Source organism: Falco peregrinus, chromosome 2, assembly GCF_023634155.1.
Source record: "Falco peregrinus isolate bFalPer1 chromosome 2, bFalPer1.pri, whole genome shotgun sequence".
NCBI classification, from domain to species: Eukaryota; Metazoa; Chordata; class Aves; order Falconiformes; family Falconidae; genus Falco; species Falco peregrinus.
Genome location: NC_073722.1, coordinates 11,964,177 through 12,450,999, shown reverse-complemented (window position 1 = coordinate 12,450,999; position 486,823 = coordinate 11,964,177). Strand labels below are relative to the sequence as shown.

The 486,823-nt window shown below is 44.2% G+C and overlaps 9 protein-coding genes and 2 long non-coding RNA genes across 21 annotated transcripts; 7 read left to right on the top strand and 4 right to left on the bottom strand.

The window, feature by feature from the left end:
- Nucleotides 1-2,900: 2,900 nt before the first annotated feature.
- Nucleotides 2,901-7,981, top strand: LOC129783822 (short coiled-coil protein). Its single transcript, XM_055795873.1, has 4 exons — nt 2,901-2,967; nt 3,581-3,651; nt 3,755-3,838; nt 4,417-7,981. The coding sequence occupies exons 2-4, from the start codon at nt 3,630-3,632 to the stop codon at nt 4,557-4,559; spliced, it is 249 nt and encodes an 82-aa protein (XP_055651848.1). The 5' UTR covers nt 2,901-2,967; nt 3,581-3,629; the 3' UTR covers nt 4,560-7,981.
- A 9,230-nt stretch (nt 7,982-17,211) lies between these two features.
- Nucleotides 17,212-23,829, bottom strand: LOC114011624 (calmegin-like). The gene is made up of 4 exons (XM_055795871.1): nt 22,339-23,829; nt 20,676-20,795; nt 20,359-20,494; nt 17,212-17,696 (listed from the first exon to the last, which is right to left on the bottom strand). The coding sequence occupies exons 1-4, from the start codon at nt 22,489-22,491 to the stop codon at nt 17,518-17,520; spliced, it is 588 nt and encodes a 195-aa protein (XP_055651846.1). The 5' UTR covers nt 22,492-23,829; the 3' UTR covers nt 17,212-17,517.
- A 6,955-nt stretch (nt 23,830-30,784) lies between these two features.
- CLGN (calmegin) lies at nt 30,785-57,350 on the top strand. Of its 3 annotated transcripts, XM_055795236.1 has the most exons (16): nt 30,885-30,912; nt 32,271-32,353; nt 32,922-33,097; nt 33,976-34,046; nt 37,518-37,576; nt 40,596-40,737; nt 41,562-41,643; nt 44,651-44,843; nt 46,707-46,896; nt 47,517-47,630; nt 48,246-48,402; nt 50,655-50,870; nt 52,414-52,533; nt 52,715-52,850; nt 55,515-55,633; nt 57,215-57,350. In XM_055795236.1, exons 3-16 carry the CDS (start codon nt 32,936-32,938, stop codon nt 57,293-57,295), a joined length of 1,842 nt encoding a protein of 613 aa, XP_055651211.1. In that variant the 5' UTR covers nt 30,885-30,912; nt 32,271-32,353; nt 32,922-32,935; the 3' UTR covers nt 57,296-57,350. The 3 variants fall into 3 exon arrangements, with proteins under 3 accessions (XP_055651210.1, XP_055651209.1, XP_055651211.1); XM_055795235.1 differs by lacking the exon at nt 32,271-32,353 and having other exon boundaries at nt 30,785-30,912; XM_055795234.1 differs by lacking the exon at nt 32,271-32,353 and having other exon boundaries at nt 30,862-30,912; nt 32,935-33,097.
- LOC101913597 (short coiled-coil protein B) lies at nt 56,131-70,780 on the bottom strand. Of its 5 annotated transcripts, none has more exons than XM_055795237.1 (5): nt 70,638-70,780; nt 61,494-61,565; nt 61,307-61,390; nt 60,590-60,728; nt 56,131-56,793 (listed from the first exon to the last, which is right to left on the bottom strand). In XM_055795237.1, exons 1-5 carry the CDS (start codon nt 70,699-70,701, stop codon nt 56,640-56,642), a joined length of 513 nt encoding a protein of 170 aa, XP_055651212.1. In that variant the 5' UTR covers nt 70,702-70,780; the 3' UTR covers nt 56,131-56,639. The 5 variants fall into 5 exon arrangements, with proteins under 5 accessions (XP_055651212.1, XP_055651214.1, XP_055651216.1 ...); XM_055795239.1 differs by lacking the exon at nt 70,638-70,780 and adding an exon at nt 62,179-62,256; XM_055795241.1 differs by lacking the exon at nt 70,638-70,780 and adding an exon at nt 61,801-61,929.
- LOC114011628 (uncharacterized) lies at nt 62,692-125,248 on the top strand. The gene is made up of 3 exons (XR_003553613.2): nt 62,692-62,794; nt 121,847-121,967; nt 124,915-125,248. It is a non-coding gene; the product is annotated as an uncharacterized LOC114011628 (long non-coding RNA).
- An 8,417-nt stretch (nt 125,249-133,665) lies between these two features.
- On the top strand, nt 133,666-386,926 carry MAML3 (mastermind like transcriptional coactivator 3). The gene is given in 6 exon segments (XM_055795233.1): nt 133,666-136,074; nt 136,076-136,267; nt 293,483-294,973; nt 376,102-376,344; nt 378,497-378,584; nt 381,970-386,926. Coding segments are annotated over 6 exon segments (3,249 nt in total). The 5' UTR covers nt 133,666-135,819; the 3' UTR covers nt 382,950-386,926.
- A 2,950-nt stretch (nt 386,927-389,876) lies between these two features.
- MGST2 (microsomal glutathione S-transferase 2) lies at nt 389,877-401,855 on the bottom strand. 2 transcript variants are annotated; one of them, XM_005239847.3, is made up of 5 exons: nt 401,559-401,842; nt 396,404-396,503; nt 395,132-395,202; nt 393,109-393,190; nt 389,877-390,382 (listed from the first exon to the last, which is right to left on the bottom strand). In XM_005239847.3, the coding sequence occupies exons 1-5, from the start codon at nt 401,614-401,616 to the stop codon at nt 390,250-390,252; spliced, it is 444 nt and encodes a 147-aa protein (XP_005239904.1). In that variant the 5' UTR covers nt 401,617-401,842; the 3' UTR covers nt 389,877-390,249. The 2 variants fall into 2 exon arrangements, with proteins under 2 accessions (XP_005239904.1, XP_027645923.1); XM_027790122.2 differs by lacking the exon at nt 389,877-390,382 and adding an exon at nt 390,389-392,261 and having other exon boundaries at nt 401,559-401,855.
- A 1,295-nt stretch (nt 401,856-403,150) lies between these two features.
- On the top strand, nt 403,151-425,294 carry LOC129783758 (uncharacterized). 2 transcript variants are annotated; one of them, XR_008745616.1, is made up of 3 exons: nt 403,151-408,213; nt 412,370-412,446; nt 413,126-425,294. It is a non-coding gene; the product is annotated as an uncharacterized LOC129783758 (long non-coding RNA). The 2 variants fall into 2 exon arrangements; XR_008745617.1 differs by having other exon boundaries at nt 412,989-425,294.
- Nucleotides 425,295-426,336: 1,042 nt separating this feature from the next.
- SETD7 (SET domain containing 7, histone lysine methyltransferase) lies at nt 426,337-449,627 on the top strand. Its single transcript, XM_055794867.1, has 8 exons — nt 426,337-426,469; nt 431,748-431,877; nt 436,743-436,944; nt 438,708-438,897; nt 440,554-440,635; nt 441,745-441,862; nt 442,156-442,313; nt 443,313-449,627. The coding sequence occupies exons 1-8, from the start codon at nt 426,430-426,432 to the stop codon at nt 443,491-443,493; spliced, it is 1,101 nt and encodes a 366-aa protein (XP_055650842.1). The 5' UTR covers nt 426,337-426,429; the 3' UTR covers nt 443,494-449,627.
- Nucleotides 449,628-450,737: 1,110 nt separating this feature from the next.
- LOC114012821 (uncharacterized) lies at nt 450,738-456,713 on the top strand. Of its 3 annotated transcripts, none has more exons than XM_055797364.1 (7): nt 450,738-451,057; nt 451,872-452,037; nt 452,916-452,975; nt 453,631-453,762; nt 454,828-454,971; nt 455,993-456,053; nt 456,239-456,713. In XM_055797364.1, the coding sequence occupies exons 2-7, from the start codon at nt 451,873-451,875 to the stop codon at nt 456,340-456,342; spliced, it is 666 nt and encodes a 221-aa protein (XP_055653339.1). In that variant the 5' UTR covers nt 450,738-451,057; nt 451,872; the 3' UTR covers nt 456,343-456,713. The 3 variants fall into 3 exon arrangements, with proteins under 3 accessions (XP_055653339.1, XP_055653338.1, XP_055653337.1); XM_055797363.1 differs by having other exon boundaries at nt 450,739-451,057; nt 451,869-452,037; XM_055797362.1 differs by having other exon boundaries at nt 450,739-451,057; nt 451,784-452,037.
- Nucleotides 456,714-467,205: 10,492 nt separating this feature from the next.
- Nucleotides 467,206-476,179, bottom strand: RAB33B (RAB33B, member RAS oncogene family). The gene is made up of 2 exons (XM_055796395.1): nt 475,675-476,179; nt 467,206-470,113 (listed from the first exon to the last, which is right to left on the bottom strand). Exons 1-2 carry the CDS (start codon nt 475,921-475,923, stop codon nt 469,670-469,672), a joined length of 693 nt encoding a protein of 230 aa, XP_055652370.1. The 5' UTR covers nt 475,924-476,179; the 3' UTR covers nt 467,206-469,669.
- Nucleotides 476,180-486,823: the final 10,644 nt, after the last annotated feature.

The following is a 486,823-nucleotide window of genomic DNA, read 5'->3' as shown; positions in this document are numbered from 1 at the left end:
CAGCTGGAGGCCTGTGGCCAGCGGTGCTGCCCAGGGCTCAGCGCCGGGCCCAGTCCCGTTCAGCTGATTCACCGGTGACCTGGGCGAAGGCACAGAGCGTCCCCTCAGCAGGCTGGTGGCTGGTACAAAGGCGGGAGGAGCGGCTGATGCCCCAGAGGCTGCGCTGCCATCCAGCGAGAGCTGGGCAGGCTGGAGAGCTGGGCAGGAGGGACCTGATGGAGCCCAGCAGAGGCCGGTGCCAGGCCCTGCCCTGGGGGGGCACAGCCCCACGCACCAGCAGGGGCTGGGGGCTGCCTGCGGGGAGGCAGCTCTGCGGGGAAGGGCCGGGCAGTGCCGGGGCACAGCAGCTGCCCCTGGGCCGGCAGCCAGCCCCGGTGGCCCAGGAGGCCGGTGGCGCCCTGGGGGGCGTGAGGAGGAGCGTGGCCAGCAGGCGCAGGGAGGGGATCCTGCCCCTCGGCTCTGCCCTGGGGAGGCCGCCCCGGGAGTGCTGTGCCCAGCGCTGGGCTCCCCAGTTCCAGAGACAGGGAGCTGCTGGGGAGGGCCCGGCGCGGGCTGCGCAGGGGGCGAGGGGCCTGGGCACCTCCCGGGGGAGGGCAGGCTGGGACACCCGCGGCTGCTCAGCCTGGGGAAGGGAGGGCTGAGAGGGCTCTGATCGATGGCTGCAGACATCTTCAGGGCCAGCGGCAGGAGGACGGGGCCAGGCTCTTTCAGCGGTGCCCAGCGACAGGGCGAGGGGCAACGGGCACACGCCGAGGCACAGGCAGCTCCCTCTGAACGTGAGGAAGAACTTCTTCACCGTGAGGGTGGCAGAGCACTGGGGCAGGCTGCCCAGAGGGGCCGGGGGGTCTCCTTCTCTGGAGACACTCAGAACCCGCCTGGACGTGATCCTGTGCAGCCCGCTCTGGGTGACCCTGCTTTGGCAGGGGTTGGGCTGGGAGGTCTCCAGAGGTGCCACCCAACCCCGATTGTTCTCTGATTCTGTGAATACAGCATATACATTTTCGTAAATGTACAATATTTTGTGGCCAGTGATGAAATCTTCCGAGGTAAGCATCTATTGCCTACTGGCCTAAGACTGCAGGGGAAATACCTGCCATGATCCACACGGTCCCTTCCAGTATATAAACTGACAGCGACTGTAACCAGACAGGTTAGTGAAAATCTTAGGGTAGGAAAATTCAGCCTTGTAACGCCTGTGCAAATCAGAGCCAAATTTTGTTTACAAATGTGCTTAGGACCTTGGGCTCAACACAATCCCCAGCCGTAACTAATACAATGTAACTACCTTTAATATCCAACTGACTACCTCTTATATCTGGAGGGGAGGAGGGGAATTTAGTTATCCAAAATTGATGCTTCCTCTAAAACTTGACCTAGTACATCAATCTGCTTACTGAAAGGTTTCATTCTTTTAACAGACCCATACTTAAAACCCCAACAAAAGAGAAAAGTATTTCATTAAACGATAACATAATTCAGAATACAATTCTACAGAGCACATTGAATAAGCGGTACCAGTGCAAATCATTGCAAAAGCAACTTCCAACAGAGAAAGTGTTTTACTATAGAGAGCATTTCTATTTTCTAGTATACGTGAAGAAAAAAAGGTGCATTCAATACAAAAAAGCTCAAAATGTTCAGTGAGTGTATTCAAACTCATTTTAAATATAAATATACTGTGAAAGAGCCTAGCTAAATATACTTTAAATATAAATATACTTGACTCGCTCGCTCTGTTGAAATCTCTACCTTTTAACAACCTACAATATTGCTATTACCTGATAATTACGATTATCGATCAGAGGTGCTTTCCATTTTCCTTTATAGTTTGGGTTATTCTTCATAGGACGCACCCAGTGTCCACAACCAGGTGCAGTCTCACACTTTGGATTAGGGATCCGAGGAGCTTCCCACTCCCCATCCATTTCTTCATCCCTACAGGAAAAAAAAATAAATTGCCAACAACCTATTTGAGACTGGACTAGCCTGAGCCCTAACACTCAGTCTGAAGTTAGGGTCCACACACATTTTGCTATAACAACCGCAGAATTCTGACCAGCTCACAGAACTTTACCCAACAGTATAAACCCCTTTTTTTTTTTTTTTTTAAGGAGTACTACACCATTTTGTTTTGGGTTTGTTGGGTTTTTTTTTAAAAGGTCGTAAGTTCCTAACTGCCACTTGAAACACTTCTCTGTAAGAAGCTTAGCAATACCCTTGAGACTATAAATTGGTAACTTGAAATTATCATGTAAAAAGAAGTTATTAACACGCTGTTAATCATACTGTGGAGGCACCCAGAAGATGTAAATGATAAACATGTATTTTCTGAAGTGTATTAAAAAAGCACAGCAGAGGGCACAGTTCCCAAATACCTTATCCCCCTGAGTATTTAAACAGCATCAAATTATTTCTTTATAACCAGATACATTCTTGCAACACATGGGTGCGATATCGATGTATTTCACGGCAATATATGGTTTAAGCTACATAGTCCCTATACAGATACCATGGGTTATGCATGTGGGCTTCGAGGCAACTATTTGTGTGCGGGGGGGCCCGGCCGGCGCCTGTGTGGGTGCGGGGGGGTGCGGGGGGTGCGGGGGCGGTTGGGCCGGCCGCGCTGGCGCAGCCGCCGCAGGCCGGAGGAGCGGGGCTCCCCGCGCCCCGCCAGCCGGGACACGCGCCCCGCACGCGGCACGGGGCGGGGCGGCCGCGGGGCTCCGCCCGCCCGCCCGCCCGCCCGCCAGGGAGGTGCCGAGGCCCCGCCCATTGGCTGGCGCGGGCGCAGCGGTGCGCGCGCGCAGGGCCAGCCGGCGGGGAGGCGGCGCAGGCGCAGAGCGGCGGCGGGGCCGGGCCGGGCCGGGGGCGGGGCCGGGCCGGGGGCGGGGCCGGGGCGGGCCGTGCCGGGCCGGGCCGGGCCGGGCCGGGCGGGGGGCGCAGCCCGCGGGGAGCCGGCGGCGGCAGGTGAGGAGGCGGGGCGGCGCGCCGGGCCACGGCCGCTCGGGAAGGGGCGGGCGATGCTCTAGGCCGCGGTGCTGGGGGCGGGCGGCGCGGGGTGCTGCGCGGGAGGGCCGCGGCGCTCCGGCGGGCCCTGCGCTGAAGCCCGCTGCGGCGCTGCCCGGTGCCCCGGCGCTGCTGGGCCGCCCTGCGGGCAGGGGCAGAGCCGCCGGGGGGCGCGGGGAGGGGCAGTGGCCCCGCGGGCTCGGCCTCCGCGATGGCCGCGACGCGGGGTGGGCAGGGCAGGGCCCCGCCGCCGCCTGAACCGCCCGTTCCAGAAGGATCGGCGCTGGGAAGGCGGCAACGGCATCGCTGACACGCCGGGTTATTTTATGCGGATCTAGAGTAAGCCAGAGCTGTTATTTTTGTACGCTGAAGCGTAGTTACTTGGAGAATCATGTTTACGTACTGCCTAAAGCTCTAGGAAAAATAACCCGAGAACGTTAAGAAATGCTGTTCTGCCTCAGGCTTGAGCGCTGGCTTTCAACAGCGGTTAGAAAACGCACCTGAACCCCAAAGGCGGTTAGGTTTACTCTTGCCTCAGCTTTTTGTTTTGTTGTTGTTGTTTATCTTTAAGCAGACCATCATTCCGGAATACGCTCTTCACAGTGGAGAGAGCCCATTCTACAATGATGAATGCCGACATGGATGGTATAAGTTCTTAATGTTCTTGTTCTTCATTGTTATTTTTTCTACTTGATATGATTTCCAGCTGTTACAGAGGTTGTATTCAAACTCATATGATTTATTGCAGCTGTTGAGGCTGAAAATCAGGTGGAATTAGAAGAGAAAACACGGCTTATTAACCAAGTGTTGGAACTGCAGCACACACTTGAAGGTCAGCAGTTTGATGCATCAGCACTGGGTTTTTTACAAGCAGGCAGTAATGAGCAAAACAAGAGAACCTTACTGCTCTGCCCTACCTTAGCCAAAGTGTCTAGAAGTATGTCACTTGGGCAGCTGAAGGTACATAAGCAAGGTCTCAACTATTTTTTTCCCCCCTCTTTCTGCAACATGATGTCTGCTCGACATATAATACACATCAGGCAGAAGGGGGGCAACAGTGAACTTTCCCAGGCTCATTAGCTGACGTGTATCTTTGAGTCTGCTCATCACTGAACTTTTGTTTCCGTACAGTTTAGCCTGCAGTAGCTTAAATCAAAAATTCAAAAGAATAAAGGTACAGACTAACAGTAAGTTTACGGAACGAGTTGGTCAAAACACTCCGCTGCAAAATAATACAGGAAAAATGGGCTTTAGATAAAACTTGTGAATAGCACAGTGTCTTTTAAGATAGTACCTTATAGACAACGTTTCCCTCATTAAAGTGTGAATAGTTTGATGTAGGCACGTAGAACGTACTCATTATTGTATGTGATAACGTCTAATATTTTTCTTATACCATCACCTTCGCAGATCTCTCAGCACGAGTAGATGCTGTTAAGGAAGAAAACTTGAAACTGAAATCAGAAAACCAAGTTCTTGGACAATATATAGAAAATCTGATGTCAGCGTCTAGTGTTTTCCAAACAACTGACACAAAAAGCAAAAGGAAGTAAGGGTTGACTCACAGATGATGTCATTGTATTGCTGCTGTCTTTTTTTGTTTTAATGGGCACAGGCTACATGAGCTCAACTACCTTAGTTTGTGGCTTTACTGGATACCTGAAGATGATAAATTTTGGTGATAAACAGAATTAAGGACATATTGTGTATTGTTGAGATTAAGCAATTTGCAAATGTAGCGTAGAGACTTACTAAACTTTTGTATTTGTTTTTAAAATGAGCATACCTTGTTGAAAACTGGATTTGGTTTGTCAGGTGAAACAAAAGTCTGTTGGTGCTCTTTGAGGTCTTAGGGTAGGATTCGTGACTAGCAAAATAATACGGTTATAACCAAGTCGGGAAAAATATTTGAATTGCATCACCTCTTTGACTTAAAATATATTTAGTGTCTAGTACTGTTAATAGCTCTGCAAAGCACCTTTAAACAAAAACCTATAAACCAGTTAAAGAATTTCTGTGAGGTAGTGACAGCATGACCTTATTTGTAGGGTTTGCGTACAGAAAAACACTTAAGATGTTTTGGGAAGGGGGAGGGTAAGGGAAGAGGAACAAGGTTAAGCAGCTTCATCGGGGAAATACCAAGCTGATGCAGTATCGGAGTGTAAGGTGTACACTTCAAACAGTTTTCACTTTCCTGTTTCCTCAAAGAGTGATCAGGCACAGCATCACCATGTATAATCTTCCAGAAGTTTTTCAGTTTTTGATTAAGAGTTAAATTAAAATCTGAGTAATGAGCTTTACAGAAACAGGTCATCAGTGTTGCTCACGCTCGTTGTGACCAACCTGCCGTGAGGAACCGAGAACAAGCCTTTCCTTGCCACCTGTTACTTTCTTCTGCAGTGCCAAACTTGTCATTGCTTCAGGCCTTAGAGCCACTGTTTTCCTGCCCCAGAGCCTCAGCTTGCGAAGTGCTTCGTGAAGGTGGAAGCTAACCGAGGAGCAGCTTCAGTTGTAATTAAATAAGGCGGCCTTGGTACTATTTAGTCTTCCCTGACTATAGAAAATTCTCAGTCTGGGATCTGGCATCCTCTTGGGAAGACCACTTTTACTAAGCTACGATGTGGCTGGTGAGAGTGCAGGCTGCAGAGGTCCGATACTCTTGGAGTTCCAAAGATGACCGAGTTTTAATAGCAAGGCATCCTGGAACTGGATTATCATCAGTTTGTTAATTTCAAAGCACTTTCAAGCAGCCATGATAGCAAGGTCAAGTATTTTTCCTGAAATACCTGTTCAGCTATAAATGGACTACACGCAGGAACTGCGTGTGAAACCTCAGTGTTAAAAGTGTCAGTGGAAGGGTGTTCCCCTTTTGCCTGGCTTTCCAGATCTACAGCCTCAGATCCCCTAAAGCTCTGACATTTCTCCCCCAATTACTAGCATAACACTAGATCCAAGTAAGCCAGCATGCAGAAGGATGTCTTCTATCTCCAGGTTGCAGATAGTCAAAGTCATTAAGTCTGTGTTAGAGTGAGACGGGCCTTAGCGAGTCAATTACTGCGAAGAGCACCCTTGAGTCATGGTCTTGTGAGGCCATCTTACCCATAACAAATGGCTCCTTATTTACTGAAGCGAGGCACAAGCAAAAATGTTGATGGGGCATTAATTAAGACTTTCTGGGAACCCGAAGTTCAAAACCCTAAGGGAAGACTAGCATCCCCTGCCGGGGTGACCAATCCCTGGGGTAACTATATCACAGCACAGAAAAAAAGCCAGCCCGAAACCACTCCCAAATACCGGAACAATTCCAAAGGACTTTTACCAGGCTCAGACAAGATTCATTCAAACGGAATGCCAGACTGTTCCCTGACAGCTCACAGTAGCTGTTACTAGCGGGATACGGCATTGCTCGCAACTTCCATTGCTGAGAAGGCACAGGCAGGCAGAGTGCTCACTTCTTAACCTTTTGCATGTAGACCCTAAATAAAGAGGGGGGAACCTGCATTTAGCTGTCAAAACCCCAAGCAAAAGGCCAGAGGCCTTTCCGTGTAGTTTGCACAAAATGGAGCCCCAAATAATTAGTTTTTGAACACTTCAGCACGAGCACTTGAAGACGCTGGCTTCCTCGTTAGGGTTAATTAAGCATTCGTTTGTTAAGAGACTTCCATGGAACCTTTGCGGACTCGACTTGTTGTGAGAATATTTCGGTGAACTAACTTCTTGTCAGGCATGAGGAAATCTGTTAGGTTCCTTAGGAATTAATGTATTTCTACTTGGGTTTAAGGTAGAAGTGCTTTTGCTAGCCTTTTACGTTCTACTAACAGTATTGGCAGCTGCCAAGCAGCAAGAGGTATCTGGTGACTGCAGTTTTATTGTTTGTTTTAACATACAGCTGAACTTTAACAAAACAACGTTTCTTTCACAATAGGCAGTTTATTCAAACTGTATTATGAGAATGCCCAGTTACTCACATCTGTAAAAAACTTTTATCAATCAAAAATTCTTATCTATATTAATAAATTTCATGTTAAGCAAGAATTACTAAATATTTTTAGGAGGCAATGTACACTTAGCAAGTGTTCTATAAACCAAGGTTATCCCACTCTGGCTTGGAACACAAGAACTATAAAAGTTTGGAAAAGTTGCCTGTGGATCACTTCTGCAGATTTGGTATCTGCATCCGAAAGTGAAACAAGTCATGTCAATTATCACTTGCTCTAGGAATGTTCTATTTTAAAATATCTCTTAAAAATAAATTACTGTTACCAATGTCTAAAGTGAACAGGTGACCACCAATCTAACAAGATCAACTAAGATAAATAATTTACAATAAAATTGTAAATCATCATACAAAAACAGTTATTGCATTTAGCTCTGCACAGAAAAAGAGTACCTTTTCTCATAGCAGCGTGAACTGCTGTAGCTGCGACCTATCTCTACTATCATCCACTTGTAGCTGAAAAGTGTAAACAGCTAATTTTGTGCTAGAGCTGCAAAAATATGATAAATTATTAATTTAAAAAAATACTTGGAATAAGTTTATCCCCAACTAGTATTAATTTCTAGGAATCTTCACACTGTAAGAATCTTCACCTTAAAATCAGTTGGCCAGCTTGTAATTTCACTTCTATTCTGAATTCAAAACATCACTGTACTCCTCACAGATAGTATTTCTCCTTAAAAAAAAAAAAAAAAAAAAAAAAAGAATCAAGGAAGTTATGGAAGGTTAAAAGAGGTTACATAGCAGTGAGTCCCCTTTTTTCCTTCAAATCGCAGGAACTTGCATGCTGTGAGGCCTGCTGAAGTGGCATACCAAAAGTTACTGTTAGTTAGACCTACAAATACTAGCTGGAAGTAACTCAGTGCTTTTGTACTCTCCTTTTGCGCACCGATTTCAGCGGACCATCTACAGAACCTGTGCTTTCATCAGCTTCTTTCATCTGAAAAAAATAAAAAAATCCAGCATTAAAATTGTAAACCCATTTTAATTTATTGAAACTGTCATGGTACTTCATTCCTCCTCCTAACACCCCCAATCATATTATCACTAAATGCAACACTGAGGCGATAGGACATTTCTTTTTCCACAATACTAATTTAACAATGGAGTGGGTAGAAGACTTTTCCTTTCTGTATTCAGAAGGAATAGTACCATCTAAACTGATGCCAGAAATTTGGTTTTGCCCATTTACTCGCTGGCTTAAAAGCAGTGACACTAATGAATTTAGCAACTTCCTTAAAGTGTTACAGATCTGCTAATAAGTTAGAATTAATTGACTTTATTTGATTTTATAAAATCATTTGGAATAAGAAATATATTTTAAAGAAACTTGTAGTTGCACAGCAAAAGCTGCTATGAAATCCTTTGTACAGCCCTGTACCAAGGCCAGAAGAATGGGCTAGAATCATTGTTTAAAACGTAGGTAAGAGATTTGGGATTTTACAGATTTCTGTGCATTTGACTAGTCTTCTGTATGTAGAAAGTGTATTGAAATGTTGGAATATAGAATTAATGGGAACTGGGGAGGGTCGACTGGAACAACTTGTAGTGACCTGCCAAGAAACCATGAACTTTAGTAAAAGGTAATTCCGGCAGGGGGAGAGCGCGACCACCGACTCAAATCGTACCCCAGACCCATTTGTGGACCTTTCTAACCTTTACTGCGCAGAATCGGATATGGGAGGAGAGTATGTTAATGATTTTTGGGAAATACTATGATTATGCATGAATACTTAATGAATATGCATGAATAAGTTCTATATATGGTGTATGATTTTGGAACTTGGTGTGCGTTGATCATGAGAGGACTCACTCACACACCCGGCCGTTAATAAAGAAGTGTCTGCTTATCTACATCACATTGGTGTTGATAAGTTCTTCATTCCGAGATTTCGGTAAGTTTTTGGCGACCCAGATGGGACCTTGCTGAAGGAGACTGGAGGAGTTGGGGACCTGATCGGTTCCAGCCGGCACCGAGGATTTCTCGGGGCTACCCATCGATTCCCGATCTGTAAGGCTTTTCGCAACATTCCCTGGATTTTGGTAAGACACTTCTTTTTTTGTAATTGTAGTAAGTGGGTTAAGAGTTCCACTAAAGTAAGCGCACTGTAGGAAGTGGGTTAGAGTCCCACTGTATTTGTCTGCCTGTCAGACGCGGCGAAAGCTGCGCAGGGTTGGACTAAAGGATCCTTGTGGAAGTGGAAGTTTAGGCATTTGCCTGTAAGACATAAGCGAAAGCTATTGCAGGGTTGGACAGCAGCGGATATAAAAGAACATAGCGGAGATAAAAGAACCTATATGCTAATAGCGTTCTCTAAGGCAGCACCTTCAACAAGAAGATAGAAGTTTTCTTTGTGTGATACAGAATTGTTTACTTTGGTTGTGTATTGAGGAGAAAATTAAGTGTGTAATATTGTGTTATATACCTTTGTTTAAGGTAACAATTGTGGAAAAGTGTGAGTGTGGCTGTAAGGGTGAGACGTGCAACTGAGCACGAAAGCGACTGTGGAGTTCAGATCTGCGGATCAGAGTGACAGATTTGAGTGATTGTGTATTGTAAAGTGATTATACCATGGCATCTAAGTTAACTCAGTTGTTTAAAAGTAAAAGTATGGGTAATCTTACTGCAAATGACAAAATCCCGAAAAAATTCTCCTTTGGGATGTTTATTGGCACATTGGGGAGATTTACATGATGATTTGCGAAAAAAACAGATGATTGAGTATTGTAATAATTGGTGGCCTCTGTGTACGTTGGATAATCAGGAAAAGTGGCCCATGAATGGGACACTAAATTATAACACTATTCTGCAGTTAATGCCGGACTGTAAAAGAGAGGGGAAATGGAGTGAAATGCCATATGTGGATTTTTTTTTTTACTTAAGACAAAGAAAAGATTGGCAGGATGAATGTAAGCTAACTATTAGAGATAATTTGGTAATGGCTATACTCTCTGATAATAAGAAAATGAAAAAAAAAAACCCTGTTGCTCAACCTGTGAGATTGGGAAGGACTGTTTGAAGAAGAGAATTGCCTCTGAAATTGATGAAGGACCAGAATTAGATATATCCCCTCCTAGGAGAGAAAGGAATTGGGGTCGAGAATTTAGGGAACAGGAGCAGGTGGAGGAACCGGAGAGTAGTGGAATAGAGGACGTGGAGGAGGGACTGTCCGAGATTGTAATTCATACCCCTGTTTCCCAGAGAACTCGACAGCAGACACAAACAATAGCTCCCCTGCAACAGGGAGTTGGTAATGATGGGCCACTGTACGTGAAAGTGCCTTTTTCAGTTATGGATTTGATGGAATGGAAATGTTCAGCAGGAGATAGCCAAAGTAATGGTTTTAGATGATTGAAGGGGACTGGAGGGGAACCCAGCTGAGCCTCTGGTTATAATTAAGCTGGGAGAAAAAGAAGTTAAATTTTTAGTGGATGCAGGAGCAACATTTTTGTTACTAAATACCTGTACAGGAAAAACTGGAACAAAACCAGCCAATATAATAAGAGCAACAGGGAAAGAAGAGAACAGGCCATTCCTGCAACCCCTGGATTTGAAATTTGGAAATGAGATAATTATATATGAATTCTTGTATGTACCAGGATGTCCGATACCCTTGTTAGGAAGGGATTTGTTATCCAAATTAAATGCACAAATTGTTTTTGAGGAAGGAGAATTTTTCTTGAAAATACCTGAGTCAAAAACGAGAGAAATCCTGATGATACAAGAAAAAGTAAAGGAGCAAGAAATTCCACTGGAGGTGGATTTGGCAGTGATCCCTACAGTATGGGAAGCAGATATTCCTGGAAAATTGAAACTAGCAGAGCCTGTCAAAATAGACTTAAAGGAGCAGGGACAGTAAAAATTAAGCAATATCCAATCAAACCAGAAGATAGACAGGAACTAAAGAAATTGATTGATAAATTTTTTGGAGTATAAAATTTTGGAAGAATGTGAATCTGAGTATAATAATCCTATTTTACCAGTCAGAAAACCTTCGGGTGAATATAGGCTGGTGCAACATTTGAGAGCAGTGAATCAAACAGTTAAGGATATTTATCCTGTAGTAGCAAATCCTTATACGCTGTTAATAGTGTTAAAGGAGACTTACCAGTGGTTTACAGTGCTTGATTTGAAAGATGCTTTCTTTTGTATACCTTTGGAAAGGGAAAGCAGAAAACCGTTTGCTTTTGAATGGGAAAATCCACAAACTGGGCGAAAAATGCAGTTAACATGGACAAGATTACCCCAAGGATTTAAAAACAGCCCAACAATTTTTGGAAATCAGCTGGCAAAGGAGCTTGAAATCTGGAAACAGGACAAATCAAGGCCTGGACATTTACAATATGTGGATGACATACCAGAAGAAAGGTTTACGTGACTATTGACCTCTTGAATTTTCTTGGACTAAATGGGTACAAGGTATCCAGGAAGAAAGCCCAAATAGCCTGCTAGACTGTGATATATCTGGGTTTTGAAATTTCAAAAGGGCAGCGACAATTAGAAAAGATTGCAAATAAACCATTTGCAGTATACCTGAGCCAAAAAATATTTATGAACTCAGAGTGTTTTTGGGAGTGACAGGGTGGTGTCGCCTTTGGATTATGAACTATGGGCTAATAGCTAAACCGTTGTATGAGGCCCAAAAGAATTCCCCCTTTGTATGGGGCCCACAACAGCAAAAGGCTTTTGTAGAGTTAAAACGTGCCTTCATGTCTGCACCTGCTTTGGGACTTCTGGATGTAACCGAAGATTTTCAGTTGTTTGTTCATGAAAGACAACGCCTTGCACTGGGTGTGTTAACTCAGAAGATAGGAAGCTGGAAACAACCAGTCGGATACTTCTCCAAACAACTGGACACAGTGAGTAGAGGGTGGCCAAACTGCCTTCGAGCAGTGGTGGCAACAGTGATGCTCATACAAGAAGCTCGGAAATTGACCTTGGGAAGAACAATAACAGTCTATGTCCCACACATGGTGATAACTGTTTAGAACAGAAGGGGATACATTGGCTGTCTCCGAGCCAAATGATGAAGTACCAGGTGGTACTGATTGAACAAGATGATGTGAATCTAAAGACAACTAACCTGGTAAACCCTGCAGTGTTTTTAAGTTCCATACAGAAAGAAGGACAACTGGAACATGACTGCTTGGCTACTATCGAGTATGTTTATTCCAGTCGTGAAGATCTGAAGGATGTACCACTGGAGCGACCAGACTGGGAATTGTATACTGATGGAAGCAGCTTTATGGAGCAAGGAGTCTGATATGCAGGATATGCGGTAACAACAGATACTACAGTTACAGAAGCAGGAGCATTGGCAAGTACCACATCAGCCCAGAAAGCGGAACTTAATGCTTTGATTCGAGCCCTAGAATTAAGTAAAGACAAGAAAGTAAATAATGTGGACAGATTCAAAATATGCCTTTGGGGTAGTGCATGTCCATGGGGCTTTGTGGAAAGAAAGAGGGCTGTTGTCCTCTCAAGGATCAAACATTAAGCATCAAAAGGAAATTTTACAATTATTGCAAGCAGTTCAGAAACCAGATCAAGTAGCAATCATGCACTGTAAAGCACATCAAATTGGGAACACAAAAATAATTGTTGGAAACAATTTGGCTGACAAAATGGCAAGAAAGGTAGCAAAGAAACAAGCATTACAAATACCAGTAATTCCTTCTAAAGCAGTAATCCTTCCCAGGGAGAAACCAAGATATTCAGAAGAAGATGACAAATTAGGTCAGTTATTAAATGCTAAGAAAAACGTAGCCAGATGGTGGGTAACCCCTAATGGACAGGTAGTGGTTACACCTCTTTTGATGAGAGAGGTAATTCAAACAAGACATCAGGAATGTCACTGGGGAGCGGAAGCCTTAGTAACTTTACGGAAACAAGAAGTATCAGTTAAAATGTTGGGAATAGCTAAAATGATAACTGCAAAATGTGAAGTATGTTTGAAAAATAATCCAGTGATTAAGAAAAAAGTTTAAATGGGTAGATTGAAATCTGGTACAGAACCTGGAGATTATTGGCAAGTAGATTATTCAGAGTTACCTAGACAAAATGGGTATCGGTACATCCTGGTGGGGGTTGATACTTTTACAGGATGGCCAGAAGCCCTTCCCTGTCGCACCACACAAGCAAAAGAAGTAGTGAACTGGTTACTACAATAAATAATTCCAAGATTTGGAGTTCCTGTTGGAATTTCTTCTGACAGAGGTCCACACTTTGTTGCAGAAGTAGTTCAAAGTATTAGCAAAGGATTGGGTATTATTTGGGATTTACATGCGTCCTGGAGGCCACAATCTAGTGGGAAGGTAGCAAGGATGAGTCAGACTTAAAAAAGACAAATAAGTAAAATTTGTCAAGAAACTAATCTAAAGTGGCCTCAGGCACTTCCATTGGCATTACTATGAATCAGGGTACAGCCAAAGAGTGGAACCTCAGTTAGTCATCATGAATTATTATATGAAAAACCATATGAGTCTCCAGAACCAAATCCAAACATACATGTAAAAGGAAACCAGGATGTGTGTAACTATTTGCTTTCTCAAGGGAAAACTTTGGCTGCAATTTGGAATAGACCTTTATCCCTGGAGAATTCAATGCATGATTTCCTACCAGGAGACTAGGTCTATGTGAAGACCTGGACCTCCAAACCTTTGCAGGAACGTTGGAGAGGACCTTTTTCAGATGCTGTTAACCGCTGTTACAGCTATCAAGATTGCAGAATCAGGTACTTGGATACATTATACTGGGGTGAAGAAAGCACCTACTCCATGGAAGATTGTTAACTGTGACTCAGAGACTTTAAAATTGACTTTGAAACATGTCTATTTTTTTAATATCAGGTTTTGATTGTTCTTTTATTTTGGTCAGTAGTGTTGGTAGGATCATGGACTGACTTGGTGGACAGGAACAAAAGACAATTAGAAACAGAACAAGTGATTAACATTGCCAAACAAATGTTTGAGGAAAAATTGATGTTAGGATTGATTAAAGGATTTGCCATTTTGCAAAATGTTACGCAGATTACTGCTTGTTTACCAATACCGAGGGCAGTAGATGAATCTATTCCATGGGGAATTTTAACTATGAATCTGACCAATCTGGAACATAAAAATGAAACCACTTATTGTGAACAAAGGCCAGTAACTCAATGGTATGAACAAGTAAAGGTTATCAGAAAACAGTGGAAGTCGCCAGGTAAAGAAACAGATTGTAAAAAACTACTGAATTATGATTTTATAACAGGATCCTGACCTAGTGCCGTAGCTCGAGTTCTTCTTCCTGGGGGTCCAAATCCCCAGTTAGGATGGTGTTCTTATGATGTACAACTTAAAACCAATGTGAACAAAAGTATCATGGAATGGAAGTGTAACAAAACTGGCCAAGGTACACAATTAGTAGGACAATGGGACTCTATATGGTCCATGTCCATATTTTCCCAATTACAGTACATGGCCAGAACTCCTTGGTGTTTTATTTGGGATGGAAAAGCTTTTGCAGTTTTACCCTCAGTCAATGATAAAGCAACTTCATTGAGAGAGAAGGAGAACAAAATAGTGCCACAGTGGAAATGTGGAAAGGTGTACGATTGCAGCAATGCAGATTTAATAATTCAAAGAATTCCTCCTTTGGCAGCTGCTTTAAAATATGGTTGGTTTTGCCGAGGTCTTAAGAATACTCTCAATTTAACCAGCACCTTTACACCTAGGGAAGGAACTCTGTTTAGTTGCAGAAAATCTACTATTCAAAATCCAGGACATATAGTTGGGCATTAAGTGATGGAACCTGGACAACTCATTTACCATTAGATAGTAAGGTGAAACAAATTACTTTAGGCATGTCAACATTGTGTCCAATTTGGAAAAAAATACCATTTAAAGGACCCTTGGAAAGTTTGAAATTAAAATGAACCAAGAGGTCTGAAACAGATGATGATACTTGGAACAAACCATCAACCGGAGTAAAAATTGGCTGGGCTCTTGCATCACTTTTGAATCCTATAGCATCATATAGAAATAGAGAACGGCTTTATCAGTTAACAGGTCAAGGAGAAAAGTTAGCAAACATCACCAAGAAAGGGTTTAAGGAATTGACTATACAGTTACAGGCGACTTCCAGGATGACCTTACAAAACAGAATGGCATTAGATATGCTTCTATTTAAAGAGCATGGGGTATGTGGATATCTCAAGGATAGATTAGACCACTGTTGCATTCATATTCCAAATGTCACCCAAGATGTGGAACATGATCTGGAGTTACTGGGTAAAATTGAAAAGGAAACAGAATCAATTCAAGAAAATATGTCAGAAGAATGGCTGGGAAAAAAATTTAGCAAATTAAGATGGAATCTAAGCTCTTGGATACAGTCCATAATCAAAACTTTGTTTCTGTTACTGATTGTCTTTCTGATGCTCATGCTAGTATATGCTTGTTTGAAGAAACAGTTTACCAATAGAATTGCAGTCAATCGCATGATCATGAGAGAAGTAGCAACTGATTCCACCAAGATAAAGTCCACCACCAAAATATGCTGAAAGAAATGTTATGTAAATAATGTGAAAGTATTGAAATAATAATTTTCAACACTTTCAAAGGGGGGAAATGTTACAGATCTGCTAATAAGTTAGAATTAATTGACTTTATTTGATTTTATAAAATCATTTGGAATAAGAAATATATTTTAATGAAACTTGTAGTTGCACAGCAAAAGCTGCTATGAAATCCTTTGTACAGCCCTGTACCAAGGCCAGAAGAATGGGCTAGAATCATTGTTTAAAACTTAGGTAACAGATTTGGGATTTTACAGATTTCTGTGCATTTGACTAGTCTTCTGTATGTAGAAAGTGTATTGAAATGTTGGAATATAGAATTAATGGGAACTGGGGAGGGTCGACTGGAACAACTTGTAGTGACCTGCCAAGAAACCATGAACTTTAGTAAAAGGTAATTCCGGCAGGGAGAGAGCGCGACCACCGACTCATATACCACCGACTCAATTCGTACCCCAGACCCATTTGTGGACCTTTCTAACCTTTACTGCGCAGAATCGGATATGGGAGGAGAGTATGTTAATAATTTTTGGGAAATACTACGATTATGCATGAATACTTAATGAATATGCATGAATACGTTCTATATATGGTGTATGATTTTGAAACTTGGTGTGCGTTGATCATGAGAGGACTCACTCACTCACGCACCCGGCCATTAATGAAGTGTCTGCTTATCTACATCAGATTGGTGTTGATAAGTTCATCATTCCAAGATTTCAGTAACAAAAGTGTATCTTAGGCAAATATTAATTTCCCATTCTTAAGTAGTATTTAAAAGATTTTAACTGCTGCCTTTGGAGAGCTACAAAGAGAACAAACTGTTCTTAAATCAGATGTGTTCTTCTCAGTTTAAAAGTGATTCGCTTGCAGAGGTGCATGAAAAGCCTTTCCAACATGAACTCCGCTCGGACAATGCATTGCTTCCTCACTTTCCTGCACCACCTAATGGCGAGCACCCCATTCAGAAGGAACAGCTCACAGAATGTGGCACAACCTGAGTGAGGACATGGTGACATGACGTCTCTCAAGTAGGTCACTAATTCATGACAGAAACTTCTACGCCCTGAAAACACCCAGAGAAAAGCAAGTCATAACCTCAGTGCGATACCGTGTAATGGTATACACACATTGAGATCTTGTAATTACTTTTACAAAGAGTCATATGCATTTTAATGGGGTTTATCAGATACTCTTTTCCTAGGGAAATGTACCAGGGGAAAAAAAAAAAAAAATAATCTTACAGGAACAAGAGGAAGTACTGAATAAGGGGAAACTGGTGAAGAATCTCAGTGGTGAAACAATGCACAAGATGACCAACATAAATACCGTGGGTGGGTCTAAAGCATTTCAGACATACCCGAGTTTCTAAATGAAAGGATAATGAGTAGCTGACAAGCAAGAAAAGCACACAGAAATTCCATTCTACAATATTATTTTAATGAAAACATTTTACAGATTATCTAGTGACCGGATTAATCTGCACAAGAAAAATGTAATTGCAAGTGCTGAATTCAAAACCAGTATGGTCATTTTGCTTAAAACCTTATTTTGGAATTAGCAATCAAAAAAAAACCAACCTGGAAGCTTAAGGTTTTTCTGTGTCTCACTGAAGGGCTATTCAGTTAGAAACATATTTTCTGTTAAGTATCGTGATAAAGAGATTGACGTCTACCACAGCACCCGAATTTTCAAGACTTGCAATACATTTAATAATCTGTTAAAAAATTATACTCCTGTAAAAATGCTTCATGTTCAGAGACCTGCACGATCACTTCTATACTACAGCCGTACTTTACAATAAATATCACCTCCTAGCCAAAATTGCGCAGAAAGAGACATATTTCACAGACTTACACAGAGCATTTGCGGCGTCAAACAAATAAAAACACATTCCCGCCTCGTGATTGGTTTAATGGCTCAACGGAAGAACTCTCTTCCTGTAGGTAACCAGGCTTAGAGGTGCGATGTTGGAGAAGGGCAAAGACAAAACTGGCAGACAAAACGTGAGCTTACCTGATCTTCTGAGCCAGATTTATTTGACTTATCACCTTCTTCTTGACTTCCATCTGCAACTTCATTTTCTTCTTGCTGTTCATCATCATCAATATCTTTACCACCTTCACCCTCCTCTTCTGCAAAGAAATTAATTTTACTTTGTAAACATAACTGCATTAAAAATGCACTACATCCAGGCACACTAGGAAGGAAAAGAAGCCCATTTCGGTCTTAGAAGGAACTGCTTGTTTACAGTAACCCATAAAAACATCTCTGTGATCCAGAGTAGAATTCTCATGAATTAGTAGAAATCGATCACCGTCGGATCTAATAACGAATTTTAACAGCTTCCAACTAGCCTCTTTTCGCAACAGCATATGCTCTCTTCAGACTTGTAAGTGACTGACTAAAATGAAAACCTTAAGTTGGTTTCCTTTAGGGAAGTGCTGAAGTCCAAGTATTCTATTACACAGTTTGAGACTGGAGTCCAAAACAGGACAACTCGGGCATCACAGATCTTTGCCTAAATTCTGACTTGGCAAAGTACAATACTGCAGTCACCAGTCATCCACCGTGGGGGACACCTACATCCTAAGGTAATCCCCTCTGCAGCAGGGAATTCTTTTGGCACGCCGTTTTGGTTGCGGGACAAGCAGCTCTGTGCTTACCCCCTTCTTAGGCATTATTGCAATACAGAAACCAGTCAGAAAAGCACTGAACTTCCCTCAGCTCACCTGAAATATGCCCACTACCCACAAATCGGTAAGCTTTCTATGAGACCTGAAGTCAGTTAGACCTTTGAACTGACAGGGACTGGAGAGGAAGGAGGGGAGCTGTAAAAACCCTGTCTTTTTACTCTCCAGAATTCCCTGGACAAACCATAGGCTAAGCAACAGAGGGGGTTTCTGCTTTCTTACTGGGGCCACGTCACTGCACTAGAATAATGCGTGCCCAAAGTATCGCGAATTCTAGGCTGCTCTCTGATCAGCACATAGGTTGCCCTTCTAGGGTAACCAACTCTATAGATTCTGCGTGTTTTATGAAGGAGGCCGGGCACCCAACTGTTTTGATTTCTAGTTTTTGGGCTTCAGTACTTACAAGCAAGCACTCCCACGCCTGCATTTTAGGTATCTGTGCTCGTTATAAAAGCTAAACCTCAGCAACCACAGCATGATTCAAAGAGAAGTTACTGAGATTTGGCAAGTCTCTTCCTTTACTTCAAACTGAGGTCTTAAAGTGAAAATTTCTAGAAATTGAGTACCCTTTGCACTACTTTCTATCAAGAGCAAACAAGAAATCATACCCGCATCTGACAGAAAGGACGTAAGATGGCAATTTACAACTAACGGTCTGCCAGTGGCTCAGTTACAAACAGTAATGAAGCAGTGCTCAATTCTGTCCTTGTCAGGTCATGCCTGCGTCCCATAAGCACCACCTTCAGCGTTAAAAAAACAAAATCAGAAAGCCAACACCACCGACACCTCCAATTCTTACTGCTTCAGCTCAGTAAAACTGAAACAAAAGTAACCATATAAATTCAAACAGTAGTCACATATAAGAGACAGATATAAAATGCAGGAAGTTACAATGCTGAAGTGCTGTACCTACAGTTTATGCTAATGTAAAAAATACACGTAGCATAACTACAATAATTAAAGGCCTAGGTAAGGCAGATGGACCAAGCGTGATGCGGCAAGCATTGTGCCAACAATGTACTCAATTCTCTAAGTAGTGGCGTGGGAATATCTGAGGGGATGCCGAGCAAACTTTGAAGTCATACAGGCAGAAGCCGTCAGCACTCATGGGACACAGTGCAGAGACAGATGAAACCCACAAAGTTTCAGTCAGTAACACAAAGTGATGTCAGTACTGAGAAAGAAAAAACAAACAAAAAAATGAACATCTGCTAGGTTTCTAGCTTTCCATGCTAGTCACTTGACACTTTCTTTGTTCCTTCCGAGGAAAAGTAAAGGGGCAGAATCTTGCAGAGGTCTGAGGCTAAGGATTTTCTTGTGGAAGTCAAGATCTTGTACTGTAAGTTAGGTGATTTGCTTTTTATCCATTCCTATAGACTCTGGGAAAAGCTAAGAGAACCTCAAAGCCATAGTTGAATAGTACCAGTAATCTTTGGCACAGTAACAGAACATTATTTTCTCCTTGGATGCCAAAGTAGAGCTCAACTACTGAATCATTAATTTCTCCCTTGGGGCAGCAGGACAGACCTCGGCAGGTATGCAGTGCGTTGCTAGAAGGCAACACAAAGGAAGCAGCGGACTTCAGTATTGCAATTCTACTACGTTTTCAGGCTTTATGAAGAGTTACTAGAATCAGTGACCAACAGAATAGTTCCAGGTAGAAACCCTGACACAGATGCATCAGCCGAAACCTTTACATTTAAGGCTTAAAGCTATTCCAGACACGTTTTAAGAACAACAATGTGACTTTAAACACTTCATGTACCCGAATCTGAACCATTCAAATGTGGTCGATACATGAAATATTTAGAAGGGAGAAAATATGCATCACTGTCTACAAACATGACTGTTGGAGGCACGTTAACTGACTGAAAGTGAAAAAGCGCTAAGGAGAGCCATACTTCCCGCTTGTATTTATCAAAGAGCTATTAGCCACGGACCACCACTCGCTGGAGGTTGCCAAAGAGGAAAAGGAGACCCGGAGCAAGGCTGGTTTCACACCTTCTAAAATAACTGGTTGTAATTATTGGCAATGTAAGCTGTGAACTAGTCCTATTCCTGTTTTTATATTTAATCAGGCTGCAAGCTGGCTTGCTCATCTTACCATCTTCAGCAATTTCTTCGTTTTCTTTTTCTTCCATTTCATCATCTTCTAACTCCTCTCTCTCTTGTTTTGGTTCTCCCTTTGTAATTGGCTTAGATATATCAGGGGGTTTTAAGTCAATATCTTCATCTGTTTTCTACAACAGATTAAGAATCAATTTACATTTAAGCTGAAATTAAGAATTACACATAACAGCCACTGTAAGCTAAATAGTATCAACAGCACATTAAAAGTGCATCTTATTGCACAGATGCTCAGAGTTGTCAAATAAAATATTAAGAATAAAGCCAAATAAAAATACGGTAAATTTCTCTAACCTTTGCTGGCCAGCAAAACAACACACCTAGGCCAACGGGGAGACCCAATGTCAAGATGTAAAGAACCCAGAGCCATGGGTGGTCTTCCGCAGCAGTCACCAGTTGACTAAACATACCAGGCTGTATTAAAAAACAGTAATAAAAAAAATTTTGCATTTACGTCCTTTTCAACATTTTAACAGGTTTAAAAAGTCTACTGTATATATTTTAAGCTTTGCCTTGCCCAAAGTAAACCCTTCTTTACCTTCGCTTTTTAATGACTAAAACAATATCGATTTCAGTAGTCGTAAAGGAACAGCTTAACACACTGCAAATAAACAGCAGGTGCTGGGTAAGAAGGAACAAACCTGGTACTCCAAACATACCAGACCGGCCACTACTCAGTTTTGTAAAGTGGCATTTGGAGCCTTGGCAACCTCCCACTTTACACCCTTCCCAGCTGTGCTATTTTCTCCCCATGCTGTACTAAGTCAGCTGAAAGATCCCGAAGCATCAAGAACCTCAGAGCATCAGCCGGCCTCCTGAAGAGCAATGTCTTGCTGCGTCTGTACTACCATAGTCTCTCCCCTGAGAGCCGATTATTCAGGGCGTAAACTGTCCTCCCAGCCCAGTTCTGACTTACACGGTAGAGGTAGGAAGGCAAGTGCCTGGTCCAGTAAGACCTCTGAAAAGGGTACATCAGCAGCTAAGGTAGGACATTTGAGAGGCACAGGGGAGGGAGGAGTCTCAAGGGAATGTTTTTTGCTATTGTGCATGCAGGGACAGATGCAAGTCCAGACATAAACCCAAAAGATTTCAGAAAAGGGAAAGACACCGGGAAGAGGTGGATTTCCTCACTGCATGGGCCGATTTGCTGTTGCTACTTGCTCATCCTGTGACAAACAGCAGCTGTCAGGAATTGGCCACATTTGCCACCAACCCATCGCTTCTTTCCCACAACTGCTCTTGCCACTCAAGGAAAACACAGGCCTGATAGAAAGAAACTGTAGTCAGTAAAGGCAGCCACTAGAGGGGCTCAGGGTCCCACACGTCAGGACAAGTTCATCCTACAGCACAGGACAGAGATCTAGAAAAACCTGTGGCAGCTGGCCAAGTGCAGTATACAAACAAAATGTGGATGCAGACGTAGAAACAGAAGAACTGATGCAACTCCGTAAACATACGTGCACTATTTTCAGAGCTGCATAATGTACGTCTAGAGCAGCCAGAGGCATAAAATTACTAAACAAAAAAAACCATATGACTATATATCCGTTTCTCTCCCATGAGGAATATCTAAAGAACATATATAATGGAGTTAGCCACAAGGGGAGGGGGGGGAGAAAAAAAAGAGGTCTTTGAGTGTAAGTAACTCAGCTTCCATTTGCTGACAGGAACTGAATTTCTAGCATCACCATGAAAAGCAGAAATCCCATTAACTGTAACGCGGCCCATTTCTTGCTAGGTGTTTAAGGAAGGTGTTACAACCTTTTAATTCAAAGAGCATATTGATCTAGGAAGGGCAAAATGCCAAACTACAAGAAAAACCCTATCATAGTTACTCAGCAAGATTATTAACTGAAGACAAATTAATATTGTCAGCATTAATTGACAGAAAACTCTTCCAACCGTTGCACGTCTTACTCGCTGCTTTCAGCTATCGAGAACGTAGTGAAGTTTATACCTCATTAGCACTTGCTACGAATTTCTTCAAGCCCCAGCCATCTGCTGCCCAACGGTCTGCTACTTCTTTTTCTGAACATATAATGAAGTTATCAAAGTAGATATCGGGTGTCACAGACCAGAGTTCTAAACCAATAGCACTGACAGTGGTCATCTTGAATGGGTGAAGATCTTCAAAATAGTCTGGGTTCTGTATTTTTCGAGGGCTCCAGATCCCCTTTTAAGGAAAAAGGATGTAATCGCGTTACCTATCCCCAACTCAAAAACAAACCAACTGAAACAAATTTTAAAATAATTAGAACTTCCTGGTTATTTTAAATGCATAATTTAAAAAGACAAGCAGTAGGGTTTAACCTCCATAAAAACCAGAGACCGGCAGATGGGTGTCAATTTTCTGGCTTAGAGCAGACCTCTTAAAATTAGGGGGTTTTGCCCACACAGGGTTACAGTAGTAACTTGACTGTACAAAGTACCTCTTGTCCTCCTGGTACTGGTGGTTCCAAGCACAGACTTTGTAAGCTTCCTAGAGTAAGCCTAGGAAATACTGCAGGGAAGTAAGACATTGGTGTTACTTCTTCCCATAGTCTCTCCCTACGTAATACAGAGTTTTGGCTTTTGTTCATCAGTGTGAGCGGACTGAGAACGGGCTGAACGGCGGAGCTGAGAGGGCTGCGACCAGCAGCGCAGAGCCCAGCTGGAGGCCTGTGGCCAGCGGTGCTGCCCAGGGCTCAGCGCTGGGCCCAGTCCCGTTCAGCTGATTCACCGGTGACCTGGGCGAAGGCACAGAGCGTCCCCTCAGCAGGCTGGTGGCTGGTACAAAGGCGGGAGGAGCGGCTGATGCCCCAGAGGCTGCGCTGCCATCCAGCGAGAGCTGGGCAGGCTGGAGAGCTGGGCAGGAGGGACCTGATGGAGCCCAGCAGAGGCCGGTGCCAGGCCCTGCCCTGGGGGGGCACAGCCCCACGCACCAGCAGGGGCTGGGGGCTGCCTGCGGGGAGGCAGCTCTGCGGGGAAGGGCCGGGCAGTGCCGGGGCACAGCAGCTGCCCCTGGGCCGGCAGCCAGCCCCGGTGGCCCAGGAGGCCGGTGGCGCCCTGGGGGGCGTGAGGAGGAGCGTGGCCAGCAGGCGCAGGGAGGGGATCCTGCCCCTCGGCTCTGCCCTGGGGAGGCCGCCCCGGGAGTGCTGTGCCCAGCGCTGGGCTCCCCAGTTCCAGAGACAGGGAGCTGCTGGGGAGGGCCCGGCGGGGGCTGCGCAGGGGGTGAGGGGCCTGGGCACCTCCCGGGGGAGGGCAGGCTGGGACACCCGCGGCTGCTCAGCCTGGGGAAGGGAGGGCTGAGAGGGCTCTGATCGATGGCTGCAGACATCTTCAGGGCCAGCGGCAGGAGGACGGGGCCAGGCTCTTTCAGCGGTGCCCAGCGACAGGGCGAGGGGCAACGGGCACACGCCGAGGCACAGGCAGCTCCCTCTGAACGTGAGGAAGAACTTCTTCACCGTGAGGGTGGCAGAGCACTGGGGCAGGCTGCCCAGAGGGGCCGGGGGGTCTCCTTCTCTGGAGACACTCAGAACCCGCCTGGACGTGATCCCGTGCAGCCCGCTCTGGGTGACCCTGCTTTGGCAGGGGTTGGGCTGGGAGGTCTCCGGAGGTGCCACCCAACCCCGATTGTTCTCTGATTCTGTGAATACAGCATATACATTTTCTTCACCGTGAGGGTGGCAGAGCACTGGAAAGAAATTTCAGGTTCCATACCAGATCACCAAGCTCTTTCCGCAGGAAATTTTACTTCAGTACTTCCACATAGTTTAAAACATATTCTCAAAAATATTGACTACCTCAGGCTCATTGTACATATACCTAATCAGGTTAAATGCCTGCATGGGAAGAAGGCACATTTTTCAAGGTAATTCAATATTAATGGAGGCTTATTCAACCCAATTTCATTGTTGCTGGAGCACAGTTGTTCATTCCTCTGAACAGTGTGTCTCCATTCTTAAATTTTTTGAGGGATTTTTGAAAGGGGAGTAACAGTTGTCTTCAAAAGGCAGTTATGAAGTTGGCTTTACCGATTTTTTAAAATGTTTTTATTTCCATTCATTATGTAGGCCCCTAATCTCATCAGGGTCACTGTGACTTTTTGCACAGCTTAATACAAGCAAACATGTACTGTAAATGCTAATGCATGCTAAATGTACACTGAGAAGACACTAGACTCTTAACACAAATATCTATTAAAAATTATTCAGGAGATACTTAATCCAAAGCTGAAGATGTATTTGCTTACTGAATTGAAAATCTTTGTCACATTTGAGGAAGTAAGTGGATAGTGTCCACTACACAAGGATCCCAGTTTTCCCCAACATTTACTTTTTCTATTACTCGTAAGTCACAAATTTGTTAGCTATACTATCGGTTGCACATACTAATTGTTTTATCTGAGAGCGTTTTGGGTTGTGGGATTTTTTTTAAACTATCATTTATTCGCATAAATGTAAGATTCCAGAGAAATCTTTCACAGAGGGCTTACAATGAACGGTTGGAATATTAACAATTCTGCAGTAAACAGAAATCTTTAATTCTGCAAATGCTTCTAAAAGAATGTATGCGTACTTCAAGCTGCGAAGATAGTTTTCATCTGTCTTTGTTTCCTTTGGTTTCAGCTGGGACAGAGTTAATTTTCTTCTTGGTGGCTAGTGCAGCGCTGTGTTTTAGATTTGGTGTGGGAATGGTGTGGTTGGGGACTTTATGGTGTCTCAGGCCTTGCCAAAGGCGGGAGGGCTGGAGGGGTGCAGGAAATTGGGAGGGGGCACAGCCAGGACAGCTGACCCAAACTGGGCAACGAGCTTCGTGTATAAATTGGGGGTGGGGGGTGGGGTTGGCTGGCTCTGCTGATCATTGCTTGAGGAATAGGGGGAACTGGTCTGAAGTGGTGAGCAGTTGTGTTGTGCATCATTGCTTTTCTTTTTTCCCTTCCCTTTGGATTTCATTCCTCTCTCCTTTTCCCTCTTTTACATTATAACTGTTACTATTATTATTGTTTTTTTGTTTTTTATTGTATCTCAATTATTAAACTGTTCTTAATATCAGAGTTTTACATTCCTTTCCAATTCTCCTTCCGACACCCATGGGTGAGGGGGGGAACGAGCAAGCGGCTGCATGGTACTTAGTTACCAGCTGGGGTTAAACTACAACACTTGGTTTCATGATGGATTGCTCGAGAACATTAATTTTTATTTTTTTTTAGCTGTATTGAAGTTTCTGTAAGACTATGGTACCATTTCTCAAAAGTACATTAAATAATGTACTTTTGAATTAAGTACAATTAAGGATTTGAATTAAGGCACGGCAGATTTTCCTGATCAGCATTAGAATCATAGAATCATATGATTGAGAAATGGTGCCATAGTCCTACAGAATCTTAAACAATTAGACAGCTCTAGCTAAGCCTTAACAAGAGAAGAAATTTTGCCATTTTTCTATGACATAAATATGCACTGTGTTTAAGTTGTAAAGTTTACATTGCTCTTTGGAGCTTGTAATAATCTATGGCAAGCTTAAGTTTTGATGACACTATCAAAAGAGAAATATAATCGATGTAAGTTTTAAGCTTGTGCATCAGTTTACAGTGACCTTGGAACACTTGAAAGGCAGAATATCACAAAAAAAAAAAAAAAATGAGCGTTTGGATTTACAATTCCTATTACACATTCTAATGGCAACTCCAAACCATTCTGAGTCAACAAACTAGTATGTGGTAGACATAAATGAAATGGAGGAACCTATAAAAATTATTGTAAGTTATAAATTATTCTAGGAGAGGGGGAAGCTTAGCTTAATGGTGTACAGATCGTAACTGTTAAGTCCAAAAGACAGTTTCCTCAACATGGTAAGAACTAAATAACATAAACCAGATTCTTGTGGCCCGAGCACTGACTGAAAGAGGCTGACTTATGAGTAAAAAGTAACACTTTTTCTTATGGCTATCAACAATTTTGGGATTTCCTTCCTTCTCATCTTCCACAGACCCACAGTTCATTGGCCATAGAAAGAAAAACTCTGTGTATGTGCCTTAATAGAATTTCTTGGGCAGTGAAATCTGCCCACATTGGAGGGGATGGCTGGTACTGCAATGATACATTTGGCTGCCTGGAAGTGTACTTTTTAAAAGCAGTCTCAGTCTTCTGTGAAGAGCTGCGGATGCACCCTTTGAAGAGATTGAACAGTAAGAATGAAAGGCAGTGGCAGTAGTTATATGGTTCATCTCACAAGTACTGGCATCATGCTTGGTGTCCCCAACAAACGTCAAGCTTGAAATGAGGACGGCAGCCCCTACAGCCTTTGGCTAGGAGGCTCTGACGTTGTGAGTCACCAAGTGACACAGTGTCACATACAAATATACCAATCCCTGACCCAGTTTGTCAGCAGCTGGGCAAATAGAACAACTTCTGTGTTCCTCCTGATCCCTCAAGGAATCGCTTTTGTCCCAGCCCTCTCCTGCACGTTTTGAGTATCGGTGCTGTGAGTGATGTTTTAAATGCTCATAAATTGTGCCCTGCCCAAAGTGTAAAGGTACAACTTGACTCGAGCCAGGAATCACCTCAGAGTAGCAGGCCTGGGCAAGGTTTTCCAAAACTCAGGAACTGAAGCAGTACCTAGCGATCCTTCAAGTGCAGACTGGATCACCAGGCTGTGTCTCCAATTGTAATAAAGGGTGATGTTAATTTGAGCTAAATCACTCCAACTAGAGATGCAGAAAAAGCCCTTTTTTTCTCATCACTGACCACAGCATGGTAACACCACGCGTAAACATCATGTCCCACTGGCTGTGGCCCTCACATCCGAAAGTCCTGTCACCAGAGTCCATCTTAACTGCTTCATGTTGGAGCACCCCCCCCCACCCCCCCGAATCACGTCAAACCCAGCGTGACCGAATCTTTCCCTCACGGCGGGGCCCGGTGCTGGCCCCAAGGTCGGGGAGGAGACAGACTAGGGGGAAGGGGCGGGGGGGAGCAATCCCGCTCCCGCACCCGGAGTTCGCCCGCCCAACGGCGTCGCGGCGGCGAGGCCGAGGAGCGGCCTGGGGCGGTGCTGCGGGGCGATTGGCTCGGGCACCACGTGCGGGGAGGCTGTCATCCCCGGGCGAGGCCGCGATTGGTGCATGCCGCACGGAGGGCGTCCGCGATTGGTGGGGCTACCTGCCCGTCGTTTCCGCCCACACGCCTCCCGCGGCGCCCAGTCGTGGTGGCGATCCGCGGGCGGATTGGGCAGTGCTGCGCTTACTGCGCTCTGATTGGCTGAGGCGGCGCAGCGCCAGCACCTGTTGCTCGGGTTTGTGCGCATGCGCTGCCCGCTAACGCTCCGGACAGGCGGCAGGGCTCGGCCAGCGGGACGCGGAGCGCATCCCACCGCAGGTAGCGCGCCTGCCGCGGGGAGGGGATGTGCTGGGCCCGCCGCGGGGGCCGGTCCTCGGCGCCGGGCGGCCGCTGTCTGCGTGGCGGTGTTGGATAACTGGGGCGGGGGGGGGCACGGCGGCCGGCCGGGCCCGCGGCGGTGGGCCCCTGCAGCGCCCGTTCACTCGCCGCTGCCCGGCTGGTGCGAGGGCGGGTCGCCGCCGGCGCGCCGCGTGTGGAGGTGGGGCCTCCCGCCCTTCAGCGTGCGTGTTCTCCCCCTCCCGTGGGGGGTCCTCTGGCGCCGGCCGTTACCGTCCGTTAGGCTGCACACGGTGGGGAGGGGGGAGCTGTAGCGCCCCCAGCCCGCCCGCCCCTCCTGGCCGGCGGCGGGGCTGTGGGAGCGGGTGGGTCGGGACCCTGGGGGTGGGTTTCGGGGAGGGAGGTTGAGGGCCTTGGGGGGTTGGGGGTCGTGTGTGTGTGGGGGCCGGTCGGGGCCGCGGCGGTGGGTTTGGCGGGGGCCGGTCGGGGCCGCGGCGGTGGGTTTGGCGGGGGCCGGTCGGGGCCGCGGCGGTGGGTTTGGCGGGGGCCGGTCGGGGCCGCGGCGGTGGGTTTGGCGGGGGCCGGTCGGGGCCGCGGCGGTGGGTTTGGCGGGGGCCGGTCGGGGCCGCGGCGGTGGGTTTGGCGGGGGCCGGTCGGGGCCGCGGCGGTGGGTTTGGCGGGGGCCGGTCGGGGCCGCGGCGGTGGGTTTGGCGGGGGCCGGTCGGGGCCGCGGCGGTGCCCGAGGCGAGCCGCCCCGCGGGGGCCGGGGTCGCTCCTGCGGCGCTGCGGACCCTCCCTCCGTGGTCTTTCGAGAAGCGGGCTCCGTATGACATGCGGGAAACTGGTTTGTCATGGGCGCTGCCTGAACACTGAGTGGCCGCTTGACGCAAACTTTTGTTTTCCTTTTTTAATAACGTTTTCCTGGAGGTTTTAGTCAAGCTGACTCTAGCAATAAAATAGCTTGAAAAAGCACCTGCACGACGGCAGCGTTGTGTCTTGAGTAATTGCTAAATTATGCGTTTAGTATTCACTTCAGTAAGTGGGTTTAACACTTCAGCAAAAGATAGTATAATTTTCACACAAAATAAAAAATAGAAAGTTGTGTAAGAACTCCTGGGTGCTTTTTGTGAAGCAGTTTTAGTTTTAGATGGATGTTGTCCTTGGTGAGGTTGATGCCGGTGCAGCTGTATAGGGGAGTAATAAGGCAGCACATGATCATGGATGGAAGAAGGGAAAACCCCCCTATTTTCTGTTGCCCTGGATGGAATTGATTTGTGGCCATAGGAGAAGCCCATGTGTTGCTATTGGGTACAGATGGTACTGGATGCAGGAGCTTTAGACCTCTGAGAGAGAAAGGCTGTTAACAGCAGTCTGATTTCCTTTCTGCTTGAGAATGCAGAACTGAGTGTTTCATGAAAAAGGCAGGGCTCCCTTCAAAGTCCAGGGAAAGGTTAGTAATATTCTAAAGGATCCTGACCTCTGCATAGTTCTGCATCAAGTAGAATGACAATGACATTAATGTAATAGCATGTGTAGAATATTCAAAAGATCGTGGTGCAGAGGTCTGAAGATTGATGTACTTGTGGTGTTCAACCATCTGCAGAAATGAAGTCATTCAGGTGGGAAGGGGCCCCAGGAAGTCTGTGCTCCAATGTGCTGGACCACGGCAGGCTCAGCTTTGATGCCAGTTCAGGTTGCTCGGAGCTTTATTCCTTTGGTCTTGGAAAACCCTGAGGACTGTGACTAGGCAGCCTGTACCACAGCTTCCCTGCTCTCATGGGGAAAAGAATTTCTAATAGTCTAGTCAGAATATTTTTTCAGTTTATGCCTGTTGTCTTTCCTAAATACTAGTATGTGTCTCAGAAACTGTGACTCATTAATTTAGGTGCAATAGTATACTGATGTTGCAGCATGGTGGCTGGTCCCAAGAGCATGCTTTGCAGTAGTACTGCTGGCTCAGATGTCTCTTCTGGTGTGTTAAAAGTTCTGTAGTTACCTGTATCCCCATGGTAAAGAGCGACCAAGCCATGCAGTAATTAAGTTTAAAAATTACAGGTCTGAAGTGAAACATATTGACAATTCCATCAATATATACATAGAGAGCAAGCAGAATGTAAGCTGCCCATCCCAAAAGGAATGATTTGGAATCCTGTTTTGGAGGTGCAATTATTGGATGAATTTCTGTGACTCAGTTTCTGTGATTACAGCTTTGAAATCTGAAGAAAGCTATCCAGTTCTCTCATGGGTCATGCTATAACTATTATCATGTTCCTAATTGAAACTGCTGTCAAGATGTATGGTTTTGCAATTACCTATTTGCTGTAGCTCCGTGAAAGATGGTTTGGAAGTCCCTGGTCTTTGGCATTTAGCCAGTACTGCTAGTGAACATGGTCGTCGTTTGTGTGAGTGCCATAGACTGGGATAACTTGTTCTGTTCTGCTGAGGAACTTCTGACAGTGGGGATGGTTTCGCCTTGTTTTTATGGTCACCTTAGGAAAGAATAAGAGAAGTTTTTCATAGGCCTTCATGTGTTAATTATGAAAGTTCAGTAGGGTGTAAAGACAAATGTGTAGTGTGAAGTTCTGTTTCGAATCTTCAGCTTAGTTGATAGATTTATTGGACGTTCTAAGACTGTAGTGCTGGCAGAGTTCACAAAAGTAAAAGATGTAATGGTCTTGTTTAAAACCATCTTTGCCTGGCAATTTAGTGATAACTGTAATTGTTCTTGGTGATGTATTTCAGTGTTTCTGGGATTATTTTAAAAGTGTTTAAAAGTTAAAGGTGAAAAAGCGTGCCTTCTCTTCTTGAAGGGAAAAGTAAGAGTTACAATAGAAGACTAAATGAAATTAGGAGTGTCCTAGGCTAGGGTCAGGGAGTAGTCATAAGACTTGGTGTGAACGAAGTGAAAGCATCAGTAGTTTCGGAAGGGAACTGTGGGAAAGGTGAGTACTAGTCTGATTTCTTGGATGCCCTTGCTAGTGTGTGTATGGAACAAAAGTAGATGGGGCCAATTAGAGTAAAATTACAGCTATGTAAGTGAAAGGCATTTTGGATCGTCAAAATACACTTGAAATATATTGACCAAGAAAGATGTATCTCTTCATCTGCTTTAGAAGAGGAGGAGACCACCTGTGTGACAAACTAGCTAAAGTAAGGTAGGCAAAAATTTATGCTAAGAAAGCAAGTCTAATACCTGGTTAATATATAGCACTTTAGCTAAGAGCTAAGGAGGCCCAGAAGGCATTGATATGACGTTCTTCAACTGTTTGTCCTAATATGATTAAGAACAAGAAAATGGGGATGGTAGAACTAACTGTGATAACCTCCAGACAATGGTGTTCAAAAGTGCACCGTAAGATTGAATGCTCGTGTATGATAAATTGAAAGACTTGAAGTCTTCAGGGCAGGATTGTTTGAAGTTCTAGAATTGGCCAAGGAAGTGCATGAACTAACAGTATCTGCAGTATTTAAAATTTTTTAAAAAACCTAAACCCAAAAAACTACTGAAACTTGAGGTAACTTTTGAGATGCATCACTGTGTTAATAACTGAAAAAAAGAGGGAACTATATAGACTTGCCACCCTCAAGTGAAATGCACAGCAGGGTGGAAAGTCCCACAACATGTGGTAGGGATTGTAGTTAATAGTGGGGGAGAAAAAAAGAATGGTAATTAATTTAGTTTTATGGAAAATAGGTGTTTGTCCCAAGAAAGGAAGCTTTTGATGATTTCCTGATGCTGACATAGTGTTAGTGTGTGAAACACTTCAGTTCTTTATGATACTTCTAGGTTTTGGCTGTAAGTATAATCAGTGCAGTCAATATCAAATTAATAGATCTTAAATAAGGAAAAATAATTAGTTTTCTTCTTGGATGCTTGTAGTACAGTCATGCTGGGATGTGGGGTATTTTAGCCCTGATACTGTTTGATCTCTATATGTGTTGCTTGATAGAACTTGCAGGTGTTATAAATTGAATGATTAGTAATTATTGGTGAAACTTGAATGTTTGAATTGCTCAGCAAATCTGATAAAGCCAGGAAGAATGAAGGTGACTCACACTTCCAGTATAAGGTGGTGTCTTGAGTTTCTGGGATATTTAGGGTTGTAGAGTTAATTTAATCTCTAAAGAGTGATGAAACAACTAAGAGGGTGACTGCTTTCTCAGGTGCAGAAAGCACCTCAGTAGCAGCATAATGAAAGGTTTGGAAATGTCTCACAATAGCAAACTAAATACCAGTATTCGTCTATCTTTTTAAACTTATTGTGGATAGAAATTAGTAAGAACCAAAGGATAAATACCTGTGCAGTGGTATCTAGAATCTGTCTTCCTTCTATTTCCAAATTCAGACAAAACCAGATTCAGAAACAAGCATTTTTGGCAGGACCATTGAGGAAACTTGTGCTTGATACTGCATTGCTCCAAACCACTGGATGTTCTAATATAAAACTGGTTTTGTATGTTACAGATGTGAAGCAAAAAATACTGGGCAAAATCTTTTCTTTTTCGCCAGCAGGTCAGATCGAGAGGCTGGGGTCGTTAACTGCTATCGATAGTCACACAGACTAAAGATTTTTTGGTTTCCCTGATCTTAGAAAGGTATTTGCATTTAAGCTGAAACTTTTGCTGGTTGAATAATTTTAAAATGTTTTCTGAAACAATCTTATACTTTGTTTTGACAGTTTCAGCTGGAGTTGCTATAAACTCTGCACTCTTATAAAGACAGACAGTGGAAGAAGAGCCAGATACAAATGAGTAATTCTGGCAGTAGATATGTCCTAAATCTATCCATTTTATTGTCCCTAATGAAAAGGGATGTTATTTTTGCTACGTTATAGAGACTGATCAAATTTGATTACTTATTCAGCTTGTTAAGGAATGAGAAAAATAAGAGCAGTCTTACCTAGTTCTTAAAAACACATATATACTGCAGTCAGATTCACTCTTGGTATGAATGATGTGGCAAGATAAGAGAACAGGCTACAAGCACTCCTGGAGGGACAACAGGAAGGGAAAAAGTCAGGGCTGTGTAGTAAGAACTTTTCCAAATTAAAATATAGCACTATACTGACAACGCTTTATGATCTTTATTTCTTACTGTAGATAGTCTGGAGTAAAATTGTAATAGTATTGATAATGTCCTTGTGATGATATTTAAAACTTTCAGTTCATATAACCAGGATGCACTTCCAGTGGGATTGGCTGTGCTTGGGTGTCCTGATAATTAGCTCAGTGACTGCAGAAACTGAAAACAAAGAAAACCTGGATGCAGATGTTGAAGTGGAGGATTTTGACAAGCAGTCTCAAGAAGCTGATGTCGACAGAGATAAATCTGCCTTAGAGGTAAGATTACGGAAGTCTTTAACTAAAGCTTGTTTAATTATAAGATACACAGTTATAACTAGTAGAGAAATTGGTGGACAAATGCATTTTTAAAAAAAGCAAGTTAATATGCAGCTGACAATTGAGTGGGTCAAACCCATCAGCCAGAGTTTTTTAGTTGCTGTGTGTGATGTGTAAGACGGGCTTAAAGAATGACTGTAATATGCCAATGTGTAAAATAGATCTGCCTGTGGTAAATAGTCATAAAGAAGGTTTCGCTAGTCTGTGCTTCAATCTAGGTGCCAGAACCTTTTGTTGTAAATCCTAACATGCCATTTCTAGAGAAGAAAGCAGAAAGAATCTTGGTCTTACTGGTGTTTTGACTTTAGGCCAGTTTCTTGATTTCATCTGTCACAGCTGCCTTTTGACACTGTCTTTATTCCCAGAAAATCTTTCTGCATTTATTATCCTGTACTTCATAAGTTATTTTTTTCAACTTTTCCTTTTTAATATGTAGCCCAGCTGTGATGTGCCAAGTAGACAGGAAAACAGAAGGATGGAAAACCCATACAGAAAGAAGTAGGGAGGAAGCAGAGTACTGGTGCAAGTTCAGTAAATTTTCAGGGTGTTTGTTACACATAAGATGTTATTAGCTTTGAACACGGGAAGCAATTTTTAAAATTCACAGATGTGAAATTGCTCACTGTTAGAGGGATGCGGCCAGACTGTAGAAATGAGAGGAGTTGGGGACAGGGAAAATTGTTTTATGCTGCTAGGTATTTCTAACGAACGAAATCTGGTGGTCTGTCTGGGTGGGCTACTTTTGGAGGTATGATAGTGTATTGCAAATGGAAAAATTGTAATTTATGTTAGTGTGTATGTTTGTACATGTCTTTTAGGTTGTGTACCAGACTCCAAAGCCAACTGGGGAAGTGTATTTTACAGAAACCTTTGATGGAGTATTGACTGGGTAAGTTTAAAGTTATAAGGCATAAACTTTTACTTTCGGCAGTTTAACTTACAGTGGCAGGACTGACTTTGTATTAATTTTTTGCTAGTATCTTTATAAAAGTTAAGTTTTACAGGGGTTAGAATTGGAAAGGCTGGTAATACTTGCTCCAAATACATCATAATGTTAAGCTGGACAGGTAACATTTCAGGTATGTTGCTATTTTTTGTGTTTTAAGGAAGCTTGTAATAAACTCTACGTTAATCAACATAAAGAAATATAATTTAAAGATTTAGCCAGTTCAGGTAGCTGCAAGGTGAAGTGCATAGCTATTACACTGCAGTAGCAAACTCTTTCCTCCTCTTCATATGCGCTTATTTATGTGTAAGAGGGCAGCGTCTTCAGCATTGTAGCTAAGTTTTTTTTTTAGTGGGTTTTTTTATTTATTGTATTACTTCCCATACTCAATAAGTATTATATATTTGAGACTACTGAAGTATTTTCTAGGTAGTTTGACCTTACTGCATTGACATTTTAGAATAATCTTCAGGTTTATCTCACAATTCTTAAGCCAGACATTTTTGTCTTGTCTGTATCTTACAAGTTTTCTTCCAACAGTATGGCAGTGTAAGGTGTAACTTGTACTCTGGGTGATGTGTTGCTCAATGAAAACCTGTGTGTTGTGAGCTATAGTCAGTTGCCACTGATGCACTGTCAATAAGAGTGAATATAATCTATTATTTTCTGTTTCTGGAATAGACTTACTACTTTTAGGTGGGAAACAGCTTGGCTTTCAGTCCTCTTTCTAGCTCAGATGTAAAGAGTGTAGAATACCAGTGAAAAACAAATGAGTACCATGTAAATGTGATCTGTATGATCACTGACTTTTCTTTTTTGAATCAAACCAGATTAGTATGCTGTTACTGGCTCAAGTTAAGTAAGTGTGTATCCAGGCAGAATCTGTGAATACAGTAGAAATCTCTTTAATAAGAGCTGGTGTGATGAGTTGTTACGAGTACTTTCTTACTATGAAAAAAGCTTTTAAAATATGAAAGTAAGTCTCTCTTCTAATGACAAGCCAGACCTTGTCATTGGTATATTTTTTCCTGGGTTTTTTTTTTTGCTGTTGAACAAAAGACCCATCTCCTTGATTTGTGAACAATCATGGGAAAAGGTGTTTTCCTATGTTACTAAAATCAATGGAACTACTAACTCTCCTATGAAGATCCAGACATAGAGGTGAAAGGAGATGCAATGTGATATATTCATTGTGATAGAACTTAAAGCTGCCTATATTTTACCTCCTGTCAGAAGACTAAGATCCAACTACTGTAGGAGTGAGGTTTTACAATCCTAAGACGTTTATGTCTGTTGAGGATGCACTAGTTAAACTGTAAACAAAATAGCATGGTAACAAGCACCAGTAACTTCTGTAAGATAGAATCTTACTCCCTTTTCCAGTTGTTTCTGAACTGTTCTCTGCTGTAGAGTTACAGGGAACTTCAGGCCACTGAACATTAGCCTGTCATTACTCACATTATGTTTTTTCATGTTCTTTTATTTTAGATATTTAGATCAGATGTAGAAGGACAGTAAGTTAACAAGCTCCTGTCTTCAATGTATCACTTGTCTTAATGTTACTTCTAAATATTAAGAAGTGCAATACAAAAGCAGTACCAATGATGACAGGAAAATTATAAAATAGAAGAGGTTGTAAGTGGTGTTTAAAAAGAAACACCAAACAACTGAAAACCTTGATTAACAAATGCAAAAACCTAACTGGGGTACTTGAATGATATAATTTATCTGTTTCTAGTTTTGTGTCATCTGTTCAAAGATTAGTCGCCTTACTAAATCTAATACTACAAGCTTCAGCTACAGTGCTTGGGATTTTTGGTCTAGCTGTACATAATTTACATAACAATACCAAGTATGGAAGTATGAGAAAGTAAGCAGCATGTTGCCTTTCTTCCCTAAAATTAGGGAAAAGTGTACATATAAATTGACTAGGTAAATCACCGGAAAAGAAATTATTTCTTGAGAATGGGCCCTGAAAATCTGCATGACTTGTAGAGTTTTTTTATTTCCTCGTTGGTCAGTCTTCTGGTAGACCAAGGCTCTAGTTTGCCATTTATACTGTGAAGTTTTCCCAGTATTTCTGTTAACAGTGAACAAATCTGACTGAAATTCAAGGCAGACAAGATAAAGATTCATCCCTGAAACAGTCTATGCAGAGGATAGTTCAGAATGAATGAAAATAGTGCTTTACAGAAGTAAGCATGAGAATGTAGTATTGTAGTTGGTACAATGAAGAGTTCAGTGACAGTGTTGGCTTAAGATATTCCTGTGCATGGCTCAGGATAGAACCACTGTATGACCAGATGAGTGGACTGCCTCTTTTTTTTTTTTTTTCTTTTTACTTCTCTGCTCCAGATGAATGCTTGTATGTAGGGTATGTGCTTATCCCCTTAATATGATAAGCTGAGTTTGCCTTGTTCGTACTATCAAGGAGGTCAGGAATTTGTTGCCCTGTTGGGATCCCTGTTGGAATCTGTTCAGTCCATAATTACATTTGTGATATTGCCGCGATTGAGAGACGGGATGCAGCTTGATGCAAGCAAATGTCACTTTAATTAGCCTAATATCATGATTATATACACACAAGCAATTGTTACATCTTATTCTGATTGGTCAAAAAACTTGCTTATTCTATAACTGTGTGGCAGCTCGTGTGGAGATCTCTTGCTATTTAGCAATTCAGCAATAGTTAAAGATAACAATGTCTGCAGTTCTCGAACCACGTCCTTGAGTAAGCTGACAAACAGACTGCCTTATTCCTTGTGTAGTCTCAGCTCGATACTTAGTCCCTGTTTCTATACCCTTCAGTAACTTCTCATGTCCCTTATCACCAGGGCTTGTGACCCACAAGCTCGAGCACATTCCTTTCAACTAACTGGTTGTTACTTGTGGTCCTGCTTTCCAGGCCCCCTCCTGCATCATATGGACACTTTTACCTCTTCCTTTCATCCTCTGCTATGCGTGTGTACTGTTACTGTCAGATAGTGTTAAGGTTTCTTTGGGTAATTTTTTTCCTTATCATATTGAAGGTTTTACACTTGAACCGTGCTATTACCCATGTATTTTTGATATTTTATGCTTATGCAATATTGTTACATTCTGTCAAACTCGGCTTGTATGTAAAACTGAAGTTTATTGAGAACAACTGAATGTCTTTAGAGTTGTAACTGTATATTCATCTATAGTCTTAGGAAGTATTCATCTATAGTCTTAGGAAGTATTTTGAAATGCTATTTTAGACTAATATATTTTAATTTTTCTTTCCATGTTCTTTGAACTAAACTAAGTTCCATGATGCTGAGTGTCAAAATCATCATCACAGGTTCACAGCCTAGAAGCAAAAGCTGGTTTTCCTGTGCTTGTTAAATAATACAGCATTACACAGTTCAGTAACTGCTACGCTTCTTGTTTTAGGTGGGTGTTGTCTAAAACCAAGAAAGAAGACACGGATGATAACATTGCTAAATACGATGGTAAGTGGTTTTAATGTTTACTTCCACTACATAATTTCTGTTGTTCTGTTGTTCTTTGAGAAGTAATTACCCCTTACACTGAACTTATCTTTGAAATCTGAGATTACATGGGTCAGAAGTGTTAGTTTGTGTAACAACTGTTATCCTGAAACTAAGATGTGAAATGTTGCTTGTTGGGTTACTTAGCGTGAAGATAATTTTTTTGTCATCCCAACAACCTGTTGCAATGAGTCATACGAGAATACCCTCTGGCATCTGAGTGCTCAGTGTGGATTGTTTATGAATAGTGCTTCTTGAGAATGCCTTCTCTGAAAGCATCAGAGAGATTTACCGCTTTGTTTTCAGCTGTTAAACACATTTCTAAAGCAGCATGTTCCATGTTGCTGCGTCTGTCCTACTGATTCACGGGTTGGTCTCCCAGTCTGGCTTCTGAAACAAAAGTTAAATGGAATGATTTTTTCTTTAAAATACTTTTTCAGATCATCTGTACTTGCATGTAGCGTTCTCCAGTGTTTCTTGAATGGTTTTTTACAGTAGTCTAAAATTTGGGAAGTAATACTGACAAGTTGTTTCGATGGTTTTTATCACTGGGGCTTGCGCTCGACTTAAAAATTCATAGGCTAGAACTGCCTCCTTGAATGTAATTTTAAACTATTTGACAGATACGTCATCTGTGGCAACAATTTTGCAACATGCATCTATCCAATTCAAGAGCAAGTGGGGAGAACAGAAAAAGTTACTGCTGCAAAAGAAAAGTATTTGCTACTGCTCTTATGTGAAATAAAATCAATGTTAATAGAAAGTGGTAAGCAAACATAACTTGTAGGACTTTGGTGTGCAAAATGGTACAGAATAGATGTTTTTAGGTTTAGTCGTTACCAGATATAACTGGTAAAAGAAGCTGCAGAGCAGATACCCATACAGATGAGATGCTTGTAAGAACAGACATCTCATTACTTGGCCTCAGATAGAAATTGTCTCTGATGTTGAAACAGTCATATTTCTAAAAGTCACCCGGACAATTCAACATTAAGTCTGTGGTGAAAAGACCTTTTTGAACTATTTTCCAACTTAGTGGTTTTTGTTTTGGTCTCGTTGTTTTGCCTGGCATTATTGCTTGGCCTTAGTTTCCAGGAAGGAGCACTATTGAAGAGGAGGGGATTTTCCTCTCTTCTGTTGAGCAGACTGGAAGAAACTAGGGATTTGTTGACATACATATCAGCCCTTCCTTAATGACCTTTCACAAATTGCGCTTCAGTTGCATAAAAGTCAATAGCTGTTTCATTTGGATTTAGCAGTTTATGAATCTCTCTAAAACACATGCTGCAGTTACATTTCCTGCCTTTTGTTCACATTGACACAGGCTTCTTACAAGATTACGGGGAGTTGTCAAAGTCTTATTTATTTTGTGCTGTGTTCATTCCTGGAAAAAAAATCAGTGAATCTTGTGCTGCTAATCTCTGAGAAAATATAACTACCCTCTTAGAAATCTTGTTCTTTGGATATTGCCCACATGTGTAATCAACTGTATTTTTCCCAAACTTGGAGAATTTATAATTATCTAATTTTTATTTTTAAAGCTGTATGCTTGCTTGTTTGTCTTTAAGATGAAATCTGCTAATTCTTGGAAAGACTCTGCATGGGGACCTTCATCTCCCATGTGATTAGATTTGACCTGAAAGATTCTAATTCTATGTAAGCAGGAGTGGAGGAACCATGTGGATATCTAGCTTACATAGTGCCTTGTGACTAATGCTTTTTGTGATGATGGTAGGAATAAATCTAAAATCTAAAATCTGAAATCTGGAGAAATATTTTATGTTCCTCTAGGCATTGTGTGATACCACAGTCTAAGTATAGAGATCCACAATATTGAAGTTTTCTTGTAGATTTCTGTAAATATGAAAACAACAAGGAATAACATATACTTTACACATGTCATCTTTAAAATACTGAAAGCTGGTGTTACCTTAATAGTCTAGAATGAATACCTTTTTAGTGAAATGGGAGAGTAGGCTTTTCTGTGTAGAGCTATGCATACCTGAAGTGTAAGCATCTCTTTAATTATCCACCAATATTTTAAGACTGGAATAGATTTTTACAATAAAACTTGTTAAATACAAACCAGAGCTTTGAAACAGTCTCTGTATTTGCAGTGCAAGCTTCAGGCTTGAATAAAATGACGTATCTAGAATGTATTGATTCTTTCATATAATATTGCAATTAAACAGAGATCCAGTGGATATTCACATATGCTACAGGTTTGTGCAATAGATTTAAATTTTGTGATATAAAACAATTTTTGTTAAATGTATATGCTTTTCTATTCAGCTTCATTGCTTTATGGTGGATTATGGTAAAGATGCGGTTCTTTCCTACTTTGGTGTCCATGACTGGCTTTTTATTTTATTTGGAAAATTCTGTTTATCAAAATCTCAGTTTTATTTGTTAATTTTCTTTCTTTTGGCTGTAATCAGTTGTGAAACAGGGATTTTTACTGCTGTAGAAACAGCTGCTTGGGGAAAGAAGAAAGAAGCAGCTTTTCACTTGTTACAACTGTTTGCAGTCTTTTTCCCTAAGCTTTCTTTTCTCGTTGTTGTCTAAGCCAGAACATTGGGTTAGATGGGTCTTTGGCATCACACAAATTTTATCACCTAACTGTGGAGCTGGAATTCTGGTTCCAATTCTTGAAAAGTACGGGCTAGAACACTCTATCCCTGATTTGATAGAAAGATAAAAGCAGCAAATTTGTGTACAATGAATGTGGGGTTTTTTGAGTGCTGTAGAGCTCTTAATTTGGGGAAGTGTAAGCTGGACTTGAGCAATGTTTTGTAGCCACAGCAGAATTGCCAACAATTAATTGGATGATTAGTGTTTAACTTCTTTGTCATCAGATATCAAGATTTTTTCCATGCTTTGGCAACTAGTCTTTATTTGCTGCTAACTCTTTGCTTTCAACAAGACTGATTTCTTTACTTCAGCCTACATTTTTTTGAAAGACTGTGTATGTCTGTTTTAGGAAGATGGGAAGTAGAAGAGCTGAAAGAAAACGCAATGCCTGGAGACAGAGGATTAGTGTTAAAATCAGTGGCAAAGCACCATGCAATATCAGCTAAGTTAACAAAAGCATTTATTTTCAATAATAAGCCTTTGATTGTTCAGTAAGTAATCCCTCATATTTTTTTTACATAATATTTACTATTATTGGAGTCTTTAAGTCAAAGTAATGTGAACCCCTGTAGAAAATACTGGCTTCTGTATAGCATTGACCTATCATATCCACAGCCGTCAGAACTATATGTATTAATGATTGAATAATCAAGTAAGATTATAGTATATGTGTTAAGAAGTGATATTTAAACTCTTGTAAAATACTTTTGGACAGAAATCTAATGTTTTATGAGATAGCTGAAAAAGCTAATTAATTTTCAGTCTTTGCTCTAAAAGATCTAAATCGTGTAGTCTTAATACAGTGTTTTTCCATTTACAGAATACTTCTGTGTAGGTTGTAAAAGCAAATTGAATCTTGAATGTGTTATAGCAATATTAATGATGATGAGCACCGTGGCAATATGACTCATTTTTTCGGATACTTGGACTTGCTTTGTTGTACTTAACAGATATGCAGATAACTCCTTGGGCTAAAGTTAGTGTGCCATACAGGCAGTTTCAAAGATGGCACAAACTTTTTAGAACTCTCTCCGGTTCCAATTTCACTTTGATGTTTGCATGTTGTTGATACCACCTTGAAATTTTTCTTACTGTTGATACCAATTGTTAGTTAGCAATTGTTACTGTGGTGTTTTTTGACTGGCATCGCGGCTGGCATAGCTTGTGTGGCATTTAAAAACTTTTGGTCCTGTAGAAGTGTTTTGGCAGTAGTGACTAATGCACGGTCTTAATGTATTCATAATTAGAACTGCAGATTAGAAGTTAATTTGTATTTGATACTTGGAATGGCTTTTTTAACTTGCTCTTTGCCCAGATACGAAGTGAATTTTCAAGAAGGCATTGACTGTGGTGGTGCATATATTAAACTTCTCTCCAGTAGTGATGACTTGAATCTGGTATGTCCTCTTACCTAACATTTTCTATCAGTTGTTCATTTGAGGAATGCATAATTGTTCTTGTGAAATGTCAATAAGAAACTAGTTCCTAATGCATCCTAAATTCTTAAAGGCTTACTAAATGTTTAAGCAGAAGATTGGGCAAGATAATACACATATAATTTATTATATATACACAAAACCTTTGAAGTTGTGCATTTTTTTACTGGTGGAATATTTGATAATGCTATTCTTGTTATAATTTCCATTTATTTTAATGAAACTTATAGGTAGTCTAAAACTTCAAGTAAGCTATGTAGATAGTTTGCTGTGGTTAACATACTCTTGGTTTTGCACGAGTGATGTCTTATGTCCAGGACAAAAGACTTTTGCATCTGTTTAGTCTGTCTTTCTGCAATAATAGAAGCCATAGAATCTCAACTCATAACTTGTGAAGCAATTGTTTTTACTACATGGCATGCAATGTGACATCTTAGAAAGGGCCACAACTTGGGTTTAGAAACTGAAAGTGATGGAGAATCTCTGTTCTCAGGAAAAGGTCTGAATGATCAGATGTGGAAAAATTAGTAAGTGCCTTGGTATGCTGGACCATTTTGTAGATTGTTTCTCGGTATATTGATGTGAACTTGCCTGCCTTTTCCAAACTTGTCTGCAAAACTCTTTATTACCATGCCAGTGCAATCAAGTATTTCTTACTTAAAATGCCTGTTCTAGTCAAGTTTTGGTTGTAGCATAAGCAGACTGGTAGTTTCTGCTTTCAGTATTTCTGACGCTACACTGAGGAGTAGATGTAAGCTTTCTAGCCTGTAATAAAGGATATTTTAGCAAAATTTTTTTTAATGTTCAGAACTGGCAGTGAATTGTTGCGTAGGAGCTTGGGCAATGCAGATTTTGTGTTGACAGAGTAAGGGTGGCTGATGCATACAGTGGTAGCTGCAGCTGATTTGATGGGAGCTGGTGCTTTTGGTATATAGCAACAGTTACAGAACAGGGTCGTGCTTTGGACAGACTTGGAATAACCAGTGTGGTTTCAAAATGTTATGTTATATCATGAGCTAGTGGACTTGTGCTGAGTCAGCAGTACAAACACGAAATAAGGGTACTTCCAATCCTGAAGCAGGCTGCTGTAGCTACTTGAAAGCTGACTACCCTAACTGCTACAGGGTTGTGGCTAATTGGTGTTCTTGAACCAACATGCAGTAGTGTAGTAACAGAAGTTTGCAGGGCAATCAGAGTAATAATTTGTATAGGCTATAGAGGTTGTTGTGTTTGAGATGCATCAGATTTCATTTGCTCACCAAGATTTGGTAAGCTAGAAAGGCAAGCTCATGGGAAAAATAATAAGGAATAGTCTGGAAAAAAAAAAAACCCTATTAACAGGAGCGCAGGTGGAATTCATAATTTTCTCTCTGGGTAAGATTCTTCGCCTGTGCTTTTATCCCTGAGATGTCTGTGCTACTGCTGCTGCCTTGACCCGTGAGGCCATACCCTTGACTTTCAAGTACTGAGGAGAACAGCAGTGAAGTGTGATGCCCTGTGTATGTGCAAAATGAAGAGCAGATTGCTAAGGATAGGCTCAAGACATTGCTTGACCTGACTTGCAAGTCATCAGTCAGGAAGAGCTACTTAACAGTGGGACTCTTCATGACATATAATGTACCTCTGCAAGAGTTTAGGAGGTGGTGACATACATAAGAAGTTACCTGCAAGCATTTCTAAGAAGTGATAAAAGCTTTAATGCAGCTTCCTAATGCTCTTCCATTTTCCTAAAATTCATATGGCAGTATGTGTTTTGTGCGTAAATAACTTAGAGTACTAATAGATAAGAAAAAAACCCAGGCTGTAGGAGAACAAGTAGAGGCATGGCATCTGCCATAACAGAAAGATGTGTAAATGGTAGTAAAACTGAAAAGTTCTACGTTTTAAAAGGTGTGAGACAAAGGGATTCAGCTCAGTTACACATGAAACTGTAATTCTCCAGCATCTGTCGTCTTACTAGAAGGTAAACCAGAAGACAGCAAATGCAAAGTTTGCCTGTTTATGGCCTGGCTCACAATTCATCCGGTACTCTTTTTGGAATTTCACTGGCTGTGTGTTGAGGTAATTTAAGAGTCAGTGTTCTCTCTTTCTTATTTTGTGGGGGTTTTAACTTTAAAATTGGACATGTCTCAACGCTGTATATATGCTTATTGCTACTAGAATAGTCACTTAATTGTTGTTAATTCTTATCAGTAACATTTTCCTAAGACTGCAGAATGTTGTAAGAAGGACCAAGCTTAAATACATGCACTCTCTAGTGTGTGAACTGAAAATATTTTACTTTGCATTCAAAACATTTTTAAAAATACAGACTCATTTCGAACAATACATTTGCGTCAGAATATATCTTCAAGGAGAAAACTTCCGGAAATCATGCGGTCCTCTTCCTTCAAGCAATTGTTTAAGAATATAAGGCATTACTGTGTATTCCAAATAGAAAAATCATATAAATAGTTGAAAAATACTGACATGTCTGAACAGCGTCATGCAACATACTCTGAAGGAGAGAATAACTATACCTGATATTTCCAGTGTTGGTGGTTGTTGTCATTTAATGTGGAGCAAGGGAACTGATAAAATACAGGATAAGAATATCCTGGGTTTTATCTTTATGGAAGAATAAGTGTTACAAAGAAAGTACTTACTTCCTTTCCATCTTTTAGTATACTGTTTGTAGAAGGATATAAATATGGGGTGTTTTGATTTGTAACAGGTATTTCTATGTAAGGGTAAGCTCTAAATAAATATATTCGCCCTCCTTGAGGAGGCTTAAGTGATCCCTATGGTTAGGCTGTTCCCTGAGAACAGAGAGCACCCGAAACTCATGAGGACTGTTCAGTTCTTCTCATGACATATCATACCAGTTTTCAGGAGACTATGCTGTATGCCACAGCATCAAGGAAAAGTACCCAAAATCACTTGATAAACTGTACAGTATAACACATGTTTAGCTTTCTTGCTTCTACAGGAATACTTTTTTGACAAAACACCTTATACTATTATGTTTGGACCAGATAAATGTGGAGAAGATTACAAACTACACTTTATCTTCAGACATAAGAATCCTAAAACTGGAGAATATGATGAAAAACATGCAAAACGTCCAGATGTAGATCTAAAAAAATTCTATTTGGACAAGAAGACACATCTATATACTCTAGGTACTGTTTAATTCTTGAAAGTTTAAATTGGAAGGATTAAAAATGTATTTCTGTCTGCTGAAGCTTCGTATTTGTTTGCTTTTTTGTTTGTTTGCTCATTCTGAGGGGTGGCTGCTTAATGGTTTGTGCTTAAATGATGTAATGACTGGGCTTAACTGCAGGACATAAAAGTGGCTTTCAAATGCTGCTGTTTGATATTCGATTACAGGAAAAAACATATCAGCCCTAGCCAGCCTTTAGTGTGAAGAATTGCTTAGTACTCCAGGTACTTATCATGATAAAAATATTTTTGTTAAGAAAAATATTAAAAGACACATAAAACTGTTGAATACTCTGGGAAGACATTAAGAATTCACAGGAATTCAGTTAAATCTGCAGCACGCCACCCGCCACTCTCCTCCATGTGTTAAGATTTTTTTTCGCTAACACCTGCATCTGCAGCAGTGTGCATGAACAGATATGTTAATCACATTCTCTGAAGGTGAATAAATGAATATGGACAGGGTTTAATTCATGGGACATCTCTTTCTGTACCAATGAACAGTACAGCAGAGATAAAAGTTGAATTTCTTGGTTCTTCCCCCCCCCCTTTCTAATTTCTGAGGAAGAATAAACAGTCAGAGAAAGGCTCATCTGTGGCATGCTGCAAATACAGCAAAATTGACTGTACTTTTGAACTTCCATTGCATAATAATGGAAGGCATATTCAACTGTTGTGCCATGGGAAAACACTGTTTTTTAAAATAGATTACTGTAGTGTGCCATGGCAGACTTTCACTTTTAGATAGTATGAATAAGTGAAAGTAAACACTGTCCTTGTGGTAAGGGAATGCATGTGTTCTTGTGTTTGGGCTGTTCTTAAGAAATTATGATTAAAATTACTTAAACTTGGATTGCATTTATTCTAATTGTTCAAATAGACTCCATAGAGCTGTGTGATTCTAATGCGACTGATAACAGAAGTTTAAAAATAAATTCTTTGTATTGTATCTAAAGTTATAGGGGTGTTTAATTTTTGCACTTATGTATATTTTAATACTGTTAAACTTCTAGGCTGCAAGAGCTAAATTACGTATTACCAGACTGTCATTGTAACGCTGTTACTCTGGTTTTCATGATCCATCTTTAGAAAACCATTTGTAAAAGTGGAACAGTATTTATTTTGAATTAATAACCGTTGTTGTGTTGAATGGACATTTGAATATACTCGTTAAGCACTTACAAATATGCTTACGGGCTATGAGAAATGGATCTGGATACAATGTCTGTTACTGAGTGATGCTGCCTAGTTCTGTGACCCTGGCTTCTCAGTTATTCACACTTGCTAAAATACTTAAACATTTGAAGAGGATTTTCTGTATTTGCAGTCTGGCATTTGAGGGAAATAGCTATCGGAGAGAAATTACTTCTTTGATGATCCTTCAGCTGTGTTGCTGACACAGTTCTTGTATTTCTATGCTTTCAAGTGTGAAATTGTAATTTGGTAGCAGAGATGCCTTTTTGGGGCAGAGGTTTGTCTTTGTCTCTATTTTTAAATAAATAAATGAAGCAGAATTTTGGCTAAGTGGTAGGTTTTTGAAAAATCTCTTAGAATGTGCTTGGATGTGATCCAGCAATTGAATTTGTTAGAGGCTTCATTTTGGGGGGCCTGACGCTGGTCATACGTTGTGCAATTGTAGCCACTTTAATGTTTTGTGTCCAGATCCAGTACCTGAGTGGGGAGTCTGTCTCTTGCTCTGCTATAGCGAGGATCCTGTTTGCCATTAATTGTCTGAGTCTGTGTTTATTATATAGGTTTTGGTTAAAGATATTTGTAAAGTGAATGCTTCCCTTATTTCTTTAATACGAATTTCTTCAATGTAGTGCTAAAGCCAGATGACACATTTGAAATGTTAATTGACCAATCGGTTGTTAGTAAAGGAAGTCTTCTTGAGGATATGGTTCCTCCAGTAAACCCTCCCAAAGAAATAGAGGATCCTAGTGATAAGAAGCCTGATGATTGGGATGAGAGACCAAAAATACCTGATCCAAATGCTGTCAAACCAGATGATTGGTGAGGAGAACATTTTTATCTGTACACTACTTCTCACACGCAGGTTGTTAATTTGAAGGATTTGACTGATTTTATTTTGGTTTTTTGCTAATGACAATGGGATTGTGTTTCACTACTAAAAGCACTAAAGTTGAAGACATAATTGTTGTGGGTACAAGGATCTGGTCGTCTTCTAAGGAGAGAAATAAAAATTGTGCTTTTTGCTGATTTTGTACCTTCCATGATAGCAGTTAATAGCTAAGATTACTGTACCTGAAAGATTAGGAAGAGGGGTGGTTTTTTTTCACTGAATAGTCTTAATTTACCTTCAGTGATTTCTGCTTCCTCAACTGTGGTTCATGTGGTAATGTGGGAAGAGGAGGGAAAAACTTAATAGAAAGACCTGACTGACACCTTCTATTCTGATTGATGGTAGCAATTTCTGGGCTACGTAGTACTTTGAAATAATGTAAATACAACTCAGATATTTAGAAACAGTTAATTGGATGTTTAATTTGGTGTGTCTAATTCTGTGGTGCCTATGAAAATCATCCCTTTCATGCCAGTTTCAGAGTCCTTTGAATGGAGTGTTGGTTCAAAGTCAGGCTGCTGTATTTCCTAACATAAGTCTGTAATTGAAGGGATGAAGATGAGCCTTCCAAAGTAGAAGACCGTGATGCTGTTAAGCCCGAGGGGTGGCTTGATGATGAACCACAGTATGTTCCAGACCCTAATGCAAAAAAACCCAAGGACTGGTAAGAACCTGGTTCAGTAAGTGCAGGTGGCTAATGCATCTTACAGGTAAGCCCACCTATTCTCTGTGGCAAACTAGGAGTTGTGGATCAGAATTCAATCCAAATCTTACAGTCTTTTGAGGCAGTAAGTTGGAATGTATAAGGTATGGCCAAATATTTGTTGGTTTGGGACTGCTTTTAGAAAAACATGAACGTGTCCGTTGCCTTTTGTTCTCTGAAGATATATAAACAAAAACAGAATATGAAGAGTGCCTTTGAGAGAATTTGCTACAGTGTTAAACCATGAAAGAGTTTTACATGATAATTTCAAGTTACCAATTTATAGTCTCAAGGGTATTGCTAAGCTTCTTACAGAGAAGTGTTTCAAGTGGCAGTTAGGAACTTACGACCTTTTAAAAAAAAAAACCCAACAAACCCAAAACAAAATGGTGTAGTACTCCTTAAAAAAAAAAAAAAAGGGGGTTATACTGTTGGGTAATGTTCTGTGAGCTGGTCAGAATTCTGCGGTTGTTATAGCAAAATGTGTGTGGACCCTAACTTCAGACTGAGTGTTAGGGCTCAGGCTAGTCCAGTCTCAAATAGGTTGTTGGCAATTTATTTTTTTTTTTCCTGTAGGGATGAAGAAATGGATGGGGAGTGGGAAGCTCCTCGGATCCCTAATCCAAAGTGTGAGACTGCACCTGGTTGTGGACACTGGGTGCGTCCTATGAAGAATAACCCAAACTATAAAGGAAAATGGAAAGCACCTCTGATCGATAATCCTAATTATCAGGTAATAGCAATATTGTAGGTTGTTAAAAGGTAGAGATTTCAACAGAGCGAGCGAGTCAAGTATATTTATATTTAAAGTATATTTAGCTAGGCTCTTTCACAGTATATTTATATTTAAAATGAGTTTGAATACACTCACTGAACATTTTGAGCTTTTTTGTATTGAATGCACCTTTTTTTCTTCACGTATACTAGAAAATAGAAATGCTCTCTATAGTAAAACACTTTCTCTGTTGGAAGTTGCTTTTGCAATGATTTGCACTGGTACCGCTTATTCAATGTGCTCTGTAGAATTGTATTCTGAATTATGTTATCGTTTAATGAAATACTTTTCTCTTTCGTTGGGGTTTTAAGTATGGGTCTGTTAAAAGAATGAAACCTTTCAGTAAGCAGATTGATGTACTAGGTCAAGTTTTAGAGGAAGCATCAATTTTGGATAACTAAATTCCCCTCCTCCCCTCCAGATATAAGAGGTAGTCAGTTGGATATTAAAGGTAGTTACATTGTATTAGTTACGGCTGGGGATTGTGTTGAGCCCAAGGTCCTAAGCACATTTGTAAACAAAATTTGGCTCTGATTTGCACAGGCGTTACAAGGCTGAATTTTCCTACCCTAAGATTTTCACTAACCTGTCTGGTTACAGTCGCTGTCAGTTTATATACTGGAAGGGACCGTGTGGATCATGGCAGGTATTTCCCCTGCAGTCTTAGGCCAGTAGGCAATAGATGCTTACCTCGGAAGATTTCATCACTGGCCACAAAATATTGTACATTTACGAAAATGTATATGCTGTATTCACAGAATCAGAGAACAATCGGGGTTGGGTGGCACCTCCGGAGACCTCCCAGCCCAACCCCTGCCAAAGCAGGGTCACCCAGAGCGGGCTGCACGGGATCACGTCCAGGCGGGTTCTGAGTGTCTCCAGAGAAGGAGACCCCCCGGCCCCTCTGGGCAGCCTGCCCCAGTGCTCTGCCACCCTCACGGTGAAGAAGTTCTTCCTCACGTTCAGAGGGAGCTGCCTGTGCCTCGGCGTGTGCCCGTTGCCCCTCGCCCTGTCGCTGGGCACCGCTGAAAGAGCCTGGCCCCGTCCTCCTGCCGCTGGCCCTGGAGATGTCTGCAGCCATCGATCAGAGCCCTCTCAGCCCTCCCTTCCCCAGGCTGAGCAGCCGCGGGTGTCCCAGCCTGCCCTCCCCCGGGAGGTGCCCAGGCCCCTCACCCCCTGCGCAGCCCCCGCCGGGCCCTCCCCAGCAGCTCCCTGTCTCTGGAACTGGGGAGCCCAGCGCTGGGCACAGCACTCCCGGGGCGGCCTCCCCAGGGCAGAGCCGAGGGGCAGGATCCCCTCCCTGCGCCTGCTGGCCACGCTCCTCCTCACGCCCCCCAGGGCGCCACCGGCCTCCTGGGCCACCGGGGCTGGCTGCCGGCCCAGGGGCAGCTGCTGTGCCCCGGCACTGCCCGGCCCTTCCCCGCAGAGCTGCCTCCCCGCAGGCAGCCCCCAGCCCCTGCTGGTGCGTGGGGCTGTGCCCCCCCAGGGCAGGGCCTGGCACCGGCCTCTGCTGGGCTCCATCAGGTCCCTCCTGCCCAGCTCTCCAGCCTGCCCAGCTCTCGCTGGATGGCAGCGCAGCCTCTGGGGCATCAGCCGCTCCTCCCGCCTTTGTACCAGCCACCAGCCTGCTGAGGGGACGCTCTGTGCCTTCGCCCAGGTCACCGGTGAATCAGCTGAACGGGACTGGGCCCGGCGCTGAGCCCTGGGCAGCACCGCTGGCCACAGGCCTCCAGCTGGGCTCTGCGCTGCTGGTCGCAGCCCTCTCAGCTCCGCCGTTCAGCCCGTTCTCAGTCCGCTCACACTGATGAACAAAAGCCAAAACTCTGTATTACGTAGGGAGAGACTATGGGAAGAAGTAACACCAATGTCTTACTTCCCTGCAGTATTTCCTAGGCTTACTCTAGGAAGCTTACAAAGTCTGTGCTTGGAACCACCAGTACCAGGAGGACAAGAGGTACTTTGTACAGTCAAGTTACTACTGTAACCCTGTGTGGGCAAAACCCCCTAATTTTAAGAGGTCTGCTCTAAGCCAGAAAATTGACACCCATCTGCCGGTCTCTGGTTTTTATGGAGGTTAAACCCTACTGCTTGTCTTTTTAAATTATGCATTTAAAATAACCAGGAAGTTCTAATTATTTTAAAATTTGTTTCAGTTGGTTTGTTTTTGAGTTGGGGATAGGTAACGCGATTACATCCTTTTTCCTTAAAAGGGGATCTGGAGCCCTCGAAAAATACAGAACCCAGACTATTTTGAAGATCTTCACCCATTCAAGATGACCACTGTCAGTGCTATTGGTTTAGAACTCTGGTCTATGACACCCGATATCTACTTTGATAACTTCATTATATGTTCAGAAAAAGAAGTAGCAGACCGTTGGGCAGCAGATGGCTGGGGCTTGAAGAAATTCGTAGCAAGTGCTAATGAGGTATAAACTTCACTACGTTCTCGATAGCTGAAAGCAGCGAGTAAGACGTGCAACGGTTGGAAGAGTTTTCTGTCAATTAATGCTGACAATATTAATTTGTCTTCAGTTAATAATCTTGCTGAGTAACTATGATAGGGTTTTTCTTGTAGTTTGGCATTTAGCCCTTCCTAGATCAATATGCTCTTTGAATTAAAAGGTTGTAACACCTTCCTTAAACACCTAGCAAGAAATGGGCCGCGTTACAGTTAATGGGATTTCTGCTTTTCATGGTGATGCTAGAAATTCAGTTCCTGTCAGCAAATGGAAGCTGAGTTACTTACACTCAAAGACCTCTTTTTTTTCTCCCCCCCCTCCCCTTGTGGCTAACTCCATTATATATGTTCTTTAGATATTCCTCATGGGAGAGAAACGGATATATAGTCATATGGTTTTTTTTGTTTAGTAATTTTATGCCTCTGGCTGCTCTAGACGTACATTATGCAGCTCTGAAAATAGTGCACGTATGTTTACGGAGTTGCATCAGTTCTTCTGTTTCTACGTCTGCATCCACATTTTGTTTGTATACTGCACTTGGCCAGCTGCCACAGGTTTTTCTAGATCTCTGTCCTGTGCTGTAGGATGAACTTGTCCTGACGTGTGGGACCCTGAGCCCCTCTAGTGGCTGCCTTTACTGACTACAGTTTCTTTCTATCAGGCCTGTGTTTTCCTTGAGTGGCAAGAGCAGTTGTGGGAAAGAAGCGATGGGTTGGTGGCAAATGTGGCCAATTCCTGACAGCTGCTGTTTGTCACAGGATGAGCAAGTAGCAACAGCAAATCGGCCCATGCAGTGAGGAAATCCACCTCTTCCCGGTGTCTTTCCCTTTTCTGAAATCTTTTGGGTTTATGTCTGGACTTGCATCTGTCCCTGCATGCACAATAGCAAAAAACATTCCCTTGAGACTCCTCCCTCCCCTGTGCCTCTCAAATGTCCTACCTTAGCTGCTGATGTACCCTTTTCAGAGGTCTTACTGGACCAGGCACTTGCCTTCCTACCTCTACCGTGTAAGTCGGAACTGGGCTGGGAGGACAGTTTACGCCCTGAATAATCGGCTCTCAGGGGAGAGACTATGGTAGTACAGACGCAGCAAGACATTGCTCTTCAGGAGGCCGGCTGATGCTCTGAGGTTCTTGATGCTTCGGGATCTTTCAGCTGACTTAGTACAGCATGGGGAGAAAATAGCACAGCTGGGAAGGGTGTAAAGTGGGAGGTTGCCAAGACTCCAAATGCCACTTTACAAAACTGAGTAGTGGCCGGTCTGGTATGTTTGGAGTACCAGGTTTGTTCCTTCTTACCCAGCACCTGCTGTTTATTTGCAGTGTGTTAAGCTGTTCCTTTACGACTACTGAAATCGATATTGTTTTAGTCATTAAAAAGCGAAGGTAAAGAAGGGTTTACTTTGGGCAAGGCAAAGCTTAAAATATATACAGTAGACTTTTTAAACCTATTAAAATGTTGAAAAGGACGTAAATGCAAAATTTTTTTTATTACTGTTTTTTAATACAGCCTGGTATGTTTAGTCAACTGGTGACTGCTGCGGAAGACCACCCATGGCTCTGGGTTCTTTACATCTTGACATTGGGTCTCCCCGTTGGCCTAGGTGTGTTGTTTTGCTGGCCAGCAAAGGTTAGAGAAATTTACCGTATTTTTATTTGGCTTTATTCTTAATATTTTATTTGACAACTCTGAGCATCTGTGCAATAAGATGCACTTTTAATGTGCTGTTGATACTATTTAGCTTACAGTGGCTGTTATGTGTAATTCTTAATTTCAGCTTAAATGTAAATTGATTCTTAATCTGTTGTAGAAAACAGATGAAGATATTGACTTAAAACCCCCTGATATATCTAAGCCAATTACAAAGGGAGAACCAAAACAAGAGAGAGAGGAGTTAGAAGATGATGAAATGGAAGAAAAAGAAAACGAAGAAATTGCTGAAGATGGTAAGATGAGCAAGCCAGCTTGCAGCCTGATTAAATATAAAAACAGGAATAGGACTAGTTCACAGCTTACATTGCCAATAATTACAACCAGTTGTTTTAGAAGGTGTGAAACCAGCCTTGCTCCGGGTCTCCTTTTTCTCTTTGGCAACCTCCAGCGAGTGGTGGTCCGTGGCTAATAGCTCTTTGATAAATACAAGCGGGAAGTATGGCTCTCCTTAGTGCTTTTTCACTTTCAGTCAGTTAACGTGCCTCCAACAGTCATGTTTGTAGACAGTGATGCATATTTTCTCCCTTCTAAATATTTCATGTATCGACCACATTTGAATGGTTCAGATTTGGGTACATGAAGTGTTTAAAGTCACATTGTTGTTTTTAAAACGTGTCTGGAATAGCTTTAAGCCTTAAATGTAAAGGTTTCGGCTGATGCATCTGTGTCAGGGTTTCTACCTGGAACTATTCTGTTGGTCACTGATTCTAGTAACTCTTCATAAAGCCTGAAAACGTAGTAGAATTGCAATACTGAAGTCTGCTGCTTCCTTTGTGTTGCCTTCTAGCAACGCACTGCATACCTGCCGAGGTCTGTCCTGCTGCCCCAAGGGAGAAATTAATGATTCAGTAGTTGAGCTCTACTTTGGCATCCAAGGAGAAAATAATGTTCTGTTACTGTGCCAAAGATTACTGGTACTATTCAACTATGGCTTTGAGGTTCTCTTAGCTTTTCTCAGAGTCTATAGGAATGGATAAAAAGCAAATCACCTAACTTAACAGTACAAGATCTTGACTTCCACAAGAAAATCCTTAGCCTCAGACCTCTGCAAGATTCTGCCCCTTTACTTTTCCTCGGAAGGAACAAAGAAAGTGTCAAGTGACTAGCATGGAAAGCTAGAAACCTAGCAGATGTTCATTTTTTTTGTTTGTTTTTTCTTTCTCAGTACTGACATCACTTTGTGTTACTGACTGAAACTTTGTGGGTTTCATCTGTCTCTGCACTGTGTTCCATGAGTGCTGACGGCTTCTGCCTGTATGACTTCAAAGTTTGCTCGGCATCCCCTCAGATATTCCCACGCCACTACTTAGAGAATTGAGTACATTGTTGGCACAATGCTTGCCGCATCACGCTTGGTCCATCTGCCTTACCTAGGCCTTTAATTATTGTAGTTATGCTACGTGTATTTTTTACATTAGCATAAACTGTAGGTACAGCACTTCAGCATTGTAACTTCCTGCATTTTATATCTGTCTCTTATATGTGACTACTGTTTGAATTTATATGGTTACTTTTGTTTCAGTTTTACTGAGCTGAAGCAGTAAGAATTGGAGGTGTCGGTGGTGTTGGCTTTCTGATTTTGTTTTTTTAACGCTGAAGGTGGTGCTTATGGGACGCAGGCATGACCTGACAAGGACAGAATTGAGCACTGCTTCATTACTGTTTGTAACTGAGCCACTGGCAGACCGTTAGTTGTAAATTGCCATCTTACGTCCTTTCTGTCAGATGCGGGTATGATTTCTTGTTTGCTCTTGATAGAAAGTAGTGCAAAGGGTACTCAATTTCTAGAAATTTTCACTTGAAGAGCTCAGTTTGAAGTAAAGGAAGAGACTTGCCAAATCTCAGTAACTTCTCTTTGAATCATGCTGTGGTTGCTGAGGTTTAGCTTTTATAACGAGCACAGATACCTAAAATGCAGGCGTGGGAGTGCTTGCTTGTAAGTACTGAAGCCCAAAAACTAGAAATCAAAACAGTTGGGTGCCTGGCCTCCTTCATAAAACACGCAGAATCTATAGAGTTGGTTACCCTAGAAGGGCAACCTATGTGCTGATCAGAGAGCAGCCTAGAATTCGCGATACTTTGGGCACGCATTATTCTAGTGCAGTGACGTGGCCCCAGTAAGAAAGCAGAAACCCCCTCTGTTGCTTAGCCTATGGTTTGTCCAGGGAATTCTGGAGAGTAAAAAGACAGGGTTTTTACAGCTCCCCTCCTTCCTCTCCAGTCCCTGTCAGTTCAAAGGTCTAACTGACTTCAGGTCTCATAGAAAGCTTACCGATTTGTGGGTAGTGGGCATATTTCAGGTGAGCTGAGGGAAGTACAGTGCTTTTCGGACTGGTTTCTGTATTGCAATAATGCCTAAGAAGGGGGTAAGCACAGAGCTGCTTGTCCCGCAACCAAAACGGCGTGCCAAAAGAATTCCCTGCTGCAGAGGGGATTACCTTAGGATGTAGGTGTCCCCCACGGTGGATGACTGGTGACTGCAGTATTGTACTTTGCCAAGTCAGAATTTAGGCAAAGATCTGTGATGCCCGAGTTGTCCTGTTTTGGACTCCAGTCTCAAACTGTGTAATAGAATACTTGGACTTCAGCACTTCCCTAAAGGAAACCAACTTAAGGTTTTCATTTTAGTCAGTCACTTACAAGTCTGAAGAGAGCATATGCTGTTGCGAAAAGAGGCTAGTTGGAAGCTGTTAAAATTCGTTATTAGATCCGACGGTGATCGATTTCTACTAATTCATGAGAATTCTACTCTGGATCACAGAGATGTTTTTATGGGTTACTGTAAACAAGCAGTTCCTTCTAAGACCGAAATGGGCTTCTTTTCCTTCCTAGTGTGCCTGGATGTAGTGCATTTTTAATGCAGTTATGTTTACAAAGTAAAATTAATTTCTTTGCAGAAGAGGAGGGTGAAGGTGGTAAAGATATTGATGATGATGAACAGCAAGAAGAAAATGAAGTTGCAGATGGAAGTCAAGAAGAAGGTGATAAGTCAAATAAATCTGGTTCAGAAGATCAGGTAAGCTCACGTTTTGTCTGCCAGTTTTGTCTTTGCCCTTCTCCAACATCGCACCTCTAAGCCTGGTTACCTACAGGAAGAGAGTTCTTCCGTTGAGCCATTAAACCAATCACGAGGCGGGAACGCGTTTTTATTTGTGTGACGCCGCAAATGCTCTGTGTAAGTCTGTGAAATATGTCTCTTTCTGCGCAATTTTGGCTAGGAGGTGATATTTATTGTAAAGTACGGCTGTAGTATAGAAGTGATCGTGCAGGTCTCTGAACATGAAGCATTTTTACAGGAGTATAATTTTTTAACAGATTATTAAATGTATTGCAAGTCTTGAAAATTCGGGTGCTGTGGTAGACGTCAATCTCTTTATCACGATACTTAACAGAAAATATGTTTCTAACTGAATAGCCCTTCAGTGAGACACAGAAAAACCTTAAGCTTCCAGGTTGGTTTTTTTTTTGATTGCTAATTCCAAAATAAGGTTTTAAGCAAAATGACCATACTGGTTTTGAATTCAGCACTTGCAATTACATTTTTCTTGTGCAGATTAATCCGGTCACTAGATAATCTGTAAAATGTTTTCATTAAAATAATATTGTAGAATGGAATTTCTGTGTGCTTTTCTTGCTTGTCAGCTACTCATTATCCTTTCATTTAGAAACTCGGGTATGTCTGAAATGCTTTAGACCCACCCACGGTACTTATGTTGGTCATCTTGTGCATTGTTTCACCACTGAGATTCTTCACCAGTTTCCCCTTATTCAGTACTTCCTCTTGTTCCTGTAAGATTTTTTTTTTTTTTCCTGGTACATTTCCCTAGGAAAAGAGTATCTGATAAACCCCATTAAAATGCATATGACTCTTTGTAAAAGTAATTACAAGATCTCAATGTGTGTATACCATTACACGGTATCGCACTGAGGTTATGACTTGCTTTTCTCTGGGTATTTTCAGGGCGTAGAAGTTTCTGTCATGAATTAGTGACCTACTTGAGAGACGTCATGTCACCATGTCCTCACTCAGGTTGTGCCACATTCTGTGAGCTCTTCCTTCTGAATGGGGTGCTTGCCATTAGGTGGTGCAGGAAAGTGAGGAAGCAATGCATTGTCCGAGCGGAGTTCATGTTGGAAAGGCTTTTCATGCACCTCTGCAAGCGAATCACTTTTAAACTGAGAAGAACACATCTGATTTAAGAACAGTTTGTTCTCTTTGTAGCTCTCCAAAGGCAGCAGTTAAAATCTTTTAAATACTACTTAGGCAAATTTTAATTTCCCATTCTTAAGATACACTTTAAGGAAGTTGCTAAATTCATTAGTGTCACTGCTTCTAAGCCAGCGAGTAAATGGGCAAAACCAAATTTCTGGCATCAGTTTAGATGGTACTATTCCTTCTGAATACAGAAAGGAAAAGTCTTCTACCCACTCCATTGTTGAAACGGTATTGTGGAAAAAGAAATGTCCTATCGCCTCAGTGTTGCATTTAGTGATAATATGATTGGGGGTGTTAGGAGGAGGAATGAAGTACCATGACAGTTTCAATAAATTAAAATGGGTTTACAATTTTAATGCTGGATTTTTTTATTTTTTTCAGATGAAAGAAGCTGATGAAAGCACAGGTTCTGTAGATGGTCCGCTGAAATCGGTGCGCAAAAGGAGAGTACAAAAGCACTGAGTTACTTCCAGCTAGTATTTGTAGGTCTAACTAACAGTAACTTTTGGTATGCCACTTCAGCAGGCCTCACAGCATGCAAGTTCCTGCGATTTGAAGGAAAAAAGGGGACTCACTGCTATGTAACCTCTTTTAACCTTCCATAACTTCCTTGATTCTTTTTTTTTTTTAAGGAGAAATACTATCTGTGAGGAGTACAGTGATGTTTTGAATTCAGAATAGAAGTGAAATTACAAGCTGGCCAACTGATTTTAAGGTGAAGATTCTTACAGTGTGAAGATTCCTAGAAATTAATACTAGTTGGGGATAAACTTATTCCAAGTATTTTTTAAAATTAATAATTTATCATATTTTTGCAGCTCTAGCACAAAATTAGCTGTTTACACTTTTCAGCTACAAGTGGATGATAGTAGAGATAGGTCGCAGCTACAGCAGTTCACGCTGCTATGAGAAAAGGTACTCTTTTTCTGTGCAGAGCTAAATGCAATAACTGTTTTTGTATGATGATTTACAATTTTATTGTAAATTATTTATCTTAGTTGATCTTGTTAGATTGGTGGTCACCTGTTCACTTTAGACATTGGTAACAGTAATTTATTTTTAGGAGATATTTTAAAATAGAACATTCCTAGAGCAAGTGATAATTGACATGACTTGTTTCACTTTCGGATGCAGATACCAAATCTGCAGAAGTGATCCACAGGCAACTTTTCCAAACTTTTATAGTTCTTGTGTTCCAAGCCAGAGTGGGATAACCTTGGTTTATAGAACACTTGCTAAGTGTACATTGCCTCCTAAAAATATTTAGTAATTCTTGCTTAACATGAAATTTATTAATATAGATAAGAATTTTTGATTGATAAAAGTTTTTTACAGATGTGAGTAACTGGGCATTCTCATAATACAGTTTGAATAAACTGCCTATTGTGAAAGAAACGTTGTTTTGTTAAAGTTCAGCTGTATGTTAAAACAAACAATAAAACTGCAGTCACCAGATACCTCTTGCTGCTTGGCAGCTGCCAATACTGTTAGTAGAACGTAAAAGGCTAGCAAAAGCACTTCTACCTTAAACCCAAGTAGAAATACATTAATTCCTAAGGAACCTAACAGATTTCCTCATGCCTGACAAGAAGTTAGTTCACCGAAATATTCTCACAACAAGTAGAGTCAGCAAAGGTTCCATGGAAGTCTCTTAACAAACGAATGCTTAATTAACCCTAACGAGGAAGCCAGCGTCTTCAAGTGCTCGTGTTGAAGTGTTCAAAAACTAATTATTTGGGGCTCCATTTTGTGCAAACTACACGGAAAGGCCTCTGGCCTTTTGCTTGGGGTTTTGACAGCTAAATGCAGGTTCCCCCCTCTTTATTTAGGGTCTACATGCAAAAGGTTAAGAAGTGAGCACTCTGCCTGCCTGTGCCTTCTCAGCAATGGAAGTTGCGAGCAATGCCGTATCCCGCTAGTAACAGCTACTGTGAGCTGTCAGGGAACAGTCTGGCATTCCGTTTGAATGAATCTTGTCTGAGCCTGGTAAAAGTCCTTTGGAATTGTTCTGGTATTTGGGAGTGGTTTCGGGGTGGCTTTTTTTCTGTGCTGTGATATAGTTACCCCAGGGATTGGTCACCCTGGCAGGGGATGCTAGTCTTCCCTTAGGGTTTTGAACTTCGGGTTCCCAGAAAGTCTTAATTAATGCCCCATCAACATTTTTGCTTGTGCCTCGCTTCAGTAAATAAGGAGCCATTTGTTATGGGTAAGATGGCCTCACAAGACCATGACTCAAGGGTGCTCTTCGCAGTAATTGACTCGCTAAGGCCCGTCTCACTCTAACACAGACTTAATGACTTTGACTATCTGGAACCTGGAGATAGAAGACATCCTTCTGCATGCTGGCTTACTTGGATCTAGTGTTATGCTAGTAATTGGGGGAGAAATGTCAGAGCTTTAGGGGATCTGAGGCTGTAGATCTGGAAAGCCAGGCAAAAGGGGAACACCCTTCCACTGACACTTTTAACACTGAGGTTTCACACGCAGTTCCTGCGTGTAGTCCATTTATAGCTGAACAGGTATTTCAGGAAAAATACTTGACCTTGCTATCATGGCTGCTTGAAAGTGCTTTGAAATTAACAAACTGATGATAATCCAGTTCCAGGATGCCTTGCTATTAAAACTCGGTCATCTTTGGAACTCCAAGAGTATCGGACCTCTGCAGCCTGCACTCTCACCAGCCACATCGTAGCTTAGTAAAAGTGGTCTTCCCGAGAGGATGCCAGATCCCAGACTGAGAATTTTCTATAGTCAGGGAAGACTAAATAGTACCAAGGCCGCCTTATTTAATTACAACTGAAGCTGCTCCTCGGTTAGCTTCCACCTTCACGAAGCACTTCGCAAGCTGAGGCTCTGGGGCAGGAAAACAGTGGCTCTAAGGCCTGAAGCAATGACAAGTTTGGCACTGCAGAAGAAAGTAACAGGTGGCAAGGAAAGGCTTGTACTCGGTTCCTCACGGCAGGTTGGTCACAACGAGCGTGAGCAACACTGATGACCTGTTTCTGTAAAGCTCATTACTCAGATTTTAATTTAACTCTTAATCAAAAACTGAAAAACTTCTGGAAGATTATACATGGTGATGCTGTGCCTGATCACTCTTTGAGGAAACAGGAAAGTGAAAACTGTTTGAAGTGTACACCTTACACTCCGATACTGCATCAGCTTGGTATTTCCCCGATGAAGCTGCTTAACCTTGTTCCTCTTCCCTTACCCTCCCCCTTCCCAAAACATCTTAAGTGTTTTTCTGTACGCAAACCCTACAAATAAGGTCATGCTGTCACTACCTCACAGAAATTCTTTAACTGGTTTATAGGTTTTTGTTTAAAGGTGCTTTGCAGAGCTATTAACAGTACTAGACACTAAATATATTTTAAGTCAAAGAGGTGATGCAATTCAAATATTTTTCCCGACTTGGTTATAACCGTATTATTTTGCTAGTCACGAATCCTACCCTAAAACCTCAAAGAGCACCAACAGACTTTTGTTTCACCTGACAAACCAAATCCAGTTTTCAACAAGGTATGCTCATTTTAAAAACAAATACAAAAGTTTAGTAAGTCTCTACGCTACATTTGCAAATTGCTTAATCTTAACAATACACAATATGTCCTTAATTCTGTTTATCACCAAAATTTATCATCTTCAGGTATCCAGTAAAGCCACAAACTAAGGTAGTTGAGCTCATGTAGCCTGTGCCCATTAAAACAAAAAAAGACAGCAGCAATACAATGACATCATCTGTGAGTCAACCCTTACTTCCTTTTGCTTTTTGTGTCAGTTGTTTGGAAAACACTAGACGCTGACATCAGATTTTCTATATATTGTCCAAGAACTTGGTTTTCTGATTTCAGTTTCAAGTTTTCTTCCTTAACAGCATCTACTCGTGCTGAGAGATCTGCGAAGGTGATGGTATAAGAAAAATATTAGACGTTATCACATACAATAATGAGTACGTTCTACGTGCCTACATCAAACTATTCACACTTTAATGAGGGAAACGTTGTCTATAAGGTACTATCTTAAAAGACACTGTGCTACTCACAAGTTTTATCTAAAGCCCATTTTTCCTGTATTATTTTGCAGCGGAGTGTTTTGACCAACTCGTTCCGTAAACTTACTGTTAGTCTGTACCTTTATTCTTTTGAATTTTTGATTTAAGCTACTGCAGGCTAAACTGTACGGAAACAAAAGTTCAGTGATGAGCAGACTCAAAGATACACGTCAGCTAATGAGCCTGGGAAAGTTCACTGTTGCCCCCCTTCTGCCTGATGTGTATTATATGTCGAGCAGACATCATGTTGCAGAAAGAGGGGGGAAAAAAATAGTTGAGACCTTGCTTATGTACCTTCAGCTGCCCAAGTGACATACTTCTAGACACTTTGGCTAAGGTAGGGCAGAGCAGTAAGGTTCTCTTGTTTTGCTCATTACTGCCTGCTTGTAAAAAACCCAGTGCTGATGCATCAAACTGCTGACCTTCAAGTGTGTGCTGCAGTTCCAACACTTGGTTAATAAGCCGTGTTTTCTCTTCTAATTCCACCTGATTTTCAGCCTCAACAGCTGCAATAAATCATATGAGTTTGAATACAACCTCTGTAACAGCTGGAAATCATATCAAGTAGAAAAAATAACAATGAAGAACAAGAACATTAAGAACTTATACCATCCATGTCGGCGTTCATCATTGTAGAATGGGCTCTCTCCACTGCTGAAGAGCGTATTCCGGAATGATGGTCTGCTTAAAGATAAACAACAACAACAAAACAAAAAGCTGAGGCAAGAGTAAACCTAACCGCCTTTGGGGTTCAGGTGCGTTTTCTAACCGCTGTTGAAAGCCAGCGCTCAAGCCTGAGGCAGAACAGCATTTCTTAACGTTCCCGGGTTATTTTTCCTAGAGCTTTAGGCAGTACGTAAACATGATTCTCCAAGTAACTACGCTTCAGCGTACAAAAATAACAGCTCTGGCTTACTCTAGATCCGCATAAAATAACCCGGCGTGTCAGCGATGCCGTTGCCGCCTTCCCAGCGCCGATCCTTCTGGAACGGGCGGTTCAGGCGGCGGCGGGGCCCTGCCCTGCCCACCCCGCGTCGCGGCCATCGCGGAGGCCGAGCCCGCGGGGCCACTGCCCCTCCCCGCGCCCCCCGGCGCCTCTGCCCCTGCCCGCAGGGCGGCCCAGCAGCGCCGGGGCACCGGGCAGCGCCGCAGCGGGCTTCAGCGCAGGGCCCGCCGGAGCGCCGCGGCCCTCCCGCGCAGCACCCCGCGCCGCCCGCCCCCAGCACCGCGGCCTAGAGCATCGCCCGCCCCTTCCCGAGCGGCCGTGGCCCGGCGCGCCGCCCCGCCTCCTCACCTGCCGCCGCCGGCTCCCCGCGGGCTGCGCCCCCCGCCCGGCCCGGCCCGGCCCGGCACGGCCCGGCACGGCCCGCCCCGGCCCCGCCCCCGGCCCGGCCCCGCCCCCGGCCCGGCCCGGCCCCGCCGCCGCTCTGCGCCTGCGCCGCCTCCCCGCCGGCTGGCCCTGCGCGCGCGCACCGCTGCGCCCGCGCCAGCCAATGGGCGGGGCCTCGGCACCTCCCTGGCGGGCGGGCGGGCGGGCGGGCGGAGCCCCGCGGCCGCCCCGCCCCGTGCCGCGTGCGGGGCGCGTGTCCCGGCTGGCGGGGCGCGGGGAGCCCCGCTCCTCCGGCCTGCGGCGGCTGCGCCAGCGCGGCCGGCCCAACCGCCCCCGCACCCCCCGCACCCCCCCGCACCCACACAGGCGCCGGCCGGGCCCCCCCGCACACAAATAGTTGCCTCGAAGCCCACTGCCCGCTGGTCCCGGTCCGAGACTCGCAGCCCGCCCGCCCCAGCCGGTGCGGCCGCAGGTGGCTCTGGCGGGTGGAGGGGAGCGCAGCCGGCGGGGCCTCCCGCCTGCCTGAGGGGCGCTTTTCACTCTGCGCGGGCCCTTCCCGTTAGACCCCGCTGAACTGCAGGTAAAACAGTGGAAGTCGCTAGTAAGCGCGTGTTTTAACTGCTATTGCCGTTTCTTTGCTCGGTGGGGTTTGTGTTGGTGGGCCAGCACAGGGGTTCGGGCCGAGGCAGGGTGTGCTGAGCCCGCAGTAGGAGGCTGCAGCATTGCTCCCTTGGAGCTCGGAGCCTGGTAGGTTGGCAGAGCTCGAGGGGAGCTGTTGAAAGCTGGAACACGGTCGCAGTTAACTCTCAGGGTAGCACCTGGAGCTCTGGGAGAGCAGGGCCTTGGGCCGGGGCCCAGCAGGGTTCACCTGCTCTGGCCAAGCTGCTTCCCGCCTGGCAGATCGATAAGCTTTTTGTGCAGCATTGTCCAGGTTATGAAATGTGTGGTTTAGCTCCTTGCGTCTGGAGATCGCATGGTGTGGAAACTTTCTCATAGTTGCTCTCATCTCATAGCTTGGTAGCTCCAGACCAAGGCCCAGTCTCTGTGTTCTTTCCTGACTCCCTGGAGGGAATAATCCTTGCAGAACGTGCTGCATGTCGTGCTCCCTTTGGACCTTGTGCATTTGGACCCTGTGTGCCACAGTAAATTCAACATGCAGGACCCAAGCTAGTTTTAGTGGCCTCACGGAAGTGACTGCACTGCATAACCCATGCTATCTTTATAGGGACTGTGTTGCTTAAACCATATATTGCAGTGAAATACATTGATATCGCACCCATGTGTTGCAAGAATGTATCTGGTTATAAATAAATAATTTGATGCTGTTTAAATACTCAGGGGAATAAGGTATTTGGGAACTGTGCCCTCTGCTGTGCTTTTTTAATACACTTCAGAAAATACATGTTTATCATTTACATCTTCTGGGTGCCTCCACAGTATGATTAACAGCCTGTTAATAACTTCTTTTAACCTCACAGTTGGTTAAATTCAGATTGGACTGGATGCTGTTCAAGTTAAGAAAATGTATTTTAATTAAACTCCTGCAGTCTGTTTGTATTGAAAAATGAGCCTGTTGTTCTCAGTTCCATTGGCTGGTTTACTTAAAAGTCTATCACCTTCTCTATAAAAGGCTTTTTTAACTCACCCAGTAATCCTCCTTAATCCCTGCAAGCCGTCCTCTCAGGTGGTGGCTGGGCTTTAGGGGTTTGCTAGTAACTCTCTTTGATTGCTGTTTTTAAAATGACAGGTGCTTCTCACCCTGTTACAATCTTGCTTGCTGCACTTGCTGTGTGGCAAGCCTGGAAATCAGGCTTCTTCATTCTTTCTAGTGAGACAGTCTCCAGCACTCTGATTAACAGGGAAAACTATGGCCCGAGTCTTCAGGTAATATACAGATGGATGGAGAGCTTGCTTACCTGGTGAAGATCTTGCAGTGTTTATGCTGTAAGATGGGGCAGGGGGGAATATTGCAGGCTAATCTTGGGGAAATGCACCTCTCTGCTGCGGAAATTCCACTTTGCTCAGTGCGTAACACTTGTAGTTTATTGTCTAAACTGTCCCCAAATGAGCAAAGTGGGAAAATCCTTGACATTGAAATTATGGGACAGAATGGAAACCAGACATATTGGCTCTTATGCTGTTGTAGCCAAAACAGAGTAGTAATTCCAAGAGTTGCTGGTTTACCTCCTGTTTCCACTTTGGCTCGTAAACTGTTGAGGAGGGTTCATTATACTTTGCATGATTGTGGTTTCTGACTGGAGTATTTTCTTTTGATTCTTAACTCTGATGTTTGAGCATGAGCCCTAGGCTGACAGTCCTTTTCAGAAGTTAACTTGTGAGAGGTCTTTTGGTTTTCCTTTAGAGAAAACTGTCTTATCTGAGCCTCTGCTGCTAGCATTGCAGAGGGGCTGTCAGTGGAGAACAGATGGCATCGTTAGTCTACATGGTGCTGTGTGTTACTAGGTTAGTGTTAAACAGTCGCGCAGATGCTTCCTTAGGTTTGTACTGCAGTATACTCTGACATATTTGATCTTACACAATGCCTCTTCCTACTGTAAGTGCTTACTATGAATCCCTTTACCTTAGTGTCTGAGATTGTGCAGCTGGCCTGCGCTCCTGGGCCCCAATGTTTAGGAACTGTTTCTGTGTGACCTGGCTATGTCACGGCTCCTTGTCATGGCAAGATCCGTGCATGTTGCTTTTTTTCTTTACCTGTCCTTCATCTCCTGATTGCCGAGGGAAGTGCTAAGTGCTGAGCCTGCTGTCTGCAGGTCTGCAGAGTCCAGGGACCGAGACTGCTGGATTGATGCTGATGGGTACAAATTCCACAGGGAGAATGCCTTGCTCATCTTGCTTTCCCTGGAAGTGGTTTGCCTTCCTAACCCTCTCTCTGTTTTCCAGCACAAAGAACTCAATGCCAGTATTCTAAATATCTGATGTGCTACTAGATTTAAACAAACAAGCACAAACCCAAGCCCAATACACCACAGAAAAAAGCCCACCGCTCAAAGTATTTTTTGTGAGAGATCGACCAAAACGACAGAAGCGTAGCATATTACATGACTTACCCATTGGTTTTTCAAATTCCTTACCTCACCTGTCTTGCACTGGGTAACACATCATCAATGACATTTGTTGTGCTCTTTGAACCTGAAGCTTTAGGGATTTACAGCATATCCCAAACAATCAGATTCCTTTTATAATGCAGAATGTGTCCCAGGGAAGGCATACTTACGCATGTGTGTCAAGTAACCAAATAGTATGTTGTATTTTAGGGGGGTGCTTTGTGTCCCCTTTGGCTGGAGGTGGCCAGTTCAAGCCCTTGAGTAACAATTCTTGCTTTTATCAGCCCGTAGTGTTTTGTTAACTCTTGTGTTAGGAAGTGTAATTTCTTTGTTCTGTAAGTTGTCAGCATGGCAAGTCTTGTCTGGGGACTGTTCCCAGGAGAACCTGAAACAATCCTTCTAAAGACTGGCTGCTGTTTGACAGGGATCTGGCAGCATTTGCTTCTCTGTGGTTTCCCACTCACTGGGAGAGGCAAAATTAATGGGGTAAATACTAATTACGTGTAAGTGTGAGCAAATTTGTCAGCTTTGCTATGTGGCTGTTTGCTTGGAGTCTTTGTAATATGTGGCACGAGGCTGAGAGACTGGGCAGGTTTTTTTAGTTTTGTTTACAAACTTACAGCTCTCTACTTTAGAGAACATATACCTTATCAAGAAAATTAAATAATATTCACAAATGGTGGAAATTAGTCGTTTTCTTCTGTGGAGCAGCGTAACAACATGCTAATAGCCACTCTGCAGTTTAAAAGAAGAAATAAGAGGATTCTCTTTTATTACTGGAAATACTTGAACACTGCCCTAAGTAGTGTTCCACCGTTTGGTTTATTGAACTGTTTTACATTACACATTAGATCGCTTCAGGTAAGTCTACTTTCTGACTGAAGAGTTATAAAAAGAGCTCATGATTTTTAGCAGTGGGTTAGAGCTCCTGAAGTCAAAACTGACTTGGAGGTAACTAAGAACAGGTGCTAATCCCGTTCTTTCTTACTAATTCATTTTATAGTTTCTAAGGCATTTGGTTAAAGTGGAAGAGGCATTCATAATTTTGTCATCTGTATTAAATTTATAGGAACGACAGTTTTCACTTTACAAATGCAATTATCTGTACTTGTATCCTAAGTTCCAAATAAGCTTTCCTAAGCTAGCTCGCGTTGCTGGCATAAGGAATTAATTCAGTTTCACTGAAGGAGCATTTTTTGCTTAAAATGGCAACAATCTGACTAGGGTATGGAGCATCACTGATAGTTAACCTGAATGCATATATGCGTACAGTTACAAAACTACAGGAGGTCATTTTATTGCTCTGGACTGGGCTTCTAAGTCATTGCTGCTAATGACGTATGTTTTCAGACGGTTTATGTCTAAAACTCTGGTATATGTTCTGTTTTTTCCTTGGTACACAGTGCAAACCAACAAGCCTTTCACTTCCTTTTTGGCAGCGTTACAGGCACTAGAGGCGGCTGCGTAAGCTGACTGATGACAGAGGCTTCGCTGTTCACCACTAGAATAGAAATGTATTCTCCTTTTCACTAACAGAGGAAAGTATAGTACATATTTCCGAGATGAATTTGCAATTTGAACCGTACCGTTTTCTCCTTTAACTGATTATTGCCACAAAGACAAAAAGGAATACAAATGGCTTAATTATTTTTCCTTGCAATGCTAACTCACAAGGCCCTTTACAACAAATCTTGGTAATTTTGTTTCTCTGCAGAAATAAGAGACAGGCTCCGAGGTTTTTTTCAAGTAATGTCGCTTTACACCAGAATTCTTTGCAATTCTTGTTACTCTTTCTGAGTAACCTCAACAGGCTTGTGCAGATTTACAATTTCAGACCTCTGTCAAATGCAGAATTTGAGTAGTTCTTAGTTTGCACATTTTCAACCAAATGAAACGATGGAAAATGAGCAGCTATTTCAGCTTACATTGGTCTGACTGTTGTCTTTGTCCTTACTTATTGTGACTGTTTTAGTAGTGCCTTAGGGCCTTTATCAGAGCGGGACCTCATCAGGTGACGTAACCTGTGAGCATACAGTTGGAGGAAAAAAAGAAAGATTCAGTCTCTTTAGAAAGTCTACAAGAAGAAAGCCTTAGAAAGTCATGTTTTCTTTTTAACCTTGAAGAGGCCTGCCTTCTAACTAATCGCATTCTATCTTTTGCAAGGTTGTGTAAAAATTTTAAATAGACTGAGCAACTGAATACTTTGCAGCTTTAGGCTGTGAATACTGACGTATATGACATAATGTTGGCCTGTGAACAGTTCCGTCCTCCTGGTAATCACCAGCTATAGGTTTGCCATCAGATTTTGTGGAAGGAAATTTAGCGGGGTTCCATAAAGCTTTACTGGTAACTTAATGAGATGAAAAATTGGTTTGCATTTCTAAATATTTAGGGGTTTGTATCTGGTTTTTAAAAGGAGGGTTTTACGTGAGAAATGTAGTCCTCAATGCTGGCTTTCTGTAAAGCGTATTTGAAAAAAAGTGAGATAATTTCTAGGTTCTTTACGACAAAGAAAGATAGCCTTGGTTTACTTATACAGCATTGATCAGAAGAACAATAAAGAAATTGTTGTAGCTGTGGGGCATCTCACTGATATATTTTTGATTTAATTTCCTCTGTGCTCTTGTTTGAATAGGTCATCTGTTGAGGGAACTTTATCCAGAGATATGACTTTATAAATGAAAATACTTCTTTCATCAAAGGTGAAAATATTTCCACAAATGCTTTTAATGAATGCTTTCCTTGATTTCATGTGGTTTTGATACTGCTATTAAAATACACATCAAGAAACTTCTGCCTTGCTACCATTTTGCATTCATCTTGATTTACATGGAAGTAACTTAATTTTAATACCTGTGTACTTAAATAGAGAAACTGCTATTTTGAAAGAACAATAGCTATTAAATTTTCATGCATTGCGCTCAGTTAACCAGGCTCCATAACCCCTGTTGCTTTGCCACAGTGGCCTTTCAGTGTACTAAAGAAACTGTGATATGAAGGCTGTATTCTGATTATGCTTCAGATTGTACATGCATAGCATGTTGTTCTACTTGGCTGTTCAGTATCTTTTCCAGTAGATTTTAAGAAGGTGTGGGGGGGAAGCCTTACACAATTACAAACATACTCAAGGTCATTAAAACCAGAGCATCTTTGTGATCCTACTTAAAATTTAATTATGGAACACTTGCTTCTAAAACATCAGGTCATCCTCAAAGTCCACTTATGATCTACATACTGGAAGTCTAGTTTCCTTATTCTTTGCTTGAACTTGCTGTTGTCCATCGTAAGGAATCTTTTTCTCTCTCACCCTCCCTGTTCTTCTAGTATTAACATTCTTCTCCAGCCTTACAGTTACAGCTACAAGGCACATTCTGTTTGTTGCCTTCTGTGCCCCTGTTACTGTAATAAGTCTTAACTTCAGTTGGGAGAGATAAGGAAGACTGTTTCCTACAAAGTATATGATAGCCTCTTCCTATTATATGTTAGAAATTTTCTAATACCTTTCTCTCTAGCCTCCAGGTGTTTCCTTCTGGCAGATGAAACAGACCAGGGTTATTCCTCTATGCCTTCAAGCTAAAAGCTTGCCTGAAAATGTCACTTATTTTCAGTTACTCTAAATTTATCTCTCTCCTTTTGAGTGACTGTCCCCACCTCCTGCTAGAGGAAAAGCTCTGATATTGGTAGCAGATCTTGCATAAAGTCGTCTTATTTGTGGTCCTCTCTGTGTTGTGAACATGAGCTTTCTGTGACCTTGGATGTGTAACTGAAGTCAAGAGTCTAGTGGAAGTGAAGGGCTCAGTTTCTGAGATGCAGTAGAATCTTATTTGCACTGTTGCTGAGCAGCTGCTTTTATAGCAGTGACATCTGTCAGGGCTTGGCATTTGTGAGTATCGAGCCCTGCATGCCTAGGTTGACTTGGGTATCTGGTGTCAGCTGGTGCTTGAATTAGAGAGTTTTTAACTTTGTGCCTTAGTTTTCTCATGTGTATTAACGTTTTCCAAGCTGCAGGGGTCTGAGGTTAGAGTAGTAGAGGAGGCTAGTGAGCATTCACCTTCTAAAGAAAGCAACCTGACATCTTCTGAAAGACTAAGCAAGTAATATGGCAAAAACACCCATCTGTGAGGGAGAGCAGATTCAAATCCATCCAGTGTTATGGAGTCATCCCTAGATCAGCTACTTATGGATGCTTTTCAAAGACTAGACAATCTTGCTGCTGTATGCTGCCCCTCCTCTGTTCTTGCCATGTTATCAGCTGTGCAGCAAGTCATGAAATGGTGTTTCATAGGATACCTTTTCCTTACTGTTCTACACCTTGCTATGGGGGAAGAGTGAGATTCACTGTCAGGAGAACCCTTAATTATTGCAGAACTTGGACCAAGGTCTGCCACTTCACCTTCTTGTGAATACTTTGGGTCAACCACATCTTGATGTCATTAAGCTATATGCTATATAAATTAAGTGCATTCGAACATCCAGTTCAGCACCATCACACTAATATGAAATTGCCAGAAAATGGTGTTCTAAAAATAAGATTAACTCCATGGTTTGTTTTCATATAGGAGGTAAAGATGGCATGTGCAGCAACCTTCTTTATGCTAAAAATTAAAAAAAGAGAAAAAAAAACCAGGAGGGGACTAGGACTTGTATTATTAATAAGAAATCCATATTCTTAGCTAGTGTGAATTAGCACAGCTCTGTGGCAGCCATGCTGATGTGATCAACTTGATACTCTGGCCGCACCTTTCTAAATAATTTATTATCAATTCATATTAACTCACTTCATTTTTCCAGTATGTAGAACTATCCTATTTTCCGTGCCAAATAATTTTTATTCCATCAGCTAGAAGGGCAGGAAAAGGGAGGCAGTCTTTGCTTTTGTAGTTTCTTTTAAAATAATTAGATGCGTAATAGTGGGGATTTACATGGATCAGCTTATTTCCATTACAATTAATTTGCATCACTTCTTGTGAGCTCTCACTAGAGTATGTCAAAGAGATTAGCATTCCATATTCAGGAGAAAGCGCCAACATTATGTGTATTTTCTGTGACAGTAGTAACTACCGAGTTAACATTTCTGGAACTTTTTCTAAACGCTGAAAGGCTGTATGTGCTCAGATTATGAATGTGTATTACCATATGCTATTATGTGAAAAGTGGTATCCTCCATACCCCCAAAATCTCAATTCTTAGCTAATCACAAGGCTTATTCAGCTAAACAACTAGAAAAGTTTACTTGAGGGCATTTGCTGAAAATACATTGTACCTGGTAATTAGGATCTACAGATTGTGTGCTCACCCAGTACTATTAAACAACCCATGGAATTCGTATTGTATCAGTAGATTACTGTAGTTTCTTACCTGAATCATCTGCCAAAGAAATGTTGGTGAAAGTGCCATCCTCCTCATCCAAAGGTAACTCCATTTTGCTTCCTTTTTTCCAAGCTTTTCAGACATGCGTTAGGCATGGCAGTTGTCAGCCATTTTTCAGCGTGCACGTGACTTCTCTGGTTAAATCTTTAATGAGTCCAACACACAGGTGTTATTGCATACTGTTGGCAACTACACTCGCCTTACTCTGTGTGGTATCTCATCTGAACCTTGAGCTCTTTTCCGGAAGCTGTTAAGCTAGAAGGTTTCTGAGTTCTGCTCCGTCAGATATGTGCTGAGCAAACGCTGTTACTGCAGGTTCTTTCTGTGAAAAACCTGTGTATTCACCCTAGCTGGCTTTTTGTTGTTGTTGATTTTCTCTAGGGCTGTGTATGGGTTTTTCTTGGAGGGCTTTTTGACAGAGAAAAGAGAGACAGTAACTTCAAGTGTTCAAAAAAGTTATTTGCAGTCCAAGGAAATGCAATGGATAGATCTGGGAGCAGCAAATTTAAAATGCAATCTCCAAATACTTAGGAATGTGACTAATTTTACTTACATGAACAGTTGCATCAAAACCAATCAGGTAATGAGAACAAGTGAAGTTATGTAAGTGAGCATGTGATGTTCTGTGATAGTAGGCGGGAGGAGGGAAGAGAAATCGAGTTCAAAGAAAACCACACTTCAATAATCTTGTTTAGCTTCTTAAAGAAAATTGGACATAGTTTGAGCATATAAACTAGAAATTCACCTCAAACTACTTGCCTCTTTAGAAATAGCTTTCTTTTGTAGTCCTGGAATAGAATGTTTTTTGCAATTAGTTTAAAAGTATAAATCGCCCTCATCTTGATTAAAGACAGTGGGGTGAATAGTGGAACCAATTCGTTTTCAGTGGGGCTGCATAAGAATCTACCCATCTTTTAATTTTTTTAATCTGTATTTAGAAAAAGGCTGTAAGTTTAAGATGTCAACAGATAATTTTTTTTCTTAATTGTTATTAGGAACCTCTCTGAAGGCTCACTAAAACTGAATCTTCATTTTGTGAAGCACTGTCGAACAGCAGAATGAGATAGTTCTCAGAATTTACAGTTTGCATTTCACACTTCTAGACATAATCTTGATTTGGACTCCCGAGATGTCTTCTGTGTGCAAAGGTAAATGCATGTGACTTTGCAGGACAAAGGGCCTGAGACACTAAGTATCAGAATTGGTGCAGCTTACAGAAATCGCAAATGTAATGCAGCTACTTAGGTTTTACTTCTTGTCCTTTAACTGCTTCATTTTATTTAAGCTTTTCTGTTGGTGTCAGTGAAGTTACTGACAGCTGCCTTCAGAGATCGATGAAAACCAAGCACATCTTGCATATTCAGAATTGTGTTGAGAGTTACTCATTTTTGCTTCACGTTGCTCAGAACCAGTTCAAAATTTACCTTACTGGTCTTGAGTAGTCTATGTAAAGAGACCTGCTGGTTTCATTCTAAATACTTGAGTATCACAGGGGTGGTCTGCGTTAGGTGGGGGGGTTTTTGTTTTTTCCAGTGATGTAGCATCATGCTTCAAAGCCCTCATGGTGATAATAGTAAAGCTAGAAAACATTTTGATCATTTGTCTTTATTACATCTTCTATTGTTCTCATACATGTTACATACAGTAGAATATGTATTTTAATATTTCAATAATAAATATTATTTATTTCAATAACTCAGTTTGGAAGGGCAGATCCTAAAGCCATATGCAATTGTATCATATGTTACCTATGAATTTTCTAAAATCATACACCTCTGGAATTGAGGGTTGTATCTTGTCTGAACTGTGTAGCCCTTATCTAAAAGTTTTCATTAACTACTTTAGCCTGTGTCAATATTGTTCTGTTACGTTGGCCATATGGGCTCCCTCTGGTAGATACAATTTCCATGTAAATTATTAGCTGGTTTTAGACAGACTTTCACGGTAGCCTAGCGGATATGGATGTTGTGCAGTTGTTATTCATGTCTAGATCAAAGCCATTAGTAAAAGTGATGCAGAGTAAAAGCTGTATTTTAATAAGAGTCAGCAAGAAAGACTCCTCAGGGTGCAGGAGAATATGATTCGGGGAGAAGGTTGGCTACCTCATGTGAGATGTACTGATCCCTGCAACTTACGGAGTCAGGCTCTTGTCTTTGTGCCAAGTGCATTCGGTTCAAGTGGTACCAAAGAGCGGGTTACCCAAGGAGTTATTCTTACTGCCCTACAGAGTCAGGGGTCAAAAATAAGGCTGCTCTGCAAGTGTTTCAGACCTCATTAAAGCTCTCTTTGAAAGAGGCCTTTGGACAGTTTGCTTGCTTGTTTCCTCAGTCGGGGCCTCTACTTCCAAAGGACAGCGTGGAAAGTATAGATATACGTGTTTGGGTGCATGTGTATGTGCAGGGGAGGTTTAGACTGGATGTTAGGAAAAATACCTTGACTGAGAGGGTGGTCAAGCACTGGTACAGGCTGCCCAAGGAGGTGGTGGAATCACCATCCCTGGAGGCGTTTAAAAAAAAAAAAACCAAACACTTAGACGTGATGCTTGGGGACATGGTTTAGTGGTGGACTTGGTAGTCCTGGGTTGACGATTGGACTTGATGATCTTAAAGATCTTTTCCAACCTAAATGATTCTATGATTCTATAAGCAAAGACCAACGCAGGACTCTGGAGCTACACTGTTTTACAGACAGCCTTTGCTTTTTGTGAGGACCTGGGAATCAGAGGTTTGGAGGAGACCTACACAGCTTGTTCATGGAAATAGAGACTCATTTACCAACAGCAAGAGTGAGGGGGTTTAACTGAGAGGATCTACAGATGTGATCTTGTTTCTTTATTCCCCAAAAGACTCTTAATGTTCAACCATACATCTGTGTTCTAAATTTTAAAGGCATTATAGAGTTATATCTGTAGCTTGCTTGGTTTTGTGTGCTGTGGTGAGAAACATTTTCTTTGGTGGTGGCCTGACATTTTATTAGTGAAATAAAAGTTTGTGCATAGGAGATGCCACGTAAATGTAAAGTCCAAGTACCCATTTCTTGCTGTCCTATGTTTCTTTTATAAGGAAGAACACAAAAAGAACCACAGCAGAGGAACTCTGACCAGCTTAAAAGAAAGCAGTGTAATGGAATTAACTGTCAGTACAGTGAGTGTAGCTATTGCCATGTGTGAATTATTTTCACCGGAGTAATGGACATTAATGTAAAAGTTAATTTGGTTATAACACACCAGTTCATCTTTCTGAGGGCTTCATTACTAAGTTGAACAGAGGTTGTGGAGTACTTAGCAGCTGTCAGGCTGACTTTTGAAATAGGTGGCATAAACTATCAGAGGGGGGTTGAGGGGAGGGGAAGTATGGGGACAGCCTCTCCTACAGCCACTCCTGTGAGCCTTTTGTTTGACTTTACAGCAACAACGTCAGTTGATGTAGCCATGTGCTAGCCCAGTTTTGATGCAAATTGATAACAAGCACATTAACATACCACTGTCTGGATGGGATGGTCGTGAATGATGCAGATGAATGCCCAAGAATGTCTTCAGGTTTGGTACTGAAATCATTCTCCAGGCCCAGGATTTTGTAGCGGGTAAGGCAACTTTGTGTCAAGTACAGAATTACAGGGGGGTTTAGATCCTTAGATTTAAAACACCGTAGCTAAACCTGCCTGGTAGTAGGTCCATATTTTTATTACTGTAAGTACCATGTAACTATTTCCTAATTAAAATGATTTAATAGTGACCTGAATAGGAAGTTGGCTCAGAGTTAAGTACAGATGTATGGAACATTTGAGCTAAACCACAGCATGTGCTGTGATTCCTCCTTACATTAAGAGTGGAACAGTGGAACAGTGCTTATAGTGTGGTTTAGGCAGACTTCAATACCACTTTTTTCTTTTTCTTTTTTTTCTTTTTTTTTTTCTTAGGGTTCAGCCTTGCACTTATGAACTGAGCTACAACATCAAAAGTTCAACAGCCCTTTTCACCTGCTTCCCTTGTTTCCTGTTACACTGCTAATTTGTTATCCCTGGAAGTCCATGGCTGCAGTGCCTTTTGGAAACACTTTTCAGTGGCTGTACTTCAAATATTTTTCTAGCTTGGGAAGGCAAGAGGGAAGAGTGGGGTCAGAGACAGGAGGTTGATCAGTTGAGAGAAACTTTTGCTGTCTGCATCACTCGGCAAAACCTCACTGACTCCTTGTTCGAAGAGTGTAATTGTGTAGAGATGCCTGCTGTTGCTCTGATACTTTCTAAGTATCAATAATAGGAAAGATATTTTATTTTTTTTTAAGTCAGAAAAACACTCAAGTAAAAGAAGGTTTCTGCTGATTTCAGAGAATACTGGGACAGTCAGAGTACTCTGGGTGGGTTAAATCCTTGTTGCAACACAGGTGTGATGGCTGATCTTCCATCAGCTTGCACCATACAGTCTCACTGCGTTCATCTGCTTTTGTTATACAGTGGTTTGATCAAGAGTCCAATTTGAAGACAAGGTTTGCGAATGTGGATGTATATGATGTAAGCAACACAGTATATTAAGTAAACGACTAAAGGATTCTGAAATAGGAAAACTATGGTTTACATTCTTAGGAGTTACTGTATCCTCCTGCTTTTAGTCAGCACATTTAAAAGCAAAACCAAAAATATTCCTTTTGGTTTGTATTTTTTTCAAGTAAGACAGTAAGGTTTGAGTAAAGAGTAGAATCCAGCTCTGACTGTACAATTGGGTAATACACATTTGTATAAATTTGCCAATACTTTCTAGCAGACGAAGTGTTTGGAATTATTTTTCTTACACAAACATTGTAAAAATGCATTCAGTGTACCATTTTCACACTGTATATAAGACACAGCATTTTAAAAAATATGTGCCTTGTTAGGAAATGACAGCTGCCAGTGTATTTCTGTTTTAATGAACTTTGACAGAAAGGAACTGTGGCACGTGTTTAGTGCATGCTAATAAAGCAGTAATCGTACTAGTAAATTCACAGGATGTTCAAAGCTAGTCTGACTGACACTGTATGACAGTAACCTACTTGCAGAACAGCGGTTTACTAGGGTGGTGACAGAAGCTTATTAAACGTGTCGTTTGCAGATTTAACCTGTAAACTGAGGTATATTTATACTTGTCAGTAAGTCTCCTAGGTGTATATTCTCTTCTCCCTGCATCCTTCCTCACTCATCACTTAGCAGTGTAAGATACTTACAAACCATGTTGTGGCTGAGATGGTCTTGCATATTTTGAGATACTCTTCAAAGGCATGTTACTCAAATGAACATCATTATTTGCAAATGCTGCTTCTGAAGCTACATCCAAAATTGGCCACCTGGAAATCCTCCACAACTGCCCACTTGCATTTATATCCACTTATTTATTGCATTTAATTTTCATAAATGCAAGCATGTTCTCTTCTGCATTAGTAGTTTTTTTTTTCAAATTTGGATAAGCAGTCTGAAAATGAGTGACTTGTTCATAACATCTGGTATGTATGTCTTAAAATAGACACACTTTCCTTCACACTTGTCCATTCTGCTCTCAGATTCCAGATTTGTGCATCTGCCTAGACTCAGAGAACATTTGCCCGCTAAATTAAAAAAAAAAAATAATAAAACCCCCCTACTGCTTCAGAGTACTTCAAATACTTCTTAAAGTTTATTTTGATTATGGTTCCAGTAAAACCCTGACCGGGCAATGAACGAGCCTATCTATATTTTACTAGTGTGTCCTCTTCCATTTCCCATTCCTTTCTCTTTCATCTGATACGTCATTGTCTCGTAATTCTTAACTAGGTGACTTGGCATGTGCAGTGTGCAGCAGAACAGGGCTGTCCACTGGACTTTGGAATGATCGATCTGCTTTTCCCTTTGAATGAAAGCCCGTTCTGCTTCACTCTATTGATCTATAATTCTAGAGATGGCAGCAATTCAGGAACAGTGTTGGCTCAAATAATTTCTACATGTCTAGTAATTTTTCATTGTGTTCGTTAAAGATACTAGGAAATTATTGGTTGGCCATTTCTATACTGGTACTCTCCAACAAGCTAAGACTCCGTTTTTTCTTTCATCGCTCTATAGTCACACGAAATGTTTCCTCCACTTGTTTGTAATACAGAGATGCAGAGAGGCAGGCAGTGCATACACTATTCCCGGGTATGCGTTCCTTATGCTTTTGACAGTGTTCTCTAATGTGTCTGACCACTAGCATCCTTCTAAAGTGAGTGTGACCAGTCAGAACATAGGAACTTTTCCTTCTTTTCAGTCCTTCCTAGAGCCCTCCTGGTCTGTAACCAGCTAACTTGCATGTTTCTTCTGTTCCACAGTGCAGTTAAATGCAAAACATTTAAGATTTAAAATGTGTAGTCATGAAAACTACCATTAAGTGGATGGGGGGTGGGGTGGGGTGAGGTCCCACAAACATCAACATTTGTTGATTAATGAACAATTAAATTCATACAATACTAACAGATTTTACTCTGTTTTGCAAAGCCGGGTGGATCTCAATGCAACCATAGAAACTTCCTGCAAAACAGTTCAGGTGCAGAGATAGCTAGTTTGCGTACTTAAGCAGTCCAGCTGTAGCAACAGAGATTTCAGTGCTGCCTTCAGAGTTAACTGCTAGCTTCAGGAGCAGAGTAAGTTGGCTTTCATGAGCCCTGTGCTACAGCGGTGAGGCAGATACTGGTACGCAGTCTTGACAGTATGTCAGCCCACTGGCTTTTCTGTATCTTCTCTGAATCTTAGCACTTAACAAGGAGGAAAATAGGGGAGATGTTTTAAAGTGTTTTGCCATTTCAAACCTTTTTTGAAAAAACAAATGTGATCTCTTCAGGGCCTAATTCTGCCTACCTTGGGCTTCATCAGCTTCATTGCAAGTATTCTGACTGGGATGCCTGCTGTTGCCACAGGCTTTGAAAGAGAGGGTCGTGCGGAACTGCATATGCTGGTCTTGCATACTTTGTATACCAAGGGACTTTCTTTACAGAGTATTTTTACTTGTTCATAGCTCTGTAATGTGCCACTGGTGAAGAAGACTGGGTCCAGAGTACCAGGCAGAATTCCAAAGCCCTGGCAATTTATTAGCGAAAACAAATTGGGCATTTGTCACTTTCTCTGCTGCTGCCTGCCTCGTGGTCTGTCACGTATCTGAAACACTTGCGAAAGCACCTAAACAGGCTGCTGCACTTTGCCTGCTGAGTGGCCCGTGGAGCACCCTGCAGAATAAGGTGTCAGTCAGTCAGCAGTCAGATTGGAAAAGGCTGACAATGAGAAGGACAAAGTCTATAATACATATTTTTCAATGTCCCATACTTTAATGAGTATTACTATCATTTGCATACAGGTGCTCCATTTGAAGATCTCACATTGCCTGTTGTCACATACCTGGTTTCTAGAATTCTGAGAAATCCCCAGTGGAATGTAATCATGTGACACATTTGCTCAGTCATTTGTGTCTTGCTTATTCTTGGACGTTGCCTATTTAAGCTGCAGTTATGCTGGCTTTTCTTTAGTACGAGTCTCCTGGAAGGTTATTGCCAATGGTATCTGTGGCCAAGGCTAGTCTGGAGACATGAATTATTTAAGGTGTCTAATGCTTTTAATGGACTTGATGATCAATTTTGCTTGTAATAATACAATATCAGAGAAATCTCAGTTGAGAGAGTCCTCATGTATGTTAAAACAGTTTTTGGAGGAAGGGATCTTGGAACACATTTTTACCCCTATAAAATGGGCTATTTCCCAATGACTTTAATAGAATTGTGCCCAGTTCTTAGTTTTATCATGAGTCTTAACAATAGTTGGTGTTTCCTTAAAAAAAAGTCTGAAATTATCTAATCATATTTTTCTTGTTTTATTATTCTTAAAATGCAAGACTTGTGACAAGGAATGAAAGTTTAAAAGAACGATACCTGTGAGCTGCGGCTGAAGCTGAACACAAATGTGAAGAATCTGAATGTATTAAGAAAAAATTCTGTTACTTTGAATCTAATTCCTGGAGTCACAACACTTAAATGGTGGAACACTTTATTCCCATATGTCACTTCATAAAAATGCTTTATCAAGGTGGGTTTTTATTTAGGAGTTTAAAAAAAAAAAAGTTTGAGACTGTGCGAGTGGTTGTTACAAGGTATTACCTCTTATATTTGTGTTTGAGTGGTTTCCATTGCCAACTTACCTGGCTGGCAGTTGCATCCCGCTGGAGTGAAGGTTTCCAGTTGGGAAACCTGAAAGCAGAAGGGGGGGGGAAGAAAACAGGTAAGTGTGGTAAACAAACTCGAATTTCAATTTCCAAGCCAAGTAAACTATTTAAGAAGGAAAGAACGAAGCTGTGATAGTAAAGCCAAACCCAGAGACTCAAAAGTGCTACTTTGTAAATGGTTCAGTCTCAAAAAACAAATACATATTGGGATTGTTTTATTAGTCTTGGCTTTCTTTAATCATGAGCATTAATGCTTCTAACACCCCTTCAGGCCCAAGTAAATTTCTATTTATTTATTTATTTTTCTATTAAATAGTGCATCAAAGCCTAAGATGTTATCAAAGTATATCAGTTCAAGAGTTGAGGCTGGAAGAAATACACCATTATGTTAACACAGTCCAGGATAAAATTGTAACAGTTGTAATATCTCATTTAGTGAGAACCAGCTGCAAGGTCTGTGCAACAGTAACAGTACATATTGTATGGGAATGTCTGTTATCAAAAAATTCACCAAAAGCCAAGTAGCAGAGAAGTTGCTCTCAGATGTTGCAAGTCTAGCGGTGGAATTAGCTCGCATGGGCCAAAAAAGGGACCAAGTGAAGCAGCAGCAAGAAGTCGTCTTCTGTCTATGCCCCTGTTGAAGTTTCTGTGTAACATGGGGTGGACCTGGAAGCTGTTCTGTCATAGTGAAAAGCCAGGGACAATGGCAGTAACACATCTGTTAGCTTCCCATGGTCTCGGGTCTCCTCTGTTTCACTTGAGATGCAGTTTTAGCCACCGAAGGGAATCTGACCTTTAATGCAGTTTCACAGGATTAATCACAGAGGCTTTGTACCTACCCAAGTACAAGGCAGCCCTGAACACCCCTAGTTTTATGTGTCTTAGGGAAGAATATTTCTGTAGACTAAGGCAAAGCTGTGACATCTGTCTTTTTCTCCTCTCCTTGCTTCATTCTGATACACGCTTTTCTTCTCAGTATCCCAGCTTCATGCTTCCAGCCCTTCTCCTGCTCCAGCCCTTTTCCTGTGTACCTTTACCTTTTCTTGCCTTCTCAGCCCTCTTTACTTGAACCTATTTCTGTCGGAAGCCACTTTGTGCAAGTCCTGACTCCTGCTGAGTTCTGGCAGACCCAGTATAGTAGGTTGCCTCCCACAGGGGCAAATTACTATTATTTGATGGGCAGTATCTTACCTCTGTGCTGTGGTTCACAGCTCCCTACTCTTTGATCATAAATATAAAGCAAGAGTCTAGTAGCTGCTCCACAGGGGAGGGATGAGTGGGAAATCTGGTCTTATTTTTAGGAAAATTATACTGAACAGCTTAATGTGAAATAATGCCTTCATAGTGGAAAATGAAGAATTGTTTTATAATTACATTATCATGAGTTTTACCCTTTGGGAATGCAATAACTTCAGAGGTGGCATCCAGTGGAAAAATTTCTGACAAAGTGAAGATTGAGTCTGCATGTACATGAAATTAATGGATAAACAGCTTTCTAAGCTCCATGGTTTCTTTGTAAAAAAGGCTTATTAGTTCTGTACATTGAGCTAATATATGAAGAGCCAGATCCTAAGATGCCTACTCAGTTTTAATTTTGACAACTCTGAGGAAGAACTGTGGCTGAAAAAACCAAACCAAAACAAACCCACCCACACAACCAAACAAAAAAAAAACAACAACCACCTAAATAAACTCTTAGGATGTGACTCTTAAAGTACTTTATCCTTAATCAAACTGTCAGAGGGTGTATTTGCCTTACAACAGGAAAAAGAAACATTTTTTCTTAATACTCTTTGCACAGAAGGTCCCCTTCATCTTTGACTTTCCCAGTAGATTTCAGACCCTTTCCTTGTATTAGTTCCCAGTGGAGTGGTAGTTCCACACTCCAGCAGTGTTCTGAATCAACAACCAGTCTTCAGTGATGAGTTTGACATTCATTAATGCTAACTATTCATGCTTGTGTGTTGTTTACTTTGCACGTGTATGGAAACCAGATCTCTACAGCTATTTTTTTTGATTAGCTGAGAGTGCTACCTACAGGTTTGCTAAAATCCATTGCTTTGTATGCAAATTATCCTCTCTATTGAAAGTAGGGGAGGCGTTGCCAAGCCATTTTGTAATGTCCCTAAATAAGTGTCTAGAAGTGTGCCGTTGTCATTTCAGTGGGGGCTGGTTCCAGGGGCTACTGCATAAAGTGTTAAATTTAATAAATACTCCCAGGTCCACAGAAAACATAGCATGAGATGCATGGTTTTTCAGGGTTTTATCATTTAGATAAGATTTTAAACCATGATTATTTTTTTCTAAATTTTGATCACTGATAATTGCTCTGATTTCTAATTTGGTTAATTATGGTTTATCTAGCTTTCATCAACATCTACATACAGCAGGTAAAAATTCTGTTTTCCTGTGCCACTTAATTTTCTCTCCAGGTATGTCTGCAACTTTGTAAAAAATATTAAAATGGCTCTCAGTCCCCTATAAAAGCAAACCAGCAAGCTCTCCCACTTTTTGCTTTAAATTACAGTACAGTTGTACTCTGGTATTTTAGAACAAAATGTGGCCTGTGGTTTGCAAGGTCTCTTTCAAGATGGACCTTACACAGGAATCTGCTAAATGATGCCGTGCCAGGCTACATTCCTCCAGAAGAGATCTTCCTGCTACATTCTAAACTGAAGAAGAGCATTGATGTGTGATCCAAAGGAGGGCAGTGTTTTCTTTTTTTTTAACGGGAAATGTTCTTTCTGTTGTTTGAAAAAGAGGTCTCATTGAAAGACTTTATTTTTTAATTGAACTTGCTGTGACAGTTGTTGCTTGGGTCAGCAGAGAGCATGGTCAGCTTCCAATTACCAGCAGCTAATGGAGAAATACATTTTACTAAATCATTGCCTGATACAGTGTCATTGATTTTAAATTATGGATGAGGCAATGAGTATTTTCATAAGCTCACAGAGCAGCTCACAAAGGTGAGTTAAACTTAAGACATTCTGCAGCATAGCTGTGGTGTACCAGGAACGCATGTAGTTACTACAGACTAATTCGGAAAGTCCAAGGATAGTTCAGTTGCATTTAATTCTGCTGAATATACCCAACATTTATGTAAAGTTTTTGTAACTATTATTTTTATTTTTTTTTTTACAGAATGTATTTCTGAGTAGAATAGACAGTGGAACTAAATCTATAAAAGCGCCTAGTTTTGAAGAGAATGTTTGCTTGATTCTAGGAGTGTCAGAGAAATAAAATTCAGCAACGAATTCTTACACACGCAGAGCAAGGAAGTCAAAGCTCAGCATTTGTACTTCTGCTTTTTGTTGTTGTTCACTCCTAATCTTAGCACTTTAATGCTATGAATCTAATATCCACAACACACATCCCTAATTTAAATCAGTTTTGGGTGATGAGGCTCAAGTAAGCAATGCAGTTGTCACCTGTGCACAAAGATTTGAAAAGTTAGGCCTTGGGACAGATGAATAAACTATAGGAATTCAAGCTCTTCTGGTAGCTAAGCAAGAAGCATAGCAACTAAGATGGTAGGACACAAAAAGCTGAGCTTCTGTGTAAAGCTGCATCATTTACTCGCTATAGTGCACTAGCGTCGCTGAGTAACATCAGTGGAGATGTACACGCTCACTTTCTTCCTCTTTCTGCCTCTCTGTTTATATTGAGGCTAAACATTCAGTATCCCACAGCTCATTGCCTTTATAGCCATACCCATTTTAAGGTGTTTACAGCTGTGCATGGGGTATCACTGTTTGGTCATATCGGATGCCTATGCACAGGACTGCACGGTGGTGCAGGCTTGAGGCAATCTTGCAGTTATTTTCCAGTAGCTCAAGCATGTGACCGTTTGTTAAATATGGGGATAAATAATGCACGGATCTCTTAAATGCCATGATCTTAACATAGTTTTCCTGTGACCTCTTTTGGGAGAGCATGGAGTTTCTTCTCTGTATGCTGACAGTTACACTGTATGGAGATTCACTAGCTAGTTATTGTGTGTAACGTGGCAATACGACTTATCTTTTAGAAATAATTGGAGTGATATTTGGAGTCTGAAGTCATTTTAGACAGTATAATTAAAAGGGTACTTTTTACAATTTTCTTCCTTTTCTGGAAAACCAGTAGTATGATAAAGTTAATTATGTCTGATAAGGGTGGGGTTTAGAACTGAGCTCAGTAACCTGCCCGTTTAGGTTAGAGAACCAGCTTTTCTAATGCAGTGCAGTAGTTCAGTAAGAGAAAGGCAGTCTGAAGAATACTGGATACTTCTGCTTGTTTTCTGTTGTGTGAAAACAGACAATGGCAAGGGAAGACTGGTGAGAGATAGTGACAATATGCCTTGGAAAGCCACACAGAATTTCATATAAGAAAAGAAAGAAGAATGCTGAAGGTAGCAAGGGATATGAAAAGAATTCGTGGGTTTACAAAACTTTGGCACAGTTTCTGTGATGGGAGACATTTGATGTGTAGGTCTCAGAGCTTATTGAGAAACGTTTCAGTTGTCTTTGAATTGATTCCTGAACTAATATACCTTAGATAAGATGTGAAGTCATGGACAAAGGGACACGCTTAGTAGCGGGCTGGTTTCTTCCTGTAGCAAAAGATAAAACTGATGAATAAAGAACACTGGCAATATTAAAAACTTGCATGAACTTCAAAGAACATTGGAAACATGCAAGAAAGGGTAGTCATTCATCATGCTTCTTCTGAGCATACGTAGTCAAGAGACAATCATTAATTCTCTTTGTACAACAGAGCTCCTTTCTGGAGTGGGCTTTTGAATGGAATTGTGGAAATAATAATGAGAAGCAAATTCAGTGTGAATTTTTAAACACAAGTTTGGATGTTTTATCTGTATCTTTTATTTTAGTGTATTTCTAAATGTGCCCAAACTGGATAGTTAAATCACAAAAAAGAGAAGCTGTATGGATATTTCTGATGATCTCACATACCTCAAACTCTGTTGGTTTTACTCAGATTTCATAATTTGGTACGAGGTACTTCACAAAACAAGCTGATACTCTGATCCCCATTGAACAGAAAGGGATATAGTGAATGCCTCCAGTTGAAGTCTGGCAGCAGAACTGGGAACTTATCATGAGTTTCCTGTGTCCTCGTCAGTACTAAATCCATTATGAAACACATCCTCAGAAGAAATATTATTTATGAGGAGAGATTAGATGAATTTTATGGCTTTACCTTAGCAAAGCCACATGCTTCTGGATATTTGGATGAGGTAAGTACCAAAGATGGAGGAGAGTTACATGGAGTGGTATGCTAGAAGTGAAAGGATGACATTTAGTGGAGTAAAATTTAATCCAGATCAAGCTGTTTTGACTACAGGGCAACTGTAGTCAGGTTATACCAAGTGTGTAAACCTTCTCAATCACCAGAGACTCTAGAGAACCAGGCTGGATAAAATGAAAGGGAGATGTGCTTTTTGGGGAGAGCTGGACTGGGTTGTGTAACTGGGTGTATTAAATTCATTCATGTGAAACTAAGAATAAAGAAAAGCTGTGCAGATGGGCAGGTGAGATGCTTACCTCAAATACTTGAACTCATGAGACACAGGGGAGGAAAAAAGTGTTTGTAATGCCGAGTTTCCCTGCACCATAGTTGCTTTCATAGTAAAACTTAACTCTGGATTTAATCTAGAGTGCAGTAATTTGAGGATCCTGTTTACAGCTGTGCCAACAGCCCTAGCAGAATGCTTTTTTGTAACTTTTTAACTCTGAAATATTTTTGGTTTCTGCCAAAATATATTTTTAAATAATGCTTTGCCAGAAACGGTACTTAGAAATATTATGACGTCCTTTTGAAATGAGAAAGTGTGCCAGCATAATTTACATAAATGTAGTCCTCCTTACAAATATGACTCGAGCTTACTGGCAGCTCTTCAGACTCTGCCATGCAGTATTTTCTCAAAGAAACTGTGAACCTCTTTAGTTTTGTTATTGTTTATATTTATGTTGTGTACCTGATCCTTAGCTGCAGATGGGGATTTCACTATGATGCTGTACAAATACAGAACAAAACAATCGCTGCTCCAAAGAGGTTGCAATTAAGACAAACTAAAAAGAGGAGGAGATGTGAGGAAACAGCAGGATAATGTTGGCAATATGCCAGGCAGTATTTTCAACACACTGACAGTCTGACTATTGTCAAATCTTTTCTTTAGGGCATCAAGGGAAACGGGGTTCTGACGGGAATTGTGGAGAAAGATAATAGGGCAATATTGCCAATACATTGCAGCTATCTTTAGGGATCTCCTAATCACCGGGGGAAAACATGGCAGAAAGCTCGGGAGTGTAACGATTAGGCATGCAAGCTTGCATCACGGTGTGATCAGAATGGAGCATATCTGTAGGACAGAAGAAGATGAGGGAGGAAGAGGATTGGGAAGCCTTAGAAACTAAACCAAGTGAGCTGAGTTTGTAGTAGAGAAACAGCTGCTATTTGAAAACTAGAAGAAGGGAGATGGGCTGGTCAAAAGAATGAGCTAAGAGAAATCATCTTTGTCAGTAGTATTTTGAATGAAATAAGACAGGCAAGATTGCATCTGTCAAGGCCAAAGAGAAGGATGTGGTAATCGAGATGAGAATCATTCAGCTGTGTGGATGGATAAGTAGAGTCATGGCTTAGATATGTTGTACAGCAAGAATGTACAAGATACACAGGTAGTCTGCTGGTGCTGAACAAATTAATTTCTAATGGAAGTAGGGGTCATCTGTCTCCAGCAGGTGTTTATTAAAACAGTTATCAAATTGTTCATTTGAGAGGAACTGGGAGGAAGGGTGAAAAGACAGGTGAAAGAGATAAACAGTAAGCCGTAGCAAGGGTTTTCAAAGCCCTGCTTTCATATGGCAGCGTACTGCAGCCAGAGTCTGTCTGCATAAATCTGATTATAAGGTCAAAGTTGGTCTTTTTCTTCACTGTTTCAGTGCTCCTCATATGAGCAGCATTGGTACTGTAACCTTGCATAAGCATTGTGTGTCCGCCCTTACAGGTGATGATTCTCACAAGCTAAACTGAAACATAAGGGCCTGCAGGACTGAATAAATACAGAGTCTCAAACACCAGCAGAGAAGCTGACTGGGCTTAAATTATTAACCAAGCCCTGTTTACTGATTTATGGGTTTTTACCAGCCCTGTGTTGCACTGACAGTAACCACTTACTAGTCAAGTTTGGCTTGATCTCCTTCCTTACTCGATAGTAATGTTTGGGTCTTTAAGTGTTACTTACTGAAAAATGACATTGGGCGGAGTAGAAAGTTCAGAGTTTTCTCCCAGTTCGTGTACAAGTTAAGCAGTTTGTTCATTAGAGTTAAGAAAACAGGCAGAATCTGACAAACAAGCGACCACAGAATTTGCTACTCTAGAAATTCTAAGGGTGATAACTGGACCTGTTCTTCTGATGTTTGAACCCTGGAATAAAGCTTTATTGTAAAAATAATTTATGTTGCTAAAAAGATACATAATTCTGCTTTGGTGTATTATACTTAGAGTTTACCACCTTTGGAAGAAGGGGCTGGCAACTCTGGAGGACTATGAGGATGTCACGAGGTTCTGCAGGGAGAAAATTCGAGAAGTGAAAGCCCAGCTAGGACTCAGGCTGGCCACTGCCATAAAAGATAATAAAAATGTTTTTACAAATGTATTAGAAACAAAAGGAGGGCCAAGGAGAATATGTACCCTTTATTGGAGGGAGCAGGGGGGAAACACAGTGGCAAAGGATGTAGGAAAGGACGAGGTACTTAATGCCGCCTTTGCTTCAGTCTTCAGTAGCAAGACCAGTTACCCTATGGGTACTCAGCCCCTTGAGCTGGGAGACAGGGATGGGGAGCAGAGTGAAGTCCCCACAGCCCAGGAAGAAACAATTCGTGACCTGCCGCTCCACTTAGACACGCACAAGTCTGTGGGACCAGGTGGGATCCACTTGAGGGTACTGAGGGAGCCAGCGGAGGAGCTTTGCCAGGCTGCTTTCCATCATAGTCCTGGCTGACCAGGGAGGTCCCAGAAAACTGGTGGTTAGCCAATGTGACAGCCATCTACAGGAAGGGCAGGAAGGAGGATCCAGGGAAGTACAGGCCTGTCAGCCAGCCTGGCCTTGGTGCCAGGGAAGGTTATGGAGCAGGTCATCCTGAGTGCCATCACAGGACAACTGGGGAATCAGGCCCAGCCAGCAGGGGTTTATGAAAGGCAGGTCTGGCTGACTAACCTGATCTCCTTCTACAACAAGACGACCCACCTAATGGATGAGGAAAGGGCCATGGATGGTGTCTACCTGGACCTTACTAAAGCCTTTGACACCGTTCCCCACAGCATTCTCCTGGAGAAACTGGCTGCTTGTGGCTTGGATGGGTGCACTTTTAGCTGACTTAAAAGCTGGCTGCATGGCCAAGCCCAAAAAACTGTGGTGGAGTTGCATCCAGCTGGTGGCTGGTCACAAGTGGTGTTCCCTAGGGCTCAGTACTGGGGCCAGTCCTGCTTAATGTCTTTATTGATGGTCTGGACAAAAGGATTGAGTACACCTGCAGTAAGTTTGTAGACAATGCCAAGTCAGGGCGGAGTGTTGGATCTGCTTGAGGGCAGGAAGGCTCTGCAAAGGAATCTGGACAGGCTGGATTGATGGGCCAAGGCCAATTGTATGAGATTCAAGAAGGCTCAGTGCCAGGTCCTGTTCTTGAGTCACAACAACCCCACACAACGCTACAGGCTGGGGGAAGGAGTGGCTGGAAAGCTGCCTGGAGGAAAAGGACCTGGGGGTGCCGGTTGATGCATGGCTGAACACAATGAGCCAGCAGTGTGCCCAGGTGGCCAAGAGGGCCAACAGCATCCAGGCTTGTATCCAAAATAGCGTGGCCAGCCGGACTAGGGCAATGATTGTCCCTCTGTACTGGGCACGGGTGAGGCCGCCCCTGGAATCCTGTGTTCAGGTCTGGGCCCCTCGCTGCAGGAGGGACACTGAGGGGCTGGAGCGTGTCCAGAGACAGGCAGCGGGGCTGGGGAAGGGGCTGGGGCACAAGTGTTGTGAGGGGCGGCTGAGGGAGCCGGGGTGTTTAGCCTGGAGAAAAGGAGCCTGGGGGGGACCCTACTGCTCTCTGCGACTGCCTGACAGGAGGCCGTAGGCAGGTGGGGGTAGGTCTGTTCTCACAGGAAAAAAGTGACAGGACAAGAAGAAATGACCTCAAGTTGTGCCAGGGGAGGTTTAGATTGGATACCAGGAAAAGTTTCTTGACTGAAAGGATGGTCAAGCGTCGGAACAGGCTGCCCAGAGAGGTGATGGAATCACCATCCCTGGAGGTGTTTAAAAAGACGTGTAGATGTGGTGTTTAGGGACATGGTTCAGTGGTGGACTTGGCAGTCCTGGGTTGATGGTTGGACTCGATGATCTTAAAGGTCTTTTCCAACCTAAATGGTTTTATGATTCTAAAAAAATTTAAATCCTAGCTGAGTCATCACCATGTTCTGTTGCTGGGGACCTTTCTCATATGTTTCCCAAACAGTCTTTCCTATGTACCAAAATGTTAGTTCACCTGAAAGCTAGCTTGTAGCTCTAAGAACTTTCTTGAAGTACTTCCCCATGAAATCTTGTTGAGAGTTAATGTGAGGGAAGGATGCTTGCTGCTCCAAACAAGATAATGTGTTGGTATCTACTCCTTTTACTTGATTGGGTGCTGAAAATAAATTCTTAATTCACTAAAGTTGCAGTTGCATGTAGATTTTAGAAGTATAAGAGAAGAATGCAGAGACCTGGGAATTTTTTTGGTAGAGTGACTTAGCTGCTTAAAGAAGGCAAAAAAAAGGGCAGCAGGCTTGTTACACAGGGAGGTGAGACTTACGGTTCTGCATAAATGTGTGGCTCCTGTTCCTGAAGAGCAGTACATGATGTAAGGAGAGAGCACTGCATGGTGAGACATGAAGGAGTTACGGGTGGAAAATACTGATGGTCCATCATGTTCTGCTGTGAGTTATTTCTGTCTGGGTCAGTCACTGCAGCGGTCTTTCAACTACAGTGTTTTTGTAACAGTGAGGTACCTGCTGTTGCTTCTGACTTCTGTGGTACACTCACAACGCACCTGGCATTGTACAATCCTTTTTCCAGGGAACAGTTTGACAGCTGGACCTGTCACTGACATTAGTAGTCCTGTGTCCTTTCACAGGAAATTTCAGTTTTCCTGGGACATGTTCACTTTTTCTGGTTGTTAGAATTTCTAGCATCTGTCGCTAAAACAAACTAGCTTAGGGAACTGAAGAGTACAGGTCTTGAAAACTAATAAATGCCCATGACTGCTTCATGAAACTTAAAGGCATTTCCTTGCTGTTGTGCTGCCTTTATGAGGAGGCCTCTATATACACACTGCTCCCCAGATGCAGATGGATAATTTTGAAGGGAGATTGATGGGAATCATTCAGGGTGACTAAATGGTGTAAAATAATGGTGTTTGATTCTGTTGTTCCTACAGCTGTAAGGACAAACAGCCTTTTCCATCATGTTAATTTTTCTGTTGTTTGTGGCAGCCAGGGAAAGCCATAACCCATGTGATTTCATGTGAGGAAAGACTGTCCTGGAAGGCCTACTCAGTCACTGTCTGCAGAACGCTTCTTGGCTCTTAAAATTCATTATGTGCTGCAAAAAATGTGGTGTCCTACTTAAAGGTTTATACCTTTTTCTCTCTCTAGGATGCTCAAAAGTCATCTAACCTACCATGCAATATTATAGATGATGTGACACCTCTTTTCTGTTAAGGCTGTCTGGTTAAGATTTCACAGCCCAAGGAGGCAGACAAGGTCTTCTTCAAGCATTAGAGAAGTTAAAATTCCTTTCCTGTCAATTGTGTTACAGCAGAAGAATGTGCTGATACTGAATTATCTTCAAAGATCTCAGGATGCTATACTTTGCCTAGGTAGCTTATGAAAGAAAAGAAAATTAAACATTCATCAGGTGAAATAATGTTTGTTTGGTTAATATTGCTTCTTGAGTGGCACATTAATTTCACCCATAGTTCCAACAATGAGAGACTTGAATAACATTTAACTCTTAGGTTGTCTTGGTCTCATTTTATACCTGGGTCTCATATTTCAATAAAAATTTCAAAAGGAATAGCAATTACAAATGTGCTTGAATGACAGCTTCCCCTTTGTGAAGTTACTGCAACAGGCGTCTATGTCGGGAACAAGGATTTGCCGTTTGTTATTCGCTACCAGAGAGCTGTTCCTCTTTTACTTAAAGAAATTAAAAACTTGCCCACACATATATTGTAAATATGTGTTGGTTTATTGCCACGTAAAATACTTAGTGTACATTGTTGCAGCACAATTATGTAGCTCCAGAAACATAGTACAAAAACGTGGTGGTTGTTACTGACTATATAGTAAGGTCTGTGTGTCAAAACATAGGTTGGACCAATGTTGAGCACTTTTGAAAATCCAGTTTGAACTTATTCTTTCTCATGTCTATAGTATTTGTTTCTTTTGCCAGGAAGTGTCAAAACTGGTTCAGAAGTCTCTCTTCCACTGCCTGGTGTATGCTCTAAAAATATAATTTGATTACAAAATAACTCCTTTACCCTCTCTGAGATGACAGGCCAGCTCAGTCTGCTTGCAGAGATGAACTATCTCTTGCACTGAATGACATTCAACCTGTTGAAAAATGACTTTTTTTACAGTCAAAATTGACCTTTAATTTTTTTTTTTTTTTTTTTTAAATAAAGAGGTGCATCCATTGTTCTGTGTTTTTTCCTGATCATCGAGTAGGGTAACATTGATACTCACAAAATGATGATTTGGGTGCAGCTTTTCAATAGATGCACACAACCTGGATCTCTGGATTTGTTATATGCATCTTCTTTAGGTGTTACGGCTGAAAAGATGGAAAGTTTTACATGCACTGGGAAGTACACCTTCAAGTTCTTAAGAGCTAGGACAACTAAGAAACTGTAACATCAGTGTGTTAGTTTGTTGAAATGTTCCCTAAGTTTTTTAAGTGTTCCTGCATTCAGGGGGATGTTATCACAGCTGATAACCTTCTGCAAACATGAGTTTCCGAGATGAATTATTTTTATTTATTTATGTCTTGCTCTGTTTGGCATAATAGTAATAAGGCTAATTATGTAGTAATATAATGATTTGCTTTAAGGCCTGTTTGGGGCAGGGGGAACACTCAGGACATCCTATGCTTTCCTTCAAAGTCTGTGTATTTAAGCCTGCTTTTAAGTCAGTAGGCAACAGAATAAAAGGAGCTTGAAGACCACGCTGTTGAGTGGAGATGAATGAACAGAGAAGACAGCCGTGGATCCTGGGCAAGTAGCAAACTTCCCAAGGGATTAGTTCTTCTTTCCTTTCCATTGTATCCCGCTTGACTTAAGGGCAGTACTTGTGCCAGAAAATACAGCATACACCCTGAAGCCTCAGCCTTATTTCCTTTGCCATCAAGCTGTTCAAAGCAAGAGCAATTGTTCTGTAGTCTGTGATTCAGCATCAAATGAGAAAAGCAGGTTCTACTTCTCTCTTCCCACCTCCATCCTGGCAGATAAGGAACAGCCCAAGATTTTTTTTTCCCCTCAGTCTGGGGTCTACCAGCCCCTTGGGTGCTCTTCTATGCCTACTCCAAAGTCATGATCTAGTTAGATCAGAGCTGGGGAGATCAGAAAATCGGCAGGTAGAATGAGAAGTGCTACTCTGTGCAAAGATGTTTGGTGTCTATTTTAGCAGCAGTTACCTCTACTGGTGTAAACTGTAGTGTTAGCCTGCTGCTGACTGCCTTACAGGTCTTTGTTGTCTTGCTATATCAGAGTAGTCGTGGCAAATGGTTTTGTTTCTTTTCTTTTATTCTGTGCTACTGTGGAAGCAGGAGAAGAGGAATGCTTCCTAGAGATTGAGACTAGGAAGTCGGGAGACAAAAATCTCCAGCACTGATAAAAATGTCTAGTCTAAGTTCGGGCAAGGTCATTAATGGGTCTTGAGCTCTTTTCCCTTTCTCTAATTTGAGAATATCTTTTCTCCTGTCATCTCTGTGGCTCATTTCTTTAGACTGTTCATCTTTCCCTGGAGAACTGTTTGCTGGTGTGTACATGTACATTACCAATTTTAGTTGTGGTTAATCTATCCCGTTACTCATCTCTGTTCTCATTTAATGCCTTGTTACTTTTCCTGTTTCAGTACTTACCAAACTCACTTGCATTTGTTCTAAAAAAAAAAAAAAAAATTTTTTTTCAGAAGAATGTCTACATTTTTATTATCATATATTAACAAAGTTTGAGTACCCTTTTCTTCAGCATTGTATTTCCTTGACAATAGGTAACAGACTTTGTTTTAAAAGACAGGTGTCTATTATAATTTTGAGGGCTATAGCACAATACTGTAAATCAGACTTTACCTGAAAAGGATCTGTCCATTATGACTGTCAGGATTCTCAGGTCTTCAGATTTTCACGAAATGTAGAAAAAGCAACCTACTTGCCTATATTTTCCATTTGCTTATCTTTAGATTATGACACTTTTTGATACTTTAAAATTAACTGAACTGTGTGATTATTCTTTTTCAAAATAGATTGTAAATTCTCAGGCCCCTGATCTTTGGATTTAATATTTCAAAGTACAAAATAGAAATTCATCTAGCTGCTTCTCCAAGGACATGGGCCAGCTGCCTGAGTCTAATGTTGCCGATGACTGTCCTAATTATCATCTTCTGTATTCCCTCCTGAGTAAGACACAATGCTCATTGGCATGTTTTCACCATCCAAGAATTTGTGTTCTTCCTCATTCTGTTGCATGGTCTTTTTTGCTTCTTAGTATGATCTCTTTTGGAACAGGTATTTCCCAGTTTTATGATATCCTAATTTGCAATTATACAGCCCAACTGGATACATTGTTCAAGATATGGTGATTCTAACTTGATTTCAGTCTACCTCTGGAGACTAGTTTGGAAGATACGTAATAGTATCTTGATTTCTTTTCACCAGCATATTCTAAGTAGAAGAACTTAGGAACCCTGCCTCAAGGTGAAGTTTCACAAAACTGGAAAGGTTACAGATCAAACTAAGTGGATGATTGTGTGTACTAATCTAACAGAATATTTTAAGTAATTGAAGCTGATCTTACTATGACTTGGAATTACAAAGAACAGCAAGAAAATGTGTCTCTGGTCAGCTGTTGGCTTTAGTACGTTATGGTGACTTCTGTCTTTTCTTCAGCTACAGAAATTAGGTCTTCATCACTGAGGAGCATCCATAAAGTTATTAAGTATAATTGCTTACCTTTTTTTGTAAAGAAAATAAATAAAATCTACATTCTGTGAAGGCAGACGCACAAGGAAAGCAGTGCAGAAGCTTCTGTTAAAGTGTCTACTTGAGTGCCTGCTGAGGAGGAAAGCTATTTAGACTACAGGATTTTGTTGATGCAGAAGAAATGGGTGAAGATTAAGAATGAATAAGTTACTATTAGAGCAGAGAATTTTGGTTTGACAGCATTTTTGTGCTCACTTCCCCGAAGAGAAACCTGCTGTAGAGTGTACAAGGCAAAAGGAAATGCATCTGAGTGAAGAACAATTACATTACAGAAAATTTGTCTTAGGTCCTATGGCTCTTTCCTTGCTTCTTCTTCTGGAGCCAAATGTATGTGACTTTTGCTTTAGATTTGTTTGTTTAGCAATTATTAATGCTTCAGTAGTCCGTGGCCTTGGTACCAATGATTAATCAGTGCACCTTTGGCCACTGGAGAGCATGACAGCACAAATCAAAGTGATTTCATTCTGATCACTGCATGCTAGGACCCTGAAATACTTTCGTTCATTTTCTCTGAATAATATTCCTCCTCTTTCCTTGGAAACAGCAACAGGTGGGGTACATAATCTGCTACCCTCTTTGATTAAACACACCATTTTCTTTTTCAAGTAAATGATACCTGTGAGAATAGTTTAAACATGTATGAAACATATGTTACTTTTATTTCATTTGGTTTTATTCTTAATGTCTACTCAAATATATTCTGGCCAAACTGAAGTTATTTATGCTTATGTAAGTAACAAAAGAAAATCTGCACAGTTACAAATGAAGTGTGACAACTTGGTAACTTTACAATTTGCTTTTGTTATTTTATTTGCCTGCCTGTGACTTTTACATGAGCACCGTGCTATTAAAATGCTTATTTGCAGATGTCACTTTAAATATTATTTTCCAGGAGTTTATTTTTCTTGGAAAACAGATGTCTGTAATTATCTTCTTTGACCTTCGAGACTTATCAAAGTCAAATAGGTAATCATCCAATCAGACGGGCTATCATTATCAGAAGAAAAGTAATTATAATCTGAATATGTTTGAACATGATTATTATGAGCCTTAAACAGTTACACTTCTGATTGGGGCAGAACTAAAGACATTATCACTTCATAACTCACATGATGTAACTTCACTTATCCTTGTAATTTTGGAATATGAAGAGCAAAATTTACTGAACAGGGTAGTTCTTTAAACTTGGGGGAGAAAAAAAAAAAAAAAAAGTAATATCTTCTCTAAAGCCAGAAGAAGGATTCTCAAAATCTTTATATTGAAATTAAGGAAAACTGTGTTTAAGCCCATGAGAAGTAAAACACAGTATTAGAGAAATCTCTAAAAGGTCTGAAGAGTACGGCATGTATTTGTGTATGAAAATGCACTTTGAATTAAATGTGTTTGCTGCTCTGGATCTAATTTAACAAAATACGGAGAGTCTCCTTGGTGCTAAGCATTTATATGAATGGCTCTGTGTCTCCTGGGATGAGGCCTGAAGCTTGTACTTCTCCTTCAGTGCATGTCTTCTCACATTTAGTGGAGTTGAAGTATTCTTGGCTGAGTACAGCTTGAAAGGCAGAGTACCTGCGTTGTCCTGGGCTGAGGTCGGTGATGGGATGGCTGTGCTGCTGCAGAGGGGCTGGCAAGTTCACCATGGGCTGGGGCCAACTGAGGCAGGAGCTGCTGCTGTGGGAGATGGGATGACACTGCTGTAACTCCTACAACCCCTAGTGTGGTTGCAGGGAAAATGGAAGCAGGTTTGAATCTCATTCATGGCAGGTTTGAAAATCCTGCAGATAGGGAAGTTTGTTCTTTAAAAGAAGGAAGCGCGGCAATGTTAAAAAAATGCAGTGAAGCAGAAAAAATATTGATAATTGGAGGCTGGAGGAAAGAAGGGGAGAAGGAGAATTCTTAAATTTATAGGGTTGCCCGTGGTAAATGTTTTTATTGCTAGGGTGGGATGCTTTTACCTGATCTGAGAGGTAAAAGCTCAAAGCTCAAAAGTTACGCTGACTTCGTAGTGAGAGAAAGATTTATTTTGAAAGAAAAATCCTGAAGGGATTGTACCTGCTGAAGTCTGTGTGGATCTGAACAACAATGTGATCATGTTCAGTTGCTGAATATTCCCGCCCTGCAAGAAATAACTGCGATGGTTAGCTTCACAAAGTGTGAGCTAGCAGACCTAGTACCAGCTGAGAGAAAAATGCTCGTCAGGGACAGTCAAGAGATTCTATTTAGTGTATTTCAGCACTATGCTATATGTTCAAATGCTGTGCAATAGAATGGTCCAAGATCTGCTTAGGCATTGGAATGTTTTTCCCCAACATAACAAAGACCCAAGTCCTATTATACTGATCCTGTACAAAATGGGTGTGTGGGGTAGGGGCTGGCTAATTAAGCAGTTTTGAAGAGGGCAGAAGCTTTTCAGATCACAGAGGAAATCTGTCAGAATAATCTAACTGCACTGTTGGCCATTTCTGGGGTCTTGCATATACTTGAGAAAAATTATTAGCATTAGATTCTCTGTAGACCATTTGAAAATCGAATCATTTTAAAAGATGAGGAAATAGATTTTTTTTTTCACAGCAGGATATGGCCTTTGGCAATATGAATGGGGTTTGGTTTTTTGCTTGGGACATACGAAGCTTCAGAGCTTCATAGAGAATCAGGAGTCTCTTTACATGTAGAAGATGTCTTGGTGCTTACCACACCTCTGAAGAGGAATCTGTACTCTTGCACATGATTTAGAATAAGCTGAAGGCTATCAATCTGTAATTACAGCAAAAGAAATAGCAGTTGTTCTGGAGAGAGAGAGAAGCCACCTTAGGCATAACTAGTGAGACAAGAATTTGCTTGGAGGAAGGGGGGTCAGGAGCATGGAAATACTGCAGAACTGTCTGACTCCCCCAGAACTCACAAGTCTGCAGGTTTTTAAAGGGCTCCATTCCCATTACAGAAGGTTTATCTGTAAGTTTACCCATATTTCAAAACCACTGCATAGGCTGGATGAAAAAGGCAAACCATTCCAGGAGTCAACAGCATGATTTAACATTTTTCAGAACCGAAAAGGGAGTTTGTGGCTCTCAGCTCACCTGTTTCAGAGCCCTTTTGATGCTGGACTCCACTTTCAGAACTTACTGGCTGACACAGGACACAAATGATGTTGCTAGCTTGCTACAGGAGAGACTCTCCATGGAGAAATTACTTGCACTAGCTGAAATTTACAGCCGTGACTAAACCTGCAGGACTTTTCCACCATCAGCTGTATGAAAGAGAGTTTGTAGGCAGGAGATGAAGTGCATCGCTTTGATGGGGACTTTGGATTCAGGAGTTCTCAGGACATGTCACATGACTGTGAAAAACAGTATTGTGATGTTGCTGCTGCACTTAAGTCTAGGCATAAGCAAAACCATGCTGGTGGTGTCTGTCTGTAGACAGTGCTGCGAGGTGTTATCTTTCCATGCAGGAGAGCAGGGAAGTGAAAAATGTGTCTGCTGATAAAAGCTCAGCTGTCATTTTTCCTCCTTGCTTGTCAGAAGTGGAAATATCCTAGTTCCCTGGAAGGAGGAACACAGAGAACACAATTAGTCTCTAGTGCATTTGAAAGCTTCCATGATACAAGAATAATGTATGATTTGCAGGTTTAGTTTCTAGTAATGAATTAGAACAGAATGTTCATATTCTAGTCCAGCCACTCCACGTCAGGAATGAACTAGAAACACCCTCTCCTGATTTGCTAAAAGAAAATTGGGAGAGAAGGAGAAAATAAAAAAAAAAAGCTGTAGAGTAACATGGACAAGGTGGAAATATATTTGGGTTTTTTTCATGAAAATGTTCTGATAAAAGTTAGGTAAATCATTCCTTAAGTCAGTTGTTGAATTGCTGATTTATTTTTTTGTGTGTGTTGGGCTAAGTCACTCTCAGAGCTGACGTTTGGGACCCAGACTGGGAGTGTATCTGATACCCCAGCTAGTCACAGGTGGAATTATGGGGCATGCAAAGCCATGTTTTGCTTGGGCCTTATGGAATTAGTTCCTTTCAGCAGTGAAACGCTAGAAGTTGTTACCTGTGATAGCATGGTCTTCATGGCAAAAAACATCTGGAAAAGCCAACAGAGGAGATGAGAGGTTTCCCTGTTGCTGATAGCTAACGTAGAGTCTAAGGCACTGAACTAGAGATGTGAGTGACTGTATTTCAGAAGCAGAAAGCAAGAAAACCAATGAAGTGTAGGTTATTTGAGAGGCAAGAGAGACAGCTCGTTAGAGCACAGGATTGATTAAAAAACAGGCTAGGATTTCTGAATGACTGCTTTTTGTTTGTAGTACATTCTGAGAATCACAATTTTACATAGATGTATTTGTAGCAGAGAAATCTATCTTGCCGAAGAAATACTCAACCTGTATTGTCACGTTGCTTTTGCAGTGGCCTTATGAAGAAAGATATTGTGGTTTGGTCCTGGGAAAAGGCGAAGCAATCAGCCAGCTTCCTCTGGGGGGTTTTCTGAATTTGCAGTAATCTTAAATTTGTTTTACTAATGCCATCACTTAATAACTGCAACCTGGCAGTTGGAGAGTGAGTATTTTCAGGTTTTACCTCAGGACTGCTAAAAGATTCAGTTAGTAAAGTTCAGCTATTCCTTCTGATTTCTTACTTTAAAGAGAGTCTGTAAAATTTTGGGGTGAAAAGGAGGTCTCCCCAGACATTTCGCTCTTCGCAATAACTGAAACGCATGTTAACAATTTCTTACATAATGAAGAATTTCCTGTGCACTGTCCTTTTTTCAGCCACTTAACTCCTTGATCAAGATAGAAAGTCAAAACCAGATGGGAGATCTCCTTTCAAAAATATTCATAGATTCTTCTTACATCATCTTCACAGAGTTTCTTGAGCTAAGAAAAATTCCTGGTTTACAGTTTCATTACCCTTCAACAATTACAGCAATGTTGTGTATATGAAAACAACTTTCTAATTGTTGATCATTTCACTTTTGTCTTAATTTGGAGCTTTTTCACATTTCTTTCAGGACCATGAATATTTAGATTAAAGAAGGAAACATTTGGGTTATGATGGAGTGGATGGAAATTATTTTGCTGGTGGTTCTTTAAATCTTTTTTTTTTTTTTTTTTTTTTTTGTTAAGAAGCTCAGTACCTGTTCCTACCTTCAAGGCATTTTAAATTTCCTACATGTGCAATTTCTTCCCTTCCCTCTTACTTTTTATTTATCAAATTAAATCAGAGAAGTCTTTTTGCAAAGACTCATACCTTGACAACTCATTGCAGCCTGTGGGTTTTGTTACTGTTCTGCCTCACTACATGCCCATAAATTTGTTTACCTGAACTGAGCTTCATCTTGTTGGAGGCATCAGTCTTTTCTTTCCTTTTCCTTCAATTTCATTGTCTTACGATGGGTTACAGCTGCTTACCAAGGATTTTTTCCGCAAAAACATACTTCAGTCTGGTCTGAAAGATTCCACTGTTTATATCTTCCCTGCTCCTCCTTGCCCCCAGAGCTGCCTGTGGCCACACACTGCCTTTCTGAAGAGGGAGCCCTCCTGGGCATAACAGGAAATTAACTTTAGAGATTTACTAGAAACGGTACATAATCAGAAGTGACTCCTGTTTTGAATACATTATACTACAAGCAGCTGCTGAACTTCTCTGTATAGTCCATTCTCTAAACTACTTACATTACAGGTTGTGCAAATTAAATAACTGATATCCCCTCTTTTTCTTTTTTTTTCAGTAATAACAGTTTGGATCCCTGAGCTGTCACAGCACATTGCTGTTTGTAGACAGCCAAGTGTATTCAGGGAGCTCAGTTAACTGGGTAATAAAACTAGTGTGTGTCTCCCAGTTCAAAAGCATTAATTCTTTGGAGCCAGTGGCATCTGCCTCAGAGCGCCAATTCTTATGTGCAGTAGTAGGGCTTGAAGTGTCTGGAGTAGTGCACATGCTGTCCTTCAACTTAGAATAATACAATGTTTTTAACTTAAAATAATCTAAAATTCAAACTGAAATTCAGATTTGGCAACAATGGGATTCCTGCAGAATTACTTAGTCATGTATTCCATGCCCAATATTTTCAGCAGCTAAAAGCAGCAGAAATTTTGTTAGCTAACTTCTCTGGAGAAAATTGAGGAGACAGGTTTCCAGGGAAGCTGCACATATGTGTGATTATATGTTGGTGTAAGTTAAAACAGAATTTGTCCTACCATTTTTGCAATACAACTCTTATATAAAACTTTCTCGGAGAAAGTTACTGCCCAGTTCTTATTTATCATACGTTTACTTCCTTTCCCTGTTTATGTAAACTACCTAACCTAATCTTGAAACATGTCTTTCAAAAAATTAAGCCGCTTTTCCCTTTCATTTCTGTTCTCTATCCTGTTTTCCATTTCTTCCTCAGGTCTTAGTCCATAGTACTTGTGCGTAAAACCTAGGCAGTCTACTTGCTAATCTTAAATTAGGGGTGAATTTACATTTGTGTTGGTCAGATCATGAATGCAATGATCACTCTCACTTGCTGGGATTTTTGTTCAAATCGTGGATCGATCTAAGTGTACAAACTGATTCGTCTTGGATGAAATGAAATCAGTGGGGCACCGGGACCACACTTCCATATACTCCAAACACTAAAAGGCCTATAGAATCAACCTACAGCTAGTGTTCTGCCCAGGCCAGGGAGAGACAGAGATGGTGCAGGATTCTTTCTTTCTGGATCTCAATAGGAAAGATGAGATAACAAAGGTCTTAATAAAATAGCTGTTTTAATAAGGTAGAATAAAAAGAAGAATACAGAGATTGAGTAGATGTTAGGCCCTTCAGACGGTGGGAACCCCGCATTTGTGGATCTGAGGGGCCCTGAATGGATTTTTCCCACAGCACACTGCACAGATTCTGTCTGTGAAGAGGTTCCTCTTCCCACCCACGCCACGGTGCCTTTTCTGTTGTGGACCACGCAGAATTGTGTATCTTCTCCTGAGGGGCTGGAATGTTACAGCATCCACTGGCACACAGCACAGGCTGACGTGGGGCATGCGGTCGTTACTGAGGCTCCTCGTGCTAATGTACAGGCTTCTCAAGCCTGAAGTACAAGGCCCAAAAGAGCAGAAATGGATTTCTCAAGATCACTGACTCCTTAAATATAATGCTCTCCACAAAGCTTCCAACACCACTGCTCCAGAATAAAAGTGCTCTGAAATGCATACACAAGGCAGCTGTCAGATTCTTACTGCCAAGTCTTTCATTTTATGAGTATGTTCCTATCAGCCCATGCTACTACATAACATGGGCAATAGCCTTGATGCATTAAAAAGGAACTATAATTCTCATTTCTGGTTTTGCACAGATGTTACAGAATCATGCATCCTAAAAACTTCCTTGTCTCGTCTAAAACCAGTAATTTGTCTTGGGATGAGCAGTGGGGATTACAGCAATTCTATTTACCTTGGATGCCTTTAGCTTTCTCAGAAGTGAGATAGCTGATTTTGCAAGTTTTTTTAATCTGCTTTCTATCCAAAGTTATTGACCTTTCTGTCATTTGCTGAAATGAATCATGATTTACTAATTCTGGATGGACTTTTCTGTTATCATAAGAGAGAGGTTCTTTTTCACCTTTCCTTCTAATTCTGGTGTTGACTTGACACTGTGCATGTCTACTACTACTATTGCAGAGTTCTTTACTCTTTTAAACAACCCCAGTAGCTTTCCTAAGAAATCTGAACTCGCTTAATTAAACAGCTTATCTAATGCTGCTTCAAAAGTTCATCTGTTCTGCATCACAGCTAATCTTGAAACTTGGCATGAAACTATGCACAGTTTATTTTGCGTTATCATGCTGTATTCTTTGGAAAGTATGACAGGAAGGTTAGTGTTCCCATAAAAGTGACTGGGTGCATTTTCAAAGCACAGAAGACAGACCTATTAAGCTTCTAACTCTGGAGCAAGGAAGTCCCTGAGATACAAAGACTTTACGAACATGGCAATTATATAGTGATACTCTTCCTGTGCATAGTCTATTGGTTGCTGCTGGAGATACAGTGTACTGGGCTGGGTAGACTTTTTGTTAGCTTCTCTGCAGTTGTTCTAATGTATTTTATCCAAAAAACTGTATCCACACTTGAAAAGAAGCTATTCATAGCATGCTATAAATAATATCACTTACACCACCACGGACGTTTTAGCAAGTAGATGAAAAGACAGTGTTAATTTTCTTAAATTATGACATCTTGGTCTATTGGAACAACAGCTTCTGTTAGTTCATTAGAAATCCTGTAGCTTCCATCAGTTCTTTTTAACTTCGTTGGATCTGAATGTTTGCAGCCACATAAGCACAGACAGAATTCTAAAAGAGGAGTTTAGTTGAATCGGGATTGACACACGTGTATCTTGGCTGAAATCCCACAGTCCCACTTAACATGTGGGCCCTGTTATTTTTCAAGTGTGCTTGTATCATTACATCCTTGTGCTTCCAGATGTCTTCACCTTTCACTAATTGGACAGAATATCTTCTCTTGTAACCAAGTTTGGGACAACAGGATTTGAACCTCTGTTACATATTCTAATATCAATACCCTTGTCTTTCGCATGATATTTACTGACAGCTCTTCAACTTAATGAGGATTAAGAACCTGTTTCAAGGAGGCTGTTGTTGCCCTAATATGTGTAGCTGACAAATAAAATAATCAGTTGCTTTGGAATAATTGTCAGCTTTAAGAATGATGAATACTATTAAATAGCATTAATAAACCCAACAGTTGTTCAAAATAAAAGTTTTTTTCATAATAAAATATAAAGATGTAAGGACACTAACCAATTTATTGCTTTAAAATATTCTTTAAAATCACTGCATTGAACATACTGTTTCTCTTGACACTCATTTATGAGAATAATTTTATGTCTGTATCTGTCCATAATCTATCCACACACAACTATTTTGGAATAACATTATTATGACTGCAAAGTCAGGTATTCAAAATCGAGGAGTGTCATAATTAACACCTTATTTAACCTACTTAATGTTCATTGTGACGTACCGTTTGAATTATCATTGTATCCTGTTGGTTTGGGGGGTTTTTTTCCCATTTTTTTCCCATTTGTCTGTCTTGGTGTCTAGCATGGACAGTGTTAGATAAGTCTGTGCATCAAAATACAAGTCTATAACTTAGAATGTACAGGTAACACTGTCAGTGGTGTAAAGGTTCCAGTTTTGTTGTAGCATGACTTAAATATGTGCCCAGCCTCCCTAGAGGATTTTTACAATCTAGCACTGAAACCTCTGCCACATTTCCATGACTGCTTAACCTCTCTAGCAGGGTTATGGAGGTGCTTATTTGCGTTAACAGCCACATGCTGCTTTTGCTGTAAAGACTTACTGAATTTTTTTTTTTTTTTTGGGGGGGGGGGGGGGGTTAATGTTTTGCATATTTGTTCAGTGTGTGGCCTGAGGCCTTCCTTATAGGTGTGCATCCATAACATGCCTGAGTGTTTCATAAGCATAGGAATTTATATTAGAGACTATTAAGGAGGTTGCTTGTCAAGGACAGTTGCTGTGCACAGTTCCCATGTGTGAACAAAAGGAAGCCTTGATACTGCTTTGTGGAGGACAAAATCAGATGTGAAGGTACTAGGAGTATGCATTAATTACAAGCATCTCATTTAATGCACATAAGATCTGAGTTTTTGGAGTAGTTAATATATAGCACGTTGGTAAGTTGAATGCACAAGTTCCACTGGCTAAACCAAAACTGTGAATACAGAGTATGTCTGCAGAGTTGATCACTGGAACTAGAATTACATGGAAAACTTGGGGCAGGAATAGAAGTAGCATACCAAGGTATTCTTCAGGTGTCTTAACTGTGACATACTCCTTTCTCTTTCTGGAAGTCTCTGCTTCACTTACTGTTTTCCATTTCCAGCAACAAATGAAGCAGAAACGAGATGGAGAATAGCTTTTTGTGCTGTCACCAGAGCTGCTCTATTTAAGTAAGGACATTGTGGGAAAAGTAGCACATGATCATGTAATTAGTGTCATAACACATACATGAAAAAGGCTGCATGGTAAGGGTAGTTCTGGCATTTGCTAATATTTGAGTGCATAGCTTGGCAAAACTTGCTGTTGTCTTTGGGAGATGCTATTTTGTATTTGGCATATAGCATAAACATACTGGCATCTGTACAGATCTTCTGCACTTCTGTAACTTCAGATCTTTTGCAAAAACTTGGATTTGCTTTGGTGCGTGTTTTCCACATACACTGCAAAAGGCCTTTGGCAGTGGGTTCCACAGCTGGGATTCGGGCATGGCAGGGGCTGTTCCAGGCTTTGCAATGATAGCTTCTGTCAGAAGGACAACTATGACCCTTTATACTCTGCCTCCTCCAGACTGTCCTTCTCCTAGTCATCCTTTTTTTCTCTGCCCTCATTCCATGCTGCTTTCTTCACCTATTCATTTCCTCTTCCTTATTTAATCCCTCCAGGCTCCCTGTTCCAGTCCTTGACCAGTCAATACTAGTTCCCATCTTCCTGACCCCTCGCTTCTCTGGCCTTTTTCGCAGTGACTGATTCTATACTCACTCTTTGAGCACTTCCTAATACCTACTGCTTTTGGATGCCATGTCTTTTCTTTAGATATTTGGTACAATTTTGGTTCCTCCCGCCCCTTCCATCAGTTCATGGTCCTAGTACATCAGAGTAGTTCTTGTAGATACTCTAGTATCCTGCCTAAACTATGATGCTCTCTGGTTTGCAGGTCCACTCTTTCTTTGGCTACTGCAGTTATCTTAATGAATCAGTTCCTTTCTCATCTTTTACTTCCCTCCGTGATTCATACTCCTGCACTACTTGTCAGAATAGTACATGTTTGTTTCCTTCCCTACTTCAGTTTTCAGATTGACTCTACCCACAAACAAGGTCCTTCTTCAAAACTGCAGTTATTCTTGCCTTACTCTTGACCTCTCTGTAGCTGATTCAAGAAACTATATTGCCTAACACCAGTTTGTATGTTTGTAATTTGATGGCTTTGACTAGGTACAACTTACTGGTTTTGATAGAACTTAGAAATTTGCTTTATCATTGAATTGTACTGGTACGTAGTGTCAGCTAGCCAGAAAGTATCACAATCTCTTGACAGTGACCAGTGAAGAACTGTTGATGTAGATGGCTTTGCACACAAAAACAGTATTACAGAACAGAAAGTTGACAGAAGTCAAGGAGAACCAACTCTCCTGTTTGGGTTTTTTTTTTTTTTTTATTTTCCCACTAAAAGGTTTTGAAGGATGTTGAAGGATTTCCCCAGCTACAGAAGAGAGATGGCAGTTGCAGTGCTATCACTTGAAATCTTAAGAGAGTTGCATAAAATAAAGGTTCAAAATAATGTATAGTACCAAATATTGAGCAACCCTGTTAATAAGATCATCTCTTTTTTCTCAATTTCTGCTCATCACGGTGATTTAATTTATTTTTTTTTTAATAGCAAAAGCCATATATGATACATCTTGCAGAGGAGGCTTTTGATAAGCACAGGTGAGGGTTAAGTGTCTGACTTTCCTTGACTTCCTATGTGGTATAAGCATTTGATTGCTGATCATATCTTAGCAAAACTTTTCTTTGCATCTTCAAATGGTATAGAGCAAAGTAATCCAACTCCTGTATAGAACTCTAGTTGTTAAAATAATACAAATATGCTTTTAAATTTAGTTCGTAATACTTGTCTTCAGTTTCAATAAATGAGAAGTAATCAGTTTAAAAGCAGTGCTGTAAAAAAAAAAAAGAGCAATGGAATGTAGCAGCAGGTCTGTTGTGATATCTTTGTAATATTTTTTTCTTAAGAGAGCGAGTTGATTGCAATGGGTTTTGACTTAAGCTAGGTAGGAATTAGGGATTTTGCACTTCTACAAGTAATACCAAATGCAAGAGGTCTCTTGGGAGCTGGAGAACTTACAAAGTATTAGTGACTTAATCATCTCATCAGCTGGTATGCTAAAAGGAAATTATTTTTCAAATTACTTTTCCAGAATTGTGTTATTAAACATTTAAATGTAGATGCACACGAGGAACAAGTTATGTGTAAATAAGCCCAGTCTCTTGCTAAACTGATACATATATACGTGTGCTTGGAAACATGTATGTCAGCACTGGACTTGAAAATGTCATCTTAGAGCAGACAACAGGAATGAGGATAATGTTCCTGCCGAGGATCAAGGAGGGCTTTCCAACGTTTTTTGGTAGGCCTTGCACTGATGTGTACCATAGCCGTATTTCCATCTCCAGCACTGTCCTTCTTGCTTTCCCTGTGCACAGTTTCTGTCCTGGACACCGGCAGGCACTGCGCTGTCACAGCCACCATCCTGGTACCACAGAGAAACTGGGCTCTGGGGGTCTGTATCAGTTACTGAGAGGAACGGCTGCCTGGCTGACAGGAGAGCAGGATCCTGGCATGGCAAGAGGGGGCAGGGTTTATTTTGGATATTGTTGCAGAAATCTGCAGAAAGGAAGTCTTTGTTTATAAGAGGATTAGAAAGAGGTGTCTGAATAAGGCTTTTTAAAATGATTTAAATTTGGGATCAACATTTTTAGTGGATCTGAACTGCAGTTATCGCTCTGGATTATACAGTATGCCATATTCACGTGATATTTTTTTTTTTAATATATAAACCTTATTAACAACAAATAATATTCTAAAGTTCTAGTGAATATAAGCCATTGTTGCATCTTGGAAGGGAACTAATAATGAGATACTTCAGCTCTGCTTTAGTTGGACGGGTCTTCTAAACATCCACTGCTAGTGTTGGCTGTTCGCGTTCACCAATTGTTTTGGGGAGGTAGATTTTTTCCAGGAGGCCTTTCAGCATATGAGCAGAAAGGATCACTGTTTCTGAATCAGAAATTTCTTCTGGTGAAATTTACATGATAAAAGAAACTTGTAGTAGTATGAAATGTAATGGGTTAGGGTTTGTGATTCTTTTTTTTTAACCTAGAGGCATTTCTCAGCTTCAGTGTTGAACTCTGTTTTGTTCCTCTTCGGGAAGAGCTGCACTGCTGTTACTGGTAGAGATCACAGTGTACTTAGCCTATAAACTCTTGGAGAAGCAAGGAAAACAAATCACAGTATTTAAAGCATTCCAAGTATGAAAAAGAAACTGAGGGTCTGGAAATATTTTACATTTGTATACCGCCTTCCTTCCCAGCATCCACAAGGTTACAATAATGCATTACAGACTCGCAGTACTCTCATAAATTGTGTATTACTACCTCCATTTTATTGATGGGGAGCTGAGATACAGAAATACTTGCGGTTTCTCAATTCATGCAGTAAGCCAGTAAAAAGAAATGGAAATAGTATCCCTCTTTATTGAATCATAATTGTGTTTAAAGCAAAAAAAAAAAAAAAAGGGCATTTTTTTCTCTCATAAAGTAACAGCAAAAAATGGAAGGGGTCTCTGGCAGTCATAAACTACATCCCCATTAGGAGTTCCACTCTGCTTATGTCAGTCTGGAAATATGTTTGTTTAACTTGTTCTCTAGTGACAAATATACCACAACCTCTCCAGGCAATGTGTTGCAGCATCTCACTGTGCTTATCACTGAAAAAGTTTGCTGAAATTTAAATCTATTACTTCTTGTTCATGATGGGCATGGAGAACAAATTGCTCCTTTCCTTTGAAAACCATAATCCTCCTCAGTCTTCCAGTCTGGATATTAAACAATTGCAGGTCTTTTGATCTTTCATTGTAGGTCGTGTTTTCTAATCACTCATTGCTCTTTGCTGCTCTCTCCAGTTATCAACATGATTCTTGCAATGCGGTGCCAAAAACAAGGCACTGCCGTCATGGGTGATGCCTTAATAGTACTGAGTAAGGCAGGAGGGTTACTTCACTCGTCTCACAGAGCAGTTGCTGCTTACACACCGGATACGACGTTTGCCTTTTCTCCCACAGAATGACACTGCTGATACATACTGCTTGTCCCGTGTCGGAGGTCTGTTTTTCTGCAGAAAGGCCACCCGACCACTCAGGCCCAGCCTGGTCTCTGTGTGCCCACCCTGCCTTTGTCATATGTGTAGGTAGGGGCTCTCCTCATCTTCTTATTTGTGCATTGTGCCTCTTCAGAGTGGAGAGCGCTCAAAAGACATTTTGTTTGCTGTTTCAGAATTGGGCTGCCTCATCCTTTCTAGACTGGATGTAAGAAGGTAACGGGAATGTAAAACTGAGAGGCCACCCAAGCCGTTACTACTGCAGGCACCACCACAGACTCACAGCATCATTTAGGTTGGAAAAGACCCTTAATATCAGCAAGTCCAACCATAAATCTAACACTGCCAAGTCCATGAAGCAGCTGCTTTTATAAATTCTTAAGATGTGAGCTCTCCCTCTTGCCTAGGCTGTGTTGATTGGATGATCACTGCAGGACCTCCGTCACCACCTGAGGGTGGCTCAGATATTTGTGCTGATGCCCAGTTCCACTGTTTTCACTTGTTCTCAGGGCTGAACATTCTCTGTGGTGGATACCCGTGCAAAGAGCAGCCCTGTCCCCTTTCTTTTGCTAGGCCCTGTGAGCCAAGATGTTTCAGTCTCCTTCCATGTGACGAGTGCTGTGGTTGTCAGGGTCCTGTCCGGCAGTGTTATGTGTTTGACCTCTGTTTTCCTGCACTGGCGTGGCTGCAAAGCAGAAGGCCAACCTGCAGCATCTGGCAGGGGATAAATAGAAAACCGGGTAAAATGCAACACCTGTTTATCTCCATCATTTACATTTGTTCTCTTACCCCAAAAAAAGGTTTGTTTTTTCAAAAAAAAAAAAACATTTTTGGTAAAGTTAGCTCCAAGGCGAGCTACTCCTGGTGCATTTCGCTCCGCCTTGCCCCTCCGCTTCCCGCGGGGGCGGTTTGCTGCAGCTGCAGGAGGCTGGGGGGTTGCCGGGGGGATGCCGGCGCTGCCAGGCCTGGACCAGCCCTGCAAAGTACAGTCTGCGGCAGGGGCCGCGGCCGGGCGCTGCTCCCTGTCCTGGTGCCCCCGCAGCTTTGCGGTAGGAAGCCAAGGGCGGCCGCGGCCGCGCAGCAGTTCACCGATCCAGGCGTGAGCGCACGGCTTCCCCCAGCCGGGATGCGACATACCGACACACCTGGACGGGCACCGTTCTTACGAGCCCCGGCGCTGCGGGCCGGTGGCACTGCTGGCTGGGTTACACGACACACCGGCCCGCTCTCGGCGCCAGCCGGGCAGGCAGCGCCCGGTGCCGGGCGCACCCCGCCGGTCCCGCTCCCCGGGCGAGACACGGCCCTGTGCGGGCGGCCGCCGCCTCAGCCTTGTTTCTTGCGGGGGCTGCAGCGCCCGGCGGAGCCGCGCCCCCCGCAGGGCACGCGCGGGCCCGGGGCGCCCCCCCAGCGGGCGAGGCGGGAGCTCCGGCGGCCGGTGCCGCGGGGCTGAGGGCCCTGACCGCAGGGCTCGGCCCGGGGCGCTCGGCCGGTCCCTCCGGGGAGCTCCCCGCGGTCGGCGGCGGCAGGGAGCGCGGAGCCGGCTGGGGCGCCGGGGGGGAACCGGGGCGGGTCGCGGTGCCGCGGCGGGGGCGGCGTGGCCGGGGATGGCGGGGCGGGACGGCTGGAGCGGCCGCCTTCCCTTCCCTTCCCCGAGGCACCGAACGGCGTGCGGGCTGCAAAGCCGCCCCGCAGGATTTCGGCCCGAGTTAATGCAGTGCTGGGATGATCGAGAGAACCTGATTGAGGAGGGAGGTGGAAGTCGCTGATGAGCCGCGCTTCTGACGCGCGTGGTATTGCTCCGGGTTCTCCATCAGCTTCCCGACAGGCTCGTTAGTGTCGGGTTTGGGGAGGGGGCTGTTGGAGGGGCTCTGGCTGCACCTGCGCTAGCAAGTAGCGTGACGCAGCCGGAGTGGATCTGTACAGTGACTCCAGCTGGTGCTGAGGACCGTGCTGTATGCCTTGCAGGATACTTCGTACTAGCTCAGGTCTGGAGCACTGGACTGAATGGCCAGTAATGGCTGCAACACATCTTCCAGTTTAGCTTCATTAAGAGTAATCCAGCTTCACACCGCTCAGCGGCATGAACCAGACAGGATGGAACGATCAGGAGAAATTTCTTCAGAAGCACACTTCTCATACGAACTGATGTGGTAATGCTGATGCGTTCTGTGCATGCTTTTTTGTTAATACATCATCCAGTCCTACAACCCTTACTCACTTTTAGTACCATTTATGTAATTCAGCTGTTCCATGAAGTTTAGAGGGACTGCCAGCCCAATCCTTGCTACTCACCTGTGATCAACTGGGATAGAACAAGAGCTTTCAAAGAACAGCATGTGTCTCTGGATTTCAGAAGAGCAGATAACTGCAGTTCTTTCCAAACCTGAGATCAAGACTAGGTAGTGGTTATTTTAGGTGAAAAGACTAAGATTTTCAGAGGAGTCTATGTAAAATATACCACTTCTTTTTTTTCTTTATTTCTTCAGCATCAGCTCAAAAAAAAAAAAAAAAGGCAAGTAAGAAAGGTATAAGCCTACCTTTGAAAGTTCACAGATTCTCATTCTATCACTCTTAACTCATGCTGAGCAACATTATATCAGTACCTACAGAATCTACCTCAATTAAACAGTATCTGTACAATTTCCATTCAACATTTAGAAATTTTACTGTGAGTGTCCAGGTCGTTCACGCCTGATCACTGCTGTAAGTACAAGCACAGTGAGTGTTCACATTTTTATTGTGTTTTCTTCTAACCATAATGTAGGCATATTCCAATAAAAGTAGCTTAGAACATGGGATCTGTTTTCATTTCTGAAGAGCATTTGCATTCTGTACTGGGGTGAAGAGGTAAGTTACTCTACAGCATTTGCATTCAACAGGGGATGCTTACAGTTGATGTTAGATTTTCTGTATTTGAAGATAGAACTGACCAGTGGAATTACCACTGAATCACAGAAAGCAGAGATGGAAAAGCCCTTTTAGATCATCTAGCCTTTCTCCTTCCTGGTGTAGGATTATTGTGTACCAGGTACTTCAGTGCTTTTTCCGGTGTGGTTTCAAAACTTGCCAGGGATAAGCCTTGTTTCTCTTCCTTCGGGCAAATATTCCATAACCTTCTGTACTTCACTGTTAGGTCAAATCTCAGAAAAAAATGTCTAAATTTCTCCTTTCTTAAGTACAGTAATTTGCTGAAGATTTATTACCTTGAACCATTCTAAGTAATTCCAGCCACTCTGTGATACTGACAGCTCTAACAAGCTGTGTTCTTTCTTAATGCTTTGTCCCTTAATCAGAACAGCTATCCATGCCTAGCCTGCATCTTTACAGTCTTACACCATCTCTGCTTTGGCCTGTAGGCTAATAAGGATTTTTTGCTATTCATTGCACTGCCATCTTATGTCCACTTTCTTGAGAGTGACTTTTTCATGATCAGCATACCTGAAATCGCAGTTTTTCTCTGAAGGAAAATGGTAAAAATGCAGGTTTTGGGCACTACAGTTACTAGCTTTCAAAAATGTACAGATAAAAATAAAAGATTATCTCTAATTACCAGGCTTGCAAATGTAGCCAGAAACTGTCTCCCACACCCCACTGGTACATTCTGATTTCAGGGCAAGTTAATAGCTGCTCGTGATGCAAAAGGAGTGTAAAAAAAAAACAACAAAAAACCAACGCCAAAATTTCCTACTCTGCTGTGCCAAAACTGCAATAGTTGTTTTACTTTGCTAAGACCAAAACCTAACAGAGGAAAACAGTTAGCCAAGACCAAATTTTCAGTGAATGTATAGTGAACAGTTCTATAGAACTTGAATGTAACAAAGAAAATCATGCTTTCAAGCACGGTCACCACTGGGACACTTTATCCAGAGATGACTTGGGGGAAGGGAATGTTAGGATATTGCAGATCAGGGGTGTTTTGAAATTTGTAAGCTTTTGATTTTAAAGCTCCATCAGCTTTTACAAGCTTTTAACTGTCAGCTTTTTGGGGGAAGGTGTAAGAGGCCCCAAACCTACAACTGCATTTCTCTTTCATGAAGGTTGGATTTAGTGATCAAATTGCATTCGTTGAAATAAGATACTCATTATTTTTCTGAAGTCTGACAACACTGTTGACAATTTTTCCTAGACTGTCTGGAAAGACTTGCTGGTACATGTATAAACCTCAACAGAAATTTACCTTTTGTTTCTTTGCTAAAAATGAGAAACTCCCTGATTTGTATCACACTTTAAAAAAAAAAAAAAACAAACATTAAAGGATTTTGTTGTTTTCACCAAGTGCTGAAAAGATAGTTTGCTGACGGATAGGTTGCTAACTGGGCAGAGTTTTGTAGCTTGCCTTTAGTCAGGATTGGCCTCTTGTTTCACACACAAATAAATCAGCAGAATTTTTTAACTGGAACTGTGCTGGTATATCTGTAAGCATAAAATAACTTAGTTGCTATCAAATCATCCCAGGGATTACTGAGCAGGCAGAGGAACATAGAGAATATACACAAGTAAAGCAGATGAACAGAATCCTTGCTGAAAAGGGTAGATGATGAATTTGCAGCTTTAATTATATTGATAGCAAAATAGCAGTGGAGCATATTTTTATGTGTCAAGACTGAAGTGATGACCTTTTGTGGTTTAGGCTTGTGTTTGTCAACCTTTTCCTATGATATGGTTCCTCCTACAAAAATTACCTAAATATTTGATGGAAGGGTGTAAAGATGGAGCCAGACTTGTCAGTAGCATCCAGTGACAGGACGAGAGGCAGTGGGCTCAGACTGAAATACAAGAAATTCAATTTAAACCTAAAATAAGGCTTTTTCACTGTGAGGGTGACCAAGCAGAGGTTGCCCAGCAAAGTTGTGGAGTCTCCATCTTCAGAGATATTCAGACCCCAACAGAACACACCTCTGAGCCACCCGCATGGAGCACGGGGCTTGGAGTGGATAATCTCCAGAGGTATCTCCTGGCCTCAGCTAATCTGTGGTTTGATTGGAAAGTGGTACCAACAGGGTGGTAATTGTATGACAGCGTCTTCTGAGTTTGCATGCTGAATTGTTAGTGCTTTGTTATGTTAGGTGTATGAAAACCTAAACATTTTTGTTTGGGTATTAAGCTTGTTCATAGTTAGGAGTCTAAGATTTTTCCTTTAGCAAATCCTGTAGCCAGGTCACTGGGAGCTGCAAATCACCCAAAATGAGGTGGTCATCTGGGCTTGCCCTTGCTCAAGAAAACATTCAGAATGAATAGTCAGGATTAGGATTTTATGTGAGGTGTGTGAGCCCATCCTTGAAGGTAGAAAAATAGGAATTTGGATTGATCTTAAAGAAGAAGAATAAGGAATTAAATTTCAGAAGGTTATCAGAAATTGAAAAGGCAGAACAAAAAAGTAGGCACTCCAGCGGTATATGTTTGTGCCTATATAGCCTCTCCTGCTACTTCACCACTTTGCTTACTCATCATTGACACCAGGTCACCATGAGTGCAAAACGCTACTAAAGTTTCGTAGTTCATGTGTGTGCTTTTCCCTGTGCTACCTGTGCGACTTCCGTAAATTACAAACACCCTGACAGCGGTCGGGACTGGGCTCTTGTTCCAGGTCTCTTCTGGGGATGTTTCTTTGAGTAACTCAGGCACTTGGGTTTATATTAGTATTTTTTTCCCCTTTGTTACAGGAAGCTATAGGCACCCTTCCTGTCCTTGTGCTCTGCTGCCCTGTGCATTTCTTATGCCCCCATTCTGCTTTCCTTTCCCAGTTGCCTTAGCTTAAAGTGAAACTTAGGCAGTCTGTGAAGGCTCTGAGGTCCCACTCCAAGTGTTCTGGTTGCCACTTTGAATCATGCAAAGTGGAGTATGTGTAACAGAGAGAAGCATTCAAAGGAATAAAGTTGATTTACCAATAACCAAGCTCTTTGAGAACACTTTTTCCTTGTATGTTCTCCCACATCAAAGATGGTTTAATGTTTACCACTTCATTGTGGCTTAACCTGAGCTGGCATGTAAGTACCACACAGCCACTTGCTCACCCCCCAGTGGGATGGGGAGGAAAACTGGAAAAAAGGTAAACCCCATGGGCTGAGATAAGAACAGTTTAATAATTGAGATTAATAATAATAATGATGATGATGAAAAGGGAGACAACAAAAAGAGAGGAATAAAACCCAAGACAGACAAGTGATGCACAATATACCTGCTCACTGCCTGCTGAGTGATGCCCAGCCAGTCCCCCAGCAGCGATCAATGCCTCTCAGCCAACTCCCCCGAGTTTATATACTGAGCGTGATGTTCTGTGCTATGGAACATCCCTCTGGCTAATTCGGGTCAGCTGTCCTGGCTCTGCTCCCTCCCAGCTTCTTGTGCCCCTCCTCGTTGTCAGAGCATAGGAAGATGAAAAGTCCTTGACTTAAAGTAAGCACTACTTAGCAACAACTAAAACATCGGTGTGTTATCAACATTGTTCTCATACTAAATTTAAAACCACAGCACCGTACCAGCTACCAGGAAGAAAATTATCTATCCCAGCAAAAACCAGGACATGCTTTCGTCTGTCTGCTCATTGCTCATTTATCCCTCTTTTTACCAGAGTTTACCACCCTTTGCTTCCCTCTTTTGCTAGTGTTAATGAGATCAGCTGGAAAGGGGTCAGTGAAATGAATCGGGATAAACAGAGTGGGCAAGGCAAAGAGCAGAGGGCAATTTCTTAAGCCTGTTTTAGTGCCAAAGCCAATGTAATGCAAAACTATAGCCTGAGAAGTGAGGAGGGTGCAATGCCCCCCGGTGTTGCAATGAGAGGCAAAGAAAGGTAGATGCGTGTGCTGTACAGGCAACGCTAATGCAAAAGAAAAGTATGGCGTGAAAGCTGGAGTGTTTAAGGCATTACACCCATGAGGAAAGTGCAAATGGTGAACCTGGCAGGATTCCCACACAGCTATGTATTATGGCACAAAAAAACATTGCGACTTTGGAATGATGGTTTCATTTACTGTTCTGACTGTGCTCCTCCACCCAGGAAGGAAGGAAGGAAAAAAAAAAAAAAAAAAGGCTTATAAACACCAAACCCCATTATTGAATTTTTTATTGAATTTTTAAATTCCCAGAGTGTAAAATATATTCTGACAATACGTGCTGTGCTCCTAAATCACTTCGGCCCTTCTGATACTTTCATTTACTGTTATTAGTCATTGCACGTGGATGCAGCCGATACTGATGCCCTAATTGTATATGCCATGGGTTTATGGGGCACTTTGTATTCTCCTCCTTTTGCAGAAATTCCTGTTTGTGCAGCCTCGTGAGAGCTTCCTACCATACCTGTGTGAAGGTCAGCATCCTGTAAGAGAAAACCCAGGGTGATTTGGTGTAGGATTCTTTCACTTGAGCTGTATCTACCTATCTATACAGTTTGAGTCTGCAGTTCTGTATATAATACAGTTTCACTGTCTGAATGCTATTATTCTGAAATTCTAACGTGATGTTAGGGTAAGAATGCAAGTTTTGTAGTTCCCAACTCCATCACAGATTTCTGTGTTGTTTTGAGCAAAATGTTCAATGCAGCTGGTATTGCTTTCTTTAGCTATAAATTTTAAGAGATAAGAGTTCATCAGTGCATGTGTTCTGTGGTCTTGGTGCTAAATGACTGCAAAACATTTGGCAATTTGCACCGTCTGTATATACCTGATATCCCTGAGTCCCAAACGCCTCAGGTGATACTGTTTGGGTTTACCCTGAACTTTGGCGACTGGCAGCAAGGGTTCTGTGTTTTAAAGGCTAAAATCCCGCACTGCAGGTGAAGCTCACAGGAGCTAGCAAGTACAATTAAAAAGAGTCTTAATCTCCATTTGCTGTCACTGTCAGTTCCACAGCCTCATGGCACAGCTCGCTGTGCTGTGTGCAGTGCCTGCTGTCAGTCGGGGGGAAAGAGCGGTGTGCCTGCCCGGTAGCCCCGGCGTGGGTCTTTCAGAGCAGCAGGGGCCATGGAAGAACTTCTTCTTCCCTTCAAAGAAATGGATTTAGGGGTAGGAGAGAAGCAGGATGGAGCCCGAAGTACCCCGTCCTTTTAGTATCTCGGTTGGTACAGGGAAGTGGGGGCAGATTGTTGCTCACTCTTAACTTTTAATGCAGGAGCATGGGAGCCTCCTTGGGGTGTCTGCAGAGCGAAGCCTGGGGGTTACTGTCTGGGCAGGATGGTGCTGCTTGTCCTGCTCTCGGCAGCCCTTCGCAGCTGGTTGTAATTACACGCTGCAGCTTCAGAGGAAGTTGCTGGCTGTGGGGAGTGTGCAATGCTTGGCTGCAGATCCGCTGCTTTTAAGGGTACAATGGAGACGGAGAGAGTAAAAACAGTGGCACAGAGGGAAGGGGAGGGTGAAAGCCTAATTATCCCCCACTTGAACTAGCTGCCTTGTTAAATCGTTACATATTTCTGGAAGTCCCTTGATAGGCATATAGCCTAAATGAAGGCAGATGAGGGAAAGGCCGTATTCAGATGCCAGGAACTCCTGCCACAAAGGACTAAAACTTCAGTACAAAAAAACCCTCTAAAATTATCTGGAAAATTATTTATTATTTATTTCACTACTCTCTAAAAAAAAATAAATTTAGACTGATTTATGTCTCTTGGAAAGAAAAATTACATTGAGCTGACATATTGCAATGACTATTTTTGGCCTTACCATTTAAAATTATAGAGTTATAAATAGAGCAGTGCAAAATGCAGCTATTTTGATTCTCACTGGGGTTCACACAAACATTTTCTTTGGTTTCAGTCATTGGACTCAGCCCTCCACTCAATGCTGATTCTGCTTTGAATGCAGAGGTTTCCTTATTTTTGGTTTTTAAACAGCCACATCACTTTGCCGTCGAAGAGGTTTTGCGGACTCTTGACCTTAAGCCATGTATTGTTCTAACATCACCTAGTAATTGTCTCGAGCTCGCCAAAAAAAATTGCAAAAATTTCTGTGAAGGTGGCTATAGTCCTGGTTTTGCAGTGAAACCCAAAATGAGGCAAGTTTTGTCTGGCACTGGACATTGTAACAAAAGCTCTGGTTGTAAATCTCAGGAAAAGAACGTTTGTAATGGAAGTGGCCAGTGAATCCTAAATAGCAACAGAATGTGTTGCTATGAAATGTGTGTACCTAGAGGGGAAAAAAATGATCCTGCTCTTGACAGAAAAGCAGCAGCTTACTCAGAGCTGTTCTCAGATGTCAGAGACAGTCGTCAACTCCCTGGTCTGTGGTTGCATCCTTATAAATTTTGGCCCCTCTAGGCAACAGTGATTTATGTCTGTAGCAGATGAAGCAGCCAAGGTGCATAGTAGAGAAAAGATGTAAAGGTGGGCAAGACTACCTGCTGTGCTGCGTTGTATCTGGGGATACAGCAGAACTGTGACTTGGGTTTGTTTTTTTTCTTCTTTTACTCCCTTTCTCAGACGTAGACACTTCTTGGGGCCATCCAGATGACTTATGCCATGAAGTGTCTGATCAATTCAGGTGTTGCCTAATCACATCAGCAGTTCTTTCAAACAATTTCTGTGCTTCATGTCTCATACTTCAGGGCTGTATGTGGATACTACATATAGCTAGGCAGCTACAGCTGTCTTGAGTCTGGGGGGCAACTCAAGGTTGTTACGGCTGCTTTACTACCAGAGGATATTAAAACTAGGATGCTTTGGACAAGCTTCTCAGATGCGCTTTCCTGTTTAAAAGATGAGGTTTCTTCATTCAACACCATGAAGGAGTATCAGAATTCATAGTGTGAATTGGAATATGCCTCAGTGGCAATCAGAGCTTTGGGGTAGCTTTTGGTTTTTTATTTCCTAATTTACTTAAAAATTCTCACTGTGATTTTCCTCCATCAGAATTAGGAGGACAATGAAAATAGCTTTCATTTTCTTTAAAATTCCTTGCCAGTTTTTAAAGAGCTTGAAATTTTAACATAAATAATGATTACTGTTGAATGAAGACTCTTTTCCTGAAGCCTGAAAATCTAGTGAGTTGACTAAATTTATGACCCTGAGCTGGTGACCCTTCAGTCACAAAGCTAGGGTGCTGCTTGTGTGGAAGTACCTCTGTCTGTCTATACAGGCTTCCTAGAGAGGTGGTCAATGCCCTGTGCCTGTCAGTGTTTAAGAAACATTTGGACAATGCCCTTAATAACATGCTTTAACTTTTGGTCAGCCATGAAGTGATCGGGCAGTTGGACTACTTGATTGTCATAGGTCCCTTCCAACTGAAATATTCTATTCTATGAAATAAATTGCTCCAGTTTCATCCCACAACCCTTAATGATTGCCTTAAACTGTTCTTTTCAATGGCTATAAAAGAGCCTGCTGCTGGAAAAAAGTATGACCCTAAAGGTTTTGTGAATATCTCTGTAAAGATTTGCACAGCAAACAGTGACAATAAAGCACCAGTATTACATGAGCAATTCACGTAGCACTTGAGATCGGATTCGTAGAGCTGTGATGCTCTTCAAAGCTAATCAAAGTGTCTTTGGACCTTTAAGGCAACATACTAAGAATTTCTGGATGCGCTTTCAGGCATCTTTTTGTATTCCAACATCAAGGAAATACACAAAACTATGCATCAATGGTATTTCTAGTTCAAAGTTGTTGCATGCATTGGTGTTTAATGCATTTACCCTGACAGGTCTCTTGTTGAGACGATTGTAGAGTTACAAGTTGAACATTTAGCGGTCTGATGGGGAGGTGCATTTAACTATAGTACCACCTAACTATGATGCCATTGTTTCTGTCTTTCTCTCACAATAAATGTGTTAAGAAAGAGTATTATGTACTGTCAATGGACCAAATAATCTGCTTGGTTTAAAAATACATATTTATTTATATAGATATATAAATATGTAAGAATAACTTCACTGCTTTCAGTACAGTTACTCCAGAGTCTCCAGATGTTTCTCTGAAGGTTGTCCTAGCTCCTGTATCCTACTTATTCAGACCAAGAACTTGCCACTGTTCCCATCTGATCGTGCATTAGGTTTCTGTGGAAATCTGGCTGTAGAGGGAGAAAGCTGATTCCAATAGGAAGACAAGACTGGTCAAGGCCTAGGAACTCAGGAGTACTCAGACATCTCCCAGTTTATATGCCTGTGCAGATGGGAGGGAAATGGAGGAGATCTGTAGCTCATAAATTTGTATTTACTTAGGTGAATAAACAGCCTAATTGTTGGAGATAAAGAACTGTTATGTTCACATCACAAGGCTTATTTCATGGCAGGAGCATACATGTGACTTCATATGCTTATCTCAGGCATGTAGTATTATGGGTAGTTTGACCCAGAGACATCACCTGTGGTGAGATTTTCCATGAATAAAATGACTATATTTAATAACATTTCCCAAACAGTAAAATTGCAAAGGTACATATCTATTAGCTGATACATTGCAAGAAATTAACCCCAAACTGAAATTCTTTTTTGAGTTATAAAAGCTCAGAAAAATACCTGACACAACAAAACCTCTTTGTCACCCAAGAGCTTGAAAAAAAGATGGTAGATTTTTCCCAGCTTGAAAAAAATGAAAGTGCTTATGGTCTGAAACTTATCTACTAGAACACATTCTTAAGGCTAGCTTTTAGACCTGTAAAAATAGGGAGTTACTGTAAATGCAAAGCAGTGACAGTTTTCGAAATATAGGTATTGTATGGATGCTGACAGAGGTTTATAGTGTCTGGAGATGAGGTTTTGTTTATTTGCATTAGGCATAAATGTAATAACTTGAAGATACAGGAGAAATTCTGCTCTTAATGGTGGGAGTAAGTAATACAGAAGAAATGGTCTGAATTTATTTTATGTAATACTTTTTTAATAACCATGTCTATTAAAGACATCTGCTGAAAGTCTGTAACGCTGATTTAATAGGGAGAAAAAATAACAAAGTTCTTTAGCAATCCTGTCTTCAGTTTAATATTATGGGCTGTTAAAAGAGGGTTTATGTGTGCAACATTATTAACTGAAATTCTGCTCAAATTGAAATCAGGCCCACAAAACTAGCATTTCTTCAGTACGTGCTAGGTTTTTAAAACAAGTATTTAAAAATATACAAGAGAATGAATGTATTTTTACCCTTTTTTAGGATTTTTAAAGGCAATCAGGCCAGGCAGAAAAATACTTCTAAACACCTATGCTCTCACTTACAGCATGTGACCTCTCTAGCAATGTTAAAGTGTAATAAAAAATTACCAACTTCCTATACTAAGTCATTGCTATAACTACAGAAAGAAAATCCACCTCCAAAGTGACTGAATTACAGTTTGTAATAAAACACCCAGTATTTTATACTAGCTTTGTCAGGGCTGAAAGATAGGTGTTTAGTTATGAGAGAGATTGGGGGCAGAGGGAGGTGGGAACAGAATCCCAAAGATCATGGTCTGGAAGAAAGCTTCCTTACAGGAATTAAATGCTGAGTTTAAAGTAATCACATTGTTGCCTAACTGTGGCTGATGTTGTTGTAATTTTTTTCAAAACTTAAATTATGAAGATGAAAGTATAGTAATAAAACACTTTGTATTTTTATCACTGTAATTTGGAGAGGCCTCATGTTTTCCATGCCTGTAGCCTTGATGATTCTTTTGGCAGCTCTGCCAGTGATAAAAGGAATAACTCACCACTGTCAGGGAATTTGGCTGTTTCATCACTGACATGAGAGGCCAGCATAACTCCATGGTGATTGCTGTCTAAATGACTTATGTAGTTTCTTCATATACTTTTTGATTGAAGAGTGATAACTCAGGCAATGAGTTATTTGGCATCAGCCTCTGAGACAATCTGTTTTCTTTTTATAAATCCTACGGCACCTTTCAGCCACCCATTTTTAAATAAGACTATGGTGGATTAGGTTCTAATGTGCCTGGTGGATTTAGCCAAAGGATGGTTAAATTAGATTTTGCTGTCATTCTTTTGCTTTGCTTGGTTTTTTGTTGTTAAATGACAGTTCTTGAAGTAGTATTGAGGAAATGAGATGTGGGCTAAAAGACTGTCTTGATGTTACAACACAGGAGTATGACAGGGCATTTAATTCCTGCTGCTAGTGGCACTGTCTCTTCCCAAAAGCAAACCACATTGTCAAAAGATCCAGAGAGGAAAAAGCACTAACGCCAGCCTAACTGTATAGTCTTTGATGCAGAAGACACATCTAAGAGAAGGGAAAGGAATATCTAAAAAAAATTCTACAACTGAAAAGTTTTCTACAACAAATCACAGCTCAGAACATCTTTATTAGATATTCAAATATAGACTACCATTGTGCTAGACAGCTGTTGTACATTAAAGTTAGTATACAACAGGTTGAATTACGCTGTGTATCAGACAGGAATTCATGCAAGGGCAAGGTTTTGGTTGGAAACAAGCAGTTTCCTCGCTAAGTAACAAAGATGGTTAGATTTGCTGGAGTTGCATTTGCAGGGTTCCCCACGTAACACGATGACTGGAGTGCTGACTATAATCTGGAGAGCTGCAGAGGTGGTGGGTGCTTTGGGCATCCCCTTTGTTAGTGTCTGCTGTACACATGCTGCTACTGCTTTTATTAAAGTAAACCAGTTAAATCTTACAGGAAGAGTTGCAGCTAATATTTATGTTGAACCAACCAACCTCTTGTGCTTCTCTATCTTTTTTTCACCTTGGCTTTTTTTTTTTTTTTTTTTCATTTTTTAGACAGAGCAATAAGTGAAAGGTGTAGGTGGGTTTTACAGTATTTATACTGCAGTAATGCACAGGGCTCCAGTCAGAATCCGTATCCTTTTGAGGCAGATGTTCTGTAAACAATTATAAGGACATCCTTCCTTCTTGAAAGTGTGTATGAGCCATCTGCATCAGGCACGTGTCTTGATTTGGGTCACAAGAGATAAGATACCGTATTTTTTCAGTTCCGTTTAAACTTTGAAATGACGGCGCATCATTAAAGTGTGGTTACTTTCAAAGAATTCTGATTATGCAAAGTTTAGTATTTGTCGAAGGAAAAGAAATTGTACATAAAGAGAAAAAGTTAACTGCAGAGCAGTTTTATGTACAGCCTGAGTCAAAAGACTGTCCACTGCCCTTACTGAGGCAGTTCAGTGATTGTCACCTGGGTTAATTTCGTATGGGAGGCTCGGGTTTAGATCTGAGTTAGTCACCCAGAGCAAGTGAGAAGAGGATTATGGCAGATGAGGGGTTGCCATTCTTTACTTCTCTCTCACTCTTATTTTTATCTTTTCCTATTTTTTTTCTCTTTCATGTGTATTTATAGGTTTTAATTTGTTTTTTTTTTATTGTTCAGAAAGTGCTCCTTTATGGAGAAGAGGCACTTGCAGTCTTCCTCGCTGTCCAGAAATAGACTGTTAACTTCTATTCTGAGCGGCACCCCAGAATTGCTGGCAACAGGTGAAGCAGGGCTACTGGCCTTCGCACGATGTTGGGCATGTCTGAGACACAAAGCTGCCTGCTATACTCGGGTGGGCAGTTCTGAGAGCCCCTCCTGTGGATGAGGAGACACCATGGGTGTCGAGGAGTGGAGTTCAGGAGTAGTCCATTGGTGTGCAACCATCCTACTCACAGTATTGGTTTCAGTGACTGCTCCACTGATGCTATGATGACTGCTACGTTGTGCTTACAGTAGATCCTGCCTTCTATTCCATTTTTTATTCTGTCCGTGTGGGGGTTGCACAAAGGTCCAAGCTTTCAGATCTGGATTTGCTGTCTGTGATTCTGACATTCAGATTTATTGATGTTTGATTTTTCAAGCTGACAAAACCTCACTTTTATTTTCTAATTTGTATTCACTCTTTCTCCACAGCAAAATCTGCCAGTCATGGCAAATTACATGAATGATTCTGTGGAGGCTAAACCAAGATTGCTGGACTCATTTTCATGCATGGCTAAACACAGAATTGAACCCCATGCTCCAAAAGTGAAAGGTTAGTGATTTTAGATAATTTTAAAACGATTGTATAGGAGTTGATACAGCTACTGTCAGTCTACCCTAATCCTGTTCTTAGTTGACTCTGCCCTTGCAGAGGCACTGCTTTCTGTCAGTGATTAAGGGAAGACATTGCTTTCCATGATGCTGATTCAGCAGAGCTAAGAATCAGTAAATTAGCAATGACTGTAAGGGAATTTTAAATATTGGTAGAGTACCAAACTTCTATTGTTACTGTGTCTTGGAGGTGAAATTCCAATCAAGGTACTGTACCAGGCAATGTGGGAGAGCTGACAGTCCTCTTTCTGAGTCACAAGACAGAAAAATGGGGAAACTCTTTATCCAGCATTTGGCCTCTTAGTGTCACCACTATAAAATCACATCAAAGAACCATCCACAAATAAATAAGTCTATCGAACTAGTATACATTCTTATGAAATATTCATTTAGTAACAAAATGATGTGGACAGCTGAAGAATAAGTAACTCTGTCAATACAATATCTTTGCTGTTTATGGAATGATACTGTATACTCTTCAGCTCTCAGTTTTTTCCTGTCTGCACAAAGTTAGATGCTTTCATAAATACAATATTCAAATTGATTAATTTTCATGGATCACAAGATGCGCTTATGTACATAAAGGTACCTGATCCATACAGCAACTGAATGGTGTGACAGTGACATAGAAATTGTAGAAGCAGCATGCTATTAAACACTAAAGAAAGCCCACCAAAGAAAGCCTTTTTTTTTTTCTTCCCCCAGCTGGCAATGTGCATAGCTATACTTGGGACAAAACTGGTAAGATGGGGTTAAAGGGAGTAGTTTCTGGGTATTCCAGCTTAAGATGATATGCAACACAGAGCTTGACTTACCGTCAAAGCATTACTACATCTAGTGTGTGAGAGTACTGGAAGGGCTGATAAATATTACCCACTGGGTAGTATGCAGTTCAGCTTTTTCTTCTCTATAGTTCTTACAGGAAGTAAATCCTGTGACCCTGCTTTAACTGATAATTAATGGCTGATAGTGGTCAATTCAGAGAAAAAACCATCAAGCTTCTGGTGCCATACTAGCTGAGGCAGCACGTGTTTCCCTTTTGCAGAAAGGAAATGTAGATTCAAAAAACCCCACCAAACCTGTAATGAAAAGGTACTCCCTTCCTATATTCTATCATTTGCAGGTCTCAACAAAACAAATTGGTTGGCTAGTGAAGCAAGTAACTCTACCCCCAAAATTAAACTGTGGTCAGTGAACTGACCTAGAACTTAAAATACCAATATGCAAGTTACTGTGGAAAAAATGGTGTAGGCTCTAGAGCGGTACAGACTAATATGCAAAATTATTGTGCTGACAGGTTGTCTCCCTGGGAGTGAGACATGCAAAGCTGAGGCTATTTTTTACTGAGTTCTGGATGAGTAACATAGACTAGAAGAAACTGGAGTCAGAAAGGTGAAGTGGAAAAGGAATAACTGTACATCTCATAGGACAAGAACTGGGCAAAGAAAATCTATACACTTAGGTTTGATGCTATTAGTTATTTCCTATTTTATGGGGTATTGTTTATAGACTGTGTACTTTTGGAAAGATAGTGCTCTACTATTCTTATCATAGAGTCATAGAATCATTTAGGTTGGAAAAGACCTTTAAGATCATCAGGTCCAACTATTAACCCAGGACTGCCAAGTTCACCACCAAACCATGTCTGTAAGCACCACATCTACTTGGTCTGTAGGGCCAGATTTTTCTAGAATATGTACCACATGAATCATGGGTATATCCTTGAGCTCAGAGCCCCAACAACAATGGCTTTGTGGCTGTATTGCCTTATTCAATCAGAATGCCCTGTTGAGCTATGAAACGCAAAACAAGCTGAAGAAACTAGTAAGTTACCTTAAGGTATCTATTGCCTGAAAATCATGCTATGTTATATTGTTACAACACAAGTATTTGTTATATGCAGAGAAAAGAGACTGAAAATAAGGTTGTGAACACCTCATCTGGGCATGTTCACCACATAAAATCAACTATAATTATAACAGCATGACTGGAAAGCAATGCCCCCAGTAGTTTGCAGAGTTAGTGGTTCCTGGTAAATAGAGGAGATGCCAATATATGTAGCAGAGTGAAATGAAGAATCATAGGTACTGTCTTTTGTCACTTCACTGTTCTGTGGCTCATAATTGCTCTGCAAAGAAGAATAATGATGCTTAGAAGGGTTTGAGAGCTACATGCAGTAAATGCTAATTATTATCAGCGTATATTTCAGGCAAACTCAGAAACAAGATTAGATCCAAACAAACCCTCGCTTATGGCTGGTTATATCTGGGAAGAACCAGAAATTCTTTTGCACTTTCTTTTCAGTTTACTGGCCACATCTGCCCTATATTTCAATGTGCACAATTATATATAATAAATACATATATACACACACATACATGTGTGTATATATATACATAGATGCATATATATCTTGCTGAACATTAAGACTGCTCTTTAAGAATGACATAACAGTCATGGATTCAGTATCTTTGGGGAGCACTAGGGCCCAAAATGCTCACCACTGCTGTGTTCATTTCAACACGTGGAACTATGTAAAAATGAGAAAGTTTACCAAGAATGAACAGAGTGGCACCTAAGACAATTAAATATGTAAAGGGGGCATGAAGGCTACAGAAGGACACCAAAGAGGAAGCATGATGCCAATGCACAGGATTTACTGGACATGCCTGAGAAAGTAAAAAGAAGCAGTCATTTCCAAACAGCAAAGAGAGGCTATTAGAATAAGGTGTCCTTCCAAAAGCTAAAAACATGTCCAAATGAAAAAAACCTGAAGTATCATAAAGACTGACAGATATACTATTGAAATTATTATTAGGCAGACCAAAGATGAGTCTGAGATCTAACTAGCTAAGAGAATAAAAAATAGTTCAATATCCTTCTTCCAGCACATCAAGAGGAAGAAAACATTGTCACTGAGTCTGAATATGACAAGGATATACAATGAACTCCCAGGGAGAACAAAGTCTCTGGAGAGAAGCTGAACCATTTGCATCCTTGTTCACTGTGGAAGATGCGGTGGGCTGACCCTGGCCGGACACCAGGTGCCCACCAGAGCTGCCCTGTCGCTGCCCTTCTCAGCCGGGCAGGGGGGAGAAGAAATAACAAAAATAACAAAAGGCTCATGGGTCAAGGTAAGGATGGGCAGAGCACTCACCAATTACCATCACGGGCAAAACAGACTCGACTTGGGGAAATATGTTTAATTTACTGCCAGTCATATCAGAGTGGGTTAATGAGAAATAAAACCTAAATCTTAAAACACCTTCCCCCCCTCCCCTGTCTTCTTCCCAGGCTCAATTTTACTCCAGATTTTCTCTACATCCTCCCCTGCAGCAGCACAGGGGGATGGGGAATGGGGGTTAAGGTCAGTCCATAGTCATCCCAAGCTGTCTCTGCCACTCCTTCCTCCACAGGGGGAGGGCTTCTCATACTCTGCCCCTGCTCCAGCCTGGGGTCCCTCCCACGGGAGACAGTTCTCCATGAACCTGTCCAATGCCAATCCTTCCCACAGGCTGCAGTTCTTCTACTGTGGTAGTGCAGGCTGCCCACGGGTCACGGCCCCCTCGAGCACCCCTTGCCCCAGGCTGGGGTCCCGGGGATGCGGGGGGGATCTGCCTCACCAGAGGTGCTGGGGAATCTCTGCTCTGGCATCTGAAGCACCTCCTGCACCTGCCTGGGGGGCTGCAGAGTTGCTGCTCTCACATGCTCTCACTCCTCTCTCTGGCTGCACAATAACTTTTTTCTGTTCTTAAATACATTATCCCAGAGGTGCTGCCACTATCACTGACGGGCTCAGCCTTGGCCAGTGGTGGCTCCATCTTGGAGCTGCCTGGCATCGGCTCCATCAGACATGGGGGAAGCTTCCAGCAGCTTCTCACAGAAGCTTCCCTGTAGCCCCCTCTGCTACTGAAACCTTGCTACTCAAATCCAGTACAGAAGGAATCAGGGAAATTGTCCTTTCAGACCCTTTCTGGGGCATTCAGGGAACACAGCAGAGAATGCCTCTGAAATTGAAGTAATCTGAAGAGGTAATGGTACAAAAGGCAGATGAATACAGATGCATCTCCAGGATCTGAAGGATTCACCCAAAAATGCTAAGAGAACTCAGGGATGAAATATCTACTAATAGCAGCATGTAACCTGTCTCTTCAATATTCTTCAGTACATGAAAATCAGAAGGTATCAAATGTGATGTCATTTAGAAAGGTTCCAAGAGTATCCAGCAAACTAAAATTCCACATCTGTTACAAGTGAATGAGTAGATACTGTAATAAGAGAGAGAATTAGTATCTACCTGAATAAATATTACCTAATCAGTGAGAGTTAACAAAGCTCTCATAATTCTTTGAAAGGGTCGGTGATATGTAGCTGAGGATCATCTGGCTGATACAGTCAACCTGGATTTCTGAAAGACAGAACTTTTTATCAAAGTGTTTTAGGAAAACCAAGCAACACGAGAATGTCGCTGGCGTAAGAAGGAAGGTGCTGGAATAGATGAGAACATGGTTTAAAAGATGTCAGCAGAGGGTAGACCGTCATCGTATGGAAGTAAATGGTCAGTTCTTGCATGAGAGGGAGGTGACTACTGAAATTCCATATGGGGTCTATCTTGGGATCTGTGCCATTCAATATATTCTTAAAGGACCTGGAGAAGAGAAGCCATCAGTGAGGTGACAAAGCTTTGCTGATGACAGGTTATGCAAGGTAGTAACGACAAGGGAGGCTACATAGCTTGCAGAAAGACTGTGCAACAAAACAACAGGTGTAATTCAGTGTAGGTGATTATGAAGTGATACATTTGGGGAGGATAGTCCTGTCTTCACATCTTGGATCATTTGTAAGCTGACCCAAAGGTCTTCAGGAACAAGACCTTTGGGTTATGGTAGACATTTCCATGACAGTATCACTTAGTATTAGCTGAAGAAAAAAAATGATAGAGTAGATTAGGAATGATTAAGAAGCAAATGGAAAACAAACCAGAAAGGATTGTTATGCTTACTGTTCAAGTGCATATGCTGCTCTAAAAATCCAAGGTTTACACACCTGAATACTGCATGCAGTTCTGGCCCATTTATCCCTGACAGGACATGCTAGAACTGAAAAGTATTCAGAGATGACAAGGACGAACAGAAGTATACTATGACTTCCATTACAACATGCAAGGAACTCCATCCATTGAATAGCCAAGAATCTTCATTTGGAATAAAAACATGACATAGGGGGAATTTAAGAAGAGGTGTGCAGAACTGAGAGGTCTGGAGAGAAGTGGAGTGGGATTGGCTTTTCACTGTCTCTTCTAATGCAAGCATGAGGAATATTGGAAGAAGAGCTTTGTTCAGCACAAGCCAGAGGAACAGTTCTTCAGACAACCTATGTGGATTTGTGGTACTCCTCCAATTACTTTCTAGATCTAGGAGTTTATAGAGGTGGAAGGAGAGACTGGAAAAAAACTTGGAAGAGCTGCTGTAGAGTCTATTAACTAGATAAATCACATAACCTAACTTGAAAATGTTTGAAGGCTGGGAGGCAGAATGTGCTTACCCTGAGTGTCCACTCCCACGGTTACTGCAGGAGATAGAGCTCTGTGCTAGATGGACCTGTGGTCTGAGCCAATGTGTAAGTTCATATGTAACCTCATTGTACACCAATGTCAGAATTAAATACACAAAGTTATTAACAGCTTAAATATATTTATAACTTTCAAGCTCCCTAAGTAATTGTAATGTTATGAAAAGTTAGGACCAGAAGGGACCTTGAGAAGTCGTCTAATCCATCACCTTGTTCCATGGCAAAATCAATTATATTTGTGTCCTTACTGACAAATTTGCTTAACCTGTTCCTAAAGCTTTCAACGATGGAGACTCAACAGCCTTCGTACGGAATCTATTTAAAGTCTCACTATTCATACTATGAGAAGGATTTTTTTTCCTGCCTAGCTGGAATCTAATCAGCTGTTGTTTGCTGTAAACCATTAGTTAACTGCAAGCCTGAGCTAAGATGGGAGGCGTCCTAGACTTCTGATGAATGTTGTCTAGTAACTTTAGTGACTCTGGAAATAGTCTGAGCGCAGGCTTGGTTTTTTAATGAAGCTAGTAGTTACTGGGGTTTGTATTGCGGTTAATATGACCGAGCATGAACAGGGATCTTTTCTGGATCCATTAGGCATTTTCATGTTATTTAATGTCTTACCTCTTTAGCGTTTTCTGGCTTCAGGTAATCTTTCCCTGAGCTGTACTTTCTAAACCCAGCATGTTTTGACTTTGCTTCGGCAAAGGCTATTTGAAAGGTGTGTCTACAGAAAAAGTGGGACAACAGATTTCTTTTAAAATATTACTGAAAACCAGTATGTGATAGTTTCTTTCTTTCCTATAAGGTCTAATTTCTGGGTTTGCCTGTAATTTACTGAACTCTGTGTGTTTGAGATGAAATGTTTGAGCTGTCTTAAGTGATGCTGCTCAGTTCACATAAACTCTGCTTCCTGCAGATGATCACTAATTGCATTCCTTGTTTTCTGCCTTGAGAAGGGGGTTCTGCCTAGCAGAAACACTAACCACCTACAGATTCAACTGAAGTTGATGTGGGCTGCTCTTACAAAACACAGTCTACTTTAAGTCTTTTTAACAAATCAGCTCAAATAAGGTGTTTTAGCAAAACTTTTTAAACTTAATTTCCTTGTTTCAGTTTCCAGTCTCTAACGTAAGAGCACTGTCCTCTCACTTGCAATGGATTGTGAAAATCAGTTTATTGCTATGTGTGAAACACTCAGGAGCAGTAGCGGTGGCTTTTCTGAGGAAGCCAATGTCTGTGAACAGGGTTTGAATTAGTAAATTGGCATGAGCTGATATGTGGAACAAAAAGGAAAAAAATTATTAAATAGCTGCTCGCTGGTGAGCACTGACAGTTCTGTGTACAGACTGAAGGAAACATCCTGTGGAAAAATAGTGTGTAAGGGTGTATTTGAAGAATTCACCATACCGTTGATTGCGCAAGGAAGCCAAATAAAGATTGCATAAGTGCTTTGATTTTGGTAGTTTTAAACTCATTGACTGCCAGACTACAACCTCAGTGATGTACTTTTAATGCAGGTTTGTAAATCTATGTCATATAACGTGTATTTGTAGACTAGGAACTACAGCAGTTCCAATGAAACGGTGGTGGTGTCTGTCAGTCAGCACATTGGCATGGGGAGGAAAATACCGTATTCTCTACCTTGAAGACTGAACTTACACATAACTTACAAAAATTACCGCTGTGGAAGATGACCCTGTAATTCTTTCTCCCTGTAATTTATGAACTTATAAAAACATTCTTGTTTGAATATTAAAATGAATTGCTTATGCCAGGGATTGCAGAAGAATCATCAGTCTCCGATATGAAGGAGGATGAACGATAGTTTTCAATAGGTTCAGTCTTTCTTCCAGCTCAGGAAATTCAAAGTGATGATGTTCACTCTGAAATTCTTACAAATGGCTGACATCTAAACAGCAGTTGCCTCAGAGAGAAAAAAAGAAAAAAAATCCCCCCAGTTGCTTCCTCATCACCAAAGTCTGCATTTGATTTTATTGATGAGGAACTTTATTTTGTTTGTTGCCCTGTTCATTCAAGCTAAATGGAAAAGGGGTGGTCTTTACTGAGAAGCAGTGGGCTGCGCAGTGTAAGAACGGGTAAAGAAATTTAAGTTCCTTCATGTATATTTCTAGTGTAAGCCACAGGGAACCTCCAGAAGCATCTCTCTGGGATTTTTCCTAGTGTCCTTCCCTCCACTCCCCTGCCTCCTCCATTACAACCCAGTTATTCTCTTGAGATCAGTGTGACAGATCAAAGGCTTAGATGGGGCCTGTGCCCGAGCAATGATTTCCCTCTCCCCTCTTCAAGCTCTCTGCTAGCTCTCTCCGTGGATATATCCTGCAGCTGTTAGCTCCAGAACCAGATTTTCAAAATAACAGAAAGACGTACTGTGGTATATTGGGATTAATTATCTGAATTCTGCTTCCTAAACTAGGATGTATTTCAGTAACATTAATCTGACAGGAGAGTGTGTGGGTAACAATGCCAATTTGTGGCATTCATTTTTTTTTTAATGTTCTTTTTGTGACCTATCTGTAATCAGAATAGGAGAAAACAAGTACACATGTTGCATTCCTTCCCCATATTTTTCCAGCCCTGATTTCAGCAGAGTACATAGGTATGCGTGTATGTCAATCCACGTGCGTGTCCTGCTGTAGTACCTTGCCGAATTGGAGCTTTCACCGTTGTTCACAACAGGGAGGATTTTGTAAAAATTCTGACTTGGATTCCCTGTGTTCTACAATTTGAAATATATAGGCTGGAAAGCGTAGGTTTGAGGGTGTTCTGGTTTTGTTTGTATGTCCACCTAGTGATGACTTCCTGCAGTGCCTTAAAGCTCTGACTTGCAACTGTAACTTGCTTTTTGATTTTCTTTGTTGCTTCCCCTTTCTCCCTTTATTGTTTCATTCTTCTGTTCCTCTGCAGCCTTGATGACTTTTTCCTTAACTATTTAGAGAAACCTCTTTTGCTGCAGACTCGGTTCATCCCTTGAACAATTCCTACAGCTCTGGATGTTCTGTCAGCTGTAGCTCCTGGCCACCCCAGCTGTCATGAGAATTTTTGCCATGCTGTAGTTGGGTTTCACAGATACATTCATGGAGGTTGTGGGTTTTCTTGTTTTCAGTCAACCCTCAACTATATGGCTGTCCTTTAACTACTCCCCAAATGCCATTACTATTCTGTTTTGACTATGGACATATTAGGCAACACGCACTTAAATAGCTTGTGGTAATAATTGAAGTACACCTGATGTGCTCGCTTAGGTAGCACTGTATCCAAGAGAGCCTTCAGCAGAAATCTTCCGAAACCCTTTTCGCTGTCTAAGCGAACTGCCTCTTGCAGACCCAAAAAGAATCTTTTAGCTGGTTTTCAAAGTTATATTCAGTGGGCACGCTGCGTGGTTGACTCTAGGTTCGCCTTTCAGCAGATGCCTGTGTCACCATGTCATCCATCGATTTAGACATAAACCATTTAATTATAGTAGGAGCTTCAGAAAGGTTTCTACCCAGGCAGCCACTCTAAAGGTTAATCTGCTGCCCAAGATGGTTTGAAACTTGCTGCCGCAAGGACTGGCAGCGTCAGGAACTGAAGTGTAGTTTCTAATAGAGGAGGATTCATATTTATCCTTATAGTGATATTTTTAATGTCACCCATCTACTGGATAACCCCCAGCTCAGCTGACAAAAGGGAAGCGGTTTCAGTAAGTTGCTCTGCAAAGGCGTGTTTTCTATATTATTTATGGAGCTCCTCCCACTAATATGACTAGCTAGATTATCTGTGAGGCTGTACTTGTTCTGAAACCACTATTGATTAAATGCTGAGATGAATTTTTTTTTTAGAAGCTGTCATTGGAACATGCTTAGGCTGCACTTGCTGTCAGCTTAACAGTCATGTTTCTGTGTCTTCCTCTAAATTCCTCTCCCAGCTGGGCTCTTTCATATCTTAGCATTAAAATAGATTCTTCCTAATTAGACAGATCTCTGTCATGATAATCATCTTGAGAACGTATGCTGTATTTTCATACTGCGTATCTTTTCACAGATCAGGCCTGTACTTTATAATTTTTCAAAACCATAACTCACTGAATAGATCCTTTACCAAGCAATCATCTCTTGTAACTAGTAATTAGTGTCCTGTCAGCTGATACCGGTAGGCATTAGTGTTCAACCGCTGGCATCAGCAAGTTCATCTTACATCACTTAGAATTCTGATAGATTTGATTCTTTTGAAATTTCATATGTGAAGATAGTTTTCTAAAGCTGATGTGCAGGGGGAAAAAAAAAAGGTATAGAGCAAATACACACATTTGTGCATGCAAAGTAAAATATGCAAGAGATGAGTGTGCGTAAGTCCATGGTCCTAAATGTAAGCGCACGCATCTGTCACGAGTGAGTCTGTGCTTGTGTCTGATCACAGAACAGAGTTGTTTGGTCAAGGCTGTGAAGAACATCTGTTTTAATGATAATAATCAGCAGTGGAACAACACTGAGATCTCTATTTCTTGCATGCCCAGGCTATAATCTGAGGGTTTTTCCCCATTTTTATTTATTCAGACTCAGTGGCTTAGCAGAAGTGTTGTCCTTCACAAAAATGGAATTTAAATAGTTCCCTAAATAGCTCATTTTGGCCTTAGTTTTTCAGAAGCTGGTGATTGTGTAAGTATCCTTGCAAGAGAAGTGACGCAAAAATGAACTGTGAAATCTTATCTCTATTATGCTATTTTACAATTGCCATTCAATACTTGGCTTGAAAAGACAGCTCTCTTGTTGGAAGAAATTTTGTAGTTAGTTCTTAGGTGCTGGATGACAGCTGTAAAATAACATAGTACGACTGACATTTTTTATGAAATGCCGATTCTCTGGATTGTTTTAGGTAGAGGGGATAGTGCTTTATCTTACAGAAGGCTGTACTATAAAGTCATGCAAGTATCACCACTGTGGCTGTTAAAATGAGTGAGGAAACAGACAGATACATATTTGCTGAGCTTTGTTTTAACCTCAGCCGGTTAAAAATTATCTTTTGAACAGAATCAACTGTTTTTAGAAGGGTTTCAGATGTTTTTTCCACAAACCCGATGATGGATCTGTTTGCAAAACTTCCAACACTAAGCACTGGTTACTATAAAACTTTTCGTGAAATCACTACCATTGGGCTGTGCAGCCTGGCAGAACCAAGATATGTAGCTGAGAGAGGAAAAATTCCTCCCTTTTTAATAGGCTGGAATTTAATTCTATAACAATCCAGCACGCACTTTTTAAAAAAAAAAAAAGCCGTTTGCTGCCGAAGTGATCTGCTGAAAGTTAAAGGTACGTTTGTGCAACTCCTTATAGGCTGAAAAACGGTGTTTATCCTAGTCATCAGAAAATAAGACAGCTTCAGCAAAAGGCACCAAAAAGCAGTCTGTCACCCCCCCCGGCCCCGGTTTCCCATTCGGCCCCCCCCCGGGCGGAAGAACGCGCGTGCCCGCCCGCGGCCGGGGGCTCCCAGTGGCGCTGCCGGCGGCCTGCAGGGGGCGCTGCGCAGGAAGCCAAAACCCGCTTCTCCCCAGTTAAATGCCCGTGCCACGCTGCCGGCCGCGCCGGCCTGCTGACGCTGGCCCTCTCCGTTAAAAACTATCAATTAAACAAAACCCCAACAAACAAAACAAAACCCCCTCAAACAAGAAAGCCCACGTCTCCTTCCCCCCCCCCCCCCCCCTTTACTTCTTACATTCCATCTTTTCATACATATTCCCTCTATTCCCTTCCAACCAAATGACACCGTTGGCTTGCAGAGTGGGGGGTGAGCAGTAGTTCCTGAGGGGGGCCTGGCAGCCCGGCCCCCCGCCCCCCATCCACATACCCGCCTTTGTAACGGAGGCAGGATCTGGGGTTCCCCCTCGCTCTCGGGCTGCTCTGCCCAGGGCCATACTTTTCCCTTGGTTGGTTGGTGATACAGTAGTGATCGGTGGCCACCAAGAACTGCTCAAGTCGCTTCGCTTCGGTTCTCAAACCGATACTAAAGAAAAGTTTTAAGGGGGGAGACGTGCCCGTTGGTCCCGAGGCAGGGAAGGTAACGAATTGCAAATTTTATTTGTCCACTGTTATTTTCCATCTCGACATAGTCAGGAATTGTTGCAATAGGGATGAAATTAAAAGCAAATGTGATATTGCTTAGCACTTAAAAGAAGACAAAGACAGCTCTTTACCAGTGTGAGCCGCTTAGAAATAGTATCCTATGCTAATCTGCAGTGGCAGAAATGAAGATGGTTTAAATCAGATCTCATGACTAATGTATGAGTTCCCAATTTTCTTTATTTCCAGCCGCATGGTAGAGAACAAGGGTGTCTCTGGGAGATAATTCTGGTTTATATAGGTGTATTTAAAAAAAAAAAAAAAAAAAAAAGAAAAAAAATAATCGGGAGTGCCTCTCTGATAGCGCTAGTTAGGAAACGGCGATCAATTAAACCCGTGCGTGCAATAGCTTTGCCTGCCAAACGGTTTAAAACTAGGTTCCCGGGATGTTATTCTTGATCCATTAATCACCCGCGCTCTATAAGGAGGCAGCCACCGCTCGCTTGGAAAAATGTTCCTGCCCAACGTGTCGTGTTTCTTCTGTTGTTTAAAATAGAAAGTTCAGCCCCGTGTCTGGGAGGCACAGGGCTCCGCGCTCTGTTTGCATTCATTATGCAACAGTTGACACAGAAGGGAAACACGGCACACGCCGCCCCGCCGCGGCTGCAGCCTCCCGCCGCCGCCGGCCCCTCGGGCGCTGCCTCCCGCCCGCCCCCCCCGCCCCCCGCAGCCGCCGGCCCCAGCGCCACCCCCGGCGACCGGGGAGGGGGCTCTCGGGCGCCGCTGCCCCCCGCCGCCGCCCCGCCGAGCTCCGGCCCGCCGCGTAGCCCAGCCGCCGGGCCCGGCGCCGCGACCGCCCCGTCTCGCCGGCCCTCGCCCCGCCTGCCCCGGCGCGCAGTGGGGCGGCGCGGGGAGCCCCGGCGGGCGGCGAGGGGGTGCCCCGGGGGCGGCAGGTGACGGAGCCCCGCGCCGCTCCCCGCCGCGCCGCCGCCCCGCGCCTGCGGGCACCCCCCGCGCCGGGCGGGAGCGCAGCGGCGGGGGGGGGAGCGCCATGTCCGCTCCTGCTGGGCGACGTCCGTGCCGGGTTTTGCACCTTGTCCCCGGGCCTGCCTCACGGCCTGGAGGAGCTGCCGCCGCTGCCGCCGCCGCCGCCGCTGCTGCTGCGGTGTTTACTGAGCGCTCCTGTCCTGATATCACTCCGCTGGCATGGAGGAGGAGGAGGTGGAGGAGGAGAGCATTTGATCATTGTGATGGTGGCAGGAGGAGCAGCAGCAAGCAAAGCAGAGCAAAGCGTTAGGCTGTCTCAGCTCGGCGTTTTGCAAAGACTTCAGAGCTCTACTTTTTTTTCCAGCTCGGCCCGGATTGTTCATGTGTTTACTTCCCCCAGCCCGAGGATTTGCTATTTAGGTTCCTGTTGAAATGCAACTGAGCAGCCAAAGTACTTTGCGAACACGGTGCGGCATAAACACCCAAACTTTTTTCTAGAAGGAAAATACAATAAGCAAGCGGCTTTGCCTGTCTCTTGATGCCGGGGAGTGCGAGTGAGTGTGCCGTGTGTGCCCGGCGTGTGCCTGTGCTTGGATGTGTGTGCGCGAACGTGCGTGTGAACGGGGGTGTGTGTGTATGTGTGTGCATGTGCCGGGGCGCGTGTGTTTCTCTTTATACATGGGGAGAGAAGGCTTTTGGCAAAATCGCCGGAAATCTCATGGAATCTATTTTGAAATAATGGATTATAAAAAAGAAAAAGGAGGAAAGGAACTGGTCTGATATTTCCTGGAGTTTGCTACCCGAATTGCTGCTGTTTAGTTTGTTGTGCTGCTTTCCCCCCCCCCCCCCCCCCTTTTTTTTTTTTGTGTGTGTGTTTGTTGGTTGTGTTGCCGGTGATAACCTTTTAGCACCTTCTCTCTTTATTTCCCTCCTCCCCCCCCCCCCCCTTTTTTTTTTTTTTTTTTTTTTAATGTTTTGGAGCTTCTCGAGAGGGATTGGCTGGGGGGAAAGAGAAACATTTGCTTGGGATCGCTGTTTCCCTGATACATGGTGGTGCCCCCTCCCCCCCCCCCCCCCCCTCCGGTTCTCTAAAAAGTATCCCATCAGGACCCCGGAGAAGACTGTGTGTGTGTGAAGGGTAGGATAAAAAGTTCTTCCAAAATAGTGTGCACGGGGAAGAGGATGGGGGATTTTGCAGCCCCCGCTGCCGCCGCGAATGGCAGCAGTATCTGCATCAACAATAACCTGAACAGCAGCCTCGGCGGGGCTGGCGGTGCCGGTATCGGGGTTAACAGCACTCCCCACGGTCCTCCTGCCGCCGCTCCCGGTAACAATAACGCTAATAGCGGCGGCATTCCCAAGCACAGCACGGTGGTGGAGCGGCTGAGGCAGCGCATCGAGGGCTGCCGGCGGCACCATGTCAACTGCGAGAGCAGGGTACCAGCAAGCCCAGGCGGAGCAGCTGGAGCTGGAGCGCAGGGACACGGTGAGCCTCTACCAGCGGACCCTGGAGCAGAGGGCCAAGAAAACGGGCACCGGCGGCGGCGGCAGCAAGCAGCAGCATCAGAGCAAACAGCAGCAAGATGCCGAGCCTGCCGCGGCGGAGCAGAGGAACCACACTCTGATCATGGTAAGGGGATGCGGGCCGGGGGGGGTCGCTGTCCGCTCCGGGTCGCTCGCGGGGATGAGCTGGAGGTCGCCCCCGTTTGTTTGCCGGAGGGGGCCGGCGCTCGGCTCAACTTTGGCGGCGGCAGGGCCGCGGGCAGGCAGGGCGAGCGGGGCGGGGGGCTGCCGGGCGGCTTCGCAACTTCTCACGGGCGGGGGGAAGCCGACAAACTTTCCCCGCACCCAGCCTCTTTCAGAAGGGAAGAGCTGCCGCGGGGGAGAGGGCAGGAGCGGCGCCGGGCGTGCGCCGTGGGCTGCCGAAAGCCGCAGGAGGGTTTTGTGTGCGTGTGCGTGTTTCGCGACGACTTTTCGCGCGGGGGGCGTGCGGGCCCCGCGGCCCCACACCCGCTGCGGGTCCCGCCGGGGAGGAAGGTGCAGGCTGGCTGCGCAGGGCGGCTGCAGGAAAAAGTTGGGCAGGTTTCTCGCCTGGGCGGCCCCGACGTGCAGGAGCCCGGCTCCCCACCCGAGCAGCGGCTCTTGCTGAACCGCTTCCTAAAGTTTGCTTGGGTTTTAAGGAGCGTAGCGACGGGGGGGTGGGGGGGAAGGGGGCGGGGGCTGAGCCGGTCGGAGCGTAGCGGCAAGTAGGAAGCGGAGTTTCCCACTCCCAGGTTGCACCGATGATAAATAATAAAAGGAGGTGCGGGGGGAGCCGGGCCCCGCGCTCCGTCTGAGCCTTATTTAAAGCAGGTCGCGGCCGGCCGCCGCTCCCGTGGGTGCCGCTCGCCGCGGCCGTCGGGGGCAAGCGGGCGGCTCTGCCGCGGGGGCGACGCGTGTGTGTCCTGAGGCGCCCCCCCGGCCGTGCCGTGCCGTGCCGTGCCGTGCCTGGGGTGCCCGGCGCTCGGGGGCGGGCACGGGGCAGCTGGGTCTTCGCCGTCTGCCGTGCGCACAATGGGCGGTGGAGAGCGGCGGGGAGGGAGGGAGGGAGGGAGGGGAGGTGCGATGGCAGCATGTGGTTTACAAGCCTCGCACGTCCCTCCCTCTCGCCCTCCCCTGCTGCGCGGGGCGGTGCGGAAGGGTCCCGCAGGGCGGCAGCTGCCGCCGGCCCCCGCGTGGGGGGGGTCTCGGTGACAAAGCGGCGGGGAGGCGGCCGTCCCGGCGGCGGCTGTTCCCTGCGCGCAGCCCCGCGGGCAGCACCCTTCCCCGCCACCCCTCGCTGTCCTACCGGGCGCTTTGTCCGCCCCACAGCCCCGCTGCCTCCCTTGGGGGGGTGGGGGGGGGGGGTAGGGGGGCGAGGAGGCGGCGATCGCTTCGCCAGCAGCAAACAAAAGCCGAGCGCAGCCCCCGCCTCCCGCCTCGCCGCTCGGGAGCGGGGCCCGGCTGCCGCCGCCCCCCCCCGCCGGAGGCCGCCCCGGCAGCACGGCGGAACCCCCGGGCACGCCGGCCGGCGGCGGGGAGCGGACGGAGAAGAGCGGGGCGGAGAGGAGAGAGGAGCAGAGCCACACAAAGCGGCGGGGTGTCTCTGTGTGTGTGTGTGTTGCTTGGCAAACAGGAAGCAGAAGAACCTCACTGACATCTTGTCGCTTTCCTGGCGTTACCAGCGAGGCACAACCACGTTTCTGCCCCTCATCGCGCCTTTCCGCAGGGCCGCGGCCCTCACACCGGCTGCCCGCGCCGCCGTGCCTTGCCTTCCTCACAGCTGCGCCCGGCATCAGGCTCCATCGGCGGGGACTGCCCTTTGCCAGCCAAACCGGCCTCAAATCCCTTTTCACATCCCGTGCTGTTTCCACAAGAGCCGGGAAATGGGCTGGAGGCTGAGGAGACCCCGAGATTGCTTGGCTCCAAGGGCGGCATCGCGGTGTGCTGTGTGCCCGTCCAGCTCCGGAGCAGCCGGCGTGCTTCCAGCCCTTGCTGGTGGTGGGCCAGCCTTTCCCTTCTCAAACCCAGGCGCTAAAAGCCGGGATTTACTGGTTAACTGGCTCATTTGTTGGCCTATCCCTTGAAGATCCAGGGCAGATACACAAAGCCATGCTATAATGTGAAAGTTGTGGAAACAAAGTAACAAAAGAAGGAAATGCAGTTAGGTCTCCGCTATTATTAATTCGTTGCAGCTTGGGACACTTGAAGAGTTAAGAGTAGCCCAATTAAAAAGGGTAGTTTGCCATGTAATTAATCTTAACTGAATTTTTGTGCTAGTGTTCGTGCTCTTAGCATGTACTTGATGTGCGCTATGCTTTTCATCTTAAAAAGGCAAATTATAATACTTTATAAAGAAAGACCCGTTTCCATCAACTTTTTTTTTTTTTTTAAGAAAGGGTACACAAAGGTTGCCGAAAAATTTAGAAACATCATCTGCTTTGTTTCACTTGTAGAGTAGTGATTATGATTTTTATCTGATGTCTAAGAACAGTAAGGAACATCCATGGGTACATGAAAGTAATACTTAAGACCTGAGAAATTGCTCCTTTTAAAGCAATTGAAAAGTACTTTATTTGAGACATTTGTGCTTTTTATAGTACAAAAAAACCCCAAACACTCAAAACTTCTTCATTTCTAGCAATCATAACAGTTTGGTAAGTTTCACTGTTTATCTGCGTCTTTTACCAAAACAGTTCAACTTTATATAACATTTTAGTTTGGCGTGAGAAAACAGTAAACTACATCTTGGGGTTTTCTCCCTATATTTATTCTCTGTAAAATAGTAATTTATTATTAAACTCCAGCTGAGTAGTTTACAGTGGAACAGTGGATCTGCTACTGCTTCACTCTTCATACAAAAGCATTATTAAATTCTTCCCTCAGATTATTAAACAACACAATTTGGAAATGAAGTAGTCAGGATTACATGACAACAAATACAATGAGGCTAGGAAGAAATACTGCTTCTAATTCTTTTTTTATCAGGCCAAATCAAAGGAAAGCAGTATCTGTGTGTGTGTGTGTGTGTGTGTGTCCCTTTCCAAACTGAGAGATGCTGAGAAGGAAAGGAAATGTCTGCTGGGTCGAGGCAGCCGGTCACCCAAAAAAACCCTCTCAGAGGCTGGTGCTGGGACACGTGCTGAGGTGCCCTTCAGCAAGCTGGGTAAAAATGTCCTTAGAAGATGGTTATTTAAAGACATGCGCTCTGATTTTCTTCATTTGACGGAGTACAAACTATCCAGTCTGTACAATGCTCCTTGTCGCCACCCCCACAGTTTACACCCTCACTCCCTGAGTTCATTAAAGGGATTATGCAGTTTCCACTGTTTAGGGCTCTGTCAACTGACAAGCAGTTATCAATGGGAGCCTTTTTTCAAAAAGGGATGTAGGAGCATAGGCTTGGCTGTATTTCATGAATTGCTGATCTACTCTGAATTTGCGTCTTGTTATAGACCAAGTTTTCACTTGCTGAATTTTGAAATATCTGGATTTACAACTATTTCAACCTCTTCTACTTGAGAAGAACAGTGGGCTTCAGAACTGGTTTGCTGCCATACAGGCATTGATTGGGACATGCATAAAAATCAGAAGTGTTTATAAATGTCTGGGAGGAGTTCCCCTCCGCCCACCCCCCCGCCCCAGTGCAACCTGGCAAAAGCCAAAGTTGTTTTCCATGCCTTTGAGTTGGATTATTAGAATGCTGTACCAGCTTGGTTTTCAAAGGAAGTGTTGGGAAAATTTGCAGTCCATCCAAAACTCTGCTGCTCATCTTCGGACTGGTTCCAGGAAATATCAACACATTATTTCAGTTCTTTGGTTCTTTGTGAGCTAATCTGCCTTCTTGTTTCCTCCTTGCAGTGCAAGAGTCTTCTGGCTCTGCATCCATGTTACCATGTGTGGTTCAGAGAGATTGTGTGTGTATACACACATACATAAAATAAATAATAAATAATGTATATTTAGCATATAATAAATAGCCAAGTATATAATATATAGCCAAATATATGATAAATACTGCAAGTTATATCAGCTGTTTCTTATCCCTGTCACTGCTGTTCTTACTGTGCATTTTTTGTCATTTTTTTGTTCAATGAAACACCATGTCTGTAGTTACCATATCGACCTTCTAATCATGTTCATTTACATCTGAGCTCTACTGTGAAGTATAAAGGGGCTGGAGCTACTTTTTCCTATTTTAAAACTTTAAGAGACTTTTCTTGTTTGCATCATTATGGGTTTGATAGCTACTGTCATACTGACATTTCTAACCCTAAAACAAGCCTCAAGAAATTGGAGTTTTACACACCATAAACCTAAATTGTTATTTAGATCACTGAAATTAGTGACGGAAGTCAAATGACCTATTAGATCATCTCTTCTGTTCCCCTGCCAAAGCATACTATGCCAATTCAGAATTAAAGTTAGAGAAAACGCGGCTGGCAAACACAGTATTTTCCAATACCACTTTTTACCCATCCTGGGCTCATGCAGTGCCTCATGGAAGTTAATGATCACATTGCCCTTCTACTTGAGGGAAGGGAGATGGGCAGGCCAGCCCCTTCAGCTTGCTTGGTGTAGGGACAGAATGACATGTTCAGAATTACAGAAATCTGGTTATCTCTCTTCCTTGTTAGCTGATATTCCACCACAGAGAAGTAGTTCCCTCCTCTCCCACAGTCTCTCCTTTTCTGTTGAAAAAGATATCCGGAGTGAAAAGTGTAACTTCTTAATTTGTCTTAGTGATTCATGGATAATGTTGTTAATGAAACTGAGTGCTGAAGAATGCTGTCAGTCTTATGAGTAGTTTTTTAAAGCTTACACCTGCTTTATTTAATGTGTACCTGTGTGTATAAACATGCACATTTCTTGCATTCTTTCTTGTGTAATATTGCCATTCAACTTACTTTGCAGGTTCTGAGTTCATCAGTTACGCTATAGGAAATGTCTGTTTCTCTAGCACAGCAAAGACGAAAGATGATTTTTCAGCTGCTTCTTTTTATTTTCCACAAGAGGTCAAATACTGTAGTCCTTAGTCATGCCTGATGACTAAGTAGGATTAAGCCTCTCTTCAGTTAATAAGCTATGCCTGATCTTGCTCACACTGGGGTAAAGTCAGTAGTAAATGCAAAACTGGGATGATACTAGAATTAAATCCCAGGCCAGCAATGCTCCTTCTTTTTCATACGCATCATAGAAGGAGTCATCGTGTAACCCTTGTTATTTAGCTCTTCCTATAAGGGTGGATCTCTGTGTCTTTTCTTATTCCACACCCTCTCCCATTTTTCTTCTCCTTTTCATACCAACTCACGCTTGATGCTCCGGTGTGATTACTGTCCTTTAGAACAAGGAGGTTTTGTGTTGACCTCCTTTTGCAGCTAGTCAGCACAATAGGTTTCAGTTTAGCAAACTGAGAAGAATGGAGACTCTTCAAGCACTACTAGCCTCTAATGACCGTTGTATGCTCTGATAGAAATTGTGTCTCTTTAGAAGATCGTGGGTTGGGTTATTATGAACCATAGCTGGAGCAGGGCAAGTTGTATTTTGGCATAGGTTAGCCAGTCATCGTGAAATATAAGCTTCAGATTGACTATATAGCATGTGCTGAAAATCCTGCAGTGAAGTCCTAGGCCCCGTCAAGTCCAGGAAGAACAACTTTGGCTGGAACATGTCCAAAACTCCTTCTGCTCATGCAGAGCCAAAAATATTACCATGTGGTTGTGTTAGGACAATCGGTTGCATTTAGGTTAACCTAAACTTCCCGTAACTTGGCCTAAAGCTTAAGGCTTCACAAGTGGCTTGGGCTGGTGCAAACCTGAGCTGCCGCCACTGAGGAAGCCTCATCTTTCATGCCCTTGTCAGTGGCCATATTTTCTTGCTGCCTCCCTTTGCTAATGCTAGCCCTTGCCTCGTGTACCTCCGTGGCCAGCTGGTTCACCGTGCAGGTAGGGAGGACAGGCCCGTTTCTTTCTTCTTGGTTAGTTTTCAGCTGGATTGCATCCACCATTTGTTTGACTGTCCCTCCCATAGGCAGCACGGTCTTACAACACCTTAATCCTCTTGTGAAACTTCACCCTTATCCCAGGATAAACATCTAGGACCTATTAGTTAAAACATGCTGGCCTGGTAGCGTACATTTTACCTGAGCTAAGTAACACCTGGTGTCAGTGCACATGGTTCCATTCCTGAATACAGATGCTGAAACAGGGAAGGCTGTAAGTAGCAAAGGAGTCAGAGTTAATTTTTACTTAAACACTTGCATATATACGATATTTGTTTGCATGTTACTCTCATATTTATAATTCGTGGGGGAAAGGTGCTTTGGATTAGCAGGGGTTTAAGAACGGGTCTGACAGCCAGGAACTTGCTGACTGGAATCCTTGGAGTGTGTTGTTTTGTGAGTTGAAATGTGAGGTACCATCTCTGACTGAAGTTACGAACCTGTAATCAGTTTTCTAGCTGGGATCTCACGGGCTGTTCAATTAAGCAACGTACTCGTACATTCAGTGGGAATTTGGGAGTCTTAGCAACTTGAAGTATTTATTTTCCTAGTTTGTCGGTGAGTCACAAAATCATGTAACTTTGATTACGCTTTTGCTTCCCCCTCACACACTTCACTTTCACAATGTTTGTAGCTCAAAAGTCATCATAGACTGCCCTTGTTTGCTTTTTGAGTACTTGAAACCCAGTTTCATAGGGGTTAAGAGAAAATGTCTTTTTAAACTTGCAGCAGTTAATAAGATAGCAGCTGCTGAAATTTTGTGCTTACAGGAAGGGGCTGAGCTGCCTTCTTTCGAGACTTCCCTCTTTTGTATTTATTTTGTTTGCCACCACATACCGTTAAAATTGGCAAGGAGATAAGAATACTTTAATCTTTAGCTAGACCTGAGAGAAGTGTGTCCGCCCATCGGAACTCTGAATTTTCCATATGTTTGTGTAACTGCTCAGGCTAATGCTGCAGTGCTGTTGGTAGCATAGATGATCTATTGATGTTTGCCTGCTGTCAGTTCTGCACAGCCACAGCATACATGGAGTAGGAAAGAGGTTTGAATTTATGACTTTCAGAATAACTAAGCTAATAAACAGAAAGACCGACAGCTCAAGGATTTTCTTTCACATATTTGTTTTTTATCAAGGCCACTTTCTGTAAGGTCTTCATATAGGGCTCTATAGTGTTCTGTAAGGTCTTCATATAGGGCTCTGTAGCATTCTGTGAGGTTCTCGGCTTTCAGCAACAGAAGCCCGGTGGAGTTGCATTTTAGCTGATTGAAGGTGGGGCTGCTGGGCTGTGCCTCTTCCCCTCCTCCCTTCTTCATACTTCAGTCTCCTCCCTACATTGCTTTAGCTATGTGCCATACAGGAGCGTTTGGGGTTTAATAAAACCATTCAACTTCATTTTTCTCTGGTCTTTAGATTTAGAGGAACGGCTGTTAGGCACTGCAGTGAAGGTGTGGCTTTTCTGCCCTGGCTTTCTGCTGCTTGTGAAAATCTCAGTTCAGAAAGTCCTTGGATATTATGTACCTAGGTAAAGAGCAGAGAGTTGGTCCTTAACCTTATCCTTACCCTTGCTCTGACCCCAGGCGTTATCACAACAAGAAGCCAATACGCCTATGTATGTGTGTTTATATAAACCAGTACCCATACATATACAATGGTTTTCAAACTGCACTGCAAGGCAAAGTGAAAGAATTCATGATTGGCGATCCGTTTTTGATGGCAAAAGGGGATGTACTCGTCCGGTAAGTTTAAGAACTACTGATACGCACCCATTTTCTGTACTTTCAGCCTCTTTCCTTTAGCTTGTATCTAACCCACAGTGATGTTTTGGCACGTCTTCATTGTATTTGGTCTAAAGGAGGAAGGGAGGTAGTTATGGCAGATGAGATGCTGGTAGAGTTCTGGAAAGTATTGGAATTTTTTAATCGTTTAAGATCTTTCCTTGCATTAAGGAGGATAGACCAGCACTTTGCCAGAGGAGAAATTGTAGCATTTCCTACCACTTCTGTTTATGCATTTTTGCAAAGTCTAGTATATTTTGGTTACAGACTGTCTAGTATTTGAGGAAATTATTTTAAAATACAGCTGCCTTAGCTGGAAGTAGTTGTCTTTAGGCTGCTAAAAAGATTGTTAGATTTCAGCTGTGATTTTTGCTGCTGTTTGTTTTTGTCTCCAAAGCTGGTGGCTGTTGCTCTGACTTCTCTGGATTGCATTCCAGTGCATAACAGGCAGCATAGGGAAAACTACTACTGACATTAAATAACTGATTTTTAATGATTTTTTTGGCAAGCAGTATCTCTCTATTCATTACACATTATTTTTAGTTGTCACTGCAGCAGGTCATGCAGCTTTGAAGGCTTTAGTGGACTCCTACAGAAGACTGTAGACCTCTGTAACTGAGCGGTGGCCACATTGTTTGAGCTCCAAATTGGCTGAAGCGTTCTGGCCTGTAATCCGTGGCTGGGTATGAAGTGATGGTTCAAAATGATCTGTAGGTCCTTCTATTACAGCACGTTCCTGGGCTGAGCTTGCAGTGTTTGCATTCCAGTAAAAGTGGGGATACCATGCTGAGGTTGTAGTACTATCTTTTTTTCTAATTTGTAGACTGCAAGGTTACTGAAGGGCTGGATTGCTGCAGTTTTGAAAATTCACCTGAGAGAATTTGGCTTTCCATTTTTTTCACCCCAAAGGAGTTGACTGGGGCTTATTTTTTCTAACCCATTTTAATCCATAGTGCACGTCATGCAAAACAAACCAAAAATAGCTCTTTATTTTCTTTCCTCCATTTCAATTACAACAAAGCAAACCAAAAAACTGTGTTCACACTAGGGTTTACTGCCCTTCTTACTGACGTTTTTGTTGTGGGAAATGCCAGCGGTGGGTAGGGATAATGGAGATTTGTGAATGTAGAATAGCAAAACCAAAATTGATTTTGACTAGTGGAGTTAAAAGCTTCACCTCTCCCTCACCTATTACTGTGATAAAGGTTATAGCAGTCTAGTTACAGCCAGAGAGGGGTTCTTGGAAGTTTGCATAGACCATCTTTCTTTACAGCTGCTACAGATACTTGATAGATGTATCTATATATCTATACCGTATAGATACGGTATTTTGTGGGTTTCATTTTGTGTCAAAATACAAAGTATCTTGGAAAAGTGATTCCTCAGGAACAGCAAACTCGTCTCTTACTCTCTTTTTACTGTGAAATTTCACACCGCTTTGAGCCGGTGGTAAGAACACATGATGTTTACCTGTCTTTTAAGTAGTTTATCCAAATGAAACACCTGCATTCTCATAGCACACTGCATACAATACAGGAACTTTATTATGTAGGTACTGAAAACTATTATAGTCTCTGGAAAACCTAGCTGGTTAACCTCTTTTATGGTCTCTTCATGTGTTACTGCCTTAGGGTTAGTTAGATGAGGCAGCTAAAGCAAGTTAACAATTTGCTGCCATTAAATGGGGTGGTCTCCTCCTCCTTCTTCTTTCCCCTCTGTGCTGCAGTCCTGTACTTCTGCTGGTGCTGCTCTGGTGAGCCCATCTGTGGCACTTGGCTAGTGGGAAAATCACCTGCCTGGGAGAAAAACAGGGTTGATTTTTTGGCAGAAGGTGAAGTTACACGGTGGTACCAGGGAAGAGGGAATAGAGGAAAGAGAAGGCAGAAGGTACCACGTCAGCAAAGCTGCGAAATAAGCTCTGCCTGTGACTGTGGCCTTGTCCTAGGCGCAGCTCCCAGCTGAGAGCCTGGTAGCTGTGGGACATTGCTGGCCTTAACTGGGGACTGAAATACTGAAGCAGTTTATGGAACACCAGGCAGAGCGGTGTTAGAAGTGTCTTTGGGAATGCTGATGTGGTTACTCGTAAGGATGAGGTGATGATCCAAGGAGGCTGAGAGGAATATCTTTGCGCCCCAATCTAGTCTAAAGAAGACATCGTGTTGGCCACAGTGTGGACTTGTTTCAGGTAGGTGACCACTGTCCTTCGGGGGCTGGGGGTGTGTGTGTGTGGGGGGGCGGAGAATAAATGCCTGTGTTCGTATTTCTTTTGTTTCCTAATTTCCTTCTGAAAATTGCTAAGCTTTGTTTATGTCTTCTTGGTAAAACAAGGAAAAACATGCTCTTTTGCTTGATCTTTACAGCATGGTAATTGTATTTTTTTCAGACTAGTCAGGTGTTTATGCTTATTTTAATTCCATGTAGAATAATAAACTGGGAAAAATTATTATGAGAGGCCCATGTAACAGGTATTGCCATTCATGGAATGTGATACCTTGACTTACGTAGAGGACTTGAGGTAATAGGTGAGCTGCTGTGTCCAAGATAAAGGCACTTGCACGTAGTTTTACTTTCCTTCTATCTGAATCCGACTCCAGGCAGTATGATGATAACTTTTTGTTCAAGTAGTCCAGGAAAAATATCACAGATGGAGCAACTTCTGCCAACTTTGCTTTGTAATAGGAGAATTAATTAAGATGATGTAAACTGTAATTCTCTGAATGGATTTTTCCTGAAGTTGTACTTTGAATGCTTATTAGTTAGGTGATTTAGCTGATTTTTTAAGTAAGTTAGTGATGGGAGGTTCAGTGGGGGTTGTTTTGTTTGTTTGGGATTTTTTGTTTGTTTGTTTTTCCCTCCTTTCTCAGATGTTTTATTTCAGAATTAGCTCGCTTGTTACAATCCAACCTGTTAGCACAACAGGTAACAACTCTATTAGCAATATTGGTATTTCTAACACAGCATGTTCCATATGTCAAGTTTCTGTAGTGGTTGCTTGAGAAGGTATTGTTTCTGGTTTCAAAATTATTTACTTCCCAAATCTGTGACTTACCTGTTGTGGATAATGAACACCTGGTGAACATATGTTGCAAAGTCACATAAAGAGATAGTTTATCAGAACAGATTTGGACTGGCCAGTGTGCCCGTAAATGTGACAGCAGGAGCGAATTGTGCTGGTCACCTCAAATAGCAGTAGAATATGTACAAATTTTACTTGATAGTAAATAAATACTTTAGAGTATTTATACATAATACATAGTAAAGAAATACTTTACTCCAAAGTACTTCACCTCATCTTTTTCCTTGTTTCTAGAATGTGCTTTTTTTAATATATAAAAGTAAGAAAAGCTTTTTTCTGAGCTCTTAATTTGCAAACTTAGTTTTTTGTAAATGTAGGAAAATAACTGAGGCCAGTAAGTGAAAAACAATGACTAAATAATATACACATACACAGGGCTCTGCAGAGGAACATAGCATAAACAAATTTATATAAAATATTTCATAGTATTCAGAGATGCACTTTTTTTACAAATATACAATTTTTACATGCTTTAAGATTCAACATTTAAACTGGGAATTGAATCCTTCCTGTTGTGAAAGAGGGAAACCAAATGCCTACAGCTGTATAAAACTTCTATTAGTGTGATATCAAATATAAACGGGTTTTTTACTAGACAAGTTCCATATACTATTAATTTTATGATGCACATTGACAGAGTTTTTGCAAGAATTCACTTTGGGTAGGATCTTTTTCTTTTGCTCTCGGTTTAATTGGTTGGAGGGGTTGTGGAGGGGTTTTTTTGGGCTTTTTTTTTTCTGTTCTTGTTGGGTTTTTTTTTGGTTGGTTATGCCTGTTTCTGCTTTAAAAGGTAGAATGCCAAGTATAGTTCTCCTAGTGGAGAAGGATTATTAGCCCGAGTGGAGAGGAGAGTCAAATGTACTTCTTGTTGCGGTTATCACAGTTTTGTAGCTATCTGGATACTGCCCTTGGAGGTTGTGTGTTGCAGCAGTTGTGCTCAGGTGTAGATCATGATACGGCTGCCTTCCTAAGGCCAGGGAGTGGGGTTGTCTTGAAAATAAGGGTCCTGTTTTCGGTCGCTTGTATTTTCAAAACTGTTTTTTCTTAGTTGGAAACCTGGGGAGAAATTTGCCTAAAGTGGTGTCCTTATTTAGTCTGAGAATTAGATTGGGGGTGGGGTGGGGGGTGAACCTACTGTTTTCCCTGCTTTTTTAGGAAGTTCTTGAAACCATTACAATGAGAAACTGTAGTACGCATGAATTCCATGTTGTGGGCTGCCGTTTGTGGTCCCTCTAGCAGGAGTGGAACTAGAGAGGAGAGGGAGATCAGCACTTACCTGTGTGGAAAAAAAAATACTTCTGATGTGCTTAGTATTTGCTTGCAAACATGTGCTGAAGATTTAGTCTGGCCCCCTGTAACCCTGACAGACTGACTGGAAGGTGCCCACGTGGGCCCAGAGCATGTTCCTACCGATGCTAGTGGGAACTTGGTAGGTCTTTCCCCCAGCGTCTCCTCTCAGCTTTCAAGGACTGCTATCCCACTCATCCTGGGAGTGGTAGATAAGAAAGTTTGCCTTCTGTGTGCTGTCAGCTCCTTCCAGTTTGGAAGGAGAAAGAAGAAGGTGCTGCATCAGAAATGCCAAGACCTGGGGAAGTGAAAGGGAGGACAGGAAGAAAGTGTGGGTCAGGCGATGGGTAGAACTTTGCTTCTGCCCATGTGCTCAGGCTTCACCAAATGCTGGCCATGGCTACTCAGTGAGAGCACAGGTGCTTGTAATGAGCTTGGCTTTTGCTGGCTGGAGTAGCCAGAGCTCGATGGTGGGGCTTTTAACAGGGCCATCTCATGGCTGGCTGCAGATGTCAGGCAAATCAGTTGGTTAGGAGCTGGGGTTTCTCGCTTTTCCAGATCTTGCATCCACCAAAGCATTACAGTATGTTATGCTATCTGATTTTCTGCACTGTTGTTAGGTGACCTTTTTTTTTTTTTTTTTTTTTTTTTTTGGTTTTGTTCACATTTTGGGGAATCCTCAACACTTTGCAGTGGCATGGATAACGAACTTATATGACAGTTGTTCAGCAAATGTAAGCCTGCAGACAGCAGGCTTGCTTTTCCTGGTTACCTGTTGCATGTTCCTTGGAAGTCACCAACAGACTGCAGCAGTTCACATGAAAACCATTGCCCAAGTGACCTCTCGCGCATTAGTAACGGCCGTATGTGTGTATTTAAAGTCCTTTATGTCCAAATCCTGTTTACATGTTTCTGAAGTTGGTTAAGTAAGTGGCGTAGCTTTTTCTGCTAATGGGTTAGCTTTGTTTTGCTACAACAAGCTATGTTTCCAGACTTACACCCCCACCCCCACCCCCAAAGTGTGTACATTCAGTGCTAATATAAACCAGTTTGCAAACTTGATTACTGTGGCAGGTAGAAGGTAATGTGTATTTCTCAAACCAGTGGAACCAGTGGGAGGTATTTTAGGTACGGTGGTTTAGTGGCTGGCTGCATTCCTGTTTCCTGGTGGGTACAGAGAGAAATGCTGCCGAGCCACCGCAGGCCTTGTGTTACTGAACAGCTCTGAGAGATTTGGTTTCCCTTGGGTGGGAGTCTCATATTTTTGGAAGGGAGGGAACAAGCTTCTGTCCTGGAGGTCCAGCTACGCTACCAGCCAGCCAGGGTTTTCAGAAGATGTACAGACTCGATAATGCAGTAAGCCATAGTTATAATCATGTCCTCTTGGCTGAGCAGTCCTGGCTGTGCCCTAGTGTGTGAAGCAGGTGGTTAGCACTTCACATCGTCGTGGGGGTTAATGGAATTGCTTGTTGTTTAACAGGTAAGCTTGAAAATTAATGTCACGTTTCATCAGACCTACTTGCACCTGCACAACTTAGGCTGTTACTATCTCAGGCGAGAGAACCGAGTTTTTCTGTTAAAATGTCTTAATGTTCAGAGTGCTTCTGTGGTAGGATTTGTATGATCCGAAAGCATGCCTATTGCAGATTTAGGTTGTTTGGGTAGTTGGCAAAACTTAGTTCTGTCTGCAGTTTTTAATGTTTCAGTCATAATGCTGAGATAGCAGCACTCTTCAATTAGTAAACACGCACAATACCGACATTTCAGTAAGGGACCTTACCTCACAGAGTTGCCCTCTTTCATCTGAGGGAGGTGGCAGAACAGATGGACCTGGTTATGTATTTTCAGCACAATATTTCACCTGTCCAAGAAGTATCTGTACTCAGTTTTGATAATCTGACTTGCCTTCATCACAAGAAGTTTGAGTTTGACCTTGAGGTAAAGACAAGGACAGATGTGGGCACTTGGTGTTGCAAGAGCACGGGAAAAATCCATCGAGTTCCGCACCTAGGATGTAGGATGCACCAGACCGTGAAAGACAACCTTTTCTTTCTCCTAGGACTGTAGAACTGTAGGTCTGGTGTGTTTTGGTAATACCAAGTAATAGCGTGCTTATCTTCCTCTGTCGTTATTGACAGCTGTGGTTTTTGGTATTGCTTCAGTTCCTTTTGTTGTTCCGTAAATATCAATATAAGTCAATCTCTTATTCTTCGTTATGTTGTGAAGAGATTGTTTGTATAATGAGGTATTAAAGGGGTCATTTAACTTCATTTAGTTCATGTTTGCAATACAAAAAAGAAACAAAGTAAAAGATATCTGTGGAGACAGAAATGGGAGCTTAGTGATAATATTTAAACAAATTTGGGGGGAGATGTTGGAAGGTTACTACTGACAGGCAAAATGCAATACTTGAATAAAGAGCTATGCTAAGTCTTGTAATAAACTGAGTTTTGGCAAACTGCCAAAAAAAAAAAAAGCCCCAAACAAACCAGATTAATTGCTTTTATTTGAGCCATTTATAATGATTTTATTAATAAATTTTGTCTGTCAGGTGTCAGGGCTTCCTGGCTCTGTTTTCCAGTACTCCCTATGCGTAGTTTTTATTTCTAAACTCTAGAATTTAGAAATCCAGAGCTGTCATTTCTCACATGTAGTCTGCACACTTGTAGGATTGTGCAGTACTCTGTGAATGACAGTCAAGAAAAGAAATTTCCTAAAAGAAAGTTTAGGAAATTTCTGAAAGTTACCCACATCTCTGCTGGGAAACCCCTGCTCCCTCCCTGAAAGCAAAGATTCCACAAATTGTAAGCCATTAAAAACTAAGACATTAGAAGCCACGTGTCAAATGCAAGATATTATTGCAAGTTTAGGAGAGATTAGATTCAAATTATTGCTGAGGTGTGTGGGCTGGGCTCTGACTGGAAGAGGATAAAGGATTTATGAGTGCGAACCAGACCACTTCTTTTACATCCAGTGGCAGGGACCTGTGTCTGTCCTTCAAGGGGAAGAGACCCGAATCTTCCAAAATCTCAGTGTTTGCGTGTAAACGTTATTTGTCTGGGTGGTATAACTGATGTAAAAGCACATAAGTACTTGTATTTCTAATTCCTCACAGTAAACCTGTACATACATGTTGTATATCTGTGTGTGTTTATGTGCGGTCACTGCGTGATTGGTTTCATTGAGCACAGATGATGTCCGCTGATGGTTCAGTTTTTATTAGGAAAACATACTTTCACAAGTGCTTTATAATAATAAATGTGTCATGTTGCTCTAAGGCTATCATTCTGTGAAGCAGAGGTTGTTGCATTAGTTTTTTAAGTATCAGGGAAGAGATGTATGGCTAGTCTTTACAGTTCACTAACCTCACGCCGAAATTGCTCATAAGACAGTATAATTCATACAGAGAGAACCTTGCAGTGACTAATGGATTTATTTATGGTAAATGTGTGTTTTGACAACTGGGACCATACTTTTAATTTCCGTTTGTAAGGTGGAAGTTTGAAGAATTGGAAGGCTCTGACACTTGCAGAAAATTATGTGATTGGAAAAAGTCTTCATTTCCTCCAAAATCATTTTTCTGCAAAAGCTTTTCATCCTGGCACTGCTAAGTTAGTTTAGTTCCTCCAAAGGAAGGTGTGTGTGGTGGAGCGGGGGGGACACCCACAATACAACTCTCCCTTTCTGCAACAGGGTTTTTACTGGCTGCTTAATTCAGTATCCCTATTACTGGCATATGGATTTATCTCCATAATGGCTCAGTCGCATATAGGTGACAAAGTTTCAGAACTAGGCTATATTTAACAATTTGTTTAGTGTTGGCTTTATTCTTTCTGGCCGAAGCTTCTGTGAGGTAGACTGTTGGTTTTGTGAAAGCTGGATTGCAATCTAGTCATCCCATCGAGCGGAATGCGTAGGAGTGGAGAGGTGGCAATATCTTTACCAGCAGTGGTATGTGAAGCTATTTCCATTTGGTGTGATGTTAGGAGAAATATATTCTGACCCATACAGTAATGAAGGCTGCAGGTTTTCTTCAGGACAACTGAAGAAATACATGTCTTGAATTTTTGTAGTAAATAATAGCTATTGACTTGGAAAGGCTAATTACGTGCCGCTTGTCATGTGGAGACCCTGATGGGCGAAAATAGCCGGCTTTTTTGTTTGACTGCCTCCTGTCAAGGTGATGCCAGCTCTGTATTCTTTTAAGCAGTAACACCTGTCTGCATTAGTCTGGCAAATGAGGAAGCACTGGGAAAAGGGCATTAATCTGCCCCCTCATGCCACCAGCAGCATGAGTTAAAAAGGAATGAGAAGGCTGGACTGTTGGCTCGTTGTTCCCTGTTGTCCTCTCAGAGTCACCCCAGCAACCCGTTGCTGCTTGAGCTGGAGGGGATAACGTGGAGAGGCAGAATCCCACTGCTGCCTGATGAGCGTGTGCTCCGCTCTGGGCTGATCCCCTCACTTGCGTGATTTCAGGAGTCTGCGTTTTTCTGGATGACAAATAAGAGCATCAAAAAGCTGTTTTTTCCCATATTTAATATTAAGAGCACTTACTGGCTCAATACAGTCATGTGAGCAAGTACGTTGGGTACTTTAAAGAATTAATGAAAGCAATTGTGAATGCTGAAATAAAGTCTGTTCTTAAAATACAAGTTAGGGGAAGTTACTGAGGTCTCTCACAAAGTGTAAGATGTTGTAGTTGTATAATATCTGGAGCCCATTCCCACAATTAAAAAATAAAAAGAACCCTCGGGATTACTCCTGTGTGCAGGGGGGAACCTTGGGAATAAGCCCCGAGCTCACCTGCCATCCTGGACGTAAAAATAGCCAGCTGTCCAGGCTGTTTCAGTTCATGCCTTTCTTCTCTTGCTCTCCTGCCACACGCTGCTGTGAATAATCTGGGTCTGTCTTCTTGATACCCATTTACCTGAATTCCTGGTGAACTCCAGGCCTGCGAGGAGGCTTAGGAGGCGGGAGGAGAGGTGTGCGCTCTCTTCCTTTGTGAGTTGTTGCTTGATGTGCGGGTCAGCATCCCCACAAGGAAGAGATGAGCTTTACGTAAAAAGAAGTCATTTTAATTCAAAGGAAGGTTTTATTTTACCTCTTTTTGTTCTTTGGCTTGGATGTTTATTTAATCTTTACCTGCTGCTGGAAACTGAGTCGGACAAGAGAAAGTCCAAACTTCTCTGGAAGCTGAAAGAGAAGACTAGCTGAGAGGTCATTCTGGCCAGCAGTCCCATGAAGCTGCTGGAGTGTGCCAAGTCATGTAAGCATCCGTTCCGATGGCCACTGGCTAGATGCATTTGGCTTGAGCCTGGACTTTCTTCCCTTCCCTTGCTGATGCAGCGCTGTGAGGAGAGTCCAGTCGTGGTGCGTGGGGAGCTGTGGCTCTGCCCCACATGCCAGAGTGGTGCTCCCGATGCATCCCGCTGAGAGCGCAATGATTTTAATTCTAACTGCCTTGCTTTTGTGTGTTTCTACAGAGCCTTTCTAAGAGGGTTGGTAATGCGTAACTCTTAACTGGAGGTTAATGTTTGAGATGTCTCCTTTTTTTAAAAAAAATATTATTTTGTAAAATAATACATGCTGTTGGTGACCATCTGACTGAGATCTGCTCCAGGTGTTAAAATGTAATTTATTAAATCAAACTAATGGCCAAAGTACTAGTATTCCCTTCTGGGGCTAAAATTCAAATGTTTAGTGAACTGTTTTGTGGTAGGGGAGCAAATGCTTTAAAAAAAATACTCGATGAAGCGTGTGTCCCTTTCATATTCCACCTGGCATATTCTGATTTTATTTTATTTTTTCACGTTATAATTTTCTGTAGTGGATTTTTTTCAATACACCTCACACAGTGTCTCCTGCTTACTTTGTGCAGTGGGAGAAAGATTTGACAACGGCTTTAAAACAAACATAGTATTTCTGCATTTGGTTTTCCTATTTTGGCACAGACTGATACGTGAGAGAGGCTTGCATGTTCGCTGTATACTTTAGCCTTTATAAGCATCTGTTACTGACCTCTCTGTACGATGCCCTGTTCGCTCGGCTTCTGCCTCAGAAAGCAGATGGACAGAGGCAGCGAGTGAAGAATTCCCTAAGACAGAAGAGAGAAACACAAGGTGGCTTACACTGGTAATAGTAGCAATTACTCTGTGTCTTTTTCTGAAGAACTGCTACCATACTTAGCAAAATAGATTAGACTAGATAAAGGAAAAATCTGCTGCCTTTTTTTTTTTTCTTTTTTCTTTTTTTTTCCCTGCAGGCATGAGTGATCATGCTCCTTGCAAGCTAGAGAGGGATACAGGGAGACTAAAATAAAGCCGTATCTGTTGATCACTGCAGGGTTGTCTGAAGGGTTTCTTTCACACTTGCAGTAGCGTAGTCCCTGTCATAGTGAAGAACACTATATTAGAGCACTAATAACAGCATCGCTACCCCTCATACGTACTTTCTGTCTGGATTTTCATGTAACCCACCTACTTAGAAGGTATTAGAATAGTAAGACAAGAAAACTTGAAACAAGATCTTAAGCATTAGAATATCTTACCCTAATGCTCTTTTTCCACAGGTTCATAAAGCATTCTTCCTCCCCTGATTTTTGATGTTACGGTGTCCCTCTGCTTACTTGCAGTCTACGTTCCAAAAAGATAATTCCAAACTGCCTGGAATAAACTGATGGAGGAGGGGATTTTATTTCACGTGTCAGCTGCAGTTATTCTTTCATGAATTGTTGGTCATAGGGGTTCATTTCTGTTTCTCTGCTCAGGCCCTTGTTTGGGGTGTGATTTTTTTTGGCTTGTTCGTTTAAATCTTTTTTTAACACCACCCCCCACCCCAAGCGTGGATAAAAATCACAAACCCGAAACGCTTGTTGTTACCCATTTCTTAATAGTTCAGGTTTGAGAGCTCAATTAGTAAACTTAAAATTATTTTTTAAAACATAATTCAGATGTGACAATAGGATAGCTTATGCTTAAACTTACTGTCACCTGTTAAAATAATCCAGCCACAAAAAATTATCCAAGCACTATATTTATGCTGAAGTTTTAAAGGAAATTGAACCAGCAAAAGTTGACACTTAGGAAATAATCTGAAACAAGGGGGTCCTAAAATCCTAACCAAGGCAACAGGAGCCTTCTGTGCCGATACTGACATGGTGTCTTCATGGGTTTACTCAGTTCAATTAGTTCATTTAAGGCTGAAAGCTGATTGCGGAGAGAGCAGGAAGAGACTTCTGCTTCCCATAGGGCAGAAGACAAGGTATCTACTAATTTTAAAATCTTTTTAAATACAGAGAAAACCCAGTTTGATAAACTTTTATTCTTACATAACAGGTACACCAAAGGTATTTTTAAAAATTAATTTTAAAAAGTGTCTTGCTCTGCTAATGCAGTCTTTTATGTGTTAATGCAAAGGACATACGGAGTTGCCAAGTAATGTGTTTTAATAGCTACCTACCAGTAAGAATTGACCCTTCCCTAGACAGACAATTACAAAACCAAAAATGTTCCCAAACTGATTTATTCAGATCAGGGTTTCCTGCCTGATAACTTAAATCTTGATTAAAATCAGCAATTTATTTAAACCACTCTGATTTATACCAGCCACTCTGCCTTCAAACTAAGTTGGAGCTTTAGACCCTCTACCATTTAGCACCACACTTATTCCATCCTCGTATTTTAAGTCATTTACACAGTTTGTCTGATACCTATCTGCACTTGCTTTGCTGTGCTGATCGGTTCAAACATCTTCCTTTGTGGTGTTTTTTAACATGAATCTCGTGTATCAGAATAAGGAAGGGATTGCATAGCTTAACAGTATAATTTAGATGATAATGCAGCACAAGTGTGTAATTTCAACAGATGTTCATGACCAGTAAATATTTTGTATCATAGTGAAACTTGGTTATATACAGTTAATTTCTTTATACCATTTTCTGTTATGTTCTTTTTGGTTTTACTGGGCTAAATTCAGTGAGACCTTGATGAGGTTTTTGGTTTTTTCCTTTAACTACGGGCATCAAGCTCTGGCCCTCCCTGTCCCTTTTCCTTTAGCTTGAAATTGTAGGAGAAAATGGTGCTTTTTCCACTCCAGCCTCTAAATGAGCTGGGCTTTGTCCAGCTGCCAGGTGGTGAAGGTGTGCATTGTGGTCTTCAGAGCAGACAGACCTAACGAATGCACTGTTCAGCTAACAAGGGTAAATTCATTACTTTTATTTACCTAATTTAACTGTGTTTTATGAGATATCATTATGGGAAGTTTTCTTACTTGCCAACTGCAATTTCAGAATAATTTGTCACACTAAGTGTCAAAAACAATCAAGAAAGACAAAATGTTTAAGTAAAACACAGAAGTTGTTTTTGTAGAAATTGAGTTGTAAACTAGTGGTCTTTGTTTTAGTGGGTGTTAGAAATGCAGAATTGCTTTGGCGGAGGAGTCTGAACAGCACTTCCCCCCCCCCCCCCCCCCCCCCCCCTTAAATAACTAGGGTGTAGACATAGTGACAAAATAAATATTTGTGTTTAAATTCAAGAATAATGCCCTAGATTTCATTCCTCAATATTTAGTTTAAAGTTAATTAGCAGATGGGCTTGAGGGTTGTGAAATGCTGATACCATCTCCAGAGTCTTAGTTAAATGGCTAGTTTTCATGGTCTTGAAGGGGGGGGGAAATCAAATGTAGTCAAGAAATTGTGAAGTACTAGTAGAGGTGAGTTCAAGTTCCCGAGCTATATTATTCAGCTGCTGTTCAGTATCTGTTAGCCTGTCTTGTCAGAATGCATCTTTTATCTAGTCTCCCTCTCATCATTATTTAGCTGTATAGATTACAATAAAATCAGCACAGACTGAGGCATGTTTCCATCACCAATGTTAGATTTGCTGGAGACCTGATTCTCATAGCTCTCTATCCTTAGAAGGACACGTGTGGGAAATATGAGGGTGCTTGATAATAAATTTCCTTGAGGAAATGGATATATGTGGGGATCAAAAGAAATAAATTGTTTGGCAGATGTTTTGCTTTTCTGATTGTACAGATCTTGCTGCAGTGGAAAGTGGAAGTTACAAGGTTTTAACCTTTCCCAGTGCTTCTTGGGACAAGGAGCCTGTGGCTGTTAGGGAAGTACCTGGCACACCTGAGATGATGCCACATCGATCAGAGTAAATAATAAGCAGCATGGTTCACTGTGGTTTTGATTAATAAGTTTGCTTCATTGCGGTGTGTGGAGATGCACGGCGACAAAGACAAGAAACAAATTCTGAGGTTGTGTTTATTAGAAGTGACTGAAAAGAACAGTTAGTTTAAAGATTACATAGTATCTATTATGACATGCAGTTTTGCCAAAAATGCTAATATGTCTTATCTTTACCTAACAAAAATGTAATTGATGCTGTTGCCACTTCAGCATCCATAGCGATCTTCTAGCAAATGCAGTAAATACTGCTTTCTCTAGAAAAAGACAACCTTTGTATCATGGGAATAATTTGTGTAGTTTGCTAACTGTAACCTGCTGGACCACATTGGAGAGTGCGTAGCTGGAGGTTGCTCGAATACCGCAATCATTTTTAATTTGTAGATACATAAGAGAGGACTCTTTCTCTTTTGCTCTCTGGAGTTGGATATTCAGTGCAAAGTAATAAAATGTATTTGCATGCATTTTTTTCCCCTCAGATGCTGTGATTAGGAAAACATTAGCAAATCTCAGCTGTGACCAACCTTTCCTTTCTGACCATGGAAAAAGATTAAATTCTGATAGACTAAAAATAGAATTTCTAAAATTGGACTGTGGGAAAAATGGGAAAACGATGACATGCAACAGATTAATGTAGAAGCATTTATGTGGGTTGATCTCCTTTTCCCGGTTACGTTGTGTTAGAATGTAGACAGATACATCTAGGCCATTTCTTTGCAGACTCACGTGGCGCAAAACTTCTGTATATAATGAACTCTCAAGAAATGAGTCATCATCAGCTATTTTGCAGGAATAAAAATGGATACCTAATGGAGTAGCACAACAGTAGGAACGGTCTGCCATGCGTTACAGTTATTAATAAGAACATACCCGTAGAGTTTATTTCTGTATTTAATGGTACCTGGAATGCTTCGCCCAGATCCACCTGATGTTCACAATTGGTTCAAAGGTTTTACTTTTCTATGAAATTCAGACCAGATTTTAACCATTGCCCCTCAGTTTTGCTGGTGTAAATAATCTGTACTATAACCTTAGTTGTTTTTCCTTAATCACTGTAACTGAGTACTGGAGAAAGTCCCCCATTGCCCCCCAGCCTCTTGGTTATCTTGCAATATTTGCTAGAAAACACCTTTTCTGCAGTTTGAAACTTCATTTAAACATAACATTTTCTCTGGGTACTGGTAGGCACAGTAACTCCCAGGTAATCTGGTCTGAGGACCTGATCCAGCAGGGCCTGGAGCAGGCTGTACGGATAGCTACAATGCATTCCAGACAGAGATTAGGTTCAGTACTGTCACACCTGTAGGCGGATTTAGGGTTTAATATAATAAATGTTAATGAGAAACATGAAAACTCGCTAAGATGGCAATCTATTATGAGAAGGGAAGGAGAAGAAAGTGGCAATGGCTCTGGTGTCAATAGTGTCTAACCGTTCATTAAGCCAGGGTGGAAAGAGAAATCAAACAGATTTATTTATGAAAACTGATAGTCATAACTTTACAAATTGTGGCTTGCATCTTTTCTACATGAGTTTGGAGTATTACTGAGTGATACAGTGTTCTGTTGGTTTCTCCATAGTTAGTAGCTTGTTGTGTAAGTCTTCACCTTCCCTAAAAGCTGGGCTTTCTCAGGGGAGGTGTCTGTGGCAGCCTGTAATTTAATACCTCTCATTACTCATTAGCAAAGGCATCCAGGTTCACATTGTAGGTGTTTCCCTTTAGTCAGGCTTCACTTTAGAAGATGCGGTTGATTGTGATTTGTGGCTTGCTTTACAACTACTATTAGTTTACTTGTTGACATACAGGAATGGTCACTACTGAGAACTTTTGATCATGACACAGTTTCTGTTTTCACCTGGCAAATCTGTTAATGGTTGTGTCTTGGAAAAGGAAATGTTTTTAATAATCCTTCTCTGCAGCATATATTCTTTAGGATTAGTATGAGGTCTGCTGTAGGGAGATAGGGAAGGAATGCTGTGGCTTGCCTTTCACAAAGGTGAAGATCTGTTAGGGGATTTCTTGTGTTTATTCCTGAGGAAAGGCTGAACACTGATTCAGAGTTACGTAGGTTAGATGCTCACCAGACTGTGTGCAAGTACTAGTTCTACAAAACAGTAGTTTGATGAATTTTTTTTAAAAATCTTACTATTAGCAAAACCATCCTTCTTACACATTTGAGAAAGAAGCAGTGAAAGGGGATTCCACTCCTGTAAGTCCATATCTAGTAGCCAACTACAAATGAAGCTGTATTCCAACAGTTCTCATTGAAGTAGCTAAGTTCCTTGCTTTGAGCAGGAGGTCAACACTGTGAAAAGCACATGCTTGTTGTGAAATAAACTAGGCAAGTATTGGTGGGATTAGTCCCAGCTGCTGTAAAGCTTCCCTTCTACATACTGCATCCGACTGGCAAGCCCACACCACCCTCGGATTTCAGGTGAGATTTTTGAAGCACGCAGGAGCCTGTAGGATAAGGGTTTAAACTTAGTTAGGATCTTTCTTTTTTCTTTTTTAAACAATAGCTCTTAGACAGCACAAGTTGGGCCTGTCTTTCAGTTGATGTAAAGCCTAGCAGATAAGTGTTATGAATGCAGGATCCTGCATCTGTATGAAAATAAATCTGAATAAATTAAGCCTGAGAGGATAGATAGACCAGAAAAAAATGCAGTCAGATACTTATTAACACGTGCAGTGACAGTGAAGCTGGAGATGCCTGACTTGTCCAGTTGAACATGAGTGTCCAGTTGAACAACATATGACTTGCTGCTTGTGAACATGGTGGCTCATTAGTATAGAAGCACTCTGTATGCAAGTACTAAATGTGCAGATACATTCGTATCTGGTATGCCTGTCTGGAAACATCTCATTTGGCAAAGCAAGTATCAAGTATTATACCTCTTCTCTTCAGCACGCTGCCAGCTACAGTGCTGGCTTGCAGCTTGTACACCTGTACTTACAGAGGAGACTCATGATAGATGCAGGCAAACATGACGCATAGGTGCACAGGTATCTCTGGCTGCTGCTTTTAGTGTTTCTCTGATGCTTCCTCTCACTTTTGAGTGTGATTCATATTTCTGTGGGGTTTTTTTTCTTCTCCTGCCCGCTGAGCTCATCACATTTTGGCTTCCAGTAGTCTTTCTTTAGCTATAAATATAAATATTATATCTAAATATTTGTAAATCCAGATAGGTGAAACCTTATTGTAAGATTTTTCCGACCCATGTCGCTTTCACTGGTAGGATTTTCATTTTCTGAAGGCTGAATACTCATTGGGTCACAGTAATTTCCGTATAGGTTTACTCCTGTGGCAAAGAGCCATTGAAGACTTCAGAGCATTAAGAGACCGAATGCCTCCGAACAGTGTGAGATATTGGGCATTTGTTTTTCTGCCTTCATGTTTCTGCACTGGGTTTCTGCTGTCAGGCCACCAGCCTTGCTTCTCCATCTGGTCCTTTCCAGCTGGCTTGTTGCCAGCAGGCTGCAGTGTAAAGCCTTCAGTGATCCTGTGCATGCACCAGATCGCAGCAAAAGCCATGTGTCCTGCTGTTCCGCTCCCCCCGCCCCGTGCCACACTTGGTAAGGAATTGGATCCTTGCAGCAGCTGCGGAGGTGAGCAAGGCTTGGGGACAAAAGGCACACCCCCGTGTAGAAGCCCAGTGTTTGGACAGTGAGTGTGTGGAAGACAGGGAAGCTGGTGAAGGAGCTTCCCAGCTGCTGTTCCCCCCCGGTAGCTGAACTGCACCAGGCACACAGAGCACCGAAATGGCTTTATTAGCGCAGAGGTAGACTTGTGGCCTTTCACTGGCGGGTTTCCAGTGTGACTTTTGTAAATGACAGACAGACAGAGACACACACGCACACGCGCACACGCACACGCTAGTTGTACACAGTGCTGGCAAAGATCCTATGTGGTGGGGGTGGTCTGTGGCTATCCATCGGTGGCTGCTTTCTAGCCTGTCCCAAGCACTGGTCTCTAGAAGCGGAGATACAGTGCCTGGTGCACCAGCAGTGGGTTTTACCTTGTGGTATCCAGAATTTGCTAGGCAAGATCCTTTCTGACCACACTGAGCTTCCACAGCATGCTGCTGTGGCCCTTGGCTCGCTGGGGTCGTTACTGAAGTCACCCCAAGCAGGGAGAACGCTCGGGCAGTTATGAATGAAACTGTCTGTCCTTTAGAGCTATTAAATAGTTATTAATTCTGATTTTTCCTGTTTTTCTGACTTCGTAGAGTCAACACTGAGCAGAGCTTGCTTTTCATTGCAGATTTGTAATAATTAGGAAAATTCTTGCATAATAAAACCAGAGCTTGAAGAAAAGAAGAGAACCTAATCCTCATTTAGCTAAACTGTTATCCTGGTTTACTGGATTATGCTTTCAGTTTTTGCAGTGGCTATGGATACGTATTCATTTACCAACTGTTTCATCAACAGTGGCAGGTGGGTTCTGTCAGACTAATTCAACTTCTTTGTCTTCCTTCTGGACAATGTGTGTGTCATGTATTCTGCGCAGGGATATTTATCTCGGATTAGCATTGATGGATAGAGGTGGTACGCTTCTGTAAGAGCGAGAATTGTTTTTCAGACTCTACCTATTGGTTATGCATCTCCTGTATGAATTAGTAGTGCTTTAGTAAGATTAAAACCAGGAAGTGGCACCTCAAGCCTAATACCTTTTCAGAGGTCAGATGATGCACACACAGGAACTCCAAAAGATGTGGCTCATGCAAGAATGAAAACATGTTATTGAATTGATCCTTCCCATGGAAGGGAGAGAAAAAGGAATTAGGGGCATAAGTGTGAGGGGCAGGGACAAAATGTTCTGTGAAGAAGTTCTGAAGTAAAGCATGTATGACACTCTAAGGTTATTTTGGGGTTTTGTTTTTCAAGATGGCACAGTGGTTTTGATAGTAATGACGTGCAAATATCGTAGGAGAGGAGACGCAGGGCAACAGTAAGACACCAAGGAAATAAAGGCAAGGAATATGTTTGCGAGACTGTACTTCCACACCTGTGAAGTAAATAAAACAGTCTGGGGACGTTGTCTAGCGCTGTCATGGAAGAATCGCCAAGCTTCCATTTAAGGTGGCTGGCCCTGATTAATTCTTCACTGGGAGACGTCCAAGGAAAGCCATGGTGCTCGAGGAAGAGTTGTTCGCAGTGCTGTAGGTGGCACCCTTCCCTTTGAGATGGTGCTGAACCAGTGCCAGAAGGAGGGGTAGGGGCAGGCTGCAGATGGGAGCCCTGGGCCAGGTGTGTGCCTGGTGGATATCCTCACCAGTCTGCTGAGGTGCCTCATTTACATCAGCTAAAAAAAAAAAAAAAAAAAAAAAAAAGAAAGTTCTGTCCCATCTTAAACACACCGGGTGAAAGCGGAGCTTTGCCTACTTGTCATCCGTAGACTCATCCTCTACGGGATGCGCTGCGTAGGCTGAGCCCGGTGCCAGGCGGTGCGTGCTGCCCCTCCGGAAGGATCCGGGAGCTTGGGTGGGCAGCGTTGGCTGGCCCTGGTGCGGCGGCGGAGGTGGCTGTGCCTCTGTGGTGGGCAGCGCCACGTGCACCGGCACTGAGCTTGTGTCACACTTTGGGAGCGAGGCACAGCTCTGCAGGAGCTTACAGATACTGTTACCTTCGTTGGTTATAACACTTGATTTGGCTAATCATTAAAAAGGTACTCGTTAAATCACAGCATCGCTTCTCTTTAAAGTAATTTTGCCATGAACGCTGGAGGTGACGTGAGTGTTCAGATGCATGCTTGAGCTACGCTAGGGCTGAGGGTCCTCAGACCTATTTGTGTTCCTGTAAGTACAGACTGAAAGAGACTGACTTTTTATTTACCTTGTGGTTTGGGAGTTGAGAGTTAGGGCTCTGGGGCCCAAGCGTACAGTCGAGTTACTGTGCGTCAGCTGATCCGTGGTAACAGTGTATGGCAAATGCAAGTAATGTGCTGTGAATGAAGCATTCAGTTCCTGGTGCTGACACTGTGGCCTAAAGCATCCAACTAAAAATATGTCTCTAAAATGGGCAGTCATCTGACATTTTTGTTTACTAGTGTGGTTTGGACATGGGTGGATGAAATATTCTAATAAATTACTGCATCTTTTTGTCTGTCCGTTTCTGATTTATCGTATTTTACTAATCCAAGAGGTATTACATGCCTAATGAATTGGAGCTTTGACATTCTGACCAATTTGCATTAAGGTGCTCGAAGGAGGAGGAAGCCTTGGGACAGGGGCTAGCAAGCAGAAAGCGAGCCTTCTGTCATTGATCGTAGCTGTGACCTGATCCTCCAGCACTAAATTCTGTGCCAGAAGGTACTGTATTCATATCTACTGCAAGATGAGGGTGCAGGGCACTTGCTGTCCAACACTTGCCATCGTTCAGGATAGGTGCTGCTGGTCTCTGTTGTATTCTGCTCTCTAGTGTGGCTGTTCTCTCGGTTCCCTATAAGGCAGGGAAGTCGTGTCCATGTTTTACAGGTGCAAACTGAGTCTAATTTGCCCCAGTCCAGAAGGTCAGGGGAAAAGTGCTCAATCAGTCCATCCTAATTATGGCTGTGGCCATAGACAAACGAATAACGCTTTATCATTTTCTGCCGGAAATGAAGAGAACATTGTGATCCTTTAGGGACGGTGATGAGAAGGGGTACAATTCTGAAGCTGTTCCCACACCTCTGCTTTAAAAATGAAAAACAAAGGGGTAGCCTGGAACTTTGTTACGGTGAAATGGAGAGGAGGAGCTGCTACTCAGCTGTCTTGGGCACAGGGTTCCCTCTCCGTGTATAGTGACATGATCATCTGAAGAGCTATGCTGCTCAGTGAAGCTGTGGCTGCCGCATGGTGCAGTATGGTGCATGTTCGTTTTGATAGGAAGAAGTTTTCCAGGAAGGGGAGGGGAAAAGAGGGCAGCTCATATCCTCTCTTCACCTTCAGTGCAAAGCTGAAAGGATCTTAAGTGATGCTCTACGAATAGAAGAGAAATTTTCATTTATCCCTCTTAGTGGTTGGTACGTTTGCCTGCTTCTGATTAGTCCTTTAACACTGCGAAGAGGCAGTTTGCTCACACTGCTACACTTTTGTGTCAGTCACAGCCTTGCTTTTCTCTCTTTCTCTCCCTCCCAAACCCACTTCAGGTTTCTTTTGGGGTTGGTTTTTTGCTTTGGTTTTGGTTTTCAGTTGTGGTTTTGTTTTTTGGGTGGGTTTTGGTTTTGGTTGTGGTTGTTTTTTTGGTTTTTTTTTTTTGCAAGGCAGCCATGTGAGAGGAATAAAATAATTTTGAAGAGCATTATATGGTGAGAATTTTGACAATGAGTGGAAGATTGTAATTACTCTCTTCCATTAGACTCAGTGGCTTTGGACAGATAAGCTGTATTGAAACGTGTGACCAGGGCATGGGATCATGGATTGTCTTTCACTGTTGTCATGGCGACAGTGATGCAGGTGGCCTATAACTGCCTGGCTGTCAGATCTTATACATCAAACTGGTGCTAAGTGAAAATATGTTAGAGGCATGGGGGAAAAATTGCCAGCAGTGTTTATAGGATCAGGTGGAAGAGAGCTAGGCAGCTTTAAAAGCAGCTTTTTGTGAAAACTGTAGATGGCTCAGGGATGGTTCTTTAGAGTGTTTATGCCTTCATATGAGCAAAAACAGTTTTAAAGGGGAAAATATATACAAATACACATCTTTATTATGTCTTTTCTGCTTTCTCAAAGTCAAGGTGATGATGGTGTTAGGCTGAAATGGAAAAGAAATGGGAAGAAAGGCAAATGCTTCTACTTGACAGCTGGAGCAGACCCCAGAACCTCAATACTGAGGAAAATGTGTTCACTGCTGTATCTTGGGATGCAATTGCTAATAGAAAGTTGACCAGATGTAGAGATGTTAAAGTGATATCAAAACTTACACTGTGAAATAGCATCTTAAAGTCAAGATGTCTTATAGGAAATATCTGTTAGACTGGCTACAAAGTAATTTCTTTTTCAGAGCAGTTACCTTTCTGATGGGTTTGTAGTCTATATTCCATGAAGTTCCAAATAGATTCTGAGTCTCATCCCTTTCCCTTTCCAGCTGACAGCACCTTTCAAACTGCTGAGACTTACAGTAGTTCCTGGCACTAAAATTAGTTAATCTGTATAATTTTGCGAAGTATCGCTGCCTCGTACTAGCTATTGACCTACCTTCATTCTCTAATGTAGACAAACTCTTTGCAAAGAGAATAATGAAAACGATGGTAACACCCCCCTAAACTTCTCTTCTAGTCAAATCTTAAGTATTTGTTTCTTGCAATAGTTTGTCCATGGGAATTTAGTTGGGTGGCTTTGGGGGTGCTTTTGGTCTTGGTAGCTTACTCTGATTTGAAGGCAAATCTTCTGTGGAAGACTTGCCTACCTCTTTCCACTGTTTGAAATACGCTTTCTGTTAGCTCAGATATGCCATTTGTGGTCTGTCCGAAGCATAAATTCATATCCTCCATGCTCCTTTGGGTAAACTGTACCTAGAAAAACCAACGTTGCTTCAGTGTGCACACAATAGTTCAGTTTCCAACTTTATATCCTGCATCTCATTTGCTCTGTTACACTGCTGGTCCCCAACCAGTAACACAGCGAGGGGGAAAGTGACGACTTCTCACAGGGGTAGCCAGCATCTGGCAAGCCCCGCTCTCATCTACTCATCCTGCCTTGGTGAGGCAGGTCTCACTACTTCAACTGTAGAGGCAGGCATGGGAAACGTTTATGAGGAAAAAATCACCACCTCTCTGTTACTGTGAGTACTGAAGACTAAAACCGCTAGAAAAACTAGCGTTGGAAGTAAGGCAGGCATTTGAAAGAGCGCTTCTAATCCTGCGCTTGGCTAGGCATCGTGGGGTTTTTGTGTCGTCACCTTTGGAATCATGGCACTTCTTGCAAGATCCGAAACAAAAAAAGCACCAAAAGTGAATCATAATCACAACAGCTTTCAGTGTGACACCCTAGCTGTCCGCAGTGAGGTTGGAATCGCTTGGAATTGTTAGTTGCATGGAACTGTGAATTGGAAAACAGCAGCCATGCAATGTAGAAGTTTTATCAGTTGAGAAGTATGATCAATCTGATGTGGCTACAGTTTTCAAAAAAAAAAATACAATTATTTTTTAACTTCCTGGCTTAGTGCTTTCTGACGTAGTATTTGGCTTCTCCATGTTTCAGAGTCCAGCATGATGTGTTTTGGTTTGATGTATCTCTGGGTTTTTAGGTGATACAAATGCTTCTACTGGTGGTAGTAGGAGCTTTTATTTTTCACCAAAGGTCCCTGTGGAGGGAATCAAATACTGACTCAGGAATCTATCGAAGTTACTATTGATGTAGGGAGTTATTTAATATTTATAATGAATTAGCAAAAATAAAAACAAGATCTGGCAAAGACACATTGTATAAAGGCAATTTCTGGCCTGTGTGAGAGCAGAGGACCTTCTAGGTTCTGTTTTTGGTAACAGACTTTTTTGTCACACACTTGACCAAGGTTAAGTCTGTGCCCCTATTCTAAATGTTGCAGTTTTAGACAGAAGTGAAGGATGGGATGGGAAAGGGAGGTCCTGCTGTTCAACAGTTGCCTCTGGGCAAGTAATCTTCTGTTCCTTCTCTCTAATGGCCAGTATGTTTGCAAGAATTTTGGGGGGGGTTGCCTGCTTTTTCATTCTCTTGATGGAAGACATTAGGTAGATTTAAACATTATGCGCAATACAAGATCAGAATAAAAAAGTTGAATATTGAGGGAATAGTGTCTGGTGGTTTGAGCACATGAAAAGGAATTGAGCACTAAGGTTTCCTGTTTCAAGCTTTGCCATTGGTGAGCAGTGCAACATGGAGAATGAAATTGGCCCTTCAAGCTTTGGGTTTCCTATACTTTAAAACAGAAATAAAAACTGTGAAGATGAATTGGTGTTACTGGAACTTTGGGATCCTTGCCTCAAAGTGTTGTGGAAGTGCATGCTTCCCACTCCTTAAGTACTTCAGGGACAGAAAACGTATGTAAAGTAGTGATGTTCTTTACCAAGTGCTGGATGTTAGGTAGTGGTACTTGGGTAACGCAGTCGGCATCCCAGTAATCCATGAGGTTGCCTTCAGCATGTGCTTACCAAGAAAAAAAAAAATTAACTGAGTTTTTGGCTTTATCTGTGTTTGTCTTCAAAAGTACCCTTGTGTCTTTAGCTTTCATTCAGACCCAGGATGCATTAGATTATCTTGCATAAAGACCTGCATCTTTAATATAGCTTTGAGATCACGGAGAGCAAAAAAAAGGCGCAGGTGTATATATATAAGGGTTTTTCTAGTTTAAGATGAAAAGAGCCTGTTTTAAGATGATGCCTTAATTCATGTGCTTGAGGTGCTTCATTGTTGTTTTAATCATAGGTTGTTGGTACCAAATTAGCATTTGTAATAGTTTTAGCATTAGTATTCAGGAAAAGTCTGGGTAGGAGGGGGTTGTTTTTGTTTTTTCAGTGGTTTTTTTTGTTGTTGTTCTTTTTCTCTTGAAGCTGGAACATAGAGATGGTTTGATGTGTATGTTTACAGTAGCTGTACGCAACTTTAAAGAGCAAAAATAGGTGCAGAAATGTAGCTGCTTATAACCATTTCCTGACTAACAAGATGGTCTGGCTGGTGAACTAGACTCTTGTTTCTGGTGTTGTGAATCTGATAATGCAGTTTGGATGTTAATTTGGAAGTAACCACAGAGGCTGTAGGCTGGGCAGAGTTATTACCTCATTATCCATTGCTCAGGGTTAGCTGTAAGATTTTGACCATCTGTGCGCACGCAGAGAGGAGGAGGGAAACGGACAATACAGATTACATATTTCAAACCGATACGGATCCTGATTAAGTTTGCAGTTCATTGCAGCAGGACAGATCTGTCTGGTTCTGTCTCTTCAGCTCAGAAGAGTGGCTGCAGCTATTGCTTGCTGTAAACCCATACCTTCTAAGAGGTATTTTATTAGGTTGCCGATGTAGTGCTTTCAGTTTTGAAAGTAAGCAGTGTTTTCACATCCCAGATTTTCTGTAAAATTGGACTCCTGGCTTTCAAAGGGTTTAATCATACTCTACATCAACAATAACTAAGTAAAAATACTATTATTCCCTTCTCATTTTTTCTTTTTTCTTTTTTATACAATGCTATACCTAAATAATTAATAAGAAACCACTTCAGCGTTAATCCCAGCACAAACAAGCTGTGCTAGCGTTGTGGCTGTTGCAGTTACAACTGTACATGTTGTTTTACGTTATTAGTAAAGACACAGAAGCTGTATGGTGGTGTATAGTAAGTTTGGTACTATACTGTTTGCTGGGTGAACCCACAGGAAGTATTTTTTTGTAATATCCACAAAGTCCATGGAATTAAAGCAGGTATTTGTTGAGTGAGTTGAAAGATGCTGCATCTCCGAAACGTTTCTCATTTCAACTGCTGTGTAGCGTGTTCCAGCGACTACTAGCTGAAAGCTCCTGCGAGGGGAGCAGGGAAGCAAAATGTGGGTGGATGGGAGCAGGGAAGCAAAATCTGGGTGACTGCCTCCATCCAGCCCTGCCGAGCAGGGCGGGGGGCTTCCTGTTGTAACAACAAAGCCAACAATCCTCAGGATGCTTGTCTGCCATGGGGGAGTGTCTCTGTTTGGGTGTGAGCTGTGTTTCCTGCCTCCCTGTGAATCAAGAATCATTTATTTTGGATCTCTGAGGGTTTCTGTCCCCTCCTCTGTTCAAAGCCTCCCTCCCCTTCCTGTCCCCCCACCCCCGTATTTCTCTGTGGGCAGGTTTCATGTACTGAAATCTTCTAAGAACAATGGCATTTGCAAAAGTCACTTGCACAGTTTCAGTGCAACTGATGATGTCTCTTGCTGTACTAGCACCCAAATAAATGCAGCAATGTACTACTTTTAATTGGGCGGATAGAAGTAAGTTTTGGCTCTGATGCTCTGCAAAGGGGGAGACTGAAGTGGCACATCAGTCCTCTCTGCATATCCTGCGTTTATGAGCTGCTTGGGATGGAGATACAGCCTTTTGTCTCCCTGGAAATGCCCCTTGCATGTTAGACAGTACTGGAAATAATTGTTGATTGGGGTATGTTTGGAGATGAGGCTATACAAAGGCCGATATGGGCACTTGTGATTTGGGAATGGTGGGGAAGAAGATCTGAGATTTAATTCTCCAATATGCACTTTTAGCCTCTGAGATCATTTATTACGTTGCTGTGTTGGAGCATACGCAATTTCCTGCATTAAACTCTGTGCTGAGTGTAGTGTGTCTGCCACATCCATTTGCAACTGCTTAGCATGAGCCTTAATACGAGGACACATGCCACTTAAACCAAGTGACTGCGTTTAGTGCCAAGAGCCTTAAATCCACTCGTGGTTAGTGTACTTCCCAGCGCACTTAGCCCAGCCTGGTTTAGCTTGTTTACAAAGAGATAAGGCAATACGTGCATTGCTGGGGCTGTAGTAGCATAAGAAATGAGCCACTGGATTTGTCTCCATTCACCAAATCCATGCTTTCTTGCACAAAACTGTAAGGAAAGACTGGATTTTGTGAATGGTGAGTCTTCAGTTTCACAGGTTCCAGATGGGCAGAGCCTCTTCCTTTAAAAATTACTCCTCCTCCGGGTGCATTCTTTCCTGAAGTTAGATTTTAATTTTTTTTTTTTTTCATTTTTAGAGTTTTTTAACACTGCTGCCTTGGGAGCCCAACAGTCTCCCTCTCCTGTGTCAGCCTTTGTCTCCTTTGTTCTGCCAGTGATGCCAACGTTGACATGCTGTCAGTTTGAGTGCAGCTGTGCCACAAAACAAAGGGGATCAGAGCATGTGCTTTTACATGTGCATGATCCTACTGATCAACATGTGCCCTGGACCAGCCAGAGGAAAGCCAAAACTATTCACATGTTAATAAGAAGCTGTAGTTGTGGTATAGGCTAGCGCGAGTTATCCTGGCTTTAGTATAGCTGGCATGGGTAAAAAAGTTGCAGTGAAGGTGGAGTCACTGCATAGTCCATTCCCAGGACTGACAGACGTTTGGTGTCTGAGAGTTTCTGTTCTCTTCAAAAGCACATACCAAAGCTTGGGCTTTAGCAGGCCATCGCTGTCATGTTGCTTGATGGGTCCTCCATATGCCTTTGGATTATCATCTGCTAGGGAGAGCAGCTCTTCCTTTCTCTCTACTTGAAAATATCCTCGCACACTAGAGGAAATAATAAATGTGCTGAAGAAAAAGAAAACACACCCCTTGGGGACCAGGGTAAAAGTTCCAGCAGCAGAGTTTTTTTCCATTCCTTTTAGCAATAATGCAAGAAAGGTAAAAAGGCCGCTGCCCAAGTGGTGGAGGAGGTGATGATGATAGGGATGATTTCTGAAGCTTTTGTGCAACTTTTTTTGATGAAGGCCAGCACAGGTAATGGGACAAGTAAGTGCTCCTACAGGTTAGTGTTGTAAGTGGCCAAATCTATTAAACCTTTCTGCAGTTTCCCTGTTACTGCTGCTCTTAACTTTCTTGTATTGCCAGAGTATCAAAAGAGCCTCGGGCTGTGGCTAAGCTCGCATGTTAGGTGCTGTACAAGAAAAGACAGTTGTACTCCAGGTATAAAGAGAGACAACGGATGGAAAGCAGGCAGAAAGCAAAGTGGCAGTGACGGGATATTGAACAACATGATATCAATGGTCTCAGTATGTTCTCCATCCCAACGCTGGAGGAATTTAAGGAATTATGAGAGTTTATGGAGGGACTCTTGACGGCACAAAGGAGAGCACATGAAAGAGCTTGAAGAGATTTGTTTGATAGTTTAACAAGTGGAGAGGGGGCAGTGTCTGCCATGGGCTGATCAGAGAGGTGAGAGTCTCAATGTGATTTGGGAGGAAGAGATAGGCTATGAAGAGCCGTGAAGTAGCTTCTTAGAGAAGCGAACATGATCTATGATGCGGTAAAAAAAAACCCCAAACAAACCAATCCAGAAGCTAATACAACCTCTTTGCAACTCATTTGGGATGGGTGCAGTGAGGCTAGGCTGTTTGTCAAGGTGGGAGGCAAGAATGCTGCTCTCAGCTGCCTCCCCTGCTCCAAAAGCAGAGGATACTTTTTCCAGGCAAATACTCCTGTTCGAGTGTGTTCGCTTCTGGGAACTTCTGGAACCCTAACTTCAGGCACCCAGATTTGAAAATTCCTGAATGAAGTATTTTATAGTGGAATATCGATGCTGGTATGTTCTTCTGTAATAAAAGCAAGTTGCTGTACTACATATGGTTTATTTGGAAATTCGTACAGACTTGTGTTTCCTAGGAAAAAGTAATTTTCCGGAGTTCTCTTGAGACAGGGAACTAGACGATGAAAAGCAGGCGCATTCTCTGCTGAACTGTACATTTGGGGAAAACAAAACAACAACAACAAAAAGAGAAGCTTTAAAAAGGTGTACTTGGTGCATTTGCTACTTTGGCAGCCAAATATTGTATGTAGAGAGAAAAAAACCCTACATTTCCCAGGGTTTGACTTTACATCCTCAATTTGCTTTTAATAGAATTTACAGTGTACAGTGTAGTAGTTCTTCTTTGCTTATGGGATTTGGAGTTACTAAGGCATCTCTTCTTCATTTATGAGTGTGCATGAACTATTGGGGTTGAAGAAATATTTCATCTACTATATGTCAAGTATTGCTTGAACTGAACACATGGGCAGTGAGGGAGTTGGAGTATGTAGCAGAGACGTGTGTTCAGTGCCTCTTTTTGCTTCCAAACCCTCCATATGCTTCATAAGCCTCATCATCTTCCATCTCCATATTATCCTATTTTTGCAGAACTGGAATAAAGTGTGAAATAAGGGTTTAATTACAGAGATCAATATTCAAACTCTTCACTGCAGCGGAGGTCACTATACCTATACTCTTGAGTTGCTAACTCCTCCAAGGGTGGCCTACTTCTTGTCAGTGCTACTTTGTAAAATATTATTCATCAGTTGAAGTGGTTAGAGTAATAGCACTAAATAACTAGATCTTCGTAGCGTGTTCGGTGTCTAACAGATGCACCTTAGCCTCTGACTTTGGTCCAGACAGTTTGGCTAAGGCAACATAGCTCAAGCTAGAGACCTACATCAGTCGTTTAAGATCAAGCTGTATTAGTTACAGCTTGAGCTACACTGCCTGGAAGACAAGCTGTATGGGTTTCAATAGTAGATGCAGGAAGGGGGAAATGGACTGTAGATGCAGAAGAGCAGAAAATGGCAGGGAGAGGAACTTCAAGCAAAAAAAGCTGCTGCAGACCCACAGGGTAAGAGACTGGGGGCGGAGGGCAGGGAGCAGGAAATCCTGGAAAACAGAGTCTGAAACTGAAATACAACCTAGTAGATGCCAAGCACCCAAACTTCAATTAAGTTCCAAGACTGGCGAGTGCTGTTTGCCTCTGGAAATCTGGCTGATTGCTTACTGGCAGGATGTAAATTATAGTCAGGTTGCTTCTGCCTGCTGTAGCAATTAATGATTGCTGTTAATTGAGTTAACTGACCAGTGGGAGGGAAACTGAAATGTATACATTCTCAGCTGTTTCAGACAATATGTGCACATGCATGCACGAGAAGCTCTGCTTCTGATGCAACACTAAATCACAGTCCCAAAAGAGCAGCGTTCTGTCCTGTGTGGGTTTTAAAAAAAAAATAATAGTTATTTGTTGCAATTCTGCCTGTGTCTTTCTTATTACTATCTTCTGGAAGACTATATGCAATATTAATCTGAGAGCTGGATTTTTCTTACTATCTGACTCATTGTATTTGTTTGGGGATGTGTGGCAGTCATAAAGGAAGCTGGCTGTATTGTGCATCTTCCTTCAAAGTGGTCCAGGATTTCAGTGAACTTTGTCTTGCTTTTTATAGTTTAACATTCAAATAATTACTGCTACTCAGCCAAGGCCATGGTCTATCTCAGTTGGGAGGACCCAATATACAGCTTTTATAACCGAACTAGTCAACCTATTATTTTGTCTGTGGTTCAGGTAGCATAATTATCTGAGAATTTGGTATGAAGTGGTTTTGTGCATGTGAAGATGGTAGCGATGGATACTGAAACAGTGAATTAGGCTGACTTAGAGAAGATCTAAGATCCTTCTATAAAACTACACATGGAGAGTGTTTCATGCTTACTGGTACGTGGAGGGTAGATACTGTGCTCTTGAGGGAGCAACCATCTTTGGGTAGGACGGGTGCACTTACATCCCTTAGTTTGTACGGTAAGGACAGTGAAATCAGGAGCAGCTGCAGGTTTTAGTCAAAGCTCCATAAAAAGGTGACAGGCTGCCCACAATTTTGTACTAATTGAGCTGCTCTGCTGACAGGAAGCTGAGCCCTCCGTGGCCAAGGTCTTAGAGCTATCTGAGAGCTGGCTGGAGCAGTTGCTAAAGGCAGGGTTAGCAGGGTAAGCCTGCAGTGGACCATTTGGCCAGGGTCATCTGGAGCCAGCCTTAGTCTTTAGCTACTGTCCAGACTGTCTTGCTGTGTTACTTTGAGAAGCAGTGGCAGTCAGTAAATCCATCCCAGATGATCCCAGCAGATTCTTCTTCCCCAGCTGTCATTCAGCTTGTCTTAAGAAATTCCCTCTGTGGAACTTCTCCACCTAACAGATTTGATGCCCGCAACAGGCTACAGTTCCACTTCTAAAAGCGCAGGGAAAATGCGTACTTCACAAATGCGGATTTTTAGTTTGGCAGAACCAGATCAGTAAATCAAGAAACAAAAGGCTACGTTACATTTTGTAGCAGAACCCCCCCATACTTTAATAATACAGAACTGCAGGAGAACGCAAGGTCAGTCAAACCGGTGTGAACTGAAATGGCAAGACAGATCTGTGCAGCAGCGGTGTTCGGAGTCAGGGTGCCTCAGTCAGGAGTTGTGTGGACTGTGGTGGCAGTGGGAGTTTTTGTTCCAGAGACCCTTTTTCAAACCCTTGTTTGCTGTCTGGCTTAGCATTTTTGTTCCTGGTGATAAATGGAAGGTTTCCAAATCACCATTGTGTTGTGACTCAGTGCAGGGGGAGGGAGAGAACTTACTCCCCATAAAAGTTTCTTTTGGCTTGGAGACAAAAGAGAAAAGAGCAGTTTGTTGGCTCAGTTTAGCAGATAGAGAGCCAGTAACTGATCAGCGTATTAATACAGAGGGTTTCAAATATACAGTCAGCCAAAAAAAAAGCATTTAAAAACACTTAAAAAGAAACGAAACGGGGGAATTACTTTTGTGTTGGCCTTCAATTAACTATAGTTCCTAATCTGGCTTCTTACTTTTTAGAAGCTGCTTTGGCTTTATTTAAATATCCTTTCCTTTTTCTTTGGGTGGAGAGGTCTTGATGGCAGGGGAAAGTAAGCCCTGCATGCGTCAGCTTAACATGTATGTGCGTTTCTTAACTGGGAGCAGCTATCTAGGTGTCACAGCAAATCTTAGTCTTCCATTGCTTTTTTTGGTGGCAAGGTAAGAAAAGACATGCAGTGTATTTTTGTTTTGAGTTGATTTTACCTCTGACTTTGGTTAGCATGGAGTGAAATGTTTCTTGGATATGCTATGGATAGTTTGTACCCCTGTGATTGCAGCTCATGGGTGACAAACAACCTTTCCTTAACACACTCAAGTAGGAGGTAACATTTGTTCTGCACTTGCTGGCTATTTGTATCTCACTCCATTTGTGCAGTGGGTGGACAGTCTGAGTTGCCCACAGAGTTTTGTTTAATTCTCTCACTCATGGGGAAAACCCATGGAAATGCGTCTTGTCAGCAAATAAAACCGATGCTTCTGTACATCTGATTCTTTTAGGCTTCAGAAATCAGAAGAAACCCTATTTCAGTTACAGAGGCCATGTTGAATTGGATCTAGCTAGAGTGGTTCCGTCTCCTCAGGGGTATCTGCTGCACCTCAGGTGGTGATGAGATGTCACGGAGCGGGCTGACAAATGGAGGCAGCGCTGACTTTTCTGTCAGGTAGGAAGACTGATCCCCCTGAGCTCCAAATACTATTAAGTACACGGATTGTTTAAAGAGCTGAAACCCGTCTAACAACTGGGTGGTGAACTTCGTTGTGCTGCTTTGCAAATAGACAGGCTTCAACCTTTAGGGAAGGGAATCCATTAAGTATTGATATGTTTAACATGATACTGGCTTAAGCTGCGCCGTCTAGGAAGCAAAGCAACAGGTATGAATAGCTGGAAGTGCAGTGTTTTCATCTGTCCTCCACGGAGCGTGCAGTCAGCATTTGCCCTCTGGATTTCCAGCCTCATCCTAAACCCTCTCACATCCACTGCCAGCTCTAGGCAGTCAAGTCATAGCGCACCATCAACATGTATCGTGACCATTCCCTCACCAAGAAGCTGAGAACCCCTGTTCCATCCTCGTTCCTCCTCGACCAGTCCAGTACCTTGAACCTGCTTATGTATGCTTTCTGTTACTCAACAGGGACTCCATTGTCTCCCACCATGCTGTCTACTCCCTGTTCTTCCTCTCTCTGTGTTTGCTTTTTTTGAATTTGTGCTTTGGAGAAACATCTTCATTCCACTCAGGCTTTCTGTGCAGATGTCCTTTATCTCCTGTACCTCGTATCAGGGCAAATCACATGTGCAGGAAAAAACTGGAGTCACTGTCCCTAACACACAACCTTCATGTCTGCTCGCTCCTTTGTGATACACTGCCTCCTTTTCTTCCAAGTTAAAATGTTGGCATTTAGTTCTGGCATCTTTCATGGAAAAGGTTTGGGCACAGCCTGTAGTTACCCCTCTAAGACAACTGAGCTGATACACTTTCATCTTGCTGGACATCTCAACAAGAGCTTGTTGAGGCTCTCATAATGTCACTTTAAATTATTGTGACATGCCTTTGCCCTGCCTTTGCCTCCTCTCATGCAGAATGCAGCAGCAGATATATATATATATATGAATATATATAAAAAGAATTTATCCTGTTTCTTTGAATGTAACCCATGCTGTTTCAATAACCTCACTGGCTGCTCTTTGCTATTTGCATCAGGCACAGAATAATTGCATTTGTGGCTAAGGTCCTTCCCAGCCTTGTCCTTTTTGTTTTCCTTAAAGATTGTCTCCTCCATCCACTGGCCCCATATTGCAGTCTCAGTTTCTCACTTGCTAACTTTTCAAGGCAGGACCTTCCATTGCTGCCCTCTGAGGTGGATCTCTTCGCAGCAGCAAAGCCAGCCGGCCCCAGAGTGCTTTTTGGGGAGCCCACCGTGACCCTCGCCTGTGCGGCATGGGGTGCTTCGGGGCTGCTCTGTACGGACCCTGGCGTGGCGGGCCCAAGCACGCAAAGCCACAGCCGTGGCCAGGCACGCAAATCCCGGGCCGTGCCGCTTCGCCGCGCGAATGGATTTTGAGTGGAAACGGCAAAAACCACGCTCGGGAGGTGCATCAGAAGCGAGGCTTGCGCAGCGTGCACCAAGCGTTCTTCTGTCGTGGGTGAACTCCTGCAGACTTCCTCGGAGGGCTGTGACAGGCCCCCTCTGGGCCCTGGGTGCCTTGCCCACCTTGGGGACAAGCCTGCTGGCGGCGGGGAGGGGGGGGGGGCTGGCCCCCGGTGCCCGCAGCCCGCCTGGAGAAGCGGCTGGCTTTGCTTGTGTTTCCCGGTGGCTGGTGCCTCTGCCCGGGCTCCTGATGGCACACATTGAAATGCAAATGACAGCAGTAATTGGCGAGAGATAAAGCAGGCTGCGAGGGAGCCGGGGAGTTAAGTGCCTAAGTGACAATTACTGCTCTGCATCCTCCAGCATCCTGAGCAGCAGCCCCCTTTGGTCTCTGCTTTAAAGGAGCTGTAACACGTTAATTGGAGTGCTTCTCTGTTAACATGTCTCACTTAGTTTCTCGTCTGATTCTGCTTTAGTGGGGAGGTGGGGGAAGGCTCCTCTTTGTTGAGGTGGCTGTTTATTGTTAAATCCTCTTGAAATGTGTGTCATTTGTCATGTCGTCTCCTAAGATTGACTAGCTGCCTTTTTTTTTTTTTTTTTTTTTTTTTTTTTTTAAAGGTAGGAGCCGTTAGGAGAGAAATAATACAAGGTAGATGTAGAATTAGCTGCAAGTTAGAAATGGGTTTTAGTTTTCCTAATAAACCGTAGATCTTGATGCTTACAAATTAAAAACGTATGTTTTGCACCGACCAGTTTAGGGATGACGTATTTCCTTTGCATCTGAAGAAAAACTCTACCGGCAGTAAATGGATAGAAAATATACATGTGTATTGAGTAGTTAATTTTCAGTGTCTACACAATTCCTCCCTAATTTGGAAATTATTTTTTACAGCCTGAGATTCAACACTAGTCATGTGGAAGACTTTGACTGGGCTTCCTCAGTGTTTCCATCCTGCCTTGCCGTAGAAACAAGTGAAAATGGTTCATTCGCTAGTGTTCATAAGTGACAACCAAAACTTCCTTCTTTACAAGATTTTAAAGACTTTAGTAGAAGAGAGTCTGAGAACAAGAGACTCTGTTGCTATTGCAGAACAGGCCGGACTGGCATGGCTGAGACATAGTGTGGGCAATGAATATTGTAATACTGGCACATAACAAACTCTATAGAAAACGCAGGTTGTTTTTACCTGTAGAAAAGTAATGCGTTGCATAAAGGACTCCAGGAGCCTCTCTTGCAAGAGTGTTTCAGCGTGAAGGACTATAAAGTAGAGAAATGGCAGGGATAAAAATTCCAGGACAGACAGTAAAGCTGCAGCAGTAAGTAGTGCGCTGTCAGTCTCTGGATCAAAGCAGTGAGAGCAAGTGTAGCATCTCAAGACGAGTTTAAAGAGCCAGCAAAATTAGCCAGAAGGGCAATAATGGCTCCATCTGCCTACTAATGTAAACAGGTTGTAAATGATACAGGACATAGCTTGTAGAGTGGGTAAGGAATCTGTCAGGACCCCAAACAGTAACATTTTGGAATGGGGTTGGGTTTAGTTTTCTCAAGTATTCAAGAGGAAGTCTGTCTGGAGTTTCACTGCAAGATTTCTTTCTAGAAGTAAATATGGCTGGCCCATTTTGATGACTCGTTTTATGTCTTCCAGTAGCTATCTTCAGAAAGGGATACAGTTGTGCTGTACTGCAAAATGCTGTCTCATCTTTGTGAACTGTTAGGCTGGGCAGGTCGCTGGTGGGCGTCTCTAATATGACTAATTATAGAGGGAGAGGGAAAAGTGATAATTTTGCTGAAGAACATGACACACTTAAGCATAACACTCAGGTGCCTACAGCTTAAATGCCTTGAGTCCATGTCCAGGTGTTGTAGCATTAGCTGCACGATGAAGAATAAAGGAAGAGGATAGCTTACACGGAATGTCTGTTTTCAAGAAAGGTACAGGATGGAGCAGAATAAAACTGCTCTTGCATGCTCCTGGTCTTGGGCTGATCTGCAGGTTGAAGCAACCTCAACATTATTTACACAGTCTAGTGGTCTCTCATCTGAATAGAGGTGACTGGATAGGATAACTGGCCAAGATACCACCCTGAGCTATTTGCTGCACTTCTGCTCTATGGGTGGCAGAGCTGCTCAGGGTAGCTTTTGAACCTGTGGTTTACAGCCCAGTGTTTTAGCCGTGCTGAATCTGGTGGCTACCTACGTAAAAATGGGGTTGTTATTACAAGTCAGGATACCCTGCAAGACACAGCCATCCACGTAGCAAGTAACTTGGATCAGCTGTCCCACATAAGGCACCATATACTCATGAGTGTGTGACCTGGGATCCTTTGCACTGGCCACAGGAGCACAGCACTACCAGAAGGTCTGCAGTCCTGTTTGGTAGGGGCCCACTGAAATGCATTTCTTGGGATGCTTGTTTTATATCGCAGCTTGAAAGCTCCTCCAAGGAGGACCATGAAGTGAGCTGCTGAGCTGGCTTTTACTGTTGCGACATCATGGGAGCTTTCATGCAAGAGAGCTTCCCTTCTCTTTTCCCCTGGTAAAGAAGCACTGGAGCAGGAGCTGAAATTTCACCTTGTGTATGTATTTCAGATGAAGTGCTTCCTCAAGAATTTGAAAATATTATAAGTAGTAGCTATCCCATGACACTTTTCCCAGAAAAAGGGTGTTAACAGTAATGTCCAGCCCAATTCCAGGTGCAATAATTACGTTTTGCTCACCTAACTTCACACTCTGTTGTCGATTTGCCGGTCCCATCCTATTGTGCACCCTGTTTCCATGTGCTGATAAACAGCTGCTGTATATCCTCCTTCTGTTCATGGATGAGTCACTTCGGTGAATGAAACTGTGTAGAGTTTCCAAAGCTCTTTGGGATCCTTCTAGATAAAAAATGCTATGTACACTGAAGTTATTAATATTAATATGATGCCTAGTGTCAAGAAGGTGGGGTTTTTTTCAGGAAATTGAAATGAAAGAATATCAGGTTGTCATTACTAGAATAGAAGACTGAGGAAACAAGATGGAGTAATGCATTGACTTAATATGAGGAAGACCAACTTCTCTCTTGGTCTTTGGCTGTACTGAACAGCTCTGGTTTAGCCCATTTTGAGGATATGGCCCAGAAAAAGAAAAAAACCCAAACACCTAATTGCTTACTCCATGGAAAACTGATGGCTGCAGGGTATCTCTGCATCCATCAACATGGTACTACTGAATGTGATTAGATGTTTATATGAATAAAAGTGTCACACAGAATGATGACACTTATCTTTATAGTGAAATGGGAGAGAAAGGAGCAGAAGGAGAGAAAATTTTAAAATATGTTTAAATGAGGAGGGACAAATACTATTTATGCAGGTTAGAGGAATAGCTTGGTGAGAGGGAAATAAACTCAACATGAGTCATGCAAGTAGAGTGAAGTATATGCTTTTGTAGGAAAGCTAGACACCAAGATGGATGAAATGAAGTTAAAAGGACAAATATATATATATATATATATATGTATATAAAAAAGGTAATCTTTTCCAGAATTATATTAGAAATCCACTGGAGAGCTGATGAGCCTGAATAGTTCAGGAGGCTCAAGGGACAATTAAGAAGAGTAAATTGGAATGTAAAATACTTTTTACACTGGTCTTCCATACAGCAGAGGGATACCTTTTGAGCTTAGCATTAGTTTTGGTAAAGGTAAAGCACTGGCAGGAGTAGAGATAATTTTATTGTTAATAAGACCTCATTGAACGACACTATTTAGCAGACAACAATACAAGCATGAGACTTGGACTCTGCTTGTAGTTTTGCCCTGTAATGCCCTGGTCTATGCTTCATTTTCATTGTCTTCAGAATGGGATAAAGATATATCAGCTTTGGTTTTGAAGCAGTTTGAGATTGGTATGTTATGTAAATGTAGAGTCTGTTAGTATTTTTAATATTTGGACTATGCTAATCTGTGAAGTCAGTAGTTCATTTGTTTGGTGTTAGCTGAATTACCTCCCAGGAAAAAACAACCCCAAAATAAATGTAATTTAATTTATCATTACAGCTATAATAAGAATCTGGAAGATTGCCCGTGTTCTTCTTATTGAGGTGGGAAAGATGATAAGGGTGATCCAGGGAATTATAAACTCATGACCCTCTTTTAAGTACCTTAGAAATTGTTGAGAAAGTCATTACAGATGTCATTATAAAGTTCCTGAGGCACAAACCAGCATAGCTTTCTCTGTCTAATATATTAGAATTCTTTGAAAAAGTTAAAATAGTGAATAATGGGAGATATGTTAGATATACTGTAACTTATTTACACTCCTAGAAGGTTTTTGTTAAAGTTTCTTGGAAGAGGACATTAGGAAAGCTGGTAATTGTGGGATGACTTTTATAGACAAACTACAGCTTTAAAAACTATTTTAGATAGGAAGCAAAGAAATTGCAAAGTTTTATCAGGGGAAAAGGCTGATTTATCATTCTGGGAAAATGTTAACCGTGGAGCACCTTGGGGGTCATACTACTGTACTGAACGGTAACAGTACTAATGATCTGGAAGAGGGGCTAAACAGCCTGATTACCAACCCTTGATAGAAATAAGACATTGGTTTTGTCAATCAAGCCTGTATAGAAGAACTGGGAAACCTTCCAGGAGGAGTTTCCAAAGTGCTTAGTGTGGCTGAACTCTGTGTGGGGAAACATTGACTGAAGTGTAAGGAGTGTGACGGTGGTGCCCAAAGATAAAGCAAAACCAGGCATAAAATAAATATTTGACAATATGTTAAGTATTTGTGGCATAGTCGTGTGAAAGCCTTTTCAAGAGGCTCTATGGTGAAACCGTCACCTTTGCATGAGAAAGTCAGCCCTGGTTGTGTGTGGCTCTGATCCATGCTTGGAAAATAGCCACATTCTGGAAACAGTTTCAGCTAGTTCGTGTAGGTCTGCTCGCCGTTCTGGGTTAAAATCGGCATCTTCCAGGGTGGTTTGGGGCCAAGTTTGTATTTGACTTTCTGATTTTTGGCAGCGGCTGTTAGCAAATCTCAAGGCGGCAGAGAGGGATCCTCCTCCTATCCTGCCTTACAGCCGTCCAGTTTCTGATAATTGGTGGTCAAAGGATTTCCTCAACCAAAAACCTTCTTGTTTAGAAAAACCTGATGGATGAACAGTCTATTAACTTGTTTTAATCCCTGGTTGAGCCCATTCTCAGTTTCGGCCTGCACACACCGCTGCCCGGTTTCCCACCACTGCATGGTGGGAGGATTTTTTCTGTAGGTTTCAAACCTTCTCCGAAAGGCCCGAAGATGGCTTGCCAAAAAACCTCCTCAGAAAAGAAGTTGTTTTTCTGAGTGCAAGTTTCTCTCCCCATCATTTCCAGCTTCTCCTGGTCTCTGCTTCCTCACTTTTTTTTGGTCAATTGTTAGGCCATCTCAGGAGGGTTTTTTTGTTTGTGGTTTTTTTTTTAACTCGCTAAACCACTGGAAATCTGTGTACCTTTCCTGCCCACCCCTAGCATTCGCCCCTTTTAATGAGTTAAAATGGCTCATTGGCAGATACTAGAAGAATGGGTACAACACTGAGTGAGCTTTATGAGCTATGGCTGGGAGGGGTGAGGGGCTGCGGGCCGCACGAGAACATGGGAGCTCTGTGTTTCAGTAGCTGTGAGCTGGTATGGGGGGTTGTGCCCTAAGCGTGACTTCAGATCTCCTAAATACCCATCCGTACTTCTCTATGGTTGTACATTCTCACATTCAAAAATGCAAAAAAATTTTTGTGGCTTGTGTGCAACTCACAAGAAGACATGAGATGCTGAAAACCTGTAGCAAGATTCTCTCTGGAAGTTAAGGTGTGTTATTTTCCCTGACGGTTATTGTGGCGTTCCTCTGGATACCTGCTCATCTATAGATACACTTTTTTTTTCTTTAGGGAAGAAATGGAGATCTGTAGGCTAATGCACGATGGAACCCGCGCCTCCAGATGTGAAAAGCTAATGCATTCAGAAGCTGTTTTAGTGAACACTCCTGAATATAAAGGAGACACATTGGGGGAAACACAGCAGGAATTCTTTATATTCTGCAGCTTCCCAGCCCGTTCCTTATGCTCACGCAGCAAACCTCATTGGACAGCTACTCTCAGGCTATGGGTTTTTTTTCCTGTGGGAGCAGTCACTTCAGTTTATCCCTTTGTTGCCATGGCTTCCGCTTTAACTTTACTGCCCCTCTAGATTTCTTGGAGCGGGCCTTCAAAGCAAAACTTCCCGTTTTGCAGAAAGGCACCTGGCAGTAAATGAGGTGAAGGTTAGTGTGGGAAACGTAGATCTGATAGAAGGAGGGATAGTTTAAACAACTTCAGCCCCATTCCAGGAGGGCCTTTGATGGTGATATGCCTTGTTTATTAAGGCGGGAAGGGCACAGGCTGCCTGTGCCTAGAACATGGTTTCTGTATTTTAGGCTTCTGTCTAGGTGAAATGGCAAATATAGGCCCCATTTACTAGAGCAGTGATGAAATCTGATCTGCCGGAATTCGCTGTGTACTTCTACCAAGCAGCAGCATTATGGACTTAATCCCTTTCCTGCTCTCTGCCCTCCTGTGGCTTTCCCCTCCTGGGGGATGCATGCTGGAGCGGAGCTGGTTCCTCCCGGCACAGCGCTGCAGTCTCTAGCAGCACCAGCACCAGTTTGCCTACGCGCGTGGCGTTACCCACTCCAGCCCAAATAACCAAACGTGGCCCCGGAGTGAGGAACCGCCTGGCTGGACCGAAGCAGAGGGTGATGGTCAGCCCAGGACGTTTCTCTGTTGCGCTCCCTGTGTTCCTGCCTCGCCTCCTGTGCCTTCAGTTTTCATCGTGATTCCAACAGAGATCACTTTTTCATGTGTGACTCAGTACATGCGTGTATCTTTTTTGTAGTGGAAAGGAACAATATTACATAGCACTGCAAACAAACTTTAATGACTTGGAAAAAATGTTTTCAAAAATGAATATTTTCTTTTTAATTTCACCGTTGTTCCTTAAAAACTTAATGGTTATCTTGGGTATTTCAAGTTCATTCATTGTCTGGCTGTACATCAGCCAGAGTTTTAAAAAAAAAAAAAGTTAAAGTGGTGGTGGGGCACCTTTTGATTCTCAACTGAACAGTTCTTTTCAACTCTGTAAACATTTTTAATGAGTTAGTTTTAGGTTTTTTTGGTTTGTTTGCTCTTGTCTGATTGTTTTGGATTTGTTGGGGGGTGGTTGCTTTTTTAACACATGCCTGTCAGTAGGATATCCTCACACAGCTGGGAAGAAAATTCAGTTCTAATGCTTAAAGCCTTTTTAAATTTTTGCAGAAAATGTGAAGCCAGAGCATGTAAAATAAGACAAAAGGAGAAAACAAACACTTCGACAACCACGGCCTTTAATGTGAAATCTTGTGAACTAGGTTTTGAAAAAGAAAGAGTAATAGTAGTAAAAGTTGTTTTGGAGGCAGCACTTGCCCAAACTTGCCTGCCAGTTAGTGTTTTGTAACCACAGTGTCACTACGCTGTAGCTGGCTGTTTCTGTGCAGTGAGTCTGCAGTTGTAGTAGAAATTGTAGTACCACAGTGAGGCTGGCAATTCACAAACAGCTGGAAGAGCGTTCTGTTCTGAAGAGATTTTTTTTCATCTCTAATGTATTTCCATTATAGTGCTTATAAATGTTAATTATAAGAATAGCAAGTGTGAAACAGAAGAAAGAAACAGGTAGCATGGGTCTTAGGGAAGAAAAACCTTCTCTCTAATTAGGTACAACTTGTGTTGGAGTTTTGCCTGATTAAAGCCAGAAGGATGAGATGCATTGTTTTTCAAGTTACTTAGCTCTGCTCTATCTCATTCTCCGGCTACATAATTTATATTCAGATTTACCTGAGAAAGAAATTAAGCATGATTTTGAAGCACTGAGTTAAATTCATCCTGATATAATCAATCCAAGTGGAATTACACTGAGGAAGAACTTTGCCTAGGCTTTCTAAACTTATTGAGAGAGAAATTGCAATCTAACCTGGAAGGGAAGCATGGAAAAATCTTTATCTGAAAGAGCGCAGGATTACCAACAGCCTTTCCAAAGCACTTCCATTTGTCTTCCCTTCCTATCATTTTATGCTGATTACTTTTGTGCTAATTACACATGTTCCCTCCTCCTTTCCTGCAAATTAACCATTGCAGGAGAAATGTATTTGCACACAAATATACTTACAACATAAAAACTTTTGCTTACGACTACAGATATACACTACTTACTCAGATCTTTAACTTTTGTAAATTGAAAGAAAAATTATTTGAGTTAATAGATTTGCTTTCCATATTAGAAAGAACTAAATTAATATAAATACTGTTGTGGGGGGTTGGCTTTTTTATGTGGAATATGCATAGAACAGACAGCATAGAGAATTCAGATAACTTCTCTTCTGTAAGAGACTCGTTATTCCTTACCTTCTCTCTACTGACTTTTATAGGTTTGGGCATGTCATTTAGATTCTTGGTGCATCAGGTTGTATCATCAATGGGATCTGTAGAATGAATACAAATTTATCTTCCTGGAGGGTGTTTTAAACATCTGGACCAAGTTGAAAGTCATTAGTACCAGGGTAAGTCCATATCTGCAGGGGCCTGTTGTACGGGGATGCTCTGGAGTTTCTCTAGTGCAACTGAGAGGGGAAAAACATTCCACTAGGCTCCATCTAAGAGCTTCTGGATTTGATGCACCTTGCATTTTCTCTGTTTTACAGCAATATTGCCTCTGTGGACGTTAGTCAAGTAATGGCAGTGTAAAACAAGCGTTATAAAAGGAGCTCCATGCCATAAATGACTGCTTATTTGCAGTATGTATGTTCACTTTGGCCTGGCCAGCAAGTGCTGAGGTTAGCCATCCCAGAACAGAGCTGTGGATGTCAGCTGCCATTCTTGCACAATGGTCCTAGCCCGACCAAACTAATCTGCTGAGAGGATGCAGTTGTTGCTGAAACTGCACTCGCAAGTGTGGGCAGTTCTTCAGCCAAAAAAAACCCCACCACACTCAAAATACCACTCAACAAAGTAAATCTGGACTTCTACGGGAAAAAATTCCTTTTTCTTTACCACTTCAAAAGAAAAAAAAAAAATCCTACTTCATTAATTGTATGCAATGGAAATGAAATCTGTTAATAAGAATTTAGCCATGTAAGGAACTGATGGTTTCGAGGACTTCTCAGAAGCGTGACTTACACTGTCATCCAGTTTAGCTAAGCTAAACCAAACTGGATCAGGATATTCTTGTTCCACAGGGGGATACCCACAGCTGCAGTTCTTCAGGATCAACAGTCGTGCTTTAGTTTCAATTCCTACCTTAATCTGAATTAATGTTCAAGTTCAGGCAAGTACTTTTGTTGGAGGAAACAGACTCTGTAAAAGTAGACAGAAAACCAACTATTTGCTGTATGTGATTATACTTAAGTTAATTTCAACATAAATACACCCACGCGCTGATCTTCCTGTTATTCAAAGTTCATAAGACTTATCATTAGAAAGTGGAAACGTTGCTATCCCAGCCCTGTTTGAGGGACACAGCTTCATGTCTCAGCCTGATCCCTGCCCTACCCAAGCTTCTTCATGACCACAGCCAAGCCTTGGCACCAGGCCCTGCTCCCGCACAGGGATTCAAGATGCAGCAGCTACAGCAGTGACAGCCTGCCATTCTGCTCTCTGTGCCTGTCCCCCCTCCCTGCTGCAGCCCCCCCAGAACTCGCAGCTTGCCTTGCCCCTGCCGAGGGCGTGAGCGGCCGCCCCACCGCAGCTGCTCCTCTGCCGCTGAACCCCCCCCGCCCCCTCCGACATGGCGTCAGAGCGAGCTGCAGCGCTGATCTGAACTTGTTCTAGCCAGTTTACGCAGCCAGCCTGTTCCTAGAGATACATTCCTGTGGCTGCCTGAAGCTTCACGGGAGGAAAAACCTTCTTGAGCTCCCCCCGCTGCCCCCCAAGCTGTTTATAGGCAAAGGTCAGATCGTTTCTGCTGTTTCCTGTTCCCTCTCACACTATCTCTTGTGGCATGGCTCAGGGGGGAAAAAAAACCCCAACACACAGCCCCCCACTACCTTTTATTTAAGTGTGTGCTTATAAGGGGAAGCTGTAGAATGAGAAAGGGAAAAATTCATCTTCCTAATATTTAAAAATGTTTTCTTTCCTCGCCCTTTCGTCCCGATTGAACGCTTTTACGTAACAAAACAAATGGTCACAGGAAAGAAAGGAGAGGTGAGCTGGAGATTTTACAACTCTGTCTATAACTTTATTTAAGAAGGCAGAATTTCTTCGGAGCTCCATGCTGTGGGGAACTTCAACTGGGGTCACTGGTGAAAGCAGAAAGTGTATTTATAGCACCCAGTCTGGGCATAAGCAGATGACAACTCCATTCACTAGCAGCGCAGATGTCCCGGGACACCAGTAACCAACACAGGATCCTTCTCCCCAGTAGCCATCCTGGAGGAGAGCTGGTGGAAGCAGTAAGGCTGGCCAGATGCGTCAGCGTGCAGGGGGCATGGCTGGGGGAAGAGGGTCTTGTCCTCAACTCCTTATTGGTTTCTAAGGCGTTCGGGTAACGATGATAAAGCACCCCTCCTTCCTTGGTGTTAAGGTTATTCTTTTGGTCTGTGCTGCTGTGGAGCTGCTTACGCTCTGCTCATGGTGGGCTGTGAAAATTTATGCCTACGGAAGAATTAAGATGGTGACTCAGCAGGCCTTCCTCAGCACAGGTCACTGGGGAGATTGTGTCGTGTTTGCAGCTCCCTGTGAATGTTGGAGAGGTATCTGTATCCCAGAATTAGGCTGCTGGGTGTTTCAAGTCAACCACAGACAGGTAGCTGGAAATACTTGCTCGGGGAGATTGCGAATGAAGGTCAGTCAGGGTTGATGAACGAGTATTGTTAAAGTGGCGACAGCCACATTCTCTAGTAAGAAAGCTGCTGTGAATCGTAATTGTGGAAATGATCTACAGATGCACAGCGCTGGGGCATAATTTGGCTCTGAAGCCCGCAGAATTCAGGTTCTGCTCCCAGGCGTGCTCCTGCTGGTGGCAAATTTTCTCTGCAACAAGTACCTCATCGAGGGACCAGATCCTGTCCCTTCTTGCTAGCTGAGCTGACAGAATTGCTGCCACAAGGAAGGGTGGAGGGAAGGCTCTGGAAGTTGCTGCTCTGTAGGGAGAAGAGTTTGAAAGTACAGGGGTCAGATGTGATGTACCTCAGCTGGCAGCGCACTCTCCCAGAGGCGGAGGAACTGGGGCTCCAGGACAGCGTTAGCAGGGCTGGAACAGGCACAGGCGGAGGAGCTGTGTGAGCGCCCTTGCACCTCCTTGCCTAGCTGTCCTGGGGCATGCTTTGGTCTCTGGTGCTAGGCACTAGAGGGAGACGTCAAGTCGTGATCATGCTTGAAGGCCGCTCCAGTAGCGTGCACGTTCCCAGGTACCTGATGCCTTTCCAAATCATCCGTGGGAGTTCCAGTACCACAAGATGGGTTATACGGTAATTAACTGTAAACGCCTGCCCATTCAGACATAGGCTTGGCAGCATCTGGCTCAGAAACCATCATAAAGTCTCTTTAATGTTTTGGCTGAAAGAGCATGAATCTGGGAATGTAGGAGGCCTTCTCTTTCTGGGTGATCACCATCTTGCTGTCTGGGCGTGGACGCCCCCTCGACAGTAGAGAAGGCGCTCCCATTTGGTGGAAAAGGCACCGATAAGGTGTGTTGGCCACTGGCTCCTGTCTTGGCGAGATTGCAGTCTGCATTTTGCTTAACTTCTCTTCCAAAACGGCTGCGCCCCTGAGCAGCAGCAAGCAAGGTACCGAACAGCAGCCCCATGCCCTGCTATTCAGAAGCAAAGCCTGCCTAACAACCAGGCTCCTCGCAGCAAGGGGAGATGTGTCCTGCGATCACGTGGTCCCTGCTCTTTCAAAGAATGAAACCAAGATGTCAAAGTAAGTTACCCTTTCAGTATCAATCACATACCCAGGGTCTCACCTTTACAGAGGCCTTGTAGTCAGCAGAGCGGCGTAACGTACCGCTCGGTTGTACCTTTGCCCTTTTGCAGTGTGCGTGCCATCCTTCTCGGTGCAGTCGCAGTGTAAAACCAGGTCAAGTAGTTCTGTCCTGAGGCTGAGGCATACCAGTCCTGGAAGCAGCTCAACCACAATGACTAAAAGATTCCCTGGGAAATAGATTGGATCCTTAACAAGCAGGTGTTTTATGAGCTGATAAAAAAGGATCTCAAAGGCCAAGAATCAACCACACAAGTGGAGAGAACAGAAATGATCAGTGGCTGCTTTTCCTGCCGTTGCAAGTCAGAAATCAAACTGAGGGTTTAGTGCAAAGAGGGTTAAAACACTAGTAATTCAGTGCCTGCCAGCTGGGAAGAATAATAAAGCCTGCATTTCTGTGTTGGTATGGGGCGAATGCTGCAGAAACAGGAATTTTATTACATTACATAATTATGCCTCCTACATAAAGCTGGGGGGGGGGGGGGGGGGAGCTAGCAGGGCTGTGCGTCATTAAAATGACACAAAACGTGCCACCACGATCAGAGTCCTGTGTGTGCTTAAGACTGTACAATATGACATACTCTCTGTGGCCTTGCTGCATGCATGAATTTCAGCTCGCTCGGTTTCACAGCTGGGAGGGAGGCTGCCTAATCAAAACATGTGCTGTACTTTCTGCTGTGGAAATAGAAGATGGGAGGGTGGGGGTGTTTTGTTTGTTATTGTTTTACCAAAGATTTAATTAAATGATTGAAAGAGAAGGGAGGGAAAAATGCAATTCCTAACTCAAAAACTCAAAAAATGCTGATTTGAGCGAACTCCTTTAAAGGGCAGCGAGGCTCAGGAGTGCTGTAGGGTCCCTGAAGCCCTTCTGGGTTATCTGTGGTTACTTTGTGGTGGCCCCTTTGCCTTCTGTAGGGGTGCTGCTCACAGGCATTGGTGGAGGTTGTACTCTGCTCTTGTCAGGAGGAGGTAGTCCACCCACAGTGGGAGGCCATGAACAACGCTTGGAGACTGGGGGGAAAAAAGATGTTCTGGTAATTTTAGTATTGGCATAAAGAGGACTCTTTATCTTGAAGTACTGGGCAAGCAACAAATCATATTAATGTCTTTTGGGATAGATGGAGCAGCACTTTTTCCTGTTGTACAAGTGAAGACTCTGACATTGAATGATTGTAATTCTGTTCCAGAAATGGCAGCTCCATGGATTTTCTGTGAGCATATGCTTAGTGGTCTGTCTGATGAGATTTGTAAGTGTTTTCTGTTGTCTGCTCCTTCTTTAACATCCAAAGCACAAAGTTGAGAGGAATTGAGACGATATTTCCTTTTTTTGTGTGTGCTGTCAGCAAGCCACCGATGTAGCCATGAAGAGTATTCATTTTTCCATCTGATTTTTGAGCTCTGTGTAAGCCAAAACTAAAGCATTCTTTCTATCCCAAGGAGCTTACAGTCAAAGGGTTTCATTCAGAAAAGTATTTAAACCATCTGTATTAATGACAGCATTTAAGTACTTGTTTGGATTGTATCGTAATAAGGATGCTTTGTTGAATGGGGCTAAAGGGAAAAACTGAAGGCAAGGTATGGAGTGTATTAGTGAAACACCTGGTGATGCCTGGCAAGCATTTTGCTGCTTCCATCTCTTCTGATGGAAGCCACTTCATCTTCTACTTTGTTTTAATTGATTCCATTTTTACCGTTCAGTGAGTTGGGCCGGGCTAGAGGGAGGTGTGCAGACGCAGCACCAGTGGCATAGGGAAGAGAGAGGAAGCAAAAGGGTGACGTAGGTGACGTACCCAGCACCGTTCTAGGGGGAATGGCAGAGGTGTGAATGAAGATCAGGCTTTCCTGGTTTCTTTTTTTTTTACACATACAAAATAAAGTTCATGACTATGTTAGTTCCCGTATAGATGGAAGGTGTGGAAAACCAGGTCTCCTATAACACTGGGTTCCTTTGGGTGTTCATTTGGCTGTTGGTACCCTGTGGGATAATCGTGACTTTTGGCAGCACTGGAAAAAGAAAGCCAACTTGGAAATACTGGGTTAAATTCTGACCTTTATCAGTCCAAGCAAAGTTAATGGGCTTGCATTACTCTAATGAGGAATGCAAAGGTTTAGAGGTTGCTTAGTTACTGGGCCTGCAGAGATTTCAGACAGTAGGACATAATTGATATATCCCCAAGATGTATTTTTATCACCACAGTCATGATAACATGATATGTCATGCTGCCAGTCTGCCAGCGTAGATGAAAAATTTCAGCTGGTGGTCTGCATGTTGCACTAGACCCATCGCGTGCTTCTGTGTTGCCTCCTACTTTTTCCAGAGGATGTGGGAACACCTCCTCCCATGTTTATTGTGTTGAAAGCCAACCTTTGTTGTGCCATCTCTATGTTTAAGGATTTTATTTTTTTTTTCTTCTCCTGTATGCGTGTAAGGCCCCACAGATGAGTACACCAGAACATCAGTACCACATGCAAGGTTTCCAGACTGGAATACAGCTGCTCCCAAGGTGAAACCACCTACTTTATTCCCTCTGTTTCAACAGATCTCTTCCCAGCACATCCAGCAAGTCATAACTAGTCATTTCAGTGACACAACTGAGATTTTACTCCTATTAGCGTTGCTGTGTCAGTGGAGCAGCAATGGTGGGTCTCTTGCCTGAACAAAATTATCAGGTGGTTCTAACACTGCAAAGTCCTTGGTAGTGGCTGTAATGTAAGAGGCAGAGAAAAGCAAACTTCACAGTGGATCTGTGCTGAGCTGACAATAGCAGAGGTTGGAATCGATCGAAAATCATTGAGAGAGAACAGAAAGGCTGACTTAGTTTTAACCCCATTCTTCAAGTGCGCTCTCTGCCTGACTCAACATGCAGAATCCCAACAGCCCAACTAAGGTCAGGGAACTGGAGTGATTACAACTGTTTTATCTGTCTTATCCACAGAAAACATTTCATGCCTGACCAATTTGGATGAGCCATGAACAAGTTATTAGATTATAAGCTGAACATATTAGAAGCAGCGATGTTTTACAAATCTCCCTGTAAGTCTGCAGTTAAACAAGAGGTTAGCAAAATTTCTTAACAGCTGAACAGTTTGCACAGCCTGCCCAAGTAAAAACTGCATTTACGAAGTCTCTGCCTACACAAGGCAGGTACAGGAAGTCTGTTCCACGTTCATCGCATTCACTGGGCCTTTCTAATGTAATGTTAAATAATGGAGTTAGCTTTAAAGTACTGCAGGCTGTAGTTAAAACAAGCATGGTTGGTATGGTGTGTCTGGATAAAGCCCAGGTAACGTGCATAGGTGAAATTCTGGCGCTGCTGAAGCAAGCGGCAGGCCTTGTGGTGACTGCAGTGAAAGGCAATTTTACCTGCAGTGCTTGGCAAGTTGCAAGTCAGGCCTGAACCTTTCGTTGTTTCCCACTTCCCATCACCGTCATTGTGAGGAGACAGATGCAGCTTTATTTTTCTTGCAGTTACAGGGAGCTGAGAGGAACAACAGAGGGCTGAGGATACGTGAAAAGAGCCTCTCTAAACAGTCTGTGCAGTTGCATGTAGAAATATAACATGTAAAACATGCATTACAGACACAGGATTTACATGTTGAACCAGAATGTGTGATGGGTTGCCGGCTATTAGAAGCTATATAACTGTATATAACAAACATGTTGAATTACTCTTTGCTAAAGCTTCTAATGCAGAACACACAAATTTTCCCTGAAGAGCCTTACAGGTGAAAGGCTAGAGGAAAAAACAACAACATAGGGATGAAGATGGAGCTGAATAAGCCACAAACCACAATGCATTTGCCATCAAGCTTTACACGATTCCAGTCAAGTGTACCTTCACTGCAGACAGACCACGTCCTGTGCTTGATCTCGTACTGCCGTGCTGGTACGCACGGCAGCGTGTTCCTGGGTACAGCCCAGCAGCATATGACCTGTTCTTAAGCATTTGCTTCCCTTTCGGTGAGTAATGAACTTTGAGTCACTACTCTTTCGAGTGATTGACTTTCCCAACAGTGAACTTGTTCTCTTCCTCTGAATGATGAAATTGAAGCAAAATTTATACCACAGGTATTAAGCAGTGAGGGAGGCTGGGCAGTTCTGCGTTTTGTAAGGCACCCTCAGATCTGAGTTTGTTTCCCAGTATTTCCAGCAGTCATAGCTGAGTTTACAGACCGTCACTCGGTGTGGGGCAAGGTAACTTTGAACTCAACTCATCTTTGTGCCCAGCACTGCCTGCTTTCTGTTGCTTTTTTGCTTGTATAAGAATGCAAAATATATGAAGGAGTCCCCTTCCATTTCTCCTTTTGCAATTTTCTGATGACCAGAATGCAGCCAGATTCCTTTAGTGCAATTGAGGAGATTGGGCAGATAAGAAACCCCAAAGACCAGGGTTATGTTAGATGATTCAAAGAATTCCACTGGGCAGAAAAAGGGGATTCATGTTCACAGTTTTCGTAGACCAGAGATGCTGGTAAAACTGAAAAGCAGATTCTGTTTTGCATTATCACCACCCACTTTTTCCAAAGATGTTCTACTTTTCTCAGCAGCCTCCCTATTGCTGTAGCTATAAATAAGTATATATCTTTATGCCTGTGAGAGATTCAAGTTTAAGCTTATATTTAAGCTGCAAAGTTATATATAAACGGGACTATATTAAAGATGACAAAAGCCTTAATGTTCTGTTCATGTTTTATGTCAGCATAACGTGTGTGTTCATGGGTATGTGTGCACACAGACATATATTAACATATGTAGGCAGGCATGGGCCAAAAACCCAATCCAGATTCTCTACTCCATTTTTTGTAGTCGGGTGTTGGTGTAATTAACTTTCATGATGTAAAGGTAATAGCTCTGTTATAAGGCTGGAGCAACAGCACGGCAAAGCCCTGTGCACAAAGACTGAGATTTAGATATGTATGTTCTGTCATAAAATATGTAATTACTGAGTTTGGTCGTTCCAGATTCACTTCAAGAAACTCGCTTCCTAGACCTTGCCAAAGCATTTCTGAAGCTGCTTTCCTCTTGGTGTTAGGAAAGTAACCATATTTTATCCTTCCAGAAAGCTTCGCAGTGCTGCTTTATTAATTAGAAAGCTTCACTTTGATTGTTGTGTAGGGTGGCTATGCTTTTCTGGACGTGGAAATGTTGGTCCAGTTTATGTAGAACAAGGAAAGTAGCTAGTCTTGAGGAGCAAGACGGAGTTGACTGTGGCCTGCAAATATTTGGATAGTAGGGAACACTTGCCAAAAAGAGCAAGAATCTGGGATGCCTGTCCTTTGCTCAGAGGAGGCTCTTTGGCAGCTTGCCAGGCATGTTCCTCATTTGCTAATTGTGGAGCAGGTTAATGATGTGAGTACCTGTAGTTCATTTTGCTGGATATAAAGAGCGAAACACAGAGTTTTTTGGAGTGCAGTTTCTTTGTGGCTCTTGTTCTCTGCAGACTGTTGAGGGAGCAAACTAAACCAGCTAGAAACTGGATGTTCACCTCTGTGAAGTTGCTGGAGGACATCCCTCGCTCTCTGCAGCATTAACTCTTTCTCTGTTCAAGACTGCTCCAACCAGCTTGGCACTCAAAGGTTCAAAGTGCTTCTGTTAGGTGGAATGGGGGGATTCAAATGGCCGTAACAAAGTTGGCTGGCACAGAGCTGTGCAGGCAGCCTTTGCTCCTATGCCACACGGCACAGCGGTGGCTACCAGTGAGGGATTTTCCACATGGAGGATGCTTTTGCTTGTGAACATGGGGGTTAGTTATTAGCACTCAACTCAGGGGTCCTGCGCCTGCGGGAAATTCATGGCTTTGCAAGATACCCAGCCCCAGCTGAAGAGTTAAATGACTTTGTGTGAGCTCTTAGAAAATACCAGGTACAATGTATTAGTTTATACCTCAGTGGGAAAGTTGTAAGTTAATGAGCCTTTACCTCATATTTGTTATGATCTAGGAATGCGCAAACAATTACTTACTGTGGCTCGTCTGAGTCCTGGTAATTTGCTGTGCTTGTAAACTTGGCTACTTCTGTGAACTCACACTAGTGAAACCCCCAAACTGCCTTATTCTGTGTGACTTTTTATTTTATTTTAACTGATTTGACATCTTGTCTGTTAATCAAATGTAAATGTTTCTTAGGTTAGTAAGAAGGTTTTATGGTTGGTCAGCCATTTTCAAAGAAAATGGTTATTTTTCTCAGATACTCACTGAACCCAGGGAAAGAGGCTGTTATTTCTTTTTTTTTTTTTTTTTTCTCTAAAGTTATATAGATAGCAAATGGTTTTTTCTACGGGGCATAAGTAATAGCTGGTTTCACTACTGCTTATGTGAAGGAGTCCCATTTTGTGGGGAGTAATAGCGTTTCTGGAGTCCTAATGGCGAAGAGAGAGGTCTTGGTCCCTGCGTATTTGCACAACACTGGATTTCCAAGGGCGCTCCTTTTTGTTAGTGCTGTTTGCTTGTTCTTTTCAAACGAACAAGAATGGAGGTATTAGTGAATGAAATCCAGCGCAGAATTCACCAACAGCCACTTGATAGCGTGAGGCGGAGGAGCAGTGAGGAAGGTTTCTCACGAGCATGCCAGGGATCAGCTGAAGGATGATAGGCTTTCAGTATTCTGCCTGGGTGTCAAGTCTGCAAATGGGATTACAAACCAGTGACAACTGTGATGGCTGGTATTATGTGGACACCTGTTCACCCAGTGCTGGATGCAGACTAGCATCCACATAGGATGTTGAACAGTCACCAGATGGTAATGGCTTTCAGTTACTATGCATTTTTTTCTGGATTTGTTCCAGCAGTTTAGGCAAGATGGATGCTCTTTGCTAGCAAAACAGCACTAGAAGGGACATGTAGATCTCAGAGGGGTTCACGTAAAAAGGTTTGTTAATGAACCACAAAACTCCCTGTGTGTAATGCGTTTGGATTGTCGCTGAAGTTTAACTGGGTGCTAGGGTCTGAAGTAGCCACTTAATAACAAATGGTTCCACCCTTCAGTCATTAATGAGAGCTGCTGCATAACACAGAAACTTATGAGTAAAGGTAGGACCAGGCTGTTGCCAATGCCTGAACGACTTAGGGTGGCTCGGTGTGGCTGTTCCTGGTTGTCTCAGCTCGAATATGACTGTGTGCAGTGGGGGGACACCCTGGGTGTTGAGGAGCACGCCTTGTCCGTGCTTTTGGTTGAATTGGGGAAGAGGGTATGTCATCGTGTTACTGCTACTTTTGTTGGTGTGTTTTACAAGTTCCTTCTTCCAAGTCTAATGGGATTTAATTTTCTTGCCGGAAGAAGCCTGTGTTTATTTCATGGGACAAAATGTGGACCCTGATGGTGACCCACCCAGCAGGAGATCAGTTTGAGCGTTGTGAAAAAAAGTCTGTCAACTTTCTCCTTCCAGTAAGTAGTCTGTCTATCTCATCTCCTGGTGGACTCTGAGCTGCTCGGTGTTCAGGGAAGTCCCAGGGTCTGAACCTTCAAACTAAGTGAGGAGGGAGCCCCTCGAGTGGCCTAGACTTAACAGAGCTCCTCCAGAGTCACTGGAGCATGCCTCAGCTGGCATACACTGCTCTTGCTTCATCAGCATCATATGCTGTTCTCCTCGGAGATGTAAATCAGCATAGCTCCCTCTGGCCCTACGAGTGTTTCACATCACTGTGAAATCCAAAATGCTTTTTAAACGGTGAAGAGGTAGTGATTTATAATAGGCAAAACATACTCCCACTGATGTCTGTGGTGCCCATAAATCTCTGCTTCTTGGGTACAACGGTAACACTTCTGTTACGTCTCTGTTCTTCAAATTGTTTCATTTGGCGCTCAGTTCACAAGAGTTCTCTCGAACACATTATTGTTTCTTGTGACACCATAAATCCTCTTCTAATTTTGGCTATTTATTGCCCTCTCGGTCCCACTTCAGGTTTTCTTTCAGATCTCTCATGGTTTTACCATAGATTTGCTAAAATGACGTCTTTGTTTCTTGGTGTCATGTGATTAGCACATTAACATGGATAGCTGTCACAATTCACTTCCAAACTTAGGATTTGTTATACAGGGAAACTTTTTATATTCCTTCTTTCAAATATTTTACGAGCTTTCCTTTATTTTATGAGCTTTTTTTTCCATAACTATTGCATTCTTCTCTTCATTTGGACTTCCTTGCATGTAGAGGACATCTTAAACTCTTATATGACATCATCTGCTTGATGTAGAAGGACCAGTCAAACTTGGTAAGAAAACACTGGGCTGTTGGAATGTCACACAAGATCCATACTGCAGTTATCCTTTATCTCAGTGTCTTAACCCTGTTTTAGAGAAAGGTTTAACAGCTGTACTTGTGTGGCTAAAGAGAATTACTGGCCTGCTTGCTAATTATTTTCTCTGGAGGGTCAGTCTTTCCAAGATTCGGGGTATTAAAATGAGAACCGACTCTCTCTCTTATCTCTCTCTTCTCTGTTTGTCTTGGTGGCGGTCTTCCCCACCCCCCAAAAATAATACAAAGGCCATGAAAAACCTGGTGTATTGTTTGAAGTACAGGAATAGGTTTTGAATTACAGGTAGAAGAATATTCTGTGAATTTCTTTTTGGGGTTCATTAACAGATGTTTTTACCCACATAGCTAAAATGAATATATGAGTGTTACCTTGCATGGTGGTTATTCTTGCTTCATTGTATTTCCGCTGGAAAACAAAGGCCTCCCCCCTTCATACGTTGGATGGTTTTCGGCTAATGAAGTATATATGAGATCTTTGAGCCCGTGGCTAGTTCCTGTGTCCCTAGTCTGTGGGGATTTCTTGTTTGTGTCTCTGTGTTATCTCCATTTGATAGTAAATGGTGTAGAGGAAGTTTTCTTCTTCAGTGACTGTGATATTGTTGGGGTGTGTGTATGTGTGTGATTAAAGTTCGGAGGGGGGGGTTGGGGGTTGTTTGGGTTGGTTTTTTTTTGTAGTCTACAATATGGCTGTTCCTGCATCCTTTGCCACCTATCAGTTGTTTTAGATTTTCCAGTTTCAATTACTCCTCAGTAGTATTAGACCTTAGATTAGTGAAATGTGTAATTGTAAATGCTGTTTGGGTGCGTTGTCAATTCTTGCCTTTACAAACTTACAAGGCTGACTACTGAATTGTTGCAATTGTCACTAGAATCACATCTTGGGCTTGCAGGAAGATACCATGTTTGTCATCTTGTAAAACTTCAAATTTTTTAGCCGTTGTTTGCAGGTGTCATTCTGCTCCATTTGAAGTTGATTTCAGGGGCATTCTTTTGTCTGCATGCTGCCTCTGTGGGTGCCAGAATCCCGGGCAGGGCTACCTGGGGTACCTGCATCTGCCAGACCTCCCCCCCTTGGTTTCTCACCAGGGGGTAGGACCCTGGCAGTGAGGTCCAACCTCAGGTGGGCAAAATGTCTTTTAGGTAGTAGAGGATGTCACACTTGTCTAGCTCCCTGATTTATTGTTTTGATTCCCCTGCAGTACTTAGGCTGTTTCACATCCTGACTTTTATTATCTGAGGAATATCATCAGCAACAGATAATTTCCCTCAGTCATGGAGACAGATTTTAATTCATGCTTTCTTGAGTTTGCGACTGAGTTATTTGATTCTACCTGCTTCCACTCTTTAACTCTTGTAAGCAAAATCTAAAAAGCTGCAAAAAGGCTGATGCCAAAAATCAGCTTTTCAGAACAGGGGAAGTCTTTAGTGTTCTCTGTTCAGTGGTGTGTCAGTTGTGTACTCTTCGTACTGATTTATAAAGCTTTGCATGGCCTTCGACTGTCTGATGAAACTGTCTTGATAACCACCTACTGTTGCTGCCTTCCTGACTGTCTGTTGGACTGGATTTCGCTCTGCCAGTCACAGAGCATTTCACCATTATTCTTCTGCCTTGTGAAATTCTGTTTCCATGATAAGAGCCATCATTCCGCTGAGACTTTGAAAAAGAATTCTGTTTTTTGGTGGAACCACTTGACACCAGCAGCGAGATTCTCAGCTGGCGTTCTGTTACCAGTGATGCGATTGACATAAAGCAGCAGTTTTACGCAATGGCTCCCAGTTGCTTGTAAACGTGTTTTAATGATAATTTCATAAGACTTTTTTTTTTTTTTTTAAGATATAATGAAGGATGTAATCAGAATAAGTTTAAGACCAGGAATTGACTAGTTGGGCTTCAGATTACCATGCTGTGATTTACATATTGTCTGATTTAGCAGTTAACGTTAGCTGCCTCAGTTCTCATCTGTAGGAGAGAAGGGGGGTATCCCTTATAGATCCTTTGCCCTAGGTGTGCCCTAAATGAGCTGTGAGAGTTGGTCAAACAGTAAAACCGTTTGGACTGTATAGGATCTGGTGATCCACCCTGTGCAAGAAGGGTGTGACCCCACTGAAAGGTCTAGAGTTGCTCTGATAAAATGAGGCAGAGGAAAGGCACCCCCTGAAGTTAGAAAGTCCATTACAAAAGCAAAAAGCACGTGGTTTAGTGCCGGGTCACGTTTACTGAGAATTCCTCGGTGAGAGTGCATAGGGTATGCTAGGTAGCAAGATCACCTCCTTACGTTTTGTTTATCAGCTGTCTGTCACCAAAACGCCATCATTCTGTGTATTGGCCTTATTTCTGTTATCAAAACCAATATGGACATTTTAAAAGCAACCTGTTGCTTAAAGAGAATCCATATAAAATAGAAGTAAACCTTGGTTTGAGAAGCAGTGGGGAATTCCTTTGGCTGCTAAGAATTCCAGATTATTTACACTAAGAAAACCTTTCTGTAAATGTTTCCATTTAGTTTACAAAAACAGTTATGCTAAAATGAGTGACACGAAAAGGTGAGAGCTTAGAGCTAGCTGTCATGTTCATCACAGACAGAAGGATTGTGGTATGGTCATGCAGGGCTAGGGATTGGGTGAAGAGTGATACTGCCTCCTCTATCCCTCAAAAAAAACCTTCCAAAACACAAATGAAACTAAATCATGTGCAAAGAGAGTGAGGACGTCTACTTTGGTGGTGGTTTTATTGTGGTGGAGTCCTGTTGGCATAAGCTGTTCCTCCATGGCTGTGCAGGAAGGATGGAAGGTAGCTGGGTTTTGAAGGAAAAATCCAAGCCATTTCTAAAATGGTTTTGTCCTGTAGGCTTTTTCTTGTTCTCGGCATATGTTCCTGCTTTTCCTTCAATGTGTTGAAAGGAGCAAGTTTGTTTATGAAAATCTTGTCTGTAAAGAAAAACCCTTCCCTCTAGCATGCTTAGTTCTTATCAACAAAATAGAAACTAGACAAAAGGTCATTGTTTTTTTTCTAAAGACGTATATATTGTTTTCGTTAAGGCAAATCCCCTATTCTCCCTTACCAAATGAGAATCTTTAACTCCAAAAGTAGAGTATTGATTTGTCTCCTACAGTGAAATTGCTGAAGCATATAGGAAATGTGATGTTTGTGGTGTTTAAAAAAAAAAAAAAGAAAAGAAAAGAAAAAGAATCGCTTAATGACTCCCTTCCCCCCTGCTTATTCCGGTAACTTAAAGTACAAATTAAAAGCTGGGCTGTTAGCAGACATAGTTCTTCCTCAGGTCATGCCAATTCGGAGCTGGGCATCCAACTCAATCCTTAAAGTGCAAAGCTTTTGAGCTGCGTATGTGTAATGTGGAAATTATGGGACAGCCCTGAGCCTGTGCAGACACTGTGGGATACAGTTGGTATCTCCACAGCTTGCTTTGCAGGTGGGCGAGAGCTCATCTGATGTGTCCCTGCTTGGAGCCGTGCTGGCCGTGTTAGCACCATCCCAAGGTCCAGCAAAGGGGCTCTGCTGCTCCTCAGGGCTTGGTGCCTCCCTGAGCACAGCTGCATGACTTTAGTCAGTTGAGAAATCCAACTAAAAATCTGCAAGTTGTTCAGCCAGACCATCTTGGTGTGATTAGGGTTGTTGGAATACAGGAAGGACTGGGGTCATGCTGCTCACGATAAGTACCAAACAAACGTAACCGCTCCTCACGGTGTGAGCAAGATGGATGAACACCGTGGTCCAGTCCTTCTGGCATCGCTTGGCCTGTGGGACACAAGGCTGTGTGCTGTGACAAGGAACTGCAGGGTAAAACAGAAGATTACCTCAGTATGCGGTGATTCAGCCTGATATACTAGGTCACTCGCTTTTTATTTTGAAAATTGGAGCACTGCCACTATTAGGGGATGAGGAGGGGGCTAGAAACCAGTGAGAGAGAATGACATTTAAAGTACATTCAGTACCATAATACCTACAAGCACTGTGGAGCAGGCTGCCTTCAGAGATGCTACATCTTGCAAGGCAGGATACTATTCTTGGCTCCCAGCTCTTCCTGACTTCAGAGCTCAGCGACAAATAGAAGATGATGCCTTCAGGAGAACGGAGTCCTTGCCTTCCGCAGGGCTGCTGCTGTTGGCTCCCAGCTCCTGGCACCTTGGTGCTCCATGTGAGGTGGGCACTGGGTCTCTGAAAGAAGTGGATAATTCTAACACCTCGCTGCTGCAAATGGATGAGAGATGAGGAAAAGGTCTCAGATGTACTGACAGGCAGAGGGCTCCGGTGCTGCCAAGCTTGGAGCCCCACTATCACAGCTCTTTTTGTTTTTTTTCTCTACTTAAAGCATTATGTGCAGACATATGAAAATGGGATGTTGGAAGGCTAAATGTATTATTGTGTCTGGGCTTTCATCTCTGCTAACTGCATTGATATCACAAACAGATTTCACATTCATGAGATTGTAACAGTGACCATGACTTTATTTAAAATTACAAATGTATCCCACTGGGAATCCTCAAAGCCATCTAATACCTAAGTTTACATTTTCAGTCAGTTCTTTAGGCACTAATAAAGATGACTGCAAATTCAAATGCCTCAAGTAACCTCCTGCAAAAAGTGTTCAAAGGCACCTTCTGAAAAGTCCACCAAAATCCCAGACAGGCTTTTTGCAGTCCTCAAATCCTTGCTCCTTTCCCTGGAGCTTGGCAGCTTTGCCCTTGGTGCCACACATTTGTGCATTCCCAGAGCAGTTCTGCAGAGGGCAAGCCAGGCAAACCCCTGGGGAAGTCATGGGCTACCGTGGTGGCTGGCAAGACGATGGCAAGCAGTAGCCAGAGCTGTAGGTGATGTTGCAGAGCCAAGGCCCCAGGAGAGTTTGAGGAAATTGAATTACACCTCTTGGTTGTCCCTTGAATGCAGGTCATCACATTCATGTGATGGCAGGCAAACAGAACGCAGGTTTTGGATGCATAGAACATTCGCTGGTTAATATCCAAGCTAGCTGCAATGTGTATTTTTCTGTATTCCATCTGTGTCCAGGGTTAGCATCGATGTGACTGACTTCTACATTATGCCTTTCATGTTACTGGTGAAGGTGATCAGTATTTCTTTTCTTCATATTACAAAATCTGAAGAATTAAGCAATTTTCAGTAAAGGAGCATTCCCATCCCACTGGTTTTAGTAAGACTTTGACTGAGGTGCGGAAAAGGTGACCGTACCAGGGCCTCGCTTCTGTCAGGCTTTTTCAGTCTTAGAGCTGTGAAAAGGATGGACCTAGTGTAAGTGAATGCATAAATTTCAGGAACAACAGGAAGCAAACTGAGAGGATCACTGATGTTTGCATCTTCAGGACAAATGTTCATACCTTTTCCTATAATGCCTTGAACTTATTTGTGTATGTTAGCAATGATTTGAAAACTAACAAAGGTGAAAACCCATCACTAGCGCAAGAAGAAGATGCCATGAGAAAGCAAAGGAATGGCAGGAACGAGGAAGGCGCTAATATAAAGCAGTGGTGAGCAAAACCATAGCTGAGTTGAAAGAAGAGGTGAAGAGATTTTAAAAGAAATGAAGCAACAAAACCCCAAGCAGCTGGTGAATCCAATTAGAAATGCTTTAAAGCCAAAGGAGGCGGCTGTGAAGCAGCCATGGGTGAGAGCGCAGGTGATGCAGCAGGTCGGCTGGATGCCCGAGCGGGCCGAGCCGGGCAGGGCCCCGTTGGGTGGCCTCGGCCCTCGTCTCTGCTCTTCCTGCAGACTGACAGAGGCGCAAGGGTGAGCTGTGGTTGCAGAGGCCGCCCTGACGGGAGCGGGTTGAGCAGCAGGGTAGGCAGCCGCCTCTGTAACCCGGGCCATTGCGGGCGCCTCGGCTGCTGAAGAAGGCTTCGCCTCGGGGATGACTTCTCCCTGTCTTAGCCAGGGCGTCCTGAAAATCGACCCTTTTGCTGCTTGCTCGCATTTACAGGAGGGCCAGAAAGCAAAGCGGGTGTTTGCCAGGCCCTGCCACAGCGGCCATGGCCTGTCTGCGCCATGGGGCTGCCCATGGAGGCCGCGGTGCCCCGCGCCTCCTCAGCCTCTGGGTGGAGGTTGGGGCGATATCGTTCAGGTCACGTTTCATAGATGCTAATTTTCATTGGAGACCAGCTCTAATACTTTATTTTTCTTCCAATCTCTTGAAACTATGTGACAGCAAACTTTGGTTTTGGCGCTGCACTGCGTGGCTGCGATTCCTACCTGCTGCGTGGATCCCTTTTCATCTCGGGGCTATTGGCTTCTTGCAGTGGTCTTTGGTCCTGCTCAGGCAGGTAAACCTCTCAGTCTCTCTTTTCTTTTTTCTTTTTTTTTTTTTTAATCTTTTTCCGCCTTTTTTTTTTCCTTTTTTTCTTTCTTTCTTTACACCAGACTGCTCCCCGTAGCACTAACTGGGTACTCTGGATCACCAACTTTTTCCACCTCTGTCCAGTTCCTGAAAGCTGTAGGCTTTGTTGGCAAGGTGAAGTCCTTCTATGGAGGCAATAATAGGAGATCTAGGCCTGTAACCCAGGCTGCAGTTCTGTTCCTTGGAAAATACAGGTTCCTCTTTAACAATTACATATACATTTTGGATATATTGAATCTAGGGAAGTACCATTTCCTTTCCTTTATTACATATCCATTGTATTGTTGAATGTAAGGAAAGCGCAATAGAATTGTCACACAAAAGAGGTGAAAAGGATAAGACAACACACTTGGTTGATTTTAAGCCCCGCATTCTAAATAGCAGGAGGGTCCTGGTTGGTTTTTTTGACCCCATCTGTTCAGACCTGAAGTAGCTGTTCAGCTGCTGTATTTCAGTAGGCTTTGGCAGTTTGCAGAGTGGGTTTGATTTGAGATGTTAGGCGTTCAAATACGGAAAGGCTAGCAGTGATACACTCCACACATAGGGGAACATTTAACATTTATGTAACATTTAACATTCAAGTTGAACAGAAATGTAGAGCAGTTGGGAAAAGAATAGGGTCAGTTACATTGGCTCCAAAATTAATGTATTTAGGGGTGGGTGGTGAGGAGGGAGACATGTCTTACATATAAGAAAATGATGCTTTCCCTGCTGTGTGCTCAGAGCTCTTCTATAGCAGTGGTGGGAAGGAAAATATCTGATGCCAGTCACATGGGAGAGTTGCAGGCTGTATGTTCCCTGTGGAATGATCTGCATGAAATCTCTTATGTCACTCTGAATGGCAGCGTGAAAAAAATCTCTCCACTCACTAATCTCTCAACACAGGTCTCTTGTGTTTCATAAAGGAACTGAGATCTGCAAAATACGTGTTTCTCTTGTCTTACACCTTCCTTTGCTATTTCGTTCTCTTCTCAGTAAGAACCTATTTAGAAGTAGCTGGGATACAAGCTCATCCTTCTGGAGGTTGGCTAACACTACAGACAGCATCTACTAAAGTTGGTTAAGTTTTGACACTTTCTTTTGCCTTAGTAGTGGGAGAAAAAGTAGATGAAAGTAAACTCATTTGTCCTTTCTGCATAACCATAGCTTTTCATTCCTTTCTCATTTTTTTTCCCCTTCTAACACATCACATTTTATATCCTTATTGTTTGTTTCAGGCACAGAAGACACTTTATGACTTGCATTAAATGCAGGCTTTATTGAGATTGTCTGTTGTTGTTGTTAGTAGACTCTAATTAAGCTCCTATATTAAAAAGGCAATATGCTGAGCATTTGAGCAGCTTTCTGTGGGTGGGAGCCAGTGGGATGCAGAGCACCGGCACCTGTTGCTGCCATCCCTGGAGGTGCACAGCACTTCTGTGGAGGGGACCCTCTGCACGCAGCAGCAGGGTACATAGTCTAAACCATTCTCTCTCCCTTTTTCCTCCTGTCAGAGGCGCACGCACACGTAGATAGTTTTGCTGTCTGCTGCTTCTGCTTTCTGTTGCTAAGTGAACAGCTCTAGCTCACACACAGAGCGGAGCCAATAGCATCCTGACCTCCAACGGCTGGTAAAAGCTGAAGAAAGGGAATCCAACGGTGCTGTCTTTTCTTTGCTCTGCTCTCACCCCCGTTTCACAAGGAAATGGGGAGGTGAGAGGGAGAACGCAGGATGGTGGAGCTAATTCATAATAGCCATTCATGTTCTGGAGATAAACGCAGTAATACCTGGGGAAAGAAAGAGAATATGATGCTCCTTTGTATTTATACGTACACACAGGCAAAAATGTTTTTCCTTGTGCTGTGAGGTCCAAGCTGTGATTAGGAAATGAGTTAACACTGTGGTCTTCATAGCTGTTAATCTTCTACTAATCACTGATTCTGGAATATATTGTGAGGCTTATCTTTCCCTCAGCCAGAGGAACACTAAGTGAGGCTTCAGCCTTTCCCTTGCTAATTATGACACATTTATCACCTTACAACTATTGTTTCCCTGCTCTCCATGAGTATTTGGGGAGAGGGAGGTTGCTCAGTGCACTGCAGTCCTTGTGTGATTGTTGCAGTCCCAACGAGCAAACAGCCACACAGTCAGTAGCTGTAGGAATTGGCCACCTTGTAGTCATGTTTCATAAAAAGAAGTAGGTTATGGCTCACTTCTCACAAATAGAGCGCAGGATTTTTGCGATTCAAGTGATAAGCTAAAGCTTGTGCTTGGTAGCTTAATGTTCAGTGTTAACCTACTGTGAAGCCTTCTTGTAGGTTATTTTTCTTGTATTTGAAGTTCTCCCTGTTTAAATGTGTTTGCACCTTGATCACAGTTGTCTAGGCACAGCAAAGAAGTGAGTAAATTTTATCTGTAGACCATCAGAGCCAGTGACAAAGCACCAGTGTTAAGTACTTGTGTTTGCCCTATGGATGGCTTGAGTCTGCTGTTGTGTGTGGGGAATATAGCACTGGCCTTGCCTCTAAGCAGCAGTGTGGCAGATTGCAGTTAGTTCTGGATGTGGAAGGAAAAGACGCAACCTTCTTGTTAAGTGTAAACGAGAGGGCCATGTTCAGCAATCACTGCTTGGGTGCTCCAGCCACTGAGTTCCCCCCAGCTGCAAATCTCAAGACAAATGGTGGGCAGATAAACGAGAGATATATGGAGGGATAATGGTTGGGTGGGGTGAATCACCCCTTGGAACTGGTGGTTGGATCTGATGAGCAGAATGAGCCTGTGAAACTTAAATATACCTTTAAAGAAATGAGTTTTTTTACAAAGATTGTACCCATGTCATGATTGTTAACAGACAATACATTGATGGCTCTGAGCAGGAGCAGTGAAGGCTTTCCTGATAATCGAAAAGGATCAGCACAGACCTCTCTTTTCTTCAGCTATCACCCGAAGACGATGAGCAAACAGTGAAGCCCATAATATACCACAGTGCATAATGTAACCTACAGGTTGTAGGTAGGGTAACAAAACATGCAGATTGGCATGAAGGAGAGTTTTACCTGTGGTGCTGGGGTGGCTCTGCTTCAGCATCTCTGCCTGCTGTGGGACATTGAAGGCAGGGTGGTGTTTGGTGAGGACGTCAATGTCAAGGCAAAGATTTGGGGACAAAGACTGTTCTCCTGTCTGCTAAGGAAGAGAAACTTGAAATTTGAATGAATCCATGTGATACAACAGTTTAATGTAGGGTCAGCAGTGCTTTGATGGGTGTTCCTTTAAACTGAAGGCTGCTCTGCTTACAGTCAGGTAACATGTGAATCACTCATGTCTTTTGCCTTGACATGTCACAGCTGCTGCTGTGCCACCGAGCACGGACGTGACACAGGCCCTTTCAAGCCAACAGAAACTGTCTTGTTAGTATCTGGCAAATTTGTTTAGTGCTTTGTAGAACTAATACCATTCTTGCCTCTTAACCCTGCTGGCTACTGAAAGAGAGTGATAAAACTTCGAAGAGCTTGCCACACTTAGTAATTTTGCATTGTACAATGAAATATAATGTTACAGCTGTCACCTTTAATTAACAGATAGCATGTTGTCAATCCACAATTGTCAATCCAATTTTAATTTTCCAGTTTTGAACAACTGCCTTTGCAATATTACCAGATTAACTGCCCTTACATAAAAAAAAAATCTTTTTTACACAGAAGCACAGAAGGGTGCTTGATAAAAATAGAGTTCAGATCCATAGGTTTCCAGAAAATTAACAAAACTACTCAGGGTAAAGTCTCATTTGTGTCTCTGCTCAGAGGCTCTGCTCTCAGAAGTGTCTTCTTCCCTCATGCAAAGCCTTAGCAAAGCTGAGGGGTGTAGCAGGCACCTGAGCCTGAGGCCCAGGCTGGGGGAGTCTTGTTCCATGGAAGCAGTCTCATTCCCTCATGAATCTTGGCAGCAAGGCCACTGGCGCTGAGCTCTTCTGGGCCTGGGCTACCTGCAGCCACGTCCATCCTCTGGCTGCTCCTGCCCGTGGCTCGCTGCCTCTGCGGGGCCGGTGCTGAGAGCTGGGCAGAGCAGGCACCTGGCACCTATCGCCCTTCTGGGTGACACGCAGTCACTGTCCTGCCCCCAGCGCCTTGGCTGTTCCCCTGCCCCAGAGCGACCGTTGCTGTACGTGTAGGGCTCGCACAGCAAAGTCCATGCACTTCTGAAAGGTTGTTTTTGCTTGCTTTAAGTTGAGATCTCTGTATAATGCTGCATGAGAATATTTCTTACTGCTCTGGCTTGTTCACACACCAAAGGTGTGAGTTTGCATGGTAGGCCTGTTATGTTTTACTGCTTTTGTAAAATTCCCATGAAGACTGGTGGTTTTTCCCTCTTTTGCAGATTTATTTTAGTTCTCTTGTACAAAATTCACTGTGTGCAAACCCATTTGTCTATCCAGCTGTCGTGTTGCGTGGTGTTCCCTATGTGCCTATCACCATGGTATCTAAGCACTCTTTAATACATTCCATCTGAAATTTGCCGCGCGTTTCAAGCTTAACAAAGCTTCAATAAGAGGAAGGACTACGGAAGAAATACGTTTGCAAGAGTAGTTGGGGAAGAAAAATAGGTTCAGATAATTCTAGTGGTTGCACTACTCCTTCCTTCCCTGCAGAGGATTTATACAAATGAAATTTTGGTATGCAAACTAAGGCCGACTTTTGTCAGTTCAATTTACCCTCTGAACCTGGAGTTTATTGATTGCCCTGTCACTTCCCATAACCGAGCTGTTTGCTAATCTCTTCTGCTTTTCCCCTCTTTTTCTGCCCTGACACAGCTCGCTCAGGCTTTGTTTGTGTTAGGCAAGTCTGCAGTGTAAATAAATTGATGTATCAATAGCTGCCCCATTGTACACTTCTCTTGCAAGCACCCTTCTGGCACAACAGGAAACGCAAATTGTTTAAGTTGGTTTCGCAATTAACTCCAATTAGGCTAATCTGGAATATAGCCTTGCAGTGTGCCAATTTAAAGATTTTTCACTGGTGTAACTAAATCAATTCAAGTGCTGCTATGGTTTTTTCTTCTTGTAGCACAGATAAGCTGTTGTGCAGCCCGGCAGTAGAGACATGGGTCTCTAGATGACGTTTGAAGCTTAGCGTCAGCTCGCTCGGGCGGGCAGCTCTGGGCGCTGGCATTTGGCAGTGCTCTCCCGGTGTTTTCAAAGGCATCTCACAGGTCAGCGGTACCTGTGGCTGCTGGTACCGTTCTGGGTGTGGTGGTCCCCATGTCCCCTCCTCGCTGGCGCCACAGTCCAGCTGAAGGCACGCAGTTCCCCTTGCTTTGGGGTTGATACTGTTATCCCAAACCTGGGTTCTTCCCGCAGTGTGCAAGAGCCCATCCATGCGCAGCATCGAGATGTTTGGTTGTTGCATGTCTGCACAGAGCTGGCTGCTGGGGGGGTAAATGCACACAGCCAGCACACCTCTTAACACAGAGTAAAACTCACAGGCTTCCATCAATTGTTTGCAATTATGTTTAGTTACACATAGTTCCTCCCGTTGGTTCTTACCAGCCTCCTCTCCGTTTAAAGGTACATTCTTTTTTCCACCAGCATGTTCTGTGGGGAGGGGGCTTTGTTAGTAGGGGGGTTTCTTCGCTGGAGGGTGGATCTTTTAGCATGCTAATTAGGATAGTTCAGCCATAGTTTCAGTAATTTTATGTTTAGTCTCATTAACTATTTGGTTCTCCTTGAGCTTATCTAGTTCCCAGCTTGTTATATTTATGGTGCCTGTTCCTTCTCCCAAGGCCATGTTTTGTTAGCTGCTTGTAATGATTTAACTAACATCCTCTGTTTTGCAAATTCTTTCATGTTTTTCACTGTAGATATTTACATTTTTCTGTTATCTTTTTCTTTTTAAAATGAAATAATTCTTATATCAATATGAAGGACTCTGGGGTGCGATCCCATTGAGATGAGAGCACGTCTGAATATACCTTTGCATGGGTGCATGTATGTTCACATGGAAGGTACCCTCTGCTCCAAAAATCTTTTGGGGAAAAATAGATATTGGCTTCCTCTTGCCTTGCATGTGGTTGTTTTGGACCTGCTAGACTGGAAGTTAAGTCACTTTCTATAGAGTCATAATATACTTAAAGTGAAAGTGGAGACACCGCTGACTTAGTTTTGCCCTCCTAGTGTTCAGACCTGCGCTGTATAAAGAGGAGTCTTATCATTCTGTAACTGCTGCTCCTGATTACTTGAATTTATACAATTCCTATTGTCTGGAGAACTCCAAATGCTTTAAAAACTATTCTTGGTGCAGGAGAGTTAATTTCAAGACACAAAATAAGTGTATGTATTAGAATGTAATATAAAATCATCTGTGGCTCCTAAAATATTTAACAGCATAAAGTGGATCATTCCTGCCCGATTTTACACAACTGTGTAGAATTCCTATAGTGTCATACGCTCGCTATTAATCATACAGATAGAACTGTCATCTTTGTGGGCTCCACTGGAATTGCTAAGGTGCCCTCTGCAGAAGATACTGTGGCTAATGTTCTCATTACCAACTAATTGGCTAAAGAGACTTCTCTCACATTGCATTTAGTCTGATTGATAGTTTTCTATCACCTGATGGGTGGAATGGACAGCCAAACCAATTATCACAGCAAAGAGTGCTATATACCCGAAGATTTCAGGCAGAGACAAAAGACCTTTATAAGATTATGTCTAGTCAGCGCCAGCTGAGATTTTGTTAAACTGTTAAATGGTTTTGGGTTGGGGTTTTGGGGTTATGTTTGGTTTGGTTTCTTTGTTTGTGGGTTTTGGGTGGGGTTTTTTGTTTTGATTTGGGGTTTTTTTGTTTGTTTATTTTGTTTTGTTTGGGTTTTTTGTGTGTGTGTGCAAGCATAATTCGGAATGCCTTGAAACTTCTGTAAGTCAGGCAACCCCTGTACTGATTTTGGGTTGGGGTGTTATTGCTTTGACATTAAGTGACCTTAAGTGGGTGTGGCAGGTTAAAAACAAAGGGAGGCATCATGAGGTGTTAACAGCTTGTATTCTAGAGAGATTTATACCTGAATGAGCCTTGTGATTGGTAAGTGCTGGGGTATGTGCTATTTAGATAGTAACCCTTAGACACGGGCATTATTCAAATTCTTTCTGTGCTTGTTTTCCTTTCATGTAGCTCTAACAGGAATGTTTGTGCGGTAATTGAGATGGCAAGTTGTGAGGGTTTTTTTGTTCTTTGTGGTTAGTGCTTCAATTTTTTAAATCTTTGCTTGAAATGAAAATGCAGTTTTGTGGAGAAGGGGAGAGCATGTTGTAAAATCCTCTCACAGGCCTAGTTTCCAGCACTTTGGGAACGTTCGCTGTTTTTCCAGCATCGGTAGCAAAACTAGAATTCCTTCTCTTTCTGCCTGGGAAGCCAGCGTGGGCTCTGGAGCGTGGGCTTGCCCTGTGGCCCTTGGCACCCAGCGCCAGTGGCCCAGTGACCAGGACAGAAGATGCTGGGAAGACCCGCGCCCCTGTGTGGGGTTGCTCTCGCAGTTTTGGGAAGAGCAGCTGCGTGGGGCTACTCTCCTCTCCTCATCCTGTTGTCTTCTGCCTCAGCACTGTTTGCCCAGCCCTGCAGCCCTCGGGGAGGCACAGTGCAGAGCTGCCCTCCTCTTCCTCCAGCACAGCAGTCCTGCCAGGCCCAGAGCTGCCCTCCTCTTCCTCCAGCACAGCAGTCCTGCCAGGCCCTCTGTGCTGCTCCAGTGTCCCCAGGAAGCAGAGATCTGCCTCCCTGGTACTGTGCTCCTTGTGGATTCTGTAAAAACATGCCTTTAGAGAGTTGGCTGGGAAGCTCACCTCTAGTAATGCATTACCTTTTTTTTTTTTTTTTTTTTTTTGTAAGTCAGCTCATTTGTAGCAGAATGATTTTAAATAAGCTTTCCTTGCTTCATTAAAACTATAATGAGAACCAGAAGAAAAGAAATTTCTCAAATAAGGGCAGGTGACACAGGAGGATGTGGATTCCTTTTCATATACAAAATGGAAAGCACGTGCACACTGTATTCCCCTTTTTCTCTTAACTTTACTACATATTCGTGCTCCTTTGGAAGGGGACCACTGAGGATGTCTGGGAGAGAGTGTGGGCTCTGTCCCCCGGAGTCTGTCACCTGAATGGATGGGAAGGAAAGGGAGATGGGAGTAGGGTAGCGAAGAAAGGAGACTGTTACCATGAGAAAATCACATGGCTGTGTGTGCATGTGAGTGCATGGATTGTGGTTTAAGTATTTTGTTACTGAGAGCGTATAACCGGTTGCTCTTAAAGAGCACTGCAAGAGGGCTGAGCAGAGTTGAGGGAAAATGTGTTGGAACATTGAATCTTCTTTAAATCTCATCATGTACTTCGGCTCTGCATGGCTGGCCCACAAATTATGTCTTTGGACGGTTGCAGTAGTGAAGTAAAAGAGGCACTGGGCACTGCTGATCTACAGCTATTTTGAGAAAGACAAGTTTTAAGCTAAGCATTTCTGTCATCCTCAGTTGTTATTGACTGACAAGGACGATGGAAGCTGGAAGGATTCTCGCCCTGGTTTTTGGGTAGCAGTAGCTTTGTAGAGAGGCTGCACCCTCCCACACACTGGGAAAAGCCAGAGAACATGTAACTCAACGTGACACAGGGCTTGTTTGTATTGCAGAATGTGTCCTCTTGCATTAGTATGTAGATTAATCGAGAGCCAGTCCAGGAAACATCGCGAATATGCATGCTAAGTGTTGATGCTTTGTTATTTAATGAATACACCAAATAAAGTAGACCAAAGGGATAAATGCAGTTAGTAGCCCCAAGAACAAGAAAATGCTGCTATATTATGGTGACAAATAACTTAGAAATGCAGTAAACCTCATCTCTTAATTCCTTGTGCAGTTTGCTCCCTTGCATAGACAGGCTTTGTTTCTTGCTTCAAAGTTCATTTCAGTTCATTCTTGAATATAATGCATCTCCTCATAGGCCCCTCAATAATAAATACATCAGAATAAAACTTTAATGAAAAATAGACAGTGTTCTGATCGGAATTAGACCAAAGCATTTGCTTTCAAACTCAAGTGGGGGAAATTCGGTGTTAAACTTTATTGTTCTATTAGCATTTTAATGAAAAGACTTCCCAGGCATTCCCTAAAGGTAAAGAAATGAGCTGTCTCTTAAAAGCTATATTTTATTAAGAGATGCAACCCAAGATGCGATAATTGCACTCCTGGGTAAGGAAAAGGATGGTTTGGGCCAAGGCTGAAATTAGTCAGCAAAGTAGTATATGTTTGCTTCTTTCACCCGCTAATAACTGCGATTTTCCACATGCTAGGCATAGCCAGCCGAAGTGGGGTTTTATTCAGTGTGAACATCTGCTTCTCATTGTTCCAGGTGAGCCATCCCAACCTTTTTCTTAACTTTGAAAAAAAAAAAATTGAAGATATCATTGTAAGTTTCTGTCCAGCCTGCCTTGATTCTAGCATATGTAGCCCTTCATTGTAGGTAGGATCATGCTGCATGTGAAGAATTATTCAAGGTTTCATGACATAAATCTTCTGGGAGATCTTAACGTGCCAACCGCCCACATGTCAGTGTGATGCTCCCTTCAGACAGAACGATGTGCCTCTTCAGCCCCAGTGCACTGCTGGAGCTCTGGCTTATGGAGTGGCCCCAGACTGGTGCTGCAGTGTCCCAGCAAATGTTGCATCTGCCAGACACGGAGAGAGCTGCTGCCTGACAGTTACCAAGGTTGAATTAAGAGAGATAATGCTGAGGCTGAGTTAACTTTCACTTACATGCTCTCTGTTTGCCCTAATGTGACTGTAATAGCTTTGTGTGCGTGTTTCTTGTAAGTGTTAATTATGTGTGTTTTCTGTCACAATTAATCAAAAATTGTAATTATTGGAACAGGTAATGATGTCCTATTTGAGGCATTTGGACTCTGATTCAGACCTATGAATTCTACCAATTGTTTCACTGTGTCCAGCTTGTACTGGATCAGGTTTTGATTTTAAAATAAGTTTGTCGTTGGCTTGATTTTTTTATATAGTTACGTAAACTGAATATCTATAGGACCTGCCAGTACCTTAGGGTGGAGTTCTGTGCTCTAGGCACCCGTGTGACATACTGAACATTCCTGGAATAATGCGAAAACACCTGTCCATGGGATGCGCAGCTCACGGCTTCAGTAATCTCAGAATGAGCAAATATGTCCTTGATTATTTAGTCAAATCAGGTGAAAACAGACACAGCAGAAGTAGGCGTGCAAAGAGCTAGAACATACTACCACTAAAAATTACTAAAGTAATTCTTTCTTTCAAAATATTTATGTAAGAATTAGATTATCCCTCCTTCACATTTGCAGTCACATTTTGCTGTCCTCCTCTTCAGTACAAGTTTACAAGTGTCCTAACTACAAGGCGAGTTCCTTGGGCTTTTGGCTGCACTCACTTTTTCACTTTCATCTAGTACAAATCTGCACTGCTGCCAATAGTGGTGGTCTCACTTTTGTACACTTGTTCCTGCTGCCTTCTCATGTCAGCACCAAATTTCCTACAGCTGCATAGGAAACTGGCTGGTAGGGCTCATCCAGCAGAAAATAAACCAATAAAAACAAAATCCAGGCTCCTGCCATACTTGTAACAACATGGTCTTACAGGTTAAAGTTGTTGTATTATGGCATCCGTACACTGTGAAAATGTAGATCTGTATCTGGGTCCTAGTCTCTGCTTTTGAAAACTTAATAGTAATTCAAGGATTGGCATCACATTCTCAAAGTAAATCCCAGGTGGCAAGTTCCCTTCCCCAGAAAGCTATCTGAATTACAGAGTCAGTCAAAAACTGTGGGTGACTGGATGTAGGCAAGGACCATGCAAATGTGTAGATCACACAGGTGTAAACATAGGAGATTCTTGTTTTGCTTTCTTTTTAATTTTAGTAATACCTTGTTTTGAGTTGTAGTCAAGGTCAGGTTGGATGGGGCTTTGAACAACCTGGTCTAGTGGAGGATTGCTCCCCCATGGCATGGAGGTTGGAGCTAGGTGATCTTTGAGGTCCCTTCCAACCTGAACCATTCTGTGATTCTATGTATATCCTTGCGGGCGTGAGGTGAGAAGAGAATGGATAGCTGTCGAAGAGTAATCAAGAAAGAGTATTAGCGTGGCCTCACAGGCAGGGAAAGAGTGACCAGGTATCTTGACTGGGGAAAAAAGTCTTTGCAAGTTATACGGCACCAAGTGAAACGTGGTGCTGTCATAGTTGAAGAAGGATGTCTTATCGAACAGGCAGAAATAGCAGTAGGTAAATACAAAACGAGGACAGAGTTGTGGAGGACAGGAGAGCAGGATGCTGCTGCAAGCGTGGGACTCCTCTCCTTGCCGCTGTGCTTTGCTGTGTCTAATCCACTGAAGCAGAGCAAAAAGCTCAGGTGGTGGCTGGGATGCAGCTTGCTGGTGTTTTGTAGGGTTGAGCATGTTGTAAAGGGGTACGGGGCAGCTGAGGCTCCCAGCCGGCCTGAGGGAAGGCAAGAGAAGCAGCCATGAGGGGGACAGCGTATCTCTGAGCTTATTCAGAATTGTCTGGGGCTCTCTGCTTTGAGCCACTTTGTTCTTGTGGCTCTTGACTGTTGGAGTAGTCTGTGGGAGAGGAGCCAACCTGAAGGTTGATCTGTTTTCTTGTCTCCAGTGAGTGCACCTCCAGCACAAGGGCCGAGTAACCTCGCAGGCTGGGAACAAGGCTGTAGGCTGCTGGGTTCCTAGTAGGCTGTGGGCAGTGGTGAAAGCTTGCAGTAGCCTTACCATGGGATAGTTAGACATCTTCCCACACTTCTCTGTGACTTAGGCCAGCACTGTGTATTAAACAAGCGAATTACAGTGCTGTTGCGGCTCAGCTACAGATTTTAGTCTTTATTTTGGCTGATTGAAATTTCATCAACTTTTAAAACTAGTTTAAGTACAGTTTTTGGTAAAAAGTCGTCATCTGATTTGTTGCTGCTCTTTGTGTGGAGAGTGATGGAAAATAAGCGTTTGATAGCAGGGAGTGTCTGTGGGGGCTTCTGCACAACCATTTCAAACAACTTCTGTTGCTGTAACAGTTTAGTTTGAAAAAAAAAAAAAGTTTGTCCTAGAATAGATTATACTTTGCATGTGGCTTAAACCTTTAAAAGCACAGGCAGGGAAATTATATGTGGTGAGAGAGAATATTTAGGCCACAGCTACATCTCTAGCAAACTAAACTATACAATAGCAAATCGGTACCTCTAAGGATCTGTGTTCAGGCCTGCTCAGTGTGGTCAGCTTGATTTGGAAAAGGTATCGCACTTCTTCGTGCCTCCATTTCCTTCTTCATGAGGAGGTCTGAAGGCAAAGTCTGTGGTTTGTAAAGCTCCCTGGTGCCTTTATGAAAATGGAAAAGTGTTTCTGGCAGTGATGAGACAGAAAAGGAGACCTGGAAAGAATCTGGTCTTACCAGCAAGGGAGGGAAGGAAGGAATGAGCAGGATAGCAAACACCTGGGCATAAGGGATGTGCAAATGGGAGAATAGTGTGGGGCACAAGGGCACAATACTGGTGGTCCCCAGACCATGGTACATGCTGACTTGGGGTGAGCCTGCAAACATGTGCCTGTGATGTGGCCAGGTTCAGCTCCCAGGCTCAAATGAAGGAAGCCCATCTCTGGGCTGCAAGCGTCACCTGCAGTGTTTCTTACAGCTAAGGAAGCCAGAGGCAAAGGGCACAGTGACAGAAAAGAGCAGATAGCATTAAGGGGCTGTAAGAAGGAGCTTTACAAAAGGACAAATGGAAGAAAAGGGGGGAAGAGGAATAAAGAATAATACCGTCTTAGCAAGCAAGTTAAACAAGCCTTTTTAATGTCATTTCTCCCTCTGAGCATCCTTAGACTAAAGAGAATGGAGGAGGAAAAAGCTCCCTAAAAGAGGAGATAGAAGGGAAATGGATGCTTTCTGCAGCTTGTGCTGTTCAAAGGGAATAGGAATTCTGGGTTAAAAATCAAATCTATTGTGAAAGAGGTATTTAGATTGATTTATCTGTAATTTACAGAAAATAATAAATTGGTGGTTTGCTTATTGCATTTTGTGAAAAACACGCACAACTGTTGGGCTAATGTAAAAATGGCATTTCAGTAATAATTATGGATATCTTGCTTCAGCCTCATTTAGAAACATGTAATTGAAGTGATAGATAGATAGATGTAGTGCTTATAAATAGTTTAGGTTTGCTAATGTAATAATGAGCAGTTCTCTCATTCTCTCTTTCTCTGTTTTTTCTCTCTCCTACATGTTTTTGCTTCTCAAGCATATTTTTTTTCCCCCCATTTACCCTTCACTGCTGCTGTCCAAGAGCATTCCCAGGGCATGCTCTGCCATACTTTCATGGTTTGATGCCCTGGGAGCATGGTCCTTTGCTGCTGGGTGGGTGTCATGAGTGCGTAGAGGCGAAATGAAGCAGATGTACCAAAACAATACAGAGTTGTAACAGGCTGGGGAAGACGTGTGGGGACGTGCGCTGCCTGCCTGGTGAGTGGGTGGGTGGGAAGTGCAGCCGGGTGAGGGGCTTCTCACTGGTGGTGAACTGGCAGGAGGGGATGGAGGTCATGGAGAAAGAGGGGTGGGGGAGGTGATGCCGCGTGTCATGGATTAGTAAAATCACTGTAGCACATCCTGATAGTGAAGAGAATAATGGCAAATGGTGCAAGAGATGAGGAATAAAAGGGTAATGTGCGTCATGTATGCTTAAGGTACTAACAAAGTCCATGGAAGGAGGAGGAACTAGGAGTGTGAAACTATGGGTACAGCAGTGCTATACTCCCCTGCAAACAGACCTCTTCAGACAGATGGCTTTCCATGTGTAAGTTCTGCTACTCAGATCTCCCTAGACGTTAACAAACTCCAAGTTCACTAGTTTTTGCACCTGCAAAGTAAGGGTAGATGAATACAGGCCTGCCAGCACTGTGTACCAAGGTTGTGTTGAGACCAGCTGAAGGAAGAAGGTATGATACGGGCTGGGGAGCTGCTGAGAAAGACTGTTTTGTAGGCTGTCCCCAGCACTGCCTAAAGGGCTGTCTGGGCCTGTGTCGTGGTTTAACCCCAGCTGGCAGCCAAGCACAACGCAGCCGCTTGCTCACTCTCCCCTCACCCAGAGGGATGGGGAGGAGAATCGGAAAGGAATGTAAAAGTCAAGAGTTGAGATAATAATAATTTAATAGGTAAAGCAAAAGCCACACATGCAAGCAAAGCAAAACACGGATTTGCTACTTCCCACGGGCAGGCAGGTGCTCAGCCATCCCCAGGACAGCAGGGCTCCATCACGCATAATGGTTACCCGGGAAGACACACGCCATAATGCCAAATGTCCCCACCTCCCCTCCTCCTTCCCCCAGTTCATACACTCAGCACGACGTCATATGGTATGGAATACCTCTTTGACTAGCTTGGCTCACCTGTCCTGGCTGTGTCCTCTCCCAGTTTCCTTCGCCCCTCCAGCCCTCTGGCTGGCAGGGCCCAAGGAACTGAAAAATCCTTGACTTAGCATAAACATTACCCAGAAACAACTAAAAACATCAGCGTCCTGTCAACACTGTTCTCACATCAGAGCCAAACACAGCACTGTACTAGTGACCGAGAAGAAAGTTAACTCCATCCCAGCTGAAACCAGGACAGCCTGTAACATCTGAAGATTCTGTTTCCTGGTGGTTTAGAGGTCTGGCTGATTTTTGTTTTAATACATGCTTTAAGACCTACCAAGGAAGCTCTTAATAGCTTCTGACTTCCTGCTACTTTTAACATCTGTCACACAATGACCAGCGGTCAGGTAGCCATAACCTGTAGTATCGATAATGCATAAATGTTCCTGAAAAATATTTCTTTGTTCTCATCAAATTCTAATGGAGGAGTGCTTTGCCGCTTAGCGGTCTTTTATTTTACAAAAACTTTTCCCCCTAGCATCTTCCATTTTGTTTTCTTGTGCATAGGCAAGTTAAGGTCTGAGTGTTTGTTACATGGTTTTTGTTTTAACAGAACAAATGTAAACAGTGTCCAAATGTTAAACTGAAGGACAGAATGGAGCTGAATGAGCTTACAGTGGTTGTAAACTAACATTATCTTCGTCTGTTAGTAGTGAAATGGTTGCAGGTGGAATCTGCGTGTGACAATGCACTCTTTGTAGCAACGTCTTCCTTGTTATGTCTGTAAAGAGGATGAAAAATCTTTTTCAGAAGTAGGGACAAAGTAGAAGCAACGTAACAGCAATGTGGTTTTATTTTGATGTTGGAAGCATTTGTTAATGTGACTCTTGCTCTTCCCTGTCGTTAGTGGGGAGTGTTTTCAGATATTGGCAGTCTTGGGTGCTTTGTTTTGAACTGCAAAACTAGTAACTTCTTGGACCTACCAACATCAAACACTAGCTTAGAGTTCTGTTAGTGAGGCATTGGCCATGGACTAACACAAAATGAGGCAGGCTCAGGGCAATCAGTAAAAGTAGTGTTTCATGTGCAGTAGATCTTGTAAGGGGAAAAAAGGAAGTTTTCTCCTTCATTACAAAATTGCTAGGAAAAACTTAGCGTTAATAGTTGTGTTGTGTTCTGGGGTGGTTTGGGGGTTTGTTTTGGTTTTTTTAATGTGTGTCACCTATAGGCTTATTACTTAGTAACACTATGCAGACAAGCCAGGATCAGGCCTCGGGTGCAACCTCTTTCTGCTCTCGCTGAAGGAAATGGCAAAGAAAATTTCCTCCAGCATCACTGAAAGTGTGATTGAACCTGAATTGCCTTTTGAAAGCAGTGGAAAAAAAGAGGTGGTGGAAGGAGAGGTCACTGTAGGTTTTTTTTTAATGGGTAGGCAGCTCATTTATGTGGCGTGGAACAAATAAAGTTGGGAGACAGGTCAGTATTTGAGATCCAAGTAATTGGGTACAGTAAGTGTGGAAAGTATGACTGACCCTCAAGCTGTGGAGAATATCCCCTCCTCTCTCTGCTTCAGAGCAAGCTGGATAGTTTTACTAATGCATCGATTCCCCAGACCAAAATTATCAATGAGAGGTTATAGGTGGGAAAGGAGGGTAAAATAGAGTATTTAAAATAGGAGGAAATGGAAAATGTAAATTCCAGGGCCAGATGTCTGCCTGTAATGATGTTGGGTGGCGAGGGAGCTACCTTAGTGCTGCTGCATGAATTGCCAGCTTGTAACCATGGCATCTTTGTATGTCCCTGGCAAAGTACGTATGCATGAAAATGATGGGTCCATGATGTGTGTGTCTTGGGGTTTTTGGTTTGTTCGGTTTGGGGGTTTATTTTTGTTTTGTTGGTTTTGGTGGGTTTGGTGGGTTGTTGTTTTTAAACACCCAAGAACAACAGCTGTCCGTTGCATCCCTCCTGCCTGGGTTATGTGCATGGCCCTCTGTAAAATAATGACAGACCTTTTATGTATATTGTTATAGTTTCTTTCATTCTGTGAGCAGAGCTGGTTATTCGATTTCAGTGTCCACTAAAGCAATCTCCAAAAGCAGTTAAAATAAAACTCATTACAGTGTGTATGTGATACGGTATGTTTAGAATCCTGAGAATGTGCTGCAATAAACTTTCACTGGCTTTCCCTCTCCACAGCAGCAGATAACAAAATTTACATTTCCACTGTGTGTAAGGAACTGAAAAGATGAATCCCTACAGACTAGAGTCTGAGGACCATTGTTTCTTTGTCTACTGAGAAGTAGTTATTTATTTGTGAGAGAAACCCAGAAGTCACCTCCAAAGGTGAAATCTTCTGTATTTCTTGAAGATGGAAATGAGCATTCTGTGAATGACAAACAGCGGAGTTCTCTACAAACGTGGATTATTCCCCCTCTTCCCTCCCCCCTTATTTTACCACTGGGTTCTTCTAAGCAGCATGAAAATACCTTTGGCCTCTTTTCCCTGTTCCTGGGATGTGCTATCCTTCGCAGAGGCTGGGCCGCTGTTTGCATAAAGGCACTTACGCAGGCAGATCTTGCCTAGCGAAATGTGGCCGTGGCTGAGATAGCACAGGCCTTGTTAATCCCTAACATTGAGTAAACAAGGCAGGTCACAGCCATTGTTACTACTTACGTCCAAAGGTAGTGCAGCATCCTTAGCTGACAAAGGTCAGGTGAAAAACAGGTCTGCTTTCTGCGAGAGGGATTTTTTTTTTGTCCTGTAAAAGACACAGAAACACCAGATTCTCAAGCTCTTGAGGGCTGGCTTTTGTTTAAGCAGGGCATACTGCGCGAGGTAGGCTGTATGTACTAATTACTGGTTAAAGTGCGAGCTCCAGGTGCCGCAGTTCCTCCATTTTGGAGGCTACCAAGCAGAGGTATTTGAAAGGGTCAGAAGAGGTAAGGGATGGCCTGGTTTTCAGTTGGAATCATGTTCAGTTTATTTTTACAGTGTAGTTGCTTCTTTACAGGCCATCTATTTTTCCAGTGCATGATAATCTTCTTCTTTGTTTTGGTAAATTGTGGATAAGGTTGCTGCACTTTGACATCACTTGTCTCCTAGAAATGTCAGGTTTTGTTGTCACACTTGCAGGCTTTGTGACAGCTGTTTGAAAGACAACTTTGCAGAATAAATTAACAGCCACAGGAACTTTAAAGTATCTGTAGTGAAGCTCCTTGGATTGGGTTTGTTTACTGCTTGTTTCAGCACATCGAAATGGTGCTATACATATCTTGGCTTTCCATTAGTCTCACTTAGTAGAATGGATTAAAAATACAAACTAGGTGTTCCCCCTTCCATGCCTAGCTATCCCAGAAGAAATTAAGTGCCAACCCCACTACCAGAGACTTTGTCCTGACTATGGGGCAGACCAGCAAGAGAAAAAAATGAGAGTCCCATCCCCAAGGCCCCTTTACAGAAATTATTCCTCTGTTGTAAACCTCCACCTTCATAGAGTAGAAGTTTGATGCATGCAAAAGTATGATGCTTGTGTTAGGGTGGCTCTCAGGCCAGTTGGAGTTTGTAAATTAAAAGTAGTGTTAGTAACCTGAGGTCTGCTCTCAGGACCATAGATCAGAAACACCAGAGACACTGCTTGCATATCCTTTCCCAGCTGCAACACCTTACAGCATTTGCAGTCTTGACAGTAGCGTAGGACATGTCTTGCCAAGTATGTGTCATTAATCTCAAAATGGCCTGGAGATGGATCGTGCTGATGATGTTGTATCCAAATGAAAGCTGTGTAGCCACCAGACATGAGTACAAACGTGCCCTTGTTGCTTATGTGACAAAATAAGGCTCTAAAACAACTCAGATCCTCACTAGATTTTCAAGCTGTGGGCTTTACTAACAAATGAAGTGATGAGCAGGCTCCAGTTGGTCAGCTAACGCAGGCTGTGCTAACTAGTCCTCCTGATCACCTCTACCTAGTGCCGAGTGGGTATCAGCCAACTCACTTTCACCAGGACTTAAGGTTTGCTGTGAGCTGAAATGTTACTGTACGTTGTCAGCTGCTGCCTATGTATCAGAGGTGGAAAAAAATTCTTCACGTAAGTGTTTAGGACCTGCTTTTGCAGGTGTCCGGCTGCTTCCAACTTGTAGGCCTGTCAAGGGAGAGGGTGCCTGGTAATAAGTGTGCAAGATCCAGCCTCGGTCTAGCAGCACTTCAGCATCCGTTGAGATAAAGGACGCAATCTGTGGTTGTTATAAATGATTTGTTTGAGTTCTGCATAAATACAGCTAAATCAACAGTGTAATCAGGAGGTGATCCGGGCTGGCTTGTGGGTTTTCACAGAGCTATTTTCTGTGCTTTCCGGCATCATTTAAGAAGTGTTCTCTAGCTCGTGGTTACGAGCATAATCTTACAAATGTGAACGGAATCTAAATTGGCACAGAGCAACTTGTCAGAATCGGCACCCAGTCTACAGCAGGAGCTCAGGGAGGGATGTGAACCGCCTTTGTTCTTTGCAGTGGGGGTGTTAACGCTGAAGTTTATGATAATGTACTTGCCAGCATTGTTAATTATTCCACTGGAAGGAAGGAGCTGGAGAGTCTGTACAATTTGCTATCAGTAAGAGTCTTGTTTCAGCGTTCCACTTTGGCATCTCAAAGAGGTGGTGTCTGGAGAGTCCTGCTTTCTTGGGGGTACGTGGGGGTGTGGGAGGGGCTCTTTTCCATCCCTGATTTGTGTCCTTCTTATTCCTCTTTGATACAAATAGGATTCTTCTGGAAACCTGGATGAGCAAGCTCTGAATGCTTATGATGATAATGATGATAAAGAAAGGAATTTTTTTTTTTTTTCCAGTGGATCCTCACAATTGTGGAGCTCATTAACCTGAATGGCTCAATTAGCCAAATGCTAACCTGCTGCCAGTGCTGCTGCTACTGTCACGGTTGCCACTTCAGAAATGTTGTTTCACGCATATGCTTTAAGTGTGCCACTTCTGTTTTTCTCTGGGGAAAAAGATCAAGCATATACCTAAAAAATATAGATATATATCGTTGCAGTAGTAACTGAGATAATACTGAGTAGTACCTGTCATAATATGAACTGTCAACAGTTCAAACGTTTTCCTGAGGTATATGGAGTAAAAGACTTAGACTGTAGGGTGAGGGTTACCAGAATTAGCAGAATGAAATTCATGTGCTTCTGTTTGTCATGGTGTTAATGAACATTCTAATTTTATCTGAATATTTTAAAGCACAGTTTGAAATAGCTGTATAGAGGTCTGGATTAAAACCTGTTGATTTCACTCAGTTTATCAGTGTCATGTGTTCCCATTCAGATGCCCAGCTAAGATGTTACATCTTGTTTGTGTTACGGTGCCTGTGCTCAGGACAGCGTAGTTGCGTCTTGGTTCAGAGGAATGGGCAGTGATAAAGCAAAGCCCTGAGCTTGGGCATAGTGCGTGACTGCAGGCTGATTGGGAGCATTACATTTATGTGGGGTCTGGTCAAAATAGGGCTTTTTTTATACAGTTTCACCACATTATTTTAATTGTTGGGATTTGGCAGTTGTCATTGGGTAACTGCCTAAAGCATTTATTTCCTTGGTTTATTCAGTGAAGCTGTAAAATGAGCATATTCAGACAAACTAGCTTGTGTGTCAGGTTTCAGGAGACATGCTGTATAATTCGGGTGTTTGACATGCGATTTCTCCATACCTGACCAACAGGGCAGAATGCATGTGGTTGTTTGGATTAGTTTTTCCTCTCTTTTTCTTAGAAGAATAAATAAAGCTACCCTGTTTTTGTACCTCAGGACTGTTCCGTGTCACCAGCCTCTTTCCCACATGTTCCAGGATCTCTCTCAATGTAAGCTTTGTTTTAGAAAGTATAATAAAAATGGGAAAGGAGACCTATGTTCCTTTGGTTATGAAAATAAGAATCCAAATGTCAGCTGGTACCTTGACTGACTTTCCCAAATATTCAGCGTGTGCCTTCACAAGTAGTAGAAGTCACATTGTATAAAACACCATACTGTATAGAATGAAGCTTTTGAGGAGAAAGACAGCTTATCATAAAAATCGTTGTCTGTTTGCGTTCATCTACCTCTAGAAACCAGGGTGGTGGATGAGTCTCTGCTTTTGTGTACCTCTACTTCGTTTAAGCTTTGCCAACTCTTCTGAAGTTTGACTGCTCCTACTATTTCCTGTGGGGAAAGACAAAGCATGAAGGTATCTGATGTGGCCAACAAGCTTAGTCTCTTTCTTTTCAGAGAGGAAAAGCTGAGTATCTGAGAGACTTACACAAGGGGTGTACTGTCAGTTTGAGAAGTAATCAGAATTGAGACAGTTTTGGTGGGGAAATGGTATTGACAGGGAAAAATAAATTTAAAAAATCAAGGAAGGAAGTGATGCTCTGTGCATGTGACAGACCAAGCTTTTAGCCAGGTGGAAGCCCAGGAGAAGAAAGCCTTTGCTTCACATTTCCTTTTGCACTGGGGAGGATGGAGATGATATCTTAGTGGACCTAGTTCTGTCTCCTCTCTTCTGTGTAAGCCAGCAAGCCATGTCAGGTAAGCCAGGGGCTTTGAAAGGGAAAGAGAAGTGTCTTGCTCCTTGCCCACAAAGCCTGGGCTCTGCTTGTGGCAGCAGAGCCAGCAGCTGTGTGCGCCATGCAGCCAGGGACATCAGCTCAGAGCGAGAATCCAAAGGATGCGGTGTTTGTCCTGATACAAGCTGAGTATGTAGGCAAACCGCGCAGGCTGGAAAGGGGTGGGTGGGTGTTAAGCCTGCTGCAGTATGTGCCACAGCAATGATCAGGTACAGCCAGCCAGACAAAAGTGTTACGGTACCAGCCACAAATGGAAGGGCCTGACCCTGCAAGTCGAAGTTAAGTAATGAGGGAGAGTCTGCAAAGCTATTTTTGTCCTTTGGATTTCCAAGTCTGCAGTATCTGCGCTGGTCTCAGTTGTAAAAAATATTTTTATCTTTGAGTTGTGCTCCTCTCTCTTGACCTTTCTCTCTTGATGAGCACTCTTGCTAACCACTTAGTTGGCAAGTGGATTGGGGAAACAACAGCACGTTACGGGTTAAGGCTTTCCATTCATTTTGTACTCCAGCCATGCCACTATGCAGAACAGTACATGTGGAACAGCCTGTTGGCTGCTAATCTCCGTTTGTTCTTTTTTACAAGGCATGTCATTTAAATTTGCCTCTATCCCACACAGACAAGGTCCTAGTATTACTGCACTGCATTATTACTGAAAATTATTTGCATTAGCAATGCCTTATCTTAAAGGGTAAAAAAGACTTCTGTGATGTGTCAAAGCATGGCATTTCATGTCAGCCTTCCTTGTCTACTTCTTTTACAGAGGATCTCTTACTTATTGCACATATAAAAGGTAGCAGCAGCAGGATGGACTCCCGTGTGCTCAGCAGTGCCTCAGACCTTGGTACAAGCTGGTGCAGTTGCAGTGGCAAATAAGGATGGAGTGAATTGACTTGGTCCTGTGTTTTATTTTCCAGTCTCAAGTAATCTGTTTTGTGGGGCAGGATGGAATGTAACAGTTCAATTACAGTGAAACTATTAATGTCACCTTCTCTTCAACTCTGTTCATAGTTGAGATGGGATACAGGTCTCATCTATTTCTTCCACATTTCTAAGTTGAAAGAAATGAGATGGGGATTTCTTGCTATGTGTAGTTATTTTGAGTTTGCTGGTTTGAAGTCCAGAGGACATGCTGACCTCTGAAACGCTCACTATGTATCGCATGTCCCCAGAGAATGGATGGACAAAGCTGGCAGTGCTTGGAGACCGCACTGCTCTCTGCACAGGGCATAGCTCCCGTTATCAGCTGGAACCGCCGTGAAAGGCCACCGGCTGCAAGCTCAAGCTCGGATGCAAGGAGCTGCTCAGGGCAGGTAGTCCTCTCTCCCCGCAGGGCAGCTCAGGGCTCTGTGAAGACCGGTGTTAGCCAAAATCCTGAAGGAGGTTGTCCATGACGTTTTACAGAGATTCCTGGCCCACAGCAATCCCTGTTGTGACGTGCTGCTTCTGAAATGGTCCTCCTGTTCAGTGCCAGAGCTCTGCCCCGTTCCCTGGGGGCTCCCCTCAGCACCGGGCACAGCCTGGATTCTCTGTGCTGGGCTTTGATGAGAGCCGGGGTGCTGGTTGCTGGCTGGATCCAAGGCTGTCAGTCAAACGTAGTTTGTTTCAGTATGTTTTCCAGTGCCTCTCTGCTCATTCACACCCCACCTTTCCTTATCTAACCAGTTTAAAAACGAGTAGAGGAGATACAGTGCTTTTATATTTTCCCAACAAAGATGGAGAGATGTCTATAGCAGAGCTCTGAACATTGCATGCAGCAGAGTAAAAGACAGGCAAACGTCCACCTCTCCCCTCCAGCTTCAGATTATAAATTGAGCTAAAGAGAACGAGTTAATTCCTTGTCTGGTGGACAGCTCTGATTTGTTGTTGTAAGGCTGTGCACAGAAACATTGTAGCTAAGAGCATGCCAGGCTTTATTTGCTGGTTGGTTGGATATTTATGTCAGGTTGCCAGGCAAATTCATATACTGCTATGCTGCAGGGAAGGTCTTGGGGGTGGGGGGGGATGGGTGAACGACTTAGAAAGATCTAAAGGTGTAGGAAGAGCTTTGGAGGAAAAGAATGAGAAGCTGGGTTTGCAAGTTGTAAAACTTGAATCTATTTTTGTCCTCTGTTGCTGAAGCAGAGGTATACATGGCTGAAGTGTTCTGCAGCGCTGCCAGGTTAGCATGTGTGCAGTTCTGTACCCTTGTGCTGTGAGCAGGCAAGATCTCATGGAAAACTTCACAAACCAGGCAGTCCCTGCAATGCGATTTGAGTTTGTGTCACTGCTTGGACACTTGCGTGTTTATGGCATTCTGCATACTCAAAACCTATAACAATTTCAGGTAAAGTCTCTTCTGCCAGTGCAAACCACAAAAAGTAATTAAATAGACAATAAATCTATTTGCAGTCTACGCAACAGTTTCCTTTCTCACCCTCAGCTGCCTTCTTTCTACAGCTTGTGTGTCACTCATCATAAACTGCAGGTCTGAACCTGATACAGGACGATTTTCTAATCACCATTAGAGTGCCTGGGAAAAGCTGGAGACTCCCTCTGTGTTTGTAAGTGCGTGCTGTGATTTACTCCAAAGCGGTAATGTTTTGAAACAAAAGTTAAATCAGGAAACAGAAATAAAGGCCAATATCAGTCTTTTATATATTTATTTACCAAACAGCATCTCCTTTGTCAGCAGCACATGTAACAACCACAAAATAGAGCTGTCCCTCTCTTTTAGTTACTGTATATGCCAGGGCATTCTGTTCTTGTATATGCTTTCAGAAATAGCTGAAATGATTATAAATGTGTTTCAGCAAACAGCAGCTTTTTTTGTAGCAAATGTAATTGCTAGATAAACTTGGGGGTTGCAAAATGCTGAGGTTTAGCACTTCACTGGACAAGCTGTGCGCATTTTTGAGACAACTAGCATATGGGAGACTGTCAGGAAACCACTATTAAAGACATTTGTGACTCACAGCAATGGAGAATTTTGAAAGGGAAATCATCTTAGGTAATCACAGCCTTAGCACATCAGGGAAAGCATATTCTTCAGTTATTGCTCTTTCATCCTTTCTCAGACTTGGTTGGAAATCAGTTTGGTTTCGTTCTTTTTTGACTGAGAAATTAGAAATTTGTATTTTCAATCTATCGTCACTTTTATTTCTCTTTTGGAGAAAAGCAATAGGAGTTTATGTGAAATGTGGGTTATGAAGGACTCATGTTTCTCTAAGTATGTGAGAACCAATCTTTACATTATGTTTAATGTTTTTAAATGCAGTTTAAATTAAGTTGGATCTGTATAGCTACTTGCAAAGGTGGTGTCACCTGTTATTTTGTTCCTGTCTTGTTTCTGTCTGTCCTCCCCAAATGTTTAATGTGCTGAATGGCCCTTCTCCTGGAGAGTGGTCATGGGACAGCCTGGAATGGGACAAGTTATATGCAGAGCTTCCTGCCAATGAACAGAACAGCTGATGTTAGCTCATCATTCAGCTGCTTTGCCTCGGCTGAACCGCCCCCCCAAAAAACAACAGTTGGACTCAGTGATCTTAAAGGTTTTTTCCAACCTAAATGATTCTATGATTCTGCTGAAGAGATCCTCACAGGCAGGTAGGGCAGGTATTTAGAGTTAGCTTCCTTTCAGCAGAAATAAAGCAGTTTCTTGTGTGGGAAGATTAGAAGGGCAGGAATTCTACTGAAACAAAATCTGGAAATGGACAGCCCAGGAGAGAGGTAGCTCCCAGTTTATTTATGGAAGCTCATAATGAAATGGTAGATAACAAGCCAGCATGACGTACAATCTGGAGGGATGAACCTGTACTCGAGATCTGACAACATTACTCTTAAGAATATTTACTGCAGCAATTTAAGTAGAGAGTACCAAGAGAAGCAATGTTTTATTTCTGTCAGTTGGCCTTCACTATAACATAAAAACAAGTAATGTAAATAGTAAAGGTTCCAGTAACTATCATGCACATTAATATTCAACTTAGCGCACACCCAGACAGTGTTCTTCCTTTGCCTTGAGTGGGAGGCTGGATACATGTAGCCCCTTGCTGCCCTTGTATTTTCCTTTCCTGCAACCAAGCAGTAACCACAGCTCACGCCTTGGATATCTGGGGACAATGTCGCTGCTTATGTTGGTTAATGAACCAGGTAGGTTAGAAGCAGGATTGTTCTGTACCTGAGCAAGATGCTTTCTGTTATCTTCATTCTGAAATACATGCAAATACCCAGATGTATTTCTGAAAAAGAGCAGGTCTGTCCTGGGGCAGTAATTGGATTGCAATTACTCAAATAAGTGTTACATGCCTTTTTTTCATATGAAAGGCAAGGTTTATATGTATGAAATACAGTATTAGCAGCATCTCATATTCAGACTCTGGTACTTGGATCATCCAAAGAGATCTGAAGGTCCTGATGCGATTTGTACCCAAATGTTTTTCAGCTAAAAATTCCATCAACTCCGTAACAGGTCTGCATGTCAAAGGGCAAACCTTGTCTTTGAAGGCCTTTTTGTCTTCTTTCCTGTTTTTTTCTTCCTGTTGAAGATAGTGGTAAGATTCTTCATTGGAAAGTGTCCTGCATTTTAAGCTGATGATAAAATAAAATTATATTTTTGTTGTGAACTGCAAGAGGGCATTGGCAAAATTGTACATATTAGTTGCCTTTAATGACTCTTGATACTTTGTGATATTCTTTCTTTCCTTTTCCTCATCTCATTTCTAAGGGCTAAACAAAATATTCTGCTTTACTGACAGAGCTTCTGATCCTGCAGTTTTTCTTTTGCAAGGAGACTGGCTTTGTAGCTGCTAGGCATAGGCTCGCATTAGCTAATCACAAATAAGTTTGCTTCACTTAGGTCCATTTAAGCCCAGAACAGAACAAAAAGCAAGCAGTTAGTGTGGACCAAGATCAAGAACTGGAGAAATCAAAAGGCGTGCCTTTACCCAGATCCGGGTGAAAGCATGGTCAGAGACCAAGCAAAAGCACAAGGCAAGGTATTATTTGAAGGTATGTGCAAGTGCCAGGAAGCAAGGGAGTCCGCACGGGGAGGAGATAGTCAGGGACAGGCGATAGGAAGGGCACCTGGAGTGCAACGGCAACATGAACAAGGTGGTCCTTTCCCTTAGGCACCCAGCTAAGGCAGGCACTCTGGCCCAGAATCTGCCAAGAGGGTTTGTAAGCAGATAGCTGCCAGCAATGCCATGGTCTGAGTGCAGCCTGGCAGAGGCTAAAAGACTGAATGTAACTTGTGGTGTATAACTTCCATTCTGAAACAACTGTGTGCACGGCAAGACTTGGAGTATTCTATAGTCTTAGAGCCTATAGATCCAAATGCAGAGTTTGGGTTGCTGCCTAAAATTATCTGAGATTTTTCTTTTTTTTTTAATTTTACTATTATTTTTAGAAATACTTTTCAGGAAGAAACATATTAGAAACAAATTGCTGACTACTTAAATTTTAGAATATGAAGCTACATCTCTCCATGTGGTTTCCCAGCAGTAGTCCAGTAACATGGCAGGTCTAATTTCTAAGCTACTGCCTCAGTTTTACATGCTGAGATCAGTGCTCTCTCACCCTCCCACTTCCCAGATCAGCAAAGGATTTATTAAAACTGTAGCTACCTCCTTGGCTGCTTCAAGTCTGCTCTTCTTGTCACAGTTCTGCTTAATATGTTGGCATTATTAAAAATCTAATCAAGCTTGCTACTCAGCGTGACTGCAGTTACCTCGGTCTGGTTTACAGCTTTTGCTATCTGTCCTCTCTCACAAGTGTGATCTTAGCAATCATAAAGAACAAAACTCTCACAGGAGAGTGTGCTGGAAAAAAGCCATCAAATAAAAATGCCTCGGAGTTTCAGCAAGGGGGTGACTCTGCAACTTCAGAAAAAAGGTGAACCACTCTTAATTTTTTTGGGGAAGACAAAATCTTTTCTGGATGCTTTTTTTTTTTTTTTTTTTTCTTCATATCAGTAAGACATTTTGTCAAGCTGCCTCCCTTTGTTTTTACACATGCAAGCAAATTCCTAGGGGTCTCCCTGAACGAATTACTGCATCATCCTCTGAAAGCACTGGTCTTGAAGAGGGATGCCTGGTATTTATTTAATTAAAATTGAGGTTGGAGCAAATACCATTGTAGTTTAGGTGAAGGACAGATCCATCCCGTGGAGGAGGAAACTTAGCAAAACACTTCAAAACAAAAACCCCTGCAGTCACACTTAGTTATGGGCCTTATTTTGGATCTCCTCTCCTAGTCCCTTCTAGTACAGCTTTCTAAGGGATAGAGATGGAAGGATCTTCCTACTACAGTACTGAAGGGACTGCCAGGCAGCTGCGCTGGGCAGCTGTATGAAGTTATTTAATCCATTGCAGAAACAACTTTTTATTTAAAAAAATGCAATAAAGGCATGTGGCTCCTGTAATTTTACAGCTCAAGTATCAGGAGGTGCAGGTTTATGTCCAGAGATCAGTGCAGGACAAGCAGAGGCTATCCTGAGGGCAAAGTGACCTTTTAGGCAGATGTGTTGGGGGGAGTTATGTAAAAGGGCTCAGTTGAGCCTGGAGTTCAGATTGTTCTTTGCAGATATTTTAAGCAATGGCTGAAAGTTAGGTGTAAAAGTTACGCCCTCCTAGCGTAAAGGCAGGCAGATTTACTGCGTTTTAAATTTGTCTCCATTCCAGTACTCCTGTGATGCCTGTCCTCTCATCCTTTCTGGTGTCAAGAAAGATTGAGGAAATAAATGCTCATTACTTCATAATTTATCCTGCCATAGAATGAGGCTCAAACTTCTTGTTTGGAGTCACTTGCCAGCAACAAATGCCATACTGCTCCTTGGGATATCTGGCTCAAGGTGGGGAAAGTTCTTGCAGGATGGAAAAGTGATTTTGAGATGAACTGTTAGGAGTTAATTCCTCGAGTAAAGCTCTGTTATGGAAAATGGATGGAGAAATCAGCCACTCCTGGGTTGCTGGTTTTGTCACCTCTGTAACTCTTAGAAGGATCTGGTGGTTGTTCTTTTTTGCTTGACCAATTTGAACTTTTCAGACTGCAGGTGAGCTGGGCTATGTTTGGAAGTAGGTGCTCAGGAAAGAGGGTGGCAGGGAACGATCCTTTGGACTTTACTTAGCAATTGACAGGTAGTGGCTGTGCGTGCAACAGGAACGCTGCCTGTGCTTGGCGCTTCCGTTTGAAGTTTAAGGTATGTTTAATGGTGACCTTTTGCCACTCTGAGAAAGTGATGTGATAGATCTGTCTGATTTGCCTTGGTTATTGTTGATAATGGATTTAGTTAGAGCAACACTGCATCTCTGCTGCAAAGTTAACCAATAGCTTCTGTTTTAATCCCACGGTACCAGCATTTGTCTCTCAGCCTTCGTTGTTCCCTTGTGAGTACCGGGTGTTCTTTGTCTGCAGTTGCTTTCTTGTCTTGCAGGCCTACTATTTTCATTCACCTTCTAATTTCTTTCTCTCCCTTTCTTCTGTCTGTCTCCCTCCAAATCTGTGTTAGGTGATGCATATGTGCAGAAGGAGCTGGTTCTAATGAGCTCCTAGGCAGGGAGAAGGCAAGATAGATCACTTTTAAAATCAAGAGAGAAGGGTGTGTGTGGGAGTTTACACTGAGGGGCACTGTATTTTTTGATAGATTCTTATTTAATTAAGAACACTTCTGGAGGGATGAGGGATGATGGTGTCTTTAGTAACACATTAGAGAACAGCAGAAGAGTTGTTTAGATATTTTTTTCCCAAAGCATTCTGGGATTTTTCTCTTTGAGAACTGCCTTTGTGCTTTTACTTTACGTGCTATGGTTAAAAAAGAAAAGAACACAACCATAAACCCATTGTGAAGTACCTGTGTTGTCTCAAATGCGTTGAAATAAGCTCTTTTTGATGCACATGTGAAGTCTGATGCCTGTCTGAATAGGCATTAAAAATGGGGAGGAGGTTCCAGGCTTATACTGACCTTGACTGGATCATATTGACTCCCTTTAATAAAGAAAATGTATTTTTAATTAAAAATTCACAAATAGAAGTATCAACTGAAATGAAGAAGAATCGCCACTATAATAGATACAACTGAAATACCAGTTTGACACAGTAAGTTTTTCAGTACAGGTTATAATTCAAGGAAGAAACTGATCAAATGCAGGGGAAAACCCCAAGTTAGTTGTGGGGCTGGTTTGATGTCATTAGTACCAGGTGTTCATCCTCGGTGTCCAGCATGATTTTGCAGTGTAGATAGTCAGAAAAGGTCCTTTTACCTGTGTGCCGCCCTGAAGTGAATAAGATAAAGTGAGACTTCACTGTACCCATCTAGAAAATGGTGAAAACAGTGCTTGTGACTTCAGGTACGTTGCATAGCCTTAGTGGTAAAGGCAAAGTTGTTGTAAGAGTAGAGTATCAGCAAAGGCCTGAAAAGGAACTGCTTAAATTTCCAGAAGAAACAGACAAACACTCAGAACAATCTGAACTTACGCCATGGGCACGTGGTGTACTGAGATGGACCAAGCAGGCTGTTTTTATAATATCCTGTATACCTTTCATACTCACAATTCTAGATGTCTCCACCGTAAATTTTGGAATCGTAGAATGATTTGGGTTGGAAAGAACCTTAAAATTCTCTTGTTCCAGATCTCTGCCACGGGCCGGGACACCTTCCACCAGCCCAGGTTGTCCCAAGCCCCATCCAGCCTGGCCATGAGCACTGCCAGGGATGGGGCACCCACAGCTGCTCTGGGCAACCTGGGACAGTGCCTCACCACCCTCACCGTAAAGAATTTCTAATGTCTAACCTAAATCTACCCTTTTAGTTTAAAACCATTGCCCCTTGTCCTATTGCTACAGGCCCTACTAAAAAGTCTGTCCCCATCTTTCTTATAAACCCCTTTAACTATTGAAAGGCCACTATAAGGTCTCCCCGGAGCCTTCCCTTCTCCAGGCCGAACAACCCCAACTCTCCCAGCCTGTCTTCATAGGAGAGGTGCTCCAGCCCTCTGATCATCTTTGTGACCCTCCTCAGGACTTGCTCCAACAGATCCGTGTCCTATTTATGCTGGGGGCTCCAGAGCTGAACACAGTACTCCAGAATGGTAAAGAGGAAGAGGCTTGGCTTACAGTTCACATCATCTTTATCCAAACCATCCCATTCCCAAACGTTTTCCAATCCATGGGATAGCAGAATGACTTCTCCCTCCAGTCTTTGCAAACACAAGAAATTCTGAGCCATATTCAGAGCCAGCATTTGCAAGCTCAGGGTAGGGGTAGGATCTTCAGAGAGCTGTAATGAGTTTTAAAGAGTCTAACCTGCAGCTCTTGCTAACCCTTGCAGGAGATGAGCGCCTCCGCCAATCTGTGTTGCCACTGTTACGTGAATTTTTTATGTGAATGTTTTATACACTTCAGTCAAAAATCAGCTGGCTTCAGTTAACTGAGTTAAGTGTTGGGCGTTCACTAAGCACAAGGGGTTTTAACTGGAGAAGGTTAGGGAGCTCTCAAACAAGGGGTAGTTTGCAGATCTGGTGGTGCCAGGGGGGATGTCAGTCAGCTGGTACCTTGCTGAGCCCAGCCGTGCTTGGATGCAGCGTTTTCCAGGACCGAGCAATGAAGTCTGAGGTTGAGAGTTCCTGTGGCCTCACATCAGTTTGGAAGTTAGGCACAGTGGTTAAATGTTTTTTATTTTTTTATTTTTAATCTGCCCTGTGTCCTTGCTATCAATGGTGATTTTGCTATCTACACTATCTTGTTTTCTCTCGTTACAAACAAGAACAGTCTTCCCACTCTCCGTCGCTGCTGTGTTAGATGTCAGTGTAAACCAACAGAGAGCGTTTGAGAGCGGCAGCGAGAATGCCTGTTGCAAAATACTGTCTGATCCCTTCCCGCTGTAATGGCACAAAACAGGCCAGTTACTTGTGATGTTGCCTTAGAACAGGATGGTTAAGCAGATGCAGTTCATGTAAAATATATGGGAGTTCCTCATAATCACTTTAGAAAAACAGGAGTTTGTTTATTTTTGAAGCAATGTTATTAGCTACAGGTCCCATTGTATCCTAGCAATTTAGCTGTGTCAAAGATGTGATTAAGCTGCAGCTATGGGACCCAAGTAAAACTGCCAGATCACATTAGTAATATAATTTGTGTTTGTACAGCAACCGTTTCCAGTTTTTTTCTACATAAGGGTCTGCTGCAGGTTTGGGTTTTATTTCTCATTCCTTTTCATTGGAGGGACCCAAGGGATTATAAATTGGTAGTTAAAATTGGTATTAGTCAGAATTTAGGAATTAAGAAGTAATTTTGACTCTTTGTATTAATGTTTGGACTATGGTTGATGACAAACCTGAGTTGGGGCCAGATGTGTTCTGATTTCCTATGAGGCTCAGTTTTCAGGGCTTTGGCTGCGCACACAAGTGAATTGGCATATCTGCACTCCAGGCAAACCCCATGCATGAAAAGCTATCTTTTAAAAGAGGTAATCTCCGCTGAATGTATTTGTATGTAGTTCAAGGGCAGATAAAGCAGAAGGGGCCTTCGTCCCCCTTCCCTCCGCCCCCCAGTGGAAGCGGAGTCCTAACCAGTATGTATTCCCAGATCTCTCAAAGGGATCCTAGTCCTGTCTGGGACCAAAACATCCTCTCTGTCTAATATTTAAGCAGCTTTTCATTTTTACTATTTTTGTTTAAAAAATTTAATGAATTCTCACTTACTTAAATACACCAGTCCAGAACCAGTGAGCACAGCAGAAATTAGATCCAAGGATGAGAGGAGTCAATTCAGATAATTTTTCTAGAATGTGTAATGTTTTCTTTTTAGCCATATCCCTTTAAACCTCTCAGCCTTCTGCTTGCTGCCTTATCAAGAAGTTGGGTTTATGATTTGCATTCTTGATTGTGAAGAATTGTGGCATTTTTATTTAGCAGATTGAGAAATGTCATAAAGAAAAAAATGTGAGCAGGCATATTACTTAGCCACATGTTTAATTTCCTTCAGTCTTGCAAGTGCTAGATTCTGGTTTTAATTTCATTATTGAAATTACAGGACCTTGTAAAGATCTGGCTGAATCCCAGAATGGCCTCTTGAAAAATACCTCTTAAGCTGCAGCCACGCCAAGTAACCTGCTGCAGACAAAGGTCTCAAGGTATCACCGCTAGCAAATAGCAATTGATTGTTTGCAAGGACAGCTTAGTAGGTCCCTGTCTAACGGATGCCTTGGGAGATGCAGACAGGCATAGAGGTGTGCTGTCTGCCCTCTCTTAGCTAGACCTGCTGCAGGGAGGTGGACAACATCCAGTCAGACTGGTGACTTGGACAACACTTAGAGGAACCAGGCCTGGGACTGGCTTGGATCTTGGCTGGTCCCATCTTAATAACGACACATGCGGATGTTGCTTGATGAACTGACCATTCTGGGCACCTGCACAGATTCAGGCAGCACAGGACAGCCCCAGTGTGTGCCTTAGCTGCTGGCTGTGGGGCTCCTGAGTCTTGGAGCAGCTAGAGACCAGCCTGAACAGGGCAATGCATGGTTCAGGAGTGCTGGCCTTATCTAAAACATGCTTGAAAGCACTCCTGGCCATGTAAGAAGAGAAATGTCTGTTTAATTTCAGTTTTTGATTGCTTTGGTGTTTCTGCTTGCGGGGAATGAGAGAAGGCTGTGTGTTCTAGCAGGGTGTACATCACTGCAAGTAGCATACTGCTCCATTTGAGATGAACCTCAGCAAAGGCTACAAGTTTTAAATGTTTTAAGTTTTCATCTTCATTTCAGAAGTGCCACCCAGTTATGCCAAAACTGCAGGCACATGGCAAGCAACAGCTCACAAGTCTTCATATGAACACTTTCACTCTTTGTGCAAATATACAGTAAAATCACAATTAAAATGTAAGATGGGGCCCTTGGAGATGCAGATACTGCTGCCTGAAGATTTCCATTGATAGAATGCTGTGAATAGCTGAGCCCTGCTTAGCCTGGGTAAGAGCAAGCTGAAGACTTGTGAGAGTTGTGCTAAAATAGCAAATGAGTGCAAAAGACAGATGTAGAAGCTGCAGGAATCTTAGGCAGTCAGTGCAAATGGAAGAAGCAGAGTAGGTAATGAAGCCGTGAAACTTCACCATAGACTTTTGCCCATTATTGCAGCCTAAATCGGGTCAAAAGTGAAGTTGGGCAAATTCTTGGGAGGGAGGACTGTGTCAAGCTGTGATGGTCTGGATACCTTTTTCAGGTCCAAGGGTGCCTGAGCTGCTGGGTAGGGTGTACAAGGGGAAGGCCTTGCTTCTTGCAGTCTTTCAGCACCCATTGCTGGGCACTGTCAAAGAAAGGATACCAGGCAAAGCGAATCTGTAATCTAGTATAATGGGGTAGTTCTTGTAAAGAGCCTAAGAAAAGATATTTTACATCATTTTGTTTAATTCCTTTTAAAAAAGGTCCGTGATTCAGTGTCTTGGGAGAACACACAAGCTGAATGTACTGCTGTCAGTCAGCATGCAGTTCACAATGGCTCAGGTTTGATACGAGCTTTCTATTTATCTCCACTGGAAAGGAGGCGCTGGATAATTCTCAAGTGCCGTAGCCACTTGATCTTCTCACTTGTGAAGATAAAATGTTGCAAGGCTTAGTTACACTGCATTGTGTGTGTGCCTGCATGAACATACACATGGGGCTCGGTGGTTGGTAAGAGCTACACAGCTCGTACTGCTCTGTGTAAACCGTCACCCAAAGTGCCATCCTCCCTTTTATGGATGTAAAGATTTTAAATAAATTGGCTTACGCTTTTACCAGGCGGTGCTCACCTTGGCAGCACACCCAAATACAGCACACTACCTGCCATTGCATTTTTTGACTGCCATCAGCTCATGCCACCCAGCTGAAAGCCTGACGCTAAACCATGAAGGTCAATGTGCTTCAGGTCTGGACCATCAATGAAGGAACCGCTTTCTAGAGAGCTTGCTGTCAAGCTGTACTGTTTCTCTCAGGTACTTGTAGTAGCCCGGATTGAGAAGAATCATCTTCCTTTCTGTAAGAGCCCTTTTGAAGTTAAAACGTGATGCTGTCATTGTCCGGAAGCAGTTAGCTCCCCTGCTCCCTTGTGTCCTGTCTGGGAGCCCAGAGGAGGCAAGCCTGAAGCCAAGATGCTGCTCTGAAAGCATCCTGACACCGCTTCTCTGGGAGGGGGAATGCGTGAACTAACCGGTGCAGCCACTGATGTGGAGGAGAGTGGTTGGTCTGGGTATGGGGCCTCTTGAAGGCAGTCACTGCCCCTCCACAGGGTAGGTGGAAGGGGATAAGAGCCAGCCTGCTACTGTGTGTGCCCTCGCTGGCTCAGGTGACGCATGCTGTACCTGTTGGCACTTGTGGGGTCAGTCTGGTTCCCTCTGCTAATCCTTCTCAGCTAGTACGTCCTGCATTTAGCTTTGAAAAATAAACATTAGCTTCCAGAGTCAGATTTGGATGTCAGTAAAAGCGGTCACTATAGAATCTCCAAACCATTACAACAGGATTCTGGTTTAAGTCTAAATTAACTTCCTTTAGTCAAAAACTTTTCTGGTTTTCTAGCTATGAGTACCTGCAGAATCTGAAGAGAAAAAGCATTCTCTCATTTTCAAAAAAACCTGAAGTCATATCACTGCTGCTTTCTAATTTGTTTTTCAAATTAATAATTCCCGTGTTGACCAGGAGAAATGAAAAGGCAAGGAGGGATTGGGTGCTAGTAATAAAGCGGACCTGCCCAAAGCTACCGTGTATCAATTGTATTTTCAGAACTATGAATTGTAATTTTCAGATCCCTCAGACCATGTGAGTTATTTTTGACAGATTCTGCCGACCACATCCTTTGACATCTGAGAATGAGGGGAGTCTGGCAGTAGCTTTTGAAAGAACATTTATCCTCATCAGTAAGATGAAGCTGTCAAAGGAACCCAGAGACATTCATGGAAATAAATAATGATTCAATATGCAAAACTAGTTTTCTAGTCCCAGAGAAAGGTAAGAGAGGCACAACTCTGAGAGCAGCACTTGAGCATTCAGATGAATGAGGGGAGAACTGGAATGACACAGTGAATTAAATATTCTGGAGGACTTAAATAATAGGTATTATTTTATTTCTGAAATGTTTGCTCAAAATACCAATTGATCAAGGAGATAACCTCTTTGTGGACCTCTTTGTGGCATTTCAAACACTTATGTATGCATCTTAGGTATCTGGTACCTAATGCTGTGGAGAAAATGCTGATGTTTTTGAATCTGTATTTTATCTGGGTATGGGGAGTAGCCAGGAGAACGAGAAGACTGAGTGCATTGCAGGAAAGAATTAGTTTATTGCATTTTTTTTAGAGTTGAATTGTATAGTGGAATGCAATAACGAGTTACTAATAATTTCCTCAAAGCAGCCCTTAGATGGAGCAGATGGTAAGAACAAGAATAATATAATGCATGGCATTAGCAAGTTTGCATTGAAGTAGCCGCTCTCTGGTGTATTCTCAGAAGTTTGTGGCCAACAGGCTTGCTGAGAAATCATTCCAGCTTGCAGAATACAAACCTTGCTGGTTTAATGTCTGCTCACAAGGAGCATAGGATCTTCTTTCCTGTTCTCTGCCTTTTAATGTACTTTTATTGAGCAGAGAGTGGTTGGGCTGTGTGTGTGTGTGTTTGACAGCAGATGTTGGAGTGTATTCCATGCTAGTAAAAAGCACCTGACTAACATGCTTCAAGCTGGCAACAAGCTTGTGCTTGTGGAAGCTTTTATAAGCCCTAGCCACATATCGGGATCCACTGTGATGGCTGAAGGTATCCACACCTGGGCCGCACAGATATACCAGGAAAAAAAATACCCTTGTGCCTTCAGTAATCACAACTGAAATAATTGAATATCCATAATGAGAGTGCCTGTTTCTCCATTCTCACCTTCCAGTGCTCTTCTATTCTGCTGTATTCTGAGGCTAAACAGCAATGGGGGGGAAGAAATCCCCGGAGCTATGTAGGTCCTTCTGCTAGAACGGGCATTGCAGAATAAGGATAATGTAGTTGAAGCTTGGGAGGTCGTCCAGCCCAGCTCCTGCTCAAAGCAAGGTCAGCTGCATCAGGCTGCTGAGGACCATGTGCAGTTGAGCTTTGAATATCTCCAAGGATGGAGAACTCACAGTTTTTCTGGGCAGCCTGCTCCAGTGTTTGACTCCACTCATGCTGAAAACCTTTTTCCTGGTATGTAATTCCAGCTTCCTAGGTTGAAGTTCATGTCTTGCCCCTCTATCTACCACTATGTGGTCCACTAAGAGACTGGCTACCCTCCCGTTCATTGAAAAGAGCAAGCAAACCTCCCCTTTGCCCACCATTTTTAATGAACCCAGTTTGTGGTTGTTACTGTAGGCAGTAATGGGGAGGGAGTATGTAACAGTTGGAGTTGTAGGCACCTGTGTTGGACCTGATGCTGCACAAGGTCCTTTTGTGCAGACCAAGTTGCGTTTGTCCCCATCAGCCTTGCTTTATGTCATGAGCTTGTCGGGCTCAGTCAGCACTTACTAGAAGGCTGGGACATCTGGAGGTATGAGAAGCTATTGTTCTCCTGGGGTATCTTGAGCCCTAAAATTGAGCTTTTGAAAACTGGCAGTTGTAAAGGATTCCTGTGGCACTTTTTGTAGAAACAAGGGAGGGAAAGAAGGGATTAACAGTCATTGCCAGCGTACTTAGGGCTAGCCCTTTCAGTAATGAATAATTACTAACTAAGCAGGGCTCTTAGCAGAAGCTTCTTTCTTAACAGTTTAATGAATCCTCACTGTGCATTGCGGTGAGGATTCTTCTTCTTTTCATTCTACACAATGAGCAAATTTTAGCTAAAAATCCGAATAGTTATTGCATTCTGCCTGTTGAAACTCCCCCTTGCTGTTCAAGCAGGTATGGTATATGTTGCCTTATGTCCTAGGATGATACTTGCTGATGAGGTAACCTCAGAACAGATGAACAGTAATCTTGGCATGTGGTTTGCAAAAACAAGTTGGTGGTACAGATCTGCACTATGTTCATTTGCCAGTTTGTTATTATTTGGAAAAAAAAAAAAACCAAAACACCCAACATTTTCTACAGTAATTTTCAGTGTTCAGAGAAAGGGCTGCCAGGGAAAATACAGTTAGCTGCAGGACTGTTACAAGAACTGTCTCCTTGCAGTTCTGTTTGGTAATTTCTTAAATTTTAATATTTTTTTTTGTGATGATTGAATGCAGTGTACTTGTAAAGACATTTTTGAGTATGTTCCATTTGCTGAATGATCCCTGTGGTCAGTTAGAGTGTTGCTTATGGGACTATCTGCCATACAGCAGAAGGAAGGATGATTCCCAAGGGATGAAAAGTTGGTTTCAGATGCCCAGAATCCCATTTCTGGGAGCTGAGAGCAAAGAACCAGTCAAGACATTAGGTCTGGTCTTACTGTTTTTCTTACTGATTAGAGAGTGATTTCTTCTGTCAGTTAGAGTAATACTTCTTTTAACCCCTTAAAGGAAGGCTATAATCCCCTAAAATGAAGGGTATAATCTCAGGTATGTATATATCACTGTGCAGTGAATCCTTTTTCCTGTATAGGAATAGGGAATAAATAACCTGTACAGTTAAAGCAGTAGAATACTTTGTGCATGAACAAGGCTTTAGTTATTAAAAAAACCAACAAAAAACAAGAAACCCCCAAGCCTTCATCCCTGTCCCAACCTTCAAAAGAGGGAGTTGTGGTTTAAGATGCCTGAGACAAACTAAGAAATGTTTGTCCTGGTCTTGCACTCTCTGAAACCAGTGGCATTTTTTTTATTTTTTTTTTTACTTCGGTTGTAAAAGCTGGAAAGAGATCAACATCTTGAGCTGATGATAATGATGAGGAAGCCAAATCACCCTGGATCATAGGTCAAGCCTGGGAAATAACGTCAGGAGGCAAGCGGCCTGCCACACAGACCTCTGGAAGCCAATACATATGTTGGTAATGTGCTTTTTGTTTCCTGCAACAAGTCACTCTTCAAGCAGTGGTGGGGTCCCTCCATGTGAACTGCTGGCCCCAAACTTTCACAGATGGCCATAGCACCTCTAAATTGTGAAAGATTGTGCTTACTCCTAAGCAGTTATTTTAAAATGTATATAATTTCAGGCAGGGAGCTGCCTGAACAAGCTGTTTTTCTTGTTGACTTTGAGGATTTTGCTGGTACCAGCCTCTTATTTCATCTTGCCCGTCGGTAGCTTGTGTATTTTCCAAGTGTCAGGATGGTAGCCCTCAAGCTGCTGAGTGCTAAGTACATTTGATCAGTATCATTAGCAGCCCCACGTAATTGATTATTGTCCATAGCTGAGTATTCAGAGCAAGCACACAGCCAATGGCAGTCACTTAATCTGTCATGCCTGTGTGTTCTTGTCCTCCCGAGATCTATCAGCTGTGTAGCATCTGACCCCATCAGGAAAATCGTTGATGGCTGCTTGGTATTTCCCTGTGTACTCATTATGTCACCTATATAAACCACCTGAACTGGCTGCAGTGTACATGGGAGAAAGATGTATAGCAGAGATGGCAGAGTTTGTAGATCTTATTTTAGTTTTCCTTTTCATGCAAATCTAAGCCTGGATTTTTGTGAGAAGAAGGGGTGGTCTTTAAATGTACACTGTTCAATTATTTTTCTGGTGTTAGTATTAATTGCAAGACTCAAAATAGGTTGATTAGAATAAGACCTCACAGAGGTGTTTATAATTCAGATTTTAGAGATGTGACTAATGAATAACAACCACAGCTAATCAGTTCTCAAAACTGATGGTAATGAGCAGAAAAGGGGGAGGAAGCCAACCTATATTTCTGCTAATACATTTTTTCAGCACTGCAGTGGAGGGTGGCAAGATCTCTTAACAAGTGTTTGACTTGGATGGAGTTCTTGATTTTTCACAGGAAAAGCCATTTTCGTTAAAGCAGTGCTTAAAGATTAATTTTAAATAACCAGTTGCCAATTACAGCCTTTAAAGTTAGGGTAGTATTTAATTATTGGAACTGTTTGGAGGCTCAAGGCTTCTAATAGCATTTTGGGGCTTTTTATTTATAAGTTGTGCTTTTCCGGATTCATAACAGCTACAAAAATGACAGCAGTGAACACTGGAGTCCTTTATTCACAGAACTGGCACCGCAGGGGCATTGGCAGTGTGCTTTTTCTCTGTGTTTCCAATATTTTTGACCTTCATCAAGGTCATTTCTTAAAGACGAGAGGATGTAGTGACTCTTTTGCTGTAATCCAGTCAGTTCTCTGCCTCTGTGCACATGTTTGTTTAACTGTGTGATGAATTTGCTGTCCTGAGGAGGAAAGAACCTAAAACATACCAGATGCTCCAGGACTGGAACCTCAGTCAGGAACGATCCTGATCCACACGGCAATTGGGGGTAATATTAGCCTTGGGAAATGCCCCTCACATCAGAGGCAGACTTCTTCATGACAACTCTCTGTGTTTCTGCCGTGTGCCAGAGCTGTGTAAGGAGAGAGTATTTCTTACCAGCCCTTCAGGTCAGGCATTTTAGTTTGTGGCGTTTTTGACACTGAAGAACACATCTGTTATCAAAGTGTGTTCCCTGCAGTTGAACAAATAATTCCACTGACACCAGTGAGACTGCTTGTGGAAGGAAGGCAAGAAAAGAAACTGTCCCTGGCTGGTGAGGTGTTTGTACACATTTCGGTGCACTTGGGAGGCTCTGCAGATGCCTACTGCCTATTAAAAAGAGAAAAAAAAGATTTCAGGAACCTGGTTTTATCATTTGACATACAGCTGAGCTGCTGGTTTGTACATTTTGTCTTTAATACCACAGAACACAACTTAGTATGGGCATGAGCATGAGGTTCCTCTTTCAGCAGTGAGCAGTGTGATTTCTACATAAAGCTAATGGTGGAAATTAGTTGTGTTTAATAATTCTAAGTACTGGGGCAAAGAGTACCCTGAGGCCCAGGTTATTCCAGTCACTTAAAGTCCGGCATGAGGCTTTGGTGAAGCAAGACAGGCAGGTCTACATGTCTCTCACCCCTCCCTCCATGTTCCCATGGCTTATCGTGTGCTGTCAGCGTTCGTGAGAGCTGGCTGAGGAGTGGTTCAGCTTTGGGGGAGCGCAACTTCAAATGTGGGAGCACTCCAGTGCAGTCTGTTGTGCAGCTACGTGGATGTTACTGCTGACATGGGGGAAGGAAGTGGAGAGCACTCATAAAAGGGCCAGGCAACCCTCACCTGAGAAACAGGTCTAGTATGTTGATGTATGGACATATGGATGTTTATGCTCAAGCAGGGCAGAGCAGTCATCAGAAAATTTTCTATCAGCAGTGAAGTTTTCAGCTTCATAAGTGTTTCAATGAATAATTTCTGTTTTCTGCAGAAAGTTGAACCTTTTGTTGAACAAACAATGCTAGGCAACTTTCTGTAAAGTCTCTCTAAAACATTTCACATGCACAATGCATATATTATCAGTCAATGTATAATAGAGATGCAGAATATCAAGTCATGAGCAGTACTGCAGAAGCCTACAGTTTTTCTATGATTTCCTGCACTTAATAAGAATTACAACTACTTTGGATGACTCTAGCCACTGCAAATCTCAGTTTTTGTCCACTGTCAATGACTTGAGGTCGTCATTGAGTCCTGCAGGACAGGTCGTGACACCTGATGGAAGTTGTATCGGGCCTACAGGACTTCTGAGTAAGTTTTTCGGAGTTCTTTCAACCTTCTGTGTTATTACACTTTGCTGGGGTTCAGAGGCCCTAGTACCGACTTACTGCATTGGTGCCGAATGCAGTTTAACTCCCTTTGGGTGTGACTACATGTTTGTAAACCTTCCACGGCCTCGGCTTTAGAGTTTGCAGTGGCAGCAGCATGACTACGTGAGCGTAGATCCAGCAACACTGCTTTCCTCACTGGCTGAAATCTTGGTGAGGAATAGGCTCATTGCTCAAAAGGCTGTTACGGGTGTGTGTCACTCAAGTCCACACCAGTTCCTGGGCCAGCGCTTGCTATGCAGACACGTGTGTGACCTTTGTTACGGAATGAGAACATCATGTCTTGTGAATTGTAGAGAAAGGAAGGTGGGAGAGAGAAGGAAGAAGGAAGCCTTCAGCAGTTTTTCTTCCTTTGCTTCAGCTGCAGGGCTCTGAGGAAGAGAAGGCCTTTCTTCATTCTTTCAACCTCTCTTTTATTTGCTGCCAGCCCTGGCAGAATAATCCTGCTGAACAGTTTAAAATCATATATTTTATATTGCAGCTGTGATCTTCAGGAGAACAGAGATCAGAGACACAGAGCAAACTAGTGCCGGGAGCGCCTTTATAACCGCACGGGGTTTTCATTTCGTACAGTGGTGTGGGTATGTGAACAGTCTCAAAAGGGAGCACTGCAGCCAGCGTTACCCTGTGTGCAGTAGGGGGAGGGTGGAGATTGTGGAGATGCAGATCATTAGTCATTTCTCTGCTCAGCCAGCTTCTTCCTCTGCCAGGGTAGGCAGCTAGTACTGGCCTGGGAAAAGCCGCAGAGGCTTGTTATTAGTGATAGCCATCCTGCCGGGCCCATGGACAGCCCTCCTGCAGCCTTTGCGTACACTGGGCCATGGGGCTTCTAGCTGCTCACCACCACTGACTCGGCTTCTGGGTCTGCAGTCCTCTTCAGCATCTCTAGCATGCCCTGGCTCCTCCTGCCCCCTGTGCCACCTCCTACTCCTCCTCCAGTGTCCTGGGGTGTGCACCTGCCTTCACTGGGCTGGCTGCACCACTGAAGCTTGCCTCCAGCCTGCATGATTTGACCATGTCCAAACGCCTCCATAACTTTGAAAGCATTTTTACACTGGTATTTTACTTGGGTTTTCCTTCCCAGAAGTAATGCCTGTTCAGTTTGGGTTTATGACCGTGGATTATTTTTTTACTTGAAGTTGATTGTTGTCAGGTGTCTGGCTCCATCATATAAATCAGGGGTCTTCCAAGAAAAAAGTTTGTCCTGGTTTCAGCTGGGAGAGAGTTAATTTTCTTCTCAGTAGCTGGGCAGTGCTGTGCTTTAGATTTGGTGTGAGAACAACGTTGACAGCACACTGATGGTTTGGGTTGTTGCTGGGTAAGGTTTATATGAAGTCAAGGAGTTTTCAGTGTCTCAGGCCCTGTCACCAAGAGGGCTGGAGTGACACAAGAAATTGGGGGGGGGGGGGGGCACAGCCAGGACAGCTGACCCAAACTAGCCAGAGAGGTATTCCATACCATGGGACATCATGCTTGGTATATAAACTGGGGGTAGTTGGCCAGGGCTGCTGATCTCTGCTGGGGGACTGGCTGGGCACTGGTCAGCAGGTGGTGAAGAGCTGTGTTGTGCATCACTTGTCTTTCTTTTTTTCCCTCCTTTTGGATTTCATTCCTCTGCCCTTCTCCCTCCTTTTCATTGTAATTGTGGTTGTTATTGCTATTATTATTGTTGTTGTTGCTTTTATTTTCTTTTATTTCAATTACTAAATTGTTCTTATCTCAACCTTTGAGTTTTACATTCCTTCCTGATTCTCCTTCCCATCCCTCCAGGGAGGAAGCAAGCAGCTGTGTGGTACTTTGTTACCGGCTGGGGTTAAACCATGACACAGTTTAATATAGGTAGAGAAGGTATTGGTTGACTTTGTTCAAAGCAGTTACAGTTAAAACTGTAGGAACTGAAAGCAATGCGGATTTTTGCATAGAATGTCTTGGCATGTAACTCGAATCAATACGGTCTATCAGCATGTGTTTGAATCCTCACAATCACCACTTTCTTTTAAACCAAGACAAGATGGGACAGCAAAGAGAAAGACACTTTTACATGTTTTTAACATGCCCGCAGTTAAGCGTTGAAATTCGTATCATAGTGCCCACATAAGAGGCTGGATGTTGGTACGATATATGTAAATAAGCAGTAAGTGGTGACATGAAGGACAGTTTATGTGCCTACAGATAGCTGTCCGCTTGAGTCTAGTGACAAAATATAGCTCCTTTTGTCTTGGGCTTATTCGTGGCCTGTGTAGTAAAGCCACGTTGGCAATGGTGTGTCAGTCTGTAACATTTACTTGGCCTGCTGGTATTGTCTGAGAGGGGCTAAAATGCATCTGTATTGGCACTAAAGTGGGATAATCAATCGAGTTAAGGCAGTTCACTGGAAACAGCATTTCCCCCCTAGTCTTAACAGTCCCAGGGGAGTTTTTCTGAAGTTCAGTGTCTGACACTATGCTCTCGAAATGGAGGCAGCACAATCCCGTCTTATTTTTGCTTCTTTTCCAAGCAGGCAATGGAAGTAGGTTAAATTTGGCCATGCAGGCTGGCCAAGTGAACTGACTGCAAATAAACCCAGGGTGTGGAGGGCTTCCCGGTGGCCGGGGCCGTCTTTGCCAAGCAGCCCTGGGGTGGAAGGTGGCAGCAGGGCACTCGGCGGGGGCACCTGCAGGTTCTCAGCCTGCTGAAACGGCAGCCTTGGAGAGACACAGGCCGTGCTCCCACTGGCATCTCGCGTCAGTCTGGGGCATGGCTCTGGGCGGTGCTGCTAAAGCCTGAGCACACTTGTAGTGGTGCCAGCCAGGAAGTCCTTTTCTGGGGTTTGCATCTCGGGTTGAGGAAATGCTCCATAAGCTGCACTTTTAAAATAGTCCTTGGCTGGTGCCTGCAGTAGCTCTACTGGCAGATGCTTTTGTGCAAGTGTGCAGATCTGGTTATAGGGAATCTATTACATACCCTCTTTAGGCAGTAGCTTCGCTGTCTGTATTCTCTTTTCCATGCCACTAGCAACAGAGAGACTATGCTTGTTTTGTGCTTAAATCCTCTTTATATCCTTTGTTCTCTGAAGAAGCTGGATAAAATAATCTGATACTCATAACAATGAGTAGTTAACCACTGAAGCAGATTTTTGTCTAATTCTGTTTAGGTAGCAAGATGACAGGAGTTTAGAAATCCCTGCATTGAACAGATGGATTTTCATTTTTAAATGAAAAACTGCATTTCACATTCTAAAAGCATGTACACCTTTGGAATTTGATGATACCTGGGTTACAGTTGATATTAATGTGCATAACTGGGGGCAGAGGAAAGTCACAGGTCTCTGAAGCAGTAATTTACTGTGCCTCAGCTCTGAAAGAGTTTTATCTCTCTATAAACAGGAAGGCACAGAACGCTGAGGAACCTTTCAGAAATATTTTTGTTCTACAGCATGACCAGGAAAGAAATTCCATCGTTAGGACAGATTTTGCTGGATCTAACAAATACATTTATGTAAATTGTGAGCTCACCTTATCAAGTTCCCATTGAACAGTGTTGTACAGTGATCCCCATGAATTCCAAATGCACCCAGAAAATAGAGGAGTGAGAACATAAACTCTTGTTTTCCTTTTATAGTGGTTCCCTTTTTCTTTTTTTATTTCCAGCAGAAGAGCAGATTAAATCGGGGTGTACTAAGAAATGTTAGTGGGCCGACTGATACTATCCCGTTACATGTCCTTGGAATAAGCTTGCTCTTCCTAAATAGGAAACAGCAGTAGATTTAATTGGGATTTACAGCAGAATGGCTGAGACAAAAACTTGGACTTTCATTGTTATGCAGAAAGGTAATTCTATATGAATATGAAAAAATGCATTTAAATTCTTGTTATATATCCCTGGCATTCAGAGCACCAAAACTACTATGGAAGATAATACCACTGCGGGAAGATTTATTTGTCAGCCTTTTAGTAGGACACTTGCAATGAAAAATCTATTTATTTTGCTTGTCCATCAAAATATGACTTGCCTTGAGTGGATGAGTAAAATTTTGCAACTCTGCATTAAAGTAATGCAATTCCCGCCGCAGCCCCACCATCAGTCAGTTCCTGTCTTAATGTAACTTGTGCTGGGGGAGGTGTCTTGTTCATGCTCTGGTTTGTTGCTTTTAGCTGGTGTGAGTAGCAAAGACACCCACAATATCACGATTTACACAGTACTGCTCGTGTTAATCCCATTGCTTTGCCAGATATTTTTCACGTTCTCTCTTCACCTCCCACCCCTTGAACTGCAACTTTCTTTGCTCTGAGTCATGCTGGAGTCTGGTGTAATGAGCAGGTGTGGCTGGCAGTGCAGATGTGCTCCTGGAGCTTGGTGCAACCGCACGGGATAAATGTGAAGGAGGAGGGGGTGGCTGCTCTGTGTGTGCACATGCAAGTGTGAGAGAGAGAGAGAGAGACGGTGGGAGGGAAGGAAAGAAAGCGTGCACATGATTTTCCAGCGTGTAAATCCCTGAGAACAATGAGCGCTATGGTCTGCTCTCACTGCCAGCACAAAGGGGAGAAAAATACAGTGACCGCCGTCACACAGGGCAGAATATTGTCTGGCTAGAGGAGTGGAGCTTGCGCTTCATGCCACCACCTGTGCCCAAAGTAACAGAAGCTCCTGTCCCCACAGCGTGGTCTTGGGTTTCAAAGAGAATTTGGGATATGTTGGTTGGCAGCATCACCCCTCCTTCTCCTCGGAGAAACTGCACAAATCCTTTCAGACTTCCCTTTGGACTATAGAAATAACGTTGCTCCTGCATGCTTCCGAAACGCCCTCAGCATGCACGGGGAGGGCGGTGCTCCGGGCAGCTTGCATGCTTACGATGAGGCAAATGTCACACAAAGGGACAGGAGATGAGTTTTCCTTCCTTGTACATGCTCAGGCACTGAAAGCAGAGAGCCCAAGTCTGTCATCCTTTTTACAGGGCTACTTGCCTTTCTGCCCATAGGGAGGATAATTTGGCTTCTTTCCACAGAGATTTGCATTCTGACTGCCGTCTTTCTGGAATCCTTTATGAAATGAAGGGAGGGTGTTGGTTGACTGTAAACCGCACGCTAGGAGGGCAGGCCTGCAGTGTGCGCTTGGCTTGGCCATAGCAGTCCTGACTGTTGGGGAATGGTCACTGTGAACCCCAGATTCTGGCTGTGCTGGGCACTTTGCAGGATGAGACTCTCCTGCAGTATTGTGATCAAATCAGGCCTGAAAGTGCTGAAGTACAGCAGAAAGGAACTGGTGAACTATGGCAATGAGTAATTGGGTAAAGGGTAGAAAGTATTTGTGGTGGGAAGCGATCAGCAGCATTAAAAGCAAACAAGCAAGCAGGTTATCATAGTGTTTTGGATTGCTTTGTGTTATGAGAAATTCCTTAGGCTGAGCAGCTCCATTTATACGTTCTTCTTGTAACTGTACAAATCATGAGATTGTAATTTAAAAAACAGAACAAAAAGCCAGTGGGATGGGGGGTCCTTCGCTTCTCTGGAAAGAGGAGTCAATTCTAAACTTTTGTTTCTTTGCAACAGTACGTAGGGGTTTTGCAGTGGTTGCCTGGATGTTAAATTATAGCACTTATTTTACTCTTTTATGTCTGTGTCTTGCGTGATGCAGTTTGTACCAGCAATATCTGAATGCTTTGGCTTACTTTGAAAGACTAGGAGAGTTAAGCGTCTTTCATGAAATACAAGAAAATCCCTAAAATAGCCTTCTGTAATTTCTGAATTGTATTCTTAGTGGCATTAGCATATAGCTGGAGTTAGTTCATTTGCATTAGTGAAAAAGTCAAAGTGAGACCAGAATTAGGCCTGTTTGAAAATCAAGCCAGAATCATATCTGATGCAACTCAATCTCAGCTTTGAATGCGAAGCCTGTCGCATTGCTTGTGATCCTGGAGACGCGGATGTTTCATACTCATCCCAAACAGTAGCTGTGTGACGTACCGAAGGAGGGGGTTGTCCTCAGCATTGGACTGGGGCCCTGGTTTTCCAGCCAACCCAGCAGTGCCTAGAACCAGGGCACACGATTTGCCGCGGTGATCCAGCCAAGTCTGTGCTGTACAGTGGCTCCGGGCAGAGACCCGTCCCCCCTGCCCGGCCACCACGCTGCATGGAGGCACCGGCACCACAGGCTCTGCCAGCTAACATCAGCATCCACACAGCCCACGCTGAGCTCAGCTCTCCTGCTTCCAGAGCTGGTCTGGTCCCCCCAGGCTCAGGTGGTGCTGGCCTGTTGCCCCACGTAGGGATAGCTTTAGATGTTTGGAGTTACAGGTTTGTGGTTTTGGTCAACAGCACTGTGGGATCTGGGCACCTAACTGCCATGGGTTTCAGAAGGAGGCAGGTGTTCACCTTGCATAGGTGCTTTGGAAGTCCTGAGAGATGGAATAGTGAGGTCTCCAGGGAGGAGCTTTTCCCCTACCTGGTTATCACAGTTATCTTTTGGCTGAAGCAGAAGGGATGATAACCCATACAAACTCATAGCAAAACTATAAATCTCTTAGGCTGTTGCGGTGGGTTGACCCTGGTTGTCCACCGGGTGCCCACCAAAGCTGTTCTGTCACTACCCTCAGCGGGGCAGGGGAGAGAAAATACAATGAAAGGCTTGCGGGTTGAGATAGGGACAGGGAGATCATTCAACAATTACTGTCATGGGCAAAATGCCACCTGGGGGAATTTGTTTATTATAATTCAAATCAGAAAAAAACACTTTCCCCCTGCCCCTCCCTTCTTCCTGGGCTTAACTTAATTCTGGATTTCTCTACCTCCTCCCTCCAAGCAGCGCAGAGTAACAGGGAAAGGAGGTTAGGTCACTTCATCACGTGTTGTTTCTGCCGCTCCTTCCTCCTTACACTCTCCCCCTGCTCCAGCGTTGGGGTCCCTCCCACAGGAGACAGTTCTCCATGAACTTCTTCAGTGTGAGTCCTTCCCACGGGCTGCAGTTCTCCACACGCTGCTGCAGCATGGCTACCTTCCATGGGGCCGCCGGCCCTGCCGGGAGCTGCTCCAGCGCGGGCTGCCCATGGGGTCTCAGCCTCCTTCGGGCACCCCCTGCCCCGGCCTGGGGTCCCGGGGGTGTGGGGGGATCTGCTCCGGGCCTGGAGCCCCCCTGGCCTCCTCCTGCCCCGGCCTGGGGGCTGCAGAGTTGTTGCTCTCTCATAGTTGCACTCCTCTCCCCGGCTGTAGTTGTGCAGTTTTCTCTTTCCCCTCCTTAAGTCACCTCAGAGGCACTACCACCACTGCTGATGGCCAGCGGCGGGTCCCCCTCGGAGCTGGCTGGCATCGGCTCCATCGGACATAGGAGAAGCTTCTTGCAGCTTCTCACAGAAGCCACCCCTGCTACCAACACCTTGCCATGCAAACCACTACAGCTATGAACATGTATTATTTTTTAAAATCTTTGAGACCTTTGTCTCAACAAGGCATTGAGCATTATTTTCAAACATGCTACCCTTTAGATATATTTCCCATTAAATGACTGGTTCCTCGTTTTCTTCTGTTTAGGAAAAAAAATAAGAAAAAAGAGAGAGGGACGCATTTCTGGGACCTTCCTTAAAGCATGTATTATTTGACATACTTTTTATCGTTTCAGTCTTGGCCCGAGTTCTCTCTAAATTTAATAATCTTTTAAATCCTTCCTCAGATGGGAACTTCCTCATGGCTGTAATAAGTTTTGTCCTCCTGTATAATTTTTGAAATGAGGTAGTAAGTACTTGAGCTTGAGTGTGCATGAAGGCTTTACATATGGCTTTGCTTTTTTTTTTTCTTTCCTTGTATTAACACATTCTGTCACCCTGTTGTCTTGTTTCTTTGCCACTTCTTTGTCCTTGTGTACAGAGCAGGTGTTTTCACTCAACTGCCTACAGCAATGCCGAAGAATTTTCCAGAGCAATTGAGTTAAGATAACATCCATCAGTGTATGTGAGGAAACTGCCACTTTTTATGTGCATTACCTTGCATTTGTCTACACTAAATTTCAGCTGATCAGGGAATATTTCCTCAACATATCTGGAAATTATATACTTATTGACTGAAGGGGAGAGAGGATAGAAATTAAATGGTCACAACATTTGCTGAATATTTACTAGCAGAGAGGGAGGGCTTCTTTGAAATGAGACCAGTTTCCGCAATCTCATTTCTCTGTGCTGTGTGCTTGCTCTCTCTCCCTTTCCATATCAAGTGACAGGATTAGGGAAGGCATGAAAGAAATTTCCTTTAGTTCTCTTCATTTTGGGAAGATGGGGCAGTGTGAAGTTGGTGTTGCAGCTGTCTGCAGGGACCACATCAGTGTTTCTATTTGCTCAGGGAAGGGAAGGTGGGTCCAGGTGCCTGGCCAGGGATGGGGTGGGCAAGGCAGAGGGAGTTGCTGGCACACCCTTGCCCCAAAAGTTGTGAGACCTGTAAGGGCAGAGCTGGCAGCAGGCTTTTCAGTGTGCAGGAAAGCTTCCAGGGTGAGGAGGCTGCCTCATGCTCTTCATGCTTATGAACTAATATCTCACCAAGACAAGGTTTTGGGAAAACCTCTTTTTCCTTGAGAGAAAAGCAGATAAAAATAATACACAAGTTCTTAGTTCTAATGCAGAAAAAATATATTGTTCCCTTCCACAGACATATGCTTGCCTTGTGTTAGCAGAGGCACTGCTGGATCACTCAATATAAAAGTGATCAGTGGAGGGGACCCGTCCTAGGGCAAAGGCTGCATTTGCTACCACTGTGGTCTTTCTGAATCACATTAAATAAAGAGAAGGGGAACTGTAATCCCCATTGGGTTTGGTTGCCTCTAGTTGTGAACACCCAGTTTTGAAAGTCTTAACCTGCTATTTACAAACAGGAAAGCACTACCCAGAAAGTGCGATTCCATTTTTAATTGTTCTAGCCATAATTCAGATCTGCTTTCCTTCCCAAGCATTGGGAGCTTCACAGTTGTCACTACTGTTTCCTCTCTGCACCATGGTACATTTTATTGAAATATTGACCAGGAAAGTCTAGGGCACATGGAAGTTCGTTTTCTGAGAAGACTTATACATAGCCTTGTGGAAACTTCATTGATACTGTGGATTGATATAAGTAAGTACATATGTATTTAGGATATGTCTGTAAACTTTCTAGGCAGCCTGTGGCAAATGAAAACAGAATGTTTTAAATGTGTTTCTATCTTTAAAGACCAAACACACCAGCTGAGCCATCTACAGCTCCCGCTGCCATCCAAGCCCCGAACTCTGCATGCTAAAGTAGTCAGGGTGAACTGGTTCTGAAAACCACCCTTAGCTGAAGATTTGGCATGTGAAGCATAATTTGTTGTGTGGACCACTTTTAAGCAAAACTCTAAGCGTTCTTCAAAGAAAGTTCCTCCTATTTCATGCCGGCTGTTCTTGTGTTTGATACGGCACCAGAAGGTAGTAAAGCACACTTTTAAAAGCATCTTTCTCTCTTGAACGTGTGGTTTTGTTCATGCTTGCGCTTCTCCCTGTGCACCCATCTGCTTTGGGGCTTGTAAACGGCACACATGGCTTCGCAGGCAAGTAGCAATCATGGAAAAGTGCCTGTGGCTGCTGGCGAGATCAGGACTACGCGTGCAGAGAGAAAGGTTGAGCTCGGCCTCTCTTGATGGGGAAGTCCAGCTTGTCGGATACCCACAGATTGCAGCTGTGACCTTGACTCAGACACTGAGCTTCCGTAGCTTTGGGAGAAACTTAAACAGCTTTAGTATCTTTGTGTTTGTTTGCCAGAACACCCGCTACCTCACTGTTTCGCTGTGGCATATCCTGGGCTGAGTGAGCTTTAGAGAGCAGAGCAGTAATGGAAATGGTGCAGTGCAAACTTTTCATAAGTACCTGGTCTGCTTTTCCCTTTTCCTTTCTGATTTAATATTTCTCCCTTTCCCTTCTTTTCTTCTCCAAGAGCAAACCCCACCCCCCACCACCCCCATTATGTACTGCTGTGTTGTCTTACTATCTTTCTAAAACGTTCTCTGAGCATCTAAGTCCAGGGGACCGCTCTGCATGGTATTAACATAGTTAGCTGCTTATGAAGTTATATGCCATTAAGGTTCCTGCCTATGGCCTATTGCAAAATGGGTTTTCAGAATGCAGTATCTTTTCATCAGGGGAACATGAATCATGTTCATTGCTAGATTACTATTTAAAGAGAAATCACTCGGGGGCTATAATTGGAATACCCAAATCATGGGCAGAGTTCTTCCTCCTGGGGTCCTGTTGCAACTTTGATATACAGACTTTGTCAAAAGGTTTTGAAGACAGAAAGCCTGCCAGGAAGAATAGTAGCAGAAAAGGGGGAAGATCAAGATATCAAAGGAGATGGAACTAACAGAGAAGTCTACAGTGATGAGGCTCCCATGGATCTTTTCCTTGCTCCTTCCCAGGATTCAAGAGCCTTCTCCCCCCAGCAGAAATCCAAAGGGGAAGCAGTGAGCATTAATACTTCCTGCTCATCCAGATGCAAGCAGCCCACCAGAGCCCAGGGAGGAGGGAGAGAGGTGTAATTTACTTCGTTTCTTGCTAGCTTCAGTGAACTTGGCTCACCATGGGTCCCTCTCTTGCTCTTGTGAAATACATCTGAATTTGGTAGCAGTATAAATGTGATTAATTTCTGGTTGTGTTGAAGGGCACAGAGTGGTGCTGTCTTGCTCTTGGGCTTGCTCAGATATATGTTTCATGTATCACCTACCACGCAGGGTGGTTATGAGGATTAATTAGTTAATGTTTGTACAGCACTTTGAAGATGTAATGCACTATTAGGCTCTAGTCTCTGCTTGATGCATGAGTAGAACACCCATTAATGCTAATGGAAGTTGCATGCATTTCTCAAGCAGGGAATACATAAATGCTAAATATAATTGTAATTATTATTGTATTTCACAATATTACTTGACCAGGCTTTTGTAATTTAGCTTAGTTTTTTTAATATATAACTTGCAGAAATAAAAAATGTTCTTAATTTTGAATCTTGCTTTTGAGAACAAACTCCTTCAGCCTGAAATAAGCAATCATCCTTCCTTCCTCGTGTTTCATTGTTTTCTTCTCCTCTTTGTATCTTGTGTATCGTCTGACCAGGGGTAGATTTCTGTGTTCTGCAATTGGCAGAGGTATCTTGCTAGCTAAGGAAGCAAACTCACAACACCTAGCACAAATAGTATTTGATTACTGCTAATTACAGTGCTGTCACATAGACAGGGGGAAAGAACGACGACTGGCTTTGTCAAATAGCAATGAAATAACCTGCTGTCTGTCTACTGACTTAATGGCTTTAATTGCCAGCGCATAATCAAGATCTGGTGAATTTGTTTGAACATATCAGCAGGCACCAAATATTTCAATTAACATCAAGTTGTATAACTAGTGTTGCTCTAGCTAGAGCAGAATTCTGGTAAATTCAGATTTTTGAGGCTCAGAAAAGGATACCTGTTGGCAAGAGCCAGCAGGCAAACTGACAGCTGGGGTGGTGGAGGGAGTGTTTGGTTGGGTTTTTCTGGGGGTGGTGGGGCTGGGAAGTTTGTTGTTGGGTTTTTGTTATTTTTTTTCTTTGTTTCAGATTTTCAGTAACCTTTTTCTCCTGTGATGCTGCTGGACCCTTGTAGGTGGTTCCCTTTTTTTTTTTTTTTTTTCCTTCCAACCTGTTTGGTTTTGTTTGGTTTTTTTTCCTTGGGATGATGTCCCCCAGCAGAGTCCATGCACTGTAGGCTTTCTCCTGTGAACCCTTCCCTCCAAGCCCACCCCAGGCATGAGGTATGAGTGAGGCTTGGGTTGCTGCATTGTCCCAGAGGAACATCTGTCCCAGAGGAACATCTGTCCCAGGCTCCAGAGGGAGGCTTACTGCAGCGGCATGAAGTGCAAGGCAGTCTAATTGTCTTCGCAGAAAAGCTGTGGCCTAGCACACCAAAGGTGGTCTTTTTCTTCCATGTAAATGATAGAGCTTTGTTTCCCTTTTGTCCCTCATCCTTTTGCCAGAACAGATTTTTTCAAGAAAGGAGTCCCTTTCTATAGCCAGTGGATGTTAGAAGGGTTTGGGATGAACGCTTGAATTATGTTCAGCTTTGAGAGCTGAATTTGTCCCAAACTATCTGAAGCCACTTTATTTACATCAAAGCCTCAATCAAAGATTTTTGCTCTGTCTTTGAAGGATCCTTCCTTCAGGGATTCACGCCCATTCAACCAGATCATTAGCAGCTTCTTAGGCACAGAACAACAGGTCCTTGTGATAAAATCTGCAAGGCCATGACCCAGACTTGCCTTTGCTCTTTCATTAACTGCTGAAATGGGGATCTTGCACTTCTCCAAGGCTGCTTTGAGCCCTGGGTCCTGTAGATGACCCTCCTCCTGTTCATATTTAATAGTGACATTTGAAAAGACCCACCTGTAACAAGTTACACCTATTTACCTCATCAGTTTTCACTTAGCTACTATCTGAATTTTCTGTTTGTGTGGTGCCTATGGCTTGTTGCCTGGCAGGCGTTAGTCTGTATTGGTGGATGGATGTTCTTGGCACTAAGGACACTTAAATTGATCTTCTTAGCTTCAGAGGTTATAATTCTTGCCCTGACACCAGGGGAAGTGACCTATGCTTGTCTGTGTTATCTTATCTGTGATCCCCTTTTAGCCTCATCTACGTACTGTTCAGTGCAGCTTTGCTTGACCCCAAGTCATAGCTATGACCTATCTTCTCCCTACCCTCCTGAGCCCTGTAATTTTAGGGATCATGCTCAGCAGGCATGAGCTCGAAAGCTGGCATGCAGAAAATTGCAAGTTCTTTCTGTTTGTTCTGAAGGACCTTTAGAAAGTTGTACCCGCCCCCTGCTTCGTTCTGGCAAAGCTGGAATCATTCGTGCGTGTGTTTAGTGGGAGCTGTCAGCGCTCTACAACTCTAGATCAGACCTGGTGTCTGAGAGCTAAAAACAACCCCAAAACACAGAGATGAGGTATGATAGACAGATTTACATTCGCAGAAAGGCAGAAAATTAAGCCAGAGTTTTCTTCCTCCAATTTTGTGGTGTTTTTTTTAAAGTCAAAGAAGAGAAGCCTAGACCACTAAGCACTCTGCAACCAGTTTTGCTCCTTTTGGATGTGTGTGTGTACATGTTTCAATGAGTATTCATTCTTTTAATGGGTTCTATATATGGGTATTTTAAAGATACAGATAAGCTGATATTGTAATTACAGGGTAAGTCAGGGATGCTGGGCAAGGTCAGTGGGCTTGTATATTGATGAAGCCAAAGAGCGGGAGGAATGAGGAGGGTTTGTGAGAGTATGTTCCTTGTGCTTGCTACCCTGAATCTAAATTTAGCTGAATTCAGGAAACTTGAATCACAATGGAACCTGCATGTTTTAATTTTTTTAGTCAGATTTTCCTTAAATGTCTGTCTTTTTTTATTATTCTCTTTTTTCTTTCCCAGCTACTTCATTTCATTGTCCAGCTGAAATAACTTAGGTATCAGTCACACAGTTGTATTATTGTCAATGTTGTCATGCAGAACTGAATTACATACTGTGGTTATGGGCTTTCCATCTCTACCAATGCAGAAGATGCTGGGACAGCAGCTGCCAATTCGTGCATATAAAAGATACAGCTTTGATGGACAGGGAACAGTGTTCTGTATTTCTTAAGGAGAAAAATAACAGAAGAAAACAGGTTTTACACTTTGGTCTTTTGCTAAATGCTTTGTTTTCTGTGCCTTACTAGTTCTGTCACATGTAGATAGCACAATAAGAACTTCCATGTTATGAAGTTCATCTCCATTCTCTACTGGATAAATATCCACCCTTTGGAGGATGCTGTTCTCTATTGGTTTTCCATTTCGCTGCTTGACTGCAGGCATCACTGTTCTTAAATGTACAGGCCAGATTCTTGGAAAAGGTAAATCGGCATAGCAGAGCAATTGCCACCCGAGGACCCCCTTTTTATCTTTTTTTAAATCTACTCTTTGTGCATTTTGTAGCTCCAAGCAAACTTTGCTAATATCATTACGGGCAATTATATCTTCATTAGTTTCTGTCTTGCCTATCATTTTCCCAGCGGTTCTGTCTTGTTTACTTCTGCTCAAGAGCTGTGAGCTTTGGTAATTTTCCAAGTTGTCACCTCATACTTCCAAAATCACCAGACTTCTTTCACTTGCGAAAATACAGTCTTTGAAGTGTCTTGTACTTCCTGGCAATGAGGTTACATCCAGCTTTTTTAAAAACCTAGAACTCCTGTTTCCTTCTAATTATTTTCCCTAGTAAGAATTGGTCTGTGCTGGTGCAAGATGCATGTCTTCGGGGGCTCTGCTAGTTAGAGGTGTAGTTATAAGTTCTGCTCTCAGTCTGTGTCATCTTGAATGAGGTGCAGAGATTGTTCAGATAGCAGATGTGTGAAATCCTGAAACTTTTTAAATTCAGTCAAAGATAGAACTCCTGAAATGCTCCTACCATAAACAATTGTTGGGGATTTGTGTGCATCAGCGGTGAGAGAGGTAGCAGAGAGCCTGCAACAGGTGATGTGGAACAGAGCAGTGACAGACACCACCGAAGTCCGATTCTTCACTGTTCACTCCAGCTTTCTGATTATTTTTGTAATTCTGGTTTTATTTTTGCTGATAAAATTTCTTGTTGGATGCCCTTCCATAGAAAACTTCGTAATTTTCCTACATAGTTAATATTCAGATATAAAAAAAAAACTATTACAGTTTAAATGATGAATAGATGCTAATTTATACATATATACTTATACTCAGAATGCCTAATTAATGATCTTGTGTGTCAGTCAAGGATATGCAAATGAATATATTTTGCGACTCTTATCATAATTGTGTTGCCCTGTCTGGCTTCAGTTTGGGGGAATGTTTTTACTGCAGTTTAGGAAGGGATATGAAAGAGACTGAGCAAGAAAACAACCCACAGTTAATTAATGTCTCACTACTGCAGCTGATGTGGCATTTTGATCGTGCTTTTAGTTTAGAAGCTGAAATGCAAACAGCAGCAGTAGAGAATATAGCTGCTTTCTAGCTATGCTGATCAATCAAAACCAGGTAGAATCCCGGCTGGTTTTCTGTGTGCTGCTGGCAGGCGTGCAAAGGACAGCACCTTCTCTCTCCTAGATCTCTAGTGAAAGGACCTCAGGTGTAGCATTATGAGCCGCTTTTGACAGACTAGACAAGAATGTCCACCTGGTTGCAGGGTGGGTGATGTGCTTCGCCTGTGCCGCATTGGCCTGCACTGGCAGGTGCTGGGAGCACTGTCAAGCAAGCGCCAGGTTGTCCCCGTTCCTGTGCTAGAGCTTTGCAAGCTCACTGTCTTTCGTGGTGGGTGATCTCAGGTCCCATGAAGATGACCAGCACAAGCCTCTTCTGTTGGCCAGAGGCAAATTTCAAATTCTGTGAAGAAAGGTGGGTGTTTGCACTGCGTCTGAGGTGTCAAGAGATTCCTCCAGAGGCACGTTTGGAGCAGGAACCAGTTTAGAGGATCCGAGCAGCTCTCTGGAGGGCTCACCTATCCCTGTCCCCACTATACAGGGAGCTATATTCCCTATACCTTGCAGCAGCAGTACCTAAAGTTAAAGTGGTGCTGGGAGCTCATCATGAAGCCATAATTTCTCGTCTTTCTCTTTAAAAACTGTCTGCATCCCTTGCAAAGTAAAAGCTTCACAGTGTGTTTTATTAGGGCTTGTGGGTACATTTTGCTACATAAATAATTCTGTCTTCCATAATTACAGAGAACATTAATAAAAAATTGCGATTTTCAGCTGCGATAAGTACTTGCATTGAAGTTCGCCCAAATTTGCAATTCTTCTGATTCGGACAAAGGAAAACGGACAGGGTCAGTTATTTTTATGGCTGTCTTTTTGGCATCTTGGACTGAAAACAGCTATGAGGGGGAAAAAAATCAAAACTTGCCAAACTTCATGCAGTTACTGACCTTGAAAAACATATTTTAATAAATTAATGGAAGCTTGTTTCTAACCCTCCAGCACTTATATCAGGGTGCTGCGTGGGCTGGGGGCAGCAGCGGCTCCCTCCCCATGGGGGTCTGTCAGGGCAAGGCTGGGCAGCTGGGCTCGTCCCAGCCAGGAGCAGGACAGCCCCAATCCCAGGCATCGGGCACCTCCCTGGGGATGGGGCAAGGCTGGACCAGGACGTGGGCCCATGGGTGGCTGGGCAGGGCAGGACTGTGGGGAGCTGGAGACTGCTCCTGCTGCAGCATCACTGGGGAGGGGGCTGACCCTCCTGGGGGCTGACATGAGGTCCTGGGCTGCGGGGCTTGGATGGGGCTGGTCAGGGCCACTGGAGCCCATTAGTGTCCATCAGGCCCTGAGGATTAACTCTGCATTAGGCTAAAAAAAGACTTTCATTAATATTTTCAACTGGATGTGTAAGGAAGTTCTTAAGAAATCAGAAATTCATATTGTGGGGGGTAGTGGGGATCTTACTTGGGTTATGAAGAGATAAGCACTTACAGAACAGCCTTTCTCCAAACGTTTCTCTTGTGGCTATTTTATCAGGTCCCAGGTATGTTTTAAAGGCCTCCCGTTGCCGCCTTTATTCTGTGCTGGTATTAGTTTGTGTTTGCCCGAAGCTGTGTGTATGAATGAGCACTCAGTGCCTGCAAGGAGGCCAGAAGCTGATCCAGAGGAGAGCTGTCAGGAGCTGTATCGCTGCTGCAGAGGGGTGTGCCACCAGGCGCGCTGGTCCTGCTGAGCAGCAGCCCGAAACTGGGCTGGATGGACAGGGGTGCTTGCACAGCCAGGCTGCTCGAGGCCAGTCTACGTGGAATGGCTGCGCTCGCCTTGTTTCACTCCAAGTCTGGCATTTGTAAGCAGATGGCAGTGGTCGTGCACAGCCCAGGAAAAGACTTGGGCTAAATGTCACTCCAGGGAAACTCACATCTTGCCTCCAGTAAGGAGAGTTCATGGCTCTGCTCTTAGCACAGCTCTTAAATCACCGCTGGGATTTGCAAGGAGTTCACAGCAGCATAACTATCAAATCATGTCTCCGAATTGATCCTGTAGGCTGGGATGTCGGACCCTGGCTGGAGAAGCTATTGATTCTCAACAAACAGCCTCACGTGGCAGGGAGGTGGTGTGATCTATACCGTTGTGCTCTTTCCTCACTCGTATGAGTTATGAGCATCACGGCACAGGCGTCCAGCAGCTCCATGACATCAAATGCTTCATCATAGCTGGATGTGTTATTCAGCTGTCTGCACAGGGAGGCACACACGGTGGTGAACTTTGGATGAGGAGAACCCAGTCAGTAAACACAGGAGGGACCGAGTGCTCGCCTGTGAAAGCACCCGTGTGCAGAGGAATGTGCTTCCCTGGTCGTCCTTACTCTCTTTCCTTCTGCAGAGGGTTGGATCTCTCTTGCAAAAATGCTGACGCTTAAGCATTTGTTGCCATTATTTATAGATTAAATCTGTAATTGATAGCTTTTTAGACACACACATTCAGGTGCCAATGCTTTTTCAGTGCTTGCTGTTTGGATGCTATGTGGTATGTACATTAATCTTACACACAGTGACCCCAGGATTTTTTGTTTTAATGCATATATGCCTATTAGCAATGGACATACTACCCAAATAAGGAAAATCAGGGAAGTTTGTATAATTCCAAGCACGGTTTCAAAGTATAATCAACAGCTTGTTTTGTAGATTTTCTTTGAATGTGGGGTACTTAGCATCTGTCACCTGTATTACAACTGGAATGTAAAAACAGAGAAATATTAAACTTAAGGAGACATGGAAACTTCTGCTACATGGGCAGCTTTTCATGTGTATTGTTACAAGTTACTATAGTAAAGCTTTTCCACAGGGATGGGCTTTTTCCAGTGGAGTGGTAAGAAAACGTTTGCTTGGTTCTTTCCATTTTCTAAAAAAAATGACTCTGCATCAGCTTGGGAGTTACAGGAAGCCATGGCCCATGCAGCTTTGTTCTGCTTGTTCCAGCTGCTTATTCTAGACAGAAGGGCAACCCAGCTTGACAAGTTTTGCTTGTAAAACCAAGAGCAAGTTGTTATTACATAATCTCAGGTTAAGAGGTGCTTTTTATGCCTGTCCTAGTTCATTAATATTTTTGCTTTTGCACGGTGTTTTAAAATTCAGGTTAGATATTTAAAACCCACGTGTATTAGTTTACATTGCTGTACCTTAAAGGTATGGCGAGCTGGGAACCTAAACTTTGTGGTGATGTTTCTAAAGTCTCTATTAATCATTCCTGGGATGTTTTCAGGCACTGCATTCATCTAGTTTTGTTCATCTAGCTTTCAACTGTTGCTCAGAAATAAGCAAGTACGAACCAAAAATTGCTGTTGGAGTTAAACTGCGGAGAAGTCCGTGAAGCTCCTGGGAAAACAACCCAGCCACCCTGAATGAGCCAATAGCGGGGAAAGAAATATAACACTTGTAGTGTGAAAGGCACTCTCCTTTGCTCTTGCATGCGTCAGCCACAAAAATAGCAACATCGGGAACAAAGCTCTATTGGTTAATGAAAGAGGAGGAAAAAGGTGAGGCTGCTCCAAGTTGTGCTCATCACGTTCTTTCCCGTGATAGCTGGGGTTACCTTGGTAGTCATTGCTGCAGAAGTGCATAGTTTGAGTCTGCACCTCCTGACATTTCTACTTCTGTTTCTTCTCTTTGCCTGCTTGCATTGGCTTTGTGGTCACTTTTAGCTGTGTCAGCACGTTGAAAATTGCTGACAGTAAACACCAAAGGCATGCATGCATGCTACTGAAAAAAACCACAAGGAAAACAGCCTTGGGTAAATGGTGGATTTGCTCACTGTTACATGTTCACAGCTTCCAGGCACGGTCTGGAGCCTCTTACAAAAGACAGGGTTTGGAATTTTTTTTTTAAAGGGAATTGATACAGGTTATGACATTGCTCACTTTTCAGTGTGACTTTTGGTACGTACCATAGGAGAGATGTTCATTGTGCATCATACTGTACAGAACAGGAGAAATACTGGGACTTCCAAGGAGAGCAGCAGCCATAGGCATGCAGGATCCCTGGGCTTTGAGTCAGGTAATTCAGCTGTCCTGGAGACAGCCTGGGGATCAAAGAGGGACTTACAGGTCTGTTGTTAGATGCCGTCAATGCCATGCCCACCTTCAGGAAGGTGAACGACGTAGAGACAGCAAAGTGTGCTGATCAGTATTAAATACTGTGCGCTGCAGCAGGCTTGCATTGTACACAGATTAAATGCTGGGCAGAAGGGCAGAAAAAGGTACAATGTTGGGCTCATCTGGGGCAGCGTAGACTGGGAAACAAGATGTCTAAGTACCTGAGTGTAGTGGCACATGCTACTATCCCCAGGGTATCCCCATGTTCCTGCTGCTTTCAGGAGGCTCAGCGTGGCTGGGTTAGCCAGCAGCCATGGAGCTCAGGAGCTGGATTCTGCTTCTACCAAACTTGCCTAGGTGCTGCACCAGTCCGTGAAATGGGATGCAACCCGCAGAGCCCAGCTTTGGGCTGCATGTTGCCTGTGGATGGGCTCAGTTTACAGCGTGCCGGGGTAGGGGGGTAGGCTGGACTCAATCAAAAATGGCTGTTGCTGGGACCTGGTTGCTATTTTTACAGGAGTTTACCCACTTGCTTTGGAGCCAGCATAGCTGTCTGAAACGGTTGTAGTGCACACCTTGTTGGAAACACACTGCTTGGTGCTGTGCTACTTCAGACCCAAGTTCAGCTGTTCAGAGGCTGTCACCAGCAGCCAGGCCACTTACCCGCCCAGGAGAAGCCCTGCAACACAGGCACTGCCATGGAGGGTGACCCAGGAGCTTCCTTCCTCTTCCCTTTCCCACTGCAAAGGTGGTGCAGGATGCAGATGAGGCCAGCAACCGGAGCCAGAAACACATGGGCCAGAATCTCTTTTCCCTGGAGTTACAGGACAGTTTCTTTGTGGAAATTATTAACTATTCTGCCTTCAGTTGATGAAGTTAGGATCAGGATTTGGACCTGATCTATTTTAAGAATATCTATTTAAGAACATGGTTTTTCAACTCAGTTTAAACTTGGTGTGGTCTCATTCATGCCAGCCAGCCAAGCTGAGCTGCACTTTAGCATAAGCTAGCCTGGTTTACATCTTTGGTTTAGGCTGAAATAAGCAAGGATGACCCAAAGCTGACAGAGTCTTTACTGCCTTGCCAACTCAAGGTAAAATGCCATGAGAAACAGGTGCTGAAGGCTGGGAAAAGAGATCAATGTTAGGGGAAAAGTCAAGGGATTTGTCTACCCTTTGTGTTCTGCATGTGCTGCTGCCTGCTGAAGCTGCCAGGCCTGGCAGAGGCTCCATCTTCCTGACTGCATGTAGTGCCTGCCCTACTCCAAGTGCTGTGTAGGCAATAAGTAAACAAACCAAAATTATTTGACGCTAGAGATTACATTGAATCCCTGCTGTAATGCTCCCTGCCTTAAAACCCCAAATATTTTTTAAAGAATTCCTAGGAGGGTGCTGGCATATAATGACTAATTTTGTAAATCTTGCATTAAAAAGGGGGTTGTACATTGGAGAGACTTCTGCTATATTTAGAAAAAAACTTCTTGCTCCCGCTGTCAGGATGTGAGCTTAATTACAGCATGCTGCAAACTTTGCTTTTGTGAAGGATATTTTTCTGCACTGCTTGCTTCAAAAAGCACAGTTTTGCTGCTATTTTTATGATGCTTTTATTACAGCAGCAGGAGTTGAAATGGGTTCGGTGATACTTGAGAAGGATTCTCTGACAAAACTAGTGATAGCAGTTGTGCAGTTCCCAGCTTTAACTTCTCACCAGCTGAAATGAATCAATGTCAGGAGGAAGGCGGAGCTGGTTTCTGTTTCTCTTTTTTTTCCCTTTTCTTTCTCCTTGTTTTCCTTGTTTATTCTACACCCCCCCACCCCACCCCCCTGTAACTTGCAATTCACTTTTCTATTATACCCCAAACTATCTGTTAAGATTTTAATACGGATCTTCTTTTTGCGGCTCTTTTTATGGCTGGGTAACTGCTAGAGGACTGCAATAGAAAAATAAAACTGGTAAGTTAGCAAGTTTTACATCCAAAAACAATGAAAAACTATACGTGGTTTAGCCTTCCTGCCTTAAGACGTAACTGCTAGCTCCTTACAATAAGTGCCAAGCGGTAAGGAGGCTTTTGTCTTTATCATAGAATCAAGACGTGGCTTGCAGAAGCTGGAGCACTCTGCTCCAGAGACCAGACCAGCAGAGCTGTTGCATCTGAGCTATGGTGGTAGAGGGCTTGTGGGGTCTGTGTTGTACCTGAACAGCGAAGGGTTGTAAGGCTACAGAGGAAAATGTTTAGAAATTAGGAAATGTGGAAGGTTTGGAGGGGAGTGGGGGCTGGATGGTACGTGCTTGTTTTTTCTTAAGGCCTCTTTCCCTCGTTCAGCAGAGTTGTCAGTCTTCTTGCACTGTATGTGCGTACAAGGTGGTGGGAGTCAAATATAGGGAAGGTTTTAGTTTAAATGGTGTTAAACCCCTCCTTGATCTCTCCCCAGACAGTGCTGTGTGGAGGGATACACATTTCTTGTTCAGGTGGCACAACCTGCATGTCCTGAGTGTTGCTGAGGGTAAGGGCTACAGTCTAAATTACATCCATAGCTGCGAAGGACACCTGGCACCTTTTGGAAAGGTCTCACATGCAATGCAGGGCGGAGTTCCTATTAAAGTGACTCTGAGAAAACTGCATTGCTGTGAACACTTTGCTGCAGGAGAGGGTTGGTGTTTTGCACCAGCCAGATGTTGGGTGCTTCTCTTGATCACCAAATCCTGAAGACTTGGTACCTCTGTGTAGTTAGCTGTCTGTGAAGTCCTCAAGCCTTGTGTACCTACAGAGATACACAAGATGGAAGCGTCATCTCCTGAAAGCGTCTCACTTGATTTCAAGGGTCATTTCGTACTGAAGCAGCAAGACGTGCAGAAGCCAAACACACGAACCTCATAGAAGCACAGGTGTGGGAGGCACGTGGCTGCACGTGAGGGTCAGGTATTAGAGGGATTTCTTTGAAACTGAAGAAGAGAAGTGTGCTTGTTTCTCCTGCTAGCCCACTGGGGTGGCATTTGAGACAGTAAGAGGGAAAATCCCAGGAGTACTGTGGCCTGTGCTGTGACAGAGGGTGCTGGGCAGACAGGCAGCAAGGGATGTTTTGCTGTGCAAAGGCATGGGGAACTTGGAGGGGATCTGTGCTGGGGGAAGAGAGCCAAGATATACTTTCCTGTCTGATCAAACAAAGGAATTTGAAAGTCCAGGTTCAGTCTGCACCTAGGAGAAGATTCCTTAAAGAAATGAAGTAATTTTTCAAAGTGAGCAGCATCTGCCCTCTTTTTTTTTCTTTTTTTTTTTCTTCTTTTTTTAATATTGATTGGGGCTATCAGAAGAAACACTGTTTTCGCTTTCTCATATAGTAATGTAAACGTTGAATTCTCCTTTATTCCCCCCCCCCCCTTAGTTTTTAAAAGGAAAATAAAGTAATTGGCCAGGTGTCTTTGAGATTTGATGATAGATTATGCAGTAGAGAAGCTTGACACCTGGTACAAATTCTCCTTTCTGCAAAGCTTTTATAATGTAACAATATAAATTCATGTATCTGAAGTAAACTGTTCTCCTACTCCCATGGGACTCAAACAAATTTCTCCTATTAGCATGGTGCAAGGATTCTGTTGAGACTGCTCACCTGATAGCAGAAATCTACGCAAGCGGCATTTGCAAAATCTCAAAAGAGAGAGACTCTAGTTGGAAATAATAATAATTGAAAACATTTTTAATTTAGATGGGATCATTCTCAAAGACATTCCAGCATCTTACTAGAAAATCACTGCTACAATAATAAACAACCCTGATGGCTGGGGGTGGGTAAAACGATTCAAGATCATGAGGTGGTATTTTACTTATGTGTTGTGTTTCTTGGCTTTGCTTTACCAGTATCATGGCAGCCCTCCCCTGAGAAGGGCGCTCATTTCCTATGTAAAGGATGAAAAGCTCCCTCATTTTCTGAAACACTGCAGGTCCCTCTGTTTCCAGAAACTTGCTTGAGTAGCACTGCTATCTGAGAGTTGAACAAATAAACCTCACTTGTCCCAGCTTTCCCTGGGCTTTTGGACTCCTGGCTCAAACAATACTGCTCACAGTGAAGGAAAGAAGCTGTTGAGCTGAGTTTATTAATTATGGGCCAAATATTGATGTTCTGATTCTGTGCCTCCCTATTCTAAGACAATGTAAAAACAGAGCCAAGACCTTTATAATTCTGTTTTTGCTGTATTGACAATGTGCCAGAAGAAGAGTGGCATCATCTGGGAAAGTACAATGAATGTTTTGCCTAGAACAACTTTGGTGTGTTTATGTTTCTTTAAAAATAATCTGACATTAAAAAACCCCGCATTTCTGTCAGTGAGATCTAAGCATTAGTCTGTAGATAATTCTTGCTGCAATTAAGAATTACATAACAATCTGATTGTTTTGAGTCAAAATAATAAACTAGTAAGGGTTAATGTAATATTTGGCTGGGAAAAAAGGAGATTGAGTGTCTTGTGTTTCTGTGTAGAGACAAGCTCTTCCACAGAGGACCAGAGCTTTCGGAAGAGAAGGAACTGAAATGAATGATTTAATATATCTTCATAGAACAAATGTTTTGACTAATACCTTGCCCAGGACATTAAATAAATGGCAAAGCAGAGAATTTCTTTGCTAAATACTGTCCTATTTGCATGAAGGTGCTTCCTTTATGAATTGGGCTGTTTGATGCTGAGAAATACTGACTTACTGGGGAAGACTGAGCATGGGGTTTCATAAAACAAACATTTTACCTTTTGTTGGTCTCTCTCCATCCTTTCTCTGCTCTTTAAAGGCCTCTGTAGTATCTCTGCATAAGAAGTAATTTTAAGTGAGAATGCACTGATTTATTTTTTTCCCCCTGAAAGAAAGAAATTCCTCTTACTCCTGGTCCCAGTATCAGTATGCTGCTTCAAGTAGAGCTGTATTAATGGTGTTCATTGTCTCTTTAATGTATTGCTACTTCATTGCAAGGTTATGGCTGGCACCTCAGAGCCTGGTCTGGCAGGAATGGCCAAGTGGAAAATAGGCACCTTGAGACCTTCTGTCCTCTGGCTCCCTGGAGAAGTGTAGGTGGATGGAAAGGAGCAGGGAAGCACTGGAGAGAATGATAGTCTGTCTGCCGCCTTCCTCCTATAAGCAGTAGTGCTGGACACTTAAGTCTGTTCAGGGTGTAAGTCTTTATGTCAGAGACTAAAATCATGCCAGGTCTGAGCTGAAAGTCACTTCTATCATCTGCTCTCCTCAGACGCTGATGCAGTAAGAGCAAGGCTCTGGTTTCACAACACACCCAGAGTGGACCTCAGAGAGGCATAAAAGGTCCAGAGCCTCCTGTTGCTATAATACGTTCATCAGACCCAAAGTTTGATTGGGCAAATTAGATCAGGTAAATATTTCACAGGCATAGGCTGTCCAGCCTGTAAACATCAAGGAGCATATGATATATGATCAGGTAAACCACCAATAGCTGGCCAAAGGCCCAGCAAATGCAAGCACAACAGCGCAGGGCATTCGCTCCTGTGATCTGGGGCATGGCCTCCTTGGTGGAGCCCCAGCTGCAGGAGAGCCAGCGTGCACGGGGGCAGCCAGGCTGGGGAGGGGGCTGGCCTCCTGAGCGACATGGGGGAGAGAAGAAAAGGGCGTTCTCCTTTCTCTCCCTTCTTAAAATCAACGCCGGGTGATGTTTCTGTTATTTCTGACACATTTCAGAAATATACATCAATAGGAGCTAGAGAAGCAGAGGTAGCACCAGCACAGGCTTTGTGTACTTTTGCTCCACGGGGTTTCCTCTTCCCTCCTGTCACTCTTCTGAGGAGGTTTTTCTGACAAAGGCAATAGCAGACTCCTTTGCTGCTGGCTCTGCCTGTGTCAGCCACCGGCAGGGGATGCTTCGTAAGCCAGAATGAAGATACAGTCCCGAAAGACCCAAGTAATCAAGATGAGGCGGGAGGGCTACCCACAAAGTACGACTCAAGTTTTCTCTAATTTTGTGGCATTCACAGCTGGGTTGTGGTCAGGGGTGACACAAGACAACTGGTTCCTGGTGCATCTGAGTCTTCACCGCTGTGTGTTACTTGCAAGATCTGCCAACTTCCTGAGGTCGTTCTGGCCAGCAAGTAGCGGGTAGGCAGGAGCCGCCATAGGAATTAGTTGCCAAAATCAGGCCGCCCAAAAGGCTGCCTATTTGACCTTATGTCTGGTTTTGATTTGATTTTCAGCTGTTACCCAGGTAGGGGATTTATGTGAAGTGTAGATAAGAATCTAGAATTATATTCAGCACAGGAATATTTTAATTTTGGGAGTGCTGGTTCAGAGCGATCACTTGTTTAAATTGCAAAAAAGTAATCCTTCAACTTTTATTGGAAGGGCTTCCAGGGAAGGCCTTGAGCAGATTTATACTGTTTCTTTTCAATCTGTACAGCACCGTTGCTGCTAGAGTCTGTGTGCTTGCTTCCAAAGGAGAACGGCAGACAACGCAACACGTACATATAATGCAAAACTTGTCACTTCTATAGGCAGAACTATCAACTGGCTGCTAATATAGAACTGCCAAGAGGAGTATTATATTTGTCTGGACGTGGTTTTTTTTCCTTTCTTGAAGCTTTCTACAATGTCTGCTTGTGCAGAACAGATGCAAGGCAAAAGTACAGCTGACCAACTAGCAGAGATCTGAAATATGTCGTGAACTTTCTCACACATCCATGTGCTTTACTGTGCACTGAGAGAGAGGGAGGAGGGTGTTATGGCCAGAGGGGTACGTGATGGTGTTTCCTATATGAAAAGAGCACCCTGGCAGCATGTCTGAGGAAGCGTAAGTTGGAGTTCTCTGGGCCACCATAGGGCCTGAGTGACTTGGAGGGGGTTGGGTACTTGTATCAAAGCTGGTTGAGGTTTCCTGTGAGCAGCAGCATTAGTTGTCTGTGAAAAATGACTTTGAGATCAGAGTTCCAGGTTGGTGTCTCAGTTTGGATCCCTAAGAAGTTACCATTGCTAGTTACTGGAACTGCATTACTCTGAGCAGTTTAGCCCTATTGATACCATGTTCAACAGTAATAACTGTTTCTCTGATCATCTAAACAGGCAGCAGAGAAAAAAGAAAGCATGTGCTATCTACACTGTAGGATTGATAAATCCTGGTGTCTCAGGCCAAAGAGGACAATTGTTCCATTTAGTTGGTAGAAAAATGCCTGGTGCCTTGATGAAGCAGAATCCTTTTCATAACTGTCAATCCTTTCCATCAACTGTCAGTGCTCAAGATGCCAAGAGTATGCTGAAAAATGCAATTTGTTAGCCCTGCTGCCATGGGCACCAAGAAAAACCACTTTGCAGGCCAGATCCAGGCCCTATGCCACCAACTGGCCATCCCCAGTCCTTGGCATCAACTGCAAGTGAAACACTTGGGCTCTGTTGCCTGAGGACTGTGCTAGAGAAGCAAAGGCCTCTCCGTTTGAAATGACTTAACAGAGCTGTCCCACAGGCACCTGATAGCATTGTCAGTCAGTCCCTGAACTAAATTCAGAAAGACTTCAGTGGGGCATTTGAAGGTAAACCTTGCACAGTTTTCAGTTTGTTTTAAACGCTATGCTGGGAGTTGCAGGGATCTTAGGAGGTGCTTGAGGTGCAGCACCAAAGGTTCTGGGATAGAACATGTCAAATGACCAAAAGTGGGGATGTCTCCAGCTGTTTGAAACAGAAACAAACATATAGCCTCCCTTATAATGTCAGTGTCCCAAAGCCTCTCAGTCCCATGTGTGCTTTCCAAATTCTGCCCTCTGGGCCACTGTCAGGGTGTTCTGCAAAGGGCTTTCTGATACGAACAGCATCCAATTTGTCTCCATTCTTCAGGCCTATTAAAGAGCCCAACCGAAACCAAATGTAGTCAGCAGTTTCTGATGTAAGTTGATTAATGTTTGGGCATATAGCAACATTCCCATTAGATACTTTGTTTGAAATAAAGCGCAACTGATGACTGTTTTGCCGTTCTTGTGCGCTGTTATGTGGTAGATTTGTGCGGTTGGTGATGGTAAATGCCAGTCTAACATTGCTAATTCAGGGCAGTGACTATTGGTGTGAATGGGCAGGAACAGGAAACATTTCCAAAAATGTCTTTCAGTTTTGGGGTATCTGTATGTGCAAAGGCCTGGTGTTTAGAGATCTGATACTTCTTGGCATTTTTCAAAACCTGATTCCTTTATATGTAGTTGAGGCAGCCTCAGTATTTGAACTGTTCTGGAAATGAAAAGCTAGGTGGTTGGTGTTTTGTTTTGTTTTGTTTTGTTTTTCTCTCCTGTTTCTGTAACTGACAACCTGAAACCCACACACCCCTCAGCCAGTAACCTTGTCTTCTGCAGTGGAGCCTGTACGTGCCCTACTCAGGGCCTAGAAATCGACTGGAGGTGACAACCACCGCTCCTCACTCTTCACCATCACCAGTTTCTCTTACTTCGCTTCCACTTCTTGCTGCTCCTTCAGAGAGGCATAGCTGACCCACTGCCGCTCATAGCTGGGTGCTTCCCTTGGAGGCCTGGAACTGCAAACAAAACATTTAGTCTACATGTGGTTGTTTGGATTTCTAATCTGATTAAACCTTGCTCCAGATTCTCCCTGGAGGAAATGAAGCAGGAAATGGCATTTTCTCCATTTCCTTTACCTCAGCGTCACCCTGCGCTGCTTCTGATGAGATGATACTATGCTTGAGAAACACTTAGGGGATTTCCCCACCCCCCACCCCCCCCGGGTTTTTCTCCTGACAAACATAGGGTCTGTCAATCCTTCCATTTTATTTCCCTTGAAAGCGTGAATTATAAGAATGTTCAGGATTTTTGTCTAAGCAGATCACAGACATTGGATGTACAGATACCAATTTATTACACTTTTCTTCCACAATATTGATTATTAGGAAACTATCTCTATTGTGCTATTTCATTCTCAGGAATGATCCACTCAAAGTGTTAAATGTATAGCTATGCTGTCATGGTGCATTTTATTCAAAGGGGATGGGAAGGAGGACATTTTTGCTGCTCTAAACCTTACTGTGTTTTTTGCTTATCTCCTTGAGTCAGATCTCAAAGATGGAAACCAGTAAGTCCCTTCAGAGGTACCATTTTACATCAGAGTGAAATATGTTTTAAATGAGTAACAAGTGTGCAATGTATGCCTTCAAGTGACTGAATCTTAAAAATTAGTAATGATTTCATCCTGAAATTAAAAGCTCCATGGGAATTCAATTTCAGTGGCCGTGTCTACATGTCTGTTTTGCAGTTGTGCCGGTCCATGTCAGAGAACATGAGTGGTGGGGTTTAGGGCCGACTTTGTGCCCAAGGAAACTCTGGTCTGAGGGGAACAGGCAAAATTCAGAAGTCCTTGAAGTGGGAGTAGAGCTGGGGGGAGGCAGACATTGAAGAAGCTGAAGGGACCATTGGGTCCCTTCCTTGAGTCCCAAAATATCTCCTTAGTGGTTCACCACCAACAGATGGGAAGACAATGGGTGGCAGATCCTCTAGTCACTGTGCCAGAGTTAAGAGAGTGAAAGTAATGTCTAGCACACCGTGTGTTTTTTAAAGCCTAGTCTGTCTTTCATGGTATAGCTCCCTGTGCATCTCAAAGCCGAGGGTATAGCTTGTGTCAAGACTTGAAGCTTATCGGCTCACCAGCTTGGTGAGGTCAGGAGGCAGGAAAGCCTGTTGTGGTGTTGAGGGATAAGCAGTGTATCAGGATGTAAAAGAAGAAAAGAGCTTCATCCCGTGTATAAGTGATTGCAAGACTGCAAAACCCTTCTCTGACTGGAGCTAATGCTGGTGCTCTTTGTGGGATGCTGTGGTTGAACCTTCCCACAGGACTCTGTCTGCAACTTCCTCTCACTACTGAATGCAAGCAAGTGGGAAATCTACCTTTCCTGTCAATCAGAGCTTCCCCAAGTAACAGCAGAAGGACAAAATTGGCAGGATTCTTGTCAGTTTTGCAGCTGCCCATAGGGTACTGATTATCATTAATGAATCTTATTGATTTCACTGTGTGGCTTCTTGGGAACAACAGTAGAAGCCTGTCTGCAGACTTAGAGACACAGCACGGCAGTGGGTCGTATTTGGAGAGTTATCTGCGCAATCACAAGGGCTGGATTTTTGTTGTTGTTGTTGTTTTGTTCAAATTAAAGGCTCGGTTCTGCAGAAGCTGATGATTTCGAGAGCCACATCCTTCCCCAGTCTCATCAGGAAATCATTCCACTTACCACTGGTGTGTAGGTGAGTGGGTTTCTCAAGCCCTCACAGATGCTGTATTCTCAGCTTTGAGAGAGGGAAGGAGTTGTAATGTGACAAGAGTCTCTTGGGGGTCTCTGGGTCTGATGCTTTCAAGACAGCCTGGTTTTTGTTTGTTTTGGTATTGGTTAGCTCTGGCTGCTGCATTGCTCCACCCACAAGGACAGTGCTCTTTGCCCTGTCTTTTTAGTAATGATCCTCGTTGTAAGATGTGGAAATTAAATCTCCATATTCAAAGCCCTAACTGAAGGGCGGTGTGTGGAAGGATTCCCCCTTTACCTAGACATGATGTCTCCAGCTCATCCTCCCCCTGCCTTCCAGCCCTGGCAAGGAATGCCAGGAAAACAAGTGCTGTTTGTTTGTTTGTATTTTGCTACAAAACTGAAAATAGGAAAGTTACCGTGCTTTAAAATTTAAAAAAAAAAAACAAAAACAAACAGATATTTCCCAACAATTTTTCCCTCTTGGTTGAAAGGCCTTAATTTCTGTCAAAACACCCATCGGGCAGTCACTCTTTAAGGAGCTGTACTCAGGCCACCAGTGGCATCCTGTTGCCTGCACTGAGTTTTGAGTCCACAGGGGATTTGCAGCTCCCAGAGTAACTTGAGAGCACAGAAGGCAAGATTTTGGGATTAACTCCATCCTGTCCCCACAAACTGTTCTCTTAAATTGTAGAGAAAATAAGTAAATTTAAAACATCTCCCTCCCCCTGCCGCGATGACCCTTTTCCAAACTAGACAGTGATTCCTCTCTCTGCCCTCCTCATTGCAGTGTTGCAAAAGGTGGTGTCTCCAGAGGGGAGTGACAGCAGTCCAGTGACATTTATCCTTTGGTAATCAGTTAATTGGCACAGCCCTCTACCTTTCAGCCTGCACTTCTTAGGATGACACCAGATTTCTGACCTGTGAGAACTTTGAAGGGACAGCTTGATCCTTAAGCCCATTAGCCAGATGCCAGCCCTGGCTGGGGCGATGACGGGTAACTCTGGGCATAGGCAAGTGCCGGTTGTGCACAGCCGGCTGCGTCCTTCCACTGGACAAACCTGGCCCACAGGACTGGGGAGACTGCTCAGAGGAGGGAAGGTTCCCCCTCACAGATACCTCCCCTGATTCCCAGCCGTAGGCACAATCCCTTCCCTGCAGTGTGGAGGGGGAGGGGTTTAGACCCCTCAGCAGCTGGAGGTGTGGGACGAAGCTAGGGGCACGATGCCAAGCCTGCTGGCCTGATCTGGTGTGGCAAATCCCCTTTTCCTAGGTTCCTGAGAGTAGCTGTGGCCATGGCAAGTGCTTGGAAAACTTTCAACATCATTTACAATGCTGCCCTTAGAGTGAGGATGTCTTGTAGAGTCTTTTCAAAATTATATATAAAAAAAAAAAGTAAAGTATGAAATGGAAACATTCCCTTGCTCCCCCATCTCCTCATCTCTTGCTTAGAAGTAAAGGAAGTAGAACATTTTAAAGCCCCTTTGTTTCTATGGATTAAATGAACCGAAATACAGCTTATTCCTCCCTTGATTTTCTGCCCTCGGCCAGGTAAAGAGCTGGTCCATTGAAATATTGACTGTCATTAGTCTGAGATTTGGATTTTTTTAATCTCAATGAAGCACAGATCTTTTTTTGGTTACCATCAACCCTCTATCATAGCTGTTCCCGTTTAACACTTTCCCTTTGATATGACAATGACTTTGTACAGGGGAAAGACCTTTACCAGAAGAAGGATTGTTTCAAGAATTGATGAAGGGTGAAAAGAAATTGGCAGCATATCATTTAAAAAAAAAAAAAAAGAAAAAAGAAAAAAGGAAAGACAGCACACCTTGGCACGTAGACGGAGGGGGAGGGAGGCAGCTCTGTGAAGGCAGGAGAGAGCATCACTAACAGGCCAGCTTAAAGCCCTCTTAACAACGTGCAGTTGCTCTCCCCAGCCCATCCATTGATTTCCTCCTGCCCTCCATAGGCCTGGCTGCAGTTAAACCTTGTGTCCTCCACGTGATGCTGAACCGAATCAGATTTTGCTTTTAGTTGTTCGATCAAATTTTCCTTCCATGAGCTTAGAAGGCACACTTGGGACTTTATAGTAATTGCCTCCCCACGCTGAACTGCTGAGACCTTTATTGGATTGGCGTAGGGTTTCAGAGGACTGTGTTTAACATGCAGTGAGCCGCAGCAATGCAAACAGCTCCAGTGTTTAAACAAGCATCCATTAGGCCAGGAAACAAGACAGTGCCAGCCCATTTGGTGCTCTTTAGAGCTGGCAGCTTAAGGGGAACGGTGCGGCAGGCCTTGCTTGGAGGGGGGCGGGATGGGGGAGACACAAATGCAGTGTCAGGAAAACAAGCAAAACATCTCTGTAGGTTTGTGAGAAATGAGCTGGGGGGTGGGGGGGATGATGGGGACAGACTTGCGACTGGGGACATGTGCAAAGCTCATTAATATCTCATTATGTTCGAATTGCAGTCTCCCAGCAGATTGGTATTAACGTGTGATGTGCTGGAGGAAGGGGCTACAGGAGAGCGGCAGGGATATTTTAAGCAAGCTATTTTTTTCCTTTTTTCCTTTACATTGAAGAAGCGGAAAAAATAGTGTGTGCAGGGCAAGGTGCCAGCGAACCACGATGTTTCGTGCATCAGCCTAATACAATACACTTCATCAAACAAGAACAGCGCTCAGTTGGGCTTATCATAGTACCCACTAGTATCTTTCAGTATTTCTAATAAACGTCCTTTATTTTCAGGAGTGCTTAACTCAGCTGTAAAATTTGGCTCAGTGTGAAACTTCCAACATTCAGGATCTCAGCCCAGGATTAATCCCTCCCCCCCCCAACCACCACCACCAGGCGAACTGGGGAGTGTGTGTGGGTACTTCGACATTTTGCTTCCTTCTGTAAGTTTGTAGATAGAATGGTGTTTGAAATACTTTTTCTCATGCTCCTATACTGAAATAGCTTTTGTTTTATCCTTAACTGGAGCATTGCAGTCATTAGCTTATCAGCTGATAGACTGCAGTCATTAGCTTATCAGCTGACATCAGTGCCAGTACTGGCTTCTGCAGGACCACGTAGATTTTTCTGATAAAATCTTGGCTGCCATGTTACTGGGAAAATACCCATTAGTTTTAGGGCCAGTTATTCCTTGACTTTCTATACCTGAACATGTAAATCCTCTTAGAAAATAAAAGGCAACTCCCAACAATGGCTTCTCCAAAAAAGAACAAATAATCAGGGACTTTATGTAGCAGGCTCTTCTCCCTGTGCTCCCAGTTGCCAAGTTGCATGATGTATCTCAGTAAACTTTCATTGAGAAGGCTGAAGTCACCAGAGGGACAGAGAATGTACTTCTTTTGTGCTCCACAGTACTGGGCTTTTGTGCAGAAGTCTTTTACTGACATGTACCAGTGAAACCTGTGGGTTTTGCTTTTCTGCAACTAGTAATTCTACTATTGCTTACAAAAATCATTTTAATAGGTGCTGTATTTGAGGAGACGTTTATAGCCAAACTGGAAGAAGATCATTCTTCTTCAACTTCTTTTGTGCTACAAGAGCAAAACAACGGTTAAATTAGCTCTGACTCTTATGAAATGCTTGCAAACCCATAGATCTTGGTTCAGACTGCTTATTATGTTTGAACTTTATTGCCCAGGCTATTTGTTATGTGTTTATCCTTCCTAGTAAACTTTCTTTTGCTTTTATGGAACAATATTGGAGCCCTCCAGTGGCCAAACTAATCATTCTGAGGAATGGAGTTCAAGTTCTGCCAAGGAGGTTGATTTATTTTTTTTTCCTTCCCTATTAAAAAATGAATTTTGTGATCCTTTTATATTCAGAATTTGTGGAGTTTGAGTCACAGCATTGTATGTGAAAAGTAAGGAAAGCTAGGCAAAAGAATAAATAGTCTCTTTGCATATCTAGGATCTCCATATATTTATTCTTCTGTATTTTCAATAATTTAATGAGTTGATTGTTTAAATCCAATTAGATTACATTTTCTGAGAGGATCCCATTATGCCCACGAAGCAGAGAAAAAACACTTCAAGTATCATGACAGTTCACATTTCCTTAAGTAACTATCAGTGCTGTGCCTTTTTATCGATGATGTGGCTGGTCTGTTCTCTAGCAAAGCCTAATTTTTGTGTACGACATTGTCATTCGTATCAGGGGCCTTGGCAGGTTGAAGGCCTCTAGGCTCTCTTGTCTGCTGCTCCTACTGGTGTCTTTTGCTTTCCATGGCCTTTCGCTGTGATACCCTGGGTACCAAATAATCTTTTGTTTACATTGTATGCCCTGGTTATTAGGAAGAAGAGTTCTCCTGCTAAAGAAAGTTGAGATCCTCTAGAAAAATGAACAGTAAAAATCACTTACTTATGCCTCCTCAAGTTTGGTGTGATGGTTATCACAGTTCTTCCTTTTAGATACCAAACTGTGATAACAGTCTTTGGGAACCCAAAATCAGATAGGTATCAGGTCACGGCTATGTTGGAGGTGGGAGTTTTGGGAGGAGGTGGGGGCTGACCAGAGGAAGAGGAGAAAGTACAGTCGTTTGTTTATCTTTTAATGGGATGACCATAGTCTGGCATTCAGTCCATGTTCAAAAAGCAGCTAAGCAAGTACTTAAGGTTGTTATTCCTGCACCAACTCCGCTTTATTTAGGGTTCACTGGAAATGAGTTTGTACCACTTTGCATTGTATTGCTGCAGCTTTATAAAATCATGTGTTATCATCAAAATGTTCAAAACTAGAACATTCAAAAACTGGTAGAGGGAGGGTTCTGTTTGGGTTTTTTTTAGTAAAAAGCTTCTAAGTAGCTTTTCTTCTGCAGGCGGTATGGGTATAAGAACAATTGTACTGGGCCATATCAAAGGGGCATTTAGCCCAGTGTCCTTTCTGCAGTTGAAGTCAGTAAGCACAGTGTAGGAAACAGAGCAGGCGCAGAGCTGGCCTTCCCTGGCATATCTTCCGGCCATCGCAGGTGTAAAAACCACTTGCTGAGCCCATCTGTAAGCAGTTTGCTCCTGCAGCCCTGTGCATATGCAAAGAAGGTTTCTTGTTCCTGAAGGGTGAGGTGAAAATGAGGAGGCCAAGGAACAGATGCAGCAGAAACTTCTTGCTTGCACTGTGGATGGGGGCAAGTTATGCAAATTCCTCTCATCGGCAGTAGCTGGAATTCCTGGAGCACCCCTAGGCATTGTTTCCTTTCATGTTTTTCGTGAGTTTGAGAATTGCTGGACGAGGTGGATGCCCAGCTCCAATTGACTTTTTGGAGAAACTGCTAATGAGGTCATTTTTCCTTGTGGCTTTTTCCAAGACCTGTAAACACCAGCAGAGCTGGGAAGAGAGCAGACAGATAAATGGGGAGAGCCTGATCACAGAATATAAATGTGCTGAGGGTGAGAGCAAGAAGAGGCCCTGTAACTGTCAGAAGGAAGGCTAATGCTTTAGAGCCACTTTGCCTTCTGCAGCCATATAACTTATGTGTGAGGCTGTGAGAGCTAAACTATGAAAATACGGGAAATGGTGACAGCAGAGGAAAAAAGATGGGACTGTGCCAGGGGGGAGCAAATGTTCCCAACCTGCCTGATGCACATTTCACACCCAGCTACCTGAAGCCTCCCGTCACTGCAGAGAGCTGCTGCCGCTGCTGCTAGCTTGCCACTTGTCTGTCATAGCCTCCTCTGATGGCTGCTGCCACCCAGATGAGAGCTTCAGGGGTCCGGCAGAGCTATGGGAAATCAGAGGAGGCAGCGACCACTTACAGCTCTTAGCCCCTTGCAGGGCAGCAGCATGAGAGCAGCTTTGTCCCCAGGGATGCCTGCCTGCATGCCTTTACTAAGAGATACCGAAGTGTAAGCCAGGAATGCCAGAGCGCACAGGCTCTCTGCAGCCCTGCTGTGCTGAGACCAAGAGGCAAATCTGCGTGGTTCTGTGGTTTAGTTTGAATCCTTGTGGTTTGAACCTCTGCTAGACAGTGGCTGCGTGGAGAGGTGGCGTTCCCAAGAGAGGTGCTGTGCCCTGCTGTGTTCCCCCTGCAGCTCCTTAGCGAGCCTTTCACCCAGTAGCCATTTAGTAGCTTGCTGTCTGGTAACATTTCAAGGCCCTGTACAGGGAGGATATCCTTGGGTAGCGTATGCTGCTGTACAGAGGAGAACACTTGAGGGGGAACATACCTGCTCTAGTTTCAGGCATTGCAGTCTTTCCTCATTAGCAGGGAGAGGAGAAGGCTGCCGCTACTTTACTGATGAGTCAGGAAAATCCTCATGGTTTGCAGTGTTGAATGCTTCTAATAGGATCATTGTGGGTCTGAATTTGGAGTTTGGCAATACCAGACAGCTTTGGTTTTGGGGAAAAAAAAAAAAAAAAAAAAAAAAAAAAAGGTGACTTCATGTCCCAGACATTACTGAGACCATGGTCTCCTGCAAATCCTGCAACCCTCATGAACCAAAATACACAAGGTTGGTTCTTGGCCTGGTGTCTTCCACCTGGCATTGAAAAATGTCAGTCTTGGGCAGCTGTGCATTTTAAAGCCGGGCCCTTAATGCAATTCTGAAATATGCTAATTGCCAGTCTTTTGTTTTCATTTGACAGTTTTGAAAAGCTTAGAAGAAAGAGGGAAAAATACAGGAGTATTGTAAATAGCCCTAGGAAAAACCTCAACCTGCTGCCCATGTAATTTCCTTTAAAAACAAACTTTCATACTGTGGGAAGCTTTATCACACAGCAGATTTGCACACAATCCTATATACCTGATATCTACATGATTTTCCATCATTTCTTAAGTATGCCTGCTCATTGTTAAAGTCGTTACTAAGGTTACTACAACTGTTATTTAAGAAGGAAGAACTGCTTGTTTACCACAAAGCTTGTCTATATTTCCCTGCTATCTGTGCATCTAATTAAAAATACTTTTTTTTTCTTCTCTACACAGACTTTGCTTAGACCATCATGGTTATAACATTACTATTTATCTGGATTTAAACTCACAGCCCCTCCTGCTACCTCTCTTCTTATCTTTTCCTCTTTTAAAAAATCCAGAAGTGATTAAGCATGTAAGTTACTAAGCAAGAACCTGGAGCTGCACAACCTTCTTTCCCTTGGCGCTACAAGAAAGTAAGACTCTTTCCAAGAGCAAATGTAATATCATAATTATAGGCCAAACTATGAAGATTTTAAGCTTTTTTCTTAGAGTTTAGTGGGACAAAACTGAAGCCTCTGGAAATGAAACTGGGGGAAAGACCTGACCTAATGCAGACAGAAATCTTTATTAAACACAGATGTCAACAGCAGTAGTATGTAATTAGTGCCCTAATTGTGACTGGGCAAATAATGTTGGTGGCTTGGGAAGGGTCCAGGCATCTGACTCTGGATTCCTCTCTTTGAACTAGTTACCAAGGCTCCCTTTAAGGTCAGTGAAAAGAAAAAGACACTTTAGAGCATGATTTATCTCATTCCTATCTCAGCCTGGTATATGGGATGTGAATGGCATCCTTAAGACTGGAATGAATCGACTTGTTCTTGCCTGCAACTTTCTTAGGGTGCCTACAGGAGTTTCCAGGCTCTTTCTGTCCTGTTCATAGCTGCCCCCCCCCCCCCCCGCCTTTATTTTTCCTGAATAAAAAAAAAGAAAGAGAAGCAAAAGCACCTATTGATCTGAGAAGATATAAGGTATTTTGTATTCCCATTGGCTTGGGCACAGGATTTGGGAGATTTGAGTCCAATTCTAACCCTGCCACTGACTTCATATACAGCATTAGGCAAGCTTCCTGCTCTGTTTTCTGAAGTGAAATTCAGAGGTTTAATATATGTTTGCACCTGAGTGACAGACACCATTTAAGCCCTAAGTAGTGATTTCTGGAGGTTTTTTGACACACAAATAGTTTTTTTTCTTTTTACATTCAGCTCGCCTCTGTTTTCCTCTGAGACCGAAATCCACATAATTCTGGTAGTAGCCCAAGAGTACTTTATATCCAGACTAACAAATTAAAAGTGCCTTAGTACTAGGTGGCTCATCACTCCTCTAACAGGAGAAAAAGGTGGGAATGAGAAGTCTTTTAAGAAGGAAAATCAGATTAGTGAAAGCCCATTATATGAAGGCACAGCTGGCTTATGGTGCATTTCTATGCCTTATCTAACAGCAAACTATGTTTTGTGCTTTGTACCTCCAAGGGGGTTAGGAAAGAACTGTAGTGTTCTCAGTGACTCAGTCTTACCTACAGCATCTAACAATAGCAAATGGTTTTTTGTCATCTTGTGTTTGACGCTTTGTTAGAGGCACAAGCTCTCAGTGGTGAATGAGGCTTGAAGTCTAAATTCAATTTGAATTAGCTGCTGCTTAATATGCATAGATTGCTGAGATGAAAACCCATGTGAGTATCATGGGCAGCAACTACATGTGCATGTGTGCACATGTGTGGAAAATGCAGGGAATTTTTTTGCCAGTGAAAGGAAAAAGTAAAAAACCAACCACCTGTGTTGTGTACAGTCAGCATGTGCAGACCTGGGTAACATTATGAGTTGCGGTTCCTTTCCTTGGAGGGCTGTTTTCAAAATACAGAGATAGATAAAAATGCCTGATAGTACTCTGGTGTGTGGCCACGACTGGAATTTGACCAGTTTATCAGAGCACTGACCACTTTTCTCCTGGTCATCTTTTTGGTTGTATGGAGACATCTCAAAGCCTCGCATACCTTTGGGATTTTGACAAACTTTCCCACCGTTGCTGCAATGGGTTCAACCCCCCAGCAGCTAGCAGCTTGGAGAATTTTCCTGCAGACAGGCTGCTGCTGCTGTACTCTGGGGCACTGATGCTTTAGACAAGCTTTGCGTAGAACTAAACACCTTTATACATAGATGGCTTGAGAAGGTAGAGGTGTGGTTTTCCCCTAAAAGCTGATGCTTTCTCAAAAGCATTCAGTGATAAGATACTCTGATGATAAGGTATCTGCAAACTTCATGTAACAGCTTCAGGAGGAGGATGGATCAGGCAAGCATGGGATGGGATGGCCATTCTCAAGAGTCTGGTTACTGCTGAGGAGGGCCCTTCCCAATCTGTCAGTGTCGTTCATTGAGACTGAGCATGGACCTTTTTTTTCTTGATGTCACTGAGACATCACCAGAAGGAAGGCTCTAGGCCAGATGATTTTACAGTTACTGCTGGCATCAGATCCTGGAAACCACCTTTTCTAGGTGCCTCGCAGCCCATTCCCCAACAGCAGACAGATACCGCACCCATGCCCATGCTGGGCGTCATTATCACACAACCAGCAAATGTGCATTCGCACTGTTGAGGAAGGTACTGGGAACACGGGGAGAAACGGTCCATGCTGCCCGCGGGAAGGGCATGAAAGCTGGGAGCAAACAGTATGAATTGCTTAGGCAAATTTCCCACAGCTGCTGTCTTTCCTAGGTGCCCCAGGTATGTGCAGGCAGCAAAGAGATTCACCAGTTTGCAACGAAGTGCATCCTTTTTAGGATCTGTCCTTTGGGGGAAGCATGGAGCCAAATGCCCATATGCAGATCAGCTACACTGTGTATGTATATTCAGACTAGCAATGGGAGAGAGCAAGAGTTTTGTCCTGGGTTGGAGACAGCTGCTGTAGATGAAGTAAGGAAGGTAAGACCTGAGCGAAGGTCTTTGGTCTGATGGTGGTGTTTGTTGCACAGACCATTCTTTCTATTTTAGGTTGCTTGGGTTACTCGGTGTGAGGCATGTGCGTAAATACTGTGCTGAAACCAGGGCCCTGGTTTCCTTAGAATCTCTTTTCCTCTTTACCCTTCATCAGTAGGCTTGAATAGTACAGTTGCAGTTTACCCCACACAGCAGGTCCAGCCTTGGGGACTCTGTGACTGATAATTGCTGAGATTTGGGAGACCAGACACATACTTTTTCATTGGTTGTTGTTGTGTGCCTTTGTGGGACCCAGGGTCAGCTTGAGGGGAAGGTATTGAGGCAACAAAGAAGTAAAGTTTGTATGTTTTGCTTGCCCATATTTAGGGCAAAACTGCTATTCAGTGCTGCCTGGCCTTTAGCCCATGGCAAACAGCTCTCACACTGTGCTCAGAGTAATTCAGAACATGTCTGGGGCATCCTGTACAATCCTTTGACTCCCTGAGTCTTCACAGATCCTCAATGTTCCTGCCTTACCACCCCCCCACCACCCCCCTTCAGTGCTGGCTATAACTTGTATTGAAAGCAAAAAGGGTATGTAAAGAATTGTTCTATCAGACCTAGTGACTGTTTCTGAAGGAATTCTGGTGCAGAGGAAGTGATCTTATCAATGGACCTCGAAATTCTGATGAATTTTACAGGAGCTGAGGGCTTCAGCACCTCTCATGATTGGGCTATGGATTTTGTACAGGAGTCTTTCAAAACTGCTGCTGCGTGCATTCTTTTAAATAGATATGCAAAGGCAAGGCAAACAAGCAGTTCTAGCATTGCTTTTCTTTCCTAGAGATGGATCAAACTGATTGTGCTGATCAGGGAACTGTTTGGATGAAGGAAAAAGCCAGATCTATTTTGGATGTTTCTGACATCTTTTCTATTTTAGAATTTTTAGTTAGTTGTTTGGATTTTTTTATGGTCTATAGCCTAGCACAATTCTACTTACAAACTCACCTGTCCTGTGCTTATTTTATTTTTTTCCTTTCCCCAAAAGACGTGGCTCAGGAGTATAATGAGAATGAGGACTTTGAAAAAATATAAGTATTAATTCATTAGCATGCAAAAGATTGATTTTCCTCCCCCCATGCTTGGGTCTCCTTTGCAATGCCTACTGCACTGTTAATTGTTTAACCTGTACTTAGATAACCTACACTCCTTTAAAAGTATTTGCCCTTGGAAAGAAATCTTCAGGTCACCTATGTCCTCAGACAAGCTGCACAGTCAGGCGCAGGGGACGCCTGGGGAAGGCGAGGCATGCTTATGGAGACAAGCTCTGGAATGAATTCACTGTTTTGTTTGCAGCACAGTATAACTTGTCCTGTTGTTGATTCACAAGATTATTTTTTTTTTTATGTGTTAGTTGTGGAAATTGGTTAATTCTGATCTTAAAATTATTTTCAAATAGGAGTTTCCTTTACGATGATGTTATCCCAAGAGGGTGACTAAAATGTGTGGGCTTGAACAGGTACCGTGTATAGACTATCTGGCTCTTATTTCCTTCCTTTTCTGATTACATCAAGCACTTTGCTTTGAAAAGGTGAACTTGAACTTAGTCATGTTGAAGAATCCCTGAAATTACTTACCTCACATTAATGTGAGAAACTGGAAGGTGCTACTTCATGCAACTGTGGAATCAAGTAGCTATGTTGGCATGAGGTAGTGTTTGTTGGGAGTTAACACCAGTGAAATGAATGGGAGATAGCGATACCCCTTCTGAGTTCAGCCTTCTGACAGCCTTCTTCTAGAGACCGTACACTAGGCAGCTTTGGTAATAAAAGAGGTTGAATAGAGGCTCATAGTCCATGGAAACCGACGGTGTCACTGGAGGAGTATTGTCATGCCTCCATCATCCCTATCTCTTCCAGCTCCTCCTTCATCCAAGAATATTCTGGAGCATTATATTATATATGTAGATTGTGACATGGTGCGGTACTTTGCATGCGACTGGAAGATAATTTGCTTGCTCTAAGCATAGGAATGGCTTTTGCCTTACAGCAGTTAGGCAAGATTTTTAGTCTGTCAGTTCTGAAGTCATAAACAGAGCTCATATCCTACCAGCACCTTAATGATGAAGGAAAGGAGAGGCTGTGTCAGAGAGCTGCTGCTCCTTTGCAGAGCATAAGAATGCTTTCGTGTCCGAAATGCCCCTTCACTGGGTAGGCAGGGTGCCCACCCCCGTGCTTCACTAGCTTGCTACAACTTGTGCCTATCCAAGGATGGATCGGGGCAAGATTTGCTCCAGGAGACTGTTTCTAATGTCACATACGCAGTTTAAAGAGCTAGTGTGTAGTGAATGAGTAGCTACGGTGCGTGTGCTGGATATGTTGCTTTGCTGCTTCTTAGCTTGAAATACAAGAGGTTCCCGTGTTTCTTTTCTATCCTGATTTGCAGTTCTTCAGGAGGTTCAGCTTTAATAATCTGCAGTGTCTGCTTTTTGTCATTAGCTTCTCTCCTGTCCAGATACAAAGCAGATTGGGAACGTTTTCAAAGGGTGAAGATTTATCAGCGCAACTCCCAGACAAGTCAATTAGAGGCTGCCTGACTAAATCCTCATAACGCTCTTTGAAAATGTAACTCCTGCGGTCTGCAAGGACAGTTGCAGGGAGCTTGTAGCTCTGCTGTTTGGTGTGAGAGACAGGAGTAAGCACTGCCAGCGAAGTAGTTTAGGTCTCAGGCTCTTAGCACCTTCATTTTGCACAAACAGGAATGCCGGCACTCCCTAAGTGATGAGGTTACTGCTTTGCCAGTGTTTACTTTACTGGGCTAAAGAAGGATTAAATTGGGTGGACCTGAAAAGGAAGAAGCCATGTAGATCCTACACTTGGGCAGGAAGGCTGTTTGACAGCATTTCATCCATGAAATAATTTGTGCTCTTGAAGTCCAGTTAAACTTGCCAATAATTTTGTATTAAGAAAATGAATTGCATCCATTGCCTGTGCTTTACTCAACAGCTTCCCCAGGGACCCTGCATGCCAAATCTCCGCAGAAGCATGTCATTTAGTGTCTTTGTATTCAGATTTTAGTTGGAGTTGTGTAGAGGGAAAGACAGAAGTTGCAAAAGAAAAATATTTTATAAAGGCAAACTGGAACTGATATATGATATATGCACTTAGGCTTCAGAAGGATCACACTTTCCCCAGCCTGTTCTAGACACATACAATTTGAGCAGCATACTTGGTATTTTTTTGTATATATTTCTCCACTAATCTTTGTACAGTTTCTTCACTCCTGCATCCCTCACTAGCTAGGCATTCTCCAACAGCATTCATTTCTACAGCAGAAAATGTCTTTCTGGCAGCAATGTGATGGGGTGGTTTAAAAGACTGCAGTAAACATCAATAAAGATATATATGCTTATCTTTTTTATTTTGATGAAATTAATATGCACAGAGCTGGAAGTTCTGTTATCACATGACCTGAGCAACAGAAGTATGAAATTTCTTCAGTCTGTGATAATGAGATGGATTTGAGCCATGGGAGAAGCTACCTCTCTTTCTCTCCATCTCTCCAGAAATGTCTCCTTCCCTTCTCTTGCTCATCCCTCTCTCAAAGCTCTGATGAAAGCTCATGCCAGTTCTTGCTTTTCATCAGCATCCTTACCTGGCTGACTGAGGGCAGGTAGAGTCATGGCATTTCCCTGGTTTGACTTTGCCAGTGCTGTTGCTGTTTTGCTCTCATCCAGTGCCTTTTTTGTTACCCTTCTTCCCTGTCCTCCGCTTGACCTCCCAGCATGATCCAGTTCCTGCTGGTGGCTGGGAGCCTGACAGCTGGCTGGGGCAGGCAGCTCCGGTGAGGACCCTGCACACTGCTGTGCTGCTGCTTTGCATCCAGACAGCCCCTACTCTCTACTCTGGCTGCTTGAGAAAACAATCCTTCCTGTCTAACCAGCCTGGCTACAACGCAAAGAAGTGGCTTTTTCCTCACTGTTAGCTCTTTCAGGTTTAACTGGTGCCCTGAGCATCTTTTTCTTCTTATCATGAATGGGAGTAGGTTTGTTCTTCTGTCGGCTGTTTGTGAAAATAAGGGTGATGACAGAGACCCCGTCAGCCCTTAGCAGCTTGGGTAACAGGCAAAGGTTTGGCCTCCTTTGTGAGGCAGAGGTTACTCTGTGAGCCTGCGGAGTTGAGCAGGGTTATTGGGTAGGTTGGCAGATCGAGATTTTACCAACTTCAGACAGATTTCACAATGTGAATTTCCTGCGTATTTGAGATATTGCCCTGGCCAACAAGAACTGGGCAGGCAGGCGCAGCATGGAAGAGCACAGCATGTACTTCAAGTGAGCAGTTGTGATCCAAAATCAATTTGCTACGTCAGGCTTCATCCTGTGAGTTAGCAGGCATCGGTGCAGTGCTTTCAGCAGTGTGAGGAAATTCAAGTAGCAGGGGAGTGGTTTGATGCGAGAAATACTTTCATGTGTTGGAAGCGGTGGTATGTAACCCACCTCTGCTTTGCTTGGCCACTTGTCTGAGTTCAGCTCCGACTCGGCTTTCGAAAGGCTGTCCTGTGCTCCTCACCATCTCTGCGTGACATCTGCAGCCAATGACATTCAGAGACCACTGTGGACGTGAGGGACTTCAGGCACTGATCACCAGATATGGTTGTACCTCGGACTGTGGCACCCTTTGGCACTGTTGACTTTTTAGTGGCAGTCTGAGAAGTGGTACAGCAAGGAAGGATGTGCAAGAAATGAGAATCCTTTCAAATATTGAAGCTGAACTGCTGGCATGCAATTGGCAATACTGATTATTCCTTATTGATCTCAGATAAGGTCGTTATAGTCATTACATCTTTGCTTAGAAGAGCTGTCACGTCAAATCCAGTTGCTTAGTGTCACTTCACAGCAACTCCTGGGACACTCGATACACCGTTGTTAGGAGTTGAGCGCAGCACACGAGGTTAAGGAGAGAACTTGGAAGCGGCTGAACTGGGATGGTGTTAGGCAGAGCTCGTGGTGAGCACTCCCTGTCAGAGGGGTCAAGATCTATCTGGAAAAGTTCTGGGAGTGGAAGGGAGAATAAAGGTGAGGCAAGCTCAGGAACACCTGGAAGAAGAGGTGCTAAGCCAGACAGACCGATGGGAGGGAGAGTAGAAGTCCTGCAGGAAGGGCCAGGATGAGTCATTGCCATGGAAGGGAACTCTGAAGCCCATCTGAACACGGATGGCTGGTGGGCCAGATTGTGATTCAACGTGAGGAATGGAAAAGATCAATTTCTATTTTTAACAGGAAGAGTCATAGAAGAGCGGTATGGAGAATACGATAACCCTTGTCTTTTGTAAACAGGCATATTCTGTGAGGAATATGGACTTTGGGCTTTGGCTGGTTTCTCTTCTTTCCCACGGGAAACAAAGATAGCTACGGAGCAAGGTGCGTCCCAGTACAGCTGGGGAGCATGCATGCCAGACCTTTAACAGTTGTGGCCCTTGCCTCTTATTGAAGTGCTGGAGCTGCCTTAACAAGATGAAGGTCAGCAGCAACATGTCCACTATGTAGCTGATGCACAAAAGCATCTCAGTGACCCCATCCTTCTTGGCTGTGGGCTCAGAGATCATCTGGCCACTGAGTGGAAGCGGACCTGTGTTAGACCCTGTAAATCGTGCTCAGCCTCAGCTCAGGCAAAAAGAGAATTTAGCCTCTCTGCTTCCCTGTTTCGTGCTTCCACCCCACTCCCCACCCCCCCTTTTTTTTTTCCTAAAGAGCAATGAAAGGACTAAGCTGCCGCCACAGCCCTGGTCACTCCCCATGGATGAGTGGAACAGCCGCCCACTGAAGGCAGCACGATGGTGGAGGATGGGCCCGCAAGTGGCTCGGCTGTTGCTATAACAACAGCACCTCAGTCTCATTTCTTTTGAAAAATGAATTGCTGCTGGTGGGATGAAGCGGAGCAGCTTCTCCCGCAGATGAAAGCTCTGCCGACAGCCTCAACACTCTCTTGTTCATGTATTGGGTCTGTCATGACATGTCCGAGCAGCTCTGCCAAAAATTTCAGGATGGGGTTGGATTAGACCATTTGGGTCCACGTGTGTCTGCATGTTTGCAAGCACAGCCTCTGTGCCCCCCTGCCTCTCCCCCAGTCAAGAGCCATCTAAAAAGCCAGCTTGCCAAAGTCTGACCTTTTCTTGCTCTACAGCTAGAGTTTCTCCAAAGGCACATAAAGACTAGTGAGTTCGGCCTCACACTCTTCTTCTTGGAGGGTAGAAACCTGCTGTGAAATGCAGATCCATTGGCCAAATGTTTTGTATGAATAAAGCTGAAGGGCTATGCAGCTGGCAAGGGTGTTATTTTAACATTTTTGTTTTTGTTTTGTTTTATTTTACTATTTTTCCTTTTTTATTTTACGCATGAAGAGTCTTCTGCTCCTAGATATAAATCTGCAAGCTGCTGCTAATATCTTCATGATACATACTGTGTATCACATGTACAAGCTATGTACTGCTACTTAGAAGAAGAGGGAAGGTACTTTACAGGAGAATATTTCACTTCAGGCATCGTTTTTACAGAGGGAAGGGGAAGTTCTAGGGTTTTATTCTTGGACACTGTGGAGTCCTGGTGGTGGTAAACTGTTTGCCAGTATATGGTCAGCATATGTGTCAGCATATGATATTCAAGCCATCCAATAGCTGACATGGTGATTGGGAATGAAATCAAGATACGAAAATGAACGGTTGCATTGAAATAATTTGATAAGAATATCTCTGTGTTGTACCCCAAAATCAGGAGATGCATCTATTGTTATGGCTCCCAACCTCTCCAAAATGCTGAAGCCAAGGTTCTTCCCCATCTGCAAAGGTTGTATCTAGCATGTTGCCTTCAAATAAACCTTTCATGATATGTTTATGTCTACCTACAGTTTTTCAATGAGCAAACAAAGAAAATAAAAATATTGGGTTTTTTCTAGTGCCTGTTAACCCCCCAAATCATAGAAGCTCTGAAGGAGAATAATGTGGAGCTACAAACTTAGAATAGGCTTCATTTTGTTTTCATTTGCAACAAGACTCAATTTATGTATGTTTGATATTTGATGGAAAATAGTTTCCATGTTAAAGCTTCTTTTTGTTGTAATGCATGATAAACATGATTATTAATATTTATATACTGGGCCTGCTTGTACTTTCACTAAAGTCGTTGTATATTTGTATGGGGGACATCCAAGTTTTAGCACACAATAAAACTTCAGGAGCTGATATTTTTAGGACCGGTTATTTGTCACTACACTTGATAGTTTTCTTTTGGTAAACGTTCATGTATAAATAAGGTGATGAATTCAGAATAAATTGGTCGATGTTGTGAAACCCGGAAGTGTGAAATGATGTGGAAGTGTATCACGCTATAAGGGTTACTTTCAAACTGTTGTGAAATGAATGGGCGTGAGTTCTCTTGTATTTCCCAGGAGATAATTGCTCTCACTAATCCCTAACTTGTCATTAAGACATTTGTTTTCCCTGTCTTTTCCTTATATGAACTTTTCTTCAGGACTAGAAGCCTATCACCAGGTCCTTTGGTATGACTGTTCTTTAGCCCAGCATTTAGCAAATATGAACTTGGGGCAAAGGGGCATCGCAAGTTTGGGACATTTCTTCGACCCCTGCTTTTGCATGTGCATGTCCATCGAACTTGGTCTTGAGTCACATGCTGTTAGGTGACACTTTTTCTGATGTGGAAGGCAAACAGGGATAGTCACTTCGTAGTGAGACGGGTTAGGAGGTGAAATGGGCAGTGATTTCAGCTGTAAATTGTGTGAGTGGCCCATCAGGGGTGACATTTACATATGCTATTTTAAGCTGTTATATCAACTGTGTTTCTTACCCCCTGGGTTTGAGGACAGATTGTGCTCTTGTTTTCCTTGCTCTGAAGAAAGGCAACCTGGAAGTGACTGTGCTGCCGTACTTGTGAAGCGGTGCCATTACCACGTCTGTGTCGTCCTTTCCTCATCTCTGGGGTCTGAACCAGGGTTATATAAAGATCAGTAAAACAAGCTCAGTGGCTCAGCTGTAGTCTTCTGCCGCAGCCAGTTACACCGGTCAAAAAGCAGCAGGGAGCTGTAGTGCCATACGGTGGTGTTCAGCTTAACATAGGTTTTTAGGGGAGGGAAGCAGCGGAGGCGAGAGCCATATCATAAGCCTCCTTGTGGGATCTGATTTTTCTCCTTCACGCTAGTCCTGGGTGTCGACTTACCTTCCACATTGCTGTTAACTGTCACAGATGAGGCAATTACCACCCCTGGGCAAGCGCCTCCTGCTAGTGGCACGGAGAGATGGAAAGCTGATGCCTCTGCTTTGGGGCTCCGTGCTCTGCAGCCTAGTGTGCTCCTGCAGACCACGGCTCGTTAACCTGACTGCCAGGCTTTAATCAAGAGAGCGCTAGCGTGGTGTGTGCTCCTGCCTGCATCTGCCACCACGTGCAGGACCTCATCCTGGGCATCAGTGGAGCTCATGGGGGCAAGAGCTGCTGCAGTCAGGTGAGGGGAGAAGAGTTGGAGCCCAGTGATGGGGGCTCACACATGCAGTGGGACATCCTGACGCACACCCTACTGCAGGTGGGTTCCCCATTGCAGCCTGTAGCGCAGGGAGAAGAGCTTCTTGGTGCAAACCGCTGGCCTTGCTGTTTCCTGGCCCTCAGAAACCAGGGGTGGGGAAGGGCTCAGGGTAAGCTCCTGTGGAGCTGCGCAGGAGGTGCCCAGCCAAGCAGTGGTCTGTGTGGCAGAGGCTGTGGTCACAGAGCAGCCAGTCTGTGCAGCACCACAGAAGCCAAGAGAAGAAGGAATTTTAGCCTGTGGGGGGCTTGGCCCATACTGGCTTTGTGCAGATGGAACAGGCAGCGAAGTTTCAGGCACGAAATGCCAACAGAGACCCACTGGTGACTCTGAGCTGTGTGTTAATCATGTTGCCACATAGAAGAGCTCTTCTGCATTTACAAATCAAGGAGTTGACGGCCTGCTTAAGGACTCCTAGACTTGCTGTTTGCTGTTCTGCATTGTTACAAAGGTCACATCTCTGCAGAGGGCCACCACGTAGCTTAGTGTCCCATGCGTGGTCAGCTGGCACTGCAGCAATGCGTGCATCAGCCGTGTCCGTCTGCATTGCATGCTGAAGAGGCCAGCAGGCCTGAAGGGCAGGAGAAAGGCACAGCCTTCGCAGAACTGCTCCCTCTAAAATGGGGATGAGATATGGATTTGCTTGCCTGTCTTACACGCGGCGTGAAAGGGGAACCAGCCCTCTGGGATGGGAGAAATAAATGGGATCTGGATTGTGGGAAGAAAGAAGGTTGAAGACCTCTAGGTTAGGGAAGGGGTGGGAGCTATGTGTCTGGGGCTTTCATACCAGTAAAAATACTTTAAAAATTGATAAAATCTTTCAGTATTTCATTTTCTATTGTTCTAGTATCAAGGATGCAAGTGTGTCCTGAAGGCGTTCGCTAGAGCTGTGACCTCTTTGCTTCCTCCCCTCCCCACTATTGTTTTTTGCCTTAACCTAAGAGGGATGCTTTTTTTAGCCCGGTACATAAACGAAGGACTTCATGTTTGGTGTGATAGGAGAAGACTGTAGGTTGTTACAGTGCTTTAATATGCTTCTTTTAACCTGAGTTAAAGCTTGCATAAATACATTTTATTTTATAGCTTTCTTACATTCAAATTTAATTACTTTCCCGGAGACTTGTTTTGCTATCATTTCTGTTAGGTATTTATCTTTTACGTTAGCTCCTAGCACACAGGTTGTTGCCTTTTTTTAGTTACTTGTCTGAGTTAACATCATGCAAAGCACCTTCTATTTTTTAGGGTTGGATGTATTTTTCTCCTCACTTAAAACTGATTCTCAATATGTTTTGTAGTGAAGAACAGAGGACTAATCAAATGAAACTATGTTAATGAATTCTCTCAAAAAAATTTAGTGTCAATAACGCGTTTCAATACAAGAAGTAAATCAATTGGATTGCAGGTATTTTTCAAGAAGCTTCTAGAAAGTTCCAACAAAAAGATTTTCAGAGTAAATAGTAAATTTTAGTGATTCCTTTTTTTTGGTCCAATTTAAGACTCCTCGCTGTGTTAGGCACTGTTTAAGTCTCATTAATATGTTGGCCACTAAAAGGTTGAATTAGTGAACTTACTCCACGAAATTCTGGTAGCTTGGAGAGCACAGACATATCTTACAGTTTTGCTGTCCTATTCAGAAGCAGGTTTGGTTTTGGGGGTTTTTTTGAGTGTTTCTTTCACATGGTTTTAGACAGTCTTCTCAAATTGATTAAGGCATAAGAATGAAATCAAAGAAACTTCCCAATCAGAGTTTGTCACTAGTAGGCTCGATGAGGAGTATCTGTCACAAAGCTTATCAGCACCATTTTTGTATCTGCAACTGCTTAATTTTTTTTCCCCCTCTTGTTTTTCTTTAAGCTTCAAGAGACGGTCAAAAGGAAGTTGGAAGGCGCACGTTCACCTCTCAATGGAGAACAGCAGAATGGAGTTTGTGACGGGAGCTTCTCTCCGACCAGCAAGCGGATACGGAAGGATGTTCCAGGCATCGAGGCAATCAACAGCTTGCCCAATAATTTGCCTTTGGCTGCTGTTTCTCCTCTTCACCAGCTCGACATGAAAGCTCCCCTGCCCCTGCAGAACAGTGGAACTCACGGTAGTGGTCTAGAAGACTTGGGTAAAAATGGTGGGCTTTCTGAGATAAAGCTCCCCGTTAATGGGTGCAATGAGCTAGACGATAGTTTTAACATCCTGCAGAACAAGGAGCTAAAGCAAGAGCCTTTGGATGACCCCAGCTGCATAGACACTTCTGAAACATCTCTTTCAAATCAGAACAAACTCTTCTCGGACATTAACCTGAATGATCAGGAGTGGCAGGAGCTAATAGATGAACTAGCAAACACCGTGCCAGAGGATGATATACAAGATTTGTTCAACGAAGACTTTGAGGAAAAGAAGGAGCCAGAATTCCCCAGGCCTGCCACGGAGACTCAGGAGAGCGCAAGCGTGAAAAGCGATCCATCTCATTCTCCATTCGCTCACGTCCCGTTAGGATCTCCCCAGGTGAGGCCTTCTTCTTCTGGTCCTCCATTTTCAAACGTCTCCACAGCCTCTAGCATAGCTTCTGCGTCCAGCGCCCCGCCAGCCCCCCTCCCTGCCGGCTCACCAGCAAACTGTGTTGTTCAGTCACCTCAGACCCCCAGCCAGGCCCACACCCCGGGCCAGACGCAGGCGCGCTCTGGAAATGGCTACCTTATGAATCCAGCAGCAGCAGCTGTGGCGGGATCAGGGCCTGGGCCTGTGAATATGCCGAGCGCTGACTTGTCTCCAGCAGAGCAGCTCAAGCAAATGGCAGCCCAGCAGCAGCAAAGAGCTAAGCTCATGCAGCAGAAGCAGCAGCAGCAGCATCCAAATCAGCCCTCAAGCTGGTCACCAGTGGGCCCTCCATCTAGTCCGTATGGAGGACCCTTCAGTGCAGACAAACCAAATAGCCCAATGATGTATCCCCAAGCCTTTAACAACCAAAACCCAATAGTGCCTCCTATGGCAAACAATCCACAGAAGACCACAATTAATAACTACCTCCCTCAAAATCACATGAATATGATCAGTCAGCAGCCAAATAACCTGGGCACAAACTCCTTAAGCAAACAGCCCAACATGCTTTCTTACGGCAACACCAAACCTCTGACCCACTTCAGCGCTGAGCTGAGTCAGAGGATGACCCCACCGATGGCAAATCCCAGCAAGAACCCCATGATGCCGTACATCCAGCAGCCGCAATCCCAGCAGGCGCAGATGCAAGCTCAGATGACGCACCTGAGCGAGGAACAGAAACGCATGCTCATCATGAAGCAGAAAGGAATGATGAACCAGCCCATGGCATATGCAACACTTCCTTCCCTTGGTCAGGTAAGCTTGAATGCACAATGCATGGGCAACCAAAGGCTTAGCGTCTCTTTGTACAATTTCCTCCTCCCTCCTCCTCTTTCTCCTGGAAAGTATGGAATGTCATTGCAGACGCTTCTTGGACTTTTGACGTGGTGTCTTGATTATTTTAAGAAATTATGTTCTTAATGACTGAAATGATATTGCTTTATGCTTTAGAAATGTTGTTAAGTGTTTTTCTGAACTAGCAGTCTTTCCCTGTGCTTCTCCTGATGAGTGCTGAGGGCCACTAAGGGAAGTTTTGTGTTGGAAGTCACTCCTCGGAGGGTTTGTTTCCTTTTTTTATAATGTAAGACTTCATGGGTTTGAATCCTAAACCACTGCGTGGCTTCTACAGTGTAGCTAGCGTTGTAACAAAAAGACAGAGTGGTTGGCCCCTTCTTCTTGGGGCAGAGATTGAGCTGGCTTTGAACAGCACATTTGGCATTTTGGCTCAGGGAACAAAGGAAAGACGTTTGGGGTACTGAGTGCCTTTGGTTTGCACTGGAAGAAGTAGGCATAGCCAAATGTTTTTAGTGGCGCTTGAACCATGTGTGAAATGAAATGGTTTATTCTGGGACTTTGTAGCAGTCTTTAGCAGCCTCAAGTATTTTATTGTTATGAATCCATAATGTCTTTCAACAAGAGGCTAAAGCCATGTTGGCCTGAGTGACTTGGCGTAACGATCTCACATGTATTCCATGCTAACCACTGGAGCAGCAGCTGCCAGGCTTGGGGATTGCTTTGGAAAGAATTGATGACCGATTTGAATAATGGTTATAGTAATGCCCTGTCGCCTCCTAAGTCAGCTGGGTATTCTTACTTGTGCAGCCCCTGTAAACATCCGCGCACTGTTGTCATGGAAAGGCTCGATAGCAAATGTTCCGAATGTTGTTTTAAGGGTTTTAAAAAGAATTCAAGTTGATAATCTGTTCACAAAGTAGGTGATGCCTTCGCCGAAGTTACGTGCCACCAAAACGTGTCAGGAATTCTGATATAATAGTTCACTAATAGTATTGTTGGTTGATAGTTTTGCTGTAACAGCTTTTTACCAAATTAGCCGTTTCCACACCACCTACAAGGAGTACTTCCTTCTGAGCCTGGTTTAACTGTGACTCACACTGTAATGCATGTAGCAATACAGCAACATTTGTCATTTCTTCAGCTTGTGGAGTTTGGGGATCCACCAATAGGAGGAGTAGGAGCTTTACCAGGCCAAAGCCCATCACGTATTATTTAAAATCAGTTGCAAAACAAAAAGAAATATTCATCTGCCTCCTGTTTTTGGTTCAGGGTGTATGGTGACAGCTCAAGGGTTTGTACCTTTATTTTAATTCTGCTTGCCTATTGCATTAGAAATCACTGGTCTAAAGCCTCTTCGTTTTGGGAAGACTTATGTAGAGGAATACTGCAGTAATGACATAAAACTCGGGCTGTAATCTGAGCTACAGACTTGTCAGGTTGCAACTGAGAGGCAGAGGATGTTTGATCACACTGTCTAATGCTTGATTGTTTCTTTTCTTTGTTTTTGTGAAATCTGTTGAACTTGGAGACCCTTCAAACATTTGAGGGGACAAACTGCCTTTGTGAAGGAGTTAATGTCATCTCTTCCATTTCCTGTGTTGAGAAATTCATGTTAATATCTCACTGCAGTTCTCCAGTGTGAACAATAAACCAAAGTTTCATATATCTAATCTCACTCAGTTCCTTTTTTTTTTTTTAATGTAGGAAAAACTAGATATTTGGATACAAGTATTCTTCCGAAAACATGTCCAGATATTAATTTCTATGTCAAATGAAGAAGAAACTTAAGACAAAGCCATACCTTGTTGTATAATATGTGCAATTCACATTTATTGACCCAGTCAGGACTAGGGACTTATTGCTTGTGTGTAGATGAAGAAAGGTCCCTTTACTACTTGTGGAACCCACTTGCCTATGCTGAAGGGATTTTGTTTGGTGAGGAAAGTTGAAATAATAGATTTCTAGCTGTAATGTATTTCTTAATTACTTCCCTTCCTGTTTCCCTGAAAAGCATTTTTCTGTGGAAAATTGGAAAGCTTATTATTGTGGGATGTGCTTGCTGGAAACGGATTGTTTTTGCAAAGGTGGTAAAAACAATATGTTGATATTGTTGAGTTAAATCCAGACTGATGCAGATTATCTGATCCTGCTACTTAGTGCAGGATGCAGACAGTCAGACTTGCCAGAACATATATGGAAAATAAGGAGATTGCACACTTCAGTTTGAAATATATTTCTGAATGTGAAGTGAATGTATCTTTCTGTCAGTTTATAGTTTCTACTTTCATTGTAGTTTTGATTTTGCTACACAATTGTAAAAGTGTATGTGTTAAATGATCTTGAGGGTTTAACAAATGGCATTTAAGGGGGAAAAAATTCTAGATACTGCGTCTTATGGTTAGCACTGTCCATATATTTCTGTCAGGTGACCGTTACAGGGGCATATTTGAGAACCAAAAGATGATTTAGGGAACATCAGACATGTACAAAAACGCCTTGTCTTATTTTCAGTGTACTGCTGTAAAATTGATGTATGGCTGGTTGTGTGTATGCGTGCACACATGCACCGTGTACACTAATTAAACCCATGTTCTTCTGGGCCTAAGGTACTTCTGTTGCTAATAAGCAGAATTTTTACACGCACTCATTGCCTCAGTCATTGAGCATACTGTAGGGAGACACACCATTTTTTCAGTCCAGCTTGGACCTTGCAAGTGCTCTGTGGAGGTCAGTTCCCTGTCGCTGTCCTATTGGCGTGTCAGTGCTGGTGCTCAGGGCTTGTGTCCTGGCCTTGCTGAGCATCGCTACGTACTTTTGTAAGCAGCGGTGAACAGCAAGAGAGAAAGCCGTGCCGTTCAATATCCATGTGAGCGATAGGACAAGCAGAGTGCTAAATCAGCAGCTTAGCTAGCAAAACTAGTATCCGACAAAGGTAGGGTTTCTCTAAAGTCTTTTCTACACTGTCGGTATTGAAAATTTTCCTGTTGCTTTGCTGTGCAGGTCCAGGACTGGTACTGGCACTGTGGTTGTGGCTCCCATCACGCTACTGCTGAACAACCCATATGCACTGAACCACTGTGTCCTCTATTTTATACTATAGCTTGTTCTTTTCAAAGGAGCACTGGATGGGGTATTTGTTGTTTTTTCCCAAAGCAGATACTGGTTTGGGGTTTTGAACCTGAAGGTAATTCTGACTGGTTTTTATGGAACTGACTGTTAAAACCAAGGTCAAATCCTCACCCATCTGTATTCAGCAAAAACCATGGTCAGATCCTGACCCATCTACCTTCAGCGAGGCTCCATCCTGCTACTAGTGTTCCCTTGTGCCCGACTGTTCCCCACTTGGTCAGGCGTGTACTTTGAAATCCCTGCTCTTTGCCTTGTCCCATGTACCCTGACCCTGATCTGCCCTAAAACCAGTTGTTAGTTTGTGAGTATGTGGCAGGTATTGCCCTTTAGCTTCTTGCTTTTTCTGGATGGTTCTTTCATTCTTACTTATCTGTGGCTATAGGCTAAAACCGCAAGTACAGATTTTCACTTGGGCTGGTAACTTGTTAGGTATTTGAGGGGGTAGAGGTCCTCTGCTATTCTGGTTCCCATGTGGTAGTAAAAGAAATTGATTTCATACCAAGATGGAACAGGGCCTTTGTTTAAGCTTTTTATGTGATATAAAAAATAAAAGCAAGCAAGCCTAAACCAACTTCCTCTCTCAAAACTTTGTTTAACCTAAAATGTTCCATTTAGGTTTTGAGGTGTGCGTAAGGTTTTATGGGAGGCACTTTTTTCTATTCATTTTTTCTATTTTATTTTCTTTAAACCAGAAAGTAATTTCAAATTGGGAAAAGTGAAAACATTTTCTTTGGAAAATATCAGAATCATTAATTGTGCCTTTTCTTGGTTCCAGCTGTTCAATATGAATGCGTAATGGTAAGAGAAAAAAGCAGCCCAGTGGAATAAATGTTGAATGGCTGAGACAGGATTTGACGTTTGGAGCCAAGTGAGGGAGGGAGAGTAATGAGAGGTCGAAACAAAACAGAATTTTCTGTGGGTGTAAGAAAAAGAAACCCTAGACTGCAGCTCTTTGCCTGCATGGGACTGTGGGGATGCTGCAATTATAGTTCCTATTGAAACCACTAGTTATGTTGTTTGAAATTGGAGGGATGTGAATGAAGAGGAGAAATGACACCATACTGGAAGAATATCTTCAAATTCTCTTTTCTGTCTTTTGTTTTAATCTTATCAATTTAAGATGTGTCATCTGCTCAGTCTGGTTTTGCATGTGAAGGATCAAGGGAGGGAGATCCGTGTCCAGAGAACATTTCCAAAATGTAATTGTCTTTGTCCTTTCTAAGTGAAAAGGTGTGTTTCTCACCGGAATTGTAAAAGAGATTTTATACTTTTTTGAAGGTTATCTTTGGGATAGTGAGAAAAAGAGATTGTTGATGTTCTGGGATTTGGCCTTTTTTAAAAGCCTACCTGAAAGTAAAGAAGAAAGTCTACAGATTTGTATTCATTGCATGAAAGTGTCACAGAAACGCAACTGTCTTACCAGATTTTAGGGCAGACAAGCTGGAATGGAAATAATGTCTGAGACTGTGAGGATGACTTGCTGAACAGCCTGTAGAGGTGTAGCGAATGCCTGTCTGTGCTGTGTTTGACTCGTAGCCACTGGTCTCTGCCAAAGGTTTGCCCCTGAGTTCAGGTGCAGGACCAGCCTTTTACAAGTGCTGAAATTTGCTCCCCAGAAATCAGTCTCCCATAGATCTTAAGAACAGGCGGGTAAGCGAAATGTGCTCAGATGGGTTCTGACCATCTCACCAGGCAATTTGTAAACAGTAGCCTGGCTGCCTTACTGTTTCTGCAATCATCTGCCTGTTGTGTTGGGCAGGGCACCATGTTAGCCATAAATGACTAGAAATGAGTGTTGGACAGCACTTGGTTAATATTAGGCCTCCATGGCATAATCCTAAAACCTAAGTTTGGGCTTGCTGCTATTTCCTCATTTTGTGACCCGCGGGCATGCACGTTTTAACCTAATACATACTTTGTTCATTCCATATGGTAAATGTCTTTCTGCAATACAGAGTTCTTTCTCTAGTCTAAGCCTTGCAAAATCAAAGTATAAGAGCACTGCTCCCATGCCCCAACAGAACCAATCATCTTATCGTAGGAAAACCATAGATGTCTTTGGAGAAACCTCCTTTCCTGAAACAGTGCTGACCAGTATTCCTGTCTTATTCTCTGAGTCATTGCTGATAAAGAACTGAAACCAGTTGTTCCATTGTTTTGCCAGAGAGTGTGTCAGAATAACCAGTCTTTTCCTCTTTTTAAATATCACAGTTGTAGCGGTTAATCTTTGGCTATTAGAAACTTCTCTGCTTGTCCACGACTTGTGAAAGTACGTTGTTGTACAATTTGCTTCTCATCTAGTTTCTTGAAGATTGTGTGAGTTATTGTCATCTGTAAAGAAATTGTCTACGTTACTTATAGAAGCAGAAAATTTGTATTACTGACTGCACGAGGTGTATATTAAATGTCCCCCATTTTAAAGTCACCATGACAGCATACTTTTTCTTCCTGCATGATCTAGATTACTGTGTAAAGAGCGGTTTGTCCTGTTATTTAGTGAGGCTTGTTAGTCTGATGATAAAACATGTGCCAACCAACTCTCCTTTAGTTTTATTAGTTACGACTGCAATCATGAGGTACTGTGATTTTGAAATGTCTGTAGCCAGTAGCAGCGTATTTTTATGTAAAGTGCTACCCTTTCCTATGCGTTTTTTGGCCTTTTTCTCCTTAAAGTGCAAGTTATCATCATCAATTTTAGTTTTCCTCTCTCATGACCCATTCCACCTGCTTTCAGTAATGCCAGCCATAATCCATTTCTCATTGTTCATGAGCCTCTCTAACTCTTCTTGTTTATTGTATATGCTCTTAACGTTAGTATACAGATGGTGTAAAACTGTGTTCTTTCCATGAGCTTTTATGGTTGGATCTGTCATTAGCTGGTGACCCAGCACTGCTGAACCGTACTGGGATGTTCATGCTATGCTCTCCCCATACTGTGCTCTTCTGCAGGCTAGTTTGCTGCCTCCAAGCATCAGCATAACTAATTTAGCACAAAAAGGCTGATGCTTTCAATGCTATATGGTGACTGAAAGATCCACATAGCCTTTTCTTCACATAACAGCGTTCCAGTGTTCTCTGGAAAATCAAAAGCCCTCCAGCCTGTCCTCCTTCTTCCATGCAGGTGGTCACCTCTGAGAATCAGCATATTCGCTGCGGGAGAGCTACAGGAGCAAACCCAGTCATCCACTGATACCTTTAGTTTTTGTGGATCCAGAAAAGTGTTTATTGTGAGATGGTACCTGTCGTGTTTTGATGTTGACAGTGGGTTCAAGTTTATGAGTTGGATTCTGTTATTCTCCATTTTTATTTTGAGAGAAGGCTTTTTTCATTTTCCTTCCATAATTCTCAGTTTTGCCAGTTTGCTTCTCAACAACTCAGAAATATTAATTAGACCTTCATTTTCAAGGAATCTATATTTCTATGTTTAAATTCATGAGTACGTAAGCCTGAATGTCTCAAAAAAGTCAACTCATGCCCCATCACGCTGCAGGTCATAAATACTCAGAAATTCTAAAATTGCTTTGAAATCATGCACTTGTAAAAATCACATATATTGGGGGGGGGGGGGGGGGGTGGGAGGTGGCAGTTGTTCTCCTGTTTTCTGAACTGCTAGGATTCTTGTTTTCCAGCTCTCCTTTAGCCATCTGGGACAGAAGTTTACTCTTGATTCTGCTTTACCTTTTTGACTCTAAAATATAAAAGGAGAACATGTCAAATTATTAATCTTACGATAGTGTTGCAAGATAATGTAATACTGGGGATTTTCCTTACCTCCATTTCAGTGTTACCTGTCCTTGTACTACCCAACTGGACGATTAAGATTATGCTGCGACTCCAGACTTCTTTCTCGGAAGTGGCTCTTTGGTTGTGTTTGTATTTCTAATGTGTCACGTAGTCTTTTTAGAAAAGACCCCTCACAAAAACAAATGGCATTGTTTCCAAGTTACTCTCTGTACTGAGGACATGGCTGAAGTAATTGCTCAGCGTGTACTGACATTGCTTCATTTGCCACCGACAAGGAGGCTGTGCCTGCATTTTCTGCGTGGAGTGGATTTACTAGACCTTGCAGCTAACAGCAGTAATAAAAGCAGCAGCAGCTCCTGACCAGATATAACAGTACAGATTCAGAGCTACTGGGGCCTTTATTTCATCATTGTTTCAGAGGCACAAGGAATATCTCGTCTTCCTTCTCAGCCCAACCTTCCAGGTCTTACGCTAACCCACACCGAGGTCGGTGGTCAGCTTTCTCTTGCCAGTAAAGGGAGTCAAGCAAGCCTTGCAGCTAATTTTGGAAGAGAAGAGGCTTTGCTGGGAAGGCCGAGGAAGGCTTTGCAGCTGTCTACCCGTTTTCCGCGCTGCAGGCAGTTCTGCAGGGGACACTTTCCAAGTCAGCCAACCATAAGAAACAGCAGACATGTTGTATGGTGCATACCTCTGCTGTGAGCAAGCAGAGGGGCATTTAACAGTGGCCTTCTGCTAACACTCACTGTTGTGTGTTGTATCTGAAGATACTCAGACCTAACCATGTTTCCACAGAAGAACAGTTTAAAGTGTATTTTTTCCCCATATCATTTTAAAAGATCTATTTCCAAGTAAATAAATCATTAGTCTTCATCAGGCACGTAACAGTCCGCTTAGATTAATGAGAGCTGGACCCTTACTGCTTGCTCTGCTGATTGTACGAGATGAGCTGGACTGCTTCCTTTCAGGCTGCATTTCCACCCCTAGCAGCGCTTCCAAGCCTGAGTGTCATTTTGTGTATCTCTGCCAGTGTTAGATCTAAAATTGCCTTTTGACTCATCTGTTCTGCAGGGAGCAAACTGTTAGCAAATCCCCTTGCTGGGAAAGCCGCTTCCAGGTAGTCTGGGAGTTTATTCTTCCATTTAAGTGTAGTCTCATTGTCTTTTCCAACCTTTGTAAAGAAAACTAAAGACTGGATTAAAAATTAACACTTTCCGTCTCTTTTTCCATCTCCCTCCTATAGCAGGGGCTTATACAAACTGAGATTTAATTCCAAGCAAACTTGTACATTTTTTATTAGTATTTGAAGAAAAGATTCATTTTACATATAGAAATACTTTTGCAACAAGAATTATTATTGAATAAGCAGTACCCTCCCCCTGTGCTCCCTTTACTGCGGGAGGGCTGGAATGACTCTGCTGCTTAACTGGGTTAAGTACGTTTCATGCAGTTTCTGTTCTACGCTGATGACCCAGCCTGCTATGTCAAGGACCTCCTTTCCTTTCCCTGCATCCTCCCTCTGCTCAGATTTCTGTCTGTTAAGGAGCTTGCAGAAAGCAAAACTGCTTATCAAATAATCAGTCAATAAGGGTAAAGGTTATAGGGTATCCTGTAATTAAAAAGTCTATTTTGAACTGTTAATAGGTTGTGGTTATTTTAAAAGCAAACTCTGTCCTGTTCTTCTTTTTCTTTTTCCCTCAATCTTATTTTAATTTTTTTCCCTGCCCTGTGACATGTAGGTGACTCCTTCCCTGTCCATAGCTCTACACTCAGGTAAACAGAAGAAGAGACTCCATCGGGGGGGGGGGGTGTAAATTAAGGGAAGTCAGCATGGGGTCTGCCTTGCCCGCCGTAGGGCTTTTTGCTGGGGGGCAGGAGTGTGGGCAGCACCCGATGCTGTATGCATCCTCCTTTGCTGTCTCCTGCGCCAGCTCCTCTTTCCTGTTTGCAGGCTCACTGGCAAAGGCAGTGGCTGGGGGGGGGGGGGGGCAGACGAGAAGGGCTGCCCTGTTTCCAAGGCAGGGCTTTGGTGCGTGTAGAGAGCCAGCCTGGGGAGCGAGGCAGACCACTGGGTTCCCCTCCCACCATATCCATCACCAGAGTTACCAGTGTAATGGGGAAATGGGCTCCTTGATGAGTGCCTTTCCAACTGCTCCTGAAGGTAGTCATGTCTGTCCGATCAAGCTGACAAAAAGAAAATGTTGCAAGGGAAGAAAATCTTTGTATTTCTGCTGTGGTGTTGCTCAGCTTGGGCCTTTGTGCGAGGTGTGGGAGCCACATGTCAGAAGAAGTAGTGCCCACCTCCAAGATCTTGCAGCTAATTAAAGATTACACATAGGACAGCTTCATTTTGGGTAGAACTGTGAAGAGCTCAAAAAATCAGAAATGCCACAATTGAAGTTGTCCACGGCTGTCTTTGCTACTCAGCAAGGTGCAAGAAAAGGCAGAAGAGGAAGAGGGACACAGGGAAAGAAGCTAGAGCATACAAATATCCTAGGGGAGGCTGAGCACTGCCAGAAGGAGAAAATCCCCTGCTCTGTTGCAATCCCCATGTTCCTTAAATGTCTTCCCGCACTAAGCAGCATCCCAGTGACACTGAAAGAGGCTGCTTGTTTATCCCAAGAGCATGAATACAGCTCAGCTCTTTTGCTCGAGGAGAACATCAGTAAGTACCGATTAATGTTCCAGCCAGGAACTTAGGACCAAGTAAGACTCGTATTTTCAGAGGAAAAGTAATAGTCCCACCTTCATTGGCTCATTTTCACTCAGGGCTTGTAGCTCAGGAGTGTACTGAACTTGTGAGCAGACAAACGTCACTGTGTTTTGTGGAGTTACATGTGGAGCCCACCAGGTCTTTTTAAATTTGCATATGCATACTCCTTTGTGACTAACATACTTTTGTGGACATACATTACCAGGAGCTTTTCTGTCCTTTCTCTAAAGCAGTGTGACTTACAGCCTGCTTCTGAGCCATCGGTGGGGGGGCCTGCCCACCCGACCCTGGAGCAGCACTGCAGTGCCAGGACCGGTGTCAGCATGGGTTCAAAGCCTTGAGCTCAACTTCTGCTCTCTGTGTGTCTGTGTGAAGGAGCACTCTTTGATGAGCAGTCTACGCTACCCAGCTGGCTATGATGTTCCAGCTCGACAGTGAGGTGTACCTTGTACTTCTGAATTACTGTTTTGTCTTTTATTTTATCTATGTGGATCCTTATTCTGGTGCTTTCCACAGCATTTCTGGATATTCAAGCCTAATGCTACCATGCTATTGGCACGTGTGTTCCCTCCAGAAAGATTTCCTGATGTCTGCAATGTGCAGTTGTCCATAGTAGGAACACTTAATACCTCTTGAAAGACTGTCCCAGTAAGTGGTTAAGTGCAGATTTGGAGTCCTGCATTCAGGAGGTTCTGCCAAATCCCAGCTGATGCATCTAATTTGCTAAAGAATGTGGCTTCTGCTCTCTCAGCAAAGATTTCATTCCTCATGGGCAGTGGGAAACTTTCCCTTTTTATGTTATTGTTCACCAGCTTAGTATTAAGTCTGAGACAGCCAACTTTGTTGCTAAGGAGAAAAACCAGTCTGTTGGTCCCTACATTCTTCATTCTCATGTAGTGCCTGTGTACATGTATTTTTGAGTCCTCCTGCCCTTATTTAGCCCCTTTTCCTGTATGTGAGAGGGATGTTTTGCATGCGTTAGCCTGCAAGTGTGTCTTACGCATCTAACCCCATTCTGTGTTAGCGTATCTTCCAAAGAGGTGCCTTCCTCATTTACGCCCGGTGTGAGCTTGCGAGCAATTCTCACTCTGCAGTAGGGGTGGGAGCTGCCTGGAGACAGTTGGGTATCTCATAAGAAAGCAAAACTAAGTCCAGCAGCACTGTCACAAAATCATGTTTTAATGTTTTCTCTGTCTCCTTTTAACTTCTGTTTCACGCTTGTGCAATATTAAAGTCTATTCCTCACTCCAGAAGCTCTGTCTTTAGCTGCTCTTGCTAGCATCCTTCTGTAAAATCTGTTCTGCCAGGTTCCTTGCTGCTAGCTAGAATCTCATTTTTTTGAAAAACAGAGGTATACCTGTAAGCTGTCTTTTGTTTCCTTACGCTGTTCGGAGAAACTGAGGGAAAAAAAAATGTTTTTTAAAAAAACAGAAAGAAAAATAGTTTGAAAGGGTCAGCCTAGAAAGAGTTTAAGGTCTGCCCTGAGAAGATGACTCCTTCTTTTATGACATGATATTCCTTGTAGTCTTGAGAGTTAACATCCTCAAAAGAATCTGCATTTTAATTTTTTTTAGTATAGTATTGCCTAGAGAAAGCAAAATTCCTGATGAGATTGCCCAACATGCGCTTCCCAGGGAATTATTTTTCCAGCATGTACTTCTTTCCCTCCGAGTCCAGCAGGTTAGCTTTTTTTTAAAAAAAATCTGTCCTATATAATTTGTCCATTCCTTTTCTCTCCCCTGCTACTCCATGAGCCATTTTTCTTTCTCTCCCTCCCAGCTTCCTGCTCAAGTTTACCCTCTGTTTCCCCTCATCCAGCTTTTATTTCTCTGCCTCCCCTTCTTACCCATTTAATAGCATTGTGTTTTAGTATTGTCACAGTGTGCAAGAAATCACTGTAGACACCACAGCTTTCCGTGGTCTGTATACCTCCAGCAGATGGAAATAGTACGAAATATTTGTTGTCATATCAAATGTTTTTTTAACCAGTCATGGGATAGATGAGGGACTGGGGGATCTTGGCTATAATCTCACTAATGTGGTGGCACCATCCATGTGATACATTCGGTCTGCCCACTAATCCATCTCAGCCAGGACTTTAAAGTTCTGAACTATGGAGCAGCTTCACTGGATCAAGATTGTTTGTGGCTAAAACAAAACTAAAAAAGTAGGAGTTTTCTGTTGTTGAATTGCCAGTGACATGTAGTTTCCCACACCTTGAGGATTTGTCTCTGGCAGTAGAATGCAGTAGATTAGTCTTAAAGCCCTTGCATTCTTACAGGTGGAAAAGCAATTTTCAGTGATTTTTTGGGGTGACTTTTAAGCTATATGAACGATACCTTCTGTTGCCCTTCATGTTGTGTGTAACTGGTCTCATCGTTTGAAGACAGCTTCCCTGTTCCCACAGAGAGATGCATAGAACAAAAATATTTAGAGCCTTTTAAGACATTTCTGGAATAGCTGACTATGTACGTCACGGACTAAACAATGCACACAGACGTAGTAACATTTAGTGAATGTGGTCACTCTGAGGCAGTGAGGCAGTATTTACCTCATTCATTTTACCACATGGGGGTTGCTAGTCCAGGATCAAGAAGAAACATCTCTGTGTTTCTGGGAGGTACCGGTGGCTTTACAAAGCGCTTGCCCATGCCCACCAATCTCACTTTATGCCATAAAAGAGAGCAAGGTGGGGAAAATGTATGGGACAGTACCAAAAAACTGGTATGCCTGAAGCAGATGAAGCTTTGAGTTTCAGTTGATGTCGGAGATTTCATACCATGACACAAAAAGAGTCACCGGCTGTGCTGCTGCAAGAGTTTCTGTTTGCGCTTGCCCGGTTCCTGCACCTGGTTTGCAGACAGCACGGGGATTACATCCTCAGTCCTTCCCAGGCCGCAGAGAAGAGCGAAAACCGCTACCAACAAAAATAATCCTTGACTCCGGTTACATAAAGGGTGGGCTGTTTTCCAAGGGCCCTGCTGAAAGGGACACAGGTGTCACCTGCAGACACACTCGCAGCTTGAGGCAGGCTGTGCTGGCTAGGGATGGCCAGCACGCCAGGTGCTCTGCCAGCGTATGATTTTAAAGCTAACGAAGCGGTGGAAAAGGCTCCAGTTAGTCACAATGCAGTGGTGGTGATGACTGGGGTCAGGGTGGGGTAAAACCAAGGGTCCTGGGGCAGCCCTGCAGGAGAAAGCAGCTTGTGGGAAGAGCGGGGCCTCTAAGCTCTCTTGCCTTAGAGTGAGATCTGCACTGCTGGCCCCTCCTGACTCGGCCTTGTGTGCCTGTCACGGTGTGCATGTGGCCATGACCACATGTTGTATGTGTTGCTGCGAGCTGAGCACGGTGTTTGCCCCTGCAGCTTGGCAGGGGAAGCTGAATAAAGACCAGCAGAAACCAAACCACTTACAGTTTATTATCCACACACCCGTGCAGAGCACCCTGCTTACCCACCGTGCCTCCCAGCCACCCCGCAAAGCCTCCTGCCAGAGAGGGCTCCTGTGCTTTGGCTCTGGGCAGCGTAGGTCACAGCAGAGTGGAAATGTCAGGGCTGTAACCTCAGCAGAACTCCCAGTGTTGCAACTGCTATAGCTTTTTATATAGAACACAACAGCAGCTGCGGGGTGGCCAGCGCAGACTGGGTGCTCCCCTGGGTGCACTCCAGCATCGCTGCTTTTACCAGAGGCAGCTTAGGTGTCTGCTTTCTTCTGCTTCAGCTCAGGTCCTCTGCTCTAGGTGACGGGTACTATGCCAAAACACCCAAGACATTAATGTAGGTAAATGAGCTGCTTTACTGATGGACCTGAGAAGCACATTCTTCTGGAAAAAGTATGGACTTTGGAAAATCCTCATGGGTAAATCTGAAATCCATGCATTGCAGAGGACACTGAATGGCCGGGCACTGTTTTTAAACTGTTTTTTTATCACCTTTCAGATTTTTCAAAGAAAAAAAATGTGGGTTATTTTGATTGATTTTAAATTAATTGAGAATCACATGGTGTCTCTCTCCTCCATTTCCCTTACCTATTCCCTTACTTTTATTTTTCCTTTAATAGACTGTGCTTTGTCTTTTCAACTTAGTGAGTGCTTTCTCACCTACACAGCCCAAGTCAATGAAAGCACTTATGTAAGGATTGCAGTCTGCCCCCTGTGCCTCTTAATGAAATTGAGAAATGTTTGGGGTTTTTTCCTAGTTCTTTAGGGTTAGATTCTTCTTTCCAAAAAGATTCTTCTTTCTCAAAGGCTCTTTTTGGCCTCACAAAATTAGATCACCACAATGCAAAAAACGGCCCACTGTGATCACAGCTTAATTACACAATGCCTGTGCTTTCTTCAGCGTTGTTCCCATCTCTTCAAGATTAAGTCAGATCCAGTGGGTTGGACCTTTGATCTGCATAATAAAGAACAAGGAGGCAGTTTGTAAATCCTTCCTTTCCATCTTTATTCTTTGCAGTTTGGGACCTGAAGTCTTGAAATAATTTTTGCTTGCTAAGAGGAAACTTTATGTAATATATGTGGAGATGCTATTATGCTAATTAGCGTTGTTAGGAAAAATCAATGTATGTATGTCATCCAACAGCAAGCAATGATCTTCTCACAATCAGCAATTTATCATACATTGCCAATGCAGTAGGGCTAGGGCTATTTTATTCAGATAAATTTCTCATTCATTTAGTCAGTAAATCATGGTGCACTTCATGATAGTCATTTTTAATGTGATTGCATTTTGTTAAGTTTTAATCACGCATAATGGATTTTCTCTGACGATGAGGTCAACCTGTAGTCTCTTCCTCTGTCATTTGTATCTTACTGTCCCAGCATGGACAAGATCACAGCCATAGCTGGATGCCACAGACTAGGAGGGGATAAGGAAATACAGGAGGCACAGGCAGACAAGCTGTTAGGATTGTTTTTAAGCATCTGATGCTTAGGTGAAGATTCACCCTAGGTGGAGATTTACCCTAGATGGAACAACAATAGATTATACTTGCTGTATCTTTGAGTCTGAGTGTAACTGAATTTGCTTGAAACCTGTGTTTGATGAGCTCTCCAATGACACTTTTGAGCTGACAAGTTTGAGTCAGGGCTGCAGGAGCACCTTTATTCCACTGGATACCTTGGTACGGATGCAGCTGGTGCTGCTCTTTTATCTGCAGTCCATGCTGAACTTTTTCATTGGAAAAGCAATGGAATACAGGGTGTGGAAGTGAGGCAGGGAACTGTGGTGGTTTTCAATGAGCAACGGGCTCTTTTCTTTGGCGTCTTCATCTTGAGTCCAAACTCTGCTGTGACTTGCTTGTTCTTAAGCTGGTAGAAAATGTCCCGTCATCTTTATTGACAACAGGAATGTGCCCTGGATCTCCCTTGCCACTTCAGTACAATTCTACTGTCCTTACTTATGTTTCTGGATGGCTGTGGGGTCTTTCCATTTGCTTCTTATATATGTGGTTCGACTGGATGTTCTTCCCCACTGAAACAAACCATAACTGTATTTTCTTTTTTCCTTTTCTGGTGGCTTCCCTATGTTTTGGTCATCTCCTTCCTCCCTGCACCCCCTTACAGTCTTTGTCCATTCTCCTTTCACTCTTACCTTCACACTTTTTTCCTTTCTTCATTTTTGTTGACCGAAAAAACTCTTTCTCTTCATTCACCTCCCCATATAAAGCACAGTAAGCTCTCTCAGCATTACGTCCACTGAAAGGGGAAATGGGAATACAGGGAGGAGTGTTACAAAGCACTGGAGATGCTGTTTGGGTTCTAGCGCTGTTGACGTGAGGATCAGGCAGCCTCAGATGAGCTGGTTGGGCTGGACTGCTTGGCCAGGCATGGGGAGGAACACTGCTGGTCCTCACTGACTGCTTCAACAGTCCCCCCTTGCTGTCACACTGTCACCTGTATGGACGTGATTTTCTCTGCTTCCTTTCAATGGATGTAGTCTTCATATGAGATCCGTATATCATCTAGAAAGATGTTTGGGTTCCTTTGGGATACAAGGTACTACATGAGTGTAAAATCCTCTTAATGTCCCAGAAGGCTGGCCATCGATCTTGGAAAAGCCATTTCAGTTCTCCCTCCAGATTCCCTGATTTCTTTGTTTTGCTGTTCTACTGAGAGAGTGACATCTGGAGACTGATGACCCTTTCTCTTACCGCAGTACTGGAAGGGGGAGAGGGAGAATTAATTGTTTATGAATTTTGTGGGAGGTTTCTCCTGGTGTATCAAACGATCAGGGTACCTTGTGTGTACTGATGCTGTGACTCCCCATCCTGCTATGACTTCCACACGGAGCCTGACCTGCTCTTTCTAGGTCGGACCCTCTAGTTACACGGGTGCAAGTCACGAATATTCATTGAAGTTGAAGTTATGCAGAAGCCATTTTAGAAAAGAATCAGATCTTTTGTTTGGTTAATGGAAATTGAGTAAACCTTCTCTGTGTTTTTGTTAATATTTAAGAGAAGAGCACCCTGAAGACATTCTGTATCTTAACAGGTTTTTAGTAACTCTCTTTCCGTCTTTCTCTGTCTCTCTAATGCAACTTTGCCTACAGCCCCATGCATTAGCAATGCAAAGCAGATTTTGAAAGCCAAGGGAATCCAGGCTCTTCCAGATGAACACTGTGATTTAAAAAAAATATAATCTAGAAAGAATAAAGGTTGTCCAAGTGGCATATGGCATGACAGTGACCCTGCTGTAAGGACAGACATACAGAGCTAATGGTAATTCTATACTGGAGCCAGATAACATCCTGAGGTTAGGAAATCAAAGCCCCATGCTTTGGCTTAGCAGAGAATTAGCATGTGGAGCTTGCGATAGCTTTGAAACAGGGCCGTTCAGTTCTTAGTCGTGTTGCATTCGGGGCCTGCAGCCTGGGTAGCAGCAAGATCCTACTTCATCCTGTGCTTGGGAAAATCTGACCCACGTAGTTTGAACAGGGAACAGAGTATGTTTGTTAAAGTTTCAGTGTTTAGATGGATTCATGGAGAATGTGTATACTGTTTCTGGTAATTAGTTCAGAGGAGTTAATGACTTTTACTGCAGAAACAAGTCATAAGCTGCTTGGTCATATGATGCCTAAAAGCTGTGTGAAGCTGGGGAACAAGTGCCGATACTCAGGGCAGAGTACAATAATTGACTGGGGCAGAGGTTGCCGCAGTTGGTACCCAGGGGATGTTTTTAGGGCTTTTTCACATGGGGACCCCAGGAAGTAACCTACAGCAAACGAAGCCTCAGGCCTGTACGAGAGCCACCTCCACACATGGGCAGTTTAATGTTCTTTAATGATGCACCTGAGTCCCAGTGCTCATTAGTGGAGCCGTAGTCCCTGCGAGTTCCAGTGCAGGTGATTCTCTGGCCAGCGGAGCTGGTGCCCTGAGCTGTGCTCCTGGCCCCCACGCTAGTGCAACTGCAGAGGGGTTTTGTGGGGTGATTTAAGGTGGTCAAGCACTGTGCAAAGACACATTTTTCTTCCAGAGAGAAAGAGAGTACATGTGATGTAATTGTCTGCCTTCCCTGTAGTACACAGGCACAGGTTGGCATCAGATGAGTGAACACCTTGTTACATAAATGCGATGTCCTTGTTAAAAAAACATTGTGGTCAGACAAGAATGAAACCAAGGATTTTTGCATTCTCTAGCAAACTGCCTCTACCTCACTCAAGCCCACTTCTCTCTGCCCTACTGCTTGTGATTTCCCCCCTCTTTCTTCTGCCTTTTAAATATATTTAGCAATAAAATCTTTATGGATATTTTCTGAAAGTGAGTAGGTCATGTCTTCCAATAGATGGTATCAATAGCAGTTCTTGGAAAACGCAGATTGATAGGGTAGGAACATTACTGTTTCGTGCAGTTTTGGAAGCCTTAGCAGCATTCAGTTGGGCTTGATTTTTAAAATGGCAAAATGATCTCTGTTATAACCAGTGTACACAAGAAAAGTGATCAGCACTGAGACATTTTGACCATTTACTATGTTTCTTTTTACATTTACTTTTATTTTCCCACAAAGGAGGAATTTGAGTACCAAGAGAAAAGCACAAATCTTGGTCTAAAAGCAGCATGTGATTTTTTTTTAAAAAAAGTGTTTCAGGCGTATTTTGGAAGGAAATCTCCTGGCTCAGTTGCAGAAGGTAGATGAGGATTTAAAGAATTTATTGTTGTTCTTAAAAGTGTATGTGTGTGTTTTGTGTTGGGTCGTTATTGGTCAGGTATAGGGATATGTCCTATTTTTTTCACCTTGCATGTCAAATGATTCCTAATGAGCTTGTCATCATAGTATCTGGATCCAAGTACAAAATTAAGGTTATGGCAAAGTTGAAGTACCTCAGTCACTCCAAAGTTTTAGTACTTTGTCTGTCTAAAAGGCACACATCAGATTTTTTAATACAAGCTTTTTGAAGGAATTTGGGGCTTCTTCCTTCCTTTAGAAACAAGCTTGTATATTTATTGTTGTTTCTCTTTGCATTTTGCATTCAAATGGTGGTTTATTAAATTTTCTTTTTTTTTTTAATTGGCCTCTGTGCATGTCTGTCTTTGCTTTCCTGTTGCGTCATCTGCTGCTTCCCCCCCTCCCCCTGCAAGTAGTTACATTCTCTTGCTTAGAATAATGCAGGATGGGGGAAAAGATGAAACATTAAAATACTTCGCCAGGAAATAGTCTGCTTATACAATCCCCTCTTGGTTTTGATGGTGTCCGTGGAAGCTGGAGTGCAGAGTTAGTGCACACAGGCAAACAGCCACCTGAATATTTAAAATCCAGTCTGTTAACAGAGTAGCTACATTGGGTTTTGTTGCAAGTGATGGATCACTGATAGTTTAAAACTCAGAGACTGGGAACTTCTTTTGTAAATCGAAGAGGATTATTTCATGCTGTTGAGTATCCCTGTCAGAATATAAAAGTCTATTAGCAGAGACGGGATTGCACACCCAGGGGTTGCTGGCAATATGTAATTTACTAAACACACATGTAGCAAAAATCAGACCCCACCGCCAAGATTTTAGCTGTGTGCTGCTACTTTCAGAACAAACGCATGAACATACTCACCTCGCCACTGTGATCTCTGATAAGGTTTTTGCCCTGTGAAATATGGTTTAGTTCAGCACCTGATGAAACTATTTGTAATACAAAGTGCTTGCTCAGTAATGGCACTGTGAAAATCCTTTTAATTATTATATGTAATTGTTTACCAATGTTTGTGTCAAAGCAGGTCTTTCCTGAACTTTATGGTATTTCTGTTTGGAGTGCTAAAGATTAATAGAATCGTAAGAATTGAGCCAGTGCATCTGTTCTTGTTCCATACTGTTGACTGCAGGTGCAGTATCTCTGTTTCACATGACTGTGTTCTTCATGTGCAAAGGGAAGTTTTCAAAAGGACAGTGATGCCCCCAAATCCCACAGAAAGTGAGTGCAGGTTGGATCTCTAATTCTCATTTCTTCTTTTAAAAAATTCTCTCTGCATCTTTATTATTTTGCTCAGACTAGACAAGAACGCCCACACGTCTTCCCAGAATTGGCCAATTTAATCAGAAACACTGACAGATAAGTATAATCCCTGGTACCCTTCCCACATTCCTGGTTTCATAGACGTTGGCTGTTAGCCCCTAAGATTATCAGACCAATTTCAGAATATGAAAAGAAAACATAATAAATCTTTCATTTCACCTGTTTGTCACCCTGTTTCTCTCAGCGTTGTGATTAAGGAGCTTTTGCTCCCCACTCCATAGCCGGCATCAGGACTTGATGTAGCACTGGCACGTTGGGAAGTCCCTGTAGCTCTGGCAACTTAAAGACTGGGCCTGTGAATTGTAGCACTCTTGGAAATGAGGATGTAATTTTTTAGAGAAAGATGGGCAGCCAGCTGCAAACAAGTTTTTTTCCCTAGAACAGATGAGCATTTGTTGGTCATCAGAGTAGAAAAAGAAGGCTCCTGAGTGGCAATGCTGTGTTGGCAAATGCGCATTCTGTCACAGAGCAGAACAGCTCAGGATCCCTCCAAAATAGATCAAGTGTTTGACAGCAACTCAGTCTTTGACAGACTCAAATCTTATCCTGCTTTTGTGCATCTACGCTCCTCTTTCTTTAAACATCCCAGTTTCTTTGAAGCCTTGAAAGGGTGAAGGAATCTACTGATAAATGTTACTTTCTGCTGAATGCTGCCCTTGAGCGTCTCTCGTGAGAGAGACAGCATTTCTCAAGTATATCGCCTTTTTGGTTTGGGAGGTCCTTTTGTTCCCTGCTAGATTAACCAGGGAGGTATGAATGTCCTTGGGCCTCTTGCCCCTCAGTCCAGGATAAGCCTTTGCTCTGTTCCTCTGTCTGACAAAAGCACAGTGAATGGAGGGGAGACCGAGGCGTTTACAGCTGACATACTGAAGCTTCCTTGAATATGGAGTTACTGGGTTCTGCACAGTTCTCACAGTGCTGTGGAGTGGGAGTCAGTTCCCCTCCTGTTGAGCGGACAGATGATAACTGAGAAGTGTGCCTTGCTACAGTTCCTCTTGGATTCCTCAGCCCTCACTCCCAATACAGCTGCTAAGGACTGTTCTTAAACCATAGACAGCTTTCTGCCCCTCCACACACTAGTTAATTTTTGCAAAGAATTAAACAAAGACGATGTCTGGACCTCACCTCATTTTTCTACCTCATCTGCCGAGGTGGTGAATATTGCAGTACTCTCATCAAACCCCAGCTGAGAAAGATGCTTTTTGCTGCCTCATCTATGGATGTCCGAGGCCTGATTCCTCCAATCTCCTTGACCTTACCTATGATGACTGCACATCTTTTTCATTTCCAGTATCATCTTGCTTTAGGAAAGAGGAGAGATTTGGTCCTGACTAGGACTAGGAGACTGGCAAATGGCAGAGAGCGTAGAAGGGGTACAGACACAGGGGACTTCTTCTAAGCTTTCTTATTTGTGAGCTAGGATAATGTATAGCACTATTGATAACTTCACACCAAAATGTATTTCAATACAGAGCTTCCTATTGGGCTTGCATTGATAGACACACACACCTCAAAACCAGCCGCCCACAAATAAAGCACCAACAACTTCAGCCGGACACTTAAATTTAGCAAAAAGCTTTTGACAAAACTTCCAGGAGAGTGTACATTTTCCTGGACACATGGATTCGATTTTTCTGTGTGAGGAGGAGAGGCTGCTCTGTGCAGCCTGAACAGGAGAGTAAAGCAGCAAAAGGAATTACAGTGAATTTTCCCCCATCAGTGCAGAGAGAGCTTTAGAGTTCCACCTTGTTAAATGACTGGCTGAAAGCGTGCATGATTAATGGACAAAATGAAAATTAGATTATGTGTCTTTACTCTTCCTGTGACCTCTACTTTCTCCTGTATCAATTGCAAGCAGTTGTGGGTGGAGGAATTAAAATCCTGTATAAATACCCAGAAGAGAAGGGCGAGAGGAGAGTAAAGATGCAGAGGCCCGCTGTAAATTGTATGCTGTCCCCAGAACTCACGGCTTTCACAGTACTGAAGTTTGAGGAATTAAAATGTGGAAGGCATACCAAAGTTTCAGGCTGCCTGTCAATAGTAACCACGTATGCCAGTCACCCATGTGGAACTGCATCCTACGAGGAATTCAGTTTCCCTGCTGCAGCTGCACGCTGGAGATGACCTGTGGTTCAGACAGTCAGGCTATTGGAACAAACACTTTCCTCCTCACGGAGGGAGGTGTTTATGTGTTGCCCATCTTTGGACTCCTGTTTGGGCGATAAAATTGAAGATACAAGTCTTAAAGGCAGAGGGAGATTGCTGCTTGACTGCAGGCATGGAGTTCTTCTGCAGTTTTGATGTTCTTCAGTGCTGCTTTGTGATCAGAGCATGGATCTCTGCAGCTGCTCGGGGGCACCTGCATGTGTGGAGGCACCAAGAGCCTGTCCTTTCACCTGCAGCATGCTTCGACCTGTAATATCAGAAAGCAGAGGTTTTCCATTCCTGTTCCAGACCGCTTTGACGATAAAAGATGTGTCTTGCCATGCCCTTTACATCCTCATTCTTGGAGGAAAAGATGCACATATAAATCCTATATTCACTTAAGATAACTAAAAAGTGAATTGCTACCCCAATAACCTTAACAGGAAAGGCTAGGAGGGGTGTCTTGCTACCAACATGGTAAAATTAAGAGCAAGAGTATAATACCAGATTGTATGAAATTGCTAATTCCCCTCTGGTTTTCTCCATGTGTGGCCATTGGCCTTGGGAATTCAGGCAACATGCTTTCATTTGAAGAGACCTAGGTGCAAAACTCCCATGTGGCTTCTGCCTATTCCTGAGGCTCAGAAGGGTTAATGAGTGTGCACCATGCTTTGAGCTACAGGTGACGATCCATGTTTTCCAGCTCACATTTTAGCACGGAGCTGGTATCTGGTGCCTTCTTTGGGAGGCCTCAGATTCTGGACCCCTAGCTTATGTAAGAGTCTTAAGGTTTGGGTTTTTAAAAAAGCATTGTCTGGGAAAGGGAAGCTTGAACCTGGTACCTGCAGCAATGGCAAAATGGAGAAAAACACAAACCTGAATGATACTCAGAAGAAACATGAAGGCCAGTGGCATAATTTTTAGGTATTTACTTCCTGATTTCTAAACTTTCAGTGTTGGCTGCTCTGTGATTGTCTTCTAGTCTCCCCAGCATTAAGAGTAAGAAAAATGCTATAAGAGACCTTGGGGTTTCCCATGGGAAACTATAACTAGGTCATGGGTACGCTTGCTGTGGAAGTACATGTAGTTTCCTTTAAATTGATGTGAAAATCAGAGGCATAAAGGAAGAGGAGATGGTTCTGAGCAGAAGTTATTTTTCAGGTTTGAGTATGTTTTTCCTTCCTTTTGTTCAACTTTTTTGTCCAGTCTTAAGAGAAATGAACCCTTTGTGCTGAATCTGTTCCTTTTTTGTTGTCACTTGGCACCAACCTGAAGTTGGGCAGTACGAAATCAAGGTGGGTAATGATACCCTTTACACACCCCACATGACTTCCTTATGCTTAACGTTACATGGTTCTCAACAGGTTGGTTTGGCCACCTTCTGCATAGTTAATAAATACAAGACCTGCTGCAGCACTGCTCAGCCATCGCTCCAAAGGCTTCCACTTTGTTCATGTAAACTGTGGTGGCAGGTCCCCCCTCCACGGCACTGCACTGCAGAGGCACGCTGAGGGATCGAGGACATGATGCACCCTCGTCAGTCTCATTCATGCCGTTTTTTTTCTCGACTTCTATGTCAGAGTTTTTTGTGCTTATCTTGTCGTCTTCTAATGGTTCCTTTTGTAAAGGTGGGGAGCCCTCTGAGAGTATGTCGTCTCTGCTAGGTCTGTCTGTTTCTGAGGGGAGGGATATAACTCAAGTGACCCACCTCTGCAAAATCATAGTGGGAGACCAAGCACTGTAGCTTTTATCTTGACGTTGCTTGTCAAGGTCAGCCTGGTCCCTGAGAAAACTACCCATCTCCTGTTTCTGCTACAGTTCTACAGTGATCTTGCGATGTAGTTCAGTTTGCTCTCTGTAAAAGACATCCTTTTGTGTAGAGGGGGAAGGCAGAGCCTTAGAGAATTGCAGAAAACAGTGGCCCGTATCTTAAGTGAGATTTTTGAAGCCCTTTTGTAAAGGCTACCATTTGCTTGTGAAACTCGTTGACTTGAATTCTTTAAACAGCAAGTTAAGGACCATGTTCTTTGTAGAGGTGTAGGTGGTCTTGATATATGAATGAGAGTTGAATACATGTATAATTGGGCATGCATTTCTACACAGGTATTTTGACCAGACAGTAAGCTAATAGCTCCAAGTAAGATACTCTGCCCTCTTAGATCAGTTCATCTGCCACTCAGACATGCTTAGCAAGATATATGCTGCTTTTTATGCATATAACTCTTGTTAATGTTGAGGATCGTTATGAGTGTGTGTGGAGAGGTGTCCTTGCTACATCCTTTCAGGATATTGTCTCTGAGGAGAAGGAGTTACTGTTTGTACGACATGGCTGTCCAGAAATGCTTGCAAATCAAATGCTTTCATTTGCTTTTTATGCAGGGAGGGAGGAGGAGGGGGGCTGCACACCTTAAAAAATTCTCTCACCCAGCATCTCACTTTAAAGAACAAAGTCCTTTTAGATTTGCAGGATCTCAAAAAGACATTCAGTCACATCCACTTTGAATAATTTGATATGAACCTGGCTTGTCAGTTAGATATCTGTCTGCAAAGTCTATTTTTTAGAAAAACTAGTTTTGGTTTGATGCTATCTCCTGTCTGAAAAGGGAGGGAGTGTCAGGAAACCCAAAGTTTGTTTCCAGCCTCTAACACAGCTGGCCGCATGACATACAGTGAGTCACTTAACTTCTCTCTTTCTTATTCTCTTACTGATAGAACAGTTTCCCAGTGTATCTTGTCTTTTATGTTGCCCATCTGTTCAGTTCTGTGCTTTTTTGGACAAGGATTTCCATTGTTCCTCCAGCAAGGCATGTAGTTGGGGCATAAGGCATAGCAAGTGGTGATTGCCTGTTCAATGTATAGCAAATGCGAGTGAAGAAAAGCAGAGCTTTATTTACACAACAGTTTCAGTCTGTGCCATGGCACTACATTAAATGCACAGGAGGCTAGCAGCAATGCGACTACACATGTTCTGTAATATGCGTACTCCATGTGTTGTTTTTCAGCCTCCTGGGAGAGCTTCCCTGCTAAAGTTCTGCAATCTGGATCTGCTGTGTATTCAGTGTTATTTTGGTACCAGCTGATAGCGTAAAGGCTGAATAAATTTGCTTCATGTTAGACGTGGCCCTCTGCAAATAAATGTGCATGTTAAGAAACCCCTCCATGACATAATTAGTTGTCTGTAAGCCATGGTGTCGTTGTGCGGAGTAATTAGTTCTGTTTATTTAAAGGAGCCCCAGAAAGCTATTAGCAGTTGCCAGTGGACCAACAACGAGAAAAAGAAAAGATAAAACCCCATGTGTGGTGGTTATTAGTCTCTTCATCATACTTAATGGACAGCTTGTAAGAAATTGGACTTGCTATTTGTGGCACCGAGTAACAGAAATCGTGCAGGGCATTGTTTCTTCTCTCTGGCGATAAGGGCAAGTTGTGGCGGACTTTGATAGGATGCTCATTTTTATCTGCTAAGTGCACGATGCTTGTAAAAACAGCAGTGGCCTTGTTACCACTTGACATGACACTAGTTGTAACTGTTTACATTGACACGCCACTACACTCTTTTAAAGCTTGAGCCTGGGGTCAGATTGATCAGAGTACTTCAGAAGTGATACCAATACAGCATCTGGCCTGATTTCTTTATGCTCCCTGCTCCAAGCAAGAGGGAGAGAGCCAGTGTAACCCACTGGACGCTCTTCACTTGCTTGTCAGGATTACTTTCTGTGGTGAAGTAGTCCAAGGCTTTTGGAAAAGCAAATGAGGTGCTTAATTTGTCTGTAGGTGTGCTTACATGAAGAGGGGGAAGGGGAACCCTGTCTGCAACTGCTGAGGGAGGAGAAGGAAGCAGGCTCCAGCATGGGTTGTGTGCAGCTGGCCAGTGGCCCCAGCTTTCAGCTTCTGGGAGAAGAACTGTGGCAGGGGCTAGGCTCAAATAGATCTTACATAGATCCAGGCTTGCTGAACTCGATAGGGTTAAAAAGAGTGGCAACTATAGCATTTACTTCTGAAACCTGTGGCATTTAATATATTGGAGTTCTTTCTGACAAGATTTCCAAACTACCTTATATAGGCTATTAGTGAATTATTTCCCTATTCTGTAATTCCCTAACTTGGCTTATAAATTTTACAGAGAGGTTATTAGCTATAAAGGGTTGTGACAAATGACCTGGGAGAAGGAGGGAAACTTAGTTAAACTTTTCTTCGCTGCTCCCACCCCTAGATTTAGCAGCTGTGCTAAGTCTAGGTATGCTCTTGATCTTTGTAAAGATGGGTACCTGTGAGGACATCGGTGAGTGATCCCAGGCTCCAAGGAAAAGGTGTCGCCTGTGAGGGGTGGAAATCTTCTGGAGTTCTCCACTGAGACTGCAGTAACTCTTGTGTGATGAGCTGTCCCAGTCAGCCGAAATAGAGACTACAGGTGCCTGAGTCTCTGTGCTGAGAATGTGTCCATTTGCTACCCTAAGTCTACATGCAAGTTGGAACGGTTTTGATGGAAGCAAAGCTGCATCTCCCAAACCTCGTCAGCTTTTGCAAGACGACGTTGCTGCCTGCAAAAAGGGACAGTCTTCAGAAAGTGTTAGGAAACCTCTAGCAGTGGTGCATGACTATAATCCATCTAATATCTGTCAGGGCTCCTTTGTCTGAGCTTCTGCAGAAGCTCATTTTCAGATCTCTGCTCTTCAAAGTGTCATGGGTAATTTCTGTGTATAAACCAAACCATTATATAAATAAGTAAATCCCATCTTCTCAGTACCCTCAGATTTGGGTAATAGGTCACATTATGTATTAGGGGCTGTTCCGTAGATTTCTTTTTTACTTCTGGATGCTGTCACTTCCACATACCACATGGTATAAATGATACCACTAGGGACCTGAAATCTGCAGCTTTTTATGGCCAAATTGTTATATTATTCTCTGAATTCACACTGCTGATTTTGCCCGTGGCTCACACCCTGCCCACCTTTACGTGTGTCCATCCTGTCCTGTTCCACAATCTGCCCTGCTCTAGGGTTGCTGCATTTGTAATGCATCTGTTATCATTCAACATAAAGGTGTGGGGGAAGGTAGCCAGCAAAACATGAGTAAGGTTTTTGCAAGCATACTTGAGTCATGTGTCGTGAGTTGCTTGTTTCCATGGGAATTAGCGAGTGAGAGAAGACAAAAGTGAATCCTACTTCTGGCTTTAGCCTCCTCTTGCCTCAAGTATGACTGCATCAACCTGCAGGACCTATCATTTAGACCCAGGGGTGACTGAGAGAGCTTGTTTTCCTTTTTAATTATTATTGCAGTGAATAGATGGTGACCTATCAAGGGAAGAGAGGAATTGCATGCCTACTTGTTAGAATAGCCCAACACTGAAGCCCAAACTTCCTCGCGTGGCTGTAAATATGCCAGGCCTGCCTTCATGGTGAACCACAAATGCTCTCAGACTTTTGAGGAGCCTAGGGAGATGATTCCAGATCCTAAGGAAGAACAATTCATCTCTTTCCCCATCCCCCTATACACACATACACCATCCCCTTGTCTCTTTTTAGGTCATTTATAATCAGCAGTCATGGAGCACTGGCCTCATTAGTGATATAGCCATTCCTTCAGTGCTTCAGAAATAATCATTTAGAAAAAATGCGCGGTTTTCTTCCCTTGAGAGCCTGTGAGTGATGAATTTATTTCAGTCTGGCTGTCTTGGCTGTCTTGCTCAGCCTTATTTCCATATTTATTTCAACAAATAATGTACTATGGGAACAACAAAACACACTCTGCAAGGCAGACAGGATAGCCTGGGCAGGGAGGGGTTAACCAGAGAGATTCGTTCGAAAGCTGGGGCTCAGGGAGAGACGTTTTATTCCGGATCATTTTTTAATGTATATACTTTCTCAGTGTTTGTGTTTGTAGAGGTTTAGAAGCCCTGGGATTTGTACATTGATTTATTCATAGGGCACCATTTAGAGAACAGACATTGTCCCCCGAGTGGTCCCAGCCACCGACCTTTCTCCTGAAGGGACCATCCCTTTTGTAATGGCGGACAGGTGATTAACTTTCTATGCCAGCTAATGACTCGGGTCTCTCTCAAGCAAGCGCTACTAATTGTGACCTAAACTCATGATTTTTATTCTGCCAGCAACCGTTTCAGTAATTGAGTGTTACGCTCTGGAAGCCTAAGCGCCAAGGTCAGTGGCCAAGGACTGGGAGGCAGAGCTCCCCTCTCTTCCTCCCAGTGCTGCTTCAGACATCCTCTTCCCAGTGTGCCTGTCAGAAATAAACACAGCCCTTTCCTCCAAGCTACCGCAGTCACACAAGGTTTATTTGAGTGACACTGAACACTCCGACTCCCTTGAAATACGCTTTCTAAGTCTGACCATCCCAATGGGTAAGCTCTTCCCGTTAGACCACTCAGCACCCTGCTCTGCCCTGCCACTGGCCAAATACGTTGAAGTACACGGCCCTGCTTCATGCCATGTGGTTGCAGGCACGAGTCAGGCAGGCCTGCCATGTGTTACATTCGCAGTTTGGTTTTATGGGCACTCACGAAGAGGAACACTGAGCCTGTCCTCCCTCAAATACAGCCCCTTTCCTTCCCTCCTTCCCTCTCCCCCCGCCTTGGGACACACAGGTTCACATGTGAAGGGGTGTTTCCACAGCAGCTTGTGTGTGTTTCATTTGTTTCCTGGGATGGCTTTTCTGAAGCACCTGGAACATGTCACTTTTGCATGCATCTGTAAAGAACATGTCATGTGCCTCACTCTTATGTTTTCAAAAGCAGTTCCTTTTCAGAGTTATTTACAGGTAGCATTTGTGCACAGAAGACCTAGCATTTGATTGCAGGGGTCCAAGCAGTTAGGCATGTAGCACCCCAGTATATTTTGTGTATGTGCACACGTATTCTTAATGCCTCTTCCAGGTTTTGTTTTCCTTGGTTAGCGTGGCATTCATTTGCCTAAAACTCTTCCCCTGTTGGCTTGTTAATTAATAGATATACCTGAAGGGTTTTTTTCTTCTGTATCCCTTTCATAATGAACTTTCAAAGGCCCGTGCTAACCAGTTCTGTACCAGCATAACTCTGATAGGTGAGGGACTAATATTTTAATGCTAGTTCAAATGCTGCTTTTGTCAGCCTTCAAATTTAGAGACAAATATCCCCCTCCAGTCTTTTCTGTTAAGGCAAAAATGGTTGCTTCCTTCTTTTTGTCTGGTTTCTTAATGCGTTGCTGTCTAATCACCTTGGTAGCAAGACTGTAACCAGGTAATGGGGGAATAAGTAGCAGTTGGCTTGCTGTCTTCTCCCCTAAGAAAAATCAGTGCATGTATCTGCCCTACTTTAGGGATGAGTGTCATCAGCTCAGGAAATCTGGGAGAGGGGTATAACCAGGAAGGCTTGTAAATGTGGCCTCTCTCCGTGAACAGGGAAGGTTCTCAGGGAGGAATTTAGCACTTTGCTCTTTCCAGCTGCTGCTTGGGAATGCTTTCAGCTTTTGCAAAGTCATACCTCCCTTACCTTTGAAGAATTTTCCTAAGAGGAAGCATAGAACCATATCTTTGAAACCCTGTGCTGGTCACCTTTATTTTACAGTTGGGGGAAATGGCTTATAAAGGCTTTCGCATCAGGCAACAGTAGGGGGAGAAGGGACAGATTCTGAAAGCGAGCAGGTAGGTTTCACTTTGCCATGTAGGCCTTAAGGATATCTCTGCTTTCTGACAGAGAAACTCCTGAAAATCTCAAAGACATTTTTTTCATCTTTATTGAAGAGCTGGAAGCTTTGCATTTACAGAACAGCTGTCTTTTGTTACATATTTTTCATTCCTTATTGAAATAGATATGAGCAAGAATTCACACCACACAAACTCAGGGGGAAGCAGCATTCTAAATGGAATGATTAAAAACCCTGCCTTCTCCCATTGCTTCATTTTTCACTTTTGACTCCTGTGATGTCACTCATTTGCTTTTCTCCAGTTGTCATAGCTTTTGCCGGAGAAAAGAGGAGAAACTCTCCTTGGGTGTCCATATACAATGGGAAAGGCAAGTGAAAAATAAAATAGAGGAGGGGAAATATATCCTTTAATCTTTTCAGAGCAGAATGAACCCAGGATCAACCCTGGGCCTGCACCTGATACGCTTTCTTGATTCTCATTAAGTTGAACTTGTGATAACCTACTGTAAAACATTTAGGCTTCAGACACAAGAACAGGCTAAGATGCTGTGCAGACCATCACGCCCAGATGAATGATCAGAAGTGATAGGTCAATATGTACAACAAAAACATGGCTGAAACTAAGTTCATCATTAAGGCAGTGTGAGGAGGAGGTCCTTCTGCACAGGCAGGGAAGGAAGAGCCTAAGTGAGGTTGCTGGATCTTACACCTAACGTGTTAGCCAACTAAATCACAGTTTACACCAAAAGGTTGTGAGCTTCTGTGAACTATATGGTTGCTGGTGATATTAATTTACTACAAATCCTTCCTGTAAGCTCTTTGTAGAGTTACACACTGTGAGCTTCTTTTTCTGTTAATCTTTTCTTTTGTGAGGCTGAGTTTAGTGCTGGTGAGGAAAGGCAGCCTGATGTCCATGGAAAATGAAATCCTGTATTTATCCATAGACTAAGCGCCAGCTGTTCCAGCAGCGGAACCCACTGCAAGATTGAATTCAGCTCACTCAGCCCTCTCCTTCCCCTTGGTTTGCCTTTTCCAATTGCCTGTTGTGCAGTGAGATTGGTAAAATGGATGTCTCGTCCATTCTGAGTTAGACTGACACCGTTCAGTTGCCCAGATGCCTTTCAATAGCTTTTCAGGTTTTGTCAAGTACAGTGATACCGAGCCCCTTGCTTTAAATCTGTCAGTTAAAGCAGGTGCTTTGGAAGAGCTGTGCTTTTCCTCTGAGTTTCGCAGAAGTGTTGTATATGCCAACCACTAGCAGAGCTCAAAGGTGTGGGGGTTTCTGCATCTACCCATGGAGAAACCCTTCAAAACCCTGGCCAGTCACCCTGTCTGTTATGAAGACACCTCTCTACTTCTCTACTCCACACACAGCTAAGGTGCTGCTGCCTTCATGCAGGAGAGGTAGGTTGGCCTGGAGACAGCGCTCTTCCAGCATCCTCATGTCCCAGCAGAAGGCCCACAGCTGGAGCTGCCCCAAGCAGAGCCCAGGGCTCTCCCAAAGGCTGCCCTGGAGGATCCCTGCTTGACCACAACCAGACATTACAAGCTTCATGCATAGGTTACTGCCGGAGAGTCTGTGACCTGTGTTTCACAAGCAAGGTGACTAAATATTCATTCTGGCCTTAAGAAGTGTTGAAGCCTTTGTCAGGAAAGGAGGATTAAAACAGAAACCACAGAATGCAGACCAAAAGTTGGAGGAAGTGGTGAACGTTTTAATGAAAAATCCATTAAGTTTTCCAGTTACTTGTACTCCCAGCCTGGCAAGGAACACTAGGTCCCGATCCTTTTCCCCTGTTACATTGGTTTGCCAACAGCTACAGAGGCCAGTTTTAAAGCTGGAGCAAGACCATCACACTCACACTACTTTTGTAGTAGTTTTGCTTCAGCCTCAGGTGGTTTTGCTTTAAGCTGTGAACGCAAAGCAGCTGCCTACAGTGCTTCCCTTTTCTGCATCTGTTTGTGTATCATGTAAGTGAACATAGATTAATTGTGTTTTTCTTCCCCTCTAGATCTGACCATCTTGAATGGCCAGAACACCTGCAGGATATGGTACAGTGAGGAATTCATATGGATTAATGTCTCTTTAGCCCCTAGCCAAATGCAAGAAGAAATCCCATCCCAAAGCATCCTAGCTTTCTTCAGCTGTTGCTGTTGGCTGTTGCAATACTGGCTTTAGACTTCATTAGATTTCTACAGCTTCAGCTTGTAGATGATATGAGCAATCCTCCTTATCTTCCTTCTTTGTACACTTAGTTTAGCTTTGCTTGTATTTTGGGAGTGAGCAGTTCATCAGAATGAGCAGATTCTACCCAAATCCACAAGCTGTGATTGCATTGATGGAAAAGTGATGCTTTCAGCCAGAAATCCTGGAACAAAAGCAGTGCCCCTCCCCGGTTACAGAGCTGGTCAGTTGGCACTGAAGAGCCAATCTTTGTTTCTAGTCTGCGTCCCCCATCTTAACCATGAGGCCAATTTTTTTAATTGCCACCTAAACAGTTTGACCCACCCCAGCGCTCTGTTCACCAGAGCCACCAAAACATGAAATTTTGCAGAAGCTGTACAGAGGGGATTGTGTCTGGACATGGCATCAGAAGTCACCAGCCGACAGCTGCTGGTAGAGCCACAGCTGTGAGAGTTCTGCGCTAGCATCAAGCAAAGCCACTGTTCCCTTAGGAAAAAGTTACTTTTGAACCTTTGCAGCCTTTGGGTCATTTAATGTTTGACCCAGCTTTACTGAAAAGTTTGCAATTTTCTTGACAGCCCTACTAGGATCGGGATTTAACCCTTGTTAACTGGTACGGTGCTGAATGCCATACCTTGGTTTATATACTCTAGGTCTGGAAATACGATTTGCCTTGTGTTACCTGACTCAGTGGCTTGCAAGCACACTTGGCTGCAAGGCCCATTTTGTTATGTAGAATAGCTGAGGTGAGATTCAGCTTCTTAGAGCTTCCTTCAGATTTCTAAAAAACTGTGGGAGGTGTGGGAGATGAGAAGTCCTTGGGTTTAATTCATCTAAGTCTAAAATTAAATTGGTGTATAGGAGATTAGCCTGTAACAAAGCTGTAAGACTAGCAGGTAAGAAAGGTATAAACAGCAATGGCAGAAACGCTGTAGAAATCTGCAAGTAAAGCACACGGATGCAGGTCTGGTGTAATTTCTGCTGCTGGCACCTCTCGCTCCCCCTGCACAGCCAAAGATGGGGAGTGAGGAGCTTCGGGTTAGAGCAGGCGCTGCAGCCCTGCATCAAAATGGCAGTGCTTTGTTAGGGCCTTTCTTCCAGAGTAGCTTGCTTTCTCTTGCCCTTTCCCTACTGACGCCAAACTGGTAGGAGAGATATGCTATGTTTTCCTGGTGCTGTGCCTGTGCCATTCTCCCCTCTCCGTCCTCCCCCCTCCCCTACTCCCCTGCAGTCCTCTTACTCCCCGCTGCCCACATCGAACATGTACAGATTTTACGGTTCACTGGAGAATAAGTGGCTGTCATTTCACAGATGGGCCAGGATGTAATTAGCCACAATGCATCGAAGTAATGGAACAGATGTCTCTTTGTAAACTGAGTTTGCTGTTGCACACTCTGTGTGTGTGACCTGCCGACTGCTCCGGGCGATTCCTCCCAGCCCCCTTGGCCCCCTCCCTTCTCTCTGTTGCCGAGCCAAGGGCTTAGCTCACATCAAGTGTTTGTGTGTTTGTGGGTTTGTTTTTCTCTCTTTCTCATGCACTCATCTCTCCTGCTGTAAGGCCACTGATTATGTGACGGAGTGTTAGCAAGCAGAACCTGCATTTATCGATGGAGTCATTCAAAATAGAAAAGGTGATACCCCTTTTATGAGATAATTGGCAGTTTCAAGTTGCTCTTATTACCCGATGATAATACACCAGTAAAATCATAAATTACTGTTATGATGCCGGCCTCCTCCTCCTCCTCTCTCTCTCTCTCTCTCTCTTTTTTTTTTATAAAATAAGCTCTTCTCCCTAAGCCCTCAAATTAGTATTTACATTTTAGATAAGAGATGGGCTGTTGGATTGATTACAGTGTGATAATGCACACAAGCTATCAATAAACGCAGCACTCTCAGAAAGATGTCCGTCTGACTCAGCTAGGAACTGCAATCCAACCATCAATCCGAACTTAAAAGGGACAAAAATGGAACCTGATTTCCAGATTCGCATTTTGTAGAGCAAGCTTGTCTCTGTCGGGTACAGAAACTGGATAACTCTCTGAATTCATAGATTTACCCCCCTAAATGTTCTTGAGACATGTTTTCAGGCTATATCTGTTCAGGTTTTCCATTCCTTCAGTTCATTGTGTCCATGTAGGTCCTGGACCCTGTACATCTTCCCACTTGCAGCTCTCCAGCTGTGCTGCTTTAGCTGCTTACGCGGAGAGTTTGCTGCCAGCACTCCGCACCATGGGTGGGAGCGAGCAGAGCTGCTGGGGCAGGCTGGCTCTTGGCCTCCAGTGCTGCATTTGACTCTGCGTACAGCTCAGGCAGGCCACGGAGGAGCTGAGCACCATGACCAGGCACCAGCTACTAGTGGCAGAAACCTAAGGATGGCACAATCAGGGAGGACATTTAAAGAAAAGACATGCTTGTGTTCTTGGTGCCTCTGGGTGTTCTCATTGTACAAATAAGTTTGTGTGTCAGGGCACTCAGTCAAATCATGTATGCAGTCCGTCTGTCTGTGTTTGTATGCTTGTGTGTGTTCATGGTTTATTTTCACACAAATTTCCTGAAGAGCTGCATTGTTTCCCCAGGGCAGTTTTGATGACAAGGTTCCCATTAGTTCCCCTGGTTTTGACCCAGCAAGCTTAACTTCAGATTGCACATCTTCTGAGTGTTAACAGTGGTGAGATACATTCAATAATGATGGTAAAAAGCAGGTCTTTTGTGTAGGGAGGAATAAGTTTTTACCTCGAGCTAAAAATGATAAAGAGGCATGATAATGGAGAGCCGAGTGTAAATATGCTGGGTATGTTAAACCTCGGAACAGTATCATAACTCGGAGTAATCCCCTGCAATGTTTAACACTGTGGACCAGGCATTGGCCTGGTGCCATCTAAAGCTCTTCAACCCGTGGAGTGGTTGATAAAAGATTTCAAAGGATGCAGTCATTTGGGATTGGTCTGCAGCTTTGTGCATGCTTCTTAGAAAGAAGAGCCATAGTGCAACCTGGGAGAGAAACAGCAATCCAGCTGGTGCCAGCCCTCAGAAGCAATCCCTCGTGCAGTGGGTTTCTTTACCCTACCACGTGCTCATAAAGCACTTTTCACTTGCATGGACACATGCACTGAGCAACTCCCATGCTGGCTTGAAAGTCAGGAAGCACAGAACCTACCAGCCCTGCAAGCACCTGTCATGGAGGGCACCAGAGCTTTTTTAGTAGGCTTTACGTTAGGTCAGCTGGGTATGTGCACAGGATTGACAGTGCTGGAGAAATCTTCTGAGGCATATCAGACTGGCAGCAAATTTTACAAACGTGGTACTGCATGGGTTCCTCTGTGTCAAAGACCACGTTATCAAGCATGAGAAGTAGTCTGTAGTGTAAGAATGTCTGTGTGTTTCCAAGGGGAAAAAAAGCAAGTTTTGTTGTGAAGTTGAGAATGTAGCTTTTAATTTCCTCTGGCAGTTGAAGCAGTATTTTGTGAGACAAGGAATACGGGGGGTTGACACTCTAGCCTTCATCTCTCGATTGAAATGGGTGTTGAAAGTGACATCAGAAAGACAAGAGGTAGTTGAGAGACTCTTCACTAAACATGAGTCCTCCAGGGAAGAGGCCCAGTGATTCTCAGGACTTCCCAGAACACACAATGCAGTGTATTTTATAATCTGTAGTGATATTGTAAAGTTCCACAAAACCATTTCATGCTTCCATTCTTATATGGAAAGTGGGGGGCAAACATGGCTCTGGGCAGCTAAACTGCAAGCCATCGCTTGGTCTCCTTCTCTCCAGCTCTGGGATCCCAGCAAACCTGGGGAGCCCAGCTGGAGACACCTCTGTCTGCTTTTGGCCCTTGGAAGGGTGCCCTTGGAACGATGCCAGTCCCAGCTAGGACTACTAGTTGTGGGGTCTTTTGGGCGAAACAAGACCAGAATAAGGCATTGGCTTCAGTTTCACTTGTGGCACAATCCATGTTCAAATCGGTCTCCCGAGGAGAAAGATTTGTGCAGTTACCACGGGTTACTTGCTGTCTGACACCACGCTGGTTTTGTTGTGCTGCTATTTTTGGTCACTGCTTATTTCTGTGTAGTAAATAGACAGTCAAGAGAGGAAGGCATGAGAGTGCAGCCCAGGCCCCTGACCTTGCTAAACTGACTGACCTGAAGATCTGCAACCAGGACTGAGTATACAGGTGTCACTCACTGGCAGAGCTGTTGATGTCTGCAGGCAGATTTCCATTAAGTAGTGACAGGGCTGGTTCCCTGTAAACCTCATGTCAGCTAGGGAGGCCTTCCTGAGCCATCTGCTTCCAGCTTCTTAGGGGTCTGGGGCTTTCCCCTTTTGATACCCACATGTTTCTCTCACCTGCATTGATGGAAATTACTCTTAACCCATGTTAACGGGAGAGAAAAAATTATCATTTGTTAAGATTTTTCAAACTGGTTTTTAAAAAGGATCTGGTGAGTCCCTTTCAACATTGTAATCTGCATGGTTGGTCTGTGATGAGGTTGATATGTGCATGATATTTTTGGCTGGTTTTGCCTGGTCCTTGCCTGTCAGGAGACAAAACTTAGTTTGTTAAGTCTTTCCAGTACAGTAAGATTTCAAATCAGGTACAATAGATCAGTACAAGAGCTCTTCCGTTGCCTTGTCTCAGAAGAACCAAGAGTAGTGCTGCAGATGCAGGATGGTCTGCTGTTAGGGAGCAAGGGGGAATTTCTGTTTGGGTCTAAAGGAAGGCAATCTCTGGCAGACTAAACTCAAAGTGGCTTGTCACTCCCTCAGCAGCAGGCAGTTGCGCAGCACTTGGGGAGGATACTGTACAGCAGCAAGTGCTTATGACAATGAGGTATCCCTACTAAGCTCTTTTAAAAGAATATCCAGTTTATTTGACAAGAATAATTTTTTACTATGCAAATAATAGCTTTCTTGCTCCTGAAGTCCTTTCACTGGCAAAGCTCCCGCTGACCCAGCAGAATGAAGACTGAGTTGAAACTGTGACAACAGCTATGACTCATAGCACGTAGTATTTAAGTGTATGTTACTTGATTTAAAACAAACAGCGAGTTATCAACAATATGCATGGATGTCTTTGCAAAACCCTGCGACTTAGTTCACACACTGTCCCAAGGTGGTAGTTTTTCTCTATACGCTGCTGGTGTACCATTTATGTACAGGGGTAAACTGAGGCAGGGGGCAATTAAGTAACTAGTTCTGTCCCCAGCATGTACCAGTGAGTGTCATTAAGTATGATTCTGTGATCCTGAATAGTAGGATGGGCATTACACGTGGAGGGTCGTGACTTGGCACTGATATTTAATAATTGGGTTGCGTTAGCAGGAAAAGCTTGCCTGCATGTTCCCGTGCTGCCAGGCTGGCAGTGTGTGTGTTTATATACAGGGACCCTCTAGCCTGTTAGTTAGTGGTGGGGTCCCTGGCACTGTAGTCTCAGGGACTGCTGCTGCAAACCAGCACAGGTACTGTGAGCAAACCCACTCATTTAACCTTGACAGAAGGAGTGCAGCCTTTCTTGGTGTGCGCATGACCCTGGAGAAAGCATGCCCAAGTACTCTTAGGTTGGTGTTCAAGTGCTACTGAAGGCTAGCACAACTCGGGCTCCCGTGTAGCTTTGACACGCTTAAAAGTGTGCCCCCAGGTCCCAGGGCAGCTTTATGTCCCTTTGAAAAATGTGGTCTGAGCCTTGAGGGCAGTGGAATGACCTGGTTAAGATGGGGTTGATGTGAACCTGGCCTCTGGAGGCTTTGTGCCAAAGCAAAGGTGCTATGTGCCGTGCCGTGCCGTGCCGTGCCGTGCCGTGCTGCACTGGCAGCAGGGAGAAGGGTGCGGGTGCCAGGTGCCGGGAGGAGAAGTCCAGGAGCCAGCCCTGTGTGGGAGGGCACAGAGCAGCCCTCTGTGTCAGGCTGTGCAAATGAATGCTGGCCACAGGATAATGGTCCGTCAGGACAATCATTCGAGAACACGCATTTCTCTCTCTCTTCACATCTGACTGGTTATCTATTGCTCCTCTTTACTGCAGTCTGCTTGTAGGCTTGTAGGGCTTCATAGCTTTTGAAGGTATAAGAATAAAGCTCTTTTTTCCTTTTTTTTTTCTTTTTTTTTTCTTTTTTTTTTTTCACTTGCCTTGAAGTAATCATCTATATTTAGGTCAGTGACATGATGAAAGATGTTTATGTGTTTTTACCTAAAGCTGGAGATTGCCTTTCCGGATATCACTGAATGGAAAAAAGCTAATGGAGCCTTGTCGTGCTTTCCTTGCTTTTGCAGTGGTGTTCTTGTTTTAGGACTGTGACACGTGAAGCATCCTTCCCCACCGCATGGTTCTCGGCTTTCAGCTCCTTCTGCATCCTCCACTGGCTCCCCTGCCCTGAGTGGACTCGGAGAAGGGCGAGGGGAAGGTCACAAGAAGTTGTTTTTATTCTCTGGCTACCTGGAGCAGGCATTGCCAGCTCTGCCCTATCAAGTAGAAAATGTGGCACTGATAAATCCTGTTTGCTAAGGAGCTGAGCCTTTTTAATATGCAAGTGCTCAGTCAAAGAAAGTAAACAGACATCTCCTTCTGCGGGGAATTACTAGACAAATGTCTCCCTCCCCTTACCCTCCTTCCTTCCTCCTCCCTTCCATTTAAGTGTAGGAAATTCTGCTTGCTTTATTTGATAAAGAGGAGGAGGGGAAAGGACATGTACTGAATCATGGTTAAGCTGCTGTCTTCTACCCCAAGACCTTTCAGTCTAGATGTGCTTCATTAGTTTGATAAGCAGACACCAAAAAGGGGGAGGGGTGTGGGGTTTGCATGAGGGGATCTGCCTAGGGGCTGCCCGGAGGTTTAAGAAGATGAACTGCTAATGATGTTGAAGCTGTACCTTTTTGGGACCTTGGCTCCTGGAGGAAAAATGGGCCCTTTTCACTAATTGTGTTGTGCTCAGTAGTGTGATGGAAAGGGACTCACAGGGGAGTGAAACAGAATGAATATCGGCTGGGCTCTTCCCCTGAGCAGCCCCCTCTCCGCTCCTCCCCCAACCCAACTCTCATCTCTTTAGCAGGGTGTCTGGCATGAAGTCATCCTAAATATCAGGAGATAACATTAGGAAAAGAGATTAATTCAGTGGGTCATTTATTTGGACAGTCTGGCATGAACCTTGCAAACTAAACACAGATTTTTAACGAATGTTTTCCAAACTGGCAATGCACATGTTTTGATGAATAGCTACCAGAAAACTGTGAACCTTGGATCTGGCCCCGTGCATGTGCAAACACAGGATCTAAGGACTTTCAAATGTTACTCGCTCTAATCCTGTGCCAGACCTTTTCCTCTCTGGCAGATTCATGTCTCGGAAGCGGGTAACTGTCCCCACCAGGCAGTGGGGTATGCTGTTTTTCACTCAAGGTGCTGCTGTGTGTTTCCAGGTGTACTAATTTTCCTTTCAGCGGCTCTCTTTCACTCAGACACTGCCCTAGTTGAGAAAGTGAAGTGCAATTCCCAAGTGCTCTTGAGTACCCAGGCTCACAGTAAGTCGGCATTTCCTTTCTCTTGCACCAGCATCTACGCGCCTCGGCTGTCCGGTGTTAAACTGTCAGCGTGTCGGCTTATAAAGCCTGGTGTGCTCTGCGTGTGTTTTGGGGTGGCAGTGCCACGCTAGGCCTGGGAGCCCCTTTCCAGACTCTGCCAAATGCCACCCCAACCAACCCCACGTTGGCTGAGCACCTCCTCCCCTGGGCCAAAGAGCCAAAGGCAGCTGGAGCTGCTGCTTGGCTCTTGGCTTTCTCAAACGCTGGTGGGCACAGCAAGCCCGACCCATGCAAATTAATGGGCCTCTGGGCTCAACAGGGACCTTCCTAACCTAAGCATAGCATCATCTTGGAATTGTGTATCCCTGCCACAACTGATGGCTGGCTAGGCAGCTACAGACAGGTGGGAATCACTTGAAAAGCTATTTAGTAAAGGGAGACACAAGCTGAACTTCAGAAGGCAGCCAGGTACCCAGGGAACTGCCCCAAACGTGGGGTCTCCCCACTGTCAAGCAAAACCAGCACGAGATTCATAGTGTCTCTGGAGCACTCCAGCAGCGCAGGAGTGGGCAGCAGCTTTAAAGCAAAAGGATGTTTTGTTTCTGTTTTGTTTTTTGCACAACATCTGCTTAATGTGCAGAATTCCCTGCTGCACACTGTTGCAAAGACTGCATGTAAAAAGAATTGGATAAATGCATGAAGGAGAGGTTTGCAGTTGAGAACAAGAGTGTGCTAGATCGACACAGTCTCCAGCACAGGATGCTCTTAATCCTCTGATTGCTGGGAAGTGGGAGGGTTCCCAGGGGAAGGCTCGCGGTTTATTTGTCCTTGTTCCTTTTACGCTTTCCCTGAGCATTCATGGCTGGCTACTGTCAGAGATGGGATACCGGGCTAAGAAAACCTCTGCTCGCAAGACCCATTCCATTATGCTGACAGGACAGGGTGGAGTGAACACCTGTGTCAGGACATGGCGGGGTAACCTGGGCAGCCCAAGCCGCAGAGCACAGCTTTATGGAACTGCTGCTGCTCGTAAGCAGTCCCATACGTGACTTCCTCAGCATCCCTTTGATGGGGATGGTCAAAGGAGGAGCACTGGCAGACAGTGCAATAAATGCTGATGTTATATTGTGTTGTAAACCACTTCACAGAGAGAGGTGAACGTTTCCCAGGGTGTGCTGTGGCAAGGCCAAGAGGCAGACTGTTTGAAGTTGTGACCAACTGCTTCTCTTCTTTTCTTTTCAGAAATGACTTTATGTGGTGGGCAGCACAGACAACCACAACACTAACTTCTTAGTCCAAAGCTTATTTGAGAGTTTTTGCCCACCTTCCACCCTGCTGTCTCCTGCCTCAGCCCTGTGCCTGTCCTCTGCCACTCAGAGGGCAGAGCCACCACGGAATCCTCTCATCCTGTAGCACTGCAGGTCCTCCCCTTACTCAGCACGTGTTGCGTTTGCGCCTCTGCCTTGACTAAAATCACTGCTCTGTCAGCTCCCAGCAGTAGTAATGATGCAGGAATGGGGCAGGATCACCCCCACTCATGGGGGGGCATAAGGCAGGCTATTCCTGTAGAGAAAACGTGCATCGCACAGGGTGGTGGAGCGCGGACTGTGCCTTGGTCCCTGTAATTATACCCATCTGTTACTTCCCTGTCTCCTCTGCTGCTGAACAAACACACAAAGCATCACGAGTGTGATTTAAGACCCTGGAGAATACAATGGCTTCATTTGAACAAGCCGAGCTGGCCTCTAATGCCCCGCTTTTACTGCCCCACTGCTGCATGCTGGGCTGTTGAGGGCCGCCCTTTTACAGAGCCATTGGCTCTTGCTGCTCAGTCATTACTAACTCTGTGCCTTTTTGTTGTTTCTACTGCTGTTGTCAGACATGCATGGAGGGAATGATGTCAGAGCTGTTCCTCCTTTCCCTAGCAAAGTGACTCGTTTGGGAGTTTAGTGCCTTCCACATTAATGGGACTGGTAAACTGGTTTTGAATTGCAGTTACTCTTGTTTTCTGTGCCCTCTTGTCCTTGCTGTTGACTCATCAGGCTGAAGTGTCTGAGCTTAATTGAAGCATTAACAATGCAATCAACATTTCTCTCTATTTTTATCTGCATCTCCCCCTCCCCTCTGTTTTTTCTGCTGCCTGATATGCTATTTCTGGGGCTGAGAGCCTGGCAGTCTTGCAGAGGTTTGCACTGGGAGAGGACTGAGCCACAAACGGAGCAAAGCCCACCGAAGGTAACAGGGGCTCGTTCTGAGTGATGCTGGACTCCCTGCATTATACTTGTCATCCTTGCTGTGCTCCACTTCTCACCTCCCCCTGTCATCCTTCCTGCAGCGTGGAGAAGGCCTGGGCAGAGGGAAGTAATTCTACAGCAGGGCCTTATGGATACACCTAATTAGCATAAAATTAACATAACTCTCTTTGTTTAACAGAGTATCCAGCACTCCTCCTTTATCCAAGTAATGTGACCAGAGGCAGGGAGGAGTGACTGGTCTTGGTGAGATCTTTAAGAGATCAGTGGTGAAGATGCTAGCTGGGTCTTTGCGTGCCAAAGCATTCACCCCTGACTTCAAGAGGAGAACAGGGTGCCCCTGCCAGCTGCACAACTGATACGCAGCAGATGACTGATACGTTTTCAAACACAGGGCTCCAACGTGGGATAGCTTGTCTATATATAAGTAGCCTGATTTATCAGGGATGCGAGTCCTGGGAGCACCAGTATCTTTGTGAGTCAGAGATGCTAAGAGCTTGGAAAAATCCACCGCATTTGCTCAGGTTTAGTTACAGACTCTGAGATGTGACTGCTCTTGTGTTACCTTTGAGAGCAGGGCTAGGATTTGGGTGCCACTGCTGAGTGTGCTGCTTTGACCAGGATAACGGCGCTCCCACCATCTCACACCACCGACCAAACGGCCTGGTGCAGCAAGCATATTTACTGAGACTGTGGTAAGGGGCAGATTCACAGCAGTCAGCTTCCAGCGGCTTCTTACATTGATTTTATTCTTCTCTTCCCTGTACAAGTGCAAAGAACGTCCTGCCTGTGTCAGCCTTTATTTCCCTCCAGCAACAGCCAAAGGAGATGCATCTGCACGTCATCCAGCGTACCATACAGCTGTAGCTGCACCGTTACCATACCATTGGGAAGCTAGAGGAGCCAGCGCAGCTGAGTCAGGGACTTGACAAAGGCATGTTGCCATTTTGCAGAGAGGCTGTATTCTTTCTTGCTTTCTCGGTCCTTTTTCCATACTGCTTTTCCAGTGCCAGGTTTGCCTGGGGACAGGCAGAAAGCCTATAGCGGGGCCAGTGAGGCCAGGGCACGGGAGCTGGAAGCTCTTAAGCTTCTGTAAACATGTCCACTTAGGGGAAAAGTAGTGATGGGAGGCAGGAAGGAGTAAGGAAATGTGGCCATTTTGTAATACATGTGGTAGCAACACAAAGCGCAGCTTTTCTGGTTTTAACATTAAGTGCTATGATTCATCCTGGGCCCACCATGGAGAATTTGTGATCCACGGCCACATTCTTTGCATGTAAGAGCATTTGTGGGGGTTTTAATTTGCTTTGCTGTATGAGCATTGAAATACAAAATTGTTTTGCCTAGGTGTTCCTAAGTATCCCTAAATAGGCAGGCTCCCAGGCAAACAGACCCAGCAAGACAGTTTGCATTGCAGTGTGTGGTCACAGCACTTTGGTGATCTCTGGTAGAAGAAGAAGAAGCTGAAAGGTCTCTGAAAGGAAGGGTGCTCTTGGACCTGTCTGGCCCTGGCTAGCTGGGCCATGCTTCCGACGTCTGTGCCCAGAGTGTGTGCAGCAGTCTGGGTGGGCAGAATAGCAAGACAAATGGACCTTAAAGGTTTTGCCTCTCAAAGGGGATGCCAACTGGCTTTAAAACGGTCTTTTCTCCTGAAATCGATTAGGGTTGCTGTTGGCGATGGCAAAACCAAAGGTGTCAAGAGCAGAAAGTTAGAGGGAAAACTGTGGCTTTTCTTTTTCTTCTGTCTAATGTCCTGGTGCGCTTAGCAGAACACGCGTGTCATTGGTGCCTGTGTTTTTTCTGTGTAGTTGGTTCATTCTCCCTAATGCATGTTTAGCTCTTCTGTGAAGTGACAGCAGGCAGGGAATCATCAGAAAGTGTGGAGATGTCAGTAGAAAAAACCAGAAGCTAGAGTAGACATCGAAGTAGGTGAATTTGTTTAAAATACTTTAAACTTGTGTCTGGGAAATGCCTGGATTTCAGTTGACAGAGTCCTTTTGCAGTGAGACACGCCTCTCCTTTGTGTGAACTATACCGCCCTGCATCCTCTTTCTGTCACCTTTTTAGTGTTTTTATTGGACTGCTCATTTCTAGTTTGTAATCTTTTTCACTTTTTTTATACAAAATTAACATACTCTTTTTCCTCCTGCCTCCCACCCTGCGGTACAGAGAAAGGCTGCTGCTTTGTATCAAAACCAGAATTGCTCTTAAGGTAACACACGCAGATCTAGACTTTTCAGCATTGATGCTGCAATCTCCGCTGGCATCTTCAATAATTTTATGTCCTTGTGTTAGACTTTGCCTCACAAATATATATATACAAAGCCCAAATTGTGTTATCTAGAGAACAAATGCTTTCAAATATGTTTGAAGGGTGTGCAAGAACCAGCCTCTAAGTGAAGGAAGGCAAGAGGCAGCTGACTTTGTTAAATACTCGTTAATACCTCTTGCTGTTGGCAGGACCTGAAGTTTTAATCAGCTCTGTCTGTGTCTGCCTTCTGCATTTGCATTTGCCTTTGTTGGCACGTTTTTGTGCCGTGCGATTTTGTCTGTAGCTGCGTGCCTGTTGGCGTGCCTCTCGTGTGTGCGCCTCGCTTCAGCTTGTGTTTGCCTGCGTGCTCCATACGGGCTCTGCTCTGGTGTGTCCCAGCATGTCTGCCTGTGCCTTGCTGGCTGCGCGGGGCTCTGAGTCAGCCGACGTGCCGGCATCTGCCTCCCTGTGCAGTCTTGACTTCCAATATGTGCATCTCCCGGCGTGTCTGCCTGTCTGCCTGCACGCATCTTTCCCCGTGCATCTGTGTGCCGTGGTGTGTTTGGGCGCCTGGCCACGGGACGGTATGTGGGAGGCTTTGTGTGTGGTGGGGCTGGCAGCATTTTAAACTGAATTTGGTGACTCTGCTCTTGTTGAGATGGAGACTCCATCGTTTCCCTCTGTCAGCCTAACAGACACTTGTATCAGGGAGGAAAAGCTGTTGCCTTGGTGGCTTCAGTGAAGTGAAATAAAATGCTGTTTCGAGTCAGTGGGAGTGGGGATCGTTCTCAGATGTCAGCTCCTTAAAAACGGTCTCGCTTAAAATGTATATGGAGAGAAGAAAATGAATTTTTCTCTTACAGGAGGGGCTTGTACCCTTTGCATGGTGTTGGATTTCCCCCCTCAGATCCAGGCAGAATGCTGTGCTCCGAAGGGAAGGTCTTTAAAAACAAAACAAAAGGCAGCTGTCAATTTAATCCAAGCTCCCTGATAAAATTCCAGCAGAGTTCCTTTTTTCAGAGATGAAATAAGAACCCTGGCAGGCCCTCTTGACTGGCCACATAAATCATTCGTGGTAATTGCTCTGAGAAAGACGAGTGCCTCTTAGGTGCAGGGAGGGGGGAAGGTGCCCGCTGCAACTACACGGCGCCCCAGGTACCCCAGCTGGTGGGGACCCTCGACCCCCCCGGCCTGGGGGGCAGCTACCTGCAGCAGGGGTGGGTGCTGGAAGCCCGAGGGGAGATTGTGCTGCAGAGGATGAATATCAGGGTTTCCTGTCGCCTTCCCTTTGTTGTTGGTCCTGCTTTAATCGCCCTGGAGGGATTAGGAGTCAGATGGGGATTTTGGAAAAGGGGGGGGGGGGGTGGGGTGGTGAGAAGGAGGAGAGGGGGAGGGAAGGCTGGAGGTGCAGGGAAGGTGGAGAGAATTGAGATGGAGGTGAGAGGAAGAAGCAAGAGATTGATTTAAGTGACTAGCATTTAGTGCACTGGCGGCACAATTTCAATTAGCTAATATCTCCTTGGGTTGGTGCATGACTCTGCATGCTCCTTGTCACTCCGATTAGAAGTGGAATGGCTGTAAAAAGCATAGTGCCGGGGTCTGGTGTCAGCTTGCCAGCTGCAGCAGTGCAGGAGGACAGCTGCTCCAGCAAGCCGCAAAGCTGCGGTTGCTCTTTCCCTGGGCAGTCGTGAAGATGGTGATAATAAAATAACAGGGCTCCAAAGCAGCACTACAGAAGCAGCCACCAGCCGCAAACCAAATGAAGAGGGCGCTTCTTAATTCACCCCTTCGCTTTCATGGTAGAAGCAGTGGGGTGTAGCTATTACTGTATTTAATAAATATCTGTAACTGCTGCTATCACAATGATCGTCTCTTAACCATTCATTGAACCCCTGTGGTCTGAGTAGCTTTGGGGGCATAGCTGCAACTAAGAATGAATGTGTAAGTTATATATAAAGTAAAATCAGTGCATAGGAACGAGTGGGCTAAAGGTGAGGGGCATGGAGGACCAGAGCGGGAGCCTGGAGGTCTGTCTTGTGTTCCTGCTCTGTCACTGGGCCACGGTGGGCCAGGCTTCTGTCTCCTGAGCCCACCACCCCTTGGAGCCTGGCCAGCGCCGCCTCTACAACCTGGGTTGTGTGCCAGGCGATACGTGAGCTGGGAAGCAGGGCTGCGTGGTGGCATGGGAACCGCTGCTGTGGCACCCACCAACATGTCGGCTCCCAGCATCTCGCAGGGGTGCTGCTGGCTCTCTGTGAGCCTGTGCCTGCTGCCTTGCTGGTAAGTCATGTAGTGCTGTTAAGGGCCTCTCAGTAGTGATACCTGTTAGTTTTGAAATACAACCTGCACCGTCTGCTTCTGCAGCACCCACTTGCTTTGCTGGTCTCCACAGGGGAAACCCACTTCCATTTCCAGTGCAGCACCAGAGCTGACATTGCCTCTTTTTCTTGCTGCAAACAAGCTGCTCTGCCAGTGTTTCAGACATCTCCTTCCGTTCTTTCTTTGTGGGCATGGAGCCCAGCTGCTGAGCACATGCTTCAGCCTCCCTCTATGCAGGGCCCTAAGAGAAAGAATGAGAAACAAAGGAGTGCAGCCAGCGTGGCTGACTGGCAGCTGGAGTCTCCCGGACAAGTTGCTTGCACCATTTCCAGCAGAGTCTCTGGGCTGAAAAGAATGGATAAACGTGGCCACAGTGCACTCTCCAGCTGCTGGCTGCCAGGTGCCCAAGTGCCAGGCCCTGGGCACGGCACTTGGAGCCGGCAGTGTCCTTCCCTCTTCAGATTGCCCCTTTCCATGCTCTGCAGACACTCCTCCCTCTCTCTAGGAAGTTGTGGTGAACACGCAAGTGTTCATAACAGTGAGGGAAAAATAGTTTATGGGCTCTAAGCCCTGTATGCGGGTGGGAATGGGATAAGGTGTATGGCAGCGAAATTGCAAAGAGATGGTGCACGGCCATACACACGTACACGCTGCACGCGCGTGTGTACCTGATGGTGTCTATATCAAAACAGACTGCCCCATGGAGTCCCTCGGTGACCCTCCTTCTTTCTCAGGGTCTTGGCCCGCAGATGCTTGTGAGTTAACATGCAGCGGTGGAGGAGGTTGCTGTGCCCAACTGTCATCCATCCTTGGTCCCGAAGTAGCTCCCCTGGCAGTGAGAGCAGCTTAATCATTTTTGAATCAGCTCCTGAGCTGCCATAGCTCACAGCCCAGCACATTAAGGTGAACTGGCACAGACTGCAGTTTGCTTTAATGGACTGCAGCCGTGCAAGAGAGGCTTTTCCAGCAGTGAAGCTCTCCCTGCCACACAGGTAGCCTGCTGTGGAAGTGCAGTGGGATGGACACAGCCCCAGCTTCATCCGTCAGCACTTGAGAGCTAACTGTCGAACTGAAGATGAGTGAGTTTTCATGCTGCAGGGAAGCACAAGGGGTTTGGTGCGCTTCCTATGCAGTAGGGCCAAGCTCAGGGAGCTCTCCTGGCCCAGATCCTCCACCGTGGTCTGTGGTAGGTGTGCCAACAGTGCCAGTTAGTGACAGGGGGTTGTCCTCCTATGTATTGGGAAGGAAGCAGTTGTGATTTCCCTTTTAGAAAATCCGGTACACAAAGAGGTAGAGGGCCAAGGGTGAGGAAGAAGGGTACGTGAAGTGCTAAGGATAAAGACCTTTGTGTCAGCAGTGGCATCCTGCTCTCTCTAGTACCATGCTTCTTGTTTTCTTAAACCCTTTGGTTCATGCTCATCAGCTCTACATGAAAAGTACATACTGTTTTGCAGATACAACATTCAGTTTCCTGGAATTTATTCTCCCAATTGCCTGTATTTTTCTCTTTCTGTTCTTACCACTTTTGGAAAACATGCTAAACTGCATTTCCTGCTGTTTAAGAATGAACCAGAATTAAAAAGCACCTTGCCTTTGAGGTGAAGATGTTAAGAATCATAAAATGGAATTAAAATATCTGCACCCGCACCCTGTTTCACGGCAGGTCTCGGTTCTAAGGAAGCTGCTGACTTGGTGGAAACAATGGCAGTTCCCGTGTGGAGTGGTAGGGGAGGGATGATTTCCTGCGCTGAGGCACTTGCCAGAGGAGGTGATGAAGCCCTTGCGTCGTCGTTCAGTGAGGACTGTCATCTTGAGAGCTGCGCTCCCACACTGCAAAGTGGTTCATTGATCTTGTGGGCTGGCACGGGCGAGCAGCCCCCGTGCAGCAAGGGGAGGGTGAGCTTTCCCTGCTCCCTGACGCAGCCCCTCAGGTAGCCTCACTGAGGGCCATATTGTGCCATTTAGTCACTGGCATCCCTCGCTGGCTCCAGCTGACACGGGAGCAGTTCTGATTTCACTGGAGGGAAAGCCAGACCGTGGGAGTCCCCCGTTGGAGGGGAAAGGATGATGGCCTGGAGAAAGGGCCCAGCTCTTCCTTCTGGCAGTTTCAAACAGCAGCCCCAGGGCCACCTGCTGGGTGTTTCTTTTTTCATTTGTTACATCTGCTGGATGCAGGGATGCTGCTTCATAGCATGGGTGACCAGAAAATTGGACCAGATTACCCCATGAGACCCTGGTTGCTGAAGTCAGTGTTCCTGGTACCTCCCAGAGAGCTAAACAAGTAGTCCTTTGTGATTGCAGCTCTGGGAAGCCTTGGTTGAAAGTATAGAAGAATCTGCGTCTTTTGCAGTCGAATATGTGGTCATCTTTCTGTTGATTGATTGATTGTGGCCTCTTGAAGCGCTTCTGAGTCATGGTAAAGTTGTTTCATTAATTGCTTGATTTTTAAATAATCTTAATCTCTTAACGTGGAATTTACTAGGGCTCTAGTTTGGTCATAAACACATCTGTGAGAGATGCTCAGGAAATGTATGGGTAGAGAGATTTCAATAAGATATGAAGAGATAACAGCAGCGTTGTAGGTGTGATAGAGGAGTGGCACTGAAGGGGTTAATGCAATGCTGTACACATGTCACTTATAATGGATAGTCTTGTGTGAGCAGTGACATTTCTGAGGCACCAGAAATAATTCCCTTTCTGCTTTTGTTTCTTTTGGGAAGGAGAAGCAGGGATTGATCACTTCCAGGGCACGTGTAGTCAAGGGCTAGCCTCGCAGGTCTTCGTGTACTGCTCTTGCCTGAGAAATAACTGGGAAGTGAGGGTGGTGGTAGTTTCTCTTCTCTGCCATATATGCTCCAGCCTATCAGAAATGCGCAAATTTTTCTCATTTCCACTCCTCTCTCTTAATACTATCCAAGATCTAAAATTGAGCTAAGCTCTCTTTCCTGCACATCGTAACTAAACATGAAGGTTCAGATGGTTTGGTCTAGCTGAATCCTGCCACTTTGCGGAAGGGTGCAGGTAGGAGCTCGGGCTGCCGATTACTGTGCTGTGTTACTAGAAGAGTTCATTGTGCTTCTTCTCAAGTGTGCCAGCATGCTGCTCTCGTGAATATTCCCTGACCTGCTTCGGCTAAAAGGAGCCGGTTAGGGAAGACTTGCTGTTTGTACTATTTAGCCCTTATCATTTGGACTGCAGTGGAGTAAAAAGCACTTACACAAGTTTCTGCACTGGATAATGTGAGTGAGTTGTCACTTCTCATTAGAAGGCGGTGGAAAACAGCATAGGGACCACATGAGGGAGAGGGAGCTTCTCAGTCAGAGCAGCTCAGTTTGGAGGAAGTTCCCTGCTTGCTGGCAGAGAGGGCAGGTTGTGTGCCCTGCACCCTCAGGTGAGCAAGCACCAGTGCCAGCCGCATTTCAGTAGCTCTGTGCCCATTGCTAGGGCCAGGCCAGAAATGGGTACGTCTCTCTAAGGCACGTGGGAAGCTGGGTCTTCAGTATGATGAGAATAGCCTTCTTTATCCATTACCCACTAAGAGGTCTGGTACCAGTCAGCCCAGCTGGAGCTTGTTTGAAAAACACGTTTGTTTCTACTTAACAAGGTGACAGGTCTACCTTACTGCCATCTTTTCAGGTGAAACAGAGAGATGCTTTCCAAACCGGAGCCCTAGAGGTAAAGATCTGTAAGGGCTGGTAGGATCCCGTAGGGTGCTTAGATGTCTGTGTAGACGTTAATAGCAGTTGTCAACATGCAAGCTAACGTAATGACTTAAAGGTGAGCAAGCTTGTGCTCTCAGGCCAAAGCTGGAGGCTGCCCTCAGAGAATAGGGTAGGGTTTTTGATAGTAAAAGCTGACTCCTTTTGGATCTACAAGTTGTGCAGGTGAGTCCCAGTTGCAGGGGGAGCCCTTCCTTATTTTTCCTGAACAGCACAGGAGGTGGAACTGAGAGGAAACATTACTAAAGGCAACCTTATACGTGCTTGGGGTCAGACAGAAACATTGTACTGGCGTTAACCCAAACCCCCATCTCATTTTTAACCTCTGCTGTGTGAAATGCATAATCCAGGGTTATCTTTTACTTAAATTAAGCAATTGCTAAGCTAAGTTTCCAGCTGTGAATACAGCTTGCCCTGTGACTGCAGCACTTGGATGCTGACAGATGTGTGTGTTACCAGCTGACACTTGGAGAGCCAGATTGATTGGCTCAAATAGGAATTCAGAGATTTATTTGAAGGGTTGTGTAGGTTCTTCAGAGCATCTCCTCTGTTCAGGCTGTCAGTTCTGCCTTATAAGCACGTCTGAAAGGTGGCTGTACAGGTACTGTTTAAATGCAACACGGCAGAATTACAGTTTGTCTCTTAATTTTTTTTACAGATACATTAAAATGAAGTTTAAGGTTTGTTTCAGTTCATTATATAAGGTCATCTGTAAGCTGCGGATCGGAGAACAGCTTGGTTAGTTCAGGGTGATATACTGGCACTTTGAGTCCCGCCTCTGAGGCTGTGCAAGGTATTAAAGCAGAAAGCCTCAGAATCTAAATGGTATTTTAGCACAATGTATTTCATTCTGTTTTCACTGGAATGTCTTTTTAATGACAGTACAGAAATCTCTGTAAGGTACACTTCCACCCATATCTCCATACTCAGGTCTCATACATTTGTACTCATGAGGTACATCCACTTTGTTCTTCCTAGCTTAGATCAAGCAGATTTTATTTGAGCACATCTCTGGCTGTGTTATGCCTTATACCTGAATAATCATGAATTGAATTCCCAATTAGCTTGCCTTTTGCAACTAAAATCCTGTTGATTTCAACAGTACAGTCTGGTTTAAAATACACAGTGAAACTGCTCTCCCAGTACATCCCGGGAGGACCTTGTAATCTTATTAGATGCACCTGCTGCCATTTTATTTTAACCTCTCAGGTTTTCCCTGCAGTATAATGAATTCAGTATTCCTCTGCCATAGAAAGCCTTCCTGAGTGTGCTTTACCGTCACTGTTAGGAGGAACAGCCCAGCCTCTGAGGAGCCACCAGCAGCATCTCCCTCCTCTGCTGCCTGGCCTGGAGCAACCGGGCATCACCTCCACCTCCTGCTGCTGCCAGCAGACCCTTGCCAGACCCCATGCACGTGGGCGCTTGCACGAGCATCCCCGGCATCTGCCCCATCCCCGGACACCGGTGACAAAGCTCCCCTTGGCCAGGCAGCTGGCACTGCAGGTGGTTACGCAGAGCTGCGCGGCCCTCACGGGCTGCAGAAACTTGGCTCTAAATCTTTTCCTGTGGCTGTTAAATCAGTAATGAAGCAGGATATAAAGTGCTTTTGCAGCTTCTGGGATATCGGGCCTCTTCACTGCCGGCTTCACAGCTGTTACTTCTAATCAGCTGGGCAGGCACCATAGAAATGTCAATTTTAATAAACAGTCTTTCATTTCAAATTCAGTTTAGGTTTTACCGGCGGAGAGGGGGACTGCTGACCTTGCGATCTCCCATGTCAGGGCTGCTCACTGAACATGTGTAACTTCCCCCCTTGCTCCCCTCCCGCACGCGCCGCTGGAAACGGGAGCGGGGGGACACAATAAGGACTTGACGGTGACAAGCCTGAGTCCATGGACCTGGTGTCCCGTCCCAGACAGTGGATGTGAGCCGAGGCCTTGGCAGGAGCATGAGGGCAGGGAGAAGCTGTGGAGCTCTCCCCCAAGAGCCTCCCCAAGCTTTCAGCAGGCTGTGGCTGAGGGACTTCCAGAATCACTGCTCATGCCTCTTCGTTTAATTAGAGGTGTTTAATTAGCAGTGGCTCTGTTTGGATCACACTCTGCTTTGAGCCCAGACTGTGCCAAACTTGATAAGTTTCAGTACTGTAGTATAGCCACCTTAAAGTCTGGGAATAAATAAATGGCAGAGTTGGCATCTCAGCTTGAATCCCTGCTAGGAGCCTGAGCAATGGGACTGAGGTGGGCTGAGACCGGGGGTCTTGCTCTCGGGGCTCAGGTACCTCTCTGCAGCTCCACAGCTGTGTGGGCCATGAGCTCTCAAAGGAGGAGACCTGCCCACAGCACCGCTCTCCTGCCACAAGGCCTTCCTGCCCTTCTCCCTGCCACCTCGGGCACCCGTGTCCCCCACCTTTATCACCTTCAGCCAGGACCCCCACCCCTGCTCTGTTAACAAGAAAACCATAGGCATCCCTGTAAAATTTTTATTGCTCTTTGTCGGTCTTGCTAGGTCCAGGAAAATTCCCAGGTGTTACCCGAGGCTTGGGGAGAGTAGCTTCTTGCAGGTGCCATTTCTTGTCAAAGCTGTGTGTGTTAAGGGAAGAAAAAGAGGATGAATACTGATTTTTACATTCTTCAGTCACTGCTGTGGAGTTGCAGGCATGGGCATGAATCCATTCTCAGGAAGCCACCAGCAGAATTTGTTAAAGGGCATGAGATGAAGTATTCGCAGCAAGTGGAAGTAAATCACCTTGGGAAGGAGACAGGGAGAGAGAGGGAAAGGCCCCCCTGAGCCTCATTGCAGATGCTGCCTGCTCAGCCCAGGAGCAGCCAGCAGCATCCCGGGGCGGACACTGGATGTTGCTCGCCCGGGCGGCTCACAGGGCTGCGAGGGATCCGGGCATCATGCCTCCTAACTCCATTTTAGAGGCCCCTGAAAATTAGAAAAGTGTGCCCCTCTAATGTGCTGTCAGAAGTGGTTGTGCGAGAGACTGTGCATGTCTGTGTGCATGTTCGTGCGTGGAGGGAGAGCAGGGAGCATTTCATGCTGATCCTGGGGAATTTGGCTCCCTTTTAACTGAGGATCTCTGCTCGAACGCATTTTTTCCCATAGCAATCCCTCATTGTCAGGACTTCAATATTTTCTGGAAACATGTAATATGTCTGGCCATTTCTGTCTGTTGAGGAGAATTGACGTGTGGGTTGTAATATATATTAATTCCCCGAAGGGACATTGAACTGTTTCCTCTGCCCAGGTGGAAAGGGATAAACACAGCCACTGACATGCTGTTTAGTCTGAAAATAGCCCACTGAATGCATAATGAAGAGCCTCCTGAGGAGTTACTCTGCATGTTAAAATGGTGTTCAGCAGCCTGTGCTGTCACACAACATAATTTGAAGATGAATGTGCATCCAATCAGCCTACCAATAGCTGACTGTCACCGTCTGGCCATTAGTATTACCTGTCTGTTCAATGGCAGCCGCGTCTCCGGGAAGCAAGAAGTTCGTCAGTCCCAAAATATGTCTTATGTGTGAACGAGACAAATGAGGAACTCTGTGCCTTGGCTTTGTGCTCAGCGCCCATTTCATGCTGAACAGCCACTTGGCTTTAGCTGGCGAGGACAAAGGAAAATGAACATTTTTCTTCAGTGGGAGGATTTCTGAATGATCAGGGGAAAGAGCACCCTGCGTCCTTTGTAAGTCTAATGGAGGCAGAGCGGCTGAGGGTCCTTCAGTGAAAGATGCTGTGTCTTCTGATGCACGCGGTCCCTGCCTCCACTGAAATAAAAATTGTCAACCTTGATCCTTTAAAATGTGAGCCAGCATTTGAGCAAAACTGCTCACATTGGAGTCAATTGACAAGTGGCTTCTGCTGTTTAATTCACACCCTGGTAACAACACTTGCATGAATGATATGTAGACACCACTTTTGTCTCTGAACGTTTGACAGCAATTAGGGCTTCACTCCAGGGGCAGAACATCATACTAACGCTGGAGTGCTGTAGGAGGAGGTTAGGGTAAAGAAATTAGCCATCTGTCTGGTGGAGACTGTATCCTCCAGGAGGCAGTTAGACATCAACAACAGGCAAAATGTTTCCATTCTCATTGTCCTGCACTTCAGTTGTACACAATGGCATGAAAGGCGCACAGAAGCCCCATTCACTTGCAGTTATATAGAGGTCTGCCACCAGCCACCCTGACAAACACTCCCTGGCATTTGTAGCTAGTGGCAGCTGAGAGCTGCTCCCCTCTGTGCCACTTGCAGAGATGCCTGTCAGTTTTAGATGTCCCATCGTGGAAAGCCGGGAGGCAGGGACATAGGTGTTTACCAGTGGAAAGCAGAGCCTGACTGCAAATGAGGAGGGAAAGTGATTTTTACAGCCCTTGGCTTCAGGCAGGAGGAAGCCGGCACCGGTACAGGCTTGGGCTCTGCAGCATATTCCTGGGCTGCAAACCTTGAATGCGACACTGCATCCTGAGAGGGAGAGGAGCGGGTGGATCTAATCAGCGCCACGTGGCTGTTTATCAGCTCACCCAGCGTGGCCATGCTCCACACCGCTCAGAGCAGCGCATCCATCAAGTCGCTGCTCGGAACTTTGATTTAAGAAACTCCCTGTCACCAGGGACAGTTACTACTAGATTAGTCTGGGCAAGGGTTTAGGGAACGTGTGTTGACATTTGGTTGTGTTAGTCACACTGAGCCACACAGCCAGAGAGAACTGCCAGGTCTCTCACTGTCTGCTCTGAAGGACTGTCGTTATAATTTCTACTGCACAGACATGTAACTTTTTTCTTTTTCTTTTTTAAATAAAAACTAAACAGCTACAGTATTTTGCTGTCAGATACCTAGATCTGATAAACAGAGTGCCCTTGGACAAGTTCCCTAGCTCAATGGTTAAAAAATTCAAGTTTAGGAGCATGTTTCTTGCTTTATTTTTGCAATGCATGTGTGTCTATAGAGGAAAGCACTTACGGGAGAGCAAGGGGCAGCGTAACGTGTGTTTTCATTGTCTGCATTGTTGGCTTCAATAGGTAAATTATCAGTACCATAACCTGATTTCAGACTACTGTCATTGTATAAAATGCAGTTCACAAGTAATGCTGTTCTGTATCTACAAAAGGAGCCACCTCTATGAGCCTTCCTAATGTGCAAAGAAAGCCCCACGCGATGGCAAAGGCAGGGCTTTGGTCCCCTGATGTGCCACAGAAGGTGGCTGGTATCTCCCTTCCTCCAGGTCCTTCAGACTAATTCTGTGCGTTCATTAAGTGGAAGACTCATGAAATTCAACTCTGAAGCTTCCAAATCTCAGGTGAGACTTGGCACAGTGACAGAGTAACTCTTCTGTTCCCTTCCTGGACTCTCAAGTCTGTCTTGCAAGGCTTGAGCATCAGGCTTTTATCTTTCCCAAGACTCGTGTCTGACACCCTCCTACTCTTACACTGGGCTGTAGGCTTTTGCTCAACTTGTGGTCAGCTGGACTGCACTAAGTCTGAATCTTCTCATACGAGCACATGGCCAGTGGCAAATAAAGTTTTCTTTATTTGAACAGTAGAGAGAGACCCTACGGGTAAAACATATTTTAAATCAGTGGTGGACATGCACATCTACCTGCCCAGATGATGTTACCTTAGGTACTTTTCAGGACATCCTAGCAGATATCCTTCCCAGTCTTCTTTCCTGTGTGAGTCTTTCTCTTTTGTGGAGTCTCTTTCTGAACTTGCTTAGTTTTTGTTCTTGTTCTCACCTGATTTGTGTGGAGTCCTTTCCAAACCAGTTGTTAGCTGGCTAGAGGCAGGCGGTAGGATCTTCAGTGCCAACGGTGCAAGTATTGTCTCTAAGCAGACTCGTGATGACTAATGGGTGGCTTGTCAGGGCTACTTGTTCCTTCGTGGTTGCTTTTTTGATAACCTTTAATGAAATGAAATGAAATGAGTGCATTTTTATAGTAAGCATTACAATAACCCCGACAGTGTACAGTATTCATAAATTGTTACAGAACAGATGCACTTCTGTCACAAAATGGATCAACTTTTGCAAAGAGACTGTACCTTCTAGAAGTGGTCAGCACATGCTGTTTAGTATGCACAGGGGTATTTTGTTTGGTTGGTTTAGCATACAGTGATCTGTCAAGTTAAATGCTGAGCCATCAACAAAGCCATCCATCAGACTCTGGTCAGAGGGTTGCCTTTAAGGGAGTGTCACTGGACAAAAATTGGCATCAAGTACTGCTGGATAGAGGGTAGGGTTTTTTTCTTCTGTAGAAACTTAGTGACACTTCTTGAAAAATGTGTTTTGCTGAAAATTGGAAGATTTCTCTGAAGTGTTCTGTTTTCTAAGCACTTTTTTCCCCAGTATTTGGCAAAACTTATTAATTTTTCCCCTGAAAACAGGAACCTGTTGTGATGAATGTTATGCAGTTGAAATGGTTATTTTCCAAGGAAAAGAAGTCTCAAAAGAAACTTTTAGCACAGTCCTGGTATCTAAGTAAAACTCTGTGCTCGAATTCTGCCCATCTGTGAAAGCACTTTGCGAGGCCACGGTTTAGAAGCAATGTCACTGTATTCCCAGCCAAGAAGAGTGTGCATTGCCTTTTTAGTGCCACGAGCAGTGTCCATTTAGTGGTCAAACGTGGTCAGAGTGAATCACCCATTTTCCTCCAAGATGTGAACTTCGTAGCGCTCCTTACCGTGGCTGTTTTAGGGAACAAAGATCCAGTAATCAGCCTGGCATACAGATCACACGGAGCAGTTCCTGCATCTGTGTGAAAGTCAGAGATTTAGTATTTCGGTCACTAAAAGCTGCTGCTGAGCCATTCTCTTGAAACTCGGTTTTTTAAGTCAAATTTGGAGAGGGGGCAAGCAGATAGATAGCTGTTTTTCAGGGCTGGAGCAGCCTCTGATCACCGATGGATGCATCTTTCTTACGCTTTGCTTTGTTCTTCAGTGTTTTCAGACCTATTAAGTATTTTGTCTTGCCTCCACAGGCTGTAATTCTCTCTCGGAGCTCTGACGTGCATGTACACGGGGGTTTTTATTAGCTTGGTAGGAGCCATTTGGTCCTATGGTGGTGTGAGGGATAAGGCAGCCAGCAAAGACCACAATGCAACTTTGGTGGTTTCCTATGTGACTGGCCAAGGAAAAGTGACTTGTCAGCAGACCAGGCACTCTGGAAAACAGACCCAGCACTCACGGGAGGAGGAATCCGATGGCATTGTGTGTGTTCATCCCTCAGGCACTGTTTTACTTGTGCTTTCTGGTTCAGCAGCATCTGAGGTGATAGAGGGAAGAATAATAAACCGAATCGGTGTCCAGGGGGGTAGGTATGCTGACTAACATTTATCTGAATAGACTTTTATCACCCTTATCCAGGATGGGCCCAAAAGGCATAAGATCTACGGAAAAGTGATCGCAAAGGTTCGTAGGGGCACCTTCTTCTTACCCAGTTGTTAAGATTTAATTACATATTCCAGCAACATTCGGTACCTAAAATAAGTGTTGGGCTGATGTTGTGAAATTCTCCAACCTCTTAGAGACCGCCATACTCCTTGGTAGAAAGAAGCAAGGGAAGCAAAAGATGAAGTGGACAATAATGACAGCAGAATCCATGGTAAAAAATGGGAAAAGAAATTAAAGGAGAAGGAGAGAAATAGATATGACTTGTTTCCTTTTGTAGTATGGATTGAGTTTGGATGTCTCTCTGCAGCTGCTGCTATTGCTATTATTCATTATTTTAGCACAGTAAGAGAGCAGTAGTTGAAATAAACTGAAGAGCATGACATTTGGTGACAAATGATTTTGAAGACTGTCCCCCAAAATAAAGTTACAGATTCATATTTCAAAGGCTGTATAGATGGAAGATCCCACTGCAGACGAAATTAAAATCAAACCGGTGGGTATGTGGATCTGTAAATAAATGCTGGTGCTTGTTTTTCATAACCGCTCTAGCTGCTGAACCTTGTAGTAACCTCGGCCTGACCACAGTGCTGCGCAGGTCTGTCTTCTGACACTTGTGCTTATTTAAAAGCCTTAACACTGTACCCAGTGGTTAAGGTTGTCCGCAAACATGAATAATGAGTGACACTTTTATTTCACAAGTCAGGTCAGAGATGACCCCTGTACTGCAGTAGGACTTTGAGCTGTCCTGCCCCTCTCCCAGCACCCCAAATTCCAAGATGGCCTTTTCTGGGAAACCACATTTTCTACAGGAAAAGGTGTTATCATCAGTATAGGTTTTAAAATGCTGAGCATCAGAAACCTACTTAAGCAGTTTTCGCAGTGTGTGGAAATGACATGGGTAGAGATATTCTGAGAGGCCTTTTTGGTGACAGTGAAGACTTTTTGGTGACAGCAATAGTTGTGTGTTACTGGGTCATTTGCCATCTTCATTCTGGTTGAGATCTCCAGTGTCTAAAATTGTTGACTTTTGTCCGGACTGGTGGGTACAGTACCAGTTTCATTCAGTTCAGTGGACAAGATGCCAGCGCCGAGTTGGTGTGAAGGAGAGGGCCACGTGCATGCCTGCATGTTAAATCCCTGAAAACAGATGTTTCTGCTGAAAAAAAGGAACACGTTGCAGCTGAGAATCCTGGAGTTCTTTATGCGCTGCTGCAGGCTATTAAAGGAAAGTAGGAAAAGGCGATGATGGGCCTTGGGTTAAAACAGCGAGCTGTTGAGAATGGGTGGAAAGTAGTCAGCATAAAGAAGCATCTTGTAGAAGATTTGAACAGAAGGTTACTGTGACTTTGCTGCCCCAGAAGGTGGAAATTTGTTCTTTCCCCTTCCCTCTGCTGGCTGCCCCTTCCCTTTCTTTGCATCAGAAGTGGACACGGCAGTAAAATTCCTCGCGAGCACCATTTCTTCGTGGGGGGGTGCTGCTTACTGTCGCATCCCTTAGGGTCCCACACCAGCCTGAGAAGTCTGAGATTTGCTTCATGAAATAAGGTAGCAGTGAACCTCACAAGCAGAGATGCGTGTGGACAGCGCTTGAAGCTAAAGCTATGCTCTGTGTACTGTGGCCTAGAGGACAGGAAGATCATTTAACAATGAGAAGCATGAGAAAAAGAAATAAAACCTTCCTCCCAGAGGCTGGAGCAGTCCCTCCCTGCTTTACCAAATGAATCTTCTTAAGTTTCCACAGAGCTTGTGTGTGGTTGAGGGAAACACTTGTAATTTGTTGTTTTGCAGAAGGGTGGTTCCCTGTGCCCTTGGAAAGAGGCCTTTGCTGAAAACCAAACAACAACAAAAAATTTCCTTTCAGGAAGCCAAAGCATGTTTTTTGAAAGCGTACATGCACATCCATTGCTTTTGGCATGGTCTTTGTACACGCATCCAAGAACAAATTTTGCTCTAAAAGTGGTGAAATGTATGTGGAAGGAGTAATAGCACTTTGTACATATCTCTCAACAAACTGGAAATGTTATCCCCATTGTATAGGTACATTCAGGATCTGATAGTGGATTCTGGGCAAGCAAAGCACTGCATCTTGGATTTCTTGAGTTCTTAGTCTTCCAGATAACTGCTTAAACATCAGGGGGAAAAAAAGTCTTAAGAAATGGTATTGAACAAACAGCAAAACTTATCTTCCCTTTGTAAACGTAACTAAATGCCATCATAACATTTTGTTCTGTTGGGAATGCTAGAAAAAAATTTAATAGCTTTCTAAATCATCTTGCTTTAAATTGCTCCCATCCCAGGCTTCTTCACAGAAAGTGGTGTCTCTTCTGTTTATCTCTTGCTGAATCTGACCATGTGTAAGCAAAGTGGTAATGTTGTCACACCTTAGGACTTCATCCGTTAATTTTTGTCCCAAGACTTTGACTCCTGGAGTCGGGTGATTGACTATCTCGCCTCAGCTCTTACATTTTTTCAGCAAGTTTCTGTACTCCACAGATGTAAAATGTTAAGTCTGGAGTGGAACCAACTGCAGGTGTATTATTTTATCTCCTTAACTGTCTGGTGGAAGGAGGAGAGACGAGGTCCTGATTTTGAAACACGAGAGCGCTGCAGCACTGAGATTTGCAGCTCTCCAAAAATCAGGAGTATCCTGTCCTTCCAAGAGTTTCTTGCAGAAGCAGTGATCACCATGGTGCCTTGTCTTCCAGTGGTACTAGTTGGTACATTACAAGTTATTACAAGCCTGACTACTTTCTTAGCCTCTTCAACAGCGTGAGAAGGGCATTTCGCTCCCAGGCAGCAGAAGCTTTCAGACCGCTCTCTTACCTATCTTTCACCTCCCATGGTGTGTTTGCCATGCCTCAAGAGCACTTTAAAGCTGAATGAAACTCAGAGGCATCTCATGCCCATGAGTGGGCACCTTTGGTTAAGGGTAAGCTCCCAGTTCCTCTCTCTTAGTGCCAAGTGGCAGCTTCACGGAGCGCATCAAGGGAGGGTGGTAGAGCAGCACCTTGGTGCGCCTGCAGGGATGTGATTTCAAGGGTGGTGACACTGCGGATTCGGTCTGTACCCGTGGGCATATGTTGTCCTTGGGCACGGAGCCAGCAGGCTTGTGGGCGGTGTGGTGACAGCTCTGCTGGAAACTCGCTTGGGAAGCCTCTGATGGAGCTCATCAGGAGGAGGCTTGTGGGGAAGGCACCATTCCCCTTTTGTCAAATGACAAAACAGTTTTACCCCAGAGAGCCTCCGAGTAGGCTTCTCTCACAGCAGCCATGCAAATAAAAGACCACAGGCAAAGGCTACTATGAAAAACACCCACCACACTTTTCCTTTGTAACAACTTGGACTGACTTCTTTCAGATGTGAAAGAGCTGACAGAGAATGCCTTCCCTTCTCATAAATGAGATTTCAATACCTGAAGAGGTTGACAGTGTCCCTCTCTATCTTATATTCTGACATTGTGGAAGGCTTCAACTTAACCCTGGTAGTTAAGCTGTAATTGTCTGAACTGAGCCAGGGGGAAGCTGGTGAAAAGTGACACACGTATCTCTCTCTCTCTTTTAAAAAAATGTCACTCATCCAATTGGCTTTTAACAAGAACACTCTCCAGGCCGTCTCTAGAAGGACCTGTCCGCTAACGGGCATATATCCATATATCACAAAGTTCTTGATCACCTCCTCTTCCCAGGCTTTTCATTGTTTGTTAAGGAGCATTGATGTGCCGAGAGGTTCTCTCGTTACAGTAATTCCTGCGTGTTGGACTAAAGAGTCCCCATGGGAGCAACCCTGTACAGGCTGAGAGACGGGCTAGGTGATCTTCTCCATCTCTGCCTTCTGTGATTCCGTCGTTCGTACATGACACTTCTCTAAACAGTGCCCTTAGAGAGCACTCCTGGCAGTAAAGCTCTAAAACGCTGGGATTATTGAAGGAGAGCCTTTTTAGCTCAAAGTACATCACATAATAGGAAGTGTAGACAGCTTAACCAAAGCAGCGGTTTTGCAGCTTAAGCATCTGGTGCATACTCAGGGGACTGTGGTTTGACTCCCATCGTCTGCCAATCAGGTCATGACTTGGCACAGCAAGTTTTTGGGATCGTGATGCGTTGCTCTGCGGAGCTGTCACCATCCTGAAGAGCTGTCCCAGGAGAGCAGGCTGCTGAGCAGCCTTTTTACCCTGGCGCATGCTCAGGCCACTGGACCAGTGCCTCAGTGCAGAAGGGCTCCACACCTCCTCCAATCCTTCCACTCGTGGGAGAAATCTGCAGGGTTTCTCTCTCCCGAGCGATCTCCTGCTTACTGCTGAACTTTGCTTCCTTTTGTGGATTCAGCAATAAGCTCGTGCCGGTAGTGGAACACACCATCACAGCCTGGGAGGCACCACACCGACTCCAGCAAGCAGCACTGCTGCAGGAGCAACCGAAAGCAGCTGGCCTGGGCTAGCCTCAGTCCCCATCTCAGCATCATCCCTGAAATCTTCTGATGGCAGCGAAGCCTTGCTCTGGCACTGCAGAAGGTGCCTGTACCGAGGGGCCGATGTGTGCCTGGTGGTGTGCAGCACTCAGATTGCACCTGACAAAGAGGAAGAGGCTTGCTGAAGGGTGAGCGCACAGCTGTCAGCTCCCGACAGCCATGACAGACTCTGCCGCTCCATCTCACCTAGTTCTGGAAATAAGGAGAGGCTTGTCTCAGGATCCCGAAAAGCTGGCACTGTCTGGGCCACAGCAAATCCCTCAGTTTTAGCCAAGAAGCCTGCTCTCCCCCTCCTGCTCACTCCTTAACCTATGCTTTTAGTCACATTGCTCAAAAAAGGCAGGAGTCAAATAGGATAGAGAGTTTTCTTCCTTGTTCTGTTCTGAGTAAGATTTTTGGCTTTTGGTTTGTTCAGGTGTGTGCAGACAAGATGTACAATTCAGGGCTTTTTTGGAGGAAATGTATTCTCTGAGGGTTTAACTACATCATGCTGGCACTGTAGCTCCCTGGATCCCGGCTACCTTACGGCGGTCACGGCAGTCTGGTGGAATCAGAGGAACTGCTATCGTTTGGGCCGTATTGGTTGGGATTGCTGAGGCCTGAGGCAGGGGAGTGATTTGTCCAAAAATCCAGATTGTGAATGCATCAGGCTGCCAAACCCCAGCCTTACAACTAGCCTTCTCTTGTGGTAGGGTTAATAAAAAGAAAATCTGCATAGTTGCTAAGACTACATAAACCTACCTACCACCTCTCCAACAGTTATGACCTGTCTGGAGGCAAAGAAATTAGTCTGTTCGTGTGAGACCAGTCAGCTTTAGGCAGGGTGGCACCATGGCTTTTTGCTGAAAGAAAACAGGTTAATCTTATTTAGATTAACGAAGTTGCTTTTTTTTGTTATCAACAACTTGCGAGAGTCTAAGGCCAGGGTACTTCCTTATACAGCTGTTGACAGAACACTTTGTATCCCGAGGAGCTCTTCAAAGAGGGGCAGCTTGTTTACATTTACTCCTTTTTGATTTAGCTTCATAAACATACATAGCTGTCCTGTCAGTGAGCAAAGAGAGGTGTGCTCCAGCTTACTCTGATTACTCGGACCGTACAAAGCATTCCCAAAGCTGAGATGAAATGCAAACAGTCAGCTAGCCGTCACTTGAGAGAAAATGATAAGATAGAGTAAGAAAGCACTTATTAACAGAAAACAAGAGCTGTTTTTACATCCTGCCTTTTCATTATCTCAGTAGGGGATGGTCCTGGGTCACGTTCGTGCCTTAACTGGGATGAAGTAGAAAGGCCTGATCCTTCAGCGTACCACAGAGCTTCGCTGAGTAAATACGGTCCACTGCTTTACAAAACACCGTATGAAGCTTGTACCACCAGACCATACAAACAAGATGCTGCAGAACAGCTCCCCATGAGTCACAGTTTGCCCCAAGGCCTTGTCTTCCCTGGGCTTCTGTGGTGTTGGTGGCCTTTTTTCTGGCTGGCATCATCTCAGTACTGCGGGCCCCTTCGGGTGCTCGCCCGGGGTGCTGATGCTGTGGGCCATCCACCAGGATAGCACCACCAACTTTGTGAGAGACCTTAGAGGTGTGAGTTGCCATGCTCAGGTTAATTTTTAACCATTTCAACTTTTAGCACAAAAGTCCCCTCAGTAAAATCTTCCCCTGAGTAACACATTTCTCTGAGACAGAGGCATCAGGTGAGGCTGCAGCCGAGGTGCCCTATGCTTGGCCAGCACTGGAGAGGTGTGCTCAGAAACCATGAAAGCATCAGGCAAAACAGCACTTAAAGACATTGAGGACAGGCAAGGCTGAAAGAAAAGGGTTCTGTGTCTGTTCACTTGCCCTGGAATTGGTGCCATAATCTGTGTCTGATTTTTTTTAATGGAAAAGAAAACCTGTGTTGGATGTGTGTTCTCTTTTCTGATTTATCTCTTTTAAAATGGATCCAACAGCTGTTAAAATTTCTGAAGGTTTCAGAGGAGGAGGAGATCCTCTGTGCTCCTTGAGCAACCCTTCACGTGCATGCAGTCCTCAGTTCTCCCTCCTCAGATTTCTCCCCCTCCCACCTACTCGTGAGCACAAGCTTGGGAATGGGAACAGGGTGTATCAATTCAGTATCATCCCAGCAAGAGAAGAGCCTCCTCTATTGCTGTTTTTAGCCTGGTGGGAGCACCCTGCCTGCCATGAACTCAGTACAGTGAAGTGTTTAATTCGGCCTCCTCTCTCATTTAAAAGAAGGCTGTTGAGCGCTCTGACCACCACAGCTCCACTTTTACAGCTGGCCGTAAATTTCCGAGTGTGCAGTGATATCTTTAGCTTTGACTCCAGAGATTTCCTGTTAAGCTGCAAGATGCAATCCCGCAAACGCGCTGAAGCTAAATATACCCACTCGGGCTGACATGCAGCCAAACAAACAAGGGCAGTGTCAACACGAGTTTTTTCCAGTGCTGAACGGGTTGAGTTATTCTGGACCTGGTGGGGCCTAGTTCAATTAATAAGGCAATTAAGTTTGTTTTGGCCTCTTTCTTTGGACCTCTTTCTGCGCTAAGCTTGTTTGTATTCCCGTAGAAGAGAGCGTATGACCTAGGTTGCAGCACTGCACTCTACACTCAGCTTTAGCTACCAAGTCCGTTGCGGACAAAGGTTTTCATCCTGTAGGCAATGTCTTTGGCTTCAGAAAAATGTTATAACTTTTCATTTGTACTAGTCAGCCTGGCCACAGCCTTTAAGAAAGAAGAGAAAATGAATTTTGAAGCAGTCTAAGATTAGTGAGGAAAAATAACAGTAAAAACATATAAATGACACACACAACACTGGCTTTTTTCTCTTCCTAGTGACAGTGCCAAACTGGTGCCGCACACTTGAAGTGATTCTTCTGAGTGCTAGCTTGGCAATAGGAATATCTTTGCTTCCTGAATTTTTAGAGGTGATTTTATCATGATGTGGTTGTCAGCAGACAATGCAGTCCTCTTTCTTTTCGCAGAAGATACAGTATGTATTTTTAGGTCATAAGAAAATGTTTTGAGGGGAGGGAAAAAGCTAATTGGTCTTTCAGGTTGTGTACCTTGATTTTGCCGTTATAAATCTTCGGTCATTTCCTCTTCTAAGCAGAACATGTCCATGACCAGCACCTGCTGAAGAAGCAGCAGGTCTTCCTCATCTGCGGCTGCGTTTCACCGTTGATCTGTGTGAGCATGGAGCTGTTTGGTTTTCAGAAGGGAGGTTTCTACCTGGGGAGCTTTCACTGAGGCTGTCACTGCACTTGCAGTCACTGCAGAGAGCTATGGGACAGAGGTTCCCGCTCCGCTGTGAGAAGGAGCAGCAGGAACGCAGGGGTGCTCCAGGAGCTCCCTGTACTTCCCCCAGTGGCTTTTGAAGGCTTGGGGCTCTGCCTTGTATCTTTGCTGATTTTAGTGGCTAGCCAAAGGAGCTGGAGTTTGCTGCAGGATTGTTTCTGAAAAGTCAGGGAGAGGAAGAATGGGGTTTATTTATGGTTGTCTTTTCCCAGGGCATTGTCAGTATACCATTTTTCAGGTGGTGGTGTGTTTATGGTTTTTTAAAAGAGAAATGTCTTAGAAGCAGTGAGAACACATTTTGGAAGGAAGCCAGCAAAGAAAACATGCCACTTACAGTTAAATAAAGATAATAATGCTAATTGATGACTATAGGGCAACAATAGACACTGCTAATGTGTTGTGCTCGTTAAGGAGATGATTTTTTTGCAGTGACAAACTGAATGCTGAAATCTGCCAATTCTGTTACAATTTGGAGTTGTCTGACAAACATAGGCACATACCAGCACGCTGCCTAAGAATCACAAACCTTCTTATAAAGCTGAACCGTCGTACTAGGGTGCGCAGTTATTCAGATAACAGTATGTGGGAGTGTGAGCTGCAGTTAAGTTGCCAGAGATGTCCATGAGGTTTAAGCAGCACAGCACTTGGGAGTCCTGATGCTTCTGCCAGTGGTGTGGCCTTCCTGCTTTGCTGCTGGGTTTCTCACAGAGGAAATTCCCCAGATCACACCCTGGCTGTTGACCGTCTCTAGCAGTCCCTAAGCTGTCTTGGAGAAGAGGTCTGACAGCTTTGGAAAGAAGTGGAGTGTGCCCACTGAAAGCACAGTAACTCGGTGAATATCAGCTTGGTATTTTTCTAAAGGCAAAACCCCCGCTGCATTTCATTCACAGACAAGTGGCTGTCGGAACATGAGCGAAATCTTTCTGTATTTGTGCCTATCTGTGATGACATTTCCCTATCAGCATCCTGTGCTGCCTGTTTCTCAGAACTTGTTGGTAGCGGGTCCATTTTGGGGAAGCCCAGGAAGACGCCAGCACTGTGAGGGACAGCGAGTTTGGTGGGCACCACAGCTGCCAGTCTGTGGTGCAAATGGTATCGCAGTGTTACACGTGTGATTTCATGCATAATATCTAGAAAATTAGGTTGAAGTCTAGTAAAAATGCAACAAAATGTTTCCACACAAAGGATACAGTATCTCAGCATTTTCACGGAGGTGCATGAAGGCTTTGAGTTTTGGACACTGAGAAGCAGATGTGGGTCTGCAGGGACTCACAAAAATTGTGACACTCCTAGTAGTCATGAATGCATCTTTTATTTGAAACGTTATGAACCTAGCTTACCCGCTGGAATATGGCATAGGAATCTCGCCTCACGTGGGTTTTAGGGGAATATTTGATTACTGAGTTTGCTAATTTGGCAATAGTGCTGCTGAAAACAGTGACCCAGACCTGTTAAACCTGTCTTAAGTAAAAATCGTGATTCATTTAGGTGCTTCCTATGTTCCCAGCTTATTGCAGTGTTGTAGGTAGTTTGGGAGGAAAAGATTTTTAAGATGCTAATGACAGAGTTACAGCTACAACCTAAGGGGAGGGGGGAGTTAAACAAAAGAAGGATTCATTAGAGAACAAAAGAAACACTGGAGGCTTTGAACCTAGGAGTCTCCCACACATTAACTAGGTGTACTGCCAATGTGCTACAGATGTGCGTTACATGAACACATAAGGTAATGATATGTCTACAAAGGGCTGAATGCATCTGTTTGATGTTTTGTAGTGAATTATATTTAAGCAGGTGGGAAGCTGCAAACTCCCCAGTCCCTCCATATGTCAGAACTGAGGTATTAAGAGGTCCACAGATATCTTCTGCAGTTTTTGTAGAATCACAGCTGACGGCCACACCGTGTATCGGTAAATTGGAGCCGTGCTCTACCATTGGGAAGTGCAGCCTGTGGTTTCACGGAGGCACCATTTGCTTTTCTTTGTGAAGGGTTTTAGGTATCAGCTCTCTGGACAAAGTCTTTTGAATACAGGTGAAGGATAAAGTAGCTGGGAGGAGGGAGGCAACCCCATATCCCTGGGGATTTCTGGGGCGCTTTTTTTTTTTCATGGCTCGCCAGGTGAATACTGGAGCAATGCTCAGAGGGGTGCTGGGAGAGGCGAGCCCTGCTGGGCTGAAGTGCCCACCGGAGCAGCCCTGCAGAGGCAGTGGTGGGCGCCCTACAGACCTCCCAGCCAGCCCCTGCTTCCCCGAGTACCGCTGAATCGGCCTGGGGAGCAGGAGGTATACATAGCACCGATTTCCATGAAGACTCTGCATCAGTACTCTAAATAATTGGGCCTGCAGATCAGGATTTAGTCACCGAAACGTGACTGTGGTGCCTGTCACCTAGGGTGTGGCGGAAGGAAGCCCAAGCTGAGCAAGTTACAACACAAAGATGTATTACGGGAGTTTGCCCAACAGTCTGGTTTGTGCTTCACTGCCCAAAATGAGGTGACATCTCTACCCAGGATTCAGGCCCACTTGTGATCAGGACTGGGAGTTACACTAGCTTAACTGTAGTTTCTCTTGTTCTTTCTGAGGAGAGCACAGCTGGGAGCCGTGAATTAAGATGTGGCTTTTGGTAGTGACTTTTACAATGGTGAGGTTGGACCCTTAGTAGAATGGGGCCTAGGAAATCTCAAGGGAATCAAGAAAGGAGATGGGATTCTTGCAGCTGCAGAAAGGTCAGGGTCAGAATGAAATTACGTTACAGATACCCATTTGTCTGTAGAGATGCAACCAAAATACTCCATTAGAAATGAAGTTCTGATTTAGATTTATTTAGCTCTAGGTGCATCTGCATAGTTTTTCTCATGCTGTTCCATCTTTCGCTATTGCACATCAGTTTCTCACTGAGGATTTGAATATAAAAGGTATCGAGGCTGGCTAGGAAGATCTTTAATTGTAGGTTGTTCCCTTTTTCACTGTGCATTATGAAAAAAATATAGTAAGGAAATGTGAACGCTGGGCTAGAGGAGGTCACCAGTAATCTATGCACCTGCCAATCCCATTAGCTCCTTTGGGTTTTGCACTGTAGGGGCCTAAAGGAAATATGGCCTAAAAATAGCTGTCCAACTTACGAAAAGGAGCCAGCCAAACCTTCCTTCAGCTGAGCCGCAGCTGCCTGAGCATTTTGAGCAGCAGTAATAGAAAGCTACAGTATGGAAGCTCTTTCCTTTTCTCAGGAGACTCGATTTTACAAAGGATAAAGAATGATGGATGAGAGATTCTGTCCCTGTTTTCAGTTAAATAACTTCTAATATCACCTAAGAGGAGGCAGAGAGATTCTGTCATCCCATCAGCAATTTAGATGCGTGCAGAGCACAGCCTTGGTTTGAAGGCTGGGATTTTCAGAGTCACCAGTAGCGTGCCACTTACTGTTATTTTTTCAGATCAACATGTAGTTTTGCATTGGCACTCTGGGGCACAGTCAGATTCCCGATGGCTAACAGTTGCATTAATGAAGGGTGTCATTCTTTGCAAACGGGCTTTATTTTTTCTTAGTAACTTCAACAGGACTTTTCTGAGGTTTGCATTTTTTCTGTTCCAGATCCTTTTTTAAGTTATTGAGATAATGAAATTATTAGGATGAAAGTGGGGGAAGGGAGAACCCAACTCAAAGCCTGCAAAATAATTGCTGCATTTTTTTCAAAAGAAGTCTGTAGTCTTCATTCACGTTAGTGATAGCTCAAACAAGGTACCACAGTTGAGTGGCAACTGCACCAATTAGCAGTGCTGCTGTTGGTTTGTGAATTGCATGTGAAATGTAGAATTTGTCCGGAAGTGCTAATGCAAATCGCTCGACAAAAATGTGCCCTCTGTGTCAAGTCTTTTCACTTGTTCTGACACACTGATGTCTTCCCAGATTTCTCTGATCGGCAGATCCCTCTCTCAGTTGACAGCTACCAGAGCTCATAAAGTAATGGAAATATTTCTTGTTGCCATTAGCTGTGTTACTGCAAAAAGGGCTACAAGCTACTGCTGGGTCCAGTTCTTGCTGTACAACATAATCTTACCTTTTATTTATAGGGTGCTGGACTTCACGTTTCTAGAACTGAATGCTAAAAGCCCAGTAAACCTCTAAGATTTTACCTGCACAGAGGTTCAAAGACCTGGTTATCTGCCACAACAGTAATTTGGTCACTTTGCATGTGTTCAGCATCCTCTGTTAGTGTATATGGTGATAACCTTTGTGCCTTACCGTATGAGGCTGAGTTACAATTGCCGTGGGAACTGTAACTTAGCATTTCCTGACTTTTTCAGCATACAATATCTCATCCTAATATTGTGTCCTTTAAAATAAGAAGTAGTGGAGCAAGGGCACATTGAAATGTTGGTGTTCTTCCACCTGCAGAATATAAACCAGCATATTTAGCTGTACGCAGGTTTAAGTTGCATTTGTAACGGCTTGTGCTATGGTGGGTAGCACCTCTGAGTCGTAGTCACAGCTTAGGAGTCCCATTGTACGGGGCTCCTTGCAGATGCAGGATGTAAATACGTTTCCTTCCCCCCAAATATGTCCAACCTAAGTGTAAGATAAGAGATAACACAGGGAGATGAACACACCAGGGAGTACAAGGAAACAGGAGAGGCTGCTGGACATCATGGAGACAGGAATTTCTACAAACTTCTACAAATGTAACTATACTGGGGGCAGAGTTCAGGGTCGGAGTCGTACGAGTTTGAGAATCTCCTCCCCAAAATGAAATCCAGCAGGGAGGAAGGCGTGAAGGCACTTCTAGATAAAATGTACTGTGGAAAAGAGCGGGTCATGATGGGGTGATGGAAAGTCTCAGCCGTGAATCAGAGCTGATGAGTGAGGTGGCATATGCTGCAGCTGGATTTGAAAGCAAGGGAGGGTGCTGAAATCCAGAAGAAGGGGAAGCCAAGAGAGGGCTGCAAAGAGAGAGATGGCACAATCAAGATGACAGGCAAAGAAAACGACCTGGGCAGCAGCACTGGCTGTCTGCAAGCAGGGTAAGATTGCAACCGTCAGGGTGCGAGGTGATGAGAGCCTGGCTGTGGGACTCTGCAGGGAGGGCCGAGGCAAAAATGACAACCAGGTTTTGGGCTGAGTGACAGGCAAGTGATGGTGTTTTCCATGGGGACTGAAGAAACAGGAAGGAGAGGAGGCCTAGGGAGTAGGAAAAGAGCTGCCTTTGAGCTTGAGCTGACAGATAGCCACAAGATGATCCCAGAGGCAGGGCATGAATTTAGTTGGAACAGATGGGAACTGGCCGGGGACAGAGGTAGGTCTGTGAGTTGCTGGTGTAGAGAAAGTCCTTGAACGTGTACAGAGAGTGAGCTTGCTCAGAGGTAAGAGTGAGAAGGAAAGGAGATGAGGGATGAGGATGCAGACCCACAGAATGGCAGCAGGTGGGAGGGTGAGTAGTGACAAACTAGTCCAAGTGACACTGAGCAAGCAGCTGAAGGCATTGGAGTCCAGCAGGAGCACCGGGAAAGGAGGACCAGGTTTCCAGCAGAGTGTGGTCAGCAGCGCCGGAAGGAGCTGACAGGCTGTGGCAGCGAGCCTAGTGTAATAGTGCGGAGCTGCAGCCAGACAAAGCACATTAGAGACTCTGTGATATTGGTTTCTGCGACAGGCGAGAAGGGAAAGCCTGTTTGGAAAAGAATCTGTGTTGGGGATGGAGACTAAATTCAGTCTAAATCGTATAAATCATAGGCAGCACACTCAATAAGCGTAGAGATGACAGTGAGAAGAGCGAGGGTGGGGAGCTGGAGAGTCGCTTGGAGTCAAAGGTTGTTTGGATTTTATTTTATTCTTTTAAGAGCATGAAGATAAAGCATGCTTGTGCTGTGAGGGGCAGGAGCAAGAGGAGAGCGAGATATGAAAAAGTAGGATGCAGGTGGGGGCAAGAGAGATAAGACAGGACACAGTGAGGTCACCAGGACAAGCAGAAGGGCTGGGGACCGCTGGTGAGGCCACTGCCTCTGTGGCCAGGGGTGGAGAGCCAGGCAGAATGCAAAGGAAAACAGGCAGAGGGAGAGGGAGATCATGTCTGTCTTTAAGTCTCTCATGGGAGAGATCAACACAATCCTGTGCAAAGACCTGTCTCTGGTGAAGGCAGGAGAAGGCAGGGCTTGAGGAGTGAGTCAAAGGCTGCAGAAAGGCAGCTGGGATTGCAGCTGTGAGGGCTGGTTAAGCTGGTGAACATAAGTATGCATTAGGAAGATGGCAGGATAGTAGAAGGCAAAAAAAGCATTCACGGTGTAGAGGAAGTTAAAAAAAAAAAAAAGAGGAAGTTTAAAGCTTAAAAGATAAGTAATTGTCTCAGAAGAGGTATCAAGGATATCCAGAAAACCTCAGTCGGTGTGAATAAGGGCTTGATCAGCAAAGGAAGCTATGCCTTAGAGACCTGGAAGTCTAGAAATAAAGTCAGTACTGCCAAAAAGCCGAGCTGAGTTAGACCTTGTGAAAGAAAGTAATTGAATAGTGGAGTTTTCCTTAGCCATATAAATAAAGGAGACCTCGGAGAGAAAGGAGGAACCATGCAGTGAAGAGCACGCCAAGGTTAAAGACAACCTAGGCATAGCCCAAATCAGAATACCTTGTCTCAGTTTTCGCTAGGGCTAATAAGATTAAATGTCACAACAAAGGCTGGGTGGCCCATGGAAACACAAAGACAATGTCCAAGGTGGAAGAAAAATCAAGAGAGTTTCAAGTCCTGGAACTGAGTGATCCGGGTAGCCTGGATTCAAGCATGTTAAAAGAACTAGCTTGTGAAATCGTAAACCTGGTGTGCCATCCCAGCCACCTCAGCTTATCAGCAGCTAGCTATTTGAAACCACAGCAAAGATAACGTGGCTTTCCTGGGCAGCTGCAGTGGACGACCACTTCCCTTGGTATTGCCAGCTACCTTTTGGAAACACTTGGCTCTCGATTTTAGACTGAAATACCACCTGCACAGAGGCTGCACAGACAAGCACCTGCAACCAAAGACAGGTGAGTTATTCCAGCTCTTTGAAGTCCGTGTCAGACAGAGGAAGATCATGGAATTTGTGCATGAATTTGTAGAGATGACCATTCCTTATAAGCACCAGTGCATCTGCTTTGGTGCTTTTATCAGTGACACTCATCATCTGCCAGAGCCCACCAGAAAACTGAGTTACCGCACGTACATGGCACGCTCTCCCTCTGTGTTTCTTATGAGCATGGAGCAGAAAGAAGTCCTCACCTCACCCGAGTCCTTCTGGTGTATGATCTTCCTCCCACGAGGGCATGATGTGAACGAGCTAGAAAAGAGTGGTATTAAAGGAGGAGCAGTTGTGCTCTGCAGCTTCTTCGCTTGCAAAGCAAGTTGGGCCAGGAAATACCGATAAAGATAACGCAGCTTTACTGTGAGCACCAGGGACGTGGCATACGTACTCCCTGACCCCTCACCGCATTTCTGCCAGGCCAGAAGCCAGGGACAGAATCGGTGACAGGGCAAGGGAGGTCCCTGGAGGCATGCAGGAAGAGGGCTACTTTGCGATAGCCCCAAACCTTTGCTCTGAATTTTTCTGTGGATTTTTTTTTTTCCCCTTGGCAGAAGCAACGACATGGGGTGATTGCAGCCTTTCCCAATTTTTGAGGTGAGGTAAGATGCCTTCTGTGTATGGGAAGGAGAGCATATGGCCCACTGTGTTTACTTCTCAGCCAGGATTCTTTCAGGCTTGGCAAATTACGTGCTGCTTGCTGAGGAGCAACACAAGTGCCAAGTTTGAATTTCTAAAAATGAAAGGGATTTCATTTATCACAGCACAGAGAAACGGATCTGAAAAACGCCCTTAAGTGTGAAAAATACCTTTGTTTATGCTCAAACAAAACAAGCAAGGGGAAATTTAACAAAATTTCACCTAGAGTAAAAAAAAAATCTCTGCGATCGTCCGCAGGAGACTTCAGGCAGCTTCTGCCAGGCGTGAGCTGAAGCCAGGCTCCGTGAAATACCTCAGCAACTGGCGAACTCCATGGGGTACAAGGTGTTAATGCGATACAGGCTCAGGCCATTAGAAGGAAAGGGGCTCCTGGTAATGGGTTGGTGTTTGCTGCTAGAGAGCTCCATTAGAACATCTTCGGCTCATACTTCTGCTTTTTCCAAGCCCCACATTTTTCCCTGTGTGTGCTAGAAGCTTTTCTTTCTCTTATAGCATTTATTTTTATTGTGTCATTTTCCCTCTGTTCCCCCTTTTCATTCGCCCTGTGCGACTGTTTGTTTAAACCATTTGCCTGCTTTCATCTTCCATTTCTCTTCTCCTCCTCCCCCCCCCCCCCCCCTTCCTGGGGGCTCTCCAGCCGTGATTATCTGTCCTCATGCTTCACGTTAGCTTTCCTCCCTCCTGCTCCAGGATGGATTTGAAGGGGGCATTGATTAAAGCTAAAAACTTTGGCAGGAGAATTTCTATCAGGCACCGGCTTCAGGGTCTGGCGGCCTCTGTGAGCTCAGCTCTCGCTCCACTTTGCTCCCAGACCAGCTTCCGAAGCCCCAGGAAACTGGACAAGCGAGGGCCAAGCTGGCACCGAGAGGGCACTCGGCTCCTGTGGAGTAGCCTGATTTGTACCTTTGCAAGCCCTCAGCCAAGCCTGTGGTGGCAGGCAGCGGGGACAGGGTGTGGGAATGCTCTATGGTGTGGGCTGGTTTTTCAGCTCTCTCCTGCCTGTTGCTCCCCAAAGGTTGCTTTCAGAGTAGTAGGGCACGCTGTGAAACGCCGTGATGGCACAACTTCACCCCGCAGTTTTTAAGGGGAGTAATTACAGCCTTCATAATATGCATAAAATATAAGGTTGGGCACTTTGGTGTTTCTTCAGATTCTCAGCCCCTTTCCTTCCCTGGCTGCCTGCTCGGGGGCTGGAGCTCGGAAAGCGGTGCCGCCGCTGTGGGCAGGCGTTGGAGAGCGCGGCTGCAGAGGTGGTGCCAAGAGGCCAGGTCGGGGCTGGCTCTGCGGCACGTCGGCAGCCCCCTCAGACCTCCTGCCCCAGAATACAAGTGCCAGGTGGCTGCTCTTTAGGGAAAGGAGGGCTGCTCCATACTTCTGTGGGATGGGAGCCACACGTGGGAGTAACCTCTGAGTAACCGATGCGCTGTGAAACCACACCCGGGCTTGCCTCACAGAGACTTGTCTGTGCAGCCGTTCCCTGTGCGGGTCAAATTAATGGCTTGATTAACCCCATTAGTTCACTCCTGCAAGAAAATTATGTAAAATAGCATTTCGCTGGACCATGAACACTGGTGCAAACGGCTCAAGAGCAGGTGAGATTGCAGAGCAGGAGGATTCGTTTCCATCGCAGGGGCTGGGTGGGAGCATCAGAAGCTGCCCCGGCCGCCCTACAGACTTGCCGGAGTTGCGCAGGCTCTGTGCCTGCTCGGGTCTCAGCCTCTCCCGGCCAGCTGGCAGCACACTCACAAGCCCCCTGCCATACACGGTGTGTGGGGCATATCCATGGGGACCTGCAGGGGACTGCGAGGTTCACGTCCCATAGATTCCCAAGCAGGTACTAGGTGATAACCACATCCTTGCAAGAGACTCTGCTGGAGCCAGGACTTGTAACTCATTAAAGCAAATAAGAAGAGCTCATCTTAATTTGACACTTCACAAATATTTTTACATGTGTATACTTATTTCTCCCTTTTTTTTAAGAGATACCTGTAAAGAGGCTGTTCTGGGTTTAATTTGGGCTGATTCGCTTTTTCCCTCCTAAAAATAATAAGACCAATAAAAAATTGCAATTACAAGGAAACTAGTTATTTGCGATAAATGATCACTTCTCCCTCAGCGCACAAACCCAACCGTTATATTGTTATGCTCTGTACCTTGGAACTAGCTGATGAAACTGAGGATAAACAAAACTGAAAAGCAGGAGTGATTGCCCCTGCAAAGATTTCTTTCTTGGGGGAGGGGAGAAAAAGCCAGAGTTGTTATTTGTAAAATAGGAAATGAGCCTGGTTTAACGACGCTGGGTGAAGTTGGGTAGCATTCTGTTGAAATGCTGCATTTCTGAATCCTACCAGCGGTGCTCAGGATTTGTGGAGTCAAACCACTGTGCTGAAGCAGAAGTGGGTGCATGGGGAGGCAGGGCTTCTGGTGCCACCTGGTAAAACCACGGCCCCTCCTGCCTCTACAGTCTTTGAGATGAATTTCTGATGGTCTTTAGCTCTTCCATGGTGTTAGAAAAACAGTTGCTCGTTTTAGAACCCTTTGTTATCTGCTTCGTCACCAGAAATGAAGAAATTAGTCCCTCTGATGAACAAAATAAAATACACAGAAGTAATAGTTTGACAGATCCTGTTTGTTCTGTGGAAAGACTAAACTGTATCGAAAACACAGGGAGGAGAGATGCAGGCGAGGGGAGGTGAAAGGAAAACAAATTGGCTGCATGCGGAGGTCTGGTGTCAAACAGAGGGATCTTGTTCACTCAGATACTATAGGAAAGACCATGGCAACCGGGGGCCGGGGAGAGAAGAGAGGTTTGTAGCCCATCCGTGAGCCTGGATGACAGAGGAATAGGTGAAGCAGTCGGCTCTGCAGAGCCTGCTGCCGGGGTTGGAGTTGTAAACCAGCATATTCCGTCCCTTCGTCCTGTATGCTGGCTTTTTTAAGGGAAGGGCAGGGGGGAAGTCCAAAATGAATGGATTTGTAATTCCCTTAGTCTGTCAGATGGTGCTGTCCTGTGAAGAAAGGTGGCTTGGCTTTGGGCAACCTGATTTAGAGAGAGGGATTAAGATCCCTGCCAGACGCAATAAGTAACAACATTACAAGGAATTTAATAGAAATATTTCTGGGGGAATATAGGAACATGCTTTCAGGCTGCTCCGAAAACACTAGATAGAGACGATGTTTAAATGTGATGTAGTATATGGAAACGGATAATATTTTTGATCCAAATAACAGGTTGGAGACCCCCTTTTTTGGCATGTGCATGCATACGCGCACACAGAGGCAGGCGGGCAGTACCTGAGAGCCCCGCGACAGCGGCGCGGTGCCTGCCAGCCCAGCAGCAGCGGGATGCAGCAGGGCCAGCTGCCTCTGCCGTGCCAGGGAGAGCAGCTCGGAGCTGCACGGAGCTAAGGGCAGGCGGTGCTGTTCTATCGTGTACACTGCAGGCCGTTCAATCACACCGCTAAGTTGTGTTTATCCAGAAAGGCTGTCATCCTTGAAGACATCAAAATGTGGAGATCTGCCATTTCTGATGGGTAATGAAATCATAGTGTAAAAATGTGATTCTTCTTTCTGATTTGAATCTGTCTTCAGCTTCCAGCCCTTGTATCTGGTTTTGCCTTCTTCACTGGATAAACGAACTCTTTAAAGGATTTCTTCCCTTGTGAAGGTATTTTTATAGGCCATGGTCAAAGCATCTCTCAGTTTTCTTTGTGGTAAGCTAAATGGATTGAGCTCTTTAAGTCACTCACTGGCAGACACTTTCTGGCTCAAATAATTTTTGTGTCTTCTTTTTCTGCTCTGACTCTAAATGTAGATGTGTGATTGTATATATTTTTCTAGTATCGTTCTTTTAATGCGGTATGCAGGATAAGCCACCTCCTGGCTTCTGTTTGCTCTTCTGCTCTTTGTATATTCAAGGATTGCATTAGTTCACATACCACAGAACAGCACAGTGAATTTATGTCCAATCGTCACACTAAGACCCTACTTTCAAGTCTCTGCTTCCCTCAGCTTTTTGGGAAACACTTTGTTCCCAGATGTGGAAAACCCTTTGGCCGTAGGTTTCTGCTAGCAGTTGCCTGGAACAGCCCCCCCTTACCCTGGGGTCCCGCTCTGCTCCCCTGGCCTTCCGCAGGAGCAGAGCCGGCTCCCCATGCCCAAAGGCTCTGATCACCACAGATCAGCATGGATCAGATCAGCTGAGTAAGCTTGGCTGGTCCCTGCCTGCACTTACCTGCACCCAGCTGCCCGGCTCTCAGGGCGTCAGCTGGTGGTTGTTCTGCTTGTTCTGAAAGAAAATTGTGTGATTGCTTTTAGCTGCAGTTGGGAGATTGAATAACGTACGGAAGGAATAAATCACTGCATGATCAGGAAGAGGCATATAAGATTTGAGACAGAGGAAAATACCTTTTCCACTCCCTTTTGTTCTCTTTTTAGAGTCACTTATGTTTACTGTGCATAACTGTGCATGTATGCACACACATCACCCCTGAACTCCTGCAGAGGATTCCCTCACACCAGTAGATCCTTGGAAATACACTGGGAGGACACAGGATTTATCCTCCTGTCACTCAGGAGCAGATTATCAACAGAGGGCGACTCCTGTGTAGGCGTTAACTAAGCAGCCAGATCCCTACAGAAGTTCATCTTACTGGGTGCTCTGCAACTATACAAACCTGTCCAGATGTGCTATGCTGACCATTTGGAAATCGTGGCTCTTTTTTGGCTCTGCAAATAGCAGCTTGGCTCTTTCAATACCTGGTGAGTCTCCCAGGGGCCAAGCACTTGGTTTGGGCCCTGGCCTGCTTTAAAAGCAGGTGGCTGAGGCTGCAGAGGCAGGAGGGGTCCTGGCAAGGTCCCTGGGAGGCTTAGCCAGAGCCAGCACGTGTGTTTGAACTTGCTCAGCAGCATGGCTGCATCAGGTGAAAAGCTCTTGCCGCCGTCCCTCCTCACATAAGCAGCCTCTTGGCTTCATCTGGCCCTCGGTGAGGACCTCGCAGTGGAGCTGCAGCTTCTCTGTTCCCGACTGAAGCATGTGTCTGCACCAGCCACTGTTATCAGGAGAGAGCTGTTTGCAGCCTGTGAGTAGCACACAGTGGCTTTGGGTGCTGTTGAAAATAGCCACAGTGAAAAATCAGAAGTCACACTATACCTTCTTCCCAGATGTAACAGGCTGATGAGAGACAGGCTGAGAATACTGCACGTGTTTCCCATTCCAGGACATCTCATCACTCTTTACACGGACTACATGCCTACACCCATGCAGGGCACCCCTGCAGCATGTGCCCACATGCACAGGGGCACAGGGCCCTGGGGAAAGGAGCTGGGTTGTCCCCTTGCTGCTGGGGATCCCTCCGGAGAGATGACAGCCTGAGTCACAGGTGAGTCAGGCCGTGGGCATGGGCCGCTGGGTACCAGCGCAGTCGGCTGCGGAGGTGATGTGGTGCCAGCAGCCGGTGAGCAGGGGAGTTGATGAGGGTGTCTGGAGGGTGAAAAGGCAGCAGCGCCAGTTGGTGGAGGAAGGAAAATGCAGAGGCAGGGTGTGTAGGAAGGAGAAAGGGGAGGTAAGGAATGAGAGGAGCTCTAGGGGCGGGAAGGCTCAGGTTGCAGTGGGAGGATGGAGGGGGCTGGCAGGCAGAGCAGGAGCTCAGAGCACTGTCAGCGAAGCTTGGATCAGTTTGGGTTTGAAGCTCTATAGCTGTGTAAGTGCTGCACTTAGCCCGAGTTGCTTGACTTGGTGCTCGGCTCTTGTGGTGAGACTGCACCCAGGCCTGGAGCAGGCAATGGTGTGTAAGAGGCGGCCACGTAAAGCCCAGCATTGCTTCTTTCATCACCGATTCCCAGCCACACACACGTATCCCCCAGCCTGCTTCCAGGTTTCATCTCCATGCTGGACCTCCGGAGGGAACAGTGGAAGGAGGGTGGGTGTGCACACCATGGCTGGGTAACTGAAGCAACCCACAAGCATACGTGGCCCCACACCGCTGCCAGGGCTGGGCAGAGCTGCGCAACCCTGCCTTGGAGGTTAACAGCGGCACTGCCAGGCTGCAGAGGTGCTCTTGGTAAAGAGCTCTGCTCCCAGGTGCTAGGGAGCATTTTCCTGCCTGTGGAGACCTTTTGCCGGGGCTCTGCTCCAGTTTTCAGGACACACAACCCAGGGCTGCTCCCAGTGATGTCACCGGGGCCTTTCATCATCGGTTGGGAAGTGTTTTTGCCAAAAAAAAAAATGGAAAGGAGAAGAAATATTCTGGGTAGGAGGGTGGTGTTCTGTCTTGGTGAGGAAGGCCTGGCTTTAAACCTGTTATTAAAACTGGAAAGAGGAAGTTTTCGCTATGAGTAGGTAAACTCTTGTACCTCGACGTGACTAAACGCACAACCCTGGAAGTAACACCTTTGTGCTAATCCTCGTATTTCCTCCAGCTGGTGCAGGGGGCTCATGTCAGCGGGTGGGGCTCCTTTCGAAGCTTTCTTCCTTTTTAAACTCTGCAATTAACTCGCCATGTAATAGGATACAGACTGGAGTGCCTTGTGCGGCGTTACGGTGGGGTGGCTGTGTCCCTCCGCCGTACCCGTGTGTGCAGGAGCGCCAGGACACTAGTTCTGCAGTAAGATTGTTTGGAAGGCCATTCGGTGGGGGCTCGGGCTCAGCCCCGCAGGGAGCAGTGCGCTGAGGCTCAGCAGAGGAAGCTCCAAGCGATGTCACTTCACAGCATGCCCTTTGGCTCCTGGGTGTCCGTCCCTGTGTCCTCATGTTGTCGTCGTCGTCGTCCCCCCCCCATTCTTTTTCCTTGTAGTAGCTGCAGCAAAGGCTCCATTATTTGGCAGCGTGGCATTGCTTTCGTCTATAAATGGAAGCAGTTGGCCTGTCTCCCAGTATAACACAAGATAGTCCTGTGCATCAGTTATGCAATCTGTAGCTTGATGACTTCATCAGAAGTCGGGGGAGGGCCAGGGGGTGGTAGGAAAAAGCCTTTACCGTCGGCTCGGCTGGAGACAGATGATGTCTGTGTCCCCTCCCCAAGAAAAGCCAGCCGGAGCCCAGCGCCAGGGCTGGGTGAAAGGGCTCGGTGCGAGAGCTGCTGAGGGATCCATGGCGGGTGCGATTCCCTGACCCCGGCTCGGGGACACCCCAGCAGCTGCCACAGCCCTCGCGGTGCTGCGGGCACCGCGCTTCGCCGGGCTGTAAAGTGCAGTGTGAGATGGGGCCAGGGGAGAAGTGGGAAGAGTGTGGGGAGGGAACTTTCAAACAAGGGCAGATGTTAAGAGAGAGAACCTAAATACCAGAGAGCTGCCTTTCAGCAGAGAGCCCTTCAGGGAATATCTGTGCAAAGCAGAGATGTGGACAAATTGTATTTTCTTGTTATTTCCTCGGAAGGCTCCTTGAAAACCTGACCTTCATGCAGAAAGGCTGATCCTAATTTCCAAAGGTACACTCGAGCATTGATTTTAACCCGTGCATTGACTGGGTTGGCGTGGCCGTCATAAGATTACTTTTCTATACATTCTCAATCACACGGTAATTGACGTAACTCAAACCGTCAATGAAGCAGAAGAATCCCAAACCTCACCCTGGCAAGCTTTGCCCAAAGGACCCTCAAGTGACAGAGATCCTTTCCGTCGAGTTAGTGCTTTTGAATTAGTACCCGTCTCTATAAAACAATTAAGGAGCTTCTAAGGAGCACACGTCGAGGCCGGTCCTGCCGGGCAAGCAGCGCTCCGCAGCGCCGGCCCCGGCGTGCTCAGCCCAGCAGAGGCGGGGGGGCTGCCATCGCCACAGACCCCTGTGTGCTGCCGACCGGTGCTCCTGGCCCGGAGCAGCTCTCGCACGGGTGGTTTGCGCTGCGGGCGGCCCGCCAGGGCTCCCCACGGCGTTCCGCACCCCCAGGCTGGGGGCGGGGGGCGCCGGCCCGGGGGTCCCGCACCGGCCGAACGCGGGCTGCGGCGTCACCCCGGCGGGTCCCCGCTGCCGACCCTGCTGCGGGGCCAGCGGCTGGGGGGCACAAGAGAAACCCTTCACGCTCTTTTACACCGAGGAGTACCTGGACCTACAGGCGTGGGGGCACAGCGCTGCACCTGCTGCTTTGCCGTCGACCCACCCCCCCGCGTTGTTTGTTCCCCCCGCCTCGGGGCAGGGCCCCTCCGGAGCGCTGCGGGGGCGCTGGTGGCCGTGGGGTTGCTTCTGCCCCGGCAGCGGGGCAGCCTGGCGCCGGCCCGGGGGGGGGGTGTCTCTGGGTGCCCCCCGGCAGCGCTGCCCGCCGCTCCCGGTGTCCCCCGCCCCCCCCTGCCCGCAGCGGGGGGAGCCCGGTCCCGCCCCGCCGCGCCGTGCCCCCACCGGGCGGGCCGGGCCGCGGGCGGGCAGCGCCACCTGCCGGCGGGCGGTGGCGCAGGTGGCCGCAGCCTCCCCGGGCACCGCGCTGGGGTGCCAGCGGTGCGGGCCGGCAGAGCGGCGCGCTGCCCGCCGGGGTGCCGAGGCTTACCCGTGCCTGCTCCGGCTCCGTGTCCCTGCACTCCAAGGTAGCAAACTGGATTGGAAACGCAGAGCAGGGTGGGTTTGGGAGAGGGTGCCGGTGGCACCATGTGCCCTGCGGCCTCTCAGGCTTTGGCCCCTCGCTGGGGGAGGGAAAGCTTAAACACGTTTTGTGGTTAAATCCTGCGACTGGGGTGCAATGTAGGCGGAATTAATGCAGCCGGCTCCTGCCGTTGTTTGCGTGCACCCAAAACCTCCGCTCCTCACTCCGGGTGACTGCGGAACTGCTGTTACGGGGAAAGGGCAGCAGAAAGGGAGAGAAAATATGCTTGGCTCCATGATAAGGGGGAAGAATTTTAGAAAAACTCTGAAGCTGCGTATCCTGAATGAAATTAAACCTAGTACGCAGCTTTATTTATTTGCTATTAATGAACTGAAAAGTGCTCTTGCTTTATCTGAGTGGGCTTGACCTCCAGGAGAGAAGGGGAACCTGCCACCTGCTGCCTGCGAGGAGCAGCCCGTGGCACGGCCACGAGCCTCTTTCCGAGGACTCTTACCTCCGTCAAGCTCCAGTCTTCACCCCCAGAGTCAACGTCTCTTGTTAATGAGCCATAACTTCCCGTGCCGGTGGAGCACCCCGAGTAACAAGGCCTTCTCTCTCTCTTTGCGCAGGAGCAGCATCAAGTGGGGCTGTCCCGGACCACGGGGCCCATGCAGCCTTCAGTCCCACCCGGCTCCAGCAGCGTGGTCACGGGCACGAGCTCGGGGGGTCCCTTCCTAGGAAATCAACCTCAAGCAGCCATCATGAAGCAGATGCTGATTGAGCAGAGAGCCCAGCTCCACGTGATAGAGCAGCAGAAACAGCAGTTTCTAAGAGAGCAAAGGCAGCAGCAGCAGCAGATCCTAGCCGAGCAGGTACAGTACCCGTTTGTCTCAGGCACTGCAGCACACACAGGTATGACGGCACGAGCGCGAGACAGTGCAATACCAGCCTTCCCTTCTGTGTTTTGGTGGCTCCTATCATAGTATTTCAGCAATGCTTATCCAAGAAGAGGCATCTGTCTCAGTCCTACCATAAGCTTGGCAAATATCACCCACGTTCCCAGTGATGGGCTTGACGGTCTCATGGGATTTTAGACACCAGAGAGGTTAGCTCTTAACCTGGTATCTCATGGTGCATTTACTCTGGCAGAAGCAAACTGCTACAGCTACAGTTGCTGGTCCTCTTCCCTACCTCTGACTGGTCTTGCGCTGGCAAAAGCTACATACAGCTGTGCAGTGATCTGGGACAAAGAACTGACACGGGTTAAAAGTAACCTGGCAAAGAAAAAACGTTAGTGTTTACCCAGCTCAGTTCTTTAATCTGGTTTATCATGTACTGGTATGAGCAATTATGTTAGCACAAGGGAGGGCACCATTAAGGGGGGAACCAGAGGCTGAAGTGGGAGAACAGTAAAACCAGCCCGTGCAGTGGCAGCGTGGAACTGCTGCACTGGAGCCTGTCACCTGGCTTGTGGAGCTCTCGGGCTTTGCGATGTAAACATTAAATTACCCAGTCTGAATGGTGATGTCTTGCGCGTGTTTAACTCAGCTGTAGTTTAAAAGCAACCCAGGAGAAAGTCAGTGGGAAGTCACACTGTTCCGTGCCTGTAAGTTCATACCCAAGTTTAAACTTGCAGTCCCCCAGTGTTACCTAGGTAATGTTCTGAGGGGTCTGTAGCTGCTTTAAGCTTGGCTTCAGCTCTCTTGCTGGAGAAATACAGCTTAAGACCTGGGGTCTGCTTTAATTTGTGTTAGAACTTGTGCATGTTGTATAGCCACAGGCATACTGATAGCCTTCCCCTCTTCTCGTGGTCCTCCTGAGAAACAGAAAAATTCACCCCCAGTGAAGAGGAAGGATGCTCCTAGAAATATTCAGGATAAAGATGCATGAAGCAGTTCAGGGGTGAACAAGTGCAGAAGAGTGAAGATGCAGTCACGTTCGCCCATCGTGGATTAGGTCGATTCAACTGCATAAAGCTGAGAGCCAGTCGCTGTCTTGGCTGCTGGAGGCAAACCTGAAAGTGTTGAAAAACCACAGGGCTGAGGCTGTCAAGTGTGCTGGCATAGATGAAAAGTGACAAAGTCACAGTCCTCAGGCTCCTAGCTTTTGGGTGTTTTGTGCCTAACAAGGTTCCCTTTATCCTTTTGATGGTTTGTAACACACATTTATGAACACGGGGATTAGTACTTGCTCTTTCCAATCTTTGCCGTTCTCTTACCTTCGTTACACATCGTTGGGTTTGGACACAGTATTTGTACAGCTGCAGATGAAGCACCAGGACACGTCCTTTTAGTAAGTGCTTAGTCAAGTATACCCTAGGCTTTGAAAGCTCTGGTAAACACTCTTTGTTTTTATAATCAGCCCTGGATTCTGGTTTAGATGCATGAGTATTCATGGAAAATGATCACGGAGAAACAGTGTGGGCTGGATCAAGGGAGGGAGACATTTTGCAATCACCTGCTTCCCAACTATCATTCCCTGAAGCACAAGAGGAAATGTGCCTTAGTAGCCCTTTCTGTTTGGCTCGGGAATGGTCCTAGGCCACAGTGCTCAGGTCAGGATGCAGTACTCCTTGCAGCAGTGTGGTTTAAGTGCAGAGGTGGAGGAAAGTCTTGTACCAGGAGCACAAACCTCTAGACTTTGGCAGGGCTGGGCGAAGGAAAGGGTGTGTGGCTACAGTTGCCCTCAGACATAAGTGGGCAAAGTTATTTTATATCCCTCCCTCTCCTTTCAGCTTGGAGACAGTTAAGGTCACACTGTAGAGGTCGGGATGAAGTGGTTGTTATTAAGGAGAGATGATGTTAGCCTCGATGCTTATTCCTTTTTGAACCAGAGAGTCTGTGTGCTGAGTAGCCCAAGTGCTCTCAGGAGGACTCTTCTAATGATTCTGCTTGTCTCTCCAGAACAGTTTGCTAGATAAGAAATGCTGCAGTTCTGCTGCAGTACTTTTGCCACCAGCCCCTTTCTCAGCTCGCTAATTAATTAATCATCTTTTTCTGCTTTCTTTCGCTCATTCATTTTCAGCAGTTGCAGCAGCAGTCACATTTGCCTCGGCAGCATCTGCAGCAACAGCGGAGCCCGTATCCGGTGCAACAGGTCAATCAGTTCCAAGGTAAAAGTCAAATTCTTTTTCCTGTATTGGAGCCGATATATGCTCCTGTAGCAGGCACATGAAAGTTCATGCATTTTATGAAGGCCAGGGTTTAAGCAGTGTGCCAAAACAGGAAGACAGGCTGTTGCATGCTTGCAAATACCACATCTTTTACCAAAGGGGAATGCCCAGGTTTGTGTATTTAGTTACATTTCTAATTTCCTTTCTGCTCCGCTCAGCAAAAGCTGCATTTTTAATTTGACATTTGTTTTGCCTCTTTGACATCTGGATTCTAGGATTTATCTTGTTTGCCACCACTCTCATTATGCTTTTTTTTTTTTCCCCTCCATCTAGTGTCTCTCACTGTATCTTGGTTTTACACCTCTTCATTCCCCACTTTTTCCAATTTGATGAGCAGAGAATTTCACAGAGGTCATCCTTATCTAGAGAAGTGACTGACAGATGTCAGGTGTGGGAGACACAGTGAAATACCCAAGATGTAAATGGAGAGTTTTTAATTATCTCAAAAAAAGCAAGTGTTATTTCAATGTGCTTGCAGGTAACTGAAGAATGTAAGTACAATCGTTTTGCTTTAGGAAAAGAAGTTAATTCTGAGCTTTTCAGCTGCAAAGCATCAGCTGAATGTCTTCACTAGCCATGGATTCTAAACGGACATGAAACGAACATGCACATGTGCTGTATATTCATGATCGTGTCATGTAACTGCAACAGAAAACAAGGGAGGCAAGTGTATTGTAGTTCTTGTATGCGGAAAGTGCACAGGCAGCCAGATCTTCTGCTTGTATATATCAGAGTGGCTTCTTCTAAGCACCTTCTCATTTTTATCTGTGGCAGCATAAATTCTGTATGAAACAATTCTTTTCTCCCAGCAATTCATTTGCAAAATAAAAATGTATGTGTGTGCACTGCCATACATTGAGATGCACATGTAAAATCTTTCTGCATTAATGGTTCTTTGAAACCTTGCCTTCATATGTATTATTTAAAAGAAATGGAGAAGAGAGTTTAGGCTAATCTGACAGAGCAAGGAATTAATTTTCATAAATGAGGTAATTTAAATATTAATATTTCACCATTTTTGTATCTAGTCACAAGACTGTAATCCAGTGCAGTAGGTTATGTGTAAATGAGACCAGAAGGTGGCCCAAAACCTTAAAATCTGTTGCATCTTTCTTTTAACTACTCCTTGTCTGATCTCCTGTCTCTTAAGCTAAGCAGGGTAGTTAACAAAAGTAGTTTTTGAACCACTTGCTGGTAGTGACTCCTTTGGAGGTTTTCAGCTGCTGTTTTCAATTTAAAAAAATAGCTAAAGATGCATTAAGTAAGTTTTTAATACTATCTGTGTCTTAAACACTTGCTGAAGTCATTGTAAAAAGAGACTGCTTCTAATCATGGAAGGAGGAGGTGATCTAAATTAAGAAAGATCAAGGGGACCCCGGTGCCGATCATTAAGAAGATGGTTTCATAGCACAGATAAAGTAAAAAGCTGCCACTACATTTGCCCTGTTCAGTTGAGAGCCAGATGGTCTCTCTTCATGCTACAAAATGTTTCATTTATCTGTATGTTGGAGCTAAAAGCATCCTTTAGAAGCTTGTCCTGCTGCAGCAAAAAGGAGATGTAGCCGTCCTCTGCATTATGTGCAAAACTATAGAAATGACATTTCCTTTATTCGTACCTATTCCTCATGGAAACCAAGCCAACGTGAATAACACAGCCCAGTGTTCTCTGTTCCCCACAGATGTTCAAGCATGTTGTCTGCCACTGAGGGACAACAGATAGGGATTGATTTAAGAACATTCAGATTTTGTCGTACAGTTCATGACTCTTAAAGCAACCATTTTATATTTATACCTTGCATTTAATAATGTTTGAGCTGGGAGTAATTGTGTGCCTTATACTCTTAGAGCTTCAGCTGCAGAGCATTGTGTTTAGTTCGGTATGGTGGCTGAAAACCACAGTAGACCCATGGCATAATCAGAGCTCTGGTAATTGTTTTTAAATAAAGATAGTAAATACAGAAGCATGTTGGCTTCCCAGAAATCGATAGCTCCCCCCACCCCTGAAAGGAAGACACAAGCATGGTTCAGTTATCTGCCACGGTGGGGAATTTAACAAGGTTAGGATTTTCTGGTTTCCCATCGCTGGCCTAAGGTGGAGTAAAATGTGCTTATAATGTCAATTCACTAATACACTCTCCCTGCTTTAAATGTCCCCAAAAAACAATTTTTCTTCTTTCCATAGACTTAATCCGTAACAATGCTATAGAAAATCCATTCATTTGTGCCTCCTGAGCTATTAAAAAATTGATTGGCCTTCTAAGCCTGACATGTCTTTCAAAAGTAAGCCTTGAAAATGGAAAATGGAGATATTCAAAAGAGAGCTTCAAATGGTAAACTGAAGTTCAGCTGCTTTGCTGCCATTGAAGAAGACGGGTGGAAGCTTTCTCATTTGCTTGCTACAAGCTGAATTAGGCTTATCTGAAGGAGATGAGTGCTACTGAACCACAGCGCATACACACCTTTGAAGTCTTAGGGAGTGGTTTTATTATTTTATTTTTTTTTAACAGAGGAGGGTGCACATTGTCACTGGTCCTGGGGAAAAAAAAATACACACAAAAAGGAAGACTCACGTTTGCTTTAGAAAGGGGACTTTGACTCTCAGGTCACTTCTTAAAAATTTAAGCTCTGATCCTAGTGAAGTAAGGAAAAGGCAGGCCTGTTTTAGCCCTGCAGCTTCTGTGGCTGTCTAGCTTAGGTACCTGGGAAGGTGGTTATCAGGGAGGCAACCATGGCTGTAACCACGCATCAGGCATGCAGTTGTGTCGCCTGGATTCTTCAAAAACCTGAAGCCATGAATACCTTGGGGTACGCATCCCAAAATTGTCATAATTGAGAATTACTTAGTGGGTAAATCATTGGCCTTTTAATCTTGCCAGCCTCGTTTTAGGCCTTAAGGGAAATTAGGCTGCTAGTCTCTATTGATGGTATTCTCTGCTGAACAGCGTCCCGCTTCACAAATCGAATCCATAACGTGATCGGCGATTCCTGTTTAGGGCAGCGCTTGAGCTGTGTGAACTGTCACCCTCAAGGAGAGGGGACTTGGCAGGTCGGGACAGAGGGTGCAGCCGGAGCGAGTTGGGGAACATACAATCTCTGAAACACAACAAACGTTAGGCAGCAAGCACATCTCCCCAGGATGGATAACCTTCTAGCTCACTGCTAACCTTCACATGAAACAATAATTTATTCGCTCAGAAAGCACAGCGATCTGAAATCTTACTGTGATGCAGAAGGCTCCTACAGGTTGTCTCTTATGCAAAGGAACGTTAGTTAAGATTTACAGGACTCTGATTTTTTTCCTTACCTTCCTCCCTTTTTGGTGTAGGTTCTCCCCAGGATATAGCAGCCGTGAGAAACCAAGCAGCCCTCCAGAGCATGAGGACATCCCGAATGATGGCCCAGAATGCGAGCATGATGGCAATGGGTCCCTCCCAGAACCCGAGCACACTGCCCACGACCGCAGGCCAGTCAGACATGGGCATGGCTCCTTACAGCAACGCCTCTTCCAGCCAGCCGGGAATGTACAGTATGAGCACAGGGATGAGCCAAATGTTGCAGCACCCAAACCAAAGTGGCATGAACATGGCACATAACACAGGCCAGGGAACGAGGCAGACCGCCTCTGGACAAGCGGTGGGAATGGTCGGCAATTTTGGTCAGAACATGCTGGTAAACTCTGCTCTTCCCCAGCATCAGCAGCAGATGAAAGGACCCGTGGGCCAGGTCTTACCCAGGCCACAAGCACCACGACTTCAAAACCTGATGGGGACCGTCCCTCAAGGAACACAAAACTGGCAGCAGCGAGGCTTACAAGGTGTCCCCGGAAGGACTAGCGGTGAAATGGGGCCCTTCAACAACGGCACAACGTACCCGATGCAGGCTGGGCAGCCGCGGCTGTCCAAGCAACATTTCCCACAGACAGTTGTGGACACGGGTGGGACAGTAAGAGCCCTGAACCCAGCGATGGGGAGACAGTTGCTGCAGCCACTACCTGGGCAACAAGGAGCCAGCCAGGCCAGGCCGATGGTAATGCCTGCAATAAGCCAAGGGGTCCCTGCTATGTCTGGCTTTAGCCAGCCTCCAACGCAGCAAATGCCAGGTGGTAACTTTGCTCAGAGCAGCCAAGGCCAGGCCTACGAGAGGAATCCCACTCAGGACATATCCTACAACTACAGTAATGAAGGAGCAGGGGGGTCGTTCTCCAGTTTAGCAGAGGGCGCAGACCTTGTGGACTCCATCATTAAGAGCGGACCAGGGGATGAGTGGATACAAGAACTTGATGAGTTGTTTGGAAACCCCCAGTGAATGGGCTTGTATAGTCTGGAGCTTTGGTTGTTGCATTTGAAAAAAGAAGAGAGAGAGCTGGATGTTCTCCCCATCCTTGGATTGTTGTTTTTTTGTTCGAATTGGTTTAGTTTGGGGTTATTTTGTTTTCTTTTGTTTTTAATCGTGCAAACTAAGCTGATCTGTAGCCAACTTTGGAAGATTCAGGGGACGATGAAAACATCGGCATCCCAAGACTTCCACCAAGCAATCTCCGTTGTGTGGCAGCACCCGCTGTGGGGGTGGGGGGATAGGGAGGGCAGAATGGGGAAACTGGAAAAGCCAGCTGATGCCTCTGGTTGGGAACTTTTGTTCCTTCCCCGCTGAAGTGAGGCTTCATTGCACAGTTGAGTGGCGCAGTCCCAGTATCTCCCACCTCTTGTAACTGCAATCGCTGCAACTCTCAGGGGAGCAGATGAAAACAGCCAGGAGTGAGCCTAAAGATGCCTGCGGGCGATCGCACGGGCCCTGGTCAGAAACGGGCTTAGCCCCAGGGGTAAGCGGGTCTCGCTGAGCCACGGCCAAACCCACAGGGCCAGCTCTGGGCTGTCACGAGGGATGTGCAGCACACACAGGACAAACCTAAACAGTCACAGGCAGGTCACCGTTTTCACCGCGGAGTGATAAAAATCCAATAGAAGTGTAGGAGAACATAAATTTGGCAGTGTGGTGAGGACAGTTTGATTAGGGGACTGCTGCTAGAGATGGCTTAGGTGGCAGGGTTAACTTAATGAGCTATTTAGTCCCCTTGGGACTTGCAGTAGCACTTCCCTGTCGGAGCACTTTGGTGTGGATCTGCTGCCTGGGGGTGCAGAACAGCAGCTTCAAACAGTGTTGAAGGGTGAAGAGGTACCAAAAGACATCAGCACAGGTCTTAAGTGGGGGTCTCTCTCTCTCCTTCCTCCCCAGTATGTTTTGAGTTCGCTTACTTCCCCTCCTATCCTTCAGTGGCAAGCAAGGTGAGCGACAACTGCCACAAAAGGGGCAGGCAGGCCAGGAGAAAACAGGCATGAGGAAATGTGCAGGCAGGGTTTGGCATGCAGAATGAGTTTCTCCTCTCCTCTTGAGAAGTGCAGGTTTGGCAAGTGATATTGCCCTGGCATGCCTGGGCTCTCGATGTGATGTTATACGCAACCTGATCTTCGGTTTTAAACAGATGTCTGTTCTAATCTCTCTGGTTTGCCGGGGTAAAATTCACTGCAGTATTTGAAGAACAGGAACCAGTGAAGGACTACTCGAAAGATCATTCATGGATGGGTAAAATAATTGATGTAGTTATTACAAACACAGGGTCTGCCCAAATAAGCTCTTAGGTAATAGCGATGCATCACTATCTCCACTGTGTGGACCGGTGCTGAGCAGCACTGTAACGAAGTTGTGATGCGTCTTGCACAATACTGAGATGCCAGCCGTTCTGAATGTCTGAAGCAGCAGTCCCCAAGCTGCATTCTGAGGCTGAGGTAAGCTGTCCTCCAAAACCTATCACCTTTTTAGTGTTTTCAGTTGAGAGCTGCTTATCAGGTTATATAGTGGTGCATAAAAAATGTTAACATGATCCACAATCCAAAAAGTTTGGGAACTTTTGGCCTAACGCTGGCCTTTGTGAGCCATAAGACGTGCTCTGCAGCGAAAGTGTCTCTAGTGTACAACTACCAGTACCAACTACCAATTACCTCCTTTTGCGCCGCTCTCCTTGGGCCCGACGATGCAAAGTGCTGAGCACCGAAATCCACGGGAGCTGAGGGGCTTGGCATTTTGCATTTTGAAGTCCTGCCTTTCCCTGTGGAGCACAGGTATGCATCGCATTAAGGAGTGGGAGCAAAATGGGCCTGGAACCATCTCGGCGCACCTTTACGGTTCCCTTTTGTGCAGTAATCCCTGGCAGGGCTTACCTGGACAGGGGAAGTATCTGTTTTATATGCTATAATGTGAGCAGGACTAGCTGCATTTTTAATATGGACTAGCTGGTCAAGGTGAGCTATCAATCCAGTTTGCCCTGACTGCTAAATTTTTAAAAAATGCTTTACTACATCTCTTTTAGCTAACCCCTTTTTAAAATACAGCACAAGGACCTCTGCCAGTTCCTACTGAAGACGATAGGGGTTTGCCTGTCTGCTGCTTCAGCCGGAGCCCGGTTGGGCCCTACTAATTCAGTGAAAGAGAGCACCAGCCAAAGTTTTCAGTCCATCTTGCGGGTAAGCGGCTCTTGGTAGGGCTAGCTGGGACAGAAGGGACAGGCAAACAGTGGGAGAAGTGGTACCCTGAAGGTAGGAGGGCATCGTGCGTGCATGTGTGTCTGCGTGAGCGCGTGGGTGAGGGAGCGACGACCTGCTGTGGCACGTACCTGTCCTGCCCTGTATGACAGAGGTGCCAGGATGAGGAGGCAGCAAGCCCGCTCCATGGGGATGGCGCGGGGGACGGCGCTGGGGACGGCACAGCAGCGTTCCTTTCTTGGGAGCGAGTGGCCGAGGGTCGCCTGCCGACACAGAGCTGGGAAATGAGGGTTTAGATACACACGACCACCATGCAGCAGCCACGTGCAAATCCGTGTGCGTCAGGGAGGTACAGGCTTTGGGGAATAAATGGTGTTGAAGACTGAGTCTCTGTTGTCTTTATTAAGCTTCCTCCAAATACTCCGTACTGGGACCAAGTACTAGAGAGGTAGATTTTATTAGATTTGGGGTTGGTTTGTTTGGGGTTTTTTTTTTTCCTTTCTTACTATGGTGCTGATGTATATGTAATGTTAAAAAAAAAAAAAAGTTATTTGTAAATATGTTTTTACAATTCTACAGATATCACTGGGTCTACTATCTGTAAAATATATACATATAAAAATATATATATATACTGTTTGTTTAAAATAGAGTATTTTTATTTCATTCCTTAACTCATCCTTACTGCAGTGGTATTGCACTTCAGATGACGTCTAATTACTAATTTGTACTGTATCCCTGACAGCAACTTGCTCCGTTCTATTCAGATTTTTCTAGTTTTCTGTTTTTATTTTGTACATTAAGCATTGCTTATTTCCTTTTAAGACCTGTACAGAGCTCTGAAAATGTAGAAAAAGACCTGATGTTAACATACCACTTTTAAAGAAAAAAAACAAAACAAAACACAAAACAAAAGCAAAAAAGAACCAAATAAAAGATGGTTATCTGAGTCATATACCAGGCTGGTTTATAGGATCGTTTCTCGCCCCACTCCTGCGCCTCGGTGGGTGACCTTCCCGGGGGAGGAGGTGAACTGGGGCGTTACGGGGGGTATAGTCCATACCAGGCTGCCCCCCTTGCCCCACACTTGTTCAGCAGCCGGTAAGGTCCCTGCACCCCAGTTTGCCCCAGCAGGCACAGCGGAGCAGCTCCCCTGTGACAGCAGGGCCACAAGGTCACCGTGGTGGGCTGCTGCGGGGGGCAGTGCTTCCTCAGGTGGCTGCCTTGCCTGGGGGCCGCCGTGCCCCTACCCCGGAGCAAGGTGAGCTGCCGAAACTGCCTGTGCTCTGAGGTGAGGTCTGTGCCCAGGCATTTGGTTCGTAACTGGGGCGGTTAGAGGTGGCGGCTCCAAACTTACATATTTATTCTCTGTAGGGAGCAAAAGCAAGGAGTAGGGAAGTGCTTTCGGGGGAGGAACACGATGGACAGCCCAGGGTGTAGGAGTCTGGTGGCTGGGGAAAGTGAGGCAGGGTGGAGGGAGGGAGATGCAGGGCTGGGTGTAGAAACTGGAAAGAAGACATGGGGAAACTGGGGAAGTGTGAAGATGCACACTTAGAGTAGTTCCTTGTAACCTACTAGTACTACAGTGTGAGAAGAACCGTGTTGTCAGAAGCCTTTTGGAAAGTGCATGTAGACTTGTTGAATTTATATGACCTGTTTAGGACGAACACGCGATGTAGCCTTCAAGGCTCGACACCGATTTCTCCGTGTTCCCAGCCTACCAGAGGCGTGGGGCATCAGGCACCGGACCTCTGCACAGCTTGCTGTTGGGGATGCCAGTGTGGCTTGGCTCCACACACAACCTTCAAGGTGAGGCGCCCCTTCTCTCCTTAACGCCAGTCCTCTCCTGTTTGGATGTGCAGAACAGGGTGCGAAGAAGGAGGCGGGCTCAGATCAGAGCAGCTTACCAGAGCTGCCCCTCAGCGTGTGCTGGCACAGGGCTTGCTGGGAAGATGCTCTCGGGAAGAGGCCCCCAGGTACCGACTGGCTCTGAAGCTGCAGCAGGGACCGTCATTGTTTCCGATCGTGACCAACATGAAGATTTGCATCGACTCACAGCGCGTGCTGAATGTGCAGCCTGATGCTGGCTCCTCGAGCAGCAGGTAGGCAATGGTGTGGTTCTCACTAGGACTAAACTACGGACCCTGGCAGCATCCATCTGCTATAGGTGTGGTTTGGCCTTGATTCTAGATGAGTCAGTCTTTAGCACTTTTCAACGTTCTGCCCTGGCTTAGTGGGGAAAAAGCAGTGACTCAGAAGACAGGTGGCATCCTCACCTCTAGGCCTGCTTCTGCCCTCTCGTTAGCTGGTGCAGATGCTAAAACGTTAGGTTCGTGTTTCTGCCCTGGCATTCTAGCTCTGTGCTGCTGGGTGACGCTTTGCAGCCTCACACCTACATTTTTTTGGCATGTGAAATTGTTCCTGAGCGACAGCAGCCTGTTCCTTCCTATGCAATGCAATGCAGTAGTAGATGGGCTATGGGAAGCTGTCTATAAACACGCCAGACCACCACAACAGGTCAGCTTGGAACGGAATAATGTCAGAGGCAAAGGCCTGTCTGAGCACAGGCAGCGACCTTTGGGCCTCCTCTAGTGTATTCCAAGCCTGTTACGTACTTTGGACCTTTGTCTTGGTTTTAATTCTGGTGGCAGCACATCCTGCTGCCCCTGACTGTCTGAAGGCGTCATGGGTGGGTGGATTTTCTGTCTTTCAGCCCACAGAAGGAAAGTTAGTGGAAGAATTCCTGGTGATTTCTGTGGTTGTTAAATCTGGCCCTGTCGTACCTTCTCTCTGGAGACAAGTGCCGGAGAGTTGCCCTTTCCACAGCTGTGTCAGCTCCAGCCTGCTCACCACCACAATCCATCCTTTCCCCCTCAAGCAGCCGTTGCTGGACCCAAGTCTTGTACCTTTGTACTTGTGTCATTTTATTGTTTCAAATGCCATTTCAGCGTTTGCCACCTGCAGGCACTAAGCTGTGTCTTTTAATCACAAACTTAACTTCCACACGTGTCCACTTTTTTTGTATGAAAGGTTGTTATGAAGCTGATCCAACACTTGATTATTTTGTGGTCAGGTTATCAACCTCAGTACACTTTTAGAAATACCTTAAGCGTGTTCATTATATAGGCCTGACCGAGCACCACTATTAACATGCAGTATTTTTGGCCAGATTATGTCTTCTGAGGCGTGACAAGGAAAATTTCTGCCTGCTGGCTCTAGCATGAGTATATTCAGTATTGCCTAAATAATTTGAATTATCAGGAGCTACCAAAATAGGCATGGCCTTGCTCCTCTGTTCTTCTACATAGCTTAAGCTGACCATCAGCATACTTTATGCTCTCAGTGGTAAGCCATGACTTTTCCCCTCTTTTAGCAGAAAACTGTTTTCATAGTCAGTTTGTTTTCCATTGTCATGATTCCCAGAGCTGAGGCCATGCTGGGACATTTTTCTAGTCTTTTCCACACCCCAACCATCTGTGCCTTGAAGGGAGAGACAACGCAGTAGACCCAATTCTTAGAAGAGCAAGCATCTGTGTCTCTTTTTTGGTGTTTTTTTTTGTTTTTTTTTTGTCTGGGCTGGCTCTCCCTCTCACAAGTGCCACGTTGTGGGTACAGCCGTACAGCCTGTGCTCAAGAGGCTTTGTGTGAGGACTGGGATCTGCCTACTGGAGGGCCCCACTTCCACGAGAAGAGCGTTTGAGCACATGTTGAGCTGTAAATGTGTGTATATAACCAAAAGGTCTTCAGAAAAGTGTAGGGTTGTGTGCAGCTTTAAATGTTTTCCTGAAGAAAGCAGTGTTTCCATATATGCTTAAACGGCCTCCTGCAGTGGGATTGGATATACTTGGAAAATCGGGACCTCGCAGCAGCATATTGCATCAGTGTGTCTTTACATTTGTGCAGAATGAATGGCACTGCTGGGGGAAATGAAGAGGAGTGAAGGAAGACTACAGAGGCGTTGGCAAAGCTGAAGGACATCGGGTAAGATGGGCTGATGCTTGCAGTGTGCTTTGCCGATTGATTGGACACCAAGCAAAAATTAATTCCAACCCAAATACAAGAATAAATGCAGTTTATTATATTACAATATAATAAAGGAAAATAGCATGTGATATGATAAAAGGAAACAGTAGTACTTATTATGCACAATATGATAAAAGAGCAATAGGAGCAAAGTGTCGAAGCATTACTGCAAAGCGTTACAGAGACTAAGAAAAGGACACATCACCAGTTACCAATTTAACATCACCAGGCCCACCCTTTGGCTGGGAAGCCCCGTTGCAGCCGGCGGAGCCAGGAGTCTCTCAGTAACTGGGAAAATTCCTACACAGTGCATCCACCCGTAGGTGGGGCTTCTGGCCCAGTCCCACAGCTTGCCTGCCTTTATACTTGGTGAAAAAGAAAAATAGTTTACACACCTAGTGTATGTAAACTTTTAATTTTATGCTGAGTGCAGGCGTGCACTATCTCATGATTCGTAAGGTTCACACATTCCAGGGACGCTGGCCAGATGCCCGAGCACGGTGGAGTTACTGTCAGGACATAGCTGCACACAGTATTTATTGCCTGGATGGTCCTGCTTGTATCTGGCTTGTTCAGGGGGCTCCAGACAAACACCACCTGCTCATTAAAGTTGTCCTTGAGCTCCCTGAGCTCACTGTCCAAGTTAAATGATTCCTAATTAAAGACAAAAGACTTTTTCATAAGCAGTAATCAATTTAATAAATTTTCACCACACGGTGCCAGCTGCAACTACATTACTTAGTGAATTAATGCTTTTAGTTTTATGTCGTTTGTTTAGGGTTTACAGTACTGTACAGGAGAACAGAACATTTAATTGCAAATGCAGATGTGACATGACATTCTGTCTTACCGACTCTTTTTCAAGAGTGTAGGGAAAGGAGAAAGCGTAAACAGCTCAGGAAAAACATGCATTTTACATTGCAGTGGGCTGTTAGTAAAGAGCTCTGATACTTTATTCACATGCAACTTATCATCCTTTTGGTGTTCAGGGAAAGCATCCATCTTATGTATTTGTTTTTTAAAAAAACAACCACCACAAACAGTCTTCAAAACAATTTACTCAGTTTCTTCATAATGCTGAAGTCTAGGTATTCATCCAGAAAGCTGTTAATAATCCCAGCTGCACCCAGGGTTATCAAGCAAGTTAGAATTATCAAATTCAAATAGAAACCTGTTAACCTAGAAGTGGAAAGCAGAAAAATACTGTTACAAGCTGTACATGGTGTGTTTACAGTGAAACTGCTGGTCCACGCCAGTTAAGAAGAGGTGTGTAGAATCAGAAAGGATCGTTGCTGTGATGCTACCTTGGGCTGTTTTGGTAATAAACCATCCCTGCGTGTGACTTTTGCTAGGGAGGAGAGATACTCCAAACATCCAGTCTATGGGAAAACTCTCCCCCAGTGTTTTCAGATCTTCATGTGGAAGTTAGGAACTTGCTCCAGGATGAAGCTACTTCATCCCACGATATGAAGACCTGCAGGTAAAGCTGCAGACAAGCTTGAGCGCCTCACTGCCACTCTAGGTGTAGGAGTGGGGGAGAGAAGCCTTAGTTAGGGACGGGGGGAGAGGTGTGCGTGTGTCTTACATCCGCATCTGCTGGTCAGGTACTCCCCACTGAGCTGGGAGGTCTGCTAGGTCTGCTACGGGTTATCGCTTTGGCTTGGAGATGGATTTTTGGACTGGAGTGTCGACCCTAAAAACCCAGCCATTAGGGTACTTGCTGAGGATGGGAGAGGATCGGGTGATTTCATTTGTACAAAACTGAAAGCTCCCACAAGAGAGGCTGGGAGAGCGCTGCCGCTCTGACACACGGAGCGTGCTGTGCAGGCACAGGTGAGCGGGGCGCTTCCCCTCCCCGCACGCTCCTGGGGCTGCTCTCAGGTGCAGGCTCTGGTCCGACAGGCATATTCTGGGAGTTGCTGCTGGGCTGGACTCTGCCCGCAAAGCAAGCGATGGAAGGTCTCTTTGGGGAATCCCACCGTGTTAGCACTGGAGATAGATCCGAGGAGCTTGTCAGCCTTTGATTTATAGCTAGCCATCCCCGTCCCCGTGAGGGTTGAAAGGTTGGGTGCTCAGGCACCCTGGGAGTATGGGGAGCCTGAGAATCTCACTGGAGCCTAGAGATGTAAGCAGCCTTTCTGGGCGTGCCACATCTAGACACAGGTTTGAAAATGGTGAAGTACAAGATTTTCCCGGTTTCGGGAAAGCATGAAGAAAGTCTTTAGCTTAGCCCTTTAAGTATCTGTTAGAGCCAGCTGGAGGGAAAAGCAAAGGATACAGCTCACTTGCAAAGGCCTCTCCAGCACAGAAACCAAGTAGAAGGTGCATGTTCCTGTTGCGCTCTTAAGAACCCCTGCCGTGGCAAACCCGAACTGCAATTCCTGTAGGCAAGCGCACGAGTGTGTGTGGTAACCAGCTCTTTGCGCACAGGGACCGGGTTTGTCTTTGTAACTAGCAGGGCTGTGGTCAGTGATTACAGCTGGGAATCAGCGCGACTCTTGCCAGCAGGGCTGCTGGAGGCTCGCGCTGTGTTTAGGGGCCGGGTTCCGCACGCTTGACTTGTGCTGACCTGTTGCTAGCTGAAGCGCCTGCTGGAGGTTAGCACCCGGCAGGCACTCCAGCAAAGCCCTTCTGCAGGGCTGCCAGGCTGGCTCTCGGCACCCTCTGCTTGATGCAAGGAAATCAGAGTCTCGCCAGAGCGTAAAGCTCTAACAGCGAGGCCAGCCCCTGTTGTTAGACTTCCCAGAGAGGCTGAACCTATTCAGTCTAAGAGTACTGAAGTAAAGCATGGGAAAGATTTCTTGAACGAAGGTCTTTTTAGTTTGTTGATTAAGGAAAAGCCTTTTATGCTGTGCTTCTCTATTTATTGACACAGGCTTGCCCCCCAAACTTCCTTAGTAGCTGCTAGTCTTCTGGCTGGTGTTCGTTGCGTCATTTGAATTACTGCATCTCTGCCTGGGAGATATAAAATTATCTCCATATATTTGCTCTGGGAAACACAGCCTCTCCCTTCTCTTGATCAACAGCTCTTCCAAAGAGGATGAAGGATTGGCGGAGACTGCAGTGAAGGAGAATGGTAACGCCGATCTACAAGCTATGGAAAATAGCCCTGTAGTACAGTCTTTTGCTGCTGTCTTTTGTTTTGTTTCTTCCTCTAGAAACGTACATCGCAGGTCTTTTGATCTTATGACAAGCACATATCATGCTATTTTCTTTTTATGACTGGCAATCTGTGCTGGAAGAGGAGCCTTAGGTCAGGACCCAGAAGACAGCGCAGTGGCTTCAGTGAAACAAGGAATAAACTGTGTGTTTGAGTGCCTATAGCGGAGCGGTGTTTTGCCAGCCTGCATGTTTGTTGAAGCAAAATCCATGTTACAAGCTGTGCACTTAACATTCATTAACGTGTGCTTATCTGAAGCTGTGTTCTTTTATCTGTTTGGTGAAAGTTCATCAGCCTACAAGGCCAGATTTGCTCCGTTCCTTTAGTGCATTTTGTACAGCTAGAGTAAAGGTCTTAATGTGACATACTGAGGGCAAATGAAAACAGCAGCTGGGCAGGCACACTGCAAGCCTCGCCCGAGCAGTCTCCCCATCCTACAGCAGTCCTGAGCTGCAAAATTGTGCTGCTGTTTTCAGGCCTCTCCGAATCAGGTTGCAAATATGCTCAGTACAAAGCAGGCACCCACAAGGTGGGCAGCAAACTTTTTCTTTCTTTCTTGTAGCACGTGCCCGTCTTAACCGAGGCTCCTACCCTAACAGCCAGCCCTCTGCCCTGACCTCTTGCTGACACTTCACACACGTTGCATTCAGTTACAGTCCCTTTTCACCACCAGCCCCTGGCTCTCAGCCCAGCTTCAGACCACAGCCTGGGGCTTCGAATGTGCATCCAGTCGGTAACTCCTTACCTTCCTTTCACAGACTGTACGTAACCGTGGAAGTACTTGTAGCGGGCAAACACGTACAACACACCCAGAAAGGAAGCTAATTCTAGGAAAGAAAAGATTAATAGAGAGGGTAAAAAAAAAAACAAAACAAAAAACAAAAAAACAAAAAACCAGAAAACTAAAATATTAGGATTGTAGACAGTTAACCACTTTAGTTTATGTTTCCTGGTTGTATAGCTCTGGGCATTTTCATAGCTAGCCATACCCTGGGAAGTTATATTGAGAAAGAATGATTCCAAAGAGATAAATGGATTCTTAAACATTCACTATACGAGGCCCTTGATGTGGGTTTACAGATAGGCGTGGGCATAGGACTGTGCAAAAAAAAATACAAAAGCCTTCCCTGAAAAGGAGATCTCAAGAACTGATGGGAACCTGTGGCCCCACCCCCGCTTGGTGGCTATCCCAGAGGCAGGATAGTGGGCTGGAGCACTGTGGCTTGACCCAGTGCTGTCATTTTGTATTTTTATGGCCATTCATGCTAAAAAGGAGTGTTTGTTTTGGAAAGAGAATCTTATTTATGTTGTTAATAACCTGCTTTGCATTTATATGGCAGTTTTATCCAAGGACATGAGAGAAAGCTGTAGTGAAGTTAGCTTTCTGACCTCCCTGTGGGAAGAGTATAAAGTCACCTCCATTTGATAGATGGAGCAGGGTGCGTAGGTCAGTCGTATTACCCAGGACTAAGCAGTGCTAGTTAATTTTCTATTCTTTCAAACCATGCGGGTGAGTGTTACAGAGGACAGCTTTTACTGTGTTCTGGATTAACTCGTGTAAACATACCTATGGGAGATACTCTGCTGAAAAAAATGACTTGAAGGGGAGGTTAACATAATCTGTCTTCTCTTACATGTGAGAGCAGTTGTCTGTGCTGTGGGTTGGCAGCTGTGATCTTCCTTGATTCAATCATCTGTCTATGAGCACGTGCAATATTTCATATCTAGTTTGGTACATGATGCTACTTAGGATTTACATTGGATTTGCAGTGGAGACGGGACTCTGACTATAAGAGATCCCCAAAACAAAATGACTGTTTCGGGGCAGACATAGAAAATGGAGAAGTGAGCTAGTCGTTCGGGAAGAGGAGGGTAGTGGGCATGAGCTAGTTACCCTTTCACCAGCCCAGAGACCTTGTGCTTCTAAAACATCAGCTGGGGAAGGGTTAATAAAGCAAAATGCAAAAGTTGGGCCCTGTCACAAGTTCTAGCTCTACAAGAGCCCACTCCATCACTGTTAGGGGTAACATGGTCCAGCCTTGGAAAGTCCAGCAGTGTGAGAGGTATGAAAGCTCCAGGGTGTCTGAGTTCAGAACACTTGGCTAGAAAATGGCCCCCTGCCAGGTGCCTCAGAAAATGTAATGGGTGCTCAGGAGTCCCTGCTGCTCCCCTGAAGTACAATTTCTATGGCTGGACATGCCACTGTTAAGGCTGCGCTTCAGTGCTCGGTGCTGTGTCCCGGAACAAACAAATGAGTCATAGCCCCGTGGTGGTGTCACTCATCTGGGATGTAAAAAAACCAAAGGTTTGCTGGTTTGAGCTCCGTCTCCATCAGCCAGGGGTCCAGCCACAGGGATGAGTGCTCTGACCTGAGTCTTTTCAGGCTGCCTTGTCCCCAGGGACAACAGCTATGCTTGATGTTTTGTGAGAATTGTCCCATAATGTGCAAATAATTGTTAGTGGGAAGCATCTGGGAGCTGCTTTTCTGAATGATTCACCCTGAAAATCCACGAGATGTATGATAAATGTGCCATGCAACTGGCTCCTTGGTGTGCAGAGAGAAGTGGAAGCCGGTGGGGCTAGGTGAAATGCCACAGCTAAGTGGGGATTTCAGTGTCACCAAGCATTCTTCTAGGAAGGCCACGCTAAGGTAATGCAATTAAAAGAAGGGAAAAAGATGTCTGCAGTCATTTACCTCCTGATAAAACTAAAGGGGTTTAAAAAGTTACCTAAAAATTCAGTCCACGATAAAACCAAAAAGTGTTTACCTTGATTAAAAAACCATCCTGCAGTCCAGAGGACAGTCAGGAATATTGGGTAAAACTCCACACAGTTTTGTCTGCAGAATAAATATGAAAGAACGTTAGTCTGGAAAGGAAAAGAACTATGGGCAGGATTTTCAAGGAGAATCGGCTTTGGTCTCGTTTTGTTGTCACTAAAGTGAACGCTATCGAGTCCAGTGAGAGCATGGGCCAGCCAGCATTAGGCACTCTTAAAAATTCTCTTCTTTGTAATCTCAAATACAAACTATTTAAAATATTTTCCTGGTATTTAGATTTAGAGAAGGATCTGCATTCTAACTACATGGAAAATAATCCCAAGCCACATGCCTGTGCAGCAGAGGCAGGCAGGAATTCTAGCACATGGATGTGCTGTTAATCACTTGCCCCCATGCTCGGTGTGGGTCAGCGTTCCCCAGGCTGCAAGGGGAAGCACCGAGCTGTGCACAGGCGGCTTGGATTGCTCTGCCCAGGCCAACTGCCTTGATGAGCACCATCAGGCACACACAGCACACGATAGCTCTTCTTATGGCGAGGACCGTAACACTTTGATTTGTGGACATCTTTGGTTTTCCCCCCAAGATTCTGTTGGGATATCTTTTCTTGGTTGTCCTGAATGGATTTCTTTTTAACAAATTAGGCAACCTTCTATAGCTCATATATTCTGTTATCTAATATGTTTTCTGATGTATTCTATGTCTCGTTATTGTTATCCACTACAACTACAGTTACAGCAGGTGGGATTGTTTGAAATAAACAGTTTTGCATAGGGTCCTTAGCTAACCACAGACCGAAGACCGTTAGGAAAATGAAATCTTCTTAGACAGGCCATTCCACCATGGCCCACTGGGAAGACAGAGGTTTTCTGTGCTCTTGCTTTCCACGTGTTTGACGTTAACTACAGTCCAAGAACCGACAGCACAGCTTGCTAGATCCAGGACATCCGAATTCTCTAAATTACGATCAATTAGCTCTCAACCCCTACTTAGGTTTGGGTAATCTGATTGCCTAGTTTGATCAGAGTTTGAGTAGTGACTGTTTAAACTGAGCTGAACTTACCCCGTTATTATTTAAGTAACAGCCAAAGCATTTGAAAAGTGATCTGTTCATCATGTTTCTTTTTTTTTTCTTTTTTTTTTCTTTTTTTTTTTTTGAGCGATGGATGCAAAGAGAAGGTAATGTTTCTAAGGTAACGTTTTCGCTTCTCTTCTGGACTGAATTGTTATTCAATGCCACCATCTTAATGATCTCCAGACTTACTGTGCACGAAATGTTCTGTCAAACTCTGGAGCCCCAGTGACAGCGGGGGGCATGACCTTGTGCTTCATTCTTGATTTCCCCACCAGCCAAGCAAAATGACCTGCAAGCAAAAATAAGGGCTCACAAATTACACAGTCCCTCGTTTCAGTTGCATCCCTGCAACTGTAATATTTTTACAACTGCATCAGTAATATTTTTAATAGAGATCGTTGTTCTTCAGCTCTTTCCATTTTGTTTGACATAGAGACCGATATTAGATAACCTAGTTTTTCCTTACAGAAGTTTAGATCTTATCTTCACAAGTGACACTCATGAGGAAGGGGGAAATTGCTGTTTCCGAAATATACGCATTCTCTTTTTGCATTTGCTACACTGGCTATGGTTTAAGTATCCTTCTGCCTCACCTGAATCCCAGAACAACACAGCTCAGGAGCAGCCCAGTCACACCACAGCGGCAGCGCGCTGCCTGAGCAGTATCTCAGCAACCAAATTGCACTGGTGGAGGTCGCTTCCCTTCCATACGTTTGAATAGCATATGGTCGTTTTGGTTTAGTGACACTAAGAGCTGTGATGCTTTGAAGTGTAGGTCAGCATTACAGACTTTGGAAATAAAAATCTGGTAGCCACCTTTTTAAAGTTAATTGCCCGTATCATATAGCGCATGCTTTTCCATCTGCTGTTATTTTCTCAGACTCTCAAAATTCAGTATGTTGGAAAGAGTGGAGAGCTGCAACTGGGGAGGCTGGAGCCTGTTCCCTGCTCTCCACCCCACCTGCTGGAGAGCTAGCTGTTGAAAGACCTATGCTGTTTCTGCCTCCACTGATTGGAGTTGATAGTACTTACCCATCTTGTAAAAAGCATTTTTTAGAACAGATGCAGTGCCGTGAGCAGGATAGGTTACTTACTGTACAGGGACTAAGTATTGGTTGCTTATCAGAAACCCCCAAACCAATCAAAGACTATCTCTGCGCTTCTCAACTGTATTTCTAGGATCACTTCTGACATGTATACGTATACCTCATTTTACTGATACCCTCCTTGTGGAAGTCTCCCCCTGAAAGTTGAACAGAAGCTGACAAGGACACAAGGCAATACACAGACAGGGTTTTTCTGTATGTAGCACAGCTACTGGGCATCACCCTGTTTGACTTTAAAACTCCCTGGGCACTTGGGGTTATTCTTCTGGCCATGTCATAGCCACCCTGCATGAGAAGCTTGCTATCTGCCTTGTACCAAAACTTTACCTGGATCCAGAATCCAGGCAGCCACCTGAGTTCACTAAGAAGGCTTGGCTAAGGGGGAAGGCCGGAGCATACCTTCTGTCCTCCCTTCTGGGAGTGGTGGCATTAAAATATGGCTAGAGATACCACCGGTGCTGCCCTGTGCCCCTCTTATCTTAGCCTTGCGGCCAAAGCCTTTTCCTAAAAAAGTGTTTTCCCATCCGTCTTCTCCCCATATAAGTAATTACGGGCTGTGTTCAAGTGACCTCTTAACCTTTCTCTCCAGAGACTAGTCACAGCATCTCAGCTACCTCTCTGTAAGGCGGGTTTGCAGGACCTTGCATTGTATTTACATCCAGCAAGACCTCCTCCACTCCCACCCATGTATCTCTTGTTATGCCTGGAGATTCACGTGCTATTTGCCAGCTTGCAGCCTTTTCAGAAGGGGAGAATGGCAGCAGGGAGGAGGGTTTAGGGAACATGCCTCAGGGAGACTGAAACTCACAGAAGCACAAGAATTACCTCTGAGAAATATTTTCCTGGAAAACTTAACTGGAAAGTTGCTTTTTAACTTCTGTTGCCCTCAGAATGATCTATTTTATATGACAGACGAGACATGCTGCCAAATCCTGCCTGGCTTATCAGTCAAAGTAGTAGGTGAGCCATGCTGTGGTTTGTGCAACGGTGTTTTTAGCCAGCTGTGTGTTCCTTGGGCCCCACTGAGCCATGCAATGCTTGCAGCCAGTCTGGGACCGGGTTTTTTCTACTGGGGAACTAAGGCAAGCCAAGGTGGCTCATTGCATCCACATCAGTTGAAAAAAGGCCTTGAACGGATGCTGGACAAAATAAACTTACTGGAGGGAATAAGAAGATGAAGGCACTGTAGGGGCCAAATCATTCGTGTTTGTTCGGTACAGTTAACCAAAGCAAATCGTCAAGGCCATGGTATGACCCCGGCCCCAGCTGCAATGCGGTTTTCCCTTGGTATTGCTTGGCCAGCAAGGCTCTGGTTGGAGGGGCAGGGTTTGCACATGGGGGACAGGCTAACCATGCACAGAAACTGCTTGTGATAGTACGGCAGTACGGCCGACCGTCATAAAATCCGCTTCTTTAGTGGCTTCCACTGCGACTGATGGGAAGTTTGCTTCAGTTAGGGACAAGCGGTCTTTTACATGCCAATGAAAACCAAGCAACCAAGCTGTGGCACTGCATAAGGGGAGAACTAAAGTCATGTACGTCACCCTAAAAGAAAAAGTGAGCCCGGTGTGCAGAACAAGACAGGTGTGAACCAGGGATTTGAAAAGAGCTCAGGAGAGGAATAATTACTGTGTTTTTTGGTTAACTGCATAGGACTTGCCTTTTAGTTCCTTTCTGGTGAATGGGAAGTAATGATGTAATGCCGAATTTTAAGTTCTGTGATTATAGTTTTACATGGGCTAAAGTAAATAATAAAGCAATGGGAGAGCTCTTCTGCCCTACGCACTGGAGGGGCTGTCGGGAGGACTGCAGAAAGCATTGCAGCAGGAGTAAGTAAAGATTTTCATAGCTTTTTCTTCCCCTTGTATCAAATTGTTCAATTCTAGCAGGCTAAATTACATGACTGAGGTAGTTACAAAGTACGTTTGACTGCCTTTGTTTGCTTTTTCTTTTTGCTTTCATCTTTAGGTGGCATTTATGGTTACTGAGTTAATACCTTTACTCTGAAAATATGGGACAAAGCAGGCTTTCAAGGAATATTACTCCCAAACATTTTATATGTGTTAAAAAGCCTGTAGAGAAGCTGCTACCTGTACCACAGTGTATGATAGTGCATGTTCATTTGCATGGCCTGGCCTAACATACTTTAAAAAACAACAACAAACTTTGAAAATAATTTCTTGCTGGGTCCTGGAGTTACTAAGAGTGATTTTAAAAGCTGCTAGTTCATAGAAATGCTTCAAAATGGAGGAGTCGTGGGACTCCTGTCTTCCCGGTTCTCTCCTATATGAATCACTAGGATTCATTCTGTCCTTTCGTTGGATTCCCTTGTTTTCCCATCAGTCTGCGAAACGCTAATCTCTCAAGCAAATCTCAGCTGCTTAAAACTGGATTCATGACTGGAAACCGCTTCCCGCATTGTTTCTGCTTTTTCTTTCTACCCTAGAGCATTTCTTGCACAGCTTAATCTTCACCTGACCTGATTCTTCCAATAACTGGCGGTTCTGAGACCCCGATTCTTGTACCTCTGATGACTGTGAAGTGAAACCTGACTTCCAGCACTGCCTCAGGGGGGTCCTGTCGCCCATTAGCACCTTCGCAACTCGTGGCCGGAGGTTCAGCAGAATAAACGGGAGGGCGGGCACCAACAAACAGGAGTGCTGCCTGTGCGGGGTGTATTTTGTTCACAGCAAGCGGTCACACGCTGGGTGACTCCCCTGGCATGAGCCAGGCACGTGCTTGCGGTGCTCGTTTCACGACGTTCATTTGAACTCCCACAAATTAATCTGTGCAGGTTTACCCATGCTAGAAAGCGTGCTGAAAGTAAGCCAAGTTGTGATGATTTAAATCAGATCAGCAGACCGGATTCTTACACAGGTTTCTCTTTGGTCTTGATGTCAGACTGCCAGTGGAAATTAAAACCCAGGTTATCTTGTCTTTTCTGTGATTTTTAACTAAGATTAACTAATACGGATTAACCGTCACAAGGAAAACCAGGTAGGTACTTTCCTCCTCCCTTCACAGTTTCACTATCTGTAAAATTCCTTGAGTTTTCAAACTGCAGTAATTTTTCCAGGTAATGTTTGTTTCTTTCTTTTTAATCCTTCACACCTTTATGTTAAAAATCAAGGCAGGCAAGCTGAGCTTTCACAGAAGTTGATGATAAATATTGCCACCAGTTAGAAATGCACTGTGAAGTTCACAAGGGTATGTTGTAGTTGATCTGCTGACAGAAAAAGAGAATGTAAATTTTAGGTGCTTTTTATTTGCCTTCTGTTGTTTTGGCTTTTTTTAACCTGGAAGGGTCACGTTCTCAAGGGTTCTTTTTTCTGCTGGGTACAAATGTTATTTCAGTAGTTGAAGCTTTGAGAACAAATGAAAAATCAAACCGCATGGATAGTTTGCTAGATAAGTTGGCAGTGCTACAGATACTTGGAAAAAAAAAAAGGTAGAGTAATTATTTTTAACTTGCTCTTAATTTCATGTTAGTGTAGCACAACTGCATGCATCTTGCTTCCTAGTGTAAATACAACTATATGAATCAATTTATTTCTAAGAAAATAACAACAAACATTAAAAATGCTATGGCAGTCTTAGACTGATAAAGCAAAAAGAGCGTCTCAGACTTGCCCACTTCTTTCTCGAGTCCTTGGTTCTCAGAGGCGTGTCAGCAGGGGATAAAATCAATCCGTTTAGATCTTAAAGAAATGTAACAGTGAAGACATAATATGGAATAATTTATGTTATTGCTGCTGGGTGTAAAGGTTTGCTTTCTTCTTTCATTTCAGATACTTAGTATTATATCTCTACTTCAGGAAACAGTTTTTACAGCACTTTCAAGCCAGCTTTGGTGTATTTGATTTCACGAATTTACTCTCACTGTTGAGGTTTTCAGTTCTATAGGTGCCTAAATAAGATTCAAAACCGAGACACAGTGTGGCTTTGGGGTAACTTTACAGCTAGTTATGAGCTCTCACAATAGTATGATTCCAAAAGTCAGCAAACAAAATAGAACTGAAAACAGATTAGTTTCTCCCACCAGGAAAAGTAATCTGTCCCGCTGAGCCAGCTCCCTCTCAGACTACAGAGAGGGTAAACAATGCTCCGACAGGAAAAATCTTGGGAGTTCTCAGAAATTAAAGTTACAGAGCAGCCAGTTTATCATAAAATAATTTCCAGTACTTCAGAACCGGTGGAAGCCTCCCCAAGTCCCAACCACGCAACCCCAAAGATCTTACATTGCTGGAAGGCAGAAAGAAGAGAGACAGCCGCAAGCAAAGCTGAATCACCAGCCATGTTCCCAGCAGCTTCCGCGTGCGAGCAGGACGTGAGTAGAGACCTTCAGTGAGCAATAAGGAAAACAACAGGTGGGGCAATTATAGTGCTTTTCAGCATTGTAACAAAGGTCTGCCCTGGAAATTAAACCGCGTAACTTTTTAAAACAAGATTGCAAAATTAGGGCCATTTTTCATTCCTGGAAAAGTTCAAATGCAGTCAGCCAGCCCTGCCTGCTTCTTGCCTGTGTGAAAGCACAGAGGGAACAAAACAAGCCTCTCCTGCCTCTGCGGATTCAGCTGTTCTTTTGTGTCTTGGATTTCAGTTGCGATCTCTTTGGGGGCGAAGGCGTTTTGTTCCGTGTTTGCACAGGGTCTGGCGTGGCAAGGTCTGCGTCCATCACTAGCAGTGCCACTCGAAAGCAGCAGGTGCAGGAGATGCACGGGGGGGAGCGGAGCTTTGTGCTGCCCCTACACTTGATCTATGGGTTTTGCCAAACGTGAACAACTTGGGCTCTGACAGGTGGCGTGACAGCCACTTTGCAAGCAGTCAGCATCCAGAAAGGAATTGTTCAGGGTAGTTCAAAGAGTAAAACAACTGAGGAAAAAAAAGAAATATCCCCCTTTACCGCCTGGCGTACACTTCCTATAGCTTATGCCTAGTCCTAAAACTGGAAGAAATTCTCTCAAGGAACATTTTTTCATCAGCTAGCCCTGACTAACAGGAAGCTTAATGTCTTTAGCCTTTATGATCCCGTAAGACCACTGGAACAAAACCAGTGTAATGTTTGTTGTGACTCCAGGATTATCTATCCACTTTGCCTCCAGCTTATGTTAAAGTAGGGTATTTCACCAACTTCAGTCAAATTTGCTAATTTTAAAGGCTAACATAAAAGGACTTTGAATCAGCTATTTTACCTTGCCAATTTTTAGAAGGTTATTTCTTGGGTATTAATTCAGTACATAGTTGTTTCTAAAAATCAGAAGATAGATACACTGTAATAACAGTAGTCGGTTATTTGAAATTAGTAACTCTTTAATTGCTGATTTATGCGCTTTAATTGCAGTTCTCTTTGTAGTGTGGGTTGGCTTTCTGGCCAGACAGTCTCTCTATGACTTTAGGGACTGGCTCAGAAGTGTTCAAGCACTGTCACCCTGCTGATATAGGGAAATGAAGTAAAACTCTGACAGAACCTAAAACCACAAGGGCTATACATTTTAAGGCCAGCTGACGTTGAACTACGGGTGGTTTTTTTTACTTCATTCACAGGGTGTGAATTTCAAAATGGCAGTGGACACGCAAAATCCAGCAAAGACTGACAAAAGTAGACGGGAATAGAATTTAGGGCAGGGGATTAAATCCACAGAAATATATAAGTTGCATGTCCATTATGGCTGAGCTAGTGCCTGCTTAAAACTCTGTTCACCTTCCACTGGTAGCAGAGTTTGTAGTTGCCTATAGATTTATAATGCTTTTAGTCATACATAGTCCGCAGCCAATGTTATGCTTCCTCCTTGTGCAACCCAGAACAGAAAGTCAGATCACATACAAAAGAAGGCTGAGTTTATTTATGATTGTGGAAACACAGTCATACCTCAGATGCACAGAGTTTTATGATGTGTATAAGCCCCAATATATAAATAGATGACAGGATCAACGAAGAGATTTCTCCAGTTATGTCAGGACATTTTGACAGTTTGTCTGTGGCTGATTTCTCAGCTTGCTTCTGATGAATGTAATTTGATTTTGCATTTCTTTCACTTGCATGTATTTCATATGTGCTTTGCTTATTTCTGCTGTTGTAAACACATGCATTTTCTGCAGCTGTCCAAAGCTCTCTCCAAAGCAAGAACAGCAGCCCTGAGCAGCAAAATGTAACATGAAGTCAAATGTACTGGTGGTATCTTACCAGACCTAGGTCTTTCCCATTTGGCAACAGGGGTATTTTATTGCTGCACTGTAGTTTGTGTGTGTGCCCTACAGGGAAAACAAGTTTCTGTAACTGTAGTTTACAGCACTGGAAACTGAGGCATCGGGTAGGGACAGGACTTGCTATTCCACATAGCAGCTGTCTGTCAGAGCTGAGCATCTGCATGGCCCCAGGATTTAAGGCAAATTAGTGGTCCTGCCTTTTGCTGACCTGGCAGACATTGCCAAAGAGGCCAGCTCTTCTTTCTGTAGGGAAGCGCCTGTTGACCAGCAGCAAAGGCAAATCCCAGGAGGGTGACAGAACTGCTGTCACAAGAAAGCAGATGATTGGGGTAGTGAGACCAAAAGCATTTTAAGCTTGAAACCAGACTGATCAAATAAGCTCTTTTAATGGAGTTACACCGTCAAAGCTGCTCAGTTTTTGTCTCCGAAAGAGCTGAAAAAACTTTGCAAAGGGCAGTGTTCAGTTTATGCTGGGGTGCAACTTCTTACAGGCCAGTCACAAGTGGCAGTGCAGCATCTTTTATTTTTAGACACTTCCTAGAAGACACTTCTTCTGAAGAACAGGGAGGCTCCTCTGGCTGGAAGGGAAAACATATCTGAACTCTCATATATTTCACTGGAAACGTTTATAGGGTAAATCCAGACTATTAGAATGTATGAGGCTGGCTCACGTATCAAAAGCAGTTTAGCTACAACAACAACAGGAGTGAGCTCTGCAGTTTATTAATTTACTCTGCTTTTCAACAGTATATTACCAAGAACACGGGCCTGTGTGGCACTGGGTTATACTCATGCTTTAAATTTATCAGAACTGTGAAACAGGTGAAAGAGGAGGAAAATACATTTATTCCTTCAAATGTTCCTATTTCTACCTCCTGAATATCAGTTGTAACCTATGTCTGCTGTTGGTTCATACATACTTTGTATGGGGCCTCAGAGGAAGGATGAACAGTCCATTTTATCCAGTTCATTTTAAAGTCTGGTTATTCAGAGTCCCCTGCTTTGTGGTAGTGTTACCAAATGGTAAAACAGATCCTCACTTTCCCTCCCTGTCCTCTGGACACCAGTGGCAAAAGATCAGGCTGTTTTTGGTGGTGGTGGCAGAGCAGATTTAAAAGGATTAGAGTAGCAGCCAGAGGTTTGGGTTCTTCCCTCATCTGCACCTTCTGAAGCCTTATGTCACCTCCATCAATAGTGGATATAAGTCAGGAAAGAATTGTTTCATGGTGTTCTCATCTGGGTGTACAAAAGATAGGCGTGCTTTAACTCCCATCAGTGTGAATGTGAGTTGCTGTACGCACATGAATTCCCACATGCCTGCATGTCCACAGGATTCCTTGGTTTTCCTTCTGACCTTTGGTTATCATTACACTTTTTTTACTTTGGAAATTGCAAGAATGTATCTGGGATGCAATTCTGGACTGCGATACAGAATAATGTATTTTTGCCTATGTATATAAAACATAAACTGTGCCAGTCTTGCATAACATCCCATTGTAATCATAGCAGGCTTTCAAAATAGCAGCAACAAGAGGAGCCTGGATCATTTTAAGAAGTACCTTCACGTAATTAAGGTGTGGGGTTGTTTTTTGTTAAAACGGTGCTTTTCTGTTAAAAAACGTGGTGGTTTTCTTAAAAGACCTTCACCAGTTCTTGGCTCTGAGGAACTCAGAAGTGCAATGGATTGGGAGAGATTATCGGAAGCCGTTCAGGAAAATGGTGCACACGCAAGCACATCTGCACTGCCATGTGAAAAACCTGTGTGTATACGGGGATCACGGAATACCTGGGGCATACAGCTGGGTAGAGGCCTAATATTCCTCACCTCCCATGTCTCAGACCTCCTGCTCCTAACCTGAACATTTCTTGGAACAAGCAGAAAGAGGTACAGCCCAACAGAAGAAGGGGATTCTGCAAACCTTGCCTCTCCCATTCAGCAGAAGAGGAGAAGCAAATGTGGTATACAAAGCTATTTCTCATTCCTCCCCTTGTGAAGAACACTTGCCTTGTGAGAGAGATAACATGTGCTGCAAAAGGTACCAGCCTGGAGATGGGATGTGGTGGGCCCTGCAGTCACGCAATGTCTGAGGAGAGAATTAGGCAAAGTCACATTTCTTTTGTCCGGACATGTGATTACGCCTGAAGGTTAGAAGGAACCCTCCCAGAATCTTCACCCTATGGAAATCAGTGTGGCTTACACTCCACGCCTCCCTCACAGGCTAAAGCTGCTGTGGGCCAACATGATCATCTTGCCTGACTGCCTGTGTAATACAAATTGGCAGCATTTCATCCATGAATAACAGCTCATTAATATGTGATGGGAGCTGGGAGGCAGCAGTGCTTCCAAACGTTAGCATACTTTCTGCATCGCGCAGTCCCGCTGGCTCTGCGTACCGTATCTCCGGTTTGCAGCAGGTAGTCTTGGGAGAACCGAGGGCTGGTCTGCAAGATGCAGATCCTGCACGACTTATGTCTGGATCAAAAGGAGGTTTAAAGATTTTCCTGCTGCTATTGACCAACTGGAAGCAGATCCCCAGGCCGGCGTGACTGCTCTGATATCTGGAATGCAGGGGATTAACAGAGATTCAGCAAGAGATTTGAAGACATGTTGGTTGTACATCTCTAGTTTCCCCTCACAACACCTAGTAGATTTGTGACAACGTAGCACTTGCTATTTTTTAATTTGCTAACCTTGGACAAAGGGCTATTTTAATTAGTGAACCACTTCAGCTTGAGGGAGTCTTTTCATCCATACAGAAGGAAGTTTAATTTCATCTTTGTGGAAATCAGCCATGCTTGGGAAGTAGGAGGTAAATTGTGCTCATGTTCAGCCGTATGCGATGCCTTTAGGCGATAAGGCAGATCTCAGCATTCGCTCAGGTAGCTGGTGCGCCAGGCCCTCCAGCCTGGCCGGCCCTTCAGTGCAGCTGGCATTAGAGAGTCACAACTGTGCGCCGTTATTTGTTGCCGGCATCTTCAACTTTTGAGAGACGCTGTTGGTAAAAGTTGGCTCTCGGCGTCAGAGTGATGCTTGCTTGACCCCAGCTACCAGGGAAATGTAGCAGTCCCAGTCATTGTCACAACTGAAAAACTGACGGTTTTCCAAGGTGCCTGCTGTAATTACGCATTCAGCTGCTCCCCAGTTTCTATCGGGTGGGATGGCCAGTTCCCTGAGATTCACTTGAAAGTCTTGTGTGACTTAGCCGTGCTAACAGAGGAGGTTAATGGCAGAGACAGGAACCAGAGCAGGTACCTGGCTGCTGCCCTTGAGCTTTGAATTCCAGACTCTGCATCCTCCTCCCATCCGGCAGGTCGCAGAGCATGCAGGGACCCAGAAAAATAACGTAAAGAGCTGATGTTGTGGGTTTACACACATTTTTACAGTTACACGGGCATTTTTTGAAAAGAAAAAAAAACCCCTGGAGGGTATCTTCCTTCTACTCCACGCTGCTCCATCTCTCTGCAACCAGGGCAGCCCCAGTCAGGTCCAGCCCTTCCATGCTGGAGCGGGGTTTGGTCCAAGTGCTGTTGGATCAGCCACACTCCCAGGTCGGCTGCTTCTTCCTGGCTTGGCTTCTGTCTGCCCCCCTAGCTCCTTTCTGTACCCCTTCATGGTGCAATTGCCATTTCTTCCTTTGGCCTCTGCAGCCTCTCCTTGCCAATTAGAGGCTCTGCTCTCATCCCCTCTCCTGCTCGCTCGCTCTGCCCGTGTCCACTCTCCCGTGATGGATGCTGGCTTAGCTTTCGGAGTGGTTGTACATTAAAGCCAGAAGGCCTGGGAAGCTTTGTCTGCTCCTGGGCAGGGGAGGGGGTCCCCCCGGCCGGGGTCTCGTGTTGCTTGGCAACATATTTCTCTTTCCTCCAGCAGTCATTTCCCCTTGCAGCGCCTGCTGATGCACACACAACAAATGACAGCAATATTACAGCAGCAGTTGCTCCTGTCGCTGTTTACTTGTTATTTATGGTTATTGCTGTGAGAGGATTTGTAAACGTTTCTTCACATCCTTGGTCAAAACAGTTTTCTTACATGCCTTTGTGGCACGCCTGCATAATTAATGAATGGTCATTGCATTTCAGTGCATGTGACATACAGTCTTATTGGCATGGGTTTTTAAGTGGTTGCTGGTTCTGGACATTTCTATTTCTCAGCCCCCAATTGAGACATCCCAGGTTTTATACTGAAAAGTGCAAAAATCCAGTGTAAGAGAGTCCAGCTTAACTGCCTCAAATTTTGGCCCTCGTTTTTAGGTACGTGTACATTTAACAAATTCTGCTCTGAACCCCTGTCAGTCCCTTTCAAAAGGACATCGAGGCTAACCTTAAGATTCCAAAATGAAACCATTTCCATGAACAGAGATAAAGCAGCCAGGGTTCTCCCTGATGTCTGAGTCTCCACCTTATCTCTTTGCCCTTCCCTCCTCCACACCAGCCGCTTCCAGCTTAGCCTTTCCGGTTTGCGTTTGTGGATGTGCCAGAGGAGAAATATAGCTTCACTTATCTGTTTTCTTTAAAACAGCACAGCAAGAAAGCCAGACCACGTGCGTTTTCTGATCTTACAATGAAAATCCTGCTGAGGCCTTTCCTTGACAGGCTGCTGTCACTCAGGACAGATCTGGAAAGCTTTGCTCCTGCTGCTGGCTAGTTATGCGCTGACAGATCTTCCGCTGGGCCTTGATTCAGCTCTAGGTAGGTTTTGTTCCGTGTGTTAGCCCAGCCCGGCTCCCTAGGTTGTGACAAGGCAGGGAAGGGAGAACTTTTGCTTTACACGGCAGGGGTGCCGTGCAGTGATGGATGCATCTGTACATCTGCCATTGCCCTCTGCTGGGGTGCGCCAGAACTACTGCCAGAAGAGCTGCCCTCCGCCACCTCAGCCCCAGGAACCCTGTTTTCATTTCCTGAGCAGAAGCCTCTCCTTCACTTTAAGAAATTACCCCTTTGGGAAGGAAGGCTGCCTGGGTGTCGCTGGCAAGCAAAGGCGGCAGGTGGTTTTGTTCAGCAGGTGACTGTCAGCGCCAGGAGCAGCAGGGTGGCTAAGCCAGGACAGCAGTGCCCGCCTCACCCGGGCCCAGATGTGGAGGAGGAGGAGAAAAGCCATCTCCAACGTAGAGCAGAGTTTAAAAAGATGGGCCTGTAAACTTCTTTTCTGATTCTGCTTTTCGTCTGACTCACCTACTGAGCTGACTTCACAGCGGTATGCGTACATACGGGGCTGGCTTGCTATTTTGCCCCTGTATTATCCAGATTGTATGTTTAGTTGTTGTTCGTGTGTTTGTGACCTGTTGGAGTTGGAGGCAGAGATGGTTTCTGAGCACAGCCCTAAGGCGTATTGCCTGCCCTCCAGCCGCTCGCCTATTCCATCTGAGTGGGGACAAATGCAAGTCCCGGTCTAAAAGTGGAGACTCTGAATCCACTTGAAAACCCAGCTTTCCCACAGCAGGCATTATTAAGGACGGCCTTTTTGAAAGGGCTTTTTACGATGGAGACCTTTGAAAGGCTTTGAAATTAAGACCTTTATAGAAGTGAAGGCCCAGTGCTAGGGCCCCACAGCAGAGAGGTATGCCTGTGAGGAGGGGGCAGCTTGCGTCTCTATGGGATGGCACCAGAAGAGAAGGAAGAGCAGATGATAGCCCGGCTGTTTTTCGGAGAAAGGGTACAAGCCCCAAATGAGGCTCACTTAGCCTAGGCAGGCTGCTTGCTTAGGAGGGAGTTCCCTGAAATCAAACCAGGACAGAGGCGGTCTGCAGCAATGACCCACTGTCTGCCATTTTTTCCTTGAATCTACAGCGACTGGGAGAACAGTATCCTGTTTACGGTTTCTAGTTTGTTTCTTTTACTCTGCACCCCTGCTAAGCACAGACTGCCCCATAGCCAAACCAGCAGAGCTGAGAGAGCTTCCCAGCTCCACCTGCTCAGCAGCGGCTTTGCCCCCCAGGGGGGTGCGATAGCTCACAGATCTGGAGTCTGGTGAAACTCTGCAAAGTCATTTGGAGAGTGCTTTGAAATTCTTGAACGAGCACAGACCAGTCGGGGGTAGTTTTCAGCCTCCTTCAGCTTGAAAAGCCCTCTGCGTTTTCTGGTGGAAGCAGCGGTGGAGAAGGAGTGCCAGCTCAAAGCGTAGCCTGGCAATGCTCATTGGAGGCTCGCAGGAGTTAAACCGAGTAACATGGGAGCGCAATTAACGTGTGCTTTCATCGGTCACCTTACCCTGGTCACTGTCTGGATCAGCTAACATCCTTGTGCTGACTGAATTGCCTTTCTCAACTCAGTGAGAGATGATATTGCAGAGTACAGAAAACTGCTGATAAATTAGCAGCATTTGAGAGTAAAAGACATTCCAATTCCAGAATGGCCTTATTACTCTTCGAACAACCCGAATGTTTCTTGATATAGTTCATTTAGCCAGCTCTGAAACAGGGGATGTAGAAATAGGTGGCATTGACTTGGGACGTTTATTTTTAGGTAATGCTTTTTGTTCCCTTTCTCAGCATAAGAACTACTTTCATCTTCTTCAGAGGCAGTTATAAATATCTTCAGTTGAGATCCGGGGCCTCTGACATGAGTGTGTAGCACTTCTCCCTGCTGCGCATGGCAGTCGTATTTCCTTCCATTCCACAGCACTCTTGCACCCCTCTGACAGAAAGCGCCCCCCTCAGCTCCTAAAATCCATTAGTTATTTTCCTGAGGAGGAAGGGGATGCTTGTGGGAAACTGCACGTTATGTGTTGTATTGATACGAAATATAATATGTCCCATTTCTGTCTATTCCTAATTAGTGTTAGACACTTCTTGGATTTCAGCAGGCTGGTTCTTCTTTGTGTAATCAATAGCGTGTGCAAGCTGCTTCCATCCTTGCTCTCCTTTGCTTACTGGTGCCTCAAGCAACGCAGTCCTTACCCAGGCACTTGACACAGGCACTGTGACAACTTCAGAGTGACAACACTTTATTTGTAAACGTGTTATAGAAAGGACCAAGCATGAAAGAATTGAAAGTCTGTTGATGGCAAATTTACTTCTTGCTCTCAAAATCTGTCACAAAGCCTGGACAGACTTGTAACCCCCTCTCCTGTTTGATCACGTTCTTCTCTACCATCCTGGCTGCCTCACTTGCCAGAAAAATGGTATCTCCTGTGAGGGCTAGTGGGAGCTACATGCAAGTGCTTCATACATTAGCTGTTATTTCTGACCAGGAACAGCTCAAGCGGTCAAGCCTCACAGTGTGACTTGTCTCACAAGACTGGTTTACTGCTTCTGCAAATTATTGAAGTGCCTACAAGGCAAAAGCAGTGCACAGAGGTTTTCCTTGCTGCTTGCAAGGAAATGTTGGAATTTCCCTCACCTGCATCTCAAAATAAGAAGGGAGCAAAGAGACGAGAGGCTGTGGGTCCTTTGCTGAAGCTGCAGAAAAGCATCAGCTCACAGAAGTTGGTGCAGATCTGTTTTGTAAGCACTGAGGAGTTACGGGAAGCAGGCAGCGTTGCACTAGAGGGGGACCAAAAGGGAAGTTTTGATCTGTTTTCTCTGACTGGTACTGTTGCTTTAGGAAGCCTTGCTCGAGTGATCTAAAAGAAAAATGACTGGAGAAAGTAAATAAAGCAATAAATAAAATGGTAGGGGAATGCCTACCTGCCAAAATCTGGAGTTGCAGGTAGAGAAGTAGCATTTCAACTATCTTAACTTTCAAGTGCATCAACATATAAATTGTGCTTTAGTTTCCCTGGTGGATAGAGCTATGTGCACATTACCATACGTGGGCATGACTGTATAAGCAGCGTTCTCTTCTAAAATACCCATAGCCTAAAATAAGCACAGCACAACCATGGGCAGAGAATATTGGAATGTACTTCAAGTTGTATTGTTTCAGTATCATTCACAACTTATGCTAGTTCTAAAGTAAAGAAAAGCATTTTAGGTCATTTTGGAAATGTATCTCTTTTTAATTTCTTATGGGCACTACTGTGGTTCTATTTCTTTATCAAAATTTCATTTCGGGCATTTGCTAACTTAGTATTATTTTAAGATTCTGGTTCTGGTTTTACTTATCTCTTTAAATCCCACATTTCCCCAAAGGGGAACAGAAGGAGGTCAACTCTTTAACTGGCAAAAAAGGTGAATATTCCAACCAGCTTTCTATTTTGAAATTTAAAAACTACTTCTACCTGGATAAGAAATTCAATTTAACATAGTTTAAAATGCAAAAATTAAGTTTCAAAATAAATTAAAATTCAGAATTTCTTGTAATAGTTCTCCTGCTAAAAGCACACTAATGAATGTTTAGACCAGTGCAAAAAACAAGTGTCCCAACAGATGTATTGCTTTGTTTAGTCCCTGCTTTTTGTAATTTTGAGTCTGTTCTACTGATTATATAAAAAGTGTAAGGATGTGGTGTTGGTGAGAAAATATGTCTTTCCAGATGATAAACTTTGAGAAGAATAAGGCAAGTTATACAGGCTAAAGAACGGGATGCATTTTGTTTTGAGGCATGTCCCAGTATCAACACAAGTCATGAATTCATGTCAGATCCCCATTATTTTAAACTTCATGGACAACTTGGAAGCATTCTCTATAAGGGCTTTAAGATAGTTTCTTGTCCTTCCCATAGTCCAAATCAATGTCAATGTGACAACTCTGAGTATTCATTTTCTGGAGACCACCTGGCTTTTAAAGAGAAATGAACGAGTTAGCATTGTTGGCAGTGTATATATGCTACCTCTTGAATATGTGATGTGCTGGAAAGGCCCATACATTGATTATTGTATTTTGTAGAGTTAGCAAGGCTTTAAATCTAAAACAGCCAATAAATTAATACACCCTGTTGCTTTCCCTCTCTCACTTGACTGTTGCAGTTGCCCAGCATATTGCAAGAAAGAAGTGAAGCGAAAACTGGAGCGAAAAAAACCCCCATGTCTAAAGGAAAAACAAGGTAATAGAATATGATCCAAATTAAACAATTGCCTGATATAACCTGGAACATTATTACTATTAGGGTGTTGAGCTGACCCTGCTTTGCCTGCCTTAGACTAAAAGGCCTTTGACTCTTACCCAGCAGTATTCACTCTCTAATTGAAGTCAATGATCTCATAGCCTTGGGGATCTGACATGGGACATAAATTTGCCACAGTCATAGTTTATCAATGAGCATTGCTATTTTATGGTGATAAGAGACCAGGGCCACTTGGCCAGCTCCCTCCCATTTAAAAGCAAAGTGTTCATAACGCATAGAAAGCCTCGTTGTTTGATGCTGATGGATGGTATCTCTTTCTGATAACTGAAATATATTTGCCATTTTGGCACCAGACAAAGTAAGTACTTTTGATACTGTTTCCAGGCTCAGATTGGTTTTATTCCTTTGCTAATCTGAAGAGGTACCCTTCAGTCAAGTGGGGTGGTCTAGAAAAATCCTCTCCTGCTGTAAACATCTGAATCTGTGTTTAACATGGAAATTAATTTCATGAATCAAACTAGGAATTAGAAGAAAACTGCTGCAGCCTAGAAAAGCCTCGTAGTCTCCATGTCTGCTGTAGGTGTGTTACAAGACAGCTGGCCTGGGCTGGGGAGCTATGGACTGACTGTGCAAATTTGCCCTGCTGCCCCTTGCTCAGCTCCTTCCAGGAGGAAGCTCACTGGGCACTTTGCCTCTCCTGCATTCTGTCTTCTGAAGTAACCTGCTGCACCATACCTGGGGACCCAAGAAGCTGAATGCCAAATATCGGCATTTTTTCGTTGGTAAGTGGTTGGTACCTCAAGAGCTATCCCAACACACTTGTGACTTGGGTGCACAGCAATCGCTGAAGCACCATTTAGTCACGTTCCAGATTTGTGCCCAAGCTTGTCCTCAGATGTGTGTGTAGCTGCAGGTGGACAAGCAAGGACATGCCCCTTTGCCTGGAGCTCTGCGGGGGGCAGACCCAGGGCCCTGTTCCCCGTTTGCTTGTGCCAGAACTGCTCATTTTGTACCAACAAGAGGGAGGTCTCAGGTCCACTGGCTTCATTAATATTTGCTGGTTTAACTGAATTGATAGAGCCCCTGCTTTCTAAAAATCAACTTGTCCTCCAATGCCCTCTGGTGACGGGAACTAATTAGATGCCACTGCTGTTATTGAATCCAGTTGCAAAACACTAATGTTATTTCATTCCTATCAAATATTGTAGGCAAATACTCAGATTTAGCACAAACTCAAGTCTGCGTTCACTAGTTTGAATACAAACTTCTCTCCGTAATTGCTGTGGCACTTCCTAGGAGTGGAAAAACAAGCATTTTCTAGGGACAGCATAGCTTAGGGAATCTCCAAAGCTTATTAGGTTGATCCTTTAAATCCTTTAGTGCTGATCCTTGCTGCAGAGAAGTACACCTGTGTGTGTGTGTGTCTGCATGGCTGCAGGAATGCCTTGTGTCACCTTCCATGCTTAATCTCTCAGGATGGAAAAGCCGTGTCCCCAAATGGCTTTTAGGAAAACGTGTTGCTGAAATAATCACAACCACTTGCATATATGCTGGTGCGCAACTTCTGTCCTCTGCCTGCCAGGGCTCATGTCAGCGAAGGCACAAACAGCCAGGAAGTGAAGGGTCTGCCTAATAAATGTGTAAACACTTTTCAAAACTAGACTTGATAGAAACGGCAACTCGTGACAGTTTATCCACTGGCTCTTTTCTATTAGGTCTGGCTTTACTGTCGGACCTTTGTGATAATAGGGAAGCAGGTAATAATACTGAAGTACATGGTGACTGGTTGGTGAATGATAAATAACATTTTTAGATTAGAAAGGCAAAAATACTGAAATAACCTCCATAATAAAGCAGGTCACATTTCCATCTTATGAGCCTAGGGAACTTCTGAGTGTCTCAGGTTTTTTAATTGTTTCTCTTACTATTTGCAATCGCTGTTCCTAAAAAAAAAAAAAAAAAAAAACCCAAACAAAAACCCAACCCATAGAAATAACATTTTTTAAGAACAAAATGCTCCACGACTTTGCTGCCACAGTGTGCTGCCATAGACTAAGTGCTTACAGCTTAGTTATTAGCTTGTGATAAAGAGAGTTTGTAATTGGAGCTGCCAGCAGAGCCTTGATTACTGAGGGGGATGTAGGCCCAAGTATAATTTGATAAGCTACTTGGGCTTGCAGATCTGCAGCCATTAGTAACTGCTTCCAGCAGCACCGAACATCCGTGCGTTACACCTACAGCTGCTCCGCGCCTGTAGCCAGGGCGGGTTGCTTCTCGCTCCTGCCCTTTCCTCTGCAGCAAACCAGCTCTGAATGCCATGTAGGATTGCAAAAGCATGCCAAGAGCTGTGCTCCAGCCCCGGCTCTGTGGGACACTGGGGGAGAGACAGCAGTGAGTATGTGAATGTGTGGTAGCTGCTGCCTTTCAGCACCCTAACAGGGAGATCAGGTGCTTCAGAAGTTACACCAGCCTTCCTGGTTTATGTTAGCAGAAGGTCCTGTCCAAGATGGGTACATCAAAGAACATTTGTCCTCGGGTATATCAGGGCACTGCTCAAAGGAAGGATGGCCAGAACAAGCTAGCATGTGCATTAATTTATCCCTTCTGCATGGTCAGGACTTGCAATTCTCCCACATTTCTGCAGTGGCCTTTCTAATGGTACATGGGACTCTCATTTCCACCCCCCAGAACAGCTTCCTTCCCTGCCAACAGAGCCCTCTCCCTGCTCCAAGGGCTATTGAGCCTGTTGCTTTGCATTTCACACATGAAATGTGTGAAATTTTTCTGTAGCCATGCATCTGCCTAAGAAAACCACTGGGGCTTCAGAAATGAAGACAAGACCTAAGCATTTTATGAACTTTCCTGAGGGAAGAGATCCATCTTAAAATGGAGCTGGGCATAAGCAGGGAGTATGATATAAACCTGTGCAGATTACCTCACCCCTGTGCAATGGAAGTTAATCTTTTGGAAAAGATGGGTGCCTGTTCATTACAAGCAATTACCATTGGTCATAATCTTTCCAGGAAGTACATGGAGAATGACTCAGTTCATTCGATGAGCTATTGTGCCAGTTTTCCCTGAAGCACAGGCCGGCGCGATTACCAAGGCCAGCCCTAAGCTTTCTGAATGGCAGGGTATGTATCAGCGCAGCACGTGGCTTAGCTCGCACTAACAGGCAACTAATGGAACGGGACTGACCAAGACAAAAGAGGCAGCCGGTAAAAACTCAGCAGAAGTATGAATTCCCCAAGCGTGCATCTGCCCACCCCATCTTTCTACACTCTTTTGATAGGTCTGCAGCCAAAGAAGCTCCGAGCTACTAGCGATACTTCAGATTTATTTAAACTGAGGGTCTTAATGCTTTACAAAAATTAATTTAGCTTCTAAACAGGTATCCAGATGGGATCCCACATCTTTACATCTATGGTATGTGTAAGGTATGGAGAGAGAGAAAAAGAGAAGGAGAGTGGCTTTACAGTCAGTGAGAAGCATCTCAAGCTCAAGGCTTCAGTCAAGCTTGCAGAAGGATCAAGCACAGGTTTTTCAGAGCTACCTAGCAGTGGCTTACTCCTGCACAAGCAGAAGTCAATGACAATAAATAGACCTGAGCCAGGGCAAAATGTTACAGAAAGCGCTGCCTGAAATGACTTGTAGCAGGCTCCCTAGGGGGTCTGTCACACAGCCAAGAATAGATCCTTCATCAAAAGAGCATTTTGTCTGCCCCCAGGTCCAATGATATTGCCAACCTGGCATTTCAGAGGAGGAAAGAGATTCAACATCTACATTTTTAATTGAGAGTTAACCCAAATTTTGTGTTATTTGGAGCACTGTCTCTGTGCAGGTGGATGTGTGGATGTCCTTGCTAACAAGATAGAGGCACTCTGAACAGGGAGCTTATTTCAATGGCTTTACTTTGCGTGCCTCCCTGTGCAAACTGATCAGAATGCAGCCCTTCTCTCAGCACTAGGTGGGTGCATAAACGTTCACTGCTACACTGGCAGCGTACATTTGGAAGTATCACTATTAAGAAAAAAAGTAGTAAGTGCTCTCAGCAATGTTTGAAAGCAAGTAGTGTGCACAGCAGTTCCACAGCAGTGGCTTTAATTTTCTGCCATTGCAAGGTGTAGCTGATCTACCATTAACTGTAGGTTTGCACAATTTCAGAACAGCCCTGAGAATTTCAAAAGAAGGCTTGTGTATATTGAAGGAAAAAACTGCCAAGGAAAATTCTGCCCAAGACTGGCTGGTGTGAAGTAGTAGGCTCAAGGTAGTTGCCTAAGTTGGAGCGTAAGCAATAGGAGGGCGATAACAGTCCCCACTAACATATGATGCCAACTAAGTTGTGTGTTGTTGAGGCATGTTTTCAGAAAGAGCACGGAGAGTTTAAATTACTACAAAGCGCTATCCGACATGATTGCATGCTGGTGATTAGAACAAACCCAGCTTTTCACGTGGGATCTCCGTACACAGCCGCAGCTGAGGACTGTATGGATTCATGACTGCATTTTGCCAACCCACTTATTACAGTACTTAGGTATACATTATATTTTCTTGCGCATTTTAACATAGATTTGTAGACCAAAGATTAAATAAAAACATACAGGTTCTTAGCGTTTTCTGGCAACACCATTCTAAACACTAGCCATGCCTCTAGAAACGTCTGGAAGAAATTATTTTTGTTTTATGGAGGTCTGCATAGTCACTGTTTCAATGAATTGAAAGGATGTGATTAGAGAGTGAGTGCTGCACTGTACTGAACCTTGCCTTACTTTCTCTTTTGTTTGCAAGTCAGACTAGTTTCTGGAAAGAGTGGTCCTGTTGAAAAACAGTGAGAAGTGAGGGACTTACACAGAGACAGAAGATTAAAACTGCGCACCTGCGTTCTGTGAAACTTGGACAGAATTGAATAGTAGTGCAACTGGGTATACAACAATGAATTGTTAACTGTCTTTAAAAAGAAGAGGCTATAAAAACTTGATTTGCTGTAGCAATAGACATTTGGGGTGTTTCGTGCACACACTTATAGCATGCTACTTCTATCAATAGAAAATGCAAGTGCTAAGCATCCCCATCTGCTTCTCAACTGAGGCAGATTATCAAAAATCACTGTGGTAGAAATAAGAGCTTTAAAGAGTAGTATCCAGATGCATTTGCACGTGTACATTAACCATGTCAGTTTTATTCATCTCATGTGACACCAGGTTGCCATTCTATTGCTTGCTGCATTATCCTATGATTCCGTACATACGACAGCTATGATTCCTTACATCTCGGAGCCCGAGGTCCCCCTCTGTGGCCATGCACATACACAGCATTTGTTTGTTTACTGTGGTCTTGCTGTGTGAACCAAACTGTCAACTGGGTCTCAAGAGGGCAAGCGCTATTTGATGAACGTGTTAACATGATGTAGTCAGGCAAGATTTTGTCCTGCCGCATCAGATCTTTAAAGAGTTTGCCTTTATACATTATATATGCATCCTCAGGAAGAAAAGGACTCTTTTTTTCCTCTCTCCTTTCCCCCGCTGCCCTCTTAAACACCTGTGCATCGCCTCATCTATTTTTACAACTGGTCCGTGCGGAGACAGGCCAAGGAAGAGCCCACCCACTGCACCTACAGACTTGCGGTCACTGCATCGCGAGAGAGAGCTTATCACAAAACAGCAGGCATTCAGGGCGAGAAGAGAGTTTGTCAGTGCTGTAAGCTGAAGACTCAACAGCTGGAGTCGCGTGTGCTGGCACCTTCAAAGGAACATCAGAGTCCCCATTCTCACTGGATGGTCCCAGAAGTGCATATGGTTCCCAGAGATGATGATTGGTACCAGTTACTGAATCATGTTTTAATGGAAAGCTACACATTAACACCACACATCCCACAGAGAGGACAGATGGCATGATCAGGAGCAGACAGGAACCCATCTTGTTGTTAACAAGTGTCAGAAAGTTTCCGATTAGAGCTTAGTCATGCTTTTAACAGTACACATTATTACACAGTCCAGCATTATTTGTGTGGATCAGCTTGGCTTCCTCTCAGGCTGACACAGATGTTTATGCAACTGAAATCAAAGCCTCCGAGTAGCATGGGGGGTCATAGCTTAGCAAAGTGATACAAAATCACACAGCTGTGCACAGCACACACATGAACAAGGGCTTTACAGTAAAGCATCTAATTCAGCACAGCTTCTACTGAAATGAGATACTTTTAGCAGACTTGTCATAGCTTTAAAACTCCTCACTCGGCTGAAAATTATTCCTCGCTTTCAGATGTGCAAATAAATATTGTTAAGGGCTTTAGAAACAAACAGCAAGATCTGAGAGTCCCTTTGACCTTTTGCCTTTGCTAGAGGATTCTTCCAAAGCTCCGGGATTCAGCTCTAGCAAACTGTACGCAGAACTGCGCTACAGCCCTGTCAGTAACTCAGGCTTTGGCTGAGCAACAAGGAGGTACTGTGCAGAAAAGGTACTGTCACTTGCAAAGCTGGAAGCTGGCAATAAAAACAGGTGCATGCCTTTCCCTTCTTCTTTTAGTCCTCTGCTTTAAAAATGGCTCATTTTTAAAAGATGAGTAGAATGAGGGGATAGGTATGTTGGCCTCTGAAAGATGTTTCACAGGAGTATCTTTGGCATTGTAGCACCCTAAAAGGCCAGGTAAACAGCTACATCTCAGCAGCATGTATGCTGTCTTTGACATGCAGAAATGCTTGATTCAATCAGTCATGCTTGTAGCACTGAAGGAGCATGAGCGGTAAGTTTGTATGTCTCAGATCACTGCTAAATAGCTGAGCATTGAGGAAAATAAGACAGCTTCAGCAGAAACGAGTTTTTTAGATTTTTGTGAGATTTCTTCTACCAGGAAGAAGGCTTCAGAGGGGGAAATGAAGTAAGAGTTCTGAGTGGCAGAGTGCTTTTCCATAACCATGTGTCAAAAACTTGTCTGCTGTAAGACCTCTAAGCCAAAGTTGTGGGATATGCATGGTTACTTCTTAAGTGCCAGACACTGACTTCGGTTGGTACCATATTTCCGTACATTTAGTTCTCTGGTTGATTGTTTTTTTTTATTTTAAGAATTCTCAGTGCACCCTTAAGGTAATAGAGGGCAAACTCATCCACTGATACGCTATCCCTATTTCTGCAGGCACCTGATACTGCACTCATTGATGTGCATGAGAACACAACCATCTTTCTAATCCCTAATCTCTCCAGACACAAGTGGGACTGGCAGTGGCCAGAAGGACTCCAGCCAGCTTCCACTGCTCTACTGTTCAGAGGCTTGTAAAGGCAAAGGCTATGAGACTGTTCAGGCTTGTAAACGACACCTCACTGGAAAACTGAAGCAATGCTATTTTGAGAGAGAAAATACCAAATACCACCCCCCCTACTCAGTGGAATTACATGAGAAGCCACTATGTGGAGCCAGCCGCTAATTATTTGGCTGACGAAAAAAAGTGGATTCAAACAAGCTTGTTACAAAAAGTTCACGTGCATGTGCTCCCTCATTGCCTTTTGCTCTACCTCCCTCAAAAGTGTAGACGTGGGGCAATTTGCTGCAATGTAAATCAGATGCACAAACCCACCAGTGAACTTAGTCAAGTGATGCTGTAGAGACAGAAAGACACATCCCTTCCGTGTCTTTGGGAGAGAACTCTCCACCAGGTTCCCTGTACTTTCATCTACCTTATTCCTTGTTTTGTTCCCATCTAGTCTAAACTCTTGTAGCCTGTGAAAGAGTACTACCAGTTTCCCAGACCAAACAAGAGAACAGAGTATAGCTTGAATGTCATTACTGACAACATGCTGTGGTTTGCGTACATCATCTGGCAGATGCAGAGCCTCTGCAGCCACTAGATTAGGATGGAATTTGATTTAGAAAACAGAATAGCTTCTAGATAATGAGTATATTCGAAAGGCTGGGAAATACGATAAACTCCTCCAATCTTGGGCATGAGAGGTAATTTCAAATGTTAGGCAAGGGGACCGTAAGAAATGTGCACACCAAGGAAACCTTATCTGTTACATAAGACTTCCTGTACTGATGAACCCTAATGAGAATTTGTGGACTAAAAGTTCAAATTCAGCTTTGCATTGGAAACTTCCCTCACTGTTTACTTCATTACTTAATGTGAACGCTTCTCTGTGTTTCCAGTACTGAGTTTAGAGGTTTTGTTACAGGCAGGCAAATGATTGGGATATAGCAAGATGCAGGCACTTTTTGCTGTAAAGAAACTCAAGGAGAAAAGAATCTCAAGAGTAACTCAGTTTTTTATAATAATGTGAGTTTTATCTGCCTTATTCCTCCACTGTCTCTGAGGAAAGAGAGAAATGAAATACAGAAGAGAAAAATTCTGACACCCTCAGTAACCATCTTAGATGGATTTATTATTTAATGCATGCAGCAAGAAACCATAGAGAAAAGATGCACGTTTTTGGTACTAGGAACCATAGGCCATCTGCTGAGGAGTGTCACTTAAACACAGTAATGTCTTGTAGAGCACTTAATTGCAGAGGGAAGTCTTCTGTCCATACTGGTGAGCAGATAGGAAGAATGGCATTTGGCTCTGCAAGTGGTATGAGGCAGAGTGTCTCTACCCTGCAGGATATTCCTCTCTATCATCCAAGCCTTAAGCATAGCTTGCACATGCTATGACATTATGATAAAAGAATTTGAGAACATATGTATTTCTTCCTGTAGCATCCATTCTCTGGATTTTTCCATCTCCAAAGCAATACAACCTATTGACAGGCAATCAATCACCCACAGAAATCCTTCAAGTTAGTGAGCTCAGGCTGCTCATACAATTCACACCTGCAAATGCCATTTACTGAACCTGGTAAGGTACTTAAAGTAGCCAGCAAGGCATGGGGGAGTCAAGAGTTGTAAATTATCCCCACAGAGTCTCAGATTTCGTGAATAAACAGCCCAACCTCCATTAACCTAGCTATGAAGAAGCATCTGGAAAATCAGGTATTCAGGATAGCGCTTTGTCTAGTCTCTCCTATCAAGTTAAACATTCCCAAGGAAATAATTCAATATTCATTCAGGATAAACAACTTGGACACAAACTTGTCTCTTCCATATCTAAGCACGTCTACAATATTGCCAGGCTGCTGAGCTAAGCTTCTACGGTTCCTTAGGCTCAGTGATTCTTTTCCCCCCTTGAAAGCACAAGGGAAGCCCTGGGAGTATACATTGAAAGAAATCCACCCACAAGTCCCCTGTAACGGGACGATGAGGCTGGACCCAGCAGCAGGCAGTACACGTGCTTTTTGCCGCCCAGCTTCTCAGTGAGCGTCCTGTGGGCAGATTCCACGGTTTGCAGTTTGAACCATTCAGTTTTCCCTATATCAGCAATGCCTGGCTTAAGCTAGACCAAAAAATAAAGTTTCCTACTTTCATCCCAGTAGGACCCCTGGGTCTCCCTGGGTTTGATCAGATACTTCCTGACCTATCCGGTCTCTGGGGTTTTAAAAGTGCTGGTTTTCTGGCATTATTTGGGGTAGCTCTGACCATCCCACTGCAGAAAGGCTGAAGAAAACTGTCCAGCCATTCCGTAAAACCCACCATCCCAAGGTGTTTGCACACAGACAGGGGCCTGACCATTCACTGCAGCCCTGAATTTGGGAACCTCCTACAAAAACTGTAGATAAATGGCTGCCTCTACATGTGCTGATGTTGCAGCTTCAGCAGATTCACAGTGCCGGAGCCCCACAGCAGATACCCAAGAAAGTATTGATCGCAGCTGCTTTGTCTCATCTGACAAAGGAGCAGTGATAACCAACTTCAGCAGCAAGAATGAGAGTGTTTTGAATGTAAATTGTATTAATAGATTATATTGCTGCTTTGCTATAGAGGTGCAAAAGTTTTCATATGTTAGAGGAGCCATTATGTGTTACAAATGTCTGAAGGAACGTTGTTCACAGTTCAGGAATCACCAAAGAACAACCCACTGTGCCTCAATTTAAGCCTTCAAGTACTGTCCTTCAGAAAATAGAGTATCCTGTAAACACGTAGCATTGCAGATTAAATAAGCAACAGCCTGGAGTGTTGAAAGGGTTATTTCTTATTTTAGCATTTCAAATGCTAGTTTTAGGAAGCGGTCATTTCCTTTCCTGTCTCAGTAAAGCTTGTCCTACTTAGAGACGACAGAAACCATTTGCTACAAGGTGGCTGTACCTGAGCTCTGCTTAGGTTGCATGAGGCAAAAAGCGCAGCTAAGCAGGGCACACAGGCAAGCTGGGCGAGAGCTGGCAGGGCTCAGTACTGAGAGGAGGGAAAAGGACCAGAAGAAGAGAAAGAGGGGGAAAGCTGTAAGGAAGGGGCCAGAAGGCAGACCATAGGGGATGAACGGCAATTTTAAATCACCCAAACACACTTCCTTCCAAAATCTCCTCAGACAGACCAAATCTCTGGATTTGTCTTGCTTTCAGCAAGCAGCTCCATGGCCCTTTTGCACAGCAGTCACTCCTCCTCGTCCCACCATCTTCTCCCCATGGGCGACAAAGTCCTGGTGCTACCAGCCTCTACATTAATTCCGTGACCTTAGGAGCATAGCTAGGAGTCACCGTTGGTTTTATTAGGAGTCTTAGGAACTTGATTAAAAGAGACTGTTACTGCTTTTCCACACCGAAATGCAAAGGAAGTAAAGGAACAGAGATTGCATGTCCAACCTCATCCCCTTTTTCTGTATGTTTTGCCACTCTGTTTCCTTTGGTAATCACCAGCTTGTTTCCAACGGATCCTTGATGCACAGCCAGAGTAGTGCAGGGAGCAACAGGCTTTTTTTTCCTCCCAGAGGTTGGCATTAAATAATAGGTAAGGCAAGGGATTGCATAAACAATAATAAGATTAGATTGCTGGCTGCAGAGTTAACATTTAAGGAGAGCAAGGCAGCATCAGGTCCCTGCTTAGAAGAAAATAAAAGAGGCAACCATTTCCTAGCAGCTGGAAGAAACTTGCTTAAATGCTTAATGTTTTGAAGACATACTGTGAGTCCCAACGTGTGTACTTGTCTGTTTGGACACTTAAGAAAGCTGAACACCAACTTAGAGGTGCCTCTGCAGTCTGCCAAAACAAGTGAAGAAGTAAATTGATGAGACCGCTAAACACTGCAGCCTACTAGGTGTTGGCTTGGGGTTGCTCCTGTGGTGGGCAGGTTGGCTGAACGAAACCATTCGTGGCTGACCACCGCCTGTTTTCTGCTCCACAAGGGAATAGCTCAGCAGCTGGCTGAGCTCTCATGCAGCAGCCTGGCTGTGGGTAATGGGTGCAAGTCAAGTTTTTTCTAGTTTGATGTTAATTTTTTCCCCACTTGCTAATATCCACCATGAAATACTAGAACAATGTGTTTACCACCATTTTATTTTGGCATTGCTATGCTGTTCCTACACTGTATTTGAAGTTAATGGAAATTATGTTTTGAACATGTGAAATGCCCTGTAATGCTAAGAACTCTTGGCAACAATCTGGTACTTGGCATTTACCAGACACTGTAACAGTTTCAGCCTGAGTCTCTTAGTTCTCCTACTGTAGAAACGATAACATGCCTAGTGCCATCACTGTGCTGCAAAAGTAAACTAATGTGTGAGGAAGCCGGGTACCACACAGAGGAGAAGAGCAGAAGCTCTCGTAAGTGTTACCCTTGTATGCAGTGGAGGACAGTAAACAGAGTAAGCAGGGCTTGAGGCTGTATGTGGAATGAACAGGACAAAAGGCAGCACTGTAATCACACACCAAGGCATGGGCACTCTGGAAAAAAAGAGTATGTGGTTATGCAGCTACAGGCAGGAGAAGAGCTTGTGCAAAGATCACAGCACATAGCAGCTGGAGGGCTACTTCTTATATTTGGAGAACTTATAACTTCAGCATTTTTCCTGTGTGATTTTGGGCAAAAGGCAGGGGAAGAGGGTGTGCTTTTAGTATGAATGCTGCTGTCCCACATCCTGATGAGCTTCTGCAGGTAAGTGCCCACCACACGACCGTTTAAAGGTCCTGTTGAGCTGCAATTATTCGTGTGTGTAGGTCACAGCAGAGCCCGTTGCCTTGCTTTCCGTTGTACTTCCTGAACACTTGCTCTCTCCTACTGAAAAGGGTGCCCTACCGTGTGCTTGAGCTCCAGCCTCGTAGCCTCATTTCCTTTCTGCTCACCAGATACGTTAATAGCTTAAGCACATCACCTTTGATAACTTCAATGCTACATGGACTGAACATCAATCTCTTCAGACACTCACAGTTAGCGACACAAACCAGATATGTTGTGTAGGGGTTCCTATTGTACACAATATTAGTGCACTTGAGCACACTAAACCTGCAGGTGTGAGGAAACCAATGACTATGCCTTGTTCTTGTGCCTCGGTTTCCTTTTTGGTGGGTTGAGATCAGAATTGGTTTAAATATATGGGCTTTAAACCACAAATCCTCTCTCCTGAACAGCAAAACACTGTCCTTTAGTTAAATTAACCACCTATGATACAGAAACAAGCCCTTCTGTTCTGCTCAAGCTTTCTGTACATCTCTCCATCACCCTCTCCAAAGCTCTTGAGATTAATATTTTATAAGTTTTCATGTCAACTAGGTCAAATAGTAACCTCATTATTCTCCTGTTTAAAGATTTCCAAACTCTCTCTTTCTGCAGACATATCTAATTATTTGGTTTCACTAAGCTATAGCTGTCCTTTTTTCCTGGTGTGATGTTGTCCCTGACTTCATGTCAGGCACTTGACAGCATGTGGCTGACTCGGCACAGACTCACCAAGTCCTCCGGGTGGGAAGGGACCCCAGGAGGTCTCTGCTCCCACCTGCTGCTCAGGGCAGGCTCAGCTCTGAGGTCAGATCAGGCTGCTCAGGGCTATATCTAGTTGGTCTTTAATCACTCCCAAGGATGGGCACTGTACCACCTCTCAGGACAGCCTGCTACACTGCTTGGCTGTCCTCATGGGGAGCAAGTTTCTCCTTGTGTCACCCCTGAACCTCTCGTTTTCAGCAATGCCCGTTGCCTTACGTCTTCCCACTGCCGTGTGAAGAGCCCGTTTTCTCAGCGCTGCAGCTGCTGGAGGTGCCAGTGGGCTGCTGCAGGGTGCCCCCAGGCCGTTGCCTCTGCAGGCCTCACAAGCCCGGTTCCCTGGGCCTCCTCACCCAGCAGAGCACACACGCCAGCCCCGACTGTCTGGGTCACCTCCAGTAGGACATGGAGATACCTCCTGCGCTCCCCTGACAGCCTGGGAGACCTAGAAACACTCCGACTTTCCTTTAAGGTGATTCCCGCGCGTTGCGGTGTCCCTGCAGCGCGCCGAGGCCTGAGGGGACAGAGTACGCCGAGGCCTGAGGGGACAGAGCACCTTCCGCGCGTCCCCTGGGCAAGAGCCCACAGATCGCACCCGCCGCTTGGCCCCCCGCAAACCCGAGGCCCAGGTCCCCCGTGTGGCGGCAGTCGGACCCCTCAACGCACGGAGCCGCAGGCGGGGGGGGGGTTGTTGTTGGGGGGGGGGGGGGGGGCGCGATGTGCCTGCCCCGCGCCGGCCCCTCACAAGGTGAGCGCCCCGGGGGCCTCGCGCCGGGCTGTTCCCGCCGCCCGCGCCGCCTCGTGCCGCGCTGGCGGGACGTTCTTCGGCGGGAAAGTAACGATCTCCGCGCGCGGCCCCCACGCGTGTGCGGGGACCCGGGCCCGCGCTCCCCGGCGCCGCTCCCGCCGCAGGTGACTTGGGTGGCTGGCGGACATCACCCCCCCCGCCGCCGCCAGCCGTTCCGCCGCGGGGCGGGTGCGTGTGCGCGCCTGTGTCTGGGGGGGGTGTCTCCACCTTGAGAGCCCCGCGCCCACCGCGCGCCTCGGCCCCGCCCTTGCCCCGCCCTGTCCGGCGGTGGGGGCGGGGGCTGTGGGGCGGCTCCTCCCTCGGGGGCGGGGAGGGGCGGGGCGGCGCGCGCGCCCCCGCCAGGGTTACAGCGGCTGCGCCCCGCCCGCCGCCGCCGCCGCCATGGACAGCGACGAGGAGACGCTGGAGGAGACCGTGGAAGGTACCGGCCCCGGGGCGGGGGCAGCCGGCCCCGGCAGGCGGCAGGGGAGGAGGCGAGGCAGTCCCGGGGGCGCCGGGCGAGGGCGGGGAGGGGGGCCGCGGGCCGCCGGCGGCGGGTCGGGAGGGGCGGCCGGGGCCGGCGGCAGCGCATGACATCAGCGGGCTTATGCAACGGCCGCGCCGCCGGGCCGCCGCCGCGCACGTGGCGGTGTGTGACCGGTGCGGGGGCTGCGGGCGCCGGTACGGGGCTGCGGCGCTGGGCTCAGGCCGGGGGCCGTCCGCCGCCGGCCCCAGCCCCCTGCTGCTCGGCGTGCCGGGCTGGGTTGCCGCCCGCCGCAGTGCCGGCCCGGCCGTGAGGCTGCGGCCCCGGAGCCTGGCGGTGACGTTTGCTCTGCTCTCGATGTGAAAAAAAAAAAATAATTAAAAAATATATCCGCGTCTTGCCGTCGCCGCTGTGCCCCCCTCTCCCCGTGCAGGCGGGGTGCTCGGCCCGCGCTTGCCGCCCGGTGCCGTCGCGGCTGTCGGGGCGGCCGCTGCCCGGCGCTGTCCCCGGGGCGGCCGCCGCCCCTCCGGGCCCGGGCAGCGCCGCCCGCCGGTGTCCTGGGCGGCCGCGTCCCCTGGCGCCGGGACACGGCTCGCGATGGAGGATGCCGTCCAGGCGGAGCTCACCCGGCTTCCCGGGAGTGGCAGCTGCACCCGGTTGCGCCCTGGCAGCGAGGGGCAGCCGCGCCCGGAGCCTGCGGGTACCTCCGGGCCGGTGGGAAGGGGGGAGAGAAAGCAACCGGGGAGGTAACCGTGGTCGTGTACGCGGGGTACGCGGGCAGCGGGGTGGGACCCCATACCGGAGCGGGAAGGCCCATCTCACAGGCGATGCACGCTCCCTTCGTGCTGTTGGGAGTGCAGAACCCAACCCTGTAAGAGTTTTAAAGCAGAGGCGCCTGCCTCTGGAAGGCACTGCACATGGAAACCTTGGCACGCTGTGCTGCAGCTCAACAGTAGGCAGTTGTCATCCTGCGAGGCACCCGGGAGCGCATGTTGGTAGCCCTCGGGGTGGGTTGGTAGCCCTCGGGCAGCCCCCGAGCAGAGCGTGCCGGCTGTACGTGGAAACACCAGCTCCCCAAAGGTTCCTCACAGGGACCACGGTCCTGCCAGACAGAGCAATCCTGGATTTTCAGCTGTTGGGATTTTCAGCATGCCAAGTCAGGAGCTGGCCTGTGACGATGCCGGTAATTCTCACCGTGCAGCGGTGCGCTGCTGGTGCCTTGTGGCAGGAGGGTTGGGCCTCAAAGCACATGTCTCCAAAGAAGACTGACGGGCACCGCAGCTTAGGCTAACAGCAGATGCAAGCTAAGTGGCTGCTGCTAGGATCTGGATTTATTGTCTAAGTATGTGGCAACAGAGCCGAAGAGAAGCTTTGTTGTGTAGAACATGGTTGTGAGGGCAGGGTGAGGTGGTTCAAATGCTGTGCCCGAATAGATGGGTCTTTTCCTCTTCCTTCCCTTCCTGCTCCTCAGATCAAGGGATTACAATTATTTTTTTTTTTTGCAAAGAGTCGGTAGTTTTGATCCTCATATCACAGGTGAAGCCTTCAGCCACATTGTGCATTTGCTTAGTGTTGCTGTCAGCTAAGGAAACAAGTTTTTAAAGCCTGTGCTGTGCAGCAGTGTGTATGAAAGCATGTGTTTTTGTGAGTGACACAGAAGCAGGATGCTGTTTGGGGGGTGAATAGGATGGCTGGGTGATTTGCAGTTACCCAGGGGAAGTTAGAAATATGACAGAAATCAGCACATCTCGGGGGTGGGGGTGGTTTATTGTCATTTCTAGAACATCTGTCTAGCATCTTTGTGGCCAGAATCTGTTATTGAGGATGCACACTGTAGTAGTAATACTGCCAGTAAAGGGCTTTTCTTTTTGGTTTGTATACATCAGTGGTTTTGCTAAGGGGCCCCCATCATACTGTGTTATGAACTAGCCCCTATCAGTGTAATTCCTTTTCTTTAAACGTTCATGGTCAGAGCTTAAGAGGAGTTATTGAGAGACCTTTAAAGAAGTAACAAAAGTGAGGTCATACAATATTTCTAAAATGTGTTTAAACATTTTGGATTTGTTTTCAGAAATGGAGGAGAGAGGTGAGAAAGGGAAGTGGAATGCTCTGCTCCCACTGAAATAAGGATTTTTTTCCATTGACTTCATTTGAAGCAGAATTAGAGCCTAAGGCCTCAGCCATATAGGAAAAGTTGCATCTATGTAATTAAACTTGAAGTTGCTTTTTTCCCCATCTGTTGACTTAGAGAGACTGAATGTCTCTTGTTTTGTTGGGGTGGGGGATTTTTTTATTTATTTTTATTTTTAAATCGGTAGGGGGAAATCTCTAGCCCATTAGAAGAATTGGATTCTTTGTACTGTGGCTGAGATTAAGACTCTGTATAGAGGCCATTGCATCAAAGCTGACCATTTAAATCTCTGGGATAGTCTGTATCCTACTGTGCAAAAGTCCTGACATGCGTGCTGTGTCTAAGCATGGCAGCTTTTGTGCTGGGCTTTGCATTCCAGCAAAATCTTGACAAAACTGAATAGTCACAGAGAACAAAGTTGCAAGTTTTGTGTTCTTTGGGGGTTTATTTATTTAAACTCAACGTATTTTATAGAAGTTTTGCTCTGATAGTGAGGGGAAAACTCGTGCTGTGTTGTTTAGGGTTTGTCAACTTACAGCAGTATACCCCTCCCACGCTGATAAAACTGAAGCCTTTAATTAAAATCATAAATGTTGACGTAGTTGTTTTTGTTCTAAAAGAGGTTTCCATGTCAGTAATTTCACTGACCTTTCTGTTACATTGACATAACTGCTAAATTTTTTTCCTTCTGCAAAAAGGGGGCTCTGACTGAATGGGAGGAAAAAAAGTTCTGTTTGGAAAGAGCAGCCTGCTGCCCTTGCTGTTTTAAAGGGTTCCTCTTTGAAGTTACTAAAAGCCTTTAGTGATGTAGCTACCCTCCCTGCCCTCCCCCTCGTTTTTCTCTCTCTTTTTACTCTGTTGCTTATCTCGGCTTAGACAGTAAGCAGTGCCTGATCGGTTTTATTAACTTTTTTAAACTCTTAACTGTTTTCAGTCTAGCTTGGACTGAGAACTTAAGAGCACAGTGATCTTCTGTGCAGTGGCTGAACTGGAAGCAAGGTGGGTCGCTACCCCCGAGAGGGACAGGTGGGCGCCCAGCTGCCCAGCTATGCTGTGGCAGTGGGGTGCAGGGTCGTCCTCCCGAACCAGCAGCAGAACAACGAAGGGAAGAATTTTCTGCCAACTTAGTGACTTGCACCGCTTGCAGAGGGTGGTTGGCAAGTGCCAGAGCAGGTGTGAGAGGAACTTTGGGGAGCACGTATGGGAAGGTTGAAGGAGGGAACCTTGGCTCTTGGATGAGCTCAGGTATCTCACCACTAGTTTCTCCTGTACACTTGCTTTCTAGGTGCCTTGTTTACTTTGAGGAACAATCAGTTAGTTCTTTTTTTCCTTCATCTATCTTTGTCGGTCTCTCGTATTTTTATTTCTATCCTTTCTTTTTTCTATCCTTTTTTGATTTCTATGAAATTTATTTTGAGATGGAGAAAAGTTTGGAAATATATCCTAACAAAGTATCCTGTGCAGTATGGCATTCTTCCATCAGTCATTCTGATATTAAAAGGCTTGGTCTTCTGCCTCATAGGAGAGGGTTTCTTAACCAGATGCTGCCCGCATCCTTACCATGCCCTGTCTGTGATGTCCCTGAGAGGCTGTGAAGCAGCCCAAGGAAAGCTTAAGGCTGATTTAAGAAGATGTGTGTATGCGTGTGCCCTCAGGGTACCCTTGTCCCTGCAGAACCCTGTGGATCTGTTGCAATTGGGGCATGAATACATGAACTTCTGAAGCCACATGGGTAGGTGGCTTTTCCCACTGCTGTCTGCACAGCTTGTTTTCTCTCCAGGTGCAGGACTTGAGGTTTGGTAACGCTGAAGTGCCTCCCATTGTCTGCATCCGGCTGTAATCACTCCCCCCCACACTGGAGTGTTTCTGCTTTTCCATATGTGTGCTGAACGTTTTTGGTTTAGGGCGAATTTGGTCAGTGAAGAGCTCATCCCAAAGCCTGTAGAAGTGGGTGCACGTGCTGTCTGTCATCTCTAATAGGCTTTGTATGCCTCACCAAGAGGCTTGGAGGATCAGAGGTCAGTGTTTATTTAGAAACGTGGAAGAACATAAATATACACTAGCTTTTATTTATTCATCACTTTTCATGCAAAATGTATACCTTATAAAATGTCACGATGGGCGCCTGTTACACCCGCGCCTGGTGTATCATTGTGCTGAAAGCAGCTCTGCTGAGCTTGAACATCTTCATTCTGCAGTCAGAGCGATGTTCTGCTAGTGCAGTGCAAAGAGCTTCAAGCTCACACAGGTAAACTAGACAGTAACAATTGCTTAAAACACTCTTGTTCCATTTTCTTTTGGCTTTAAAGAGGCAGATAGAGATGCAGTAGGGGCCTTATCATGCTTTAACTTAATCAGAGTTGGCCAGTTGTGTTCTGTAAAATACAGACCCGTGCAGATGAAGATCCGTATGTGTTGCCCCTCCGCTTTCCCCGTGTGTGACAGCTGTAATGGGAAAAACTGATACGGCTAGGAAAGGGAAGGGGATGGGGGCATGTAATGTGAACACATCAGAAAGGCACCGGAGAGCAGCATTTAAAATATGAAACAGCAAGTTGACTGACATATTACAAGGGCATAGTATTATAGATATTACATACTTTCATTTCTTTAAATACCTGTGGATAGGTGATGAGGTGGCACACCCACATTGTTGTAAGATATGTATTTATTAAAAGAAAAACCAAACCTTTTCTTATGCAGTGGATTGAAGTATAAATCTATTTTGTTCTCACCAGGAAATACGTATATTAGATAAAGAATTATTATATATTTGAAGATGTGTATTAACACAAGTTAGAATAGTGTGAACCTTGATTCTTTCAGAAACATGTCTTTTTGCTTATTCTTCTCTCTCCTGTCTCATCCCTTTTCTTTTATCCTGACCCTTTTCATTTTTTATTTTGAGCAAAGTGTGTTACACAAATACAGACTTCAGTTGTAATGAATCTCTGACCCCTGTTCCTAACAGAAATGTTTTGATGTGGATTATTGTTTTGTGCTGGGGAGCCTACTGCGTTTCAAGTGTCAGCATAGTCAGAACAGGTTTGCAATTTATATAACATTCAGTGTGTTCTTTTGTTCTTCATCTGGGTTTTGTTTCAGGGCATCTAGATGATGATGGATTGCCACATGGATTCTGTACAGTCACCTATTCATCAACAGACAGATTTGAGGGAAACTTTGTGCACGGAGAAAAGAATGGCCGCGGCAAGTTCTTCTTTTTTGATGGAAGGTAGGCCACTGACACTTCGATTTTCGTTCTGTATTCTACCTCCTGCTTGCAGTGATAGAAAACTAACCTACATTGATTGTATGCTGCTGAGTTTCTGGGTAAACTTTCTCATTAAAAACAGTAGCTGGGAGGTTTTCTTTGCTGCTGCTGTAGCCATGCCTTTGTGGGCTTGGGGGCTTTGTCTGTAGCATGATGCCTGGAGTTGTTTCCTGGTGGGAGAATGCAGCAGTGTGAGCTCTTTTAGCGCTATAAAGTTATGAACTAATTAGAGACTGTAAGAACTGGGAGGTCTCAGGGCTATTGGAAACCACGCTGACAATGACTTGGACTGCGAAGTTCAAGTCCATAACTGCAGGTGGAATTCTTTCTTTGTCTTACAGCCTTATACAGAGACCGCAGCTGGACCAGGAGTGCCCTGTGCCAGACCTCACGCGCAGATGTGGGGCCTTGATAGAGATGCTTACCCTCTGCTTGGTCTTGGAAATTGTTTAGTGGTTAAAGGACTGAGATAAATATGGGTTTGTTCCCAGCTCTGCCTAATCCTCTTCAAGTTGCCTGTGGCCTGATTTATTTTCAGAAAAGCCCCTATAATTTACCCTCCCTTCACTGGGAATTGTGACAGTGAAATTGGGCTAGTCTGTGCCTGTGTGTGTGTTTTCCTCTCAGGTCTTCGTGTCTTCGTTATGAACACATCTTCGCCCAACTGCAGCATTTCTCTCTGCAGTTGCTCAGAACTTCCTGCAAAGGAGCAGCAGATGTATAAAATGACACGATTCTTCATGGGTTTGCAGCTGTTGGTGGCACTATGAATAGCAACTGTTAAACCGACAGTCGTGCCGGGTCTGCTCTCCTCCTGCTCAGCTAACTTCTGAGCAGGAGCAGAGGTATTGTGCTGCCTCAGTGAGTCAGCTCCTTGTCTGTACTTGCCTTTGCAATTGCTTCGTATTGGGGATTGTGGGTTTTTTTCAATGAGAAAGATAATACATTTATTCAGTTATGCAGAAACTGATCAGGCCTCCAAACTTGGATGAAGAAAAATTCCCCACTGTTGTTGGTAATGGGCGTATTAAATCTTCTGTGAGTAACTGAAAATCAGTACTGCCCAGCAACTGACCTCTCTAAAATAGCGTTCTTTTTTTTTTTTTTAAGTTGGCAGACAGTGTCTCTATGGACACATGTACATAATGCTTCTGTGCTTGTTGTTGATCTCAGCAGAGCAGTTGCTGATTGTACAGTCAAAAGAAACTGACCCGCTATTTTGTTGGTAGGGCTGCTCCTCCAAGTAATCCATGGTACAGGCAGTGCTCTGTGAGAAGATTCAGATTGCTGCTGAACCTGTTCTGTACTGCTTCAGTGTTGCCAGCCCTCCTTTTACTTTTCTTTTTTCCTTTTTTTTAATATAATTTTCGTAACCCTTAAAAAAAATGGAGCAGTTGGCTACTGTATGACTTTGGGAACTAGCAGAACGAAAATATACAAAAATAGTCTGTAATGTGGTTTCAGGAAATGGAATGGTTTTATAAACTGCCCTAAGAAAGATTATTTTCATTTAACTAAAACAGCCTTAATTGAGCAGTGGCAGACCTGTCTGCACCCAGGCAGCAAAAGTAAGTCGCTCTCTGAAGCGGATGGTTCAGGTCTTACAATGTGTTGCAGGAAGAACGACCTGGTATAAAACAGGACATGATGTTTCCATTAACTGTGCCATGGGCAAGGCAGAGTGTTTACGAAGAAGAGAAACAAATCTCCAAAATTCGTCGCAGCATTTCTCCCCTTCCAGTATTGTGTGCTTCAGTGCAGTAAGTTAGCTGGTTTCAGCATTCCTGGATCTTGTTTCCCTTGCAGGCTGCTGGTAAAGGCTGACAGCTGAACCGCTGTAGGTCTTGTTTTTTGGGAGTGGTTGAGCCCTGTCAGACTGGCAGCAGCCTAAGCGTTTCCATTTTTTCAGTGTTGGGAAATAGGATTGGCTGCTTTGTTTGCCTTGGTGAAAACTTTCGCCTTTACTGGAATAGCTGCCTTCTTCCTGTTGATTATTTAAGGGAGTGGAAACCGGGAATGAAATACCAGTTGTTTTTCCTCCCCCTTCAAAAATGCAACAAAACCCAACATACTTTTTCAGAGAGAGAAGTTTCACCTCTGGCATACTCCCTTTTTTGGATCATGTAGTTGAGCTTTCATTGGTGCTAATGCTTGCTGGAGTGCACTTTACAAAACACTTTGCGCAATAATTGTGAGCATGAGAGCAGTGTTTGGCACTGAGCTGCAGCTGCCATCTTCCTTAACTAGAAACTCTTGTAAACTGACATTGCCCAAAACACAGCAGAGAACAGCATTACTTTTAAGAAAAAGTTTTCAATGTTCCCATAAGAGGGAAAGGTGGGAGATCAGGGAGTGAGGGATCAATGGGTTAGGGTCTATCGATGGGAATTAGTACCTGGAAGGATATTGCAGTACGTGTATCTACCCCTCCCCATCCCAACTCTTCTCACCAGTTTAGTGTGATATTAGGTAGTGGATATCCTAGATCCCCTGTAGGCCTGGTGGGTAATGGGAACAGAGTACATACATCTGATCAATCTTGACTTTAGTAAAACTTTACATTACCACAAACACGATAATCTGAGAAGGAAGCTGGAGAAATATAGGCTAGCTCAGGGTTTGTATTAACAAGATTTTGTTTGTGCAAGACACAGAAGCTATTTGTTCCTCGTTGTGCTGGTCGGGTCTTGGTTGCAAGTACTGTGCAGGCACCTGCTGCAGGCATCATACTTTGAGAGCTTAAAAAGAGAGAGAGAAAAGGGGGGGAGTGGGGTGGAAATAACTCAAAAACTGAAAAGTATGAAAGTTTTAGAGAACCTGACTTTTTAGGCAAGGTTGAAAGATGTGGAGTTCTTTTTTTAGGTATCTTCCTTTTGATTTCCTTAGATGATATAAGCGTTGAAAGAGATGGATCTTTTGGGCATGGTTTGGAGCTTGATACAAAGAAAGAAAACCTTGAAATTTGAGTTACAGTAAAAGAAAAGGTTGGTTTTTACAGTGCTGAAGGACTGTTGTCATTCAGCAACTTGTTAACTTTGACTAATACCATTAAAGGTAACAAGAAAGGTTTTTTGGGTCCGTTTCATTACATAAACCGGGGGTGGCTGCATCTTTTAAACAGTAATCCTATGTGCAGCCTCTGTGTGTGTTGCCAGAAATTCAAATCTGGTGATCTGTGATAAACTAGAGAAGAAAGCGGTGTCATTTATAGTCAAGTAAGTGCACAGATCTCTGGTGGTTCCCGTATCTGCTCTGCTCCTTCCCTGTACTGTGATGCCATAGCTGTCTGTGCAGCTCTGTAGTAACCTGGATCAGGAAATTCATCCGACTGGAAAGTAAAACAGCTTTCCTGCCCCTTCCTGCTCTGCATCTGGTTTGCCTTGAGGCTTTTACTGTAGTGTATTTTCCTGTGGAAACCTCAGCCAGCTTGCCAAAGTTATGTAAAAACAGAGAGTGAAGCTTTAGAAACCAGAAAGTCAATTTTAAGAAAACATTCCTTGGGCAACTCTTGAAAATCTGTTTCGTAAAGTTTTGTAAAACATGTAGAGTCACGTGCTCCCAGACACTGTTTGGGCTTATACCTTAGATGTCTGCATTGGAAGAATTATGCAGTGGAAGTATGTGTACTGCAACTGGCTGTTGGCTAAATATGCTGGGGTAAAAGCTGAACAGTTTGTAATTCCTTATGCTAGTTCTACCCTGAGTAGATCCTCTTTTACAGTTATGCTTTCATCTTTGTAGTTTCTCTCAGCAGGGAAGGCAAAGCAGATTGCAAGATACTGTGCCCCTGCTAAAGGGTTTGCGAGACAAAACTGAAGTGACATGTTTCTTTGTTCAAATCCAGGCAGCACGAGTTCTGTTTGACAGGCTGTGTTCCATTTTAATAGAAATACATGAAATACAGTGCTTTTAGCAAAGCTGGTACAGACTGCTGCTGGGTGCATCACTAGAGAACTAATACTGAACAGGTAGCAGGTTGCAGTTTCTGCCCTGTTGTGGTCCATCTGTATAGCAGTTCAGTTTCATCTCACCAGAGGGATGTCAGTAAAGATCCAAATGTAGGAGGCAGAAAATCCTAACGTGAGATGCCTGCTTGAGCAATAATTTCATCATTGACCATGAGCATCCATTCGCTGCTGTAATTTGCTATCCCGGCCTGCAAAAAAAAAAAGTTCAGCAATGTAATTTAGATGAATGATGCTGCGTCCATGCAGCGCACCCTGGCGCAAGGACGGTGTAAGTTGTTTTCTGCCTTTGGAGGTCTGTAGAGACAAGTTTCTGGTTTTCATCTTGGCTTTCCAGAGAAGTCAGGTGTACCTTCCTAGTCCTGTTCCCCCTTGTCCCCCTCAAATTTTGAATTTGGAAAAAAAAATGAAACTAGCAAACGCATCAGAGTTTTGGACGTGGGGGATAGCGATGCCTGGCAGGGGACGTAGGTGCTGGAAGTGCTGTCTCAGTGAGGGAGCCCTGGCAGCCACTGCCGAGCCATACAGCGTACCTTTCAGTCCGCCTGTGCGCAGCTCTGCCACGCGGCAGCCTGGGCCCTTGGAGAGAGACCACTGAGAAAAAGAAGAAAAGCTGCAATTGTTGCAGCGGTGTGCGTTTTGGGGAGGGCTGTAGGGTGCCTGGCCATAGCAAACCAGGTGTCAACAGTTACCTCCTCCTAGGACCTGACTCTCTTGAAGGTTTCCCCTCAGCCTCTCTGCGCTAGTAATATGTAGGATGATGAGCAGAGGAGCAGGGTTGTGCTGCGCCCTGTGTCGAGGTTCAGGTTCACCTCTTACGTGAATAGTCTTCCACTGCTGCTTTCTTTCTCTCTTCACCAGCACCCTGGAAGGGTACTATGTCGATGATGCCCTACAAGGCCAGGGAATCTACACGTATGAGGATGGAGTGGTCCTTCATGGCACGTATGTGGATGGAGAGCTGAATGGACCAGCCCAGGAGTATGACAGTGATGGGCGGCTGATATTCAAAGGGCAGTATAAAGACAACATTCGACATGGAGTTTGTTGGATTTATTACCCGGTAAGCCTGATCACCTGCTCTCTTTACTGCAGATTAACACCATTATGTATCATTCTTTTCCCTCCAGCTGAAACAAATACCCACTGTGACCCAGCTATCCAAAAGTCAGCACACAAAAATTTGAGTGGAAGATCTGTGCATTCTGATTTTGGATAATCCAACATAACAGTAAAAGCTTTTCATTGTTGAATGTTTGCCCAATAGACAGGATTCAGCAAGGCTGCGAGCTGCCTCCACTGTTTTCATCCTACAGGGAATCCAGCCCCTTCAGAGTGCATTTATGTATCTCCTGGGGAAGGCTGGGTGGGTGGTTTTGCCACTTTGTAGTGCTGACGGCAGGCAAGGAGCACGGGAGCTGTGTAAGGCGTTGCAATTTTAATTCCTATTCAGCCTTATACAGCACTCCGGAGTTGACCCTTTCAATCTCTGCCTTGTGCTGAGGAGGGGGAAACAACTGCATGTAATTAAGCTGCTGGTCAAAACCAAATCTGTTTCTGTGCTACCTATTGCCCATACTCCATTTGCAGATTCATTTCAAATGCTCACCATTGATTGTTCGTTTTATTTACTGGTTTTCACTATTGCTATTAGACACGTGTTAAAATCAGCAAATGTTTGGTGTATGCTGCCAAACAAGTAGCAGTTTTACTGTACTGTATAAAATACACACAGCTGACCCTTCAGGTCATATGTCTCCTGTTTCATCTTCCAGCTGACAAAGTGTTGCTGTACCTCTGGAAATGTGGATATTTAGAGGTTGTTTATCATTATCATCTCACCAGACTAAAGGATGCAAGGTGTTTCAAAACTACCTTTGCCATGGAAGCAATTGTATATGCATGGTTCTGTGCATGATGCTATGTGCACACATTTTTAGCCAAACTTAAGGTTCACTGTTCCTTACTATGCTGTGTTTGAAGCTCTTTCATCCTTGGAATTGAGCAAAATGGTGCCACTATGAAATAGAGTCTGTGCACAGTGATCTTGATCTAAACCAGTCTTGTTTCCACATCACACCTGCTGTTTTTGTTCCAGAGCATTATTTGAAGCTGTCCTTTTTGAAATATACACCCTAAGTTGTTAGACCTGTGCTAATCTATGCATCTCTGCAGAATTCTGCAGTTCTGTAAATAGACCTAACTGGAGTTGCAGGAAGATCACAGATGGCAAAGCCCAGGGCTAAAATGTGTATATCTGAGAGAGGAAAAGTGTTGCTGATGATGGCTTTCAGCAAACAATTGTTCTCATCAAGTGCCACCTGACACTGTGGGGTGATGCTGGGACAGAGAAACTCCAGTCGTCCAGCAAATAATTTTATTTTTTTTTGATTGACTCAAATCTTTTGATGTACCATGAATTAGCAGTAAGCAAGGCAGCATTTTAATTTTTTTTTTCTTTCCTCTTTCCTATGAAGCACAGCTTCATACTAAGAAAACACAAAATTTGTTCATGGATTGTTGACGTAAAAATGTTGCCAGTTGAAATGCTGTATTTGTGTCACATGTAAGGAAAGACCTTGGGTATTGCTGATTTGGAACAATGTAAAAAACTCTTTTCATTTCTTTTATCGGTTTTATCCTGGCTGGAATGACTTCACCCAGCTTCCTCATGTGTCTGTTTCCCACTCATTTTCACGATCTTGCATCTGAACTTACTGTAGCTTAGACTGCTGCTTTAAAAAGTTGGGGAGAACCTTTTTCATGTAATGAAGATAGTAGAATATAGTAAATGCTCTGCCTTTTCTTTCTTGCTCATGCTTTCAGGATGGAGGCAGCCTTGTGGGAGAGGTGAATGAAGAAGGGGAAATGACTGGAGAGAAAATAGCCTATGTGTACCCTGATGGAAAGACTGCATATTCTGGAAGGTTCATAGATGGAGAAATGATAGAAGCAAAATTGGCGACTCTGACATCTGTAGAGGATGGGAAACCTCAGTTTGAAGTAGTACCAGGCAGTAAGTTCAGCTAAAACAGAAACTTGTATTCTTGCTACCAGCACTTCACTGCAAACAGCTTGGCTTCCAGAATGTTCCTCGTTAGAGACTCTAAAAGTCTGGCTGGGATGAGATAAGAAGTCTATTAGTGAGAAGCCCTTTTTCTAAATTGTAGTTGGACAGAAAGGCACGTGGAGTGATCCCTTTCCTCTGGGAACAAACGGGAAGTGACCCGTGTGGTGATGCTGCTGAACTGCATTTCATAACCCTTCTCTTGCACGCTCACGGGCTCTGTCCGGCTCCTCGTGCACACCGTTACCATCTCTGCCAGCAGCAAAACCTGCTTAACTGTATTAATGCTGGCACAGTTACAGGCTGTGTTTTGTTAGTAAAATAACTCAAAGAGGAGAGGGAGGCTGTGGTTTGGTTGTAGCTCTGTCCGTTGCATTTGTGCAAGTGAATGTTAGCACCATGAATATTCTGGCATCTGTGTTACAGGGCTGAAGGGACACGGGGATTGCGATTAGTGAGCTAGATTTGGTTGTTGTGTAGTGGTGTGACTCACCAGCACCCTCCAGTCTATCAAGTCCTGCTGGTAGGAAGTGGCTATGAAATGGTTGGGGTCAGAGTGGTGCCTTCAAGCTGTGTAGCCAGTACTCCTTCTCCAGGGCAGTGGTGGCTTGGGCCTATAGTTCTGGAGTGACCTTGTCGCTCTGAGGTGTGTGCGATGTTTTGGAGGTGAGTGGGTTAAGCCGTGGATAGGGCCCCGAGTAATAAACAGGGACTATGCTAACACATGCACTGTTTTGCCAGCAAAGATTGTTTCACTGGATATGAAATAAGAACGTAAAACTCAGTGAAAAGGTGTTGAGAAGCAAATGCATGTGAGTTTTGATTTTTCAAAACTCTCAGTTGCAGTAGCAAATCAAAATTTAAACGTTATCTTCTGAGAGGGGACAGTTGTGCTTTATAAATAGAATTTAGTTACATTCTGGAGGAAGCTGCCTTCAGCTAGGACAGATCTTGGACACCAGGGGCGATGGCCTTTCATCGAACTTCGTAATATTCTGCCTTGGGTTTTTTTCCCCCATCTTATTTCCACCTGCATCTTAACCTAACTCCCAGATAGTGCTCTGGAAGTTGATTGGAGAAGAATGTAAGGATATAATTAGAGCTGTACTACTGAGTTGCTTATTAATGGCAGGAAACAAATGACCATGGCAAGTGTACTTTGTGATTACTGAACATTACCTTCTGGCTGAAGTCTCTTCAGGATTTGGACTAGAAAACATTTTATATTTGAAATATTTTTTGTAATTAATGTGTTATTGAATATATCCTTTTAAATTTTGCTTTACTTTTTAATTTTGAGACTCTGGAAGGATCAGTTTTGAAAGGCTGTCCAGTCCTTTGAAAGTTAGTAGGTTGAAGAACATATGTATCACCCTTTTGTGGTAATACTGCTGCTCCAGTATGTTGAGGGGAAAAAATAATCAAGAAACAGTGTCTCACTGAAGACCTCTTACAGGTGCAGTTCTGTTCAATACCCTTTTTTGGAAGCATAACATTTATTTCTTGCAGTCATTAAAATTTAATTTATGCATGTCTTGATTAAGGGTTGTGTGCTTTCAGTACTGCCAGTTAGTTTATCTCCTTTGTTGATTTCTGTTTCTTTAGGCCCAGTATACAGTTTTGACAAATCTACTTCATCCTGCATTTCTACAAATGCACTTCTTCCTGATCCTTACGAGTCAGAGAGGTAGGCTTTTTTTTCTCCCCTCTTGCAATATTGTCCGTATTTCTTTGCTGTTACATTTTTAGGGCCTAGTTGCAAACCTTTTCTCATGTAAAATTAAAAAAAAAGAGACACATAAGGGTTTGAAATGGAACCTATTGCTGCACATCAGTCAGTGATTGACTTGAATTTCTTTCCAATTCACACAATAAAATTGCACTCACAGATAGAACACAGCTATACTTTTCAAGAGATTAAACTGGGATAATTTCATAGCATTTCAAAGACATGTTCAGTCACGTCCTGGACTCCAGTAATAGTTCACATCTATGACATTCTGAGCAAAAAAGTACGCTATTCCCTATTTTCTATATGTGTAAGTAGGTTCAGGTTGCAGTGTGGTGTATTCGGGGTGTCTTGCTGGATGGCATGCATTGTATGAAGTTTTCTCCCCTCCCTACAAATGCAGCAAAGTGGCAGGAGTAAATCATTAATGCGACAACCCTGTAATCTCAAAACACATTCCTCAGCAATTGTCTCATTGTAGTCAGTCAGTGGTAATCTCTTCCATGGCTATTCCACAATTACACTTTTTATCTAGGCTAAGAAGCTAAACTGTCTTATCTCTGTAGATACTTCGATTATATTATTATATTCGATTATATCCTTTTCTGATACTCTGAAATAACTGACTAGTAAAATGCTGGCGTTAATTTGCGTCAAGTGCTTGAGGATCTAAGCTTCACCTTGAAAACTTTTGCTCATCTGTGCATGTACACACCAGCAACCTCAGTGTAGTGGGGGCCTCTGGGATTCTGGTATGTTATTGAGGGTGTTCCTGAGTTGAAGCCGCCATTGAGGAGTAATGATAGATTGGCACTTAAAAAAAGTAAATAATTTCAAACTAATAGGTAAAGTCAGCCCCCACTGCCCACAAAATCTCCATTTTACCAAAATTAAGAGAATGTATGGAAGAGGGGAAGAAGGAGTTGCATTTGGAGGTTTTGAATCATCATTATTATTATTAGTTTTATTATTATATTGAAGTATTAGTCTTCCTGCCAGTAGTGTTGTGATAATACTTCTTGAAAACTGTAGCCAATGACTAATTCCATGTGGTTTTCCCCTTGTAGGGTGTATGTTGACGTCTCTCTCATTTCCAGTGCTGGAGAAGGATTATTTTCAAAAATAGCAGCAGAAGCCAGTACGGTTATGTCCTTTTACAATGGAGTGCGAATTACACACCAGGAGGTAAAGGAGAGAAAAAAGTCAGTCTGAATTTTCATTGCTCCTTCTGAAATCAACATCTTTTATAGTAGGATTTTATGCAGCACCCTTTCCACCCTTAACACTTAATGTGATGGAGTTTAATCGAAAGAAAGTGCATGTTCACCTATGTATACATACATATAAAAAAAGCAGTGGTGTTTTGTTTCTTTTTTAATGGCTTACAGAGAAAGCTTTAGATGCGTATATTTGAATGTTTGCTGGCAAAGTTGAACCCTACACACACACACACACTGGATTTTTGCCTTGCAAACTAGGTAGACAGCAGAGACTGGGCCCTGAATGGAAATACAATATCCCTGGATGACGAAACAGTCATAGACGTGCCAGAGCCCTACAACCACGCTGCCAAGTACTGTGCCTCGCTGGGGCATAAGGCCAACCATTCTTTCACTCCTAACTGCATCTATGACCCGTAAGTAGAGTCCCATGTTTGGGAGTGGGAGCTGCAGCTGGGCAGTCCGGGTTCACAGGGTGTTCCTGGGCAGCTGGATGAGGAGCAGCCGGTGGGGCTGGGAGTGACAGGTCCAGGCACTGAAGGAATTCCCGCTCACCTGGGCCCAGTTGGAAAGTGGCTGGCATTGTGGGTGTTTGATGTCTCTTGGGCCTTCACACCATGGAGTGTCTTGAAGTCTGCAACTGTTGTTAATTTTATTGTGAACTTTGGGAGCTGCCTCTTGATTCTAAAGTCCATAAGCACAGCTCTAAATCCGAGCTTGACTAGGACTGCACTCTGTTTGCTGAACTACAGATGCTTGATCAGCACCATCACATGTGCTGGCATTTCTGACACTCAAAAAATAAGCATTCTGCTGCCCTGCAGTTTGTGCAGAGCACTAGGAAACTTTTAATGTTTACATAAGCTTAAGGGTATAAATATTTTCATACCAATGTATAAGTAAACACCTGTGGAGATGTGTATGTAGACAATAGTTTTCCTTCATTAAATAAGCCAGTTCCCTTTACTGTGAGGCCCTGGGAGAAGAAGCACAAAGTACGTTATTATTGTTCGGTAGATAGTGTGTAATGAGGAAATGAAGATGATCAATTTTCCATGCTCTCCAGTCTCTCATAATCTATACTGTCTTCCTGTCATGCAGATGTTTACCTCTGCGAGCCCAAGGCATGTGGCAGTGATTAACTTTGTTTTATTTACGTATTACAGACAAGCAATATTGCAGGACTGGTGAAAAATTTCCAATAACAGAGCTACACAAAGCTGCTTTAATATACCAATATTTTGGCCCTTATTATTTAAGTCTTTATAAGGTTGACTCAAAGCAATCAACTTATCTGACACCAGGTTATGTGATACTACTCTGAACTGTGAGCGACTTCTGAAACTGTAGAAGGGGCTGACAGAGTCTGTGGGTTGACAACTAAGCTTAGCAAAGGTGTTTCACTCTTTGTCTAGGTTTGTTCATCCTCGTTTTGGGCCTATCAAGTGTATCCGTACCATCAGGGCTGTGGAGAAGGATGAAGAATTAACAGTGGCTTATGGATATGATCACAACCCAGTTGGGCAAAATGGGCCAGAAGCACCGGAGTGGTACCAGCTGGAACTGAAAGCTTTCCAGGCTGCCCAGCAAAAGTGAAATGGGAGTTCCTTCTCTGTTCAGCAAACTGAAATAGAAACTTGGATCTATGCACTACCTTTATACTGAAAACTGGACAACCAGGGATTGTTCATGCTGTTGCATCATAACTTTGCATTCTGTGTTAAGAGATAAGTTTCTTGCATACTAACTAGGTTTGACTGTGTTACTCATAGCAGATTTAAAATTAGCTAGCGTTGCACCAGTCTTATCTGGAGAAATTATTTAATATTCTATACGAGATGTGATATTCTTTAGTAGCTTCTGCTTTTGCACCATATGCAAAGATGCCAAAAGACTAGACAGAAAACTAAAATGGGTATATCGTTCACTTTTAGTCGGCAGACTTAGTGTCGTTCTCTATCTGCCTAGGCATTATTGTGCAACTGCATTTTGCATATATGCCACTTGTGATGATAACAGTAATATTTTGATATTCTCTAATAGTAGCATAATTTTGCCTTTTTAAACCTTTGATCTGAATCTTGCAATAGAGCAGTTTATTTATTAGCATATAGGAGGCTGGGTTTTAACTCCCCTTTCCTCTTGTCTGAACGTTGTTCTTTCTACAAATCCTCTTTTGCAGGAGAAAATCCTTTCTAACTAGTGGAAAGGCTTGTGTGTGTATGTGAGAGTGCTGTGTGTTGGTCTCTGTGGCTCTCTAAATAGTATAGCAACATGTCCAAACCTAATATTTATCTAGCCTTTATGGCTGGCTTATTTTATTTAATTTATGATTATGACACGCAAATGAAGCTGTTCTTTGCATGAAGATTTTCTGAAAGGAGAAACAGATTTGCTTTTTGAAGGACTTTCAGAAGTACATGTCCTGGAAGGCAAGCACATTACTTGCATTAGTGTCTGCGAGTTGGTTTGCGTTTTTCACCAGTTAAAGTGGCCAGTTCTCGAGGCAAAAATTCTAGCAATGAGATGCTTGCATCTCGCCTGAATTCTCATAAAGGAGGTGTATGTATCTGAGGGCAGGCTGTAGTACTTGGTTAAGGAGAGCTGTATCTTTTGTACATGTTCAGTTGACAAAGAATATAGCCTTGTAGCCATCTTCTAGTAGTACTGGTTTAAGACACAGTAAATTAATATAGTATGAGATATCAAAATAAGGTGTTTTTTTTAAAAAAAAAAGATACTAAAAGATTGTTTTTGAAAGACAAACAATGAATGTAAAAACATCACTCACCGCTCATATTTAGAAACAGCCGTCAATCCATAGCTGCTTTGCAGCCAACAGTGGGGGCTTGTGAATATTCATCTTCAGGGCTGTGTTCTGGGGTTTTTCAGGGGTAGGAAAATTGTGCATTTTTTTCAGGTACTGTACTGGTCTTGCCTAATGCTGTGTAAGAGAGAAATAATGTGTCATCTCTGTCTGGATACTGGAGCCCTTCTGGGACTCTGATGCTCTCTTTTGGGTTTAGCAGCTTAGGAAAAACTCAAATGCATTTGCAACACTTTCTTGAAATGTTTGTAGTTTTAAAAGTTTGTATATATGTAACATAAACAATTTGGAAATCAGACCTACCTTTCTATTGCAACACGTTGGTTGGTTGCTCGAATGGTGTCTGGCTGTCTGGGGAGCTAGACATGGAGAATGTGTTGCGTTGGTACCTGCAAGTGGAAGGATGAGGTTGCTGGTTTGTGCAGTCTGAAAATCCTTGCTTTGGTACCTGGACAAAGTTAGGAATTATTAATAAGAACCTCTCCGATTTGGGGCTTTGTTTAGTCCTTGTGACTGAGAACAGACCTTTTCCAGCACCTCACCATTTAAGCTTGCACAAAAGCTACTCTGTGCATGTGCTGGAGAGGGGGGCGAGTAGGCTCAGGGCTTTTTGATATTCTTCCAGCAATGATCTGAATGTGAGCTTTGACACCACTCATCTCCTTGCGCTGGAGACTCAGGCCACAGATCCGCTTCTCATCTAGGGCAGGTGGCTGGCAGAGGTGACAGCTCAGGGACTCAGCTGAGTGTGCAGAAACAGAACCAAGCCTCACAGGTGAGTGAGAGTTGTCAAAGGCCGATTGGCAGCACAGCTTCAGCACATGAATCTCGGAAAGAAATGTGCATGTCTTGATCTTTTCCTACCTGCCCACGGGTCATTATTTTACAACATTGCTGTTTCAGCCATTTGCAGAAAAGCGTGCCTCTCTGGTAGGAAGCTGTTGGGTGCATCTTGTGGGTTATTCTGCCAGGATCGTGAAGTTTACAAAGTTGAGGCTTGTGTTTAAGTGCAGGGAAGAGGAGAGGGAAGATACATGACTGAACCCTGCTGTGAATGGATGGGAATTCCTTCCACAGTCTTGACAACCTGCTTTGGACTGCTGGCCTCTTTGTGCCCACTAGAGAATTGTGCTTAAAATGTTCTGATCTCTAGAGCTCCTTTGGCTTCATTCCTGATCAGTCTCCAGTTCCTCTATCTCCTCTTAGTGTTGAGTTGCTTACGTTTTAATAGATTTTACAGTCTTCATATTGCCTGATTCTTGAGATAAATTCAAGATAGGTGCTCTTTGTGCATCAGGTTTGAAGGCTGCATCCTAGAATAGGGAAATTGTAGGGGATAAAAAGGCACTGAGGTATCCTCTGTGTGTTCTCAAAAGCTGTTATTTTGGCAACAGTCAAGAAGCTTCTCTTGCTCTTGTGTATGCTTGTAAGCCTGGTAGTATGCCACAACTGTGACTATTGTCTCTGTTAGCTCTACTTGTCCTTTTTCTCTCTGCTCTGTTAAAATCTACTGGTCGTCCTAGCAATCCCTTCTTCAGTGACCAACCTTCTATAAAACTTGTGATTATAAAGCTGCTTTGGCTTGATTCAGGACCAAGCCTTTCAATTTTTTGTTTGCTTTTACTTTGTGGTCTGGTAGAGTGGAGACGGTCGGGATGTTTTTTACCACTGGGTAGTGAAAGGGCTCAGGCCGCAGTGTGTCCTTCAGAGGTGTCTGAGAGGTGTGCGTTGGCAACCACAGATTCAACCACAGGTTAGTTGCAGAACTCCAAACAATGCCTTAACTTGGTCAGCGTATTGCAACTCAGCTTCTGGGGCTCACTAGGTAGCGAGACCGGCTTAGCAGAACAATTTATCAGGAGTAACACGAGACCCACACCAAAACACGGTTTGAATTTGGAGCAGAGGAAGCAGCCATTTTGCAGAGCTCTCCGTTTGAGCCTGTTGAACGCAGCTGTCTGTTGGTGAATATGCAATAAGGAAGGAAGCTCCACTTCTCAGGAGTCTGGCCAAAGACCTGTCCTGTTGGCACAGAAACTGGAAGAAGAGCTGATGCCTATCAGCTGAGCCTGGGTGAGCAGCTGGCTTTCGGAATACCTGTTGTGGCTAAAGAATGGCATAAGAGAACCTGGAACCGCTGCTTTTTTCAGGTATGGATCAGTTCCCAATGTCTGCCTTTGGTCTGCAGTGCTGCACGTGGCTCCTCTGTGATGGGAGGCTCGTTACCTGAGCTCCTTTGTGAGAAGGAGCCTCTTATCAGCCTGTATTAAAGGCTGCTGATTGTTTCTATCTCTCTCTCTCTGTTTTTTTAATATCGTAAATGGATCTTCCTGCTACGGCAGCACTGTGTTTTGTCACCAAGAATACAGAAGCTTAATTTTCTGGAGAAGCGGTTAATCTTGGAGACAAGAGCATGAGAAGTTACAGCTGAGAGCTACCTGCTGCTGGGTCACTCCTGGATAAGAGGGAAAAGGGCTTAGGCCTAGGGGAGGTGTCTCAAGTTGAGTCTCATGCTATAATTTTACATTTTGGAATCTACTAAAATACCTGGTTTTCCTTCACAAATCTGAAAAGGCTTTTTTTCTTTTTTTTTTTTGTTAGTGATTAAAAAAACCATTAACCTACATAAAATATATGTAAGTCTTAACTGTTGAAAAAATCAAAGGAAGTCCATGGATATGGCTTTTCAGTGATCAGAGTGAGAGCTGTGATAGTTTTCTGACTTCTTCCATAGCTGCAACAACACCCGCTAGGATGGTGCATGGTTTTGCCCAGATGCAGCTCCTGGGTGACTCATGCGGGCTTCAAGACCTTTGGGAGGCCGATGGCTCAACCTTGCCAGGCTGCATGGTCTGGAGGCGACTCGGTGGCCTTCTCCTTAGTTCACCCTTTTCGGGTGCAGAGCTTTCAGTGTTGCACACAGTTGGCAGTGGCTGGAGTTTCTTTCCTGGGGCTGTTGAATTACGATGCTGGTGTGGAAGCAAGAGTGCCATCAGGGATTTCTCACCCTCTTGCCAGGCACTGGAGGAGCAGAGTAGCCAACGCATCCCCTCTGGTATGAGAAACTGAGAAGTGGTAGAAATTGCCACTTCTGTTTCCTTCCCAGTTGACTGCCCTTGTCCTTCAGTCAAAACCGGTGCTCACCCCTTCAGTTGCGCTAGGAAGTGTACGGTGTCACTTCTGTCCCAGAGACCTCTGTGATTTCTATCCTTTCACTCGATTTGATAGTCTTTTTGGAAAATGCTGCCGATGCAATGAGGTAAACGAGTTGTACAGAGCTGGTTATCTGCTGCTTTGTTTTCCTCTGGCACAGCAGAATTGCTGGAGCTATGGGTGCCTGAGGACTTCGCCTCGAAGCACTTTAAAAAACAAACAAACAAAAAAACCCCACACACAAACAACAAAAAAACCAAACCACAAACCAATTGCTTTGAAAACAATGTTGCTGAAGTGTCTCCTTATGTGCTGAGGTGCTGCATTAGATGCCTCTTCCTCACTTACACCCCACGGTTGCATGCTGAGAGCATTTGCGCGAGGAACGCAGGCGTGGGAGCAGTTTACCTGTGGGTGTAAGTGGGCTTCATGCTCACCTGCGCCCAGGGAAGAACTTGTTCCTTTTGCTTTGTGTATTGGAAACACGAGAAGTAGTATTTTTGGACAGAGCATTTCTAAGCAGTCTTATAAGGGAATTCATTTATTTATTTATTTATTCTTAAAAGGAAAAAAAAAAAAAAAAGGTGCAAGATTGAGTGCATGTTTACTTGCCCCAGATCAAAGGTTTTGAACACTAAGGTCACTATCTGTTGAATGGACCCTCCTCTTGGCGCTCTTCTGTCTTCAGGCAATTGAAGCTCCTGCCCTCTTTCTCTATCAGTTTTACTGTAACTACTGGTTTGGTTTTTTTTTTTTTCCTTCCCCGAGAGAAGTATATATACAAAAAATCTAAGCAATTAAACGTTCAAGCCATAAAAACATGAGTGTGGGAAGACCCACTTCACAAGTTTTAACATAATTTGTATGTAAAATGATGTTTGTATGAAATATTTTCACGGTAGAATGAATATTCAAAAAAAAAAAAATCCGGTAAGATCTAAACCAAATTTAAAAGGATGTCTTTTTGTAAGGTGCAAGTGTAATTGATTACCAGTAAGTAGATTATTTTTTTTTTAAAGGGGAGATGTAACAAATGATCTTTACAATTACAAATGGTCGTTTCTGCTATTTGGGGAAGTATTTATGCAGCATTACACATGGCTGTCATAAATAATTGCAATAGCAAGGCCAGTCACATCTTCAGGACATACCTCTCAGCTTGTCCCTTCATGATACTGTACAAATGGACCCATCCCTCCTTTCTGCAGATTTCCTCCTAGGAGACTTTTTCCTACTGTAACTGTACTGAGTATAACTCTTGAGCTAAGATCCAGACTAAAATTGTGTATTACTTAACAGTTTCTGCTGGGCCTTCTGCTATTTTAATACTCTTTAGCCCATAATTACTGGGTGTCTCTGTTCTGAAGAACTAAGTGCTAAAGAATAATCCTTGGGGTAAGCTTATACATGTGTTAACAGTTAACCCCGGAGTATTTAACTTGTATACAGTACTTGATAGGTGTTTTATGACATTTGTACTCGAACTATGAGCCTTACTGAACATCTGTAGGTTTATTCATGACTTTTAAAAAATGGATAACTCTAAGAAAGATGTTTACATGAATGATGATTGCCCTTCCTTTGATGTTATGAATGAGGTTTTTATAGTGTGTTTGGGTGTATGTGCAAGGAAGTAAGAAAAATGTTTCTGGGGAAAAATAGACTTGACAAACATTTGTAATAAGTGAATTTTAAAGATTGCTTTAATTGCGCTATGAAGGCAATGCAGATATTAAAATATTCAACAGAACTGTCATCTCTCCTTGTTATTTATCCTGGGTTTGGGGCATCTGTGGGTCTCTCCCCCTTGCTTGTGTGCTGTGCAGTTGCTTTGCAGCCACGGTTATCCTGATGCACAGAGGCAGGATTTGGCGCACAGGTAACACACTTCTAGGCCACATCATATTAACAGCAAACGAACAGCAGAACACTCCTGACACCACTGCTTTGTTGTTCTTCTGGTACCTCTGCTGCTTTTGTTACTCCCTTCTCTCTTCACAGTGCACGTAACGCTGGCTTTATTGTGTTGTGGTATGGAAGGACGTCTTGCTTGCGTATGCCAGAATGGCTTTAAGCACTTGTACTTTAAAATGTGAATGTGCCCTGGTGTATTTTTCCCTTGCTGAGGCAGCAGGACGGTGCGGCAGCTAGCAGCAGTAGTGCCTTCCAGGCAGGTAACCTACTGCTCTGCCTCCTGCTTTGCTGGGCTGCCTTGCCCTGGCGGCCGCTGCCATCGGGGTGACGCTCGGCGAGGCCGTGAGCGCTGCGCTCGGGTGGGGAAAAGACTTGTTCGGCCTCGACATCGGCAGTTGAACATTCACCATCCTAAAACTGGAAGGGTGAGTGCTTGCTATGGGCTTACACTGTCCCCAAACCCAGCAGCGTGGGAGGTGATGCAGTGGGCTGGTTTCACCCAGCCCGGCTGTGTTCCAGGGTTCCAGCCCAGGCCAGCCATCTTTTGCTCGCAACACGGAGGTGGCGTGGGTTTACCTAAAGAAATGATAGCTGACCTATTCATTGATTCCTTAAAAAAAGGGTCGGCATGCTTCAGTGCGGTGCTTGTGAGGGATGGCTTTGGCCGGAGGTGCTTGGGTGGGTTCTGCTGCCGCCTTCCCGGCGGAGAGAGGCCCCGGGGTGCCGGAGCAGCCCCTGCCCGTCCGTCTGCGCAGGCTGGCCGGGGTGCCGGAGCAGCCCCTGCCCGTCCGTCTGCGCAGGCTGGCCGGGGTGCCGGAGCAGCCCCTGCCCGTCCGTCTGCGCAGGCTGGCCGGGGTGCCGGAGCAGCCCCTGCCCGTCCGTCTGCGCAGGCTGGCCGCGCAAGTCCCCGGCAGCGCACACCGAGGGGCTGCGCCCAGCCCGGGCACGGCCTGTCCCGCGGAGCGGCCCGCAGGCCGCAGCCGAACAAAGGCAAAATGCCCGCAGGGCGCGGGCGGCCCTCCCGGCTCCGCGCAGCGCCGGCCTCTCGCCGCCGGGGCCGCCGTGTCCTCGCAGGGGCGGCGGGGCCCTGGGGGGAGCAGCCCTGCACCGTGTCGGCGCGGCGGAGCCGCTCCCAGCCTTTCCGCACCGACTCGGAACTTTCTTCTCCCGGAGGCGGAGCCGGAGCTTCGCCTGCACCTGCCCCGCCGGAGGGGCCGCCCGGAGCCACCGCGCAGTAGCGCCGGGGAGGGCCGGGCCGGGCCGCAGGTGAGGAGCCGGCGGCGGGGCCCGGGCCCCAGCCCCAGCCGGGTCGGGGTGGGGGGGCGGGCCGGGCCCCTCGGTGCCTCGGCCGGGCAAATGGGGCGGGGGGGGAGCCGGGTGCCGGCCGTGCCCCCCCGCTCCTCCGCGGCTGCCCCTGCCCGCAGCGGGACCCGCCGCTCCCCGCCCCAGGCACGAAACCCGGGCAAACCTCTCGGGGCAGCAGAAGCCGCAGGGAAGGTGGCGGTAGCGGCGGGGCCCGAAGCGGGCAGCCCAGGCGGCCCAGCCGCGGGAGGGGGATCCGCGCTGCCGGGGGGCGCGGGCCGGCCAGTACCCTCGCTGGGCGCTGACCCCCGTCCCCCCTGCCCCTCGTGTCCTTTCTGCCCCTTCCGTCATTTCTGTCCTTTCTGCCTCTTCTGTCCTTTCTGCTCCTCCCGCCCTTTCTGTCCTTTCTGCCCCTTTTTGCCCCTCCCGTCCTTTCTGTCCTTTCTGCCCCTCCCGCCCTTTCTGTCCTTTCTGCCCCTTTCTGCCCCTCCCGCCCTTTCTGTCCTTTCTGCCCCTCCCGCCCTTTCTGTCCTTTCTGCCCCTTTTTGCCCCTCCCGTCCTTTCTGCCCCTTTCTGCCCCTCCCGCCCTTTCTGTCCTTTCTGCCTCTTCTGTCCTTTCTGCCCCTTTTTGCCCCTCTCGTCCTTTCTGCCCCTCCCGCCCTTTCTGCCCTTTCTGCGCCTCCTGCCCAGGCACCGCTGCTCACCCTGCCACCGGAGGAGGGCCAGGCCGCAGCAATCCCGGCTCCGCTGGCAGGGATTTCTGTGTGCCCCGCAGCAGGATGGATCGCTACCGGTACTTTATCTTCAACCAGAGGAGCATGGTGGTGCTGGGCCTGTTCCAGCTCGCCTTCAGTACCGTGTGCGTCGTCAGTGGGTTCATAGATGACATTTTCAGAACGGAGGCTCAGCTGGGCAAAACCAGAGCTCCAATTTGGGCCGGGATGGTAAGTGGCGCCTTATTTTCTGTGCTGTTTTTGCAGTTTTTCCTCCCTGCCATTGCTACTACTCAGCTTGGGGTGGGAGGGAGGCTAGGACTTCTTGCTGGCTCTTCCCTGCTTTCCTGCTTTGAACCCAGATAATAAAAGTTTCCTTATCATGGCATAGGCAGGAGCATGCAAGCAGACTTCCCTGTGAAGGAGCTAAATAACATACATTTCTACTGGATAATGTAGAAAATTATCTAGTTTTCTAGATAACTAGGGGCCTAGTGGCAATCGACAGGGTTTTTTTGCAGAAGCGTAGTGACCCCAGAGAAGGCACCAAAGATTCAGAGGCGAATGCTTCATCCTCACATCAGTTAGATGAACATGTGGGTGATGATGGGTGTCCCACGCACAGTGCCATTCCTTCTCTGTAACACAGTGAGGAGCAGGCAGCGGGTATCCTCGCTGCCAGCGTTCAGTACCCCACTGGTGAGCCACGCCGCGAGGGCATTGGCACTCAAGCACTCCCTTCCATCCAGGGGCTGCCTGTCTCCTTTCATAGTTCTCTTTCTTCCATCTACAAGATGCATAAGGACTTGGAAAAGTGTTGTGCATTGTTAGCACTTTAATCGGACTTATTTAATCATTTTTATTATTTGGCCAGAGCTGTGAAGCCAGTCAGAGGATTGCTGCTGTGGGGGGAGTGAGTGGGCAAGATGCATTTCATGCGGTGTCCTGCCCCCAGGAGATGCTGCAGAGGAAAACAGAAGAAATCAGCAATTCTCTTTCCATTTCTGACCCAAGCCTTGAAAACAAGGGCTTTTCACCTGCTCTGTAGTAGTTTATCTTCCAAATCTAATACTTGTCTCCCAGCTACCAACTCCTTTTGTGTTCTGCAGGTGATGGGAGTCCCAGGCGTCCTGGCTTTGTTTTCCTCTCAGAGGAAGAATCCAGTCCTTGTAAGCTGGGCAGGGAGGTGGTTGGCTGCGTGTTTACAGGGCAGGGGCAAAACGTTGGGGCAATTGAAAACAGTTTTGGTAGGGAATGAGCTGGCTGGTCCTTCTGCAGGATTGAGAGCTTACTTCCTCGAGTTATATTCATAAAAGGTGCTACGTTCCTAAGCAAAAGGAGGATGCAGTGTTGCCCACTGCAGCAGACAAGTGCTGGCTCTAATAATAAGCAAAAATCTGTAAAAATGCTTGCTTCCAAATGCATTTCTTCTGGTGTTCCTTCCTGTTATGAAAAATTGTGGACACTAAAATCAGAAACAAATTAATTGTCTTGCATTTCCTAGGCAGCCACGTAAACCCCAGGGGGGGGATATTGTTTATAAGTAAGAGATCTCTAAGAACAAAGTCTTTGGTTCAACTAGCACCTGTGGTTAAAGTTTAGGACCTAGTTGTATCTCAGAAATCCAGTGTCATGAAAACCTTTACTGCTCTGTGTTTGGCTTCCAGGTGGCTGTTGCTACCACTTTTTAGTGTTACGAGGGGTCAAAGGCTAGTGACTACAATGCTTGTCAGTACATTATGTCTGTATTAATTGTGTGGACTTGTCAGAGGATAGTTTTAATTTCTGCTCCCCTTCTTTACCTCCTTTAATTTCTCTCTCTAGGTGAACGTGCTGATAGTTGCTTCCATAATCTCTTGTATCGCCATTTTCATCATAATAGTTTATAGCTCCTTCACACTGAACTATGGTGAAGAGGAGGAGCCAAGTTCTGTCCCAGTCCATGTTATGCATACCGTAAGTATTGATATCATGCTTGTTACTGGGGAACATGACTGTCTTAATCTGCAAATGCTACTAGGCGTGACTTAGAAACTGAAGCAGGCTTCCAGGATGCCTAAATCGGAAGTTTGAAGTGGTGCCTGGAGCAGAGCACTTGTTTAAAAAACGTTTGGGTAAGTTTATAGTTAAGTATCAGGTCAGGTACTGAAAACCACAAAACCCATCAGGGCTGGATAGATCTTCCATAGTTAACTCCTGCCGTTTGCTGCTGCTGCAGTATGGCTAGTGTTGGTGGCTATGTGCATGAGTACCCAGCTCGCGTAGACGCCCATCTGAGAAGCAGCTGCTTGAGAGCAACAGCTTGTCCCCGGAGACGTGCACACTAGGTGTGCGCCTGGACGCACTGCAGTTTTGCTGCTGCTGAGTGCCAACGGGTTTCGATTGTGCCAGGAAAAAGTCACGGTGCTGCTCGTGGAAAGGGGGTAGGTTGCTGGCTGTATCCCTGGTCTGGTTTGAGACAGCAATTGCTAGGCTCGAATCCTTTCCAGCGTGCACCTCAGGTGATAAAGTTAGGGCAGTTACAGGTCAGCTGGTTAAAAGTGGGTATTACTTAAAGCACGTCCTCCACAGTAAAGCTGAAAAGAAGGAATGAGTTAGCCCTTTTGTACCTCAGAGCTGGTACAAGCGATGGCTGCCTGTGGGGATTAGTTTATTGCAGGACAAACTGAAATATCAGGCTGCCAAGGGACAGGGTAGCAAGAAGACGTTTGTCATATTTAGTGTGAAGAGGAGCAGCCATTCCTTGGGTTTCTACTTATTGTTAAAGCTATTTCCAAACCCGATGATGTTGCGTGTTGTCTCACATTTGATCAGAAGACTTATTTTACTGCTTGCTCTTTTACTGTTTGAGGTTCACACTTTGCTTGTTCTTCAGAGCACAGGAAGAAAAGCCTTAAATAGTGCTGACTCTGAATGTCTCCTATGATGCCGTTGTGGTATACTTGCAGCCGTTGTGATATTTTTTTGGTGGAGAGCTTCAGTTTTTTAATACAGCTTTAACATCTCCTTTTCTGCTTGCAGTTCGTACTCAAAAAAGTAGTCAAGGGTGCTAACATAGCCATGCTAGTTGCATCTATCTGCAGTGCTTTTGTTGTGCTGGTGGTCACTTACTTGGGATGCCGGAGTCTTCCACGCTGCTCGTGCTATGACAGTGTAACTGGGATGGTGAGTGAGAAGTCCCGGGCACCCATTTATTTGTACTGAGTACAGATGGGAGGGGAAGAAACTGGGGAGAAAAGGTGTTGTTCTTCGATAAACCTAGCCTCAGCTCTACCTCGGTCATCCAAGGCTAATTCTGAGAAATAAGTGAATGTTAGAAGGGGTTTATACTGTTTGTATTTTTCTTTTTACTACCTCCCTCTTATTTACAGTCTTATTTACAGACCTAGCGTAAGTTTTCTCCATTTTCCAAACCATTAGTGCTGAAGCTACTGTGGTCCCAATTGCTATGAATTCCTGTTCTCCTCAAAAGCTGCTCTTTCTTCTCTCACTCTTAAACCAACAGTTGCTCCTGGTGCATCATTTTAAAGACTTACTGGTACTTACACGCCAAGATGCTTTATCTGTAGAACCGCAAATTCAGTAACAATTTACTGTGAAGGTAGTGAGGCACTGTCCCAGGTTGCCCAGAGCAGCTGTGGGTGCCCCATCCCTGGCAGTGCTCAAGGCCAGGCTGGACGGGGCTGGGAGCAACCTGGACTGGTGGGGGGTGTCCCTGCCCGTGGCAGGGGGTTGGAACTAGGTGGTTCTTAAGGTGCCTTCCAACCCAAACCGTTCTATGATTCTATGGTAATAAAAATATCCCCTGTACCGCGTGTGAAGTGTAGGGAGGATGATGGCACCACATTTTACTGCTCAATTATGAGGACTCTTCCTCAAGTGATGGGGCACATGCTGCATGTCTCTGCTAAGTGAGCTCAGTAAATACCAGCTACTTTACTGGAGCAATTCTGATGGTATTAAACATGTACATCCGACCACCTCATTTGCTATTATTAATGGGTACAGGTTACAAGGCAGCTGTTCTTGACTAAAGATACCGAGTGTGTAATGTGAGGCTGCTTTAAACTTTCAAAATAAAACTTGTTAGGAGGAGTGGACTACACAGACTTTGTCAAGGAGTGCAGGTGTATCTTCTTGAACAAACTCACAGATGAGGTTTTTGATGGCATTGTTTCTTTCATAGGAATGGTTGCAACCTAGTGAGGACCAAAATCAGGCAGTGGAAATGGTTTGTGCTGTACAAAGTGAGTAACTTTTCCCCTCTGTGTATTTGGATATTCACCAGGGACGTGGAAGGAACATCCTGAATAAGCTTTACTTCCCGGGCCAAAATCATGATAACCAAAATACTCCGAGCCAAAAGGAATGCAGGATTTTGTGCGAGTGTCTACAACAGGTTTAATGGTTTCCTTTTTCCTTCCCCACACAGGCCCTGGGGGCAGAATTTTTAACTTCCCAGATCGGTTTCCAGCCCAGGACGCAGACGCAGAGGAAGATGCATCCAAACCTCCACCATATATCAGAATGGCTTGAAAAAGTGGTCAAAGATTTTAAAGCTGCTGGTCTAAAAATGCGGCAGGGCAGGTGTAAGAAGTTCTTCATCTTTAAAGATGATTATGTACTTTTCCTTGTCCTTTTGAAAAACACACGGGAAAAGAGAGAACTACTGAATGCCCAATGTTCAGCAAAAATCACAGTGGAAAGGGGAGGATCTGCAGATGGTTTTGGACATTCAGACTTCGTGTAGTTAAAATACCTCATTGCCTCTGGAAAGCGTGAGCATTTTTTCCTCCAGGTTTTGTACTTAAATCATGTTTTATTCCGCTAGAATTAATCATAAAATTTGTCTAGCAGTGCTAGCCTTAGGCATACAAATGTTAAATACAATTAATTTTTAAAAGAAACTGGTTGTGGAGTATTTCCCTGCTCCAACTGCTGCCTCAATTTCTCCCCCTTAGCCAATGACTTGTTTGGATGATACGATAGTGGGTGAAGGATAATGAACGACCCACTTCGTTACTGAGCGTTGGAATGCTTTTCCTTTTCTTCTTGGCAGGGATGTGGGCAGGTGATGTTTATGATACAAAGCCTTGCCAATGCTATTCAGGTACCTCTGTCAAAATGTGAGTTCTGTGGGGTGTACATGTGTCGGTACAATTAGTTTTAGTGCTGAAGTGTAATGCTAGAGCGTGGCAGGAACTGGAATTGCAGTAGCTCCTCTTACAGAGTAACCTCGATACTCTGAATTCAATTCAGGTTTTTCTATTTTGACTTGGCAGTTGAAAGTTTAACAGTTTAGTTTTAAAAAATGCTTATTTGGGGGCCCATTCTGCTCAAATTTATTACAGATCTAGACCAAGGTCCTCTGCTGGGCGTTCTCTAGAGGACCTCTTGATTCTCTAGACCAAGGATACAGCTTCCAGTCAGCTCCCTTCATCTCCTGAGGTGCATAAAATTCCTGTATGTACTTTATGATTCACTTTCAGGCAGGCTTAGTGGTGTCTGTCAAGTGATCATCTTGCCTGTAGGCCCTGAGCATGAAGTGGTAGATTACTTATCCCATGATGTAGATTGACACAGCACGTTCATTTGAACAGGGCTTGGAAAGTAAGTTCCCGTCTTGAGAAAGTGCTGTGAGTAGTAGGATAAGTCATGCCCACCACGAGGCATGTAACTCCAGGAATGATCTTAGATAAGGTTTATTTTATTGCAGTATATAAGGTGCCTTTCCCATTCCCAAGAGAAGAGGGAATTAATTTTTTCTTGATTTTTTTTTTTTTTTCTAGAGAGGGAAGTCTTTTTTGTAACACTAGTAAAGGGACTCTGACACCTAAATGAAGACCTTCACCTGATGAAAGTGCTATAGAGACAAAATGCCAGGCAGTCCTCTGAGTCCATGCTTATCACACATGCACTTAAAATGCCCTTGGTTCCAAAACAGCTTGCCACAGCTACATTATCAAAAATGAGCATTATGATGTGCAATTAATCCTGGCATATGCAAATTAGCAAATCCTGTCCAACTTCGTAGTCTCTTGGGGTTGGTGTGGTGCAGAGACGGACAGTTGGTTTCTATTAAATTATTTGTAAAATTCCTAGGACACTATATCTTCAGATTTTGAAGTTTATATTTGAAGATGATGTATACCTTTTATTGTCGTCTCAAACAGAAAAACGTCCTAAGCTGCGTGCTGAGGAAGTCCTAGTGGTCTCTGGCACCCCTTTGTACGTAAGATGCTTACCAAGCGTCTCGGTTACTGATATTACCCACTGAGATTATCAATGGCTGGAATTATGAAGACAGGTACTGGGATCAGGAGAGCAGCCCTAACCACCGTGCTCCCTCCGCAGCCCTCCCCCAGTCACACACTGCTTCCCCTGCTGCCGCGCTTTGGCCGGAGGAGCTGCACCCATCCAGCCCTCGGTGCTCAGGCCAGCAGTTCAGCTCAGGGCTGCAGGTCCTACTCCAGCAACCGGTACGCTGACTGTGCGCCATGGTAGCCAAAATCTTTCTGGCTTTGGCTCCAGATACCTTCATGCATTTGCCTACACCAGCCAAAACACAGTTGATGTCACTGTGGATGCCCATTTGCAGGTATCAATATTTGAATTGCTGTATTAAAGTGAATATCAAACATTGTAATTGGAGAAGTGATGCTATTTCTTTTTCTCTGGTGTAATGCCTGTCAGCAAGCACCAAAACACTGAACGTGACTGCTTTATCCTCAGATACTTCTAGCGTAACTCCAAACAGACTGCAATTAAATGCTGGAGTTTTTCTCCTTGATTAACATTAATGGCTGTTCTTGTACGCTAAAAGAAAGTAAGACTCCCTGAGAGGTTATTGTGATTACTAATAGCTAAAAGCAGTGTGGCTTGCTTCTCCTTTAGTCTAAAACAGTTTCTGCTTTTGAAAGGAGAAAATTTCTAGAAGTAGCTTGTTGCTGAAATGCCCTGCTCGGCCACAAAGTGCACGGCTCAGCCACTGCATGGGCTCCGGGGGGAGGGAATGGTCCCATCCAGAAGTGCTACCCTGTACTAGTCACTGCAGCCGGAGGTGGCACGTACCCAGTAGAAGTCCACAGCCTTTGTCTGCTGGTTGGACAGAGCAGTCAGCTGCTCTTGCAGCCGTGCAGAGAACGCGCTTTAGCAGTGGACGTGGCCGTCCTGGGTTAACGGTTGGACTTGATGGTCTCAGAACTCTTTTTCAACCTAAATGATTTTATGATTCTGTCCTATATGTTACTAGTCTTTTGTCTGAAAGCAGGACTGTTTCCATTGTCCCAGAAGGATAACTGCTGAGGTGAGGGTAGAAGATCCTCAGCTGTCCTGCAGGGCGTGTGTGACCACAGCTGGTGCAGGCCAGGTCCTGTTGGCACAGCTGTGAGGAACAAGCCAAGAACCCAATCCCTTTCTCCTGGCCAGCTTTGAGTTCTCCATCAGGGACACTTAGTGACGGGCAGCCCCCTGCCAGCACGGCCGGCACTCCTTTGGCTGTGAAGCAGCCTTAGCAGCAGATACTGAAGTAAGCGTGTAAAAGAGAAGTATGCTCTATGCTACTTCTAAATAAAAATGTATGTCATTGATCCAGCAGCAACTATAAAGCCCTTGATGGCCCTTACTTCTTTTTATAGGCCTTCCAGTGGTGTGACTAAGATCACTTACGGACCCACGATTTCAACAGTTCTTTCTACAAAAGGAGAGTTTCTAGACAAGAAACAGCTGCAATATGGAAATTGGTGGAAACTGCATACCAGTTCAGCGACACTCCCTCTAATGGGTTAGCATTGCAGAGAATATATATTCCTGATTGCAGCTTCCATTGCTATATTTAGTGGCCCGTTCTGCGTGCTGCGTACGGTGCCTTCCCAGAGCCTGCCCGTATCTCTGGGGATGTTTCATGGTTTGCGTCACCCCCAGCTTTCACTCATGGAAGTTGGATGGATTTTTATTTATTATGCAAACACACATCCATAGTGCCTCCAGAAGAAATAGCCTTGTTCTTTGTTCCCCACAGACTTCTCCTCACTGGCAAGATCCCAAGAACTGAGCCGACTTCCCTGTTCCTTCCTGGCACTGCAAGATTTCCCCTTTGGGATGGGCAAAGGCCGGTGGCTGCTGGAGGGAGGTATGGTCATGCATGACGTGGTGGCAGTCTGTGTCGAGGGGTGGGTGTAGCAGCAGTTGCATCTCAGCATGGTGCCTGTAGAATAAGGCAAGCAATGCCCAGGGGAAAAAAAATAGAAATTCCAGGTTCCACCTGAGCCCAGAGCTTGTTCTGCACCCAAACACCCTGCACCCGTGGGTGCTGCCCCTTAGCCACAGGTACCTTATGCTTCACCGCTAGGAAATGGAAATAACTTAGCATTTTGAAGATGAATAATGCAAACGTGCCTCAAATCTCCTGGACGTCAAACATCCAGCGCTTTTCTTGGGTGTATCAGAAACTGGCAATCTAACCTGAGCAGCCTGCAGGCAGGACACCAGCCCCTTGCTTTTGCATAGATTAAGGACCCCAGTTATGCATTCCTGCATGACAAAATTACACAAACACCAAACACTCCGTGCTCACCTTGCGTAGACATTATTTGTATTAAGGCCAAGATGAGGCATTTAGGTCCAAAAGCGGTTTGCTATTTTGAGTAAGCTTAGCCAAACGTTTCCCTATTCCCTGGCACACAAAGCAGACAAAATCCCCAGGCTACAGAAGCCAGGGCTGGGCTGCCAGCCTCTCCATTAGCAGTGGCCAGTTAATCACAGGCCTTAATCAGAAAGTTAATCAGGGAAGCTGGTTCTGTGAGTTAACATTCAACTAAGGGCAAAGTATTTACTGAAACTGTTTCCCACCAGAAAGGGCTAGAAAGTGCCGAGGGACGAGGGGAAGAGGAGGGGTCTGGATCACTGGGAGGATCAGAGAACTGTTTCAGGTAGGTTTTTGGGTTTTTGTTGGTTTGCGGGTTTTTTTGTAACTTCACTTCCAGTCCTGTAATACAACACTTACATCACCCTGTCTGACAGGAACATTTTGCTTTTTTTCTCAGCCTTGTTGGGTAACAGAAATGGTTTCAGACTGATACGGCATGCGCTGGACACTGCTTGCTACCGGTATGTGTGTTTAGTCTCTCTGGCCCTCACCCCTAAGGCAGTTTGCAGGCTCCAGGTACACATGGTAACTAACAGCGTGTGAGTATGGGGAAAAGTTCTTGGGCTTTAACTTGAGGAGGGGAAGCCTGCCATAGCAAACGGCATTTCTCAGCCTTCCCGAGCAGCTTTTCCGTAGAGGTAGCAACTGCTTTATTCTGCACATCTTTGGCTCAATCTAACTATAAAGGTACACGGTTTCACTTGCACGTTTTGGGCTGCTGCAGTAATGTCTTTTTTTTTGTTGTTGTTGCAGCTTTGGTTCTGCCAGGAACATGTGTGTACTCTCTAACTGATATGCTATTTATATGTCATCTTACTTTAAAAAACAAAATTTTTTTGGCTTATATATTGTGTTTCACCTTCTGACTTCTGTCCGCTACGTGTTTTCAAATACACTCATCACACTTTTTAGAAATCAGTATATGTTGCTGTATGTATAGTGTTTATACTGAAACGGAGTATGCAAATATTGTTAATCCCTTGCCCCCCGCCCCATAATCATGAGACTGATTTAGGGTTACAGCTTTCTCTGCCCTAACGGTATCTCATAGGAGTCACCTGTGTGCCTCTTGTTTTGCCCTGCGCAAGCAGCCTGGCAGCTCTGACTGACCCAAGTATTTGCTACATCAAACAGCCCCTCACCCATAAAGCCCAAGAGCTGGAGCTTTAAAGCAAATGCTGGCACCAGATTCCCACAAGTGCCACGTACCACAGGGTCACCTCACCGCTGTAACAAAAAGTTGTAATTCTGTACGACACTGCATTATGATGCCAAAGCATGCATGCTTATGGTGGCCTTAATATAGATATGTGAATAGACGTATTTTCTGATCATTGTTTTATACCTACGGAATGCATCTCTTTTATATGTTGTTATCTATCGCCATGCATAAAAATGAAATACACCTATTTAATGAAAGCTGAAACTTTTTAATTGAATGATTTCCCTTCAGATGCAATTTGCGAACAGCACCAGCCCAAGCCTCAGAAGCCGCTCAGGGGCTGCCAGGATTGTGCTTTTTAACGGCAGCATCACAGTGACTCAGACATTAGCTCAGTATTGAGGTTAGTACTTCATGGTAGTGATGAGGATGAATAATCATATGCAGGAACTTGAAAACCCCCTCTGATTAGCAAATGGGGTTTTTTTATCCGCAGCTGAATCTTTAGTTGCTGAAGCCAGGAGCCCTTCATTGCCTCTGATTTATGAGTGGGTTAAAAATATCTTGAAGTAAATGGCATAGCTGTTTCATGTATTTTAGGGTCAGTTTAATCTTTTTCTCATTCTCATTAGACCCTTCCTGGTCTAAGCAAAGCACCAGGGGACAGAGGACTGCACAGGACAAGAACAGCAGCCCCTCAGCACCCCTGAGGGCTGTGTGTTTTCCTGCCCAGGGGTGGCTGTGAGGGGGGGGGGGGTGGCCAGGCTTTTACATAAAAGTACCTCAACCGTTCTGCAGCAGCCCCAAAGCCGAGCCTGCCTGCCTCAGCCCTGGGGAGGGCATCAGCCTTGCCGGGAGAGGCACGGGCAGGTGAGGCAGGGCTTGAGGGGTGTCCCCTGGGTGGGCAGGGGCTGGGAGACACAGCCAACCAGGCTTTACTGGCCAAAAGCTAAAAAAAAAGTCCCCAACCCCAAATGCTTAGGAACGAGTGTCAGTGGAGGGTCAGCACATAACATGCTGCCCTACTCCACCACCAACTACTTGTAGCTTGGAACCCCCCACCTCCCACCCGTGGAGTCAGATGCAGAAAGAAATTCTCTTCCATTAATGTGTATAGGGTTTTCTTCTTAAACCTTCAGAAAATTCTAGCAGTCCGACCATCCCAGGGCCAGGACTTCCAGTTTAACTGTCGCATAAAAGACAAAACACAATTTTGCTTAAACTTGTCTTCTGACAGCTTCACTCAGTGGCGCTAAGCTTTGGTTGATTATTTTTTTTTTTTTCCCCATTGCTGACTGTTGAAGATGGGGTTTTTAAATGCATTCAGCAGCCTGCACATTCCCAGCATCCCAGTGTTAGCCTGCTGCCACACAGGGAGGGGGGGAAATAAGCGAGCTGAAGGAAAGCCTTTCCAGCTCTAGGGGTCTGCACTCCAAGTGACAACCACTTAGCCATGGGAGAGGAGAAATGGCCTTCGAACACGGCCTCTACTTTATGACATGGGATTTAGATGCACAGAATGGTGTTTTCAAAAGTAAATAGCTAAAAATATTCATTAACAGGGGGTTTACCATATTGGCTCACAACAGAGCTGTTTTCCTGCCTGTGACCTTTCCAAAGGGGCAATGTAAACAGTAAAAAATCTAAAAAAAGGGGGAAAAAAAAGGAAGTACTTTGCTAAGATCACAGTCTTAGGACTTTTTGTACGCTCACATTTACACTAGTTGTCTCTTTGTATTTAACACCTCTGTGTGTGCCTGCATGTGTGTGTGCATGTGTGTGTGTATGGAAAATATCAGTTGTAATCACACAGCTCTGTCGGCACTGCGTTGTTGTGATTTTTGGATGCTTATGGCTATGTCTGTGCAACACACCTCTTTTCCAGGGATTTGATGGCATCTGAAAGAGGAAGTCTATTTAAAAAGGAGCTTATAAACTGTTAGAAAGACAACGCTTATCCTTTTTTTTAAATTTGACACTCTGTGTACCTCCTGCTGAAAAATATTAGTACAAGCAGAAAGAAAACAACCCCACCGTTATTTTCCAAAATTAAGATCTGTCTGTCATCTAATGTACTGCTTTTACTCTCAAACACAGAGGCAGGGCTGCTGCTTCCAGCTTGCACCGCAAACTCTTTGCAGTGCTATAGAGCTGGTTTGAACCAGGACCTGATGTGCAGTGACTGTACAGAAAGATGGATTATGATGAGCAGATAAAAGAAGAGAGAGGCCCCTTGGGCTCTTTGGTGTTGTCAGATATAGGTGCTTTTCCTTGATGCTCTGGGAGCACGTAACTACCTGAAGGTTCTGGTGGGGATTTTGTTGTTGTTGTTTCAAAATATATACGCAAAAGCAAAAGTCTGTTTCTAAACTCCACCTCTTAATGGAAACACAGGCTGTGAGGCCCAAGTGTACCCTGCAGGTTTCAAAATAAGATGCAAGTGGACAAGAATCCCAAACATGCTTCCCCTTGCCTCTTTTTTTTTTTTTTTCTTTTTTTTTTTTTTTTAGGGTGGCCCGTTTATTTCAAAGCCAATCTCATTATAATTAATTTCAGGGAAGAGAGAACAGGCTACTTCTTTTAGAATGGTTGATCCTGGCATTACCAGCTCTCATACACCTGATGGTCAAGTGAGTAGCAAGTTTTGCTATCCTCCCCCCAAAAAATCACCAAAAAAAAAGGGGAGGGGGAGTGCGGCACATTTGTTAAATGCCGTGTGCCAGTCTGCTGGGTGGCTTTCTGAGCCGAGGGCCGGTGAAGCTGCTGTCGCTGCTAGAAGCACTGAACAGCCCTTTCCACGGGGGTGAGCAGAGCCCAAGCCTGGAGCGCTGCTGCTGACGCCAAGGTACAGTCAAACAGCGTGTGCACTGCTCAGCCTGCCTACCCTTAGACTTTGTCTGACGTTCTCACTCTTAGTTGCAACTACAAGCTGTGCCTCTGGTCAATGATCACTGCTGTACCTCGGTTCCCAGGCCTCCGTCACTTACATCAATTCCAGGTTGCTTTTCAGGGAAGAGAAGAGCAGGATGGGGGGAGGATTATGAGTTTCTTGAGATGATCATTGGTATTGCTGGGAAATTTGCTTTTCATTCATTTTAAACGATTAGCTAAGCATTGTATCATTCCAGATGCGCATTGACCAGGGGTGATTCAGCAAAGGCAGAAAACAATACCCGGTGAGAGTACCTGCATGGAGCAGGATTATGTGCCTGCATGAGTGTCCCTGGATGGCTCGCAGCTTTGCCTGCCTGCCTTTGGGCTCTGGAAATATCTTCTGAACTACAAGGAGATGCCTTCAGCAAGTGCTTCAATAGGTGTCAGCCTCCACGAGGCTGGTTTTGCAGCTGGGAGGCTGTATTGGCCCCAGGACGTCACTGGGAACCAGCAGCAATTCTTTCCCTCTCAATGTCACTTCACAGCTCCGGCTGACACCGCCGTTCAGCCAGATGAATGAGAGGCCTCCGCCGGGTACCCAGGGTGAAGAGGTATGGAAAAAACGCCAAACCTCAAACTTAAAACAGTGGGGGTTTTGTCAGTCTTAGAATAATGCCAATTTCTAACACTATCTACAACTTCAGATCTAAGATTACATGTCAGCTTGGCACTGATTTGCACAGAAACCCAAAGTGCCATTTTAAAAGTAACATCACTATTACTTTAAGACAACATGTGGCTCTAATTTTTGTCTGGGAATCAAGATATTGTGAAACATCGGTGAATGGCCTTGAAAGCAGAACTCTGGGGGTAAAAATAAAAAAAATAAGACCATTAGAACTACATATTCAGGTGGAAGTGAAAGTATTCACCAAGAGCGGATGAGGAATGGGACTTCCAATGAATTTATGAAAGCAGAAAGGTGCTGATGAGTGGGGGAAAATGTTAGTGCAGGGTTACAATTTAAAGATGAATGTTAGTGCAGGGTTACAATTTAAAGATGACAACTGTGCTGCATGGTAGAGGATGAATCAGGTAAGGAGAGCCTATGGCCAGCTCCCCCCCCCCCCCCCCATCCCCCCCGGCCCACGATCAAATGTTATGGGAGACAAACACAGCTGTTTTTCATCCAAGAGTGATCAGGGGCATAGGCAAGTGTTACACTGATCGGGTTTGCCTTTATGCAGAACTCTGGTGTTTGAGGGATACCAGTTGCTGATGTTTTTTCTGCCATCCAGTTTTGCTGCCTGCAGGTGGGAAGCACCTGTGAGCCACAGATGAGCCTGGTAAAGGGCCAAGAGGGAGCAGGAGGCAGGACTGCCTCCACCTTAATTCTTGTATGGACTCCCACATTACGCCCGGCAAAGTCAGAGCTTAACTGATTTTTAGATCATTAAGCCAGTAAGATTAAAGTGAAAGCTATTACTTTCATCAGGGGTCCTCTATTCTCACTACACCTGGAAAGCTGTCTTTTAAAATTACTGGTTTATAAAGCTGGAAAAAGTGACAAGGGTAGAGCTATTTCATGTTTCAAATTCTTTAATGACTACCTGCTTTTAGACCCTTTATTGGATCAGCAATGTTTTGCTTTGGGGAGATAACAGTACACATAAAACCCCCATGTATTTTGATGCTGCTTAGTTATAGCATCATGACAAAGACGTGAGACAAAAAAAAAAAAAAAAACCAAACCAAGAAAGCCCTAATGCACAGTATGGATACTAGGACACATCTAGAGTTTGTATGTTGGTCTCTTGCCTTCCTAAGTAAGTAAGTTGAAAGTTGCTTTCTTCCCAAGCAGTGTGATGGAATAGCTCGTGCTGATCTAGGACAAGTGCTCACAACTGCAACGTGCTGTTGGTAGCCTACCGAGAGCCATTCTGGTCCTTCCCAGGGTCCAAAAAGCGCGCAGTATATGCATTCAACAGATTCTTTTAATCATTCAGTAAAATTAACAGCCTGTGTGAGCAGTGATGACTGTAATCATACTTAAAGACACAAATCATCTCAAAAAGGTGTTTTACCTTTTTGTTTTTAAAACACTATTAGGTGTGGAACCAGAAGAGGGGCATGAATAGGACAGTAGTGAAACAATATATTACACGAATTATTTAAGAGTTTCTTTGTGGGGAAAGGGCTACGAAATTTACCAAAAAGCCAGCTTAATTGAATTGAAGTCTTGCTGTGCGTGCCTGCACGTATACACGTGTGCATGTGTACACATACAGAAACCTGCAAGACCAACTTCGGAGATAACAAAAAAAGCTCTTAACTTCACATACAAGTCAACTTCTATTTCTCACCATGAGGGGAAACTAAAAGAGTAACAGAGAAGACTCCTTTAATGTCTTGACATACATTCAAGGGTCAGCAACTCCTCGTTTTGTAACTGTTGTATCACTTCCCATTCTAGATCTGAAGTAAATTCTGAACATGCCTCTGAATCATCAGGTGGGTGCTTCAGATGCTTCAAAACAACTGAGCGCCATCCCAGCAAAGCACTGACAGCAGTCCAAGTATTGTGACAGTCTTTCACAAAACTGTCACCCACACATGCAGAAACTAGAAAATCTTTTCTTCTCCCTTACTTTTTTTAACAGATTTTACCATAAGATATTATACAATCATCCCTAGTATAATTATTGAAAACAAGCGATGACAGTTTGTGGCACAGCCAGTTTATTAGGTTTCTGGGATTGTGTCTTGCCCTCCCCCCCGACACATACAAAATCACCCAACTTTACAATTTGTTAAAGTGAAAATACATATATAAAGTATTCAGTAATTTTAACATCCATTTTGTGGACAGAACATTACCACTGAAAGCCAGGAAGCATACTGAATCCTGCATTAATGACCACATTACCTTTATGGCAGAACCATTAAAACATGCTTTGTGCTGAAGATGAAATTACATACTTAAACATTGTTTCCACACAATTTTCATGACGAGGGCCCTTATTTACAGGTTGTGAGTAACTCAAAGCTTAACATGTTTGCAAATGTTGGCACTGGAGCGACATAATTTCCTTACCTCAACCCCCAACCTGACTGACTGACTTTAGAATTCTTCATTCTGTTTTTTTAATAAAAAAAAAAAAGAACATTTGCTGATAATTATTATACAAACAGTTAAGATGGATCCTTTTGAAGGAGAAGGACTAAGGACATGAGTGAAAAACAAATTGTCCAAGAGGACTGTAAACCATATTTATTTACAATAGTATACACATAAATTTAAGATCAATCCTTTTCTTAAAAAAACATTAAGGACACTAGTGTTAAAAGCTGATTGTTGCTGAAAGGACTATAAACCAAATTCTAGTCATGTAATGTTTAGAATGAATACAAAAGTTCCCTTTTACAAATGTTTCCTAAACAAAATTACTGTCATGGCTGTAGCAGCTTTATACAGAAAAAAAAATATTATATTTTGTTTAGATTCTTTTTAAATAACTTAATCATATTAGACGAAACTGAATGCTCTTTCTACATCTCAAAAAAAGTCAATGCGTTTTTCTTTTGTCAGTACAACCTGCAATAGAATTACATCTTATTAATTGTAATAGTTTAAATACTATTAGTTACCTTGTTTCAGTAATTTGTTTCTAATGTGATCACTAGGGTGGCAGCTTCTGAACTAGCCCTTCTGTTTAGTTTCCAGTCAGCGTAGCACACTGCACATTGCAATTCTTCATTATTTCAATCCCTTCAAAAAATAAGTCACAAAACATTGTTTGACGTGGCACATGAAGTTGTAGATTGCATTCTGCAGCTTACATTTTGCTTTATGTAATTATGTGCAACCTAGCACCATTTTTATTATGAAACTTGACCTTCAGACAGAACTGAAATAAACGGTTGCAGTTCTGAGAACACAGAGGAAGATGGTTCTAGAAGAGTAATTTCCCGCCTCTGACCAAACACGTTACTAACTCACATTAGTAATACCAAGGATGCCTCACATACAGCCATGACATTACACAAGCCTGCTTTAGCTCAAAAATCTGTAATAAATTATGTATTTAGCAGATCTTCTCCATATTTCAAGATCGAATTCATTCTGTCTTCGGAAGTATTTTAAGGAAGTCCCATACCCCTAAAATTCGTCCTAAGTATTTCCATCCCTAAAATATGTTACCAAGTTGGCTGTAAAAAGCTTTTTCCAAGCTATTTCAGAAGCATTTATCATCACTAAAATCCTCTGAAACCCTGTCTTTGAAAACCAGTATGCTTCCGCCAACTTCACTCTATTTTCTATTTACTTACGTGTTTTTACTTACCCTGGGACACTCAACTCAAACACAGCATCTTTAGAAACAAATCCTCATTGAAGTTTTAGTAAGGTCAGAGAAGTTATGGACAGTTACAGTCCCAAATTTACCCCAAAGCCTGTGCGACAGTACTTTCTGTAAGAAGGTATGCATAGTTTAGTTTTATGTAATAATTATGAAAAAGTAAGGAAGTTTTAAGTGGTATAGAGGTAGGGACAAGTTTGTCAATTCTCTTACCATAGTCATGAAGAAACGGACAGTTTACAGTGGAATGACAGGCTAAAAGCTAGCAGTTTGCACGTACACTGACAGCCCAAAATTTATCTGACAGTCCTGGGTTTTGTTGATGGGGGTTTTTTTAATTATAACGGTATTTGCTTAACAATTTGGTAGCAATCACTGAATATTCCTTCATATGCTAAAAATCTCTCCACTTGCTGATGCAAAAGCATCGAGCTACCTGGCTGTCACAAAACACTTTCTCCCCTACACTATTTCAATGCAAGTAGCAATCAAAAATGTAAGTAAACTGGCTTACTATTTATAACCTTACCACAAGTGATGAAAACTATCTCGGGCAGCAAGATCTCAAGTAGAATTGCTTTGTCAAAACTTCACTTGAGAGTTTACTTTTCTGTATATTTATAGTGACACTTCAGAAAGTACAATTACAAAGTGCAAGAACATGGGATGGGCACATCTACACCAGAAAAAAAAAAAAAACAAAACACATTAAAGTGCCAAAAGAGATTCACTACAATTGCTACCAAAACCTGGAACTTTGCCAAGATCATAATTTTGAAGTATTTGCAGACAAGACAAGACGACAGCCGATAATAGTATGATTTAACACCAGCAGGTCATGGCAGGTTTTGGTTCAGGCTTTATATGTATTTCATCGCGATCTGGGGGTTGACTAAGCATTAATGGCTTGTGACTTTTAAGCTTGTGAGCCAGTGTCATAAATATGGCCTCCACGTGGTCATTGTCATTGGGGTTTTTGGCAGAGGTTTCAAATAATGGCATACTGTGAGTATCAGCAAACTTCTGGGCCAAGTCCGTCGGCACCTGAATAGCACTTCTCAGGTCACACTTATTTCCAACAAGAATCCGTGGTATATCGTTGGCAAGAAGGTGTTGTTTGCATTCCTCTATCCATGACGGCAGACTGTGAAAACTGGCAATGTTTGTCATATCATATACAAACACAACAGCATGTACATTCCTGTAATAGTGCTGCACCATGCTCTTTCTGAAGCGCTCCTGGCCTGCTGTGTCCCATAGCTGGATCTGAAAAGGGAAAGACAACAAAAGAAAAAAAAAAGTTTCATTAGTCATGCTGGAAAATGACCTGTAGCTAGGGTAGTCACACGATCACAGAAATCCACTCTTCTGAATTAATCATACTGAAAAGTTTGTGCTGAAGAAAACTGTTGCTTTCACACAATTTCAGAAACTTTTGCTTTCAAAGCTGCTCACAACTGAAGCCAGGAAGAAATGATGATGCAACTTGATTAGAAATATGAATTTCTGGAAGTTTACTGGAGCATGTATTTTGTAAGATTTTTACAAAAACAAACCCTGAAAGTCTTGGCAACAGCACTTTTATTTGGAAAAACAACAGGTATTTCAAAGCACAACTCTTGGCTGACATGATTTTTTTTTTTTTTATTGCCAAAAGTAACATCATCTTCTCCAAAGTTTTGTTCTTACCATGAAGTTAACTACCTATTGTGGTACTACATGGAAATAGGAAGAAATAAAATCATGCACGAGTAACACCACCAACAACAAAAACAGGACAAAAATCTTTCTCTGCAGTGTATCTATTGGAATCAAACCCTCCTGTGATGAACCCCTATCTTCAGCTTATTTAATGCTTAAACTAGGATCGTGCTGTGGTTTGTAGTATCAAAGCATCCATAAAAGGAAAGCAAAATAAAAGAAAAAAATAATGCATAAACCTCCTGTTAGCTTGACATGTTTCCAGGTATGACCATTCTGTCCGAAATAGACTGAACATACTTGTTTGAAGCCTAGTCAGTGTAACGGACAAAAAAATTCAGAAGAACTTAAATGCTTCCAAACTTTTCAGATTCAGATTAAAACAAAACAAGCCTTGAAGCACAAGCAGATGCAAGCAACAACTAATTTTAAATGAATCAATCACCTTGGTATAATCGAAGCTTGGAGTCCTCAGACACGTAGAGTATGCAACAGATTTGTGCACTTATGGACACAGTGATATTTTAACAAACTTGCTCCCCAAGAGCCATGGGACTGTAATATACAGCCAGTTGACCTACGCCAGATTAACTGTACACTGTCAGAAATAGCGTGTGGCTCTATCACACGCACCTTAGTGATGCTGTTAATACTGAAAGTCAACATTCGATGTCTTGGGTTAAAGCTGACTCCTGTCTGCCTGTACAGCTGACCCCTGAGGGCTAAGGCAGTTTGATTAGTACCTTCAGCTTTTAACTTTTGAACAGAAAATGTCAGAAAGAAACGTTTCCTTCCTGAGAATGAAAGGAGTTTTTTTCTTGAGACTCAGAATTCAAGGAATATTAAATGTTCTGTAAATTATGAAGGTAAATTTAAAATTCAATCTGTTCTCATGAAAAGTACAGCTGCTGTCTTCCCTTGAAGAAACTGTTCTGCCATTACCATAGTTCCGCATTCCTTTGATCCAAACGTTTCAGTAAAACTTACTTAGAAATTGCAAGTGTCTTGAAAGTTGCCTTGTTTACCATTTTTACCAATGACTTTGATATTAAAAAGAAAAAAAGAAGCCCAAGTGCCAGGGAAATTTACAACAGCAAGAAGCAAAGATGCATCACAGATAGAGAGGAGGATTACAGTATCACATAAAAGCCTTTTGAAAGCTGGAACAGCAGAAATAGGGTAAAACTGAATAGAAGCAGATGCAGAGTCTCAATAACAGTGACTAATAATAAAGACTTTTTCCTACAAGTGCAGGATTCATCAGTCTGGAAACTATTAAAACGGACGATGATCCATACAGTAGTCAATCACAGGACATTATGATTCAGCAGTGTGATAGAGTGAAGGAAAAAAAGTGATCTTTCAGGATGGTGTGACTTTTTTTGCAATGTTATCTTCAACCCTGGTCGTCCATTGTCAAGAAAAACTCAGACTGGAGCACGTGAAAATGCCAGTTACTGGTTTCATCAGGGGAACTGAGAATTTACATGAGATCATCAGAACAGCTTGGCTTCCGTAGTCTAGTCCAGTTATCGGCAGCTTCTGATCCACAGACTTACAAATATCTAAGTGCTTCTAAAAGGATCATTAAGATTATTAAGAAAAGCAAGGCAAGTTGCCCTAGCCTCTGATTGCAGAAAACAGCAGTCAGTTGCAATCCATCTCATTTTAGAGTGAGTACCCACTTTTTACACTCCAAACACAATTGACTGCATCTCCGTGGTCTGTTAAGGGAGTTACATAGGTACCTAAGTTTGGTTAAGATTCATTCACCTACCCTGATGAGAGATACTTCTAATTCTATTCACTTATAAAACATTACAAAGTCAGGAGACTCAGAAAATTGTCACCAATTTGGAATTTCACAAACTAAAAGAGAGAAGAAAGAAGCACAGACTGAAGTAATCCTTATGTTCAGACAACATAATGTTAAGGAATCACTACAGGTACTCTTGGAAAATGCTGTATCAAATTAATTTAAAGAGGGTGCTCATTTTCACAGGCAGCTGTGAGCTTACACTTCTCTCCCCAACTCATTCACAGAGCAGAAATCAGTCAAGCTTCAGTCAAGCACAGATCCGCAAGTGTATTGCCAGCCCTGGGTAGAAAAGGGGAAATTAAATTAAAGGTTTATATACCTTCCAAGTTAAGCTTAAACTACAGTTCCTCATAAACTTTATTTACATGCCACTTTCAAGCTTGAAGGGTATTATCTCAAATTAAAAATGTTGATATTCTTGGCATGGAATAATTTGCACTGAGAGGCAAATCCTTCCCCAAGACTGAAAATCTCAGTTTAGAAGTCTCTTTCTTCCTCTTACCAGGTGAACTTGAAGACACCATTCCTTTTCAGGCCCTGCAAAAAACATTTCCTCTACTGAAAAACAACACTGAAACTGTTCACATTAAGAGATGTGCATTGATGAATTAACATTAAGATTACCGTTTCATTATTAGTTCAACACTGTCCATCTTCGAGGGAGCACTTTTTTTTTTTTAGTAATATCACTGTAAAATACGTGATTTGAAAATTTGGTTTAACAGCATAATTAAGCTAATAGAACTGGGGATAGAAACACTTTGTCACACTCCCTAGGCAAGATAAATGGTACTTGAATATATTGACTCAGCTATCACCTCCCACCTTCTGACTCCTTTTTGTGGATCCAGAAAGGCTATTTTCTAAACCAGGGCTCCATTAGCATGCTTGGTTTAGAACATGCTGGTAAAAACGTAACTGTCCTTTATAAAGACAAAATGGTAAACTGTGTCTCCTTTTACAAGATGTGGGAGAAAAACTGCAAGAGCTCGAAGGTATAGATGACGACGTTTGGGCTTCCTGCTTTGAATTTCATTTGCATCCTCTGTGCTTTTAATGTAGGTCAGTAAAGAGTGACATCACTGTTTTCTTCGATTTTTCAATGGTTAAATCAATTTAGGAAGCGGAAAATTTAGAATGCCAAAAATTTGTTTGCTGAAAAATTTAATTTATTCATGACATCTAGGTATCAGTGTTTCATACAAAGCTGTACAAGCTGCAAAGGAATACACCTGTCCCTGTGTCTTGGAATTCTACACAATTCCTGTGTGGGAGACCCCCGGCTAGAAGAGCTATGCTTGTGTTCCTGCCAGTGACACAGCATTTTTCCAGCTGTGAGGGAAACACTCAGTACCGTAGCAGCACAAGAATGACCATCCAGCTGGCTGGGGGAAGGGAGAGGAAAGAAAGAGAAGATGCTATTTTATAATCTCCTTCAGCACAAGAAGAAAAATTCCCTTCAGGGCACAGCAAGAACAGCAGTAACTCTGTCCATCTGAGGTTCTCTCTTTCCTGGGTTAACAGGTGTTGCTGGAGCTGACTGCTACGAGCAGCGAGAAAGGTGAAGATGAGTGAGAGGAGGTGGCAAAAAACCCCAAAATTGTGCATACTTGACATCACATAGCATCCCCGTAAAAGCTAGAGTCCTAACCATAAAGTTTATCCCTTTTAAAGCCAAAACAGAACCTCCCACACAACAATGTGTCTCAAAAAAGCCTCCTTCAGTCGTCTGCCTCGCTCAGCCAGAACTGGTATATTCAACAGGTGATATTCTCAAGAATGCAGCAAAACAACCTAGGACAACATACGTAACAAAATGGCACAATAACCTATGTGAAGCATCTCGGAACCACGGGTTAGGTTATATTCTTCTTCATTTCTCTCCAACAGAGGCTGGGCATAACCCAGAGGTGGCGAAAATGCCAGATGGTGCTGACAAGAAGATATCCCTCAGGAGGCCCTCTCCTCCATCATAGACACCAACAGAACCGGGAGTACAGAATCTCAGCTATCAGCCAAAGAAGCGCTACTCAATGGTTCTATGAAGAAAAGGAGTAGCAAACACCGTCTCATTTTTCTTTTTTAGTTAAAAAGAAGGATAAGAGGTGGAAAAACCACAAGAGAAGGAAAGTAAATGGACTCACATGCCCTCTGCGATTTCTTGAATCGGTAAGCAAGGAAAAACTACAGCTTTCAGCTACATGACTGTAAGCTGTAATTACAAGGCCTGGCAGTAAATGCAGAAGTACAACTCCAAGACTACTGTTACTCCCTTTTTCTACGCATTATTAAACTTTGCCCATAGAAACAAACCTCAATACAGAAGCAGAATGGGATTCTGTTTAAAACCGTGTTACTCCTAGTAAATAAACTGCATTTGCAAATAGCTAGCAGTCTGATCTGCAAATGACTGTTAGAATCACCACTAGCATTTATGTGTCTACCAAGCAGCCCAGGTATATTTTAAATACTTTTAAGATTTGCCTTACAATGCAAAAAAGGTAAAAGAGCATTTTTAACTCCCATCCAGTTTTTCACTGAATTTAGTTTTGTAAGACTAGGTGTTAGGTAAACCTGTAATCAGGAGTAAAAACCAACGGTGAAATGTGAGCTTGGTATCCAACCTGTCACTGTCCAGTGCTGCACCGCTTTTGCCTAAACGTGCCACAAGCTTAACAGAGTCCTAAAAAGAAATAATTAAAAGTTGTAACACACTGCTATCACTGCTGCAGCAGTGCACTCCCGAAAAACGTTCAGTTTCTTAACCTGACGTTTTAAAAGCAAAACGGGCACAAACCGTGGCACCTGCAGAGCTTTGGACTTGAAGGTTGAGGCATATAAAAAACGTGGTCTGTGATAAACACGGAAGCAGGATTTCTGGGAGGCAACAAGGTGCTCACACCAGGCACAGCCAACACTGACACACCGGTACGTAGGCGATTCCCCGTTTTAAGAAGAAATTATTGATTAACCCCTGCCAGCAGCCGTGCAACGGTGTGGCCTACGGGAGGAATTCTTCATCGTCACGGAAACGTGATTGGGATGCGGGTTTTTACCAGCAGCAAGGCAAAACCAGCTTTAAGCAGAACTGTGGAGCAGACCCAGCCGAGACGTGACCCATCCGCACCGGGCTGCGGGTGCGGGAGCGCGGCCAGGCCCGTGCCGAGCGGGCCCGTGGGGCGCCCCCGCCGCCCCCGCCCCGTGCGGCGGGCAGGGCCCCCGGCGGCCGGCACCGGGCCGCGCTCCCGACGGCGGCCGCCCCACCGCGGCTCGCAGGGCCCCCCCGCCCGCCCCGGCCCGGCGGTACCTTGATGCGCTCGCCGTCGATGGTGACGGCCCGCTCGCGGAAGTCCACGCCGATGGTGGCCTCGGTGCGCTGCGGGAAGCGGCCGGCGCAGAAGCGGTAGGTGAGGCACGTCTTGCCCACGTTGGAGTCCCCGATGACGATTATCTTGAAGATGCGGGAGCGGGCGGGGGGCAGCGCGCCGGGGAGCGCGCCGCTGCCCGTCAGGCTCAGCTCCAGCGAGGACTCCAGGTCGGCCGCCGCGGCCATCATCGCTCCGCGGGCCCGGGCGGGCCGCCTCGGGGGCGGGGGGCGCGGGGGGCACGGGGGACGCGGCCGCCCCGCTCTGCTCCTGCTGCTGTCGCCGCCGCCTCCCGGCGCGGCGGGCGGGCGCGCGCCCCGCGGTCCGTTAGCCGCCGCCCCGCGGGGGGGGGAAACGCCTCGCCCGCAGCGCGCGCTGCCGGTAGCGCCGCGCCCGTCCGCCCGCACGGCGCCACACGTCACGTCCCGGCTGCGCCCGGCGCCTGGGGCGGGGGGAGCTGCGTGCGCGCGGGAGTCTCGCGAGAGGGCGGTGCTGGCCGCCCATCCGCCAATCCCCGGGCGCGCTGCCCGCGCGCGCCAGCGGCGGCGCCGCCGAGGGTTAGCCGCAGGCCCCGAGGCGCCGAGCCGGGCCGGGCGCGGCGGCGGGCGCGGCGGCGGGCGGGCGGGCTGGCGGCTGCCCCGGCGCCCGCCGCGCTGCTTCTGCGGCGGCAGCTCGGGCACCGGCGGGGCCCGGCAAGCGAGGTGTACCCGCACACCCTCCGGGAGCCCGCGGGGAAGCGGGAGCGGCCTGCCCTTCCCTCCCGTGCCGGAGGAGCACCGCCGCCAGGCCGTGTGTGTGAAGCGTTACCGTTGGTGAGGAGTAAACGAAGACGGGAGGCCTCACCGCAGTGCCCGGAATAGGCAGAGGAAGGCTGAGATCACGAGGGTTTATTTTTAATCGTGGGGAAGATTCTGTGTGATAATTCTGTGAGGCAGCTTGCGGTACGACCCGGACAGCCCGGGCTTCGCACTCTGGCACTGCTGGGCTCCGCAGGCCTGAGGCCGCCTGCGCGCTGTGAGGCAGCAAGGGGGACGCATCTTGCCCAGCCCCTGTGCCTTTGCTGCGCTCCAGCCTGACTGTTCTGCTGTCATTTAACGCAATGGCAGCAGGTTCATCCCTGACAGACACTCGGACCAGAAGTGATCGACGTATCTCACAATAAGAAGGGAAGTACAGCGTTGCCTTAAGAATCTGTTACTAAACTCACCAAGGGCATTGACCTAGGAGAGAGGTAGAATGTAGACATCAAATTTAAGCAACATCCACCCGCAAAAATTTTATGAAGGGCTTGACCCTACACTGAAAAGCAAATGTAGATAGCAGTAATTGAGAGAACTGTTACTCTTGACAGTAGCTCTCTGGCCTGCAAATTGATCGCTGGGCCGGGATGCCTAAGGTTCTGATCAGATACCTAATAACAGCCACTGGAAGTCCTCTTCTTCATCCTCTTACACATGCTTGTGGGCACTTGTGGCTTCTGCCTGCACAAATAAGAAATGATCCTTGGATCATTGCTCTCTATAGAGCAACTGCCCTGTGGCTGAAGGATAGTGCTTGGAGCAGCTTGTCATTGCTCATATATAAAAACAATAGGCTAGATTAAATAATAAAATGCCCTGAGTTCAGAGCAACTTCAGTTACAGTGCCCATCTTCTTTCTTGTTACTCCCTGTTCTCCCTCCCTTGCACCAACCTAACGGAAGATTTCAGAGAAGTGTCTCCACCTTGTAGCACTCTTCTAAGACAAGACGCCTTCATTAACGCTGTCAATAATTTATCCTGTCAAGAAAGAGTGATTTTGTTCTGGTGTGAAAGTAAGATCAAAGGAAGGTGAAAAGGTTGTGCCACACTTGAGTTCTTATTGTCCCTTCTACATAATTGCTCCTTTTTGCAGCCAGAACATAAAATATGTTTGGCAGAGGAGAAGGAGCACAAGCAAGCATATCTCTGTAGCGTAATGAAAAGCAGAGATAGCCTAATTCTAGTGAGGGATGTTCTGACTTGGGCTCTGGGTTAACATGCTAAAAGCAGAGTTTAAACAGCTGTTTGGGAGGGTTTGCCAACAGCTCATTTAACTGAGTTTGATCTGGCTTATGCCAAGAGGGCCAAACTGAGTTATAATTAGATCTGAGCTCTTCAACAGCTCTCAGTATCTTTTATTTTAACAACTAAGACTTATTAAATAGCAGAATCTATACCCCATCTAGTGGCCGAAGGCATTCTTACTCATTAGTTTTATACTCCACTAATTTTACACTCACAGCCCTGATACTTCGCTGGTGAATTTGCCTCTCAATAGCATCAACAGCCACCCTCGTTGCAGTTTTGTTAGCTGTAAGACAGGCAGAATCGCCCTCACGGGGATGCTCTGGAACACAGCTGGCCCCTGAAAGAATGGACTTGAAGTAAATACCTTCTGAGAGTTTAAATATTATCCCAGATGTCGACGATATGTAAAGATTTTGCTCAGAGTTTTGGGTACGGAAAGTAAGGTACTTTTACTGAAAGAGTAAAGTATTCTTTACTTTAAAAAATGCACAGTTCTCCCAGGAGTGAAAATAAAATCCTCAGTGCAGTTAATGAAGCTCCTCATTTGCTTAAGGTTTCTTGGTCATACTCAGTATTTGCCTGCTTTTCTTACAGCAGCTTGCCTTAGCTTGAGCTAGTAAAAGTACAGTTGGGAGTTTCAGCTGTCCTTTTTGAACTTCCCTATTACCCCAGTCATGAGATTTCCTGAGCAGCCTTAAGAAATCAGTGATTTGGCATGAGGCAGCTTCACCCATCCCACCCATTCCTCCTTTCTTAAGCAAGGCTGTTCCTCCAGAGCAGGAGTTTTGGGGGAAGGTGGCTTCCCATCAAGAGGACAGCAGTCACTGCAGCTGTTTTCTGCTTGGCAGCCAGATGCCACTGCCCTTCCGAATTGTGTTAAGATGGAGACGGAAAGGTCAAGTGATTTACATGGACAGACTTCATAGTTTCAGCCAGAATTCCTAAGCTGTATAGAGCTTGGTTAAATCTCAACATTATGTACATGATAAAATTCCAGTTTGTCAAAATTGATTTTTTTCATGGGAATGTATTTTCAGTGGCTCAGATCTTACCAGGAGAGTGTTTTGTGGTTGAAAATGCCATGTCTGGTTAGATGGAGAACAGGAGAGTAGGAATAGGTGATGGCTAAAATACATCGGACCCAGAAAATCTAATTTCAGTTTTCAGTCCCATCACAGGGACTTGACCCAGGGTCTCACATAGTGGGTAAATGCCCCAAGGACAGGGTGGCTGGCGGTTAGTGCAGACCTCTCTCTGTCTCCTCACAGAACCACTTTGTTCCCCGCACTGCCAGCCAGACCAGAAATCCCAAGATCCTATTCTGCAGAACAGCAGGTGGAACACCCATCATTTCCAAATCCAGTTGAGGCTGAGAGATTACCTGTCCCACAGTGATCGGCAACTAATTGCTAGCACACATTTCAGCTGAAGGAAAATGGAAACTTTAGGTATGCTGGGTATGCTACATATCTGTTAATGGTAAAGGTGAAAACTTTCTGTTCTCCAGCCCAGCAGCCTTCAGTGCACGTCACTTAGTCCATCTAGTAGCTCAACAGGAGGACAAGCTATGTTTTTATCAGTATAGCCAGAGCAGTGTGGAAGATGACATATGAAGGGTGTTATGTAAACAACTGCTTTAAGTTTGCAGCCTGATGAATTTTGGGTACGTAAACCCATGCAAAACTGATGCCATGTGGTTTTGGTAGGACAATTGTAACGGTTCCAGGTTGGCTGGAGCGAAAATCCAGCTAGTCTGCTCTCCTGTCTGCTCTGGGAAGAGGAAGCTGAAGGGAAGACTACGAGAACAAGGGAGGACCCAGAGCCTGTTTTTACACCCTCGTGTCTTCTGCTGATCCGTGGTGAGGGATTTCACAATCAGAAGTTGCATCAAAACTGTTCTGTTGAAAGTCTGCCTTCGTATAAGAACAAATATTCCTGAAATGCTTCACTTGTAAATTAAAAATTATCCTAAAACTTATTTTAAAGTTGATCCTCTAACTGATTGGAAGTGCTCTACCAACAGCTGTAAAGAAAATCTATTTATTTTTAAAGCACCTTTTGAACAAAGTATATCACAATGTTACAGAGTTCTCTTTTTGAATAGTTATTATTTTGCAGAGCCTATATAAAAGCAGCTTAAAAATATACTTACCAGCTTGAAGGATTTTTAGATCAATCCATGCAGCGCTTACACAGAAATTGTCAGTATGGTTAAGTCAGAGGTACTCCAAACTAGGTCGCTCTTGCTTTCTAAGCATTTAAAAAAAAAAAAAACAAAACCAAAACACAAACAAAAACCTCGTATGACATTGAACTGCAAACAGGAGCGAATGTCAATAAACAGTGAAGGTTATCAGTACTTCGTAAAATGTCTTCCCAGCTTTCTTTGTAGGGAACATTCACACTAGTATTTGAATGGGATTCAAGCATCTTCTTTAACAGCTTCTGCTCACTGTGCTTATCTTAGAGCAACAAGTCCACGGGAGTTACTCTGAAATAGAAAAAAATCATCAGTGAAGCCCTCTGTTTTAATTCTACAGCAAGGTAAAGGGTCCAAAATGCTTTCCCATAGCTGATGCCTCCACAACTGTGATCCGCATTAACTGAGGTGTTCTGTTTTCACTGTGGTTTTTTACTCCCTCAGGACATTTTATGCCAGCTGGTTGCCCTGAAGCCCTTTTTCAGCTGAGAAGCTCAACCCTGAATATAATATGCTAGGTTACAATGTTTTCCAAATACAAACTGGAACAACTCTTTTCAAAATTTTGAGAGATGTTTCCAGTGCTACAGGAAAAATATCAGCTAACATCTTCCCAATCACTCTCCCACACAACCCCTGCAGTGGGTGGAACTGCTCTCCTGCAAATCCTCATGAACCAAAGTGCTCCTCACTCTGGCAAATACAGGGATGTGGCCAAAGCAAGTTGGAGGTACAGTATTTCTTTGAAAATTCTTCATGAAGAGAAGGAAGATCTTACAATTCCTTGGAGGTCCTCAGCTGTGAAACAGGCTACAAGCCCAGATCTTCTTAATTAGTGATGGGTTAAAAAATGATGGCTAATTGAGTAACTCCCATGCAGGGAGGTCTCAGGAGAATCTTGGCTTAAGTCACTTTTATATGAGCTATTTCAGTGTAGAACTGGAAATTTCATCACTTCCGATATATATGTAGGGATAAAGATGTTGATTAGATAATTTCATTTCATCCAGCACTGACTTTCTGGATGTTCCTTTCTAATATATTTGGAGACCAGCAAATATAGTTGAATTTATTTATAGTAACAGAATAAATTAAAAATACTTCTTGCTATATAAGCATTTGAAAACGCTTTTGTTTTTCTTCTTTTGCAAGGACAAGTACTTTTAATATGCTATTTGGATGTGTTCAGTGAATGAATGTACAAGAGCCCAAGTTCACAGTTATTTTTATTTAGCAGATGTAGAAGTTTCTAAGGAAGGGGATTCTGAAAATAGTTGCAAGTTTCTGGACTTGCTTAGCATTTCAAGAGTAGTTATTTTTGTGTTCCCTTGAAGACATGTTTTAACTTGTCAGCCCCATGAAAATGCAGACTGTTCAATATCTAAAAATTACGCTTACTGGGTTTTAAGTTAAGGAACAAATTAGAAAAAAGGTGTAAGTTTAAGACTGTCTCACATTGCTTGATATTTTCTGAAGGGATCCAGAAGTTTCCAGGTGTGTCCTTCTGATCCTGGTAGTTTAATGACAGGTAATTTAAAAATGCTTTTAATGTTTCTGCAGAGATACTGTACCTCTGATTTCTCAATTCCTCCAGGGGCTTTGTCCTTCTGCTCAAAGCCTCGTGTCCTCCGTTTTTGCAAAGAAAAGTCCTGTGGTTTTGCAGGGAAAAGTTCTGCTATTGCAAGACCTGAGTCTGCAAGTCTAAGAAGAGTTTGACCTTCCATGAACACGTTCCTTGCTTTTTAAGAGACAGGATTTAAGGACCCTGCATGTCACGTTCTTAAAGCAGACTGAAAAAGCAAGTATTAACATACTCTGATGAAATCACAAAGCCAAATGTATCGTCTGTCTTTGCATTGAAGTAAAGTTTTGACACAGCTGCTTTTACTGTCAGGTACTGGAATGTGACTTTCACATTCACGTCCATGCCCTTGTACTTGTCAAAAACTGTAAAGCTAAAAGCTTTAAGGAAATTAAATGAAAGAAAAGTTTTTCCCTTTCTGGCTTGTGCTTGGATTTCATTCTCATTGCATGCCTGATCAGAGATTGGGGCTTTAATGTTCAGATCAGTGTATGTTTTAGGTTGTCTGGATGATAATAATAGGCCTCACCCACTGGACATACCTTCATAGTCTTTGACAGATAGCTTACACCCCCTGCCATGACAATCCCCTGCCAAACATGGGCAGAGAAAAACTGGACCCTTAGTGCTAAAGGCAGCACCTGCAGCTTTGTGACGGGTAGCTTAACAGGAGCACCCACTTGACACCCCTACTCGTAGGAACTGGAATGGCTGTGGGATTGCATCTTCAGCGCTTGAAGCACTGCTTGGCCATTTGGGTCTGTACAGAAACATAATGCCGTGCAGCTCCTGGATGAAAGGAAGTGAAATAACAAGCCATTTGGCCTGTCTAGGTGGCTGAGGTGGTAACTGCATAACTTCCGCGTCAAGAGCTTGTTGCTGAAACACGAGGTGTCGGCAAGTCCCAAACCTGTAGCGGCACTGCCTAGGCATCCCGTCCCCAGTGCTGGGCATGCCCTCTGCCTCCTTGCGCTGACTTACCCAAGGGGGATCAGAAAACCTAACGAGGAGCATCTTGGCAGCAGAGGTGTAGACAGCAGCAGCTGACAGGAAAGCTATTCTGAAGCATTTTGATCTGCTAAGCGTGTGTTAAATCAAAAGCTGTGTCCCTGCTTTCTCTTTCCCTGCAATCGCACGTGCTGTGCTCAGGGGCTTTCTGCACGTCCCAAAGAAGCACCGCAGAAAGGTTCATTAAATGTCACAAGGCTTCTATATTTACCTGTGCACCATGGCCTCCGATAAATCGTTGCCAGGCAGAAAACAAGCCCAGTTGTACTGCGCTCTGCCCACATGTGTAAGCTCCAGACTGAAGACCTTGAGCCCCGAGGCTTCGTTTGATGTGAGAATGTATCGTGCATTTTATTTTCTGGCGGCAGGTTTTTCTTCAAATAATGTGATATCACAGTGTGGTTTTGGTACTTATTTCTGCAAAAATAAGGTTTCCTCCTTCTTTTCCTAGGCTCTCATTTGTTACCAAGGGCATAGTGCTACTCCTGTTTTAATCAAAACATTGAATAAAAACATCCCACCTATGAACAAAACTGGGAACCATCCCCACTTCAGTCCCTTTTAGCAAAACCCCGCTTAAACGAGCCACATCTGTTGTTTTCAGCAAGAACAAGATTGGGGCCTCCAGTAAAATCAGCATTACCTGTATAAATAACAAAACCTCCTCTCCTCTCCTCTCCCCAAACTTTGCAGTCACTGACCCGGCGGGCTGTGATAACTAACCTGATTCTTCACCAGTACTGTGGTGCCACAGCTGCGCTGAAACGCTGCTTCAAGGACATCTCTGAAAGAGTATCAGTCTTCAGGGTGTCAGCCACACAAATCTGCTTTTTACGAGGGCTGCATATGAAAGGATATTAGAAAGCAAATATTGTAACGTATTTGTGCTTGACAATACTATGATCTCACCAGGAAGAATAACGTATATAGAAAAAGCAAAAAACCCCACCCAAACCAGAGGGAGCCTGTGCATCTCATAACATTGTTAACTTAAGTACGAGGCAAAAGCTGTATTTTCCCGGTGGTTTGCCAAGATGTCCCTCCTGCTATCAGATTTTTAGTTTTCTTACTATATTTCAGAGCTCCTGCTTGTGCTTATTCCAGCGATGCCGTTCTTTCTCTTGCCCTTTCTTAACACGCAGCAGCAGTCCTTGCCTCCAGAGCCAGGGCTCAGCCCCGCGCTCAGGTCAGCCTGCTTCCTCAGTTCTAGCCTAGCTGCAGCGCAAGGCTTTCCCCCCGTTCCCTTCTCTTTCAGGGTTTTATACGAGGGCAGATTTAGGTCACCATACATTATTCACGTAGTATGCATGCAGTTTGTGTACCTGTCAGTACTTTATAAAAGGCAGGACGGCTTCACTCTCAGTTGTCCTTTTCAGTGCAACCAAGCCGGAGGATTTGGTACGCTTTCACGTTGCTCATTCATATTTTTGTCTGAAACGCAGTGTCTCGCGTCCTTTTGTACTCTCTGTGCGTGGAGACGTTCCCTTGCCCACGTGTGCCGCCTTGCGCAGTGATTCCAGCTCACCTCCAAGGGCAGTACCCCCAGCAGGCAGGTCTCCAGCAACTCCAGTGGCAGATGGAGCTGGAGGAACAAGGGATCAGCTGCCCAGTGGGCCCCGCCACCTGAACTCTTCTTCGGTCTGCATGGCGCTCCTGCATCCCTCTCCCTCCGTGGCTTTGATTGCAGTGGAAAACATGGAATAAAACTATGAAAAAAAGACGGTGGTAATCGGAGAGCTGAACAAGACCTGCCCTCCGCCCTCTCCCCGTGGTTCACGCTAACCTTAACCAGCTGCCTTGGCCTTCGGAAACAGGCACACGTTGGGTGGGCGGGAAAGCCGGGATACACGGGGGGTTACCAGTTGGAAGGTGCTTTTGGGGTCACCTAGTGAGGGGGGAAAAGCTAAGCAAAGAGGGATTGTTTTTGTCTTTTTTTTTTTTTTCCATCCCCATGAAAAAGGGAATTTTTTTTGATTGAGTGACAGGAACTAAAAATTGTGTTTTCTCTATTCCCATGCACTTTCTGTATTTGAGTTTGGAGCATCAGGGAATTTGGGAAAGAGGTGATAGTGTAGGGTCAGGCCCACTGCATTTGAGGTGTTGCATGGAGGGGATTTCAGACAGGCGCCGTGGCTCACAGGACAGCCTGTGATGCTGCTGTATGTAATTTTATACACTAGTATGAAGAAGTCTCAGCCCAGTTTGGCAAAAAATACCAACATCTAATTGAAGGGGGTAACCATCCTCCATCATCAGGGTCCTGGGGTATTAAACAGAAAGTAAAAGACGCGTGATCTAGAAAGACACTCATCAGGGGTCAAAATAGGAATTCAAAAGCACAAACAAGTTTACTCTTCAATAAAGCAGAGATTGTTTTCCCAGCTCAAACATATAAAAAATATTTTCCAGTTACATTTCATTAAGACATTTATTGATATTGCAAGTGAAATGAGATGCAGAATTACGAGCATTTGGTGATTCCTAAGAGAAAAAAAAAGTAATGATTGAAATGCATGATGTTGGCTTCTGGCTGTTTACATTTTCCTAGAACTTTATAAAAATACTTGTAAATGGAAAAATAAAACTGCAAAAAATTAGCAGATAATTACTAAAATCAGCTCAATATATTATGAGGAGTCAGTATATTATGTTTTTAAGTTTCAAATTTTTGCGATAAAATCATACAAAGTGTATTCAGGGAAGAAGAGCTGTTCCTGCTGCCAGGGGCAGACGGGACATCTCTGTGGTGCTCTTAAAAGAACGGAGCAATGGCTCTTGGTTTTGGGAAGTTCAGGGGAAAATGCCAGGCACGGCAAGGTCCTGAAAAAGCCCTCACAAACCCGTGACTTGCACGCACTTACCATGGAAACGGCAGTCTTACTGCATGAACCACACAACAGCCTCATCTTTGCTCACCCTTCACCTTCCCTTAAATAAAGGGCGTTTCCACATCCCTTGGGTTAGCGGTGCGAAGGCAAGCGTACCAGCCAGCCCCAGTTCTGGAGAACCACAGCCTGCTTCGTCCACAGCACAGCCAAGTCATTGCCCAAGTGGGATTCCTCCTTCCCCTGCTTCACAACAGCTTAGGCATTGCAGAAGTCATGCAATCCAAACGAGAACATTACCTTTGTACATATTATTAAAAAAAAAAAATAAAGAGAACAGAACCCTGACGTTGCTTTGCTAACTGTACGATGACTTGACCACTTGGCTTTTCTTTGTTTTCAGAACAGTGTTTATTTCCCCTCCAGCAGCATCTGGTGAGGTTTGATAGCTGCAGGAAGGGGACTCGCTAGGCAATTGGTATGTGTCCCTTCAGCGTTTTGAGGCAGTGACCGCAGAGAGGTGGTGTCTTCCTGCTGCTGCATGTGAGACCTTCAGAACAATCTCCAGCAGCATAGTGACAAGGTAGGAAGAGCCTTTATACCTGATGGAACGGACAGGTACTGATGAAAAGTCAGTCCTGACAGATTTATGCAGATAATATAACGTATGAACTGCTAGACGACCTTGGCTCCTCATAAATCTCCTGTGCCTTAAGTCCTCTTGTAGACAATCATGAGGAGCTGCTCCCAGAGAGAGAAGGGTGAAGTTTGAAAGTATTAAAAGTTCATGGCAGGCAGTTACCCGACATGAACACCCCTTCCCTCTCACAAAAGAAAAATGAAATTGCCGAGGACACTGACAAGGACGGGATGTTATTTTTCAGCAGGGGATGATCCGTGCAAAGCAACCCTTACTGTGACAAGCTCCCCTTGCACATCCAAAGGGGTGGATATGAGGATAGTGCTGTAGTCACTTCAGCATCTCCCTCCCCGCCAGACGTTTATAACGAAGTACAGAATGTGCATGTTGCTGGAGCCCCTTGTGCTCGCTGCAGACAGTGTTCACCAGAACTGTTATTCACTACACACAGGAGTTAACAAGCAATTTTTCCCAGGTAATCTTAATGGTCAAGTTCACAACACGCTATGGGTTATTCTAATGCTGTGTCATCTGCTAGCTAGTCACTTTTGCTCCAGTTTGTCAGCATTACCATATTATTTTGTCTGCTGACTGATTAAAGCCACGAGACATCCGGGGATGGCGAGTCAGGAAAGGAGGGCTTATGGGTGGGGAAGAGGAGGCTACTGAGATTTGTTATTTTCTCCCCCCTAACCAGACCCGAGGAAAATAGCAAACGCTTCTTCATTCAGCTTGCCCCTCAAACCCCTTTTGTTCAATATCCTTCAGTAAGAGCATTTCCCAAATCC

Bases quoted from the DNA above. Each gene is read 5' to 3' on its own strand.
- LOC129783822 (XM_055795873.1), top strand. From the start codon at position 3,630: ATGATGAATGCCGACATGGATG. The intron at 3,652-3,754 runs GTATAAGTTCTT...GATTTATTGCAG, and splicing joins GATGAATGCCGACATGGATG to CTGTTGAGGCTGAAAATCAG. The intron at 3,839-4,416 runs GTCAGCAGTTTG...TCACCTTCGCAG, and splicing joins ACTGCAGCACACACTTGAAG to ATCTCTCAGCACGAGTAGAT.
- LOC114012821 (XM_055797364.1), top strand. From the start codon at position 451,873: ATGGATCGCTACCGGTACTTTATCTTCAACCAGAGGAGCATGGTGGTG. The intron at 452,038-452,915 runs GTAAGTGGCGCC...TGTGTTCTGCAG, and splicing joins CTCCAATTTGGGCCGGGATG to GTGATGGGAGTCCCAGGCGT. The intron at 454,972-455,992 runs GTGAGTGAGAAG...TTTCTTTCATAG, and splicing joins ATGACAGTGTAACTGGGATG to GAATGGTTGCAACCTAGTGA.
- MGST2 (XM_005239847.3), bottom strand. From the start codon at position 401,616: ATGGCTGGTGATTCAGCTTTGCTTGCGGCTGTCTCTCTTCTTTCTGCC. The intron at 396,504-401,558 runs GTAAGATCTTTG...TTTTGCTTGCAG, and splicing joins TCTTTCTGCCTTCCAGCAAT to GTCATTTTGCTTGGCTGGTG. The intron at 393,191-395,131 runs GTAAACACTTTT...TTTCTTTCCTAG, and splicing joins AGGATGGTTTTTTAATCAAG to AATTAGCTTCCTTTCTGGGT.
- LOC101913597 (XM_055795237.1), bottom strand. From the start codon at position 70,701: ATGGAGTTACCTTTGGATGAGGAGGATGGCACTTTCACCAACATTTCT. The intron at 61,391-61,493 runs GTATAAGTTCTT...GATTTATTGCAG, and splicing joins GATGAACGCCGACATGGATG to CTGTTGAGGCTGAAAATCAG. The intron at 60,729-61,306 runs GTCAGCAGTTTG...TCACCTTCGCAG, and splicing joins ACTGCAGCACACACTTGAAG to ATCTCTCAGCACGAGTAGAT.
- CLGN (XM_055795235.1), top strand. From the start codon at position 32,936: ATGCACTTCCAGTGGGATTGGCTGTGCTTGGGTGTCCTGATAATTAGC. The intron at 41,644-44,650 runs GTATGTCCTCTT...TTGCTTCTACAG, and splicing joins GTAGTGATGACTTGAATCTG to GAATACTTTTTTGACAAAAC. The intron at 50,871-52,413 runs GTATAAACTTCA...TTTTTAATACAG, and splicing joins TCGTAGCAAGTGCTAATGAG to CCTGGTATGTTTAGTCAACT.
- RAB33B (XM_055796395.1), bottom strand. From the start codon at position 475,923: ATGATGGCCGCGGCGGCCGACCTGGAGTCCTCGCTGGAGCTGAGCCTG. The intron at 470,114-475,674 runs GTACCGCCGGGC...TTCCCTTTTCAG, and splicing joins TCGACGGCGAGCGCATCAAG to ATCCAGCTATGGGACACAGC.
- SETD7 (XM_055794867.1), top strand. From the start codon at position 426,430: ATGGACAGCGACGAGGAGACGCTGGAGGAGACCGTGGAAG. The intron at 431,878-436,742 runs GTAGGCCACTGA...TCTCTTCACCAG, and splicing joins TTCTTCTTTTTTGATGGAAG to CACCCTGGAAGGGTACTATG. The intron at 441,863-442,155 runs GTAAAGGAGAGA...CTTGCAAACTAG, and splicing joins TGCGAATTACACACCAGGAG to GTAGACAGCAGAGACTGGGC.
- LOC114011624 (XM_055795871.1), bottom strand. From the start codon at position 22,491: ATGACCACTGTCAGTGCTATTGGTTTAGAACTCTGGTCTGTGACACCC. The intron at 20,796-22,338 runs GTATAAACTTCA...TTTTTAATACAG, and splicing joins TCGTAGCAAGTGCTAATGAG to CCTGGTATGTTTAGTCAACT. The intron at 17,697-20,358 runs GTAAGATGAGCA...ATTTCTTTGCAG, and splicing joins CGAAGAAATTGCTGAAGATG to AAGAGGAGGGTGAAGGTGGT.